A 576,716-nucleotide genomic window follows, 5' to 3' on the forward strand; every position below is an offset into this window, starting at 1 on the left:
TCTACATATAATACCTTTAAAAACGTGTTAATGCTTGTTGAAAAACCTTACCATGTCCTTTTCCAAAAGGGCTTTGACTGGGGCAAAGTCATGACTCAGTTCAAAAATACTACTTTGTTATATTGTGGTGACCAAAACGCTAGTGTTTACAACAGTGTTCTAAATGGCGTGTTTCGACCTCATGCTTTATAATACCGGATTATTTGTGTTTTATAGGGTGTCAGCCTGATGGAGCACTTTATTCCAACCTGTCTGATCCTAACCGGATCCTGTGTTTGTATATTGATGTTGTTGCAGTGAATGCTGGATCTCCGCTTTTAGTTTTTTTTTTTAAGTACTTTCTGCTTGATGACCTCATCCTAATTAAGGTGGTATCCTTATAAATTATTGTATGTAAACAAATAAATAGATTTGAACGTAAAGGCAGATGCGCGAGTGTTGGTTTGTTTCTGCAGTTTTTATACAGCTGTCTGGTGTTCTGCTTGCATCTTTGTCTATGTTCTTTTATACGGGCAACGTGTTTATGGGGCCGTTTTTTTTTTTGCTGTAGCAACGCTAAATTAAAAGTTTGTCTCAAGGCACACCTTGTAAGATCCCCACTTTCTTCATAACAAAGCAATCCCTTCTAACCTGTTTCCTTACTGCAGGAACTGCAAATTGATCCCATTACAAGGGAAACGTCCAGTTTGAAATGCAGTAGCCTACTATATAAGGAACAACATATGACAAACTCTTAATGATGGTTGATGTTTTTTATTATAATTATTTATATCACCACACTTCCCCATTCTGACAGAAACCTAATTCAAATATGCCCCAAAATCTGAGAGTAAACGTCGTTTTAAAATATTCTGGTAAACGGATAGGTGGGCATATTATAGTAACATTTCTCCTTTTTAATGTCGCTGTATCTTATTTCCCAAAAAATCTATTCTTGAAGGTCACCATGCTGCAATTCAATTCCAACTCCGGTCTATCGCAATAAAAACCTATAGAGATTCACCTAAAAAAAAGATGTCGTTTCAAAGCGATGCATTTTAAACAATAAATCAATAAAGTGTAACGCTAAACTGGGTTTCTCATTACACGTCCTGAACTTCATTACCTCACTCGTACCGCAGCGACAAACATTTTGGTTGTCTTTCAAGTTGCAACACAGTGCGTGTACATAATTACTTCGGCAAAAACACATTCCAGTGTTTGTTATTCGATAAGTCTATTTTCTGTGCTCAACACTAGAAGCAACATATCTGGTGACCGTGTTTGCTGCAAAAAGTCATTTTAATTTGCTACCCTGGGAGTTGTTTCTTTGTTTTGTTTTCAGAAGCTTTGTATTTCCGGGTGAAATCAGAGTCGAATAATATCCTGCACAGCGAGGGAGTGGGAATCCGGGATTCTGCCGGCTGCGCTGCTTGTATCTTCATTCTGGCAGCCGAGACGTGCAGGTCACATAGGACGACTGGAAAAACAGAAAGACAGACAAACAACAATTCACACCTGCTTGGAATGATGGGTTATATTGCATCGACGCCTCTTTAATGCTAGCCGGACTGAAAATTGTGTTCGTGGCGTTTGAAAAGTTTTTGGCAAGCTGGTCGCTGGACATCATTGTGAATTAGATTTCGTCGTATTTCCTGATTCGACCTGAATAGTTTATATTTAGCCAGGAGCAACAGTGGGAAATAGACACGTTGGAGGTAGGTAAGATCGTCTGTTTTAACTAAACCTTGTGTGAGGTTCGCTGAGAGACACACTGTATCTTTATTAAAGTTGGTTATGCTGTAATATTTATTATTATTATTATTATTATTATTATTATTATTATTATTATTATTATTATTATTTTATTGAATGGTTACATTCATGTGATTAAGACATTCCAGTGTTGAGGGTATCGGGGTGGAGGTAAGTTGACTTTCCACACGACCTAAACCATGTGCACCAAATACATAAGTAACGATTCAGAATATATCCAAAACGTGTTTATTAAGCGATGTAAGAGGTTAGATGTAACAATGTAACTTTAACAAAGTGTTTGTGTTTGTGTATGTATGTGTATATATATATATATATATATATATATATATATATATATATATATATATAATCACTCACTCTCTCTCACACACACACACACACACACACACACACACACACACACACACACACACATACATACATACATACATACATATACAACACATTCTGGATGAATACTTTGTGAAAGCAGCTAGGGTCCTGATAAGTTTTTCAATTCTTTTTTTTTCTCTCTCTTTTCTTCGTTTGAGTTAAACAGTGTTTTTGTTCATTGTTGAGTATTGTATCGGTGTTTGTTTTGAATTGCAAAAATAATTAATTCTTAACAGCCCTCAGGCTTTGAAATGAAAATGGACTGTTTCTTTTCTGTGGTAAATGGGGTTTTCAGGCTTGTTTGCTGACTGATGTTATTATTGTTGTTGTTGTTATTGATTGTTTTATTATTATTTATGTATCTGAAGTGCTTGTTCATGTTTTGCAGTAGAACTCGTGGGCTGTTGGCACAGTTTGACGTGGATTCATTCACAGCTCCTCTATATACAGTCTGTGCAGAATCACTTTTTCCTGCAAGGTTGCTTGAGGTCAGTTGAGAATGTAGGGCACATGTATTGATATTTCCCTTGTGCCTGGTTTAACAAGAACTGACAGATCTGTCTATTTTGAAAACTATTTCACAAAGCATTTACTGACACACACTGTCCACAAGCTCCTCTCCATAATTCTAACATGTTCTAAATAAATACCCCTTAAAAAATAAATCCACATGCAGCAGTTTATACTGGCTCTGGGGTGTTTCTGTGTCTGGGATTAATGTGGAATTCAGCAGTGACAGTAAGAAAAGCCATCGCACAGGACGGGCCACAGGCAAGGAAGTTTAGTTATCAAAATACAAGGTGGGGGGGATGGGGGATGGGATGGGACTTATCTGCGGTTTCATAGCTTTCATCCTCAAGCTTTTTATTTTTCAATATAGATTAATCGCTTGTGAATCTCCTTTTAAACAAATTAACCTGTTACATCCCAGTTTTGCTTAAATTGAACAACCAGCTTTTATTGTTTCTAGGAACTCAATCATTCTTCTAGAATATTGATTGTTTGGCAGAATGCTATTAGTTGCGTATTTTAAATCAGAGGTGGCAGGATATTGAAGCAGTTACTCAAACAAAAGGTACTCCCATTCGCACACCATCACGCAGGTGAGAGGTCGTCCTCCACCAGCGTAGGGCTGCCGTGCACGCGTGAGACACCATCAGCCGACGGTGTCTGTCATGTTTGGTGTTGAGGTGGAACGCATTGAGCCACGCTTGTAACGGGCGCATGTGAAGCAGACCCAGCTGAATGGCCGATATGGCTGCAGCCATCAGACCCAGTAGTTTCTGGCACAATAGGAGGGTGACCTGCGATCCCTGTTGGAACAGGGAGAGGCAACCCTGGATAGCTGCAACTCTGTCGTCCAAGAGGTATGCGTGCATTGTACCAGAGTCCAGCCGGAGTCCCAAGTACTCTGTCACGTTCTGTCACGACTGCCATGTTGGCCACTGCTCCGTCTCGTGACTGGGGACAGATCAACCAGTCGTCAAGGTAGTTTATTACTCTAATCCCCTGCAGCCGCAGGGGGGCTAGGATAGCATCCACACATTTTGAAAACATACAAGGAGCTAGGGAGAGGCCGAATGGTAGCACAGCGAACTCGTAAACGCTTCCCTGAAAAGAGAAGCAGAGATACTTCCTGTGCTCTGGACGAATGGGAACATGAAAGTATGTGTCCCGTAAGTCCACGGTGGTGAGCCAGTCGCCCGGCCTGTTGGACTGGAGAATGTGATGGTGAGTCAGCATCTGGAACCTCCTTTCTTTTAAGAACCCATTGAGGAGCCTCAGGTCTAGGATAGGGCAAAAGCCGCCATCTTTTTTGGGTACCAGAAAATACCTTGAGTAGTACCCCTCTCCGTGGGAGGTGGGGTCTACGAGACGAGTGGCTCGCTTGCACAGCAAGGTGGCCACTTCCTTCTGAAGTACCGAGGCCTGGAGAGGGTCTGTCACGAAAGTATTTGTGATACCTCGAAAGGGAGGCGGTCCCAAGCGGAACTGAAGCGCAAAACTGAGCTAGACAACGGGGGGAGCACTGGCTTCCGAGGCTACCTCGAAGCCAGGTTCTTCCTCAGCAGGAGGTTTGAAATCCCCTCCTACCTGCATGTCAGAGGCCGCTATAGAAAGCGCGTCCTCTTTCACTAGCTGGGATGCCTCATCCCATCCATCTTGATCTCCCCTGGGGAGGGTGTGGTATGGCAGTTGGGGCTGCAATGGAGCTGGGACTGCGGCCGGGGCCTCAGGTGCTTGTTTGGCCAAGAGCTCCAGGACCTGGGCCATCTGGGCTTTGAGGTCCATAATGTCCCTCGCCTGCCTGGAACGCTTCACCCTTCTCGTCTGCGGAGATGGGGAGCCACTACGGGAGGCCTGGCATTGGGGATGTCCAGCAGGGGGTCCTGGGACAGGTCATGGAGGAGGGGCTCTGGGGCTCCAAGAGCCGCCGACGGTCCTGCCACCGAGGATGCGGAGCTCGCCTTCCTGGCCCTCTCCAACCTATTTTCCTTCAACCGGGGCTGAAAAGCCGCACAGATGCTGCAGGCCACGTCCTTCTCGAGGGACAAGGTGGCATGTTGGACGCCCAAGCACCATGCACAGAGGGTATGTTTATCCTCCTGCAGGATATTTGCATTGCAGGCCGTGCAGGAGTGGAACCCCCGACTTGCCTGACATGGGTCTGGTGTTCTGCATCGGCTGTGCATTGAACACCGCTTGCACTGTGCTCAAGTACCGTGTGCAAGTCGTTGATTCTGGGAAAACGGCGAGCCAGCTTTCAGCACGAATGCAAGGGAAATACAATCAACTTGATTCGACTCGAGAAGCTCTTTTCTATCAACACGCTCACCTCAACACAGAGGTCTTACCGTACCGTCTTGAGAAGGAAAAAGTGAAATGGCTTCCTTAGGATGACAGTTTTAATCCCTCGTGGGCGGGATCAAGTGCATCATCCCAGGAAGGGGCCTATTGGCAGCTCTGGCATAGAGAGCTAAGCAATACCTACCCAATGGGCAGGCATATCCCATACATAATGTTCATTGGTGGTCCTTCAAATTGAAAGGGAACTAGGCTTGAAGTTTTAGGTTTTTATTTTTTGTGAACTGATTCAATGTCTTAATTAAACTGTTAATTATTAAACAAAGTCGCTTCTTTTTACCTTGATGTCCTGATTTGACTTGCTGATTCTGTTTCACCACCTTCATTATTCGAACACAAGAGCAAGCAATGACATTAATCACTTCCCCCAGATGCTACTTTAACTTGCATTCCGTTCTCGCACTTGCCTGGGAATTTGGTAGCTTCCAATGTGTCTGTTTCATGTTGTGTTGTTCTTTCCCGCTAATTTAACAGAATGTTCTCATAATTAGGATGTAGCGGCTTAAGACTGAAAGGCAAACCGTGAAAAGGAAAATAAACACCGAAAAATTCAAGCCATACTTAAGAGTATGAAAACAATGTGCGCGGTAATCAAAAAAGATCTTATGCTTATGCTGGTGTTGGTTTCAGGATGCAATGAATCAACACGTACTTGAAAGGCAGCGGCATTGAAATTTGCAAAAGATTTAAAACAATTTGTGTGACCTGAGACGGGCAAGCATTCATTACTTTCGCAAAATAATTTGTTTTGTAAATGCATTATCTAAATCAATGTTATTAAATTACATACTGCCTTTTGTTCATATTACATCTGCTGGCTTTTACAGTGTAGGTAAGACGTACATAATTACAGGAAAGCACGTCGGAGACAAGTAGAAAATGCATAAGTTATGGCCCCTCTTTTAAGAGACCATCTGTGTTGAGGCCGCTGTTAGACTGTCCTTTGAGTGGTCTCTTAATACAGGTTTGACTGTATGTACTGTATATGTGTGTGTGTTTTTTTAGTGATTTGAAGTAACTATTTTTCCACACACCCACACCACCATGTGACTTAATCACCAAAACTATTTAAAGAGATGAGTGTTTAACTCTGCCTCCAGGCGAGGTCAATAATAGCATCAGTTACAATGTGTTGGAAAGGTCAGTATTCAGGGTGAATAGTGTAGTCCAGTGACTCATCATGTGAATGGTCTTGGGTGGAATGCAGTGTGTAATGACATGCCCCTGGCTAGTGAATTGGGGGTAGAATTGGTTATCAGAACCATGTGAAATTAAACTAGTGAGCCATCTTTGGTGTCCAAGTGATAAAGCACACAAAACAATTCCAGTAAACCTTACTAAGTCTACATTGATGCCACTTTGTAGGTCTTATATTTTATATATATATATATATATTTAAATTATAATTTCAGGGATGGAACTAAGGCTACTATTGCATTATCAGGTTTTAATACAAGCTTGATTAGCCACAGTGCATCAGTAAAAAGCTCAGGTGTGTCTGAATAAACTCATAGTAAAACCAGGAATGGATCAGAATGCTATGCAAGGGGTGTGTCATTTCCATCGCTGTATTTATTTATTTTTTCTTTGAGATATAGAGATTAAAACAAAAATGTAAAAAAATTGCACTCCACAAGTGACCTCTCCTCAGGAACTAAAATATGTACAAGAAGGGCTCAGGGAGCGATGAAATCAAATGCATGTTTACTATAATGCTTGTGCCTTTTATACAGGAAACCGTGACCCCCTAATAAATTATTGTAATACACCTGGTAAGATTTACCTGAATTATTTTGTAAGCTCTCTGTCCTTTTAGGTAATATTTTCATGGAAGTTTGGAGAAGACCTTACCAAAGTGACCTTTTCTAAGAGATTATTCTGCCCTCATGGATCAACAATGGGGGCAGCACAGTCTAGATGTGGGTGGCAGAGGCAATGCACTGTACTGTGTTGTTGTTGCATCAGAGAGGAAACCTCCTTCTCTGCTGTAAGATAAGAAATGTGTACAGCTATTTATATTGAGCCCATGCTGGTTCAGCTTGCTGACTTCCCCATTGTCTTACTGTACACAGAATCTATTTAACTTGCTTTCTTTCCAGAAACTCTTTTAAATGCTTCTATTTGTAGACTAAATAATATATTTATTTAACTGTAGCAGTGATGTAAATCTCTTTGGACACCAGAGAAACAGTGAATAATTGCAGGGAAATTGAAATAAGCATAACCACTAACGTTTGAGCCTGTGTGTAAACTGCAGGTTAAAGAGTAGATTATGTCTTTGTGTGAGGGCTGGGCTGGACAGCAGTCTTGAGTCGTGTGGGCTGACTACCCAAGAACCGCGACCAATCCGCTCTGTCCTCAGTCCTAGACAAACAGTAAAGCTCTCCATTTCATTTCCATTTTGAACAAGTATATTTATCACATCATAGCTCTCCATCTGTGGGCTTCAGGATCTTATTTTTAAGTGATAAACAAGCTTTGTATTTTCGAAGTAGCTTTCTGCCTGGACGATTCCAGTATTTACTGAACTGCAGTTCAAATGCATTGCTTAGTCATGCTCCAGTCGAAGCTTCCAGACAGACACCCATTGGTGTTTTCTAAAAGCGCAGAAGCGAAACACTCATGAAGTCAAAGGCTTGACCGTTCAGGTCCTTTCTGCTTTTGCGAACAGTCTGGAGATGCTCTGTACCTGCCCAGTATGTTTGCTTGCCTGCTATTCGGCCTCTTCTCTCGGAAAGCCCCTCCTGGGATGCTTTGTTAGACCACTAGCCAGACGTCGGTTGCAGTCGCACGATGACGCATGCACAGCACGGCCAGAGGCCATTCATGTTCATGGGGCTCTGCCTGTTAACTGAGGAAAGCAGGTCCTTCTTGGAAATTGGATTGTTTATGCAGCACGGATTGAAGAAGCTTTTGATTGCTACAACACAGTGACGTGAGCTGCCAGTTCATTATACTGTAGTTCGCCAGGCTATTGCAGTCTAGTAACTTTGGACCAGGTTTTAGGTATTTTTTTAAAATTTCATGGATGTCCTAGATCAAAGTGGCTGGAGAGTTTGCTTGATTCATTACGTCTGTGATTTGGGCATATTTATTGTTTGTCAGAAAACCCTTGATGCAGGCTTTTCAAATGATGATCGTGTTATGTCATCCCTCACCCCCACATGGATTTAATAATTAGAAGAAGGGTAATCGGGCAGGCACTTTTGACATGTTCAGACCTGTTCTCCCCATGTGTTGCATTAGTTCCACAGCTGTTCCATTAATGCAAGCACACGACTCCTACCTTGAAATTCTTTCTACATCACATGTGGTTTATGTGTCATTAACCACAAGAGGAGCAAACCCCTTCTCAGTCTGTGGTCCACATTAGTTAATGACCCTTTTACAACCATTTCACAAGCACTGTGTCAAATAGATGCCTGGTCATCTCTGGGTGTTTTTGTTTGGCTCTGTCCTGTCATCAAGCACTGAGGTGAAACAAACAGACTCCTGCAGACCTTACCCCCTGCCCGATAGTTTCCTATGACATTGATCAACACCTCCATTCCCTTGGGGTCCCATCCTTGTCATAGTCCTCAGATGTACAGCTGTGCAGTCTTTCTGACAAACCTGTGCAGATGGGATGAGCCTGCACAGCGTTAAAATCCTTGAGCAATACTTTATCTGTGTTCGCTGTATGCTAGTTTGCATAATGAAAAAAAGGTATTTGACTGTCATCATCCTGTTGGTGGGAGATATGGGATTAAAAAAAAAAAAAAAAGTGCCCCAGCGAGAAAGCTTACTCACAACGTGTAAAAGACCTGCATTTGAAAGTGAAGTAAGACTATCTGGTTCTTGAACTCTAACAAGGCTGAAGGTGAGGTGGAAGTGTCTGTTCATTTGTTTTTGAAGGTGGTTTTACTGCAGTCTGGTTTGCTTTGTGGGGCCCGTCTGAAAGGTATGCTGAGTGCTGCGGTTCTTTTCTTATTGATTTGCTGAACTCCATTTTACAATAGAGCTCAGACTGAGCTGCAGGAGAGTGTTCAGTTTACTGTAATGTGTCTAAATTAAATTGCCCTACTGTGTTTCGTTTGGTTTCCCTTGAGCTGCTGTGCATGTTAGTCTTTTGATGTGCTTTAGAAAATGAAGGGCTTCTCAAATCCATTAGCAGAAAGGGCAGTGGTTGTGAAAGAGATAAGCATCTTTTTTTTTTTTTTTTTTTTGGACAAACATCATGCAGCCCCCAGAAAAACAACCTTATGTAAGGGTGGTAATTTTAGGATGTTGTGTTTTAAAGTTGTCTTGCACAGGCCATGTAAAACTGATTACGTCATACGGAGCCTTCTCTTGTGAAAAAACAACCAATCAGTACACCACAGCCGGTACATGAACAAAATATTTTAGCTTTTATGAACGTAATAATGTTGCTACTTATTAACTATCAGATGTTATTGGTTTAAGAAACATACTTCCTCTTTCATTTCTGCTTTTCTGCCTGGGCTCCTAGATATGCAGTAGTTGTAGCGGACCAGAGCTGCAGTAAGTTTACCTGCAAGAGGAAAAAGATCAGAGGAGGAAACCCCCCTCCCTTAGAGAAGGAGTATTGTGCTTTCGTAATAGTTTTAATAGTCGGTTACAAGGTGCTTATTTAGGGCAAAACCTGGCAGTCTACTAAAGTGTCTTTCAGTTTTATCCCAGTGAAGCAGAACAAGGCCAGATCATGAGCATGTAGTGCTGCATCAATAAGTGTGTATCTCCTAGGCTGGAGCAAAACAGGTAAATACTTGCTGCGCTAAACCTGTGGGTGCTTGTTTATCTTTACATTCATCCAAGTGTGTTACACAGTTTAAGTAGGGCTTAAAGTCTTGGTCTTCACTTTGCATTAGTATATTTCAACAGTATGTGCAGGATTTTGCTTTTAGCTGAATGGGTCGTGTAATGAATACTCGTTAAAATTTAGTTAAAAGCTCTTTTTAACTAGATGCGGTTTGTAAAAATTCACACGTGTAAATTCTAGTATGCGAGTCTGGTTATGTAACGCAAATCCTAATGAATGAGAATCCTATTTGGAAGTATGCAAAGGCATTTGTCTCTGTTCTTTTAAGTCTTATGAGGTCCTGCCATGGTGAAATGCAGTAAACCAGGCTCAGATGAATACTGCGTATAAAGTAATGATGCTTATTGCCCTGCCGAGTGCTAAAATGGTAACTTATTCAGTGAGTCGTTTGTTGCTGTGGGTTTCTTCCAAATATTTATTTAAAGGTCAGGATTGTTGGAACAATTACTCCAATAAATAGTCTGCCCTCTGGCATGTCTTCTTTTTATTTTTTGGCAATTTTTTTAAACCTTTTGGTAAGTGATCTACAAAACATCTTGCAGTGCTTTGCAGTATGTCAAGATACTGTTAAAATAAATCCAGTAAAAATCCATGTTGCATAAATGCCTGGTCAATGATTTAAAAAAAAACCCAAAACAAACACAAAGTTAAAATGCCTATTGCTTGCCATTTGTCGTGTGTTTTTCCTTTTACATTCTGCTTTTAGTTTAGGGCAGAGCAAGGGCCTTTCTCGCCTCTCTTGGTCTGTCTCCTGGGTCTCAGCCGGCTGTTAGACCTGCAGACTCTCGCTCGTCTGTTCCAAGTTATTGAATGCCTGCTCAAAAACAATGTGTTTCTGAGGAGCATGTGACCTGATCAAAGCTAAAGATCCTTGCTTAAAAACGGGAATATGGGTGAGTTGGTTATCTAATCAGTAGTTGGTACAGTAGATGATAATGTCTAAAGTGCACAGCACACTTCCTTTGTTTGCAAGTTATATATCATTTTCAGCTTGTGTCACTGTTTGTCATCTGTGTTCCATAACAATGAGCAGTTATGAGCTCAGCATGCTTCATCAATCCCGTGGCTTTGTTTTGCACGGGCATGTAGAGCATCAGCTGAAATGTGGCTAGGAGTGGTGCAGCTAATTTGTTTTCTACAAGGATATTTGGTGGTAAAAGGTTTATCGTGAATGAGACATCATTCATTTTTTAAAATTCTCATTTAGAAATGGATTCCTGATGACACAGGGATGCTATTGTCTTTGCTCCTGCTGGATTCAAAAAGCTAAAATGTCAGCATAGTCTTTGTTTTATTGATTCTGCAATGGGTTTGTGTGGTGTGGGGGGCACAATTTAAACAGCTTAAACAGACACTGTCTTAATAAATCCCTTTACTTCACTGGACCATGATTTCCAGGACACTGAAGCCCTGAGTAGTATGGCAGGACTGTCTAGACCTTTCCCTTTTTAAAGTTTGTCTTGTACTCTGAAGAATTTTTATTGGTTATTGATGCAAAACAGCAAGTGTTTATTGGAGTAGGTACAGCTAAATGCCATGCATTCTTCATAGAGCGTGTTCGTCAGCTGCCTGTGCTTTGGAAAGCCTCTGGGGGTAGGAATGGGAGGGGGAGACTGCTGGAGCATAAAAACGACAGTACTAAATAAAAACACACTGTTTAATGGGCTCCTGCAGAGAAAGCAGCCACACTGCCTGTGTTTATAAAGCAGTAAAGTGATGAGCTGTTACAGTTGTACAGTCTTGTTTAAATCTCTCGTTTAAGTCCCCAAACAGTCTCTCCGTGTTACAGTAGAGCAGGTGTTTTTTTTTGTTGTTTTTTGGGGTTTTTTTTAAACCTGATTAACTTGTACTTTTATTTCTGGCTTAAGTGGAAAAGCATGGGTGGCAACTAATTATTACGTGTGTGCGTGCGTGCGTGCGTGCGTGCGTGCGCGTGTGTGTGTGTGTGTGGTGGTTGTACAACATCCACACACATTATATGATTCATGATTTTTGTCTCGCAACAAAACAAACATACTGCAGCATTATTATAAAATGACAACACAATGTAATCTTACAAAGTGTTTTATTTTATACTCTCATTTAATTTAGGAGATTACCTAAAATGCCAACGGATTCCAGCTAAACTTGTCTCCACTTTATGGTTGGATTATGTGATATGGTAACTTGTACATAAGTGGACTGCATATTCACTGGTCTCTGATACAGCTGGTTGTGGTATCCACTTGTCCCCAGTACAGAAACCGGTATGGCAGCACAATCCTGTGTATCCCTTAAATTGCGAACAGTTCAATAAAGGTGAAATACTCGGTATCCCATTAAAACCAATCTTTAATTTATATCCATTTGTTTTAAAAAGCGTAAAACAACGCGTTTCGACTTCATCAGGTTACAAAATCTGTAAATGCTAGCAACATCATGATTCATTGTGTTATATATTCTTTGTCAATTAGCAATTACATTACATCATCGATTTGCATGATCATTAATTAGCTAACATTTACTTTAACAATTAAAAACTTTTCTAAAGAGTAAATTAGAACAACATACAAGCAGAACATCTGATCAGCAGTCATTCAACAGTACATCTCGGCAGCAGTCAGCAGTCATTTCCCAGGGCGACTTGCAATGGTTGCAAAGTGTCACATTACAGATACGAGCAGTTATAAAGTACAATAACTTGCAGTAAAAGTATTTGCTTATACGAGTAACATCCATTAAGAGCACATAGTAAGTACGATAAATGGATGCCAGTGATTTAAATTACAAAAAACATGAATATGGTTACCTATAAGAGTAAAATCAAATACAAGAGCAGCAGAGTTTTGGATGAGCTGGAGCGGACAGATAGCAGCAGGGAGGCCAGCCAGGAAGGAGTTGCAATAGTCAAGGAGGGACAGTACCAGGGCCTGAACTAGGAGCTGTGTGGAGTAGTCGGTGAGGAGTGAGAGAATTCTGCATATGTTGCTGAGGAAGAAGTGAGAGGAGTGTGTGAGAGTAGGAGAGGGAGGGGTCCAGGGTGACACGAGGTTCTTGGTGAATGAGGAGGGAGAGAGGGTGGTGGATTGCAAAAGACTAATTATAGTTAGTGGATGGGTTTTTTGTTTGCATGTACTGTGCTGTATGGCTGCTAATGTTGTGTAAAAGCCTTGCTGTGGGCTGATATTTGTGTGTCACTAACTATAATTGGTCTTTTGTAATTTTGGTGTATTTATTGCTTTATTTAGACCTGGAAAATGAGTCCTCTTTAGCAGTGTACTGTAGTTACTGTACCGGTAATGCTGTGGCATTTGGTATTGTAGCTGCATACTGCAATGTACCTGTAGCCTGTGCTGAATACTGATGTATAGTATAGTATAGTATAGTACACTATAACAAGCCAAGCTCAAGGACATTAAAATATGCCTTAATGATGTATTGAATGCATAAAGATTAGATTGCCTTCTGAAAGCTTGATGCTGCTTGTAAATACTGTGCATTGATGTTAACCACTTTAAATATAGCACTGCTTTTCAAATAGGCAGGAAAGCTGCATGCACATTCTGTACAACGTGTTCCTTGCACTGCAGTAAACCTTTGTATTTTTGTGCCTCTTTTATATTTATGAATCCAGATGCAGATCTGCTGTCCTTGATGGTATGACTATGGGGGAGAGTTACAGGAAATAAAGCTCAAGGTGAGATCAGGTAGGTTTCTTTCTGTCTGTTCTTATCTAGAGGAGCTCTGCAGCACAGTGGGGTCTCCCTGATGCATTGTGAGGAGAGAGTGGCACAACAGGATATGTTAATAGTATACCTGCTGTCTTTATAGTCTGCGAATGTGTTTATAGTATAGTGTCTGAATTCCACAGGCTTTTCTCCAGGTCTGGCCTGGGGATCTACTTAGTATGCAGGAGTAGTTCATTAGCAACCGTGGCAGCTGTTTTTTTACATGGTACCTGCTATAGTGCATTAACAGAGACACGGGACAATATAACTATAGTACCACAAAGAAAGGGAGTGGGAATGGCTTTGTGAGAGCCTCATCTGCAGTTTTGTTCACAGGGATATTGTATTGCAGATTTATAAGTCTGGCATTGGATTGATCATTTGTTAAGATAGTTATCCATTAAACTCCAGGCACCCCACTGATGTGTGAGTCAATGGGGGCATTAAGGTTATCCCTAGACGTGATAGTTTAAATTCAAAGTAGTTTGTTGTTCCTCATACAGTTGATTTTAGCAATAGAATAAATACCTTCCTGAAAGACACCTGTGGGGGGCTGTGTTCTGCAAGGCACAATAGACCTATAGAAATCTTCAAGTGAACTATTAATCTTATTGACATTGGTTTAAGTAGAGAAACAATTCTGGAAAATCCTGCCGTTATTTAAAAATAAATAATAATAATAATAATAATTAATAAATAAATTAAAAAAAAAACCTTGCTGCATTATTCCCAGTCGTATTTCGACTTCTGTAAAGTTTCTGGGGTTTACCTTAAACTACTCCAGTCTTTGTTTGTTTATTTCCTAAAAATATACCAGCGGAACTGTACTGTACTGCACTGTACTGCAGTGAAACACTTTGAAAAGCCACATTGCCTTCTGGATACACTCTTGGTGGTGTTATTGCTTTTTCTCTCTGGCTGCTTTCTACTGAATTGGAATTGTCAGACATATTACAGCTGGTCCAGATTCCGATGGCACAGATGCTGCTTGCACTCTCTTCGTTGCAGAAAACATTAAACATGTCGCTCACAGATCAGTATTAATGTATAACCAGGTATTAAGTCCCTGGCATGGGATTTAGTATCCACTGCTGTGGGGTGATCATTGAAGCCCTCCATCAGCTTCTCCTAACATGCATATATCACTGAATGGGCAGGTACAGGATTTTTTATTTCTACTACAGCTGGGGAGGAATATGGGCTTTTAAAGTGCTGGCTGGGATGTGTGGTTTCCCCAAATGTTCTGCAGGCTTGTGCAGGAGAGGGAGACTCCTTGGATTCCATTGACACTGCCAGTGTGGCTCCTAAGGAATGCGTACTGTCGAGGATCGCTTGTTTTGTGCTTGGCTGCAGTGAGCCTCTGTCCCGACGTGCAGCTGCCTGCACGGGGATGTCTGGTTTGTGACAAGAACCAGACTTGCAGGCACACGCCGCTCCCACCCTCCCTCTCCCTCCACGCCACTCCCTCCCTCTCTCGCCATCGAAGTTGGTTTTGTACAGTAGTTTTAAAGTGGGTGTGTTATCAGAGTTCTCCTATGTGCTGGCTTATAACAGCTGTCAAGTGAACTGCTGAAGAGTTAATTTGTGGGTGGTTTTAAAATGAACACTTGCTTGACCTTGAATGTATTTGACAGACCAGCACCTGCACCTGTTGCTGTGACTTGCTTGCAATCTGTGTTGCAGAAAAAGTCAGGAAATTGTTAAGACCCTACCTATCACATTGTCACAAAGAATGCATCTTCTGATACAACTGAGACTTGGAACAATGCCTAAAATTCAGATGTACGGCTTGAAAATATTCAGACTACACACTTTGCATGAAGGCATGTTTCTGCACTGCAGACTTGTGACCACAAACCTACTCTGCTGTCCTCTGCAGTGTTGTGGAGTCTTGGCCACAGTGACGAATTGATAACATTCTGATATTTATACACATTACTGGAACACCATGTATGTGGTTTTGTATTGTTCAGTACATAGACTGGATGTATTTATACAGCTGCGCATTCACACAGCTATTGGTGTGCAATCAGAAAACCTTTGCAACTGACCCGCTGCTGCTAAAGGATTCGATCCAGGTTGCTATAACCAGACTGCAGTGCTTGCTTGTTTGGCTCAACATTCAAGTGGTAGAACTGAGCCTAGTGCCAGCATATGTTGCTTGTTTGTTTAATGAATAGCTTGCAAAATTAGCTTACTTTATTTTTATGACTTTTTCACTGGCAGAACGTTAACTAACTTGCTTACCGGTGTGAACTGCATATTTATAGTTGAGGGCTGGAGGATCTATAGAGCAGTAACAGATGGGGTCTCGATCTGTACCTCTTTTCCAAATATCCGTACCTCAAGTAGCACAGTATGCTCCAGTACTGATCTGGAATAGCTCCATATCATCCCGAGGAAGGATCTGTAACTGCAGTACGCAGTAACACATAAAGCCTGTTCCACATTTCCATCCCCTTATAATGGGGTACAAGCTGCCAAGTGGCTTTGTCAAAATTAGAGGCGGGGTCAATTCCTATTTAAAAATCAATTCCCAATCCCAGTTCCCATGTAATCAATTCCAACACATCATTGATCAAAATTGCAACTGGCAGTATTCTGTTAAAATGAGCTTCTCACAGCAGTGGCAACAAGGGCTGTCTTAGAACATGGTATTCAAGGCTTCTGGCCTCAAGGCTTTGCTGTGGATTGATTTTATATTAGGCTATGGAAAACAAGGACTATGTCCCTCTGGTGTTCTTATTGCTTTCACTTCACACGTTTCCTGTCTTGTTAGTACATTGGTGGTGAATCTTGTAGTTCAGCTAAGTGCATAATTTGTTTTGGGCACAGTTTGTTTCTTTTGTAGGTACAATAGGTTTATTGAAACTGTTGTAGTTCCGTATCTCTCACCCCCAGGTGCAGTTTACTGGAAAAGGAGATCTGGGCACTTCGAGGTATTGTGTGTTCCAGGAAAAAAAAATATATATATACATCCCTTTTGCATATGCTTTGCACTTGATAGATTCAACGATGCCCTTTCTTTTTCATTTGCTTGGCATGTAAATTGAGAAGGAAACGCAGGGTATAATGCTCCACTATTTGAATAAAGGACGCTCTCTGGTTTGAAATCATACAAAAGCACATGGTAGTGGTTTGTGCATTATTACCTCTTTTACATTGATAAGGAGCAGCAGCGTAAAAATATATATTTATGAATAGATCAGTCATGGCAGCTATTGTTTCCAAGGGTTTGTGACTTGCTTCCTCTTTTGGCAGCTGGAGCAGTTTGTTAAACTCCTTTTTGACAGCAGACGTTATATCATTTTATTAGGCCAGTCGAGTTCATCTGGCAGAGATGAGTCTTCTAAAATTAGAAAGACGCGTGACAGATCTATCCTGTATGTCTATGGGATTAACATGGTTCCCTTTCTTTATTTGTAAAAGGGACAATCTCGTTTCCATGACTGAACTGTTTTTAAGTTGTATATGCAGCATGTATTCTCTCTTTTTTATAAATAATATATGCATGTATATGTGTGTGTTTGAAAGGAGGTATACTTGCAGTGTACAGAAATGGGAACATTTAAAAATGAATTCTTGAGAAAAAATATTACTGCACTGTGTTTACTTTTATTTCTATAGAGCTGAAGTGCTTTTGTTTGAAATGTCCTGAAATTTAAAAAGAAAAAAGTGTTTGTTTTTAGTCATTTAAACCTTTTTGTGTACAAAAAAATAATTTCATAGTTTTTGTGCCATCAAACTCTGCCACTAGAGAAACTAGAAAGAAATTTTACAAATGATGTGTTCACAGGTACAAAGGTAAAGTATTTTACAATGTACAGTAGTATCTGTGGTTGTGACCGATACTAATAAAGGCCTCTATCCATAAACCCCATAACAGTATATGTTTAAGGAAACTGAAAATTGCCTTGTGTACAGCACAGCTCAATAAAGGCACACTAATAAAAGTGGTGCTTCCTGTAGTCGGTTGGTTTACTTTAATATACTGTTGAATTTGCACCCCATGCTGTTTACACAGTTGCAGAATGTTCAGACAAAGGTATTGGTGTGCTGTGGTTGGTATTGCTACTATTTGACAGCGCTGTAAGCTGGGGTTTGACAGAGGGCTATTGTGGGGAGATCTTTCACCCATCTGGAATAGACAGTGCCATATTGTTTCCTGTGTTTAGCACTCTCTGTCTCCATTTTAGCGCTGAAGCAGTGGTAACTGTTTGCTGGCTATACGTGTCTTTTTGTTTGTCTTTTAGAAAATGATTAAGCTCTTCGGCAATGCACGACAAACCGCAGGGCACATTGTTTTTGAGCTTCGAGTGACGTGAAGTTATCCGAAATAGAATGAATCAAGACCGTGTCGGAGTCAAGTGACTAAAACCATTCTGTTGGATTAGAGGAGAGTGAGGAGAAAACAATTCCTCTTGACCTCTGCTAATAAAAAGGCTGCACTTGACTGGGTCTGTGATGTTTTTAAACCCGTGGCACACAGCTCTGGCCTGTGAGATTCACTGCAGTCTGGGTTTTTGTTTTAACCAGGTACTAAATTGGTTAACTGACCCCTAACGATCATTCACAGACTTATTAACCTTTTGATTAAACCCTCAACCCTGGGATTCTGTGCGCCGTACTTCTTAAAATAGCCCTAGTGAAATAACTTTGAAACACTGTGAACTTGAAAGACTTCCTCCTCTCCTTTGGATGAATAGATTTATATTCTGTAGTTTTAATTATTATTATTATTATTATTATTATTATTATTATTATTATTATTATTATTATTATTATTATTATTTATTTCTTAGCAGATGCCCTTATCAGGGCGACTTACAATTGTTACAACATCATTTTTACATACAATTACCCAATTTTACAGTTGGGTTTTTACTGGAGCAATCTAGGTAAAGTACCTTGCTCAGGGGTACAGCAACAGTGTCCCCCGCCTGGGATTGAACCCACGACCCTCTGGTCAGGAGTCCAGAGCCCTAACCACTACGCCACATTACGTGAAATGGAATACAATCTGGACTTTGACAAGCTGACCCATATTTGTTAATCTTAGGAATTTGTTTGTTTCAGTTTCTGTTCCGTAGAAATACTTTTTCATCGTTAAAACTGTCTGGACAGTATAATACCTTCATGACACATTTTTTACCAAGTAACACAATTAGGAACACCAATCGAATTCTTAGTGAGGCTTTCTAAGAATTGATCAGCTCTGTGAAAAAGAATTTCTTTATTTTTGGCTCCATTTCAGGATATGAGCTTGCCGAAACGATGACACAACACACAACGGTTCTTGCTACACTGTGCTTGGGTAATACTGTACATGCAGGCAGAACTGTTAAGTGTTCTTTATTTCCTATTAAAAGAAAGTGTTTTTAATCTTTGACACCCAGATGGCTTGTTTTGGCCCCCGTTCAGCTGTTCTCGGAGTGTGGTGAGTTAGTGACTCGTCCTCATGTTAGTGATCTGTCTCTGGCACTGATCCTCCCAGTGTGACTCGTGCGTGTTGCTGTCCCGTGTCTGTGACCGGATGCTTTGTCTGAGTGATATCTCGCAGTGGTTCAGGATGGAGCGCCTCATTGGGCCCCCAAACTGATGAGTCACTTATCTTGATTCATTCATGAACTCGCTGTTCTTTCAGGATATGACTAATGGACCTGTATTTCCTCCAGCACCCCCCCCCCATCCCCTTTTTTAGTTTTTCAGATTGTGAAATGTTTTGCGTCCCTCATTTAAAAGATGCATGCTGCCATGGTCAAGCTGGTTATAAACATGAGACTGCTAATATACACCTGGCCAGGTCCAAGGACTGCACCAACATGAAAGCCTTGCCTCCTGAGATGATCATTTACATTCATAATGACGGTGATGTCATCCACGGAATTCACTTTGAGAGGTTATAGAGATACAGTACATAGAAAGGAGTTTAGCTGGAGTACAAAACTTTGACCTTCCTGTCTCTTCTTTTTAAGTGATATATTACAGCTTTTTCACAAATCATTGGGTGGCTGAGAAATATTTGTATCCTTTTTTTTATTTTCTTTAATCTTGAAGATTGCAATTCTTCTTGTACAGTATATTAAAATAGTCCTAGCACAGTATATTTAGTTGTGCAAGGTTTTTTTTCTTGTAATTAAAAATTAACAGAAGCAGTAAAGAGCAGAAGGAAGGTTGCTAGGCGACTGTCCTTATCGGTTTTCCGGTGCTATTAAAAGTTTTATAATGCTGCTGTTCCAGCCCAGTGGCCAGATGGGAACCGTGTAATAGAAAATGTACCTGACTAGCTTATCCATAAGGTCCACCTTTTTAATAAATAAATTATTTATTTATTAACAGCAGCCATAAAGGGTGGTGGGTGTGTTTGTTTTCCTTTTTGTTTTTTTAAATATACAGTAGCTTGGTCTTCAAAAACATGTGTATTGGGCAAATAGCTTGCAGCTGTGAGGTGGCATTCAAATCCAGCATTTAAAATGGGGTAGAGTAATGTGAAAACCATTATTTTTATAAAAATCCATTCATTTTTTCTTGCTTTTCTTTTTCTAGGTGCAGGATGTCACAAGCAAACTGCGTGCAGCTTACTGTATTAATCTTGTTTAAATATATCGTTCCCTCGGGGTAAACTGTGATTGGAGCTTTTTTTTTGTTTGCAGGATATGACACGTTCAAAGTGCAGAGCGTTTTGAGACTGTGAGATGCAGGGGGCTAGAATCCAATGTTATTGGCACAGTACCCCTAATGCAGACCTTTGCCATTCTGGATCAAGTCCTCGCTAACTGGAATTAAATAATTACTGTGTACTTACTGTGCGTGTGTAATAATTATGTTATATATATAATATATATATATATATATATATATATATATATAAAGTGTATATATATATATATGTTATATACGTAGTGGACTGCTGTGCGAACACAACATAACCACACCTGCTGTCCTGTGAATTTGTACCAGTAGTTTTTGAACTGTAGTTGATGTTTCTCAGGAATGTAAACACACTGACATGTGTCAAAGGGTACCGACCTGGAAATCCAGCAGTACTTTGTCCACAAACTGCCGCAGCAAAGACTGCATGAGTCACTGTTCCTCTGCAGTGGTGTTCAGGCTTCAACAGCAATGATCTGGAGCCACTCTCCACGTACAGTACGGAGACAGATGCTGTCACAGGGCTTAAATACTGTGTGAGCGGCCTAGAGTGCTGTCTGCTACTGCTGGAGAACAAAACTGTGCCTTAACCAAAGCCTGATGTTTGCATTCACTGAGCCAAGTATAATTTAGGAATGCTGAATCAGTTCTCTCTCTCTCTCTCTCTCTCTCTCTCTCTGTCGCACAGGCATACTGTCATTTTAAAACAACTCCCTTGATTATACACAGACCCTTGAGAAATGCTTTATTTTGCCACACATCAGACATTTTTTAAAACCTTTTTTTGCCACACTCCTTACCCCAGTTAATAAAATATGAGATTCTGTGCTGCCTGTAAATAACAGCTGAATTATTTTCCCCCAAGTTTGTGGTTTGTCTTGGTCCTCTTTTTTGGTATAGAACGTGTTTTTTTCTATAATATATAGTGTAGCAATAACAAGTTTATGCACACTATAAAATTGCATTCTCAAAAATTTATAATTTGCAAAACAAAAATAAGATTATCTTACGTCTTGTATTGGTCAAATCAGCTGTGTTGCTCTTTTCATTTCAGTAAAAAAGAAACCAAAGTTCGTTAACTTCTTGACTTCCTGGTTTGTGTTCGTCTGTCAGACTTTTCAAAATGGGGAAGAAGTTGTTCTATTTTTGTAGTCTGGATATATTATCCTACAGTAGAAATAACCTCCCTCATGATTGGGAAGGGAAGAAAGGGTTGTCAAGTAGAGTAGAACTCAATGATTATTTGAAGGTGTATTGTAGATATCTCTATTAGGGTTGGGGTCAACTCCTGTTTATCAGTTCCATTCCCTTTTTAAAATACATTGGGACTTGATTTTAAAAATGAATTGGAATTGACCGAACCAGACCCCTTGGTGATAATCTCACTGTAAACGCAGCCATTTGGCAGAGACTGTTCTGTTAGTTCTGCTATTCTTGTTTGTTCTCAATGCCACTGGGCAGAGGTCGTCATGGTTAAACTGAAAGCGTGAGATCACAGCATGTGTGACAGGTGTTTGTACAAGGCTTGTACTCCCTCTTTTGTATGAAAAGCTGTGTGTGTGGTTGGTTATGCAGGATCTGGTTCTAAAAAAATAGTGTGACAGTGTTTCTACGTTATTGGAATCTTAAGAATTCTTTGTACTGAATAATTTTTTTTGTTTTGCTTGGCAATATGATTGCATTTCTGACTATCTTGCTTTTGAACTACAGGCACAGACTCCTTCTGTATGGGTGTAGGCTGCCTTGCACTATGACTTTTTTATATTGCATACAGGTTATAAATGCAAAATAATAAAAAGAGAAATTAATACAAATCCTTATATTTGTTCCACGTGTTCTGCTTTCTGCGGGTGGTACTCTGCTGTTGTGTTTGTTGTGAAAACAGTAATGTTTTGTTTCTTTTTTCTTTTAAAAGGACTTCTTTGGCTTTAACCTTTTCCAGAAAAATAAGTTATCAAGTCATTTGGGTTAGTTCCTGCCTTATTAGTTTGTTTTAGTTGTACTCCAACAGCAACTATAATAATTAAAGTGCTTGTTTTTTTTTTTCCGCTAAACCAGCCCATGGTGCTGTAAATAACAAGCAATCATGTGTTTTTAAAAAAACAGGCCACAATGTGGTGTGTTGTTGTTGTTGTTGTTGTTGTTGTTTTGTTTTTTTTAATTTGTTTTTGTTTTTTTCCCCCAAGATTTAGAATCCGGTGTGGGAGCTTCCCACCTCCGTGCCCTGTGCAGTAAACATGTTTACCTGTGTACATGATCACGTGCTGGAATGTCTCGCAGATATTAAAAGCTAGCAGTCAATTGCTGTGTTCATTCTCATAATGGATCTACAGCACCTGGCCGCAGGGGGTTTTCTTTGGGAAGGTCAGCCGGTCTTTTTGTCTGCTTTTGTTTGTTTTGTTTCTAAACATGAACTGCTTTCTAAATTGGCTAAACAAGGCTTAAATCAGCAAGGCATTCATTGTTTAGAAAATAATGATATTGGACAATTTTTTAGCATGCTCAAGTGTCTTATTTTCTTTAATCATAATAATCAAAGACAGTGAAATCAGTAACTAGCGATTTCAACTTGAAGTATTTATTTTAGTTGATTTTTAATTCATGAACTCGCTTGACTGCGGGAGTTGTAGGCCTTTACAGTACTTGCAATGCTGCTACACATATTACTTATTAGAGGATTAGTGCAGAAGAGTAGGGACTACCAGATGGTCAAGTACAGCTAGGTACATGCATGCTCTTCATCCAGAGCTTGGGTGAGTTAGGTTTGAACTGATTGTTCAGAATGCTTGCAGCGAGTGTTTTGACGTCATTCGCTGCTGTGCAGGCTGTTTATTCCTCACAGTGATGCTCACGTTCCAGTTAAGAAGACCTGGTGTTGCTGGGAGTAGTACAGTGCAGTCTGGTTTATCTGCTGTCTCCTAATATCTGGAACATGGCTTGTCTTGAAGAAAGCTTCATGTGACAACATTTCGAAGTAGACTGTGTACATAGCAAACTGTGGCCTGTGCACAGAATAGAAGCGTAAACACCAGCCTGCTTTCACTACTTTTTGAAAATGCATGAAAACATTGCCACTGTAAATATGACACACCTTGTCTTGTGTTGGTATCCTTGTAGAGTAAGGGCATGACAAGCCTCAGTCAGATCACTTACTGTTTTGGTTTTGTTGGAACTGCATCTCATCTAGCTCACCCTACTGTATTGCTGGTAATCTGGGTGGGGTGTCTTTTGAAAACAGTGTTCTTATCTTCCTGCAAGCTGCAAGTAAATAGGTTCTTGTTTTGGTTGATTTCTCATCAATTGGCAGTTAAACCATGTCTGCAGAGAACTGTTTTAGCTGCTCTCGGGGAATTTAAGATCTGCCTTTATCTGGATGGAGGGTGTTTCTTCAGTGCCCTTTCCTTTCTGTTACAGTGCTTTAAAGGGTTTCCTGTTGCTTAAGGGTTTGCTGCTCTTGTTCCCAGGTCCCTATGATTGTCCTGGAGTCCCTTACCCACAATGCCTCCTGCCATGACGGACATTCTGGACATCTGGGCCGTGGATTCCCATCTCGTAAACGATGCCTGCATCACTGTGGACTTTCTGCTTCCCACCGGCATCTTCATCCAGATGGACGTCCCCCGAGAAGCTACCCTCCAGCACATCAAACTGGTGAGTGGAGGAGCCGGGACTGGGAAATAAATCTACAATGATGTACAGATGTGTTTTTATATAGCACCCTTCACGCCATGGCATCCCAGAGCACTGTACACAGTTTAAAAACAAAACAAGAGAGCTACATCCAATAATAATAAAAGCATGTTAAATATGTTTTCAATTTACACTTAAAAGATTCCAGCGTTTCAGCCGATGTGCTCCACAAACGAGGATCACATCAGCAGAAGGCTGTGGCTCCAATCGATTTTTAGGAGCATGTTTTTGGAACAACAAACAGTTGGGCATTTTATGATCTCAAACAGGAATATAGAGAGTAGTTCTTGGAGATAGGATAGCCCTAATCCATGATAAGAAATAAATATCTGTCCCAGTTTCCAGGCTAGAGCCTCATAAAAAGCAGTTCCTCGGACTGGAACGTGCTGGTTGGGTGCTGCTTGATGCTGGGCACTTCTGTGTGGCTGCGTACAATAAGGTTGTGTGCAGTCCCCATTGGAGAAAAATACCTAGGAGTGTGGCTCATTTTGAATTGAAGTGTTTGATTTAGTGGTGGTCTGTGATGGGAAGGGCTAGCAAGAGTAGATCCAGTAGTCTGTAGGGCAGTGCGCCTCTTCCTACTTGGGATTATCAACCAAGTATTAGGATCAGGGTTGGTGTCAATTCCTGTTTTCCATTTCAATTTCTAATTCCCATTTAATCAATTCCAGCACATCACTGATCAAAATTGCAATTGGCAATGCTGTATTCTGTTGAAATGAGCTTCTCACAGTGGCAAGCGGTTCAACAATTGCCACAATTCCAGTATGTCCCTAAAATATCGGCTCCAATTCCTTCTAAAGAATGTGGAATTGGGAATTGATTTTAAAAAGGGAATGGAATTGACCCCAGCCCGGCTTTATATTGTACAGTGAGGATGATGTTGTTTCTGTGCTTGACTTCCAAGTGATGTGTGGTGTTTGTTTTATCTAGAACTGCTCTCTATATTGTTAACAAAGCTGTGAGAGTATTGTTGCAGTGTATTTTTGCTGCTGTGCTTTAACCTGTGGTAGTGGTGGTTTCCTGTATATAATTTGATGCTAGTGCTGAGCGAGTGGCTATTTTTTAAAAAGTCTTCTCTGGATTAAAATATCCGATCCCTCAGTTCCACCGCTGCAAGGCTAAATTGAATTACAGCAGGAAATAAGCAAAAGGGGGGGGGGTTTATATATATATTTTTATATATAAGTGAACATTTATTCATCTAGTGCCAGTTTATCTAAATTCCAAATAATTCCAGTAGCTTGAGAAGGGCAGACTTGGGAAACCCTTATCTTGAACATTGCCCACTCCACAGTAGGTGTATGATGTGGGAAATTTGCCCATGAGAGAAATGCAGGCCCTGCATCCCAGCCTGGGGGAGGAATGTAATGGAAGTTAGGGGAGAGATTCCTGAACTGTATGAATAATCCAGGACTCTGACATGGACACATTTCAGAACAAGAAAACCCATGCTTGAAACACCTTGCCATGCTTTCTGTGGCTCATAACAGGAAACAGACAAAATGGGGACAAACAACACGTTTCCCAACTAATGACAAGTGCTGCCTTGTTTAAATAACAATCACACCACCTCCTGCCCCTTAAAATAGTCTTTTACTGATTTTTAAAATGTTCAAACACTCTCGTAAATTGCTTCCACAAACACATAGGCCCGTTCATTTTTGTTTGTCACACATCATTCACACCAGTTACTGCCCAGTATAATGTGACAATACTGTTACCAACCTGTCAATATCCAACACTATTATTCTTTACTGGTAGTACATCTGAATTGTGTTAATCCCTACAGTCCTGTGTGCAGAAGTATTCGTGGGTAGCATTTTTATTTATCAAAGGCTGGGGAATATTTCTATACCTTTTTTTTCTGTTCATTTCAAAATACCCCTGAGAATTTTGAAAGAATAACTAGCTGCTTGCAGGGTTGCTCAGTCTCACCAGGCCACATGGTTTAGGGGTTCACTAGAGAGCATTGCTTCTACATTATAATTGTGTAGCTGTTTCAGGGGTGTGCATTTTAAAATGTGTTCATTTCTGTGTGAGAAAATGGCTAAGAACTCAAACTGATTGACAAGGAAAGCTAGAAAGGAACTGTAATAAAAATCTGTTTTTGTGTTCTTTCCCACATTAAACACCTTGGACCATGACAAGTATAATTGGCTTGATATCTGAACATAAAAGCCACCCTCGTATCCAATAACTACTGACTATCCAGACCATTCAGGAGTATTTAGGTTAATCTACTAGCTCCAATGGTTTGATGAAATATTAATCAAAGGAAATTTCTTTAAAAGCGAACCGTAAAAGCAAACCGTTCTAATTGAGTCTTGAAGTTCAGATCGTCTGTTAGCTGTCTGGTCTTGCACAATTTTGTAAAGATCAATGGCCTGTTACCCTATCTCTAGCTAAGGTGAAGAGCATTATGGCATACCCAGGCTGGAAATCGCTTCTTAAAGGGCTGTTGCTTAGTGTCCACATAATAGACAATGGCATAAAGTGGAACAAATCACCTCAAAGCATAATGGTAGGAAAAAAAAGGATATAAATATTCTTTTAAATGCAGATTTGAAAATAAAGAACATGCATGCATTTGTGCACATCAAAGCTTTTTATTAAAAAGGTGCTGACCAATATAAGGCCCTTTGTATACTAAAGAACATCTCCACAAAGTCATAAAACAGTTCTTAGTAATAGTATACCAACCATCCATGCAAACCTTGCTTAATTGTTGGTATTTGTGTAGTCAGGACTGGTCGCACGTACACATGATTTAAATGATTACAAAAAAAAAAAACATTTATTTCAGCACTTCTCAGACTAAAGCCCTTCTTTAGCTGTGTAGAAAAAAAAGTGAACACAGTGCAATAAACGTTTTTCAAGAAATTATATATATACAGTATATGTATACACACACACACAGAGAGTGTGGATGTAGACAGAAAGACAGATGCATCTTTTTACCACAGGTAATTATTGAACCCTTTAGAGCTGTGTCTTGCTTCTAAGGTGCTCTCCAGAATCGGGCAGTGTGCTAAACATTCCCCTTGTTTAACTGCAGTTGCTATGGAAACAGGCTCAGAGCTACCCCCTGTTCACCTTCCTGGGGCAGATGGAGGCCTACATGTTCGAGTGTGTGAACCAGGCCGCCGTGCACGAGGAGCTTGAGGATGAGTCTCGAAGGCTCTGTGATGTCAGACCCTTCCTCCCAGCCCTCAAACTGGTCACCAGGAACTGTGGCAGAGCTGAGAAACTGCTCGACTCCAAAATAGGGGTGCTTATAAGCAAAGGTAAAGGGACGGGGGGAGAGGGGCTGTGCTAAGTAAAATGCTTCTTATTGTGTTCATGTTGTCCCCTGAATGCAGTAGGTAGTTGCTGCTCTAGTATACACTTTAATTAGCAATATGCACACGTGTGCTTTCATCACTAATCCCAAATCTGTATCCATATAGAATTGGAAGAAAGCCCTTTTGCCTGGCTGTAATTTGTGACGGTTGCTCTATACTGATGAATCTTCAGGCGTTGTTTTATATTCCTATTCTGTATGCATCAAAAATGTACAGAATCTCAGGAATCTCAGGAGTCAGCTGCAACACCTACGCAGAGACGTTGCAGAGCTGTTTTCTTGGGACTCGAGAGAAATGTTTTGTTTGCATACCAGAAGTTCAGATTTGTTAAATCTATGTGCAATTTATGCTAATCCAGATGGTCTATCTATTTGTCAATGGAAAGTCACCAGAGCGAAGTTCAAATGTCAGGTCTTCAAGGTGAGTTCTCTACTTTTAAAGGAAGAATACTGGCAGACCTTGTGAATGGACACTTCAAAGGAAGTACTGAGATCTTAAGCCTCAGTTTCATGCATATCAATTCCTAGATGATAAATACATTTCATTGTAATACCAGTACAGGAAAAGAAGCATCCAACTGTCAAAAAGTCTACATTTTTCCTTCTACAAATATTACAAACACAGATTAGCACTAACCGTGGACTGCGTGATAAAACCACTCCCGACTAGATGTTACGTTCGTCTTCTGTTTTGATTTGAAGTTATGTTTCCATGACCACCTACACAGATCTGCAGTGTTTGAAACAGTTAATCTAATAATTATGTAGTGCTTTCATTCTGATTTCCCGCTATGCTAAGCTCTGCCGGTACAATCCTTCTCCCTCTCCTGCCGGTGGTTTAATGCTCTGTCCATCCGAAGGTCTCCACGAGCTGGATGCCCTCCAGGATCCCGAGGTGAAGGAGTTCCGCGCCAAGATGCTTCGGATCAGCGAGGAGAAGATGCAGAAGCTGCAGCTGCTCACGTGGATGGAGTGGCTGCAGTGCAGCTTCTGCCCCCTGCTGGAACCCAGCGTGCCAGACAACATCCTGGACAAGCTGCATGGGGGCCAGATCGTGATCGCCGTTCGGTTCGACAACTCCCAGGTAGTGCGTGTGTGTGCATGCGTCTGCGCCTGTGTGTACGAGTGTGTGTCTGTTTCAAATTGGGTACCCGGGAACCTTTAGGAATGAGCGTTCTACCCTGATGGCAAAAAAAGACATGGCATGATTCGAAATGTGTTATACTTTGTGGGCATTCATCAATACGTATGAAAGAGCTGGACCTCTACAATTAAACCGTGCCACTCATTCTATATGGGGGCTTCTCCTGGTTGGTTTTTAGAAAAGAAACTGGAGCAACAAGAGCAAACCAACCCCACCCAGAAAAGACTCCCCAGAATTTCAGTAAATGTTTGTGTATCTAACTTTTTATTTATTAATTTATTTTGTTGTAGGAAGTTTTTTTTCTAGGTGGGTTTGGTTTGCAATGGAGAGAATGGAGAAAATTCTAAGAATGAAGTACAGAATGAGTTTTATTGCACAGGAACACTTCAGGCTGTGAAAGGGGAGGGGGTAACTGTACAAGTGCATTCATTGCGGATGTAGTTTGAAAAGTGTTGGGGGGGGTTCTGGAATGGATGATGCTACAAAACTAGTAACTTCTGTAAACCTTGACATTTTGAATGCATTATTTCAACCATGAAAAGTTTGCAAAGGTGTTTCAACACCCTTGTCATATGTTGGTCCCCTTGTGTGTTCTGTGCAACTAGAAGACGCACCTTTTTTAGGAATTCCATTTCCAGTTGCGGTGCTTCAGTAGAAAGCAGCTCGCACTGAAAGGACAGAGTCTTCCTTGAGGCAATCACGTACGTGCTGGTTTCAAGAGGAGTGTATCTGGCTGTTTTGCCAGACAGTCTTGGACCCTGTGCAGGCTTGTTCTGAGACATTATTATTATTATTATTATTATTATTATTATTATTATTATTATTATTATTATTATTATTATTGTTATTATTATTTATATTTGCATATGATCGAGTAATCGTGTGTCGTGGCGGTTGAGAAGAATTTCCACACCTTTTAAGATTTCACTTCTCTGCACTTTCTTCTTTACAACGTTAACCCATTAATAACCACGAAACACCATGAAGTATGAGAACATGTTTCCCAACACAGATGGTGCTGTGGGGTATTTCATTGATTTACTGATAAGATACTTGCTCTGCATCTCTCTGTGTGTCATTAGGGGTTAGGGAGGGGATTGTATAGTTCTCATAGATGGAATTGCACAGAATCTCAGAATTCTGCACGAAGTTTACAATGTAATATGGTGCCAGCTATTGTATAAATAACTATGAACCACATATAAATATAAATGCATTTAAACATATATTGCCTATATCCAGGCCACACAGAAGCTTTGACCTTGCATGAAACAATTTTCTCTGAGGAAAAGTCATTTAAAAATTGCTTTTCTGGTTAACCATGATATTGGAACTGTCTTATTCTCCTGGCCAATGTAAATGTCTGATCTTGTAAATAGACCTCATCTCTCAGCTTTGAGGCATCATTACTCCACCTGCTGGCCACATTCCAGACTTTTTCTTTAAAGGGCTACTTTTTTTTAACACAATCCCATTTGCCTGCACCTGCATAATGGAATTTGAGACCTTTATTTTAAGCACTCCTCATAATTTTATTAGCAATTATCTCAGAAATGCTGAATGCCCCAGTTGTTTTGGTATTTTTGTTCAGCTATCCTAGATACTAAATCAGCTGTGGCATGCAGAATGAATTGCAGGATAGTTTGGCCCTGATCATCAGATAAGGCTGTTTGCTTTTCGGTAGGTGTTGCAGCATTATTGACGGTATCCAAATATAATCCTTTTCCTCCTCCAACAACTCTGCTCATGCCGCGCTCAGTACCTGTTCAATCACAAACCTACGGAAGCATGTAACCTGCTTAATTGCAGTAGGGTGCTTTTAGTAGGATACAAATAGCAAATGTGATGTTTAACGGAGTGCAGAAGAATCAATATCTGCTGCTATCAGTTCAGCTTCATTTGTACTCCGTACATTTCACATATGAGTCATGATCTAACGTCCTGTGAAAGTAATGTCAAATAAAACCTGAAACCCAGACTGAACAGAATTGCTAAAGGCTTTATGGGTTTTCTCTAGGCGCATTTCCATTCCCATAGATGATTGAAGGGACCACACACTTCCAGGGCATCATTCAGCGGTGTGTTGGCAGCTCTTGAGGAATATTTTTCCAAGCTTTTTTTTTTTTCCTTCCCATGGCAGATTGCTACCGTGAGGATTGGCTGAGCTGTGTCGGTTTCAAGGCTGCTTGAATTAAAACTGCAAGATGTATTCAACAGAAATATATGAAGGCAGTTACAAAGTCAGTTTGCTGGGTTTAAACAGAACTTATTTTCTTAGTGTCTCTCCTAAGTAGTGAACAGTCCCGCTGCTAGAATTTCAATCCCTAGAGCTGTGTCATTCATCAATTTCAGATTTAGTGTATCGGTGTAGACCTCTGGCACCATTTGAAAACTTTTGGGTTGCCACTAGTCGCTCAATGACTGTCTTAACAATATAATCAGTGTTCCATTTTAATAGACGAGCAGCGACGCTCTGCTTTGCAATATTCAATCCCCTTAGGGCCCCTTTGTTAGAGGTGTGGATGGAAAGCAGGTTGGCAACAGCATCGCTCTGCTGTCTGACATTTTTTTAAAGTGTAACTTCACAAGTGAATACAAGTAAGCATGATTCACCTTGGATAGCCTGCTGGGTATGAAACCTGTGGCTTCCAGCGGAGTCCGGGGTGTTCTTGAGACTTGGGGCCTGATGGCCTGATTTTCCAAACTTAGTAAAAGACTTACTAATGAGTAATTTTGAGTAATTATAGCTTCCAGTGAATTTACTTTGCAAACATTGACTTAAGTTTCTGTATAACTTTATTGAACATATGTACTGTCCTTACTCACTTAGCAAATCCTTTACCAACTTTGGAAATCAGGCCCTTAATATCAAGTAAATGCTGGCTTGAGCACATGTTGTCCAAACACTTTGCAACTCGGTGTTGTACATGTGGTAATGGACAATAGCTGTGAGACCAGGCTCTTGATCTTGTCTCTGCGCTGGTGCTAGACTTGTGCTCATTACTGTTTTACAATCAAATGCACATAGAGAGGAGGTGGTGGTCCACACAGGATGTTGTATGCTGATCAGCCGGCTAGGTTAATTCTCTCCTTTGTAATCTTTAAGTTAAGACACTATACAGACTAATATTGCTTTAGCTTTGACTTCAAGGATAAAGCCAGTTAAAACACCTTATTTAAAAGAGCAGCTAGCTAAAAAAGGAAGCCAATCAGTTTTTTTTGTTTGTTCTTTTGCGTCTGTTTGCCTGCGTGTGTTAAGATTATTTCCCCCCACCCTCCCCATACTAGATCGTGAGCCTCAAAGTCTCCCCGCACACTAGTCCCAGCGCCCTGACGGAGCAGGCTGTCAGAAAGTGGCTGACAACACACGGCAAGGAGGAAGAGGAGGCGAACAGCAACAACTTTGTGCTCCGAGTCAGTGGAAGGCTGGAGTACCTGTTTGGAGATCACCCCCTCATCCAGTTCAAGGTCTCCTCTCTCTCTCTCTCTCTCTTCTTGTGATTGTTTTTTTGTTTTAACCTTTCTAGATCTTCTCCGAGGGAGACATTTTATATCACATTTAAACGACATGTAGAAATATACAACTGCCCATTTTGTTGATGTGTCTGGCGAGTTGTATTCCGTTTGTTTTCAATCAGAGGATCCACCTGCATGTAAAACGTTTGTTTTTAACGGTGATGTGGGAGCCATGTGGAATAGTCTCATGAGGTCAAATTAACTAGAGAGAATGGGGTACAGCACTACCCTGGGGTACCTGAATTTTCTTCTTTCTTCTTTCTTCTTCTTTTTTTTTTTTTTTTTTTTTTTTTGGATTGTCAGATATTTCTGTACTGTAACCTGTTTCCCCCTGTTTTATTGTTACATTTTCAACACCAAATCCTTCCAATGGTCAACCACTCATCATATAGAGTTATGTTTATAGTTATAAATATGGGGGAAACCATAATGTTGTTTGCGGTTATTAGTCTTTGAAACTGATCATTCAAAAGCATGAAGTCCACACACCTGTTGTACAAATGCCTTCTTAAATGTAATGGGTAATGGGAGTGTTAGTGTGTAGGTCAACTTGTCGTCTTTACGTTTGCAGTATATAAGGAACTGTGTGACAAATAACGAGTCCCCCCACCTGACTCTGATCGACTCCTGCACTGTAAAGGAGATGTTCGAAAAAGAGCTCTCCACCATTGGAGCCGTAGTGAACAGGAAATCTTCAAACCCTCCTCTTCCTCTGCCTCCTAAAAGGAGAGCCACGTCAGTAAGTATCAGTGCTTTACATGCTCAGAGGGAAAAGCTTCTCCATTGCATTGCCAAGCCAGCCGGTTCCACTGAACTGTGCCATGGTGCTTCTAAGAAATGTTGTGTTCAAACTTCATGACTTGGTTTCTTATGTTACAGAAGAATTACTGAAAATCTTGAAGTTATAGCTCATACACTGACAGCAAAGGTCTTGACTACCTTGAACTTGCATTGAACTTGTGTGTTTTTAAATTTTTTAAGTACATTTTAACACTTTCCGTATTTTTAATAAAAGCTGTTTTTAGGTGCATACTCTCAAACTGGTGTACTTTAAAGAGACCAGACTCTGCTTTTTAATTATCTAAATGGCATCTGATCTACCCACTAGCACCATTCAGATCATTAGAATGGTGAATCTGGGTGTCGACTGTATTTTGGTCTTCATCTTTAGTATTCTAAAACTATTAGAACACTGTCTTCTGACGTCACGTAAATACTTCGCATACTTTAACATCACTGCCTTGCCTCTCTTGTAGCAAATATCAACCTGTGTTTGGGATGTAATGGTGCCTTTTACGATTGTGCTGGTCAAAGGTAGCAAGGTCAACGCAGAAGAGACGGTTAAAGTAAGTAAGAAAGGGATATTTTAGAGCGCTGGTATTGTTGTCGAGATGTGCTGCACAATTGTTTCGCTGGTTCGCAAGCTTGGACTGTCTTTAAACATGTGCAGTGCATAATGCTTTCTTTGTAAATCCCCTTTACTGTACTGTGAAGTACGCCTTCTTGAGAAACCACGGCATGTTAACAACGAAAAGCATTACAAAACTTCAGTGCATTGCATAATCCTTGACTCTGCAGAAACAAACTGCTCAGTGTCTCTGCCTTCTCTGCATTCACTGAAATAAAATAGTTGCTTATATTCTGCCATAAAGGTGCTGGAAGAACTTTGCAGATTCCCAGGTGTCACAGTGTGAAATGTTCTCTTGCACGGAATAGTTAAAGGATAAACAAGATCAAACTACATTTTTCTTCTCAAATCAATTTTCCAATGTGAAATGTTCACTTTAGCCATTGAAGTTTGGATTGCAATACTTTTAATTAGATCTAGGGTACATTTACAGGACTGGAAATAAGACTCCTCTTCCATAGCAGTTTCACCCATTCCAGGTTTTAATACATGCTTGATTAGCCCCAGTGTTTTAGGTGACAAGCTCAGGTGCGTCTTAATAAACTCGTAGTAAAACCTGGAATGGATCAGTCTGCTATGCCGTGAGTGATATTTGCATCCCTGTTTTAATTAGGCTGTCTTAGATGTTTTAGTGCCTGAACTGATTTTGACACCTCTTCATCCTCCCGCTGCCAGGTTCAGGTCCGGGCAGGCCTTTTCCATGGAACAGAACTTCTCTGTAAACCCGCTGTGAGCGCAGAAACCTTCGGAAAGAATGAGCACGTTTGGGACAAAACACTGGAATTCGAAATTAACGTCTGCGACCTGCCGAGAATGACGCGGCTGTGCTTTGCAGTCTATGCAGTGATGGATAAAGTGAAGAAACAGAAGTCCACCAAAAACATACATGCCAAGTATCAGACCATAAGAAAAGCTGGGAAAGTAGTAAGTTCCCATTTTTATATGAATTTCCAGGAATTGCACAGTATAAATATGTATTCCAAGAGGGCTAAATTACTAGCGAGACAGTTTAAACTTTGTATCATGTGTCTTGCAGGTTAACGGACTGGCTCTTGCTTCTGTAGATTAAATGTATGCGTTCCTGTGCCCTAAAACAAAAAGATTGCTCAGTAACTTTACATGATTCTCGGCATTCCCTCTCTATAAAGCCAGGAAAGTTAAACCCAATAGCTTTCCGAACTGGCTTTGAAAATGTAGTTTATTAAAAGTATACAGCTCAGTTTTTCTGTTGTGAATGTATTCCAGAAAAACGTGTTGTGTTGTGTGTTGTGTTTTTTTTTTGTTTTGTTTTGTTTTTTTATATAAACCATTTTAACTCCCCACTTGAATTTTAGCACGCCTGGCTTTTGATTTACCTTGATCCATTTCATTGTATAGCTACTTTTTTTTATTCTTTTAAAATGTAGTTTTTTAGGCACCTGAAGTAGCATTTATAATAACATGCCTGTGGAGAAGTGGATTACAATCATTTTTGTGCTCTCAGCTGTTCAGCACTCTGTAGATGGCTTTAACACAATCTGGCAGCCTCCGTTCGAGTCCCAAGACTTCATACCTGTGGCACCCTAATTTGAAGTGGCGTGTAATAAAACCCATAAACGTTTCTCTCTGCTCAAGTAGTGGAAAGAATAATGTGTCTTTGAGGCACAATGCTTCAGTTTCTCACTCTTTCTGTATCATAGCGAAGCTAACAGACTCTGTTTGAACTCTGACGGCCGGTATTGATTTCTCATTCATGTTTCCAGCACTACCCGATCGCCTGGGTGAATACAATGGTTTTTGACTACAGGGGGCAGATGAAGACTGGTGAGATTATTCTGCACAGCTGGTCATCGTTTCCTGGTAAGTTCTCCAGCTTGTAGGAGCCGAGTAATCAGTTATGAATGAACCCCAGCAGTAAAATCGTCTGATACACAATATATTAAGATGACAAGTCTGAGACTAATTATATTAAGATGAATTCATCAGTTTGGGATTCTTAACATGATATTCATGAAAGCTCTTATAAATGTTTCCCCATAGTAAAAGCACAGGAAACGTGTAATAAAGCACAGTGAAAGCATGGTAAAGCATAGGTAAGTATTTTAAAGCACAGAGGGCTATGGCAAAGAATATTAATAAACATGGCAATTCAGGATAAACTGGTAAAAGCATGGTAATACATTTGTTGAGGAGATTCTCTATTTCTACTTTGCGTCGTTTGACAAACGATGACCGACAGCTTTAGTACATTGTGTTTATCTGAATATTTGTAATGCTTCATGATTTCAGATGAACTTGAAGAAATGCTGAATCCTATAGGAACAGTGCAAACCAACCCATACACTGAAAATGCTACAGCTTTGCACATTAAGTTTCCAGCATATTCCAGGTCTACAGTCTTCTACCCCCCTTTCGACAAGGTAGGTCCCAGTGTTCGTTTGAAACCATGCTTCATGTTTTATGTTACACAGGCCGTCATGACTGGATTCAGTTCAATTTAATAAAGGGTTCCCTGTAACAGTGGTTAATAATTTACTGACGTTTAGGTTTGAGTCAGCAGGTTAGGTGGACAAATTGAAATATGACATAGTTCCTTGATAATATTTAAGAACTGCAGTTGTTTCCTTAAGTAAGAATCTCTGCTTAAGCCTGGCACTGGTGTGCACTGTAACTGCATTGTTTATTTTACAGATATTGGAAAAGGCAGCTCAGATTGCAAGAAATAGTGATTGTGTGACAATGGCTGTAAGTGTGGTTTTGTTTAATACTTGGTCTGCCTCTTTCATTTTTTTTTTTTTTAACTTTGCCTGTCCTGCATTTTTGCGTGATGACTTTCTGCATTGCCGTATAGAGTTTTGACAGTGTTTAGTTTCTCTATGTAATACTGCTATTTCTAAGCAATTGAGAACCGAAAGGATAATCTATTATGCACTGTAATCAATGATGCACAAAGGCCAATAAAATTCCACCTTCTTTTGTAACCTCATCTCTTTGGATGAAAGCCTAAGCCAGTGCACCACTGCCACCTTGTGTCCAATACTGATATCCTCCTTGGTCTTCTCATAGGGCCGTGGAGGCAAGAAGTTTCATATTGAACTGAAAGAGATAATGGAGCGGGATCCTTTGTCTCAGCTGTGTGAGAATGAGAAGGATTTGATCTGGACGCTACGCTACGACTGCCGTGAGAACTTCCCCCAGTCCCTGCCCAAGCTGCTGCTCTCTGTCAAGTGGAACAAGCATGAGGACATGGCTCAGGTATAAGAACATGCCAATCCTATAGAACTAGAAATTGACAGGGATCGGTTCGATGTCTTAGCATGGTTTCTATAAGGGAGAAGATTCATTTTGTGGGGAAAGTGAATTTCTTGTTTACTTTAGTAAGGCTTTAATAATGGAAGGGACCCTTAAAGTATACAGATGCAATACTATTGTTGGTTTGCTATATATTTAAAATGTTATCAAGGGCCCAATAGTACAGTAGAATGCATCAAAACAAGTGAGTTTTTGTTTTCCCTGGGCTGCTTTAAAAAAAATGCAGTGTTTTTTTTTTTTTTTTTTTAATCAAATCTAAATGAATATAAATTACATATATATATATATATATATATATATATATATATATATATATATATATATATATAGAATTACATACATGCACACACATATAGAAGATCCTCATAATGACGTTCCAGCTAAACAGTAAGTAAAAGGTTTGTATATAAATGTGTCCTTTGCATCCAAGCTTGGGGATTTGAATCCACCCCAGATGTTGACATAAGCTGTTGTAAAAACAGTTCCCGGGTTGCCCTCTGACCTTTGCACTGCCGGTACCAGGTACCCACCCTATTTGTAGAGCTTGCTGAGCCAAACTTCAGCTCGCAAAGAGCAACTTGCATAAATAAACTTGTCCCATACCTCGCGTTCTTTTTTTGAAATTCCCTGGCTTGCTGTCGGACTTTGTCTTTGTCTTGCAGAAAGCATTTGGCATCGTAATATTTGAACACTTGCGTTAATCAAGAGTGCTGGCAGCTTTTCTCCTGAATTAAAGTTTGGAGGGGGGGGGGGGATGGACGGACATGTATAACTGCTGTATTGGGGCAGTCTGATTTATTGTACAGCTCCAGTGGTTTTAATCTGCAGGTGCTTCCCTCCAGTGTGCCCCTGTTTCAGTATTCTCTTTAGGAAGTATTTAAGGTCGTCGACATTGCTAAATGGGTCTGGTTAAAAGAGCGAAAGGCACTAGACATTTTTGAAAGGAAATTAATTAGAGGCAGACAAGCTCTTTCACTGCCAATACCGTCCAGTGGCTGTTTCGATTCAAACCTGAAACAATGCGTTTTAGTTACATGTGTACTTTATCTAGTGTGCTGTGCACCCAGTTAAACAGACATGCAGTCTGCACACACTGCTGATTGGTTTGCATCGCTGTAACAATAGACTGACGATTAATTGACAGTTTTTTTGTTTTGTTTTTTCCTTCTAATAGAAATGTATATGAGATGAAATGTAAGTCTGGACTTCCAGGCTCCTATTCAATTCAATTCAATTTAGACTGGGGGAAGGTTACAATGATTTTAACTTTGTTCCTTTTAAAAGAAGCATAAAGAAATCTATTGTTTAGATTAAATCATTTAGTTGGGAAAGGCCAAGAGTTCAACCATCTTTCTAAGATTCAGCATAATCCCTAGTAACATTTACTGAAAATTGAGCACATATTTTTCTAATCTTTTAGCTTTATTATACTAACACAGCTAATACATGAAATAAATGATGATATAATGAAATTATCCACAAGTGAAATACACGATACCCAACATACCTAGCATTCATAACCTATGTCTGAAACTGAGATGAGGATGTCCTGAAAGTAACGCTTTTAAACACATGCTGTAAAGCTTTCTGAAGAGGAATCAGTTTAGTATTCTGCATACATTTTCTTCTTTTAAAAGTAACTAGTTTTATATATAAAGGTAGGTGAGTGAAAACACCTAAATGTCCAGTTTTGGCAGTATGAGAATAAGTCTAAAATGAAGAAATATTCCATATCTACTTAAAGGTTCTGCAAGAAAACAATCTTTTTTTTAATTTCTTTTTAAATTTTTTTAAATTTTTTTTTATATAAAATTATTTGGAAATAGAAACCTATGCATGCCACTTTTTATTTTGGGGTTTGCAAAATATGAATCTATCACTGATGTTGTCACAGCTTCAAGCTCTGCTACAGATCTGGCCCAGGCTGAGTCCGAGGGATGCGCTGGAATTGCTGGATTTCAACTACCCAGACCAGTACGTGCGGGAGTATGCAGTGCACTGCCTTAGAGACATGAGGCAAGTACATCAGCACTGTGCCTGCGGTTTATTCCCTGTTTATTCCCTGTTTATTCCCTTTCTCTTAAGTATACATCACCTTCAGAACTCTCTGAACAGTCTTGTTATTGGCTGTTGAATCCCGTGCAGGTGTTCAGCTGTTGCTTCTCATTTCAGTGTTCGCAGTAACAATATAACCAGGCCTGCTTACTATGACTTGCTTTCACTGCTGTTGACAGTGTTCCTTTGGATGCACGGCTGCAGGTTTTAGGTGATTCCCTGCAGGCAGAATCTACAGCAGTGTCTACTATTCTGTAACAGATGCTAGAGGAAAGGACCTATAAATACTGCATTGTGTAAAATACTAACAACCACGATAATCATCTGTTTTATTAAGCAACTTTGAGTCATCGTACCCTACTGACAGCTCTCCATTCTTATGCCTTGAGTTCAAACAAATCTTGTCAAGCGCAACTTTGAGCCCTTTCAACAGTGTGCAGTGCGTGCCGATTGTGTGGTTTGACAGGACTTCTGAGATCTCCAGCACAGGAGCAAAACAAAATAAAGCCTTCACTGAATTAAGAAGAGAAAGAATACGGCTCTCTCTGCAATAAGTCTTCTTTCTCCGTTCCCTTGCAGCGACGAGGAGCTGTCCCAATACCTCCTGCAGCTTGTGCAAGTCCTCCGTTACGAGCCTTACTACGACTGCGCCCTTTCCAGGTTCCTGCTGGAGAGAGCACAGGCCAATAGGAGGATAGGGCACTTCCTGTTCTGGCATTTAAGGTAAGTAATTCAGAGCATTGCTCTTGACTGCTGTCTGTCGGACACGCTGCCGCCTTGCTCATGTTTCTAAAACACAACGAAATAACAAATCCCTCTCATAATGAGGCACCAGACTTCCACTGTATGTAAAAATTGCTGGAGAAAGCTCCTTTTATTTTCAGTATCTTGTTTCGACTAGATCGGGTGTGAATTATTTCTGCTCTGTTCAAGAAGCTTTCTAACCCTGCGCCTTTTTCCTGTAACAGCAAACGGATATTTAGAGCAAAGAAAGAAGCTGTCTGTGTGCTCTTTATTTAACCTCTGGCTTTAATCGTTGTTTTTGTTTGGTGTCTTGCAGGTCTGAAATCCATATGCCTGCAGTCTCTGTACAGTTTGCATTGATACTGGAGGCATATTGCCGAGGCAGTATACCTCACATCGAGGTTCTGAAGAGACAGGTAACGGAGAACACTACAGCCCCCTCTCCTGTGGGCTGCCTTCATTTTGATACGTAGATTTAATGCCCCCATTGTGCTGCCACACGCACAGCTGTATTTACCACTTTGTTTGCCTTCCTGTGTCTTCTGAAGGGATAGTTTGTCATTTAGTCTCTGTGGGTTGCACTCACAGAGCAAACTCTTGAATACCTCGCTCTGTGTGTTGTGGGATTGTGTGGCTGTGTTTTTCTCCTGAAGATCACTAGTGCCTGGTTGATACCTGACACTATGTTTTATATACTCTTGCACATGCATTCTAGTGAAGGGGGAGTTATGTTGATAGAAAGAAAAAATGTATGATAGAAAGAAACTAAGTGAGTATAGGGAAGCAAAAGTGCCTTACCAGGAGGTTAGATGTCAACATGGCTTCTGGGAAGGAGGGGAAGAGGGGGAGGGGAGCGTATTCCCAACTGTACAAACACGGAAGAAATTCAAAAGAATAAATACTTCAAAAAGTTCCTGTTTTGTAGAGCACAGTGTTAGCACAGCTCGTGGGACTGTGGAAAAGCCACACAGCGTTGGTTTTGACAGCTGGCTGACCCGGCACTCTCCACTGACTCTCCTTCACAATCAGCCCTGGTCCAGTTTTCCACAGTATCCTGTCAGGCCAGGCTTAAAATACCGCCGCTGCCTTTCAGCTTTTAACCTAACACCTTGGAGATTAGGCAGCCGTTTCCTAGTATAGAAAATAAGGATCTTTTTTCTGAACTGCCCATTATGTTCCTTTTAACAGTAAGCAATTAGTGGCCTGTGATCAGCAGGGATTGGTTTGACGTTGTGTCCTGCAGTGGCGTTTGACAGATTTGTCCTAATTTTAGGCAATATTGGGAAAGCATGTGACTATTCATCAAATTGGTTGAATATTATCCAGTGTTGTGTGTGTGGTGCTGTGTTTGGTTTATTTATTTATTTTGAATATTCATATAATACCCACAGCTAAGAAAAGCTTAGTTTTTTTAATTTAAACAAAAAATGAGCGACGCAGAACTGACCCCTGCCGTATTGTTCAGGTGGAGGCGCTGACGAAGCTGAAAGCCGTAAACGAGCTCATCAAGCTGGGCACCATCAAAAACACGAAGAGCAAAGCAAAGGAAGCCATGATGACCTGCCTGAAACAGAGTGCATACACAGAGACTCTCTCCAATCTCCAGTCGCCTCTCAATCCCAGCGTCATCCTCTCGGGGCTCAAGTGAGTATCTCTGCTTTATCATTTACCTAACCTATGCAGCCCAAGCTGAAGTAGCCACACAGCGCAGTCTCTACAGTGTGTCACAGGGGTTCCAGGCTTTGTTGCTCTGCCTCCTCCCAGGAGCTCGCTTCAGTGACTGAACCACACTTAGACAGGGAGTGGAAAGCACAAGAGATTGAATGAAATGATTGACTTGCCAGATTGCAGAAGCATTATTAGTGCAATTGTGACAGTCTGCAGCATATCGACCAATTACTTATTCGACAGACTGAAAATAACACCATGAAGCAAACTTTCTGATTGGCTGTTCACCCCACCCCCCAATGTTATAGTTTTCATAGATATCTACATTACAGGGATGGAAATAAGACTCCAATTGCATAGCAGTTTCTCTCATTCCCATTACTGTGAGCTTGATTAGCCACAGTGTAACCTAACCCTACGTGGAGTGACTTCCTCTCATTTGGAATGTTTTAAGTTCAGCTAGCTCCGCTCTCTTTGCACACCCTGGTGATTTTAGCCCCAGCAGAAAACGGGATGCCATATGGCTGGCTGTTCCTGCCAGGAGCCAAGAGGCAAGGAGTGAAAAGTGATCTAATAATAATAAAACACAATGGAAAAAGCTGGTTTCAATGTCGTTTGTAATGTTCGTGATGGGAGAAGCTGACAGTATTGGCAGCCCTCAACCAATCAGTATGCTCTTTTCCCAAGCTCTGCATCAATTGACTCCCAGAAGTGGGCAAAATACATTTCAGTTACACTTTAGAATGTTTTTCTGTATGGTTTTTATTTGTATTATTTTTTTTCTCCAAATCATCTGGAAAGGATTGTACAGGAACTGATTTTTTTTTTCTCTCATTTTGTATGAAGTGTGGAGAAATGCAGGTTCATGGACTCGAAAATGAAACCTCTGTGGATAGTGTATGAAAACAAGCTTCTGGGAGGGGAGTCGTTGGGCATAATCATCAAGAACGGGGATGGTGAGTGGACCAGGGTTTGTAATCATCAAGAACGGGGATGGTGAGTGGACCAGGGTTTGTAATCATCAAGAACGGGGATGGTGAGTGGACCAGGGTTTGTAATCATCAAGAACAGGGATGGTGAGTGGACCAGGGTTTGTAATCATCAAGAACGGGGATGGTGAGTGGACCAGGGTTTGTAATCATCAAGAACAGGGATGGTGAGTGGACCAGGGTTTGTACCAATAGGGCTGGGATCGCCTCCTATCAGCCGGACTTGTTTCGTTTTTAGCTTTTTTTTTTTCCCAGACAAAATCCACCCCCAGTTTGGTTCACCCTGTCCCAATCGAGCGTGTGCGTTTGCGTGTGCGTGTGCGTGCTTTTGAAAAAAGCTTTTGGCCCAAATAACGCGTGTTGAACTTTAAGCCTCCTAAGTTCATCTACATGTTGAGTTGAAATGTCTGATGTTTTGGTTGAAGAAGCTAGAGTACTAAGCAAGGGGGGGGGGGGCAGAGGGAGGCTTCCAGTGTCTGGCCTTCCATAAAGTAAAGGGTTAATTATTGTTGGGTAACTCCAGTATTCACTTTAATTCCACCTAAAGCCGTCTGACCCTAGTTCACAGAGACCCTCTCCTTGGTAAAGGCTCTTCATTGCTATTTCTTTTCTCTCTTTCAGACCTTCGACAGGACATGCTGACCCTGCAGATACTCCGGCTGATGGACATGCTGTGGAAGGAGGCTAATCTTGACCTCCGGTTAGAACTCCTTGTTTAAATACAGAGACCTGGCTACTAAGCGTGAATACAGAATGCACTTGCGTTTTGCACTTCGGGCCGTACAGCAATGGCCAAAAGTTTTGCATCACCTAGAATTTTAGGATTGCGACTTCATTTAAAAAACAAATAAACTATCTGAACATAATTTAGATCTTTTATCTAACATCATGTAATCAAATAAATTAAAACATGCCATAATAGTAGTACAGTAATTTAAAAAAAGTCACATTTTTCTGTTTGTTCTTTTAAGTATGTGGAAAACTACAAAACTATATGTAATTCAATATGTTAACGTAACATTATTCAGCACATTTCATATGACTTTATGAAGCAAAATTAGTTAATTCTATGAGGTGATGCAAAACTTCTGGCGATTTTAGCTGTACATACACGCAACGTACCACAACATGGTAACTATTTACCAACCATTTCAGCTCTTGTATAGTAACTACTAGGAAATAGCTTGTACCATGGTCTTGACATGTCACTACGCCAGGTACTGTAACAGTGCTTCTGTTAACGTAATGACACAGTGCTTCAACATCATAATTCAGTAAGCGGTTCTCTAGAGCTAATAACCTTCTGAAAGTAGCTAGATCAATGAGCTATATACATTTGGATAATATGTTGGGATCTGTGTGTGAGCATTAGCATAATTGGGTTCATGTTCCTTTTGGAATGAGCATTTACGTTTTCTTTCCTCGATTTTCATTTAAAAATACATTTTAAAAAAACACTCTGGATTAATGGTCTAGTTTACGTAATCTTATGTCATTCCCAATATGAGAGGGGTTTGGATAGGAGTTCATAGCATTGGCCACATTTGAAGCATATTGGAGTTCAATCTCGCCCTCGGGCACTAGTAACCCTGGCTACAACATATGGTACTATTAAGGATAAGTTTGTCTGGCTTTGATGTGAGAGAGTACATGCCTTAAGAAATTGCCTTTCTGTTTCTGAATGAAGCCTATTACAAAGCCTTTGGGCAAAAGGTCCCAGTGCTACTACATTAACTCTCCCTTACCAGTGTTGAATTTAATCTAGCGAAACAAAAAAGGCTCAATAGGTTATTGTTTGCGTCCATTACTCCACCTGGCACGTGTCCATTTCATTCGCAGCGTATCCATTTGTTTCCAATTTGTATGCCTTAGCTAAGGCAAAGTGCCCAGCACATCTTGCGCAGGAAGTAAATAGGCCACTGAATCTGTCAAAGGAACCAAGGTGGTTAAATCTGAAGCGTCTCTGCAGTTTTTATATTGTACAGCATCACAGAACGAAAACGACTCCAGCTGGACCGCACTCAATCATTCCGAAGAGCAAAAACAAAAACAGGAAGGAAGAAGACATTTGATTTTCAAGAATTGCTTCTAGATCTGTCAGTAGGAGCCCACCACAGAAATGAGGTGGTGGACTGCATTCTCGGTCAAGAGGAGGTTAGGGTCAGAAAGACCAGGATGAGATAGAACGGGCCCTGAGGACGTATCCTCGAGTTCACTTCTGTCAGAATTCCTCTCCTGACAAGGATGTTTTTCCTCAGACTGTGAGTACCTCGGCCTCTGGGGAGCAGAGAGCTTTCATCCTTTCTGGCTATTGAAGGGAAGTAGTTGGAGGGAAGCCCAGGGAAGCAGCAGCAAGCGAGGCAAGCTTGAAATGCCATGGAAGAGTGCCAGCCAGATCCCCCTGACCTTCCCACTCTTGGCGCGGGTTTGTAATATTGTGATAATACAAGCAGTGGTTCCACATGTCTCCAGGACTCGCAATCCTTTCTTAATCAACTGCTTATTGAACTCCATCTGCAGCGCGACGGTTTCAGCTCTCGGGGCACTTTCCGATCTGCTACCCCAGTCCCAAATCTGTCAGGCCCCTGTTTTAGGATAATGTTGCCCGACGGCCCCAGAGAGCTGGAATATGAATATTATTTTCATCACTGTATTTGTGTGTGATCTCTGAGTTTATATATTAAAACTGCTAAACTAATAAACAAAATTGTTTTCAGTCTTTGGTTAGGTCCATATTTAATAATAATAATAAACCGTAATTGTCCAGGAATGTTATAAACTGTTTATAACTAGTACAAAATTTGTACAGACAAATGGAAGGATTTTGTCATGTCCATGATATGAAAAAACATTATTGGTTCACATGTATTCTGTAGACCTGTATTTGTTATATGATGCACACCTCTGAGCTTTTAAATTCACTAGTGTTTTGTTTTTTTCCCCCCAGAATTGTGCCTTATGGTTGCCTAGCAACCGGAGACAAATCTGGCTTGATTGAGGTGGTGTCAGCGTCTGAAACCATCGCCAACATTCAGCTGACAAACAGCAACGTGGCCGCGACCGCGGCTTTCAACAAGGACGCTCTTCTGAACTGGCTCAAAGAGAAGAATTCTGGGTAACGACTGTCCCACAATGTCCTCGTATATAAAGCAGGCCTTTTCAAGTCATTTCTATTCTGCTTTTTGATACAGCTCTCTGTGGATGTTTTAATGCGTGGTGTGGTAGTGTCTCCAGACCTAACGTTGGTAACTGTAATCCTCACTCGTTTTTTGTCTGGTTTGCTTTGCAGAGATGCCTTGGACCGAGCCATCGAAGAGTTTACATTGTCTTGTGCTGGCTACTGTGTAGCGACTTATGTGCTTGGCATCGGTGACAGACACAGTGACAACATCATGGTCAGAAGTACCGGACAGGTAGGGTTTTGTACACAAATATAGCTTTTATTATTGCACACACTGACTTCGAAGTTCCGTTTAAAATATATTCTGTCACTGTTTTTTCTTATGCAGCATGTCTACAACTTGTGATTTTAGATTTTATTAAAAAAAATTCTGCCCAGCACAACAGCACCATCTCATGGCTCCATGTGTTTTTTTTGTTTTTTGTTTTTTTTTGGTCAAGAGTGTACAATGTGTTGTATTTAGAATAACAGTTTCTGCATGTGTCTCTGTACTTTTATTAACATTTTAAATAGAATGTGTCCGAATACAAAACTCAAGATTGTAGTCCTAAAGAGAAGTGTTTCAGAAACACCTCATTTAACAATCAATCGCCAGATTGAGTTATTTTATGCATGTATTTTTATTTTTATAGCTTTTCCACATAGACTTCGGGCATATCCTTGGTAACTTCAAATCCAAGTTCGGAATCAAAAGGGAGCGCGTGCCTTTTATCCTCACCTACGACTTCATCCACGTCATTCAGCAAGGGAAGACTGGGAACACTGAGAAGTTTGGCAGGCAGGTGTCTTTCTGGTTTCATTTCAGTCAGTCAGAGTTTAGCTATTCAGCAGTGTGGTGCTCCGAGTTCAGATCTCATCAGCTGCTGTACTGGGAGTAGCTCTGACTGCTGTACGTGTTTGCTTGGTCTCTGCTAGGTTTCGTCAGTACTGTGAAGAGGCCTACTTGATCCTGCGGAAGAATGGAAACCTGTTCATCACCCTGTTTGCACTGATGCTGACCGCAGGCCTCCCCGAGCTCACCTCGGTCAAAGACATTCAGTACCTTAAGGTTTGTGCTACTCCCCCCCCCCCCCCCCCCAAATTGATTTTCTATCCTACTGCTGTGAGACATATTCACAAAACGTTAGTTATTTAAAAACTGTTTTGTTTTAGTAGCTTTTTAATCTCAAACTTTTATCAAGCCGGGCCTTAAAGGATGTTAATGATTCCGAATCAACAACACGGCTATGTAATACATTCCATACCCTCACCTCTCTCTGTGTGAAGAAGTGCCTCCTTCCTTCTGTCCTAAATCAACTGAGCCGTGGTTTAGTGACGCGGACTCCTGCCCAATGGCAGCTAGGTTGAGACCTTCACACACTCTTCACTTTGTTGGTCCAGTAAAATACTGTATACTATCTATTCTGTTTTAACAGCTGTACCATAGCAGGAGGCGTCCTTTTAAATCCCCTCCTTTTTTTCCCCCTTTTTAGGATTCTCTTGCCCTGGGGAAAACCGACGAGGATGCATTGAAACAGTTCAGGCAGAAGTTTGATGAAGCGCTCCGTGAGAGCTGGACCACTAAAGTGAACTGGATGGCACATAACGTGGCGAAAGACAACAGGTCCTAGCGATCACTGAACCACACTGAGATGACCAGGGGACGTTGCTTTTCAAATAAGGGATCAGCTGTCGTCTGGACCAATATAATGTAACCGTGACAGAGACTGGATGTGAATAACCCCAATCGTTGCACTCTGAGCTTCACTCTGCTTGTTCAAAGCTTGACCAAGATGTTTTTTTTTGTTTGTTTTTTCTACATATCTGTATATAGTGAGTAATCATCCATTGCTGAATTTGCACGCAGAGCGCTACTGGTTTCTTCGTTTTCCTTTATTTTTAATGACCTGATATGTGAGGAACGGATGTGAAGAAATATTTCTATGTGACAAATTATACTGTAATGATGTCTTTAGGTTCTGAGGCTTTATTTTAATTGAAACGTGACATGGAGTTACAATGGACCTTTAAACATTGTAATAAATCTGAAACCAACAAAAAAAAAAGGATGGATCCGTTTGTTCTAATCACAAACTCTTCTTTCAACACTAAGTAACTTTGACGATTGTCTTACTGTTGCTAATCAAATAGTTTCAGTGCACTTGTATGGCAGGAAGTCAGGACATCTTTCATAGGGACATGCCCAGTAACGAACTAACAGACAATGTTATGGTGCTCTCATTGGTTTTGTCACTTTAGTTTCTGAAAAGGTAAGATGGGAGATCCACCAGGTTTATGATGATTTTTTGTATTATGATCTTGGATAAGAACCCTGGTCGGTCTCTTGGGTTCTCAGATTGGTTGTCAGCATGAAGTCTAACTGGGATTGATCTCGGCTCTGAGGGGAAACTCGATCCCAGGACCAAAGTACAACAAACTACGTGCTCCCCTGTTTATTGCTTGCTATAATATATGCAAAAGCAATATTTATGACATGTACCTTTTCTATATCTCTGCATTCGATCTGCAGTAGTGTAAAAGGGGGCACAGAAATTGTTAATGTTCTTGTACTAATTTATTTATCAATACGAGAAGCTGGTTCCAAGAAACTGTGGTGTGATTTTTTTTGTTCTCTTGTTGACGCTGAGCATTTGAAATCTGTATGCCTAGGGGCAGGCTTTTTGGTTTTGTTTCATATGCTTTTGTAAACTATTTTTTACATTATTTTCTTATATTCTGGGGGGGGGGGGGAGAAGTCACTTTATTTATTTGATTTACTTCTTTACAATATTAATTTGATTAATACCAGAAAATGCTATTGATCCACGGTAGAAGGATTTCGGATTTTGGAATCTGGGCCAGCAGCAGGACACAATGAAGGAGTTGTACAGAAAGAACTCTTGAATTGTGTTGATACTGCATTGCTCTGTCTAGCGCATATGAAGCTGATCATGAAGTAGCTGCTTGGCAGTGCCATCGTCGCAAGCTTTGTGAGCCACAGACACATTTCGGCTCAGATATTGCAATATCAAATAGTGTCTTGTTTTCCACAACCATACGGATGTGCATTTCAAAATTCATTGCCCTTATGAAAATATATACAGTATACAGTGTGTGTGTATCTATATATATATATATATATATATATATATATATATATATATATATATATATATATATATATATATATATATTGTTGGTAAAGGGTTTCCATTGCACAGAACATCTCATCTGAGTGAAATATGAGAAGATCCTCTTTTAAATTGAGCAATTGAAAATGTAATGCGCCATTTCCGAATGTTCTGAAGCAGACACGTTTCCTTCAGTGTTAGAAGTACCAACATATTTATGTTTAAAATAGCGCACGTTTATAACCTCATTCTTCAGAGAAAGGGCTCAAATTGGAGAATCCTGAAAGGACAACAAAACCAAAGCAAGCACTGAAGTCTGTTATCTTGTGATTAGATAACATGGTAATTTTAAACCTCACAGAGCAATTTTATAAAAGTAAATCTTTAAAACAGTGTTAAAGAATCCTCATGCATCCATCCAAAACAGGTAATCCTGTCAAATCATGTAACATTTGTAAGTCACCCTGGATAAGGACGTCTGCTAAGACATAAATAATAATAATCAAAGCAGGATATCATTGATGGTCCTACACGTTATAGACCATTTCATGGCAGGTATTTACTCCCATCCTATATGTATATTAAAATCATTGAGGTCGTATGAAAGTGCCTGTTGTCTCCAGAAAACTACCTACCCTATCATAAACAACTGTCACGCAGACGTCACCGCGTAAATGCATACGCACGTAAGTGTAGATCGATGTATATATAGCGTTCAAAGCAACTGTACAGGTTGAGGGTTAGCACAAGCAATGGTGTTGTATGAATGAGAGCAACCCGGTGCTGCGAAATGCGTTTGATTAGGTTTTAAAGTAAATGTTATACAACGATGTCTAATACTACCAAAGCATTGATTGGTGGAAGCGTTTTTATTTATCTTTCTAAAAAACGATTCCCACTGTCCCATCAATTCGGAAAACAGACACAGAAACTTAAAACATATCTAAACATGGTCCTGACATTAATATTAAGTTTTTTGTTTTGTTTTTCATACACTTATACATATGCTTTGTTTAATTAGTTGACATTATGTGTTCTTTACATCAATAATAATATACACTATACATTTGCTCGTCGCGTTTGCTATTACCTGTACCGTAGATCTGAGCGCATTTATTTTTTGTAACAAAATAACATTTGTGGGCGGTGTAACAGGTTGCAATCTGTATTTGTAAACTCTGCCTCCGATACCGTTTACGTGCGCTACAGCTGAAAAGTACCCGGATGTCGAGGACGTCACAGGTTTTACAGTATTCAAAAGCCATCTTTGTTAGCTGCTGTAGAAGAGCGAGAGTTGTTTTACTGTGTTAGAGGCGGCGTCAAACTATCTAACAACAAGAGATGTAAGTACAGATCAGTTTCTTGGCACATGAAAACGGGTTAAAGCATGTGGTATAACGTTATCATAAGTAAATGCTCGGTGCACAACACAAATTAGGCGTGATGAGAATTGTGGTTGCTGTCCTGAAGTGATGGTGCTGAATCAAACAGGTAACGCCGCTAGGTGACTTGAAAAATCTAGTGGGGTGCAACAATTCTTATATAATTGCAGATGTGTTCGTTTAAGTGCTGATAATTGTCTGTTTACTGATTTAATTTAATTGTATTTATTATTATTTTTTGGACATGCGGTTTAAAAAGTTCAGTAAAATTTTAACTTGTTGCGAGGGGTGGGGTACCATAACCGTGAGATGCAGAATCATTGCCCATTTTTAAGTGTATACATTTAATTATCCGGCACACTTTCGCGTACAGTATTTAAAATCGCGATTTGGATAACACCCTTATTTATTTCTTAGGTTTACTTCCATTGCTGTACCCAAAGAAAAGCAATAAGTGCTGTGACGTTGACGCATGCGTGCGCGACCACAAGTATTAATAGCTGGTGGTGTGTGGCTATAAGTACTGCTTTTTTATTTATTCTGCGCAATTTTAGGTTTGTTTTTCTAGTCCTTGCTCAAAGTCGTTTCAGGAGCAAAAATTTGATCCAGCCCCATAGTGACCAAAGTATGCTAAAGAGTCACTTAATGTCGCCATGGATGTTTAGTCTCGAGAATGAACTAAACATTCACCCTACATATCTAATGCATGCTGTGTTGCTGTCGTCTGATACCCCTATGCAGTGCATTTGTCTAAAGCTTCACTGCTTTTGCAAGAATACATATTTTAGTGTAGTTGTGTAACACATGCACTTTAATAACATACAGTTCGTTGATAAGTTTAAAACAATCTTAAGCATATGGAACAGTAGTGATGCACGTGAAGGCTGTATTATTGTGTTGTATAAATCTGTGGAGAGCTGGAAACCATAAAGCATGTGGTTCTGAGAGATCTTTACCTGCATGTGCATGTTCCCTCCTACCCATCTTATTACACACAGCAATGAGATGGAATTGAGATCTGGCAATTGAGTTCTACCATGTATAACTCTTACAGCTCCATCTGTTCCACATGTGTGGCTCGTTGAGAATACAGATTCTTGGTGACCCTTTTGTGTGTTAGTCAGCACCCCCGGTTTAAAACATTTTTTTTATAAAGTCTACACTTACCCCAGTCCAGGAGAGAGTAACCTCCATAAATCACACTTGCATGGTCATTTAGGTTTGTGATTGTCTGAGCCAATGAAAGCACTGTTCTCTCCCAAATTGATGGAACTTTGAATATAGGAGTTCCTGTATGATTTGCTAATGAATGCTATAACATTTTGTTTGGTTTCCGTTAAATTAAACTTGTTTATATACCTTGTGCTGTTTTGCATCCTGTGGATGTGCATGGAGTTTTCTGCTTGTTTTCGGTCACAACCCTGATCCCCTCGCGCTGTTCTCCTACACATGCACACGCATCGCCACTTCACGTGTAAATAACCACACATGGGAACTCCCCCAATGTAGCCTGAGGGTGTTTAATGCATTTACAGACGCTGGATATATGACATGCATTGATTGCAAAACATAATGATTTCAAATATATATCCTTAGATTCACTAAATCTATGCACTTGTTCAATAGACAACAATAACATGTAGTGCTTCACCTAAACGTCAATTGGTGACTCATATTTTTGGTATGAGTCTGTGTAAGCATTGTTACGTCTGTTCACATCAAAAGCATTGAAAAAAATCTGATGTTTCAGAACTATTGGTCTGCCTAAAACAAAAGATGTACTGTACAGTATTAGCATCGAAGGAAATCAAATCTGTTTTCTAACATTTCTGAAGATTTACTTTAATAAATTAAATACACATTCTGTAGGGTCATGAAAATGCCATTTTAAATCTGAAGAGAGTTCAGCTGCATTGTATGCATTTTGCTTAACAGGTATTAAAACATGCTGTGAAATTTACTGAAGAGCATATATTTTCTCATTTTTGATTGCTGTTGTAATTTGTGTGAAACAAGAACATTTGCAGTCTGACCACGAGCAGTAGCCAAAGCTGTCTTATTAAATGACTGATGACTCATCCCTAAATTCATCAGCTGAGTTTATCAATAGTTTCTATAAATAAATCAAGCAGCCACATACTGAGAGACATGTTGACAAGCTCTGACGAGGAATAAAAAGCAGATTCCGCTGTATTCAGTGGGATACAATGTGCAAACATAACCAGATTAGTATCTGTATTAATTCATTAATTCATATATAGAATATATTAGGACTATATCATTTAATTTATATAAATTATACAAATGGAGGCACTTGTAGATAAGTCCTACTTACATTGTATTTATCTATATCTTCAGAACAACCTGTCCAATTTTGTTCTAAATATACTCATTATTTGTAAGACATTCTTAAGGTTTTCGGAACATTACCCTAGGTGCTGTGCTGATAAATCATATCTGGCTTGTCATTGGTTAATATAGGCTATATCTAGAGGACCTTTCATCTGAATTTAACCATAACTTCGAAAGCACCCAATCAAAAATGATAAGGAAGCCGTTTCAGCTTGTGCCTTCATAGTGTACTGCTTGATTTAACTTCTTGAATGTTTTACTCTCTAAATTTGATCCAACATCCAATAATTGAACATACTATGCACAGGACAAGGGTCCTACCACAGGGGAAACCATTCCAGGCCCCTTTCTGTGTATATCTTTGTGTCTGAATGTTTGCTTAAGATTATACAAAGTTTCTTTATAGCACTCATGTGTCTTTTATCAAGTGTTTCAAGTGTTGTGTTACATTTCAGAATGTTTTGTTTGTATGCACTATGGAGGATATCTTCTATATGGAAACTGCAAGTAGTTTTATCAAAGTTTATCAAAGGGGGCATGTCTGTAGGCAAGAATTGTATCTAGCAGTTCCCGTTACAGTACATACAGGACTATGGATTTGAAAGCTACAGCCCCATACCCACCCTACACCCCATTTGACATTCATGCACCATATAATAGAGAAGTTATTAGGAGACAATGAAAAAGCAGATAACCATATTTATGTGACTGTAGAATTGTTTAAATTCGTATTACTATTGCACCTGCTTGTCAAGCCTTGAGTGGGTTGTAATTATCAGTCGTCAGTGTGTGTAACAGTGGGTTTCAACTCCAACTCCAGAGTGCTATTATGGTATTAACAATGTAATGACTGCCATTAAGACATGTCATGTCCATTGTTTTTCACAGTCATGCATGTTGCTTATTTCATAGACAGATTTGAACAAAATGACTTGACATCCTTACAAGCAATTTGCAATCCAATGAAAGCTGCAAATCGGACACTAATTGTAACCTAGCAATCCGTGCAGATCTGCAGAACATTAACCTTGAGAGATGTTGAATTGCTACTGATCGAGAAACCCAGTGGATGTTACTACGTTGATTGCATCGTGAAGATAACCCATTTATGTATTTACAAATCACATGCACCCTTTGACATCATTTTTCCCCTTAATGTGACATCATATATAGAGAATAGTTTAAGGATTTTATAAGACTGCATTTGGGTTTTTCAAAAGTGATTGAAAATTGAGTGCAGATTTATTCAGTGATAAGATTATGCACCTTTGATTTGGAGATGTGTTGATAGTTTCAAACATCTTTAGGAAAATGTATGAAAACAGCAGAGGAGCTGACAGCATTGAGTTATTATATTTCCGTTGTCAAATCTTCTCTCAGCAAAAACCAAGAACAATTATGTTTGTTGGCTAGTAGATTTCTCTACTTATTGTGTTGCACAGTAATTTATTAGGAAAACATGTCAAGTTGCCCTTTAAATCCCTGGATGTACTCAATAACCTGGGAAAGAATGTATGATTTCACCACAACCTTCATTGTACATTTTTTAAGATGAATCAATGTTGAGGTCACTGTCAGCTAGTTTTAAAGAAGAATACAACTGGAATTGCAGCAATGAGACTGTGAAACTCATTAACAGTAGCAGTGTTTTATTGTTCTGATGTTCTGATTTATACAATGGGAACCCTTATCTGTAGCTTATGTCACACTTTCATTCTCTACAATAACCGTTTGTTTTTTGTTTGCTTTGCACTTCCACCAGACTTTTATCATACAATTCTACTCGCCAATAAAAAAAAATATTTATTCATTCATTAAATAGTGAATCAAATATTGAATTAAATGTTAAAGGCACAACATTTTACATTCTTTTCAAAAAAGAATCGGATTACCACTTTGACGTATAAGAGCTTTCTCATTCTGTGACAGGCAGCTGTGGGGGAGGTGAGTGGGCTGTGTACTTTGGTCTGTGTTGCTGTGCAAAGGGAAACAATCTCCCAGTGAGTCACAGGGGCCCCTGCAACCCACGCAGCATGGCTGGAAACAACCAGGCTGGAATGCATTCGTCAGGTTCCAATGATGGTTTTCTTTTCCCGATGACACTGAATGGGGAGAAGGCTAACTGAATTAGTTGCTGTTTTGCTATACCTGTTGAGCACACTGCACTGCTCCCTGTTAGCAAAGTGGCTCTTTATACCCTTGGTTATTAGGTGCCATGGGCATGGCTTTCACTGCCCTCTTAATTAGCCCTTCTATTATTAGTGAAAGACTGTGACGGGGCAGAGGCCATGCATGTTAAAATATGTGTTTCTGTGGCTGGCAGTCATCTTTCCTGAAGAGAAGGGGAACAGCTTGGAGCCAGGATGGCTACCCTTTGCACAGCCACATGGTTTTAAATAAGGTAATTGTTTTGGTGTAGAGTCTTTCTGGGGAGGTTGATTGTCTGATTGAACAGCCTGAGAATGCTAGGTATGCAGTTCCTGGTTGGCTGATCAATCAGTCAGTTAGCCACCTGGAGAAGACACCAGACCATTTGTTTTGGCATTTTGATAATTGTGCAAAAACCACAGAACTGCAGTCTTCCTCTTCTGTGGTTGTAATTTCTGCCGCTGGCCAGCCCTGACAACCCTGACCGCACAGTGAAAGCATAGGTCTCTACTACAAAGACATATCAGGTTATAACAAAGGAGCTCTGTGAGGGGTATTTAATAGCTGATGAAGTCAAAGGCATCTCTGCACAGCGAAGCTATTTCTGCACTTGATTGGCACATTACTTCCATAGCTAACAGCAAGGCATGGAGTGAGTCATCTCCTGCACCCTTTCGGTTGCCAAGGTAGCCAATAAAGGTTTTTTCAAATTTCTGTCATGTTAGATTAAATCTTGATGAGAGGGATCGTTCCATGAAATATAATATCTACATGCGAACTGCAGAAAAACAACATGACAAGAATATGACATATATTCGTGGATATTTAAGTCATGATTTATGAAAAGGTACAGTTTATCATATACTAATGGATATTTGAAAGTCAGGATTTATTAAACGGTGCAGTTTATCAGGCTCAACAAGCTAATCCTCTTGGATGACCTTCTTTATCTCCAGTGTGTTTGAATAGTGTTCTAGTTCAAGTGTTGAATAACTCCTCTCATTATGCAGTCCATCTCGCGTCACTCAGCTCCAAAGAGAGAATGGCTGGGTGAACACCAGTTTTCCTTCAGGAGCCTGTTGTCCGTTCAGCGTTCCTCGTTCATGGAGTTACCACAGTACTGCAACGTTCAATGGGATCACAGTGAGATTCCCAATCAGAGTTTAAAATAATGTATCTCTTGTTTTCAGTTTACCAGTCTGCAGCCATAAACGTTACTGTTCAAAAAACAGAAGTAACTGTCAAATATGAAATTACAATAAGACTATACCACACCTGCCCTAAAGGGTATGGTGACATAGAGCATTGGTAAGCCTGTGCAGAAGCCAGATACAGGGTGTTAAAAGATAAAGATCGTAGGAACACTGCATGCCTCTCTCCATCAATTGTCTGTGTTTAACATCAACAGCTATTAATAACCTAAACTCGTGGGGTTCCCTTCACACGCCCCTCCTATTCCTTCTGCTGTGCTGCAGTCAGGGTATCCTGATATAGCCTAACATACACAGCTTTCGATTGACCAGTTACGACATTCCTTTCAACAGTGTGCAACGCAGTCTATGTCAACTCTAACATGAAGATCCCCCTATAAGCTTGACTGCAGGCTGCAGTGAAATTAACTGGGGACACATCCTCCTAACACAAATTTCCGCGTGCTGTTTACTTGCATTGCTAATTATGCTGACATTTCCCAGCACCGGTTTCATGTGGGCATGCAATTTCTTTTTCAAATCCATCCAATTTAGCTTTGTCGCGGACTGCCATTGAACAGTAAATTGACACCTGTCCCCTCTTCTCTGGCCACTCGGACGGTTGAAAGTGGATGAGCATTAGTCGGATCAGGCCTCTTGTAGATGGCTTGCCCGGATCGAGTCAGTGAGCAGGATTTAATCCTCTCGCTCAGGCACCTGAGCTTCTGATCTGATCGTTAATTCAAAGTACATTTTTTCTTAATCTTAGGAAAAAAAATTGATTCTGAGTGGGTGGAAAGCAAGCTGCCTGAAAATAATTAATACCAGTGTTTCATGTTTCACATGTTCACATCCTTGTTGCTGGCAGTAAGCGCTAGAAACCTCTCCAGAGTTCACAGAGAGTGAGAGACTGAGAGAGAGAGAGAGAGAGAGAGAGAGAGAGAGACAGGGAGGGGCAGTAGAAATGTTCTCTTCTTGAAGTAGGATTGGATTGGATGCATAAAAAGCACTCAGAAGAACAAATGAGAAAGGCCGTTCGGTCCCTCAGTGCTCGTCCAGTTCCTAGCACAGTAGTGTTATTACAGTAACGCCCTTCAATAAATTCCCAGTCTAATGAACAAATGGATTTAAAGAGCACTTGTCTATGATTGCCACTTTTAGACAGCCACTAATTAGTTTTGTTTTTCTAACTCACTCTTTTGCACTCTTTTAGCAACATGATTCAGTTCAGCAACACCAAAATTATGTTTCTTGGAAAACCATGCATTATGACTCAAATTGAACTCGCTTTTGTATACTTACAATTTCCATCAAACCGTCATGTCGTCTGCTTATTGTGATTAGCATCGTCATGTACAATTGCAGAGCCATGTACTATTGATTAATCACAATGCCACCTGGCTGCGGTTAACCTTGTGTTTTCAGGTCAGCTCCAGCCCCCACACAAGGACCCCTCAGTGGGTCAGCCAATCCAGAGACTGGGGGTCCCCCCCCACCACCTAACACCACGAGCAACCGTCGGATCCAGCAGTCCCAAGCACAGGTGGACGAGGTGAGTTCAGAGAGTGGGTTACTGTGCAAACCATGATGTGTCTGTGTGGTAAGATAGGAACTGATGCTATTAATACATTGCAGGTATCCTGTCTGCTTCCCCCCCTGGAACATCCTGGCAATGGAAGCCATTTATTGAAATGGAATTCTATCAATGACTGACATGTAAATAAACTATAACAATAAATAACAAAAACTAGTTTCGATTTCGAATATAAATTCTTATAAATCTCTGTTTTGACATGCAAAAAAATAAAAATCTTACCAAATGAATGCCAGCTTGGGAATTAAAACAGGGACATGTAAGAAATAATAAACATTGGTTTACAAAAGAATCAAAATGAAAAATAGGTTCAATCTTTTTTTGAACCCTCATTTGAACAGTGACACATGCTGTTCATTACCATTCTTGACCCCCTTTCAAAAACACACAGTCATTTCAAAACCTGGCCACTTTTGAAAAGCGTTGGGTTCCTACAGTGTGTACTGAAGCCCGGATTGTTTTATTTGGACCTTTTAAGAGTGAAGGACAAGCCTCCCCTGGTGTAGTGTAGACAGCGGGAGCCAGTGTTGATAAAAAGCACACTTTGTTGATCTAACACAGTCTGAGGCTAGGTGGGAACAATATCAGTCAGTGGGTCATCTCAGGAGAGCTGTCTACTTAGACTGCCAGTGCTGGTCTCCTGCTGGTCTCCTGCTGTAATCCAGTGCTGTCGTGTGCACTTTGTCATGTTAGCCTAAGCAGTGACTGTTATACTTCTGAGCACAGTTAGCAGTACCCTGGGTCTCCTGTTGGCCTCAATGTTAATGAAAATGTTTTACCATATTTCACTTGGACTTAAACGTGGGCTAATTTGCTTTTTAAATGTAATTTTGTGTAAAAAATGTAGTAGGAATCCAGAGGTGCAGTAGAGAATCTGAAGTTATCTCCTATGTAAGACTATGGTATATAAGTTTACCATAGGATTTCTGCACTTTCCCCATGCTTCTCCCCTGGTTATACTGTGCGTTTACCCAAGTTTGCCATGATTTTTTTTTTTTTTAATATACTTTACTTTGACGCTCTGTGGTGTATAATACTTACCTCTGCTTTCACTGTGCTTTATTACACTTTGTCATGCTTTTACAGTGGGAAACTTTTAAAGGATGTTTCAGCCAAGTCCTTTATGCATTTGCTGAAATGCTAGCTGCATAGTTTTACCCAGAGTGTTTGAAGTTTAGGGTGATTTAACAACGTCGTTGGGGTATAGCCATACATGCTGTGGCTATAACCTGCTTTCAAGCTCTTATAACTGTGTCACACGTAGCACCCCATGTGGGTCATTATTTTATGCATCATTGTTCCCTGTGAACTATGCCAGTACCAGACTTCACACAATGTGTCTAACAGATAAGCCATAGAAAGTGTTGATATACCCTGAGGGACTTTACGCCAGCCAATTATCTATGTGTTTTGTCAGGGATGATTTATTACATTTAGTGTTAGGTTAGCTATGAATATAAAAAATACTAGAATAACAAAGTTTGAATACTGCAGTATTTTAAACACCCAGCAGATGGCATCCTACTCCTGTCTTCTTGAAATCTGGGATCTCAGAAAGGATCAATTAGATGACAGTAAAACACATGGGCTATAGGGAGTTGCTATTAAATTGATTCCTATGAAAGATCACATAATTACCATTATACTGCCCATGGGCCACATGTTAAGCACAGGGACCGCCCCCGCCCCTGCTCTCAAGTCTTCTGTCTAGTTTGTAAGTCCCCCACTTTGCCAGAGCAGCAGCCTCCTAAACCAACCAAACTCATCAGAGGCAATTGGGATGAGGCAAGATTCAGTGACTTTGATAAACTTTTATAATAGGATGTCATTTTAAATGTTTGTGAATGAAGGCTGTAGTTTATATGTAGAAAGTAGATTCTATGTCAGAAATCTGATGTTAATCGTGGATTTTCCTCCTCTGATCTTCAGTACCCTGATTCCCTTCACGTGTTCATCGTATAAAGTTTTCATTATGTGTCTGTGCTGTGCAGTTGAGTCATCATTGACTAATCCATTCCGTGTATATGGAGTTTGTGTTTTACAAGCTCCTGACTCAGTGATAGTGGAAGCTCTGTGTGAGATTGTCAGTGGGAATGCTGATCTTTTGTAGGTGGTGGATGTGATGAGAATGAACATGGAGAAGGTCATGGAGAGAGACACAAAGCTCTCCGAGCTGGATGACCGCGCTGATGCTCTCCAAGCTGGGGCCTCCCAGTTCGAAACCAGTGCAGCCAAACTGAAGAGGAAGAACTGGTGGAAAAACTGTAAGGTAAGCCCAGTAAAAGATTTGTTATACTGGATTGTGAAAGGCTGGATAAGCCACTGCTGGATTTTTAAAAACATTTTTACTACCCAGCAGGTTACAGCTTAATCCAAATCAACCTCTAAAAACAACAGTACTCATGAAATTATTCTACACCCCCCAAATAAATTCAAACAGTATGGTTGTACATTGAGTTATCATCATATTGTGCTTTTAATTTGTATTATTTTATAATTCATCCTTTTGTTTTTTGTTTTTTTTAACAGATGATGATCATTCTTGGAGGGGTTTGTGCAATCATTCTAATTATCATCATCAGTAAGTACATTTAATATACTCAATTATCCTTTTTTTTTTTTTTTGCAGTGCCCAAATGATTAAATATAGGACCCAATTCACAAAACGTAAACTCTGGTTCAGGCCCTGGCCCTGCTTTCTGTGCTCGTTAAACCTCAGTCTCCTCTTGAGTGACCTAATTAAGGTATAGTCACGATAGAAAGGATATTAACTGTCTGTATTGAGGGAATTCCACATATTATAGTTACATTTTGTTTATTTACTGGATAGATTAGGGGGGCATTTTTTTACATATAAAACAAAGAAAAAAGACTCTGCTGGCCCAATTTTCCATTCTGATGACTCATTTAACATCATGCTGTTATCGCACTTTCTGTGCTTGCACCAGTTTCATATGGTCATTTCCCTCATAAATTACAGGAAGTTTCAGATTTGCAACACAACTTAACCCAGGACAATATTCCTCATTATATTTAACTTCTTCCCTAATTCTTGATTATTCAAAATAACACTTTCATGATGTGGAGTTTAAAAAAATGAACAAACAAAAAGTATTTCAGATAGAACACTTTTATTATTATTATTATTATTATTATTATTATTATTATTATTATTATTATTATTATCATACCTGAATAGTATACGTTTTATATAATCTGATGTGAATCTGCTCTTCTTTTGTTCATTGCTAGCAGTAAGCATTATAAAACAGTGGCTTATATAAATGAGTAACCCAGTTAGGTAAAACCACATGCTCTGTGTAAGCTGCGGATAGTGTTTTGAGATCTATTGTACAAGGAGCAGGCAGACGATTGGTCGCTATGGAACCAATAAGAGTGCAGCGTTCACTGCCTGTTTTCTGTTACAGCTATTGAGTAGCTTGAATATATTAAAGGCTGTATGACACAGAGCAGGTTCGGGTCTTGTAAACAGAATCAGCAACGTTATATACACTCATCTCACACACATCTACCCGTGTGCTCGTCTCTTATGAAGCAACACCTCCTGAAGACTTACATAAACATTATTAGTCTAGATTGATTCTGCTGATCTAAAGCCCGTGAAGGCCGGTGTGTTATGTAACACTTTTACACAGAAAGTGGGTTAAATAGTCATCTATAGACAGGCATTGAAGATTCTATGTATGTGTGTTTCTCAAAAGAAAACTTTTTTTAACATGTATAATTTAGAAATTTCAATGAGAAATATGTACAGCTGGTTTTATGGTGCCCGATTAGCACTGGTCTAAGACCTAAAATAACATTAGTTAGTCCAAGATTAGTGTCTTTCTCAATATCTATGTTTCTTTTTGTATTTCTAAATGTAATAGTAATGGATGATACGCTTATAATTATGAGACCTAAAAACATCACATACACAAAAAGCCACAGAAATATGTACAATTGCAGAATCGTGTTTTTAATTCAGACAGATTGTTGCCCCTTTATATCTGGATCATGTTCAGAAGTGTGTGAATGCGTTGGACAGTTTTGCACACGAATGATTTACCTGAAGGACTCTGTGCTGTTTTAGAAAGTGGAATACTGTTATACAGCAGCTCTGCTAACTTGTAAATGTTCTGCTTCTCTTTTCAAATAGTTTATTTCTGCACCTAAAGAGGAGAGGGAGTGACAATGCAGAAGACCCTTGTTTTCCTTGGACCGTACCGTTTCTACATACTGACCTCTGCATACAAGTCCCGTGGTTGTTTTTATTTTGCTTGTAAATAATGTCATCTGATGGAATAGCGTGGTCATCATTACTGTTATATAATGAGAATGATCTGTTTCAGCTATACCAGCTAAATACTGCCAAGTGTTCCTTTATCATTGCTTGTCTGTCATGTGACAAGTAGCACCCCTTCAGAATCCTCCAGTCTGTTTGCCAAGCAAAGATATTAATGGCTACAGTGTTTCCAGAAGGTGACAGAAATACTGCTTTGTAATCGGAGTAGATCCGTGTCCCGTAATGTCATTTTAACGTATCTATTCCTGATGTGAGTGGTTGTTTTACATGTAAATTCACTGAATGTCTGGGTTTTTTGTTGTTGATTTGGTATTGGTGGCACATACGGTCTTCTTGTTTACAAAGACAGAGCATTAAAATATTAAGGGGAATGTAAACCTGTGTTTCATACTAACAATATATAGGACCTGTCTAAAGCCTTAAAGCATATTGAAGTGCCAATAGTTTATTGAGATTGGGGCCAGTAAAATCCAGTTAGTTAAAGAAAATGCAAACTACTGTAAGTCAACAGTATATTTACAAAGTACCATATATTGTATATTTGCTCTTTATTTTTGCAAATGGGATCTTCAGTCGAGTTTACCAAACCCAGATTTAAATAGACCCAGATTGCAAGTGCATTAGCTGAAGAACAGCATGCGGTTCATATTGGGAATGAAAGCATGTACTGTTCCATAATGTAGATTTCTGCCTCAAGCAACATTCCGCATTCTATTTTCTTGCAACTGCGGCTCTGTCTTGTAAAATAGTGCCACACTCTAGCAGTGCCTTGTATTAGTCTCACAACAAGGCTTCACAGTGCAGCGATCTGTAGCTTAAGCGCCAAGTGCATTCACTAGTGATACATGTTTTTGTAAATGTGGTGGTGTTGTGCCTTACACTTCTTAGATTGTTTAATAATAAAAACGTGGCTGTCCAGTATGATGAGTACAGTCACGGGAACTACAGTGTTATTCACTGGGACTATGATAGCTTTGTAATCACCTGAGATATCTCTGAACCAAAACAGCATGTCAAAGCACAAATATTTAAACAATGATTCAAATCATAGCCTTCCTTTACAAAACGAACTGAGCAACGCTTCACTGACAGTGACAGCAGTTACACGCAAAGTTCAACAGTATGTAAGTGCATCGGAAATATAGTATCGGGTGCTGTGTACAGGGCGTGTTTAACCCCTCAAGGTCAGAGCTGCCAGTAAACCCACGCACGGTTTGCTCTGCCCTCTTCTGGGGTGAATATCTGTGTATCAAACACCACCCTGTATGATATTCTACATTTATTTTAGGAATCTCAAATAGTTTGAACTAAACAACAAACAGTAGGATGTCTAATCTAGTTTACCATTAAAAAATAAAAATAAAAAAGTGGCATGTGTTTAATTATTTCCACAGTGTAGTTCCCATTGATTGTATTCTGCTGTCAACTCATTTGGCTAAAAGTATTTTGATACGTCTCAAACTTTTTAAATCTTTCAATATCCTTTATTGCAACTTTTCTGTATTACCAGAGTTAATTGCCTATGTCTGTTAAGCACAAGTAGAATAATGAGACATTATATTAAGAGTATACAAAAAACAAGCATTCCAAGTTGTTTTCTACTGAATAAAAATGCCTTTGCCTAATTTGCGTCTTAATGGAGCTTCTTACTTGTGAAGACCAATGGTATTGTGTAAGTGCCCCTGCTGGAGGTCAGTTCAAGGTCATTCCCGATTCTGTAATGTTATGTTTGGGCATTGCATGGAAGTACTTTGTTTATTTACTGGATTTTTTATTTTATTTTTTATGTTGCAATGGTGATCCTGTTTACAGAGTTTAATGTGCATATTAATGTGCAAATAAAAGTTTCATTACAAAACAAAATCTGTGCCTCTGTTTGCATATATCATAACACTGTTCCATATACAAAGTATGAAGAGTTTCAATTTGATGGCTTTTTAACTGTTAATAATAAATTATAGGGAAGATACTTTGGAGGGGAGGGGGCGGGGGGTGCTGGAAGACTCTTAGATACCCTAAAACTTCATAAATGGCACAAAAAAAGAACATCATTAAGAACCATGTTAACCATTTCTTAACATTTCATGAAACTAGACACTACATGGCAGATACTCATTCATCATTTTTACAAACACTTCTCCAACCAATCAGAAAGCATTAATCATAATTGTATTCAGTGTTAATGGAGCTTCCTAAAACAAACGCAGCAACTTGCATTGAGCAGTCTCTATGGTGACCCTGATTTATTTAGGTTTTATAGGATTTATATATAAGCCCCTACAGTGGCCTGTGTTTCTATAAGATCACTGGATATTTCATTGTCTTCTGTATTTGTGCAGTAACATACTGTATCGGGGTCAGGGTCCTCCTGGTATACCCTGGCTCCCTGGAAGGATTAAAGACTGCTGTAGTTTACTTGAGCATCATTGCAGATCAGGTCCTCCCAACAATGTTGCACTTGTACTCTGATGGCTATGGCTACTTTCAAGACAATAATACACCCCTTCACTGTTCCACTGATGTGGTCATCTTCCACGGATTGTTATCCAATCGAGCACGTCTGTGATGAACTTGAATGACACAATCGCCATCCTGATCCTCTGCCTATCTCTCTGCACCAATAGCTTGAGATATTTCACTGGAGAAGAAACTTGACGATCTTGTTTATCTACCTGGTTTAGTTTCTTAAAGTTTTTCCTTTGAGTCCAGAGTGAGTGTTTTGAAGAAATATATATTTGAAAAGCAATTGGAGAAAATGATCAAAGCCCAGTATTCAACAGTTTTTTCCTTAATAACGTCTCCCTCACGGAATTGCAGAGGAGCATTAAAGGACAAAGAAGCCCAGATGCATGTTTAAAGGATAGCAGTTATGGAAGTGAAGTAGGCAGTGCCTTTGTTGTAAAAGTGTGGAGGGAGCATTTATTGAAGGACACATTAAAGCAAGAAGTGGGGTAGCATCAAAGGAGATGATCCACCTCCAGAAAGCATTCAATAATTCAGGATCCTCAGGATAAATCATCATCATCATTAATACCCAATAGTCAGTATTGTGTTGCTGTTAATTTTGGTCTCTTTTACCCTGATAAAGGGTTTATAAGAGGGTTTGTCGCACGCAGTGTTTTGGCAACGGCGTAGGGGAATAAATGAATGGTTCTGTAGATAGACGGAAACAATTTTAGAAACCTATTTTGGTCAAGGAAAACACAAGTGACTGGAGACTTGAATGGAGACAAAATCAATTTTTGTTGAATGACGCATGATAAAAAAAAAAAAACATTCTCCAGTTCAATCGTGATGAAAAGAGAGCTGCACAGATGAGTTTCGGAGTGGTGGACGCAAAATAGAAAGCATGGGGAATTATACCCGACATGTGCTTTATTGAGATTCATTGTGTTAATAAAATGCTAAAACCACATGCAGACTTGTGTTCCTGTTGGTTGTTTTCCTACATTGTCAAGTGGGAACTGGAACAAGACAGTTGCATAGGGCCTTCAGAATGTAGGTTGAGGAGATCCATCAGCAAATCTTATATAGACCCTAGTTCTATGAAATATTGAGGACTGCGATGGGTCTGCACACTGAAAATGTACAAGTGAAGGGTGTCATGGAAAATGGTAATCCATTCAACTGTATCATGCTAGGTAATGCAGTATGTGCCCATTGTTGTGATGTAATGATTCATAGTAATGAATGACTCCCGGTGAACTTCAGAACATATTCAGTTGAGTCACCATATTAAAATGCAATGTTCCTGTTTCTCTGAGCACTCGCATGCATAATCCCTCTTTGATGTACTTTCAATGATATCTCTTTAGTGCAAAACAGATTATTTTGTACAGGTGGATTTTTTTTCCATATATTACAGCATCTCTAAAACGCCTACATTTTCCATCAGCTCCCTGTTGGCAACTGCTGGTGAGATGTTGACCAGCTAAGAGCAGGGAATAGGGGAAGAAAACTAAAACGTTTATTGGCCCCTTACTGAGAACCCAGCTGGTATATAAAATCCCAGACAAGATTAGAGCAAAAAAATAATAATCTAGTTTGATCTGGCATTCACCACTGCACTGTATTCTTTACAACGGAGCAATTGCTTAACTGGTCGTTCCTGCAATTAGTGTGGTTTAGTTCTACTAGTGACATCTTCACTCTAAACTACACGAGCCATTCTTTAATCTACATCATGAGAGAAAGTGTGTCTGCAGCGCAAAAGCAACGACATTTGAAATGGGGCATTGCGTTTTGAATAATTTTGAAATGACCGATATTCAGTGAAATGCAATATAATATGTGTAGGTGTTATAATTATATAATATGCAATTGCTTACAGTGTAATAAATGCATTAAATTAAAAGGCAATGCACGACAGCTTATCAACCCCATCTCCGTACTAGTGCTACCTAAATAGGTTCAAACCCGTTTATGTAACAGTGGAGAATGACAACATAGTCGTTTGATTCGTTAAGAAGGCGCAAAGTACTAGTCCACCCTAACTGACTCTCTGCGACCCCTGCTTTGTGCACCACGCTATGCTAGTCTACCACAGACAGAGCACACATTTTCATAATAGTAGTACTATGGCTAGAACATGGTTTTCCATGTGTGCTTTATGTAAATAGACTGGCTGCAACACAAGCCAATCGGTGCGCAGAGCCGTCATCTCTGGCACAGATCCATGGAAACACAAAGCTCTCGCAGCCAATAGGATTGCCTGCAAGGAATGGGCGTCACGTTCAGTAGTTGAGTATCTGCAGACAGTGTTAGAGCAGAGCTCAGTCTGGTTTATGTGATTTTGTCAGTAGACGTATCAAATGTAAGATAGGAATTCTGAATAAATTGACAAGAGTGCGGCACAGCTTTTCCATTAAAGAAAAAAAAAACTCAAGACGGACAGTCAAGGTTTTTTTTTTACATTCAGGTATTGAAGCTTTTTATGTATTGGTTTTATTAAATCATGTATCAAGCATGATACACAGCGACGTTGTAATTACGAGGCAGCGGCACCGTGGTAAAATCATTTGTTTTGTTAAATTGTAGCGTGCCTAAGTGGTTAAAATTCATACAGTGCATGTAGCGTTAGTTAGTTACTTTTTGTGAATGTGTTTTAAAATGCCTTAAACGATGAAACGCGCAATTTTAGACAGTTTAAAAAAAAGAGGTTACATAACTAAGCCACTGGTGGATCAGCGTGTTTAGATTAGGAAATGGACCCACGCTCCATATGTAACTGCTGTAGTAATGCTTTTAATTTACGCACAATGGCAACATTTATTTGAATTTATTTTTCCAATGTGTGCATAACTGTCGCTTTGCTTTCTGCGTACGATGTATTTGTATTTATACATTGTAACTTCTTGAGTTTAATTAATCGTTTGTAAATCACTGTAAGCTGTTTTATGTATTTATTTATTAATGTATTTATTTATTTATTTATTTATCTGCACGGCACACGTTCTTTAGAACAAACAATTGATATGAAAAATGCGTCCTCAGAGGTAGCTTCACTAGATCAGCCGTTAAACTACTTCACCAAAGCCTGTTGTAAAATCTTTCTTTGTAATGAGAATGTAACAAGGCTGGTGGCGCATGTTCTTTTTGCATTGGTCATACGATTGTTATTTTTTAATTTAAAGTCTTCTGAGGCTTGACACAACACTAGCAGTGTACAGTAAGTGGATGATGGATGAGGGGAGTCCGTGCATGCTGTACCAAGGGCTACGTTGACAGTGCAGGTCCTGGTCTTTGTTTAGTAGGACATGCATATTCTGGTATCGTCAAGTAACTTTGACAGGTATAATTAGACACACAAAGATATGGATGTCAGCGAGGGGGAAGTTATCAGTTTGTGAAATAAATAAGTAATAGATGATAGGACACAAATATCTTTGGCTGCTTGGGGATTCCCTAGACCCCCTAGACTGTCTTTAATTAAGGGTGTGATGTACCCTGAAAAATCACAAGTGCTGGAGAAAAGGACTGTAGAGTAGGTGTCCTGTACCTGGAGCCCTCGTGATGTGGATGCGCTTGAAGAGTGCAAATGCATATTGAGGGTCTGCTACCCTTGCAACAAAACACAGTGTAATGACTGACAACCGCCCTCATTGCACTTGAGATGGAATGACACGGCTGTGTGACATTTGATATACTGTGAAAACATAATTGCACAGTCAGTTCTGTTAATGCAGTCTTCAATAGACAGAATGTTTAGAGAGAGACAGTGGGTGAAGAGTGTTTTGGAGAATGCCAAGCTATTCAAACTGGGAATAATTGGATGTGTGCCTGTCTGACAAATGTTCCTGTGAAAACAGGTCTCTTTAAGGGGATTCACATTCATCTTCATGTTCTTACAGGCTGCTTTTGTGGATGGGGAAGTAGGTCTTAAATATGATTAAGATTTGAAGCTGTTCGTCTAGCAGGCAGTTATTTGTTAAATACATTTTTAAAACAATTACAAATATTTATAACATGTGAAACTGGCTGTAATTGCATGACTCTTTGTAAATGGTTTCATAAATAATGATTAGTCTTGTTAAAGCAAATTGCTAGTAAAATCCCAGTGAGATGAATACGTGCAAAGTGAGGTTTTACGCTATGGCTGCAGGAAATTCACTTGTGGTAATTCTGTTATACAGGGAGCATTCAGGCACTTCACTTTGATAATAATGATTGAATGAGCTTGAATACGTGCATTTCTGTGGCTACAGGAAACCTTTAGATGTACAGCTTAGCCTTTACATTGATAGACGTGACATTTTGTCAAAGTGAAAACAAAAGAAGCTCTTCTGTTTGTACGATGCTGTATTTTAGTGTGTTGTTTTCCATGTAACCCTAAAGAATGAATGTGCAGTGTCATTTCATTCCCACGCATTTCCCTTTGTTTATATCCAGTGTCACTGCAATGTCAGCATGAGAAAAAAATAGATCCTTTTCAATTATTTAGACAGAACCCGTTATGTGGCCTACTAATCTGACAAACATACGTCAATGGTTGCATACACAGTATTCCCAATACTGAAATGAATTGAAATGTTAAGTGGAAGCTGTGTACCATATTAACTCCTTGTTTTTAATACATTAGCAATGCTGTTAAAGCATATTACCACAAAAAAGCCATCTGGAAAAATACATTTTTTTAAAACTGAGTTATTAAAAACAATGACAGGGGGGTAAAGGCTCTTTATTTATTTTATGTCTTAATGTCAATTCAACTGTCTTTCTGCAGCTGAGTCATTTTAATAGTGTTAGTGACGATACTTCTCTGACATGACACAGATTTCATGACCTTAGGTTAGGCTAACCATCTCAGACTTTAGTACCTGGACTCTGGTAATAGAGTGTTCTACCACTGTTCTATCTCACTGTACTTATATTGAACTGCACATGCCTGTGCTGTCGTGCATTTACCCATATTGATGAATGTGACTTCTAATCTGATTCGCATGCTGTCACTAGCGTGCCTGCCACTCTGTAATAGATGCTGAGAGTCCCCATGCGTTTCTGTAAATGCATCACCGAGTCCGCACTTTTATACTCACTCCTCTTATCTTGGTAAGCTGTTCCTTTATGAGGCTTTTATAAAGCATACTATTGCTTTAATATTACTTTAACAGTACTGCATTAATGTATCCGGATGTAGCATAAAGAACCGATTCATGTCCTCGTAAAACCTATTGTAATAGGGTATCTTTTAGCTGGTCACTACCGCAGTACGGCAAAGCCTCTGAGGTAAGCCTATTTGCCGTCTGTAGCAAGTTGCCAGTAACTGCTCGAGAAACTCAGCACGTTTTAGCACATATACTGCACTCTGTCATTTTTAGTAGTTGTTTAATTTCTGATGCCGTTGAATTGTTTCACTGTAGCGCTTTTACTGGTTTGGAATGTTACTTTACTGAACTGCAGTGTTTTGTTGCTACTTTGACCTTTTTCTTGAAGTCTAGGTTTTCACTAAGTTAAAAGTTAAAATTACTCTGTCTAGCCTTTGAACCTGGGATGAGAGGTCCGCTAAAGGGCACAGAGACACTGGGAGTATAGACTGTCCAATGGCACTACTTTGAAGAGAAGTCTTTGCCTTTGTATTGTGACCGCTACCAGCTGTGCATTTTTTTCCTTCTTCACTTCTGCTAATGCCAAACTTGAAGACAGACAATTGGTTTGATTAATTTCCAAACTAGACATACAGATACAGTACATGTTTCAAACCCAGACATTGATCCTTTTTTTTTATTCCACCCTGTCTTCACAGATACAGTAATCCACTTTTTGAAGCGGCTGTTTGATGTACAGTAGACTGTTGTAATACATCTGTTCACTTTCGGGATGAAAGTGTGTTTTTATCTATGTCTCTTTTGACTTTAACAGATACTCAAAATTCCTGCTTCTCAACATGGAGTGAGAGCCAGCTTTCATTGGAAGCGAGGTGATATAAACGGGTTGTGTTTTGCCTGCTTGCATTTCAAACCTCCTAACATCCGATGTCTGAAGGCTATCTCTACTCCACCTTGGAGGGGCAGAGCTCTGAGCGGGACCCTGATTTTGAAGATGCCCCAGCGTGTTCAGCGTCCAGACCCCGGCTGCACAGAATGAGCAGCTTTTCAGAAGCCAGGCATGAGGAGGCAGAGCTTGTGCTTCACTCCGATGGCAGTGACAGCAGCCAGGACAGGAGAGCCCCCTCGCCCAGGCAGGGCTTGCACAGCGACATGGAGATGACGAGCAGCGGCTCCAGCGGCAACGACTCCCACGGGAATGAATCCTCAGGGAGTTCCAGTGGGAACGGAAAGGATTCTGCGCTGTTGGAATCTTCAGAGAGCAATAAAAGGTCATTGTCGTTGTCGTCGGTGTCGTTGTCTCGTGTGTGTTTTTGTTTTTTTGTGACAGTTTCTACCAGTAATTTAATCCAACAAATAAACTGCCTGTTTCTTTTATATAGTTTTCTTATCTTGAGCCATAACTCAAGTGAAGGATTGCTCCCAAAATAATTCCGCCATCCCTATAGATCTCTTAGGCTGAACTAAGCATCTTAATAGATAAGACTTATCATTTTAAACTATTTAAGGCTATATTACTGTATAAGATTAATTAGGTTACACTGAAGCCAGTGCTCTATTGCAGATGACTTAATTTAGCTCATGTAACAGGCAATGTTGTGTCATGCAGAAAACACCAGCTCTTTTGCGTTGTGATTTAGAGTGTGCGGGGACAATCATTATAAACAGTACTTTGTCATGTGTTCTACTTGTAAAATACTGTTCAGTAAAAACAAAGTAAAGCTATCTGTTCTTTCTTTCTTTCTTTCTTTCTTTCTTTTCTTGTCTGCACTTGCAATACAAAGCAAGTGGACCATCTATTAGCAGCAATGAAATTCAGGGCAGCTTTTAAGTGGCTTTGGTGTTTTGTGTGCTGTGAACCAGTGCAACATTACACCCAGTAAGTGCCAGGTTCAAACTAAATGTCTTTACTTCTCTCCATAGCGCGAACTCCCAGAGTCCGTCCCCACCCAGCAGCTCCAATGCATTCAGTCTCCTCAGCGCCAGTTCTGAGCCTGACAACCCATCCACTAGTGGCTGCAGGTCAGTGAAGCAGTCTTAGGGGTGCATCGTGATCAAACCCTTTTGCTGTTTAAGCTATTAGCCCAGTGTCAGGATAAATCTGTTGCTCTGTTTTGTTGTAGAGACTTCATGATAACATGTATTTTGATTCCGTTGTATTTTTGATACTTAAACATTTATTAACCCTTCTAAAGTGTGAAGACATGCTTAAGAAAAAAAAGAAAACATTACAGTGGTGGTATTACTTTAGAGAGATTTCATCCAAACAGAATTGCGTCACATTAAGTTTCTTATCTATTTTATAATGCATATATGCAAAGTTTTGGCAGGGCAACTTCTCGAACTACATAGAGTTCACACAAACTGTGACCAAAGGGGATATAAAACTTTAACAGCAGGTCTATAATTTCAGCCATGTAAATATTTCTGCTTCAACTTTGCAGTAGCGAAGAGTCTGCGAAGGCCAAGACTCAAAAAGAGTTGCTGAAAACTCTTAAGCAGCTGAAAGTACGCCTCCCTTCTGAAAAGAGGGCCAAAGGGAAATCCAGCACGCTGGCTACACTGAATTACGCACTGCGCTGTGTGAAGCAAGTCAAAGGTATGAGGACATGTGGCTTCTCAACTACCCCTGCCCCCCATGCCAGCTTTAAATCTCATCAGATACACTAACACCACGTTGTCCTCAGGTCAATGGCCTCTCTCTCAAATAAGAAACGCTTTGAAGTGGCTGGATGCATAAGTGTGGATATATTCCTGTCACTGAATATACGAATTAGGTACTCGGATCCTCATTATTTTTTAAGTTACAGAAACGTCTTGTATGCAGTGCTTATTTCTTGCACTAGGAAGCATAATACAAACAGACCTTGAAAGGGACACTTGTGAAAAATGTTTTGATTTCTTTAGTTTTACAATAATCGAAATTAACTAATGTTAACCTATCCAAGACAACCGACAAAAAGCCGATGCATTTATTAATTTTCCTTGTTGACGCAGTGTGTGTTTTTTTTTTTGTTATTTCTGTAGCTAATGAGGAGTACTATCAGTTGCTCATGATCAACGAAAGCCAGCCCTCCGGTCTTGATGTTTCCTCTTACACCATTGAAGAGATCAACAACATCACATCTGAGTACACGCTGAAAAACAATGTAAGTGTGCAGCTTATGATACCGCAGGCGCTATTCACAAGTGCATGCTTGAGTGCTGTATTTTTTAAAAGCCTTTTTACACTGCAGCCTCATCTTGTGCTTTTTGCCCACAGGATATATTTGCTGTGGCTGTCTCTCTGATCACAGGGAAGATTGTTTACATCTCCGATCAAGCTGCATGCATCCTGAACTGTAAGAGAGAGGTGTTCAGGAATGCCAAGTTTGTGGAGTTCCTGTCGCCACAAGACGTGAGCGTGTTCTACAGCTTCACAGCACCTTACAGGCTGCCTTCCTGGAGCATGTGTTCTGGGGCCGGTGTGTACAACGTTATCCGTGTCGACAAGGGAGTTTGTGATGTTGTGATGATTCATTTCCCATATGGGAGTGCACATACCTGCACTGAGATAATTCTTGATTCTAAATAACAAACTCACAAATACAGTATATAACAAAATCTCGTCAGAAAACCTCTAATGTAAAATTGTATCCGTAGGCCAGTCCTTCCACAAAATAAAAATGCATTACTATGCACATTACATTCATCTGTGATGTTTGCAATTAAAAAATATCAAACACTACATTCAATTTCAGGACTTTAGAATGGATTAAGGTAGCATTTCCTTAACTTCAATAGAAATGCATGTTAAATTAGAGGTGTGCCGAACAGTGTTTGGTGTATTCATTTTTTTTTTCCAATTGAAGTGCAGTTCCAGAAACCATTTTGTATTCTTGTCTTACAGAGTCTTCTCCTCCAGACTCCATGCAGGAAAAATCTTTTTTCTGTCGCATCAGGTGAGCTTCTATATTTATAAAGCTGTGACTCTAGGTAACTTGCAGCATTAACCAATGTATCCATCTACTGGAGAATCTAGAAATGACTTAGCATTGATTCCTGACCTCAATGTTTCACAGCGGAGGGCGAGAGCGAGCAGGAGAAATGCAGTACTGCCCGTTCCGGATGACTCCTTACCTGATGAAAGTACAGCACTCTGAACATGCTGAGGACCATTTCAGCTGTCTGCTGCTTGCAGAAAGAGTACACTCTGGATATGAAGGTAAAGGGAATGCAAGCGCTGTACACACCTTCTCATTAATGGGATCCTTTCATAGTCTGTATCTATGAATATTGAACATATAAACTAGGGCTGTTCTGATTAACATCAGATTTCTATTCATGTTAAGCTAGAGGGATAAGCATTTTGAATATTTAACATGGCTTAGTATGTTTAAGGGAGGCTTTTGAGATGAAGGTGGATATTGCAGATTGCAGAATGTAACATGCATACTCCCTGTCCATGCTTTTTAAATGTTAGGATGATGTATAATGCCAACTGTTTGAGTAAGTCTATCTCAGTAGTTACTAATTGTGTAATTAGAAGCTGGTTTCCTTTATTTGTGGAGAGGAGGAAAGCAGGCTGACCAGCATGTGGTAGAAACGCACTGCACTCAATGTAAAAACAGACTGTTCAGTGTGATGGGTTTATTATACGGTGTAGAGCCTTCCTCTTCCCAAGATTGGCTTGGCTTTGTTCTCCTGCCTTCGCTATGAATAGGATCCGGAATTGTATTTGCTATTTTGGTTTCCTGTTCATCACCGCCACGCATGCAGTTGGCATGTGCAGATGACACAGTTACGTTAATCACAGAGGAATTGGAAGTTTGCTGCCAGCAAGGAACTACTTGTAATTGGTGTCTATTTCCTCCTTTTTGCCACAAGTTATTTTTTATATTTTTAGACATTTCTAGTTTTAATTCACAATTGATGAAAATATGAGGTGCAACACAACAATAATAATAATAATAATAATAATAATAATAATAATAATAATAATAATAATAATAATAATAATAATAATAATAGATTGTAGATCAAATGTCCTTCCTTTTATTATTTATTATTGTAAAAGAACAAAGTTAAAAACAATGCCACGTTTTGGCCAGACTGCCTTCATCGGGCTGGCATGAATAGATGCAGTCCACACCATTAAACACATTAGCACCTGACCTTAATTAGTTCATTAACGATACAGTCGTTGAAAATTAGCAAATCAGCTGCTCGTCATAAGTGCAAACAATGCTATAAGCAATACAACACAAATATTTATATTTACTATTCATTTATTGTCACACATTTCAATATTACCTGATTTTAAAATTTGATTTACACATAGTATGAATTCATAAATTGAATAAATCACAGTCACAGTGCACAGGTTCACTATGCAGACCTTGCATATTCTTTTTTTTTTTTTTTTTTTAGCACCCAGGATTCCTGCAGATAAGAGGATCTTTACCACCACCCACACCCCGAGCTGCATGTTTGAGGATGTGGATGAAAGGTGGGAGTTTGTTTCTAAAGTGAACCGAGATTGCCTTCACTGAATAAATAAGCGACAGCATTCGTCCTTGTAATAATATTGTTGTGTTTCAAAACACCTAACCTTGGACACATCCTTTTAATAGAACAATAGTCAGTCTATAAGGATAATAAATTAAAAAAAACAACTTTGGAAAGCTTTTAGCTTGAAGGCAGCAATATATTTAATCTATTAAGGCAAGCGCTTTCAGCAAACCGGTCCACTAGTGTGGAAGAGAGGAGATGCAGAGATATTTCTTCATAGCACATTTTAGCTGGCACTTTTCCTTTTTAAGAAAAAAAACCAACACCTCAAATAACAGTTTCAGCTGTAGATATGATGTGACAAAGGAGACACGCTTTAAACTGAATGCCTGTTTAAAGAACATTGTTTTGGACAAAATGGCAGGTATACTGGTATAAAGGGAGCTTTTAGGGCAATCCTTTTCCCATTGCCCGGGACAGGGGGCTGCTAATGTTAGTCCTCATTCTCCTATAGAACCATGGGGGGTAACTGCCTAAGCCCTGTGGTTAGTGGCTTCACTGTGGAGTGAATTGCCTATACTGTAGTAAATTAAACATGTTCACCCTCTTAAATATAACATGTTGCTCATGAATCATTCAATCTGTTTCTTCAGAGTGGTGCCACTGCTGGGTTATCTTCCTCAGGACTTGATAGGGACACCTGTGTTGCTGTATCTGCACCCCAGCGACAGGCATTTGATGCTGGCTGTCCACAAAAAAAGTAAGTTTGTACTGTAGCTTTAATACACAGCTGTTTGGACTTGCATGAAAAGTGTTGTCTTTTCAGAGAGTACCTTGTGGCAACAATGCTTTGTGACATTTGTTGAATGCTTTCTATGCATTGATTTTTGTTACTAGTTTTGCAGTGTGCAGGGCAGCCCTTCGCAGATCATTCTGCAATTCGGTTCTGTGCTCGGAACGGAGAATATGTTACTATGGATACCAGCTGGTCTAGTTTTGTCAACCCTTGGAGCAGGAAGGTGTCGTTTATCATAGGAAGACATACAGTCAGAACGTAAGTGTAACAAATTTAAAGGAGTATTGATTTTTATTGTAAAATGTAATAAAGCAAAGTTATGCTCCGAATCAGGGCCACTGAATTGCTTGCTTTGTATGAGAGAAGAAAAGCAGAATACACACAGTGGCTGCAATTACTAAAACAGATACGCATTTCAAAGCAAGGTGTCGCACAGAGCTTGTGGTTAGTTTGTTTTATGTAAAAAGGAATTATTATTATTATTATTATTATTAACCCATTAAGTGCCATAGTCCTCATTTGATTTGTTTTTGGGTGGCATCTATCTGTTATATTCTCTTAAATGATAATGCGTTAATAGCTTACTCTAATTTTGTTAACTGCAAAAGTTAAGTCTAAATGTAACTTAATTCTGCATATATAGTCCTTCAGATGCTTTTATAACGCCTCAATATAAAATAAGAAACTGAAGCCTAAAAATGATACATTTCTTGGTGTTTTCATACCCACAGTGATGATAAAGCTCAATTTTTTATGTGCTGAGCTTCATAGTCGTTGTGAAATTTCACTGCTCTGATTACAGACACGTCTAACTTGACTGGCCTCAAAATAAGACGCAGCAATCTGTAGCCAAAACAAAGGATTAAAAAAATAATAATTCTGAGAAGAAATATTGATTTAGAGTATATCAAATTAGATAAATTCACTCTTTTTATATTGTATTTTAATCATTAAATACTTTTGTTTTGTTTGAACAGTGGTCCTGTGAATGAGGATGTCTTTGCCGCTCCGCCGTTTACAGAGGGTAAAATAATCGATTCTGATATTCAGGAAATCACAGAGCAGATTTACAGGCTTTTGCTCCAGGTACGTCCTGAAACATGTTGAATTCACAGTTATACACGGCATGCTTTCTTCTAAACACTGTGGCTAACTACATGGTTTGTGATTGAAACTAAAGTCAAAAGCGTGTTCTTGTGTTCTTGCTTACATCAATTGGTCTGCTGAGGATCCACGACTGGGATCATTGTGTGTTTGTGTGTGTATGTCTGATGTGATGTTGTAGTTCAAATGGATCAAACGGCTATGCTGGGGTGGGGATGGGGGGGGGGGGGTCTTGTTTCCATTCCTGTATTTATTTATTTTTTCTAAAATGTGTTTCTTGTAGCCGGTGCACAGCCATGGCTCCAGTGGGTATGGGAGTTTAGTAAGCAACGACTCACGTGAGCATTTAAGAAGCGTGGCTTCATCCAGTGAGAGCTTTGGTCATCTAAATGAAGAGTCACAAAAGGAGAAGCCTGTAAGTCTGCATTCAAAATGTACACATAACATTTTTAAATTAATTTCCATTCAGCTCTTTGTTGTGATGCATTTAATGATCATCTCAAAATAAAAATTGTGTTTTTGTTTTGCATTTTTCTTTTGTAGAGAACATTTCAAGAGATCTGTAAAGGTGTACACATGCTCAAGAACCACGGGCAGCAGGTCTTTATTGAGTCCAGAGCCAAACTGGAGCCGAAGAAACACAGCTCTGCTGGTTATTATTATTATTATTATTATTATTATTATTATTATTATTATTATTATTATTATTATACTTTACTGTTACAGTAGTATTCAAGCATGATTGGTCAGTGCTAGAATTATCCACAACAATCTACCAGCATGGTGGAATTAACTGGACATTCTTAGTTAACCTGCTTCTATTTCTTAAGTGACATTCTGTTTCATTCGTTCATTAAATATATACATTTTTTTTTTTTTTTTAGCTGAACCACAAAAGGACTCAAATGTGAGGACCAAAGACACTCTCCTGATCTCTGGGAATGGTAATGCAACAGGCATTTCTGAGAAAACCACCAACTCTGAAGAGATAAGCAATAAGGAACAGACCGTTTATTCCTACCAGCAAATCAGCTGTCTTGACAGTGTTATCAGGTCAGTAAAAGAACCAATGGTGTTACAGGGCACTTAAGGATTGCTTTGAGGAATGGTGTGTCATTGTTTTGTTCTTTTTAAAGCCCATTTTGATCCATTAAAATCTGGTCGTGAAAGATTCAAGAAACATTTCTAAAGAAAGGTTCTGTGAGGAGTGCAGCCAGCCTGTGGGCTGTTCAGACGTCATTGAATGTCTTCAAAAACATTAGTAAGACGTGTATTCTGTTATAAACTCCCAGACTTTTTTTTGTACACCATGCCTTACTATTACTAAAAATAATAAACTTATACTTAGCAAATATGAGTGGCTGTTGCATCAAAGCTGTTTATAAATACCAGCTGAGTAGGTTTTATAATCTTCAGATCCTTGCAGGCCCGCTTCCTTCAGGCACTTCACCGAGTTTGTTTTGATTGGTGCTGTGCATTATTTAAACAGGAGCACAGTGTTTGTTATAATGTGAAGTGCGTAAGCATAATGGCCTAGATGCATGCTATCTCAATCTCCTAAGTGCTCTGCCTTGTCTATCGACTATACTGGAGGCTATGTGCAGTTTATAATCTGATTTAACTATCTGAAAAACATGAGCGAGGCATTGAACCCCCTGTCAACTCCTGCACATGTAAAGACTTCCCACTAAAGAACCAATGAACCCCTTTGTAGAATCACAGGTAAATTGAAGGAATACTTTCTACTATCTGCATTTTCAGAGCAATTTTTCTTGGCAACAAAATCCCTGTTGCATAGGCGACAAATTACAACCTACCTCATTTCAGAAATTGAGCTTTCAGAAGTATGCATCATACTGACACAGTGGTTGGAAAAAGACAATAGATAAGCATGGTATATAATCATTTAAGCAAAAACAACGATGAACATGTAGTGAATCAGCTCCCTTATAAAAGTTTTCCACTGTAAAAGACTATCAAAGTTTAATGAAACATAGGTGTGCATTGTAAAGCCCAGAGAATTAAGGCAAAGCATACATAAAAAATAAAAAAAAAAGCAATCTATGGTATATGCATAGTATAACCATGAGAGAAACATGGAAGTCCTGCAAAATGAACACATGTTCATCCACTGTTCAAAAGGAAATCCTGTCTGATTTAGTAAGACTTCATGAAAGTGTTGTCCAGGCTTTTAATTGTTTAAGACTTGATATAGGTTTCACTGTGTGGTGTATACCGTACAACAGCAAGACCAAGCAGGCTCACTTTGCTGTGTTGTTTCCAGGTTTCTGGATAGCTGTAATATCCCAGTCACTGTTAAGAGGAAATGTGTGTCCTCCTCCAACACTGCATCTTCCAACTCTGACGAAGACAAGCAGGGTGTCACTGATGACAGCATGCATGTTTCTCAAGGTATGGCATGTGTGTGTGTGTGTGTGTGTGTGTGTGTGTATATATAATTATATATATATATATATATATAATATATATATATGTGTGTGTGTGTGTATTTTATATATATATTAAGGCAGATGGATTTAATACAGCTCTGGAGCAGTATGGTTCTTGTAAGATTTTTTAAATAGATTTGAAACTACATTAATAACATTACATTATTAACCTTTTTACAGCCAGCTGCTTTTTACAATATGTGCGCTTGCCTTTTCAATTCTCTTATGTTTAATGTATGTATTGTATTTTTTTTTTTAATTAAAAATAATTCAGGGTGTTCATTCTGATTGCCATCAATGGGGATCATTTCAAAAGTTCTCAATTTAAAAAAAGAAAATAATACAAAATAAAAAATACTATATTGTTGAACTGACAATAAACAGCTTTGTTACAAGCAGGAGCTGTGTTTTTGAAGTTTGATTTTAACCCTTTCAGTCCTGAATTATTTGTGTCAAGCTGAAAAAGGAACTCCTTTTTTTGAGTATACATGAGAACTGAACAAAAAATACATTTTTTACACATATTTCTACACAACCTCAGACTGGGACCTAGGAGTCATGTGAGGTTCCAACGTGATTTCAGACGGCTTATGTTAGCATACAGCCCTAAGATAAGGCAGGACCTTGGACTGAAAGGGTTAAATAGAAAATCAGCCAAAACTAAGAGCTAGTGTGACCATATTTGAGACAAAGATGGCTACCCTGCCCTTAAGTATTTTTTTTTTTTTTTTTTTACAAAAACGGTTCTTGAAATTGTTTCTTCTCTTCGTTCTGTGATGTGATTTTTCTAGCAGACCCGCCCTTGTTAGACCATCAAGCTGATCTTGCTTCGTTGAAGTCGCCTGAAAACGCTTCTGCAGCAGCGGTAGTTGGCGCTTCACTGACACCACTTGCTTTACCCAGCAAGGCTGAAAGTGTTGTGTCCATTACCAGCCAGTGTAGTTACAGCAGTACTCTTGTTCATGTTGGGGACAAGAAACCACAGCTTGAATCCGGTATACACATAAACCTTTTGTTTTGTGTTTTTTAAAAACGTGTTTTTACTACTTTTTTATTTTATTTATTCGTTTATCTTTTGTAGCAGATTTTAATTTTGAAGATCATATTGAATTGTGGACAAACATTTATTATTATTATTATTATTATTATTATTATTATTATTATTATTATTATTATTATTTATTTTTAATTAAAAGAAAATCATTTCTGATTTTACATTATATCATCGCTGTAACTGAGCTTCAAAGTCTTCAGAAGCTTATCCCACTTTAATCCACACCTAAAAAAGTGTGCAAATTCTAATATGAAGCTGATAGCATCCACTTCAATTTGACTAAATTGGCAGAAAGCACTCTCTCAAAGGACCTAATAAGATTAAGTATTCCATTAATATATACCATAATGTTCAATTCATACCTCAAATAAGCTCCCACTCAACGCCTATTCCCTCTGTTTAATATATATTATAGTCAGTATTGGTGCTGAAATAACAACAATATTAACTTATACTCATTGAATGGCCCTAATGTGTATCACTGAGTAACTGTTCAAATTGCAAAGCAACTGAACGACAAGTAATTCAAACCTGTGCCAAGGTTATAAATACCTTAATACTGTGTTCTTATTGCATGCATATTTCTTTTCTTATTTTGCAACATTTTAAGTGTATGCATCTTATCATGCTTTCTGTATTGCTAATAATTTCTCTCTTTATTTTTGCAAACTAATCACTATAAGTGTCTAATTACAGCAGCTTACCAGTATATCCTGAGGACATTGAAATGTTTTAGGAAATAGAAAAACAGACAAAGAATTGCTATCATTTCCTCAAAACATATTTTTTACAGAAATATGTTCCCTAGATTATTAAAAAAATAATAATAATAAATTAATTGTATCTACAAATGACCCAGATAAGCCTGTCCCTGATAATTTTTTCAAAACTACCTACAGGATTTCAACTAAGAAATCCATACTTCCCCTGAGGGTGGCAGGCAGGAAATTGAAAGTGAGAAAAGTTGGGCTCCCCCCCCCTTTAGCACTGTGCCTTCCAGAAGAGCTGATCAAATGCCCTATCAGGGGACTGATCTGCGCTTAACTGCTCTGATCGGGAAAACAGCACCGAAAGCGAGCAGCCCAAAATAAAAACAACACTAGTGGCCGCTGTCTTTTAGCCCATTTAAATGTGGGAGGCAATGTTATTATCACCTGTCTCTATTACAACTGTCTCTCGAGTAGGACTTACTCTTTACTTGGTTTCTTTGCTGGTTGACTATTTAAACATGTATAAATAAAGGTATAGAAGCATAGATTAGAAAAATGAATTTTGCCATTTCAGAAATAATGGAAGAGGGTCCAAGTGGTATTGAACCGGTGGAGAGCCAGCCCCCTCCCCCTCCAGCCAGTGCGGTGCCAGCGGTGAGCCAGGAGAAGGAAGCTTACAAGAAGCGGGGCCTCACCAAAGAGGTGCTGGCAGCGCACACGCAGCAGGAGGAGAAAGCCTTCCTCAGCAAGTTCAAGGAGCCCCAGGGGATGCGCATGTTTCAATCTCCTTGCAGCTTCTACCTGCAGGAGAAGCACAAGGGGCACAAATGTGCACAAGGTGGGATTATTATTATTATTATTAGTAGTAGTAGTATTTTACATTTTAAATTATCTTCTTTAATTTCGATTGTTTTAATTGTATTATTTTTTTAATTGTTGTTTTTTTACGTTTTAAAAAAAAGGTATTTAGTTTTTATAAGTGTTTATCTGTCTGACAAGTTACTCTGTGTCTTTGCCTTCTGTGACTTAAATATATTGCACATTTTCTTTTTTAGAATGCCATCACATGCATATAATATAAACTGTGTATTTTTTTTTAAAAAGAACATGCATGTAGAACTGTTTCAATTCTTTGCATATTCAGGGCAGAACTCTTTAATGCATTCCCTTTTTATCTGCTGGTTCAAGGTACACAAACACCCAGACAGAGAGGGCAGGATGCCACAAAACCCCCCTTCAAGAAGGCAGGGAGAAACAAGAAAACCAAGTCTAAGCGTGTGAAGCAACGTGACTCATCAGATAGCACCTCTTCACACAATCAGCAGCCACACAGGCCCCCTCTTGTGGGCCTAAACCACACCCCCTGGTCCCTTTCAGAAACCTCTCAGTCCAGCTACCCTGCTATGTCCTTCCCCACAGTTGTGCCAGCTTACCCAATGCCAGTCTTGACTGCACCAGGAGCTATACCTCCTGCCACCAACCCATCTATGTCTGGCTTTGGGGATGGGCAGAGTGCCCAGGACAATTGCAGCCAAATGCAGCCGCCACAGTATTCGGCACCTTTAGTTACTCCAATGGTGGCATTCATGCTCCCAAATTATATGTTCCCGCAGATGAACAGTGCAGTCCAGTCGTCCTTTTACCCCGGACAGCCCTCTTTCCCCCCACATCCAACATTCTCAGCCCAAGCTGCGTTCCCCGTTCCGCCGGCATTCCCAGGACAGCCCCAGTTTGGCGCTCCCAATCCCAATGTTTTCCAGGCGTACCCCCAGTTTCCTGGGCAGCCGTTCCATTACAACATGCCGATGGAGAGTGAGCAGCGCGATGGGCCGTCCCGCTCCTCTACCCCCCAGTCGGTTGGGGCGCAGGACCAAGCCTCTCCACCTTTGTTCCAGTCGAGGTGCAGCTCTCCTTTGCAACTGAATCTCCTGCAGCTGGAAGAGACGCCCAAGAGGGTGGAGCGGCAGGAAGCGGGACCTTCTGCCATGTCCCTAGGGGTTGCTGGGACTGCGGGAGACAGAGACAAAGGAGCCGCCATGAGCAAGGAGCCAGAGAGCGTATGTAGAAATATATTTTACAAATATTTCTTGTCTTTTATATATATATATATATATATATATATATATATATATATATATTATGTTTTCCTTAATTACTAGACAGTTTTTATTTTGTTCTTCTTCGTCTTCTTCCATTGTCTACAGCATTTAGGTGAGAATTAATGACTAATATGCAGGTGTCGGGTGCATGGGGCTGTAGATCTCACATTGTGCTGGGTCCACAGCTTAATTTTAATGTGTCACTAAAATGTTTTGCCTAGTTCCTGCAGGATCTTGGCAGCTGAATGACAAAGCCTTACATTTCGGTCTGTACTGATGCATTAAAGAGCATAATGAAGTGATGATGCAGCTTCCATGTAAAAGTAGCTGATGTTAATGTATCCTTACACCCTTTAGCTGGCACACATTCACCCTGCTGTAGTAAACTCGTATGGAGCACCTGCCAATATCCCTATTCCCTCTGGATCCTTTTATTCCAAGGATCAGGTGTTAAAATCAGAAGAAAACCTTGCATGGGATAAAGTGAGCTGTAGAGGTTGTTGGAACATTGAGGTAGGCTAACATCGAGACAACTTGGGCAGTAGAATGATAGGAGCTGTTTCTTTTGGTTTTGTTTTTTTTTAACTTGAAGACGTATCAATCTGTGTAGGTAACACTGTGTCGGCGTAGCTGTAAAATAAGCACATTAAACGAAAGTATTGATTTATTTCCTGGTCACATGTATCATAGTCTCTTACCAAGCAATGGGTTCACACCATCAGTTTGCTAACTGAAGTGGAACATCTGTCTGTACAACAGCAGACTGCTTTTTCTTAGTCATACTGTAAGACAATACATTTACATTTGTGTTGCCTGTTCATTTAAAGTGTGTCTATATCCTCTTCAGACACCTAGCAGGAAATTAACTTGAAGGGGCTGTCTTCAGAGATCATTTAGCAAACGGCATAAGATATTAAAGTAATTATAGCTAACAAAATAGTTATATGAATTTCTTCTGCCATGATCATCAGTTTATTCATATAGGTCTCAAATGTCCAGTTTTAAAAGAAACTAGGTTAAAGAAATCTCTGTTTCCAAGCCATGGGTAAAAAGTGCCCCTTCCCTGGCTTCTTTCCTGTCAATAACCAATCAGCTGCTTCCCCGTTTCAGCCAGTAACATGCTTTGACCTGGAAGACACTGCTGAGGTGAATTAACCCTGGAAGTGCAAGTGTAAACACATATCCTGAGAATAAGGCATAGAAACCAAGAGGTTTCTTTTAACCTACAGTAGCACCACATACCATGTTTTATAATTCAAATACTTCTGTGCTGACATTGGAGACCTATTTAGCTAAATGAAGTGGAAAATGTGTAAGGTTTATGAAGTTATTTTGTTAGCCACAATTACTTTAGTGGGATTTTTACTGTGTGCCACATTTGTCTAACAATATAAAATCTACAAAGTCCTCTTGCATGTTTTTTTTTTTAATAAAGATATTTGTATCAACAGTCTTGCAAATAAAGTGTATTTCTCCAAAATGTGGCAAACTGATTTCTTTTCTTCGCTAAAGTTGAATGGATGATATGTGCTCCGTACCCCACTCAAAAGACCCTTCCTTCCTGCTGTACAGGGAGAATCCCCAGGTGAAGGCCAGGTCAGTGATGTCCACTCCACCTCCAGCGATCTGCTTGACATTCTGCTGCAGGAAGACTCGCGGTCAGGCACAGGGTCGGCCGCCTCAGGCAGTGGGAGGTCAGCAGACTCAGGGTCCTTGGGCTCGGGCTCCAATGGGTGTGGCACCTCAGGCAGTGGCACAGGTAACGATCGTGGTAACCAAACGACAACAGTCTGCATCTCAAATATGCTACATGTATGCGAATTCCCACACAATACCATAACATTTCCAAACAAAATGTATTCAGCTTTTGCTCCAGAGGGAGGTTTGCTCCTGAATAAAGTACTTAGTTTTCCAAAATATTTGTAAACAGCTCTGATGTAAGTAGAAAAGAAAGTTTGAAACAGAAATATATATTTTATTCCCACAAAGTGCACTGGAGCAACATCTTAGTTCATTTAGCATTTGTATCTAAGGGAGTGATTTCTTAGACCACCATTCTACAAGAACTCAACGCTTGTTTTAATGCCAGTATAACTAAAAATAAATCCCCTCATCCATTTAGGGAGCAGCCAGACCAGCAATACCAGCAAGTACTTTGGAAGCATCGACTCTTCTGAGAACGACCACCAGCTGCAAGGCAAGACCGGCATGGAAATGAAAGAGGGCACTGGCTTTGTTAAATATGTCCTCCAGGATCCAATGTGGCTGCTGATCTCTAATGCAGACGATTCGGTCATGATGACTTATCAAGTGCCGACACGGTGAGTAACACAGAGACGCTCAGGCAGGCTGGCTTTCAGTGTCTAGTCTTGTGTTAATGGGAGTGTACATTTAGCAAATTTATATGCATTTGTAGTAGTCATAGTAGCCAATTGTATTTGAAATGTTTGGGATGAACATATATTCTGTATCTAGTTAGATCTTAAACAGACACCTGTTTGTGATTAAATCATCTTCACAGTAATAGAATCAAGGCCATGGTAACTTCAAACTGTAATGCTGCGTTACCATCATTGGGGTGGGGGAGACGTGTATATTAAGACATAGCTGATTAATTTATGTATTGATTTATTTGACTGCAGAGATTTCGAGACGGTTCTCAAAGAAGACAGAGACAAGCTGAAACAGATGCAGAAAGCCCAGCCCAAGTTCAGGACGGAACAGAAGAGTGAGCTGGTGGAAGTTCACCCTTGGATGAAGAAGGGTGTCCTGCCTGAAGCTCTCGATGTCGCAGTAAGTTTGTTGAGGGGGAGGAGGAGAACATGCTCCAGGGCACTGCTGGTGATTGTGTTAAACAAGAATACAAGAGCTTGTCTGGAACGAAGATATGCTTTTTAGAGCATTTCGTTTGGTGACATGGGCTGTTTTGGTGTAAACACTACAAACTGCAGACACTTCTGTCAATAACAATTGTACATTACATTTAATGTACAGCTATGGCCAAAGGTTTTGCATCACCCTATAGAATATAACTAATTTTGCTTCATAAAGTCGAATGAATGCAGCTGAAATATGTTACGTTAACATATTGCAAAGTGGTTTGTAATTCAGTTCAGAATCTTGGACCCACCCATACCGTACTGGACCCACCCATACCGTAATGAGAGGATTATCCTGTTGTGATTCAAATCCATCCACCCACATTTTCTTAAATAGATATGTCAGGCACGGTCATGCTTGCTTGTTATGTTTTCTTCACTGTGGTCCTGTACTAAACGCATTTCACTCTGTCTCTTCAGGAATGCCTTTGCTCTGTGGAGAGTACTCAAGGTGGTGCATCCACTGCCTTTGACGTGGATATACAGAACATTGAACTCTGTGCAATGGTCGAACCCAGTGAGGAGGGCAGTTTGAGGACACTGAGTGTTACAAACGAAGAGCAAATGCATGCAGAAGCAAGTCCAATGTCCTAACAGCAAGACAGGCAATTAATGAGAAACAGACTCAGAACCAGAAATAGAAAGTGATTGTAGCAAACTAGCAAACAAAATAATGTCATGAATCTTACTTGTTTGGGTCTCCCTTTAGCTGCATAAGTTTCCAATATTGAGTTTAAGACCTGCAAATACAGCTAACATGTATATTTCGTTTTAAACAGAATACCTTGGACTACATTGAAAAGCTCTGTTTTCATGCCCTTTTTTCTCAGGAAGTTACACTTGCACTTCTAGCTCATTTCACCTCAGCAGTGTCTTCTATCCAGGTCAAAGAATACTACTGGCTGAAAGCATGTCAGTCAACAGGGGAAGCAGCTGGTTGGTTAATGACTGGAAATTCTAGAATCGAAGTGCAACACTATGTGAAAGCAAGGCTTTCTGTGATCGAGTGCAGGACCAGATCTATCATGTTTTAAAATAAAATAAAAAAAAATGTTTATATTTATTTAAAAACTGCATCTAGGGACCTATATGAAGAACGGCAGTGGACAACAGTAAGAAATATATATATATTTTTTTTTCTTTTGCTGCAATGTTGTGAGATCAGTACTGGTGTAAGTGCAGTGAAACCTGCATTACAGCTTCACTGAAGGGACTGCTAGAGAGTGCTTAATGCTTATTCAAAGTGTGTCAGTCATTCACTTGTATTGGAAGAGGGGATGGCTGTTTTTGGATTCGCTGAACACTGACTAGTAAGATCAGGTGACCATAAATACAGGTTTTACTGTATGTATTATAAATATTAGTTTAGTTATTTACTCTGCATCCAATTGGTTAGGTATGTATTTGTGTTAACCATAACATTCAGTGCTGGTTAACTGTGAGAGAACACTTGATATTTTATACTGGTTTTGCCACTCCTTTTTTTTTTTAATCTTTCTATCACTGCTTTTGTTTTAGGAGTTCCTCGTTTGCTCTCTGTTACAGCCTTGATCTTATGTCTTCTATTTTATTTTGTAATTTTGGTTTTTAAAGGTAATTTATTGAGTGGTCAGTAAACACAACAACGGCGTAATTGAATCTGGTTGAACTTTGAGACAATCAGTGTTATTCATTCTTGTCTGCGTGAAAGTGAAGTGCAGTATAGTGTGTCTACAGTGACCAGGTATGCAGGATAGTTGCAAGCAATTTTACATTGTGGAGCAAAACAAAAAGTATAGTAAGGATGAATTTAAACTAGGCGCCTCATGTTTAAACTAACCAGCAAACTGTAAAATATGCACCGCGCAGACGTTTCATGTTGTGTTCTCTTAACATCATGTCATTGTTTTGATGCATCTTAAAGGAATACACACTCGCTTGTTGCCTGGACAGACAGAAACAGCCACATATTTAAAGAATATAAAATGGAAATGCTACCTGCGAGGAGTAAGTGTGTGGGGACATGGTGTTGCAATAAGAAAGCATCAGTATTTTAACTGTGTCACATCCTTCTTTTGGGATTGACTCCTAACAGTGGTAAAGGGATTATTCAGATGCAACAAAAGTGTTTCACACTCTTGACAAAATATGTGTGCTGATCTAAATGTACATTTGAGCGTTATGTACCTGTACGTGCTCTAGTTCCAGTGTATTTGTTTGTCTACAACTTGAAGAATGGGGTAACTTGTTAGCAGTAACTAATGAACATTTTAAAAGCTGTGGAATTGAAAGCATATGCATCTTTTAAGTGTTGTTGGACAAAGCCTACATGCAAGTTTGTTAGTTCATAAAACAAGGTTTGGGGGGTCATTTGTACAGTTTCAGAGCAAATAAAGAAGGCTATGAAAAAAGGTCAATGTGTCTCATGTATCCAGGGTTACTGTATCTAATTGAATTGCTCCGAGGGAGGATCCATATTATTTGGGTCACAATTTTTTACCAATGATTTAGCCTTTGTCCTAGGCAATATAGATTAACCTTTTTCATCTGCCTTGTAAACCTTTCATTAAAATACAGACGTCATTACCCTACACTACAGCACCACTGCTACAATATTGGCAAGTAGAGTGCTGTTCAATTCACAGTCATTATTAAAAGTCAATTCGCTCTGCCTCATTTCCCTGCTTTTATCCAATGAATGCAGAGTGTGGTCTTTATAGCAGAATTGCTCACCAGTCATAACCCCATAACAATGAAGGAGTAAAAGCACTCCTTGATACCTGGGAGTACTGGATTAGCACAGTGACATGTACGCAATATTCTACTGGATTAGCACAGTGACATGTACGCAATATTCTACTGGATTAGCACAGTGACATGTACGCAATATTCTACTGGATTAGCACAGTGACATGTACGCAATATTCAACTGGATTAGCACAGTGACATGTACGCAATATTCAACTGGATTAGCACAGTGACATGTACGCAATATTCAACTGGATTAGCACAGTGACATGTACGCAATATTCTACTGGATTAGCACAGTGACATGTACGCAATATTCTACTGGATTAGCACAGTGACATGTACGCAATATTCAACTGGATTAGCACAGTGACATGTACGCAATATTCAACTGGATTAGCACAGTGACATGTACGCAATATTCTACTGGATTAGCACAGTGACATGTACGCAATATTCTACTGGATTAGCACAGTGACATGTACACAATATTCTACTGGATTAGCACAGTGACATGTACACAATATTCTACTGGATTAGCACAGTGACATGTACGCAATATTCTACTGGATTAGCACAGTGACATGTACACAATATTCTACTGGATTAGCACAGTGACATGTACACAATATTCTACTGGATTAGCACAGTGACATGAACGCAATATTCTACTGGATTAGCACAGTGACATGTACGCAATATTCTACTGGATTAGCACAGTGACATGTACGCAATATTCTACTGGATTAGCACAGTGACATGTACACAATATTCTACTGGATTAGCACAGTGACATGTACGCAATATTCTCTTTCTGCCTCTGCCTATTTTTGCAATGTTTTTAACACAATGAAAGTTATTTTAGTAGAAGTAGTAATAGTATTCATTTATTTGGCAGATGCCGTTATCCATATTTGTATGCATAATGCATGTGATTTTGGGCAGTAACAGCCTCTTAATCATTGGTACAATTGACAGAAAACAGATAAATGGTTTCGATATATGGTTTGGCAGCTCAAAGAGATTTTATCTCCGGACACTACATGGTAGTGGTTTAGTGAAATGAGCTGATTCATTGGTTCGGTTTACAAAATAAACTTGCGATAATTGGTGGTAAACAGGAGGTGCTTGCTGTGAAATACACCAGGTAAGCATTTAGTGACGTGTTTTAATGTGATGACTTTACGGTGAATGTATATATTCCTATTGACATTGTGCCACACGGAAGCGCAGCTAGTGTGATTGTAGCTCGCTCTGGTGTTCAAGCGTCAAATGACTGGACGGTCCTGGACGTTCACCCTTCAATAGAAACCCTTCGGTGTCTTTGAAGGCATTTTTATTTTACAACCGTCACAAACAGTTAACCTTGTATAAAGTAAGTGGATTAAGCCCTCCGGCAGTGCACAGTCAATATCCAGCGTAGATGAATTCGTTCATATCAATAAATTCATTTTAATCTGTGGTTAAAAGCTTTGATAGTCTGAGGTTTGTAATGGCGCCGCTTTGTCCGACACTTGGTCTTAATTAATCACTTAGAGCCAGGCGCTAAATTTCAAAATCAGATTTGAAACGGCTCTCCACTGACGTTGCCCTCTGTAGTTATGTCATATACTTATTTACAATTCGTTCTTTCTGAAAGTTTAGAAATTGAAACTGCTTTTAACACACCTTCTTTCTCGGTTTGTGTGGTGTAAATGTTTGTGGCGTGTGAATACACATTTGATACACTTTACCCAAAGTACTATAACACCAACAGAAAATGGTTTTAGAAAAACACATCTATATAACCGTTTAATGACGTGAACACAGCGGGTTGGGGTTTGTACATTACGTACATTCGTTTAAGGCAGTCATGATTGACAGATCGTCACCAAATAAATGGAGACTAATCATTTGTGTCTCGCCTTGAAATTGGTCCAAGGCCATACGGCATACGCAAGAATTGTATTTATGTTACAGATTTTTACTAAAAATTGCATATTTTCCCAAACATCCCACATAAAAAAAAATACTATTGTAATCCACTGTCTAAAAAACATTAAGTTCATGATTCAATCATGACAAAATAAAAGATAATTGTATTTAATTATGCAATTGAAAGATTCAACACTAGAGGGCAGCAATGTCATTTAATATAAAACTGTTAATTCACCAGCAGTGGTTCGAAATGATTTTGTTTTCCAAAAGCCCTTAAACATGGCTTGAGGGAAAAATACTTCGTAAAGTAATGATTTAGTCAGCATGTATTTATGTATTTGTTTTTCACTGGTTCAGATGATTAACAAAATGCTATAGTAATTAAAAGGTTATTTTGTGTACAGCAGGTAATTACAGTCCTGAAACTCTGTGTATGTGTTTCTGAATATATCATGTATACGTGTTTAAGATCGGGGCATGTTTAATGGTTAAGGAAACTACTGTGTCATTCCCACTTCGTTTTTTAATTGATATTCTTGTTCGCTTTATTGATTGGTGGTTCCCTTCATCGTGGGATTGGTGGCATCGTGGTTTCACAAACCCAGCCCCCACGCTGGTAAGATTGCCTGCAATGCTACATTTTGACCGACGCAACAAGTCATCCGTCTTCTCTGTTCGCACAGTCATTCTTCAAAGGCGCCGTGTTTATATCTCACCTTGAAATCTGCATTCCAAAACCGTCAAACTCCAGTTAAACATCAGCTCCGTTTAAAATTAGAAAGCGATTTCCCACTGTGTCGACACCTACCTTCGTATCCCTCAATCAATAATTCAAACTGTAGGTGAGTAGGTGAGGCCAAGACATTTGAAAGTAGGTCGTTTTCCACTATATCGGACAATACATGAAGTAGGCCTAATTCTATATTGCCTGTAAAGTAAACCATACCCCTCAACACCTCAGATTATTTTACGTTGTAGTTCAGTGATATGAAGATATCTGGCCGCTGTGGAGAGGGGGGTGCTTGCCGCTGTGGAGGGGGGGGGGGGGGTGCTTGCCGCTGTGGAGGGGGGGGGGGGGGGGGGGTGCTTGCCGCTGTGGAGGGGGGTGCTGGCCTCTGTGGAGGGGGGAGTGCTGGCCACTGGGGTGCTGGCCGCTGTGGAGGGGGTGCTGGAGGTCTTTGGGGCCACCTTCTTCTCCTATTATATATTATTGATTTGTCAAGTGCCTGCAATCTGGCGTGGCGTGTAAGATCACATCCTTGTTTTCCACATAAGGTGAAACAAGGTAATTAAGCAGCATTGTATCCGTGCACTTCAGATAAAGTAAATGCATTATCATCACCTTAAAAAAAACCTTCCCAAAGTATTTCACATTTCTATCACGCCACTAAAAGTGATTGAATGTGTAAAGAATGTGTATTTGTATTAAATTTCAAATACTGTAAATATCATTTTAAAAAAGACACCCATTTGTTATGTAGATACAGTTAGAAATCTACATGTATTTTGCCCCCCTTTTAAAAGGAACAGCTGAGATATGTATAACACCTCGTATATAATCGAATTATTCACAGTATAAAACCAGGTAGTCAGGGTAGTTCTCTCCAGAAGAAAACAACTTTTTCTTTTTGAATCCCATGATGTCAGATCTTCACTGATATGCAGACCTCTAGTTAACGCGCTGGAGTATTGCTGCAGATCATCTATTCATCTAAATAGAGATGCAAGCAACGGCTTTGATAGAAACGTCACATTTACATGTCGGGACATTAACACATCTTCCAATTTGATTGAAAGGTGCCAAAACTGACACGATTACCACTGACAAGGGCTCGCAACAGACATGGCTAATCCTGCCTTGTTAACTCATTCTCAATTGCAAATAGATAGATAGATAGATAGATAGATAGATAGATAGATAGATAGATAGATAGATAGATAGATAGATAGATAGATAGATAGATAGATATGGACAGAGAGCCTATATATGGTGACATATTTATTATTTAACCTACTGCAAAGGATACACTATGTGAATATATCGAAGCACGAAGTGGAATATTAACACGCTAAAAGGATGTAAACAGTTACTTGTTTTTAAATAACGCTGTTTATCAAATTGTGTTTTGCGATGGGAATTTATGTATAATATCGAGTACAATTCCACACAGACGCTGTCATGTTTAAAATCCGCATCTCTTAATCGTACAAGTTTCGTGCATTTTCTCACTAGCATCCTAGACTGCATATCAAAGAGCTTTAACACTTTGATGGAATGGAAGGGGATGATTGTTGGTCACTGGGAAATGTGGCGTATTTGACACTGACCGCCAAGATCAACTGGTCCATAAAAAAAAAACCCTTCGATTTAGACCTTCAAAGCACGCCGTCCACAACTTACCCAAACAGCTCAAACAACCGAATGGTGCGGTTTATCTGGGTTTTATTGAAGCCCTCTGTAGTTATGTCATATCCTTATTTACAATTCGTTCTTTCCGAAAGTTTAGAAATTGAAACTGCTTTTAACACACCTTCTTTCTCGGTTTGTGTGGTGTAAATGTTTGTGGCGTATGAATACACATTTGATACACTTTACCCAAAGTAATATAACAACAACAGAAAATGGTTTTAGAAAAACACATCTATATAACCGTTTAATGACGTGAACACAGCGGGTTGGGGTTTGTACATTACGTACATTCGTTTAAGGCAGTCATGATTGACAGATCGTCACCAAATAAATGGAGACTAATCATTTGTGTCTCGCAGGTGGAAAAAAAAAATGTTTACAAATTAAAACACATCCACACAAAAACTATACAGTAAAACAAACGCAAGTGGCATGGATGCAGCAGAGCGCTTTACTTTAATACGTTTTATTAGACGTTTTACAATAAAAATTAATAATGTGCTACCAGTCGTTTCTCATGTCCAGAACAATATGCAGTTTTCAAGGCATCCTGCTATCAACACTTACATCTAAACATTGCAATTTATTTGAGTTCACCCTTCCTTCACAGAAGGTAGAAATACATCCCTAATTATGCTAACCAATTCTATCCCTAGTAGGAACGATTCCTTGCATATTATACACAAACACACACATACAAGCTCATCCTTGTGCCAGTCCCTTAACCCTTTTCTGCCCAGGCCTATTTTCTCGATGTCAAATACATTGGCCATCTGGATTCTATTAAAATAAGGGGGAGGGGAAATAATGAGACGCTATGCTTTACAAAAAGAGCTTTGCTATGATGTCCTAAACAAATAATTCACCGACGTGTCCACTCAACTAATACAACAGAGAAAACACACACACACACACACACACACACACACACACACACAACAGTCGCCCGTCAAGATTGACAGTAACAGTGGCATACGATACATTTCTCACGAGTTTTTAACATTACAAGTTTGATGACCACACACCCCTTTGTAAACTGTACACGGTCATTCTTCTGGCCCACTCGTACGCGCGAGACAAAACTACTACTAGGTAGATATCTATTTTGTGCCTTGTTCTTTTTTCGAAGTGGTTCACAGTTTCACCACGGTCTCCACATGGATTTCGAGCAGAGAACACCAGGTGTGCTGTGGCTCCTGGAGTTATCCGGCGAAGTGTGACTGGGTTCCGCATCAGTCTCGTCTAGATCGGAACATGTGTCCTCGCTGGATGTTGTAGAAGGCGCTGGAGAATGGCCAGACAACCCCGCACCCCCGGGGGATACCATGGATGGGCATACCCCTTCCCTGCTAGGCCAAGTGCTGCTGCTGGAAGAGTCCGACATTAAATCCACAAGCATGTCCTGAAAATGGTCTTCGTTCAGGGGCATAGATTCCAAAAGGTGGTTGAGCAGCTCGGCGGCCACTGCAGCGTCTATCCCGGGGCAATTCGACACGAACATGTGCACCTCGTGCATGCACTGTACGTATCCTGCAGCGAACCGCTCGCTTGCTTCACGGTTCATGGTGTCGGTTTCTGCAAAGAGAAAACATACAGTTTGGACTGCGGTTAATTAAAAGTGCATTTGCACAAAAGTGATCGTCGTAATATTTGCAAACTCTGCACATTAAACACGAAGCGCAGCGGCTTACCAAGATCTCTGCTCCGAAGAATATTCTCAACTCGTTTCACAGTCATTTCCAGCACTTCGGCATTCTCCGTTTTTGTCTGAAACTGCAATAGAGGGAAGATTATTAGGTACTGCAATGTGTAGTAGAAATAAGACCTTAAATGCCATGCAACTAATGGAAAAAAAAAACATTTTGCCTAAACGCAGAATTAAATTGTTGTATTAAAACTTACATCGCTATCTGCAAGAAGGCCTCTCAGTTCGTGTAGACTTTCATTGATCCGAGCTCGCCTCATTTTCTCAACCAAAGGCTTTCTCGCCTAAAATGCAGAAGATTACAAAAATATATATATTTGATTAGCTCCCGAGTCCACCCACTATAGTTATAAATTAAACATGTTTACATTAAAAACATAACCATCAAATGCATATACATCCAAAAAAAGGCCAACTACCTTTCTGTCTCTTTTAACCCCATAATATTCCTCATCATCCTGGGCAGATCCATTTTTGCAAGGTCTGGATGAGGGAGCCATTGTTGGTTTAAACCCCCCAAAAAATAAACAAATACGCGAACTACTGTAATCCACAAAATCGGTTCAATCCAACGAAGAGAGCAGCTGGTAGGCTCACACAGTTACAGAAGCACATACACACACACAAACACATATATATATACATACACACACACACACACGCGCGCGCGCAACAGTCCGGCTTCTTATTGTGTAATCTCAAAGAGTTCTACCGTTGGAAGTGAGTTGTTGTCTAAAGTATTTATAAGGTCTAATTTGCATATCAATAGGCGGTTTGGCAGCGAGGACCCGGAGACGCCAGAGCGCACCTCTTGTCAGCCAATCGTGTGGCAGGCTTTTGTCTCAGTTTGGAGGCACTGCGGGCTTTGCCCGTGCGGACTTGTGAATGCCCTGGAAAAAGGAGTTGCCTTAATTTTATGTTTCCTGTCACCGCCCGACGCGATTTTCTACGAAACATGTGCACGATTGAACTAAAATAAGGTATCGATTAAGATTAAAAAAACAACACATTTATTATACTATATATAACACGTCTAATGATAGGCTATGTAAAGCGCTTCAGCAGGGCGTATAATGCCTTTTAGATTTTGACTTTGATATAGTATTTTTGAGAGCAGATTTTAGGGTTTATCCATATAATCTGAAAAAAAATAAACTGTGTAGGTATTTTTATTTTATTTCAAAAGACGATTGTGCATTTCTGATAAGGGTTATTAGAATACCGATACACACGTTTGAACAATGATTGACATTCAAGTGCAGAATGAGCATTTACTGTAATATATACATATTTATATATAATATTCATATTGTGTCAGTTTCACCTGAGGAGAATTCTGCCACAAGTTGCTGCTTGATGTTTTCAGCAGTTGCTGCATTTTTTTTAACAGCCACAAGAGGGCACCAGCTTCAGAGTCCTCTGTTTGACTCTTATGACACTGTTTTAACCATGAAAGGAATCCTTTGGTGTTTAGGGCTGCTCAATTACCCACTTGTGTAGACTGATTTATTTACCCGGCTTCGTTTCTAAAAACCCGACTTTGGATCTGTGAACCTAAGATCTATTTTCCCTGGTCTTGTGAATGTGACACGATGCTGACAGTTGGCAGCTGCAGCCCCTTGGACCAAATTAATCAAATAAGAGAATTAAAGCACGGGCTCGTCCCCAAAAAGAACGACAGGTGTTTGCTGGCGCTTCATTTGTTTCCGTCTTTTTTTATGCTATTGATGCCTTTTGTATGAATGATGCTGTATGCGCAATACAACGACTCAAGTGGTGCCTCTGCTAACCTCTTGTATTGGCTATCTGGTTAACACGCAAAACTATACGTTATTGTTTTATATAAGGAATTCCTTCAGCCATATGCGGGGTTTGCCCGATAAACTCTCACAAAACTACATAAACAGAAATTTAAAAAAATCATTAAACTAGCATAAAATAACTACCAATGACCTAATACTATTACTAGTAGTAGCAGTAATACACGTTTGTGCTCCTATTTATACAGGTTCCTTAAGTTTCACGCTTATTCCAGTAATCCTGCAAAAATATTCAAATGCTGTTCGTGTATATTCTGTGTTTTATGAGATCTTCATGTTTATAGATAAAGGTGTAGTAAATGTGTAGTGATTTGCGTTGTAAAAACAGACCAAAACACACACTCACACTCACACACACGCTCACACACACTCACACACACACACACACACACACACACACACACACACACACACACACACACACACACACACACAGTTTTTACGCACTAATCCTGTAGTTCAACCACTTGGCACAGGGTGTTGTGAAATTGACAGTAGACTTGGTGGCAGCGTTTGCAGGCTTTGAAGTGGAAGCTGTTGGCACCTCGCCATGCCCACGCTATGTTTCAGCTATTCTTTAACATTCTAACCTGCAGATCTTGCAGCTGTCTCGGGGAGCCCTTGTTCAGGACTTGTAGGATTGCCCAACCCGCCCTCTCTCCCTCTCCCTCTCCCTCTTCACCATGTTAGTGTTGTTCACGGATCAGTGTCTTGTGAAATCGTTCTTATAGCAGTGTTCCTGTACGTTAATTTGCACCTTACAGATTGCACGCAACCGCCGATCAAAGTTTTAAAACACCGCTGAGCAGACCCCGGTTACAAATGTGCCATGTTGTTAATGAAATGCACACTAGATGCACTGTGTCAGGTTTAAAGAGAAGTTATTCAATCGATCTGTTTAATAAAAACCAAACCTGACATTTTTTACTCTAAATAAACTTGTTAAGGATGCTGATTAAAAATAAATAAACCAAAATCCCCTTTTTAATGACGGTTTAGGTCATTTGAATAAACCACACAGTCTTTGAAAAGTAAGAACTTGCAGTGGTACAGAAAGATTAGATCAAATGATCCAATTCCCGTGGTTTCGTGTGTCAAAGCATCAAAGCACCCAGAGTAGTATTTTTAGTACCTAGCTAGAACAAGTCTTCTTTTTACAAGCAGGGTTTTGTCAGAAACATCAAACGCGGTTTTGTGCTTGTCTGTATTGTTCAGTACAGGAAAGGCAGCTGGCAAGAAGAACACCTAAGAGTGAGAAATTCCTCATTCAGACTTTACGGGACCCTAAAAGATAATGCGGTGTGAGTTTACAGCCAGGGGGATTTCCTGATCCAGATATTTCAAGTGGACTGCCCTCGCCATCGCCACACCATAGTGCAGCATGGAATGAACCGCTCTCATGCATGGTGACCTCATATGAGGATGCAATATGTTTCCCCATGTAAAGCAGTGGAACAAATTTGAAAAAAAATAAATCAATGAAAAATAGATTTAGATATTTGTTTTAAAATATTCCATGTACGAAAGCGTTAATTGACCCTTTTTCACAAGTTGTGTATAGGAAATACGGGGCTCTTTCTTGCTCATAAGCTTTCTTCATAGGGCCTACGGAAATATTGAATCAGCTCAGACAGATGGGAAGAAACTGGCAACAAGGGGCAGCTGCTGCAGAGCCCCAGGCCTGACTGAAACAAATGACATTTAGCGCAGCTTGAGGTGTTGAAGTGCCGTTATATACATCCAGATATAATACCATGGCGCAGCCATGCTGTGTTTGTGATTTCTCCCAGTCTTCATCCTTCATGGCCACTTGCAGACTTAGAAACACGTTTATTTATTTTTATTTTCTGAAATTGTTTTGTAAATTCAAGATAGATATGTTCGTGCTAAAAGCAGCATAATAGAGCACAGACAGAGCAGGTAATTTAGCATTCTGATTAACAATTAGGCTTATTATCATCAGGTCAGTTGGGTCCTACACCGGTTCAGCACAGTTGTAATGGAAACAGGTAAGTCTGGGCCATTTGCGTCCTCGGGTAGCAGGTACCATTGTTATGCATGCCTTTGCAGTAAAATTGGCCGGTTCTTTTTGCAACAGACTCCTGGTTAGTCTCCTTTGCTGCAGAAAAAAAGTGTGAAATCAGCCACCTTTTCGTTTTATGTGGAACGTAGTGCAAATACGTTTACCAATTGTCTTAATTTGTTACATATTATGCTGCCACTCTTGTTTATAACTCGATCTCTTACCTGTTTTGTTTTTTTAAATGTAGATTACCTGCAGGCGGCCAGGCCGTTTGGGTTACCTAAAATACTCCCCGCTACCCAGCATTTTGAATGAAGCTACAGAAAGTGACGCGTACACGCATACCACGCGCACGCAGGTTTAGCCTAGAATCTCTGGTGTGAAGAAATCGATTTTTGTCTTCAGAATTTATGACTTAAGAATGAATGATTATCTGCATCTGATACGTGAATGTCATTTGTACCAAACAGAGACTGTGTAGCGAGAGAGAAGACTCGCTGTATTCTGTGTGTGTTGAAGAAAGTATACCTCTAAATTTATGTATAGGTCTACAGGAATACATACTGGTGCTGTATTTGTAATCACCAAAGCACTGGGAAAGTATTTCTCTAACCCATTCACACATAACTATTAAAAGGCATTATAGACAAAGAGAAGATGATATACATTTTATTGGACTAATTAAACAATAATTAAATATATATTAAAACCTTTGCCTATTTGCCTTGTAGTAACCTCCCTTAGACACTATCCATGTTAGTGGCCCTGGGCTTTAAAATGCCTTGAATGTGTACTGAGGGCGTCGCTGCCCTATTTGATGACAGATGTAATTTTGTCGTGACAGCGTGGTGCAGATGTCATTCTGTCGTGACAGCGTGGTGGTGCTTGTAGCACCGCCGTGTTACTGTTTCTAAAGCCGACAGATCAGAGGACACGGCTCGAGAGGTCTTGAAACCAGGTGATCGAACAGAACTTCAAACGCGCAGAGATTTCCATAACGTGTCACTATTGCTCCGATGCGGGTTAATCACCTGGTGTGATGTTTATTTTATGATGTCTTGAATGACAATAAAAATGAACTTTTCACCCTTTCCACTGTCACCAAATGTGTGTTTCTGAATCAGTGGTGTGCCGTGAGTCTAGCTAGACACAGAAGTGACTCAGTAGTCACATGTTTCAAATTCAATCGGAAGGTTGTAGAGTCATGTGACATTCCTGGTTTCTCATCAGGTAATGGGCAACCCCCCCCCCCCCCGCAGTTACAGCTCCTTTTAAAACAGAGAGAGCTGGAGAGAGAGCGCGACCTTCATGAAAAATACACACGAACATACATTCATAAATATAATATTTTATTAATGGGTTAATACGTTTAAATTACAAACAAGAGAGAAAAGAACACATATACAAGTTAATTATACATGAATCACTTTAACACCTAAGAAAAGCGCAGAGAATGTCTCTATTTAATAACTTAGTTATTTCAATAAATAAACAAATAATAGCCTTCTACAATGCAGGCTAAACGTGGTGGTTTCCTTGAGCGTGAAGTAACCAGGGTCTCAATGCGCCTGCTGGAACAGTACAGCCCCACAGGAGTCCCGAGAAGCATATCTATAAGATACATAAAGTAAGACGAGTCTAGAACGTGCAGAACAGAAAGGTTCGCATTCCTCTGTTACCACGGCCTCCACATATCCAGCGAGCCCAAACGAGGGCTGTTACACAGGCGACGCGCCTGCTGCCTCAGGGGTCCCGTCAGATAGTCGGGAGCGGGCTCTGTGTTCTCTGACGCCACGTCTCTCGCAAAGCTGACGTCACAGCCCCCAAACTGTTGGTCTGGAGCTGGAGTCGCCGCCCCGCAGGACACGGGGGAGCCCTGGAGGTGGTGAGGGGGGCAGCAGGGAGTGACTGGGGTAGCAGGTCTGAGGGCTGGCGTGCACGACTCCTGTTTGGATCGTGGCAGAGATTTAAGCAGGTGGTTAAGCAGACGGGCCCCCAATGTCTTGTCCATCCACTCGCACGTTAGAAGCAGGTTGTGGAGTTCGTGCACGCACTGGATATAGCCCGTGCTGTACCTCTGCTGCGCTTCCAGGCCCACAGTTGAATCAGCTGTGAAATCAGAATTGGAAATCGGTGTCAGTGCAGCATTGGAAGCTTGGTGTGTCTTTGTTGTAGCTGGGGCCGCCTAGTGGTGAAAAGAGGTGTTACACTCATGATCCTCGAACTCAGCAAGTAAGGTAGCTAGCAGCATTTTAACGGCCTTGGAACATCCATGGACCCCAGGAACCGTTCTGTTTAACCCATAATATCTATGCAGCGGTTTATTTGTCACGTTTAATTTTTTGACAGCTATATAATTTCATGGCAAGCTATATAAAAACGCATCTCCTTGTTTACTTTATTATTCAGTGTACTCCTTTTCAGCGCCCACTTAAATGTGTTGATTTTTTTTTTCTCAACTTTGAAACAGATAACAGACCTCGCTTACATGTTGGTCCCCGTGTATTAGAGATGAAAATGGGGACTGAATACACCATTCATATAAAGCCGGTATGCGCAAAGTATGACAAACATCTGGTTTTAAAAACATTAAAAACAGTATGTGTTGTATGTTGTAGATAACACACATTTTAAGTAACCGAATAAACAACAAAGTAACTGGGGGGGGGGGGACGCGTTTCTTTATTGAACTTGGCATTGATGAAGTTCCTGCCATTTTTTTTCTTTCGCTGCAATCGGGCGCCCTCTAGTGGTAATAACGAAACCTGCACTAACTTACAAATCATGAATACACGTTCCTTTGAGCCACTAAACTATTGCGCGTCCACGTATTTTATATATTTAAAATCATGATTTAAAAGCTATGTAACACATCACTGCACTTACTCGTCATTTTATTGTTTTGGATATTCTGCAGGTGCTTCACGGTCATTTCAAGGATATCCGCTTTTTCCATCTTTGATTGCTGTTAGAGACAAGGAGAGCATTTTAAAATCAGGGTCACAAACCACAATACGGCTCTTTCGTTAAATGACTTTGTTCTACTTTCACAAAAAGAGAGAGAGAAAGCAAACACGCAACAGAACCGGCTACTTACATCAAGACGAAAGGCGCCAACTACCGCTTGTTTGAGCTGGTCCAAGCAAGTGTTGATCCTTTCACGTCTTTTTCTTTCAATCAGCGGCTTTCTCAGCTACAAACAGAAAATAAACATAAACGCAATTGCTTTGAAATAAATATATTTTAATGGATTATTATTATTATTATTTGTTTGTTTGTTTGTTTGTTTGCTTGCTGTTGTCTCTCGTTAAAATGATTACATTTGATTCCCGGTGTCAAAGAAAAAGTGTTTTCTGGTCGAAAGCCATACCTTTCTCTGTTCTTTAGAACTAGAAACGCTGTCCACGTTGCTGTGTCCCATCGTGGTAGCGGTCATTTCCTTCAGTATGCTTTGCAATTATCAAAGCCGAATGTCTTTTTTTTTTCCAGTTAGATCTTTCTCGTTTGAAATGTGGTGTATCTATGCGGCCTCCGCAGTCCTCAGCGTCGCTATTTATACGCACGAATTAGCATGTGAATAAGAGCCCTCTCTGGCTGAGTTATTTTCCCACACACGGGGTCGATCCCACAGGCTCCCGCCCATTAATCAGGGCTGACAGGTCACTGCTCACTTTCAATAGCCAACTTGCCCGCCCAAAGAGGCGACAGATGTCCACCCTAGAACCCTCTACCATGGTGAAACCCTCTACCCTCACTTTATGAAAAAAAAGGACACATGGTTGTTCGAATCACATTTTTTTTTCTCAAGTTCCCAGGGAGTAACAAGAGTCTGTAATTACTTCGATTACACCTGGGATTTGATTCTAATGAACTGACGACATTGTACCTACAATACACGAAATCTATACACCCGCAGGCACTGAATGAAATCCAGGTTGCCATTGTTGATCACCCTTCCTGTTGATTTTTAAGTCACTTCACCAGTTCTTTAGAGTCGCTTCGTTGTCACGGATAGTTTGTAACGTCTCCCGCTTTAAAGGGGTGCCAGTAAGCGCTTCCAGCCCGTTCTCCTTCCTCCTGTGAAGGTTTGGGGCTCACAAATCAAAATGCTTCTGCCTGGTATGCAGTCACTTCCTGTGTGGTTGGTCATATGGCCAGATTGCTGCTTCATCATTGGAGTGAATCTGCCCTACAGCACAGGAAGTAAGTACCAGGAAGCAGCTGCGTTTACTTCTACAGCGTTATATCCTAGAAGTATGACATGCAAGATTAAAGGGTGACACTTTACAATAAGTGTCTATTTACATAGGAGTTACTTAGTAAATACACGTGTTCTTACATATAATTACCATGTTATTATGTACAGTTACAATGTACTTAATGTGTACAATCGTATCAGAATGGGGATAGGGTTCGGGTAATATCGCGTTGTATATGAGTGCGTCTCTTTGATGTTCAGCCCATCCACGTGAATGACACCCCTTCAGAAACTAGCCATCCTTATCAGGTCCTTCCTAACAGGTGTTGATTCAGTACCGTAGCCACAATTCCGCGAGTGTTATTGCCAGCATTCCGACTATGAAAACATACATTTTACATCCATCCATCCATCCATCCATAATGGATACATACATAATGCACACAGTTAAATATGCTAATGCAGCCTCTGTTTGCCGCTCAAGCATTTGCATAACCATCTGACTTTTGGCAAACTTTTTTTTTTCACTTCATTTTGTAAAAGGGACCACCTTTAACATCTGTTATGAACTATTAGAAAAAAGAAAGAAAGAAAGAAAGAAAGAAAGAAAGAAAGAGAAACAAGTCCGGCGGTAAGTTGAAGAAAGTGCGGCAGATGTCGATGGATTCTCGTGGGCAGATGTCCTTCTCCCCCAATAGTTTCTTTAGGAATTCACGACCATAGCTCTGTTTGACTGAAGACACGCGACTGGCATGCGAATGCTGTAACGTGGGAAACTGCACGACACAATTTGCTTTATTCAGACAAATCTAATAACCGTGAAGTGCAATAACCCCGCGGACAAATGAACAGCGAGCCTAGAAGCACCCCGCGTTTAACCCCCAAGTGGCCCTGGGTAAGGGAAGGGAGGGGCGGTAGCATTTCATCCCAAGGCAGGTGCAGGTGACCCAAATCTATTCTGTGCAAGGAATATAACCCCGATACACAATGATATTTTAATGATACACAGGTATTTCCAGTGACCATGCCATTTCAATTGGTGGCATTAACCATACATGCTGTATTGTAGATATCATTGAGTATGCCAAGCTATAATAACATGTTTTCTATATGATAACCCTTAGATGCCTTGACTTCAGTTGTTACAACCAGAAAATCTAATTATGATGTCTTTCAATATAATTTGTTTCTCCTTATTTGTATTATTCTTATGATATGGTACTTTTATTAAAACAATAATCATACCATGTAAAAGAAATACAAACCAATCAAATCATAACCAAGCCTCCTGTAAACTTCTGTAAACCAGAAATAGTCATTTAACTAAAACCGTTACGAAGAAAACATGAAAATGCGATCCCATGAATATGTGCGGTCTCCGGCGCCGGAGGTACGCGACTCAGGCTGTCTTTATTTAGCTAAGTTCCTTTCTAAATAGTTTTTTTCCACCACATTAGTGTGGATAATAGGGCCACTGCAGTATTAGTAAACAGCATATGGAGGGCAGAGCGCTGCTTTGCAAGTGAATGAGATCCACGGGGCACGTGTCCATTGTTGGGATGTGTTTGGAAATAGTGGCAGAACTTACACATTCCACAGTTTAGCAGTACATGCACTTTATATGTACTGTACAAGTGTAAGCTCCTGTTAGGAAGAACGATGTGGTGTTATTTTGTGGTATGCGTTAAAACACACCGTGTACTGCGCTTGCCCGGGCAGCAAAATAATAAGTTGTTATGTTTGTCGTGTATTTTTGTCGTGTACAACACGGGCCATCGTTTTCAAACCATCGATTAACGGTAAATAAAGCACATGTTTACAGTGGCCATATTGTTAACCGAATAAACACTCATTTCTTTTTTGCTTTCTTTTTAAATGCATTTCTATTAGGTTTTTTTTAGACATAACGCAGAACAATAACACAAAATAAAAAAAAGAAATATCCCAACAATGCAACTAAAAAATACAATATCCAAGTTCATGAAGTTGATACATAGAAAAAACATATATCCAAGTGTACACTTCAAGTATAAATAAGCCCCACTCTGAATAATAATAATAATAATAATAATAATAATAATAATAATAATAATAATAATAATAATAATAATAATCACTCATTTCTAAACATTAGGCTATATTACCGCAGCACTTGCATAAATGACCGATTATTGATCATTAATCATATTACAAAACGTATCCAAGACAGGTTTAAGCACATGTGTTAAAAACCAACCAACAAACAAAAAAAATCCTCTTTAAGAAGTTTGCGAAGCCACACGGAACGGCTGACCACAATTGGGGATTTATGCGCAGAAGGCAGGCATGCGAGTACTGGCAGGCGGTCGGCTGCATCTGCGAGTCTTTTGTAGAGGAAATCTGTCATCGAGCGCTAAATACCTGTAAATCAGGATTTGCAAAAGAGAAAAGGCAACTCTTTTGGAGCCCCTCTGGTGATGCATTTGCTCCTGAGTGAGAGGGGGTGTATTTGAAGCACTGAAGGCTTTGCTGCATGCGGATCTCTGGGGATGTCAGTGAGAGGGAGGACAATGCAAGCATTATAAGACATCTGGCCACGCGACCCGCACGCACTCTCACCTTTGCCCCGAACATTGTATTTATGATTTGTTTTTTGGACAATTGGGCGCGTTCTGATTTTCCTTGCTTTGGAATGGGAGAGGAGAGGTGCTTACAGCCTGGAAAGATAATAACGCGGAATTGCCCTTAAAAGGCTGGTGTGGAGGTCTGACTTAGAATTGTAAATGCTTTCTTTGTTATCTGACTAATTTATGCAAAATGTCCAATTGTTTTACCCAGATAGTCTTTCAATTACTGAACAATGAATAGCAAAGCGTATTTAATTTGGGGGCTTTATAACCGTAGGTATGGAATGCTCATAAATGCGTCTGGATGCTGAAGACTGGTTCATTGGAGATCTAGCACTTAGGCACTAATACTTGAAATGACTGAGTGCTGACTGTGAGTGGATACATGAGTGTATATTACTTAAACTTTCTGCTATTTAAACAGGACTGGAGCACTAAAGAAACCGATTTGAGACACAATACTAGGTTTATCTTGATAACGTGTTACATTACATTTTCAACATTACATTACCCATCCACAAGACAATTACATTAGACAGTCTGCAGTTTTGTTAGAAACCACTTGGCTGTAATCTAGCTGTAATAATTGCATGCATCATTCACATTGGCTTTCATCAGAGATTAAAACAACAAAGGAAAGCTGGAGGTGTTTTTTTTTTTTTAATGAAATCGGGAGGTCATTCCAAGCTAAGGCTGGTCTATGCTTAAAGGAGATTCTTACCCAGCCTAGTTATTCCATCGCTACCCTATGCCTTAAATAGATGATAGTATTATGCATGCCTTCAGACAGTCAAAAAGTCAAGGCTGTCTGGTGTGAAGCTGGGCATTCCAAACCAGAATGGTTAATGCAACCCCCCTTGCTTCAGAACCAACCCTTTTTATTTCAATTAGTTATTAATCAAATGACATTTTCATTTCAAATGTCCAATCATTTGAGCGGCTCTTATTACAATTACTCAAATCAATGTAATATGCACCCTGTCTAAAGATACTTTAACATTCATTGAGAAGGAGCTGTCCAGCTCTGAGTGTCCGATTCGGCTATATTTTCAAATCTTTTCCTCCAGTCTTTAATAGGAGTTCATTAAAGACTGGACTAAACCCATTGTATTTTAACATAGACACGTGTCACACAGGATAAATCAGAAAAGTGTCTGTGTAGTTGCAAGAGATCTAGTGAACAGGTACTGTGTCCAGGGATATGTGATTCACGAGATGGTGCTGGCATCTGGTAACAACAACTCTGCACAGCTGTTTGTGAACTCATGTCACAGCACCTTAGCACAGGGTCTGCTGAATTGAATTGAACACACTATACAGGGAATTGCAATACGAAACCCTTAGAATAAAGTGTAAGAGAAGGTAGCTGCACTGTAACTGCTCATTATAGAGATATTTAGATCTATATCTATTTCCTTATTAAATACCTTATATCTTCTGACTTATTTTTGTAAAAACTGTATAGGAATTTTAGCAGTGCAGAGATGCCAGATGTTAAATGAAATAATTATCGTTTCTAAACACAATCAGAAACCCTTTTATTAATGGCAGCGCGAGGGGCTTGGAAGAAAGAACCGTATGGTACTGTTGAGAAGCCATCTGGCTAATCAGGGAGGCTCACAAGCACTACACATAACTTCCAACTGGTCATATAAAGGGAACCGCAGCCTTACAATGTCTTCATCTGTCAGTTAACTGTTTAAGCACAGTGTGCATTTGTTTTAATATAAAACAGAATGCTTTTAATATATTCAAACAGTCACTTTCATACATCGTTTTACAAATATTTTAAACATATATATATATATTTTTCACCACTTCAGTCTTATATGTTTTGATAGTGCAATTGTTTTTTTCTTTAAAGTTGGGACGAAGGTTTTTAAATTCTGCCCACTTCTTTAGTACCATCTGACCACGCGCCTCTGTGCATTTGAATTAGCGTGGGAATGGCCACACAACAAAGAGCCTTTTCACCATCCATTTCTTTCACTTCTACAGCCTGACCAGATTTAGGTTTCTAATTGGGATGAATATGATCGCCACGCTGGGCTGCTTTTCTTTTGAGCAGACAGCAAGCCTGGGCTAAGTTAAGTGGGTCTGCAGTACTTTCTAAAATAAAGCCTTGTGATATTTTCAGGCAATGTGAATAGTACATCTGCTTTCACTGGAGTACCTTGTTTCCTTACTGTTTGTGAATGGACTTTATTATTATTATTATTATTATTATTATTATTATATTTATTTATTTATTTATTTATTAGCAAACGCCCTTATCCAGGGCTTTATCTTGGTTTTCAGTCGGAGTCCCTTAAATCCTGTTTATTATTTTTAAAAAACCAAAAACCTGACTGTAGAAAAAACAAAAAGTACACTACCCTGGTGTAACTGAATGGAACTACCCAATACAAAGACTGTACCACAGTGTATTTAAATGAGCTCCTTCCCAAAGCAAACCCTAGTGATGTCTGTAAACCAATAGATGTCTTTTCTGCTCACGTGAGGTTTAAAGAACCCAGTTGCTGTTGATTCTTTCCCAGTGTAACGCTGACTGTGCTTGATTTGTCAAATCTGTAAAACAATACTTGAAAAATAAAAGAGCTGACATCCACAAAAGACAGGCAAAGCCCCTTTGTTGTGTGTGTAATGTACTGCAGGCATAGTGTATCCACCCTGCTTAATTACTGTCAGGTACGTTATATATCAATTGATCATCAATTTGTATGTTTAAAAAAATGGAAATCCTTATGTTTTATTATTTATTTTCAAATAAATATGTAAATATGTGTTTAATTAATCAAACTAGGCCGCTAAAAACGTTATTCAAACAATGTTTTTTATGTATTTATTCATTTATTTGTTTTTATAAGTCTGTATTGTATGTAAGTTCAAAATCTTCAAGGCTCCTGTATCAGCAGAATCAAAGTATCACGGGCTAGTTCAAAGAACCCGGCTGTCTTTACAAGCGGTCGAAGGTTCAATGAAAACGCCCTAATGTAGTAGCTGCACTCTCATCACAGCGGCGTGCCATTGGGTTCATTTTGACACCCTTTCGTGTAGCGACATCTAGTGGTGGTTACTATGTATAACACACTTTTGTATGATTTCTTTGCCATACATGTTTAGGTCATGTTTTTCATGGTATGTATTAAATGATTTGCATTTAATACAGGTTGTTATTTTTGGAGCTTATTACCACAATTTATTCTGATTGCTGATTGACTGAATGATTTTCTGTTGATTGGAGATTGGCTGAGTGAAAACCAAACCTACACACACACACCCCAGCAACTGAGAAAATGACGCCTGCTCCCCCCTTGCGTAAGTAAACAAGAACTACAATATACAGTTCAGTACATCGATCGAGAATACTAATTAAAATCATACGAGGCTATGTAAAAGATTGTATGCAGAACAATACTGTAGAGTACAGCTTTGGTGAATTACACTGTCTTTATACATAATCATTCATGTGTGTCATGTAGGCATGCAACTGTAAAACGTCGTTTTAAAATCCAGGGGGTGAGGGTTAGGGTTAGGGTTATGCGCAATGTTGTTGCTGTAGGAGCGTGGGACTCCAAGCGGCAGTAGAGAGCAAACAAACGTGCCTGCTTGATCACTATCAACACAGCGGAAATCGACGCAGCACCCGCATTGACAATTCGGACACATTCTGATCAAGAGAGAGATACAAGAACAACCACCAAGAAAATACTCCTACTGTACGCACGGAGAGGCAACAAAACAGAACCCAACCAGGACGGTTCTAATCAGGTGGGTTTGCGTTAAGTGTTTACCATTCTAGAGTATCCACGAAAAAAATAACAAGGACGGTAGTGTTTTAAGGGTTCGTGTTTTATTTACCTACTGTCTCACAAACAGAAAGAGCGAAGTTTTTTTTTGTTTTTGTTCCTGCAGCAGGTTCACAGTCCTGATAAGGATGTTTTCACCTCAGAAAAAGATGAAATTGTACTGTGTAGATACAGTTTGTATTATTATTATTTTTATTATTTGTATGTCTGGATGAATTACGAAAAAAAAAAAAAAAAAAAAAAAAAACACACGAATGCCATTTCGTAACGCGGAACTAAAGTGCAAAGTGTCCTGAAATTTTGGTTCCGCTGAGAGGAGATTCAAATAACCCGATGCGCTGGGGGGTTTTTCCCCCCAGATGTTTTTAAATTTAGGGCCCGGTTCCGCCAGGCCTACTGTTCATCAGTGTTGGACCAAAGCAGACAGTTTGGCGCTTTCCATCTCAGTGATAACATATACAAATAAAAAGATTGCACTGTATTGGGCGCAGTATATTAAACGATAGCTGCTGTCGTAAATTGTGTTTTTTTTAACCAAGTTATTTTCAGCAATACGACACCCACGCTGACTCTGTACTGAATATAGTCACATTGATGGCTCCGCCTTTTATTTAAGTGCTTGGGTTTTCTGTTTTGTTTTAAAATTAAAATAGCTATTTAAAAAAAAAAAATGGTGCTTGTAATTTTAACAGTACACTACGCTATTCCTGTAATACAGATGTAGTGATATTCAAATACATATACAGTGATAAGGTGGTGTGGTGGAGGAACACGTACAGTAACCAGTTTTAATCTGATTAAAGTGTTTTTTTTGTTTTTTGTTTTTTGTTTTGTTTTTTAACTGCGGCTATGCTGCATTAGTGTCAACTGTAAAGTAGCCATTGTGCACACACGCATCATTTCATTACTAGCAAGCTTCTTTGATGTGCTGAAGATGTGGTGTTACCTTGAAGAGCCGGGTAGGCAAAAGTTGACATGGCTGGCTAATATTATAGGGACAGTATGTGTTTCAAAGTCAAACTCCTTCATTATGGACTGAGTGAACAAAGTAAAACTTTAAGCCAGCAAACGGCTAATGGATGACTAAGGTTGGTGAAGCGTGGCCTAACGAACTCCATGTGCTCCAAGTGTCCCAGAATAGAATAGTGATGTTGACCATGGATATAACAGAAACTGGATACAGGGTGCACAAAAAGCATTCAATGAAATGTTGATCCTTCACCTGAAGAGAACAGCAAGTGACATTTCTAGTAATAAGCCAACGTTACATTACAAAGAGCAGGAGAAACAAGGAAAGATGCTGGAAGAGCTCAGCGTGTTTGAGAATTCATTTATAAAGTTAGAGCCGACGCCCTGTAAGGTTGACGGCCACTTTTGTTTTAAATGTACTAGAAAATACCCTTGGATCTTCCAGCGGCCCTGCACATGCATCGATATGTACTAAGGTCTAGCGATTATTTATTTATTTATTTATTTATTTGATTTTAAATAACTTGGGTCATATCTTTGTCTTCGTGTACTGTATTGATGTTCAAATCTGTACTTCAACACAGAGCAATGCGATTTCAGTGGAATAACCCAATATCAGATATGTTTTCGATTGCCTGTTAATGTGGTTACCACTGTATCAATGAAAGCAAATCCTTCTGTTCAACCCATGACTGTGCTAATGTAACAGTTAAGAGATACAGCTTAGTTTTCAGAGCTCAGTACAGTACAGAGTTCAGTGTCCAGATACCTGGTCCCAGTGAAAATGTACATCTAACATAGGTTATATGTTGATTTGGGTTTTGCAGGCTACAAAGGTTCTTATAATAACTGGTAGTGTTTTTAAAGCTGGCATAGGTAGGCGCTTGCAGTAGATTTTGCAGTGTGTCCTTGCATTCTTACAATGTGTCCTTGTTACTTTAAAAAATGCAGCTAACTAGACTGCTTACACCCTCCCAGAGCTGTAGGAATCACAGTGACTCAATGTGTTCCTGCAGCATACTGGCTACAGCTATAAATTTGCCTATGTGCACACTCTAATGTGCTTTGGCATCTTGCAGGTACTCCAGGATGTGTTCATTAATATCTACCTTTATCTCAGAAAATGAAAGAACAGGGATTTAATTAACAGCCCTGCAAAGTATTAATGAAAAATGCTGCATGGCAAAAAGCCTCTAAAAAGAGTAGAATTGTTCTGCGTTCTTTGTGTATGCATGGGAACTCACAAAGGAGGAGAAAGCTGTAGCAGGGATAAAGAGGTGTGTGAACGAGTTCAAAGGTTAGCAACAAGGGTGGTCTATCTTCCTGCTAGTGGCAGTAATGAACTGCTTAAGGAATTGCCAGCAGTAGAGAGACTCAAAAGTGTAAATTGGCTGGGGAGAGGGGGATATGTGAGCAGCGTAATATGGTCATTAAAAGGGATGAATGCGTTTTTCAGTCCAGTTTGAACGGATTGGTTAGTGTGGTCTTTTTTTTTTCTTCATTCAGAAAATAAAATGTTGCTTCTGCTGGACAGATGACTGCAAACAGTTCACTGTGCTGTTTAAAGTTAGATCTGCAAATTAAAACAAAAGTTCAAAGTTTGTGAAAGAAAGGTTAGGAGTTGGAAGCATCATGATGCTTTACTATCTGGCATAACCAAACACAGGCTCTAGTGAGCTCCTGTCTTCTTGAATAAGGCTGCAATATCAGCTGTTTCAGTAGAACGCCTTTTTATTCTAAATGGGGTGTCTAGAGTGAAATATGTTTCCCATGTACTGTACCAGACAGGATGTGTTCTCACACGTATTGAATGTAGAGGCACCGCAAACACCTGTCAAACATTTTGGAATTTGCACAGCAAGTCAGTGCTTGCCTTTTAACCTGTGCCTGCAGCTGTTCTGCACCTTTCCAGAGAGCACTGTGCATTTTGTATTTGTTCGCAGAGATCAGTAGATTTATCTGATAGTACGTTTTTGTTTTATGAAAGACACTTGCTGTACTACTTTTATGAAGAAGCAAACGCATTGCATTTTGACAATGCCCATAAAAGGAGATTTCTGTACAGTAAGAAACTGTGATCGTAAACACAGGGAAAGCAATAGTCTTTAAGTTTGTGTTACTGACAGCAGCAACTTTGTTTGGAGATCTATGTGGGTAAATTAATTTGATGCTGTAGAGCTTGACTGTTCCTCAGTGTGCCATTATCCTGCAGTGGGTGCTTTAGGAATATGGAGCTCTGTGGGCTGGGCGGTCAAAGGCTAAGGCTCTTAACTGTGTTCATTTAGGCCAGCATGGCATGTACAGTACCAATAATCTGCTGCTGTATCCTGACAATGCAGTATCTGGTGAATCTCAAGAGGGGTGGGTTAGAGTACTCAAAATAATTCTAATTACTTGAGCACTCTTTCATTACTCGAGTACTCAAAAAAATTAAATAATATCTCTTCATGAATGTAAGTTCAATATATTGTAGCGACTTCTGTTTCATCTCCTTCCTGTGCATTCACGTCATCTGTATTCTTCTGGGGTGAGATCATACCACTAGTTTCGTAGTGTGGGTGGGTGTGTGTGTGTGTGTGAGCCGCTGTCATCTAGACGCCCTTGCTGTTTTATGAATTGGTGTATAGTTACTATATAAACACTTGTGCAGCTTAACTTAATAGCTGGTATTTATAAGCAGTATAACATTTTCCAAAAGGGAAGGTTGTACAGTACAGTGCATAACCATAAATGTTGATCCTTGTAGCCCTAGTGGCTGTGATTTGTCAAGATAGCGATGCAAAACTGTGCACCCAACAAGAAGAACATTTAAAAAGCATCTATTACCATACTGTGCTTCTGTGACCATGCTATTGAGTCATCTTGGTGGACCTTTATTTTGGAACTTCAGTAGCACAGAGAGGATGATAAATGTGAACAAAGACATACTCTCATCAAAGATGAGCACAAGCTGATTATAGATTATAAGCATTATAAAGCTTTATACAAAGCCAGCGCACAGATATGTACAGAGGGGAACCTGATTTTGGTCCATTTCAGAGACTTTGAATGGAATAAATCAAAGTTGATACCCATTCCAAAATCTGCTGTAGCTGTCCGCATTTCTTAGTTATGTTGTTGATGCCGGTATGTATGGGTTTTTGAAAATGCATTCCAGTTACTGTAAACTGAGGAACCTTTTGTTATGCATTGACTGCTTGTACTGGGTAATTATAACCCGTGGTTTGTCTTTTTTTTCAGGTGGACAGAGTGCTGTTCAATAGAGAGGCCCAACTGAAGCAGCAGCTATGCCATTCCCCTTTGGCAAGTCCCACAAGTCTCCTGCAGACATTGTGAAACACCTGAAGGACAGCATGGCAGTACTAGAAAAACAAGACATCTCAGATAAAAAGGCAGAAAAGGTACCATAACCTTATGGGTTATATATTTGTAGAACAGGCACACACCTTGGGTGACCTTGAGTTTGTGGTTTTAGAACAAATTAAATGAGATAATGTACAGTATAGAAGAATAAAAGAAAATAAATGGATAAATAGATACCATGATGCCTGCAGGTTTAAATAGAAAGGAACAGTAGATGAATGACATCACATTCATCTACGTAGTGAATGACATCACAAAGACATTAGATTTAAAGTGAAACATACCGAAACGTTGGGAAGTTGGCTCTGAGCAAAAACTTTTATAATAATGTACGTAATTGCACTCAATGCCAGATAACCATTCATCTTACTTGTCAAGCTTACAGCATGCTTCATGTCTAAAGAGCTCACAGGTGCTGAATGAATCAGCTATGCCTGTCCCAATGGCTATGTACTGTGCTTAAAAGGTGACATTTCTGAAGTACAGTATACTATGTGATATAACTAGATGTGGCTTTTTTTCCCCCAGTGCACACAGAGGGCCGTATTACTACTTTCATTATTATATTCACCACTTTTATTTATTTATTTATTTATTTATTTTTTTTACGGTTCTTGGCTGTATAATGCAGGATTTCATTCCAGTGAATCCATAGGACTTCAGTGCAATTACCGGAACACTAATGCTTGTGAAGGGTCTTGTGATTTGTAACTTTTTTTTTTTTTTTTTTGCAGCTCTCAAGTAATACAAATCAGTTGTACAATAATATATCTAGAAACATGTTCTTGGTTTAAGTCTGATGTTTCTCTGTTTTATAGCATTGTTTTGATGGCCTGAGCTGTTGGAAAACAGCATGTTTGTGTTTGGTTGCGCATACAGTAGCTTTTTAAACGTTGTTTAACTTCACAGCCTTTCTGCTTGATTAAGATCACTAGAACTGTTGTCCGTTCTTCTAGAAGTTGAAATTGCCTTTGCATGACTTTTTTTTAACTCAGTTAATTCAAACAAAAAGATCCTTGTCAGCAATTATGTGGACAGGAGAATATTTAGTTGTTTTTTTTAAAGATCAGTTCTTTCAAAAACAAAATCCTCTGAAGTGCTTCTGCCCAGGTCAGTGGACAGACTTTAGTATCAATCATGCTGCTGTAAAATGCTATCCTGGATCAAGAGCATTTTATTAAGAGTGACACTTTTTGTGAATATACAGTAGGCATTGTACTGAACAGTGGGAGAATTGGCTTTTAGCTCCCACACACATTCAAGTTCCTGCAATTAAAACTGTTTTGTAGTAATTGCTTTGGTCTGACTGTTTAACTTAAGTGAACATTTAATTAAGTTATTTTGAGACTGCGGTTTCTTGAAATGTGGCTATGACCTTATTCTTTTATCATTACATCCAGCTATATATATTTTTTTAGCAATGTAAGGCATGTAGAGGCTTCTCTCAATGGGCGCATTGCACGACATATTTAAAAGACTTGCATTGTGGAACCTGAAAAGGTTAAGCATTTGTGTATTGTTGTAATGTTCGGTTATAGAGACTGTAAGCTGAGTATGTAGACATTGACCATTGCCTCATGAGAGGCGTTTAAGACTGATGAGTAATTGGCTAGCCTTTTGGGTTATTGTTTTGTTGTGGTTTGTTAATTACTTTTTCTTTCTTTTTCAAACCGGCAGTTATATTGCATGCAACATACAGTACCATGTAGCTTTTGCTGTGGGTGCTGTGGCAGCAGCTGAAAGAATGCCAGCAGTCCTCTTTGTGCCATCGTTGCATTGTTGAAAGGATGGGAACTAACCTCTTTCTTGCCTTACTCTTACCTTGTTTTCCTTGCAGTCCATTGGAGGTTTGCATTGTTCTCAAGCCCCTCGCGCTTTACAAAACGGTGCCCCCGTGCGCCTTGCCACAAGGCGCAATTCCTCTCCGCGCTGTGCGGAGGAATTGCAGCGCGAGGACAAAACGAACGTTGCTATGAGGCTGCCATGGGCCAAGAGACTCTCCTTAACGGGGAGAGAGAAGATGGATAAAACAGCACTTCTATCAGTTAATGTTTATTTGGTTTCTCATCGCCCCCCCCCCCCCCCCCAAACACACAGGATGTGATTTACACTTACCCGGTGGTGGAAAGGACACCTGGGGTGGATTTATTAAACTGAAATGACTTTGCACTGGGCAATCAAACCAATCAATAGGGTTCACATTGGTAATACTTTGATTTGATTAAAAGCAATCTCAAAGGAAGGGTTCTAATGCTGTGAAAAAAGAGATCAGTGCTGTGAATCTCAGAAGAAAATTACACTATCCTAAGGTTTCACAGACTCTGATTAACCCTAATCTTGAGCTGCTTAATGTTATATGTTGGTAAAGTAGTCCAAGATTGGTGTTAGCCAAGTTATATGAATCTACCCTTATATATTCCCTGTCAGGTTGTTTCACAGACCCTGATTAACACTAGTCTATGGCAGTGGTACTCAATCCTGACCCTTGAGATCTAATCCAGTCCAGGTTTTTCCTCCAAGCTGGTTCTAAAATAGTTAATTGAAGCTGCTAAGAGGCAATTAACTAATTTAGGATCTGGTTGAAATAAAGACCAGAACTGGAATGGATCTCAAGGACCAGCATTGAATAGCACTGGTCTAGGGTAACATTAGGTCATCCTAGATTAGTGCTAATCAGGATCTGTGAAATCACCCATAAAACTATTAGTTTTGTAACCTACAGTAAAAAGTCCATTTAATCATTTTGATTTGTTTTGGATTGAAAATCTGTGCTGTATCAAGACATACGTTGTTGAACGACTTTTAAAGTGTACTTTGGAATAGAAGGAGAAATGTTTCAGTCGGGGATGCAAGTTTAAAGGAAACAAAATCTTAAGAGAATTCTGTTTGTTTGACTTGTCTGTATCTTTCGTTAGGCAACAGAAGAAGTCTCAAAGAACTTGGTGGCCATGAAGGAGATCTTGTATGGCACGAACGAGAAGGAGCCTCAGACAGAAGCAGTGGCTCAGCTGGCCCAGGAGCTGTATAACAGCGGTCTCCTTAGCACACTAATAGCAGATTTGCAACTCATTGACTTTGAGGTGAGGTGAAACCCAACAGAGGAGTGGTTGGTCACAGTGTGTTTAAATAGAATAACTTGCCCATGTTGCCAGTTGTGTCCAATGTGTTTTTTAAACGAACACCCAAGTACTTAATTTTCACTAGTCAGGGTGTACTTACAAGCCTTGAAAACAAATTTCTATGACATTTCTGTTTTCCCAGCGTGTTGGGAGCAATAGACTGCACACATGTGCCACTAACCCCTCCAGCTCATTCTGAACATCTGTATAGGACCATGATCTATTGTGTGTTAATTGTCTAGGCTACTAAGTAGACCAAGTTAAAAATAATAATTCTTAAAATAAAATAAAAAACCTTGAAATCATTTAGTTTCAATTTAAAATAATCTTTTATTCGCATTGTACACCAATGTGTACAAGGCAGCAGCATGATTAATTTTGTGTTACCAGTAGGCTAAAGTACAAAAAAGTGTGCTAGGTATTCATCTGATTTTACTACTGTACTGTATAGGTGTACTGTACAGATTTATCTTTTTACATAATGTAATGTGTAGCCTACCCACAACACACAAGTGTTATTTCAGCACAATGATTTATATTTAAAATACATCCAGAACTGTAAATGTATGTGTGTGCAGTTTTATTGTATTGTTTTTAAAGACAAATATATCTGGTTTAGCAAAGGGCTACTGTATAATTATGAAAAACTTTTTGGGGGTGAAGGTGGGGGCCCCACTATAGAATCTGATGGGATTAAACTGCCTTTCATTTATATATATATATATATATATATATATATATATATATATAACAGTATTAAAATAGGTAAAATGAAGACGAAACAGAATGCATTGTACAGATGACGTTTCCATTTAATAAAAACAATGTTATTTTGATTCTTGCACCCTTGCACGTATAGACGTTATCCTTCAGGCACCCTCTGCTGCAGCAAACCACAACTCAACTGCCGCTGTTTTATTTGAAAAAAAAGTGGCACAACTCTCGCAAGAGCTCTCACTAAGATGACGCAAATAATATTTCAATTAGTATATTGCGGCTCTCTTCATTAACATATTTTTTATTTTTTATGACAAAATTTGCACTTTGCGAATTGTCGTAATGAAAATGCAAACTGCGGTATGTTTGCGCTGCGACTGGCCCATCTTAGTACATCTACCCCTTAAACTCTTCTAATAATGTTTTCACTGAATGCTTGCTCTACCACACATCTTTTTTTTTGAGAAGTCAGTGTTTTAGCAGTCTCTAGTTTGTTATTTTTAAAATATCTTTATTTCCTCTTTCTGTTCTACATTTTTAAAAAAGCCATATGTACTTATGGGAAGTCTTCCATCTGTTTATTGAGGTTTCCTCTTTTAAGTCCTGTTCTAAACTCTGCAGATGCCACTTCAGTCTTCTAAAGATGTGAAAATGTTCTAAGGCTACTGTGCAAACTGTATTCAGAAAATATAAAGAATATAGAAAAAATTGCTGGCCGCCTTCCATCTATTTCAGTGTTATATGAAATCCATTGTGGGGCATGTAGTTAAAAAAAAAAAAAAAAAAAGATTTTAAATTAATGGTATATGACCACAGTGTACATATAACCTATCTAGCATAATGTGTGTCCAGTTATGATGAAACTTGCTAAAGACATTATGTAGCACAATTTTATTTAGTGTTTCAGAATCTGGGGATACACAGAGGCAAAGTGTATTTTGCATTTTTACATGTGTGCATACACAGACTGTAGTTCATGGCGATTTATGTGATGGCCTGATATGCCTGTGGATCTTGTTGGAACAGCTTAGCAATATCAAATGTCTAAGAACGCGTGTCACAATAATATTGATAATATGCTTTAAATCTTTATTTTCTTCTTTGCCTCAGGGTAAAAAAGATGTTGCTCAGATTTTCAACAACATTCTCCGAAGACAGATTGGCACAAGGACCCCTACGGTAGAATACATTTGCACCCAGCAGAACATACTTTTCATGTTGTTAAAAGGGTGTGTACAAACGTCTTTGAAACTTCTTCAGGAAGTTGTGTGGATTTTTTTTCTTTTCTTTTCTTTTGGGACGCCTGTGACAAGTATTTTTTTTATAATTGAAATTCGTAAAATAGTGTGCTACTATATTTTACAGGTAAAGGGACGCATTTAAATGGGTAGACCTTTCCAATTTAGTTTTAATAATTATTAAATGTTTTGAAACCCCCATTTGATTAGCATTTTCAAAACTTTGCTTTTGATTTGCTGTTTATTTTCTTGTTTTCCATTTTTTATCGCACTTTTATTCAGTTAAAACCTCAATTTCCTACCACAATGCCACAATGTCGCATCCTGTGTTACAGACCTTTAAAAACTACACTATTTCTTTCAATAAATGTAAAATGAACAGAAACCTTTTATTTTTGTTTTAACAACCAGGTTTTATTTGTGTCACGGAGGGGGACGGCAGAAAAAAATGGCTTTTTAAAATTCCAAGGTATACCTCCAAAAAAAAATCTGTGAATTTAAAAGAAACAGGAAAGTCTTGTCTTCATAATTTATAAAGGCAAGTTGTTTATCTTCAGAATTATAGAAAAGTCACGAAAGAAATCTAGATACTTGACGGGCTTGTCCAGTGTTTTCATCCCCACTGGCTGATACATATCATACTTCTGCATGGAACTCGTTAGTTGTTTACATTATACATGGAGAGCCACTTATCCAATTGTGATGAAACTTGCTAAGGAATTTCTTAAGCACTTTGGTGTCAAAATCTGCCGGAATATGAAGATGACTGGATTTCACAATCTTTGTCCAAAGAGACAGTTTTGATTAACCTTGTTAGGACATTCTTTGGCACAAGTTATCAAGTGTATCATAATTTAGGGGTATATGGAGGTAATCATGTGTAGTAATTGTTGTTTAGTATCATGCCAACCCCCCTTCCTCTTCATGACTGATAAACATATCTAGAACTACCTTGATGGCGCGCGGGTCTAGTAGAGTTCAATAACATGCCTCTTTTTGTATGTTTGATATTTGTCGTCAGACAGTTCACATTGCAAATCTGGGTTTCCATAAATACTTGTATTTAAAGTACAATATAAATAACCTTTTTTAATTTTATTTTCTTTAACTGAGCAATCTCATGATTTTTATATTTATTGATCTTTATTTCCACAGATACGAATCTCCTGAAATTGCTTTGAATTGTGGTATAATGCTGAGGGAATGCATCAGACACGAGCCATTGGCTAAAGTCATACTGTGCTCTGAGCAGTTCTACGATTTCTTCAGATACGTGGAATTGTCAACATTCGATATCGCGTCTGATGCGTTTGCCACGTTTAAAGTAAGTTAGGGTTTTTAAATACACGTTCAGCTTTGTTTGGTGCAGACAATGTGTGTGTGTTATAAGCCTTTTCTACATGGGTACATATTGCAGTGTTTAGTATAACTGAAAACGTGTACTCCCCCTTAAATAACTTGTGCTAAAAAAAAATGACAGACGTAATTATTTAAATACTGATAAGCAATTATAATTTTTTTTTTTTTTTAAGGATTTACTTACAAGACACAAGCCACTGAGTGCAGAATTCTTGGAACAACATTATGACAGAGTAAGTAGTGGAAACCAATGGAGGTTCTGACTGCTTGTGTACTTTTTTACATTATTTATTTATATATATATATATATATATATATATATATATATATATATATATATATATATTGTATGTGACAGATTAGTTTTCCCATTTGTTGAATGTGTATTGTAATCTCTGTATGTGAGATGATGTTAAATGTATGCTTCCTTTCTTTCTTTCTTTCTCATAACAGTTCTTTAGTGAATATGAGAAACTACTCCATTCAGAAAACTACGTGACAAAAAGGCAGTCTCTGAAGGTACTTTAACCCTTTTCTTTTTCTCAAGTCTTCTGTGTTGTTGTGTGGCACTTGCCTAAGGACACACCAGTAGGCAGTGGCAGGGCTGTGATTTGAACTCTAGGATCCAGCCTGCTTTGTTTAAGTCCTTCTATCCAGTAGACCTCTCTGGTGCAAGATTACGTTCAAAGCACATGCCAGGCTGACACATCTCTGTGTGGAGCGGCAGTCTGTCTCTGGGGGTGAGAAAAGAATACATGTTAGCTAGCGCAAGAAAGCCTATTTAGGTTTATAATTGAGGAAAGATTTGACCTGTATAACACTTTTGAATTGATTCAATGAATGAATAAACAAACAGGTTTGGTTGTTAAAGTTCCCATTCTTATTTTTCAGTTGCTTGGAGAGCTCCTTTTAGATCGACACAATTTCACAATTATGACCAAGTACATCAGCAAGCCAGAGAATCTGAAATTAATGATGAACCTTCTAAGAGACAAGAGTCGCAATATCCAGTTTGAGGCCTTCCACGTCTTCAAGGTACCAGTCAGCCTCTTTTGGAGAATAAAGACGGGAGCAATTCAAGTAGTCTGTTCATGTGTGTGCTTGTGTTTTAATATAATTCATGCAATTTTCCCTCTGGACACTTTATCACTCTTCCTTAATGCACTTTACTTGCACTTATCTGCTCCCTATTTTACTGCATTTAATCCTGTAAATGCAGAGAGTACTGTACTGTAATCTGCCACTAGTGTTATTCAATCTGTAGTATTTTGCATTTAATCGTATCCTGATGTAACTATCACTGACACTGTTATCTGCTCCGATATTGATTCTTATTATGTAATACTTATACTTACTAGAACTGAAGTCATTGTATTTTATCTTGCTCTTAATTGTATTAATACTGTAAGTCGCCCTGGATAAGGGCGCCTGCTAAGAAATAAATAATAATTACATAAATACATATTTATATATAATATTCATATTGCGTCAGTTTCACCTGAGGAGAATTCTGCCACAAGTTGCTGCTTGATGTTTTCAGCAGTTGCTGCATTTTTTAACAGCCACAAGAGGGCACCAGCTTCAAAGTCCTCTGTTTGACTCTTATGACACTGTTTTAACCATGATGGCAAAACCATTTATTCATCCAATTGGTTTCCATGTTACTTATCAGCAAAATGGTAATCTTACCAAAATCCATATGGCTTTTTATGTGGATAATTGTTTCACTTTCCCTTCTGATTTTGTTGTTTTTACAGGTGTTTGTAGCCAATCCCAACAAGACCCAGCCCATCTTAGATATTTTGCTGAAGAATCAGACAAAACTTATTGAGTTTCTTAGCAAGTTCCAGAACGACAGGACCGAAGATGAACAATTCAATGATGAAAAGACCTACTTGGTAAAACAAATCAGGGATTTGAAGAGACCAGCCCCACAGGAAGCATAAACCTTCATTAACCGAAACTACAACAGTAAAATCAGCAACTACTGTTAGGTATTGAACATTAAGCACCCTTCAGTTCATGAGGAGTATTCATGCTAATCTGCTGTTCAGTGAACGGTTGTTTTTTTATGTTATTTTTGGGGGGGGTTCAAGATAAAACTGCTGCTTTCTTGCACATTCGAACACAATGTGGACTTATTACTGAAGTATTTTGTCATTCAGACAATGCAAAACAACATTTTTGCCTTTATTGCTTTATGGAATTATTTGCAGGTGATGAGATTTGACAATATATAAATTGAACTGTTTTAATTTTGTTTATTTTTATTTAACACATTTTCAAAAAGTAGCGAGAGTAGTGATTTTTGCATTTCATTACAGAAGTTTGCTGGTTTCCTTTGTACATAACTCCTTAGACAGCTCATTTCTGCTTAAGATATGAATTAATTTGTACAGCAGAGAATGTTATTGTATTAGTATGTAACTATTAACCTAATATTGAGTTTTTTTTGTTTGTTTTTTTCCAAATGACTGCGCATGTATGATATTTTTGCAGATCACAATAATGCTGATTTACCTGCAAAGTATTAAAAGAAAGTGCCATCACTCCGGACAGGTTAATATTAACTAAAACCTCATCGACCTGGATTCTAACCAAGCCCAACTGAAGCCGATTCATTTAGTATACTTTTTTTGTATGATTTTAATTGGCCTTAAAATAAATGTCAAGTTCTCCAGTAATAAACAATGACAGTGGTTGAGCATATTTCTTTATCGTATATCCTAAACATTTGAGACACTTTAAAGATTCCAGTACAATTGTTTGTTTAGTAAGATGCATTCATTTGAGCACTTCAGCAATAATAAGGTATTTAAATGTCTATTCAGATATATTGCACAGTTTGGATCATTTTACTGTGTCAAAATACACAAAGTTCATCATGAAAAGGGGCACGTTTTTACCAGTTTCAAAACCAGATTACATTTTTGCCAGTCTTTTAAAATGAAGGTGCCAAAAAAAAAAAAAAACTCAAAATGAAATGTTACATTCTTCAAGTCCATTGTATTTGCTGCCATAAACCATGTCGGAGAAATGTCAGTTTCCAAAACAAACCTATAGTTTTAACTTCTGAGTGCTGTTTAGAATAGAAATACAAACTATATAAAAAAAATCATGAAAGATAATTTCCTATTTTGTGGAACCCCACTGACTTAATGTAACTGAATATAAATGAACAAAATGTGTTCATTATAAAGCCACATGCTTTCCACCCAGAACTAGTTCCTGAAATGTGAAATAATATGGTGCAAAAAAGAGAATGTCATATAAAAAGATTCAGGTACTGACAAATGTCTGTATATCCTAAGCTAAAATGAAATTATTAAATTGTAAAGCTATAAAAACTATTTCCCATTGCATATATTTAAAATGCCATGTTCAGCAAATTAAAAGGGTAACTGCAGAATATTCACCAAACGGTTGTACTGGAGATGGAAACTGACAACAAAAAAAACTGAATTTGTATTAAAAAGTCTGCTTTGCAGTTGTGTGATACAGCAAAAAAAAAAAAAAAAAAAAAATCTATTAAGAAAATTACAATTACTGGCTTCCCAAACCCACCCCTTCAAAAAATAAAAAATACAAATAAAAAAAGAAATTCTGAATAAATTGAAGATAAAATGTTTTTATTTTTTTAATTTATTTTCTGTTTTATGTTTTCATAATAAGATGAACATAGCTTCATAATCTCCCTTGGGTCTACAGATGCTCTGGGTTAGCCTTGCTGTGTTTGTAGACATTTCCAACAATGTCTTACATAAGGCTCACGTATAATGGTCATGTGACTTTGGTTCCTGGATAATAGACAACCAGACACTTTGAGATAGTGTCTTCACATTTGGATTCCATTTTACCCAATCAAGTTCCATTATAGGTGTTGTCCAATAAAAATGAACATTTCACTGCCTCATTTGGCACACAGTTATAATTTTTTCTTTTGATTAAGCTGGTTTTTGTGATTACATCGGTTTTGCAACCCCGTTTGTTGTAATCTCGGGAATGGATCATAGATGCCACAATTGTGTTGACCTTCCCAGAAGTATCCATGCATGAAAACATGTACTGCATGTCCCTGGTTCTTCCATTTCACTGGACTATCCTGCTTACTCAAATTGAAACGTATATTCTTTGAGGTGATGGGTCTCAGTCTATAGCAGACAGGTGCAATTGTTTCACAAATAACTCACCCATTTCTGTAAATGTTTGGAACTTGAGTTATTTAAGGCTAACAAAGCAGGTTAATGGTTTCAACAAATCCAATTTGACACTTTAGCTTTAGGAATGTATGTGGTTTCTAGCCTGGCAGGATGCTGCCAATCGAAAATACAATTTAAACGTTAATAACCAACCAGCATTTTCTCTGTCTACCCAGAATGTAATTGCAATTGATTAAGTGCAATTTAGAGCAGTCAGACGAGAGTCTGCCTCTTAGCTGGCAGAAGTTCAGATGATAGAAAGCATTATAAAGCCTCCACTCATTTTCCTAAATTGAAATACATTTTGCATTGTACATTTCATATGTAAAAAAAAATGCTGTTAGGGCAACATGGTAAAAATATGTATTTCAATATTCACGTCTTTATATTAAAAAAATAGTTTTGTTCTGGTCAGATTTTGTCCTACATACAGACTATGTTCAGTGAAAGATTATCTTTTCATTGCTGTCATCTGAGGTCGCTTCTGCTATGCCCATCGCATTCCAAATGCCCCGTGGCATAACTGCGCCTCGCTGAAGCCTGAAATGTGCAAGTTCCACGCCAAGCACGCGGTCCTCTCCTCCAAACTGCGCGAGATGACATCTCTTACACAATAGACACCCTTCACACAACGTGTTAGCCAGTCCTGGCTGACGGCTGGCTGCTACTGCGCATATGCACGGCGGATTTGGGCGCTTGCATTTCTGAGCAAGCACAGCCCAGCTTCAGCCCATTAAATAGATCCCATAAGAAAGTTTTCTTTAGTACTTACTATGGTATACCATGGTATCTTTAATGATAAAATCTGTGGTACTTTTTATGATACATTACTGTAGTACCATGGTTTACTGTGGTACACATGGTACCCATTATGGTAAACCCTATGTTAAATGATTAGAGTACCACAGTTTACTGTATTGCCCACCATAGTAAACCCTGTTAATTTACTACAGTACCATGTTTAGTATAGTACACATGGTACCCAGTGTAGTAAACCCTATGATACATTACTACACTACACAACTATGGTTACCCCCTTAGTAAACCCTGTTACATTACTACAGTATCAGATTATCATAGTACACAGTGTTTCCACCTTAGAAAACTTACAACAGTACTTCCCAGCATTGCAAATTCTATGTAAAATTACTAGAACACCATATTTACTATGGTACACATTTTACACATGTCTTAAATTACTATCTTCATTTATTATACAGCACATGGCACACACTATAGTAAATGCCAGCACAGTGTAGTTGAGGTAAAGTAGAAATGAAAAAATAGTACTATAGTGTGTTTAAACCCATACATTTGACCAGGACAACACTGTCATATTCCTTGTCGTATAAGTTTTAAAGTTTTGATAAAGACGAGATAACTGATAATGCCAGGATAATTAGAGTATCACAAGAATTCTTCATACTCCAGCTCATTTATAACAGAGAGAAATAAGTCAGACTCAATCTTTAAATTTCATTGTGCAATATAATATGAGACACATAAAAAGTACACTTTTGGAAATGTAATATTTGAATCTTTAAGACCTTAGAAGTTTTAATAAGACATTTCATACACTGACATTTTGCTGTAGACACAACACTTATTTTATACATCCACATGCTTGCTTAATTGAAAACAGCTATTTAGGCAACAGATGCATACAGGAGGAAACCAAGTCATATCACCAACATACCACATTTACACTGCAATATATAATATACACTATAATAAACATTTACACTATAATACAGACTGAAAAGAGCACAACACCAGAATTATAACTGTTGAAATGATGCATATAATACAAAAAAGATACTCTCTTAAAGGGTAACAAAGGGTGTTTTTGTTTGTGTTCCCATGTGTTGCTACAACTGGTTAAGTAAGGTGTGTGTATTGGTTTATTGTTTTAATTATTGTTACTTTTTTTTTTCACTTTTAAATTGTATTCTGTTTCCAAGATGGCTTCACATGGGAGCTTATATGTACCTGCTCAACTACATTTCCCATCCTCCTCCTACTCACATAGTAACTGAGATGGATTTACCAGTGACCAGGAGGATGATGGGAAATGTAGTTTGGAAAATTGCACGCGAAGCCATCTTTGAGCTATCCTGGAAACAGCCAGGGAATGCTGCAATTTAAAAGTGAAAAAAGTGGTCAAGATGTTAAAAAAAAGAAAATTAAAACAATACGCACACCTTACTTAAACAGTTGTAGCAACACATAAGAACATGTAACACAACAAAAAAAAAGTTTTATAATATCCAAATGTTTTAGAAAATACTGAAAGGTTTTGTGACATAGTGTATATTACTACAATACATACAAATGACACAATAGTTCAAAAATGAATTTCTTATGGTATAAGTATTGGACTAATTTACATTTTCAGACCTTAATATTCAAAGCAGATTTCCCAGTGCTTATTGGAATATCGATATGAAAAATATTTTTCAGGGTTATATTTAAGATTTGAAATAGCATGGAATTCAAATAAGATAAGGAAGGATTATATCTACTTCTGTGTTTCCAAACTATTATTATTATTATTATTATTATTATTATTATTATTATTATTATTATTATTATTATTATTATTAGGCTCTTGAAGGTGAATGCGCTCTGTGTAAGCAAGTCTCGCTTGTTGCACACCTCACTGTGACTTACTGATTTCGTTCTAAAATCTTACTGTCTCTTTAAGAGGAAAAAAAAACTTCTGTCAGATCAGAGCCAGTCAAAGACCGGAACAAGGAAAGGAGGGAAGTGTTAGTGAAGCCTTGACCTGTAGTTACTGTAGCGAAACAAAACCAGGCTACCGGAACATCTAAACATTCATACACAGAAATGGGGAAGATCAGTTTTCAGCCGTCTGGTGTTTTACAGAAATCCGAGAAGGATGAAAAAGATGCGGATAAAACCGAGATACTAATACCACTTCAGCAACAGCACGTAAGATACACTTTCCAATACGTACATTATATATTGGATACAAAATTATTTGTGTTATCCCGGAATAGGTATTAGTGTTATTATGTTTATAACAACCTCGCCAGATCTAAAGCGTCGGTTGAACGTTTTAGTGTTTTATAGCATCGTCCAAAAATATATATATATATATATTTTTTTAATATAAGCGTTGTTCCATATGATGCAATGATGAGTCGCTTTCCAGAAACAGTACAGCAGACAGGAAAACAACGCGGTTTAATAAGGTCGACCGCAGAGAAGCAGTTTAGCTCATGTGATTAAAACATCGGCTGCTGTCGTATCGTGGATTTATATATAAACAAGAACATCATGTTACATATTCCCATCAGCTCGTTGACTAAACAGTATGGTTTGGAGTATAATCGTGACTAAAGGTTATGTAAAAGGGTCTTTGCAGTATGTGAATTATAAAACAAAGGTATTGATGATAACAGTAAACAACAACACTGTTTCACATGTCATTTACATATGCTAGTTGTAACTGGACTGGTTTTTGATAGTATATTTTTGTACAGATTATATTTCTCAAATGTATTTTTGGAGGAAAAAAAACAGTACTCTGTTTCATACTTTTTACATTATATTGTACAGTAAAGTGATGTTCTTTTTGTATTGGCAAATAACACATTAGGAGCTGAGGTGAGGATATAGGTTAAAGTGTGTTAGTGCTGTTGAATGGAAACGGGTACACACTGCAGATAGTAGCCCATTCTTGTTTACATATGGCGTTTTAGAAAGGGCAAGGCTGGGCTGAAGTCGAAACTGGTCATAGGCAACGTAAACAAACAGGAAAGACCGGCTTGTGTAAGATAGGCCAACAAAAAGAATCACTATGGATACAATACAGAACATTTGTGGGGTCCGTTAGCTTTAAACTTCAGTTTCCATTAGAACAAAAAGTGGAGTTCTCCTAGGCGGGTGGTGTTTGTGCTCCCTGCTCTTCTGTAATTCAATGTTTTATTGCAGGAGGAGCTGTCTGTCCCGGTGCGCACCAGGAAGGCTGCTGTCAATGGGCTCTGCTGCATGGCCTTTGGCTTGGTTGTGTTAATGTCAGGTCTGGTGTTGGCATCCATATATGTGTACAGACACTATTACATCAGTCAGGTAAGTGACTTCCCTTAAGAATAGCCTGGGGGCACAAATTACAATTGCACGCCCCCTAGTGGCCATTCCTAAAAACAACCTCACTTCTTAAATTCAGCTTTTAGGAGTAACAAAAATAAAATAATGGATTAAGCATAAAAGCTAAATAGATACTAATACAAAACACACATCCATAAAATATGGAGAAAAATGTAAATACACACCCACTCGATATATCGCGGGTGTCAGGGTCCAATACAAATCCACTGTATATCGAGGGCCGCGATATCGCGAGAGACCCATAGAAAAACAAATAGGCTAATAACAAATACTGTACAACCACGCCCTCGTTTTATCAGGGGCGTCAGGGTCCAGTATAAATCCTCTACACAACCCTCTTTTTCTCATTTTTCGTATAAAAAGCAGCACACCGTTTTAATTCGTACAGCGGAGGGTAATTGCTTTTCATCAACTTCAGTCTCCAATTAATTTCATGAGTCTTCCTCTCCTTTCTCAAATGCACAAACGCACTGTATTGAAATAATCCATTACCAGCAACAACATAGGAGCCTTGCTAGGGAGCTGACGTCACTGGCCTGTGGCTTTTGCTAGTGCATAGCTGCTGCCACAAGTGAACACCTCGCTGGCTAAACTAAAAACCGCTTCAGCAAGTACATATTTAATTTGCTTTGTGTTACTGTGCAATACGTGTGTATATGATAACAGTACGATATGAATTCTTTGTTTTTAATTGTTTTGTATATTGTTGTTTGTGCTGTGCAGTACGAAATAAAACAAACAGTAATTCTAAGTGCCTATATTGCAGCTAAGGAATACACCAACTCCAGGACCGCGGTCTATCTGAATCCGCAGTGTAGTGAGGGGCGAGATAACAAGGGGTGGGTGTAGCAAGAGTACGTTCTCATGATGTTCACTTTCAAAGTGATCTTGTAGAGCTTGTTTTTGAAACAGAAAATGTCTGAATCTTTTATTTTTGTATGTCGAAAGCAGTTACCGGATTGTGTCGCGTCAACGCCCTGGTTTGAGCAATCACCCCACCCCAACTTTTAACAAAGTCTCATTTTCACAAGAAATTTCAGGTTTTAAATAACCACGCGCAAATAATGCCTGTGGGAAAATATTACCACTCACTAGAGGTAGTTGCTCTGTGCATTGAGTGTTTCAGGGTTAGGGTGATCTTCGGTTCAGCTGATGAAGATGTGGCGTTCGGTGGTTTCAAATGATACAGACTCCTCAGTCTGATTCATTACACTTTCCTGTATCGCTACAATCCATATTTTGGATTTTTGTAATTTTTTTAGACACTCTAAGAGCTTGTAACTCAGGCACCATTTTTTTTGTATTGCACATTTGAATGTTTGTTTTGTGAAAAGATTTGACTGTGACTGTGTGCTGTGCTCTACCTTTTTAATCAAGCCTAATTGTAAACTTAATCTCTCTACCTAATGTTAGAGAGAGAAGTTTTAGCAGTTTAATGCATTTGAAATGTTAGCCTGACTTGCTCACCTCAGTTGTGCACGTGTGGAACCTTCAGCCACAATAATAATATATGGCCCTATGTGTGAATATGACCCTGCAATATCTCGACTGTTCTGCTCTGTATCTTCATTCCAAGCAGCTTGCCCAGGAGAACTTGTTCGAATGCAGGGTTCTGTACGAAGACTCTGTTTACGCCCCCTTCAGGGGACGGCAGGAACTGGAGGAGAGTGTGGAGATCAATCTGGAGGACAATTACGAGCAGATTAACGTCCCGGTGCCTCATTTTGGAGGAAGTGATGCGGCAGACATTATCCACGACTTCCAAAGGGTGAGCAGGTGTAATGGTACCACACGTTCGCTTCAGGAGGAACTGCAAACAGCCTTCTGCCACTTCGCTGTGCTGTTATGCACGAGAAACTGTGTATTATTTTAACTCTGATTCACCGCTATGGGCTATCTATGATAGTAACATGATTCACAGCATTGCCAGTGAACAAAATGCCATATTGTTTTAACCTCTGGACATTATAAATAATAAACCTGCTAGTTGGTTTAGGAGAGAAAGACATGATGCTCAGGTACTAGTGTGCTGTCCCCCATTCATTTTGCAGTACACGTATGATTTGTCTTTCAGGGTTTGACAGCGTACTATGACATTGCATTGGACAAGTGCTACGTGATAGAACTGAATACCTCCATAGTGATGCCACCACGGAACCTCCGGGACCTGCTGATTAATGTCAGGGTAGGTTCTGAGTATGAATAGTGCTAGTGAAACATGGCCTGAGCTGTGAGCTATTCTCAGAAGGTAACAAGCACAGGAGACTGCATTACTAAAGAATATAGTGGACCAACACCGAGTCAGTATGTCCTGGTGTAAAAACAGTTTGGGTTACTTTCTCAATCGTCATTTGCGCTATTCTAGTTGTTTTTCAGAAAATGAAAAAAAAAGTACCCAATATACTGAAAATAGTTGGAAATCTGATTTATTATTATTATTATTATTTATTTCTTAGCAGACGCCCTTATCCAGGGCGACTTACAATCGTAAGCAAATACATTTCAAGTGTTACAATACAAGTAATACAATAAGAGCAATGTGAGTAGAAGTTTTAGAATGAGAATTGCATTTTTCTTGTGCCAATGCAGAGTAAATCGCTTTGAGAATCTTGCCTTTGCGTATCTTTGCCCTGACTAATATTTTATCTAGACAAGAATACTCTAGTTGAGTCATTTAAAAGGTGCCTTTTTTTCCCCAACACTAAATAAACCAGCTTGTTGTTAATATTTGTTAGTAATAGCAGTATTTGAGTTGTTATGCGTGATTCATTGTACCCTATCTGATACACTGTGTGGAAGTGCCACCCCAGAACAACAATGAAGGTGGGATGTCTTACAAAAAAAAAAAGATCATTGCAAAGGTGAGCTTGGTACAGCATTGAAACCCTCACCACTGTCTCCACAGAGGGGAACCTACCTCCCTCAGACCTACATCATCCAGGAGGAGATGGTGGTGGTGGGACAGGTCCACAGTGTCCAGCAGCTGGGAGTGTTCATTGACCGACTGTGCGGCGGAAAGGAGACCTACAGGCTGAAGCACAGGAGCAGCAGACGACGTAAGAAACACTCATTGATTAGTTTGTGCTGTATGCTGAAACAGAACTCGGGACAGCTTCATTTATGCATCACTGACCAGCAGTATAGAGGTCTCTGAATCGGTGCCAGACATACACCACAGAGAGCAGTTCCTGCCTCGCTAATAGCCTCAAAGAAAAATGAAGAATTAGTAAGACCTCATCTAGAATATTGTGTTCAGTTCTGGTCACCTCATTACAAAAAGGATATTACTGCTCTAGAAAGAGTGCAAAGAAGAGCGACCAGAATTATTCCTGGTTTAAAAGGCATGTCATATGCAGACAGGTTAAAATAATTGAATCTATTCAGTCTTGAAAAAAGAAGACTACGTGGCGATCTGATTTAAGCATTCAAAATTCTAAAAGGTATTGACAGTGTCGACCCAGGGGACTTTTTTAACCTGAAAAAAAAAAACAAGGACCAGGTGTCACAAGTGGAGATTAGATAAAGGGGCATTAAGAACAGAAAATAGGAGGCATTTTTTTACACAGATAATTGTGGGAGTCAGGAACCAACACCCCAGTAATGTTGTTGAAGCTGACACCCTGGGATCCTTCAAGAAGCTGCTTGATGAGATTCTGGGATCAATAAGCTACTAACAATCAAACGAGCAAGATGGGCTGAACGGCCTCCTCTCGTTTGTAACGTTTCTTATGTTCTTATTTTTTGAATCCTTTAAAAAAAGGAAAATCTTTTGCATGGTCCTTTTGTAGCAGATGGGTTCTCTTACTTACCAAGCAAGGAAATCTCGCTGAAGATGAAAGTGCATGCTCCTTGTTGCCACCGTATAATAAAGTGATCAGGTTGTCAGTCATGGAAACCCAGAAGGCTCCTGACTTCACCCCCAATAAGCCCGGTTCCTGCAGACCTATTTAGTTGGGCCAGTTCTGCACTTTAGTTTTCCATTTCTTTCCACAGGCATTGACAAGCGTGAGGCACGAAACTGCCACAGCATCCGGCACCTTGAGAACACCTTTGTGGTGGAAACTCTCATCTGTGATCAGGCCTAAGGATCTTTGCAATGAGTATCTCCCTGCATGACTCCACCTCTGTAGCCATCTCTTCTTACATGTAAAGCTGAACGTTCACTTTTTAAGTGTCAATCTGGCCCTGTTATGACGCTGTACTGTACAGTTCCAGTTTGTCTTCGGTAGGTAATGAACATGCACGCCTTTCTCTCTACTCTTAAACTTGTACAGTCTGTTACAAGGCTTGTATTTATACAGTGTGCAAAAATAAACTCCAGGAAATGTCACAGGACGTTTTAGGCTGCCCTTTGGTTAACACAGCAAGTAGCAAAGTGTCATTCAGCGACATGAGGTTAATATAATAACAAGCAAAGTAAAAAAAATAAATAAATAGTGTACAGATTACAAATGAGGGAAAAAGCATTGTTTCCTGTTCAATTACCAGATTTCTTTCTGTATTAATGCATCGCTCAGGGATGACAATTAGACCCTCATTGCATAGCAGTTTGATCCATTCCTGGTTTTACTAGGAGTTTAACCAGACACATCTGAGCTTGTTACCTGTACACTGTGGCTAATCAAGCTCGTAGTAAAACTGCTTTGCAATAGGAGTCTTGTCTCCATCCCTGTAGCTGATGACTGAATCCATGTAAAAGAGCAACATTCGGACATTCTGCTGCAGATGGTTACGTTGCCCTGCAAATATGTACCTGTGATTTACAAAAAAAAACATTAATAATAATTACCTGTAAAACAGTTGCAGTAGCAATCCAGCATGCTCACAGCCAAAGTGCAGTTTTTATTTGACTATATATCTTTATAAGGAGAGTCTTTGAATCCCGTTGATGCTGTCACATTACTTCAGCAATGCTGTCAGTTCTCATATAGCCAAGGGGAGAATAGCTGTACACATTCCCCAATGTCTTGAAATGTAAGCTTTGCACCTACTTTTTTAGTCAACTAATCTTTTTTTTGGACTGCATGTGTTTATCTTTCTGAATCCTGCATTCTGTCGGTTTTATGTGACCATGAAAAGCCTTGGTTCTGTGTTGAACTAAAGTAATTGCTTTCATAAGAGAACAAAAAAACATTGTATGTCTATAATATGGTCACCTCTTAGTTTTGTATATTTCGTCTGCTAGTAAGGCGTATCTATGAATAAAGGTGAAACCACTTCACACTGTGATTTGTTGTCTGCCTTTAAACTGCAGCTTGGTACTGAAATGTATTTCACACTTGAGACTGTTGTGTGCATTCATATCATTTAGGAAGAATAATGGGCCTCATGTGGAATAAAACAGGCATTAGAGTGAAAAAACAACAACTTGGGTATTGAGTGAGCGCCCGCTAGTCTGCCACTGCTGTTTTTTCTTCTTAAAATTGTTCTTGTATTTTAAGATTGCAAAATCCTTATCATAAATGAGTAGCCCTTATTAGAGTATCTTACCAGCAGCTGACAGGATAAGATTCTAACTCATCCGGAAAGAAGCTTGCAACCACACTGTGACACACTAAGATAGCATCTTTATAAAGTGCAACTCCCTTACAGCTGCAGGACATTATCTAGCATCGCAAACCATTTTAACAAATACCAGAAGTTGCATCCAATTTGGGAACCGGAGTCTGAAATTGAGAGATTCCGTTACAGTTCATTCAATTATATAAATAATGTATTTTATTTTTTTTAGAAAAGACAACATGAGCTGTAGCCCAGAAAGTCAAACAGTCAAAATAGATTTTCCATATGCAGAAGTTTGACACTGATGGTGCAAAATGCAAACTACTAAATGTTAAAAGGTTAACCAAAATAAACCACTTCGTTCTCAGCTATGGAGGATGTGAAACTTGCAAAAATGCACACGTACAGAACGTGCACAATATGGAATATTACCATATGAGAAGGAGCCTGTACATAAAAGTGGAACACAATTTACAGTACAGATGCATTTCTGAGAAGTTTCTAAAGTGCTTTGCAGCATGCATTCTATATCAATTCTGCTTAGTTAGCTAAAATATAAGAAACAGCTGCTATGAAATAATAAACAAAACAAAACAAAATAATCTTAGAAACAAAACAGTTGCTTTTCTCCTGGGGCCAGTTGTACTAATGAGATCAAAAACCAGGATCGGATGTGAACTCACTGGAGAAGGAGTTGTACTAAACAGATCATGAGCAGGCACCACTGATCCAATTTTTTTTTTATCCGATTCTGGCACTGCGCATGCCGTAACTAGGGAAACTGAGCAATGAGAAGCGAATATTCGTGGCGCAGCATTTAAAGATTCTGAATGTCAGAATATCAAGTACATTTAATTTAAAACGACATTAATCCCATCCATACTTTTTTTTTTAATTATTTTTAAATATTAGAAGCAACTACTACATTTATAATTTAAAAATCCAACGCTTCTATAAACAGATTGAGTACGTTAATATCTGGTGGTTGTTGTTACCGTTCACGGTCGTGTGTATTTTCTGACGGATACGCTCACAATGCTGTATTCTTTGCAGTGGTAAGTTAGCCACAACACACACAAACAGCTAGCTGCAGCATCGGTTCAAGGCAAATTATCAACACATTTTGAGCAAATGGAATCAAGGGCTGATGATAGCTGCCACTAGAAAAATGTGGCGAACAGGGGGAGAGGAGGCTGTCAGAGAAGGTAAGCTTATTAAGAAAGAAAAGGGAATTGACCAAAACATTAAAAAAAATAATAATAATAAAATAAGTGTTCAATCTGATTAAACCAATGATTTAATTGTAATCTAAAATGTTAAAGTATTTCCATTTTCATATAATAATCTGAGGGAAATATTTTTTTGTGAAATCCTGCAACTATTTGAAGTTTATTAAGTTACCGTTATGTCGATCAATTATCTAAATACAGTGTGCTTATTTAATGATTACTTTAGCAATTGTAAAAAGAGTTTCATTTACGTATTATGATGGTGTATGTCACACATCTCTGTTGTTTAATATATATTACAGTTTCATTTGTTTAATTCGCAACCATCAGCTGTAGAGCAGGATCAGATTGGGATCAGCTGAGTTTTAAATGGAGAAATTACATTATTTTGTTTATTCCTTAGTTCAAAACTAAAAACATGTAATTTCTCCATTTATAAAACGTTCAATGAAGCTCTGATCCCACTCTGATCTTGGTCTGAAGCAAGATCGAAATAGGATCAGAAACGAAACTGAGCTCCAGATCAACTCTGATCCTTTTAGTGCAACCCAATGTGTCATAGGATCAAGATCGGAGCCTGGATCCAGGACTGGATCCCTTTAGTACAACCGGCCCCTGGAGTAAAATGCTAATTTACCTCCCATGTAATCATATTAAATACAATTAATATCACTCTTAGAAGCAATCCAAGTGGTTAGCACAAGACTGACCTGGCTATTCCAGTAACAATGTAAAGCAGTTGGTTCTGAGTGGAACTGTGCATTTGCTCACACTGTATATCCAATGGCATCTAATATATCAGTTTGTTTTTTTAGCAAGCTTGCAAGTAGTATGCTTACTGGTCCTGTAATACTGTTTTCATTGATGTCAGCGCTGTGTCCTCATGCTTTTTCTTCCAGAAAGCATCAGCAGTAAAATAGTAAATGATGGGGTCCAGGCAGCTGTTCATGCTGGCTAAGCACATTGTAATTGTTTGAGCATCAAAGAAATTGTACTGGAGGTAGTTCAGCTTATGTAAAGCATACAGTATGAATGCAACATGAAAGGGCACAAAGCACACGGTGTACATGAGCAGATTCATGATGAACATCCAGATGATCTTGTGCTTTTTAAACACTGCAGAGCCGACCCTGCGAGTGTGCAGAGTCTTTATCACCAGCACGGTGGAGAGCGCGATGATCACAAGCGGAAGGATTATTCCAAACCCTGTTATTAGACAGAGTATAACGAATCCAAATTTCCAGTTTGTCTCCGAATAAGACTCAAAACAGCGGGTGACGTTGCAGGCGTCTTTATTTGTCCCGTGGTTCAGCGCGATGGGGATGCCTAATGCCAGAATTAACAGCCAGACCACCCCACAGGCCAGTCTGGCAAACCCTGGGGTTCGAAGAGCACGGGACCTCAAAGGATACACGACAGCAAGGAACCGGTCCAGGCTGATCAAGCCGATGAAGAGGGAGCTGGAATAAATGTTCACTGAAAACAGGGTCCCTGGTATCATGCACAAGGCATCTCCAAATGGCCAGCGAGTCGTTGCGAAGTAGTAGATCCTCAGAGGCAGAGAAATGATAAAGAGAAGGTCAGACACTGCTAGGTTAGCCATATAAATGGCTGGTACAGAATGAAGCCCCAGTCTTCTGAAGAAAATCCACAGAGAAATCCCATTTAATGGCAAACCTAGCATAAGCACAACACTATAAACCAACGTGAAAAGGGGATATCTGAAATAAGATGAGTCAAATGGTGGACAAGTCGTGTTTTCCATTGCTATGACTGTGCTTGGTTATCTTCTGTTTTAACTGTCTCAATACTTGAGGTACAGTGAGGGTTTCATGAGCTCTTGACAGGAAGAGGGTGTGTGTTAAAGGGTTGAGCCATGTTTCTTATCATTAATGAAGATCTAAATTATATGTAGGTGTGGAAGAGACAACAGCATTTTGTTATTAGTGGAATATTTTGACCCTTTCATTTATCTTTGGCGCTGTCATACATTATTACAAATCCATTTTTAGTGGTTTAAAAAAAAAAAAAAAACACTTTTGTGAAGGTTGCAGCCACTTCAAGCTCCAGGTTTTTATAGCAGCTTATAGTAGTCCTGAGAAGAAAAGACTATTCTGTCACTGGTGCTAAAAGGGTTAAAAAAAACATCTCTGAGTTCTAGTGGAGGAGAATATTAGACAGTATTGCTGTGTGCTAATGGCATTGCTGTGCTGGGTGATTTGTGGTTATGTATGAACTATGTAAGCTGTAACTGGAAATGAGTGCTTCAGCTGGTGTTGCCGTTTCGCATGCAGAATCTGCTTTCTAAATGCATGAACTCAACCACAAGAGATGAGGCGTCAAGAAATACTTACCCAGCTTACAAGAAATAACCCACTCTAGGGTGTGTAGTAAGACCATTCTTACCGCACCTCCTGGGTGGTTGAAGGCCCTCTGCTGTATCCTTCCACTCAGAAAAAGTAGTCCCTGAGCATTGGTTGTGAACTCGTACATGACTGGGTCTGTGCAGCTGTTCGTTGTAGCTAAGCACAAGGTAAGTGGTAATGCATCATAGAATCTGTATGCTAAATTATTAGGAAGCAGTGAGCATGTTTGCTCACACTCCTCTGGTAATGATAGTGATTAGCTGGAGGTTTGTGCAATGTGTGTGTGTGTGAGTGATTGTTATTTGAGCAAGATGGAAACCCTTAAACAATATGAAAACCAATCCGACAGGGGCACCGTATTTTATTTGGAAATCTTGTTGAGAGTCCTGCTACAAATGTGACTGTAGGCAGCTAGCATGCCACTGTCCATTCAGCTGTCCAGACTTAAACAATATATAATTTAAGAAAAAAAAAATACACATTGTATGTTTATATACAGTAATTTAAACAGTAATGTAAAGCATATCAATTTCAAAAAAATATGTTCAAACTGTATTTACACAATATCGTTTTAAGCTGAACTCCCATCAAATCACTTTAATGGTTTTGGTTTGCAGTTCTCGTAAATCGCACAATGACCCCAGTGTAGCCTGCCTCACTTGAGTGCTTCAGTTAGATCCTCTTCGGAGCTCCCTACCTACCATACACTACTGCACAATACAGATCTGGCCATCCCATAGCACTCTAGGTCTGAATAGGCTATGACTATCTTTTGTTCTCCTTTTTTAAACTTTAGAGTGACTAATTATGTTGCCCCCGATTTTCTCATCAATTTAGAATGTGAAATTATTTTTCTCCTCACCGCAGTAATTCTCCACACAGCTCAGGAGAACTGAAGGTTCAGTGGGCGTCCTCCAATCCCACGACCAAGCCAGCTTCCTCTTTTACAGCCAGGAACTCGAGAGCGGAAGTCAGCGAGCTACCGGCCTCAGGAAGACAAAGGCCAGCCCTGCAGGTGTCCAGCTGAGCTCTCTAGGCAACTGGCTGGTAGGATTGGCTGTAGTTCGATGAGGAGAAACCGTCCTTTCCGGTTTTGCTTCCCTCCAGAATCCCTAGCGAAGACCGGCGACTTCGCACAGCCAGGATGCAAAATTGTGCTCTCCTGACTGAATGACTCATCCATGCACCCCGTGCTGCCATGCTTTTACCAGGTGAGCCACTCGGGGACCCCAGGATATGATTACCTGGACAGGTTGGAGCTTTCAGTTGCCTGTGTCACCTCTGAAGTGGATTTCCAGTTCTCTTTAAGAATCAAGTAATAACAAATTCCATCCAACATGCAGTTTACATTGGCCACGCACAGGCTGACCTGAACAAAGCTGCGCAGAGGTTCTCTGTAATCGGCAGGAATTATATCACGCTTCACTAGAAAGTATAAAAGCATTGCAATGTGACAGGGTATAAAACAGGTCAGAAATGTAACAAGGTTTGCAAGGACGATTTTAACTGATTTATTGTTGCTTTGCTTTTGCACTTCCAAACTGTCTCCTCCTCTTCTCTTTATGACTCTTACTATTTCAATGGAACAGAAGGTCATAATTAAGGCACTAGCAACAAAAAGGGTCTCCATTGTGGCAATCACGTGTATCTTTTCCCAGGTGCTATTTGAAAAGCTATGGAAACAGTGAGTGACATTCACTTGATCGCCATGTAATTTATAAGCTTCCACACTTGATCCAAAAATGATAGTCCACATTGCAGCACAGACAAGCGTAGCTTTCAGTGGGGACCTGAGAGATTTCGCCAAAAAGGGGTGCCTTAAAGCAATGTACCTATCTACAGAAATGCACATTATGATCAAAATGCTCCCGTACATGTTCACAAAATACAGGCTCTCCAAAAAGGAGCAGAAGGGGCTTCCAAGGAGCCATTGTTCACTGGTATTGTAGGCACTAATTTTAAACGGCAGAGAGAAAAGCAAAAGACAGTCACTGAAAATCAGGCTTCCCATATATGTTGTCGATTCTGTCCATTTCCTTATCTTGAAAAGAAGTATCCACAGAGCTGACAGATTGAATAGCAGGCCTATGCTGAATGTTGGGATGTAGATGATGAGCTGGAACAACTGAACCGCGTCACTCACGTTCTCACTCATTCTGAGGATCTGTAAAGAGATGTCATACAAATGAGAAAAGCACACATTCAGCTGCACAGTGTGTTACTTCTTGTTCTGTATTTCCCTGGTAAATTTTCCCTCAAAGACTTTTGGTAAGGAAAATGACGCCTGTTTGGTCCGGAGTTACTTCTGTTAACATTATAAAGAACATTGATCTTTGAGTATCATTTCTTTGTTAATAACTTACTGTAACCCATAAAACCTCCTCTTCAGGAAAAAGAAATACACTGGGTTCTACAGTACCATGAAGCAAGTGCCAATGCCAAGGCATGTTATCACAGAGGAATAAAACAGTAAAATAGTTTTACTACGGGTTTAGTATTCCTAATTCCTCTGTGTAATGTTGCACTTTGCTTCAAAATAGGGCATTCAAAGTAATTCATTTCTCAACTTACTTTTATTGATCTTTCAGTTCTTTCCTTTTAAAGTAACCATCAGTGAAATCAGCATTAATGATAAGCAAGAGGCAATAATACAAGAGACTTTTCCGTTACATATAGATCTGCTGGGTATTGGCTGGGGTGGTTTGACACAGGCTCAATAATATGTGGGTTATATGAGGTTCTGTTCATTCACAGTAGACTCATTGTTAGTAGTCTTGAAAGCTTGGTTTCCTTTAATTTAATTGTATATGATATTCTACTTAAAACTAAAAAATATTAGGTTTTTTTTCTATCTCCTGAAATGTCTTATAGTTTTTAACTGTTTTGTTAAAATCTGCAATACATATCTGTCTGTCTGTCTGTCTGTCTGTCTGTCTGTCTGTCTGTCTATCTATCTATCTATCTATCTATAGTTTTCCTTTCCCCTTAGCCCTACAGTCCCAATATTTTGAACAAAAAAAACAGCGTACCAGTGACTTAGACCGCATTAAGTGGACTAAAAAGTGGTCTAGCAAATTCTGCAGCTCAGTACTAAGTTAGTCCTGATTGCAGCGTACCAAACAGCGAATCCTGAAAACTGGTTTGGCTGACCTGAACAAGTGGAACAAGCTAGACCGATAATGAGGACTAACCCATAACAATCCATTACAAATGCGGCTGGAAATTCACAATTTAAAAGTGTAAAGACAAACTCGGAGATTAGGTGTAGGTCTACATTGTCATTGCTAGAATTTGATAAAAAAATAATAATAATAATAATAATAATAATAATAATAATAATAATAATAATAATAATAATAATAATAATAATAATAATAAAATTGAAGATATTGAACCGGCAAAAAAAAATATATGAAAAGGTATGAAGAAAGGAAATAATGAATATATTAATGATAAAATGGTAAAAGCGTTTTTTTTTTTACATTAGGCGTGATTCGGGCAAACACATTTAAGTAAAAGTACACCTATATTCATAATATAATTGTAGCCTGCTACGTGTGTTTTTCTGCACGTTCCGTACACGGATCATACTTTCATTTCCTTTCATAGCCTATTTCTGTGACAAAGGGTTCAGACTGAGGTTCAAAAGGCTTCACTTTTCACTTTACTAGTTTTTAGACGTAGTTTCAGAGAATAATGGCGCTGTCTTTGTTTTAAAATGTGCTGTACAAACGTAGTACTAAATCAGTCTTGTACTTCATAGCACTAAATTAGTCCACCTGAACAGGGTCATCTCACGTCCGATTCGGCACGCTGCAATCGCTGTTCAGTTCGATTTAGCGGCTGACCCACCTGTGGTGATTATCGTCAGGTACGATGCAATCGGGATTAACAAGTGTACGAACTTTAATCTAAACAGGTGGACTAAACCTGCTTAATCCGCTAGTTAGACGCATCAATAACTTTGGTACGATGCAATCGACCCATCTAGCCTAAATAAAGTCTTTATTTTAAACTAGGCTACTTACAACATTATACACAGTAGTGTTTTATAGATTTAACACATCGAGTTAAATCCATTTTATTTTATATGTGTTCCCAGACCCGAATACATTGCAGCACTGCAGGGTAATTTGCAATAATAATAATAATAAGTACAAAATATACTGTATTTTTTTTTTTTCGAAGAGCCTACTAAATAACATAATAAATTCACGCATGTTAAATACTACATCATGTCGTGCAGACATTGCTGAAGGAAACACGGCAACTTCCGTCAATACGGACTGTTAGGCATATATATATATATTAGATAGTTGAACTTAGTATATTGTCTGCCTTGTGTAAACTTGGAAACCACTCTGTAACACACACAGGCTACTCCACCAGATACAGGTGAAAACCTTACCTGAGTGCGGGATCCGTGTGAGAATCTCAACACCTGTTCAACCAGACAAACTAGACTACACGAGTTATATATTAGACAAAACAAATATGATCTTCATACAATACAATATCTACTTACTTTATTGTCGGCTAGCTGGTGAATACGAAACAGCCTTCTTTGTGAGATTTGCTGTATGTCACGAAACCCATAAATTACAACCTCTCTCCGGCTTTTCATAGGCGTCCGCGTTACCACAAGTCAGTTTCCCCGCTTGATGTATTCCACACACTGAACGGAAACTTCTCAGCGTCAGTTACACGAATAGTTCGACCACTGTTCATGCAGCACGTGCAAGCAACAGCTACCCACTTCAACCTCTTCCACAGGCACACCTGTTTCTATAAAGTTCTTAGGTAGAAAATTGAATCATAATACTGTTGGATGATTGACATTACCTCACAATTTTTGTATACAAGACAAGTGGTATTCAACCATTTGCTTTTTTAACCATACATAATTATTATCATTATTAATAACTTAATAATTTCATTCAGCTAACAAGAGTATTTAAATCTGCAGCTCTCTTTCTATACTGAAAAATCCACAGGTTTCTATAGGAGCACTAAAGGCATGTGCAGTTTTCACTAGACGTTAAATAGTTCCATAGTTCTAGGCTATTAATAAATTCCATCTATAAATTATTTATAGGTTTATGGTTTGACATGAAAATTATACATACTGTATGCAGGAGGGTTCTATTTTCTCAGTCCTTTTCGCTACACGTTTTACCACCTGGCCAAATTACTTACTTTGTATACAGCTGCAGGGGAAACCAAGGGTTGTGTAGCAAACTTATTTAGCAGATACAGCGTCCGCAACAGTGGAATCGGTGCAGTGTTATTTTCAGGTACGCGGATAAAAGGTGACACGCACTGCGCATGCCTAAACAACTCTAGACAACTTCAGCTTCGAAAGCACGGAAGCGCTCGTTCAAATCTGGTGCGTTATGCTGTTTTCGGTCTTTTTCGTCTTTTTACATTTAATTAGTCATACTTTTCCACCATTAAGAAGATAGTATGCGAATATTTGTCATATGCATTGGGTCAGGTACATTTTTTTTACTTGCGGCGGACTTCTCATTTTGTCTTGTTCGTCGTGAATTTTATTTATTTATTCTTTTTAGATAAATTGTCTGTTTCCAGTTTAAGTTTGCAAAAAAAAAGTATAATTAAAGGTTTGCAAAAAAAAAAGAATTAATGGTAAATGTTCCTCTGTTTGACAGTAGAAAAACACATCACATCGCAATTGATTACATCTGTACCAAAATCTCTCAGCGTACCACTTTCTAACACTACACGGGTCACGTTCTGGTACGCGTACGGCATTGTGATGATGTACCACTTTATAACAATACACCGGCTCTTTCATTTCTGTTCTCACACAAAATAAGAAGTGGTTAATTCTGCCTCCTGCCGCAAAAAAATGAGCTTTCAGTATCACTTCTTTATTAGTAATTATGTATTTGAAACGTCCCGTGAGAAGAAGCCATACAATACATTTTAGAAATGTTTTGCTCATCCGCTCAGAAGTGCATGCGACGTGTTGTGGTTGACTTTTGGGCAGCAAAATATTTCTTGCTATGACACAGATTCACTTCTAACATGGCTTGCAACCCAAAGCTGTTCCTATGACGTGTAGGATGCCTATACCTCGTGAAAATCAATAGATCAGGGTCAGTGCCTTCATATAGTTGGTTTATGCCTTCAATAGATGTTTATAAATGAAAATCAAGCATGTGCTTTTGAAATAAAATACCATTAGAAGCAGAGTTAGCAATTCAAGACACTGAAGTCCTTTCGGGAGGCAGTGTTTGCAGCCACAGCTGTCTCTCTAGATGTCTGCTTTCCCTTGGCTTCCCCATAGCTGATACTCTTGGAGATGTTAATGTCTTGGAGCAGCCTGCCTACATTACTGTCCTTGCTGCTGTGGCCCCTGCTCTCAGTGTACAGCTGTCTCTCACGTGCCTCTTTGCAATGCTTTCTAGAGCTGCAGGGATCACATGGCACATCACCTGATCAACATGTGTTGCATCTCTAATTCACAACGATTCCAAATCCAATCATCAGAGAGGTCCTAATAAAGTGTCCAGGCCAGGCAGTGTATGTTAACTGACCCTCCAGTCTGTGTCTTGAAACATCAACATTGTCAATCCGTATACTGGACTGTAAACATATCATCATCCGATTGTCAATTATAAGGAAAACTAACTGTATGATTACAGTGGTCTCATTTATATATATATATATATATATATATATATATATATATATATATATATATATACACACACACACAACTGCAGTGTACAAAATTGAAGGCATATGAAAGAAAATGTATTAAAATATTTTTTAAATCTTTTAAACTTTTTGTGTACATTTTTTAAAAACCTCTTTCATATATATATATATATATATAACTGTGGAAGTACTAAGAGGCTTCTGATGCCATTGTAACTATACTCACTGGTTTCTATTTAAATCTATTAGTGTATTTGTGACGTCATTTACCACATAGTTAATGTAATGTAATGTCATGTAACAATCTACTATTCCTTTCTATTTAAACCTTTGGGTGTCATAGTATTGAATCTATCATTTTCCTTTATTTTTCTATATTGTACATTATTATTATTATTATTATTATTATTATTATTATTTGTAGGGTGTGTGAACTATGCATCAGCTGCAGAGTCACTTACAATTACGTCTTACCCGAAACACGGAGCACAAGGAGGTTAAGTGACTTGCTCAGGGTCAGTGGCTGAGGTGGGATTTGAATCGGGGACTTCCTGGTTACAAGCCCTTTTCTTTAACCACTGGACCACACAGCCTCCTACACATTATGTAATTGTACTTCTTCTAAAACTACACATTTTGGGTCATTCATGTTAAAGTGTGCGAGAAAGAGAGGGGGGGGTGTTATTTACTGTAGGAAATATGTACTACTTTGTAACTGCCACTTCTTAAAAAAGAATGCTTTAAAAAGGAATATAGAAATGGGTTCTGCATACTGTGGATTGTGTAAAATAGTGGTCATACTTAATAATCTGTTGGTTCCTCAGTGTAATCTTGTGATCGCATTGAAAAAATTAACTGTTACATACCGTATGCAAATGTGGGCTTGAGGAGAGCAGAAGTGTTTGAATTGCAGCACCCCTGCAGCACCAGTGTTGGGTGTTGCTCTTCCCAGAAATGCAACTCCGTTTTTCAGTTATTACGTAAGCTGTCTATTTCGAATAAATATGAATATGAACTTGTCTGGTTCCAGCTTTGCAAAATTATTATTATTATTATTTATTTTTTTAATTATTATTATTTAATTAAAAAAATGAACTCGAGCACTTTTTTTTAAGCTGTTAAAATCAGCCAGGCGGCTAACCTTTCCCCGAGCTAAGAATCATTTTTGTTTGTTTGTTTGTTTGTTTGTTTTGTAATTTAGCCGGCCACTAGAGGGCAGCAGTAGTCAGCAATTTTCTGACAGGTCAGGGTCCTTTGTCTTATTTGTTTCGAATTGCTCACCACCACACATATGCAGCAGCATTCTCTATTTGCTATAACTTGTCCACCACAGGGCGGCAGTAGTGAGTAAATTATACTCTAGTCATGTTGGGTGCAGCAGCTCGCAGTTCAAATGTAGAGGAAGTAGTGAATGGAAGTGTTGAGCTACATGTGTAAGTATGGGGATCTCTACTTGTAGATACCCTGTGATTTGCACTGGAATAAACTTCAGTTTTCAGTAACTTAAGCGGAACGTTTATCTATACTTGACTCAGCGTCAGGCTTTGAAAACTCTAAGGACCGTATTAAGGAATTGTGTTGTTTCTTCAAAGCTGATTTTGATGTGTGATTTCAAATTTACTGTTCACAAAAGTACTGTTTTAGGGAAAGGTCGCTGTGTATTCTCAGTTTAAAAAAACAAAGAGAAATCATGTTTACAAGCACACCTTGCTAAAACGATCTTTACAACGGTCACTAGTGTTTGAGAAAGACCTTCAGTTTCTGAAAAGTTTAATCTTAAAAGCTGTCACATGTTACAAGATGGTTTTGTTGTCTGCTCCCAGCACTGAAGAGAATGACACGTCTCATTTCTCAAACCCCAGCAACCACCGACGCTTCAAATTGGTTGACAGCAGAAAAAAAGAAAAGTACTGTTTTATTACCCAGCATGATTTTTGACCTGAGATGGGAAGTGTGAATAAAAATATCAAAATAAATCAGGATCATGGTGAAATATAGTTACAACTGGACACACCATTGAGAGGCATGCATTTATTCTTGTCAGTGACAGAGATAACATGCAAATGCAAGTGGTTTTTTTTTTTCTTTTGCAGGATTTCCATATAGGAAACAGTTGCATGATCATTTTCCAACCACAGTCACAGACCAGACAAACACCAAGCTATCTTGATCAGATGGTTGCAATTGCAATACTTTCCAAAAAACAAACAAATAAAAAAAGTCAACCGTATCATACTTCAGTAGTTAAGGAAGTACTCCTTAAACGCCAGGTCCTCCGGAAGGAATCGGTTGAGAGAGTCTCTTTTGCAACAAAGTAATAACAAAACGAATCTAGACAGCAGGTGACATTGGACAGACACATTGACACCTGGACAAACAGACTTATATTTTGTTTTGCTCTGCAGTCAGTAATGACGTCTCTTCTAACCAGATATTGAAGGAAAATCCCCACGTGGCTCGGCGCGAAAGAAACCAGAAACACGAGCAGGTTGGCGTAAATGATCCGAACACACGCTCTGCGTCTCACACTGTCCCTGTGGGAGTTCTTTTTCTGGAGGGTCTTGATAATCTCCACGGAACAAACCACCAGGACCACCATGGGGATGATGAACCCGAACAGCTCCACCGCAATGATCACGGGGGTGTTCCACGTGGTCTTTGAGAAATTGTGAAAGCATCTGATGTTGGTGTAGCTGTCGCTGTGGAATTCATACACGGGTATGCTTCCAAACCACACTAAAACCCAGATTATAGCGCACGCCCCAAATGCCTTTTTTGGAGACCTTAAGGTTCTTGCATGGATAGGGTGCTTGATGGCAATGTACCGATCCACGCAAATGCACACGATGGTGAAAATGCTGCCGTACATGGAGATGAAGTAGAGGGTTTCCAGAAACGTGCAAACGGTCTTCTGCATAGTCCCTGTATAGATTCTGAAAGGCAGTATTAAAAGCAGTAGCAGGTCCATTAGCGCCAGGTTGGTCATGTAAATAGTGGATTCCATCCATTTCTTTAAAACCCTGCAGAAAACAATTAGAGCCAGTACGTTCAGGATGATTCCCACAATGAAGACGGGGATGTAGACCGCTAAGTGGAGCGAGTGTACAAATGCGTTGATGCCCTCAAAGGAACAGTTCTCCATGGCTGAGCTGAAACACAAAGCACACAATCAAGGTATAGCAGTAACAATGCCGAACACTACCGAGGCTCAGGGACATTCTATATAGAATCACACTGCTGGAACAGAACCGCCTTCAGTTACTCCTAAAGGTTAGTATTGCGCTGGAGGAGCCGGGACTGCCTGATCATATGACTTGACCTGGCCACTTTTATCAGGTGTGCTGCGGCGCAAACGTGACGCGGAACAGAACCTGGGAAGTATGAGAGCGGCGCTGAAACGCAGAAACACGACAAGTACAGCGGGACGATGTTATGTTAAACAAAACACAAACGCTGACACGCTGTTTTAATACAATACCAACAAATGTATGTGAAGGAAAATACATTGGAGAGAAATCGACAGGAGGGAACGGCCTAGGTTTATATGGATTACAGTGGGGCAATCTCCAGGGAAAAAATAAAAATAAGCCGCACCTTTTTCTCACTCTTATTTTGGTAGTAGTTTCGGGTTGTGTGTGTCTCCATGTAGTTTTCTTTTAGACTGAGTTCCAAATGCAAATAAACTCATTCATATTAAAATACCAGAGACAGTGTCTTGAGTTCCAGTTTGGCTTTGCACGACTTATCATACAGCTTTCTTATAGGGTTTCCATTAAGTTTTCAGGATGTCTTAGAACACAGCCTGCCCCATTTGATCCCCAATCAAACAAAACAAATAAAAAACAGACAAGCTGTAGCGTTGCACAACTAATAAAAAACAACATTACATAAGGAAGCGCTGTGCACTATCCTTGTATATATGACGCATGTACCATAACAGAATCACTTTGAATATGGCTAATTACTGTAGATTTGTGAGGCAACTTTACACAAATGAAACTAAGAATATAAACTTGCAAGAAAAAGCAACGGCCATCTTGAAGAGCTTTCGTGGTAAATGAATTCATTATTTTCTGATCTAACTTTTCTGTACATATTTCCAATATTTGTTTTGCGGGTTTATATATATATATATACAGTACTGTGCAAAAGTTTTAGGCAGGTGTGAAAAAATGCTGTAAAGTAAGAATGCTTTCAAAAATAGACATGTTAATAGTTTATCAATTAACAAAATGCAAAGTGAGTGAACAGAAGAAAAATCTACATCAAATCAATATTTGGTGTGACCACCCTTTGCCTTCAAAACAGCATCAATTCTTCTAGGTACACTTGCACACAGTTTTTGAAGGAACTCGGCAGGTAGGTTGGCACAAACATCTTGGAGAACTAACCACAGTTCTTCTGTGGATTTAGGCAGCCTCAGTTGCTTCTCTCTCTTCATGTAATCCCAGACAGACTCGATGATGTTGAGATCAGGGCTCTGTGGGGACCATACCATCACTTCCAGGACTCCTTGTTCTTCTTTACGCTGAAGATAGTTCTTAATGACTTTCGCTGTATGTTTGGGGTCGTTGTCATGCTGCAGAATAAATTCGGGGCCAATCAGATGCCTCCCTGATGGTATTGCATGATGGATACGTATCTGCCTGTACTTCTCAGCATTGAGGAGACCATTAATTCTGACCAAATCCCCAACTCCATTTGCAGAAATGCAGCCCCAAACTTGCAAGGAACCTCCACCATGCTTCACTGTTGCCTGCAGACACTCATTCATGTACCGCTCTCCAGCCCTTCGGCGAACAAACTGCCTTCTGCTACAGCCAAATATTTCAAATTTTGACTAATCAGTCCAGAGCACCTGCTGCCATTTTTCTGCACCCCAGTTCCTGTTTTCGTGCATAGTTGAGTCGCTTGGCCTTGTTTTCACGTCGGAGGTATGGCTTTTTGGCCGCAAGTCTTCCATGAAGGCCACTTCTGACCAGACTTCTCCGGACAGTAGATAGGTGTAACAGGGTCCCACTGTTTTCTGCCAATTCTGAGCTGATGGCACTGCTGGACATCTTCAGATTGCGAAGGGAAGTAAGCATGATGTGTCTTTCATCTGCTGCAGTAAGTTTCCTTGGCCGACCACTGCGTCTACGGTCCTCAACGTTGCCCGTTTCTTTGTGCTTCTTCAAAAGAGCTGGACAGCACATCTGGAAACCTCTGTCTGCCTTGAAATTTCTGCCTGATGCAGTATAACTACCTTGTGTCTTGTTGCTGTGCTCAGTCTTGCCATGGTGTATGACTTTTGACAGTAAACTGTCTTCAGCAACCTCACCTTGTTAGCTGGGTTTGGCTGTTCCTCACCCAGTTTTATTCCTCCTACACAGCTGTTTCTGTTTCAGTTAATGATTGTGTTTCAACCTACATATTGAATTGATGATCATTAGCACCTGTTTGGAATAATTGTTTAATCACACACCTGACTATATGCCTACAAAATCCCTGACTTTGTGCAAGTGTACCTAGAAGAATTGATGCTGTTTTGAAGGCAAAGGGTGGTCACACCAAATATGGATTTGATTTAGATTTTTCTTCTGTTCACTCACTTTGCATTTAGTTAATTGATAAATATAATCTATTAACATGTCTATTTTTGAAAGCATTCTTACTTTACAGCATTTTTTCACACCTGCCTAAAACTTTTGCACAGTACTGTATATATATATATATATATATATATATATATATATATATATATATATATATATATATAACCATGTTTTCGAGAGGGGAATAATGGTATGTTTTGGTCACAAATTACACAGTTGACAGAAATGAGAAATACGTATCACAAACTGCTTTGCCTTGAACCTTGCCGGACGTTGCCAGTAGTTTCTAAATTAGCAATAGGAAAAATAGCACTGTGTGGGATTTCTATGTAAAAAAAACAAAAAAACAAAAACAAAAGATCAACACAGTCTGAAATAAACTTCCTTGCTTCTGAGATATCTTTCAACTTTAATAGTGTTACATATAATGACTTTGATAACGTTTTGCAAATGAACAAATATTCAGATTTTGTCTGAATCCTAAGCAGATATCTGAACATGAAAATATCATATTCGTACCAGCAGTATAGTTTCATAGATAGAAACAGTGTTGTATAAAGTACAGTATCTAGTATACCTTATGATACGTATTACTATAATACACATTATATATTTCATGTAATGGTCTATCTGTTATAAGCTACATAAAAGGTAATGGCTGTAGATGCCGATGACATGACTCTAGTTGATAATTTTGGATGGCTCAACAGAAATATTATGCACATTAAAGTACTTATGTATTTGCATTCAGTTATTTTAGATACTTATTTATTTTGTTTATTCAAATGTTTGAACTGAATAATTCAGGCAGGATTTTTGAAATGTCAAAGACAGGAAGTAATGGAGCTGCTCCGGAACCTCAACTCCGGCTCCATGCTCCGGAGCGCTCCCGTTATCCAGCTCCAGCCCAGCTCCGCTCCGGCTCCGGCCACCCTGTACAGACTACCCTGTTGCAGAGCACTTGTGAGTGAGCTTTCATGGATCTGAAATGTGTTCAGTAAGCACTTCCTTAAAACAAAACAAAAGCAAACTGCTTCAGTCTCCTAGACTTGCCTGAGAAAAGACAGGATTTTTTTTTTTTAGCGCTCGGAGTAAGAACTTGTAACCTGCAAATGATTATTATTGAGGTCCCATTCTCCATGCTGCCGTTGAACAAAAGTCTTGCGTGTTAATACATTTCCCTAATAGCAAACAAATCCATACCAGAGCTAGTGGGTTTGTTAAATATTAATTTCCCCATCTCCAGTGCAGTGCACTGTTGTATTGACACGGTAACTGCAGTGGAAACACAAGAGAGTGTAGGTAATGCACCTCTTATTTTGAAGCGTATTCAGTGTTTATTATGCAGATTTACACAGAGCACACGTATTCAGAGTCTTGGGTTTCAGCTATAATAATGTGTATGTAATATAATACTGTTCACATTAATAAATACAGCGAGGGACAAAAGTTTGTCATAACCCTGTAGAATTAACTAATTTTGCTTCATAAAGTCGAATGAAACCTGCTGAATAACGTTACGTTAACATATTGAATTACATACCGCTTTGTAGTTTTCTATCGAATAGCTGACAAAAATTGAAAAATGTGACATTTTGAAAACTGACATGAAATACTCTACTGCTGTTGCATGGCTTCCAGTAGTTTTTTGCGATTTCATTTTGTAGTTTATTTGATTATATGATGTTAAATAAAATATCTAAAATATTATTTTTTAATTATGTTAATCCTCAATCCTAATGTTCTAGGTGGTGCAAAACTTTTGGCCATAGCTGTAGACCCCACAAGATACAGCAGAGACTGCATGACACAACAAGAAGATGTTTTTTTTTTTCTTAGCACAGCCTGTTTTATTTGAAAGTAATTTAAACTTACATTTAGGTGTAGCTGCGTTTCCCGAAATACTACAGCACAGAATACATGCTGACTGCAGAGAACAGGCTAACCACTACTTCTTCTTTAGGGAGTTTGAGAGGTACGGTAAAGCTGTTGCTTAAAAGCCGTGGGATTTCAGAAACACGTAGTATTTTGAACTATGTTTTTGGTTTTAGTAATAAAATGACACACGCAACACTTTCTTGTTTCTGTTGAGTGGGTAGCAAACACTTGCCTCGGTTACCCTGAGCATTTTAAACTATCTGTTTACTGTGCAGTAAGAATTATAATTAATTTGGAAATTAGAACTGTCAGTGCATTTTTTCTCTGGACTAATTTAATTATCCTCTCCAGTTCTGTTGCAGTATATTAATCTGATGCAAGTATACTTATTATTATTATTATTATTATTATTATTATTATTATTATTATTACAGTCTCTTTTTATATTAAATATTCTGTCTTGTTCAGATATAACGCTTTGTGCTATTATTAATATTCATTAGGGCTAAGAAAAAAAGGATTACACTACATACAAAGAACCCCCTTTAAATTGACTTCAGAAAAATACATGCAGTGTTGAACTGTGCATAACTAATCCAGTCAGAAAAAAACAGATCTGGATTTTCTGTTGCTACATAGTTGCAGAATTAAGATTATTTTTACCTGAGTTTCCCCACAGAGGCAGATAATGACGAATGCTGCTAAAGGTATGTTCTGGAGTTCTTATCTGATGGAAGCAACTTGTCCAGTAACCGTTTCCTCAGAAGAAAAAAAAAACATTTAAATTGGAGTTTAGAAGGGTATGTGTAACACAAGCTTTCCATCAGCGCCGCTAATATGTGTGTCGAAGCTGCTTCAGGTTTTATATCTGGTTGTGATTGATTGATCTGTCACAGGTTGTCACAAAGTCTCTGAGTCCTATAACCACTTCCTTAAAAGATAAAAAAAAAAAAAAAGATGAAATCTCCTGAAATAATAACTTTTAACTCCGAGTTAACAGGTCTAATGAAATATCTGTAAAGATTAGAATTCTGTCTTGGGACATTTTTCAGACAAAAAAGAAAAACTTTGAAATTTGAGGATGTTTTTTCTAAACTGATTTGAAACCTCTTAATGATCAGTTCTCTTGTTTGATCTGGTCGTCTGGCCGGTTGTTTAAGGCGTTTCTTTCATTATAAACAAACAAACCAAAAAGCAGGTGCTCTGTTATTTCGGGTTCCAGTGGTTTATTTTAGCACTCCTCGCACATACAGTAAATGAAAGAACACACTTCAAATCTGAGAAATAGTGACTACTCTCGGGTAATCAAACATTTTGGCAGCTGTCACCTCTGTTGATAAACAGCATTTGAAAAAGACCAACGTCGAATCTATCCGACTAAAAAGTTTCTTTTATATAGAGTTTAATACGGGTTTGATGTAATTGCAATTATCTTTACCCCATTGTTGTTTTCTGTTGCAAAGATAAAGCAGTGATCGCTGGGAAAAGTTTCTCCGAGCCTTAAACATCTTAAAATGAAAAGTAACATTTTTGTTTTGAATTCACACATTTTATGTCACACTCCCCTAAACATGTCTGCGTGACAGACTATTCTCTTGTGGTTAAAGCACTTATTCTTAGTGGGTGTACACATGAAAGGCTACGATAATGAATATATTTACTAGAAAAAGCCATTGGCATTCTCAGCGCTTTAAAAAAAAGAAAAATCTTAAAAATAACTTTTGAAAATGCACTTCTGATTCCAGAATGCAGGTAACAAACTGACGCGTATGTTGCATTTATACTGTAGCCGGGGTGGTTGGTTTACAATGTAACATTTTCAACATGTCAAAATCGTGAAATAACAATAGTAACTATTGTTCATTAAGACAAAGAATGGACTTTATCATGAGTACAGCTATGGCCACAGGTTTTGCATCACCCTATAGAATTAACACATTTTGCTTCATAAAGGGCAGCAGTGTGGAGTAGTGGTTAGGGCTCTGGACTCCTGACCAGAGGGTCGTGAGTTCAATCCCCGGTGAGGGACACTGCTGTTGTACCCTTGAGCAAGGTACTTTACCTAGATTGCTCCAGTAAAAACCCAACTGTTTAAATGGGTAATTGTATGTAAAAATAATGTGATATCTCTATAATGTGAAATAATGTATAATGTGATATCTTGTAACAATTGTAAGTCGCCCTGGATAAGGGCGTCTGCTAAGAAATAAATAATAATAATAATAATAATAAAGTCGAATGAAACCAGGTGAATAATGTTACGTTAACATATTGAATTACATACCGCTTTGTAGTTTTCCATATACTTAACGAATAACTGACACAAATGTGACATTTTGAAATCTAACATGAAATACTATACTACTATTATAGCTTCCGGTAGACTTTTGAGACATAATTTTGTATTTTTTTTTTAATTATGTAGACCCCAGTAAAGCACACAAGAAAAACAAATAGCAGAGACTGCATGACACAACAAGTATTATTATTATTATTCATTTCTTAGCAGACGCCCTTATCCAGGGCGACTTACAATTGTTACAAGATATCACATTATACATTATTTCACATACAATTACCCATTTATACAGTTGGGTTTTATACTGGAGCAATCTAGGTAAAGTACCTTGCTCAAGGGTACAACAGCAGTGTCCCCCACTGGAGATTGAACCCACAACTCTCCAGTCAAGAGTCCAGAGCCCTAACCACTACTCCACACTGCTGCCCAGTAGCTGTTTTTTTTTCTAAGCACAACCTGTAATTTAAACTTACATTTAGGTGTAGCTGTTTCCCTAAATTGTAGAGAACAGAATACATGTTGACTGCAGAGAACAGGCTAACCACTATAGTTCCACTTTAGTGGGCCCAGGGCTTTGTTTCATTTAATAAACCAGAGAGAGAGGGGAGGGGGGGGGGGGGGGGGGGGGGGGAGGGACAGAACTGCTTAGTGTTTTTACATCAGTTTTTTGTTTTATGTTCATACATGTTTATTTTTTAAAATTATGTCTCAATCCTAAAATTGTTAGTCATGCAAAACGTGTTATGCACAGCTGTACATTAATTACACATATTCAGTGTATCTTTATTCAAGTTTGGTTTTATACAGATTACTAGTAGACTTGTCATAGCTTGCACACGCTTTTTGCACTAGTCTATAGATGTCTTTTGCCACTCTTCCCAACAGATATATTTTGCCATGCTTCTCAACAGATCAGTTCGAACTGGCTTCATTCGACCATCTCTTTTCTCGATCCTGCAATACCTGGTTGAATTCTGGACTGGACACAGTATGGGCTGTGGCTTAGCACCAGGAACCATGCATCGCAAACAAATATCCAGGGAACTTCAGTTACGTTACTGAAAATGTCAATGGATCCAATAAGTCTAGGATCCAAATGCTGCTACTGTTTAAGTTAATAATACAGGGCTCTCTTATGAAAATCAAACACTTGACAGTGCGTGTGTGTCTCTTAGGTCAATACATTGGAACAAATGTACATATACAGTATGCTGACACTAATGGTCAGATTTATCAAGATCTTTACCCCATCGTGAAAGGCAAGTTAAACTGTTCGTGTTAAACCACAGTAGTACCGAATGACGACAGCAAACTTTTGAGTCCTTAAATGAATATTCTGAGTAGGTTGTTATTTACCGAAGACTTTTTTCACCATGGTGTAATTCTCACTGTTATTTGGTAAATGAACACACCGGCAATGATACAAAATAGGAAGAAAGAGCTTGACCAGGGTTGCTTCTCGCATGTTATGTAAAATTGTCGTTTCTATGTCCCTCTGTTCAATTTGCACCCTGGATAAGCCATTGTACCGCAAGCCTGGTTCAGTGAAAGAAGAGACGCATGAACCTGCGCCCGCAGGCACTTGTACGTGTCCGAAAGAGTCAGGCCTACAAAGAAATGAGTCAACATGGTCCGGAGCTTAACCACAGCTTGGAAAAGCTCATCACGTAGCCTGCCACAAATATAACATCGTGCCAATACAAGAGTACCCCTGAGCACTGTTATGACTCAAGGCATAGTAAGCGTACAGCTTTGAATTTGCCAGCAGTGCTTATGAAGTGCTCCGGTAACTGAACAAGAAATGCATCGACCGAAACACAACAGAGCTGACATGTATTGGTATTCTCTATTCATGTGAACTGTAGGGTGCCATGCGTTAAAAAAATAAATTTTAAAAAAGCGTTAATATTTTAACATGCCTTTTTTCAGATTTAACTTAAATCTTGTATTTAGTCCCCAGATTTATAAATGCTGTGAATATATATATATATATATATATATATATATATATATATATATATATATATATATATATATTTAATGTCTATATTCAGATATAATTTATAAATCTAGTTACACGATTTAACATTTAGCTAAATATTTAACTGGCCAGCTAAATCTGGAGTTTGTATGCAAATGAGCTCCGTCCGCTTTGTGCTTTCAGGCAATTTGATTGGCTCTCAATGCGTACTCCCTCTTTGTTTGTTTGTTTGTTCCCCTCTGTTTTTAATGAGTTCTGTAAATGTTACTACTTGAAACAGGCATGCAAAACAATGCTGACAGTTTTTGGCGGTTTCTGGTTTAGTCTTTGTGGTATATTAGGCTTCAAGACTAACAGTGAACAGGCTCAATTGATTCTTAAACTGTGTTCAGATTATATCCAAGCTCAGAGCAGATCAAGTACAAATACAGAAATGTACTATAACTTTTTTTTTTTCAACAAATGGGGTCACTGGAAATGACTGAAAATACGAAGATAATGATCGCTCAGTGTAAAACACAACGTGGAACTGCGAATGATTAAGCTTGGAGGTGTGTAACAGGCATGGATCAGTTATGGGTTAATTACCCGCATTGCACTGTTCTTTCACTCAGCGCGGGTAGGTATCAATGGGGGTTCAGCAGCAATGCGGGAGATCTCGGATCAGCTCAGACTGGTGGTCACGCCGTGCTCATGAAAATGTGATCGTAGTGTGAACAGTCAGTCTTGGTTTGTTTCTTAAGCCTAGTCTGAAAAGCTTTGCATCCAAATCTAAGCCTCTCTGTGGATCATGCAGCACACGTAGAGTTGCCCAAAGAATGTAAACAAATCGCATCACTTATGTAATGAAAATCTAATGCGTGACAAAGATTAAAGGCAAGTGATTAATTTTGAAAAACCTTAAAACGGCCGATTTAACTGTATAGTCATTCCATTTACAATAAGTGAGGTAATATAATGTCACCTGTGTCGCGAGTTCTAATCAGATTGAAAGTGAAACATAAAAAGAAAAAAAAAACATATCCCACTCAATTTTCGCATTTTATACATTTAAAAGTCACATAAAAGTATATATTTTACTATTTTAGGTAACTTTATGAGGTGCGCTTTTTCCTTTCCGAAAAAAAGACAACACTAGGTAAGAGACTGCGTTTTATTTATCACAGTAAAGTCTTATAATGACGGTTTCTGTTCCCCTTTGGGTTTAAACCACCAGATGAATACATTACCAGATGAGTGAATGCTGAATTTCTGACTCTGGGAATAAACGTCTCAAAAGATATCGCTGAAATACTGGCCCATTAGCTCATAACAGCAGAATGATTTATTTAATGAAAATAAAAAGAATGTTGATACTCGCGAAACTGCACTCTAATAAATACCATGGTCATGTAAAATTAGCTAAGTGACATTTTCACATGCAATTCTCTGTCTATAGCTAAATGCACATTTAGTTTCTCCATTGGTTTGACAAAAATAATAATGTAGACTTAAGATAATAAAGTAACAAAATGAAGCTGAGCTGCTGGTTTTCTCCTTGCTATTGCACTGAGGCGGCGTGTGATTTTGTTACTGAACAGGTCTCTGCCCGCCGCACACAGCCCGACTCAAGCCGTCCCGACTCATCTCATCTCAACTGGCCGTACAGAGTTTGGATGAATCGTAGCAGTGTGCGTGCACTTAAAACAAAGATTTTGCAGATTTCAGACGGGATGTCTTCAGATTTGAAGATTGAACATGTTGAATCTTTTTCAGACGCAGTTTCGTTCAGATGTGATCAGTCTGTTTGCGTGCTGTGGTTGCCGACCAAGACTGAGACCGAGTCGTGATAAGGGTGTCAACCAATGGTGAAGCAGGTTTAAGTGACGTAGCTTGTCATGTGACTTGTTATACAAGATGGCGGAATATTGTCAGCTTTAGTTCCACAGGTAAAAATACATTAGTCTTGAAATGCTCCGAGTGTCCCGAATTAAAAAAAATACCAGATATGTGCACATTTGAATCGTTTTTTAGGCGTTTACTAATCAGTAATTCAGTCAGTAATTCAGTCTTAGCAGTGTGCGACACCCAGTCGTAAAAAACTGAACTGTAACGTCAAACCAAAACTGAGCAAAACTGATCGCAAAATCTGTGCACACTCAGATGAGATGAGTCGGGACGGCTAAGTTGAGTCGGGCTGTGCGCAGCGGGTTACTGAAGCTCTGTGACATTTACTAGGACAGCAAGTCGTTTTCATGTGCACAGTTCTCCCAGGTTGGTCTCGCACCCTGTTTATCATCACTTACCTTTTCTTATCACATTTGTGTACACTAGTGTTCTTACCCACATAGCGTCAATGATGCATGGCAATACACTGAAAAACGACTTGTAAAAGCTGCAGAACCTCTAACCAAGTGGTAAGAAGACTGGGTAGAACCACGTGCAGGAAATATGACGTTGATAGAGCCGTTAGCCTCGGTTCTTATTGTTAGCCTTTGAAACTGCAGCAAATTCCTTCTGAACCGAAGGGCACCAAAAGAAACCAAATGTTGATCACACTTTGTGTCTCTAATTACTGTGCATTTACATAGTAGTTACTTAATAAATGCATGTAGTAGTTATTCATAATTACAATGTCATTAAGCATAGTAACAATGTACTTAATGTGTAGATATGTTTGCACAATATATTTAAGTACACACATTGTATCAGAAAAAGGTTAGGGTTAGGAATAGTGTTAGGGATAGGGAGGGGTTAGGGTTATATTTATTTTTGGTTAACACAAAATATACAAAATACTCTTAATTATAAATTAAGAAAACCAAATACGACCCCCGTTTCCTGCATCCCAGCCGCATTCTCTCATCGGCATGTCTCTAAATAGCGACTCTTTGATTTTGTGGCTCAATTGTCGTTTGCTATACACAGCACACTTGTGCCGTTATTGCATTGAAAAATAAAGTGTTCTCCATGCTAACATGTAGTTTACATATTTGTAAAAACTCTCATGAGAGCATTACCCTTGTACTGTACAGAAAAGTAGAAGGACTAGAATACTGCTACAACTATTTGTAATCAGAGGAAATAATGGTTTCAGTAATCCACACTGCAGCTGCCATTTACCACACAACTTCATCTTTTCATGTGTGTGTGTGTGTGTGTGTGCTGCATGGAAAAAATCGTAGTTACCACAATGTCCTGTGCAAAAGCAAATTTTGTGTACACATTACACACAGACACACACAGACAGACACACACTCACACAGATACACACACAGACACACACACACATAGACACACACAGACAGACACACACTCACACAGATACACACACACACATAGACACACACAGACAGCCACACACAGATACACACACACACACACACACACACAGATACAGACACACACACACAGGCAGACACAGATACAGACACACAGACACACACACAGACACTGATACTGTATATAGATTAAATGCACTCAAACCGAATCTCAGTTCATTTTGAAATTCCCACGTTAGAAGCGAGAGATTGGCAGTGTTAGTCAATACTCAGTGTTTATACTATAAACCCATAATGCCATTACACTAGCCCTAGTATTCTTGTTATAAGGCAGAACACAAAAATAACTATGGCTTCTGACTACAGCACTATAAAGGGGAGTACTGTACTTGTAATACATGCCTTTTTACTATTAATTGGAAGCACAAACACCAACTGCAATTCTAAGGCTGCTTCCAAGCCCACATATGTAATGTAGGAGGTGTTTATTGCAGATTGTATGTATATCTTTGCTTTAAAAACAAATGTCATAAATGCTATTCTGAGTGAAAAAGCTATACTGCTGGCTTCAGCATTTTACAAAAAACAAAACAAAACAAAAAACAAAACACTGCTAAAATGCAGCTGTTTTATATTCATGATCATTTTAGTTTTTCTGTCCACTAATTTTAAAAATGAATAATATTTATTTTTTTATACATATTGCAACTTTGACTTCCAGAGCAGTGCTGGTTTTGTTCCCATGAAAACCCCAAGTGTTGCTTCAAAGTGTGTGATTCATACCGAAAACAAATGCAGCCTACAGCTTCGGGCTGAAGATAAAGATTGCGTGTCTGAAATGTATTTTTCCAAATGACATTAGCAAAGTAAAATTAGAACCATCTCAGAAGATTAGAAAAGCCACACCACTTTTGCATATTCAAGGGCATCTGGATATGCCTGCTGTAGATTTGGCTGCAGAATATAGACCAGATGAAAGGTAATTAGGTTCACTTGCACAGCTGATTTCGAAGCAGGCATACAAGCTTCAGTCTAATTCTAAAACTCAAAATGTATTATTTTCCAACAAAGAAAGAGTAAACCGCAGATCTGTAACGAGAACGATCAAAGAAAATTGAAAGAAAAGCAAGTCAGCTGAGCTATTGGAAGAGCCTAGACAGCAGACAGTGGTTAGTTAACCTCTAGAAGTGTGCTAATAATAAAATAACCGTCTTCGAAAAATAATTTCTTTTTGTGACGGGGTGCCCGCCCCGTGTGCTTACTTACTTATTTATGTATATTATTACTATGTGTGCGGACGGACGAACGCCATCTGCCAATATTAATTATTATTATAGAGACCGGCGAAAAGCCGGTCTCATAAAGGGTAGCTGCAGTGGATGGGGTTAAATCCCCATCCTGATAAAGCCTGTGGGAATTATTATTATTTATTTCTTAGCAGACGCCTTTATCCAGGGCGACTTACAATTGTTACAAGATATCACATTATTTTACATACAATTACCCATTTATACAGTTGGGTTTTTACTGGAGCAATCTAGGTAAAGTACCTTGCTCAAGGGTACAACAGCAGTGTCCCCCACTGGGGATTGAACCCACAACCCTCCGGTCAAGAGTCCAGAGCCCTAACCACTACTCCACACTGCTGCCCAATGTGGAATGGAATGTGGCTGGAGCCTTAATAAGGTAATTGTTTAATGGGTAATTAAGGCTCCAGCCACAGTATAAAAAAGACCCATTCCAGGCTCAGACAAGATGAGAGTTAAGGAAGGTTAAGAGGAGAGTTAAGAGGAGAGTTAAGAGGAGAGTTAAGAAAAGAGAAGGAGAGTTAAGAGGAAAGTTAAGAGGAGAGTTAAGGAAGGTTACGAGGAGAGTTAAGGGGAGAGTTAAGGAAGGTTAAGAGGAGAGTTAAGGGGAGAGTTAAGATGAGAGTTAAGAAAGGCAGCATGACAGACAGCAGCGTTGTGTAATAATATTCAGCTATGCAGTGATTATGTGAAAAGGGACTTTAAGGACTACAGTGGATTGTAATGAGCAAGTATGTGTTGAAATCTGTACTACTGGGAGCCTTGACTGGGGTTTTACATTGATTCATTTCATTAAGAACCATGCAAAGTGTGGAATTATGAATGGCTATTTCTTGCATACTTGTTCCACAGTGCTTGTTTGAAGTACTAATTTAAAAATACTACTATTACTACCACTACTAATACTACTATTACTACCAATAATAATAATATAACACGAAAAACTACATACAGTATTGTATGTAGTTTTTGTATGTAAAAACTGTTAAAAATATTTAAGAAAAGCGAAAAAATTGTTTTGGCAACAATACAAGATTTTTTTTTTTTTGTCCATTTAAATTATTCAAACGAGAAAAAAAAAAGTTGTGCTACTCCCTAATAAGTTTACCTTTCTTAAATATTCACAGTCATTGTCATGAATCGCAGTCACCCCCAGTCTTCACTCCCAGAGGCCCATGTACAGCACATGAGCACACAACCAGGGTGACGTCATTGTCATGAATCACAGTCACCCCCAATCTTCACTCCCACAGACCCACGTACAGCACATGAGCACACAACCAGGGTGACGTCATTGTCATGAATCACAGTCACCCCCAATCTTCACTCCCACAGACCCACGTACAGCACATGAGCACACAACCAGGGTGACGTCATTGTCATGAATCACAGTCACCCCCAATCTTCACTCCCAGAGACCCACGTACAGCACATGAGCACACAACCAGGGTGACGTCATTGTCATGAATCACAGTCACCCCCAATCTTCACTCCCACAGACCCACGTACAGCACATGAGCACACAACCAGGGTGACGTCATTGTCATGAATCACAGTCACCCCCAATCTTCACTCCCAGAGACCCACGTACAGCACACGAGCACACAACCAGGGTGACGTCATTGTCATGAATCACAGTCACCCCCAATCTTCACTCCCAGAGACCCACGTACAGCACACGAGCACACAACCAGGGTGACGTCATTGTCATGAATCACAGTCACCCCCAATCTTCACTCCCAGAGACCCACGTACAGCACATGAGCACACAACCAGGGTGACGTCATTGTCATGAATCACAGTCACCCCCAATCTTCACTCCCAGAGACCCACGTACAGCACATGAGCACACAATTAGGGTGACGTCATTGTCATGAATCACAGTCACCCCCAATCTTCACTCCCACAGACCCACATACAGCACATGAGCACACAACCAGGGTGACGTCAATGACTGTGTCTGTCTGATACAGCATTATACCAGCTTGTCCAACTATTGAAACTACATTCTGTTACCAAATTATTATTATTATTTGTCATAAAGAGATATTATTAGGGTGTACTCAGCTCTTTTACACTATTACAGTTTTCTTTTCCTCAGTCCTCAGACCTGGCCAGTGCTAGCTATAGCTGACTACACCGCATACATCCTGTTTTGTACAGACTAGACAAGATAAGAAAAGGTGACATACAATTACTGTTAAATATGGTAGACATCAGCTTTTAAAAAACTACCTGTACTGTTAAATCCTTTTATTCACAGGACTGAATACATCAATGCATTATGTAATAGCTAAACATATGTGACATGCTTGTGTGTGTGTGTACAATACAATGAACAAACACATGTTTAAAGGTATATGTATTAAGAAAATGAATCTTAACCACAGTAGTAATTAGTGACCTCTTTGTGTTTAGTGATGTCATCAGTAATGCAAGCAGAAAATGTTATTATTCGGAAGAACTGTGTTCCAAAACGGACCCTTTCTGAGCATGAAGGAAAGCAGCATGAAATGAAGCGGCTCGCAGCCTCTCTGCATGCTCTGTGGTTTAACCACATCCTTCTTTCACTGCTAGCTCATTGTGTGCTCAGTTCTACTTTGGTGTTTATTGTTGCTTTTTTAATTTTTTTTGCTGAAGTGTCAGGTTTATCTTGTTCATCGGAATCATGGTATAATGTTAATGCTCAAGTATTACACCACCAGTTGTAAAGGTTATTCTGTCTATATGGCAGTCTCTGGTGGAACTTGTAATGCTGATGGAAACTGTTTCCTCTCAAAGGTACAAGTAGAGATAGATAGATAGATAGATAGATAGATAGATAGATAGATAGATAGATAGATAGATAGATCGATCGATCTACATATAGAGCTAGGTTGATCTCTCGTTGCCTCAGTTATGACTGTCTCTCACTACACTGGAAGGCGAGGCCATTGGCCAAACTATTTTATCACAAACTACCTTATCATTCACTGCTACCATGTGCCTCAATCCTTGATTATATACCACAGTACATGTATTGTATAGTAGCTTTTTAATACGTTATAATTGTATTGTAATATGAATATTTATATATTTATATAATAATTAGCTGCAAAGTTTTGGCTTCAGCCTTCTTCAGATAGCATGGTCGAAATAGCAGGCTATGGTGTATTACACATGCACAGACACACACATGCATGCACGCACACACATATATACTGTGTGTATATAATATATATAAAATAGGCTCACTGTTGTAATGCAAATAGCACACAATGCTGGCGTGCTGTGCACTAGCACAGTGTATGATATAGGTGTTGCCTAGCTGTGGGGGCTGATTCAGATGGTAATCAACAACATCTACAGCTTCATTTCTCTCTGGTATAGGGGCCACAGCTTTACCTCATCAGTAATATGAGGGTTTCTTTTTTATCAGTCTGTTGTTGTTTATTAATTTTGTTCATGAATTACTAAACTTTATGGTAATCCATAAAGATCTACATGTCTTGTATTTCTCTCCCTACTTTGTTTCTTGATTTCTCTACTGTTCCAGTATTGTCTTCTTATTTTTTAGTAGAGATAGCTGTGAAAGACCACTGATGTTGAAAGACTCTGGATTGGCTGTCTTGTAGTCCCTATACCTGTCATGTTAAAACAGCCTGCAAAGGAATAATCACAACATAACAACTCCAAGGGGAATCCAACTAAACCCAATGAATGGCTCTGCTGTAGTCATCTGTGCTCGAGGTAGTGTTTCTTGCCATGTGAATGTGAATACATGTTAGTATTAATATGAGCTGTCATGCTAATCATACTGTACTGCTCTGCTGTTGAGTGCTGATGAATTTCCCCATGAAGTAAGCTGAAACTTGCTCCTCTGAGCAGTTTGCACGCTATCACAACACCACAGCACGTCATAAACATAAGATTAGAAATGTAATAACATATATATAATATAATATAGAGAGAGACTGTAAAGCTTTATGCAAAGTTCCAGGAAGGAACTCTAAATACACTTGCAAATATGATCATTTGATTGACAGGAACAACTTTTGGTGCAACCATCACCAGAGTTTCAGCAAGACAATGGACTTTACAGTCCGTGCCGTGCTTTGAGTTTCCCCTCCACCACATCCCTCCCCAAACCGCCACCTTATTTTCAGCTTTGACAGGGGTTTGTAGAAAGGCAAGTCAGAGTGTTAAATCCCAGCAAGTCAATGTGCTGGAGCAGTTTAGAGAAAGCTGAACTGTTTTGATTGGCAATCATTATACCCTCCTCCCTCTTGGCATTGCCAGCTGCGGGCATGCATGCATACTGCAGTCATAGCTTTGGGGTTGACCTGGCACCTCCATGCAGTAGGTGTAAATCAGACAGGAGTGATAAAGATACATTCTCAGTTTGGGTTTCCCCCAGCTGAAGGCTGGCAGTCTGTGCTGCTCCACTGTGCTACGCAGGACACATTTCCTGACACAGGAAGTCTACCCAGTGAAATACTGATGAATAAAAGAGATCCGGCTTCCTGGTTTCAGTTTAGCCAGATGTTGCTGTTCTGGGGGCCAAAGTGAAACTTTCCCGAGGCCTACATAACCATATACCAGACCCTCGCTTTCCAAAGGTACATTTAAGGCTAGGAGCCACGTGATGTTCAGAAACCCAGATATGTCTGAGTCACTGCATTTCCCCGAGTCTGCCTGTCTCATGTGATTCTAAAGGGTGGTAATGCTTGCAGTCTGCCTGCCTGCCTGCCTGCCTGCCCATCTGTCTGTCTGTCTGTCTGTCTGTCTTCTCTCTCTCTCTCTGTCTCTCTCTCTCTCTCTCTGTCTCTCTCTGTCTCTGTGCCCCTCTCTCTCTGTCTCTGTAGGTTCCTGCAGTTCCTCACCAGGCACGCGCTGAAAACCACAGCTCTGCCCAACACAGTTTCATATTACCACAGGTGGCATAGCCAGGCAACATCATCTGTAGGGGTGACAAAAACAAACAAGCTAAAAAGAAGTGCACATCTTACATATATATATATATATATTGCTTGGTAAAAATGATGTACTATGCAATGTCTTAACTATGAAATTCATTTTCTCTACTCTTCCTGCTCATTTAACTCAAACCTAAGCACTGGCTGTTCCTAATCTACAGAGCCCTGCAGATTTCAGTTTAAATGCTCTCTGCCCGACCTCGTCTGTCTCCCGACCACTAGGGGTCACTTGTGGTGTAGTGAAGCAAACAAATCGAAGCTGATTTTCCATTCATTGCACGTGGGAACACAAAGGCAGAAGCAGGTCAGGGATTAGAACTTGCAAGCTCCAGATTGTTGTGTCCTTACCAGGTGAAATGCTGAGTAAACTCTTACAACAATAGTACTTGCACACAGACAGATGAAACGCTGAGTGAACTCTTATATCAATAGTACTTGCATACAGACAGAGTCAGCTGTAGCCAGTTCCAGTCTCCCAGAAGGTGACGCAATGCGGTGTCTGCTGCAATTTCCTTTACAAAAACTGCAAGACCAAAGAACCAGGAGAGTGCCTATGATCTTCTCAGAATCGATTTCCCCAAGTCTCCTGTTTCAGCATACCTGTTTTCTACTTTTTTTCAGGTGTACATTCATTACGATTTAAACAGTTGTCAGTGAGCGCTTTGTGTTGCCATAATGACTCACTCAAGAGGCTTTCCTGAATGGCCGGTGTCTGCAAATGAGTCACACAGTGCTTCTGTATTCCTCTGAGGCGGTAGCTGTGTCCTGAGTCTGTGCTCTGTCTGCAGGCACTATCTCACACTCGCTGACCGTTGCAACATTCTGACTGAATCTTTATCTCAGTGGGAGGTGTGAACTCAGCTCAGATTGCTGTTCAGTTTCTCTTAATGCACTCATAGCTGCTGCTGCTCAGCCCACAACTAAAAATACAAATGTGAAAGGCAAGACAAGTTTATTCTTTCGGAAGCATGGACAGGTTCAAAGATAATCAAATAAGTACATGTTGTATCCTGTGGTGCTGCAGTTATTTACTGTGCCTAGTATAACTTTTTCAAAGCTATTGAAGCTGCTGCTTCAGAATGGTTAAAGAAGAATAAAATCACGGTTCTGGAATGGCCTAGTCAAAGTCCCGATCTAAATCCGATTGAGAGTCTTTGGTATGAGTTGAAGAAGGCTGTGCACAAGAGCACAAGTCCTCGGAATTTGAATGAACTGGAACAATTTTGCATTGAAGAATGGTCAAAAATCACTAAAGAATCATGCCAAAAGCTCATTGACAAATATCTTAATCGTTTAAAAGAGGTTATTTTTGCTAAAGGTGCATTTTTGGAGTTTTGCAAAAAAATTGCTAAAATAAATAATTGTGACATCTAATTCTTAACTCTTTCCTCATCCACAAAAGCAAAACTTTTACTACAAAAATGTTTTCCTAAAATTTGTGGGGGTTTTTTTGAGAAACTTCATAAAATTATAAATTTCCATTTTGACTACAACTGTGTATATATATATATATATATATATATATAATTTTTAGGTAGGCACAGCAGAATCACCAGTTATTGGTGTGGCCGTCTAGAGTGGTTAAATATGTGGAAAAAAAATCCATGTGACAACAGGAATTGCAGTGGACTGAAAACACCCATGTCACTTCCTACTTGATAAGGCCATATTCATTATAATAATTCATCTTCAATTGAAGTGTTCTAAATACCTATATGTACTCACTTTCTGTCAAGCCCCTTCGTTCTCTTTCAATTAGGGGTGTGCTAATCCTTGGGTTTGTACTTGTAATTGCCTTTATGAAGTGTTTATCGGCAGGTATTACACAAATCCATTCTTTCCTGTGTTGGTTTTTCATTTTCCGTTTATGGGCTGGTTATGGCATTGACATTTCAGTGCAACGGATGAGAGGAACATTCGCTTCCAATCGGATTTTTAAACACTCAGTGCAGAAGTTGCAATTTCCTATTTTTTATTCTGTGTGAAGAAGTCGTTAAGGAGTTCCAGCCAGTGTTTCAAAGACTTCAAAACATGTAGAAAAATCAGCTTCCTATCATCTCACCAGCAGGGGTCAGAATCATACAACTCTCCATTTGATTTTCTTTGCCTGTGTTTGACACCCACGTTTAAATGGTGTGTGATCATGAAATAATTGGGAACATACAATAGCTGAGAAAACCCAGCCCTTCTAAACCCCACAGTGAACAGGATACTAAGCTGGCTGGGGTTTGGAGAGATGCCGGGTGATTGATAAAACAATGAAGGATGGAGCACATGTGATATGCCATGAGAGATACCCCTTAAAAAGGACCCATATTGTGTGTTTTAGTATATTGGTATTTATTTATATAGTACATGTTCCCTTTATCGCACTGCATATGCAGTCATATGTGGATCCCACTAAAACAATGAAGACAGCCACTTCCCCAAAAGGAAAGCTGACTAGACTCCATATTAACCCTTTACAGAACTTTACACTTTCCCATGCACATTAGATCTAAATGCACACGAATCCTCTGTCTATCCAGCGCTAACACTTCCCTACACTTCTGAAACATTACGCAGCTTGTTTTATTATTGTTATTTTTTTAAGCAAACTGCCGAGCCTGCGATCATTCTCCATTTGTGTTTGTATGTACAACTAATGATACCTAGAATTACACATTATTTGTAAAATAGTGCCACCTAATGGAATAAAACAAGCATAACCTTGAACTTGTGTTTGCAAACATGACCATTTCTAGATCTCCTAGGACATCTAGAAAAAAGTATTACACAGCACCAACATGCAGTAAAAACCGCTGTATTGTAGGGAAGGCAATTAAAACAGCAACAACAATCATTAGAAAATTATTCTTATTTCTTAGCACAATATTTATTTCTTTATTATTAGGACACTCTCAATATGTTCTGCTTAACTATCAGACAGATTTTATTGACTCTTGATTTCACCCAATATGCTTTTTATTACAGGTTTCACTGGAGCAAACAATCTGCCTATACCCTTGTAAAAGGTTATCACAGCGTTTTGCACAGTATCATTGTTTTCCCATGCTTTTCCCATGGTTATGCTATGCATTTACCATAGCTTACCCTGGTTTGCCATGTTTATCAATGTGCTTTACTATACCTTATTATTCTTTACGTTTTACATTTACATGCTTGCACTGTGCTTTATTACATTTTGCTATGCTTTTACTTTTACGAAACTTTTTTTAACGTTGGTCAGTTATGAGAATTCAAAGATTACTCACCTCAAGCTCAAAGCTCATGCACTCAATGAATAGGCAAGAGTTTAACATCTGCTTCTGAACATGACCGATACATTTGCAGTAATAGTAAACGAATACCTCACACAATACAATGAAGAACCCAGCTATCTACCGCAACCCCCTACAGCATAGTTTGTTTTTAAATGCATAAAAAGTAATTATATTAATGTTAACAGTTTTCTTCATAACATTCACTTTAATGTATAAGAAGAAATAACTTGTCAATTTGTTTCACATGTATAATTTATTACAACAACAAAGCTGAACAATGTCATGCAGATTTACTTTAGTTAAACATACTTAACAAATAAACAAACATTTTCCATTGTTTGATTACATTTAATTAAATTGTAATTATATTTGCTGTCTGGTGTACATTTGACAAAGTTTTACTTATTTACTTCATGAAACATGTGTTCAGGCCAACTTAAAACACACAGTGGAATCTGAACTGACTGGTTACTGATTAGACTGCAGGCTATATTCACAAAGCATTCACCACCGTGTTGACTAATACAAAAGCCAGAAGATAAGGGTAAAAAGCTTCAAAGAAACACCTCCTGTATGCATCACCCTATCACATAGGGGATCACCCTATTTATATGCCTGTGGCTAAACATTTAATCACTTATTCCCACGTCTTTTTGCAGGGAGGATTTTAACTTCCTCCCTGTCACCCATTATTCCACACAGACACACACATCCCCGTGATCACATATCAACATACCTTTTTTTTTAATCTGCACGTGAAGTGATTGTGCAATCCCTGTGCCTTAATACAAATAATTTAAATGGAAATCCTTTTGCCTAATATAAACCTGACTGTAATCCCAACCCTAACCCTAACCCTAACTCTAAACCTAATCCTAGGGGCTCCTGAGTGGCACATCCAGTAAACGCACTCATGTAGAGTGCAGGATGCACCCTATACTCTGGACATCACCGGTTAGAGTCCAGGCTTTAGAGGACAGCGTGTGTTCATCTTCGCCCCTCCCGAGTCAGCGCAGGGGTGGTAGCGGTGAGCTGAGCCAAACAAAATAATTGAACACTACTAAATTGGGGAGAGAATAACAAAAAACTAATTGACGACTACTAAAAAAAAAAAGAAAAAAAACTAATCCTAACCCAATCCTACTTATAACCCTAACCCTTTTTTGATACAATTGTGTACTTACGTATATATCTTGAACAAGTTAAGTAGTGTAACTATGCATAATAACATGGTAATTATGTGTAAGCACACATGTATTTACTAAATAACTACTATGTAAATACACAGGAAGCAGGGACACTTCATGGAAAGTGGACCAGTAGATTTTAAAAGTTCAGTTCTCTCTTTAGTCAAAGCTTGTATTCTTGTCATAGCCTCCCACCAATTCTACAAATATTTCCTGTTTATACCAGCAATGTGTTGTCACGCAGGTATAACAGGAAGCAGCGAAGATCATCCATCATTATAGCTGTCAGACAAGAACTCATCAATACCCATTTGAGCAAAACAGCTTGAGCTATTCGGTGAATGTTCTAATGTTCAAAATGTGTTGGTTGGCATACTGGTAACCAATACAGCAATACAACCAATACAGTATATATATATAAATATATACATATTTATAGAATATGCAAGTATACATGTTATTTTTGATGGCGATATCTGAAATATATTATTTTAGAGGTTGGGGTGGACATAAATATATTATTTGAGAATAAAAAAAAAAAAATAAGTGTGGAACAGAACATAATTAGGCAGATTTAAAATCTGAACTCCGTGTTTATTTTGTGGTAATTTACATAATTACAAAGCAACATCAGTGTCTCTTGCACTGAAGAATCGGAAATCTTAACTCTAGCAGGCATTTTAAAACTAAAGTATAACACCTCAGGGTTTCTTTTGTCTCTACATTATTGACACACACACACACACACACACACACACACACACCATGGGGTTCGGCTAAAGAGCAAAGATCTGTAGTCTTATGCTGGTGTCAGTATTATATATTAACTCATCAGCTGCTAGCAGGAGCTCCATTACATAGTCCACTCAGACCTTCAAAACAGTGAAGATCCCCACTGGCACTTGCTCACGCTCACAGATATAAAGAAAGCCATGTCTTGTCTAACACCTTGCTGTCATTGGTTGATAGAGTAACTGGCCATGTGTATCTTTTCTTGCAAGATTAGGACCAGAACCAGTCAATGTAATTCATGGTAATGTAATTAATATCAGATTTCTTTCATGACTAGGCTATAACTTGGGCCATGGCATATCCCCATGTATATACATGTGCGTGTGGTTTGGGATCACTACACATGTACTGTCCTACAAATAGAACATTTTACTCACATTCAGGTTGCAGGTGGTGTCTTACAGTATGTGAGATGATCTCTGAGGTATACACTTCCTGCGAGCGCTGATTAATCAGTGGAGATTATGAATACCTGTGTATGCTCCAGTACTGTGTATGCAAGTGTGAGGTAAGTAATATTATACTTGACACATTTGTTCCACTGCAAAAAATACATCTTTTTAATAGGACTAGGGACGGACCCTATTAAACCCAGGAGGTAGAGGGCGTGGGGCATTTGGTATTGTACATGAGCAGGAATCTGCTTGCGTGAGAGAATCAGAGACCAGGCATGCTGTAAATCAAGAAAGAAATACCTAGCCATCCTAAAATAACAAAAATAACCGAAAGCAAACCTCTGTACGTGTGGGCCTATTTTGCGTATAGGTTAATCAGCCCAGCAGCTCCCAGACCTGATCATGCAAAACATGCGACTAGGTTGTGATCTGTAGCAGCTGATAATAATGTTTAACCCTTAAGAAAGTGTGTGGCTGGTCTCTTGAAAATCATGCCCTTGTGTAAAAAGGGGCTATGGTGGGGTGCCCTCGCCCCTGTGCGCATTTTGTGTTGTATGTGGTGTGTTTCATGTTGTCTGTTATATGTGGATATAGTGGTGCACGGAGTGTGGGTTATGTAGCACAATGTATAGTTGTATTTAGGCACAGGGATTGCACAATCACTGGATATTAGTATGGAAGCACAGGGAGCAAAATTAGTTCAATTGAATTGTTGATTAGCAATCGAGTCTCGGTACCGCTGCATAAAAGAGGCAGTGTTTCACTCACTCAGGGTTGAACGGGAGAGAGAGAGATTAGAGAAATAAATTATTCAATCATAACAATCGCTACGTGTGTTGGGAGAGGAAACAGCATGGTACTTGCTGTGTATCTGTTTCTTTGTTTCGTCCACTGTTTGTTTGTCTGTTTGTTTGGCCAACGTGCTGTTTGTTTTGTTCAGTGTTTTGTGAAACCTTTTTATTTTACAATAAACCAGTGCATTAGCGCAATTTCATCTATCTGTGTCCTGTGTTCTTCCGGGTCTGACCTCACCGCTCAAGCCATCTTGTTCACAGAGGCCTACAAGTCTAGAAAAAGCTGGAATTTCTAGTATGATGAATTTGCGATGAAATAAAGTAAATCCCAGCTGCTTTCTACAAGTTTGTACATAATTCTACATTCCTGCAGACTCAGTAATAACTTTCTTTTTCATATGTGTTGTGTGATTTTTTATTTTTTTTTCTTGTTGACTGCACTGTAGCAGTAAATACGTTGTAATCTCTCAAAGAGACAACACTGTAAATGCATCAAAGAAAATGTAGTCTGGTACATTTGAAGTGACAGCCTGGTTGCCTGAAATACTGTCACAATGTGACAAAAAAGAGAAGCTACCTGTGTATGCCATTCTACCAAGTCTACAGTGCTGTCTTCTGTTCAGATCTCCATGGACATGCTTCTGTGTTACGTGTTATAATTATTATTATTAGTATTATTTATTTCTTAGCAGACGCCCTTATCCAGGGCGACTTACAATCATAAGAAAATACATTTCAAGTGTTACAATACAAGTAATACAATAAGAGCAAGAAATACAATAACTTTTGTTCAAGTGTGACAAACCACAATTCAATAATACAGCAGATAATAGTGATAATTTCATCAGGATATGATTAAATAGTGATAGTTACATCAGGATATGATTAAATACAAAATACTACAGGTTAAACACTTGGCAGATTACAGTATTCTGAAGTACAGGATTAAATGCAGTAAAATAGGGGGCAGATAAGAGCAAAATAAAGCACATTTAAATGAAGGGTGATAGTGTCCCAGGATACAAACAGAGGAGTTCTACAGGTGCTGTTTGAAGAGGTGAGTCTTAAGGAGGCGCCGGAATGTGGTCAGGGACTGGGCAGTCCTGACATCTGTAGGAAGGTCATTCCACCACTGCGGAGCAAGGGTGGAGAAGGAGCGGGCTCTGGAGGCAGGGGAGCGTAGCGGAGGTAGAGCCAGTCTTCTAGTGCAGGCGGAGCGGAGAGGTCGAGTGGGGGTGTAGGGAGAGATGAGGGTCTGGAGGTAGCTGGGTGCAGTCTGGTCAAGGCATCTGTAGGCTAGTACAAGAGTCTTGAACTGGATGCGAGCGGTGATCGGGAGCCAGTGGAGCAAGCGGAGTAGTGGAGTAGCGTGGGCGAAGCGAGGCAGAGAGAACACCAGGCGGGCAGCAGAGTTCTGGATGAGCTGGAGCGGACGGGTGGCGGATGCAGGGAGGCCAGCCAGGAGGGAGTTGCAGTAGTCTAGACGGGAGAGTACCAGGGCCTGGACCAGGAGCTGGGTAGCATAGTTGGTGAGGAAGGGTCGGATTCTTCGGATGTTGCTCAGGAAGAATCAGCAAGTGCGTGCCAGAGTGGAGATTGCTCACTGGATTAGCAATCCTGAAAGGTGGTATATCTCGGTCAGTTTTCACTGTGTAATATTCTACATACATGCATACACTATACATACTGTAATGTATCCTCTCTCTTCCAGGCTTGTTTGTACCCTTACACAGCAGACCCAGACACGGAACATGGAGTTCTAAATTATACTTTGTATTTTGTTCTAACTAGCACACTGGACGGCTAAGCCTTTTACCAGGCAAAACCACTTGTCTCACACACAGTATACTCGTTTAACCAAACACTATGGTTCACACAATACCTTTCTCTCTTTCCCAGCTCCCTGGTAGTCTCATCCCTAATGGAGCTTCAAGTACACTTTTTATACTTTGTGGCTGTTCCCAATTATTATTATTTATTTATTAGCAGACGCCCTTAGTACTTTATTTACAGACAGGGCTTTGTCCTGCCCAGGGTTGGCTGATTTTAATCTATACTATCTATATTTGTATATAGATAGTATAGATTATTGCATTATTGCATAAGAGTACATTGAAAACAAAAAATCTGAAATATTACTTGTATGTAAAGACATTTTACTTCCTTGTTAAAGAAAGAAAAGCAAATATGAACATTCCTCTGCTCAAACTTACCAGAAATGTTGACACGAAACCTTAGAGATTCACGCCCCCTACATCAAAAGTTAAGAGGTAACACTGCGGTCTAAATTAAGAAGCTCTGTAACCTTGCAGGGGTATGTTGTTCTGTGAAGCACAGATGTACCTACCGTTTCAAAAAATGAAAATGATTTATTTGATTTTGTTTTTAATGATATTTGCTGCTGAGCGGACACCAGGTAAGAACCCTTTTTTTTCTCTGTGGAATGAAAGACATTTCAAATGCAGATGTAACGTTTTGCCAGTGTGGACAAGCTCAGTTACACAGTGTACCAGCAGAGACAATCCTGCAGTCGTGAACAGTGTAGTGTTGGTGCGTTTTCTGCTATTTTGGAGGTTTGTTCTGTAAAGTGAAGATGTTCAAGCTAACAGTTAATGGCAGTGATCAGTCTGAGAGTAGAGTCTAATGTTGCAATCTAGCCCCACAGTGCAGTACATGGTAAAACAAATACAAAGAAAGATGTCAAACCTGTTTTACGAGAATTAGAAATTGACACTAGACTTGTTCCCCATTGTTTAATATTTTTAAATTAAGGATACGGTTTTGTCACAGTGATTTTTAGTACATTTCACTGGCAAGTTGCAGAAAAGAACCAAGAATTCAAAGAAATGTCACGGAAAGGCCACCAAATATTGTAGATTTAGCAACATACACAAGAGCTTTCAAATAGTACACAAAAAACAGTAATATAAAGACTTGACTGCTGTGTGTGTGTTGGGGGGGGTGTCTATATATATATATATATATATTTATATATATATATATATATATATATATATATATATATATATATATATATATATATATATAGGCCTATACATATAATAATTGTTTTCATTACCGTGTTCAAAATGAAACGGTATGTATTTTTTCTTCAATAATAAGCAAGTCAAGCATGAACGCGCCGGAAAGGTGTTAAACCAGATTCCGTACGTGCCACTACTGATGTTACACGAATCGGAGTCAAGTCACACACATGCCTGTTTCCCGCACAATTCTACAATTCAGTCAGTCATCCTTGTGATGCAATGAAGAGAATAATAGGAACTTCTATTACAAACTACAGTAGCCTACTAAATAAAGTCTAATAGGGCTAACAATGTTTTTTTTTAGTAAAAATTCTGATGAAGAAGTAGCCAAATTGTGTTTTTTAAAGCAGCCAAAAACCGCGCTTACATTTAAGATTTAATATATATTACAAAAGCATATAAATAAGTGCTACACATTTATTTATTTATTTTTTAAAACTGTAATGTTATAAACTATGTATTTATTTACCTGATTTGCTTGTTTTTTTATCTCACAATTTACAGTAGGCCTACTAGAACCGCTGTTTCTTTCTTTTTTTTATCTGATGAGATCAATGCGGTAGGTCCAGGAAAGAACACCAAAGACAGTATTCGCAAGCTGCTTTCAAAGCAAGACAAATTTGGCTTGAAAACCGCCAATCTGGCAGCACTGACTGGGGGAGTAGCCAATAAAAGTTGCATGCGAGACCCATGCATTACCTATTAAATGTTACCTCAAGCTCAATTAACAAATAAAACGGGAATTTGTATCATTTTTGTTTAATAAACCTATATTTTGTTGTCGTGCCGGTACTTTTGGGCGTAACGTGAGGCAGGCCCACCGAGAGGGCCGGGAGGACGGGTTCCTAGCAACGCCCCTGATAAGAACGAGACGTTTAAATTGGTTGTTTCTGGTTGTTGAAAGGGCAAATCACACAGACAGGACCGTGTCCAAGAAACGGGGCATCACAAAGATCAGAAAAAAAGACCAGAAACAGATAAACCTCTCGTTTTATCTACAGTTTGCAGGGAATAAAAAAAGATGTTCAATGGCAATCTAAAGTATTTTGTTTAGCAATGTTTCGTTTTAGAGAAAGTGAGTATTTGTTTTCAACAGACTAATTGGGTACACTAGCTACATTGTATGAAAAGAAAATCAAGAAATTTCAATAATATTTTTTGAAGATGCAAGCCCACTTTTTTTTCAAAAACTAAATTAACAAGCATTGTATGTATGTGAAGATCACAACTTAGAGTTTACAGTACCATACGATATGTGTTCATTTACATGTTCGCTCAGCTACAAAATACAAATCTCATTCGCTGACCTACATAGCTACATGTAAATGCTGTGTGCATACACTACCAAACAATTGACATACTGCATTTTAAAGGAAATAAAGGCAGTGCCTAACCAAATGTGTTTTTACACCCATTTCCCATATTTCACTGACTTTTGTTCAAATTCACGATTTTCACGGTTTCCGTGACCTCCGTGGCCTCCATGACAAAATCGTATCCTTAATTATAAGACAATACCTAAATCCTACTTTGAAACAGTTTCCGTTTACTGCATATCACATGTCGATGCAATAAAGGTTTATTACAAAATAACCAGCATATATTAAAAAAAAATACATTTTAGTCTTTCTCCTTCCACAGCAACAACAGATTTGCCAACAACTACAACTACAGCCACAACTACAAGACTTGAACCAACTACAACACTTGCACCAGCTACAAAAACACCTGCACCAACTACATCAACACCTGCACTAACTACAACACCTGAAACAACTACAATACCTGCATCAACTACAACAACACCCGAACCAACTACAACAACACATGCACCAACTACAACACCTGCACCAACTACAACACCTGAAACAACTACAATACCTGCATCAACTACAACAACACCTGAACCAACTACAACAACACATGCACCAACTACAACACCTGCACCAACTACAACACCTGAAACAACTACAATACCTGCACCAACTACAACACTTGCACCAGCTACAAAAACACCTGCACCAACTACATCAACACCTGCACTAACTACAACACCTGAAACAACTACAATACCTGCATCAACTACAACAACACCTGAACCAACTACAACAACACATGCACCAACTACAACACCTGCACCAACTACAACACCTGAAACAACTACAATACCTGCATCAACTACAACAACACCTGAACCAACTACAACAACACATGCACCAACTACAACACCTGCACCAACTACAACACCTGAAACAACTACAATACCTGCACCAACTACAACAACACCTGAACCAACTACAACAACACATGCACCAACTACAACACCTGCACCAACTACAACACCTGCACCAACTACAATACCTGCATCAACTACAACAACACCTGAACCAACTACATCAACACCTGCACCAACTAGAACACCTGCACCAACTGTAACACCACCTGAACCAACTACAACAACACATGCACCAACTACAACACCTGCACCAACTACAACACCTGCACCAACTACAACACCTGAAACAACTACAATACCTGCATCAACTACAACAACACCTGAACCAACTACATCAACACCTGCACCAACTAGAACACCTGAACCAACTGTAACACCACCTGAACCAACTACAACAGCAACAGCAACAACAGGTAACAGATGTATGTTAATACATTAAAATGGCACAAGTTAGAAAGAAGTACATGTCAGTAACCAACGTGGAGGTCATTTACTGCCATGGTTTCCATTGTTCATTAACTTCCCATCAAGTACCAGAACAAAGAGTTACTGACCTGAATAAAGTGCATAATCAATCTCTCAGCAGCAACTTAAGTTACTTAAAAAAAATTAAGAAAGAAAGCTTGCTGGATACCTGATAAAGTAATTCATCGCATATCCGCCCTAACCGTTTATCCGCCATGATCAAGCTCTTCAGCAACGTTAGTCACCTGCCTTTTTACATATCCGCCTTACTCTGGTCCCACCGCAGTCGGATATGCTATGGATTACTGTATCTTTATAAAAACAGTTGCAATATAGTCCAGCTGTAAGGGCTATGAATTCAGGTTATCATGAAATGAACTACTTTGTTATAAGGATGAGACAGACCACGTTTCAATTTGTACCATTTATTAGTTCCAAATACCCACAATGCATTATACATTGAATGTTATTGTTTAGCTACAATATATGTGCCACTAGTATTAACAGAGACAGACAATTGATCGGATTCCCTCAATCCCAGGAGAGAGCCCTCAGAATGATTCTCTGATGGTCCACCATGATCCTGGAGGTATTAGAGACTTCTCTCTCTGTGTCACCTCCACGCCAGGTTTTTATACCATATGGCTTATGATCCATGTGACTACAGCCTAGTTTGTTATCTTACTAATTATCAATATAATTGAGCTCTTTAGCTGTTACTCCATCAACCAATCTCTTTTGCAAGGTTACCTTGATTAGTTGTTTACCTTACATTTCTGTACATGCTTTATCTCTGCAATCATTTTAAACCTACGTTCACCTTTATTGTTTGACATTATGCATTTTACTCTCATATGGCATTTCCAATACATTTTCATCCTACACAGCAGTAAATAGAACTAGAGTTGAGAGCGATAGTGAGGCTCGGTCCTCCAAAGCTGGGAAAAAGCTCCCGCAAGGAACCTGCAACAAAGCGCATGAGCTGTGAAAGAATAGTGTGGCCGGGGGTCCCCTCCTGACTCGCTCGTTGAGAACCCCCCTAGAGCGAGGGTATCGTAGCGACATCAGGTCGTGGGGAGTGTATCCGCACCCCCCCCCCCCCCCCCCCCCAAAGGATGAACCCCCGGCTCCCTGCAGAGACCCTCACCGTGAGACAAACAACAGAGTCGCGCCAGTGTATAAAACAAAAGAAACAGCTGGAAAAGATGGGAAAGGAAGGGACATACGTGATAAACTAGAGAGGTTAAAATAGTGCTGGTGTGGTATGTTTATGTGATTACCTGCTGCTCAGTGGAGAGGAAAAAAACCCTTCCTAGAAGGGGGAAACCTCTGGTGACCCCATCAGGTAGCCCCCACTCCGGTTATGCTAGCTAGTTTTTGATGGCTTTTGCTATGTCATTAGGGGATGAACGGATGTATGAATCGACTACTGCAGGGGACCGCGCCCCATGCTGCTTGACCGGATGGAGATCGATGTTGGTTCTGGCTGCGGAAGGAGGTGCTCACCCCGAATTGCTTGGGGAGGAAGTCGGTTCTGGAGACGAGAGTGGTGAGACAATCCTATGTGTTAGTTAGTACGGGATCGATCAGCGGTTTGCTCCCATCATGTGTGCTTAGAATGGAAAAGGTGAACTCGCATTCAGAGATTTAGGTTTCACTCCAGTCATTCTCCCAATAGTGGAACTTCTTAAAGGGTACAGAAGGACCTTTTTATTTTATCGTGTTCCAATGTGTTGCTACAACTGTTTACGTAAGGTGTGTGTATTGTTTTAATATATATATTTATTTTTTACATTTTGACCACTTTTTTAAACTTTTAAATTGCATTCCCTGCCTCAAGAAGGCTTCACATGTACCCACATGGGCCTCTCAGAACTACTTGATTTTTAATGGTTAGGTTTAGGGTTAGGTATTGGGTTGGTTTATGCTGAAAATTAAATGTTTTAAATTTTGCGCAGAGAACGGGTCGCAGCATATGCAAGAAAGTGAAACGCTCGACAGAAGGAGTGTGAGATTGGGGTTGAAATAGGAGGTTAATGATGATAGACATTAATTAATTAATCAGCCCAGCTACCACCCCCCGAATAACGCACTAAGGCTAACATTTAAAAAATGTAATTGAAAACTCTTATCTTCACTAATTTGGCAACATTTTATAATGTATTGTTTTACAAAATAAATAACACCATTCCTTCTTGTATAGTTATACATAGTTTACCTATATTTGTAATCAGGATCTCGTGAATAAAATACCTTTATCTCTGTTATTGTTCTACAGGGCCTGATGTAGTTGCCAATTTGATTACCAGTACCATCACCACAACATCCATAGCCCTTAGTTGGAGTGCACCAAATGGCAATGCCATTGGCTACAGGGTTGAAGCAATAGGCAATCCATCCAAAAATCTCACAGTGAAAACTTTATTCACTGACATAACTGGACTGGTACCTGGTAGCAATTACACACTGCGGGTTATCACTCTGGCTGCAGATAATGTTACAGAAGGAGATGCAGTGACAATCTCAAGATTCACAAGTAAGTTTGAAAAACATCCCATTCCTTAATGCATCTTCATTTTAAAAATAATTTTAAAAACTGTTATACACAGTAATATAATGTATTTTATTCCCCAAATATATCATCATTTCTAATTACAGTAGAGAGTCAATTATCCGATCTTTGATTAACCGTACCGTCTAATCAACCGAACGCACCTGTGATCACGTGATGAATTACGTGTCGTGTATTACGTGTGGTGTATTACGCACACACCTTCAACTGCTAAAACGGCTACGAGATTTAGCTGCCAAAAATAGGACCAGCAGACTGAGGCAAATGAAAGTTACAGAATTATTCACACCACCAAAACCTTAGATGGAGCATTGTGTGCTTTGAATTGTTGCAGTTAAGCAAATTAAAACAGTCTCCTCATTATTGGTTTTTCTTCAATTTTGTCAGTAAGGGCTGGACACATTATTATAATGCCTTAACAGCAAGTATCAAAGTATAGAAACATTTTACTGATTTTAAGATTTTCTATTGAGATTTTACTTGTCTTTATAATGGATATCTTTGATTAAATTCCTCTCATCTCTGTTATTGTTCTACAGGGCCTGATGTAGTTGCCAATTTGATTACCAGTACCATCACCACAACATCCATAGCCCTTAGTTGGAGTGCGCCAAATGGCAATGCCATTGCCTACAGGGTTGAAGTTATAGGCAATCCATCCAAAAATCTCACAGTGAAAACTTTATTCACTGAAATAACTGGACTGGTACCTGGTAGCAATTACACACTGCGGGTTATCACTCTGGCTGCAGATAATGTTACAGAAGGAGATGCAGTGACAATCTCAAGATTCACAAGTATGTTTGGAAAATACATGTTATTATTAAAACCAGATAAAAATGAATACAGAAAACTGTTTTTTGTGACTAATATAGCCTTCCTGTATACTGTATTTTCAGTGAAATGTTTCAGTGTTAATGGTGAACAAGAGAATACTTATAAAAGAACAATGTTCACTTTGAAAGGTCATTCAATTTACTGTTGCTGTGTTTCAATGGCTTTGAAAGCTGGGTTTGGGTTGTGAAATGAGCACATGAAAAGCTGCAGGTCTTTTTTATAAAGGAGGCATAAAGTACTTTGGGTAACTTTTGTCATAAGACTTGTCAGAAGGCTACTACAGTGTATTTTTACTTTATTGTTCATAAGAAGGCAGGAGGCAGTGTGGTCCAGCGGTTAAAGTCTAGGGCTTGTAACCAGAAGGTCACTGGTTCAAATCCCACCTCTGCCACTGACTGACTCACTGTGTGTGACCCTGAGCAAGTCACTTAACCTCCTTGTGCTCCATCCTGCAGATGAGATGTTAAATCAATGTCCTATTGTAAGAGACTCTGCATATAATGCACAGTTCACAGCCTGCCTCTGTAAAGCTCTTTGTGATGGTGGTCCACTATGAAAGGCAATATAAAGATATTATTATATAGTATATTGTCCCAACAAATTCTGTATTCAAATAGTAGAATGATTATTGTCGAGTAAAAATGTCATAGTTTATTAGTATCTTTTTTTGCAAATATGTTTAGAATCACGCTTATTGATTTATAATGCACAGGTTTTGTGTTTGATTTCCCAACCCAACGTGTGTAGTTCATCTAAACCTCTTCATGTGTGGTATTGTCTTACAGAGCCTGATAGTGTTACCAACTTGACTGCTAAAACCATCACCAGAACATCCATAACCCTCAGCTGGAGTGCACCCCCAGGATATGCACATGAATACAGGGTTGAAGCAATAGGAACTCCAAGCAAAACTGTTACAGTGGACACTTTATTCGCTAATATCACTGGGCTGCTCCCTCTTAGCAATTACACCCTGCAGGTCATCGCTGTGGCTGCAGATAGGCTAACAGGAGGAGACGCAGTAGCAATAGTGACATTTACAAGTGAGTTTGGTGATAGAAACTTCTACTAAAGAGACATCCATTGCAACATTTGGCTATTTTACAGTAAGTGAGTAAAAGTCTTTCCGCTGGGCTTTAAGAGGTTTGTTTTATGATTTCTGCAGGTGGGCTGGATGTTACTCTGAGAATGCAATTATCTGTTTCTGCATCAGCCAAAAAAGAGGAAAAGGAACTGGAAAGCATGATTTTACCAGAGGTACTGTAGGCGGTTATTCTTTACCTAATTAATCTTTACCTGTTACAACAGACTTCATCATTTAAACAAAGAAAAAAACACACAATTAAAAAACACACACGCTGCTTAATGGTATTTCATTATTTCTCACTGAAAGCAGGGGCTGAGATTTAAGTAGAAATATGGATGTAGATTTGTGTATATCAGTCAGTGCCATTTAAATCAAATAGCCTGGATAAAGGTATGTGAATCACGACAAATACATGGAAGTTCTGATTTTACAAATGATGGTCATTTCAATGTAATAGAATGTCTACAGCATCCTTGATTTTTGAATGGTTTGCACATATGAAATGAACAACAAAGTATAGTCATAAACAGACCTGTTTCAAAGATGTTGTTTTCTTTTATTGCAGATAAAAAAGTATATTCAGCAGTATCTTGTAGGCAACAGGTTTTAATTTAACTTGGAAAGAACAAAGAAGAAAAAATCCTTGAGCCACAACAAACATTACGGCACTGGACAGTCTTCTCAGGAAAACCATTACTTCACTATCAGAAACCAGTGCCAAGAAAATACACATGGACAATTCATTTTTTTGATCTCCTACTCTATGTTTTCAAACTGTTCATTTTCATTTCTATGTTTAATATAATAATATAATTTCTCACTGGTAAACGGACTGGCCCTGATCCTTTCTCATTGGTAAACGGACTGGCCCTGATCCTTTCTCATTGGTAAACGGACTGGCCCTGATCCTTTCTCATTGGTAAATGGACTAGCCCTGATCCTTTCTCATTGGTAAACGGACTGGCCCTGATCCTTTCTCATTGGTAAACGGACTGGCCCTGATCCTTTCACATGTGTTTGGAATTGTACTCATGTTTATGTTTGTTAGGGACAGAGGGTGGATGACAATGAAATAAGAAGGGGGTCTTGTCTCCCACCCTGTTTTTATATCTGTATGTTTTAGTGGTTTATTCTGTTTTTATTTAATTCCACTGTTCTTATATAGTCTTTCATATTTGTTAATCTGTTTATTTGTGGGACAGGATTGTGAATACTGAAGATCTCTCTCTATCACTGACACTAGTTTATTATTATTATTATTATTATTATTGTTACTGTTTTTAATGTGGTTTCTAATTAAACATTATATCTGTGGCCTCATTGTGTGTCTGTCTCAGTACCTGCTCGTTAGGTTGTTTCATCCATACCTGCCATTGAACCGCGAATTGTGTTAGCTTTCTTGCTCCTCCTTGTGGAGAAACAAGAAAACTACAATATTTTCATTTTAGTGTATAGCAGTGGTGCGCAAAGTGAGGGGCGCGCGAGTCAGGAAGGGAAGTGTGACTATGACTAGAGGCAGTTCTTTTTTTTGTTTTTTGTAAGTGACATCTAATTATTCCAGGTTCTTACCTTTCAAATGAGCCGTTGACGGTCACTCTAGGACTTGTAGAACCAGAGAAATTAGGTTTGAAGTGGCGAGTGTCAGTGAACTGCAGTGAACAGAGCCGAAATGGCGGCTTCCATGTATTTATTAGTGGGGCTTGCGAAGCAAGAGTCCCCACTTTAAATCTTCAACATACCCCCTCCTCCTCTTCTTCTTCTTCTTCTTCTTACACCGTTTAAGCTAGAAACGCCGTTCAAACTTTAAAGCGTGTAGACCGGTCTGGAATAGTGTGCTTGTATACAACTTTTTGATATATTTTATACTTTTTAAAATATCAAGCTTTTTGTCCTTTTTTTGTCCATCTTCATTCACTTTAATGGGACTTTTTTCAACATTCTAAAGCTCCCCATTATTTAAAAACTCCCAGACTTCCAACATGCTATTTACTGTAAACGATGTAACTTTTGACACAAATCAGCTACTTTGACCACTTTCCCAACAAGACAAAAGGTTTGAGCGTATGGAATCTTCCTCTACTTCTCAGCTATTGAAATATGAAATCAAAACTGAAATAACTTTTACCAATCAAGAGGTACAGCTGTTTCAGTAACCGCATCAACTACGTTTTCTGTGAACTTTTAGAAATAACTGCCGTTTTGACCACTTCCCCAACAATGAAATCTTCCTCTCCTTCTCAGCTATTCAAATATGAAATAAAAACAGGAATAGCGTCTACCAATCAAGAGGTCCAGCTGTTTTAGTAACCGCATCAACTTCTTTCAGTAGGCTACTTCCCACTGTTGAATTAACTGTCATAGAACTTTGAGACATTTCAAATTCTAGCACATTCTAAGCATGAGACAATTAGTAAACAATGTGACTTTTGACACAAATCAGCCCCTTTGACCACTTTCCCAGATAAAGCGAGCCCCACAACTTGTAAAGTTACCATCTAGTATTTTAACTGTGTTTTTCCCGGATGTAATGTAACTCGTGTATTTTTTCCCAGATTTAACCAAAACAAAAAAAGTTATGATTTAGCTAAATACATAAATGTTAAAAAACACATTCTTAAAAGTTTTGAAATGTGTCCATTTTCTTTGGCATTATAGTATGCAGAGGAGACGGGTAAGCGGAGACATTGGTTCTCTGAGTGTAACAGTATGGGGTGCCATGTGTAAAAAATGGTGGCAATGTAACTGTCAATGTTGTTTCAAGGTTGATTATTATTTATTTATTTATTTATTTATTAGCAGACGCCCTTATCCAGGGCGACTTACCAGTCGTAAACAAAAATACATTTCGAGAATGATATTCAATGAGAGCTTTAGTTCCTTCACTGTGCAAGTCCATTGAAGTAATTTAAATTGTAATGACCTAGTATAATTAACCTACTTAGGATAACTTATTCCCTTCTGTTTTGCCCTGGTTAATTTTATAATATTGCTGCGTTGTGAGAAGGAAACCTAATTTAACCCAGTAGGTTTCATTCAACAACACAGCATCCAGCAGCATGAACGGTGAGGTCAGTAACACACGTTCCCTGTGTAGTATCTATACATAATGACATGTACTGGCATTTTGCGGTACAACAACACCACAAATACCCGCTCCCTCTCTTTATCTGCCATCCATAACTCCCCTTTCCCACACTTCATTATAATTGGGGAGTTGCACGCCAGCGAAACAGTAGCTTTCCACAGTGCGACTTTATCATATATCCCGCTGCTGTGGCCCAAATAAAACAAACTTTAGTCGCCACTTAGTCCTCAATTAGAAAAAGCGTTTACATCCATTCACTTCACCAACACCGCTGCACCGCTGAACATGCATCATCGAGGAATACGACGTCATTAAAAGGCGCACACGGAAGCTATCAAACTGCACAGAAGGAAACAGTACGAGCATAGAAACATGGCAGGCAGAACTACAAAGCAGGGCCGATCAAATCCCAACACTGCTAACCCGGGCAAGAGGGGTCCTGTGGGGCAGGATGAAGAGGAGCAGCCGCTGCAGGCCGTTCTGATTGCCGACAGCTTCAACAGGAGGTTTTTCCCGATCTCCAAGGACCAGCCCAGGGTCAGTAAACATATGGTTGCTATCGTGCGTGGATTTGCCACAGACTGTACTGTATGAAGCGGTTGCGCTGTCATCAGCCCTTTTTTTAATTGTTGCTTTAGCACATTTCACACTGTACACGCTACCCTCTCTGTTGCAAAAACCGGACCCCTGCGGTTACTGGTTTAGGTTGTTTCATCATTTCAATGACTGCCCGAGTTGCAGACACTGAAGTCCTGTTAGTGGTGGCGTATCGTATGTCCTACAGTGTTTGTGCACACTGTACCGTCATCTGAAAAGGATCGTTTGTGTTTTTAATACTAACAGCCACCCGCTATGTATTGTCATTTGATAAAGTTACATTTTCACCTCAGTCTTCAACCGTGTTATATATACCAGTAGTTCTATTTTTTATGCGGATCACTGCACACTGGTCACCAGCGTGTTTTACCCAAGTTGTGCATCTACATAAGCGTGCTATTAATTAACGCTTGCTGGTGGTAATATCGCACGTCACAATAATGTCATTTGAAGGGGGGCAACATTACCTAAAAAAAAGTGAAAATGGGATGGAAATGAGATTCAAGTAGCTTGAGCCATCCCAGGATTTTACTATCCGCTTAATTTAGCCCCCCCCCCCCTTCTAATTTCTGTCTGTGAAATGTGAGACTGCAGGGCTGGGAATAAGACCCCTATAGCATAGCAGTTTCACCCATTCCAGGTTTTACTACACGCTTGATTAGCCCCAGTGTGTAGGTAACAAGCTCTGGTGTATTTTATTAAACTCCTAGTAAAACCAAGAAGGGCACAAACGGCTATGCAGTGGGAGTTCCATCCCTGGACAGTATGAACAGTTGAATAGTTAAACCAATGTCTTATTTCACACCCCCAGGCTCTGCTCCCGCTGGCAAACGTGGCTATGATCGACTACACCCTGGAGTTCCTCACAGCTGCCGGCGTCCAGGAAACCTTTGTCTTCCTCTGCTGGATGTCCAGTAAAATCAAAGAGCACCTCCAGTACGCACCTCTGCTTTACCTCTCATCCCTGAGGCTCTCTCAGCAAGTTGTCTCTTATTGAAAAGCCATTTTTAAGCTTCATATATTAAAAATAATAAATCGGGAGATTATTAATAAATCCATAGTCTTTGTGTTTCTTTATTCAACCAGGAGATTCACCCATTGAGACGAGGCCTCATTTTAAAGGGGGTCATTTACAGGAGACTGTAAATGAAGACGTGATGTTGAGATGTCACTGGAGGGAGGGGGAGGATGTGATTGATTTTGTGTATCTCCTTCACAAACAAACCTCAGATTGATCCCTGATGTGTTTCTTGTTTTTGTACAGGAAATCGAAGTGGTGCCAGCCCACCTCCTCTAACACTGTGCACATCATCACCTCAGAACTGTACCGCTCCCTGGGGGATGTGCTGAGGGACGTCGACACCAAAACACTCGTCCGCTCGGACTTCCTCCTCGTCTGCGGGGACGTCGTGTCCAACATCGACATCACGCCGGCCCTGCAGGAGCACAGGTGAGTGTGCACCACCCCGCCCCGTCCCGCAGGTGTCATACTGAGATACGGGATGGGGTAGAAATGAGACTCCCATTGCATAGCAGGACTGTGAGTGTAATCAGACACACAGTTCATCAAGCATACTTATATCAAGAAGTCTCCCATTGCATAACATCTTAGTCAGCTCTAGGTTTTATTAAGAGCTTTTTTTTTCTTTTTAGACACAACTGACTTTTTTTTCCTATACTGTGCATATTGGCCAATTGAGCTCACAGCAGCTGGGAATGGCTGTGTCTGTCCTTGTTGCACACACTTCTACCCCGTGCAGCTCTGTCCAACCTGCAGGGTTATATTTATTATTATTATTATTATTATTGTTATTGTTATTGTTATTATTGTTCTTATTATTATTGTTGTTATTATTCTCGCCAAGGAACCGTCGCAAGAAGGAAAAAAACATTTCCGTGATGACCATGATTTTCAAAGAGTCCTCTCCAGGCCACAGGTCTCGTTGTCAGGAGGATGACATCATCGTTGCCGTGGACAGCAAGACCAATCGGGTTCTCCACTACCAGAAAACGCTTGGGCTGAAAAAACTTCAGTTCCCAATGGTAGGCATGCTTTTAGGGCTTGGGTGCTGCCCAGTCTTTAATGGGGTGCATTTAGGGCTTTTAAATGCCTGACCGCACAGGAGCCCGAGGCAGTACATTAGCTTCACTCTCTTGTTCTCTGCAAATCAGTCATGACACACTTTTTTTTTCCTCCCCTTTTTTGTAGAACATTTTCCACAATGGAAGTAACGAGATTGAAATTCGCTACGACCTGCTCGACTGCCACATTAGCATCTGTTCACCGCAGGTAAATCTGCCTCTTCAAGAGGCTGAACTCTCCATTATAGGACCAGAGATGCTTGAAACAGAAGCTCACTGCATAAATGCAAAACAAACCCTCTTAAGCTACAAAAAAGGGACTATCGATTCCAAAAACAGGGCTAAATGATTATTATTTACTTATTTATTTATTTTCAGGTTGCAGAGTTATTCACAGACAATTTCGACTACCAGACGAGAAATGACTTTGTCCGGGGGCTCCTTGTTAATGAAGAGGTACTCCTTTTAACTTGGTTTCAAATTGTCATGACAATAACCTGTGCTAGGCCTTTTATTCCAGATCGACTCTTGTTTAAGTGTGCAGGTACATTAGCATAATTTGTTTGAAATCTCTTGGGCTTCAGATTCTAGGGAACCAGATCCACCTCCACGTGACGGGAGAGCAGTACGGCGCCAGGGTGTCTAACCTGCTCATGTACGATGCCGTCTCCTCGGACGTCGTGCGCCGCTGGGTGTACCCTCTCACCCCGGAGATGAACTTCACAGACGAGGAAGGGCAGACCTGCACCCACTCCCGGCGCAACGTGTACCGCGGGGCCGACGTCAGCCTGGGCCACGGCAGCCAGATGGTGGAGAACGTGCTGATTGGCTGGGGAACCATCATCGGTTCCAATTGCCAAATCTCCAACAGCGTCATCGGCAACAACTGCACCATCGGTATACAGAAACACTCAAACATAAACATTCAATTCTAAAAACGCCCTTGGCTGTATAATACAGGACATTGAGTCGAGTCAGTGTTGGGAGGGCATGCACAAGGCATCGAGTCGAGTCAGTGTTGGGAGGGCATGCACAAGGTATCGAGTCGAGTCAGTGTTGGGAGGGCATGCACAAGGTATCGAGTCGAGTCAGTGTTGGGAGGGCATGCACAAGGTATCGAGTCGAGTCAGTGTTGGGAGGGCATGCACAAGGTATCGAGTCGAGTCAGTGTTGGGAGGGCATGCACAAGGTATCGAGTCGAGTCAGTGTTGGGAGGGCATGCACAAGCTTCTTTGGGTTACCAATGGCTCTCTAGCCAGCACAGTTAACCATGTTCGATCCCACGATTTAGAGCCCAGTGTTTAAACAAACCCTGCTGTTATGCATTTGCCTTTGCATTTAACTTCATTTCCCTGCTTCCAGGTTATAACAAGAACATTGTTGTCTTGATATTGAATTATCTTGCCATCTGTTTCCAACTTCAATTACATTTTTTTTTTTTTTTCTTTCTAAATCATGTTATCTAACCACGCTGGTATAACTGATCATTTCAACATCAGTGCATAAAAATCAGTTCATGAGGATAAGTTTTATTTTTTTATGATTCATCAGTTGATTGAACTTTTCCGTCAGCCACTGTTCTTTTAATGGTGAATATATGCTCAGTTCCTGACTTCTTTTACAGGGGACAATGTAATTCTGGACAGGGCTTACATCTGGAATAATGTGAGCATCGCCAACGACTCTAACATCATGCAGTGCGTGCTTTGTGACCATGTGGAGGTGAAGCAGGGGGTCACCCTGAACCAGCACTGTGTCCTTGCGTTTAATGTGAGTCCCTGCATACTCTCATATACTTGTGACTCCAGCCCTTACAAACGTTTCCTGGTATATTAGTGTTTTCCTCATGCTTTTCCCATGGTCATACTATGCATTGACCACAGTTCACCGTGCCATGTTTATTAATATGCTTTTCCATACCTCGCTATTCTTTATAATGCGTACCTATGCTTTATTACACTTTGCTCTGATTTTATTATGGTACACTTGTATTTGAGAGAGCCCAGTGGTTATGGGAACAGTTCTGGATATGTGTGTTGGTTTCCCCCCTGACAGGTGGTGGTTGGGCCAAATCTGACTCTCCCAGAAGGGACTGTAGTTTCGATGCACCATCCTGATGAAGAGGAGGAGGAGGACGACGAAGATGAGTTCCTTAGCGATGACGCTGGGGTCAACAATGACCCCTTAAAAACAAAGACTAAAGGTACGGGCCTCTTTTTTTTTTTTTTTTTTTTTTTTTTTTTTTTTTAAAAAGCTGGAAGGCCGGTGATGGGCCGAATGAAGCCTGGACATTGAGGTCTTGTGTTTGTTCCCAGGTTACAGTTCTGCTGAGCTGGGGTCGGAGGGCAAAGGTTACATCTGGAGAACAGCCAATGTGTCGGAGGCAGAAGAAGACGAGTTATCCCAGGGTTTATGGGGTACGTTCCGGCATCTCTAGTTAAACTCTCAGTAAAACCTGGAACTGCTCAAATGGTTCTTTAGTCTTAATAACATCTCTACAGAGTAGATATATTTCAATGCTAATGCCTTGACCACTGTTGCAATATGTACTGCAGCTTTCTGTCCTGTAATTCCTCTTTGATCTGGAGCAGATAACGTTTTCTCCTGTGGCTGCGTCTTGTCCTGACAGGTCTGACAGTGAACCTCGATCCAGAGAGTGAGAGTGAAAGTGAAGTGAGCGAGGACTCTCAGGAGCAGGACAGCAGGGCCGCATCTCCCGAGCTTGATGATGTCAACGGTGAGAGGGCAAAAGTGATCCCAGAGGCTCCTTAACCATTACTGAGGCTAGCATTTCAAAAAGTACTAATTTCGAAAGTTACAAATAAAGATGTTTTAGATTTTAACATAAATGTAAATTTATAGCCTATATAATTGTCCTCACGTCCACGGAAACCAGCAGCTGGAAAAACATTTTCGATTGGTCCTTAAGAAGATAGCATAGTGATTTACATAGAAAACTAATTTAATAGCACATCCGGTGGCATCTCTTTTTGGTGTGTGTGTATTTGCATGATTGTTGGAGTCAGATCGGATAATAAAGTATTGGATCTCGCACTGAATCAGTCTGCTGAACAACACAACCACCACTACTTAAATGCAGAAGAACATCTGTATTGAAAACGGGGGAAAAAATGAAATGTGTTTGTGTGTGTCTGCAGTGTTCCAGGTGGAGGTGATGGGGACGCTGCAGAGAGGCATGGAGGAGAGCATTGGCTGTGACAATCTAGTACTGGAGATAAACTCCCTGAAGTAAGCCATGCCCCTGTCCCAGGACTTGTACATTCCTATAACCTGAAAAGAACTGTCCATTTAATACCTACAGTTCAGCTGTCTTGTCCTTGGATGTGTACAGGCTTATGAAACAGCAGCTTATATGCAAGAGAATTTAACTGGCAAGCTTCACACAGACAAAATAACATATTGTAATCAAACAATCCTCGAACCATATTTATAGTATGCCTGAAAATATATGTATTTGTTTTGATTTTAGGTACGCCTACAACATCACTTTGAAGGAGGTGATGCAGATCCTCACTAAAGTGGTTTTGGAGTTTCCGATACAGCAGCAAGGACAGGAGCTGACATCCTCTCAGTACACCCCCCTCTTCATTCCTGTATGTATCCACGGGACTGGAGAGGAGTGGGAGATCCCCACCCCTACAGTTCAAACTTGAGATTGAACACAAAACAGAACACTTCAACTCCTTGATTTGTATAGAAACATTCTAATTGAATTGATTCTAACCTGTAATCTTAAGCTGACATATTAAAAATGTACACAATATGCTCTTGACAGAATTCTGTTAAGCTAACTGTACATGTCACTGACACCTTGTATTAATGCTGTGACCCGATCCTGTGTACGTGTTTTAATTCGACTGGTTCTTTTTATCCCTTCAGCTGCTGAAGAGATGGACCGCTGTGTTTAAAAACTATGTTAAGAGAGCACAGGACCACATGGACTGCCTGGCTGCCATTGAAGAGTTTTTCCTGGAGCGAGTTGCACTGTGGGCAGCTATGGTCAAAGTGAGCCCTGCTTTCTATTCCTTTCTACTCATGGGTCTTGGTTCAAACAGTTGTATTACTTGGTTTTTTATAAATACCACGCAGATGCAGAGGTCCCAGAAGAATTATTTGCAGTTAAAATTCGAACGATTCATCTCTGCAGTTGCTTTTAGCCTCAGGGCCGACTCATTGTTCTGTCCCTGCTGAGTTTTATGTTTTATGATTGATTATGTGTTTGATTATGTGTTTATATTTTGTACTCTATATTTATTGTGTTTTGATGATGTTTGCTGTGGTGGTGTACTGAGCCTCTTGTCAATGAGAATTCCAAATGGACTTATCTGGATAAATAAAGGTTTTGATTGATTGATTTATTGCTTTCTTTTTTTTTTCTTTTGCAAGGTTTTGATGGCTTTCTACCAGCAGGAAATTTTAGCAGAAGAGGCTATCCTCCGATGGTTTTCCCAGGGGGTGACATCAGATAAGAGCAAACTGCTGCGCAAGAACCAGGGGGTAAGTCAGCGCTGGGTGGGAACGAGGGTCTTGATCCTGTCGCAGCCAGGTACAGAACCAGGGGGTGAGTCAGCACTGGGTGGGAGCGAGGGTCCTGATCCTGTCGTGGTTAGGTACAGAACCAGGGGGTAAGTCAGCGCTGGGTGGGAGCGAGGGTCCTGATCCTGTCGCAGCCAGGTACAGAACCAGGGGGTGAGTCAGCACTGGGTGGGAGCGAGGTTCCTGATCCTGTCGTGGTCAGGTACAGAACCAGGGGGTAAGTCAGCGCTGGGTGGGAGCGAGGGTCCTGATCCTGTCGCAGTCAGGTACAGAACCAGGGGGTAAGTCAGTGCTGGGTGGGAGAGCGGGTCCTGATCCTGTCGCAGCCAGGTACAGAACCAGGGGGTAAGCCAACGCTGGGTGGGAGAGCGGGTCCTGATCCTGTCGCAGTCGGGTACAGTGAAGGGCATGTCGGACCATGTCTACAAAATAGAAAGCAATTGGAACTGAAATGCACAGACTGAGTCTTCATTAACTCATTTTCTGTAAAACCTACAGGTACTGGTAATAACTGGGTGATTAACCAACAATTCCTTGCATGGGAACTGCTGTGTAATCACATGGTAATGGTATTTAATGTTTTACCCAATGTAAATACATGGTAACAGCATGGTACATGAATGACACACTTATTTAACTAGTGCTTAGTAGGTAAGATAAGAAACCATGGTAGTTATCCAGTTATTACGTGGTTATGCTTGTCCCATAATCTGAAGTGCTACTGATTTTAGATCTTTACTCAAGTATCTATTCCATTGCCTACACATGAATAACTGCCCCTAGCTTACACGTTTGTGTGTGTGTGTGTGTGTTTGTTTATTTTTTTTTTATATATCCACTTACCAGGTCCAGAAATTTATCCAGTGGTTGGAAGAGGCAGAGGATGAATCTTCCGAAGAAGACGGGAAGTAAAAGCTTTTCTGAAGAGGGTGCAGATGTTTCCCGGCACTTAAAGGGACATCCTCCCAATCTGTAGATGTGTCTGACTAGCTCTTAAGAAGCTGTGAGCACTTCTCAGAAGGGAGGAGATCCGACTCACTTAAAGGAATATTTGGTTTGTGGTGCTGAGCAGCGTCATTCTTTGAGTACTGCACAGTCACGTTTGCGCTCGGTTTGTAGTGTTTTTAAATAAGGAAATTAAAAACAATGTTTGAAGAAATAAACTGCTGCAAATTCTGCAGTGAACCAGATTTGTTTGTGCAGAGTAATATGGAAACAAAACATACATGCTAGTATAATACTAAAGGAGATGGCAGTGTTAATGAAAACTTGGTACAGTGCATACTGGGACAATACATACACATCTTGCAGTACAAAGCATGAGGGAATTCTATACTAGCATGCACTATACTAGCATGTCAGTCTGTCTGTCTGCATGCCTTATTACAGTGTTGTGTGATCAGCAATGGCAGTCCACTGTTAACTGTTCTTTAAAAAATTAAATGAATAAAATGCTGCCAAATTCTGTGACATGATCTGCCATTCCAACATCAATTTTAACATTGGGGTAAAAAAAAAAAATAGTAATAATAATAATATTTTGTTCAGAAATTATTGATCACATTATTTATTTTGCAATTGATTTTCAGTAAAAATGATATATACCCATGAACCATGACAGTCTGCAGAACTACCAATTGCAATGAACCTAAGCACTCTCCCAGCCAGCACCCAACTTAGTACAGAACCAAGGTCGTAATTCTTAAGTCCATTGCAATTTACCCTGTATAGTTGATGGATCTGATTTTCCACTGTGTGCAAACTGCCCACATCATACATTCAATATGGAGCAGTCATTTGCCTGCAGTTTACACAGATTGGAAAATACAGGCCGGTGGGTTCAGGCTTGGCTGTTGCCTCTCTGTCTCCAATACTCCCTGTAAAGAATGTAGGCCAGGAGAGAGCTGTCAGAACCTTCCACATGCTGAGGGACTTCTGGTGCTGCTGCAGGAAGCTCTTGTGGTCAGAGAGGAGCAGTAGATACTCCTGTCCGTCCCTGGGGGGCTGCAGCTTCAGGACCAGCTCCCCGAATCCGGTCAGGGTGGTCCCAACCCTCAGCATCTCCTCCGTCTTCTGCAGCCCGACCGGCTTCTCCCCACTCAGCCCCTGTGCTATGTAGTCCCCGAAGCCCTCCTGGGCCTTGCGCAGGCGCCGGTACATGGGTTGGAGGTCTCCAGCGGGGAGACCACCTGAACAGAGACCCTGTCTCCTCCATCACCTCCACGGGGGACAAGGCTGAAGGGGATGGTGTTGGTGCTTTCCTTGCTGTTTTACGTTCTGTCGTTCCTGAAGGTGGTGAGGCGACAAAAACAAAGAATGCCGTTCATTGCAGGATTTTCACTTTTGTTCCTTTATAATCTGTTTCATAATGTGTAGTTTCATTTATTAAGCTTTTGTTAGTATTTGAAAATGTAGCACTGTCAAGTGTTTACAGTTATGAATGGAATGTGTACACATTATATAATGTGATATTTCAGATATCTATTTTTAAGCAGGGGACTGTTTAAAACTGGTCTGTTTTGGCTGCTACACACAGGTTTGGAACCCTGCCACCCCCCAACACACACACACACACTAACCATGTGTTTGTGATGCTATTCCAGACCACCTTGTGCTGAGCAATGACCTTTTGAATGGCCAGGGGCTCCCCGTCTGGCTGAACTATTCCTGGAAGGGAAGGTAAAGGAATGAAAAGCTACCCTTCTTACCCAGGGCAACCGAGCAGCACATGCAGTTTCACCGCAGGGGGTGCTTGGAGGGAGTGTAAATATCCCTTGGCAAGACCAGACCAGCATGCAGTAGCAGGTTTTCAATATGGGGATGCACCACACTGACAGATTAAAAGAAGCACAATCCATTTGTTATTTTTTACATTACTGAAGGATATGCACATATATAGATAATATATTGCACCCTTTTATCTGTAGGTTACATGGTCCAATTGCATATACAACATTAAAGGGGCACTCAGAACAGAAAATAGGAGGCACTTTTTTACACAGAGAATTGTGAGGGTCTGGAACCAACTCCCCAGTAATGTTTTTGAAGCTGACACCCTGGGATCCTTCAAGAAGCTGCTTGATGAGATTCTGGGATCAATAAGCTACTTACAACCAAACGAGCAAGATGGGCTGAATGGCCTCCTCTCGTTTGTAAACTTTCTTATGTTCTTATGAACTACAACAGGTGAAGCAATTAGCCACCAGGGAGCAGCAGCGTGTGTCGTCTTCAGGCTCATCCACAGAGGCCACGGGTACACACATGTTTAAAAAGAATACACAGTGCTGTGATTAATCTTGGAGACTGTGTGCGTGGTGCTCCTGCACCTTCATCGCCTATCTAAAGATGTATTTGTGGAACCCCTGAACGCTGCACCTCTTTAAACGGTCCCTCTTCCAGTGCTACGCCGTGTCCAGGGACAAGGGACATCCGTCCAATGTAAAGTTATTTTGTGACAAGCAGTTCAGAACTCTGCCCTTGAACCACCTCCACTCCAAATGATTAACTACTGACTAATATTCAAAGATAGGGGTCGCATATTATACAACGGAGAGATCTAACAATCACAGTAGTTTACTATTTAAATCCAGTATTTCACTGGGGGAAAAAATCGTGGACAGAAGCGGCTGGTTTTCATTCACACAACAGTACTGAAAGCGGACCTGGAGCGGCCGCGTTCAGGATGTGTTCGGTTGTCATGAATGCATTTTGCATTGCTGTAATAAACCCCAATAACACGTGTAAGCAGCGTGCATGCCTATAATTTGCAGCGATGGTTTCCAGATCTGTCGCTTTTCTAATGAAATATTGTCAAACAAAAAAAAATGCGTTGTTGTCATGTAAATAACTTAGAAACATGATGTGGACAACCCGGCTTGTGTGGTAACAATCCAGCACCGGAAGATGAAAGTTTAAATAAATGTTATCACTTGCATTTTTCTACGTGACAACCCCTAAACGTCATGGTGTGTTTGCCAGCCTGTAAAATAAGCGGATCCGCCTCTCTGGCCATTCAGAATCACAGCCAAACCAATTGCCTCGAAACCTTCCTAACCCACCCCCTGAACTGAATTGTCAGTGACTCGTGTCTTTTTTTTTGGTATGTGTTTTGAAAAGGTATGCCATCTCCAGCGACGTGTAAGGTGTTCAGCGACCAAGGGAACAAGGATTTCGTGAATCTCCCTGACTGAGGAGGCGCAGGGTTAGACAGAGCGTAGCGGTGGTTCTACACTAATAAGGCTAAGCAATAAAGCCGCATTTGCTTCATGGGGATGGGGGAGAAAGAGATCGAGAGTCACTGCTCGGACTCGGAGATCGTGGGTGAATCTCAGCAAGACCCGACAGAGGAGGAATTCCAGCAGGTTTTAAAAGACATCGGCGGCAGGGAAAGGATTTTCTTAGTTAGCGATGTTTTGGAGAAAGGCGACGGGAGCGAACCCGGTTCGCTGGAAGAGTTCGTGAATGAGATGTTTCCATCTGGATCAAAAACTACAACAGGTACTAGTGATGATGAAACTTGCGTTGAGATAAAAAACGGTACAATTACAGCAGGAGGGGGAGGTGACGGGAGTGTCGTCGGCAACGTAAATGCAAGCAACTGTGCGGGTATTCCTGGCGAAGAAATACAACCAGGTGAAAAAGACGAAGCGGATCCATGTTCTAGGGACGACCCCAGCAGTAGCGCTGCCAAGCCGGCGACCGGGCTGGTTAAGTGCTCCCAGCAGAAAGGAGGGGTCGAAACACGCAGGGCGTATGGCAAAGCGTGCAAAGGCACACAGCGAGCCATAGACTGCCCGTTAATCGTTTTTGTTTTCAGGTACGAGTTTCTGCTTCACCCCCGAAACAGGGTTTGCCTGAAGGAGATTCTCAAGGACGTGAGGGGTCGCAGTCGGGCTGCGGGTGTGCAGCCTGCTCTGCTCGGGCTGGTGCACTCGAGAAGCGAAAGCGGGGACAGCTGGCAGTCCGTCCGGCTGCTGGAGCAGCTGCTGCAGAGAGTTTTCAAGGGGCACCCCGGCGAGGCGATGTGGGCTGGTCACTTCATACCGAAGAAGCCGGGGTGCACACTCGAAATTAAGAGAAATGCCTGCAAATCCATCCGAGCCTCGCTTTGCACAGAAACAGGTACACTTGATTAAAAAAAATAGTCGCCCAAAAATGTAGAATTTATTTTGTTTTATATTTAATTAAATGTATTATTCACGCTAGTCTGTGCCAGAATTAAAGCTGTGTGCAGTTGAAGTTAGTTATAATGAAAATGTACAGTAGTAGCCCAATAATCATTTGCTATGCAACAGGTTTTAGACTGCATAAGGAGTTCTGGAAATTCTAAACTGTGTAAATGACAGGACGAAAAAACAGGCAATGTCGACACTTGCACAGTACTGTACAGTGTAGTTGTGTAAAGAATATAACAGTATATGAGAAAAAAATAAGTTATAACAAAATCAGTAATTGGACTGGGAAAAAAAGCGCACATTATAAATGGACATGCCGTTAATGATGCAATTAGTGTACTGCAGGCTGTTTGTGATTGGTAGTCATGGTAACTGAAATTTTCCTGGCAATTAAAAATAATAATCCAACAATTGTTAGTTTATTGGCAGCACCGTCAGCTCAGCATGTTCTGTTGAGAAGTGGCCTCTCAGATTCTCCGTAATTGCCACAAACCTGACAACAGCTTGCATTGTCAGAGCTTGCATTGTTGTTCGCCCCATTTTATATGCGGCTCAGCAAATATCAGTGACGAATATGTAAGTATGTCACAAGACACTTAGTGTGATCTCTGCATCCCTGGGTCTATGTTCCAGTACCACAGTGTGTTCAGCAGGGGGGCCCTGCAAACTGTCCTATCCCGTGAACCGATTTCAGAGTACTGACAAGCTGCTACAGTTGTTGTACCTACCCTTCAAGTTAAGGGTGCTCGTTTACTGGGGAACACGATTGTCTAAATCTAAATGTAAATCCGATAATGTTCGCATGGGACTTGATTCATTAAGCTGAGGGAACACAAAGCCAGTCTGTGGCTTGGAACCTTCAGCTGCATGCCACACCAGGGGAGACAGGGTTGGATTCAGCAAAGGCCTCATGCTAGGTCTCCTGTAACCAGGATTCAAGCCATTGTTCCTGAAAAAGTGGCTTCATGTTCCCTCAGCTTTAGAGTTGCCTAAACTGCTGTTTATTCAAACAGAGTGTGTGTGTGTGTGTGTGTGTGTGTCACAGGGGACAGTAGAGATAGAGGAGGCACAATGTCCCGGGTTCGGAAGTGCTTCCCCTGGCAGACACGAGAGAACAGGAGGAGACAACCCAACTGCAGCTCCGGCACCAGCTGGCAAGGTACGTCTCTCAGCCCCTGTGATAGACATGCCTGCTGTATGTGTGCTGATCTCCCTGCCCCTTTCACTTTCTCCACTCCTTGTTGAATTAACGTTTAACACTAACAGCTTAGTATAAATCTGTTTTGTTGTAGTTGTTTTGTTTTTTTTCTGTGTAAGCTTGTGGTTTTCAACCTTTATTCTGTGCAATACAATGCATGCCTTTACACTTCACAAAGGCTTAACTACACTTTCCTACTGTGGTTCTGTTAGACTGGAACCATGACTGGTACCTCATCAGAGATACTGGGTTATTGTTTTTAGCTTTCCAGACCCATGTTTAGTAAGTTATAAGCTTACTGTAAGCAACAATATGGTGCTGTTAGTCAAACATACATGGACTGTAGTTGCTAAGCACGGCAAGTAATTTAATGTTAATCCTAACCTCTAACCCTAATCCTTGTGCTTGTGATTGTGTCGCACCAAATATCTTCAGTGGATTAATTCTCATTGCAAAGCTGAAAACGTCAATGCGGTTGAACAGAAATGTATTCACATGTCTCTTCTGTCTCGTGTCCCTTTGTCCAGGTGTCCAGCAGAGCAGGGAAGAAGCCGTCCCCTTGCACAGCAGCGGCCCTGTCGCTGAGCCCCTGAACCCTGCCGGCATCACGAGCGAGCAAGAGAGCCAGGCCTGACAGAGCTCACCACACCCCTCCCACTCTCACGCCTGCTTCCCAATCATCCAGCCTCCTGGCAGTCTTAATACCGCTGGAGCCAAGCCCTTCTGTGACAATCACATAGATCTAAGTAACCCTTATAAAAGTGACCCGTTGCAAAGTGTAGTAACGGATAATGAATGCAATATAAAGCATTGGGAAGCATTGGGAAGCCCAGAGAGGTATAGTTAAGCATATTAAAAACCAAGGCATAGTAAACTTAAATAAATGCATAGTATACTGTAAGCATAGGAAAAGTGCAAATTTACTGTGCAGATTTAGCAGGGTAAACTTTTACAAGGGAACTCAAACAGGCATATATGTCTTTATAAAGAGAGCACCCATTTAGGGGAGGGATAGTGTGGTTTGGTGTGGCCGTGATTGCCTTACGTTACGTGAATTACTGTGCACTACCAGACTGGGCAATTTACTGTAAAGCTATGCTGTTAAAAAGCAACAGCAGTGTTAGATCTAATAGTGACATAGAGGAGGTCTATAAAAGTATTTGCACTACCTTTCATTTCTTCTTGTTTTAATTATGAGCTACGGTATATTAGTTCAGACAGATCATGATTACATATGAGGTAGGTCTGTCAATAGGAATGTGTTGTGATTCTGTCGTAGCGGCTCTACACTGAGTCTAGCATTCTTCTGTCCTAGATGTTTAGGTAACAGTAAAGGTTGTGTTATTGCTGCTGTGATGCAATATTTGACGTTACTATGTTTAACTGGCCAAAAGAATATCTTGTCCATAATTGTAAAACACTCGGATCACTTCAAAAAGATGTCTGCCCCGTAGTGGGCTGTTTTATCCTTTTTTATGAGATGACTGGTTTACATGTAAAAAAAGAATAGATAAGAACTGTGAAACAGTTCGGAACTCTGAAACTGTGAGATCGATCGGAACTCTGAAACTGTGAGATCGATCGGAACTCTGAAACTGTGAGATCGATCGGAACTCTGAAACTGTGAGATCGATCGGAACTCTGAAACTGTGAGATCGATCGGAACTCTGAAACTGTGAGATCGATCGGAACTCTGAAACTGTGAGATCGATCGGAACTCTGAAACTGTGAAACAGTTCGGAACTCTGAAACTGTGAGATCGATCGGAACTCTGAAACTGTGAGATCGATCGGAACTCTGAAACTGTGAGATCGATCGGAACTCTGAAACTGTGAGATCGATCGGAACTCTGAAACTGTGAGATCGATCGGAACTCTGAAACTGTGAGATCGATCGGAACTCTGAAACTGTGAGATCGATCGGAACTCTGAAACTGTGAGATCGATCGGAACTCTGAAACTGTGAGATCGATCGGAACTCTGAAACTGTGAGATCGATCGGAACTCTGAAACTGTGAGATCGATCGGAACTCTGTTGATCAGGAATCTCAGCCTCACTGTTGTGTGATCTTTGGCACCACTGTACCAAATGCTCCTGTAGTTGATTCACATGAACATCCACCTGCTTTTGACTGATCTGTTCACTTAGGTTTCCTGACACAAAGGAAGGGTTACAACATTTTCTACCTAAAAATAAAAATACTCAAAAACAACTTGGATTCCCGTAGCAAAGCATACAGGGTTGTATTCTTCTAGTTTAGATTCATGAGACACACGCACACAGTAGCTGCTTGTCCTGATTTGAACCTCTTCAGATCTGGTTCTGTTTCCAGTGCAGTACGGAGGTATTGGACACAGTTTGAAAGGGATTCCATGTGCACAAGTCCTTGCTGCTACATGAGTGGAGGTTAAGGGGTGAAAGAAAGTTATTGCTGTTCGGGCTTTATTTATGTTGCCTTTGAAGGATGAACCTTTTAATGTGATCTTTGTAACTCAGCATGCTATCTTGTGTAAACGTCCTAAACAAACAAGCAATGCCTGATTGCAGAGAACGGCAGCTTGACATGTCCCGGTTAGGGATGCAGTATGTTGGTTAGAAGAGTGTGTACCGTAGACCATGAAGCTTGGCAGTGGGTTTAAAGTTCTCAGCTACAATAGACCAGGACATTGTGGAGATTACCTGGAGATTCAGCACACTGTTTACTGTTTATCAGTCATCCCTAAACCAATCAAGAAACAGACCTCTGATCAGGAGAGGGCGCCCTTGTAAATGTGGCAGCACACAGCTGCTGAATTCCTGATTAATGAGTAAATCAATAAAATCAATCAATTGGACAAATGGTTTTTTTTTGCCAACATGCAGTGTACTGGCCAAGGCACTTTTTTTTTTTTTTTAGGAATTACTTATTTTAAAATAAAACATACGGAGCTTTTATTCCTCATAGTTGGGGGCTTTAACGATATTTAATATTTAGGTAAATATTTAAATGGAAAGCTAAATCTGGTTGTGTCCGCTTTGTGCTTTCATGCATTTTGATTGGCTCTTGTAATGCTAATCGGGGAAAATTTCAGCATTACAATCAAATCGCGTGAATATTTAGATTTAGAAATTATATCTGAATGTACACATTAAAATATATATATTTATGTATTTTCACAACATTTATAAATCTGGGAGGAAAATACAAGATTTAAGTTAAGTTAAGAAAAAATACAAGGCGGGCCTGCAGAGTGAAAAGAAGCGTCCGGTTGACATGTGTTCGTCTTCACCACTCCCGAGTAGGGGTGGTAGCGCTGAGCTGAGCCTAAAAAATACAATTGGATATTCAAAAATTGGGGAAAAAACAGGGTAAAATCAGTTGGCGACTACTAAATTATAAAAATAAATAAATAAAATTATCATAAATGTGTAAAATGTTAAAATGTGTTTGTGGATTACCGTTTTTTGTCTATTCCCTAAACAGTGAATAAAATGTATTTGGGGGACCAAAACAAATGTAAAAAAAAATACAAATCTATAGTGCAATTGTCGGTAAGAGATCAGAGAAAAAAGGCTACCTGTGCTGGAATGCTAAAGGCTGTGGGTTTAAAACGTAGCATCGTTTTAATGACAAATTCCGCCCTAATTCGGTTTTTTGTTTGTTTTAATTGGATCTGATTTTGTTGATAATGTGTTTATATATATATATATATATATATATATATATATATATATATATATATATATATATATATATATATATATATATATATATAACACATGTTCTGTTTTAAAGTGTAGTTTTTTATTATTATTTAATAAAATGCTGATTTAATAAAGTCACGTGTGTTTTTTGCCTAATTTCCTCATACGCAGCCAAACTTAAAAGACAATTTGAAGGAAAAAAACAATGAATCAGCTGCCAAAATCTTAAACACCACCATTGATTTTGTAGTAAGGAAAACAATGTAAGGTAACCGTGTTCGTTAATTATTTTCTTTTGGTTGAATTCCCAGGCTACAGTTGGCATATCCACAGATGGCACATATCTCTGGCACAGCATTCCAGAAAGGGTTTACACCGCCATCTAGTGGTCATGGAGAGTTGCAGCACACGGGCTGCCACACTCGGGGGTCACATTCTCGAAGCTTTTCTTTTCTTTAACTCAACACATTTATGATTTGGTGTGTTGTAGATAGTTTCTTTAAATGACTCATTAGAAAAGTTTTGGGAGTAGTGCATAGGACTTATAAAGAAACCCAGAACACGTTTCATAATTGTATCAATGGTTTATCACACTTGATGTCTGAAAATTCATTTAGTGCACAGTTGCACTTTAGTGCACAGTTGCACTCCTGCCTTCAGAGGGCGCAATAATCTCGCAGTACCTAAGAACACGAAAGCACTTTTTAGCCGCTTCATAAATTGCATGTCAAAAACAGATTTATTTTTTATTTTTAAAAAAATATATGATTTCAGGCGAAATATCTATCTGCTTATATTTTTAATAATAATAATACAATGTAAATAGTAACATCGAGTAAAATAGTACATGGCATGTCGTTTTGCAATATTGTGGTCAGGCGGTTCCTTCAGGCAGTCTAAGTACGAGAGCAGAAGGCCCCCCTGTTTCACAGTGAGCTTCATTGTGAATCAACTTTGAAAGAATAGTCTCCCGGACATTCACTGGGAGGCGAGGTATTGTCGCGTCAAACCGCCTTTTCAAATACCTATACCTGCACTTGGAAGAGTCGCTGGTCGGGAGAGGAGTACGGAACCCTAGCAAACATGATAACCTCAGCAGGTAAGGCGAAAGCGCGGAGAGACGAGGGAGTTTAAGATTGAGTGAAGACCGGCTAGTTTAGCTGAGTCAGAACCGTCAGCGGCAGAGAAATGTAGAAAAAGCAATTGTTATTAACCAGCTGGAATCACACACCAGAACTAAATACGTGCCGTCATAAATGTTAGGGTTAGTGATCCGAGACACATTGTGTTTTGAACTTTGTTATTCGCTTCAATATCTCTGCCTGTCCCAATATCATACTGCGGGGCTGTAAGTACTGTGTGATGGCAAATCAATCATCATGATCGTTTCTTAACAATAACAGTGGCGTACGGATTGTGTTCACAAACGTGGAGTTCAGGTTTAATGCTGGAATGGAAGAATAAGTTGTATTCCTCGCATCTGGGGTTCTGGTCTGCAGTTTGTACTACATTTCAAGTAGGACAAATGTGTTCAGGTCTGACAACATACCTTGTTGTTTTGAAGCAGATTGCCGAGTCACACAGATCGGGAAGCATAATATTCCCCACTGTTTAAAATTGGTTTAAGAACTTTTCCCGCAAAAGAAACAGAACAGATCGTTTCTAGATAATAAAGTGCTACTTTTCATTGCTATTTTTTTCCCAAAATATAGCTCGGTTTTGGCAACCTGTCCTGTAGTGTAAAGCGGGGCTGCGTGTTACACTCTTCCAACCATTTGTAAATAGCAATATATTTTATTTATTTACTTGTCATACGTTATTTTAAACCACTGAAGCCTAGTTCTTGTTTGCTGAGCCTGCCCCTGAATGAAAAGGCAGTAGCTGTTGTATTCTTCTCCTACTGTAAGCTACAGTAAGATTGGCCTTTTCTTTTTACAGCTGGAATTATCTCTCTCTTGGACGAGGAAGAACCTCAGCTCAAGGTAAGTCTATCCCTAGTGGCACTTGATGGGGTTTATTTTAAGCGTTTTTGGAACTGGACAGGTGTCCTTCATATTAGTAAATACTCGATTTGACTATTTATGCTTAGGATGGGATATGCTCTTTCCATAGTGTAGGTGTTATATATATATATATATATATATATATATATATATATATATATATATATATAAATAAACAGGGCATTAATTTGATGTGACTGTCATGAGTTACCACGTGAGGATCTTTTGCAAACACATGAGATTTTCATGTACTGTAGCAAAATATGGGCTTTATTCTTAACTTGTTTCTTTCTTTAACTTTAGGAGTTTGCCCTGCACAAGCTGGATGCTGTGGTCAATGATTTCTGGGCTGAGATTTCAGAGTCTGTTGATAAAATGTAAGAATTCTATTTCGTTCCATGTAAAATTAAGATATTGAGTTGTGCTTTGCAATTGTAAAGAATACCACAACAAACCCAGTTGTTTTTAAATCAAGAAAACTAACGAGCGAGCGAATGAATGAATGAATGAATGAATGAATGAATGAATACAATCTCCAAACTTCAGTTGGACTTTCCAGGAGAAATGCTTTCTAAGTTTGGTTGGATACATGCAGGTGCCAGAACCATGTCTTTCGTTTTGGGGTCACAACGCAAACAGCAACAGTGGTACCCTTTAATAACCTTTCCACCATGACTGTATTGAAAAGGTGTTTGATGTGTGTGTTTGCCCCGTCTCTTCCAGCGAGGTTCTGTATGAAGACGAGACCTTCCGGAGCCGGGAGTTTGCTGCTCTGGTGGCCTCCAAAGTGTTTTATCATCTTGGTGCATTCGAGGAATCCCTGAACTACGCACTGGGTGCCGGGGATCTGTTCAACGTCTCAGACGACTCGGAATATGTGGAGACGATAATCTGTGAGTGAAACACTTTGGATGGGCCAAGTAACTTTAGGTCATTAAATATTATAAAAAAAGAAGGAATAATCCAAATGGGATGTTCAAGGTCAACATTTGCAGATATACAATGCAGCAGGCCACTGTAATCTTGCTGTGACAATCGTTGACACTGTTGTGAATCTGTAATCCTGAAAACTGAAGTGTATGCCTGTTTCCCTGACTGCCCTGCAGCGAAGTGCATCGATCACTACACAAAGCAGCGGGTTGAGAACATAGAGGTTCCAGAGAACGAGAGGAAGAGCATTGACCCCCGTCTGGAGGGCATTGTCAACAAGATGTTCCTGCGCTGCCTGGGAGACCATAAGTACAAGCAGGCCATCGGCATCGCTCTTGAGACACGCAGGCTCGACATCTTTGAGAGGACCATCCTCGAGTGTGTAAGTGCCACTATCCTACCTTGGAAATGCACTTTACTGTGAGCAGTAAGAACATTACAGCCAAGGCCAAAGTCCTGGAATGAATTAAATACTGTATGTTGTTTAGACCTGATCACTACTAGAAGATCCCTCTCTTATGTCTGTATTGCTCTCTCAGCAGTCCAGTTTTATAAAGTGACATCTTTTTGAATAGCGTGTAAACATGTGTTCATTTTTATTACATTTTTTTTTAACTGTTGTTTTTTCCAGACCGATGTTGGAGGCATGCTGGCCTACAGCCTGAAGGTTTGCATGTCTTTGATGCAGAACAAACAGTTTCGCAACAAGGTGCTCAGAGTGCTGGTCAAGCTCTACATGAACCTGGAGAAGTCAGACTTCATCAACGTTTGCCAGGTACTGCACCTGCCATAAGGAACACTGAACATTGCATATAATATGCAGCATGCTGACTTCTCAGTGCTTGTATAGCTACTAATACAGTTGGTCAATTGTATAGTACAGGGATTGAAATAAGGCTCCCATTGCATTGCAGTTTGATCCTTTCCTGGTTTTACTGTGAGTTTAATAAGACACATCCAAGCTTTTTACCTATAACCCTGGGCTAATCAGGCATGTATTAAAACATGGAGTGTTGGGAAACTGCTATGCATTATGAGTGTTATTTCCATCCCTGCAGTGTAACAAATTAGGTTTAGATTGGAGACTGAAATTATGGTAATTGAAGTGATGGAGAATTACAACAACAACAACAACAACAACATTTCATTCATATTACGTGCATTGTAGATTCTTACCATGCAGTTATGGCTCGGGTAAGTTGTGGAAAGGTATTCCTTTGAACCCTATGGAGTGCTGACTATCCTCCTCTTGCCTCCCCTGGGCAGTGCCTGATATTCCTGGACGACCCTCAGGCGGTGAGTGATATCCTGGAGAAGCTTGTGAAGGAGGATAACCTGCTGATGGCCTATCAGATCTGCTTCGACTTGTACGAGAGTGCCAGCCAGCAGTTCCTGTCCTCTGTCATCCAGAACCTGCGCACTGTCGGCACGCCCATCCCCGCTGTGCCCGGCTCCACCAACACTGGCACTGTGCCCACTGCAGACAAGGACAGGTGTGTGCATCAGCGTGTGGCTGCCCAGGGTTTGTGTATGTCAAGGTCAAAAGAGGAGCAGAACCATCAGTTCTATTTGAATGTTGCACTATTACACAAAATAGGTTCGTACTGCTTTTTTTAAAGGAAATCTGTAAAACAGATGTAGGTCATCTTTCTGTAGAGCACACTCTATAGCCCCTTTCACACTGACACTCCTACCCGGGGTCAGAATCCCGCGTAGCGTGAAACCGACCCACCTCAGAATATGAGTCAACACTCTTTGAGCGTGGCAGAATGCATGACGGCGGACGAAATAACAAACTGCCACGTCTGCGTGAAGGTTTCACTTCCACAAGGAACGTTTTTGTTTATTCTGTTTAGCTGTATTTGTGTTGCTTGAGACACAGCATGAACCAGATTGCAGCAGGGATGAAGAAACGTTTGCTCTAATCAACATTTGGGGCGACGGTTCAATCCAGAGAAGCTTGGATGGAAGTGTCAGTAACAAGCTGCTTCTGGGGCATTGATACACGCATTGTTTACTTGCGTCTGTCGCCCAGGTCAACCCTGCTTTATCAAAAGCAGAGTGAAATCGCATACCTGACCCGCATGACACCGGGTAGGTTCTGACCTGGGTAGTGCATGCCAGTGTGAAAGGGGCTTATGATGAAGATGTGTAATGTAATGACTGCATACAATATCTGAGTCTAGTTTTCTCATTCCCCCTATTCTATCCTTTTCTTGCATTAAGAATGGGCAACAGGAGCTGTAGATACTCCTACTAGTCTGAGGTATGTGACACTTACAGTAATAGGCCTGTGCAATCCTGAAATGTTTATTTTGAGATCTTTTTTTTTTTCTCCCAGTGATGCCATGGAAACAGATAAGACTGGCAGTTCACCGGCAGGAAAGCCAGCAGAATCGGTGGGTAAATCTAAGCAGCAATGTTATCCATCTAGCACAGCTGTTTAGAACATTCATGAGAGAGCCACATACATATGATTACATAGGTGCTTCTGCTGCTTACAGTGACCATTGGAGACATGAGTACAGATCTGTGTAATAGCATTTAATAATGACCCGCGCATGCTGTAGTGTGAACCAGGAATGGGGACAGTAAACACAAATGTTATAAATGTGTGTAATTTTCACTTGAGTCACTTACTGTTTGTAAGGTCCACACAGACAGTGATTTAAGAGCATTGGTTCATCTAAACAAAAACAACTCTCCTTGTCTTTCCATTGTAGAAGGAAGAACCCAAAGACCAGAACTCAAAGATGATTAAAATATTAAGTGGTGAAATGGCCATTGAACTACAACTCCAATTCCTGATCAGAAACAACCACACAGACTTGATGATTCTAAAAAACACAAAGGTAAGATACCAATTGTTTTTTTGTTTGTAGCCAGAATGTTTAAATGTAAATAACCTGCAGCCAGAAGCTTGCGATGTTCATGAGTACATGCAAAGTTGCAGCTAGCTTTTTATAACCATTGACCATAAAGCTGGTCTGTGTCAGACATTCCTACAACTTTTCTCCCACTTTAAGTTTTTACAACATATTCACTGTTAAGCAGATTGGGTCTTAACCACTTAAAAATTCTGTTTTTTTCAAAAGGATGCAGTACGGAATTCTGTCTGCCACACCGCAACTGTTATAGCCAACTCCTTCATGCATACTGGAACAACAAGCGACCAGTTTCTCAGGTATCGCACTGCACACCTTTCTCCTGCAAACTTTCCTATGCATGCTTCTCTACACACAAAAGGGGCCCATGCTGATACCCTAGAATTTCTGTATTTATCTTCCTTAAGATATGTAAGTAGGGCTTTTGATTTTATCCCGTAGTTTTAAGATGAAGCCAGGCTAGCTCGCACAGCAATTGCAGAAGTATAAAGAACCTGCAAAGAACTGCCATTCATTCATAATTAGCTTGTTTGTTGAACGTACCCTGATTTTAATGGTAGATAGACAGCTCTAGACAAAGTACTATTGATTTAAAAAAAAAAAATAAGGCCAGCTGATTTCTATCTTTCAATCTTATAATGGTGTGTTTTCTAAACCTAACAGAGAGAACTTGGAGTGGCTGGCCAGAGCCACAAACTGGGCGAAATTCACTGCTACTGCCAGCCTGGGAGTTATTCACAAGGTAAGTCTATATGAGCAACGGCATGTACTTTTGTTAATAACAGTTTAATACATGGCCAGAGGCTTTTTATTTTTATTTTTTTGCATTGCTTTTACCAATGTGCTTGTGATTGTATTGCTGTCTGCTTAGTATTTAATTTAATCTAAATACCCACCTATTGTACTCTATGTTCCTATTTTCACTTACTGGTAGTTAAATGGTTCTTTAATTCTAGAACACTCAATAGCACTACTTTAGAAACACTAAAAGAATCCTAAATTTGAAATGACAAACTTTTCAACTAGAAGTCTATTCCAGTGTCTTCTATGAGTCAGTTTGTATTGAATCCTTGCTGTGTCTGATGCATTACTGTATCTATCGTGTGCAATAACCCCAACAATTAAACTCCATACTACAGTAATATATCTTGTGTGGGCTTCAACAGCTTCAGGATATTAAATATGCAGTAGTTACTTTTATCCTGTATCGTGTTTTCACGTTCGGTGATTTGCAAGACCATGTATGATTTTGTATCATTTGCATTCAGGGCCATGAGAAGGAGGCACTACAGTTAATGGCCACGTACCTGCCCAAGGACACATCACCTGGCTCAGCCTATCAGGAGGGAGGAGGCCTGTACGCTCTGGGGTTGATCCACGCCAACCACGGTGGTGACATCATTGACTACCTGCTCAGCCAGCTGAAGAACGCCAGCAACGATGTGGGTATCTGTCCACTGCGGGACAGGGGAAACCTTAAACTACTATTACAAAAAATTGGGGCAAAGTAAAGACAAACTTGAAAATAAGGTTAAACCATCTGTAATGCAAAGATAAGTGAGTATAGAATAATGAAAAATGAAACCGACAACATTTAGTATGTGTGGTGTTTTTATTATTTTATTTACTTATTTAAATACATGTAAGTGAAAAGTACGATGAGTTTAGTGAGTTGGTCCCATTGGTTTGTGTCCCCTCCTGCATCGCTTCGTGTTCAGTGTGCATCTCTCTTCTCCCCCACAGATTGTGCGTCACGGAGGTTGCCTGGGTCTGGGGCTGGCTTCCCTGGGAACTGCCCGACAGGACGTGTACGACCTGCTCAAGTCCAACCTCTACCAAGATGATGCTGTCACAGGTAGACATGGCATTTTTAACATGACATTTTCAAGGACTGTATGAAGCAGCATAGGAGAAACCAGAAAAAAAACATATACTTTTATTAACGTACATACAGTATTAATGCATCTTCACGTTTTCTTTAATTTACTGTGGAGATATTGGGCTAACTGAAGACTCATGTTTAAAAGTAGTTTTAAAAGAGTTTGAGACTGACCCCTTTTCTGTTGCTGTGCACCAGGGGAGGCAGCAGGACTAGCTCTGGGGCTGGTGATGCTGGGCTCCAAATCTGCCCAGGCCATCGAAGACATGGTGGGGTACGCCCAGGAGACGCAGCACGAGAAGATCCTCCGCGGGCTGGCAGTCGGCATCGCCCTCGTTATGTATGGCAGGATGGAGGAGGCAGACACACTCATCGACAGCTTGTGCAGGGATAAGGTGAGAGATCAGCTCAACAGCACATAAATCTGACAAAATAGTTCCACCGCCTGTGCAGGGATAAGGTGAGACTTCATTGAGATTAACTCAACTCGATCTGACAAAATAGTTCCAGTCTTCCTCACTATGAATTGCCATTACTTTGTCGATCTCATATATCCATATGTGGAAGATCCACTCATTATGGTAAAAGTGATTTGGTTTGTCAGTTTTTTTGTTTCATAGGAGTGCTGCACATACCAACAATTCTTCTTCCCATAAAGGATTGCAGAGACCTTGAAAGCTTATTAGTCTTTGAAACAGCAGGGATTAGGTACGGAGACAGAGAGCCAGAGTGTGTAGGAGTTGCATTGGCTTCTGGGGAGTACATTTTTAAACAGTCATATTCTTCTTCTTTACCTTTCGAAGAACAGTAAACACATTCAGGTTGCAGTCCTCTGAAAACTCCCATTCTGTTAAAGTGCGCCGCCCTAATGATTTGGTGTTTTGTGTTTACAGGACCCCATCCTCAGACGTTCTGGAATGTACACGGTCGGCATGGCATACTGTGGCTCAGGGAACAACAAAGCCACCCGACGCCTTCTCCATGTAGCTGTGAGTGATCTCTTTCTGCAATAGCATTCTTTCAGCAGACCAGACGACCCATCAACATGATTATTTTGAGCTCCTTTTTAAGGCTGAGGCGATTTATCGATGCATTCTATCGTTTGACAACTGTCGATAGTCAAGCCTGTGCATCGTTTTTGTGTAAAGGGTTTAAGCAAAGGGTTTAAGCAAAGGAAAGTTTTTATTAAATTTGGTATCTGCAATTTATTTTTTGCATCAAGCGCAGAGCTTCTCTGCTCCCCTCAGGTCTGACTTACTGAATCTGCATGCGATTGAGCTCACCTTCTCCCCTCTGCCCCACCACCTGTGAGTGTTTACTGATGGGATTGGATCTGTGCAGGAGTCTTCAAAGTAACAGATTAAGTTAAGAGCGTTGTTAGAATTAAATACTGTATCGACCGAGCTACAAATACAATGCCTTCCGATGTTTGGCAGTTATTTTCTAAAGTAAGAGGGTGAGGAAGTAAAGTAAAGAAAGTAATGTTTGGGATACTCCTGTAACACAGCTAATGTGTGTGACCATTTCATGAGATGGCACCCTACAAAACTTCAAACAACATCAGCATTTATTCATCTACCCTGGAGTAAAAATGAAGAAAAACCACCAAGATCGTTCCAAATGTTGTATCTTTGGTCAGAAGTATTAAGCATCCCGGCAACGTCAGTCCCTAGTGAGCAGGTATTCAGTAATGCTGGGCAGATTGTAAGCAAGTGTCAGTCATCACTTAAATTAAAACAAAATGTGCCTACTGTCATGTTCGTTAACACAATTAAAATCTTTTTTAAAAAGATTTTTTTTTCTTTTGATTGGTTGTTACTCTGACTTGTTATGGATTTAAACAACTGTTTTTTTGGGGGGGTTTTTTGGGTGGGGGGGGGGGGGGGGGGTTGCGTTGACCCCCAAATGGTACAAACGAATAAGGCAAAAAAAAAAGAAAAATGTAACATATTTTGTAATTACTATTTGCATAAACAGATGTAATCAGTTTAATATGCATAATAGTTTTTAAAGCATTACTAGCAATGTTAGACAGTAATCCACAGCTACACATGTATTACTGAGATTTTTTTTCCTTTACCCTTTCATAACGGCGATAAATCGATGCATCTGCTTTTTTGGAGAATTATATATTGACATTAAAAAATTAGGCATCGCCCCAGCCTTACTCTTTTTTATAGTCACATTTTTAAAGATTACCCTTTTTTATAACATTTTTTTAAACGTGTATTTTATTTGACTAATTAGATTGAAATTCATTAGACTGTTCTGTACTGTCCCGAAAAAAAAGTTTTATCAGAGCCACATTTGATCCGCATTGATTAATTATTGTTAAACATCAATGTTGTTTTTTTTGCATGTGTGTTTTTGGTATATGCATGTGTGTAACTGTGCTTTTTTAATCAATGTGTTAGGTGAGCGATGTCAGCGATGATGTCAGAAGGGCAGCTGTGGAGTCAATGGGGTTTATTATGTTCAGGTAAGGTCAAGTTCTCCTTCATACTTTTATGTTCCTGTTTTGTCCATTGGGTGTCTCTCTTGAGTAAATACTCCCATGATTGTTCACAAAGCCAAACAGTGCCAGGTTTGATGAATTGATCCATATGTGTATACACAAAGGGAAAATTCCTTTCATAGTTGCAGGAATATTTTCCAAACAGGTTTTGACATACTGTTTCTTTGCACATATTTTGCCAAGTGTTTACATATTCACATTTCTTTTAACACCCAAATTAATCTGTTGATTTGATCACTTCCTCTGAGTGCTAAGTCCTGGCTGATTTATGGCAATTTATCTTCTTGTACAAATTGCCAGCCACAGTATATCCACCTTAAACCGGTAGTATTGCATAAGTATTTTGTTTGGCAACTAAGCTAAATGATCTGATCTATATATAGAGATATTTAAATGTATATTGTAGCATGACATATGTAGTCAATATAGTAATTAAAGATTATTTGGATTTAAAAGGGAAAGCTTACACAACTTCAAACCAAATGCTACTTGTTATATTTGAAAAGTTTGACAAGAAAGAGTTAGATCCCCAGTGCTTTTTTTGGTAAATAATTGTTAAAATATAATGTATTTTATTAAAAACAAAATGCGATTTTGTACAGCTGTGCTAATTTAACATCTTCCAAAAGCCTATGTTTTGCTTCAAGCTGAGAGGCTTCTACATGACAGCAGATCTGTCACAGGCAGGAATGGCATTTTCCTGTCACAGGCGGGAATGGCATTTTACTGGATTAAAACATTGGATTTATTACCATCAAAGTATTTGGCCATTGCTGATTTTTTCCATATGGATCTCCTGTACACTGTTATGTGCAGTTTGGAGAGTAACCCTGGGGCCATTTATGTACTTAAGATAAACAATTACACTAGTACAAGAAAAGGGCTCCTGTCTATATATATATATATATATATATATATATATATATATATATATATATATATATAAAGCATCTTTTAAAGCAGTAGATCAGTGCATCTCTGCTTTGTGAAAAACTGAGAGATTTGCATCGCAACTGAAAAGAAGCAAGCCACAGATGCTTAAATGCAGTGGTAGTCCTGACAGTAAAATACTGTACTGTAATGTCCTTTTAATTCAAAGGCCATTACACGTAACACTGCACGGCAGTTAAACTAGGCGAGCGCTTCTCAAGTATACTGTAGTCAAATGGATTCTGCAGCCTTGAGTAAACATAATCGTGATCATATAACAAGCTGCTTACCCACGAGGACTTGTTTTGATTGTTTTTATGTGTTGTCCTCAGTGATTGAGCACCACTGACATTTGTATTCTGTATTGAAACTGCTGATGCGTGGAGGTGCTTTTGCTAATTGTAATGTGACGTGGCCAAGGGCAGTGTAAATGATCAGGCTGGAGTCTTGATTAACAGTTTAAAACTGGTGTTGGTTTTATTTTTCTTATAGTGCGATGGGGAGACAACCACTAATAAAATAAACCTAGCTGTCAGTTGGAGCACTAACTAAACAATACCTTGTGTGGTCCCTGTCTGATGTCTAGACTGATAAGCCGTTTACCCAAATCAAAACAGTTCATACCCCCCCCCCCCCCCCCACCCCCCCCCCCCCGGAGCTACACATGTACTGTGATTGCTTTGCTTATTTGCACAGTGTAGAACTGGAACAAACAGATCTCTTACTCACTCTTTGGTTTTGCTTCCTCAGTACACACACGTCCACTTCCTTACTCCTCTATACCTCATCACAAAGCTATCAGCTAAGCCCATTTTATCGAGGCATCATTAACTTTAGCAAGCAGTTAACCAATTGACCATTTTCCTTAATTCTAAGGAAACAACTATGGATTTTCTCAAGGCTTGCATACATGCGGGAACTCGTGACATCTAGTGATCAACCCATTACACTGCAGGGAACAAAGCTCTTATTCTCAAAGTAACATACAGATTCTGCAGCACTTCACAGTAACCATATCCGTCCGCTTTTAAGAATCAAATCATCCAGGACAGATGTGATTCTTATAAAGAGTGTGCTTTATTTGGATCGGAATAATTACACCGTGTAACAATTTTTTTTTTTTTTTTTTTGTTCCTGGGTAGTAAGTGTTATTTCCTAATTGCTTATGCCTCAAAAGTATAGAAAATGTCTATTATTCCCCACAAACTTTGCTTTTGTGACCAGGACAGTGATATTTTGAAATGTACCTATTTTCCAGTAATATAAATAGTAGTATAAATACAGGGGCCTTAAGCCCTCCAGTTCAGTTTAGTTCTGAGATGGCATCAAGGTCATAGGAGACTTCAAAATGGTGGCATTCCTGATGGATCTCCAAAGCAGTTTTACCAAGTTTCCCTGCTATCTTTGCATTTGGGACAGCAGGGACACCAAGGCGCACTACCACAGGCGGGACTGGCCACAGCGGACAGAGTTCTCTGTGGGGAGGAACAACGTCAAGTGAGAGCCACTGGTGGACCCCCGGAAGGTGCTGATGCCACCACTGCACATCAAATTGGGCCTTATGAAACAATTTGTCAGAGCTCTAGATAAGGAGTCGGCAGCCTTCAAGTACCTTCAAGACTTCTTCCCTAAGCTGTCTGAGGCAAAGGTCAAAGCCGGTGTCTTCGTCGGACCACAGATAAAGAAGATCCTGGAGTGCAATGAATTCCCCAAGACGCTCACTAGTAAGGAGAAAGCGGCTTGGAACAGCTTTGTCGCAGTGGTTTGGGGCTTCCTGGGCAATCACAAGGCCGAAAACTATGTGGAGCTGGTTGAGACTCTGGTGAAGAACTACGGCACAATGGGCTGTACGATGTCCCTCAAAGTCCATATCCTTGATGCTCATCTTGATAAATTCAAGGAGAACATGGGAGCGTACTCGGAGGAGCAAGGCGAGCGTTTCCACCAGGATATACTGGACTTTGAACGCCACTACCAAGGACAGTATAACGAGAACATGATGGGAGACTACATTTGGGGGCTGATTCGTGAAAGTGATTTACAGTATAAGCGTAAATCTCGAAAAACTACTCACTTCTAAATCTTTTGTAGTCATTTTTGTATTACTTTAGTATAAATACATGTTAATTTGGATTCATATGTTGTTTTTTTCTAACTTTATGTGAACGAAAAGACACAAATTCGCTTTCTCATTGGAAATAGGTAAATTTCAAAATATCACTGTCCTGGTCACAAAAGTAAAGTTTGTGGGGAATAATAGCCATTTTCTATACTTTTGAGGCATAAGCAATTAGGAAATAACACTTACTACCCAGGAACAAAAATTGTGTTACATAGTGTTATTGTTCTAAAAGAGATTTGTCAAGTTTGTGTCAATATCTATCTGTCTCTCTATCTATCTCTCTATCCCTCTATCTCTATCTATCTAAATAAATTCCAGGTACTTTTTTCCTATTTATTCATACAATTTAAGCAGTTTATTGACCCGTACCTTTAATTGTTTATATGCATTGGAATGAAAGATAATGGGATATAAGCTAATTATTGGTCTGGATGAAAATTATATTTGACACTTAAAGTATCTTTGGAAACATTATTGTTCAGAACTTGCTTGTAAGTCTAATAGTTTTGATCCCTGTCTTAATGCATTTTATCTTTTAGAACTGAACTATTTTGACACGGGAGTTGTACGTTTCTAATAGATTTCAACAGTAACTGCAGGCTCTGTCTTGCCTTTGTGTGTGCCCTTGTAAATGAGGTATTGAAGTGTAGTCTCTGGGTTTTTGCTAGTAAAGTGAAGAATTGTATAAACTACTCTACATAGAACTAGGATGGCCATTTTTAGCTTGACATCTTCTTGTAAACCTCTGTTTGACGTGACATGCTTGTTAAGTTATATGGGTGGAGTCCTACCTTTTTGCTCCGAATAACTTGTGCTTGGTAGGAGAGTAAGACTATGTGTGAAGGCTGTACAGTAACTGTGTTTTTAATGCATGTCTGTTTGGTGATATGCTTCTTGTTTCTGGCTGTTGGTCACATGTAAATGTTCGGTTACAGATTGAACACTATAGATTTGGTGCATGAGAGTTAATAATTGTCTTTCTGAGGTCTACTCGATTAATTACCAGTTCAGCAGCTGGAGTTGACTGAGGCGTACTTACCAGCCGTTACAAATACAATTTCAGTTGATCTTTGCTGAAGCTGATCACCCAGTAGTCTGTACTATACAGAGGTTGAGTGTGCAGTATTTCATATTGGTGTAGGTGTTTGAGATTGAGCGGTCTGCTGCAGTCGTGAGAGAGCTGGAAGGAATGCAAGGACTGTTGGAATTGTGCTGTCCCTGGAGTGCTTGGCCAATTGTTGCCTTTTTTGGCATCCTGCTCAGTTCTGTATTCACCATTTGGGGAGCTTGTCCCATGTGTGTGTCGAGGGCGGGGGGTGACTGTCTTACTGTACATTTACAATCTAGTGTAATTGTGTGTTTGTATAGTTTTGCTTTTGCAGCATGAATGATTGAAAGGTGAAAGGGAACAACTTCTGTATACTGTAGATCTGCTAAAGCGTCCTGGAATTGCTTGCTTTATTACCTTATTAAAAGTCACCCCAATGGGCCATATGGGTTCCATAAGGGAAACGATTACAATCTCACTTTCATGCAGGGTGGCTCAGTTCATTAAAATGATTGGCACAATATATTATCAACACATGCTTTTACAGTTTGAATGCATGCACATAACAATTTCGTTCAAATACATATGGCATCCGGAGGCATGAGAAATAATATTTATATTGAAGAAAGTCTTTATTGCACTTACATGCTGGTCACTTCAGGCAACTTCACTTTGAAAATAATGTCTTGTGGGCGTAGACTGTAACAGAAGGTGGAATCCAGCACTGTATTGTATGTCTGGTCCTGTTGCCGTGGAGGGACCACACAAGGAAATACAAATCATTCTCCTGAAGAGACACATGGAAGTGAAGGTCCACTGAGCTCGCAAGCATTATCTACAGAGCCAACCTCAGTTCACTGTGAGCACGAGAAGGTTGTGCAATGCAGAAACAGTGCGCTTCTGATTAGCTTTCGAGTCCTCATACTTTCCTCCTTTATCTGTTTATAAAGACCAGTACTATATCTAAATGTACCCGTCACATGTACAGCAATATTAAACAGTGCAGCGGACTAAGCAGAGGAACTGAGGGCCTTTTTATTTTTTCATCCAAAAAAGGCTCTGCGATATTTAGTTGTAAGATAAACCTGTTGTAAATCATCCCTGTGTTTAGAGTAAATCCTTAGCTCCAAGAATTTCGAAACTTTCCCGGGTTTAAACTCTGGGCGTCTACCCCTCAGCATTTGCTTAACTCTTATTTGCTTATAACTTATTTGCTTATAACTTGCTGCTTTGATGACCCACAAACCTAAACACTTGGTCAATTGCAGCTTAAATGAGGTTTAAACCTCAAAATGAGTCTTAATTTAGACCACAAAGTTTCATAAAAGCATATTCAATGTTACATCTACTGACTGTAGATGAATTCGCAAGGAAAGGTTACTTAGCAGCATTAGTCTAGAGTGGGTTTAAAACGGGTCTAAAATAAACCACTAAATGGGTGCTGCTAAACCAATTAATTGGTTTAAGTGTTTGGTACGTTTAATTTAGACCAAATTTAATGGTTTAACGGGTTAAACCAAACCCCAATTTAGTACCAAGATAATGGTCTAAATAAGTAGCACGCTGCAATTGACCTTGGAGTTTTCCAGGGAGAGCAGACATCTATTAATGTCATCTATGTAGATGGCACTAACTGGCAAATCTGTCACATTAATTGAAGCATCCCCTTTAAAACTTACTGTATTATTCATTGTGGTGCCTGGCATTCAGCAGATTTATACACATTTAATTAATGCCCAATGTTGCAGAGAAATTACAATAAACTCCTGCATTGCAACAGTTGCTTCCAGAACTTCTTTTGAGAGTGGGGACACAGACTGTGATTGTAGTCAAGAATGTCGTTACTTCATCTTGTAGGAAGTGTCTTGTCAAATGTTTGTACAAAGGAGTGCTGAAGGAATCATTGACTCAAAAATGTTGATGTGCTTTCCTACATCATTCCACAGGCAGTTATGGCATGTGTAAACCAGAGGCTAATCTTGACAACGTGCCTAATTGATTATTCTTTTTCTGCTATAGATATTAAACAGCTATCATCATAAACCCCTGCTAACTTGGCTCAAGAGTAGACCTCATGAACACTGTTTATGTCTTCTGGCATGGGAGGGAGAAAAGAAACAGACTCTATCATGTTTTAAAACAAGCACAGCTTTATGTGTGATTGTGAATCCGTACATTCTATACACAGAATGAGCGTCGTCATACAGGCTTCGTTGTTCATGAAGACTCCATTGTCCTTGCTAAAACAAAAATAAACCAAGTTAAAGAATTTCAGTATACCAAAATCCCATGGGACAGAGAGACAGATATTTTGTTAGTTATCTTTATTTTGGCAGCCTCCTTTGAAAGAATACAAAAATGAAAAAACACTAGCGAGGGATGTCTGTTTTGAACTCCTCCTGTTTCTCAAGTAGAGTTTTCAGGCATTAGTGAAAATATATCCCTTATGATCCTGGATCCTTTTATTTCCATTAATTCAGAATCCAGACTACAAGAAAAAGGAAAGAAGTGTTTCCCCTCTGTGCTGACGGAGATTATAGGTCCATGGCAACGCAGGAATTGAATAGATCAGGATTACTTCTCCACCTGATTGGTAGTGATGTTAAGTGCTGTATCTCCTGTGAAAAAAAAAAAGCACAAGCATATTTTGTTTCTCTACCAAGAATTAAACAGGCTGTTGGCTTCTAAAACAAAAAAAAAGTCCAATATCAGTCTCCCTGTCCTTTCTGGGATAAGAATCTGTCATTTTCAATAATTTTCCTATATTTTTGGTAAGGTAGTACTGTCTGTAGGAAATGTAACAGGAGCTTTTATTAAGGCAATTGTCCCGATTTTTAGTTTTTTTTTGTTTTTTTTTTAAATAGTCGGAGAGCCTAAAATCTGCTCCTTACAGTGGAATATTAGTAGGTCCTGCCTTTCTTTTTTAGCTCATGGGTGACCATCTAGAGCTCATTTGGCTGGCGCAGTGCCATAACCAGCAGAAATCCTGGCTGTACCAATGTCTTTTTGCCTGGGAGTTGCCTCTTCTTCAGGAAAGCCTAACACAAATGTATAGCAGTGGCACTAACAATCGGCTACACGTAGCTGACCTGCTCCTCTTGCTTGCCTCCCTCGTTCTCGGTGAGGAATAAGGTGTCCAGCAGGATAGTGGTGGAAGACTGGATGCATGTTGGTGCAGGCCTTAGGCGCAATGGACTTTGGTAGGGCACTGGACTAATACCATTCCTCATACCATGCTTCATAAAGAGCTTGGAGTTCTCTGCCATGGATGAGCGAAAGGAGATCCTAGTTAATGTCTTGCGATGCACCTTGGGTGGCGTAGACCCACCATAGTCGCAAGTGATGTATCGGCTGAAAGCCTTCCGAAATGTCTTATTGAAGAGTGTGTAGACAAGAGGGTTGATGCCAGAGGCAACATACCCTACCCAGACAAAGATGTCCATTAGCCTGCCTAAAATCTCCTGACTGCAGGTCTCGCAAAACACAGAGGCTACGTTGGTGATAAAGAATGGGCACCACATGACTACAAAGAGGAAGAAGACAATACCCAAGACTTTGGAAGCCCGCTGCTCATTGCTGATGTTCTGCATGGACTTCTTGCCCATGGCTGACATCCTCCTGATAGGTATCTCTTCCCTGGTGATGTGGTTGTTATTGACGCGGACATTGGGTTGGACATTCTCTTTCCTGGAGCTGTCAAGCATGGCCACCTGCTCTGGTGAGGACCCTGATGGTGGCAGCTCCCTTTGGAAGATGGTGGACACAGTTGACCAAGTGAAGCGCTGGTGCGTCTTGAATCTGAGCAGGTAGGCCTTTTTCCGCAGAACCTGGATGGTCAGCAGGTAGATGACCATCATGATGGCCAGCGGGACAAAGAAAGCTGCTGTAGAGCCGAAGATAATGAACCCCCAGAACCGATCGCTGTTCAGCAGACATGTCTTATTTTTGAAGGTGTTGGATTCGTCTTGAAGGCCTTTGATTGGAATGGGAATGGCAATTCCTGGAAGAGAAGAGAGGACAGTTTCACTTGCTTAGTATGTGACTTGCCTGTGTCTTGGTTCTGCATTGCTGAAAGTGCTGTATTGGTATTGTGAGAATGGGTTGCACTATTCTTCCTTCTTAATTAGTGATTTGTTAGTTAATTAATTGGCAAAGAAGGATATGACTTTTTCTTACTTTTAATTAGAAAATGTAATTAGCATAATTGCCTACTTAGTTTAAGGTACTTTCTTAATTCGATTTTTGTATTAAGATTTAGAATTCATTTTTTATATTAACTTCTCAATGCACTATTTCTACTTGTGTAGAGAGTGGGTGTTTTTAAATTCATCCAGTAACCAACCTTCGTGTGATTTAGAGGCATGTAAAAAGTCTGCAGTTCATTTGCAGGCACCAAAGTGGCGTGCCAGGGGACTGGTAAATGAGAGGGGGAAATTAAAATGTTTGTGTTATACTGCAAAACGGACTCTTAAATACACAATAAAGAAACTTGTTTTGTTACTAAAATAGAAAGAACATCATGAGTGCCTGATCATTTTGTTTCAGCTATCGGCTTCATAAAATGTTGGGTTCCTTTATTTTACTTTATTTATTTATTTATTTACTTACTTACTTGAGTTTCAGCATCTCATTTGCATCGTCCGAGAAAGCCATTTTAAAGTTAATTGTCTTGCGTATTCTAGTCAGTGATATCTGTCTTAACACATCTTAAATAAAGTGAATTGCTGAGGTCAGACGGGACTGTAGATGGTTATATTGGTAGAAACTCTTCCCTGGTAGTGAGTTCAGGGCTGAGGTGCAACAAACATAGTGATGTTATCCTGTGAGTCCTGTGAAGCTCCGCCAAGAAGCTGTAGCCAACTTCTAATATTAATGTTCGGGCAGCCCAGTCCAATATAATAGTCTGTTCCATTTATAAAACCTATACTGTTTTTTTTTCTTTTAATACATGTATTTATATCCCTAGATGCTAGTAATATGTTTAACAGAATTTCTTCTGACCTCAGTAATTCTTACAATAAAAAGGGTTCAGTGGTCAGTCAGAAATGAAGTATGCTTTCCCAAATGATTCATGAAGTAGGTACAGGTAAAGAGTTTAAGTTTTGAATATATAGCTTTTTTTTTGTTGTTATTTTGCCTTTGTTTAAGAATGAGTCATTTTTCTGCCGATCTTGCATTACGTAGTTAAGACTTGGTAGCTGCAGGGTTACAGGTTTGGTGGTGAAACAAACATGCATCTTGATTAGATAATTTAGATTTATTTTATACTACTGGAGTCCTGTTTTAATCAGTGTAACGTGGTCTGTTGTCCAGCATGTGCGATGCGTGTCTCTGTCTTGTGAAACAGATGTGGAGGCACAGTGATTTATTTGATCCCTGTCTAAACGTTGTGATGTTTAGGTAATGGGAATGTCGCTCAATGAACCATGGGCCAGTGGTTTAGATGGAATGCTTTCTTTACACACAATACGTATCCTTTTGTTGGAGGATTCATAAAAGGATATACAATTATATAGAGAACTGAAAGCAATTTCTTGACTAACATAAACATGATCCTTTAGTACTGGCCACGTACACCAACTGTGTAGAGAACCCAGAATTAAAAGTTACTTAATCCCAGATGTACTGTGCTGTCAAGTAAGTTTGCCTTCTGCAAGATTCCAGTATTCCCGAGTTCTGTGTTCAATTTACTGACTTGCATATCCCAGTTCTGTGCCCCTCTCTAAATGGTTCCCAAGCGTGTTAAGCAACATGATATCACAACTGCTGTACTTCCTGTATTAACGAATGAGGCCAATGAGGACTGAGCCCCAACCCGGACCCCTGGGTTAAGTTTGAGGATTGTGTGTGTGTGTGTGTGTACGGACAACATATTTGCATTATTCATTTCCCTATAGCATATTATACTGTACATGCACATAATACGTTTTAACTGGCTGCTATATATTGCTCAAATTTTCCCGAAAGAGGCCCTGTGTTTTTTTTTAATTGCACTGTTGAGCTAGCTGTAACTTTTTTCATTGCTCTGTAAATACAGAGTTGCATTTAACTTTAACGGTCCTATAACTGCATTCTTCTTTCTATGGCCTTATGGTAAATATTCCCTATTTCAATGTGTGGAAGCAAATTACCATTTGCCATTATTTAAAACCGGTATACCTAGCACCTAGTTTCTCTTGTCTCATGCAGTAATTAAAATAAATAAATAAATAAATAAATGTAATAAATGATGGTTACCAAATTAGGTCAAAAATGCATTTGTTTTAAACGGAGACCTGTTAAGGAACTTTCTTGAAAAGCTCCAAGTCAAGAATGGTACAATAGGACCAGTTGCCAAAATCTTCCAGTGAGCAGCTGTGAACATGCTTTCAGATAACAGCTTAATGTGTATGAATGGTTTATAGAATATCTGACCAACCAAACTAACAAGACAGTAGGTGTGGTGTACTATATAGGACTGGGTTAGGTCTAGGTCTGTGGGATGACTGCCAAGATGCAAGTGTTAAATAAATATTCTGTGGATAGCTGTCCAGAAGAAAGCTAAGTTTGTACTTTCGTAGAAAATGATTGCAAGGGTGGGGAGTTCACTGTATGCTCTGCTTTGACATGTGGAAAGATGCATGATCATTAATGCACTGATTCCAGCCAAGTACAATCAAAAATGAATACAGTGCTGAAATGTTATGTTTTAAAACCAACATTATTTCATATTGAAAGCCCAGAGCCAGTTTGCCACTCAATGCAAACAATATTTTAGAATGTGACATGTTGCAAAACTTCGGCAGATCCTATGAAGGCACGGAAGTATTGTATTCCTTCATATTTTATTTTGTAAATTCAACAAGGTTATTTGTTATTGTAGAAAAAAAAACAACAACAATTGTGCAAAAGCTTTAAATGTCATCCCATAAAGCTGGCGCTTAACCACTACTAGCCCAGACAGGCCACTAGCTAGTTATCTTTCCTATTGAGTGTGGCTATAATGATGCAAAAGCACTGCCCTGCCTCCATAGCTGAGTGGGATTGATCATAAAGCACTGCCCTGCCTGCATAGCTGACTGGGATTGATCATAAAGCACTGCCCTGCCTGCATAGCTGACTGGGATTGATAATAAAAATGACAGCTTGCTGCTGATTACACAAGAGCAGGGGATTTGACCCCCTTCACTTTGCCCCAATTCCTTTCCTAGCTCTGATTAAGAACCTTTCCCTAAATCAACTCAAATGAGATCTCTGTCTAAATATTGCAAATCCACCAATCCACCCTGCTTGCATTCAGACATTATTTGTCTTTTTCTGAGAAAACAAACCCTAACGGGTCAAATGCAGGTCTGCAAAGGTCATGTAGATCATGAAATTGCCAGGCATTTTTACAAGGTGCTTTTTTAAAAAAATAATAATTTCAGACTATATCGGCAGTTTCCTGTTGTGTTTTCAGAGCAGGGTATTTACCTTTTTAGCCTGGCTGTGGGAAATGTAGAACGTCCTTGGAAAACAGAAAGTAAAACCTAGCAGAAGACGTCTCTGTTCTGTTTCAGAGTGATCGACTTCACTAATTTGGTCGAAGTGACCTGCTACTCTTTTTTTCCATTTTTAATGAACACATGCTAGCGTGTTCAAATAGACAAAATAGGAAAAGGATTGCCTGCAAGTTCAATGCCTCAAAGCAATTAGTTAAGCAAGTGTTCCTCATGTTCGTGCCAACACCGCAATGATCTCGTATACAAATTAGCAGACTTGTTTTACACACTCCAGATCATACTCTTGTAAAAGCTTGACACTGCTTTGCTTTTGAGTAAAAGTTGGAAGTTAACAGAATACAGCTTTTAAACAGTTTTGTATGTATGGTGGTAGTGGCTTTCATTGGATTATTGCATTACGAAAATGGAGTTGAGTGGCTACATCTCTTTACAGTGTTTAAGCAATATTATTTTGCCTTGGTACAGATGCATGCATATGCTAAATGGATCAGACCTCTTACCTATAGAAATCAGCCACACCACGGCTATCTTGCCCATGGCTTTAGCTCTTGATTTGAACTGGCTGTGCTGAATGGGCTTCTTGATGGCGATGTAGCGATCCAGGGAGATTGCACAGAGATGCATGATTGAGGCTGTGGAGAAGAGAACGTCCAGGAATATCCAGATAGGGCAGAGTGAGGTGGGCAGAGGCCACTCGGAGTCTGAAAACCAGAGCACAAGATCGAGAGGAAGCTGTCACTTGACCAGTTCTTAGGAATATGCCAGGCACTGCAATCAAGTGTCTGATGTTTTCAGCTTACTTGTTTATCAAGTAAATACAATGTGAGTTTAGATAAACCTGTGATCTTCCCAGAAACATATGAAGTAAAATTGTTATAATATGAAGTCTCTTGCAGTTGAGGGTTGTTGCACTTGTACACTTTGTGGGTAGATTAGTCTCACTAGCCAGGGATTTAGGCAGCTGCATTGTTAAGATGCTTTTTAGGTGGTGTATTTGCATACTTTTTGTCACTGTTCAGTGTTTTCCCTGGAGCCTCGTTGGCTGCTGGCTCAGTAGTTGGCACACTTGACCTCCTAATGTAATGATCCGAGCGCTTTTTTTTTTTTTACTGGGTTCTTTCTTGCAAGTGCCATTTATTAAGTAATCAGGCAAGAGTGTACACTGGAAATTTTGTTAAGTTTGATGGTAAAACATTTTCTTTATCGACGAAAACCAAAACCAAACTTAATTCTGTGCAAGAAAACCGAAATGGTTTGATACTAAGTTACTAACTGATGTTTGCTAATGGAGCTCTACAGTCACCTTGTGGAAGGGCACACTGCTTTAGTGGGAGGCAGATTAATAAATGGGTCTATATAGTTAGAAACATTGATAAAGAAAAGCCACTGAAAGAAAGCAATTTACTTCACCCAGTAGACCTCGATCCGTACACAATGCATTGCCCTGCAGTGCACAAATAGTGAACCGAAGCAAAACCTGAAACGCTTTTAAAAAATCATCAAAACTGAAACATGTTTGAGCCTATATCTATATCCGATTTAAATCTGTTTTAATTGGTGTATTTGCTGTTTTTTGCTTAACGTGCAGTGGTGAGCTGATCTAGGAAAGGTGCCATTGGTAGCTTGGGTCACATGTAATAGTTTTCATCTGAACCCCTGTGTTTATGTAATATGTTTGAAGACATTACCCGAGAAGTAATTTTGTTTTTGTATTTAGCTGTGTCTGGTGAAACTTTGTTTTTCCGAATGCAAACCCCAACAGAAACAGCTGCATGACAGGCTTCAACAGGACAACGAATTGGACATGTAAATGTATGATTTGAAATATAAATACATTTTTTTAATGAGACGATTTTTTAAGAGATAAGCTTCTCGGAATTCGACGGCAGTGATCTGAGCCAGCTATTTTCATCAACGCTACGTTTGTGGTTGGCAGCTGAGTTTGTCTTATCTGATCACAAATACATTCTCAGTCCCTATCTGATCTTTTAGAATTCTGTACATTTGAGGCTTCATTTTATATTACACAAGATAACTGCCTTAATGCATTGTAGTCTCCTTTTCAGCTTAAGAATAGGAAGCCTCTGTGTTTCATTTTATTTCTGTTGTACAGCATAAAAGTTCCCTATTATTATTATTATTATTATTATTATTATCATTATTATTATTATTATTATCAGTCGTAAACAAATACATTTTACAAAGGAGAATAAAACAAGTTAAAGATTTGTCAGAATCCATCTTATTTTTATTCTGCTTTTAGAACAATTAATTTATTTAAATTAATAATGTGGATCGTAATTACAGACAAAGATATAATAGTATTGTGGATGCGAACATTACCTGCCATTTTCTATCTTTTAAATTAGGAACACTGTGCTTTTTTTTTTTTTTTTTAATGATGTGAATAGTGTTTAGCAACCAATACAAATAAAATGACTGAAATATGGAATTGTAGATGGCTTCCGACACACCAATATTTGAAGAAACTAAGACAGGAACCCATGTGAATGCAATTATCCCTGCTGTGTTTATTTATACTGTAAAGTTTTTTTTGTTTGTTTGTTTTTTGAGATGGTAGCATTTTGTTTACAGGAAGCCCTTCATGTACATTAAAAGCAGTTTGCAATTACGAAAAAGCCACTTGATAAATCATTAAAAGTGCGCTGCATTTTACTTGTTTTAATCCTGTATACATTTTTTTTTTTTTTCCCAAACATCCTTGCCAGATTTTATAATATAGCCTCAGTTGAAAATGTTTGTGTGACTCTGGCATCTGGAGGATCCTGACAGTCTTCTTTTAAAAAAAATAAAAAAATAAAAAAATTGTGTGTGCAGTGACCGAGAAACTTGTCTTTCTCCGGAGGGCAGACACAAAGGGTTTGAAACTAACCTGAACGCATACTCTCTCTTCATTTATTCTGCTTGGGTTGGAAAAATGAATACAAATCACTGTTCCAGAAACAAGTAGCTCCATTATATGAAACCTCTTTTTATTTTTTTGGTAGGTCATAAAAAGCTGAGCGAGACCTCCAGATGTGAAAGCAGGTTACCAGAATAAATTAGTGAATAGCTGCATCAGTATTGTAAATGCTGGTTGCAAAAGGGCTACAGTTCCCATTTCATTACTAAAGTGCTAAATCTACCACCAATTCTATCTATCTATCTCTATCTATCTGTATCTCCAAGGGTCTGCAGTGTCTCTGTTTGATATATAAGGGTTACAAGGGCAGTTCAGCAGCAGTGTTTTCACAGACCAGTCACTAACGCTGTAACCCTGTTACATAAATAATGTTATTGTCAGAATAAGTTGGCAATGGTTGCAGACTTTCATATAGGCTTTCTAGTAGCCCAGCAAAGTTAATTGAAGTCGGGTATGTTCTAAATTGCTTAATGAGCTTGGTTTCACTACGTGTGTGTGTGTGTGTCTGTGTGTGTGTGTGTGTGTGTGTGTGTGTGTGTGTGTGTGTTCCTAATTGTTTCAGACACCTGTTTAATTTGATGAGAGCAGGGTTAGGGTTAGGGTGAAATAAAATCCCTTTGTTTGGTAAGGCTGAGAAGGTTCTCTGGGTTTTTGAGACTAGCTTCTCTAAATCGCCAACAAAAAGTAAAGGTTAAATATTTTAACTTTCTAAAGTAAATTAAGTTCATTTAAAGAGTCTTTTGACCATGTTTATTGTTATTTTTCCTCTCTCTCTCTCTCTCTCTCTCTCTCTCTCTCTCTCTCTCTCTCTCTCTCTCTCTCTCTCTCTCTCTCTCTCTCTCTCTCTCTCTCTCTCTCTCTCTCTCTCTCTCTCTCTCTATATATATCTATATATATATATATATATATATATATATATATATATATATATATATATATATATATAATATATACATTATTTTTTTACTGTATCACAAGACTATTTTTGGACTTTTTTTGTTTTTGGAGTGTTTTTTACTTTATATATATATATAATGTGTGTGTGTGTGTGTGTATATATATATATACAGTGCCTTGCGAAAGTATTCGGCCCCCTTGAACTTTGCGACCTTTTGCCACATTTCAGGCTTCAAACATAAAGATATGAAACTGTAATTTTTTGTGAAGAATCAACAACAAGTGGGACACAATCATGAAGTGGAACGAAATTTATTGGATATTTCAAACTTTTTTAACAAATAAAAAACTGAAAAATTGGGCGTGCAAAATTATTCAGCCCCCTTAAGTTAATACTTTGTAGCGCCACCTTTTGCTGCGATTACAGCTGTAAGTCGCTTGGGGTATGTCTCTATCAGTTTTGCACATCGAGAGACTGAAATTTTTGCCCATTCCTCCTTGCAAAACAGCTCGAGCTCAGTGAGGTTGGATGGAGAGCATTTGTGAACAGCAGTTTTCAGTTCTTTCCACAGATTCTCGATTGGATTCAGGTCTGGACTTTGACTTGGCCATTCTAACACCTGGATATGTTTATTTGTGAACCATTCCATTGTAGATTTTGCTTTATGTTTTGGATCATTGTCTTGTTGGAAGACAAATCTCCGTCCCAGTCTCAGGTCTTTTGCAGACTCCATCAGGTTTTCTTCCAGAATGGTCCTGTATTTGGCTCCATCCATCTTCCCATCAATTTTAACCATCTTCCCTGTCCCTGCTGAAGAAAAGCAGGCCCAAACCATGATGCTGCCACCACCATGTTTGACAGTGGGGATGGTGTGTTCAGGGTGATGAGCTGTGTTGCTTTTACGCCAAACATAACGTTTTGCATTGTTGCCAAAAAGTTCGATTTTGGTTTCATCTGACCAGAGCACCTTCTTCCACATGTTTGGTGTGTCTCCCAGGTGGCTTGTGGCAAACTGTAAACGACACTTTTTATGGATATCTTTAAGAAATGGCTTTCTTCTTGCCACTCTTCCATAAAGGCCAGATTTGTGCAGTATACGACTGATTGTTGTCCTATGGACAGAGTCTCCCACCTCAGCTGTAGATCTCTGCAGTTCATCCAGAGTGATCATGGGCCTCTTGGCTGCATCTCTGATCAGTCTTCTCCTTGTATGAGCTGAAAGTTTAGAGGGACGGCCAGGTCTTGGTAGATTTGCAGTGGTCTGATACTCCTTCCATTTCAATATTATCGCTTGCACAGTGCTCCTTGGGATGTTTAAAGCTTGGGAAATCTTTTTGTATCCAAATCCGGCTTTAAACTTCTCCACAACAGTATCTCGGACCTGCCTGGTGTGTTCCTTGTTCTTCATGATGCTCTCTGCGCTTTAAACGGACCTCTGAGACTATCACAGTGCAGGTGCATTTATACGGAGACTTGATTACACACAGGTGGATTCTATTTATCATCATTAGTCATTTAGGTCAACATTGGATCATTCAGAGATCCTCACTGAACTTCTGGAGAGAGTTTGCTGCACTGAAAGTAAAGGGGCTGAATAATTTTGCACGCCCAATTTTTCAGTTTTTTATTTGTTAAAAAAGTTTGAAATATCCAATAAATTTCGTTCCACTTCATGATTGTGTCCCACTTGTTGTTGATTCTTCACAAAAAATTACAGTTTCATATCTTTATGTTTGAAGCCTGAAATGTGGCAAAAGGTCGCAAAGTTCAAGGGGGCCGAATACTTTCGCAAGGCACTGTATATATATATATATATATATATATATATATATATATATAATATAAATATATGATTCATTTATTTATTTATTTTTCTTTCTCTTTGAAAACCGACGTTCTGCTGGCAACTCCTTCCAGGGAGTGGTGAGACCGGTCTATGACTGTTCATCTCATTTTAGTTCTAAATTTTCCAGGGAGTGGTAAGACCAGTCTATGACGGTTCTACATTTTTTTTTTCTTCCAAGAAAATTGTTTGTGGTTTTTTTTTCTTTTTTACACAGTGCAGAGACTGAACTGAACTTAAGTTATTAACTGTTCTGCTCAAAATAAATTATAAGTGGTTGGGGAAACAACAGTGACGATTACTTTTGGGTATATACGTGTTTCTCTGGTTATTGTTGGTTGGTTTGCTGCAGTGTCAGTATTCGTCTGTGTTTGAGGGTTCTATGTCGTTTGTATGTCTGTTACAATACACTTGAATTTGATGAATTTAAACTTTCCCTCCTAAAGTAGGGTTTTTTTTTTGGTCTGACAGTTTTCTAATTTGGGGAGGTTGTTACAACATTTCTTGCAAGGCCTTCCCAAATAAAACGCTCCCTTGCTGGGGTACTTCAGCTGAAACGTTTATAGACGGGGATGCCTTGCAGTTTTCTAGGTTAACAGAAACTAGCATGTGATCATCCAGCCAGCAGCACTGCTAATGCTGACACTCTCTGCATTAGCAGGACCACGTCCCTTGGGTGTAGGGTGGTGTTGGGTGGCTTGCCCATCTTGGAGCCAGAAGTACACAGGCTTGCATTCGGAGGGGCAGACCCTGGCTTCCTAGAATGTACTTTAGGAGCATTGTGAGCATGTTTTTTTTTTTTGTTTAGCCAGAGTTCCTTCTGCTTTGCAGATGTTCAAGATCAAAACCTGTCAAAGGTTTTTCTTGCTCAAAGAAAAAGGTTCTACACAAGGCTTACCTTGTGCATTAAATAGGGTTTTAATTATGAGAATTTGGAATTGCATTGACTTTTTATTCAAAATATCTGGAAATAAGGATTTAGGCAACATTCAATTTTTTTATTGAAAAACTATAAAGTTTTATAAAAAAAAAAAAAAAAAAAAAGTAATTATTTATGCATGGGACTGAAAAAGCCAATATTGATCCACTTACATTGCAACTAATTCAGATATTGATGTAAACTACTGAAAATAATTTTATTAAACGTAATGATCTCCCTATTTTATTGTGGTGTTAATACAGTCGGGTGTTTCTTTTATCGACATGGCTGACTCCCCTCGGCTACCAGACGTTTAGTCTACACTTCCTTTCGCTGTAACTAGCGGTTCATCTTTTGTCTGCTCGCTCGTATTGATCATCTGGGCTGCGCACCAAATAAAACAAAACTGTCTTTGTCTTTCCGCCATGTAGGCTGTGTTTGGTTATCTTGTACCGTCTGCTTACCCAGTTCTCTGTTCAATTTCTTATAATAAATAAACTGAGAACTCACTTTGAATAATTTATTTATTTATTTATTTATTTATATATATATATATATATATATATATATATATATATATATATATATATATATATATATATATATATATATATATATATTATATATATATATATAAAAATAATAAATAAATATAAATAAATAAATTATAATTTTAATGATCTTGCAGCTGAAGATCCATGCACGAGACACAGACACACACACACATTTGTGCACCTGTTGCATACTTACTGAAGAGCACAGTGGTGAGAGCAATGGGCATGACCAAGAGCCCAACCAGCAAGTCTGCCACCGCCAGCGACATCAGGAAGTAATTGGTGGCGTTCTGCAGCTTCCTCTCCAGCGAGACAGCCAGGATCACCAGTATGTTGCCTCCGAGGGTGGGGATGATGAACACAATGATGAGCAGGGCAGCCCAGCACAGTTCCTCTCCTCCTCCTCCTTGGGCAGCCCCCGGCGCCCCCACCAGTGCACTCGGCCTTGGTGGCTGGAAGGACGATGCATAGGAGGAATTGGCAGCTAGGACGAAAGGCCACTGCATCTGGCTGTCCTGCAGAGAGATGCTCCCACCATGCTCTGACATGTCTTTGTTGTTCACGTGTTTCCCTGTCTTCGCTGGTCCCGGTGTATCCTGGGGCTTAGCCAGCATGGTCACAGGGCCCGCGGTCCAAGGGGGTCTGCAGTTTGCTGGGTTTCAATCTATAAGGCAGGCGGGTGGGCAAGCCAGAACCAAAACTAAAGATTTAAGAATAAAAATCTACTGAGGTTTTAATGACTTGTTTTGTACGACATCATTAAGCTGTAATCTCCTAGTCGTCACTGTGCTGTATTTCCAAATAGAAAGAGACCAGAAATGTTATTTCTTTAGTAATGTGCAATCTGTTGTGTGAAAATAATAGGTTTGCTTTTGTTTCAAGTGCCACTGTATAGCGTATCTGGGAAATGTCTCTTGTTTGTTTGAGGCCAGGCTTCTTTCCTAAATACAAAGGTACAGGAAAAACAACACACTTTAAGGAAGTACTTTTTTAGAATTTGTAGTTGTTTTTTTTTATATATATATTTTGTTGTCTTTTTTAATTTGATGCCTTGTATGTGTAGTGTGGTTACTTTTTATCTCCAAGTCAAACAGTGTAACTGTGTGAACAGTTCAACATTTTCATTATTGACATTTAGGTCTGGTGTATCAACCACCAACAACCAGCAAAGTAATTGGAAGTGTCGTGAAATAACTGAGTTAGTGAATTCTCAGAAATATTATTATTTAATAAACAAACTTGCAATTGGGCCCCATGACTGAGTTCCTGGTTTAATATCATTCGACCAGTCTGTCTTTTGAACAGCTGCTAACTAACCTGGCTCTCTGGTTCAGGTTTGTGCTCTCTGTAGGTTTACGGCATTAGATTATCTGTCTAAAATCCCAACACAACTAATAATCTTGTGCTACAGTGTGCTGGCTGTGGGCTCAGAATATTCAATTCTTAGGATTTCATTTGCTTGCCCTATTTACCGGTAAAGGTGTTTTGTATTTTGTACTGCACTTGTCTTGTTCCTTTGCACCAGGCAGAAAAGTCAGAGCTATGAATCCCTAATTCTGGGAAGCGGTCTGAAAAGTGGTGTTCTTTGCAGTAATTTCACTGTTTTCAACCGCCTAAGGACAGTGTCAATTTTGTCAAATATGTAACATTGCTTCAGAGACAAATCTGTCAATTTAGGATCCTGTTTTAAAATATATTTTATTTATTAAGCACTTAAACTAAATAAAAAGCCATGTCCCTGCTTTTAAAAGAGCTATTAAATGAGGTCAGTATTTAAAGAATAACCCTTGTCGCATCGGCATACAGATTAACAGTCTGAAAAGGGACTTGCATAGCAAATGACATTACCTGTTACTTTGATGGTTTGAAATAATAAAAAATGATCATGTAGTACAAATACTGTATTGAACATTTTATTATTTTTGTGACTGAAGTATAAATTGCAGGAAAGCAGCAGACCTGATTTTGTATTTATTTAATCCGAGCATCTTTCTGAATGTTGTCTTTACTACACTCGCTCATACTTCTTTTAAATTCCTCCTAGATATTATTTTCTTTTAACATGTTTACCTGTAAGCGATACTCCAGTTCAGAGCCGCATCATTTCTTCCCCTCGGTGCTGAAATCAATCCAGTGAGTATGGGCAAACCAAGCAATCCACTTCTCTGTTCGATTTAGAATATCGCAATGTCTTTTTATGGTTAAGCAGTTTTAAGTAGACTTTCTACTTAAACTTTTTCAAGAATCTTGACAAGTTAGGAGTTTTATTTACTTTTTGTTTTGTTTTACATCCCGGCTCTTCCTATGTCTGTTCTTCACATTTCTTTAAAATGACCCGGTGTCTTGTATATATGCTTATTTCTGTGTCCCCTTTCCGTCTTCCTTTTTTTTTTTTTTCTCTATTTTCAGTGGGTCATTCAGTGGTTGCACTAAGCTTAGCTGCGTGGCTCAGGTTTTAAACTTGCAGCAGACAGACTGAGCTTCTCTGTACTCTTGCTCGTTGCGCTCTCTCTCTCCTCCCCAACGGGCTGCGAGAAAACAGAATGTCTTGCAGCTGGAATGAAGCCAGCTGTTCTGGGAGGTGATTTCCTTCAACACAGCAGACCTGCTGTTTATACACGTCCTTCTCTGCTTCATACTCTCCTTGAACAAGTGGGGTGGGGGTGGACGTTCAGTGGAAATTAACTGCTTCCCAAATACAGCATGTTGACTTGGGCAGTCTGAGCTATTGATCATTACAACACAATTCAATACAGGTATCCAAGACTGCAATGCTAAACCACACTCACACGTTATATATTATTATAGTGTATATATGTATATGTGTGTGTGTGTGTGTATAGTTTAGGTCATTTTGTGGTTGACAACTCTACTTTGAAGAAGATAAGTGAATTTAATCCCCTGCCATTAGAAAGGCATTGGATTTAGACTACCGACTGCACTTAATATCTCTTTGTTCTCATGTGAGTGGGTATATATAGTCTCTTAGGCCTGCTTTGGTAAGGTGGTCCAGTGTGGTATATACTGTTAATTCTTTATGAAGAGACAGCCAGTACTGTAGACTATGATGTATATTTTGCTGTTTGTTTGTGATATAGACAGCTCTTGGGTAGAGACTATTCTGGCTCATGATTTGGTGTGTTTTAGTTGGATAATCTGTTTGGTCTATGCTGATATAAAGTTTTTCTATGATGCCAAGCTTTGATCTTCTATTGTTTCTAAGAATCAACCGATTTTTATATTTATTTAAGCAATATAAACAACTGAAATTGCTCCATATCAGGGCTCGTTCATGGAACATTTCCAGGCTCTGATAAGCTCTAATTATCCTTCTGTTCATTGGCGCCTCATTCAAATAAATCACCAAATGTGAGGTGACACAACAGAGTTTTTTGTAAACCTCAAGCAATCTTGCTCCTTCCTTAATGGGAACTGTTAAGAGTTATGTATCCTGTGAAGATTTATCCAAGGTCCTTGTCTCTGTCTTCCGCACACTTAACCCTTCTAGGGCTGGGCTTCCACTTCGTCCTGCCCCTCTTAATGTTATCTAGTCCATTTATCAACAGCTACGACTGACTGCATGCTGGCTCGGCTCAGCAGAATGTTTTCAGTGAAACCACCGAGTGCTGAACTGCAGCTGGCTTAAAGGCTTTGAAGTCTCATTACCAGTGTGGAGATCAGTCAGGTCCTATAGATTGTGTTCTGGTTGTGGTTTATTTCAAAGCAATATAGGGCGAACATTTTTTCTAAGAATGAGTATTGTTTAGTTTTTTTAAATATGTATATTTAAAAAAAATAAATAAATAAAAAAATAATGTACACACCTGAATCGTAGTCTGTTCTTTAGAATAGCATTCTTTAGAACCTAATGTGACCATAGAACAAAATATATGTAATATATATATAATATCCCAGTTCACTGCATCTGGAATCTAATGGCATATTGTTTGTCGCACATCCCTTGGTGCACAAAAACTTGTAATGCTTGGTGTATTCTTAAAGATCCCTTAAGAGTGTACAGTGTATTTTTGCCAGTCAGTTGCCAGAATAGTTCCAACCCCTGACACAGACCTTCCAGTGATGGCTGTTTTGTGATTCATTTAAAACTGCAGACAGGCAGCTGGGGGTGGGCATTGAGAAGAGGGTTACTGCTGGATTGAATAAGCTTTCTTTTTTAATAATAAACTAGGGGATCGAGACCCTTTCTGGAGATCGTGTATTGCTTTGGAGCATAATCATTTGTAATGGTACATAATGGTGACTGGACTCTGTTGAATACAAATGAAGGATTTAGCCTTCATGTAATTAAAGTGAACTGATCTTTTGTTATTATTTGTTATTATTTGTTTCTTAGCAGACGCCCTTATCCAGGGCGACTTACAATTATTACAAGATATCACATTATTTTTACATACAGTTACCCATTTATACAGTTGGGTTTTTACTGGAGCAATCTAGGTAAAGTACCTTGCTCAAGGGTACAGCAGCAGTGTCCCCTACCAGGGATTGAACCCACGACCCGCCGGTCAAGAGTCCAGAGCCCTAACCACTACTCCACACTGCTGCTGCCTCCACTACTACATCACAACTGTCCTGTAAAGGTGTTTCTAATACAACCCCAGAATACACTCCAGCCTTCCCCTTCAAGAGCAATGAGGACTCGATTCCTAATCTTGTACACTTAAAACGGCAGCAGGACCTATAACACTGCATCAGTCTTGGTTTGTTTCCCCATCCTTCTGCTTCTCTTGTCCTGCTTCAATCAAAGCTCTAACAGTTAAATGCCACCTTAAATAATTGGTATCTGAGGATCACTGGTTTATTGTGTGAGACCCATGGAAACAGTTCTATAAAGAGCTGGCAAGCAGGGTGAGAAAGGCTCTAGTCTCCTGTAAACCTGCTTTTTATTGGTGTGCCATTCATTTGAACTGATTTTAAAATGTTCTGTGAAAATAAGATAGTCAGCATATTTTAATGAGCAGGACGACCCATAAATGCTATGACTAAGCAGCTGGAGGCTTTTGGGAGATTTGGATATACACTTGCCAGTTTTGGTTTGCCTGTTCCACCGGAATGCATTTAATGGGCTGAGGTAATTAAGCAATTTACTGAGTGACGGGACAGACCGCGTTGCACCTTCGTCTAATGGGACTGTTTGATTGTCTGTTTCCCGTAAAGGAGATCCCTTGAGAAGGCTGAGTGATGCCAATCCATAGGCTTTGCTTTTATTTAAATGTCCTCATTTTATTACTGCTGCACATTACTTTGAGCAGAAGTAGCCAGTTAACTGGCTACGTAAATTTTTAAAATCTTGAAATAAAAAAAATATTAGATTTCCCCCCCAGTTCAATTGATTTAGGTGGTAAGTGGATTAAGTTCGACTTACACAATAAAAAGCCCAGCATGCTTTGTATTACAGGAGATGAGAATGTTAACAATGCGTTTTGAAAGTTAAACTTACATTTGCTGGAAATGTAGCAAAACTGTTTTACCTTCCACCATCGATAAAATGCAAAATGTTTTCTAAAGGGATTTACCAGCACACAGGCTTTGGATAACCCTGTTGGACATGTGTAATTAAAATCGCATGCAACTATTCATTTCTCTCAGGAGTATTAAAAAGAAGTAAGCCTTTCTAATACGTATAATGCTTAGTAACATTCCCAGTCCTGATAGCCTGGGTTGAATTGGAATCCTAGGTTTCAAATCGTCTCGTTGCTGTCTAAGCTGGGTATCGAGGTAGATAAGCTGCTGAGCTCTGGAGAGCTAGGGTAAGAGTGGCAATCAGGACTGTGCAGTGATGTTGTGTACACCTGCATAAAGTACCAGCCCAGCCATGCCAAAATGATGAAAGGAGGCTGTGTGGTCTGGTGGATAAAGAAAAGGCATTGTAACCCGGAAGTCCTTTTAAAATTGCTTTAAGGGCTTTAAAAGTGACTTTCCTTTTACTAAGGAACTTGAAAGGTTTTGTTATATAGGCTATTAATTTATGTATATAATTTGATGTATACAAAACCGTGAGCCAGAGTACAGTATAAAGTAGCTTTTAAATAAACAGAGGTCAACCAGAAAGAAATGTAATGGAGAAGGCTTGTAGTGAAGTGGATTGCAGTGCTTACAGTATGTTGTTATAGCTGCTGTTAAACCAGGGCTTTTATTTTGAACAGTTTCATTCAGCAGCAGTGCATAGGGTAGTATATATTTATATTGACGGTTGCATTTGTAATCCAACTACAAAAATGCAGTGCCTGCAAGTCTGTATTCCAGTGTGTTCAAAATAGAATACGATTAAAGAGCCCGCCTACAATGCACAATGACTGGATCCTTTCTGTTTTAACATGCCAACAGAGGTTTGAAAGAAGCCATATAACACAAATCCATAACCCACTGTTTGTCATTGCCATGACAGATAGCATCTCATCTGTGTCGCTTCTGCAAGGAATGTGCTTCAGGGCTCCTTGTTTTATCAAATAAAAACAAGGAATATGTTTGGTTATAAATGCTGTCCCAGCTTAAAATAAATAAATAGCTCCAAGTACAAGACTGGTCTACTGTGTCACGGCGGAATGGGGACACAGCATATTTATTGCCTTCAAGGCAGAATACTTTATACAAAAATGAATACGTAATGAAGCAGGAATTTAAGATGGTAGGGTTCTGTGCCAGTTTAATGCATCTTTAATGGGTTATAATTAGAAGCCATTCCAACCCTAAAATGTTTTTTTTTCTTTTTTTTTTGCGCTCATTTCACTTTAATTTCTGTATAGAGATAGGTCAAGATCTGTTTCCCCACTCCTGCACCGAAGAGGCATGTTAAATAAACACCTACGTTAAATAGTTTCAACTAAGACTATTACTTGAACAGCTGGTTCAGTCGGAGTGTTTTAGAAGAAAAACTAAAACAGATGGTTTGAGACATAAGGAGTATATTTTGTTGTATTATTTTGGCTTATTGACACTGGAAAAAAATCTACTAAAGGAAATGCAAGTAATTCAAGATGAACGACGTACAGGGGTAATGGTGGCCAATGAACTAAGGCAGTGGACTACAGTCAGCACTCGCATATCCTACCTTGACTTGACTTCAGTGACGGTTAAACGCGTGTGATGCATATCTGATCATTTCATTTTGGCCTGTTCCAACCCTTGTATCAAATAAATGTCTGAAAGGACTGTGTTTTAAAATACGTAGGCTTCCATTTAGATGTTCTGTATTGTTTTTGTTGGACCAGTACTATATTTAACAGTAGTATTTTAATTCAGAACAATATGATTTTGAAAATATCACTTGCCAAAACTAGAGATGACACGTACATACAGTACATACTTTTAAATCCGGTACGTATTGCAGCGGTATGTAAAATTTCCCATTAACGACCTAACAGCAAAATGAAATCTAAATGTTATCCATGCACAGAACTGTGTAAAACGTAACAGGCAATGCAATTTAGCAAAAACAAAAGATTTTAAAAGGTTTCCAGAATTAACAGTATCCAAAGTTGCAGAATATAGTGCTCGATAAGGCCCTAATGTCACAGTTCACTTGCAAATAAAAATGCACAAAAGCAACAAAAGATTGTAGATAAAAAAAATAAATCACAGTATCTAAAACTGTTTAATGATTGTTGTAAAAACCTTTTGTAAGTCTATTTTCTAGGTATTTTTAGGGGGTCCTTAAAAGGGGGGAGCAACTTATACACCGGTGTGACCGATGGGCTTTTTCCTGAAATTGTCTCAAAAAGGGGTCGATTTGTACACCGTTTTTTACGGTAACTGTTACATTACCCTAGCTTGTCTCGTTCCCTTTGTTTTGGCTGCATTTTCGTCCGGTGAAACTGGAGGAAGCGCTGTGTAACTGCACAATATAAGATTTTTTTTTTAAACGCGGGCTGTGACGGATAAATTGTAACATTGAAGAGCTGGCCTTTGTATCAGGAAACTGACAAAGGAGTTGGAAATCGCGTGTGACGGGTAAGTGCATTCATTTGTTATATATATATATATATATATATATATATATATATATATATATATTATAATATAATATATATATTGTAGCACAGTGGGGATGGGGTTGAACTCATCCCCACAGTGAAATGTGTGGTTTTGTTTAAACGTAATTGATTGATTGTATTGCTGTATTGTTTAATGGAGTTTGTTAATTGTTGTATTGCTTAAGTATCCCCTGCACCTGGTGCTTATTATTAAATTGGAGCCAGGTGCAGGGTATAAAAAAAAAAAGTGTCAGTCTGCTCGGCGACGGAGGCAGGAAGTGGTACTCTGCGTCCTGGCAGTCGTGAGAAAACCAAAGAAAAGGTGCTGTAGTAAACCTGTGTGGTTTTTGTTTACTGTTTTAGTGGGGAAACAGCCTAGCCGTCCCACTTGTAGTCAGGGTGTTCTTGTGTGTTAGTTAGTGCTCGTACAGAGCTAGGTGTTTATTTTGTATTTCGTTTTGATTTCGTTCTGCATTAAAAAAAAATTAGCGCATAAGCGCTTTCAAACCCTCCATCTCTGTGTCTGGTCAGTATTTTAAAGGGGCAAAACGAACCCGAGCCGCAATATACATAAATAGGGATTGGTTTTATTCTTACTACAAGGGCGGTAAAACGCGACTGACGTGTATCTGGGTAACGGATATCCGAGTGCATACTGTAGTAAGGCTAGCCCCGGGGGGAATGGATGAGGACAATTAGAAAGAATGGGCTGATTCACAGCAGAGGGCAGGAATGCGGGTTGTTCAAGTGATTTTTAAATGGTAAAAACACAAAGGGGCATGGAGAGTGGCAAGAGCTGTTTTTCATCCTTGCATCATTGTGACCTCTTAATTGGGTCAGTGGAGTACAATCCTGAGTTACTTTTGTGTGACATGTTTTGTTTGTTTGTTTGTTTGTTTGACAGCACCCTTCATAACCCGAAGTCAGTGTCACCACTGTCCCACACACACAGTCAGGGTCACCACTGTCCCACACACACAGTCAGGGTCACCACTGTCCCACACACACAGTCAGTGTCACCACTGTCCCACACACACAGTCAGGGTCACCACTGTCCCACACACACAGTCAGGGTCACCACTGTCCCACACACACAGTCAGGGTCACCACTGTCCCACACACACAGTCAGGGTCACCACTGTCCCACACACACAGTCAGGGTCACCACTGTCCCACACACACACAGTCAGGGTCACCACTGTCCCACACACACACAGTCAGGGTCACCACTGTCCCACACACACACAGTCAGGGTCACCACTGTCCCACACACACACAGTCAGGGTCACCACTGTCCCACACACACACAGTCAGTGTCACCACTGTCCCACACACACAGTCAGTGTCACCACTGTCCCACACACACAGTTCAGATTTATAGTAAATAAAGGAACGCACCGCAGCATACAAACCATGCTAATTCTATTTGCAGCCTCCTTTGTCCAAGCTCAGTTCTAAACTTGTAGACTGGAGAGTCGTCATTGCTGGATTCTGACGTCTTTGAAAACATAGCTAATATTTTACCTGTCAGTCAACACCTATTCCCTTCTGTTTGATTTAATGTGTTTTGGAGCTTTGCGCTTTTTTTTGTTCTCTAATCAGAATGTGTCCAAGTTTAAGAAATGTTGGGCATTTTTTCTTTGCAGTATGACATGGTCTGATGAATTAGATTTCTTGAAAAATGTGTAAGGTATTTTAACCAGGAGTATCAGTTTAGCTTGCAAGAGGTTTAAAAAAAGGAATGCATTTTATCTGTAATCTCATACAAGGTCTCCATTTCAACAGCAGTATGCATTTTGTAGATTACAGATGGAATTTGTCATTCGTTTTCTATTGTAGTGTTTACCCAATGTAATTTTAACACTGAATGCTGGGGAACTCAGTAAGGTCTTTTGAAATCATCTTAGACGCACAAGCTCGACTTTGAAAAGTTTTTTCAAGAAAAAAAAAAAAATAATAGTAACAATTGTTATATTTTAAGCACATATAAATATATTTCATTTTAGTAAAATTTACTATGCAGCAAACATGTGTTATTGTACAGCACATGTTCCTAAAATCAAGCAGCAGTTGTTTTCCAGTGTTTACTCCTTTTGCTAACGCTGAATGGTACAGTCTTGCATAAAATGTGTAGACTGGTAACTGGACATGGAAGCAAAATATTTAGGAAATCCTATGTCTTCATAGTCTCCCAAATCCTGATTCATTTCCACTTCCTCATGGATTCCAAAGAATGTGAAAAGTTATATTGGGCGTGTTGTAAGTTACCGGGAAAAAATGTGTCTGAAGTTTTGCTAGGGGGTGGGGGGTTGTCAAGTGTTGTTTAGCAGTGTCCTAGTATTCTCCTGGTGTGGACACTGTATATTCACTACTGTCAAATGCTATCTACTGAAGCTAAACTTTGTCAAGTGTGAGGGTCTGAGCTTGTGCTCAAGAATACACATGTATTGCATTCTAACCACAAAACTACACGAACCACACTATGATCATTGTAGCTATTGGAAGCTTTGTTTAGGCCACCAGGTTGGAAGGTTATTTGTGATAATGTGAAACCAATTGTTTGTGCTGATTTAGTAAGAGGTTTTGTTTTCCTGCAGGACCCCTGAGCAGTGTCCCAGCGTGGTGTCCTTGCTGTCGGAGAGCTATAACCCCCATGTGCGCTGTGGGGCAGCCATGGCCCTTGGCATCTGCTGTGCAGGAACAGGAAACAAGGTGAGCTCTTGCCTTCTTTCTCTTGAACATGTGCAGTTAATTAACGTGGATGTACAGTGTCCTGGAAAAAGTGTTGAACACATGATCAGTTTGGTTGGGTTTTTACAAAATATTATTATTATTTATTTATTTATTTATTTATTTATTTATTTATTTATTTATTTATTTCTTAGCAGACGCCCTTATCCAGGGTGACTTACAATTGTTACAAGATATCACATTATTTTTACATACAATTACATAATTTTTTACACATTATTTTTACATACAATTACCCATTTATACACTTGGGTTTTTACTGGCACAGTCTAGGTAAAGTACCTTGCTCAAGGGTACAGCAGCAGTGTCCCCCACCTGGGATTGAACCCACGACCCTCTGGTCAAGAGTCCAGAGCCCTAACCACTACTCCACACTGCTGCCCCCTCACATCATAGTGGAATGGGTTTCAACTGAGTTGCTTTTTTGGCGTAACATCGATATCCCGTGACAATGCACAGCAACCAAAACTAAAAAAAAAAATAAAATCACTACAGTGTGAGGTGTCGAAAGGGGCAACAGAGATCACTGAACTAATTAACAAGTGCACTGTAGGGAGGCGGAGCACTGAAAGCATGCCAAGTAATCTATTAACAATAACATACCTGAAAATGTTTTCCTATGTTGGAAATGAAGCAAGGTTGTGCTAGCATAGCACTTGGATAGGAGTGTGTTTAAAAGCAGAGTGATGAGATTTATTAGAAGCAGTTTTATGAGAAATGGAATAAGGGTGCATTGTACAGTGGTGGTGCTGCACCTTCCAAGACCGTATGCCAAACAAGCAGAAATTTAAACCCCGGGTCTCCCAGCTCCAGGCCCTCTGCTTTAAGCTTTCTGCACATGGGGGTCCCATTACGAGAAGGTGTACTGCTTTTTAATCTCTATGTAATATCCATGTTGCCAAACAATTTGAGCAGCTATAAGAAGCTGTGTTCCAGGACATGTGCATTAGCCAGATATGTTTTAACCTACACTACCGTTCAAAAGTTTGGGGTCACTTAGAAATTTCCTTGTTTTCCATGAAAACATACATGAAATGAGTTTGAATAGGAAATATAGCAAAATGAATAGGAAATATAGTCATTGACAAGGTTAGAAATAATGATTTTTAATTGAAATAATAATTGTGTCCTTCAAACTTTGCTTTCGTCAAAGAATCCTCCATTTGCAGCAATTACAGCCTTGCAGACCTTTGGCATTCTAGTTGTCAATTTGTTGAGGTAATCTGAAAAGATTTCACCCCATGCTTCCTGAAGCACCTCCCACAAGTTGGATTGGCTTGATGGGCACTTCTTACGTACCATACGGACAAGCTGCTCCCACAACAGCTCAATAGGGTTGAGATCCGGTGACTGTGCTGGCCACTCCATTATAGACAGAATACCAGCTGACTGCTTCTTCCCTAAATAGTTCTTGCATAGTTTGGAGCTGTGCTTTGGGTCATTGTCCTGTTGTAAGAGGAAATTGGCTCCAATCAAGCGCCGTCCACAGGGTATGGCATGGCGTTGCAAAATGGAGTGATAGCCTTCCTTCTTCAAGATCCCTTTTACCCTGTACAAATCTCCCACTTTACCACCACCAAAGCACCCCCAGACCATCACATTGCCTCCACCATGCTTAACAGATGGCGTCAAGCACTCCTCCAGCATCTTTTCATTTGGTCTGCGTCTCACGAATTTTCTTCTTTGTGATCCGAACACCTCAAACTTAGATTCGTCTGTCCATAACACTTTTTTCCAATCTTCCTCTATCCAGTGTCTGTGTTCTTTTGTCCATCTTAATCTTTTCTTTTTATTGGCCAGTCTGAGATATGGCTTTTTCTTTGCAACTCTGCCTAGAAGGCCAGCATCCCGGAGTCGCCTCTTCACTGTTGACGTTGAGACTGGTGTTTTGCGGGTACTATTTAATGAAGCTGCCAGTTGAGGACCTGTGAGGCGTCTGTTTCTCAAACTAGACACTCTAATGTATTTGTCCTCTTGCTCAGTTGTGCACCGGGGCCTCCCACTCCTCTTTCTATTCTGGTTTCAGCCAGTTTGCGCTGTTCTGTGAAGGGAGTAGTACACAGCGTTGTACGAGATCTCCAGTTTCTTGGCAATTTCTCGCATGGAATAGCCTTCATTTCTCAGAACAAGAATAGACTGACGAGTTTCAGAAGAATGTGCTTTGTTTCTGGCCATTTTGAGCCTGTAATCGAACCAACAATTGCTGATGCTCCAGATACTCAACTAGTGTAAAGAAGGCCAGTTTTATTGCTTCTTTAATCAGCACAACAGTTTTCAGCTGTGCTAACATAATTGCAAAAGGGTTTTCTAATGATCAATTAGCCTTTTAAAATTATAAACTTGGATTAGCAAACACAACGTGTCATTGCAACACAGGACTGATGGTTGCTGATAATGGGCCTCTGTACGCCTATGTAGATATTCCATTACAAATCAGCCGTTTCCAGCTACAATAGTCATTTACAACATTAACAATGTCTACACTGTATTTCTGATCAATTTGATGTTATTTTAATGGACAAAAAATTTGCTTTTCTTTCAAAAACAAGGAAATTTCTAAGTGACCCCAAACTTCTGAACGGTAGTGTACATGTATATTTTTATAAGTTTGAATTTTCTAAAGTATGCTTTATTTATTTATTTTTTTCCTTCTGTTATGTTTTACTTTCCTTTTTTAAACCCTGTGCCTGTGTCACAGTCTTGGCTAATGTTCTCTGTCCTGTGAGAAGTACCCTAAACTCTCACGAAAGGTGAAACAGTGTCCTTTATTCTCATGGGGTGTAGATTTAGCCTGGGTAAGAACTAAGTGACCCAGTTTTAAATCTAATGGAGATGTGCCTCTAAATGACTGAGCTAATACAATTGGAGTCTCCTGACTCCATTCATGCCTGTTGTGATGTTCTTTGCAGGTGGGATGGGGGGAGGTATGGAAGAACCCATGCCGTCTTCTGTTTATTTTCCCTGCTGTGTTAGTTTGTTTTCAGTCAGTGCGCTGCTATTCCTTTTCAGCACTCGTCTGATGGTGTCAATTACAGTCGTTAACTCAGCCCATAGTGCAAAGGAAAGCTGCACATTTTCAGTTTATGTTCGAGAAGTTTGTTTTTTTTTTCTTCTTTTTTTCTTTCTTCACCAGGGAACAGCTCGGAGACGTGTGGTTGAAATGCATGCCCTTTATTGTACTATGCCGTAGATGTTAAGGTTTCTAATGAATCAATTCTCTCCGTTCGAAATGTTTTGTGTTTAAGTACATTTAGAGTGTTTAATGGTAGGCAGTTGTTTGACCAGATAGGGAAATCAAGGTGCATCGTACGCTGAAGTTATTTAACATCTGGTTCGGGAGGGGAAAAGAGCTAAAAGTCAACTGCAATTGTAATGGAGTGGAAACACTTTCTGAATCAAATCCTCATTTTCTCAGGGGTTTGCTCTACTTGCTAAATCAAATCCTTATTTTCTCAGGGTTTTGCTCTACTTGCTGAATAAAATCCTTATTTTCTCAGGGGTTTGATCTACTTGCTAAATCAAATCCTTATTTTCTCAGGGTTTTGCTCTACTTGCTGAATAAAATCCTCATTTTCTCAGGGGTTTGCTCTACTTGCTAAATCAAATCCTTATTTTCTCAGGGTTTTGCTCTACTTGCTGAATAAAATCCTCATTTTCTCAGGGGTTTGCTCTACTTGCTAAATCAAATCCTCATTTTCTCAGGGGTTTGCTCTACTTGCTAAATCAAATCCTTATTTTCTCAGGGTTTTGCTCTACTTGCTGAATAAAATCCTTATTTTCTCAGGGGTTTGATCTACTTGCTAAATCAAATCCTTATTTTCTCAGGGTTTTGCTCTACTTGCTGAATAAAATCCTCATTTTCTCAGGGGTTTGCTCTACTTGCTAAATCAAATCCTTATTTTCTCAGGGTTTTGCTCTACTTGCTGAATAAAATCCTCATTTTCTCAGGGGTTTGCTCTACTTGCTAAATCAAATCCTCATTTTCTCAGGGGTTTGCTCTACTTGCTTACTTATTGACCAACTTCTTAACATAACTACAAGCAATAACAATACTATGTTGAAAAGCATGTTTATACGTTTTAGGGCGAAGATTATTAATATTCACAATTGCTTAGATCATTTACAATTATTATAATTTTTGCTTTGCTTTCAGACATCGATATTAGTGATTAAGCAATGTATTGAAAAGCTGAATGCCTTAATAGGAATTCTCCGGTCTCCGCACACATTCTTTACTTATCAGAAGCAGCATTATAAAACACTGAGGCGTGACAATGTGTTTATAGGATAGTTGCCTCCTAAAAGGGGCATTTCCTCCATGGATTTTCCAGGAATTTTCATTTCATTTCTAGATAAAGGCCTCCATGTACTTCCTCAATCTGTTACCAAATACAGTATGCTCCCTAAATCACCCGCCCAGATGTCAGTCTTTGTGAAGGGCTTTAGACTTAGGTTAACTAAATGTCTGTGTTTGTCTACACTTTTTTCTAAGTATCGCATGTATCCTCATCTTATTTTGTTTGAAAAGCATAATATTTTGATTAGACTCCAAGGTCCCTTGAATAATGGGATTCACAGTGACAAAAGGTTGGTCACCTGGTTGCTCCTGGCTACCTGAAAAGTGCTTTTGAAAGTCATGAATGTATAAAGGGGTCCAACCTAACCTAAATCTTTCATTTTCAGGAAGCTGATGCAGCCCTTTGAATCCCTCCTCACCTGGTCTTGTATTTATATTATATTAGTTTCTTTTTTGTTTTAGGAAGCAATCAACCTCCTGGAGCCCATGACCAATGACCCTGTCAACTATGTCCGCCAGGGAGCTCTCATTGCATCCTCCCTCATCATGATCCAGCAAACAGAGGTCACCTGCCCGAAGGTAAGAGAGAGCGGCTCAGAGAGCACCTGTCCACAGGTGTAATGTGGCTCTGCAGCCAACAAACGGGTACCCACCTGACATGATACATGGTTGAAAGTGCTAGTGGCTCAGTGGGGGATTTTTGGTACTTGACCTTTTCAGCTAAATGTGCCCGTTTGATATTGCTTAGTTTAGATGTTTTATTTGTTCATCAAAATTTTTGGATGATATTATTCTACAGTAATAGAGGTTCTGTACGCTAACCTAAATCCAGCAACAGCTGGCCACTTCTGGACACAAGACCCCTCCATTTAACTAAAATATTAAAGGAGAGGGGTGTGCCCCAGTGCATACATCAAAGGCATTATAATGACCTTTACTTTTCTTTGAATTAAAAGAGCTGTTAAAGTTCTCATGTTTTAGTAAAATAGTGTGAAGGTGGTCTAATAAAAGTTTTGCATTGTAAAAGCACAGGCTTTCCTTGTCCATAAAAGCTGTTTACAAGCCTGTTAACAACAATACACTTCAGAACCTGCCTGTGTTTATAGAGTGATTGAAAGGTAGAGAGCCATCTATTATTGTTTAGTACCTCGCACCTAATTGGAAGGCTTTACCCACTCCACGTTTAGAGTCCACTCCATGTCTGCAGGGTGTCCTGTGTTTCAGTTCTGTTTACATAATGGCTGTGTTTGTATAAAGTAATCATCAGCTGGAAAGTGTGTTGCTCTGATCTGTTTAAACTATCGGCTCTTCAGTGCCCTGGGTCAACCATGCACTGCAGGGATGGCAACAAGAGTCCTATTGCACAGCAGTTTCATCCATTCCAGGTTTTAATATTTGCTTGATAAGCCCCAGTGTATTGGTAACAAGCTCAGGTATGTTGTATTAAACTCCTAGTAAAGCCAGGACTGGATCAAACTGCTATGCAATGGGGAGTCTTACTTCCATCCCTGCACTGACAGTGTGAAGAGTCCATGTAGAGGAAGCCTGGGCTTGCCATTCATTGATGGCACGCTTGAGGTTTGAATTCCAGTGTATGAGGATACTTTGTATGTACTGGCATCACCAGGCTAGGTCAAGCTTGGACAAAAATGTTTGTATAGATTAATAGTTGGTCTCACACTGGAACAGGGCGTGCACATGTAATCTTGATAAGTTTATACCTGTAACGTCATATGAGCAATGAAACTTTTTTTTGTTCACTTTGCTAATGTGTTTCAAAGTGCCATCAGTACAGACCCTCATTTTAAACTAAGTGAGGTCAGATCCCTTTAAATGAAGCCAGAGATTTGCAAGTGAAGGCCATCAGTGTAAATCCCCATGTCAGGTACCAGCTTACAGTGCAAGGTGTTAACAGAGTGGAGTTGTGTATGTTTCTCACTCATTCTCCCCCCCCTCCCCATGATCTGTGTTTCCATAGGTGAACCAGTTCCGACAGCTCTACTCCAAGGTCATCAATGACAAACATGATGATGTCATGGCTAAATTTGGGGCCATCCTTGCACAGGGCATCTTGGACGCTGGTGAGTTGTGACATGATGACTCCTGCAGTGGATTACATTTAGATTTTCAAGAGCTGCTGTGTGATTTGTATGTTGCTCTGTCGAAGGGAGCCACCTGTACATGCATTCACTTAGACAGATACCTTCCAGTGTCCAGATAGGCTTCTGAAGATTTCTACAAAATAAGAAGCGTGCATGAACTAGGTTGCAGCAGCCATGACTTCTGTGGTTCAGCTCAGCAGGGGCAATGGAGTTGCCTCAACCCTTTTAATGTAGAATCTCCTGAAGCATTGCCTGGTGTAATGAACAGATAAAGTAGAAGATGAAGGTCCACAAGGGTGCATAGTTTTCTTAGCGATCAATACTTTTTAGAGGCTCTCTGAACGAATCTAAGAGAACTTAAACACTACATCAGCTGTAGCGTTTAATTATGCCCAGTGCTCAGCTTTTACACACATATGCTGTTAAAACTCAACATTTAAAGTTTTATAATGCCCAGTACACAGGAAGTTTAGTTATACTACCTAGGTCTCATGATGCAGTGCCCCGCACCTAAAATTGTGGGTTCTATCTTCCATTCCTCACGGCTTTGCAAGTCTTTGTACAGCAGGGGAGTAATGACCTGTCACTAGGTGTAAGATTGGGTATTACTGTTTACTTTTTCCAGTTCGTGCCTCCTGCCCTTCGAGTGTTTCTCTGCCTTTTTATATATTTATATTTCTCTCTCTTTTTCTCTCTCTCTCTCTCTCTCTCTCTCTCTCTCTCTCTCTCTCTCTCTCTCTCTCTCTCTCTCTCTCTCTCTCTCTCTCTCTTCTCTATCTCTGCGCTCTGCTCTCTGCTCTCTACTCTCACACCCCAGTCATTTTCTCTCACATGCAGGGGATGTCGTGTCTTTTCTCCCCACATTTAATAGTAATTGTATTTATATCACACAGTACTTTGTGATACTTTTAATTGTAATCTGAGCCTCCCATCAAATGTTGGAGTCAGCCGGTTCTGTTGCTGGTGATTTACTGTAGAACAATAAAATCCATTCTAGAAACTAATGGGGTTTATATTCCATAAACCACCTAAGAGGTAATCCCTGTAAACCTGCCTCCTGTCTGTTCATCAGTATTCTTCCATTGTTCAGACTCCTGTGCACCCGGCTGATAGATGTTGGATTTTTATTAATATGATAATTATTCTCTGTAATAATTATTCCATTGTGATATGTGTGTTATTCAAATTGATATGCAACGCATTGTACAACAAAAAATAAGGTAAACAGGAATTCAACATTCATCAAATTTATATTCTGCCATGACATATCAGATTGCAGTTCTAACATTATGAGAATTAATATTACATAACAATATATCGGTATGCAGAAAAATCGACCATCATTCGGTGCAAGGTGCATGTCCTTTTTACCTTTTTTTAAATATTAATCAGTCTAATTAATCAGTGTGTGTGTGTGTGTGTGTGTGTGTGTGTTTTGGTTGTAAGGAAACGCAATGAATTAACATACTTTGTTTTCAGACACAACTCTTAAGAACATATGTTTATCCAGGGGCTTAATAGCTATGAGAATTTGTGTTTGTGTCAAACATTTGAAAAACACACACTCAAAAGGTTGATTGAAAGTCTGCGCCTCTTTTCCATGCCAATCAATAAGCAAACAGTCTGTCCTGTTTTTTTTAAGCTTTTGTTTGTCTGTTGAGCTGGCTGCTCTCCCTGCTATTCTATTTGTCTCCTGTCACCTGGTCCTTTCCTCCTTGTAATGTCCCATCTCCGGCCCTGGCTCCTGGGTGTGGAATTAAAACTACTGTCTCTCCAGGGAAGGGTTCGGATTGTTTTGATGGGGCATTTCCACCATGTGAGCTTAAATTGCATCCCAAAACTGAAAAGCCTTTGTGCCCTGAGCCCTTGCTTCCTCCTCCTCCAGGGGGCCGCAATGTGACGATCTCTCTGCAGTCACGGACGGGTCACACACACATGCCCTCGGTCGTGGGCATCCTGGTCTTCACCCAGTTCTGGTACTGGTTCCCTCTCTCCCACTTCCTGTCTCTCTCCTTCACTCCCACCGCCATCATCGGCCTCAACAAGGACCTGAAGGTAACCCCCTGCCGGGCTACAATGCATTGCTCCATCGTGCTACAATTACAGTTTTACATGCACGACCTGCATCTCAATAAAGTAGAAGGTATAAATGTACAGTAAGTACTAGGGGATTGTACCGCCCACATACATTTTCGCTCCATTCCTGTCCCCCAGACGTGATTATTTTAATATCATAGTTGTTAAGTAAAAGCTTGTGTGCACCAGAATGCGAGGGGTAATTATGCCTTGGTAGCATCAGTAGAAGAAAAAAAATAACGAACACAACACCATTCGCAACAAGCCTAAAGCAAGTTTAACATACTACAGGGGTGTTACTAAAATATTTATTCCGATTACAGTACTTTGGAATGTAATCTATATAAACTAGACACAAGTTTTGTTTTATTCAGTGACAGCTGCAGCATCATGCATTGCACCTTGTTAATACTGTACCACCTAACCTTCACTATCTGTGAAACGCACAATGCGGAAATCCCTGCCTAAAACAACATCATCATCATGATAATAATAATAATAATAATAATAATAATAATAATACCGATAAATTGATTTATTTACCACAACATGCACACCCGCTATAGGTAAAGCTGATCGTTACTCCAAAATTGCGTTTAACATCACTGTTTTTTTTATTTATTTTTTATTCAGCATTATTGAATATTGTTACATATTCATTATGTAACAGTTCATTTTGAAACTCCAAAGAAGCGCAAACTATATACAGTCAGTTTTCTTCAATGTGGCTGTTTACAGGCTGTTTGCCAGGTTTACAAGCCTGTCCTGCTCTGGATTCAAAGCGGTAAGCTTTTTTGTTTGTTTACACCGAATACACAGAAGTGAGTACAGTGAGTGCAGTTTCGTGGGTAAACTTAAATAATGTTATTAACTATGCACGTTACAAAAATGTCCAGTATTAATATCCAGTATTTATCGATGTATATAATGAGGAATGGAATCAATCGAAAAATCAATGTTTCAGTTTAATCGTAGCAGCCCTAGTAAGTGCAGTGCATGCTATTGTAAAGATGCACATGCATAAGAACACTTGAACCAAGATTGAAGCCGGTGATATGTGATCTAGAAACATGTTATGATTAGAAATGCCACTGAATTAAAAGAAAAATAACTGAAGTATTTTACCAAGGTTTTTAAAGTTATTAATGCAATTTGTTTCCAAAAAGTAGTAAATTAAAGCATCTATTTTTGGAAATTAGTTAAGTGGTAATAAAACACCAGTGGTTTATCAAAGCATTTACTGGCGTATAACTTGCATATGCATCCAAATCATAAATGCCTTCTTGCCTTCGAACTGTTTCAATTTCATCGATATCTCTGCAAAAAAAAAAAAAAAAAGTAATTCTAATTGAAGCCTCTTTCCTGCCGGTCTCCATTCAGATATGCAGTAATCAGAGCAGGGGCATGCTGTCTTTCTCTTGCTGAAAGGTGACATTGTGAAGCGACTGCGCTTGTGGTAATAAATTTAAAAATCTGGATGTCTTTAACAGTGGCTTCCAGTTTATTCTGTGAATTATTAATATTGCCCTTTTAGAAAGAAGGTAATGCAGGGTAGCCTTGAACATTTTTATTTATTACCCCAAATAATATGTATTTTTTTTTTTAACAAAAGATTCACATTCTTTTTTCACCCCTCTTGCAGATGCCCAAGGTGCAGTACAGATCAAACTGTAAGCCATCCACTTTCGCTTACCCACCTGCGCTGGAAGTGCCAAAAGAGAAGGAGAAGGAGAAGGTGAGGGCTTCTTTAGCTGCTCATTTGACATCATGCTTTTGCTGCAGCAATACTAAAGAGAACTAAAAGCTTCATAGTTTTTTCAGTCCTGGTGCACTGATAGTCAATGCATACAAGTCTCCACAGTGCTACAAAGCAACTGAGTTTGCTTTAGTAAATCTTGTGTATATAAATTGTACAAATGTTCACCGCTACCGGAAACTACGGGAAAGTAAACAAGTTGTTTCCTGGTTAAATAAATGAAAACCTAAATTCTAATGCCAGGCACTCGACTGGGTTGTCGGTACTTGAAGTCTGGATGCCAGTGTTGAAATGTTTCGACTCTGCCACCCCCTGACCCTGTGCTTGTCGGCTAGGTCTCCACGGCTGTTCTCTCTATCACTGCCAAAGCCAAGAAGAAGGAAAAGGAGAAGAAAGAGAAAGAGGAGGAGAAAATGGAGGTGGTGAGTAACGAGCCATTGTACCTACCTGTGAACATGGTCTTTCTAACAGTACATGTGTGCTCACAGATTATCACCCTGATATAAGTAGAATAGCGGACATCTTTTTAAATCTGAATAATTTTTCAAAAGCTCAGTTTTTTTTTTTTATCATGGTTTTATTTGGCATTTTAACTTGGTAGTAGAGAAGCTCCAAAGGGAAATAAAATATATTTCCTCTGGGTGTCTGCCTCTCTATGTAAATTCTCCCACAACAGTTATCCCTGCGCTGGAGCTGTCCAAGAATTAACATGGTCACTAAGATTGTATTTCTGTTTGGTGCTATTTACAGGAGGAGACAGAGAAGGAAAAAGAAAAGGAGAAAGAAAAGGAAAAGGAAAAAGAGGAGAAGGAGAAGAAAAAAGAGCCGGAGCCGACATCCCAGCTTCTGGAGAACCCTGCCAGAGTCATGCCTGCCCAACTTAAAGTGCTGACCATGCCAGACACCTGCCGCTACCAGCCCTTCAAACCAGTACGTTCTGTTATTTACTGCATGCTGCGTTACCAGTCACTGTAAACCAGAGTGTGTTCGGCTACTCGCTCTTGATTTGTACTATGTTCATTTTATGCTATGCTGTAAAATGCACATATGATTTGTTTTTATTTGTTTCCCCAAAAGTATTGACAGGGTAACTTCTCATACCCCATAAAGTTCACATAGGCAGTTTCATCAGTGAAAAAAATGCAATCAGAAAATTGTCTGAAGGGGATACACACACACACTCCAACTATGAGCAGCGCAAACCAGTGCCTACTTCTTCTATAGACTTTCAGACATTTCAAACCAATGCAGGTGTCTGATGCGTCGACAGCATTGCTAGAAACTTGGTTATTTAACTAGTTTGCTCAGTAGATTTGCTTAGCTGTGAACCTAGCTTTTCATAGTACCACAAGCTGGATGCGTTTTATGTGAAGGCGTGGTACATCCAGATATATCGGCTGCTGGCCTTTGAGATGGGCTTGTGCTTCGTTCAGTGATTCATTAAGAGACTATCGGGGTGTAATTAACATGGTTCTATGATGGCAGATTATTAATTGTTGCAAAGGAGGGGTAGGAAAGCATTTTGTTGCTCTAATTACTTTACTTTAATGGGATCTAAATTCTTCATCCCTGGAAAGGAAATGAGGGTCAGGACCCCTTTGCTAATGTTTTTTTAATGCATAAATTGCAGCTCCCTGAGGACATGGTTCAGGACATCATGTCAGGGAGGATTCTTATTGTATTATTTATTAACAAAATGTATTCACATCACCAAAACAAGCTCACTTGTGCGTGTCATTCTGACAATTGGTGCTCTTTGATAAGCACACAAGGTTAATTACCCCTAAAGCTAATCTCCTGGAAGTTACACTCCTTTGGAGTTTTTGACAGCCACATTTGATATTGAATTGTTTGATGTATGGTTCTTGTATATTTTGAGAAGTGACATGGAGAACCCAGGGAGGGAAATAAGACTCCTAATTCATAGCTTGTTTCACCCATTCCAGCTTTTACTACGAGTTTGATTATCCACAGTGTATAGGTAAGAAGCTCAGGTGTGTCTTACTAAACTCACAGTAAAACCAGGAATGGATTAAACTGCTATGCAATGGCAGTCTTATTGCCATTCCTGGTACTGGATTTTCTCTGGATCAATTGTCCACTGTTACTGATACATTTTTATATATTTTGGGCAGCAGTGTGGAGTAGTGGTTAGGGCTTTGGACTCTTGACCAGAGGGTCGTGGGTTCAATCCCAGGTGGGGGACACTGCTGCTGTACCCTTGAGCAAGGTACTTTACCTAGATTGCTCCAGTAAAAACCCAACTGTATAAATGGGTAATTGTATGTAAAAATAATGTCATATCTTGTAACAATTGTAAGTCGCCCTGGATAAGGGCGTCTGCTAAGAAATAAATAATAAGTCACCCTCTCCCCGTCGTCCTCCCCTACCCCCCCTTTGGCAGTGCCCCTAACCGGTCTCCTTGCTTCCCAACACAGCTGCACATCGGGGGGATTATCATCATGAAGGACACCAGTGAGGAGGATGAGGAGCTGGTAGAGTCGGTGGACGCCCACGGCCCCAAGATCGAGGAGGAAGAGGTAGAGCCCGAGGTCCCAGATCCCTTCGAGTACGTTGATGAATAAAAACCACACTTCTCAGATTCTCAGGTACGCAACCCTTCATGCTCCAGCTGAGCTTTATTTACCAGGAAGAAACCTTTTTTAGAATAATATAGATATATATATATATACACATAGTCGTGCACGTATTTTGATATCTATTAATATCAGTCTTGCAAAACACAGAAATATAATAACACAATTGCAATATCAAACAAATATGGACGTTAACAGATATGTACATATGAAAAGCAATAACTTACTTTAACTTAGTGGTGTGTTGCTTCAGTATCCATGGAGAAAAACAGGGTCTTGTTATAGTTTGCTATTCCATCATCAGCCACCTCAAAACCGAAAAAAATTTTATACTTAACTACGCTCAGACTTCGGAAGAAATTGAATCTTCAGCTGCTCTGTGTCTAAATGCTGTCTCATGACACCTCAAGGTATTAAGTATGGTGTCCTGCTTAATTTTACATTATTTTGAGATGTGTTTTGACACGGACAAAATGCAGTGAACCGCTGACGCATACGCATATCTCAAAGTAATGCAGCATGCAAATAGTGTTTGGTACCTAAACCCCATCAATGGAATAAAATGGTTAAATAATACTTTAGGGTGTGGTGTTTGCTGAGACTGACAGTGATTGGTATGCACAGGGTTTGTTGTAACTTAATATAAAATAAACTTGATATACTGCATTTCTATTTTCAGCAGTATTAGCAACAAAAAGTATGTCTCTGCGAGCGTACATTAATTTTTTTTTTAAATCCCATGATAAGGAAATTATCAATGTCATAGCAAAATGTCTAAATTGGTGACCATTATATTTTAGTCCTCTGGTCTTTTGGACACTGCCCACCGCGTACTTACCAGTTTATGCGAATACAATGTTACGTTTCAGTCCCATTAAGTAATGGAAAGCTACATTCCGTTATAATAACCGTTTGTTTTTATAGTTAGGTAGTGCTGATAAAGGTTATACCATGCTGCCAAAAAACAGTCAAGTTCCATTTAATGTGTTCCTTTTTGTGGGTTACAACGTTAATTCATTTTAAAAGGATCTCCTTTTTTCCTCTCCTGGCTGAGGCTGCCTGTAATGTCAATCATAGAAAATGTTGGTTATGCTTTATTGTCTCGCTTTGCCCCTAGATGGCATTGAGATTGATAGTTCTGGCCATTAGGAGATCTTAACAGTCCGATCTCTAGACTCTCCCAGCTCCCACAGATTTATGTGCATGGAATGTAAACAAACGAAGACCACCGTTGCACATGATTCTAAACACTTTTAAGATGTACCTTGAAAAGAGGATCTTGGTTGTTTTTGGCAGATAATCCCAACTTTAAAAGGTCTGCTTTTGTTTTTTTTAAATCATAAGCGTCAAGAAAAATAAGTGAGAGAACGAATAAATCCATCCTGGTATTTCCATAATGTATGTATGCAAACTCTAGTCCGTTAAAACCCCTTTATTTTTTAAGCTAGTTTATTTGAATGTGTAATTACCAGCCTGTTGTCTTTCTCCCAACAGAGTAATAAAGTGCTGCGTGACTACTTTCAAATATAGTAAACCATATATGTATACAAGCAGAGATTTTAATGGTGTGTCACTGTGTGCAAAAGGATCCAGTGCTGTTTTTGTTGATGTAGTTCTAAATTACACTTGGGACCTCAGAGTAACAACCGTCTTTTTGTTAGCAGATCTCAACCCTTGCAAGCTGGTTTACTTGGACTGTACCTATTGAGCTTTTTCTTCAGCACCAGATCTATACATTTTTTTTAAAGCTTTTTCTTGCGTAGTTTGAGCATTTTTGTTTATTTTTGAGCACAAAACAGTTGTACACAGCTTTTTACTGTTTTCCCATCTGGAATAGGTTTAAACATTGCACGTGTGTAGTCCAGTATAATTGAATTGCATTTGAAATACTCTTTGCAGTCCTATGTAACACACTGCATTATGTGCACCCCCCCTCCCCTTTCCTGCAGGTCATGCAATGAGATCTTCGCTCTGCGAGGCAGCCCTGCAGAGAGACACAGACGCAGCCTGCAACGACACCACTCTAGTATTTTACACTGTCCTTCCTTTGTCTGGCCAGAGAGTTTCTCATCAAATGTTTTACACTTCAGTTTATTCTGTAACAGTTATCATTGCCACTCGGTTCAATAAAATATATATATATATATGTATGTATACTTTATTGGAGAAAATAACATTTGAATTTAATGTTATGAATATATTTTGTCTCCTGAAACTTCATAATAATATGCATTAATGCAACATGTAGTGTTTACAAAAAAGGAAGAAAATAGGTGTAAATAAAACTAGGTGATCACCAGGTGATCAATAAGTGTATTAGTTACAAGACATATGACAAACATTTGCTGTTCCTACAAGTGCAGTGAAACTTTCTACACCTCTTATATATTGGTGCTTTGTGTATTCCAGATCGCTCTAAACATGCAGAATGGTTTGCTCAAGGAAGGAACTTCAAAATGTCGTTTGAATTGTTTTGTTTTATGTTTCCTGCACTATTTTATGGTGGTTATCATTGCAGACACCACAGCAGTAGAAATGTAAAATACCAGTTAATGAAATTTGAAGCTACCTTATCTGTAAAGGTTTTTATTTTTCCTGGAGGTGGATGGGGGGGTATTTAAATTCAGATCTTTTTTTGATATATATATATAAAGAATTGAGGGTTTTTAAGCTTTTGTTTTCACACCCTCTGCATAAAGAATTTTGCTGTTCTCTTGATTGATCTTCCGGTCTGTGTCACAGAAAAATAAGTTAAAGCATCTTTAATTGCAAAATGACTGCTGCTTTTAATGAGAACACAAAAAAGGAAACCTATGTAAAACTTTTTTTTTTGTTTGTTTTTTGTTTTTGTTTATGCCATACCTCCAGCGGCTCTGGGGGTGTGTTATACAAGTACAGCCTCAAACCGTAATAAATACTTTTCTCTAAAACTTATTGAGAGCTTCAGTGAACTGGTTTTATTGGCCGCACTTTATATTTAACAACCAAGGAGGTGTTAATGCAGTATTATAGGTCGTAACCTTTTACATGAAAGTTGATTGAAAGTGTCTAATCCATTTCTTTTTAAATGCTACAGCGTGTGGGAAAGCGGCTAGGCTTGTTAAAGATAAGACTGCAGTTCCACAGTTCATTTTAGTAAGACACATGTCTCAAAGTTGCTGGCTGTTTGTCAAGCACCCCTCTCCTCTTCTAGTGTATTGAAGGGAACAAAATCCTGCTGCAAAACAACTTCTCAACATTGTTTATAGACTTCTCAACAGCGGGGGCCAGGAATGACTGGGGAATGTATACCAGCTCTTAAAACAGACTGTGTTTCAGCAAGGAGCTTTCAAGTGAGGCATCTTTGTAGAGCACAACACAGGAGAAATATCCTAACGGGGTGATGCACTGGGAAGTCGTAGCAGCAATACCTTGCATTCTGCAAATATCTACGTTCTGCACACTTCAAACAGCTCTCTCAGCTGTATTAATTACCAAGCACGGGCTTCCAGAGTACTGTGTTGCTGAGTGGTCACAGGTGTTGAGAAGCTGAAGTATGCATAGTTGATGCCAGGCCTGTGTTGGTGTCAGTACAATTGGGACTCCCAATGCATACTATCATCACCTCATGCCTCATCCAATATCCATTTTGCATAGAGGAGTGTTGTGTGATAATTCAGTACACATTTTGTAACACCTAATATACACACCTCAATGCCATTAAAGAAAAGGAGAGGAGGCTCTATGTTCGTCCTAGGTAACCCATTCCATACCCTCAGCCACTCTGTAGGTGAAGAAGTGTCTCCTTCCCCTGTAATTATGTAGAAGCTGTGTATTCATGTAGCAATTGGACCACACTTTGTAGCAGAAGGTGCTTTCTGCTGTTCCTCAATTCACTCCTCATAACAAACTGATGCGTTTAAAATATTACAAATTACTGTGTCTGGATTTATGTTTTAATTTATGTGATTGGAGAAATGACTCCAATGGTTGTCCTCATCGGCGTCATGTGATAATGGAATCGGAGACAGTGTAACAATGCATGTCAGTTGGTGTTAATTAAGAAGGCTGTCCATTGTCTCCCAGCTGACCCCACGCCCCTGGTGTCTGGGCAGACCCACGGACTCGGGCAGGGCAGTGTAGGGGTCTGGCACCAAACTGACCTGAACTCTGCTCTCCCCAGGGCCATCCACCGCCCTTCTTCCTCTAGCATATCATCATTTGTTGTTATTTCAGAGTTTGCCAAGAGTCTAATTGCTAGTGAAAGCAGAAGGACTGGAGCACTCCCATGTTTCTGCAGAGAAGGTCCAGCACATCCGAGCTTGGCGCGGAATTGTGCGAGTCAAGTCCAGAGAAGACTGGAAGAACCTACTTTATAGAATTTACTCCTGGCACCTACAGTGACCAGGAGGTTATGTCCACCTCTTGTGGATGCCCAACAATGCGTCTCCTGCAACTATCTCGCAAAACACAAACAAGAATGCTTAAGATGACATCACAAGAGGCTGTCCTTTCATGTGTAAAAGTATATACAGGACTGGGACCATACAGGAACATTCATTTTGTTTCTTTTTTAAGTTGATTGTTTTTTTTTTTTTTAATAGTTTTCCTTGCAATGCAAACTAGGTCAGAGTCCTAGCGAAGTGCTTGCAGTGAATGTGAGGGTACAGAGCTGGTACTGGCTTTGATTCTCCTCCTTGTCCTGATCTCATTGTCCTTGTCTCTGTCTTTCCTTATGCAGACTGATGTGCTCTTGTCCTCTGTTTCACCATCTGTGCTTCCTTTTTTATTTATTAACTGTGACTCCTGTTTGTACTTTGCTATTTGTGGTATTTTTAGTATTAAAAAAAAATGTAAGCTGTCCTTCAGTATTAAGTACATAGCTGACAACATAGACAATACATGCATGGTTTCAACAAATGTCCTGGCAGCTGCAGGAATATAAGCAGACATCGTGTCCTTGGTAACGAGGTATGGGGGGGGGGCGCTTGGGTGCCTGCAACCACAGCAATAAAAAACATGCTGTCTAGATCATAACCGCCAATAACAACTACAGGTGCTTGGATGGATTGATTGATAAAATCAAGGTGTGTGTGTGTGGAGGTTCTAAGATTGAAATCAAGTTGAAGAAGGGGCTGAGCAGGATTAAACCTGTACAGAACACTCGTAGTGACATCATTAGCATAATCAGACATGAACAGCAAAATGTTACAGGAAGATCGGACAGGTGCGTTTTGTCAGCTGTTCCCTCTGTTCAGGTGTGTTTTGTCAGCTGTTCCCTCTGTTCAGGTGCGTTTTGTCAGCTGTTCCTTCTGTTCAGGTGCGTTTTGTCAGCTGTTCCCTCTGTTCAGGTGCGTTTTGTCAGCTGTTCCTTCTGTTCAGGTGCATTTTGTCAGCTGTTCCTTCTGTTCAGGTGCGTTTTGTCAGCTGTTCCCTCTGTACAGGTGCGTTTTGTCAGCTGTTCCCTCTGTTCAGGTGCGTTTTGTCAGCTGTTCCTTCTGTTCAGCCTCTGGATGCTACCTGTCTGCAAGAGCATCCGGAATCTAAATTGGCTTGAGAATGGTATTGAGCTGTGTTGCTTACTCTTCTGTGACAGGTTCGAGTTTAAGACCTACGTGTTTATAGTTTTTTTTGTAATACTGGGAGTAGCAAAAATCCATTGTGAGAAAGCTTTCTTCAAGCATCAAACTGAACTCCTGAAAACTGGCATTAATAAGAAATGATTACTAGGATTACGTCACTAGTTGCACAGTGCAAGGATACTTTCTGTAACCCTTCAATTAACTGTTCGCACAACATAAAGATGCCAAAGGAATCTGTGTAACATACTGGTTAACAAAAACACTCAGAGGACTTATTCAAATGCATTGCATTTCTTCAAAGCGGGAGGGTCACAGTGAGTCTCATAATGTAGACATTCAAATGCATTGCATTTCTCAAAGTGGGCCAGTCACAGTGAATCTCATTATTATTATTATTATTATTATTATTATTATTGTTGTTATTGTTATTGTTATTGTTATTATTATTTATTTCTTAGCAGACGCCCTTAGGCATGGGTGACTTACAGTTGTAAACAAAAATACATTTCAAGAATCACAGTACAAGTAATAATGCAATTAAGAGCAAGATAAAAAATATCGATCTGTTATTTCTAAGCAAAGATTACATGGAATCAGATTTTTTTAATGTTAAATTTAATTGAAGTACAATCTGTAATAATTTTAAAATGCTTTTAATTATTTGACAGCACAACAGTAATGTTTGTGCATTAACTATCTAATAGATGGAACGATTACAAACAAGAGATATACAAATCCCCCCCCACCCCCTCTTGTACCCCCCCTTCGTCTGTCCTGCATTGCATTTGTTTATCAGTAAAATGAGCATCAATAATTGCCTGTCTTCTTGCAGGCGTGCTGCATATGAATATTATCAATCTGTGTTTTATCATTTACTTTTTTTGCATACTGTTCCCAAGGCCCTTGACTGACATCAACTACATCAATGAACCTGTCAAAAAAACAAAATACTAAGCGCTGACATCATCTTTTTCAATAGTGTGTGTTTCCATCAATGTGGATATGGGCTCATTTCCCCTGCATTAAATTCTAAACATACCCTCTGCAAATCTATCCTATCTGTATCCAAATTGCTGTGATGTCCAAGATGGTCTGGATGCTAAAGCAAATATGTACATTTTACAAATAGTACTGGTAGTGGAGTACTTCTCCTTAATCAAATGCTACCAGTGATACCGTGACTCATTAAACCGCATGTCACTTGAAGACTGTTAAACCATGCTTTGAAAATGAACTAATAAACCTTCATGAGCTGCACACATTTTATTCATCAAATCTGGCTTAAACAGGGCCTCTTTTGTGATCCCTTTCATAATGATAATGCAAGTGAAATAGCGTTTTGGAGGAGAGCCACTGCCTTTTTTCCCGTGCTTAGCACTGCTTTTAATCAACTCTGAAGAAGCAGGGAAGGTAGTGTTCTGTTGGTTTCCATAGTTACTGATTCCTTCTCGTGATAATCTTGCTCCTGCTCCTGAGCTCCTCCTTGCACTGAACCTGCAGGGTCACGGTCAGCAGGCAAGAGGAAAAGACTCCGACAAAGCGACATGACAAGAAAAACACGTCCATCCCACGCTTTTGGAACGTCTGTTCTTAAAAGAAAGCAAGCTGGAACAAGAAGATTAATGGCAGTGCCACACGACCAAACAGCATGCTTTTGAAATTGCCGGAAAAAAAGAAAAGCAAACAAAGTAGACGTTTTTGAGGTCTGATTCAAGCCAGGCTTGAAGCCCGGGCAGTTTCTGCAGGTCTGCTTTTTCTCAAATGTGGCTCCTGTAGCCATAAAGGAGATCTTGAGCCGGTCTCGTGGCAAATTTCACCCCCTACGAAATGTGCCCCCCTCCCCCCCCAAAAGCATGTATTCCATTCCTGATTGCAGCAACATTTGCTCTGAAACCACACACACACACACTAATGACCAATTAATCACTATGTTTACACGCCCCTAAGGATTCTGTTTGTTTTTTTTATTATTTATTTAGCAAGCCCATCATGCACAAGTTCTAGCAGTGATAGCAAAGAGAGGATGGTTTTGTATGGAAATGGATAGGTGGAAAGGAACTTACACAGTAGGGGTCTGATTTAGATGTTCATGTTAAATAGGTGGGGAGGATACAAAACCTCAGAAAACACCATCAGAGTTACTCCAGATTTAAAGGGTGGCCGTAGATCTGCCATGGTTTACATAATTAAAATGGACCCTTTACCAGTCTGTCGTCAGTTCCACTTGTAAATTGATTTGACACCAATTGGCCTAAAGTGGCATGGTCTGCTACCAGTGCATTATCAGCATCATTCACTGCTTGATGTGTGCCTGCGCTCAGTAGATAACCCGAGACAGAACGAGCAATAGGCTGCTAAAGCAGATTGAACTGCAATCAGAGTGGAGCTGGAATTGGGGACCTTTGAGGAGATGTGAAACTGTGTGCATGCAGCTGTATATGTGTGTGTGTGTGTTTATCTGTGTATCTGCGTGTATGCATCTGTGTGTATCTGCTTATCTGTGTGCAAGTGTGTGTTTATAACTGCATGCATGCATCTGTGTGTGTGTATCTGTGTATCTGCTTATCTGCATGCAAGCGTGTGTGTGTGTGTGTGTGTGTGTTCCTCTGTATATCTGCTTATCTGCATGCAAGCGTGTATCTGCATGCATGCATCTGTGCGTGTGTGTGTGTGTTTGTAATCATGCTGGAGAAGCTCAGGAGCAGGAAGAAGTCTGTCCTAATCATCTTGGGGGCTGGTCAGGGTGCTGTCTGCTGATCCACACGGTTCCTTTCAGTGGCGCCAGGGTGCCACACAATTGCATTTCAGATGAGCAGGCCTATTTTTTATCTTACAGTTATCAGGCCAGTCCTTTCCTGTGGTGTACAATTGACGTGTTTTCATGATTGTGTTAAAACCAAGAGTATAAAGGGTAGGGTGCTGCCAGAGGCAGAGTGAAAGAGTGTTTTTATCAATTATTTTATTTAGCTTCTTTTCAATTATTATTCAAACAATAACAACATAATTGCAAGTGTTCTCTGTGCTGGCCGTCCGCGGACGTAAAAGAGGTCTTTCCACTGCTGGCTACAACTGCCCTGGCAGGCCGCGGCTGTTTGTTCTGAGTCTAGTAAGGGGCCCTTGTTAGTGATTAGCCGGCAGACTGCTGCAGAACAAAGCACAGGGGCACTGAATGGATGTGGATTTTTGGCATGCGTTAAATGTGTTTTTCTACAGTTTTACTATACCTGTATTGAGTCTTGTGTCGGAGGGTTAACTGAGTTTGAAATGTGTTGAAAATACAAACTCACACTTCGTTGGTGATTTTTAAATGGGACGAGTTTGGGGGTGCTGGACACTATCAACAGCATAGCATCCTCTTACATTACCCAGCACAACACAAGTTCCGTTGAGAACAGACCTGTCACCCAATATTACCGGTGGTAATCTCATTAGTTAACTATGGGATTTAAATTGCTTCCCCAACCCAAGAGACATATGGAGGGAGGTTTACTTTGAGTATGATTGCAAAGACACACACTGTGTCGCATCAGCTAGTCTAGTAATGCTTTCTGGTATGTTTGACCTGTCTCGTCTTTCACAGCAGGAGTATACTTACCAGAATACATTGGAGTGTGAGTTGGGCTTGAACTGTCCATGTCTAGTGTACATGGAGTCACATGGTAACCCAAACCTTTGGCAAACTCCGTTAATCTGACTTGCAACAGGGAGATGCGGCTTTTACACATACCTGGCATACGCTTTGCATAACAAATGAGTGAATTCATTCGATGTTGCGAAGGCTCACCCATCACAGATAGCGTCTGCTTTCGGGTGGCAGCTGTTTCTAATATTTCAGGTGCCATTCCACGTTGGCTTAATCGTAGAATTCTGAACACCAATTGTAATAATAATAATAATAACAATAACAATAACAATAATAATAATAATAATAATAATAATAATAATAATAATAATAATAATAATAATAATAATAATAATAATTTGAATTGAATAGTAATTACTGACTTGGCTCCGTGTGATCCTGCGGGAGTTCAGCCTCACACAGCTGTCGTGGTTACTTACTGGTATGATTGAAGTTCCTAACCCGAACCGCGTTCACTGACTCCTGATTGGAACAACTTCACCATTCCGCGTGCACCGGGACACAGAAAGAAGGCGAGTTTATTTTTGTAACCCAAAACTCTAAATAAGTGTTAAATGAAAACACCGCTTCACACGGAACTCATTGTGCGCTTGTCCATTTATGAATTTATTTACGAGATATTTTGCTACGGTGCCAATTAAAACGGAAAGCGAGATCTGTATACGGTGCATTTTTTTCACGAAAGCAAATTTAATTAAATGTAATTTAACTAACTTTATAATGCATTCTAAGTCCACCATTAAACACATTTTGGTGGCGTTACAATTGGAATATATTTGAAATTTGAATTTTTCATGCAGCAGATTTGATATAAAGTTGATACATTCTACCGAGGTCAAAGCTGTGTTTCAAGCTCTGGCTGGCAGTATTTATGCGACTGCTTGGTATTTACTATTCGACTTCCAAGTGTATGTTACACTGAAAACCACATTATTTACATGAGCATCAGCATTTGATGCAAAAAAAAACAAAAAAAAAACGAGGACAAGACCTGACTGACGATAGCCTGGTAACTAGTTTACGGCCATGCCCACATCAATACAGAACTGAGTAAATTCAGTGCTGTACTGTAATTCTGTACGAAAAACAATGGTATTGTTTAATCAATGTATTCCACAGAAGAGCACAGTGACCTCTAGTGGATGACTTAGGCGTTACTATATATATATATATATATAGTAACGCCTAAGTATATATATATATGTATATGTATGTGTGTGTGTATATATATATATATATATATATATATATATATATATATTATTTAGCACCAGTGAAATTATAGTGCCCTAGTTGCCATCACGATCAACCATCTGACCAATTTACTATTTAAAATTAAAATGCCATCATTTCATATTTATATTTTAAAAGTATTTACTGAGATAAGTGTAACGTTGCCCAGATACTAATCTGCTTCCTGTTACTGTTTGTTGTTCTTAATCCGAGTTCACCGACAGAGGGCTGCTTTACAGTAGGAGCCCAGGTAAGGCAACTCAATAAGAGCCCATTATTACATGTGCTGTCTAACAGCATGCGTGTTCTCATCTCTCCAGCTGAACTGTATTGGACAACATGTTGAAAACCACTCTACTTTCAGTCAGGGTCTAAAGGGTTAAAACCAGTGTCTTCATTGCTGGGCTGTTCTCCCATAAGGCGCTGTGCTTGTTGTCTTAGTTGGGGCTCTAATTATTATTGTATGGTTTTACTCTACTGTAGTCTTTCCCCTGCTGTTCCTGCATTTGTGGGGTCTTTGGAGTTGTGTGCTCGTTCGCTGGATTCAGTTTGTGCTGTTGTGGTGAAGCAGTGCCCTCTGGCAAGGCTTTATGTATTTGTTTTTCCTGGATGGAGTGTTTCCCAGCTTATGGAAAGTTCCCAGCCTCTGTTGGGTCTAGTCCTGGAGCTGACCCAGCATGTGGTTTGGGCTCTCTGCAGGGGTGTAGATCTGTAGATGTTGTTAATGGACCTGGGAGTTAATAGTTTGATGGTTGTGGATGTTATTTCTGTCAGGGGGGAGATTCGGAGGCTTTCTGAAGCGAGTGTGCTGTTCTAGAAAATACAGGGACGCTCTGTTTTATTCTTCAGGCACCGCAGTGTAATAACATACGGCTAACGCACGCTGTGTGCAACTCGTGCCATAAAACTAGTGACTTTCTTTGAATGCTTTTGAGTTAAAGACATTAATGCAGGGATGGGAATAAGAGTCCCATTGCATAACAGTTTGATGCATTCAAGCTGTAGCTCTGAGCGGCGCGGTCTCGCGGAGCTGTAGCTCTGAGTGTCGCGGTCTTGCTGAGCTGTAGCTCTGAGCGGCGCGGTCTCGAGGAGCTGTAGCTCTGAGCGGCGCGGTCTCGCGGAGCTGTAGCTCTGAGTGTCGCGGTCTTGCTGAGCTGTAGCTCTGAGCGGCGCGGTCTCGAGGAGCTGTAGCTCTGAGCGGCGCGGTCTCGCGGAGCTGTAGCTCTGAGCGGCACGGTCTCGCGGAGCTGTAGCTCTTAGCGGCGCGGTCTCGCTGAGCTGTAGCTCTGAGTGGCGCGGTCTCGCTGAGCTGTAGCTCTTAGCGGCGCGGTCTCGCTGAGCTGTAGCTCTGAGTGGCGCGGTCTCGCTGAGCTGTAGCTCTAAGCGGCGCGGTCTCGCGGAGCTGTAGCTCTGAGCGGCGCGGTCTCGCGGAGCTGTAGCTCTAAGCGGCGCGGTCTCGCGGAGCTGTAGCTCTGAGTGGCGCGGTCTCGCTGAGCTGTAGCTCTTAGCGGCGCGGTCTTGCTGAGCTGTAGCTCTGAGTGGCGCGGTCTCGCTGAGCTGTAGCTCTTAGCGGCGCGGTCTTGCTGAGCTGTAGCTCTAAGCGGCGCGGTCTCGCTGAGCTGTAGCTCTGAGCGGCGCGGTCTCGCTGAGCTGTAGCTCTGAGCGGCGCGGTCTCGCGGAGCTGTAGCTCTGAGCGGCGCGGTCTCGCTGAGCTGTAGCTCTGAGCGGCGCGGTCTCGCGGAGCTGTAGCTCTGAGTGGCGCGGTCTCGCTGAGCTGTAGCTCTGAGTGGCGCGGTCTCGCTGAGCTGTAGCTCTGAGCGGCGCGGTCTCGCGGAGCTGTAGCTCTGAGTGGCGCGGTCTCGCTGAGCTGTAGCTCTTAGCGGCGCGGTCTCGCTGAGCTGTAGCTCTAAGCGGCGCGGTCTCGCTGAGCTGTAGCTCTGAGCGGCGCGGTCTCGCTGAGCTGTAGCTCTGAGCGGCGCGGTCTCGAGGAGCTGTAGCTCTGAGCGGCGCGGTCTCGCTGAGCTGTAGCTCTGAGCGGCGCGGTCTCGCGGAGCTGTAGCTCTTAGCGGCGCGGTCTCGCTGAGCTGTAGCTCTGAGCGGCGCGGTCTCGCGGAGCTGTAGCTCTGAGCGGCGCGGTCTCGCGGAGCTGTAGCTCTGAGCGGCGCGGTCTCGCGGAGCTGTAGCTCTGAGCGGCGCGGTCTCGCGGAGCTGTAGCTCTGAGCGGCGCGGTCTCGCGGAGCTGTAGCTCTGAGTGTCGCGGTCTTGCGGAGCTGTAGCTCTGAGCGGCGCGGTCTCGCGGAGCTGTAGCTCTGAGCGGCGCGGTCTCGCGGAGCTGTAGCTCTGAGTGTCGCGGTCTTGCTGAGCTGTAGCTCTGAGTGTCGCGGTCTCGCTGAGCTGTAGCTCTGAGTGGCGCGGTCTCGCTGAGCTGTAGCTCTTAGCGGCGCGGTCTCGCGGAGCTGTAGCTCTGAGCGGCGCGGTCTCGCGGAGCTGTAGCTCTAAGCGGCGCGGTCTCGCTGAGCTGTAGCTCTGAGCGGCGCGGTCTCGCTGAGCTGTAGCTCTGAGCGGCGCGGTCTCGCGTAGCTGTAGCTCTGAGTGGCGCGGTCTCGCTGAGCTGTAGCTCTTAGCGGCGCGGTCTTGCTGAGCTGTAGCTCTAAGCGGCGCGGTCTCGCGGAGCTGTAGCTCTGAGTGTCGCGGTCTCGCTGAGCTGTAGCTCTGAGTGGCGCGGTCTCGCTGAGCTGTAGCTCTTAGCGGCGCGGTCTCGCGGAGCTGTAGCTCTGAGCGGCGCGGTCTCGCGGAGCTGTAGCTCTAAGCGGCGCGGTCTCGCTGAGCTGTAGCTCTGAGCGGCGCGGGCTCGCGGAGCTGTAGCTCTGAGCGGCGCGGTCTCGCGGAGCTGTAGCTCTGAGTGGCGTGGTCTCGCTGAGCTGTAGCTCTTAGCGGCGCGGTCTTGCTGAGCTGTAGCTCTGAGTGTCGCGGTCTCGCTGAGCTGTAGCTCTGAGTGGCGCGGTCTCGCTGAGCTGTAGCTCTTAGCGGCGCGGTCTCGCGGAGCTGTAGCTCTGAGCGGCGCGGTCTCGCGGAGCTGTAGCTCTAAGCGGCGCGGTCTCGCTGAGCTGTAGCTCTGAGCGGCGCGGGCTCGCGGAGCTGTAGCTCTGAGCGGCGCGGTCTCGCGGAGCTGTAGCTCTGAGCGGTGCGGGCTCGCGGAGCTGTAGCTCTGAGCGGCGCGGTCTCGCTCTCTCCCGGTGGGGACTCCAGGTTGGAGCCCAGCTGCTCAGCAGACGCTGGAATTGCAGACCACCTGTACGCCTCATTTCCAGGGAGGTATTTCACACTGGGAATGTCCTGTGCTGGCTGGGCAGTGAAGGGTGGACCCCTGAGCCTGTGGGATTTGGTTTATTGTTATTTTTTAATGTACCTTTTCTATGAGAGGCCAGCCTCAGCCTGCTTCTCGGAATCGTTCATGGTGAAATGAAGGGGAGGAGATTTCCCAGATGCTTTACTGCCAGCAAGCAGCGCAGCTGAACATTAAGAGCAGGAGAGGCACAGACTGTGGACACTGAGAGACGAGCACAGTAACAGAACATATGACGTTACATTAAAATGAGCTCTACTGTTTAATTATTCTTTTTTAACTATGTATTTAAATATATTGTATATGGTGCTGTGAAGCAGCAAGTTGATTTTCACCCACTAAAGCACCGTTCGTGGATTGGATATCAGCTTGCATCGAACAGCACTGTACAATATTTTAGAAGGCTCTGCAAGTCTAATCAGTTTTGTTGGTTTATTTTATGAAAATAAAGTTCATTTCTATAAAAAAAAAGGGGAAGGAATCATTGACAGTGCTGTCAGTCAGGTCACTTTACAAGGAAAATGAAAATCTAGACATGGTTTGGCTGTCCAGTTTATTAATTGGAATCAGGGTTAGGGTTTAAATTGTTTAAAGGCATCCATCTGTGAAAAGAAGGAATCGTGGTCTAGTAGCAGACACTGTAGCCTTCTCTTGTCTTCAGGATTTTACATTTTCAAAAGATTTCTCAGGAAACCGAGTCAAAACATCCTGGAAATAATGCCGTGCTTCTGATTTACTCTCAAGATTTTATCAATTAATTAGTGCTGCTAGTTTTTATATGCCATTATATCAAGTGCAGGGATGTCTGCAGGGATGCATGTTTGCACTAATTGCACCACATAAATACATTGTGACGTAAAAAATTAGAGAGATTTTTTTTAAACAGTTTTAGCCGTGCTCAGCAGTGGAGCTGGGTCAGGTTATGCTACCGTGAGTCCATGGCAGTGCGAGATCGCAGGTGGTGCTCAGCAGTGGAGCTGGGTCAGGCTGTGCTACGGTGAGTCAATGGCAGTACGAGATCGCTGGTGGAGGTGCTCAGCAGTGGAGCTGGGTCAGGCTATGCTACGGTGAGTCAATGGCAGTGCGAGATCGCTGGTGGAGGTGCTCAGCAGTGGAGCTGGGTCAGGCTATGCTACGGTGAGTCAATGGCAGTACGAGATCGCTGGTGGAGGTGCTCAGCAGTGGAGCTGGGTCAGGCTATGCTACGGTGAGTCAATGGCAGTGCAAGATCACTGGTGGAGGTGCTCAGCAGTGGAGCTGGGTAAGGCTGTGCTACGGTGAGTCAATGGCAGTGCGAGATCGCTGGTGGATGGCCCAGTGGTTTTCAACAGGACTCAGCTAGACTTTGTGTATTTTTCCACATTTTCTTCCAGAGACAGGAAAGTTATGAAATGGTGGTTCTTTCCCTCGCTGTGGGGAGCTGACCGCAGACTTCCACCGGGGCCATTAAACCCAAGCCGGTAAATCACACGGCCTGCCTGAGTCCCGCTGCACTGTGCCAAGGCTCTGCCTGGAAGCTGCTTGCTTTTTTAGCCTCCCACACAAACCGGCCCACCTCGCTGCCCATGAGCACAGTCCAAGATGAGACAGTCACGTTCTGTTACAGTGCTTTCAACAGGCTGTCGCTGTGGAAACTTCCAAAAGCAAGTCTGTCTCCATGCTGTTTAGCGGAACGCTATGCATTGAACAGAGTCAGCTCTTTCTGTAATACTTCAAATGCCCCCTGCCTTTCACGTTCACTGAACGTAGGTGTGTGTAAATGTGACTTCCAGTATCTGCAGACAGGCAGGGTACCTCCTTAAACTGACCCAGACCAGGGTATACTCAATAACTGTTAAAAAGGGTCCTGGGCAAGTTTCCTCAGTTAGACAAGCGTACTGTATAACACAGGGTTGTCCAATCCTGGTTCTGGAGGGCCGGTGACACTCCTGGTTTTTGTCCCAACTGTGCTCTAAATTACTTAATTAGAACAATAATTGGTAATAATATCCCCTTAGGGAATAAACATCAGTTTAGTATTACATAAAGGGGGAATTAACGGCTGGTTTCAACCTTCCTAAATTGAAAAAAAAATTAACGTTGACTGTTCTTGCAGCACAGTGAAAAATAAGGGACCTGTCTGTTACTTGATAGATAATTTCTAATTCTGTGTCTTATGAATTAATTCATGTAGCTCTGGGAATCTCTGCTGTAGTAACTTTTATTAACTTTAAACATGTAGGTAAACATGCAAGTACACTTCTTTGTTGCGTGACCTTTCCATTGGTCTAATATATATATATATATATATATATATATATATATATACACACACACACTCTATAGGGCAACGTGGTGCCACACTGGGGATATTGCTTTCATTCTCAAAAGCACTACTGTCTGGTTCTTTAAAGTTACCAGTTCTAAAGTGCATTATTTTAAATGATGTGAAAAATCTTTCTCCCACATGAGATTGTGCGACAGTGGGAATATGATTAACAAGGTCCTGAGCTCTGCTCTGTTAAGATTATTTCTTGTAAATCACTTTGCTCTGCTTACTTTTCAATTAACGGGTTGGCTAGCCTTTCAAGTCTCCGAATTAGAATTAAAAAAAAAACTGTACAGGAATAATGTGTAATGCAGCAACACATCAAATTTATTGCAAGAGGCTACGCATAATTTAACGCCTATAGACTGTGCTTGACGTCACTGCTGTACCAGATGACTAAATGGCAGGATTACTGCTCGGAATAATGTGACCTAATGTTTAAACAAAACGCTGATAAATTACCCCTTAAATAGATTTTTGATGTGTCATTCTCGTAGCAAGAAAACGATGCACAGAGCCATAGCGGGTTTATTTCTGTATTGCAGAAAGCTACAGCAGAGGCTAGATAACTACAGCATCTATGGCAATGCCATCTGATTGATACATGTTATCTACAGGTAGACTATTCCAGGGCAGTAGAGAGTTTACATGAAAACAGAACACTGTTAACACTGTTCAGAGTCTCCTACAAAAGTCACACAAACTCCAGTCAAATGTATTTTATTTATTGATTTCAGTACCACTAACATTTTTTTGAACAATGTCTTCATAGGCATATTGTAACGAATATTTACAATATTTACATACTTATAAAAAGACCACAGATTTATATTTATATAAAAATATGCCTAAAAGCAGAATAAAAAGTGTTAATACACAGAGCCCATGTATCATTCTATAAGAAACTGAGTATAAGAAATTCCTTTTTTATAAGAAACGGTATGCAGAGCTTCATTTGATTTCAGCCTCAATAAATGCGCAATTATACAGAAGCATGGGTGGAAATAAGGCTCCTACCGCATAGCAGTTTCACCCATTCCAGGTTTTACTATGACCTTGATTAGCCACAGTGAATAGAGAACAAACTCTGGTGTATCTTGTAGCAAAACCAGCAATGGGTGTCTTATTTCAATCCCTGCAGAAGTACAAGGTACTATATTCTACCACCCAAGACAAAAGCCTTTGGTCGGTGGATAGTATGTGAAGATGACCAGAATGGGGAATCCGAACTAGCTTGTAAACAAGGAGTTGTGGAAATTAGCTCTCTTTGCGTGCCACTGAACATGATTGCGAGACACTGCAGCTTTATTGAATAAAATGTTTTTAAAATTTTAAATCAGGTCTTGTATGGATTAATTTTGGGTAACAACTATACAAAATTAAAATAACTTGAAACTTACGAATAGCTAACACATGTTTCGTACATTTAAAATATCAAGGTACCGTTGATCCCTTCTTGCAATCTGCTGCTTACAGCATGTGTAGACTTTTTCAAGTAAGGCAGTTTGCTACCATGCTCCACATAATCAACTAGCATTGCTGATAGTACAGATACACAGTAAAAAAAACTGGTTTTAAAAGCACAGAATTGTAATATCTTCAAATCGGAACGAAGCAGCCTTGCAGGTGTTATAAAATAGATTTTAAAAGCTTGTATCATTTGTGATGGTCCCATGCAGAACCACAACAGAAGATTGTTGGTGATCAAGGATAATGGAAAAGCAAATCAATTCTCTTGCCCCGTGAACATGATGTAAAACATCTGTAAATACTCTCCAGCAGCTTTACAAACCACATGAAACAGTAAAGCCGTCCTTCGGACGAGACGTAAAACTGAGGTCCTATTCTAAGTGACTATAGTAATAATAATGTGGCAATCTCTTTGGTGTTTTACTCGTTCTGTTCTCTTGGGTTGCATATATTTCTTGTGTACTGTCCATTGCGTGACAAGGGGGTGTGTAGTAAGCGATAGGCAAAACTGACACCAGAACCAAGGTTTGAAACGGGACAACAAAATTAATTCAATGAAAAGAAAAGCTCATCCAGGGAGCCTGTAGCCTTTACAGGCACCTCATGAGAAACTTTGTAATATATATATATATAAAACTAATGTTCAGCGGTTTACAAATTGTATGAAACAGCTTTCAATGCAACTCAGAAATTACCTTGATCCCTCAAACAAACCCAACAGACAACAGTGTCAAACGTCTGGTAAAATCCAATTTACCTACTAACAGGACAAAAAATAAATACAAAGAAACGAATTGTACACGATAACTCGCCCACCTGATGCCCCCTGGTGGAGGGAATGACTCTTGCAAAATGAACACCCTTTAAGTGCAGTACTTGGTTGTACTGTGTTTTTGTGCAGCAAGTATATGCACTATGCAGGCACACCATTTGATTTTATATACATGCGAGTGCTATTTTGTTTTCTAAACTTTCCACCAGAAATCAAATAAAGCTTCAATAAACAACATAAGAGGTTCATGTTGCACTTTAGTTGTTTCATTTGCAGTAGTCATTTGTTTTATCAGTAAACTTAGAACTGGGACGAATGCTTTGTGAAGGTGCTCGTTTCACTTTTTTTTTTTTTTTAAACCCATTGGAATGTCTGCTAATGTCCTCTGACTTCTGAGGTTACTGTAGTTTGGGCGGCTTACAGGACAGGAAGAGATTTAATGCCATGGAGGACGTAATAAAGGAATATTTGAATCCACTTTGACTGTACATTGAACTATTAAACCTTTACAGCTATTTTAAACCTGGTAGATGCAATGAATAAACAGTGTCATCTTTATTTTCAAGGCTTGGAGAGCTATGGCCAAAAGTTTTGCATCACCTAGAAATTTAGGATTGAGACAGAAATATATATATATATATTATAAACTAAAAAAAAAACTATAGGAACAGAATTCACATATTTTATTTATCATGTAATCAAAGAAACCACAAAATGATATCACAAATGTCTACCGGAAGCCATAATAGTAGTACAGTATTTCATGTTAGAATTTTTCAATTTGTCAGTTTTTCGTTAAGTATATGGAAAACTACAAAGCAGTATGCATATATTAACATAACATTATTCAGCAGGTTTCATTCAACTTTATAAAGCAAAATGAGTTCATTCTATAGGGTGATGCAAAACCTATGGCCATAGCTGCACTTTTGCAAAAGGGTACAGCCCCTCTGGCGTACAGTGAACTATTCTACAGGCAAGTTCAGAGTCAAGCTAATAATCTGGCCATCCACCAAAACATTCTTATTATCTTGAGCTTTTAATGCATTCAGCTGTTGTCGCCTGTTAAAATGAGTGGAAACATGCTGCTGGTGTGTGTTTCTTAAAGGAGCTGTGGATTTTGTAAACTGATACAACATCAAGAAAAGATGTCATCTGTTTTCCACAAAGATGACTGGCAGTACGGTCTTGAACTTCTGCATTCTGAAGAGTGTTCTGGCGACACTTCAGCGTGACCTTATATCTGCATTAGACCTACAGCATGGATGCCAAGGGCATTTTTATGATGGGGAGTGGAACAGGCTGGTATGTTTTTGTGTTTCCTCTCTCTTTTTCAATCCCGCAATTCACAAATTCAAAACAAAACTCTGTCATTAGGTGTGATGTCCATTACCCTTAGGTCTCTCTGCTGCTTTAAAGTAAATGATGCTAACAAGACCATTCCAGTAAATCTTACCTACTATATAGCTATAATGCAATTTTTTAAAGCTGTTGGAGAAGAGTATTTATGAAACACTCCTTACAGAGACTTCTGTACATCCTAAAGTTGCATTAAGGAATTAGGTCACCATTGAAAAACATGTCGGCCATAGGAAAAGCAATGATTTGTACTCAAATGCATACCAATGTGGCTAGCTTGAGTTCTTTTATATTAAATATATATATATATATATATATATATATATATAATTTGCTCAGTTAGTCTAGAAAAAAAATGCTCAGAATTGTTTTTCCTACAAGGACTCAATCTCCCAGAAGCAAATCACGGGAGTCAGGTGCGTTCCTTCAATGGAAAGCACCGCATGGAAAAGGTTATAAATGTTTTGAAAAAAACCTTTGCAAATCAAATACATGGTTTAACATAATGTGTGCCTCTTTCATAAAGGAAAATGTGATGTCTACAAAGTGATGGTAATGCATACTAGATCAGAATTGCTGGAATCGTTTTGTTAGCTGTGTATACTTTAAGGCAGGTGACTGTTTAGTTGACTACCCAGCCACTGAAATCCCCATTTCCAGCGTACAAGATTCACGTGCTGTTGTGGTTTTTTCTCCCTGCTGCACGACCCTCCCAGGTTTCACAGCCTGTGGGAGTCATACTGCTGGAACCGGTTCAGTTTCTCTGGATCATTTGAAGCCATGTGAGAGAAGTCTCGGAAAATATCTTGATAAGTTTCATCTCCTGCAAAAAAAAAAAAAGTAAGTTTAGAACTAAATGAACACATTTAATTTCTTACTATGCAATTTGAATAAATACGAAAAAAAAAAAAAAAAAAAAAACACACTTGAAATTTAGATTTATCTTGAAAAGAACAAATGCAATAGAAGAAAAAAATAGCCATACCTGAGAAAGCTTCAAAGCAGCTCAACAGAAAAGATGGCAGTTAAGCAACAGAAGTTTAGAGCAGTTTTATAATAGAGTTCAGTGGTTCTGGAGGTAAGGTAGCCAGACCAGTTCAAAGTATGTGCTGTAGGGTGAAAGTTAGCCGGTACACAGACCATGATGGGTTAAACCCAAGACTCAACCTGAACGGAGAGCACTTCCTTGTTAAACCAGCATGCAATTTGGAAATAATGAGGCTGTCCTAAACCACATGATACAATTATGTATTTTTATTCTCATCAAAAATGGGATTTTTTAAATTTTATTTTTATCTTTAACAACCATGTTGTATTTAAAGTGCAGGACTTATGTACAAAATTACAGTTACACTGGCCTCGGCAACCAGTCAGAGAACAGAAAAGGCACAAACTTGAGAGAATAGAAAAGAAACCATGAGAAGTGACAGAGAACAAACAGAGAGGGACACATGGGAGGAGAAGCACTGGATCCTGTATTAGCACCAGTATCTGATCCACATCGCACACAAAGATGCAGTACAGGTGTTTTAAAACATTTGGGCAGATCATCTGCTCTGGACATACAGTAAAGGAGTACGTCCTTCTCATTTTAATTCCCTTTCCCTTTTAAAAGTAGTAGTAAAATCTACTGGAGAGGCAGGTCTGGAAGAAATCAGTTAGATTTCAATTAAAACACAAAACGTTTCTAAACTATTAAAAGTACTGTAGTATTACGTTTTAAACTACACAGCTCAGAACGCACTTGAAGCCCACTCTGTAACTCAGTCTCAGGATTTCAGATTTCCCTGGCCCGTTTGTGCTGGCACACTGCTTACTGTTGTGAATAATTCTGCTGCTGTGAACAGATTCCTGGTACATGTAAAATCTACCTAGCCTTTTCTTTTGGCTAAAGATGGTTCTGGATTTCACTAATTTATACATTTGAGATCATACCAGATTTTATATATTAAAAAAAAAAAAAAACGAACACTAGATTGACAGCGTGTATATAAAAAGCTCAGTAGAAGTGGATTATATTTACCTGCAGTTAGAGATGAGTTCATATGGCAGGATTAGTTAATGGTTACCAAACATGAGGTATTCCAGACCACTGATCTAATCTACACCTATTATTGTTATCCACAGAACACCCCCACTCCCCTTCCCATGACAGCTGACCACACTTGTAGAAGGATAAACTATAAACCAGTTGTCAACACAGTCAGGGCATTGTTACATTTCACAGTTCTGTGAGAAGAGATCTGTTTCAAAGTTCTGCGATATCCACTTAACTGGACATTCACTGGACCTCAAACCCTACTGAACAGCAGTGAGTGCCGTGAAGAATACTGTATACAGAGAAGTACTTAATAACATCCTAACAAACTCAAGAAGCTCCAGTTGGAATCGGGCAGATTCTCCCTTTAACTTATGCATAGTTGATGGGCAGCTGCTCTTCTATGAGGAATGAGGTGACCATACAGTATAATGAAGTATAGGCAATACAGCACCTATTTCTATATTGCACAGTGCACACTGATAGAATATCGTGCGGCAGGCAGGAATACTGTAATGTCTAAGCATTACGTGTGAGAAATCCCATTGGGGGAGGGAGCACCACAAGTGTATTTTCCATATTTAATGAAATTCTGCTTGTGCTATTTGCTTTCAGACTTCAAAAATACAAAACAAAATTATTTCGGAATGTTTAAAACACTAGAAAACAACAATTAAGAGTATTTAATTTAATTCGCTGATCAGTTTGCATTGCTTTAGAGTGGCAGGAACACTTCCCTGCAGTGAAGCTTGTAATGAGAGAGGTGCCCCTCGGTTCACTGTGCAGATGTATACCGACGCGTCGGCTCTTGGGCTAGCAGCTCCTATTCAATACAAGCACCCAGCTTTGTACAAAGTGTGCTTTGAAATCAAACCCATTTACAATACTATACAGGAGCCTTTTCTTCTAGAATACACGGCTTACAGCTAGGAAGAAAAGACTTGCATATTACTTAATATCTGGGATATAAATCCTTTTATTATTTTTATAAGCCAGCGCTGCATTTTGAACACATGTATACATATCGTATTATGCCTGCTATATTGATTTTTGACATTTATTTATTTAGTTTCTTTCTTAATTATTAATGTTGGCAAACAAATGAGTAATATGTCCCATTTTCTATGCATAATTGTATCTTATCAAAGTCTGTAATTTTAACCACCTTGCCATAAAAGTTGCATGTTTTATACTTCTGATTCTATAAGTGATGTAAACTAATCATTTTTTCATGTTGCTGCACATTAACTGTTAATGGAATAAATAAGGCATAATACTTGAATGTATCATTACTAATGACAGGTCATTTAGCCTCTGTACTGCCAGATAGTTTTCCACTGACTGCAGAGTCTGAACACAATTGTTGAATACTCATTTACTGTTGAATACTTTGGATACTTATACACACAAATTCATGTATGTATGTATACATGTGTAAAATGTATGTGTATAAACACTCAATCTGGCTGTAATCTTATCTAACTACAGTACCTCTATAAAATACCAATCCCTAAATAAATACTAAGGCTATGACTCCTCCAGCTGCAGGCTTATGAACTCCTGTATACATTTCTTGTACTGCATTTCAGTGTGGCTGTTAGTGGTATATTGACCTGGCTGTCCGTAGAGCCCCTCTGATTCCCGCATCTCATCATTCATCTTCGCCAGGCGTAACCTGCCAGAGAAAGAACAGGAGAGCATCACAGACCGGCCGGGTTACTGTAGAGTAACACCTGAGTTTGTAATGTTATTTGTATGACTTTTCCATTAGGGTTTCCTGTTTGTCACACTCCCTGTTTTATCAGCCACTACGAGAGATTCATACACTCAATTTTATTTAATCTGTGATCAGACTAAAATCTGAAGAAAAAAAAAGGGACAGGAAATTCAAAGTGCAGAATTTACATATTTACTGAACGGCTATCAGGTGACCCCATTCACCACCATGTACTACTTCTATTAGATTGTGGTGAAAAGCACATCATTAAAACCCAGTAAAGGGTTAGGGTTAGGTTTCACTGGTGTAATTGGTGGTCTAAAGCACACACCAGCTAATAGATTTGTTTCATCTGTGAAGCTGACAGATGGATTGAAAGGGAATGTATCCAGAAAGCTTGACTTACAATGTTACAATGTCTGCATTGGCAGCATCCACAGCTATTGAAAGAGGGGTTTTATCGTCACTATCAACCGCATTCTGACTGGCCCCTCTTTTCAAGAACAGACACACCTGCCTGTTGGGAAACAAAAACACACAACAAAATGTTCCAAGTTACATTTCCACAAGTACAAAATGAACACGCATTTAATTAAATGAATATAGCTGAACAAAAGAGATATGTGGGGACACTCGAGAGAAGTACATAATCGACTAAAATGCAGTGACAAGAATGGATATTTGAATGCTGAACAGATGCAAGGTTGAAACTTAAAACATGGACAGTAGGTTCCCTAGTTGAAGTTTTTACAGGAGTAAATCGTTGCTTAGACTGATTGAAAGTGTGAGTACCCAGTGTGTCCAAGGATGGTGGCGTGATGCAGAGGTCCTCTCCCGCGCCCGTCATGATTATTCACATTAGCACCGTTCTGCAGCAAAAACTCGCAAGCAACCAGCGAACCCTAAAAACAAGACAGGAGACCAAATCGACCTGCTGTTAGCCTCAACAAAGCTCTCACAAGCACATGAGATTCCCCCTCCCACATACTGTACACACACAGGCAAGCATGTGCCTCTGAACACAGCCTACAGGCACTTTATATTGACTCTAAAAAGGAACACATTGGACTTGCCCATCTTTAAATAGAGCAACCAATTTGGACACATCATAAATATATTTTTCACTGAACTTCATTTCTTTCCATTGCTTGATATCTATTTAATTGTTTTTTTTAAACAGGGCACAATGCATGAACGGGGCTAATTATTTTACATCACAATGTGAACAATGAAACAGATCCTAAGAGCTGTGTGAATCCTAAGCTCAACATTCGTACAATGAAACACATGCAGATCCTAAGAGCTGTGTGACGTGGGCACTCACCCCCTGGACGGCCTGTATTAAGGGGGTTTGCTTGTCGGCCTCTGTGTTCACCCAGTTCACCTCGGCTCCTTGTGCCAATGCCTCGGCCATGTCAGGGAGGTTGCGTGCGAACGCAGCCCAGTACAGCTGGAGACCCGGAGAGCATTCCTTAAACTCCACCAGCCCTGCAGAGTTCTTCCCAGCCTCTGGAACAGCAGGCTCTGGAATGTCTTAAAGGCAAACAAATAAAAAAAAAATGAGGACATTTGAATACATGGTATTTAAAAGTATATAGGCGTTTTATGTTACTTAAAACATGCTGTCTGGAATCGAACCCCGGAGATGCACCATCTTGTGTACAATGGGCACCTGGGGGCAGCAGTCACACTATTCAATAAAGTGCTTCTGAATTTTGTTGTTTTGTTGCTGAATTTAAAGTATGTTGTGCTCGGTTCTTGTACTTTCATTCCAAGTCTTTGCACAAATCTCTAATCTAACTCCATCGTTGATCGGCTTACTTACCAGGTTCACTCAAGCTGTTTGCAGACCGGCTGGAGGCCAGCATCTCCTTGCTCCCATCAGCACTGTTCTGGATCCCGCTGTCCGCACTCTTTTCTGTAGCAGAAAAGAACAAAAAAGGAATGTTGCTCATTTGAGGATTTACATAATTGTTGAGTGTCAACGTACTATTATGAATATAAGCATGACGGTCCAGACAAACAGACATGGGATTCTCAGAATAAACCTGAGTGAGTGGGTGAGTACTGCCTTAAATGTAATCTGAATGTAGCCTCAGGGGAGGAGATGAGATGCGACAGGAGTTTACTGAATGGGACATCTAGATGAAAGCTCACAGTCAAACACAGATAAACCTTCTTGGCAGCTTGGCAGTCTGATAGTGAAATAAATAGGAAGCACTGTGTGCATCTAAAAACCACCTGCTATTTAAACATATCGCAAGAGAGGGACCACAGAACTCAATGTTAAGAAATGATGAAGAAAGCACACCGCTAGTGCTACTAAAATAATGTTTTAATTACTGAAAATGTCTCCAAACGCTTTGCTAAACTTGCTTTTAGCGATAACTAATATAAATCATAATGGTGCTAGTCTAGACAGCCCAGAAATGTAATCAAGAACGCTGATGCATTATAAGAATAAATCAATAAAAAGATCGACAGACTAAGGAATGCCATTAACGCAATGGGCTGGGAAGGAGGGAAAACAAAGGCATTTTGGCAGACGGAGAGAGCGCAATGAGACTTGGAGTGGAGGTAGAGCACAGGCACGGAGCGCTTTGCAAATGCTGTACTTACTACTACGCAGCTTGGAAGAGGTGTCAAAGTAGGAGAAGAGAGAGTCTAGCTCATCGGGACAGAAGAGAGACTCCCGACGGGCCTCGTCACTACAAGCCGCAGTCACTGGGGGAGCGTTAGTTAAGACGCGGAAAGCAGGCCAGAAAGGAGGGAAGGAGGGAGACATCGTTTCCAAAAAAAGAACAGGGTTAAAGTATAGGGTGTTAGTTTGGATCTCAGAACACTTGTCTTGTCTTTGTTGCTGGAATTAGTGTCTTAGTAATAACTGTTAACAGCACGCATTTTAAAAACACACACAAAAAAAAAGCATCCTACCAAGGGACAGGACTTGCTGTTATTTGTTTCATAGTATGTGTTATTTTTTTCTATTACTGTATATTTGACAGATTTTCAGGAAAAATCAGTCAGGGCAAAGTTTACCTGAAGTTCAATTCCAGAACTTTAATATGGGCCACTCCAGAATAGGACATTGGAGCATTCCCAAAACCCATAACAGACACAGAGCTTTCACCACTTTGCTGGTGGAGTGCAAGAACATCGTAACTTGTAATGTTCCAAAATTACATAACATTGTTTGTGAGTATTTCTCATGAATATTAAAGGCTGTGACCTCATGTTTCGTCACTTTTGTTCTCAGTGTAACCGGACACACCCGACGTCCTCGTTGCTGCAGAGTGGCCCACATTCAAAGCGGCATGTCCTTGCTGTTACCTGAGATGTGGGACGCAGGTCTCATTTTGGGAGTGGGTGGAGGGGGGCGAGGTGGCAGGTACTCCGAGCTGCAGCTACTCAGCCGTTTCTCCTGCCTGCTCAGAGATACAACCTTCGTTCTCTGCTCTGCTGCTGTTGGTTTCCGGACAAACCTTTTCTCCACATACTTTGCTCTGATGTAAGCTTCAATATCCTGCCTTGAAAATAATAAAACACTGCTGTAAACCATGAAATGTTAACACATGTTGTTAGACCCTACAGCGTAACTCTGTTTAGAACAGCGCAAGTCTCAGCTGTGAAGAGCACACTTTCAAAACATACAAACGGCTCTCTGTGTAGTTAATGGATGAGGTCCTTACCTGGGATCTCCGGGCTGTGGCTTCTTGGCACCCAGCTTTTCCAAATTAGCCTCATATATCCTGTTTATAACACTGTTCCCCAACTCGCACATGACCTGTTACGCCAAGAAAAAAACGAAATAAACATGAAGGCGTGGATCAGCCATTAAGCACCCCTATAATGAAATGGCATACTTTCCCACCAACTGCAGTGCTCACCAGACAGACAGACAGTCTCACCTTGAGCAGTTCAGGCTCCCAAGAGTCTAAGGTAAGAGACCGGACTTTGGACAAGTGGACCCCGAGACTCCTAGGAAATAACAACATAAATAATGTTTTTATTTATTCATTTTAAATAAGCCATGCAACTACCAAATGAATACAAAAGAAAAGTAGCTACATGGATACTTTCATTCATGCAGAGGAGTCTGTTTCTCTCTCTCAATGATGTTAAACATGGCATACTGGGTTCCATACAGCCTGATCCATCCTAGTTACAGCAATTTCATTAAGCCTAGTACTGTGCTACCATGGGTACTAGAAACAGGTGTCTCCATTGGATACTACTGTTGTTGTATTACTATTAAAAATGTCAAAATGTAATATTACACAAACAAACATATACAAATCCATAACAGCCTATTAAATACGGAACAGCTTTAAGTTTAGAAACTTAATAAATGCAATGACAAATGTTCGACCAGATCTTTTTCAATGTCTTCAAGACCATGCAACAACGAATGCTGCGCTCCCTGTTACCTGTGTATTCCACAGCAAGCTGGTTTGAATGCTGCGCTCCCTGTTACCTGTGTATTCCACAGCAAGCTGGTTTGAATGCTGTGCTCCCTGTTACCTGTGTATTCCACAGCAAGCTGGTTTGAATGCTGCGCTCCCTGTTACCTGTGTATTCCTGAGCACTCAATGCACAGTGTGATCCCCAGGTTGATGCTGGCCCAGCGAGGTTCAGCCAACCCACAGTCACAGCAGCTGGCATTGCCGGCGATGCACTCGACCCGCTGCAGCGCGCTCTCCCCTTTCAGAGACTTCTCCTTCAACTCGCTGCCAGAATCAAGGCTGCCTGTAGACGTGGAACACTTCCTGTCCAGCTTCTGCAAATTAATCAGAAACAATCAATTCACTATTAACTTGGTGATAGGGACGTGCCATGAATATACTGTATCAACAAATTATGCTCCCATTTAAAAAAAACAAACAAAAAAAAACGTATTCCACCTGGTGGACATGTGGTTTATATTTTTGGGATAGAACACACTGCAATTTAATAGTAAGGTTTTAAAGGCGCATTGTAATTTCAGTTTCATCTTAAGGATTTTAACGGCACATCCTTGCTGAACCACAAGCCGATACAGGATTCTTGTGTCTTTTTTGTATTTCTGTAAGTTCTACATTAAATGCACGCCATGGACTGACCTCAGAGCTTTCACCCTGCTCCCTGAATGCTGTAGCGATGCTGTTTTGTACAGCCTTAATCCACGCCTGCCGCAGCTTTTCAGAGTCTGCCTGCATCATGCAGCTCCTGGGAGAAAACAAAATGATCATATACACGCTTTAGTTTTTTTCAATGAAGGCCTGTTGACTTTTCTTTTTATTGTAATACCTCATTTTTCAATGCATTGTTAAACTACTGTTCAGTGGGAGAGTGTATTCCTTTTCATTTCCCCACCACCCGGCTGTGTTTGCCGGTAGCTACTCACTTTGTAGGAGAGACAACCTCGAAACAGAAGCGGCGCTCAATGTCCTCACAGTGTTTCACTGTGCACAGCCTCAGGTCCTCCACCACCACAGTGGGGTTATCCTGTAGAGGGAGAGAGAGGCGTTACAAACATACCTTCCCTCTGCACTCCAGTGCCTCCTGTCTTTGAACTGCAGGCATATTATATGCTATGTCTTGGTATTCAGGTCTCTGTGGAGATCACTCCATGCCTGCTCTCTGTGGAGATCACTCCATGCCTGCTCTCTTAACATCTGATCCTTGTCTCCAGTATAAAATAAGGTCCTGCACTGCTCAACTACTTTGTGGCTGAACCTCACCACTGCAAGCCCTACTTAATACGTGCATAACAAAGCTCTCAATTCTTTTTATATTAAACAATTACACATCATAATCTAGATTTCACAAAAAACAGAAAAGGTCTAGAACCAGTTGTAATAACTAACTTTTGCCAAACATTAACAACGAAAAACAGATGACAATATGCATTCCCAGACTTTGCATTTTGCAGAATGTTAAGAGTTTAAACAAATGTAATTATTGTATTATTAATCAATTCTAGTAAACATGGCTGGTCTCTTGAACTCCTAAATAAGGCAATTCAAGTGCATCATCATATCTGTGTATTGCTGTGAGTGTGAGCACAGTGGATGTGATGGGAAATGTTGATACAGATATTCAGTATCAGGAAAGTACACTAACACATACAGTAATGGTCCTACCTTAAACTTCTTCTGGTATACTAGCTGGTTGTTTTGAATAGAGAACCAGCGCCTGGGTTTGGAAGAAAAAAAAAAAAATTAGCCGGTTATACCCAAAATATTCATTTATTTAGTCTGTTAGTTGACCTAGCGTCAAAGCTCACACAAAACAAACAAATTAACAAACAGTAAAGTTAACCGTCCATCGGTATACATATCGGCTTATTTCAGAACACTTATTTCCAGGTTTGCACTCTATCAGTTTGAACGCTGCAAGAACAGGAAGGTTGGAGCTAGAATATGGGACACCTGCTCCCCTACCTTCACAATAGCATTAACAGTGCTTAAGAATTCAGGTAACATCGGTGTGTGCTGGTCAACTACTAGCCTATTTCTTAACTGAATGTCCCTCAACAAACTGAATGTAGCCTGATCAATTGCATAACATGATGGTTGGGCATGTGCGCCTCTATTGTGAGGAGGAATACACCGTTCAGATTACTACTAAGTAAATCTGGACTCCAAGTGAAAGATGCAAAAGAAAGCAACACTTTGGTCACATTATTATAATTGTTTTATTACAGCAGGGCCTTAGACATTGGACAACAAGCAGAGATATAATATAATATAATATAATATAATACAATTAAAATCTCTGTATTCCAGTAGCTTTCATCTGCACACACCACTGGCCCACAATACTACTCATGTAAAATGCACTGCTACATGTACAGACAGTGTATGCAGACTGTAAACTAGTAGGAGATGGTATGATGAGTTGCAGAAGCCTGGCATATAGTTTGCTACTTCCATAATGTAATGCAGTAGTTGGGACTCTGTGTGGAGATGTGGTGCTCTTTAATCTACTACAATACATTAGGATGACTAGTTGAGATACATTTCCCTTTCCAGTGGAAAGAAATTCAAATCAACATTTCAATAATAAACCATTTCGAACACCATCCTTCTAAATTTAGAAGTCAAGCAGCAGCAGAACACACAAAAAAAAAAGTTTTAAAAAAATCTAAACAAACAAAATAGTAGAAGTCTTAGCTTCTTCCTGTGGAAAGCCAAACCAAGCCAAGCCAAGCTCTAAGGGAAGGCCAATTTACAATTACTTGCAACTGTTTTTATATCTGTTGTGTTTATCAGAAACAGCTGTGTTTAGCAATAATAATTTGAAAAGAAGTCTAATCTAACCAATGGCACCAGCAACATAAATATTGAGATTCAGACTGTTTTATTTTATGTGCCACTGGTTCTGTAAACTGGAAAAAAACTGTGATCTTTTGTTTTTCTGTTTGGAAATGTTCACTGATTATCCTTGCTGTTTAGCAGTTCATGTAACTGCTGAACAGTGGCAGGTAATGTAAAGCTATGCAGTTAGGCTCTCAAGGGTGCTGCATGGGTGGATCATGCGACACAGGAGTTCATGTAACTGCTGAACAGTGGCAGGTAATGTAAAGCTATGCAGTTAGGCTCTCAAGGGTGCTGCATGGGTGGATCATGTGACACAGGGCAAGTAAGCTGATTGGCAGGTACCTGAGGTGGGATTTCTTTTTCCTGTCATGTGACAAATAGCAGGTGGGACCAAAACATGGACACAGGTGAAGAAAATAAAAGAAAATGAAATGTAAAATGTGCACAAAAATAAATGTTGAAGCATGAAAGACACAGCAAGGAATGAATGCATCCAGCAAATGAAGCATTCAATAAAATGATGATATTAGCCCCTTATCGAAACACCCTAGGAGCAGAGCTGGGGAAGGAATCAATTCAACAAGAAAACTTTCCCTAACTCACAATTCCCGCTCCACAATAAAGAAACAGAACAAACCTTCAGCTATATATATATATTAGGTAAGATATAAAACAGGGAGCTTCTGTTTCCAACGAACAGCTCCACTGCGCCACAAGCAGGTTCAATTTCATACTAAAATAGAATCCCCGTGTCACGACAAGAGACAGGATTGATTTATGCAGGAATACTTAGTCAGCTATTCCTTCCTTCCAAACTGGTCAGCTTAGCACTTACAGTTCCATTATTGTGTGAAGCAGAACCTCACGAGGCTTGTGTTGTTTAATCATTCTGAATGTTTCCGAAAATGACTGGTCTAAATCCACTACGCTTACGAAAACAGATGTGTTGTTTTACTTTGCGTATAGAGATACTCTCTGTGCTGTGCGCCTCCTGTTTGTCTGAATATTTTAGAAGAAAAGCTGTTAATATTAAATGAAGTCAGACAGCTGCGTACATAGTGCCCGAAAACTACAGCGCATTCAAATATTGAACATGTCTGACTCGAATGCATTCTCATCTTCCTCAGTGCTGTAGAGCTCAGGGTCAGTGCCCAACAAGCACGTACCTGTTCCATGTTTTGAAGGCATTGCTGGCCCTTTTGAAAAGATACCCCTCCATGGCGATTCCATTGTCGGCGTCCACATTGTACTCCAGCTTGGTGTCGTCATTCGAGAAGTCCTGAAAGAGAAACCAGGGTCAGACACGGCAACAAGACTGCATTGTAGATTCTGAATCTAACAAATTAAAGTGTAAACCGCAATCCACCGTGAATGTGGACTTCTCTTGTTATTTGCGTGGTACAGATTCCCTCTATACTCTCTCCTCCAAATCTGTTCCTTTCCATGTTCAGACCACCCCTACCTAGCCTTATGGCTTTGGCTCAGCAGTGAGTGTGTGGGCAGGGTGTCAATGCCAAGCACAGCCGAAACTGGAAGGGAATAGCGTGAACAGCCATTGCGATGGAGGAGATTGGCTCTGTGCTTAGACAGTTCTGCAATATTAACCTTTAATAGAATGTAAATAAGGATTGAAACAACTACATAACAGCAAAGTGCCATATTGAGTATTTTTAAGGGATGGTCTGCACAGAGTCAGAAAGAAAGACCAGTAAAAGGGAATGGACTGAGCAATTCCATGTATGTGTCGACTGTCAGGTTTTACTTCATTATTTCTTGTTTATTACCATTGTTCACATTTGCAGGCTGCATAATCCTGCTTCTATTTAAAACCTGGCAGTCAGTGTTCCTGTGTGGAATGTTGCTGCAGGCGTCAGGACTGCATGGAAACCAATGGTCATGTGATCCCTTGCGCACACAGTGACAATGTTTTTTCTGACTCACTGAATGCATTGATTAAATTGGATCCAGTATGACTTACTGGTGCACTGCAGTGAATTTACAGCAGCTCTGTTCAATTTTTATTAAAGGGTTTATTATGTATTTGATTGACTGATAATAGTTTTTTTTTTTTTTTTTTTTAACCATAGTGTAACAGAATAAATCGATTTGAGGTTTTGGCTTACTATTTATCCAGAATAGTTTACCTGGAATACTGAGGCTATTCAAATTAATAACATCCCTAATTAGGAATAGGGCAAATCAACCTTCAAAAAAGCAATGGCTACACTTTGCTATAATGCAGCCATTCAAGGTTTTGTGGCTGTGGAAAGGTTTTGTGGCTGGGGTTGTCTCATCTCATTATAAGATCAAGGTCAAATTCAGCATAGAAATGTACAAGGAGAAAAAAACTGAAAACTAAAATGTTCATACAGTAGGTGTACACACCCACTGGAAGGACTTTTTTTTGTATCATTTTATTACCCCAAATTGGCTAGTTTCACAGACCCTGATTAGCACCCTCTTGGACTACCTACTGTTGTTTTGGGCGAGAAAATCCAAAACCAGTGCAACTGAAGTTATGTGAATCCTGGAGAAACTCTACCAAAGGTCAGCTGATTTTAAGCCCCAGCCAGGCTAGACAGATTTAGTAGAGGAATGGAATGAGGTATAAGTGGAAACAAAACAAACACAGCACATAGTACCGACGCAAACAAGAAGAGATTTCAAGCAGACTTTGTTCTTTTGCACTCTTTCCCTTTCACCTTACCAGCAGACTGTGCCAGGGAATGGATTCTACTGAAGAGTAAATCAGCATATAACTTCTGACAGCTCTGCCAAGCAGCTGGTAAAGACAGCTTCTGATAAAGCTGGGAACAGCAGATGCAGGGGTCTTTATTGCTGGGTGAGGTTCTACACATGCATTTGTTCCACAGTCTCTCTTTAGAATGTGGTAAGAACACACAGTACATGTGCTGATGATCCTGTCTCCAGTGTTTTCCACAATGACCCAGTTTGCAGTTGCTGTTTATTTTTGGGAGTAGAATGCATTCAGCTAAAACTCTGGCAGGCAGACATGTTGTTGGACTGCTTGCTGCAGGATGAATGTAGCGAGAGGTGATGCACTGTCTGTTGGTAAAGCAAACCCTTGCTTATCTACAGCACATTTATTTAGCAGACGCCTTTATCCAAGGCAACTTACAGAGACTAGGGTGTGTGAACTATGCATCAGCTGCAGTCTCTTACAACTACGTCTCACCCGAAAGACGGAGCACAAGGCAGTTAAGTGACTTGCTCAGGGTCACACAATGAGTCAGTGGCTGAGGTGGGATTTGAACCTGGGACCTCCTGGTTATAAGCCCTTTTCTTTAACCACTGGACCGCACAGCCTCCTATTTACCAGCCCTGCCCAGGATTCCCGTTTTGTAGCCGAATTATTACTGGGGTCAGGATGCACAGTTTAAATGGCCCTGCTAAACTAAATGTTTTTTGTTAAAAAAAACCAAACAAACAAACTCAACTGACAGCCACGTCTCATCCACACCACGCATGTGACACTCCAGATTCAAATCTGGATCTGCAGATACAAGACCCACTCCAGGGATTGCCCTCCATATAGAAATTATATATATATATATATATATATATATATATATATATATATATATATATCTGTGAAAAACATGATTGACAAAGGTATACTACTGTAATATAGCTATGCTCCTAACCTGCCCCATACATCTTGCTTGGCCCCCCAATTCCTTAGCATTTATCATCTTGATATGTATGTACCGAGTAAATCAAAAACAATTTCCAGATGTTTGGCAAACCCTGGAATCGAAGGCATTTCTATTAGTTGATCTTTCCTGCATCTTTATTACTGAAACCGACTACAGAAAAAAATATATATATCTTGCACACTAACTTCAAACACCTAACTGTAAATGAAAATGAGTACAAGAATTGATTTGATATACTGTAAAAGCTTAAAGTATTATTTGTAAATATGAGCATACCAAGGGAAAATATAGAAAAGGTTTAGAAATTGAAAGATAAATACATAAAAAAAAGCTACCTACACCTGTTGACCTCCAAGCACAAAAGCATCTGGCATCTGGCACTGTATCAGACGCAGTCACCTAAAAGTTTACATTAGAACAAGGAAAACTTGTTTGGCCGAGAATACTGGTGAGAAAACCCTGTCCTACAATTACAACTGACAGACAACCACTAACAATAAAACCCACACATTATCAATCCTAACAGTAACCCAGTACTAAACACTAAGTGAACCACTACTACAAGTCACACACAAATCCCACCCTTAGCAAAAAGCATGCTACTGTATTATGACAGCACACAAGCAGTAGACTGAAGTCTGCAGCACACATACAGTAGCCATACCCTTCTCTATGGTGTATGAATGCACAGTACAAGGGGTTAAACACTTACCAGATACCAGACATAATGAAATCTACTGAAGATCTTCATGGTGTCAAGCGCTTGTATTATCAGAATTGACCATGAGGTTCAGATGCTCTTCAGTTCGGACAACATTATCTCAGCCTCTTCCACCCCCCCTCACCAATGCCATGATTTCAAACCCTAATCCCCAGTTTTACAACCTGTCTGAGTTTTCAGACCAGCTTCGATCCCTCACTGCTTTACAACCTGCCTTTGAGTTTCCAGACCAGCTTCGATCCCTCAATGCTGATGTGTATTAAAGGGCTGGCCTGACATCTCCATGTTAATGTTGCTCTGCACTGGGGAAGCATTGCTGTAGCTCCTCCTCCTCCCATCAGAGCTGGGCTGAGGTCATTCCAGTGCTGAATGCATGGTCATACCTTCAAGCACGGTGCAGGCAGACAGTATCCTGTTTATAGACACTGCCCTTATAGCACAAGTGGCAGAGATAAAGTCATTCCTTACGAAGCAGCATTTCAGAATTTACCATTACACGGTCCAGCCTGCATTTACTTTCTATGTTCTTGTAGCACTTTCTATAGAGTAACTACCCCAAGGGTGTATTAACCTGACCACAGGGAATATTTTTACGTTTGTACTACGAACACCGTTAAACAGATGGATTGATTTGTGTCTGAACATTTGGAATAGAAAACAAGAAATAGAATAGAACAATGGATTTTTGTTTTTTAACAGATACATTAACATGCATGTTTTTTTCTTACTAGAATATTACTATTATACCATCTTTCCTTTTTTATTATCCAACAGTTTTCATTGTATCTCTGTTAAAATCATTTGTGCCCATTGCTACAAGATGCTGCTGTTAGTCGTGCTAAGCTGAAGAGCGACTGTATCAGTCTTACATGCCATTGAAGGAAACCCTGAGAAAAGAAAAGCTTACCTGCAGAGCAGCCTGACAGCAGCAGAGAATAGAAAGATGACCAGTTTAGAGAACAATAGTAAAAAAGAAGGAGAGCAGCCTGCAATAAGGAGGAGGAGAAGAGACAGAACCCCTGGACAGGAGCATTCAAGGGCAAACGGATGTTCACACAGCAATCATTGAGAAGAGGTTTCAAAAGCCCCTCAGTGTTTGCACGCAGGGTTTTTTCCAGGCTGATATTTGCATTCATAGTTACAACCAAGTGCTGAAATAACCTTTACCACAAGCATCAGCTTGTCAAGATCACTACAGCAGTGCTAGCAAACATCTACCTTAATGTCTAGTCTCAACAACATGGAGACACTATTAAAAAAAGTGATTTTTCATTTTAGTTCATTAGATTATTTTAACAAGAGACACCCGAGCTGCTGTCATTTTGCAAAGAACTACATGGCTGTAATTGGATCGTGCCTGTTTTGCAAACCATCCTATGTAACTATCCTTCCTTGCTGCTTTATTAATGAATGACAATGACTAAGAGACCGGTGCCTATCACTCACCAGAGTCACACTGCCTGTGACAATGGCATGAGGCAGCCATTCAAGGAAATATATACGCTGGATAAGAGAGTTCATTAATCTGATAGCTGCTTTTAAAGTGGTTCTCCCCCAGTATTTCATTACGGAGCAGTGCATCTAGAATGCTTCAGCAAGCTTCTGTAAACCTTCATTCTGCTCCCTCTAGTGGAAGAGTGAAGATAGACCTGTATTCATTCAAGCGCTGTATAAACCACAGCAGTAAAGGACACGTTATGTCAATGCTCTCCCTCTAAATGTCGGGACATGGACAGGATCTCCCTTACCTTTTGCTGGATGGTGGAGTGCTTCTGTTCCATATCCCGCTTCTCCTTTGCTGCATCTACCACCAGCTGGTCCAGCTAAAACAAGAAAGCATGAATGGGAGAGGGGGGTTCATTTAGACAGGCTAATTTACTGGTCTAATTATTACAAGCAGTTCTGGCAAGGAGAGGGTTACTTCCCTACATGACTTAGAGGAGACAAAGCCAGGCAGGATAGTAACCACAGCTATACACTCTAAAGAGAATGAGTGGCTAGCTCCCCAGGACAGCCACAACCAGCAAAAAGCAAAAACCTGTGGAACACTAGGGCAAGTTTTGTGTGTATTGGTTTATTTTTACTTTATTGTTTTAGTTCTTAATGAAAGTACAGCAATTGGAGTGCTGATGTCCTTTGTTCTTGAATGAAAACGGTATACGTAAGCAGTAAGGCATGACAGGGTGTGTGATATACTCGAATATCACCACACCCCCGAGTATGCTGCAATCACGAGGCCTTAAATCGTCCTTTGTTATCCGGGGTAGTGACAGGAGAGGTATCCAGACCAGATTAGCGCTCCTGCTTCAGTGGCGAGAAAGACGTTATTTGAATTATGGAATACCCGGTTACTTATCAAACTGAATTTGCAGTTTACGGCTGGACAACGTGGAGAACTACTGGGCCCATGTTAATAAACAATTTAAAACAATGCAGGGCACAGCAGAAGATGTGGAGAGAAAGGTACGGCAGGAATTGTGGATGAATTTCTAAACATTCTGCATCAGATCACACAGCCGCGCAGGAGGTGGGACCGGGGGCAGCAGGCAGGGCAGAAGATGCAACCGACCAGAGGAGGAGTACGGACGTAGACGGGGCAGTGGCAACAAAACATCCATCTAACCACCAAAGTCTCTTAAGTGCGACCCAAACCTTTCTTAAAAAGCTGAAAGTTTTCAGAATGGGATCGGGAAACGCTGACAGTTCAGGGAGAAGGAGCAGAGCGATCAGAATGGCGAGTTTTGAATTGATTTGAATACTTACTTTTGCTTTTTTCACTACTTTAATTAATGATATCTACTAGTGATTCACACCTTTTTGAAAATAAGTGTAAACTCATGGCGATATGTTGTAATAGCAACACCCCCCATGTGACCTGTTTTGACCAATCGACAGCGTATTTTAAATACCTATTTTATAAAATGCTATCAAGAACACACTCATTAGTTTAACTGTTTCTTCCTGCAGTTTTCGTACACTCAAAACATGTGCCTCGCAAAAGATTTGGGGATAGGAAGGCTGTTTTAATGCTGTCCCTAGCTGGTGGCATGCAGTGTTTTGTAACAGTTCAGCAATTTTAGAAAAGCGTTTATATTTGAATTGTCAGCTATACCTGGGAATGCCTGAATTCAGATATGTTACATGAAATGATTATCCTATGAAATGTTTTTCTTGGAATTTTAAAACCAGTACCTGTGATTTCATTTTCATTTCTTTGAAGTGTGTGATAAAAGGGGAACCCCTGAACACTGGAATAATAAAAACACAGTGTGAACACTTCACACGAACCGCCAGGAAGGGGGTTACCGTTTTTAGTATCATAATGAAAAAAAAAAAGATTTTCATGAGTTTACTCTCGAGATAAACATAAAACACATAGCAACAGGGCTTGAAATCAACATTTTCTAGTCATTCATTTTAATTACAGTTCCAGCCTTTTGTCAAACTGAAAAACCATCATTAACCAAATATCACCCTTCAGGTTTAGGATCTGATATAAAGCATCTCCAAATCCAAACAGCCAATACCACTTTCAAAGATGCAATACTATACAGTATATTCATAACGGCCCACATTCTCCATACTTGCCTCCTCTATTCCGACACAGATCTTTATACTTACTTTTTCAAAAAAATCAATACATTTCCAAATCTATTTTCCAAACATCCACAACCTCTTAGTGTGAACGATCTACATTCTCACCCCCCAGCCCCCTCCCTGTCTGTCAATGACATCCTGTATGGAGACCCCAAGCCCCAGTAACTTCTGACCTGCAGGCAGCTCCGCCATGCTTCCAGACACAGATGCTCCAGTTCCTTTAGCCTCATGTCACAGGACCGCCTGCTCTTGAGATACCAGGAGCCTTAACTTTGATGTGAAAGGAGCCGTCTTGCCTCCTCAATGATCTGCTTACTGTACTAGTTACTATCGTACCTTCTGCTTTGTGCTCACTGCCAACACAAAAATCCCATTACGGGAATTCCCTGTCACTCACTCTCAGACTACCTTCAAAGCTCACTGGTGAATGACAGAGAGGAGGCTACTTCCTGTTTCTATTTTAAGGCCAAAATACAAATACCCCCCCAGAAACACTGAAGTGTAAAACAGATGTACTGGTAGTATAAATTAAATTAACATTTAGTACAAATGCATTTTATTTGTATTTAAAAAAAAAAAAAAAAGTCTGTGGGTTTGATTCCAGGACGAGGTTGATGCAACCAGACTCCCACTGAATAGCAGCATGATCCATTCCTTGTTTTATTTTGTGTTTAGACTGTGGAAAGGCAACAAGCTTGGTGTTGAATTAAGATTGTAAAATACAGAATGGCTGAAAATTCTGAAGGTGTCTTAGCCACCCCTTGTGTAATATATCACATTAATTACAGCAACAGATCTTTCTGCACCAGATGTCTATGCAATTTCACCAGCAGAATATAAACATTCAAAAGTATATAACAAGTGGGAGAGACACAGAGAAGGGTTGACTAGAGCTAGTGCATGTGTCACAATGGTAGTGGTTGCATATAGAGTAAACGACTAGCAGGCTCAAACTGCTTTCTAGCTACTATGAGATTCCAATGGAGAGTCAATACACCTACACATGCTCGTTACACAGGGATTATGAAAGAGATAAACCAGTGAGGCCCCAGGACTCACCTGCCCTCCCAGCTGTTTCATAAGTGGCTGCAGGTCTCTGAACAAGTCATAGCCCTGATGGAAAAAGGTGAGGTGGGCGTACATGAAGGAGAGCATCTGCATGGAGAAAAGAGAAAAAGATCAAAAGGATAAAAATAAAATCACTACCATTTAACAGCAAGCCAGATTCCTTAATGGCAGCTTTTTAGAGACTACTTTGCATACTGTATTTCCTGACAGTAACAAAATAATTGATGGTGTTAGTTAAATAAATTAAAATATACATTCTCACCGATTTTAAAATTTCAGATCTTCTTTTGGACTGTAGGACGTTAATCTGTAGGAAAATAAAACATATTTAGGGTTACTAAATGCAGCAAGGGGCAGTTAACAGTTTGTATATTTGTTTTAAAATCGGATGACTGGATGTTGTCATGCCAGCCTCCTCTCTACACATCTTACAGAGCCAGAACACTCATACAGTAGACCTGCACACAAGACTTGATGGATTTCAATGGGCAGCAGCTTTAACTGCTTAAATCCAACAGGTAACTGCTCTGAACCAAGCACTTCCTTTCCTTAAAGCAATTAAAAAAAAACACACACGCCACTTTACATCTGGAACGTTTGAATTTAAAAAATAAAATTACCACAATAAATAAGTTTTATTTTTCTAAACCAAAATAAATGGGTGCCTCACAGTCTGTAATATTACATTTTAGTCAATAGATGGAGCAACCACTGAATGAACACACAGCAGCAGGGCAGTAGACTAAACTGGACAGTGCACCGAAGGAAGTGCACAAAACAAACAGAGCCATCAATCAGTATTTTTGACCTATTTATCCAATGCCTCCTTTACAGTTAATCTGACTGTATAAATCACACACAGTAAGGAAGATCTCTCTGTCAGACAATTCAATATCTATGCTCTTTCCATGCTTTAAATCTGCTGACAAAACAGTGACCCGTCTGTCCTCAAAAGGAGGAAGCAGAACATATTCTTGCCCTCCACTCTTACTACATTTCCAGCTGGGCTGGGTTTGGTTTGTTTGCCTCATAAACAGTACTAGTGCAGCCAATGAAGTGAAGCAGGGAGATGCAGTTTGAGATAAACAAATGCAGAAAATTGGTTTCAGCCACGTTTAGTCGACTTCTATTTCTTTTAACATTGCAGGGTAAAAAACTAAATAAAATAAAATAAAGTGGTCCTGCTGGCAGCATCACAGCTCAAAAGAAGGACACCCTCGTTTTCAATGTACCGTGAAACTTTCTATAAGCCACGACGTTATGGTGCCGTGTTGTTTTTCACACATTCCTCTAATAAACGATGTGGGCAGTTAATTGCTTGACCCTAGAAAGAGTGACAAAAACGTCTCAAAGAGCCTTAACCTTTTCGTAGAGGAGTGTTTTAATAGAGGCATGGATATATACATCTATCTGTTTCACTGGTGTCCTATTAAACTCACACAAGAAGGTGCGATTCTTTGTTTCACAAGCTTTAAATGCAATTAGTAAGAGAGTGACATGCCAGTTATGTCATGAGGCTGGAACACTAAGGAGAAGTATTAAAGTGCTACACATGAAGGGCTTGTGATTTGTTAGGCAAGCACCGGGACGCTTGTCTTTAGGAATTCAATGTGATATTTGTATTCTCCAGTCCTGTCTATACGAAATTCACCAAGAGGAGTCTCAAACCATTATGCCTCTATCTGCCACCCCCACCCAAACAGCTAATGCTATTTCACCCTCCGTTAACAAGGTTATGCAATGTCCAAATTCAATTATAATATGCTTTTACAAAACTCCAATTACGCCTGGGTTTTTAGATAACACACCAGATACAACTTAAAGCTAATGGCAGAATGAATTTTTACTTTATTATGGGTATGACTGGCATTTTATATAATGTAATTAAGTTATTTTAGAGAACTGCAATTACTGAAAATAATAAAAAAATGCAGAAATTGCCTGAATGCAGTTACGCTATTGGCTGATGTAAATACAAAAACAGTAACATTAAACGGTGCTAAAACATCTACCAATAATAAATACAAGGCTTGAACACTCAATGGGGCTCAAGGTCAAAGGTCAAGGTGGGATTCCTGAGGGCCCACCTACTGCAGGTCAATTCAATAAGTAGCAATATCTAACATTGTTCTTGTCCAAGCTGACCTCTGCCTTCAATCTTTCTAGATGAAGCATGCTATTAGATTTTTTTTTATTTATTCTATCAATAAATATATTCAATTTATTACAGTGCTCCCCTTTCTCACTTGGGCTCAAAAGATCACAGGTATTATCATTACCATATAGCATTAAAAAACGCACAGTATCATTTAAGTGCACGTTAACATTTGGACAGTCAGTGCATGCTACAATATAATAACTCAAAGTACGCAGGAGTGCTACTATAGACACTTATAGTAATTTTGAAGCAGCACCCTCACTGGACAATACTCCTCTTGAGCACGCTCTCCGGTCTCGCGCCCACCTGCAGCACGTAGTCCAGAGCGATGTGTCTGAAACACTTCCTGGTTGCGGTCAGGATGTTCGTGGCCTCCTCCACCTCGTGCTGCTTGTTGCGAGCCACCTGTGCGTTCTTCACCAGCGCCGTCTCCTTCTCCTCGCTGACCTTGTCAAACTGCTTCTTCGCATCCTTGAACTTGCGCAAATCTCTGTCAAACACAACACTCGGGATTCAGCGCAGTCGTATTTGCATCTGTTAATCTATTACATACAGGCTGCTTCACATAAGGCTACTGTATGAATTATAAATAAAAGCCATAAAGGTAAGCAGAGCACCTGATGTGGGGGGGAGCCCCGAGGTACAGTAATGAAGCTCTTTTTGGGTCATTTGAAGTTATTACCCAAGGAAGAGAGGCACTGGAAAACTGAAACACTTACTCTTTCACAAACGTCATAAGCTGTGACTTGATGGATCTCTGAGCTTGGTCAAACAGGATCTGAAAAGGGAATTTCAAAATTATACATAATACACGACTGGACTACAAACCTTCATTATGTATCAGAATATTATTTAAAGAATAACAGCAATAATTCAAAAAAAGACAGTTAATGCTTTATAAAAGTTATGATAACTAAAGATGCGTTTAAGGGTCATGCAATATGAACATGGCACAGACTCATCGAGGTCTTTCTCTGATTTGTGCAGCTTGTGACAGAAGAACCTGTTAACATAACATAACTAGTAAAACAACCTTTGAAACCTTATTGATATTTCCTCTGACGCGCTTGCTGGGAGGCCCTTGATAACGCCGGCCTGTATCAGTCTGCACTGCGTCTGTTCACATCCCTTTAACCAACAATAACTTGACATTGAAAGGAATTGATCGGCAGTGAAAGGAAACACCCAGGATTTCCACATTAGGTTTTGAACAGCACTAATTAATCAATCAATCATGAAGGAGGTCACTGATGCCATGACTACAAATGGACTGCTTGATTAAATAGATGTTCAGTTAAAGGAATACAGATGAAGGTCAGACACACTTTAGACCAACATTGCAGAATAGCAAACTGTCTTTCTTACAGTCCCACACAACACTGTTATACAGGACACTGCCCAGGAGTCAAATTAAACTCCAACTCCGGATCTGCATGCATGGTTACAAACAAACCTAGGTTCAAAGAACAGGCCGTTCAAAACGCAGTGCCCTGTAAAACAGCAATTTCAATAACATTTACATGGCAAGATAGGATGTTTACACATATTAGTACTAACTAATAAATATCTAGAGCACACTGACAAATCATCTTCCCTTGTTGCACATGCGTGCTCTTAATTCATGAGCACCAGCAGACACAATGAAAAACGAAAGTCCGCTCCCATGTTACTTTAAAATGGTTCAGATTTACAAAAGAAAAAAGAAAAGGGAGAAAGAGAATTCTACACACAGATTCCAAGCCTGTCCTCCCGACCGTGACTAATGAGCACAAGTTCTTCAGGCTTTTACCGTGTGTCAGCTGACTGAACCACATCCAATTTCAGTGGTATATCCGGTACACAGTGAGTCACAAGCTGCTTCTTTTACTGAAACCCAAGTTTCCATGACTTCAAAACAAAAAGTCAGCAAATCATAAGGAATTACATTCTATGGCTGCAACTAAAACGCACGCACACATTTACTGCGCAGCAAAGTGAAGTACTTTGCTTTAACAGTTTGTGACACGGTAAACAGTTCCCTTTTTTCTGTGCTGTAGATGATCTGCCAAGGAAAGAGGGAGCAGTCACATTCACGCCTAACAAGTGTTCCTACTCCAAATGTGTCATTATACAAGCACGACTTGGACCCTGTAGAACCACTCTGATTCATTTGTCAATCACTTCACTTTGGCTTTTAGAAAAGCAATATCACACATACCAGGTTTTTCAAATATGGTTCAATATCTATCTGCACGCCTTGGCTGCTTAACAGCACTTAGCTTCTCCTTGTGCCTAACACACCCAGGTTTATGGCTCTTCATACAGAGCACATTTGAAAACCTAGAGTGTTTCTGCTTTTCTAGTTTATATTGTATTGTTTTATCAGTTGTAGATCCCTGTAAATAAATACACTGTATCTACAGTACATACAACTAATTTGAGTTGCAGAGTCAAAGCAGTACCTAGCAATGCTATTTTAAAGCTTCTCTTATCCCAGGTCGCATGCTGTCCTGAAGACTTATTGTGAATGTGAATGCACTTCACAGATCCACCACAAGCTGGCACTTCTCTCACACAAGCGGGCCGACTGGCAATAGGAAACAAGCTAGCTTAATGACAAGGCGGCTGACACTATTTAGGGTTAGGGTTCCTTTAAGAGGAATTGCAGTGCATCTTGTGAACTCAAAAACAAATCAACTGCACCAACCAACTCATGATGACTCTCTCGCTAATTTTATTGAGCTGTTACGCTTGGGGAATTTCAAGCAGATCGTGACTCACTGGGCATATGGTGGCAGCTTTAAGAAAAACTAGATGAATAATACATGTTAATGTGGATGTTGGACTCTTGGAAGGGAAGTCAATCTTTTCCATCGCTCGCTATAAAATAGATCTTAAACTGTTGTGTTATACCAAATCACTGGGAGTATAGGTTTAATTCTCAATGGCTGTCACTGACGGCCCTTCCAGTGGACCAATGAGAGGACTGCTAGTTTGTTGTTTGATTGATTTGTGATCACTTACTGTATGATAATTGATCATCTCCTGCAGGCTTTCTGCAAATTTTGTCAAGCTGGTCTGTGCAGAACATAAGACGAGCAAAAAAAAAAAAGTTAAATACTAACAAAAAAATAAATAAAAGCAAAAGCTTGTACTTAAAACGTAAAGCTGACATTATATAAGATTATAAAAATACTGAATATGAAATGCTTCGTTGGCAAATAGCAAACGCTTACCTCAATGACCTCGTCTTTGGCAGACTGCTGTGCAAGTTCTCGGACTCCATTCACAAACTGTTTGTTGGCTGTATTGTACGCCTTGCCAGCATCGATCATTCCAATACAAAGCTTTACCAGCTACAACAAAAAACGAATTATAAATAACTTAAGAAAAATGAAATCATACACTGGGAGGGGTCTTGTTTGCACACAGCTTCACCACTTGTGTGTTTTACAACAAGTAACATCCCTACTACTCCCTTGCTTCAAACAGAGTACTCATGAACTTTAACTTGGAACTTTTTTTAATTAACAGCATCACACCAGCTCCAAGGTTAATTAAGCAGACAATAGAAGCCAGTGTCCTACACATCTCTCTTCATTGATGCAACCAGCTCCCACGGAGGTGCAGCTTTCAACAGAACATCTTCTTTCTGTGCTGGCTAGAAGAGAGGGGCCCCTAGGGATCGGATCACAGCGGGGGTCAAGCTGAGCTCAGATCCCCCTGAGGAATACAGTCTATCAGCATCAGAGAGCTAACCTGGCAGGGGAATAATCCCATCAAACACAACATCAGCGGCATGGACAGTCACTTGTTAACTGCACTCCCTGCCTTCACAGTGTTCCCACTTCCACCTCCGCTCATTAAAAACACTCACAGCGTGAGCGAACAAGCTCTCCACCAGTTACATAAAGATAAGCACTGTACTGCAGAGGGGGGGAGGGGACATGGCAAGAGTATTAATTCCTCGTTGTGCAATAAAGAGAAAAAGAAATGTAGAAATCTTTCAGTATGAGTCACCACTATAATAATGTGTTGTTACTTTTTAAAGGAAGCTTGGCTTGCCATCACAAAGCTGGCACTCTGGTGCTTGAGGTGTTTTCCACTCTGAACGCCTGTCAGGACTTCCTTCCTGTGTGGAACAGGGAAGCTAGGCAGCAGGAACACAAACACGGCTACTGTGAGTCATGATAACAGCAGGTAGAGCAGGAGGTGGGTGTGTGAGTGTCAGGGCTTAATCCTTTGCTCTAAATACCTGGAACTTTGTGTCTTACTCCTTTTCTATTCAAAATCAAGCCCATTTAAATAATAAATAAAATAACCATTAAGTTACTTTGTTCAGTCTTTACGAGCACTCTATTGATTAATCTTTTTACCATTTATTGAGCCAAGCCATATACAGTGTACTGCCACCATTTCAGGCTCAGAGTCCTCTCATTGATTATAGCAAAGATAGCACTTGTACTGAACCAGACACAGTATCTCCTGCCCACAGTCCTGTGCAGTACTGTTTATCAGGACCTTGGCACTTGGGACTCACCTTATCAAGCTTGGATTCCAGTTCGGATACATCTCCCTCTACCTCCTCGATTGCTGCCCTGTTGAGTAAAACAGAGAGCATGAACACACGTTTCAAATCACATTCCAGGAGCGTCCAGAACAAACAGCTGCAGATGCTCTTCCTTGACCAGAACAGTCCCCGTCCCCCAGTTTCAGGATATTGCTTGGCAGGTCTTGGAAAGGGTGTCGTAGCCCTAGCGCCCCAGAGGCAACTACAGATTATTCCAACAATCACATTTTTTTTGTGCCCCTCATATTATTCCTCTCAGTTATGGCTACAGTAATCCGGTTGTGTCCTTAGGCAGTATTTCACAGCCTATTAAAAAGTGTAAAAGGAACAATTTACAGTTAGCCACCCAGAAATACCATTAAAAGGCTGTCAGCAATTTATTTGTATGTGTTCTGACAGTGACGATGCATGAATGGTATTTGATTTTACCTTGAAGATTTGGTCAATTTGGCTTCCAGTGTGAGTTTTTTTTCAGTGTATTCGCTTTTCTTTTGACTGATTTTATTCTGACAAAATGGAAGATGTGTTATTGTACATTGTATTGCCTTTGTGACAACCTTCATGGAGTGCAGAAATTGCACGTGTGATTCTTGGTAGTAGGTTCTAAGAAAGCAGTACTAATGGAACCACAGAGGCATTGAAAGAACTAATGGAAACTGGTGTTTGTGATTACAGAAATCTAAAAAATAATATCACCTGCATCTTTATTTAACGCACGCGTTTACATAGTGTTTGTATTTGACTGGAGAACGATGCAGAAAGTCTTTTGCATTCTTTTCTTTGTTTCGGGCATACGCCTGCAGCAGTGACTGGGGCTGAGTAGGGCACTGACATGCTCACAGGGATTTGGGAGTAGAAGCAGAACAGAATCATTGTGTACCACTGCATCCCCAGTCTATGAAGACATGCACATCAGGAGCTGTGCAGCACTCAGTCATGCTTGTTTTAACAGCTACTAGATAAGGTACTGCACAGTGACCTCCACACCACATTTAAGAAATATTTTTAAAAATCCACCAAATATGGAGTGTCTCAACATACACAGGTTGCAATTATTAAACTAATTGGACTCAATTTCACACAATGCATCCCTCTGATTACAACCCCAGCTCCATCTAAAATAATCTGCCTTGTTGCTCAGCTGACAATGACACATGAACACTCCCTTTCAAGGCTATTCGTAGCAGTCTTTGAAACCAAAGTTACACACAGTAATTCCAACCACACAGTAAAGAAGCAAGAAGAAACACGCACCAAGGTCAAGATGCCAGCAGCAGAAATGAAAATGTCACTGCCCAAAAGTTGATGACGGCCCTACAAGAACAAAAGGACTGAGGCAATGACATCACGTTGGGGTTGTGTGTAAGGAAAGAGAGGGGGGGGTCTAGACAATCCTCTATAAGAAAAAATGGTTTTATTGATCATAAAATGAGTGACACCTAAGCTACCTGGAAGCCTTTTCTAAACTTCAAAGTTTTTTTTTTTTTTTTTTTTTCTTAATGGAATAACAGTGATAAATATTCCTAATAAAAACAAACGACCTGAATGCTGATTCAATAGGCCACCTGTACGTTGTTTTGTGTATCTCTAGTTCTGCTTTCGGATAGTAATGTTCCTCAGGCAAAAGCAAATTGTAGTGAAACGTACAGCACAGTACTCGCACAAAACAGGATCAGAGAAAAGCAAACTGAAACTACATGTCAGATTTGGTTTTATTCAGAAGCCATCGTGAAGTAATCCCTCTGGTTTTTAATAGCATGAACTGCTTGTTCCCTTTCTAGCTGAGTGACAGTAGCTCAGCTGCCTATGGCAATCATTTGTTTACCGAGGAGCAAATAAACCAGCAGCACACCAACAGACGTATTGGAATTGGGTACTGCTGCTGTTTGGTTTGGGGACAGATGTTCATTAATTAACAGATATACAGAATGGGCTAAAGCCTGCTACAGTATGTGAGCATATGTTCTACAATAGTGAAGGATCTGCAGAATGCTGTAAATCCAATAGCATCATACAATTGCATGGTTGGGAACGTACAGGACAGCTGCAAAAACTAAAAGGCACCCACCGGCTCACACAAAAATCAGTTTTGCCAGCCTTTCGTTTATTCAGTGCGGACACCGCATACACAGTACTGAAAAACATCATTCTTCAACAAGGCATTCTGTTCTTGAAAAAAATCAGCCACTGTACTGTATGAGGCCTTTATTAAAGCAAAACACACAAAATGCTTTTTTAGTGCCAAGCGAAATACCCGGACTGCATGCTGTAGATTATGAATTTATGTGAAACAGCTGCCAGAAGGAAATGAGTTATCATACAGAAGTTGGCCACCCTTCCTGCAGGCACACAGTGCACAGAGAGAGAGCTCTGAAAGTGTTCCTCTGCAGTACCTCTCCTCCCAAGAGCCCTCATTACCATTAACCTACATGCCCCTTCAGACAGATGCTTCATTTTTTTCCACCACTTCTTCGGAAAGTGCTTGTTTATAGATTTGCTGTATTAAGATGCTCTGGATTGGTGATTGTTATCCAAGGCTGCAGAAAAGAGGTATTTGACATCTCCTCCTGCTGAGCTGCTGTAACTGATTCAAATTATCTCCAAACATCAAATTTCAGTTGTTTTTTTTTCCATACACAGTGGACGGTTATTCACAATAAACGCACATCATGAGAAACAGTGAAATTATTTTGAAAAGCTGGAATTGAGTTTGGAGGTAATTGAATCAGTTTAGTTCTCGGTCTCGAGTTTAGTTATTAAGTTGTCTGATCATGCAAATCAGATTAGCCCAGCCCCTGGCAATTCTCTCCTTTATTTTGTACTTGAAATGCCAGATGTTTTTTTTGATTTGTTCGTTTTTTGTAAAATCGCCGAACTAGAATGGAAAACCCTAAACTTTCTCATCTGGTTTTACAGACCCTGATCAGCACTAATCTTTGAAGGACGAAGTCTAATATTGATCCAAAAGGTAGATTTCATGAACCGGATTTCATGAGTTCCATATAATCAGAAATAAACAAAAATATTTTGCTGAATCAATAAATATGTAAGCAACTCCTGTGAATTAAAGGATTACCAGTACTGGAGTGCTACAGTTATTGTGGAGCATTACAAAGCATGCAGGACAGGGGCAGACTTCAGCTACTGTATGCACCATACTGTACTTGAGGTTTTAAAATGGTGGGCCCTACTATGTCTGCATGCATGTTGCATTGATCACATTGACAAAGCAGAGGCTGTTTTCCCTCCAGCTGGAGCTGAAGCAGCTCTACCAATGTTAGCCTGCACATCTGGAGTCTCCTACACTACATAAGGGCAGAGCTTGACAGCATGAGCTGGGTTCTTACACATGACTCAGGCTACTATAGGTCAGCAGCACTACACGGAGCTAATAGTGCAGCTCAGAGGAATTGTAATAAAACTGCAGTCAGAGGCTAGGGCAGAACTTGTACAATCAGGGTCTGAAGTCCTGTAGCTAGTATACTGTATCAGGTACAGAAGTCTTACACTATCCGCGCTTCTTTCAAAGACTGGTGGCAACTGGAAACATGTTGGTTTTATAAGCAGGGATCTTTCTAGGCATTAGGAACTAGGCTGAGCTCAGCAGAGATATTTGTACATAGGCCACTGCAATAGTCAAACAATAGAAATGTCTTTAGGTCACTGGCAGTGTTGCACTTAATGGTAAGCCAAGCTCCTTCCAGAGGTGAATTGTTGCATATAATAGTGACATTTATTGTTGACATCTAAAATGTCAACAGTATGAAGGCCCAGATTACAGCTGGTCCATGTTAATGCTGTAGATGAATGACCCACGGGCGTGACTTAAATCCTTAAATCATTACTGAAGGACAAGCATCTCAGCAGAATTACTGTTGAACACATTGCCCTCCAGTGACATCTAAATAGCTTCAGTAAAAATGCTGCCTGGCTACAGGGTTTAACCTGTAGAGCAGGAGCCAGCTTTCCTTTAGGTTCTCATTACCTACTGCAGTTTATATTAACCAGAGTAACGTGTGTCCGCTTCCGCTCTGAGGTTACACAGTATAAAAGCTACAGTGCTCGTCATGAAATCACAAGGAGGGACAGCTAAGGATTGTTCAAGAGCTCCCTCCTGGGGCTCCTGGTGAGGGCATACGAACCAAGAGATAAAAACTTCACGATTCACATCCATCTCGAAACCAGAGGCACAATAAACAAGCATGTCAGTAACAACTCCAGCCAATTAATAATAATAATAATAATAATAATAATAATAATAATAATAATAATAATAATAATAATAATAATAATAATATATTGTTTTTATATAGTGCCTTTCATAGTGGACCACCATCACAAAGCGCTTTACAGAGGTAGGCTGTGAACTGTGCATTATATGCAGAGTCACTTATAATAGGACATTGATTTAACATCTCATCCACAGGATGGAGCACAAGGAGGTGAAGTGACTTGCTCAGGGTCACACACAGTGAGTCAGTCAGTGGTAGAGGTGGGATTTGAACCGATGACCTTCTGGTTACAAGCCCTGGACTTTAACCACTGGCCCACACTGCCTCCTAATTCTAAATCTAATTAAATTAGATTTAGAAGTGGATGACCACACACATATATATATTGTCTCCTTGGAAATCTGGCTTAGTAAATCTTTTAGTCTGTCACTAAGCTTTAGCTTTATCAATGCATGGCATTCTGTTCACTTAGTTTTAGACTGGACCCACTCAAAACTAAATCAACCTATTAATACCAATTTGTAACCACTAGATTGTGGTTGAAGAGAATTAACAAAAAACATGTATAGACATTTTATGCTTGACAAAAACATTTACAACAGTGTACAATTCTATAGAGCTATCAGCAGATGTTTCCTGCTTTTGGATCTTAGCCTGTGTGGCTCCCAGGACACACAGGTTACAGCTTGATGAAATTAGTACAAAAATCTCCCCTGCACAGAAGCCTGCAGTTCTGATAATGCACTCACAATACTATGAGGAATCTGACATTCTCTAAAGCCGTTTTAACCTCTTAAGTGCAGCTACTGTAGTGAGGGACCAAAGGAAAAGGCAGCCTTTCCTTATCTAACTACAGTACGAGATAGTTCAGTTTGAGAGGAGCTACAGCTGGGTGCTCTCAGAATTCTGTGCACCACTGCTGGAGAGGATTGATTGATTGATTCTCACTCTCTTCCAAGTTCTGTGATGTCAGTATATCGGATTATAAGCCTTGAGACACTGAAGGCAGTACAGCTGATCAGCACCTTCCTTCTTTCAATCAACACTTTGAATGCACAGCAAAAACCTCATTGATCTTGTCTGTGTGTGTTTTCATCAAAGAGATATTATTCATTTGTATTATTAATAATCAGTACCAAAGCTTTACCCTGCATACTGCTGAAATAGCTTCAACTATGCCGTGCAGATGAATTTCATTCCAGTCCTTGCAATAATGCACAGAATAATTTCATTTTCAACTAAATGTAGCCATGAACCGGCGCCTGGGAATGAAAGCGTCCAAAAGGGATTATTGGAAACTCGAGTAAATGTGAAAAGCAGTAACTTTGGCACTGATCTGACAAAAAAAAAAAAAAGTAATTGCTACTCTGTGCTTTAGGCACTATATTTCAGACAAAAAAACTGGTCTAGTGTTTCTTTTGCTGTTAGTGTGTTTTTGTAATGACATTTACACACTATAGTCCTTTGCTTGCAATGCAGGCTTATATTCCTGCAGGGTTGTCACTGCATGTTTCTGTATCCGTTATACGAGGGAGGGGTCTGATCAGATCAATCTCGTAATATTGGAATGAACTGTAGTTGCTTCAAGGTTCATTTTGGATCTATTTACACATGCAGTAAATGCATAGCTCTTGAATTAACTGCATAAAATGGGAGGTTGTTGTGCAATTTCCACAGTATAAGCACAAAAGCTTATACTGTGGAAAGACATTAGACAGTGTGCTGCTGCTTCATGAATACAGCCCTGCTATGACTGCTAGAACTATGAACACCCTTTCCAGGCCAAAACAAACATTTTCTTCCTGCCACAGTTTTGCTGCAGAATTGTGAGATTTGAAAGTGCTGAAGCAGGGAAAGTGTACCAGATGTGAATCATTAAGTGGTAGAGCAGCTGTATAGCAGTTGTATTGCTTTTCATACATAATGTATCATTCAGGTCTACTAAGCAATCAGCATAAAGGAAACGCATTACAAACGCTGTGAAGGATTTCATTTAAAGACAAGGCTCCCACCGGACTGAGAAAGGTATTCAATCGGCACCAGTTTACTTTGCTAATCAGCAGCTTGACATATAAAAACAATACAAAATTAAAGAGAGATACTTAGAGGAGCGTAATCTTCAGGCTGCACTCCAGGGGCAAGCTACTCAACAATTAAACCTAATTGCACCCTTGTTGGAAACAATAACACTGATAAAAAACACAGTCTGTGTGTTCATTAAGCACGGAAGTGCTGGTACCGTACGTGCATTTCAACTATGTATACAAGTAGTGTATAACTACACTTTAAAAATACAAGCCATCACTGTACATTGTATGAAGTGCACTTAAAAAATGAGCAGTGCACAAAGAGCAGTCTCAGCTACCATGACCGAAACATTCAAACATTTGTGACTGAGTTGGAAAGAAAGGTCATTCATGTCACAAAAACACAGAAAAGGGAAGTTACAGCTCCTCATGGGATGTGACAAAGTTAACAAAGCACTCTGTTTACAGCCAGCCCACGTACAGCAGTAACCACAATGGTAGTACTACAGAGCTGCTCTGTTAGAGCAGTGCAGGAAGTTGCGATTTTGAACCAGGGTTGCAGATATTCACCAGAAGCATCACCCCGCAGGGAACGGGCACCTCGTGTAAAACAGCGGACATCCCTGTACACCCAACAAGTCCACCCTCAAGAGCCTTGAAACCCGTTCAGGCTTTTACGACTCACTTTCAGTGCGGGCTCACAGGTTGTTCTTTCTGTGTGGCACCTGTCCAAATGTTAGGGTGTGAAAGACCACAGTGCCACCCTGCTGCCTCAGGGGCATTCTCTTAGTCAAGTTATATGCTTTACAACAGCTTGCTTGACAGGGGTAGGTGTCATACAACATTATGGTCAGAGGCTAGGAGTCAAACCCAACACACCCATGACAGCTGCCGGTACAGCAGTGTATAAACACTGACATGCAAGTTTAAAGCAAATTACTGTATGATACAGAGCCTCGACCCCCCGTCACAGCTGCAAATACAAAATTAGAGCCATCAATATTGTATAATTGATGTCACTCATGCAATCTACAAAATGAAGACATATAAAAATGAAAGCGTGACAGAGGACAGACAGTATTACTGTACCCCCAATAACTTGTGCTCCAAAATGTCTTTAGTTTCATATGGATACTCCCCTCAGTGAGGTGTGTGACACCTCAGCTATACTGTATGCACGCAGCCAAGTATAACAAGTCAGTATTGCAGTAGAGAAGTTTGAATCAGGAAATACCTGCAGCGTCCACAGGACTGCCATTCCACTGTCGTCATGGAGATTCCCTCAGGAAGCCAGGTCAATCCTCTGTACCATTTCAGAAGCTTGCATTTTATTAGTTTACAGGCAATTCCCCGTTTTCAGGGAATTGTAATAGGAGTGACGTTATATTTCCTCAACCAGACTCAAACTTCCTGTAACAGACAACTGATGACTAAAGCCCTGCAAACATACACTTTCATTTAACAAGCAATTCCGACACAGTAAGTTACAGTATGTTAAGAAAATACATGTATAAAATGACCGCTTCCATTTTCAACTGCTGTGCACAACAATAATCAGGAAACCATGTCTTTCAAACCTTCTGCTGTGTGTGTTTTGTTTGTAAAAAATGCCTCCACACTCATACTGCTTTGGCATATATTGTGGACTTAAATCAGCTGGAATTCAATGAGCCATCGTATCAATTAAACACTCTTGGCTTGTTGATTGAACCTATGGTAAGTAACACCACAAGGTCAGCCTCTCTTTACAAGAAGCAGACACAAGATCAGCATTGTCTCGATCACCAGAAGCTGCATCACAAGTTCTCAGACAGTTCCTGGGCCAGAGATATCACCTGAGTGCTGTATCCAGACACATTTGCTAGAACCAAAGTCATTTTATTTAATCTTGCTTTTAATTGTATTTTTACTTGTACTGTGATTCTTGAAATGTATTTTTGTTTACGACTGTAAGTTGCCCTGGATAAAGGCGTCTGCTAAGAAATATAATAATAATAATAATAATTTAGTTAATATATTCAACACATTGCATACACTGCATTTGTATAGTGTACACATATACAGTAAACTCCAGCATCGGGGCCAGCTTGAGTGGATATCCATAACAGCTCTCCATGATTATAAGAGCCCTTCATCAGCAAATGCCAACAGTGAAGCCTGCAACCCTTCTGTATACATCACTACCTGATCTGAATGAGAAGTGTTAATGTTTACTACAGTACACACATGGAACCTTCAGGCAATTCAGATACAGACGCTAGAGGCATGTGAAAACAAGTACTAAACTTCTCAATGATACATTTTCCTTGATACATACACACCCAAGGACTGTAACAAATCTGGGGGAGAAATGAATTCCACAATGCTTTTAAAATGGAACTTGATATTCTGACCCCTTTCAGCAGGCGTCCTTGAGCAATAGCTCATCTACTGTAGAGCCCTGGCAGACGGAACAGCCAAAGGAACACTCCCACACCAACAAGTGAATTCATGACTTCCCAATCTATCCAGCCACAGTGCCATTCATAGAACTGTCAATGGTGGGTGTGTATTTAACATCCGAGCAACATCATAGTGAGTCATCACGCCTGCACCATCCACCCTACAATAACACAACAACAAAATTCATATAAAAAGCATGTTCTATTTTAAAAAGGCATATAACACTTAACTGTACACTACAGATTGTTTAAAATATTTGACGGATCCTAATGTACTGTAATCTGTATGCAACTGTAATAGTCCTTAAAGAGTTTTAGCACCAACTAAAGTAGTTATTTCTTAGATCATTTGTGGCTGCCAACCAAAGTTGATATTAATAAGGGCGTTGCAAAAATAAAACCTGTTTGGTAGACTAGACTCCAACCAAAAACTCACAAGCCACTCAATTGTTTTTATTCAGCTTTTGTTGCTAAAAAGTGTACCAGAACAAATGTCCCCTGTGCTGCGTATTGACAGACCTATGATGTGATTATTCAACTGGACTGTAGTTTTATTACAGTAGAAGGGATTCTATTAGACAGCTGAAATTTAGGCCAGCAGGTCCCTGGGTACTGCAGAAAGATGAAGTGCAATCATCCATATGATCCATAGTTCTGTCCCATTGGTGTTGTTATCACTCTGCTTGTGTACCATTTGTTAATCTCCATTGCAGAGGCAGACCTTAAAACAATACAGAGCTCTACAGGCATTACCAGTAATGGTTTTGCACCAGTGTTACTGGAATTAAAAACCAAATAAATAGGTATAAATTGTATATATATATATTTTTTTTTTACATTTTATATATATATATATATATATATATATATATCTATCTATATATATATATAATACATGGATGAAAAAAGGCATAATACCACAGTAGTGACGTCAAAAAGTGATAATTCCTCTAGAGGAAAATATACTTGAACTTTGACACAATCGACTCCCCGAGACCATCACTGTTAATTCAAATACAAAATGTCTCGTCTTCAATCACTCAACAACACCCACAGTACAGAAATGTTCATTAATGATCAACAAAATGAGAATACGTTAAAAAAAATGATGTAAATAGTATCTCAGAGAAACGAGAGGAACAGGAAATTAAAAACAAGGTAAAGGCAATCATCCAAATAAAGCTGAAGCACTAATGGATAACGACACAGAACGTCTGTACAGCACTGAAACACTACATTTAAAAAAACCTAACTGTACTGCTGAACCTCGTCTTCTTTAATATTAGCATCACAAGGGTATCCATGTATTATAAAAAATAACAGACGGGCCTCTTCAGTGAGTTACAGGAAAACAATTCCATCTGGGGTTTCTGTGACAGTTTATAAATTACTCAACCTTTGGTCTCGTAATTTATGACGTCACAGAAATCCTGGATGAAATTATTTTCCTGTAACTCACTGAAGCCCAATAAAAAGGAGCACAAAATAAAAAATATATTTTTCCAGTAACAAATTACAATACCTCCACCTCTAACAACCCACATGTACTGCTTTGCACAGCTTGGATCCAACATATTTGTTAGCTCAACACCAAATAAAGCACAAGATACAATCAAATTCACTGGGGAGGCTATGGTGTCTGCATGTGCTTGGTAAACTATTAAACAGGACTGTAACTCGACATTAGCAGTGTGATTTCAAAGGTCACTTGGGGGGGGCACAGTTAATTGCTGCCAAGCTTCAGTGCTTTAGTCTTGAAATCACTCCAGGACCAGTGCCTGGAACTCTGCCAACCAAAGCACAGGCTTAACAGTAAAAAACGGATTTGCAATAACATGATGTCCTGACTACCGGCCTATGTGTATAGTACAAAAATTAAATAACTCCTTCCTTTCCTTTCTGTGACACTGGATAATAAAACCGGGTTCAGTTTCAGCTTTTGCAAACCAGTAGGAAGACGTTATTGCCTTTATAGTGAGCAGGGTATCAAATAGCTGCTCCCATCACCATTTACTGCTGGAAAAACAAACTGCTTTTGATGAACAGCAAGAGAACGATCAATTGCCATCCTGAAACACACTGGCCGAGCATTGAAAGAATATTATAGGAACACTAGATTCTCAGCCTCATCACAATTCACCCCAGAGGACAGACCATTTAGTCTGAACACATAGCTAAACTACAATAAAACAATTCAAGAAGGCAAAGATCTGAAAGCACCTCAGATATTATTTCAGATGTATTTGTGTTTACAGCATCGAGCACTAGTACAGTACAAATCAGTGCTTCCTTGTAAACATTTTAATAGATGCAGAGATCCTAAATTTGAAATGAGGACACAGCAAACATTAATCAAGTCTCTCTCACTCTCTCACACACACTTCAGAATACAGCTAGGAATTTAAGTACAGCTACACAAATGAAAATATGTCAAGAATTGTGTTGTCCTTGTATTCTACTCTTTCTGTAAAGTTTTTCCATGCAACTCAGCCAAATTAAATACAGGGGTAGCAGGGATTGATGGTGTTGCAGACCTCAGCTCAACTTTATTAAGAACATTTTACTCACTCCCTTCTGGTAGTCGTATTAAACAGATTCCACTAGATATTATTTTGGAGGAAAACGCAGTGCGATATGGAATGGTACATACTGTATTATGCATGGTAAAAAAAAAAACTAAAACATAGCAATCTTCTGATATAGCAAGCTTCTGTAATTAAAAACATCAATAGTGACGTACGGTTTTACATCTTATACATCAACATCACTGGATGTTTGCAGATGCAAACTATAATGGTTGGCATCTTTCTCATGATCAAAGTGAAAACAGATTTTATTAAAAGATTCGTTTGCATACACCTCTGCTTGGGATAACTTCTCGCCTGGCCTCGGAAACAGTGAGAGCTTGCCAAACTTCAAAAGGAGCTTTGAAGAGCGTGGTTTTATTTTGCTCAAACATGAAACACACGTCTTCTTCCAGGACATTCCTGCCTATGAGGGGACGACAACTCCGTGAACCAAGCTGTACAGATGACTTTTATACACTAAAATAAATTAATATAAAACAGTGCAGTAGCCCGCAAAAAAAAAAAAATATCAGGGATTTTACAGCCTTAGAAATATTGATCTGAAACCACATTTCGTTATTACCACTAATGTTTTATATAAAGTCTTTTCATATCAGAAGTGGTTTTGCACCCACAAAAGGAACTGTGACTCAAACGCAGAACAAGCTATGAATGGCTTTGGTTTGCCACAGTACTGTAGATCCAGGTTTCCCTAAAAATATGGTCAGGGTCAAGGTTCAACAACCCGTTCTGGTACTGAAGGTCAATATAGGACCAGTTCCACCTCCTAAGTTGTGTCCTGGTGCTAGAGTCAAGATAAGGAAAAGTCTACCGCACCGCACTGCACAGCATGATAGTTTAGGATTAATACAGTAGTCTGGATAATGATTACTCTGTGGCTTTGCACAAATAGCAGCCTACAACTATATTGTGACTAGCCCTAAAAATACCCTTGGTGATAAAACAAAAATATGCACCTACTGTATACCACCCCCAACACTTCATTAATTTTTTACACTGAGGACATACTTCTAAAAGCATATTACTGTTCCTCCCTCTGCTGTTGTATCAGATTGGAGTATTACGTCACCCTCTCGTGGGACTCTGCCTCCTGTAACCAGGTCGCTCATCTCAGTTCCTGGCTTTCTTTACTGATGTTATTAACACTCCCAGGGACTGCGGTCCATGGCATGTCACCGCACAGTATACAGGGTGATTTGAAAGTAGGTTTACTACATCAACACACCATATCATTGATGTGGTAAACGTACTTTCTACTCGCCCTGTCCTTGTCAATATTTGTATGTGTACAGTAATCGCCAGATTTTAACTATTAGAGTTTACAAGTCCCCAATACAGTAGTTTTACCTCCCCGTTTTGTATGTCTTGGATGCCCACGATCTCTCCCTGCCCTTACTTAGGATCGGGAATGGTATATTCACACAACACAGTGTCATTTGGAATCTAATGGATTTTCATCGTAGAGGAGTATTCAACACAGAACCTTCTTTCTCAGTTTCCTGTCTGGTACTTTCGCACATCTGTACAGGGTGGCTCACCAGAATGTAAATGAGCTCTTTAAAACATAAGAGAGGAGCTAGCAACACACTGTAGTGAAAGTTGTTTGCATTAAATCAAAACAATGAAACGATACAGACGGATAGCAGAAATTAGACACAAACAACAACAGAAGTTCAGAGCTCCAAGTGCCTTTCACCTGGACATTAAACAACTCATAAACATTAACAAGTGCTGTTCAAAAAGAAAAATCAATCATTATTGGGTTCATGGCGACCAAGTTTCCAACACTGCTAATTTCAAGTCCTACAACTAACCCCCTGTGTGTGTAAAAATACTAACAACAAAATCTATATAAAGCAAACTATTGATTTAAGTTCAGAAGCTACTGTGCATATGAGTACTCATCACACACTCCACGCATCTAGTTTAGGAAAAAAAGAGTCACAGACACACCTGTGTAAAGATCTGTGACAGTTTGACCTGGGAAGATGGCCTGATGAAGCCAGCGTGCAGCATTGGGGCACCCTTTTTCTCCCTATTATCTCCTAACTAGAACACGGTCCCATACTCTCCCATTGTAGTGACATGCTCAAGAACTATGAAAACGATACTACTGGACAGCTTGTAAAAGCCATGTTATGGTTCTGCTATTTCAGTAACTGTAGAGCACACGCGGCAGGCACAGACTGAATTCTGTATCGTACACAGTATTATAGGCGTAAACAAGTAAACGCACAAGCGTGGGGGTAGAATCGTGAGATTTGAAGAGACTGCTTCAGTGGCCGGGGGTCATCTTTTGATAAAAGTACCATAATAAAGGATCTGGACTATGCAAATAGAACTTCGTGATCCGACAGCAAGAATCACAAGGCAAACAAACAACAGACTGAAGCACTTCGGGAACTGTGATATTATTACACCGCCTATATAGAAAATATGCGGGCTCACTAAACCCGTGTACAGGACCGCCCCACCGATGAAGTGCCAGCACTATCACCACTCAGTTATACAAACACAGATTGTATTGGTGGAAGAAAAACAAACCGATTTGGCATTAACTTCACTGATAATAATAATAATAATAATAATAATAATAATAATAACAATAATAACAAAAATGTATAGAAAATGTAATACCATTTTCCACTCCATAACATCCCCAAGTTAACTGCTATGTTTAACGTCCATTTATTATTGTATTGACTCATTGTATTATTATTAATATGATTAATAATAGTGTACAGTACTTCACAGCACAATGCATCCATGGCATGTTAAAACAGAGCTAGGCTCATTTTAATGACAGATAGGTGAAGCCTAATATCATGTTTGATTCATAAACAAAATGTGTAAAAAAATAAAAAGTCACCACCTTCGTAACTTGTACGAGATTATTAAAAAAATGTAGAGAGAGACTCGAGACTCTACTGTACCTGAATCTGGGAGAATCTTTGAGACATTCCTCAAAAGCCACTGTAACCTTCATGTTGTGTTAGCTAAAGATTAAAAACAAACTAAAACAAACACAAAACTAAGACAAAAGCAGCTGCCTTCTGTGTGTCTTTCGCAAAGAAACGTATATACAACGTTGGCTTTATTTTCCTTTAAAAAAAATACAATTAAATACAAATTTAAAAAAATGTAAATCTAATTTAAAAAATATATATATATATATATATAAACTAATAAAAAAACGAAGGTAATAAATGAGGTAAAATCCAAAGCAGGGTGAATCCAGTCATCGCAATGTTGTTGGGGATCGTAGATTTTCCACAGGCTGCTTATTTCTGCTTTGAAAACACCAACCGACCACTTCCAGCTTCCCAGCGTACAGCCATGGCGACGCGCTGACTGGGGCAAAGCCAACGAGAGCGTCGTCACCGGATACCAGAGGCAGGCCTTTCACCCCGCTTTCCGGGCCAGAGACTGACTGGAGGAACAGCCAACTGGAATGCCGTGTTTGTGATCAAAGGAGGCGGGTGTTATTCACACTGAATGGAAAAAATACCGTTTTAGCATCATTAAAATGGGATGTTTATGCATAAAACACCCACCATTCCCTTTATGTCCCGAAAAAATCTGTATAGGGATGTAGATGCTGTTTTATAACATGGAAAAGTGTCCAATTGTTGCATGTGCAATAAAAGATTGGTAAACTCAAGATTGCACAGTACTTCCTCTATATCTTATCACCATCTAGTTGTTGTTACACATTTTTAGATGTAATTTTGCTTTCAATGTTGCAAGGTACAAATGATTAAAAAAAACTATCAAACTGTCTATCTATCCATCCATCCATCCATCCATCCATCCATCTCCATGGTGTGTACCTGCTATGCACTACTATTTGGCTATGTCACAAATGTGGTGTTGTGAACAAACCCAGGAGACCATTTTTAATTTTAACTCTTGTCTGAAAACTTCCCTCCCAAACTGCTTAGATTCACAAATCAGTGATATGCTCCACCTGGTGGCCAGATTGCCCAAGGGCATAATGAGAACCTACACAGCAGGCCCTGGAGGGCCTTATTATGCTTAGCAAATGGTCAAGAGTTACAGGAAAAAGAGAAACCAGTTTGTTTGTTTAAAAATGAAAACTCATTAAATGCAGAGGACTTGGAGGTAAACACTCAGCAGACCTCTGTGTTTATTACAGTCCACAATGTTTACCTCTTGTTGCAAGACATCAAAACTAAAATTGTGTTTGCTATGTACTTCCACTTTGCTAGGTCTCACATGAGCTGTTTTCAAATACTTTAACAAATACTTTTACTATTAACAAAACAAATACAAAAACAGTCAGACATTCAAATTAAAACCACAGGAGAGCTATTCATTTTCACAAGTAAGCACATTACAGATGCAGTTTAAATAGTTGATAAATCCAGCGAGTCAGTCTGAAATCAACCAGTACTTTAAAAACAAAAAAATCAACTGTGGATCATTCTGGCAGCAAATAAAACACACACATAAATGTGAGAACCTCAGTTTTAATATTTCATACAAATAAAAGCAAAGTACGTTCAGCATAACATGAATCCATCTGATGTTGTTATCCAAGATTGAATAACTCTTAAGACTGGTGTATACCTTGTAGGTTTTAGACATTGGTATATTGAGCAATTTCAGATTCTTTTCAATGCCGGGCACGCCTGTTCACAAGATTGTAAGGGAATTGAAGAAAAACAAAAAAATGCTGCAGCATCAGCAGCACAACAGTGGACAAACCACTGCAAAAAAAACCCCCCAAAAACACAGTAATAGTAATAATGAAAAAGGCGTGCCTGAGGGTATGAAAACACCAAAGCAGCAACTAATAAAATAAGATGGCCCTACTATAGGCAGAGAATTCTTGTTCTAAAATTAAAAAAACAAACAAAAAAAAAAAGGTATCCAAGTGCATCATTTTATTAGCAGTCATAATAGCCATCATAATATAATTAAATTTCCACAAAGGCATAATTCCACATTAAAACAGCAAGTTAATCCCCCATTGCACTGTACACAGCTAAAGCAGCATACAATAATTCAGTGCCAATTTAACATACATAAGGTGTGACAATAGTTCTGAACATCTTTATGTTAGCAAACATGTCTACAGTGTTTTTGGTACACCCTCCTACTGTAATGTAAAATCATCTTTTAAAAAAGAAAAAAACACACATGGGTAGTAACAGTTAAGTTCAACCAGAACTGCTTCATTTTCAGTCCAGAACAATGCTTGCATTAGGTTCAGAACATCTTGGAGGACACAACAAAAATTAAAAATAAATGGTGCCTCTCTCAGAGGTGTTAGCGGATAGGCAGCCAAGACAAAGAGTGCTTTGACTGCTGTACTCATGTCGATGGAGTGGAGTTCACGTGGCAGGGCCCTTAGGCACTGGGATACACAGCATCAGGCAAGCATCCTTGGCCTGTGTCTGTTAACAGTCTTTTTTTCTTTCTTGCTAATAATACATTCTAAAGTTGGCAGCTGAAGAAACACGATGGTTTGTTCAATGTGCTCCATTACAGTGTTCATAAATACAGGTGTGAATGGCATAGCTGTGGAGCAGCAGTGTGTTCTTTGACCCAGCTCTGAAGCAACTATTACTTGCATCCCTAACGCGATGCTGCAGTTGTTACAGAGCTGGCTCGAAGACTCCCCCCCCCCCCCCCCCCCTTCTAGGAATCCTGCGATTCTAGTTCCTGGCTTTCAATAATTACTGCAAAAGACAAGAAAAAAAATAGAACACAACATGTTACATTAACCAATTGGAGAGATTGTGAATAAATGTGTGCCAGTGGTGCGGTTTTTTGAAGTGAATTATTGTCCCACAAGGATGAAGTTGAGCCCACCATACTAATTTCACACGGAAAAGAACCTGTCACAGTGCTACAGCACTAGCCATCACGACATTCCCTTCAGCAGCTCGGTTACTGTAAATCAAGCTGTCAAAGTTCACCTTGTGGAAGGTCTATGTGTATGTCCTCTGTCTCTGTCTCATCCTTCATCTCCTCGTCCCGATAATCCTCCTCCTCCTCCTCCTCCTCCTCCTCATCCTCCTGCAGCTCGGTAGCTATCAGCTGTTTCGCCAGCTTAATGTTCATGCCTTCATTATAGTGTATTTTCCTCTTCATTTCAAACTCATTCTTTTTCGCTACACACAGGAAAAGAAAGTCAGAAATTGCTTGAGGCTTTACAAAACAGTATGTAGGCTGCACTCATTGATTTTATATATAAAAAGGAAACAATCTTGTTTTCTCCTTTTTACAGCAAAATGCCTCAAACCAGGAAATAACTGTCTGTCCAATTCTGTAATTATTTCTCTTTACACAGCAAATCCACTGTAACTGGGTTTTAAAGTAATCATTCTTCTCATGTCATGTTTTATTTGTTTTGATAGCATACCCTTATTGTACCTTTTTCAATGTCATTATGATCAACTCAAAGATTTCCTACAAGGTAAAATTAATCAAACAGAAAATGGGTGTGCACTGCACTCTGCTGGATGAATTGGAGATGTGCATCATGCTTACCTGCAGTAGGGGCATGCTACACTTTGCATATGGTCACTCAAAATGCTTTTGTCTTGGTAAAGGTCAGGAAGGATTTAATCATTGCATAGCCAGAACTGAACAGCAACAGCCAACACCAAAACTGACCTGGAGCCACATACAGTTAAAATACTACTTTCACAGGGGCTCCCGAGTGGTGCATGCAGTAAAGGCGCTCCACGTGGAGTGCAGGACGCGCCCTATAGTCTGGACATTGCCGGTTCGAGTCAAGGCTATTCCATTGCCGACCGAGGATGGGAGCTCCCAAACATCTGAGTACCAAGTAAATACAAAAAAACTTGCATGTCCATTTAAAGTTGAACTAAAATATATGATTAAAACCTTTCAGTGTTAAAAAGGTCTGACCTTCAATACTGTCTGATACTTGCATTAGAGCATGAGATTGGCCCTGTCCTGCCCAGATCTGATTACTGATAGTCAGCCCACCTTAGAACCTTAGAAGCATGATAATAATGCTGCTTTTTTTTTTTTTTTTTTTTTTTTAAAGGAGTTATTTCACCATCACCAAATGACTGTACATTATATACAGAGACGAGCAACTCTAAATCAAATAATTCTTACATCAGTGTTTTGCTGATCCATCTGTTTAAATCTCCCTGCCTCCAGGCATGTTTACAGTTCACTAATGCAATAAACACACTGTCTAATTTCAATGCTCTTCATTTTCTGTAACCCTTTTTAACAGCATTGTTTGGTTGTTTCAGTCATTGCCCGTTGTATGTAGCTAAAAGACCTTTATTTAATTAGGTGTCGTTTTAATCAGTTAGATTAAAAAGGTTGCGTCAGACACGACTACCGGGTAATCCATTATAAATCCTCCATTCACAAAGAAATTCATTAAAACAATACACTGGTGCTGTACACAAATGGAATTTAATTCAAAACAGAATGGAAAAGCTGGCAAGGCTAAACATGGTTTTAACTTTTTTTTTTTCAGCAGTAGGTTATCCAAGGATACTGTACTTTAATGATTCTTTGTTATTCAATAAAATGAATCCTTTCTGAAGTGAAAATAATTTTAGCTAGTTTTCCTTTTTTTTTTTTTTTACTTGTCTATTTATATTTATTTTCAATTAATTGTACAGAATGTCTTTTGAAAGAATTTATATATATATATATATATTATATATATATATATATATATATATATATATATATATATATATATATATATATATATATATATATATAATGTATGAACATTTATCAGTAAACTTACATAACTAATTAAAATAATAGCAAGAAAGAAAACTTAATACAAGTACTTTACACTTATTTTTGTTTTGGATTAAAAAATTGAGGAGTAGAAATGAATCCTAAAATAAGAACCAGGGAATATAAACTTATATTATTAGGACCTTTACAGCCGTAAAACGCAGACAACTCAACGGCCTGCAAATTAAATACTACAGGAATGTGTAACAAAATCTCAGTTGAGAGCACAAGGATTTCCCACCTTCTTCTTCCGGAGACAGCTCCTCGTCCTCTTCCTCGCTGCTCTCTTCCTCCTCCCTCATGAAAATTTTGGGATCTTTGCCTTCTGCTGCCGCCAGCCTGCAAAATTCAGGATTAGTGAGAGAAACTCAAACGTCACAGCAGGTCAGACGACTCCAGACATCCTCCTCTCTGCTGCCTCTGCCATGCCGAGCAGAGCAGGAAATGTAATAACACGGTTTCCAACCTTATTCAGTATGTTTGCATGGTTTCAAGCAATACGATTTCTTGGCAAGCAGAGCAAGTGTTCGGAATACAGGATTCACATGGAAAACGGGATTTCAAAATCTCATTGTTCAGTTTTGCGCATGCTAAGTTTTACATGACGGTGAAATCCGATTAGAAAAAGGGATTCGAAACAGGTTATGCAATTGCGGATTACTAGGCTCAACTTGATTCCTAAATCTCAATTTACAAGACTGTTCTAATGGTTTAGTAATCAGATTATAACAGGATTTTATGTGCCAGGTAAACTCTAATCCAAGTAAATATATGTTCCTCTTAGTCAAATTCCACCAGCTAGGTTAAGATTACCCTTGCACAGATCTAACAAAGAATATATTTTCTTGATTAAACAAACAAACAAACAAAAAGATATCCAGATGTCAACAAAATTTGTTTTAATGTTTAAAAAATGTGTAGGATGTGATCTTCACACATTTGCATCATGCATGCAAGTTCCCAACAAAATAAAGTGAGAACACAACACAAATAATACATAGTTTTGACCTATATTTGTAGCAGGAATGTATTTGTTTAAACTGTCAAAAGAAACAGAAAAAAAAAATGTTGAAGCCTTCACTGCATGTTTCAATTTAGCCACCAGCTACTGGTAAAAATACATTAAAAAATAAATAAATAAATAATAATAAAAAAAAATAGTAACAAAGGAAGTCAAATAATGGAAGACTGGCAGCTATTTCCCATCTCAGTGCTTCTTCATGGAATGACAAAGCAACCCCAGAACTGAAGACAATAGCTCAGGCCCGCTGGGTAAGGTTTCAGGCCAGCCGCTGACAAACCCATCAGAGCCAGTCAGCTGTGCCTGCAGCATCGCTCCAGTTTCAGGTTTTGCTAATAATCTGAGCACAGCAGTGCAGTTTGTCATCTGCATTGCTTTCCGTGCAGCAAGCAATAGAAATCAGTTCAAGGCTTTCTTTAGAATGTGTTGAAATTTGTGATCTAATTTCCTAACCGACTATTTTTTCCCCACAAACAGAGACGACAATATATTTGTACTGTATATTAAGAGATTAATTTATATAATCCAATTCAAAATGCATATCTACCTGACCCCATTTATGTTACTTGTGGTTGAAAAGGCAGTAGTAACCTGAAAAAAATAAGTCTTTACAAAGCAAAGGCTTCATGGTTTAAAAAAGTTTTACAAATACATACGGTACTGTTTTAGTTTCCAGCATCATAAATTGAAGAATTGAAGCACTATTTATGATCCATAAATGTTTCCCACCCAGTAATACAACCTACCCCAACCATTACTGTAGCCAACACCATGTTTATAAATGTAATGAAAATGCAAGAGTGTCCGCAATGTTTCAGAACACCATGTCCTTGGATCGGCAGGAAACATCCTGGTGCCAGCAATGTGCAAAACACAGATGATAATTTACAGTTAAAAATACTTACTAGCGTATGACAAGAGACATCTGTGAATATCAGCATTTCCACTGTCAGGGGTTTTCTGCATGCTTTTTGCAGGGACCAGATTTATTTATTTTTTGCTTCAGGATTTCAAATAAATAATACTACTAATAATAATTTTAAAAAAAAAGAGAAGCAGCAGCTAAACAAAGACCTTCTCAAAGGTCTAAGTTAGAGCACTCCCAGAACCTTATGAAATGTTACTGCCTTGGTAGCACCCCTTGAAAAAACAGTTTTGCAGTATGTTGTCGAATGCAACTTTGCAGAAATAAAGCAAAATAATCAGTAGGGAAGTTACTAAAGTACATTTTTACCATTCGAGAAATATAGCCAAACTTGGACCAATTATTTCCATATCTGATAGCGAGAGACTAATGCATGCCTTTGTTTCATCTAGAACGGATTATTGTAATGCACATTTTTTCTGGTGTCCCAAAACATTGGTATCCCGCTTGCAGTTTGAATACCACCGCTAGAATTCTGACTAAAACCAAGAAAAGTGAACATATTACCTCTGTTATGGCCTCTTTACATTGGCTCCCTGTGTAGCATAGAATTGATTTTAAGATTTCGCTGTTAACTTACATGGCCCTGAATGGATTAGCACCTAGTTTATTTGCAGGAGTTACTGACCCGGTATCTTCCAAACCGCACTCTGAGATCACAGGATGCGGGGCTGCTGGTTATTCCCAGGGTCAGCAAAAGCAACATGGGAGGTAGGGCTTTTTCTTGTAGAGCTCCGAAATTATGGAATGCTCTGCCTTCGTTTGTCAGGGAAGCTGGGGTCATTACAGTTTTCAAGTCAAGACTAAAAACGCACTTTTATAAAATGGCTTTCTTATCTTAGTGGGTTTTAATGTAACTTTAAAATTGTTGCTTTTGTATTATGTGTATACTGTTATTTAAATGGTCTGACTGTGGCAGTTTTATGTGTGACATGCTATACAAAAGTATTGTGGTTTGTTTTTTTCTTCTGCTATGTACTGTACGGTGTATTGCGATACTTTTGTATAAAAAGCGCTATATAAATTAAATAAATTAAATAAATAATTGCTTCGAATCTCAAACAAGTTTCAGAAAAGAACCTTCTCTTAGACCATACTTACTGCTGTGCCAAATCCTTAGCAGCAATTGCTTCATTTGATTCAGAATCACTCACAGCCCCTTCGTCATCATCCCCTATCATTCTGTAAAGGACAGATAGAGAGGAGTAGAGCTGTGTGTTACTTATAGGGACACAAGAAAGGATTATTTATAAAAAAAAACCAAAAAAAAAAAAACAACTTTGATCCTCATGGTGACAGTCTGGCTGAGTGGTGTCATCAGAACCAGGAAATGAACACACAGCACTACAAGTGAAATAATGAATGCAAGCGCTGCTGCGCGGTTTATTAATTACAGGACAATAAAAGGTTTTAACAAACACAAAAACACTTTGTAAAACACTAACACACAGGGACGAACACTAAACAAACAAGTACCGTGCTGGTCCTCCAGCACCACGTAGCAATTGATTATTTACTTTATCTCCTCACTCTCTCCCGTTCTTTCACCCTGAACACACCCATTTATATCCCGTGCAGCCATCTCTATTCACCAACATTAACACACCACACGCAACATACAACACAGAAATGCACACAGGGGCGGGGCACATTGCCACACTCATATGAAACTACTCACCTACTGGGTAGTTGGTCATCTCACATAATGGTAAATTCAATAAATCTAGTTTTCCCCCATTACACAACATTTCCCTACCAGAACATACTGTATGAGCCAGGTGCTGCAGAAAATTTTATACACTTCATCTGCTCTGTATTTTGCAACAGTGCACTGCAATTGCTATTGCAGCTGGGCAACCCTTTATGGAAGGCTTTGTTTAACTTAAGGGTCAAAGTCGAAAGCTCCAATGTAAGATAAAAACATTTATTACATTACTGGTGAAGTTGGATTTACATGCATGAAATGCGTGTTCTAGCTGTAATGAGGGACAAACAAAATTGCAGTAATTATCGGTTTAATTACGGCAATTATCTGTGTCTTGTTACCTGTTGTAAGGTGTGTTGGGCTCGTCGATTTTCATCAAGCCATAATCCTTATCTGCGGGGTGGTAGGTAGCCAAGATGTTCATTTCGTCCCATTTTTGTGACTTCTTTCTGAAACAAAATTCATAAATCGACTACTTTTACATACGCAAATATACTGTAACTCTGAATTCAAGAAAATGAATGCAGGAGATCCCAGTTTCCATCTCCCCAGAATTCTACTCTTGCAAAAAAAAAAGAAAATAATGGACAACTCAATGCTCGGTTTACATTTAATTCAAGTTCCACTGACTAAACATATTTATTGGTGCTGTGAATGTGACACGGTACCAGGTAATTCTCTGTGACAGCGCACATTATCAAAGGATTGCAATTTAGTCTGACCCCATTAGAATAATATAATTTTAACAAAGAAGATGATATGCAGTCAACGCAGTGAGGGGTGGATCCTGTTACAGATTAGTATCGGAATATGGCTTTAAATGACATGAATTGGATCAGTCTCAGCCACAACAGATTAGCCGTCAAAGATTTCAGCCCGTAGAGCTGGCAATCATTTGTGAAATGAGGACCTTGAATATATAGTAATGTCATCCACTGTGACTATGAAAGCAGCTCCAAGCTCACTGGTAAAACTAAATAGCACACACTTTATTAGACATGGGTTTACCCTGAATAGCCCAATGTAAAATTACAACAGTAAACACAGCTACTTTTCTAGACGAGCATCAATTACATAATGAATATCTTTTTGTTTTTAAATATACATTATACAATTTCAGAACCAAGTGGTTTTGTTTTTCTTTTGAGAACAGTGACGCGGCACTGCAGGTCAAGAACAATATATCCAGTTGAGTTACTAACTGCCATCTGCCCCTGAACTGTGCTCCTTTCTGTTTTTCCACACAATAAATCTGCTTCAATCCAGAGCAGCCCAGCCTGAAACTCCCTCTTACTCACCTCCCCGAGGTGACAGGCAAGGAAATACACAGCCACTGGCATAAACCCTTTTTTAAAAGAATATTATTATTAACAGTACTTACAAATGTGTTTACCAACAAAATGTTGAGTCCTCAGGAAACAAGGTAATGAAATTATATAAATCTGTTTTGGGTTGTTTTTTTTGGACCACCTGATCAGAAAACGCCCTGTGACCTTTATTTCTCTGTTGTGGGGAAGATAATTGGATATAATGGATCATCATATTCCTCTAAATTTGACCTCACTTGAATATAAAAGTACCTGATTCCCAGACACTGCAGTATGTGTAAGATTGTAAAACTGCAGTAATAAAAAATGGATGGCAGTACTGTAACTGTGCAGAGAAATGTCCACGCAGATGTCCCGATAGACAGACATAGTTAGATTGAATCATGCCAAAAGGAGCATGCTTTTCTATTGTGTACATACACAAACACTGAACAGCACAGACTTTCCCTTTGGAACATTCAGTTAGCAACTGCTTTGGTCAAACCTTCTGGATTTATTTGCCAAACCACTATCAGGCATTTTAATCTCATTAGTGTTCTCAAAATGAGAACTATAATTTCTCCCCACCTCACCACACCCTGCCCGACACGAGAAAAGCAACTGTCAAACTTTAAGGTTGTGCAATAGAGTGCTCATTTTGAAAAACAACAGTTTTTACTTCAAAATGACATTCACCAGGTTGGTTCACATCCGTTTCAAATCGTACAGTTCTAACTGGGTGGTTCACATTCACTGCTCATTTGCAACCCATGTAAACTGCTGCAGTGGCCTACTTTCTTTCAATAGGTTCCTAAATCCTTTTTGCCAGACTGCAGTTTGTTCTAAACTTTGCTTGCTGTCTGCCTTCTTATGTACCTGTACTTGTACCTGAGCCAACAGCCCAGTCCTGCTGACTTTGCACTGGCTTCCAGTTGCACTGCCCTACCTTGCAGTCCGATGTTTAACTTCTGTGCACCTCAATGACCTTCTTGTATCTGTTTATTTACACCCCGGGCAGATCTGTCAGATTGGTGCTGCTAGCTCCCTTGATCTGTCAGATTGGTGCTGCTAGCTCCCTTGATCTGTCAGATTGGTGCTGCTAGCTCCCTTGATCTGTCAGATTGGTGCTGCTAGCTCCCTTGCTATTCCATCTGTCAGGCTGAAATCAGGAGGATGAGGAGCAGGGCTTTTCTGTCACTTTGCACCCAAGGGGTTTTGGGTCTTGCATCCTTGGGTTGATACTCAAAATAATCTCATTTGATATATTTGACAAATTCCGATGCATTTGAGAAAGATCTGTTCGCCAAGGGAAGCCCATAGTGTAGTCTGTGAAGCACATAACGTTGCTCTACAGAAGGCACAGTTTCTGTGCGATACTTATGTAACTCCTCATCCCTGTGGACTGGATATTGGATAACATTTTTAGAATGTAGAGACTATTTTTATACAGAGGAGGCTTACTTTTGGGATTTGGGAGTACTAGTCACTGCTAGCATTTCCTTTTTTTTTTTTTAAATTTAGTCGTTGCCAATTAGTTTTTATTATTTTGTCCTCAATTTGAAATGCCCAATTATTTTTTAGGCTCAGCTCACCGCTACCACCCCCGCGCTGACTCGGGAGGGGCGAAGATGAACACACGCTGTCCTCCGAAGCATGTGCAGTCAGCCGCCCGCTTCTTTACACACTGCGAACTCACCGTGCAGCCGCCTCAGAGCTACAGCGTCGCAGGACAACGCAGCTCTGGGCAGCTTATAGGCAAGCCCGCAGGCGCCCGGCCAGACTACAGGGGTCGCTGCTGCACGGTGAGCCGAGGACACCCTGGCCGACCTAACCCTCCCTCCCCCCGGGCGACGCACGGCCAATTGAGCGCCACCCCCTGGGAGCTCCCGTCCACGGTCGGCTGTGGAATAGCCTGGACTCGAACCGGCAACGTCCAGGCTATAGAGCGCATCCTGCACTCTAGCGAGTGCTTTTACTGGATGCGCCACTCGGGAGCCCCAGCATTTCCTTTTATTTATTTATTTTTTTACTTTTGAATGCAAGCTTTAACCACATGTAGATCTGAAGTGAAAAAGACTCGATAACTGTGAAATTAAAACCTGACTGCGGTTTTTCTGAAGAAGGCAGGAGTATGAATGCTTACAGTATGGTTTGAACACAACCTGCCAGGACAGTCAAAGGGAAACTTGTCTATTCACTTCACCAGGCAGCCTTCAGTGCATGAATACACAAACACACAGAACACCGATAAATAATCAATACCAGACTGTTATGGCAAGCCCATGGTTTTACATGGTGTTGGATCTAACCTACAAAGAAGTTTGATCATCCAGAATTTTTTGGGTTGTCAGTAGTTTGATAGTGAATTTTTTCAATGCAAGTACATTTTCAGGGAATGATCCATTGGTCAAATGGAACAAGCAAATGGTTATGGTATGGCATTGCTGATTGGCTGAAGGTCTGTACCATGTGTGTGAATTCTGCAGAAATCAATGACAGCCTGACAACCTCTTTACATGCTGTAAATCCAGTCCTTACAGTGTACAAAAGTACTCCACAAAAAGCACAGGTTTAAATGACAACTTTCCATTACTAGTAGATGTAAAACAACCACTGGCTGTACCGTGTACAGAGCAATCACTGAAATATGATCACAGGTGCGGTCCACAAGTGCACTGCACTGGACAGCAGATTGAAAAAAAACAAACCAGTATTTATTCACTAGTTGAAACAAAACCCAAGAGCCAATTGGGTCCTACAGACAACCACATCACCCAGCTTCAAACACATCTGTATCTTGACATTCATCACATCAGCATGACATGCTTGTGCTGCCCCACTCCATCTCCCCTAGCAATGCGTGGATTTCTTGCAATACAAACTATTCGCTGTCAACTCAATATGCAGGAGAGTCATACAGACTCACAGTCATACAATATTTACACCACTGTGATGTAAATAGAGATACCTGAACCTGTCAACCACACTGTTTATGATGGTACTGTTATAACCTAGACTTACTATTACTTTTTAAAATGTACTATTACTATTGCCACTCAGCACAGCGTTAATTTTGCAGGTGCTCATGATGCAGTAAAAAAAAAAAAAAAAAATTACACTGCTCACATCGCTATTATTAGTAACAACAATAATACAAGCCATCGTTCACAGCGCTGCTGCTATACAACACAGTGCTGGTGCGTAGTTGTACAACAGTCTGTATATACATTACAGTACTCTTCCAACAAACGTTCAAATAGTTACAGGTATTTATTTTTAAGAAACACATTCAGGAAGGCGCTCTACATGTTGTTTCAAATAGCTTGTTTAAACTGAATCAAGTAACACCACAACGGTCACTTGCTGTACTTTTATTTTTATTTTTAAGTTATATATCTCGTCTCGAATACGGCGCTGCACTTACTGCTGATCCTCTTCGCCGGGCTCTGGAGCCTCTCTCTCCCGCTTCTCTACCGCCGGCTTTACCTCAGCCTCGGCCTCGGCGCAAATCCGGTGGCTCTTGTTTTTCAGAATACCCTTAATGGGCTGGGGAGATGCCATTCCACGGTCTTCTTGCGCTCTGCTAGCTCGCCCTCTCTGCGCTGTATTATTAGTCCTGTCTTGCGCGGGTTTGATACAGTCAGTACCTAAATTATGAATTCCCAAGTAGCAGCCGTGTGTTTCACCACGTCCCTATTTCCGACGCGCACTCCCACAAAGTGTCTGGCGCTGTACTCACATCCTGCTCTAATGAGCATCCTCCCCCCACCCCCGCCCTTTGGAGACTCGCGAGATTCAGTGAGGCCGTTTCTATAGCAATCAAAAAACGCCAGAGCCGAACGGCTAGCCATATTAGTAGTGGCAAACCGAATCTATTATATCATGTGCTCACAAAGTATGCTTTAAAATGACTTAACAAGAAGTCTTGTCGGGAACTAAACCTTCACTTGCACTTTGGTGATACATGCAAAGGAACACAGTGATTGTTTTAAACTCAATAACAAGGTATGGGAAAACCTACAGACTTTTAAATCATGTAGGGGCTGTACTATAAGATATGTCCTTGACCGCCATATATCTGTGTGATCGTTATTTGTATTGAGTATAAATAAAGCCATGTGTAGGGTCTACCAGCAGCTGTTTCCTTTATGCCAGTAAACTTGTTCCAAAGGTCACAGGTTGGAATGAACGCTGTATTCAGTCTCCCTGCTCTGTTTATTTGTTTATTTAGCAGACGCCTTTATCCAAGGCGACTTATAGAAACTAGGATGTGTGAATTATGCGTCAGCTGCAGAGTCACTTACAACTACGTCTCACCTGAAAGACGGAGCACAAGGAGGTTAAGTGACTTGCTCAGGGTCACACAATGAGTCAGTGGCTGAGGTGGGATTTGAACCGGGGACCGCGTGATTATAAGCCCTTTTCTTTAACCACTGGACCACACAGCCTCCTGTATGTAGCAGACCAGCTGTAGAAGTAAACGTTGCAATTTGAAACTGTCAGGTTAAAGTACTGGAAAATGTCTGCTTTTGTTATTCGTATATTACGTAAATGTTTTTAATTTTTCTTTTAATTGATATTATTTGAATCATGTGCGTGCGTCGGGCTTTCTACAATTGGGATGTTTTTTTTTTATTTTTTTTTTTACATAGTCGCAGCTCTTACGGTACACATTCTTCTCTTTTGTGTTACAGCCTAAGGAATTAAAATAAAACAGAGTAGAATCCACATACATATCACTGTACCTTATTGGTTGGTACAGACAGTAGAGTGGCCTACAGTTTTCCATATCTATCTGTACTGTAACTGCAGTCTGAACTTAAATATATGTAATGTACGTCCTTGCTGCTGGAGCCTCATACAAAGGATATTATAATCTTTGAAATCCAAAACTAATACAAAAAAGGCCAGCCCCACCCCCCACCTCATACTGCATCAGCTCCCAGTTAAAACTCTCAAGGCTGATTAAGAGAAGTGAGCTGAGGAAGCATATTAGTGTTGTGCCAAGGTGATCCATTGTGCAATGCTACTATCCTTCCCCACTTAAATATATTAGGAAAATGTAGATAATAGATGTTAATGTCTTGCTGGTGGCTGAACTCATTGCACTGGAAGTTTGGTAGTAACGCCATCACTCTCAAGCACACACGAATCTTCTTCATACTCTTGTCATCCATGCATTACCATAGGAACAGGAGGCTGCAGCAGGACAGGTTTACAAACACACAGACACATGCACGTTTGCTGTGGCCAGCATTCCATTTATACAGCACTGGAATGCAAATAGAACCAAAGCATCCCATTTATACAGCACTGGAATGCAAATAGAACCAAAGCATCCCATTTATACAGCACTGGAATGCAAATAGAACCAAAGCATCCCATTTATACAGCACCGGAATGCAAATAGAACAAAAGCATTCCATTTATACAGCACTGGAATGCAAATAGAACCAAAGCATTCCATTTATACAGCACTGGAATGCAAATAGAACCAAAACATCCCATTTATACAGCACTGGAATGCAAATAGAACCAAAGCATTACATTTATACAGTACTGGAATGCAAACAGAACAGAAGGCACAGCAGCGTAGAACACATTTTTATGTAGCTGGCATAACTATAATTGTATTAAGTTTATTATAGCAACGTGTGCAAATTCATAGGAAATAAATAACTGGGCTGGGATGCATGCATTCAAACCAATTGAACAGTGTAACTCAGTGCTGGCCAACTTATGGCCCATTACCTCCACAACAGTGCTCTTTTAAGGCATACAAATCTATGCATGTCAAGACTGCTGAAGTGGTCTTTAGTGGAATCTGGTAAAAAGCACATTTGTTCAGTTTTAGTAAACTTACTTAAGGTTACATTGTTTTTTAAACTTGTGTTATACAGTACTCTGGTGTAATTTACTTGGAAAGCTTTTTAAAAAGAACCAGCAAATGTTTAGCTGTTTATTCTTTCCTGTTTTAAAACAGCAGCAGATTGTGTTTCTTTCAACTCTTTTCAACAGGTCAACCTTCTGCATCACTTTATTGCTTTAAAAAATGTATGAATCAAAGTGCTTTCTCAACTCCAGAGAACACATTAATCTCAGTTCCCAGCACTTAAGTCACATCTTTAAAAAATATATATATTTCTTCATTTTAATTTGTCTAAACGTCCGACACACAACGTGTTTGTGCTTGCATGTCTGCCATTTGTAATAAAACTATTTAAAATGAAGAAATAGTCATCTTTTTCTTTTTAAAGATGTGAAGCGAGTGCTGGTTGCTGCCTTGTGCTTCAGATGGTGAGCGTGGCTGACAGCAGCACCAGAGGCAGGGTGAAGAAGCTGGCTAGGGTCGTGGCAGAGTCTCCAGGCGGGGTCTCCAGGGGGCAGTCGGTGTAGGGCTCTATGCAGCCTGCGTACGCCATCACGTGGGCAATGTAGTTCTGCTCCTGAACCCCGTGGAACAGGTGAGCCATGGGGCCCTTGGCAAGGATAGCCACATCTTCACCACCGTGGGTCTCTGAGTCCAGGGGCACTGCAGCTTGCTGCAGGTAGTCTTTATCATCTGAAGAAAAGAATGACACACAGAGCAGATCAACAACAAGGCATATTCTGTATAGCACACCAGGCTTCATCTGCAATTGTATAGTTGGTTTCACAGAGCCTGATCACCACTAATCTTGGACTACCTAATGTAACCTTAGGTAAGGGAGTCCAGAATTAGTGTTAATCAAGGTCTATGAAACCAGCCATTAAGCGTTTTTATTCATTTTGTAATATAAAGGTGGATTTTTCACCTTTTCATAAACAAGATAATTAAAGATTGAAGTAACACTCTGAGAATATGTCCGGCTGGGATCTAGTTATGTATTACGTAAAGGTGGCCAGTCGGGGATTCTACTTCAGTATTGCTTGCAAACAGTAAGAATGTCTATTTCTCAGATTGGACACTAGGTGGTGCTAGACACTGCTGCAGAGCGCAGAACAAAATGAGCCAGTGAATTTCTGAGCAGTTGTTGCTGTGGATCACAGAAGTTTGTAGAAACTTCTCACATGATCTAAGGAGAAGAATGTTTTACTTTCTTACCTGCAGTGGTAGCATTCACAACTGGACGGCTTCCATTTTCAATAGCAAACCCCGGCCCGTTTCCATACAGTATGGAGGTGTAAGGTTTTTTGTCATCTGCAATTTTAGGTGCCAGTCCTGAAAGAAAGAAACCAGTGACGACTCTGCTTATCTTAATGTCACTCAGCATCAGCTATTACATATGAGTCAGGTCAGTATAGACCCCTAGGTTAATGTCTAATGCTCCTGGAATCTGGCCAATAAAATCAAATGAAAAGATGCATAGTTAACAAAAGTTTTCCTTAAATCATGGCAAAATGAATGTCATTCTTGTTGTGCTTGGAGACCAGATGAATACTGATTGGAGCACTTGCTTTGCTGACTATTGCACCAGTACAAGTTGCAATATTGTGCACGACTATAGTCAGGTTTTATTTCAGATTAACTAAAATATCTGTTTTATGATATTTCTCTCATACCAATAATTGCACTGAATGCACGTTATAGTTCTAATTACCGCATCAACAATCTGTTACTAGTGTCTGCTTACCGAAGATGGAGCTGCCGCGCTTGGTGTAGCCTCCGAAAGAGAAGACGTGGGAGTGGTCAGCGGTGACCACACTGAGGGTGTCCTTTTCATCGGTCAGCTCTGAGACCCTCTCTATGGTGCGGTCAAACATCACCGCCTCCATCAATGCCTTCTTGGCCTTGCCATCGTGGTGGCCGTGGTCGATTCTCCCCCTTGAAATTCAAAAGAACAAATGGGCATGCTGTTAATGTCAGTAGTTATTCAAATAGAATTATGTTTGCTCATTGAATTCATAGTGAAGTAAATATCAGTTGGCCTATGTGATACATTTCACCTTCATATGCTCATATGAACCCCCAGCTTGCAAACTGACACTTATATTTACTGTAGCAACACAACCAGAGTTGGCTTGCTTACTGTTCGTCACCATGGTACCACGATGCTCCGGTATAGCTAACTGCTCTGATTCTACTCGTTCTCTGCTGCTATTCCAAATCTAGGGTTTTTTTATCGTCTGTATTCATGTAAACAATGGCACTGGCTAAGAGAGTGTATGTAACAATGTAAGAATACTCATCTTCCACGAAGAGGAAGAATCCCTTGGGGTTCCTGCTGAGGATCGCGATGGCCTTTTCTGTCATCTCAATGATAGAGGGTTCCAAAGTCTTATTTCTGTTCAGCTCGTACTGCATGTCTCCTGGCTCAAACAGCCCTTACCAGAGAAGAGTGAGAACACTGTTGTGTTAATGTATGTCTGTATGTATGGATGGATGGATGGATGGATGTAGCCTATGTATGAATGTTGAGCATTTTTAAGAACCAATAAAACATTATCGAAGTTATTTTTTTTAAATGCTTACCCATCAAGTAGTCTGTCTTTTTGACATCAACAGAATCCAATGCATCCTTATTCCAGACATATTTTGCTCCCTAAACAATAATACAAATCATATATATATATATATATATATATATATTGTAGCGATCTTGGTTAACACAGACAGGCGCATCACAGAGGGCGAGGCAATCCACCACACACAGCATAGCACCAATACCGCGTACAAAGGGGCTGGCTCTTTTGTAGAGCAGTATCTGCGCTATGCTTTAGTGCGAGAGGTCCCGGGTTCGCTCCCGCCCTCCACCTGTGTGTGGATTGCCTCATCCTGTGTGATGCGCCTGCCTGCGTTAACTGAGATCCCTACTATATATATTATTTATAGTTCAAGCAAAAATACTAAAATACTAAATAACCAAGTACTGATTTTTGTTTGTAGTTCAAGTTGTTATTTTACGTCTTGTGTCTGCATATTAACTGTGGTTTCTTTCTTAGTCCTATTTCTGCATCCCCTACTAAATAATACTGGAGTTCTGCAGTGTATGCAGCAGTATAGTACTATGCCATGGCGCACAACTTTTCATTCATGTACAAGCAATGGCTCCTGTACCTTTCTTTTGCTGAGCCACTCGTCAATGAGGTTCCTCTTGTCCAATCGGACGCCCGCTTGGGCCGGGTACGTTGGGTACTCAGGGTCCTTGGTGCCATTGGGGGTCATGTACTTCCTGCCTCCTCCAAGGATCACCTGCAACAGGATTGGCAATATCACCAAGGGAGCGAAGCCCGGCCACGCCTACTTCTGTACGATAAGCCACGCCCCCATTGGAACCTGCGGGCTGCAGCTACACTTATAATTCAGCCGAGTGTAGAGCACAATGTCAGTGGTGGTAGCTACATTAAACTGAAAAAATATATATACTGGTAACACTGTATGTGCATTGCTAACACTGTAATTGCACATGTGTAATTACATCGTTATGACAAATACTGTCAGCGAACACCCACACGGCTGTGTGGAAGCACTCTGCAATGAATGCTTTATCCAGGTGTGACCCCACAAGCCACTTCTGCAGTACAGCGGGTCTCCTTACATTTATGTCTGTGTTGCTGATGAGCTGGGCTGAGATATCAGTGCACCCTTCTTTGAGAGCTTCGGGAGTCATGGCAGCATCGCTGTACCAGTCCCTGTTGGCGATGTGAGCATAGGTAGCAGAGGGGGAGGCGTGCTGTACCCTGGTAGTGGTGACAAAACCCACGGATTTACCTGCAGGACACAAGAGCATAAGAACTGTAGGAAAGGACATTCAGCGTATCCTTTGTTCCTTTAAGCACGCAATTCCCCCCCAGAGGAATGCTGGTACACAAAAAAAGCACTGCAGACTCCCTGTGTACCGAGAGAGAGCAGTCTGCACACAGAGGGCATTATTTTAAAAGCATTTCCGCCATTCTTAAATGAACTGCATTTTTTTTTTTTTTTAAGAGGAAAAATAAATAATGTCAAATGTTACAAAATGAGATGCAAAACCCATCTAGATGGCTGAAGAGAATTTGAAATACATAACTTACAGTAGTAGTTTGGTTTTAGTTTTGTAAAATGAACAGGGGCTTTACCTCTTTCATAAAACAGGAGTTAATTAAAAGACAAGTAAAAATACAGGGCCACCTTGTAAATTAGACGGCTGGAGTCTTTGTGGCAGCTGGAAACCGAAAGCACTTTGCTGAACTTTTCTAGTTAAGTTTCTCAAGACAATCTTGTGTTGCTTTCCAAATACATAAAAGAAAACAGGAAAATATATTTTTTGCCACATACTTCATTTTTTATAAAGAATGCATAAAACCGCTAAATTGCCCTGAGGATGTTTTGCAAATGACTGGTGTTACACCCGCACTGTTTGCTGGTGAGCTGCACACTGCTGCGTGCTAACCCAGTACACACCAGCCTGCTTGGCTCTGTGCAGAATTGACACGACCTCATTCCCTTTGGTGGTATTGCAGTGATACCGCCTGGCCGCTGCACTCAGACCCACGGTCCCGTAATTCCCCTTCACGCCACACAGGTAGGCTGTGGCTGTCCCTGCACTGTCAGGAACCTGGTAATCCACATTGTAGGTCTGCAAGAAGAGAAACACATCGTGTGCCAAATATATGACAAACATGTTTTTTTTTTTTTTGTGGTAAGTGGGGGAAAAGCTTGTTTACATTCTTAAAAAGGTGGAAATATAATTATTCACAAGATGAACATGACGTCAGAAACGAAACATGATGAATACAAATATATACTTTATATATATATATATATATATATATATATATATATATATATATATATATATATATATATATATATATATATATAAATCGTTTTTTGTTATTGATGAAACTCACTTAGAAGAGGGTTTAGGATCAGTTTGGTTGACTTTACTAAGTGAAAGCAATAAATGTCAGCTGTCATTTAGCTGTAGTTTCCCCTGCTTCCCCCCAGATGAATGTTGTTGGTGTGTACTGTACCTCATTTGTATGACAGTTTCTTCCCCTGGCCCACTTTTACAATACCGTGCTTTATCTTTGCTGTCACAGAACAGCGGTTTGCTAAGCTCTTCCGCTACCTCTGTATACTACTGTCATACACATCCAGAGGAGAGGTGGAGACTGCTGAAGTGAGTGAAAAGGGGTTTGGAATGGAGGCGTGACACCACCTTCCTGTTTGAAAAGCAATCATTAGTAAGACACTGGTCGTTCTCTGTGTGTATAATTCATAATCTCTTCCCAGCGCGTTTTCCATCTCGGTTAGAAATGTAGCGGTGGGTCCCGTGGTTTCCTCACCTTGGAAAGCGCCAGGTACGGGAAGGTATCCATGGCGAGGACAGTCTCCGCCCCCAGCTGATTGTTCAGCTGCCCCTTGAAGATTCGGGCTGCTGTCAGCGTGGGTATCCCCATTCCTGGAGAGAGGAAACATCACGGAGCAGAGGAGTGAAATAACACAGCTTACCTGCAGTGACACACACGCCGTATTCTTTAACCAGGTATATACAATGTATCATCACTCCAGAGATCGCTCTAACCCCTGCTGTATTAACAGAGGCACTTGAGAATGAGAACACATGGCACCACGCTAACCCTCCTGTCTGATACACCACTATAAACAAGATCCAACAACACCACTAGCTTTGATACATTCTAGGGATGCGTAGCATTTTTAATTAGATACCTTTGTAACTCTTTCAATCTAAATATGGAAAGCGTTACAAAAGGTATCTAATTCTATTGTCTTCTACACAATGTTAAAAATACGGGCTAATTACCACATGCGCGATAGCAATTGGGAGGTTTGAATGAGGCGTCGGTTCTTTTATTGCAGGAGGGTACAGCTTACTTTAGCAGGGGTTGCCCTGTTTTGTTTGCCCTCAAGATTTAGATAATATCCGCTGGAAGATCACATACACCTGAGTGTGCTCTGCCCCTCCCTCTGTCCCTCTCTCTCCCCTCCCCTGTTAAATGAAGCTCCTGGAGAGCTGTGGTTCCCTAGCATGTACTCACCATCGCCCAGGAAGAGGATGAGGTTCTTGGCTCGATAATGTTTCTGTTTCAGGGCCATGGCCACGTCCAGAGACTGTTTAGCTTTAGCATTCCAGAAAGCGGGTTTTTCTTCCTCCGCTTCAGAAAGCAAACAGAAATCGAAGTGAGACACACAAAACCAGCTGATCATTAATAACACGGCTCAGAGCGTAAATTGTTCTGTTCACTCAGATCACAGATGAAATCCGCTCTGCAGCGCTGCTCCGGGGGAACGGACCTGAAGTGAGCATGCTGTTAGTGACTGCTCAGAATGGCTCGCTTAATTCACACACCCACAGAAAAATAAAACTCAGAGTTAGAACTTTCTATTGATTGGACCTTTCAGTTAGGTAACAAGATTTAACATGTAGCAAAATATTTAACTAAATCTTAGATCTCTTAACTAGATTTAACATTTAGCTAAATATTTAACTGGCCAGCTAAATCTCTAAAAAAATCTATAACGTTTCAGCCAATCAAATTGCGTGAAAGCACAAAGCAGGAAGAGCTCATTTGCATACAAAATCCAGATTTAGCAGGCCAGTTAAATATTTAACTAAATGTTAAAACTTATTAAGAGATTTAAGATTTATTTAAATATTTAGCTAAATGTTAAATATATTTTTAGAGATTTAAGATTTATTTAAATATTTACCTAAAAGTTAAATCTTTTTAGAGATTTAAGATTTAGTTAAATATTTAAGTTCACAAAATCCAGATTTATTTGCGAACAGCTAAATCTTGACTCTCAAAATAAATATTTAATAACAAAATATATATTTATTTTTTAAAATATTTAGCATTTAAATGTTGCTACATATTTTAAGATTTATAAATTACATCTGAATGTACACATTAAAAAAAAAATATATTTTCACATTTATAAATCTGGGGAAAAAATACAAGATTTAAATTAAATATGGAAAAATGTAAAAATTAAATATTAATTTTTTATTTTATTTTTTTACACATGGCACCCCATATATCTATAGCCTCTGTGCTCTTCAGAATGGCTTCGAAACAACTAAGGATTATCAGACACTTTTTTTTTTTCTTTTTTTAATAATAAGTTAGAGATCAAATAATATTTGTCCGTATGTATTTTTTAATAGCCCAACTGTTTGTCCTATGTTGGTAATTTTGTTATTGTATGATTTATAATATATATATATATATATATATATATATATATATATATATATATATATATATATATAGGAAAATGTCCTTAAGATGTGATCTGACCTGAGAATCGGCTAGTTGCTGATTGAAGCAGATACAGTAGCTTTTTAAATGAGCGTGAGGTCTCTCTAGGGAAGGGAGGGAACTCACAAAAAAACACAACCCCCTAAATCAAAGCCACAGCTTTAGAAACCTGAGAAGGGAGAATGGCAAATAAATTAATGAATACATTTTTTTTTAAAAAATCATGGTTTACTTACCAGGGATTACTCCACGGGAGAGAGTAATAGAAAGACAAAGCAGTAATCCAATATACACTGAGCAGTGCCAGGGGTCCATGGTCTGTGTCAATGTGACTGATCCTGAGACACGCTGCCCTTGTGCTGCTTAAATAACACGTTATGATTCATACCTTTGGACCCAGAAGATTAAAGGACAGAATCTTAGAATTTGCATAAGACTAGCTATAAAACACTTAACTGTAGATCAGGGACACACAGCCTGTGGGCCACATGCCACCTGTTTATCATCTGGCTGCGGCCCAGGGGATTTATTCCATTTCACTTATGACTATATCGGAAATATTTTTTGTAACTTTGTTGACTTGCTTTTCCTCATTTTTCACATAAAAAGCAGCACACTGTTTTAATTTGCACAGCGGAGGATAATTACTTCTCATCAACTTAAGTCTACAACTAATTTCATGAGTCTCCCCCTCCCCCCCCCCGCCCCCCCGAGTTGGGTTCCTTCGGGCACTCAGTGTAGGGCTCGATGCAGTCCGCGTACACCATCACATGGGCGATGTAGTTCTGCTCCTTCACGCCACGGAACAGGTGAGCCATGGGGCCTCTGGCGAATACAGCCACGTCTTCACCACCGTGAGAGTCAGAGCTCACAGGGACCACCGCCTGCTGCCTGTACTCCACATCCACTGCGGAGAGGGTGAGGGAGGGAGAAAGAAAGAAAGGAAAAAAAGAAAGGGTAAATAACATTTGATAGCATTGCAATTAAAAGGAAACGCAACGTTTGCAAAAGGTTTTGGTGGGACACTCAAACCTGTGGTTTGTTACCATGGAGAATGACTAACAACCCTTTCTGATTTGTAAACGACACTGTATCTGAAAATTAGATTAAGAGACTAGGGGCAGGCAGGACTGTTTTCTGCCAAGAAATCATAAAGTGTATTATAAAATCTCAGAAAAATGCTAATTCTGCATGATTAGCACAGGTTTAATGGTTGAAAGGCACTGTGCCTTGAAGAAGCAAACATGACTCTGAATTTGTTTAGGTGGTATCAAAGGTTAAGGTAAGGCATTCATTTAGAGTCATAACAAGTTAATCAGAAGGTGCTACAGAAATGGACATTAAACTGTGACAGGTGACGTGTTCCACTGTTAGACTTACTGTATTCTGTCATGTTTCGTTCTCAAGGGCATGTCCAGGTCTGTTGGCATACCGGATGCTGGTAAAGGGCACGTTGTCCTCGGCTTGCTTGGGTGCTAGACCTGCAGTAAATACAGAAACTCCAGGCACACACAGGAAGCCTAATCATCTGCGCATGTAGGTAAGCAGTCTCCTGACTCACTGGGTGCAAAGAGGAGGGGATTCCTGTCTCAAACTCTTCAGATTCTTAATGAGAATGATCTATAATGTAGTGTTACCGAGCACTGTCACAATAAGCGTCGGAGGACAACGCAGCTCTGGGCAGCTTACAGGCAAGCCCGCAGGCACCTGGCCAGACTGCAGGGGTTGCTGGTGCGCGGTGAGCCGAGGACACCCTGGCCGACCTAAACCACTGGACGGATGGACAGATAAGGCTAATGGATCAGCACCTGGGGGATGAACATAGAGGCATGTTGTCAGTTATGGTCTTCCAAGTATGGTAAAGACAGATTGGAGAGTGGATTAAAAAAATTGTTTTGAGTAGATTTTTCAGAATATTAAATACAAAATGTAGCACTTTCAATTTTTTTTGCATACATGACTGATTAATGTATTATGCACATGAATTCCCTGTCTCGTGATAGAAGCTGCATCTCCCTGTTAAGGGCAGATTCAGTCACAGTGGGCACTGCACACACAAAACCTGCAGGGTCTGTAGAACAGCAATAACCGAGGATGTGGACGCCTTTGTCACATTGAATAAGGAAGCCGTTGTGGCCTACACCCTAGCGACAGTGTTGTAGCAGACATTCTTACCTCTTCCAGCCACCGTATATACAGTACAGCACTGCTGTCGGTACTTGTCACAGAATTATAAATAACTTCAAGATTCATGTCGCAACAAGATCCTAATGACATGAGCAGTGGAAATCCTCTTGCAGAGACACAGTCCCACACAGGGAGAATCATTGAGCTGATCTGAACCTTGCAGGACTGACTAGAGCTCTGGAGATGAAGCTGTGAATGCAGGGAAAGGGCTATTGAAACAACACTCCGAGTAGATGTGCAGTACAAACAAGTACAGTACTAAGAAAGATGAACGAGACAAACAAGACTAATGCACATTAAACAGGAGCAATGTATTACACTGAAGGTCTATGGCTCTTCAATGTAGCCATTAAAAAAATAAATAAATAAAAAAAGATATTTGGTGGATTTCTCTTGTTTATATTTTTGCCGATCTTTGTTAAGTACCAACTACATTTCTCTTTGAAAAACATCAGAACACAAGCTGGTCATTGGATAGATTACATTTCGACTTAACATTTGCGATTAACAAAATGAGAGTAAGTTATCATAACAATTTAGTTAGAAAAAATTAAAAAAACAGGCAAATTACAAAGTAGCCTGTCCTCATATTAGGACAATGGCACTTAATGAGTTAAAACCGTCAACAGCCAATAGGCAGAATGAGCCAATGAGAAGGCTCTGTGTCATTTTGTAACCAATTATTAAGAAGGGCTTTCAACAGAGAGGACATAATGTATTTGTAATCTTGTGTTGCACAGTGCTAAGTGGAATACTCATGGCAGTGAAATGTAATTGATAAGGGGGGGGGGGGGGGGGGGTGTCACACAATCCAAGAAGAACCTGTGTACTGTAGTTGAGCCTCCTTGTGATTGCGTAGGTCTGCAAACAGAGTCCCGGTGTTTAATTCCAACATGTCTGAAGTTACTTCACACTGATACCATGTTAGTGCATTTCACTTTAGCACATGCATGCTTTAGAATAAATATACACTACACTGATTATACCACATCCAAAGTGGAAGAAAAACCCCCTGATAATTAACATTATTATTTCACATGGCGTAATCATAGACGTACTAAATAAGAAATGAAGGTCAGGTTTAGAGTAGAAAAGTGTTACAGCTCACATTGAAAACAAATGACAATGATAACAATGCTAATAATAATAATAATAATAATAATAATAATACCTGGAGTTACTGCAGCTGATCCCAGCAAGCACCAGCAGTAAGATTGTCATTCTGGTCCTCTATTGGTCTGTACACAACACTGAGCAGCTTCAGCTCTGCAGGTTTTATTTTAGGTTATCCCAGGCAAGCAGCTTTTTACCTGCGGACTCAAGAGTTACAAAGTGCACAGCGGCAATAAATATAAAGACAAAGAAGATGCAAATAACTGCATAACCCTGTGGAAGGGTGGTGGGTAATTCACTGACACACGGGAGACACAGATGATTTTGACAGCACCGCACAGGTGCCCAGTTTTATTTAGTGGGGCAGTTCCACGTTTTGGCCCGCAGAGGGCGCTGTTGTCTGGTCTGCCTATCACCAATGTCTTGATAGACAGAGACACAGAGGTACCAGGGGTGGTACCGTTCTAAGGTATAGGCGCACTCGCAGGTGCTCAAACCAAAAATAAGCAAAAGGAGAAAAGAACAAGGAAAATAAAACACAGTAATCAAAAACTACAAATAAAAGGTGTTGCACTCGGCAGCTTCACCCCGACCGTCGCTACCCGCACGGTCCGGGTCTCCGTCCTACCCTCGCCGCTCCCTCAGACTGCTAAAACAAATACTGATGGGGTCTGCCCACGGTTTCCCCGCTAACCCTGTTCTCTTCCTTTTCTCTATTTATTTCTATCGGGGTTTTCCTCCCTGACCGTGTTCAGGATCGGGACCAGTGCGTCCGCACGTCTTTTTCCTCTCAAAGGGGCAGACCTGAGGGAACAGCAGAATGATATTTTATAGGGCTAGCAATTCCCCCAAAGACCCGCCTCTCAGCCATTCAGAGAGAAGGAAAGCCCGCACACCCACTCTCCCACCTCTCCGTGTCACTGCCATGACTGACAGGCGGATATTGACGGGCTGCTGCACTCTTCCTGCAGCACTTCGAACACATCAGAAGAGTCAGTACAGGTCTCCCCGTTACAAACCCTTATACCTAAAAATGACCAGCTTCGTCGAATGTGCCATCATGACTGCAATCATGAGAGACAGAAAACGTGCCAGGGCCAAACAGTCTCTACATATAATTAGAGGGCCTCTGCAATACAGGGATTTATTTTAGCATGAGAAACTGAAACTTCTTTACTTTCATACACTGTAGGAATAAGCTTAATTTTTGCACATTTCTAATTTTCAGTTTTGTAACCGGTTTCACTTGCATAATTCTCTTTGGACAGGTGTCAGTGTGCTGAGAGATGTGCTTATCTGAAGAAAGGGTGTTTGTTCTATGCAAACTCGCAGATAAGCCATATGCCAGGCACAGAGATAAGAACAGGAATGGCTGATCAACCCTAATGAAGTGCTATAAGGAGGGCGGTTTGCTGGTTCAGGGAGTTCCTGAAATCAAGGAACAGAGATCAGCAGGAGTTGGCAGCAGGGATCCTTGGACACTCTGTAATATAACCTTCGTCCTGTACTAGACTACTAACTAGAGACTGATCTGTTTATATGATTGTTGCAATCTTGTGTACCCTATCTACTATGTTTATTTTAACTGCTGGCAATAAAGTGGCGATTGTGTAATTGCTTGGTCCTTCACTTTTTAACTGTGTATCATACTTCAAACGGTTTTGTATATGCTACATATCAATTTGCAACAGGAAGCGAAATCTGTTGAACTGGACTAACTGTTATTACAGACAATAGAACAAATGACCAAATAAATACAACAATGCCTGCCTACATTTTTATAACTTTAACTAAACTGGCCCCTAAAGAGTCACCATGGGTAATATAAGACTTTGAAAGAGGGCTCTCCTTATACCCTTGGTTTCCCAGACTGCATTAATTAGTGCGGTTTCAAACGGTCTCGGAGGGCAAAGTATTGCACTTATAGCACAGGGTACCGAGGAAATCACTGCAGCATGAAATAACAAAAGCATCGCAAGAATTCAGAGCAGCATTTCCAAGTTGTTTATTGGATGATATTGAGCAGCTGATAAACAGTAACTTGCCTGGTAACAGAAATGTACATTACATTTACAATCACATCAGCTTACAATATCACATAATGCCTTATCACAAGCACCACTGCAGTTTTTTTCACTTTTTTGGTTTAATGTCTATTAATGTTCTAATAACAACATACAATAAATATCTCATGTTTTGAGTACATATACACACAGTTTTCACCAGAAAGCAAGTTGGACATTATCTGATTACAAGTAGTGCTAGCCAAGCCAAATCCATGTTCTTCCCTTTTGAAAGTCCCAGCAATATCATCACGGATCCCACTTTTTGTCATTTGAAAATCTTCAGGTTTTTTTTTTTTTGCCTGAGTTATGCAGATAATGCATCCGGCATCCTGGTTTCCAATTGCTTCATTTGTTGTTCAGATTCTCTCCAATGACCTTGCTGCAGTCACAGACCATGTGACCAACAGCACAGGTACCAGAATGCAGCAGGTTTTCTAGTGATTTATTTGAAATATCTGCATATCCTGAATAACAGAACACAAAAGAATTCAAAAGATTTTCGCGCACAATAAAGGGACAGTAATAATGTTAATAGACCTCAGATTTAAGTATATACATTTTAAACCATTGGATAGCACTCATTTAACACAATTATTAGAAGTGACCTTGACAACACAGTGGTCAAGAGCCATGCCTTTAGGACCCTCTTTGTACACAACGTTGAGAAGCACTGAAAAAGATCAGTAGGCTGAGAGTCAGGGTATAATAAGCAGCTAACTGTAAACAAAGGCAACTGAGCTTTTGCGTGTCCTGCACTCAGCCTCATGGCGTGGCAGTGGTTACAGTGGTTACAGTGGGATCCGGATTTCAAGTTTTGGTCGTGCAATGCAGGTTGCAAAAGCAGAAAAGCTGGAAAACCCTAATAGCTTCACACGCAGAGGTAACCAGAAGCTTAAACTTGGCATAGCTATGTTGTGGCTTGCAAGATCTACTGTTGTCCAAAAACTGCCCATTCTTTCCAATCGTTACAGCTGATGTTTAGCATTCTTAAAATCGGCATTTCATACAGTCAGACAAGCTGTGCTGAATAAGGAGTAACACATGCATGTATATTTATTTTAATGCATTTTTCTTGGTGAAAACATTGCTTTGCCACTTGTCACAATGTTTTCATTAAATAATTAAATGCAACCGTCTCAGAAAAAAGTTTCTTATTTAAATGTTTAAATTATTAAAAAAAAAAAGTAACCTGACATGAAATGTCAAAATGCCATTTTAATGAGCTCATTCCTCTAGCACAACATTTAAAATCTCAAAAGACATTTAAAAAGACTTAAGGTTTTTCTGCACTTAGCAATTACAATTAAATCAAATTGCTGAAGGGAATATCACACCCAGAATTATTAAAAAAAAAAAAAAAAAAAAAAAAAAGCATTTGCGTCCTATATTAAAGGCTTTTGACTTTGGAGTGCCCTTGGACTTCCATTTCCACTGCAGCTCTCTTAACAGACGTGCTATTCAAATACAGCAGCTGTTCTTGAACCCCAAAGAGACATTAGTTAGGTGGCTTAGTGGTTATTATCTTAATTTGGTTCAGATGTAATTTCACTCACAGGAGTGCAACAAAAAAACACAACACAATACCCAATTGTTCTTTAAAGTCGTATCTCAATAGTGCATACACCTGGAATTCAAGAACATACATAAAACACGAAACAAAGGGTGAGAGCTTATACCCACCCCCCCCAGACTGGTGACAGACGAAACACATTCTTACTACATCAGGCAAAGCTGGAGACGTACAAACGATTACACTGTTCCAGTGCCAAAGGGAAAACACAAACTGTTCATGGTGCAAAACTAAGGACCGTTGTCTAGAAGATTAAAAACGTATTAAATAAAAACAAAGCAGCACCCCAAATTTAATTGCATCATTTAAAAATGTAACTACAAATCATACAATAGGGATTAACACAATGTTAGCCTAGCCAGCACAGAACTCGTATCATTTCAGAGCTGGTACTGTGTGTCCTGCAGTGTAAGGGTTTGGGAGTTGTCTTCAGTGAATAAAAGGTTACATTGACCTGTAAACACTTGTTTTTGTTTCACTTCTCCTCACTGTGGATGATGCTGTTAAAAATGTCACTTAAGAACATATATATTTAAAAAAAAAAAAAAAGGTACTGTGCAGGTGCGTTGCACCAAAACAAACTTAACACTTTAAAAACAATTATTTAAAACAAAATGAGTGCATCATCCCATTTTTGACCTTTTTCTATTTCTATAATTGTTTTTTCTTTTTCACGCAGCTTTTGGACACTCCATTCAGGGGAGGCCGTGGTATTTTCCTTCTCTGGATTTCATGACATCATCTCACACGGTCGTTTCAGAATGGCGCTGTATTTCATGGGGCCTTCAGCCTTCAACACCACATCCACCAGCGTGAAAATCGAGAGCTCCTAGACAAACAGGAAACGGGAAATACAGAATGAGTAGAAACAGGGACAGCTCCAGAAGAGTACTATTCCAAACCATAACTTTGAATGCTCCGGGCTGTCCCACTATTGAGCTCCACCTTGCTGGTGTGTGTAAACATGAAGCAAGATTAATGATTACAAAAATACTGGACTCAGTCTTCTTTTTTTTGGTTTTGTGTTTTTCGCGTTTAATAAACAGCTTGGTACGTTACGGTTGTCATTTGGTTTATCACTCTTGTGTAACTTGAAAGCAGATTGCAACAGTGTCATTGACAAAACAGAGGTTCAACTTGCAATAGCATTGGCTGTAATGTTTTAAGAAGTAACTAATTGCAAAAATCGTACATTGGTCTCTTGCACCTTTTCTCTCGCTCTTATCTCCAACACTGAATACAAAAGCACCAAAGTTCGTCATTCCCGGTCGTGTACTATCGGACCTCACAACCCCCACCTCCACGATTTCAAGGAACCATTTCCACTCTGCAGTGTAATGATTTTATTATATTACATTACTATTAAATCCTTTGTTTCTGCTTATTAAAGCAGAAACAAAGGATTTATCATCCCTCCGAGGTCACAGCTGCACTCTGAGTTATGAAAAGCCAGTTACTCCCTACATGGGTGTATTTCAGCAGTGTAGAGTAGTGGTTAGGGCTCTGGACTTGATCGGAGGGTCGTGGGTTCAATCCCTGGTGGTGAACACTGCTGCTGTACCCTTGAGCAAGGTACTTTACCTATATTGCTCCAGTAAAAACCCAACTGTATAAATTGGTAATTGTATGTAAAAATAATGTGTAAAAAAATAATGTAATTGTATTTAAAAATAATGTGATAGCTTGTAACAATTGTAAGTTGCCCCGGATAAGGGCGTCTGCCAAGAAATAAATAATTTCGAGCCACGTCCTTTAAATAGTTGATCCTCAACAACCGTGTGCTTTATGCAAAAGAATACATATATACTGTACAGCTTCACTTATCTCATCTCCAACTACCATTAATGGAAAATTATTATTTTGGGATTCATGTAATCTTCATGCATACTTTATGTCAAAATAAATTGTAAAAAAAAAAAACAAATACTGACTGGACTGGGTTCAAACGTTTGAACCAACAGTAACAAGATTTTGTTTATTCTTCCCTGAACCCAGGTTTTTTAGAGGTCAAAGGCATGAGAGAACAGCTAATTAGCTGATAAAATCTAAATAAAATAAAAAGATCAGACAGGCTACTGATGCCCCACCGAGCACAGCCCCTTTTCTTCCTCCTCATATGCGTTCTAGTTGAAAGGCACATCCTGTTCTACAGCATCGGAGTGCAATACCAGGGCTGCCCTGCTCTCAGCACCCACCTGCTGTACTGGTGCCTCCGTCTCAGACTCCGCTGCCCAGATCAACGTCATCTCCGGTTTCTTTCCCACTTTACGGAAATGGAAATCCCGGAGTGGGAGAGCCTGAAAAAAAATACAAAAAAGGAGAGGATATCTTATTTTCCAAGTTTCTATTTTTCTGATCCTTTCTCTCCTCTTGGGGTCGAATGAAATCCAGGTGATTTACTGTTACCGTAGCATGCCTTAACACAACAATCTATTCCAGTAGCCAAGCACAATTTTCTTAACAGACAACCATTAAAAATGAAATCGGTTCCACCAAAAGTGCTGCAAGAACCTGCTATGAAGCACACATTGATGATTAACATGATCCAGGGACCTTACATTTACACTACGTTGGGTGGTGCCTATAAATCTGCTCATATGAGGATTTAGCCTGAGCGTCGTTCCTGGCGTATACCCACATTGCAGTAAATGCGCTTCTGCACGCCGTATCTCAGCACCAGCACGTCGAAGGACTGGTCCAGGACTCCCATCACCATGGCTTCAGACTCCAGGGGGCCAGACTCCTATGAACATCGAAGACCGAAGTTTTACATCATACAGTTACTGCCTTTAAGGAGAAACTACTTAACCAGCATTGTCACAACACAGTAATTCTGTACACTGAAGCTAAACGCTGTTGCTTTTATTTAAATAAAAATAAAGAAAACATAAATAAGTGCAAATGACCAGGGGATTGTTATTACCTAGGCAGCAGAAAAGACTGCAAGACGGTGCTGGAAGTTTTAACAGTGCAGTACTGAGAATGCAATCAGAGTGGATACCTTGACGAGGACAGCGAAGAAGAGGTCCGCGCTCAGCTCCTGCACTCGCTTGGAGGCCATCTTCTTGTCGTTGCAATGGGACGCCTGCTTCTGCACGTCACTCTGACACAAGCTCACCCGGGGCCCACAGCCTGCCACAAGGGATGAAATGTTAATGCCTTTATGAATGAACCACACGTCAGTTAAATCGCATTTAATAGTAATAAAAATTGATTACATACTGTAACTGAAGAAACAAAACAGAATAAACCACCTCAACTGGTAAAATAGAGATTAAAGTTTCAATGTATAATAATTTCAAAAGAAAAAAAATAAAAATAAAACTATTCAGACTGTTCATATCACTTGCGTTTTTAAAGAGCGCAGACGTTTTGGTGACACTGAATGAAATAGAAGCCAAACCTCCCTCTCCATTAAAAATGAAGGAGTTACAGTTGAGTGCTGTCCTCTACAGGTGGTTTATGAGTAGTGCATATTTCTGTAGTCACACTCTGTATCCACACAGCTAACCAGTGAGAATAGTCACACTAGCAGGTAAGAGGTTGACTTCATAGAGATTTTTTAAATTGTTATAAAAAATAAAAAGGTCACAAATATAAAGCTCTAGTACATGTCAACAACGTACTGACAGTCTCAAAGGTGAAGTTTTATTTTTATTCTGTGGTGATGACTGCGCGAGGATGTAAACCTGGGGGTTGATCACATGATCCGAGGGCACCTACCCAGCGAGGCAGCCAGCAGTCTGTGCACAATGATGTCAGCGTAGCGCCTGATCGGGGAGGTGAAGTGGGTGTAGAAGGGAACGTTCAGAGCGTAGTGTCGGAACAGGGCCTCTGCCTTCAGGACCCCAGTACAGAAATACACAGCCATCTGGAATTAAACAGCTTTCCTCATTAACCCAAACACCAGCTAAACTCCGAAGCGATGGCTTCCACTGGCACTAGGGGCGGATGTGGAATGCAAAGCCTGAATCAAAAAGCTTTTCTGCTGTTCCTGTCCCCTTCATCAGGGTGGTTACAAAGTCTCATAGGCAAGAGTAGAAGTTGTGACAATGAGGATGACATCATGTGGCAGCTGCACTGTACCTAGCACATTCTTCAACAATGTCTATACTCTTGCAGAGAGATTACGATTGTGCTGAGAATTTAGGTATTAAAGTACAGCATGCTGTACCACAGCTAACATGACAACAGTGCCGACTGAGCCATAATAAGCGATTCCAGTTTCAAACAGGGTACCTTTGATGGAATGGTTTGTAAAGGAATCAATATTGGAATGCATTGTGTTTCACAAGGTAGCCATGTGAATAAGTGAGCCAGCCAGTTTACTGCAGTTGGAAAGAGTTAAGGAAGCCGCCCCATAGCTTCTTGTTTTGCTGTTAACCAGCTCATTGGTTTTATTTGCCTGCGAGTCCGCCAGCAAATTGTGAACGAACGGGCCATTACATGGAGTAAATGAGACAATTAATCATCACAGTGCAATTAATATGGGACCGACACTGAAATCAGCAATCTGAAGGCTTAAAAAACTTGTCCTGTATTGCTCCCCAATACAAAATCTACACCACAACTAAAACTAAAACAGTAACAGAGAGAGAAAAACAGAGAAAACAGACAAGCGGCTCCCAACCTGCATTGGGCGAGAGCACATGTGAGTCAGGACCTCCTTTCTGGCACTGCTGTATTCATCCACGCCCAACTCGTCATTCAAGCTTCTCTGTTAGGAGAGCAAAAGAAAGAGTCATTCATATTAAAACACTGTCATTAGAGCATTTAAAAACATTATATCTATCTATCTATCTATCTATCTATCTATCTATCTATCTATCTATCTATCTATCTATCTACCTACCTACCTATCTATCTATCTATCTATCTATCTATCTATCTCTTGGTCAAGGGTTCAGAGAATACAAATCTGAGGCGACGCAAACATCAAAACACACAGCAATTCACACACACACACACACAGTAATATATATATATATAAAAATGTATTTTTAATGCAAGTAATCCATTTTAACCAATACATTTTTTGCTGGACTGTTTTGTTAGGTGCTATGGAATCCTGAAGCATCTCTGGCATATACACAGAGTACAGTTTTAACTGGCTCATTAAAACTTACATTATTAAACTTTGTGTATTCAATTAAAAACAGATCTTACCCTTTGACCCTTTGAAATAGGAACTTAATTCATATCTTACCGACACCCAGTACCAAGTTGGGATCCAAAGGCAGAACACTAATCTCCCACAAAACTTGCGTTGGGCACATCACCTGCACTGTATTTGTGAACTCTTATTTGACTCGGCACTGGTCCTGAACTCAGTCCTCACTCTCACACCTGCAGCTGGGAAGACAGCACTATCTCTCCACTGTATCAGCTAGTCTGGCTTCTGTACCCACAGTTACACCCCCCCCCCCCCCCGCAGTACATTACAGGGCCTGGTTCTGATACCTACATTGAGAGCTCCTGCAGAGCTGAAGTCCAGCTTCAGGCCCATCTGGTCACAGAACTCCAGCAGGTCGTCCACCATCTTGGTCTGGGGTGGCGGGTGGCACCGCAGCAGTGCCTGGTCCGGGAAAGACCGGTAGATCTGATGGGCAGTGGCCATGTTCGCAAGAAGCATGAACTCCTCCACCAACCTGTTAGAAACAAAGCAAACAGAACAGGGAGCTTTTAACTTCAGCTCCAGGGGAGATTGAACACACTACAAAAAAAAATAATAATAATAATAATATTGGTATAATCCAACATTGCCAGTGATACCCATCTTATAGAGCATCACAAAATGGCCCGCTCACAAATAAATAGGAGGGTTAATTAATGTCTATGCAACTGTGACCATTCATAATATTATGAAAGCTGGAGGTGAAAGCACATCATCTTGTTTCATGCAATACACCACACACTTCCTGCTACAACCTACAAGAACAGCAGAGGGCAGCATTGGTCTGTCAATAGCTTCTGATGGTAGCGCATTGCAACCAGTTATAATGCATACAAAAAGCAAAGTCCAATCATCATTGATGATGTACTAAATACAAATAAATGTCACCCCAAATTTACTCTGCTTATTAAATTGCAAATTCTTTTCTCATATTTACTAAAAAATAAAAAAAATAGCCCATGTTTTAAGATCTCTCCGCAGGAGTCTGTCTTTCAATTTTCACTGCCTCACTAATGACCAGAGCAACACAGACGGCTAAACTCCACGAGCGGTGCTTCCCGGTACCTAATGAAGTCTGTGTAGTGGTGATAGGGATTATTTCTCCTCGAAGGCATTACATACGCTCTTTAGTTTTTATGGGACTGGTAAGTCATTAAGACCTGTCATTTTCTTATCAGCCAGGTAGGTGCAAGTGGCCTGGCGTCATTCTCGGAGCTCTTAATGTTCTCAGATTATTAGAGAATTGGTCCCCTGGCATGTGGCAGTAGGTTAGAAAGAAAAAAATCAGAATTGCAAACGAGTCAAAGTCCTGTAATAAACTACTGAAATACAGCTGACTAATGTGTCCCCATACGCTGGGTTTGATAAACGTGTTGTGCACCATGATTTACTGCAGACCAATAAAAAAATAAAATAAAATAAAAAGGCAAACAGTTAAAAATAGCAGCAACCCAAAATATACTCCAGTATTCAATCATGGAGTGAACAGGACACTCACTTGACAGCGCTCCAGGAAAAAGCAGGAAAGGTGATTTTCTGCAGAAGCACGAGGGTCCACCCCCCCCACTTCTCGGTGTACTCCAATCACTACAATCAAAGTGTGGTATTTCTATATAGCTGGTCTTTTGATTCCAGGTCTGACCGACAGCCAAGCTCCTATTTTTTCTCCTGCAGCAGGACAGCAGCAGCAGTTTTGTGATGCAGAGTAATATGTAATAAAGAACAGGAGGGATATAAAGCAGGTATGAGGAGCACATTAAAGTGTGCAGTAGCCAGAGATTACTTGCACTTCTTCACCTGCAGTGTAATTAGCTGGGCATAGGGAAAAAAAAAAAAAACAGAAACAACTGCATCTAATAAATTACACTTCTGAGAATCAGATACATTTCTTTTCTGCTCCCCTGACAAACAAACCGAGTGCTTCGCTGAATGACAAGAAGAGGTAATTTTGTGCAATTGCCTTTTTGTAACCTGGTTACAGAGGTCCTTCTGCATGGTTTGAGCAGCATCTCCTTTGCTTAAACTGTGTTTGTAATTAAGGGGTGACACAAACACATTCCAGGTGTTCAGGTTTAAAAATTATGCTAGTATATTCAGGCTGAACATCAAAAGCAATCCCAATATAGACTGTCGGGTCCATTTTCTTATTTAAATGGGTAATAAATATTAAAAAAACTCACTTAACTGAAATGCAAAACGCAAAACAAGGCATTCTGCCAACCGTGGTTTAAGAAACATCAAAGCTGGTAAAAACGCTTGGCATTTAGGCAGGATACCTGTCCCGCTGTTTGAGTCTTTTCAAGCTGTCAGTGCTTCCGCTGCTCAGTGCCAGGGGGTGTCTCTCGAACCCCTACGACGGCGTGGAAATCACTAAATGAAAAGGCACCCACCTTCAAGGTGGTCTGCTTGTGCATTATGTAAATGGGATTTGAAAGTCAATTCTCGGGAGAGGAGTCGAGGACCACATCATTTAGACATTTACATATCTTAAAAGGCTGGAGTTGATGTATTCTTTGACCTGATGCAAGATGAAACCCTGTTCACTCCTTAGTATTTATATTTATTGAGAAAAAGAATCTCACAGTCTGCTGCAGGGTCAGCGAAACTTAAAAGGAACGATTTTATTACATATTTAAAAATGTGTATTGTTACCACGGGCTACAGCTTGAAGTACAGCAATTCTTACAAGAAAGCAATGAAATGCTTCTGAACGCTCAGCAATTACATTCTGCAAATGATATCAAATAAAAACTACTTGAAATTACCACCAATTAAGCACAGCTGGAAGTTACTGCACCAGAGACTCCACAGTGAATGAACATTTAATTATATTACATTACAGCCTCTGGAGAAGTAGGTCACTCCAGATAAAACTTATTTTTTATTAATTAAATTAAATAGAACAAAAAGTGCAAAAACTAAAACAAAGACTTTTTTATATATTTATATCAATTGTTATAATTTGGAGATCACAAATGCTTCAGTGTTAATATATTTCAGGTCCGAGCACCATAAAACAGTGCATGACTTAAAAAGCCAAAAAGGACAACATCCACTTGAAAACAAACAGGGGGAGCGAGGTCGTCATTCCTTATTCACAACACGTACGCTAAACTAACTGTGGCACTGGCACAAAGAGAGACTCGTCGACGCTGAAAACTTTTTGCACTTGTATGCAGAAAGTGACCTTTTGTCTCAAAATGAGACTTCAAAGTGCCATTGAGGTTAAATGAAGTGTAAAATCCATTAGGGAGAACAGCCCCTTGACAACAACAAACACCAGCATGGCCCCGCCCCCTTCCAGAGAACTTCCACCTTGAGCCCGCCCCCACGAGACCCCGCCCCCGACAGTAGCCAGCACAGGAAACCACAGTGGACTCTTCAGAGAGGCCTCGGACACCTGCACTGCAATGCAATAGGCATCCTGTCACCTTTTAATATGGGCTGTTCATTTGAGTAATTTCACAGTGTCCGGGGAGCCTGTAGTAAACTAAACAGATGTGTAAAAGTAAAGGAGACCCTCATTATAAACTGTGTGTAATGTAAAAGGCAATGCTCGAAGGCACATTCAGCGGCAGGATGTTTCTCGGCTGCTGCCATGGTTTTGTTCACACATGATGGATCTGTGTTAAAGATTGGTCACAGCCTGTAAGCAGAGCCTGAGGTCCGTAGGCAGACCCTCCCAATTAGATGGCACACGGGGAGAAGAGAAGAAAAAAAAACGGCGGCTTTCATTCCCTGGGAAAGTTTGGAGAGGCCAACAACAAAGCCATCCCAACCGATCTGCATTTGTCACTCCACTGGGCGAACACTGCTCCACATTTAAACTTCCCTTTGAGTCATTCTGTGAGAAAAACAATATTTTTAGCTTCTTAGCCACACACACACACAAAACAAATGGCACATTGGTGCAAAACTGGGATGTATAGCAATAGCAATTTATTTTGTAGCTATCGGCTGGGTGCTTCAATGGGTATGCTTCAGGACGACAGATACGACACAATACAATTCAATCTGTCATTTTTGCAAACTGTTTTGTAAAAACAAAATGTTGATCTGAATAGAAACAAAATCGCAAACTTTCTTTCAGAAGTGGCTGTTTGAACCCCTTGATGCTGTTGACAACGTGGCACAAGTGAAGCAGATGAAACCCCAGCAGGATTAACATGGGACTGGCACTGAGCTATCCCTTTAAAACCCCATTCGATCAGATTAATCTGAAACCATTCAATAATACCAAAGCTCCTGGTGTGCTTTTTCTGTAAACATTTGTCCTGATCACTTAAAATTAAATTTCAGGTTTGGAGGGGAGAAATTTGCTTCTAAAAAAACAACGGTTTGACAATGGTTTGAGACACCTTGGGTAAGCAGCACCACCACCCCCATGCCCAGTCAGGCTAGTGGTTTACATTTGCAAATTCATTTTTACCAAAATGGAACTACATCCGCCGTGCTTTATACTGTGTCAGTGCTGGAACTGTAGTTAATAAAATTACAAATAAATAACACTGCATAACAGCCCTTGTAAAAATACCAGGGGTAAAAGGCCTGCTTTGATTGTGTTTGCTTTTTGTCCTGCTTACTAACACAGCAGCACAAACGGTTGACCTTTACCCTGCGGGGTGACCATTGTCAGGACAGTTTAATACTCCAGCCCTGCCATGGCAATCAGAAGTCACTTCAATGCCACGCAGCCTTGTTGCGCAGGCCGGCATTCCCGCTCTACTTGAGGTTTGCCCTTTAAGTTTCTAAGTTTTTCTTTTTTCTTTTTTGTCTTTTTTATAACTGATAAAATGTGATTTTTTTTTCTTTTCTTTTTACAAAAAACACTGTGACGCAAACAAGTATTTAGAGATAACTAAAAATAACGCTTTGGGTGTTATAATCCTGCAGGGGGCTGGTGAAGAGACAGCTTAAACTCAAGACAAAGCCATCTGGTTTGGCAAACACTTAAAAAAAAACAAAAACAAAAAAACAAGGAGAGTAAAATTAATTTAATGCATTGATCAGGCTGGGTTTTTATTTTTTTGGAACTCCCTAACTCCTTGATAAGAGCAAATGGATCTGATCTGATGATGTGCTTTCCCCAGTTATGTTCCAGTGATTTACTGTAAGCCTGAAAATAGAAGATTTACACAGTGAAGATGCATGATGTTTATGGACACAATTACCATCCAGGTGGTTAAGAAACATTCCTGTCAAAGAGATGAACACAAAATAGCACTACAAAAAGTGTGTGTACAAAAAGGGGTGTGTTATAAAAAAGCTGTGACTATTACTACAAGTAGATAATTACACACACATTGAAGGTTGAATACATATGGCTGGAATGTTCTAAACACTTTTAAATAACCTTATTCTTTTTAATTGAAATGTATAAATGTACATAAGACCCATAAATGTTCACCAAAAGGCTTCCTTCCTTTGTATGAGGAGGGGACGGTTTATGTAAACCACAGCACCGACTCAAACACACACCCAAGCACGTGTATTACAGATGAGCAGGAAGGTCAAGGTGAAGAACAAGCTTCTGAACTTTAATGACATTTCACAACCAATTCAAAACACACTCCCCCACACACACGCACGCACGAGACCATCATGTGTGATCCACCCCAAGCAGGATATCACTAATGCTGAAGTGTTAACCGCATGGCTCAGCCCAACATTACATCTGGTGTGGTCCCTTTTGTTTTAGGTTTCTACTTGGGTTGGGCTTGACAATGGTTTGAATTGTAAACACAAGGAATTAATGGGATCCCTAAACTTGGCGTTCCACGTCTTTGACCCCTCCAGCCTGCCCCCCTGGACATCCTACGAGGCTCCTATATTACTCACAGAAACTGTATAGGCTTAACTGAGAAAACTGAATACGAGCAAACCCTGCAATAGAGTTATGATTGTGAGCACGCAGTAAAAAGGATATTATGCAATTTCATGAGTGTCTTGATTAATTATATATATATATATATATATATATATATATAAAATTAAAAAAGTCCCATGTCAAACACAGGAAATGTTGTAGCAAGTTAAGCAAAACAGACCCGGTCAAGCCAACCCTCCCTTCCCAATATCTACTAGATCAAACTGCAACCAGGAAAAGGGCCAAGAAAAAAGGGCCAATGTTCTTCTGACTCCTAAACTAAACAAGGCGATTGTACAAAGCACAACAATGTGTTCTTCTAGGCTAGGGTCATAGCGCAGAACAAACCTGGCCTGTACAAGACATCAAGTTTAAAACAGCAAGTTCTAGGATGAAAAGCAACCTACACTTATTATTCAATAATAAGCTTAATACAGTTCTGCATTTACTTAAATATTTGCTTACTGTTTAGTACACATTAAAAACAAATCTAGTCTAACCGTTTAAAAGTATGAATAAAACTTGGAGGCAGGAGGCGATTGTTACCACAATTAGAAGATGTGATGATCAAAGGGAATAGACAATACTGCTCCAGGCACATGAATCTCAAAATTAAAACAAGTTATGAAACACTTCATTTTGGAGGCCATGATAAACAGCTTCCTGATTCCTAACTCATGATGATGGAGGCAATAGTGAGAGTAATTGTGTTTTTTTTTGTTTGTTTGTTTTTTTAAATAGCAGAAAACCTGCAAAGGCATCCCAAGTGCCAGCCTTAACACTGGTGCTGACAACCTTGTTTAAAACATTTAACTAGAATCATCACTACCGAGGATGTCAATAGTAATGAGAATTAATGTAAGCTCTACTTTACCCCATGCAGAACGTGCATGACAGAGAAGCATTTAAACATCCAGAAACAGAATGGAGCACTAATGAGAGATTTCTTTAAAACTAGCCCCTTTCAGATGACCCTGGAATTTTATTCACTTCATAATAAGCTGTGGTGCTGAAGGACAGCGGCGCTGAACACCACATGGAAGCTGCTGCTGCCAAGGTAAAAAAAAAAATTTAAAAAAAAATTAAATTCCATGCTTGGAAAACTGGGGCTTGCAAAGCAGTCCCTCAGTCACGTGGCACACCTGGTAGTTCCTTAAGAACCCGAGTACAGACATGGCAGAAATTCTAACCGGCTATTTCATTGGACACCCCTCAGTCTCCGTTCTACGCCATCCGCAATCCTAGCAATAGGCTAGACCCCCAATCCACCGATTCATGACGCCAACACAACCTTCAGTCTGAATGTATTGCTCCCCACGTCACAAGTGCGGACTGTTACCTTACTGATACTACAGTACTGTAGGGAACAGTAGCGTGACAGACAGACACAGGTGTGCTTGGTTTACTAAACTAAGGGGGGGGGGGGGCTTCCATATTCTCTGCTAAATAATCTACATAACTTATTGGATATTGTCAGAAACTAAATTACTCTCATATTCACCAAAGCTTTTAAACATCAGACTTTTTTAAACACTTGTTTTTTTTATAAATACAGCAATCCATCGCATATCTGACTGCAGCGGGACCAGAGTAAGGACGGATATGTAAAAATTATACACAGCTGCAACAATTACTTTATTTCACACAATTATTGTTTTGAGATTCAGCTTTTAAATTAGGGAGCTCCCCTAAATCCCTTGTTTAGAAAGATACAGGGTATTAATGCTTGTGACAGAGTAGCCGTCTGCCGTGTGAATGCGTGCATTCACTGCTGAGTGACAGGCAGGAGATCGAGACGGAGGTTGAAGTTGATACGCCCCGCAGGCAAACAGGATTTATTTACATATCAACACACTGAACAGCTCACATGACACTACCAGCAATGGCAGCGCACAGAGCACATACGACACAGTGTACGAAAACTTTGGTAGGATAAACGGTTAGAGTGGATATGTGATGGATTACTTATATATATATATATATATATATATATATATATATATATATATATATATATATATATATATATATATATATATATATATATATATGATACTCTATACATCTTGCCAAATTAACCTTCAGCGCTGCATTTCCCTTCCATGTTAATGTCCCCAGCAGCCTAAACTGACAATAAAACCATCAACAGAACAGCCTTCTGTAGAAACATGAGAGGACAGGCAAAGAGCAGACTTGCTTTTCAACCACAAATCCAGCAGGTTCTTCAGAAAGAACACCTCATTGTACAACACCATTAGGTCATCAGTGTTACGTTCCAAAAGCTGCACAGCAGGAGTACAAGCTACAAAGGGAAGCGATTATGCTTTCTTAAGAACCCTTCCAGGCGTATACCCGGAGCGGTGTTGTATTTCTGAGCCCTGGTTTTGGCTGCAGGTTAAAGTGAAAACACCTTACCCCTCCCAGGAACCCATACTGTTCACTAAAACAATTGCAGATTTCCAACACCTAAGGCTTTCCACAGAAGCCCTGCTAAAGTGATAAGAACACATGAACATTTGTTTATTCCTCCCCCCCCCCGAAGGAAATCGAGGTTTTCAAAAAGCCTTTTTTTTTTTATTTATTCAATAATTTTTTACTATCCCTTTGAATGCTTTTTTTCAACAAAGATTAGTAAACGCTTTGATGTTTCATGCTGAATACAAACATGATTGGAATAATTAACACACATTTTGTTTGAGTAAGAAAAAAAAAAAAAACACCACACACAACACACACACAAGCAGATAAATCCGCTAGAAGAATGCACCGGCAAAATGGTTATTTGTTCAAATCAGGTTTTATTTTTTTGTCCCCCCCCCCTCCGCCTTTTCCCGAAAGCAATGAAGCGAGTGTGACAAGGCCAACATTGACCACTCACGAGTCAGGACTGGCCAAATCCCAGCTCATTTACAGAGAAACGAAGGCCTGCACCTCACACCCGTCACACACACACACAGCTCAACGAGAGATTGTCTTTATTCTCCTGAGTAGTGAACAGAACCAAGCTGTCCAACACACTCCACACCCAAAACAACCCAGCAGCAACTTTTATTACGAGAGGCAATGTTAAGCCACTGTACTTAACATTAGGCTCTGTATCAAGACATGTACAAAAATAACTGTATAAACTTTTTATTCTTTTACAAGGAAACTTTTATACCTATGGTCTCCTGTGTGGCCTTAATTTCAATAAAAGGACTCATTTTCCACACCAAACACTGGGAATAATTTCCATAGCAACTGCTTTGAAACTACTTTTGATGGAGAGTCCTTTCCCCTCATCATGCTTGGAGACCCTGAGCAGGACTATCCTCGTTACATCTAGGCTGCTGCTTTCTGTGCATGTGTAACACATCGCCTGCAACCTATTAGAGTCTGCATCAGTCAAAACGCTCAGAAGTTACATTCTCCTTCTCAGTGTTCCCTACAGAGGTTCAGCCCCCATGCAGTCTGTCCTGTGTCTTCCACACATGGGCTCTTTCTTTGTTACACTGGCAGGGCCAAGCTTGTTTTCATTGGCTGACTGCAGTCAAGTGCATCCTCCATCCTAGCAGACCAGCCTCCGTGCATTTGGAGTTTGCAGGAGTGTGGTGCAACCTAAGAAACCACCAGAGCATCGAACGACACCCGGACCAAAGAGTGATCAGAGCCTCACTGATTCCTCGAATAAGATTCCTCACGTGCAAAAGCACAGTGACAATACCGGGTATGTCTTCAAACTGGGTTCAGATTATTCTGGCTAAGATCTATACTTACAGTATGAAAGACATTTCTGCCACTGCTTATTCACTTTATTTGGTATTATTATACATCATAATAGCTTTCACCCATCACATTTGGTATTACTAAATCTCTGGCAGGCTGTTCTGGCTGTGTCTGCTTTGGAAACCCTCGCCATGCTTTAAAAGCGATCCCTTGAAAAAAGGATTTCAGCTGATCCAAAGCCCCCCCCCCCCCCCCCATTAACCCAGGTCCTCACAACAGAGCAGCCCCACAGCACTGACGAAGGCTGCACATTCCACCAGCAGATGTTACACTGTTCTATAAACGGGACCCAAGGCACACTGCACCTCTATTAGAGGCTGTCAAACTGTATGATGACATAGCCTGACAGAACAGACTGCACTCAAGGACAAGTATGAAATAGGAAAGAAATAAATAAATAAAGATTAGCATATAAGCTCAAGTAAGCATTTAAGAAAATTAAGGCTTCAGGGAAGGTGATTCTGTACTTCTGGAAGATATACTGAATAATGCTGATCTACCCCAGATTAGGGAGAGGACCACCAACGGCAAGCTGTCTTCATCAACATGCAACTGGAGAAAAGCAGTAGAAACATTTATATGGTTTGTTTTTTTCTCAAATTTCAAAATGTGTCTTTGGTGGTAATTGACAAGTTACAAAGCAGGACTGCTTAATAAATACATTTTAAATTAAAAAAAAAAAAAAACTAATAATCATCTTGTCTAACACATTCAGAGGTGTGACCGACGTACTTTGCTAATCTGGGAAATGAACTGACAGATGTGACAAGAGAAAAAAAAAAAAAGCTATTTTTGGGGTGCTGAAATTCAAACCACCCCATTTATTTATTTATTTATTTATTTATTTATTTATTTATTTTCCATTCCTGGTATTTATAACGCATTCCTGCGAGAGTCGTCGCACCGAGGGTGCGAGGAGGTGCGGAAAAAAAAAAAAAAAAAAAAGAGGAAAAAAGAAAAATCATGCCAGTTAAAAGCAGACTGGCAGGAACGCAAATCATTTCTCAGCGTTGACCTTCCAGGACAGTTAGATTAAGGAGTGTAGCATTCTCCTCTTGCCTTGTGGCAGAGGTTTTAATCTCTCTCTTAATTTCTTGCCGAAGTGATCCAGTCCCAGAAGTTTAAGCACAATGGTCCTGCACAGGTAATATCATCAAATGAACCAGGCAAAACAATAACAATTATTTCATAAGCTTGCACTTGCTTTTGGCAAAACCCACTAGATATGGATGGCTTCCAATGTACGGAAATGCAATAAGAGTTTCCCTGCTGGAGGATAAGACTGCCAGGTGCCCCAGAATGACTGGCTGGGCAATCCATTGCTAAGTCACCGTATCTTTAAACAAGTTACCATCCACAAATAAATACTGACTGTATACAAAAAAAAAACAGAAACAAAAAGAAATTGCTTTAACATTTCATTATTCTCTTTTTTTTTTTTAAATGAGATTTCTAGTGCTAAAGTAAAGAGGCTTGCTAATCTCGTATATGCACATGCTGAAAAAAAAAATATTAAAAAGACAGACAAGCAAGTCACATGATAGATTCTTATATTTAAACAATACAGACTCTCAGGATTTGTTCAGTACTTAAAGGTTTATACAAATCTGGGCTATGAAACACAACAAAAAATAAAATGTTTAAATCATCCATATGGCAGACATGCAAAGTTTACAACTTTCCAGAGAAAAATGTTTGTGTAAGTTTCTATAAGGGTACACTGAAATGATGCAATAATGAATCAAATGTACCTTGCATTATGATGGCAATGAATAAGATAGCTTTCTGCTTTTATTGAATGAACAGCAGCATTCTGGTAACACAGTATTACAGTGAACAGGTGCTCACTACCTGGCTGGAGCGAAATCCTGCACTGGAAATTCGAATACATGGACTGGAGTTGGGATGCAATGCGTTCAATACATTAGTGGAACGGTTTAAAAAAAAAAAAAAAAAAAAAAAAAAAAAACACACACATCATTTTGGCTCCATCAGTTGGAAATCCAGAGTTTCTGCCTCACACTGATGGAAATACACCAGGTCATACACTGGTTACTGACACTGGTTGCTGGATGCCTGCTTTAGATTCAGCCACCAGCGCAGCTGACAGTGTGGTGCTGAAAGAATAGCAACAGTTGCTTTCCAGATCAGTATCTCATCCAACATGCGCTTTCAGCACACTGTGCATCAGGTTCTGCATTGCAAGACCTCGCGGAAAGGGTAACGGATTAAAAAGGTCCATTTCAGGGACAATGAAAAAATACTTCTAGAAATTGGAGCAAACAATTTAGCTTGGTTCCAGGGCAGTGGGTTTACTGTACGTTGTTTCCTTAAAAAAAAAGACCTTTCCCTTTTGTACTTCAAAACGCTTAGCGTGGTAAGAGAGTTTAGTCAATAAAAAACACAAGCAAAAACAAAGATGATATCAGGGGGGCCCCCAGTGATAATGCTATCAATGCTAATCGGAGGGAAGGAGTCTTGACTGTCAATCCTTTAAATGGAGGCATATCCAGCACTGTAAAGGCATTCGATCACATTCAAAAAGTGAGCTCTGTAAACCGATATGAAACCTCTAGCTCTTGTGCTTTGAGTCTTTAGTACTTCATTAGGCAGGAAGCAGAGGGTTTGAAAACTCATGAAAACTCACTTACATGTTAAATGAAGCAAAATCGGTCTGTGTTCATGTAGCAGAATGGGAGATTCATTATTCCCGCACTTACTTGTTGCTGTCTCTGTACTTGTAGATATAGCACCCTTGGGGCATCCCACTCTCCCGATCCAAAGTGAAGGATAATTTCAACTGGAAGAGGGGGGTGAAGAAGAAAGAAAGAAAGAAAGAAAGAAAGAAAGAAAGAAAGAAAGAAAGAAAGAAAAAGGGGTGAGGGTTAATACTGAACACACACACAATCACGATTCCCTGGGACACAACTGGTAAAAACACATCATGAAAATATTGATGAAAGGACATTTTTAAATAATGCTTGTGGAGCACTGCAATATTCAACCAGTAGACCTTTATTTTATGTATGTATTTTTATTTTATTTTTTTTAAATATAGTCATCACCGATGATTTAACCTCAGTTTTTCACCCAAATTTGGAATCGGCAATTGTATTTTTATTAATCCCAGTTCACCGCTGCAACCCCCCGGCGACTCGGGAAACGGCGGCTGACACACGCATCCTCCAAAAAGTGTCCCTGCCTATCTGTCTTTTTTTCACACTGCAGATCCACAGCGAAGCCATCAGAGCTACAATGCTGGAGGACAACACAGATTTGAATGGCTCCACAGCAGACCCGCAGGCACCCTATGAACCACAGGAGGTCGCTGGGTGCGCGGTGAACCATGGATTGCCCTGCTGACCTAAGCCCTCCCTACCCGGGCAGTGCTCGGCCAATTGTGCGCCGCCCCCTGGGAACTCCCGGTCGGCAATGACATAGCCTGGATTCGAACCTGCGATCTCCAGGCTATAGGGTGCATCCTGCACTCCACAGGGAGCGTCTTTACTAGATGCGCCACTCGGGAGCCCCCAACCAGTAGACCTTTGAACACTGGATGGGGAATTGGAACTCATTCCCTACCCAGTCTTATAGACCAGCAGGGGTATTCTATAAAAGGAGTGGAACTTTCCATGCATTGGAGACAAAAGCATGACCCCTCTACCCCCGCCCCCCCCACTGAGCAACTGAAATCAGACACTTTTCTCTCTACTGTCTTCTGCTCCCTTTAAGAAAACAAAACAAAACAAACCAAACATCACTTGCACCCAAAATGGGTTTGGTAAAACCAGTTGTGTTAAACTGGCCAACACAGAACACCAGGTCTATATAAATTGTCTAAAAGCTGTGAATATTAAATGCTTAAAATCTAAATCAAAATCTCTTTACATATATTTCAGTACTTCTATGTGACAGGGTGAGAAAAGACTGAAAATTGCTCAATTATTCTGAGGCTTTCAGGCTGTTAATGAGTTCAGTATTATATACCTCCGAACTTTCACACCACATTGATCAAACACGGGACCGGGAATCACAAAAAAGTGCAGAGCAGAACAAGCTGCGTAATTGGAGGTCCATTATCTCACTGCCGCTATTCTCTCTGCACAGCACTGTGAAACCCAAAGCATTATACTGTCTGTATAGCTGGATATTATTGAAACACAAAGTTAGTATTAAAAGGGTTTAGCAAGGTCAATGTTAATGCTTAAGGAAAATCCTCTTTTTTGCAAGTACAGTTACAGCTTTCAAATAAAAAGTTGCAATAGAAAGATGAGACGTGAATGGATAAGGAAGTGGTGCAGTGACACAAGCAGCGTGTCATTGCCAGCACAATAATGCTCTGCTCTGAAGTGGTGGGGATGCACAACATTTCTCCACAGCAGGATTTATATGGGTGGGAGTGAGCATCCTGCTACTTTACAACAGCATGACGACAGAGCAAGCGTGTTGCAACGTGATGATCAAAAGAACCAAAAGCTAATGCAGATATCTGCCAGGTCATGTTGATCCTTGCAACCAAGAGCGTTTATGAGTCACATTATTATCTAGCTTGGGTTATGGAAGGCTAAGGAACCAACACCAATGAGCACAGAGAAGCATTTAATGATGTGGCAAAGTTGGGTAAAACCAAAACTGTGAGATGAGTTTGAGGAAGTACAGCATCCTTGTTTGAATCACAGTAACCTCACTAAAAACCACAAAGGCATGACAAATCAATCTGCTGCTGGAAAGCAGGGGTTGTCAATATAGTGCTTAGGTTCACATACTGTATTAGCATTGCATTACTGTTCATATACGAAAGCCCTTGGCTGTCAAACGCGGTGCCTGTCTGAAAGCAAACCCACACATAAGCTAATGCAATAGGAGTGTTAAGCACTGGGATTTAATAAGCTGTTGCATGACTACATCACTCAGCCCTGGAACAAAACAAATGCCAGCGCTATAAACCAAAGCTGGAGAGGGTTGACCCCTGATATGATTAGCCAGAGAAATTCGCAACACGATCCAGAAAGTCACCGCTCTATTATTTAAGGCCCGGAGTCCCCTTTATAGTCTTTATAAAGTTACTGGGAAGCTATGAGGTGCCAGAACCATAGAAAATGGGACAAAACGGGCCATTCAGTGCTGCTCTTAAATGAGTGAAGGTGGTATTGTTAGTGCCTTTCTCGTGGCACCAGCAGGGGTAGTCTCCAGAATGGCTCAATTTGACAGCTAGGTCATATTACGCGCCACTTCAAGTGACTAGAATCAGGATAATTTTTTTTTTTTAAGCAATGTGGTAAACAGTGCTCTGGAGCAGACTACTTTTCTTTGAAGTTATAGAAAGCCACCTCATCGATCATCGATTTAAAAGGGGTTTTTTGCTTTTTTTTCCTAGACACTGTTGCTTAAAAATGCCAATCATGTATTTTTGTTGATACAGAAAAGGAGCCCCCCCCACACTCCCACCCCCCTTTGTGAAAGAACAGGCACAGTTTGAGTACAGGACTGTTGGAAAGTTCTTGGCTTTAAAAATTTGCCCCCCAGGTTTATTTTAAAGTACTGTATGTCTTCTTTTGAACGAATGCATTAAAAACATTTCATTTCACATTTAAAAAGGTCTGTGTTTATTTTTTTTAAATGGCAAATATTAAAGTGAATCACTTTCACTTACTGTTGAAGAAACAGAGATGTACCAAAACATGTACAGTAACAAACTATTAATATGAAAAGCCTTGGAAAGCTGGCAGTGCCTCTTTATTGCCACGAGCAGAGTGGGCTTGCACGGGCTTGTTGGAGTTTCATATTTTTTGATAAGGATTTCATTTTACCATTGGAGAAAGGACAGCAGTTCAGGGTACAGCATTCTGAAACTACAGGTGATGTAAGCAAGCCTTATGGTTTGAACAACAAGAACACAGCAGGAGACAAAGTCCCTTTTAATATCATTCAAGCAAAATGCAAACAATTCTCATTTTAGAGATTACAATCAATGTAAAAATGCCACATGTAAATTACTATTATTACAGCTCTGAAGAGTGTAAGGTGGGAGGTGGGGAAAGGTACTATTTTCTAAGAATTGAGATACATTTCAACTAGAAGTATTTTCCAATGTCTAACTATTGGAATGGTTTGACATTCACTACATAGTCAATCTGAAACTCATTCCAATATTTTAAGACACTGAAACTTTGTTGAAATGTTTGTCAAATCTTAGTTTCGTTTAGTCATGGTTCTCCGCAGGTATTTTCAGCAGTCCGTCTTGCAGATGCTACTGTGCCGTTAACGATGAGGAATAGATTACTTGCGCGCTGGGTGAAAAATAAATCTTAGAACCACATGACAGCTGTGTCACGTCTTGACACTACATTTAACCAATCAGAGAGCTGAAGGGGTGGGGTTTCCGTTTTGAGCACTTCGAATGGCTGGAACGTTAATGACTGCTTTAAAAAAAAAACAAAAAAAAAACCACGCGATTATTTTCGAAGCATATAGTGAAATAATGTGGAAATTACCAAACCGACATGGATGATAAAAAATAAAACTTAGAAAATGAAAAAGGCCAACCCGATATAGTCAGCGAAGAGCAACCTATATAAAGCGAATTGGAAGAACCGCAAGAGGGGCAGTGCCTACAGACAAGTAACATCGTGACAGTGGGTATGATGTTATGTGGGAAAACAAATGGCTTTTTTACGGCACTGAATTGGGTGGTATGATGTGCAAGCTCTGCCAGAAACACAAAAAATATCGCAAAGGATCAGAGGGTAAACGGAGCAGTGTAGCCTGGGTACGAATTAGGGTGTATTATTATTCCTTATAAAACTGAATGTTTGGATGCCGCACGCTGATTGGCTGTTGAGGTTTTTTTTTTTTTTTTTACAGTACAGTTAAACAGGCATGGCGGCACTTATTTTTTTGCTGAAGCACAGTTCAATTAATAAATGATCAATACACGACATTAAACTCGCAATAAATACACACTGTTGTGAGAGGTCTTTTAAAGTATTTAAAAATCTGTGACATTTGTCACATCTGATCTTTTTGGAGGCATGAAGTAGACAAGTGGCAGAATGGTGTTTTTATTGATTGGATGAAACAAAAGAAACGGTAAGCAACTTCAAAACAGTTTGTCTTGAAAATGTTACGAGAATTCTATGCTTCAGTGCGTATTGGGCAGGTCAAGAGTACTCAATTTCTGCCTGCGTGCTGGTCTCTCCGTAAACAGTGCTGTATAAAACCTCAAATGGATAGCCTGTTGGTGACCAAGCATTTAAACATGCCAATAATGTATTTTTGTATTGGCTTCTCCAGAGGTAGTAATGCGTGGATAGTGAACTTTGTCTTTGCCTCATTTTCTGTATCTCTTCATTATCAATAAAAATACATGATTGGCATTTTTAAATGCTTGGTCACTGACAAGGCTAACATTGCCGGTTATGTCAACACAGAGGCTAATAAAGCAGAAATTGAGGGGGGGGGGGGGGGGGGGGTTCTTTAATTGTATCCGTTTTATAAGCAGGATAACACACGGCAGGGCTTGTGCGTTGTGCTGCATTAACATACAGTTTTGTTAGTTGAAGTCAGTCACTCAGCTTCGCTTTGTGCCTCCAACCCAACTACAGCAGTATGTTAATGCAACACAACGCACACCCTGTCGTGTGTTATCCCTTACTTGTTCAATTTCTTCTTATTATTCAATCTTACATGTTTAAGGCAAGGCAATTTTATTTTTCTGTTGAAAGTGCTCCCAGCTATAATGCTCTGCCACCCAGCTGTACAGCATTCCCGTGGAGAACCCTGTTACTATTTCTAAATTCAGCATCAGCAATATTGAGTGTTTAACACTGAACAACAAGAACCTGCCAATTATTTTACTTTGAAACAAAATCATACTGAGCTTGATAGTTTTGTATTGATATCTGAAATTGAAAAAAATTCCATGTTTACAGAACTGTTGAAAGTCTGATTGAAACCCCCCTCCCCTCTGCATTGCTTCCCATGTGTCAGTGATTCAGCTGCTCTACACGACTTCCATCAGGAACTGCGGGCGATCTGACTATCAGATGTGCCTCAAAACACAGGAGGGGAGGGAAGGCAAGGATGAAAACTTAAGGAAGATAGATACTCTGTCTGTATCTATACACTTTACAAAACGTTCTGTCTGGGTGTCAGGTTCGTATCTGCCAGTTCCTTACATAAAAAAAAAAGTACTGTATATAAAAAATATTTCAAAAGTCGTCGATTAATGCACCGGTCCTTTCAACTTGTGCAATCAGATAAGTCCAAATGTATTTTTATCTGCTAGGTCAGTTACATGCAAAATGAATTCAGGAGGAGTCTGCGCCCTCTGTAGAGATATTTGGAGATGTAATTTAGAACTAAACTTTGAACCAGCACAGACTTGGCACTGCTGACTTTCCACTTGTTTTCCAGGAGAGGCCCTGGATTACTAATTACTTTATAATTGGATGATATTAATATGGGGGAGCTCTCAGAGCTTGTGTGTTGGCGGGGAGGGGAGCCTGTGATTAGAGACGCTTATTTTGCTCCATCTTGTTTTCTATTTTTAAAGGCTGTGCTCAGGATGCAAGTGGACCAAACTCAAATTGGGAGTTTTGAAGCACGGCCGACGGTTGCTTCCAAGCTGTACATGATTACAACATGTAATTATTACAACCATAGATTCTTGTAAGAAATGTCCAAGCCAAGTTTTTCAGGTTTATAAGACACGACCTTCACAAACAATCTAAAGCCTGTGTAAAAGTGGACGACTATGATTCTATCAAAATACTCTCAAGAACATGTACTAATGAAAGTCCACGTGAAGTCTGGAGTTTATGTAAGAATGTAATTGTGACGTCAGTACCATACTCTGTATGATGCCCGGCAGGGATAGAGATGTCGGATGGAAGGAAAGGGTTTGTGTTAAATCAAAAACGCACCATTTTTTGAAATCACTCTTTTTAAAATGTCAATACCGGACAAAATCTTCAGATTAATTGGTTTAACTGGGTTTAAAAAATAAATGTTTCAGATGTAACAATCTGAATGCCACATGGATTTACATTTCAAAAGAATATCTGTTGCTTTAGCAACGGCACTCCAAGCAATACAGGAGATTAGCATGGTGAAACACATGAAATGAAAATGCATTAGTCATTTTCCCCCCACAATGTATCTCCTGTACATTGTGACTCATCAAAAAGGAGAAGCTGCTTCTTCATCTGTTCTTTCAAATCCACTGGTCGTGCCACTTGTAGGTAGAGCTGCACGAACCAATCGTTTGATCAAGCGCTCCACAGGTGAGGGTCATGGGTGTTGATTGAGCTAATTGGACCATTCCAAGTGAAACAAGTGAAGGAACAGCTGCTTGGGTTTGTGTGGATCGCTGTTTTCCCCTCTGTGCTGTAGAGTGTCAACACACAAAATCAAACTGACCCCTGAGCCTCTGTGCTGCCGAGTGTCAACACACCAAATCATTAGCAGGTGGGAAAACTGGGGAACACAAGTAATGAGTTCTCATTATGCCCACTGAAAATCAATACGAATGGGTATGAACACACCAGGAACTGAATCTAGGCCTAACAAAAGCATCTACAAGAAGAGCATCTTAAAATAACAGCAAAGTTTAGTAAAGAGAAAAAAAAACACGCAACAGGATAACAGAAAAAACTTAAGGCCATTGGACAAGTTTCTATTTATTTGTTGGTTGTTGGATGAGACTTGATAAACCGAGACCAGAACGACGCTCAATTCTCCTATATTGAATATTTCCTTCTACTATTTATTTTTATTATGTTCAGAAATACTGCTCCTTAGTCCATGAATCCTTGTTCTGAATAATCTGCACTGCTTTAGCAAACCGAGTGGTATCTGATCTGGTTGTTTGAAAAAGCAATGAAACCTTAAGAGGGAAATCAGTGCGTAATTGTGCCGGTAAACACTAGCATATGGTGCATTTAAATTAACAACAACAATCAAAGCCGAAACTTGCTTAAGAAACACACAGTTGGCAGCAGAACTAATTTCTGTGCTCTTTATCGTACAAGCGTCTTGATAAGAACCATACGATAGCCACCTACTTCAATAGAGAGGTAGGTGAAATACTACAATAAGGACAGTGTTATTCTCCAACCACAGTGAAAAGGACTGATCTTCTCTACAGCATGAACTCCCAAGACCTCCGAGTATCAGGCGGTCCGATCCACAGCTGTGCTACCGATTGCTATTGATGTTGAAAGTGCTGTGTGCATATCGCTCCTTTATCGATAAGGGGCCCATATTGTAACAATGCATTTCCGAGTTTAAGAAAAGGGCTTAGCCATTCTTAAGGAGGTTTAAGAACACCCATTTTGGTGCCCTTGCTCAACAATAAACTATTTGGAAAACAGGTAGAGTACAATGGGAGAGCCACAAGGATGATAAATACCAAATCCAACACAGGGAGCTTTTACTTTTTGACACCGACAAAGACAATGCCTAAACGGTTGTCAAGTTCACCGGGTTTCTTATTAGCTTCACGCAAGGCTTGAATATGGACTCTGTCCAACAATGATTTCATTGCAAAAAAAACCACACACACAACAAAAAGGTCAGATTTAAAAGAAAGCAAACACTCGAAATGTCTGATAAAGGCAATATCTTGATTTAACACTTTCAGATGAACCTCAGCTTTAAATACCCAAACTATGTGCACAGTCCAACATCCCTTTGTACCTACATTACACCACCAGCAGTGATCTCATCGTGTCTACATTGAACATCCGAGTTTGAAACACAATTCACCTGTGCAAATACTACCCACCCCCCGAACAAAACACTCTTTCCTCCTTCAAGTTTCCTTAAAGTAAAGTAATCTGTGGAAAGCATATGAAGAAATCATAAAAGAGCAACATAAAATGAGGCTCAAAAAGATACAGAGTTTAGCAGTATGAATTACAAGTTTTAAAACAAAAAAACACAGGATTCATGACTTGAGATAAATTAAGCAATGAAGGCTCTGGCACCTGGCAGATGACATCTGATGATGATAAATTGGTCTATCAATTCCAGACTTTCCAGATTGGTATTCCTCACACTACCTGTGAACTCATCAGCATACAGAGACCGCATCATATCAAAATATATTGGCACCTATTTAACCCTTGTTAAGTGCCAATGGAAAACCCAGTTTATTCACAGGACGACTCCTATTATTCACTGCTTTCTAGGGTGCTGGTAACCAGTAACACTGCAGACCTTTATAGGGGCTTAGGAATAAAACACAACATTGCTACCATCATGCACTGTTACTGGAACCCCCCCCCCCCCACACACCAGGTCCATATTGGGTTTGTTTTAAAACCACAGTACACACCTGACCCAACGCTGGAAACTAAAACAAGCATGTGTTGTTAATTCTTGAGAAAACTCCAGTACAAAACAAGGGATCCATAATTCAGTCAAAAAAAAAATTAAAAAATACAGCAACAATCTCATTTTATTTCGAAAATTGATGTAAAAATATACAGTATATTAAAAAAATACCTACATTAGTTGCATATTAATGTACAAATTAATTTTCATATAAAAAAATTATTAAACCTGTTTCTCCCACAAACTTATTTTAATTAATTATCTGCATGGCAGGGATTCCCACTCTTGCTATAGAAAAGGAGATTACCAATTACATTGTGAACAGAGGCTTTGTGTGTGAGCACATAGGTCCTAACAATGCCCTTGATGTACTTAATTTGTGGTACAATGTCACAGCCTCTCCAAGCCCCGTTATCACTCCAAACATGCAGGTGCTTTCCTGATGCGGGTCACAGATTTCTTGCTTTTTGACGTCAGCAATTTTAGTAGCGAGTTATCACCTGCATCAGCAGGACAGGGAAAGAGATTAAAGCTGGCTGAACACTTCCACTCTGGAATTGCTCCATCATCTCGCACCATCAGAAAGCAAGCAAACCCACAAGTAAAGCAGCAGAATAAACAAATCGGGCCAACGTGAAAGAAAAAAAAAAAAAGCCAGCGTCATCACAAAAGGATATTAAAATGTGCTCTTTTTGTAATTCAATGCACACAAACAAAACCATTCCCAAATACAAACAAAGATGGGGGAAAAAAAAAAGAGGATTTGTATCCAGGACATTGAAAAGGTCTTGTTTCACTCTTTGGGAACTCTTAATGGGCTGGATTCTTTTATCTCCGGTGTTTCATGATCTCTATTAAGATCCATGGCCCTTTGAAAGGTTAATTGCTCCTGCTAATTCCAGCTAATGATAGCCTTGTTTGAATGTATGTCATTCACAAGCTGAACAGAAAGCCCAAGCACTAACTTAGCAGCAGAGGCAGAGGTGAACTTTGTAAAGGCGATGGTGAACTGGAAACTATTCAGTTTGGGGCACTGTAGAGTACATTGAGGACTTGGTTGTCTCCTGTTTCAAATTTGTTATGTATTGTTTTTTTTTTGTTTGTTTGTTTTTACCCATTTAAAAATACAAAAGCTTACTTGAGCTTTACATTTGAGTTACACATACTGGGGCCTGAATGTAATGTAAAACCAGCAAAGTATGGGTTGAGTAACACATGCAAATGTTTTATCCCGGATTAAAAATCATTTGAACCGAAACTACACAGTGCGCACCTTGTCTTCGTTTAACAGCAAAGCAAGTACCAGTTGCATGGTTTCAGAGATTAAAAAGAACAAGGAGTGGGGAAAAAAAAATTAAAAAAATAAACCCGATTGTCAACAATAAATAAAATTCCAATATACTGAAGAAAAAAAACCACACACCACCACACAAAATGTATCTGGCCCCTCGGGGATCTTCCTAAAAAAACGCAGATAAGGTGAAACAAAAGGCTAGACTCCTACGAAGCAACAACTGGCTGGAGGCAGCTATTATACAGTAGGAGCCTTTAACAATTCAATTAAAACACATTTTACAGTACAGATTCATGCTATCAAGAGCACCATGCATGACTGCACTTAAACAGAGGACATCCATTCAACCCGAAATCCCAAAGAACAAGGTGGAGGGGGTGAGGATCGCTCACGGCAATGTTCACTTAATTGACTAAAAAATTAAAAGCGGCTGATTTTCCCTCTGGCTCTAACCAAGTCACATCTGAGAATCAGCAGGAAATTATTTTTATTTTATTTAATTATTTATTGTATTTACCCAAATCGTGTCTTTGAAGGGGACCCAACATTTTTTATTAGTATAAAAATGAACTCCATATTTTGTATTTTTTTTAAATAAAGCGCCCTGTGTACTTGTTAATGATGGGAGCTGTATCAATGAAATTGGTACGCTATGGTACAAAAATGCAATACACAGGCTACTTGCATGAAGTAGTAAATACAAAAAATAAATACAAAATAAAAAAAAATAACTGGCAAGTACATTGACGAAGATCAATCTAGGGAGCTGACGGGAATTGGAAGGCAATACTGATAAACTCTGGAAGTTGGTATTTTAAAAACATAACTCCCAGAAGTTTTAAAAAGGAACTATTGTTTGTTCTCACTTTTAATGTTCCTTCTAGTACATTTCCCAGCTTCAATGCATTTCTTATTGATGTTGTTGGTTACACAATATACTGAGAGACTCTGCTGTGTTTTAGCTTGAGGGAAACACTTAAACACAGGGACTCCCGGGGGCGTATTAGAATTACAGCGGAAACAAAAGCAGCAAATCCCATTTACCCTCACCCTGAACATCCCCAACGCAAACACAATGTCACTCTTTAAAAGACGCAAGAGAGATTTTCCTTCTGGAACTGTGCTTTGCTCCAATAGTTTCTACTTTCAATGCATTTAGCTCTCATATTTAATACTCATATTTTATAATATATACAGGGTGATTAGAAAGTAAGTTCACCACATGAATGATATGGTGAGTCGATGTGGTAAACTTTCTTTGTAAAATCACCCTATATATACCTTGTATTCAATTAATTACGTTTCTCTAGTCCCTCTAGGATTAACTACGAGTTTAAAAACACACACTTGAGATTGTTACCTGCACACTGGGCTACCACAAGCACAAACCTGGTACAGGGGAAACTGCCTCAAACTCATGCCTGTGCAGTGATGCACATGTGTTACAGTTACAGACGGTGCGGAGATCAGTGAAGGGTCTGTGGGCCTCACCTGGTCCAGCCGCAGGGCTCCTCCCTCGAAGCGCTGCTTACGGAGCTGCTTGGCGATGCTGTGCAGGTTCAGCACGGCTTGGTGGATCTCATCCACGGGGTGCTCCGGGGAGAACGGGGGCAGCTCCTCCACAGAGAAGAGCTTCTCCGGGGCTTCGATCATGCTCTGAGCGTGGTCGTAACTCAGCTTCACACACGAGCGGATGACTGTGCGCCCAAACCATTCGTCTAGAATCTGAGGGGGGGATAAAGAAATAAAGTAGGTAAGTATGAATAAATGAATGGAGCTGCTCTAATCTAAACTGAGTGAAATCACAGAGATGAGCAATTGAAAGTGGGATTTATAGAATTATTGTTTTCGCTACAACCAGTTTATTAGAATTCAATCCCAGGTTTTATTTTGCAGAATGCCATACACCCTACCTAGGCATGGTTACCTGAAACTCCCTTAGCTTTTAGACATGTGTGCATACAGCATATGTGCCTGTGTGCACATCTGGCGTGTTAAAAACACCTACGGTTTCACAGTTGTTGGCAGCAGCAATTGACTTACGCCATCAGTTAATTTATTCCACATTAATGGAACCTGATGGGTGAACTCTTGCACCACAGAGTTTATCAGGTTTTGAAATCTGAACTGTACTGGAGAGTAGAATAGAAACATATATACACACACACACACACACACACATTTCCAAGTAGCTTGCAAACCAAGTTACACAGATAGTTGCTTTCCCTGTAAAGGGTGGTACAGTTGAGTGGCAAGGGGATATGAGCCGAGCCAGGATCAGTCGTGAATGAAAGTCACGTCAGCTTTGTAACCAACATCCACGAGTTTCAGATTAACAGGCTCCAAATAGTGGGCGATATGAAAACAAAAAATAAATCTGATTACACAGCACAGGTTTGGAAGCAAAACTGACTTGAAACAAAAACACATAAAAGTCCACAGGGGCTTCTGGTGGTTTCAGCTTCATCTACAGTACATCACAATTAACCTTTGCAGGCAGTGTATCCCATTTTTAAATGCAATTATTTGGGTTACGCCAGGGGTCGCTTAAACAAGGTAATTGTCTCTGTGTTGTAGAGTAGGATTTAAGAGAGTGAAAAAATCCATTAAGCTAAATGAGAGTCGGTACCGGATAATTCAGAAACAAAAACAAAATGTTTAAAAAAAAAAAATAATAATAATTAAATACCAAACCTATTATGGAGCTATTTACAGCAGTTTAAAAGTAAAAAGCAGATCAATGTTCTGTGTCACCTGTTCGTGTGGCGGTGCCAAAACAAAACTAGTTCTATGGGTTGACGAGACTAAAAAGTTGTTTATCTAAACTAATTGGGACTCAGTCTAAGCGGCAGTAGCTTCTGGTAAGTGGCTGAACTGCATGAGTTCCGAGGGTAGTGTTGGGGGAATTCTGGGTGTTGAGGGACATTCCAGTGCAGCTTTAATGAAACCACTTTAGGGAACGCAATTCAGATGTAATAGGATCAATTCAATAATTAAAAAGGACAAGGCTGGAACAAAGACCTGGAGTGGAATGTCCCACCTTGGCCACCTCTGTAGAAGGGTGCTGGGGAAGCAGAGGAAAGGGGATTGTTTGTGAGCAAGGGGATCATGGGAGTCCAAGACGCTGCCAAGCGGCAGGAAGTGCATTTGCGACCCAGAACACGTAGGCCCACGTGAAGCTAGCTTCTGAGGCAGAAAAACGTCAAGATGATGGATTGGCCTGCCAGACCACTGGACAGAAACCCTGCTGGATGTGGCAGGGAGCAGGAATCCAAAAGGTCAAGGTGGGGCAAACAGCCATCACACGTGTGAAGAGGTCTCTACAGGCACAGCGTATTGCTGAGGAGTGCAGGAACAGAAAATACAGGGCCTTCTGAGCTACAGCTGCAAGCGAACCAGCCAAGGAGGAACACCCTTGCATAGTTTTTCCAGTACTTCAACTTTTGTCACATACAACTTTAATAAAAGGCTATTAAAAAAAAACATGGTTAAATCTACATGCCCCATTGCAATATTTGATTTGGCGTCACTACGGTGAACAACGCACTTTCTGTGGACCAGCCTATAAATGCTCGAAATGTATTGTTATGTGGTGTTTTTTGGTAAATAAGCTGCACACAAAGCTAGACACAGAATAATACAAATAACAAAATGTAAGAGGCCTGTGTGGACTTTAAAACACACACTATATTGGCATACCATATGCATGAAAAAAAATAGTTAAAGCAAGGTAAAGTATTAAAAAAAATGTTTTAAAAAAAAGTACATGTCGCCAAAGCAACAACGATGAGTGACAAACAAAGTCTGTCATCTCTTTTTTTTTTTTTTGACAGCAGTAATCACCTAACTATACAAAACTAGCATTTAAAATGCACTACACTGAACAATTGTACATTATTTAATTACCCGTGGGATAATGATTGAGAATGCAGCATTCACATCAAATGCAAATTCAACACACAACAGTTTGCTTTAAAACCAAAGTCTGATACCAAAGTTCATAAAAAAGCAGCCCTTATTCACTAGAAATGCCACAAAATGTATTGTCATTACATATCCAAGATACTCCTCTCTATTCACTCAGTAAATGGTTATTCCGCCCCTGGAACATCTGTGCAATCTGAACTGTGCTTCAGTTGAATCAAAATGAACTATGAGCAAACTGAGTTCTGAAGAAGGGCTTGCCACTGGAACCGTAACATGAGAGAACATCCCAACAAGCCACCGGATACGGGGTGCAGTGGGAATGGTGGATTACTGCAACAGATACCAACACTCTGGAACCACTGCAGAGAGCGATTGTAGGAGGGAGGACATCCCTAGACAGACAGTATATGCACTAGACCGCGGGTGTCCAATCACTGACTGGAACGGACCATTTTGGCCACGCCTGTATTACACACTGAGCAGATGCAAGCCTAAATTGTTGGACCAGTCACGGTCACAGATGGCACTCCACTTCCAAAAACAAACAAACAAAAAAAAGAAACCCTGAGCTATTCAAGTCTGCCCTTGCATTAACATACTTTTTCCCCTCATTTGAATATCAGGATTTATTTTATTTTTTTTAAACCATTAATAACGCATTGTCAATCACAGCTCAGACTGAACATGCACTGGCAGGAAGCAGTTTGTTATTTTTATAATGTGGTTCTTAATTACGTGGGCACATCATGTGGGGTTAATTAGCTATTGTATGTGCTCAGGTAGCGCTTCAAGTAGAGCTGGGAAAAACGGGTTGTTTTTTTAATATAAATTTCTGTTATATGAACAATAATGAGTCATGGCCATTGCCACCAAATACATTTCAAGCAAGCGTTTGTTGGAATATTTCTAAAAATCGGCACTAAACCACACGCTCCCTGTATGCGTCCTGTACGCATTCGTGTCTGCAAAGCGCACAGCTTCAATATTACCTTCCCCTGCGGAGTGAGTTTCCAGATCACAGAGAACGTCAGCCGGTCAGTCATGGGGTTCAGACTGCATAGCTCTTCACACAGGAGCCTGGGCAGCATGGGGATCACCTAGCAGGGGGGACAAGGAACCACAGACTGCTTAGACAGAATAGAAAAGAACTGTTAGATGAGGGGGTTAGTGACTGAGCGATCAGCACTGCAGCTGCAGATTCTCACTGTGCAAGAGCCAGTCATCTGCAGAGGTGGTCCAAAGGGGTCTGCATTGTGAGTATTAGTGCAGAATAAAAAGGGCAGCTTGTACACCCCGTCCCTCTCGGAACGATGGACACACACAATTGGCTGGTTATATACACATACATACATATACAGCAGATATATTTGCAGGGATTAAAAAAATGCAGATTAACGTCATACAACCTACTACTGGCAAGTTCCAAGACGAGGGAAAGGTAACAATAAAATGAGTTTCTCTGGCCAAGTCAGAGCTGCAGTGTTTTGGCAGGTATGTGCTGCTCATGGAGGTCAGGCAAGAGCCAGGAATCTCACATTCTGCCACTTTCAAGATGCAGCTTGCACAGAACTACCGGTGCCTGATAGTGTTATTATTTTATGATGTTGCTCTTGGTTAAAAGCATTCTGATTGAATGCATTAAAAGCTTGTTGAATAACAGAATTAATAATAAAACACACACACACACACACATCATAAATAATGACAACTGTATTTCATTCCCCATGATGGGTTGTCAAGTGATTCAACAATGCATTTCTTTCTTTCTTACTCTGCAGCACCTAAACTGCTTGTATTCACACCACCATGCTTCCCGTCACTTCAGTTCAGTGTATTGCTTTAAAAACTCCAGCTGGGAGCAAAGATGACAACGAGAGAGGGGCAGGGAATGCAGCCTTCAGCCCTCTATTACAGTCAACCATAAAGTCAGCACTCACATGTCCGACTCTATAAAATGAGGACTTCAGTGACCGTTAAACGTGCAATGCATATCCGATTACTTCATTTTGCTCCGTTCCAGCCCTTGTCTGTTTTCCAGGGCACACAAAAAAGATACAATGTCAAAAAGGCATAGCTGAAAGGACTGTTTTTAAAGTAAGTAGGCTTCCATTTAAATGTACTGCAGTTGGTTTTGTTGGTACAGTACTACATTTTCAACAGAAGTAGTATTTTAATTCAGAAGGATAGGATTCTGAAAATATCACCTTCCAAAAGAGACGACACGTGGACTGTAATACAGTACATACTTTAAATCCGGTACGTATCGTAGCAGTATGTAAAATTCCCCTTAATGGCCCAACAGCAAAATCAAAATGTTACCCATGCACATAACTGTATAAAATGTAAAAGACAATGCAATTTAGGGGGGGAAAAAAAAAAAAGGTTTCCAGAATTAACAGTACCCAAACTCAGTAGTCCGAATTTCTCGATAAGGCCCTAATCACAGTTCATTTGTGATGGGTAAGTGCATTAATTTGTTACATTATATATATATATATATATATATATATATATATATATATATATATATATATACACACACACACACACACACACACACACACATATATATATATATATATACACATATAAAATGGGAATTGATAATACAAGGACAGTAAAGTGCGACCGATGTACAAGAACCCAGGCAGGTCCACTTTGACCTAGTTAATCCAACATTTTTCATTTGTCAAAATTGAAATATGACAGATTTCAAATAATGTTGTAAATACATCACTGCAAACAATGTTTGTTTAAGATAAATAAGGATGCATTCTTTAATAAAAGTATCAGTAACTAAGGTAAGGAGTTCATGAGACCGGTAGGGCAGTTAAGAGATGAACTGAACCATCTTACAACATAGGAGTTGTGTGTGTTCTGCACTTTGCCTGCCTATGCAGAAGTGTCAGGGGAGCAGAAGAAAAAAAAGACAAGGTTTGTCAGTTGCTGTCACAAACACTTAGCAGCCGTGTTAACAAAAGCATCTCCTTTTCACTCCCCCTCAGCAACCAACGTCAAATCCCAACCACTTAACCGCATTTCTTGATAAATCACGTGAGGGATGACAGGCTCTGTAATGTACTGCCTAGCTTTATCAATTAAAAGGCAACCAGCCATCGCATGTCACCGGCACCTCCACCTGTCTAATCTTTGATTTTAATGGCATCTTATCAATTTATGAGCTGGACTCCTTCTATACTTAGCTACTACGCACAAAGCAGCCAACGCAGATTTGAGACAGTATGATTAGAATTCATTTGCACGCTTTGGGGTTGTTTGGGGGGAGTTTGTGCATGCAAGTGTTTGTGTTGCACGCTTGGCCAACTAAAATGTGCCTTTTAACTTAAACAGTTAGTAACAACACTCATGTATTGTATGAAGTTGGCATTCTTGGGAATAATGCTTCGGGTTCTACAAGAATGGTTATGAATACGCAGGAGATTGATCCATGACTTGAGCGAGTTGTTATAATATATGATAAAGCAGCAGCCGAAGAAAAGTACATCCACCAGCCTCCATGTAATGTATTATACAGGCTACCCAAGTCTGTGCAGCAGCCTCTGCGTATTCACCAATTCCAATCCAAGGACAGTATCGGTCTCCCACGTCAGCACATGTGGACACACATCAATCACCATGCCCGAGTTCACAGATCAGTCTCCGCCTATTCGAATCATAACCGCAAGTCCCTGAAACAGCCCCCTGAATATTCATCTCTTAAACCCCCATCCCTGTCTCTTTAGAAGCATACGGCATTGAAGACTCGCCACCTTTTCCTATCATTGGCTAGAGCTCCTGTGCATTGATACTGTACAGTTAACCAACATCCCTGCTTCAGCAATAAAACAACAAGCTCACGGATCAATACAAGTTCAACACTTTTATTCCTCATCTCCCTGAACCCAAACCTGAAAATCCAGACATACCCCCCCCCCCCCCCCCCTCCATTACAATCCAGAATTAGTGGAAGGTTTATATAAAACATTATTATTACTACAAAAACTCTTAAACAAAAATATATTCTATTTGTAATCATAGACATGGTACTTGTATTGTACACTGATACTTCGCTGGGGCAGAGAAAATTGCATTCTGTCTTCTGGATTCATAGAAGCTGGGAGCTGGGTGCCCCAAAATAGGTGTCATGCGACACTTGCCTATAAAAAGAAAAGAAAAGAAAAAAGAAACTCTATGAATATTAAAAAGTTCAATAAGAAAAAGGCACCTTTTGCACCAGGTAGACGCTGGTGGCTCTTCTGCTGGCAATGGAATCCAGGGCATCTCCTTCTTCCACAAAATAGCTGACATCTGCAATATGAACTCCAACTTCAAAGTTTCCTGAGTGAAAAAGGAAAGGGGAAGGTTTTAAAAATGTAATGCATTTAATACCATTTAAAGAAATATATACAGTACACATACAAACAATACTTGAGTAAGCTGTATGTTGATAATTCCCTTGTAATAAACATCCTCCTATTCACTAGAATTGTCAAACCTATAATATTAATTGGTGTTTTATAAATGGATCCTTAAGAGCTGCCGTTATTTTTAGTGCCACCTTCAAAGTTCTGCCACAAAATGCAGATGTATTTTGTTCATTACCGTTCTGTCATGACTGACAATACGCTGCAGGCCTGCCCAAGTGAATTTTCAATTTACGCAAATTAAACCTGAACCCCTGTCCCTTTAGTTTTAAACTCTCCCTCATTATTATGCATTTAGCTCTTTTGGAATTGCTGTGGCTAATTTAAGCTAAACAAAACAGAACACATTTTCACTACCGAAAGAAAAAAAAAAAAAATGTAAAAAGGCATGCAACTACTCAGGAATTTCACATTACACACACACACACAACCCTCAGTCATAATGTTTAATCACAGCTGCGTGACTATTTTCTGATGTCTCATTAAAGGCTGTAAGAAAAGCTTTTTTGAAAATGTCAGGCTGCACCACTTGGGGAAAACGTGATCCATTCTACAGACCCCAGGAGCACTGTGCTTCTCTACTTTCCTCTGGACCACCTAAACAGCTACTCAGTAAAAGCAGCATGCAGAAAGTAAACCCTTCAGATTAAATACTCAGTGTGGAGGAGTGGTCTTTTTTCTAGCCCTGTCTAGGTTCAGTCTGCCTCAGTCAAATTGAGATCTGGGCACTGGCAGTCCCACTCCTGAATATCACTGCTTGCACTGCAACATTTCCTTCAATTCTTCTGCGACCTGGATAACAGTGCCACCACATCCATCGAACAAGAGGGATCGAGGACAGGTTTGAAAAGCACAAGGGGTTCTGTCACACCCCTTCCTTGGTCTTCCTAATTGACCTGACAGCCCTATAATATCAACGTGATCCTAAGTCTCATAGCATGATGACCCACCCCCCACTCCCACCCAGACCAGTTCTTTGGCAGAACAGTGTTTGCGAAGACTTGTGGGACTTGGTGGGCTACTGATAAAAATCGATGCTGTTTTCAGGGTGCATTCCTTTACATAATAATGCTGCATGGAATGTTCGGTCTGAGCAGTGGAAGGATGCTGGGAGTTTCTGCGCTATTAAAAGAATGATCTGAACAGGGGAGCAGAAGCAGCACAGATCAGGTATGCGGTATGCACAGCTCTGCTGCGTGAGCGTCCGGTGAAGCCAGTTGACAGGTATGAAGGAGGTCTTGTCTGGCACAGCATCAGGTAGACTGCAGGGCTTATTTAACTATTCACTCGGCACTTTCTACCCAACGGCCTCTCCTTTGCACGGTCAGTGTCACTCAATTAGAGACAAAAAGGAAGAGAGAGGCGTTAACTAAATAGGAGTGGGGCAAGGAAAGAAAAACTTCACGTGACATTGGCCTCCTTGAAATACTCTGCAAGAATTACAAGCCTGAAATGTGTTTCAAACATCACTGGACATAACTGTCAGAAGCGACACGGTAGCCTCTTCATGTTGACACTAATTTTAACCGGCTCTTGAAGCACGCTATGTTGTGCTTACTGCATGGCTGCAGCACTCAATGACTCAATGCTAAAATCATTAGCGTTGCTCCGATACAGAAATCACCGTTAGCAAACTTGAGCTCATTCCAGGTGTTACGACCACACTTGAAAATTGCAAGCTTCTAAATGAAAAGAAAGGCTGCAAGACCTCACACACCATTCTTGCAATCTAGCAGGATAAAACAAGAACTGTTTTGTGGTGCAGTTGTGAATAATTAGTTACCTATAGTTAATAAAAAATAAAAAAACAACAACAATATATAGGAAGTGTATTGTGTTTTTTGGGGGGTTGTTTTTTTCAACTAATGAAATAAGATTTGGTTAATTGATAAATCTTGGTGCTCAAAACTGATATTCTGGTATAAACTGATGCAACTAATATCAAAACCAAAAATAAAAACTCTGAAACAGTGGTAGTCCAAATCCTCATTAATTCAGTTTCCAGTTTAATGTATTAAAAAAAAAAAGGTTTTGTAAAACTTTGCTATTGGTATCCTAGACTAAATTTCTCATTTTATTTGTATTATTTTAATTGATGCAGCATGTTAGACAGCACATGAAATCCTCAGCAATTATGCAAGGTAATGTTCACCATCTGCCTCAAACCCTAGAGTGACGGTGTAGAACTTTCCAGTGCCACCCTAATGATGGAAAAACCATTCCTGGACAGGAAGAGAGGAGACACACACGCACGCACGCACACACCAACATTGTATAGGATCTGGAGAGAAACAGAGAGGCACAACCCAACATTGTATATGAGAAAGAAAGAGAGAGAGAGGAGACACACACACACACACACTGTATAGGATCTGGAGAGAGACAGAGAGAGGGATATCCCAACATTTTATGAGAGAGAGAGAGAGAGAGAGAGAGAGAGAGAGAGAGAGAGAGAGAGAGAGAGAGAGAGAGAGAGAGAGACAGACGCACATCCCAACATTGTATAAGAAACAAAGAAAGAAAGAAAGAGGAGAGAAAGGTGCTGGCACTAGGTGATCGTTTTTTTGGCGACTGACAAAAAAAATGTAAGTATGCATACATGATTTATGTCATTCTTAATCCCAGCCCTGACAAGCTGACACATGTACAAAGAAGAATTGTATTGAAGTTCTTGAATGCTACAGAAAAAAAAAAAAAAGTAACAAAAAGGTTATTAATAATTGTGTGCAGTTTCTAATGTGTATTAAAACCTATTTTTTTCCCCTTCTTTTTTGGGGGTGTGGGATTAATGGTGCTGGGAGGTTCAGCAGATCAGCGATGGGACTTGAAGCCTTCCTATTGTAAACCACAAGTCGGTTAGTCATCGAAAACGTATCCCTTAATTTTAGCAGCAATTCTACCGGTTCAGGGGATGACTTGTTTGGGTAACTGAACATCTGCCAACATGACGGCTAACGACATTGTGGAGAGTGCCAAGTTTCCCTGTTTTATAGCTAAGCAGAGACGTGAATTCTCTAACAGAACACACCAGCATGACACAGGATGTGTTAACAGATTATGCCTGTGGTACCTAGGAGAAAAAATAAATAAGAGATATTTCTCGAACAAACGAACTAGCTTTGCGATGAAATGTTTAAGGGTGGGATTATGGAATCCCTTGGCTTTTGAGTCCACTCCTATAAAGGGGAAAATGCTATTTTTCCGACAGATAGCTTCTTTGATAGTCCACAAATGTACATATCAAAAGGCCAGAAATATGGAGGATACCAGTAAGACTAGATAAGACACGTTTCAAAGAAATAAAGAGCCATTCTTAATTACAGTTTTAAAAGTGATTTTCGGTACTACACCCCTAAATGCCAATCAAGTAAAACATGTAACAGGACAATAAGGAAGCAGCTTACCATCTGGGAGAGGTATGCAGGACAAGGCATCATCCAGATCTCTAGCAGTGGCTGGGTCAATAGTGAATATGCATGCCTTCCTACACCAGAGAAAGAAAACAAATGATTTATTACTATTATATCCCCTGATCCCTCTGGATAAATAGATATAAAAACACACACACAAACACACACTAACATACTACTATAATGTTCTGCTAAAAATCCAGCATCAACAAAATCCTACGGGAATGTCAATGGAAAAGCAGACTCACTTCTGGAAAGTGTTCCCTTTTCACAAAAAAGATTAACGGTTTCCTTAACTCTATATTAAAACTGGAACCAAAAATACCTGCCATTTTAAAAAGGTATTATGGTTTTGATTTCACATGAACCTCCTGGAAAAAAAAAATATATATAACCATGAACCTCCATCAACTTTAAGAGCTTTGGTAAAATTTAACAGCATATTGCAGATTTTCTTGCATGTGCCAATTTTTATATATATATATATATATATATATATATATATATATATATATATATATATATATATATATACATATATACACACACACACAGTACTGTGCAAAAGTTTTAGGCAGGTGTGAAAAATGCTGTAAAGTAAGAATGCTTTCAAAAATAGACATGTTAATAGTTTATACTTATCAATTAACAAAATGCAAAGTGAGTGAACAGAAGAAAAATCTACATCAAATCAATATTTGGTGTGACCACCCTTTGCCTTCAAAACAGCATCAATTCTTCTAGGTACACTTGCACACAGTTTTTGAAGGAACTCGGCAGGTAGGCCTAAACATCTTTGAGAACTAACCACAGTTCTTCTGTGAATTTAGGCAGCCTCAGTTGCTTCTCTCTCTTCACGTAATCCCAGACAGACTTGATGATGTTGAGATCAGGGCTCTGTGGGGGCCATACCATCACTTCCAGGACTCCTCCTTGTTCTTTAAGCTGAAGATAGTTCTTAAATGACTTTCGCTGTATGTTTGGGGTCCTTGTCATGCTGCAGAATAAATTTGGGGCCAATCAGATGCCTCCCTGATGGTATTGCATGATGGATAAGTATCTGCCTGTACTTCTCAGCACTGAGGAGACCATTAATTCTGACCAAATCCCCAACTCCATTTGCAGAAATGCAGCCCCAAACTTGCAAGGAACCTCCACCATGCTTCACTGTTGCCTGCAGACACTCATTCGTGTACCGCTCTCCAGCCCTTCGGCGAACAAACTGCCTTCTGCTACAGCCAAATATTTCAAATTTTGACTCATCAGTCCAGAGCACCTGCTGCCATTTTTCTGCACCCCAGTTCCTTTGTTTTCGTGCATAGTTGAGTCGCTTGGCCTTGTTTCCACGTCGGAGGTATGACTTTTTGGCCGCAAGTCTTCCATGAGGCCATTTCTGACCAGACTTCCCCGGACAGTAGATGGGTGTACCAGGGTCCCACTGTTTTCTGCCAATTCTGAGCTGATGGCACTGCTGGACATCTTCCGATTGCGAAGGGAAGTAAGCATGATGTGTCTTTCATCTGCTGCAGTAAGTTTCCTTGGCCGACCACTGCATCTACGGTCCTCAACTTTGCCCGTTTCTTTGTGCTTCTTCAAAAGAGCTTGGACAGCACATCTGGAAACCCCTGTCTGCCTGATGCAGTATAACTACCTTGTGTGTTGTTGCTGTGCTCAGTCTTGCCATGGTGTATGACTTTTGACAGTAAACTGTCTTCAGCAACCTCAACATGTTAGCCGAGTTTGGCTGTTCCTCACCCAGTTTTATTCCTCCTACACAGCTGTTTCTGTTTCAGTTAATGATTGTGTTTCAACCTACATATTGAATTGATGATCATTAGCACCTGTCTGGTATAATTGTTTAATCATACACCTGACTATATGCCTACAAAATCCCTGACTTTGTGCAAGTGTACCTAGAAGAATTGATGCTGTTTTGAAGGCAAAGGGTGGTCACACCAAATATGGATTTGATTTAGATTTTTCTTATGAAAGACACAACACACCCCTGAAACAAATTCAGTAAATACAATTACATTTAAAGGCTTTTCTATGAAGATAAACTTACTGGGGAGGAATGCATACTAGTTTCAACACAAACTGGTTTACAGCACTGATGATACAAATAAAATTAAAAAATCTTTCTTTCTTTCTTTTTTAAAAAAAATAAATTACATATATTATACACGCACAGTTATAGTCAAAAGTTTACATACCCCAATGGAAATGTATAACTTCTAGAAATTTCTCAAAACAAAGATTTTTTAGGAAAAATATTTTGTAGCTCTAGAAAAGTCTAGAAAATGCTGGATTGTAGGTGAACATTCTTAGAGAGTATAAAAGGGTTAGGCACAGGATGATTGCTGTCATTACCAATAAGTCAATATGGGGAAAAGTAAAGAGCTATCTGAAGACCTTAGGCAGAAAATGATTTGTTGTCATAAAGCTGGAGAAGGATACAAGAAGATTTCCAAGCATATGAGTATCCCAATTTCAACAATTGTTTCTATTATCAAGAAGCACAAGACTCATGGTACTGTCACAACACTCCCTCAGTCTGGAAGAAAGAAGGTTCTTTCACCAAGAACAAGTAGATGAATTGTGAGGAAGGTTAATAACAAATCAGAGATATTCAAAGTGAATTGGCTGCAAGTGGGACTGGGGTTTCCATTTCAACCATAGGTTGAGTATTGCATGGTGAAGGTCTCAATGGTCGCAGGCCAAGGAAAAAGTCACTCTTCGGGAAAAAAAAAAAGAAAGCTATTTGGTCACGCCGATAGTCATTACGTTTGGACAAAGAAAAGAACATCATACCTACTGTCAAGCATGGAGGTGGTAATATCCTTCTATGGGGCTGTTTTTCCCTCTAATGACACAGGAAATTTAGTTCCCATACATGGTATAATGGACTCCATAGCATACCAAAAGATATTGGCTAATCATCTGAAACCCTCCAGAATGGTTAACGAAGAATAAAATCAAAGTTCTGGAATGGCTTAGTCAAAGTTCCGATCTAAATCCGATTAAGAATCTTTGGTATGAGTTGAAGGCGGCTGTGCACAAGAAGTCCTCGAAATTTGAATGAACTGGAACAATGTTGCGCTGAAGAATTTTCTTCTTTTTTATTTTTTTCAACAAATCACTAAAGAATCATGCCAAAAGCTCACTGACAAACATCTTAATCGTTTAAAAGAGGTTATTATTGCTAAAGGTGCCTCAACTAGCTATTCATTTCATTTTCCTTGTCAGGGTATGAATACTTTGGAATTAGCATTTTTTGCAAAACAATTGTTGAAATAAATAATTGTATTTCTTGTAACTTTTTTCCTCATCCACAAAAGCAAAACTTTTGCTTTGTTTGAGAAATGTCTAGAAATTATAAATTTCCATTGGGTATGTAAACTTTTGAGTACAACTGTATGTATGTATGTATGTATGTATGTAGGTATGTAGGCATGTATGTATGTATGTATGTATGTATGTATGTATGTATTTTTTTATAAGGGTCACACCTACTAAAAACAGAGGTTTGTAATCAGTCAGTCACCGAGGTACCAAATAACCCTTTTTAATTGAACAAATCTTATTAAAGCCTTAAAACACATTTTTTTTTATCATCTATAAAAACTTAAGAAATCTATGAAGGACACAAACTTCCCGCTGCCTGACAAGAGACAATGGATCATTAAACTGTATAAGAGGGTCACGGCCATTGAAACATTTCTCTACAAGGCAAGGACAAGGCAAATAAAACCACACCCTGGAAATAGACACATTGTATTGCCTTCTTATCAAGACGGTGTTGCCTAAACAGAGTTTAACAAGTCTTGGTCAATTGGTTTCGAGGCCATGCTTTTCAGAAGCGCCTCTGAAAAGCCAGAGCTCTCAAGGAGTCAGGTGCTCGAGCAGGGATGTCTGCAGCACAGAGTGGCTGCTGGCTAACTGACCGTTACCTATAAAACTATGTTTTTGTAACTTTAAAAACAGGTGTTTTTCTCCTTTAACTCAACAAGTACATTTCGCTTATTAATTTTACTCCCCCCAGCCACCCCCCCATTCAGCTCTGCCATTTAAAAAAATATAAAAAAAATCTATCTATATCTGACCACCTCTTAACACCAATAAAAAATAAATAAAACTCTTGTTTAAAATATTAACCTAATGCAGCTCCCAATGCAAGCTTCTTTTAAAAGGATTTAAAAGGTATTAAGCTGCTACTGTTAAAATACACACACACACACACAAAAGATCCTAATTAAGGGCTTGTGCAAATATGCTGTAGGTATTTGCTGCATCCGGAGAGAGGGAGGGAGAATGGTATTCTTTTGAGTAAGGAATGACAGTCACTGGGTTACTTTTATAGCCTCGTTGCTAATATGTGGAATGGGCGTTCTGTCTTTCTGGTCTCTAAGCACCACTATCCAAAATCCCTTTGTATAAATACATATCATTAAAGTCAGGCACTACAAGGTGGAGAGGGGAAGGCTGGCTACCTTGGCAACACCAGCTATGCCTGGAAGTGTGACAGCAAGATAACACCTTGCTCCCACCCTTTTTAAATATATTTTCTCATAATCTATTTTCATTGTTTCAATGTTACAGAAACCCACAGACAGACAAAGGAACGCCTTTGTTAAATCAAAACAGAAGCAGTGCCTCCTTTCTAAAAATTAGCAGGTTTATCTTTCACTGCCACGTTGTTAATATAAAGACACTTATCAAGTGCATGAAGTTTATTGTAAAAAGGAAAGAAAAAAAGAATAAAAACTACAAAATAACAATGATTTTAATAACTAATGCAATAAATCACTTTTGCCTTACAAATTACATTCTAGGAGATGTTGTCACAATTTATATATATATATATATATATATATATATATATATATATATATATATATATATATATATATATATATATATACACACACACACAGTACATATATATACATACCAGTTGTCCAACTGAACGGAGACACTAGATGACACATTCTGCATTCCAGCCGAGATTTAGCAAGGATAATATTTATCAGAACCCTCTCATTAGAGGGTTAAGTAGCTTTAAATGCAATTACATTTATTTTTTTTTAAACAGACATCAACTAGCTTGTTTGCAGAATCCCATCTGCTGAGCACTGAATAGATGTCCTCCTTTCATTCAAATCATGATACAATGTGACCTTTCAACTTTGCTGACCACACCTACTGGGAGACAGTAAGATAAACATTTATATGGATTCTTTATTTTAGCTCCATTACAAAAATAGGGGTTTCTGCAATGGTCACACAACCAGAACTGCTGCAATGTTTAATGCCAGGAGCTCCAGATATTATAGTTTCTTCTTAATTAGCGTTGCTCATAGAATTACATTGCTCACAGTTCCAATGAAATGAGGAAAGAAAAACCGCAGGAATCCGGTGAGTGCTGGCACTTTGTATTAGAAAGCACAAACCTTTGCACTGCAACCAATAAAGCTGCCATCACTAGTAGTACTCTGGACAAATCAGTCAGTTATAGCTTATACAAAATAAAAAATAAAAAAAACTTATGTTGCACGTCGTGCACGTCTGTTTTGCTGGGTACAGTAGGTATCATATGCGCAACTTCCTGGTATTTAACTGCACTTACTCGATCAGCAGTGTGGTTCCTCTCCTCTGCTGGCCTCCGAGTGACCCGGCTGGATCACCCAACGGTGGCGAGTGAAGCAGCCGCACCCTCTACAATAGGGCACAGGATATGCTCCGTTGCTGTTTTTCCAACGTTACTGGTTTTTGTTTGAAATCTTTAGTTGCTTTTACCAAGCTAGTCTCAGATCCCTTTTTTTTTCCTCCCAAGGATACATCTCAAATTTCCTACACATTTTATTGCTACTCTTTATAACCCAAATACTTGTCTTCTACTATTAAAAACAGGTTTCAGTCCAGCTCTACTGACTGGAAAAAATGACCAAATACAGATGAAACTGCTACCAAATCTCAGATGTGTTATTACAGACCTGTTTACTCAGTACTGGTCTCAACTAGTGCAATACACATCAGACCACCTTTATTAAATCACAATTGGGCTGTTACACTCATGAAGGCTGAAAATGTAAACCCCATTTGGCTTCATCACATGCAGATAATGATCTGTATATTTACCAGTTTTGCAATACAGTATATTTATAATTACGATTCCAGGCTGCTATTAATTCACACTGGTTCAAAACAACCAAAATCCTGGCACATGTAACCCAAAGGTTTCTTTTCCGATCTTTAAGAGGGGTGAGGTAAGGTATATAGGAAATAAGTCAAGCAGGTAAACGTTTCATCCGATTCCTTTGTCGGTGTCATGCGGACACACGTTTATTTTTTCAGGACACAGCATTCCCATACTGGTGGGTGACGGGCACTTCCACAAAAATGGTCTTTGATGGCTAATACCACTTTATTTCTTTTTTTTTGTTGTTATGCCATTTGTTATTTCAGAACTGGTGGTGTGAACAGTATTTCATCGTTATGGCAACCCATAAACTGAAAAAGGGGCCAATTACACAGCACACAGATTTCAAACTCTTACATAAAACACAGGCTACTGCTGACTGGCTAGCATCAAGGCCATGGTGCTACACACTTAAGAAACCACCAGCTTTTCAAGGACATTACAAATGAATAAATAAAAATAAATAAATAAATGCACAGGTTTCCAGAGCTGCACCCTGTGAACATTTTCTTTTGAAACTGTGGCTCCGTTTCTGTCTGCTCCATGCTATAGCCACCAGTATGACAGAGTGTGGCATTCCGACGTGTGTGTGCATGCAGTGACACAAGGGTAGTTCCATGGTTTACAAACCATGGCCTTTATTTATTTACATCAGGATGGGGAGATCCCATTGTGCTGAATTCAGTCAATGAGAAAATATTTTAAAATGTACCAGCAATGAGAAGAGGAAAAAAAGAAAAGAACTGGGAGGAAAAGCGCCGGATTTGGAAAAAAGAAACTTTAAATGAAGATTAATCTCTTTGACAGCAATTCATTCAACTCCCAGCAGCTGTTCTATTAAAAAAAAAGAAAGAGTTTGAAGCCTCAAATAACTTTATTTAATGGGCTGAGAAAAACAAAAATGAAAGGTTACCTATGTAACCACGGTAGCTCTGAAAGAACTTAAAAAGCATTAAAAAAAAAAAAAAAAGAAAATCGACTAGATTTGCCTGCCAAAACACAAAATTAAACAGGCTGTTTTTATCAAAGCTCCACCTCTAGGGCTCTGCCTGCCTCCCTGGTAATAATAACATTAGTGACAGCCGCCGAGCGTGTCCAGGTAGCCTGTCCGCATCCAAAATCCAGCTTCAGTACCAAAGTTAAGGCCCTTTGTTTACGGGGTTTTTTTTTCTTTAAAATTTCCAGAGAATTTAAATAGTGCTTATTATAAAAAATGTAAAAACAGGTGACAAATCTGTGCAAAGCATGTACTCCACATTTTTCTGGGTAAATATCGGGGTTGATTTTGTCAGATGGGAGGGAGGACAGCAAAAAAAAAAAAAAAAAAAAAAGAGAGAAAAGTATTGAAAGTAAAAGCAGTTTAAAACTGTTGTAACAGAGTGTAATATGGTAGAACTGCAAGTGAACTCAAAACACTACTGAGTGTATGAAACCATCACCTCGAATCCAACAACTTTTCTTGAATAAACAGTTTACTGTTGGAGACTATAAACATTTTTTATTAAATAATTGGGCCAAATTATTTTACACAATCTATATCCACTACAATGATACATTTAAATACATTTACCAGCCTTAAGAAGCCCTGCCAGACGCTTTATTAAAAGGGGCTTCAGTGTAAAGTCCTGCGTAGCGTAGGCTTGCTGCAGTTTTTTAAAGTGTCTTTTCCGAGACTCGTTCTCCTTCAGTCTTGCATGTAGCCGAATTTAGAAAATACTCTCTCCACATCAGCCGAGCCAGGCGGGACACTGAGGCTGCGATAAGCGGCACGGCTCAGAGTTGGAAAGTCGGTGCGGTGGAATTTTTCAGAATTTAAACAGATTGATGCTGCCATTGCCATCTACACATGGAATTCACTTTACAGTTTATACCGTTTTTCTTTTTCTACCCATTTTAGCATGAAAAGTAGTTCAATAACATCAACTGTAATTGCTTGAAAGCTGTTAACTATCTGCGCTATCTGTAAAGCGTGAAATGTGTATGTGATATTAATTAACAGTACGCACGTGCATGGGTTTGTGTATCTTCCACTACATTGCCTTACAGCTTCATATAAACCCAATTCATTATTAACAAGCACATATCTAATGTAATGAGTTTATACGAAGACAGTGCATTCAACACCACTCCACTTTTTTCTATTACAGCGTACTTCAGGAAAAATTTGACAATTACATTTGGGAAAAAAACAAAATACCTGACTTGCACATAATGAAATATTTACAAATAATAAATGTTCAACAGGGAAAGTGAACAAAATCACAAAACATCCTTATCCGGGTTACTGATTAAGCGTGCTGTTAAAAATAGTACTGGAACAATAACATGAGAAATCGATACCAAGGTTTTACGGCAGACAATGTGCGGAAGTGACATTTTGACACAACCTTTTATTTACATTTTTTTATGGAATATTGGTACATCTGTTCCCCCAACAAGGCCAGGAATACTGAGTGTGGCAGCGGCCCCCAGGGCTCTGAATGACCAAAAGGGTCGCGCGTCACATTCCCATGTTTTGAAACACAATGCTCTTTGGAGAACAGGGGTGCAACAACGAGTTTCTGTGCCCATTATCTCTCCCAGAGAGGCTACTGGAGTAAGCAGCTGGCTTCCATTTTATTTTATTAATCAAGGTCAGGTCGAGCTAGCCTGCAGATGGGTCAGGAGTCGATTTACATTTATTTACTTACTTTATTTATTGCAATTATATAGCGTTATTTTATACAAAAAGTATTGCAAAGCACTGTGGGCTTTTCCTTATTCAATCAGGACTTTCCTTTTGCAGATGCAGCTCTCATGATGAGATTCACACAGATGTACAAAGAGTGTGAAATCACTTGGAGCTGATGCTGAAGCACCACAGCACATGTTATGTTTTGCCATGTTTTCCTTTAAATGCAAATATAAATTGCAGAAGTAATAAAGAACGTTGCTCCCTCCTATATACTATATACAGGAGTGTATATAACACCACAGAGAGGAAGGGAATTAACCTTTGCCCACCTTAAATCTTTTCTCCTTTTGAATTCTTCTGCAGGGATCGTCCAGGGAAGAGACTGTGGAAGACAACCTAGAACCTCTTTGGAAAACTCGGAGAAATCCACGTCATACTCCGTCAGAATGCCTTCCGTCTCGGGTTCAATCTCTCCTGCCTGCCCAAGGCTTTTAGCAAGCCGCCTATTACAGATAGACAAGAACAGAAAACATGTATTGCACCATAATTATGTACAGATACCAGTTTCAGAAGGAACTGTACTTGTTGGCTTACTGCATGCATCTTTGTATTGTAGATTCTAAGGGTGTATGATCCTCATACTGGTCTTTTAAATGTAATAAAAAATAAATCAGCAGGTATTAAATAAATCCATTCATTAATGTGTTGATTTAAAAAAAAAAATATATATATATATATATATATATATATATATGTCTGTCCCACACCTTTACAATTGAGTACCAATCAATGGCAATTAACTTCTGTATTGAGTGTTCTAAAAGCCAATTGGAAGCAAATGTTCCTCTCATCTGGGGCGTACTGTGGACGTAAACTGACAATGAAAATGTTTTTTTTTTTGTTTGTTTGTTTTTCATTAAATCAAACATTAACTTTTTTTTTTAATACCTGCAGATAAATACTTTAAGGCAATTATGAGTATCAGCACACTCCTAGTAAATGTGTTTATTAATACCACTTTATAAAGCACACATTGTAAAAAAAGGCAATATTTAAAAAAGTACTTTATGAAAAAATGCACTTATTTATTTAAACTAATGTTACTCAATACAATAACACAAGCTATAAAACCATTTGATGGTTGTACAGGTATAAAGGAGTAATACTGAAAGAAACATTAAAAAATAAAACTAATGTTTCGACAACAAGTCTCTCAGTGTTGCCAATCCCATGTCATGGATTGAAAACATCATCAAATTGAATATTTGAATATTATATTATATATATATATATATATATATATATATATATATATATATATATATATATATATATATATATTATATAAATTAACACAGCCAAAGGCTATCTTCCTATGCAGGTAGCATAGGCTCAACCAATTTGCCCAACTAGTTTCCCTCACAATAATCTGTTGATGTTTTCCAGCTCAACATGCAAATGTAATTCTTCATTTGTCAGTAAAGTGACATCCTTTTGAAGAAATTAAGCACAGGCTTGTATTTGGTTCCGCTTAGAAGCATCCTTGTTCCTAGCCAACAGCAAACTGGCATAAGAGCAACACATTTAAAAAGGGGGAAGGGGTCCAGATACAGCTTCGACATGGTGTGTACAGTCTTCTTAGAGACGCATAGATCTGGATTCAGCTTTCCACCTGGTAACAGCTCTCCTGCAGAACTCCACTTAAAGCCAGAAAGCTTGGACGAAGTTTACTCAGTGGCCGAAATGTGATTTGTCCTCCAAGTGCTTCAATGTATAAAAGCTATAAAGCTTGTTTTATATACTGTTTTAACATTTTAAAAAGGAATAGAATGGCAAGTCTTGCAATCTTGAAAACCAAACAAACATTCTTGATTTCTTGTTCTGTTTCTTTTTAGCAAAAAGAAAATAAGAAAGGTAAATATGAATTACAGTAAATAAGGCAGGTAACCATATGTCACTTTCAGTGAGAACTGTACACCTGTCTTCCCTAATAAATCATTACCAAGGAACATTACTATAGCTTTGGATTTCAGAGTTTAATTTTAACTTGTAATGCCACTTTAAAAACAGAATACAAAATATTTTAAAAAAATTGCATTTTATTAAAATATGCTTCTTAAGTCCCTTTTTCAAATTCAAATACATCAAGACAGTGTGCAATTTACCTTAATTGCCTAGCAATTATCACTTTAAACTGCGGTTATCAACAGTTACAACAAATTTCCACTCCCCAGCAAAGACGACTAAAATAATTGTTATCTCAAAGGGTTTTGCCAAACACATAATACTGGCAATTAGGAACAATGTCTCTACAATTAAGTTGCTGTTCTTAATTGTAAACATTCCTTCAGGTGGCTTATTATCACAAAAAAGTAGCAGTGAGCAATAGAGATTAGAGATATTCCACAAAGTGACTATGTAAATAGAGGAGATTTAGGGAGGCATTTGAAGTACAGACTCACAGGTCTCTTACAATGATGACAGATCTGTAGCAGTTGCATTTCTTTCAGTGTGTATGTCTCTATTCATTGAGGTCACAAGATCACAGGGATTGAGTGACTCTGCCTCCAGAAGAATGCATTACTGGACTTTCTTCTTAGTATTTATCATCTTCACTCTTTATATTAAAAGGGCAGACTCCCACATGCAGAGCAAATGGAGAGAATTAAACAAAAAATACGTAACAGGAAGGGAGTAAATTTAAATAACTGCAGCATCAAACATCAGGAGCAGAGTCCCCAGACAACCTAGTGTCCAGCATTGTTGGATACAACCCAGAATCCAGCATGACCAGGTTTGTACAATCAAAACGGGGGAGCGTCCTGGCATGTGCACACTCATGAGAAATGAGACGCTCACGTGGTTTGGTAGAGGTGTGACCTCAAGAACAAACACAATACAACTAGAAAGAAACGACTACCTGTGTGTGTTGTTGGCCATATAAAATCGCTCCCTAATTAGTCCACTGCAGTCTGTCTGCAGTTTTACAGCTTTGTGTAAGGGACGGTATCGTATCTTTCAACTTCACGGGATACAGCAGACATCACATCTGCTTGTCAGAAGGACGCATTTCTCTCCAGCTCGTTGGCATTGCACGAGGAATGTTGCATCAGAAACAATGCAATCTCTTTTCTAGCCAGACACTTCTCACATCTGCTCTTCTTAAAGCCCACCCCCTTACCCGTTTTTTTTAAAAGTCAAATTATAAATATTGCACAACACATACACACAGCCTAAAACGTCGATATAGGCAGTTACACTTCGGCCAGCACCCACCCTTCTGCAAAATTGCTGTCGTCGCGCCACTCCGTGATGCGGCAGACGAACAGGGTGTTGGCATAGTCGGCGGCGCGGGCGCTGAAGTTCTCAGGGCAGTCTTGCAGCGGCACGTTCACCCGCGGCACTCTGTGGTCCACTGGAGAGAACATGGCAAACTCCTTGTCAGGGAGCAACTTTAGGAACCCAGTCACAGCTCGAGAGTGTTTCTTCTCCGCAATACACACCACCTGGAGCAAGCGAGAAGATATTACAAGGACTACACGACATAATACATTCAAAAATGCATTTAAAAAAACACATGTTGTGCAAGCCCTAAGCAATGTTCAGCAAACATGTGGCTGTGTACGCAACACGCATGCAGGACAAGGTTACTCATTTAGAAGCTGTATTTTGGGTGGGTGGGGGGCGGGGGGGTCTGCACACGTACCGATAAAGTATTTGATTACACTGCGTAGGGTGTTTATAAAAAAAAAAAAAAAAAAAAAAGTTTCAGCTGTAAAGCTCCCTTGATTCAGCTGCTGATGTCAGTGCAGGTAAATTTCAACGCCTAGCATGCAAGCATGCACTTCTGCTGCTGTTAGAGCCAAGTGGTTGGTTTATTATTTCAGTGATAATGGAACAGGACTGGTACTGCTGGACGCAGTACACAGTACACTGTGCTCCTGCACCGAGCCAGATAAAAAAAAATAAAAAAAAAAACACTGCATCACCAACCACGATACATTACAAGCTTTCGTCAACTTCAGGCAAGCCATATTCCTAGATGAAACAAATGAAAAACATGCTGTTGCAGCTCTATGCAATTTTACAAATATCAACTTCACTTTTTGTTTGCCACATTAGGTTATTATAAAAAAAATACATACAAATGCAAGCCTGACCACGTCGTTAAAGGACAGAGCTCTGCACATTTCTTAGTTCAAGAGGTTTTAAAACAGCACCCTGCAGTTTGCTTTATCAAAACAACAAAAGTATGTGCTGTTCACAAAAAAACAAAACAAAAAACTAAACCAGCCACACAAACACTTCTGCTCAATCACCCCACAGTAAAACACACACACACACACACACACACAATAGGACAGCAGGGTGTCTAGACTGCTGAGCTCTTATGCCACAAGTTCAAGAGTCAGCAGGGAGGTTATGAAGGAAAGTCAAGCTACTGGAAAATGAGGCTTGCTCAGGGTGATCATGGGAGGAGGGGGGCAGTGGAGTGGTGCACTTTATCTTAACCCACACCAGCAAAGCTAGCATCTGTATTGACTCCTTCCAAGCAATGGGGTTTGTTAGGTTTGGTTTTATAATTCATTGAACATTAAATGCATCGGATCATCTCCGGAAAATAACCGATTTTCTGTATAGTTAATTGTAGGGGGTTGAATCCTGGCAGATGCATGGGCCAAAATGATAGGAAACATCACTCTAGGATCCCTACCGGATTGGATCCTAGAGACCTAGGATTAATTCAGCTACACCACCCCCTCACGCCACAAAAAAACTAAAACAAAAAAAAAAACACAACAACTGTAGAGCTACAGTACAGTACAGTTGAGTAATTACCCACTAACCCCGTAAGAGTTTTCACTTTTTATTCCTTTCGGTTCTGCAGTAATTGCAGCTAACGGCATCAGCAGCAAAACTAAAACCTGCAGAATCCGCGTGGGAGAAGATAAAAATGCACAAAAGGCAGCTAATCCGACCAAGTTATCAATGCTCAACCAGAAGCGAACAATACACAGCCAAGTGCCAGATTGGGGCAGGTTTTTAAGCTAATCATTACAAGCGAGCAATTTTGTTAATAAATCACTTATAATCTCTAGGAACAAAAGATGCTTAGTCACACAGCACAAGGAGGTCTGCTAAATGAATGCAGGGGTGGGCCTGAGGACCTGGTGGAAGGTTATAGGTTGTTGATTGAATGCTGTAAACACTTTAAAATTACCCTGACCTCCTGATTCTGTACATTGTAAAGTTATATTAAAAGAATGTTTGTGTGGAAGTAATTAATATGTTTTTTTTTCTTGCTTACTTTTGCAGTCCTTTGAAGAAACTTATCTGCAAGATTTCTGGGATCGATTGCGCCAGGCTTTGAAGTTGGGGTTGCACCATTTTCGGGACAAGCTGAACCTTAAAAAAAAAAAAAAAGCGCTGCAATTATTTTTAAAGGCTTACGGCTGCTACACAGTACCATTCGACCACTACTGTACCTTTATCAAACACTTCAACCCCGGTGCTGTTTTATCAAACACTTCTTGCAGGTGCTGTTTTAAAACTTCTGATCACATTTGCCCCAGAATTACCCTTTAATGACCCGAGGTGGCAGAGGGACTTCTTTTACAGGCCCAATAGGCATAACACACCTGGGTTCCAGTAGAGTCTGAACATATTTTATTGCCAGGGAAGCTCAAGGCTGTCAGGAGGACTCATTTCAAGGCCACACTGGGGATTATAGTCCAACATGTGCGGTTTACCCTCCATACACATTGAAACACAGACGTCGAGCCTGTTCAGAATGTATTTATTTACTTACTTTGTTTATGGCTCGCAAACCTTGAGTTTCAAGATTATCTTTTTATTGACACAGATTATTACATAAGACAAAGACCAAACAGTCCTGCTATGCAACAACCGTGGAAAGATGTACCGGACTTTGTTAGGAGTGTTCATTTAGGGATAGAGACAAATCAGCTGCTGTAGGCTAGTTGCATGCACCGTGCCGGGATGACACTGTAAAACGCACACTTACAGGTCAGGGTCGGGGTTTTCAATCCCAATCCCAGTTCCCTTGTAATCAATTCCAACAGGTCATCGATCAACATTGCAATTGGAGGAATTCAGTTAATACGAGTTTCTCACAACAGTGGCAACAAATTACTTCAATTGAAGTCACTGTTTGTCAATTAAATTGGCTTAAAATGAAAACAGGTGAGCAGTCCCAACAATTATATCTCTAAAATACCAATTCCTTCAAAAAGGTAATACAGTAAATAATTACATTTAAGAGTGAATTCGACCAAGAAAAAGTTAAACCTATAGTAAAAATATTTGCTTATAAAAAAAGACAGTAGATTCCATTAACAGCATGTAGTAAGTACAATAAACGGAGAAGAACGATTTAAAAAAAAAAAAAGCAATTACAAAAAGCGTGAACACCTTTAAGAGTAAAATCAAGCACAAGATACAGAAAACAGTTAGAATTAAGAGCAGTAGTAGACTATGGAGCAGTTCAGTGCAGGTACAAGATGATGCTGTACTGGTACAAATCAGGTGCCATCTCGTCCAGTATAGTCTATACTACAGATATAAAGCAGTACGATTGTGGCTCCCATTTTCCTCTTTATGCAGTTACACTAGCATGTGTATTCTCATTACTGTTACTACAGTACCAAGTCATCTGTAGTTTTGTGTTCCACTCAATAACTGCCCATTTTAACCACATAAACCAAAAGCTAAAGAAGCAAACTGGTACAGAAAAACAATCTTTTGGAGGCCTTTCAAAACAAAGCCCCAAGGCCAGAGATGCTGCAGTTCACACTACAGTAAGGATCCATTAATGGGGATAAATAAAACCACCCCATCAAAATCTGCTAGTTATTAACAGATGCTAATTAAAATACAACAAATGTTTATTATAAATTATCTGTTGCCAGTTAACACAATTATTTATAAAATCTTATGTTTACAAACACACACTTATAAAGGTTTGTATTTATTTATATAAACTGATCATCAGCTAGCCTCTATTTGATTGATGCTCTTTGTAAAATCACTGATGTGTGTGTCTGAATAGTAATGTGTTAAAAATCTGATATTTAAAATCAAACATGTTCTTGGAAAGTCATGAGAGCAGATGTTAAATGGTAAAACATGAGAAAATATGCTTTATTACAATAATAATAATAATGATAATAATTCTCTCATAAACAAACAGCCATGGTCCTTAAGCTACTTCTATTTTGGAAACTTGGTTATGAAAGAAAAAAATTATACATATGAATACCACAGATATTACCGCAAGCTCTGAACAAGACTGAACAGCTCATCCTCCAAGCACAATTTCAAGGTAACCAAAAATAATTATTTACAAAGTGTTGCATTAACAAAAAATTGTTGGAGGCTCAAAACACCATTATAGACAAAGTTGAAGATGAATCATCTTTCTTACAGAAAGCACCAATCACACATGTATAAGGAGCACCAACAGCTTAGTACAAGGTACCATTACTGAACATGTATGAATCTTTCATGGTACACGCAATCGCAGAACAATGTGTAAACAAAGTCTGCATGCTTTTGTGAGGAGTTGTGTGCAAAACGTCACTACCAGGAAAAAGGTTCAGGTAGGGCAGAGTCTGGAAATCTGTGCTACTCTGTCATTCGTCGATAGACAGCTGACTTGCAATCTGGAATAGAACACAGCTTTACCTGTGAAGGTAAATGTGACGTTGATCTGGCATAACTTCTACTGTACTGAGATTTGGAAATTCTTTATTGATTAATGGGTGGGGATTGAGAAACAGACGATAAGCCATAAATATAAAAAACATTCGACCAACAAAATTGATGAAGTGACTACGTGGTTCACACTGTGTAGACATTATAATACCCAGCTATAATACAGTAAAGTCTTTCCAATATTTCTTTAGAGGCTTTCAATAACACCTGCCCCAATGAATAGGCCTACTTAGTGAGTCGAGCACTCCAGTCGAGTTTGGATAACCATGTACAGTTTGCTGGAGAAGCAGAAAACTCACGCCGAATTGAAGCACTTCTGTTAAGGGTATCCTGTCATGAAAATGACAGAGATACAACAAACTTTAATAGAAAGGCTGGGAAACTCCCAGGTCACACAGGGCAGTGAGCAGATAGCTGACTATGCCATTCCCCCATATTTCATTTCCAAGCTCTTGGGTATCAGAGCAGAAATGTTGGATTGGCTCTAAATTCCCAATAAATGGATAAAGTTTAGATCACTAAACGGAGCACAAAAAACCCCAACTAAGATTGGTTCCTTCCAATGACCTGCTGTCTCTGTATTCCATTTTGATAATGATACTGTACCAAAGCCCCTCCATGAGAGGTTGTTTCCAACTGCCTGGGTTGGGAGACCTGGTTGGAAATAAAAATCCCTTCTACAGCCTACACTGGCACCTTGAACGACTTCCTCCGAAATGGACCAAGACCTACCAAAACTCAATTTAACATGAACACATAAAACTCAATTCAATGAAAACATTGTGCCAATGATAGAAGCTGTAACTTGAAGTTGAAAGGTTGCCAGCCAGCTAAAGCTAAACCAAGCCTCTTTGAGCAAAGCTATAATTAATAACCAACGACAAATAATAATAAAAAGATGAATGTATAAATAATGTATTCAATTCTTAGCTGGAAGAGAAGAGAAGATGAAAATGCCTAATATAAAAGTTATTTCTGTCGCTGGACACTATGGCACATACATAACAATGAATAACAAAAATTTAAAAAAAAAAACTCCATGCCTTACAAAACACTAGTACACACTTCAAATAGCAGGAGTAACCCATTGGAAGCCAATACTTTATTTAAATATTAACCTGAGCAGTACTTCTAAACTGATTGGCCTCAGTTTCTATACAGCTGTTCTGTTGGTTGCCATTTCCAACTGGCAAATCACCACATATTAGTTTATAATGTGCTCCAGCGCAGGTCTCCGTTTCTTTACTCAAGGGCTACGGTTACACTCATTAATTCCTGGTTTATTTTTTCTGTGGATTTGGGTAATCCAGGGACCTGACCCTAGCTCATACTGTTTTTTTTTTGTTTTGTTTTGTTTTTTTAGTGCTCAGTTTTAGTTAATATGCAGTAGTATGTATACATTAAAAGCAGCTTTTAAAAATGCAGGTCTTCCGTCAATCCTTCATTGTGCGGAGTTAAAACCGGCATCAGAAAGAATACAACTGTCAGGGCTCCCGAGTGGCGCATCCAGTAAAGGCGCTCCTCGCAGGATGTGCCCTATAGCCTGGAGATCGCAGGTTCGAATCCAGGCTATGTCACAGCTGACCGTGACCGAGAGTTCCTAGGGGGCGGCGCACAATTGGCTGAGCGCTGCCCGGGTAGGGAGGGCTTAGGTCGGCAAGGGAATCCACGGCTCACCGCGCATCAGCGACCCCTGTGGCCGATAGGGCGCCTGTGGCTCTGCAGCAGAGCCGCCAGATCTGTGTTGTCCTCCGGCACTATAGGTCTGGTGGCGTTGCTGTGGATCTGCAGTGCGAAAAATGACGCCTTGGAAGGAGCACGTTTCGGAGGACGCGTGTTCCAGCCTCCGTTTCCCGAGTCGGCGGGGGGGGTTGCGAGCGGTGAGCCGGGGATACAGATAATAATTGGGCTTGCTAAATTGGGGTGAAAACCGGGGTAAAAATAATTGGCGACGACTAAATTAAAAAAAAAAAAAAAAAAAAAAAGAATACAACTGTCTCCCCCGTTCGGTAAATACATCAGAGAGCGCAATGAAACTGTAACAATCCTTTGCACCTCCTTCAATATAGACACCTCCCCACCCACCTTGTGAAAGTGACTAAAATAACAAACAAAACATAAACATGTAAATTGTGTTTTTTCCCCATGAGCGGAGAGAGGGGTAACAACTGCACCTATCATTGCTACAATATTATTTCTCTTTTGAAATCCCCCCAATAAAAAGGCACTTATCGTCCTTTCTTGGTTACGACAACAGATCCTGATGTCAGAAGACGACGCTGGTGGTCTAGCAGTCATTCTGAAACCAGAATACTGCGACATTTACCAAATTAGATTTTTGCAAATACCCTTGACCTTGTTACTGTAAATGTTTCTTTTCTTCTAGGAAAACTACTCAAGCTGCCAGTGTCACACGTTTAAAACAGACAGAAAAGAATTTCCACAAGTTAAGGCTAAATGCTTCCTTTCAGAAACACAAATTGGGTCGACAAACACATCCTCTAATACCATGCGTTCTCCGTGCTGTCCAGAAAGTCCTTTCGGGGAATCGAAAGACTGAACCACAGAAACTGGCCTTTGCAACTGGTTGTTGTCCTGTGTTTTAGAACAGTAGTTTTGTGTTCTTTATGCACACAAAAAGCACTTGAAGTCTAAATTTGTTGTTGTTGTTCCTCTGGTTCAATAATTAAAAATGCACTAAATTTTACCTGTGATCTCCCTTTTGTCTCAAATCATACACTTTAAGCTTTTTTGCATGGCACGATCCATGGTACTTGGGCTAAAAGATCTTTTATGGTAGCCGTGGACTTTCAAACGACACATTGCAACTTTCTAACCCCCAAGATGGGTTTACATGCAACCACCCTCTCCTGGACCACTCTCACAATCACACTTAGAACAATTCAATTGCATCTGTCAGTTCCTTTTTACATCCAGCCCAATTCCGGACCTCACCTGAGCAACCCAATAAACCCGGACCACCCGCTCCCCCTCAGCAATGAAGTCACCTAAATCAAAGCCGCCAGTGAGGAAACAGGAGTTTACATGATCAGTCCTGCTTTTGCTTTCCAACTGTCAGCTGCTACTAATTGTAAAGGCAAGGAGAGCAATGTTTAAAACCTATTAAAATTAAGAAACAGGCATTTTAAATTACTTGCACTCTCAAATTACGAGAGAGCAATTGTTCGATACAGGTTAGGTTTTTTTCTGTCCTTTATTAAAAAAAAAAAAAATGTAATAAAAAAAAAAAAACCATGGATTGCGACAAAGTGCACAGGGTGTTTAAGAATGAAAAAGAGAAGTCACTGGCATGCGTGCCAGTGAGTATACATTTCATTGCAATAAAGAAGGACAGTATAGGATAAGTGAAACTCGAATTGCGTTCCAACTTTAAATATATAAATTTCATTATTGAGTGTACACAGTTGAGTAATGGAGCATTTTAGAATTTGTGATTACCAAAGGGCAAAAGAATTTGAAAACAGATGCTAATTGAAAACTGGCACGTAAAATGTTTAAAGAAACTATCATTTTTCTTGGACTACTAAGGATTTCATAATCTGTCAAAAAAGTTAAATTCTCTGGGAAACTTTTGTTCGAATGCACCTGTTTCTAAAAGATGCTTGTATTAGATCCATCTGAAAGATGCCATGTGTGAATAATAATAATAATAATAATAATAATAATAATAATAATAATAATAATAATAAATAAAAAAGTGGGTTTTTGGGTTAACTAGTACAAACGGATTATTTTTTAAGTATCGTACTCAGAATGCCTCAAGTCAGACTTGGACCAGGAGAAGAGTGCACTTAACACAATCACTTCTTTCATCTGCTACTTTCATTCAATTGTTTCATGTTCCAAATCAGAGCTGACATTTTGGGATCAGTTTCAATATTATGCTGTGCCTGTCACTAGCAATTAATGAATCATGTACACCAAAGCTATGTGGAGATCTTTTGGTATGCAAGCACCAACACATCCACTCCCAGCTTGCAAGTAAGTAAAGAGGAGAGGAAAAAAAAAAAGAAAGAAAAACACAGACCAATGTTTTTACTAGAGCTGATCTCCTGCTTAAGGTAAATGGTCAATTTGTACTAAAACAATAGCAGAATATCAGATCCGATTTCTTTCCCACTCTAAACTACACATTGAGTTTTTTTTGGTTTTGTGCAGTGTTTAAATTCTTTTTTTATATATATATTTACAGCAATGAATAGCTAACAATTATTCCCCAAATATAAATTACTAATTACTATGAAAGTACAGGTGCCATAGCTATGTCCAACATATCCCTTTTGCCAGAGACAATGATGTAAATAATAATAATAAAGGGAGGGATATAAGACTCCTTTTGCAGAGCAGTTTCACCCATTCCAGGTTTTACCACGAGCTTGATTAAACACAGTGAGTTACAAGCTTATTAAAACACAGTAAAACCAGGAATGGATCAAACTGCTATGCAATGGGAGTGTTATTTCCATCCCTGTAATATTATTATTATTATTATTATTATTATTATTATTATTATTATTATTATTATTATTATTATTAATAAATTATTATTTTTATTATAGTATATTTGCTATTAATAACCAAGCTAATACATATAGATCCTTATTTTTGTCCAAATACAAATATCATCATCAAGAAATATCACTCAAAACAGGTAAAAAGGAGACCCCTCCATTCCTGGCACAAACTAGCTAGGCTGACGGAAATGATCTAAAACACAGCAGTTGTGTTTATTCATTTATGATTTAATCACTTTGTCTAAACCAGAGCCAGGTGGTTTCACATCTCTTGGCAGAGGGAGTGGAGCTTGGATGTGTTTCACAATAAGGGTGAAATCTGGACTTTCCTTCATATTGAAGTCCCTGGAGACACTTCATTCTCTCCTGGGAGTAGCAGGCACAGAGTGTTCCCCCCCCCGCCCAAAAAAAAGTTCTAACTCACGAAGGGAAACAAGAACAGTTATCACGGCTGACACATACTGTGTAAGAGGCCGGAAAGACTTTGAGATCACCAGGCGATGTCACTGTGTATCACCAGCGAAAATCCGGGATTAACAAAAAGATACCAAGTAATATCAATTGTACTTTATCTGCTAACCAACACACCCATTTTAGAGTCATGTCACAGCTGGTAATCTAAACCTCATTAATATTCCTAGAGGGATTTTTTCTTAAATGTACATTATTGCAACAGACAAAGTAAGGGTGAGTAATTGTTAGTCCTAGACAAATACTTGGTTTTGAAACAGTATAAACTGTCTGACCTGTTCATGGTTACTTTATACTTCTACTTGATACATTTTTTTTTTCTTCTGCATCTCATTATTATTTTGAGAATGTCTGACCGTTCTGTACAACCTGACATGTTTAACCACTAAAAATCCTCAAAAAGTAGGTGAAGAATTTCCAGGCCAAATTTCAACAAAGTGGGACAAGTTGCTAAAAACATCACTGTGTGAGATGTGTACAGGTAACTCCACTATGAAGTGGTGTGATTATGACCCATCAGGCTTACCTGCTGTATTGAGGTTTAACTTCTTCACGCTGCTATGAAGCAGACTGGATCCCGGCCCATCCTTGTCACTGTCAAACTGTGCGTCAATGATGAGATCTGGACTGCCTCCTTCTACTGTAATGATGCCTGGAGCTGCACTGCCCGCCCGCTCACTGGGGCCACCTGGGGCATCAGAGTCACCCTCCTTATCAGGCTTAATAACCTGTACAAGAACAAGCAGCATTAAACAGAAGAAACTTACACTGAAACAAACACGTCTCACCCCCAAACTCAGAGCAACTAGCAGAACAAGGCTCTAAAATAAAAAAAAATACCACTATGTACAGCAGATAGATGCCAATAGGCAAATTAAACTTATACTTGCATTAATACATTAGCAGTTACCAGGATTAAACCACTGTGCTTCTGCACAAGTCCTGCGATTTCATATAAGAAAAACATTTCTACAAATATCCGATATTTTTGGTTAAAACTAAAAAGCTCTTATCCTCATTGCCGTTTAAGTACCTATTCCCCTGTGCGGTCTGCCGCTATGTTTTAACACACTTTTAAAAAGCCGAGAACTGCACACCTGGGACAAAGCGCGCACTGTTCAGGAAATGGTCTGCAGCCAAAAAAAGCAATTGAAATTTCCACAGTTAACTGGAGTTACTGGCAACAAGCCCTTGTTTTTTTTCTTCCCTCTTCATTACAAAGCCATAATTGGAACTTGTCACATTAAGAACAATTTATGGAAGTTCTCCTGGTATATATACAGTACACACACCAGTGGGAACTTCCTTGTGGGGGTGTACTCCATCCTAGTGTCCAGATTTATTTATTTATATAATGGGAGAGGAACTTCTGAAGCCCAGCAGTGACATTTCAACAAAGCCTTTGAAATAGGATTTTTCTCATACTGTACACTGTCTGTGCAATTCTGAGAAAAACAAAACAAAATACAAAAAAAACGTGCACAAGAAACCCAAATACTAGGACACGCTGCATACCGGCGTGTCGACATCATGAAAACGCCATGCTGGCACATGAAAAAGGATGACGAGATCATGGAAATAAAGGGATACAAGGTATTTTTGGTTATGCAGTACTCCTCGTTGCCTTTGCATTAAGGAACTAGTCTGAAATGTGCAGTACTGTAAAAAACACGACTATTTTACATGAAAAATACCAGAAACCAACCGTCCACAAACAAGTAGGTGATATTATGTAGGACGTAAGTGAAGCAGTGTGTGGATGCAGATACTGGTTCGCAGTTCTCTTCTACAGTGCCTGCCTGCCCACACACACACAGTGGCATTAGTTTTAAAGTACTGTTTTGTAACTCCAAAAGTAATTAATTCAGTATCTGAACTAAAATCTGAGGGTGGGATAAGGTTATTTGGGAGTGTGAAGTCTAGACCTAGTGCGCTCTTAAATTAAAAAAAAAGGTTAAAATGGTGTGAATTGCATAATAATGCTATACATCCATAATAAATAAACTATTCTATAGCAATAATGGATCAAAATAAAAAGAAAAAGCATAGGATAAAATCTTGTACATACAATCCTACTTCCTCTTGCCTTAAATGGACAGTACAAAGACTAAGCACTTGGTGAACATGAAAAATGATATACTTGTAGTCTTCACCTGTAAATCCTTCACTACTATTTCCTCAATAAAGTTGAACACTGGGCTTAAGTAGAGCCTTTTGTTGCTGTGCTCGTGTTTTGTAACATTGGGTGCATCTACCAACAAACTAAAGGCACTCATTGACCAGCCTTTTAAATGCAAAGGCCGTTTCAATGAAGACTGTTGTGCAGAATTTAAAGTGCATGTGGAACATAACTGCCCAGCTGTTCCTATTACTTGAGCCACACCGTACAAGTTATTAAAAGAAAACGTGGTCACGTCAAGTCGTGAGAAAAAAAAAAAAAGACAAACACCCACACATGTCAAACACACAACTACGTTCTCTAAAATATTAAGTTAAACCAGGATAAAAAAAAAAAAAAGCACCCATGCAAAGTTCTTGGAAGATTAAAATAAAACAACATACACTTCATAGGAACATATTTACGTTGTGTTATGTATCGCTGCGCTTTAATGAAAGCTGGCAGATTTGACACGCTTAAGAGTCTTTAGTGAGTTTTTTTTTTTTTTTTTTTTAAATAAAACTGGAAGAATTCAGTCTCCACCTTGGCATATCACAAACAATTTTGTTCTGCTCAGTGCCCTTTGAAAAAAATTATGAAAGCCGCTTGTAAAGTTATGGAATAAATATCTTAAGTTAGTTATGGAACTACAGAACCAGTTATTGTGTGGCAAGTTGATGCTAAATGAGAGAGTCAGGCTGAAAAGATCAAGTTTATTAGGGAAAGGTGCCGCGGACAAAATACCGGCTGCATAAATATTACAGAATTTTGAGAATCAAGCTTTCCAGCGTGATTTCTTTTTTCTTTTGTAACTTGTGCACAGAAAGGGGGTGGGGTTGGAAATGTTGCTTATAAATGAAAACATTTAACAAAGACAAAGTGGTTTAAACACGTCATTCGCTATGTGGAAAATAAACTGATCACATTGGCAGAGTCCAGTCAAATCAGATTTGCGTCTCCGCTATGGAGGGTCAATGTATTTATTTAAGGAGCCAGATTTAGAACTGCTGTTATTATAAAAAAAAAAAAAAAAAAAAAAAAAAAAAAAGACCACCCCTTAAACCCTTCTCACACTGCCGCTTTGAAAGAACTCCAGTCCGAATAGAAAAAGCATCTGCCTTGCTGGTTAGGAAACCATTTACACGATGCAAGTTACAGCTATGTGATGTACTACAAGCACTGCTGGTTCACAAACAAATAAAAACAGATATTCTTGTAGATTTTGTTGAGTCTAATGTAAACGGTGTTACACCTACTGACATACCCAACTTTGTTTAAAAAAAAAAAAAAAAAAAACAGATTTCATAGAAGGATTTTTCTGGTCTGCGATGAGGTTTCCAGAGAATTTTTAGGACTTTCCATTTGGGAGCCCAACTGTAATGATCTATTACCTAGTGGAAATGTGTGCGAGTTAAAAACCCTTGAATTGAAAGCTATCAAAAATAAAAGTTAGTTAATTTATTTAACCAGGAGATTTACCCGTTGAGACTGAGGCCTCATTTTACAAGGAGGTCCAGGAAAAAAATTCTGTAGTTACTATCTATATCTACCCATCCATCTATTAATACATGAATTCTTGATAAACCTTGATTAAGCCAATAATGCTACACAAAAGGCAAATGTTAATACCTTCCTTTTATTTTTTTAAAGGTTATACGTTATAATTTAATACCAGTATGATATATAATACACATATAAAAAGCAGATAGCATTTCAGATAATACTGTACCACACAACACGTTGGCTTGAATTGTAAAAGAGGTTTTTAAAACACATGTCATACTCATAAGGAACGCGCCAACCAATTTACAGAGAGACATAAAACAGATTCTGAACAAATAATGAAAACCTGGTCCTGGAAAATTATAGTGTAGCATGGCAGGTGCTACAAAGCCTTGTACATTTGCAATGTTTGTTTTGATTGGATTAAATTAATTTCAAATCCAGATACGCCAAATGCTTCGGGCCTCCAGGGAAAAACTGATGCAAATGTTGGTGGCCACATGAACTCAAGGTGGGACTGCAGCCAAAACTCACGGCTCAAATGAACCTTTTCAGAACACTGACCGTGGCTGCGTCTCAAGATTACCAGCATTATATACTTTGTCAAACAGCCAGGAGGAAGAGTGATACGAGCGAGATATTTATAGTGAGGACATTTCATTAAGATGATCTATCTAGTTCTTCTACCAACCTGTCCGCGCAGACACTTACTTGTGCTTTAACCACCAGATTCAAAATACGACGAAGAATTACTTCCACAGCTATATAAAGTGTCACACAGTATGTTTAGCAATGCTAATAGAAATGTATGAAATTCTATGACAAATGTTTAGACTAAATGCTTCTCAACGTCCAAGAAAAAAAAAAAAACTTCCAGCTGACACATTTGTCAGAATTTGGTAAGCTTCTTTTAGTATCACTGAAGAATTCCTTCGTTGCTACAGAGGATTCTCTTTGTAAAGCTAACACACATTTTTGCTGCTGAAGCTGAGAAAGCAGTAGATTTATTTTTAGTCGTTGCCAATTAGTTTTTATTATTTTCTCCCCAATTTGAAATGCCCAATTATTTTTAGGCTCATCTCACCGCTACCACCCCTGCGCTGATTCGGGAGGGGCGAAGATGAACACACGCTGTCCTCCGAAGCGTGTGCCGTCAGCCACCCGCTTCTTTACACTCTGCGGACTCACCATGCAGCCACCCAAGAGCTACAGTGTCTGAGGACAACGCAGCTCTGGGCAGCTTGCAGGCAAGCCCGCAGGCGCCCGGCCAGACTACAGGGGTCGCTGGTGCGCGGTGAGCCGAGGACACCCTGGCCGACCTAACCCTCCCTCCCTCCGGGCAACGCACGGCCAATTGAGCGCCGCTCCCGTCCACGGTCTGTTGTGGAATAGCCTGGATTCGAACTCGCGACATCCAGGCTATAGAGCGTATCCTGCACCTAGAGAGTGCTTTTTACTGGATGCGCCACCTGGAGAGCCCCTAGCAGTAGATTTTTATACATAAAATGTAAACACTCACGCATAAAATCAAGTCGGAAAGTAAAAGCTAGCTAGCTAGATTATATAAAATACAAAATAAACATTTTGACTACATCCCTGCATTTGAGGTACATTCTAAACCATCAATAATATACAATGATAGATATATAGATATATAGATATATAGATATATAATGTTCCAAAACTCGAGTCAGAGAAAAAAGGAAATACTTGTAAGGAACAGGAACACTCCCATAAAGACAGGGATACTTTTCCATTTCTCGGGAGCTCAAGACAGTAGATGTCATTAATCAAACCTATGTTAGACCCCAGCCAGTGTTATTAATTACAAGGCAGCAATTTAAACACGAGTCACTCAATGATCTGATAAACCACAATGGAAGGAAGGAAGGAAGGAAGGAAAGGAGGGGCATTCCTTCAGTCCTCCACTTCTCCCCATGTCTTGGTTTTTCTAGCAGTGACAGTGACCAGTTTGTAACCCCTGTGGACTGCTGATGGGGAAGGGGTCTTGATTTCTCCACAAAGGGCTCCAGCTCAGGGTGTGCTGTAAACAATTCGTTTTAAAGGAACAATGTCACACACAGCTTAGAAAGAACCTCTGGGAAAGCTGTGCTACAATGACATACCTTGTGAAGTATTTGGTTGCAAACCATCCCCAATATGCCTAATCATGCTTAATATGAAGATTGATCATACTTACAAAAAACAAAATAAAGGAAAACCCACACGTTTCAAAATTATTTTACCTTGTTTCAGCTGAGGCTGGCACTACTTCTGTAGTGTTGACCCAGTCATTAATTATATTAATTGTAATTATAATAACTTTAGTACACAGATTACATGACTTCAGTGAAATCAGATTAGTGATCAAAGGGCAGTGGGTACCTCTCTGCGTTCCAGACCGGGGAAAAGCTCCTGTTGATTTTTCCAGAAAGCATCTGATTCCAGTTAGCTCAGTTATAAACAGTTTCATGTTTGTTAAAGAGGGTTAGATTACAGCACACCATTATGACACACCTTTACGAGCATTACAATTTTTTTTTTTTTTTTTAGGTTACAGATGACTGGCTCCAGCCAAGTATGTGAAGATGCAAAATAAATAAATAAATAAAAATAAAAAATACAATCTTATTTGTTACCTCAACTTCTATTGCTGTGTAATTGACAGCTCATTTCCGAATGATCTTAAAACGCCACAGGTTCTCGGAATGCCGTTTCGGATGCAGTCGTGCTCTTAGTGGTGTGGTAACTTTAAAAAGAAACTCCCTCAATACTCCGGGTGGAGGTGTACAGTAGCAATAGATTTTATTTGCAAAAAACAACTTGTCACTGAACTGAAGTCAACCACAGCAAAATAGCAAACAGTAGCCTTTAACTTGAAGGAACAGAAGTCGTAGAAACAGATCCATTTGCTATGCCAAACACTGGCATTCTACAAACCGCTTCTATTGCCTTTTTAATTAAAAATGCTTTTTTTATGTTCTGGGTTAATATTGGCTTTGCAAAAAAACACACACACACACACAATATTGATGAATCTCTCTGGAGCAGATAGGGCAGAACACCCCTACCCCTACTCTCCTTGTGCATTACACATGTGACTCTTCCTGTGAACTAGTCTTAATATTCCACTTGCACAGTCTGTGCGTAAACTCAAAACTTCCCTTTGATCAGAGGAAGCTCTGTTCACGGTGACGCTGTACTTACAGGAACATGCCTTTCCTTTACTTGACAGTTGAAGTCACACCCACCTGCTCGCTCTATTGTATACTTATCGAAACTGGGCAAGTACCCCTGGGAATATGATCTTTTGCCCAGCATACAAGACAAAGAATAAATCACTTATTTAAAATATAAATATATATTCAAAATGGGAAAACATCTGCTGTTGAAGATATTAAAAAACGCAATAAAACAAATCTTTATATTAAAGACCTTTTTTGAAGTCACTTTTGATGGATTTACAAGCTATTTATTAAATAGAACTGAGGCTTTATAAAAAGTGACTTAAATGTAGTGCTAATGAGGGCCTGTTAAACCACTGATATAACATGGTTGGTGGTACTCAGTTGGGGAATTACTCCTGTTGCATAACAGTTTGATCCATTCCTGGTTTTACCTTGAGTTTAATAAGACACAGCTGACCTTTTCACATACAGTGTGGCTCCTTAAGCTTGTATTAAGTGAGTGAAACTGCTACGCAACATGAGTCTTATTTCCATCCCTGCACTCACATTGTATGCTTCACATGCTGTAGATCTCTATTCGGGTGATGTTGGGTCTGATTACAAACATTGGGTAAAGAGGAAATCAAGAACGGCCATCAAACTGACAGAATCGAGGAAGGACACGTTGACATACAGGACGTAGGATGCCGTCTGTAGAAAACACTCCCAATTATTCGAGGCGCAGTGTGAATGCAGGTGTGCTAGGATTCTGAAATGCATACAGGTGCATTTTATGATCCAGGTCAGATTTAATCCTGAGAATACAAGGGACGTTATAAACAGGAAACGGTTAAGCCAGGGCTAACAGCACCACTTCCCATTTTGATTAATTTCGTCATAACCACTCCATCCTTTCATTCTTGTGATGGATAGAGAGAGAGATAGACAGATGTGTTGTGTTCTCTCTTCAGGCCACATTATACTCATTAGTCATCGCTGGTAACTTATCCCACATGTATATGTGAACTCAAAGGGCCAGTCTGTATAGAAATCACTATATGTAAATATTTATATATACAACAGCCTCATTTAACCACTGTTCTGCAATGGACAGGCTGCACAGTGGCTCATGTGGAGAACGCTGAATGTAAATTGCCATTAATGATGGTACTTTGTACTGGATTACCAGCTTGCATATTTGTTGACCATATAATGCAGCTGCATGTTGGCCAGGGAGGGAGCAGGTACATGATGAAGTCAGGGAGCCGCCGCTGAGAAAGAACAGAAGCGGTTTATATGAAACCCAGAAAGAGCGTGGAGGACCACCTGGAAATGAGTTCAGTTAAAGTAATACGGTTTAAAAAGAAAACAGGCTACCAGTAGGGGAAAAAAAGAAAAAGAAAGACACAGAGAGCAAAGGAAATGGAGGAGGAGTGTTGCATTCAAGACTTTCAATTTACGTCCATTTGTTATTTATTAACATCCTCTACTTTGTTCTTTTTATCCTACGTCCCAGGTATACCCATGGATAAGTCTACGATTCTGTATCCTGAAAGGAACCGTCACGTGGACATGCTCGGGAGCAGAAATCCACTTGCAACCACCCCAGTTTACCAGCAATCAAGTAAAACAGTTGCTTGGATCTCCTCCTGCCAGTACACTAGAGTCCATTAAGAGAGCTAGAGACTCACTCTTAAATCTTACAATACGTCTGCATTTGCAGATATCTAATTATTTTAGTATTCCATCGCAAGCAGGTATAAAACACACCAAGTGTCTTTCCGCACAGCAGAAAACACACAGGACACAATAAACTCCAGTAGCAAAGGGAGAAACACGTGCACTACACTGCAAGCACCTGGGAAAAGACTCAAAACGCGGTCAACAGAGCCAACCTGAACTTAGCAACGTAAACAGAAATGAATCAGAACAAAAATCGTAACCAAAAAAACTAAACTAAACTAACTCTGCAACGCTCTAAAAGAAACCATCCTTTATGGTCGTGAAAAAGCCTACACCCAAATTCAGTCATACCTGTCAAGTGCTATAAAACTCAGGTGGTAACAAGTGGTTTGTTTTGATGTGCTCTTTTGTGACTCACTACCTCTCTGAATACACATCACCCAAGACTGGCTATTCTGAACCAACAGACGCTGGCTTGATCACCTTTTCTTCTTTAGGAAATCATAACAGCTTGTATTGCTATACAATAGAAGAGACAAGCCTGTTTATTACGACTGTTTAACGGGGAGCGTAAAAGTCTTAGCTGATCGCCCGTTTAACATGGGAGATACCTATACACTGGGATTTTTCAGTGGCCACTGGAGACTGGTGGTGCTTCTACCTAGGTAGTCTTTAGATCAGTGGTGCACAACTCGGTCCTGGAGGGTCGGTGTCTCTGCAGGTTTTTATTCCAACTGCACCCTAAAGTACTTTATTGGACCTTATTAGAAGCTTAATTGTTCCTATTAACTAATTTAGGGTATGGTTAGAACAAAAACCAGGAGGGACACCAGCCCCCCCATGACTTGAGTTGTGCACCACTGCTTTAGATTATGATACTTAAATAGAAAAGTATTAAATAGCTTAAAACACACACACACACACCAAATACAGCAACTGAAATATGAGCTGTCAATATTAATAGGCCACATCATAAGGATTTTACTAACTTTTTGTCGGACAAGCAGAGACTGTTCCTGTTTTTAAATCTGGTACACTGCCTGAAGCTTATGAATTGATTTTAAAACAGCCGACATAACAAAAGTTTTTTTATTAAATTTTAAACTATCTGTTTTTAAAAATCATATTAGCTCAGCACTTTCAGGTCTTGAAAGTCACAATATAAAGGGCAATGTTGTATTGTATAGAGCACTTTAAGGAAGTAGGTCCCATAGCATATGAAAAGGAGACAGACTAAACTACAGCAGCTCCGAGTCCTTTTGTTCTTCAGACGGTTGGCTCTCTAGAACCATAAGGAAGTGTCACGTGTACAATTCCAAACTTAACTAAACTTTATAGAAAAGCATCTTTCTTTCTTTGTTAAGCCATCTCCCATTTCAATGCCCTTAGTAACATTTCAAATTGAATGCCAATCACTCACAATTCTCAATGTACTCTTCTGTGTTTAGTGAAGCCAGCATGCCAAACAGATCGCACAGGTTGAAGACAATAAACTAGTTTTTTTTTTTTTTTTTTTGTAATGCTTCCAGCTCTTGTTCTTTCATATCTATAGATAGGTGTCTACTTAAATCATGGTAAATTTATGTATTTTTCGCGGGTAGGTTATGGAATAAAATTTGGATTTTGCAGACATTTTGCAAAAACTGTTTAAACATTAAATAAACCCAAGTAGACAATATTTCAGAGCATTATAAAAGCCGAAAAACAGTGGTACTTGCTTCCTTACTAAAACAGTGCTGTCATTTGTTAAAGGCAAGCATGCAACATCCCCCTGCAGTTGCTGCCGACATTCTCTGTCTGGTGTGGACTTGCCCATACATTGAGACTCCATGTTCTGCATCCACTGAATTGGCTGGAAGTACAAGGCAAAGCTTTGCCAAGTTATACAGATGAGGAAATTGATTAGAAACAGTCCCAAAACTCGGTTACCCAAGGGCATCTGGCACACTTTAATAAAGGCAATATATGCAGCACGTTCGTTGTCATGTTATTTGTCCCATTCAATAATTTATTTTATTAGTACCGAGTCAAAATAAAGAAAACTTGCCTATTCGGGTCTAAAATTCTAACTGTGTTTAAAAAGTAAGCAGCAGGTTGTTTGAAGCGAGGTGGCTGTGCTAGATCGTACCTATAGTGCTGATTTAACTTGGCTACAACCGACAAGAATACTTTTTGTCTGCGCTGCCTTTCCAGTTTGTTTTCTGACAGCTGTTTATTTTATGTTCTGTTCAGCAGCCTCTGTAGTAGCCTTTCGTTTAATGTGCGATTGCAGTTTCTTTGGGAAATATCTTGACAGGATCATCAGCCGAAACATACTTAGCTTTTTTGCTTTGTCGTCCATTTCTGGTATTTTACCTCAAATGCTGAAAACTAGATTTTAGCAAGCTAAATCAAAATAATGCAGCACTGACTTTGTCCCACCCCCTTCTGTAGAGTACAGGTCACAGAAAAGCCAGTACAGACACACGGATAGGCTGATTAAAACATTGTTGTCATTTGAACAGTGAACAAGAACGTTAACCGCTTTGGGAGTATGTATTTTTTTGTAAATCGAAGGACTTTTTTTTTTTTTTTTGGCTAAGTGCAATGCACACAGGACGGCGAAGGAATAAAAAAAAGCCTATCTACAGAAGGAAGATGTGTAGTTTGCGTCGCTTGCGTTGTGCAGTAGTTCATTTAAAACAAGGTTTCTTTTTTTTCTCTCTGTACTTGGCCGGTATGCATTGGCTCTTAAGAGGTGAATTTTGCGGGGACCCCTCATTTCCACAATGTAGGTAGACCCCCTATATTATACAGCTGTAACAAAAAAAGAAAATAAACTTAGCATTTATAAAAGTGTTTTTTTTTTTTTTTTTTTTTTTTACATACAGAATTGTCCCATCTCGGCATACCGATTTATACAAACAAAGTAAAATAAACACACAACAGTTTAAAATGTAAAAAAAGTGTCAAAATGATTTAAAGCAATTAAAAATACTTACTGGAATCCTATAAAAGAATATGGATGCCCGAAGCTTGGGGGGTGGGGGGGTAGATAAATAAAAACACATCACTCCAAATGAAAGAGTTGCTAAATATCATAATATTAGCCAAGAAAGGGTTTGGCAAGGAGGCAGGAATACGGAGGAGGCTGGGTTTGACACAGCGGCTCAGCAGATACCATGTCCTGGGGGAAAAGCAATCAGATCAGTTGCTGAATGAAGGTCCCCCCAGGGAGGAAAGGCAGGATAGAACACGGAGAAGACTCAAGTCCATGGAGGAGGGGCAGGTATACAGTAAAGAAGGACCAGGTTCGATAAGCTGCTGCCAGGGCACAATATGGTCAGCCAGTTTGAGGGTTATGCAAGGCACTGCTAAGGCATAATGCACGCCAGGGTGCGGCAAGCATGCTTCTGCAATATACTGAAGAAATCGAGGGGCCATCGGTTTTGAACTGGTGCAGACAGCAATGTCAAATTAAAAAAAACATCTTCTGAAGGTGAATTTTATATTTTCACAAAACGGCAACAGTCAAATTAAATTCCTCCCAAAAATGTCCACCCCCTCCCCCTCCTTCCCCCCCTCCCACCACTCCCCACCCCACACTACCACCACTCATGTTCTTATGACAGGTTCACCATGGCGGGGGAATAAAATCAAATAAAAAGTAAACTCCACATACTTTCCACTGCTCTCTGGGGAGGAGTTTGACCACGACCACGTCGCCGTTGAGAGCTCTGTTGCGAGGCACGATCCCGTCAATGAAGATATCCCGGAGCCCATCCTGAGGAGCACAACAGGGGTATAACAAGAGCCAGGTGAGGTTTTACAAGGCTTTACAGAACACTGCAGACACAAAACAAACAGGGGGCATTACTACAGCATTACCATGCCAGCAGATGCTTTGGATTGCAATGCATTTGCCATCCCACAGAGTCGCTGGGATAACTAGGTTCAATAGCTACAGCAATCTGCACATACACAGATGGACTTCAATAACGCATTGACAACCATACTGCGTATTCACATACCGTGGAGGTATGCAGACTGTTTTCTGAAATAAGGTGGGTGGAAATTTCTACCTTTGAAATCTAGAGATGCCGGTAATCATCGATAGAGTGCAAAGCTATGCCCATTACAGCACATCAGTGCAACTGCAATGTCACACAAGGGGCTACGCTATACAGCTACACATTAACCCTGAAGAAATGGTTGTGGAATGTCAATAAGCAATGTTTAGTAATTACCACAACCTGACAACCTCCTGTTATTAACCATCTGTGTAGGTGGGGGTCCACTTCCTGAACTCTAAGAGTTCCAAACCAGATTACCAGGAAGACTTGTGTTTGGTTCTGTAGCGTTTTCAACCCTGACAGTTGCACTTGAAAAGCAGGGGGGGGGGGGGGAGGACGAACACAGCTGCCTGGGTCACGCAGTATTGAGACAAAGTGGTACTAAAGCATTACTACAATAAAGCAAAGCTTTCATTCAAAACAAAAACTTAGTACAGCAACACCAAATGTTGTCTTGTTTTTTTCTTCTGCCAGCTGTAACTGAAATCAATACTATAGGACCCTATGACAAGGTCTTTAAAGAGGCTCACGGTGGTTTTGGCTTTTTTTTTTTTTTATTTTGCATGAAGCGAAGCGTGTCATGCGCCAACGCTCTAGGTCACACTGTTTAAGTTCAATACCAGCTTTGCAGGCACTCAGCCAGGGCAGTAAAGAGCAACACCCCTCTGTATCTAATGGTTGATACAGGCATGGCAGAGGAGGGACAGGGAGTCCCAGAGGAAACGTTTTTAATTGTTACTCATCCGGATCACTCAGTTTTCCCTTCCATACATAACATACATTTTGTTGGCAAAACAAATAAAAGTTGCATCTATGAAAGACTATTTGTTTTTTGCTGTTTGTTACCATACTGATCATAAAGCTACAGTGCAACACATGTTACTCGTAACTCATGGAATATCTTTTTCAAAGATCTATATCAACAACAACAATAATAATAATTGATTTATCATGGACACATGAAGCCATTTAATATTAATTCCATAACCCAGATTTCACATTCATGGAATTTAACCATTGAGCATGAGAAATGTATTAAGTTGATCTACCTGAAACTGTTGTCACAAAAGAAAGAAAAGCATGCAAATACAAAATGTGCCATGTGGCCACTATATGGCAGCCATGCGAGATAAGAGATTGTAGTGTTTATACATCTCTGTGGTTGCAGAATTGTTTCAAGTGTTTTATTGTAAAAAGACAAATTCTACCCCTAACTTATAATTGGAGAACAGGAATGGTAATCGCAGTCAGAAGATCGAAATTAATTCTAACACAGCCACAGGCTTGCTGTATAACAATGGACAAAAGACACCGTTACTCCAGGTTCCACCCAGTTCAGTAAATAGCCGTTTTTATTTTCTTAGTAACTTTTGCGCAAAAAATATTACTGCAGTTTACTAAAACAGCACACATGCTGGCATATTTAAACCGTTCATTCACAATTACAGGGAGACAGTGAAAAGTGGCAGACAGGTTGCAGGCATTGTAAAGAAAAAGAAATAAGGTATCCGAGCAAAGCCCAGCGTTTATAAAAAGAACAGTGGCAACAAAGACTAATTTTATATATATTTAAAAGCACTTTCTAGGCAGTCTATCAGGGGGAGGCCAGGAATAGAGCCACCAGCTTCTCATTAAACATATCTGCTATACAAGGACATCTTTTTAGACCCAATTGCATTTAATAGAAAGCCTGATCTGGTGGTAAAAGCTGCACAGAGCCAGAAAATCCCTGGTTTAAACCACAGGGTCACGGTAGGGAGGAGGGGGTGTGCAAGTCACTTAACCTCCCGGTGCACCAATCCTTCCAGCTGTGAAATTGGGTAGAAGCAGGACCCTTAACGGAGATGCTGCAGGTCACTTCAAGTTCAGTTTTCAAAAGTTTTGTACAGCTTCTGCATTGACCATGTTGGGTGTCCTGAATTGGGGTTAGAGCCTCAATTTGCCATTTGATCATCGCAGATATGACAGATTTGGGTTACTGTACCAGATGAAAAATGTGTTCCCATGGCATTCATAGCTAGAATTCCTCACCACCCAAAAGGGACGCCTGGTACTTCAATCTACAGAGGTGTAGCCTCTTCCAGGGAGGCACTGCCTGCAATGCAATTGCAGGGATGCCTGGCTTTCAGGATAAAGACCGCCACCTTTGGTGCTTGGAATAAGCAGACACAAGGAGAACGCGGTATAACACAATACTTAATATCCTTTCACAAAGTCGACTTAATGACCTCTGCTTAACATGACTCATGCATGCCATTCTGCACCTAAAGAAGTAGACAGGTGCAGGGCACAGTGTGGGTTGAAAGGAGAAGCAAACAGCGATGCAACGGTCAGTTAAAGTGAAGTGGCACACTGGCAGGTTAGGGGACTGCATGTTAACCGTGAACTCCGTTACATTTTTTGGCTTCTCAACCACAATATTTATTTACTTTTATTTCAAGCACACATGAGATTAGCAGTAAAACATCTGTGGCAACATGACTTTAAATGAATGCAAATGTTTGGCAGTCCAAGCCAGAACCCGTGTAGGTTAACCCAAACCATTCCCCCAGACTCACGTCAAAAACCCTTTCTATAGTTGAGGCAGACGTTATAAACACTGATCTGTTTTCAAGAATTGAACAAGAAAGCAGGGCTTGGATTAAACGTTAACTGGCCAATCTGTTCCTTGTCAAACTTTTTCATTTTGGCTACTAACGGTTCTGGCATGAGAGCTTGTTGTTTCAGGCTCCTATCCAAACTAACCTGTGTTGCAGTGTTACGCATTGCAGTAATATATTTTTCTTTCAATTAAATGGAAACATATATAGCCCAGAGGCATTTCTCTCACTGCGCTACAAGCCTGGGCTTTCTAGAACACAGGTGACAGTTACAGATATGAGGTATTCCCAACAGAGACCCCAGTACAATTCAGGGAAAAAATATATATATAAATGGGGCAGCATATGTTAGTCACAAGCTTAACAGAAAATCTTTATCAAAAGGAACGGCTCACAAAAAAAATTGGATGCGAAACCCCCAGAAGCAAATGGTTGCCAATGGCTACCAAGTCACCTAAATTGACTCCTGTCTTTCTCGTCAATTCCCTATGAAGTCCACAAGCTTAGTGACCTCTCTGAACTAGGCTTCCAACCAAGTAGAGAACCGATTAAAAAAATAATAATAATCTGACTCTTGACGCACAAGCCTCGGAGATATGGCAGTCTCCACTACCCATTGCCTCCGTTTTCAAACGCCAGCCTGTCCTTGCTAAATCTGGGTGGCAGCACAATAGTTAAGAATTAGGCACCCAGAACATGCTTCATATTCTTCAGTTTGATTAATAAAGCATGCCGGTAAATTTGGGATTTGAGACAGACAGCTTTTATTGCAAGTCGAGCAGAAAGTCTTGCGTCCCTTAAAAGTGCAACAGAAGACAAAGGCTCCCCACTCCTTTTACTCTGAAAGGTGCACCTGGTTTCTGGAAAATTGTGTTACACCCACCAGATAAGGATTTGCTCTTTCACCTTCCTGAGCGAGGCCACAGTAGGCATATTTCACTGAAGGGCTGCCAATGTTTACCAGCGAATTCATTTATAACACGAGTAAGTCAAGAACCTTTTCATTCAAGTGGTGGTTTATCAGGATATGTAGTTTCAAAAAGGGACACACTACCTTTCATTAAATCAATCAACCCCAGGATGCGTCACAACTGGAGAAGGGAATACAAGTTCATTCATGGAGTCTCACGGGGTTTATTCAATTTAACTCAAGATTGAGAAAAGCTTGCAGGCATTACTTACAGGAGAAGGAAGGAAGGCCTCGTGGTACTTCTTGGGGTTAATTCTCAATGGACCCTATGAAGAAGAAAATTGACATATTTGCAAACATTTCATCACTGTTAAAAAAAAAAAAAAAAGTATGAAATCGAATCTTTAAACCCCAAACACAAAAAAGCATTAAACAAACCCGTTAAACTGATCAATGCATCGACTGAAACAGTTCATTATCTTGGTATTACAAAGCTTCATATAAAATGCAAAAAGTCTTATGATTTCCACACGACGCGTGATTGATCAATACTTCACATGCTTTAAATAAAATAAAAATACACAAACCAGTAGAGGTTTACAATGCTTTTTCCCCCCTAAAATGATCATTCCAAACAATTATACATTTACACATTCTTATACTTCTCTCAGTACGGACCTTGTGAATCCCACAAAGACTTCTCCCTACCTGAAGAAGCTCCGATCTCTTCAGTCCTGCGGACACATCCTGAGGTGCCATGTAAGGTTCAAACACTTGCCTCTTCCTTCCTCTGCCTGGATTGTTCCTGTGTCTACCATTGTCATTGGGAGTCGCATTAGAACCGAAGCCTCTACCTGAAAACACACACAAACAAAATCAAGACAAGGTCAGCACTGTTTTACACTGTTCTGAGACAGCTGGATAAATCATCAATATCATACTCACCCAATCCAGGTTTTAATTTGAGATTGAATACTAAAACTAGGAATGGATCAAACTGCTTTGCAACGGGAGTCTTATTTCCATCCCTGAGACTACTGAAAGTTTGATGGACTTCTGTGTGTTAATACAGACCAATTACCACAACATTTCTGGGTCGGATTATAATAACGATCCAAGTCATCAATTAAACTGCAAAGTGCTAGATGTACTCGGCCAATAGGTATATAATGTAATAAGCTGAAGGGAATTGAGGTTAAAGCTTCTATTCGGACAGATTTTAAGTGATTAGGCTGGGAGTGCTATTAGGTACAGTGCCTTAATGCACAATTAGCACAATGGGGGGTGTGCTTTTTAAGAATCTATTTTTCATGTTGTCAAAACTAGTATTATGCAAGACCTTTGCTTAAATTAAATGTCATTCAATCTGAACATGCACACCTTCATTTGTCAGGATAGACAATATGCTATTCATTATAACGATCTTGCATCAAAAGGTCTGCACAGTGTGTTGATACCCCTGCAGGGCTGAGTGTCACCATCATGCCCATATTTCAAGCTCAGCAAAGCACTGAGGCTGAGTGCTGGCCAATCAGGAAGAGACACCCTTAAATTAACACAGCAGACAAAAATAATATACACTCTACAGTCCACTCTCCTCTTGTCCCAATTATATCAAGTCTTAAACAAAGCACTAGGTGTGTACTTTCTTTTTTGTGATGGAGGGGGGAGGGGGGGAAGGCAAAATCCACAAAACTATCTCCCCCCCACTCCCCACTCCCCGCTCCTAGAACCACTAGATCTGTTTTTTGCCTTACCTGGGGACTGGCCTGCAGTCATTCTATCAGAGAGAGACTGCTTCTCAGAGCTACGTGGAACCTGCCCTGCAGGCACCAAATCCCCATCCGAATATTCAGACCTGTCCCGCCTCACGTCACAACGCCCTTTCTTCTGCGTTTTCTTCAGTTTTTTCTTCTTGTCCTGCTCCTGCACACTCTCAGGGCCTCCGTCATTGCTGTGCTTTGGGAAAACGGCACCTTGTCTTAGAGAGTGGGCCATCCCTTTGTTCACAGAGGTTTCCAGCAGCCTGGGTATTTCCACAGAAGGTCCCCTGAATAAAGAAGCATCGTGCTGCGGAGTCTCTGAGCCCGTCTGTTTTCCCTCGCCCCCAGATTCCACGTCCCCGTCCTGGCTGGTGTTGGTATCCTTCCTTTTGCTGTGCCTCTGCCTGACAGCCATGCCCTGCTGTACTCTCAGGTTCTCCCCAGCTTCCCCACGTTCATTCAGTTTCTCCATATACAGGGAAAGGGTGCTCTCGGCTTTCGCCCCCTTATTTGGGGAGGAGGAGTACCCATTCCTACCCCCAGTCTCCCTCATCTCGTTTTCCCCTTTCCGTGAAGGAGCTTCCGAGGTGTCTGGGATGGTGTCGGAAACAGCGAGCCCATGGCTTTCCTCTATCTGTTGCTGCTGCTGGGCAAACTGGTTGAGGTAGGAACGGAACTTGCTGCTGTGGTGCTGGCTTAGCAGCCTGGAGTAGGCGTCTTTCTGGGGTGCTGCCATGTGGTTCTGCCCACGTCTGAACTCCCGAGACGGATTAGACCCCTTGGCCTGTCTGCGATGATCCATGCTGTACTGGTTTGAGCCTGCAGAGATTCACAGATGTTACTCACGGTCTAAAGCAAAATGAACAATAATGCACATTTTAAATGCCTATAAAAAGGTTCAGTGCATCACTCCTCTGCACTTCTTAGTGGTAGGCTTAAAAAAAAAAATGGAGAAAGAAAATGAATTTTAAAAGCACAGATTTCCCTCTTATTAGCACTAGTGGACTAATAATACCCCTATCTGTTTGTGACAGAGCAGAGGCTCTGTGTCTGTGTGTGGGGAGGATGTGTTGGTGTGTGAGTGTGTCTCTGCGTGTTTGGTGGCTGTCGGCCATCTTGGTAAAGGAAGCTGGAATGAAAGAAAACACAGGGATAGCCGAAGCTTGGGTGTTATATTGTTTGTTTTGAAGAGTTTGTATGGTTTGTATTTAAACCTTCTGTTTGTTCCTGTTTTGATTTGCTTGTTGTTATTAAAAGGCACTTTAAACTACAGCTCTGTGTCCTGGTTTGCTATTTCTGCTGCTGACCAGCCTTGACCGTCCACTACTACCCCCACTACTTTAGAAATGTTTTTTAAACACAGTACTGTAGGACATGGTTGGACGTTTCTATTTGTTCAATTTATTAAATTAAGGACAAGGCTTAAACAAACAAACAAATAAACAAATAAATAAATAAATAACCGACCACAAAGTGTGACTTGCACACACTTACCTCCCCAGCAGCCCGGCATAACTCAAAAATACAATTGATAACAGTACTGCTAATAAGACTGAAGAATATTTTCAGCATTAACGCTGTATGACTCACATGTCATTTCTTAGACATGTCGTGTTGGCGTTTTTAAAATTTAAGACAGGATAACTTCCAGGTGACATTTCAGAACATCAAGAACAACGTGTTTAGGCTGTGATAAGATTAACTGCTTCCAAAACCTCATGCACACGTACAATTAACGAAGGACATGCTTATGAATACAGGCACATTCTCATTTTCCTCATTTCCATATAAATACAATTTTTACATTAACTAAGGCATCCTTCTGAACTGCAAACTGGAAATGACAGACAGCTAGCAAGATAGATTACCGAGACACAATGAACACGCCACCGCGGTTAGTAAAGACAACAACAGCAGCGCACAAATGTGCCATGGCGTAGGATACTACTGTAAAAGCCTCTGCCGAGTTTATAAAACGCAGCTTTTCAATAACAGAAAAGTCAAAGGGTTGGCCTACCAACTTCACCGTGCTTTGCATCCATTTTATTGAGGATCAATCGAACGAGGTGAAACATTAACATGTTGAAGAGATGCACTGTGGTTGACATTTGTTGCGTTAATTACTGTAAATAGTAAACGTCATTAATGATGACATTTTGTCTTGCGTGTAACGATTCAGCAGACAGGCTGATACCGTGAAAAATACCGTGAAAAAACATTCAGTAAATGCCACACTTTAATAATAATAGCAGCAATATTGGATGAATACAAAAATGCAAGAATAGGCCAAAGAAACAAAAAAGTTTGGGAACAAACACTCTAACGTCACCAAAACAAGCTTAGCACCGTTAGAGTAATTTTTAATGTTTAAGTATAAACGAGGTTTATCGTCAACTTTGACCAATGGTATACTAACACAATCCTTCTAGCTAACTACTCGCGGGTTAATTATTATTATTATTTATTTCTTAGCAGACGCCCTTATCCAGGGAGACTTACAATTGTTACAAGATATCAAGAAAATGCAGTAAAAAAAAAATAAAAAAAAAATGCAAGGGCATTCAAATTCAGTAAATTAAAACAGAAACATGTAATTTACCTATCGGGTTCTTTTATTCTCGCACTGTTGCCGATAACTAACGGGGTTGCAACATGCAGTAAAACTAGGTTCAAACACATAGTGTCCACGCATGATTGATGATGCAGAGGCAAAATGAATAATCCAATTAAAAAACTGACAAAGAAACTACTTAAAAACCACGAGCTGGGGAATACACCAGGATTGAAGTGTATACTAATAAAACTAAGACAGTCAAATACCATACCTTTTAAAACTAATCAGTTTTTGCCTGTTCCAGCAGTCTCTCTTTCATAAGTTTGTAGAGCAGGTTTTTTGTTCCGGGTAAGACTTCTTGAACTCGTATTAACAACAATGTCGCAATGGTTTCTGGGAAACGTATTCCCTTGGCTGTGGTGTATTGCATTACAGTTGAAGTTACATTCGGCAATTAAACAAGTATTGACTTAATTTGGTTTTATTTGTATTACTTTAAAACTAAAAGTTAAGTAGTTATGTACAATAGTGTGCCGCAATTACAGAAAAAAAAGATATGCCGGTAATGAGTTTGTTCAGCTCTTGACAACCTCTCCCACTCAAAAGCTATCTAAAAAAAATTAAATGTAGGATGATTTTTTTGTCAATACTTCTTGTACTAAAACATATGTAACTGTTTTTTAAGCGTATTACGACAGGATGTTAAGAGAAAATGTAGGAAAACAAAAGATGTGGATGTTCATTTAAGAACACGCTCAAACTTTGTCAGACTCAGAGAGATTTGTAAACTTCATAGGCTCGTTACTGGACAGACCACAGACAGAATTTCGTTTTTGTGTATTGTTAGGGTTGCCAACTGGGACATTTTTAAGACAGGTCAGGTTTTTCAGCTCACCTCTCTAACCGGACGTTCATTGATTTTAAAGTGAGTATGAACTGTCGCTAAAGGAATGCAATTGTTTTGTTTACTAGTAGTTAACAAAAGCGCACGCCTGTCCGGGGCGGGAATTGCTATCTGCGAGGGTCGTTTGCATCAATCAGACCTCCACAGCTCGCTGATTTGTCTGTTTGGGGCGGTGTGTGAGTGAAGCAGGAAGAAATATTAAATAAATAGAAACGTAACCATGAGGTTAAACGAGAAATAGCGCGGGTAAGTCCAAAATTCTAGAAAGACGGAATCGCACTAGTTTGATAGATATATTGTTTACCATATAAAATTTCAAGCAACACGATAATAATACGTTGTTATGATGCTCTCGATACAATGGCCTTCCAACCCTGGTCATGGAGAGCCCCTATCCAGCAGGTTTTATAGGTGTCTCGACATCATCAGTGGCTAAAGATCTGGAAGACCTGTTAATCCTGACTAATTAAGCCAATAACTGGTTCAATTAAGTAACTGGGAGATTGGTTGAAACAAAAACCAGCAGCCACAGCAGCTCTCCGTCACCCCTGGTCTAAATCAATACCTGTACTAAATATTAGAAAAACGTACTAAATAACAGGTTTATTGACGTGGGTGGCCTTCCGTATCACACAGCCCTTTGGCTACAGTCTTTGCTCACAATATAAAAGGCCACATTGTTACACTGTAGTTACCTATCTGTATTGAGATGTTTCCCCAAAATACAGATCTTCTCCTGTGGTCTCCTTTCCAATGCCCTGGTACTGACTCTTGTTCTGGACTGGCGTGTTATATCTCTGCTAATTCTTTCATGATTTCATATTCTGCATTAAGTACAGCATTGAGTACAGAGACATTGAGTGGGAGGTACAAACCAGATCCTCTGGTTCTTTTTCCCCTGCTAATAATTCAGTCTGTTTGAAATGTAATTGTTCGTTACTTTGTTTATTTATTTATTTGTCATACTTGATTCATCTGCTGTTCTGTCAGTCAACGTACTGTACAGAATGTGAATAACCCAACCAGGGCTGTACTTAAAAAAAAAAAAAAAATGCAAGTGTTGTAAGTAATAGAAAAATTGTTTAGCCCATATAGTGCAAACATAATTCTTAATATGAAGCAACTATACACTACTATACACCAACTAACAGTAGCCTTCTCCAACAGTAACACACCGACATTAACTCTCTACCCAACACCTTTAACACTGTATTTATACCCTGTGACTGCAGTCTAATTAATCCTCATTTATTCAATTCACTCCAGCCACATTCCCACGTGTGTCTGCAGGGAGGAATTGAACCCTCCCTGCCAACCCAATATTCCCACACACACCCACACTGTGCACCGGCATGGCTTTCACCTGCCGCACACACCCGTGCACCGGCAGGGCTTTCACCTGCCACACACACCCGTGCACCGGCAGGGCTTTCACCTGCCACACACATCCGTGCACCGGCAGGGCTTTCACCTGCCACACACACCCGTGCACCGGCAGGGCTTTCACCTGCCACACACACCCGTGCACCGGCAGGGCTTTCACCTGCCACACACACCCGTGCACCGGCAGGGCTTTCACCTGCCACACACATCCGTGCACCGGCAGGGCTTTCACCTGCCACACACACCCGTGCGCCGACAGGGCTTTCACCTGCCACACACACCCGTGCGCCGGCAGGGCTTTCACCTGCCACACACACCCGTGCACCGACAGGGCTTTCACCTGCCACACACATCCGTGCACCGGCAGGGCTTTCACCTGCCACACACATCCGTGCACCGGCAGGGCTTTCACCTGCCACACACACCCGTGCACCGGCAGGGCTTTCACCTGCCACACACACCCGTGCGCCGGCAGGGCTTTCACCTGCCGCACACACCCGTGCGCCGGCAGGGCTTTCACCTGCCACACAGGTATAGGACTGTCTTGTGAGCACATATTTTTAATTAGTGCTAGTACCATATAGTTGCACTTGTGTATTTTGAACTGTATCTGTTGTTGCTTGGACCGACGAAAGTAACATTTCTGTTAAGCCTTTCCATCTGCCACTGGGATTGGGTTGAAAGCAATGACACTAGTGTCTGACAGGACAGGTTTGCAGTGGAGAAAGTTATCTCATGGTGTGGTGAAGGACGCTATTGGCTAAAACTCGCCTATAACTCGGACATGCAGAGAAAAAAACCATGTCAGCAAAACAGAGGGCTTAGAATTCATTATACTGCCAGGGAAATATTGGAGGTATGTGAATTGATTCCTAAACATATTATATTTTTAAAATAGGTTTTCTTTTATCGTTGTGTAATGTCCACTTGCAGATTGGATTGTAGACTGCAGATGGAACCAGCGTAGGGTTGCCACCGCTGAGCTACAAAAATACAGCGACCGAACAGAAGGGGGTTGTTAAAAGTGTAAACTCTCTTTAGACATCCTCTGTTCATCCAATAGCAAACATGTATAGTATTATTTAGTATTACTACGATAGTATTGACAGTCAATTAATATTGTGCATCTGTTGCAGTGATATTGTATCCTGATTAATCTAACTTGTGCTCAATGTATGGTGTTGGCATTTTGTGTCCTGGGAAGGCATATTGAATTCCCAGGACACCTACCTCAAAACCGGGATGATCCGGGGAAAACAGGGACACATAGCAACCCTGAGCCAGCAGTATGGAGACAGCCCCTGTGGGATATCTGGAAGAGTCTGGATTGAGTTTTAGGGACTGGTTTGAAAATGCAGACCGCAAACATTCATTGGTCCAATACACCAGGGGAACATGTCTTATTTTCCATCATTCCAAAGCTACAGCAGGAGAAAGTTATTTTTTTATGAATTGATAAATAGGAAAATTAACCCTTCGGTTTTCTATTATGGATATGCATTCCAAGCCATGGTTGTATAAGGGATAAAAATAAGCTAAATAAATCATCATCTGTGGTTATGGAATTGCAGTTTACAAAAAATGTTAGGTATTACATCATTTCATTAAAGTAGCGCTCATTCAGACATTACAGCTAACTTTTTTATGGGATCGTTGACCTGTGGAGACTTTACAGAACATTACATTACATGTTATGGAACATTCTCACTAATTTTAGACTGTCCTCTCGTTAATTTTCTTAATGGCTGGTGCCACTGCTTTGTCGAATTTGTTTTTTGTTACAGGTGCATTCTTACTCCATTCTTCCCTATTCTCAATAGTCCAGCCCTACAGTTTTGACTAAAACCAAAAAACACAATTCTTTCTAAACAGAAAACATCTGTGAAATCAGCCCAGACTTGAAATCTCCTAGCTGGGAGAGCCCTTGAAGTCTCCTAGCTGGGAGAGCCCTTGAAGTCTCCTAGCTGGGATAGTCCTTGAAGTCTCCTAGCTGGGAGAGCCCTTGAAATCTCCTAGCTGGGAGAGCCCTTGAAATCTCCTAGCTGGGAGAGCCCTTGAAGTCTCCTAGCTGGGATAGTCCTTGAAGTCTCCTAGCTGGGAGAGCCCTTGAAATCTCCTAGCTGGGAGAGCCCTTGAAGTATCCTAGCTGGGATAGTCCTTGAAGTCTCCTAGCTGGAATAGCCCTTGAAGTCTCCTAGCTGGGAGAGCCCTTGAAGTCTCCTAGCTGGGAGAGCCCTTGAAGTCTCCTAGCTGGGATAGCCCTTGAAGTCTCCTAGCTGGGATAGCCCTTGAAGTCTCCTAGCTGGGAGAGCCCTTGAAGTCTCCTAGCTGGGATAGCCCTTGAAGTCTCCTAGCTGGGATAGCCCTTGAAGTCTCCTAGCTGGGATAGCCCTTGAAGTCTCCTAGCTGGGATAGCCCTTGAAGTCTCCTAGCTGGGATAGTCCTTGAAGTCTCCTAGCTGGGAGAGCCCTTGAAGTCTCCTAGCTGGGATAGCCCTTGAAGTCTCCTAGCTGGGATAGCCCTTGAAGTCTCCTAGCTGGGAGAGCCCTTGAAGTCTCCTAGCTGGGAGAGCCCTTGAAGTCTCCTAGCTGGGAGAGCCATTGAAGTCTCCTACCTGGGAGAGCCCTTGAAGTCTCCTAGCTGGGAGAGCCCTTGAAGTCTCCTAGCTGGGAGAGCCCTTGAAGTCTCCTAGCTGGGATAGCCCTTGAAGTCTCCTAGCTGGGATAGCCCTTGAAGTCTCCTAGCTGGGAGAGCCCTTGAAGTCTCCTAGCTGGGATAGTCCTTGAAGTCTCCTAGCTGGGATAGTCCTTGAAGTATCCTAGCTGGAATAGCCCTTGAAGTCTCCTAGCTGGGATAGCCCTTGAAGTCTCCTAGCTGGGAGAGCCCTTGAAGTCTCCTAGCTGGGATAGCCCTTGAAGTCTCCTAGCTGGGAGAGCCCTTGAAGTCTCCTAGCTGGGATAGCCCTTGAAGTCTCCTAGCTGGGAGAGCCCTTGAAGTCTCCTAGCTGGGAGAGCCCTTGAAATCTCCTAGCTGGGAGAGCCCTTGAAGTCTCCTAGCTGGGATAGCCCTTGAAGTCTCCTAGCTGGGATAGTCCTTGAAGTCTCCTAGCTGGGATAGCCCTTGAAGTCTCCTAGCTGGGATAGCCCTTGAAGTCTCCTAGCTGGGATAGCCCTTGAAGTCTCCTAGCTGGGATAGCCCTTGAAGTCTCCTAGCTGGGATAGCCCTTGAAGTCTCCTAGCTGGGATAGCCCTTGAAGTCTCCTAGCTGGGATAGCCCTTGAAGTCTCCTAGCTGGGATAGCCCTTGAAGTCTCCTAGCTGGGATAGTCCTTGAAGTATCCTAGCTGGGATAGCCCTTGAAGTCTCCTAGCTGGGATAGTCCTTGAAGTATCCTAGCTGGAATAGCCCTTGAAGTCTCCTAGCTGGGAGAGCCCTTGAAGTCTCCTAGCTGGGAGAGCCCTTGTGCTGAGAGCTGCCGTTTCTTCATGCCTACAGAGGCAGTTCACAGGAGTCCCTGATACAATTCACTCCTTCTGGCTTCAGCTTCTTTGCAAAATTATATTTTTGTAAGAAAACTTTTAACAGAATCAAAGACATACAAGTTTCAGTCAACACCAATCCAAGTTGTATCTGCTGTACTGTGGTAAGACAAAGTGTACACTAGCAATTTAAGAACGGTAAAGAATATGGGAAGAGTATGTTTGCATCAGGCTCAGGTGATTAATACCATAGAAAAGTCCTGTGTCCTTTAATAATGTAAAACCTTATAGCAGAGTTTGACAACTCTGGTCCTGAAGTGTGGCTCCACTCCAGGTTTAACAGATACTGTATGAATAAAGGCTTTATGACCTGGTCAGGGGTTTAGTTGGTTACACTTAATAATTAAGCACAGGACTTAAACTGATGAATTCAGGAACAACATGAGTGTTAGTGGTCACTAAAAAACACCAAGTTCATGCATTTTTCACATTGAGAGAGCACACTGAAGTGAGCATCAGCACTCGAGTGTTCTTTCTGAATAAGGCCTGAAGGCTCGGTTTTTGAGAATGTTTGCAGCTCAGAAGAAGAAGAGAGAAAAAAAAAGTTGTTATTCCACACTTGCGGCATTACAAAAATGTATCTTGGCGACTATATTAAAATACACAGCATGAGGTCATCGGTCCGCAGGCACTCAAAGGGACACGAGGCAGGCTCACATCTGGGCCGCCGGCCTCACTGACAGATCTGTCATGAGAACTGCTCAGTGAGTCCCGTTCTCACAGCCGCACTTCCACATGATCACTTTTTTCCAATAGAAAACTTCAACCTCCATCATTCACAGGAAAAGTTATACGCAGCTCAGTCTGCCTGCGTGGGAAACACAAATATCCCTTCTGCAGCTTGAGAGAGTGTGCATGCAAGGGACCCTGGGACTTGTAGTTGTCTGTTTGGGTTAGGATACCCATATACAAGCTTTTGGTGAAAGGATTCGGGTGTGTCTGGTGTTCTTGTATATCCATTGTGATGCAAGATATTGTTTCCTCTTTGCACTTGCTGTATTTGTGAACGTTTGGGGGTTATTTGCCCTTTTAATGTGTTGCCTGTCTCCCCTCTAGCCAGAGTCTTCTTATTCATATAATGTTTCATGAATTCCTTTAGTGATAAGCCTTGTGAAATTGAAGACTATCTCAAGGCAACTTTACATTCAAACCCAACAAATTCTGCTGTTTCTGCTTCAGCTCAGAAGATGAGATGGAGCAAAGCAAAGCCAAAATGTACCCTTAACTTTTCTTGGTTTACAGTATTGTATATATTCTGAATTTCGTCAAAATGATGGTGGGGCCATGTCCATTATAAGGTATAGCAATAAACTCTGGCTTAGCTCTTTAATGTGGGAAATGTTGAAAATAGCTGAAAAAAAGTAGTTTTTGACACGTAATAAATATATTTGTCATTGGAAATGTTTTCTTTTTTTCCCCCCAATAGCTTGGGGAGCAAATGGCATCCTGTATTTAATGTACTATGCCCTGTATTTTACTATATTTAATGTGTTATGCATTGTTCCTCACTATCGTGGAAAGTACTTTGTGATGGTGGTCCATTATGAAAGGCGGTATATAAAATAAATATTGATTGTTTGATTGATTGATCCTCATGTGAGGCTATGGTGCATTTGCATCTTCTATATGTCCCCTTATAAAAAGTAGAGGAGAGGTTTCGTATCCGTCCACATATGAGTTAATCCATGCAGGAGTTAATGCATCCTGGTCATGGTGTTAACGTGACATTCTGGTCTGGTGAAATCAAAGACCGGCAGTCAGATGGCAGTCTACAGCCACCAGTGAAATGAGCAGGATTCAGGAACAGCAGGATTCAGAAGAGGTACAGTAGTCCAGCTGGTGAGCCCTGTGACCAAACTCTTACAGGCAGAGCAAGATACAAAAGCATTTTCCTTGCTGCTGTGTTTGTGTGGAAGAACATGTCCCTTTGTCACTCTTAAGAAACCCAGACACGTAATCGGCTAAAACGGGAAACCCAGTAATTGCTCGTCTGTTGTTTTCAAATCTGAATTTTCCACTCTGTAATTGTCATGTGCAGATCAAACAGAAGCAATGCATAATTTTGTGTTTAATGTATTGTTTAATGTGCTTTATTTTGTTTGAAAATGAGAAACGAAAACTTTCATCTTTACCAATTTGGAGGTTATTTGATACTGAAGAATTTTTCATCAATCGCCAGTTAAATTCGCATTGGAATCAAAGATGAAAACAGTGACAGTAACAAAACTGACCTGAAAAGCTAATGGGCTTGGAGAATGAGGAAAGGTAGCCAAGATCTCAACACCATTAGCAACCAAAGGCACAGGTGTAATGATGCTTAAAATAATTTCTCGGGCACTTTTAAGCTTCTTTTTGCAGCATAAAGTATTAATGTAACCGGATGAATATTTGGAATGCCCTGTCCAAGCTTTCTGTAATACTTCAAAGTGAAGTACATGGTTGGTTTGCACTGCCTGAGTCTTCTTTGGTTCTTAAAGAAACTGATGCCTGATTCTGCATACACTGCACTGCATTCATTTTTTGTTCGTTGGCAGTATAATCAGAAATCCACACAGTAGCTAATTGCGCTGAAGCATTGACCTGCAACCTCACTGGATCACTGGTTTGGCTTCTTGCACCAGTAGCCTGATGGGAATCGGAAATGTCAAGACACCGGGCTTAATTGTTTGTGTGATTTGCGCTCATCCCTTGACACTCATTATTTTACTGGAAGTCTTCTTCATTAGCTGACTCATCCGGGGTACGTATTAGCAAGCCGTGCCCTAATGTTTGGGTAGACCTCTGACTTCAATTATTCCCATTTTAAAGCTGCACGCCAACAAAATTCTACAATAGCAAACAGCGCCACCAGGTGGACAAAAATTGCAAAAGAGGCAAATACCCAAAATCTAATTATTGTACTAGCGAAATGAATAGTACTTAGCATTAAAACTGGACCTTGACATCTCATTTACATCTAGCTGCATGCATTGGTTTACTGCAACTTTAATTATGATTGGCAATTATATAAATTGTTATTTTGTATGCTTGTTTAGTTTAATATGTGTGTGTGTGTATTTGTCAAGACCTAAGACACGCCCATTGTTTGTAGTTAGATTGGCTGAGTGGTTATATAGCTTATTAAAATTGAGTGAATCCAGGTCATTGTGAGCAACAAATAGCAGAGGTATTTATTCTGCTCCAACCAGAGCATGCAGTTGTTTTTATTTTGCAGATACTTAACTGCTATAGCAGCACAAGTCTAGGTGTGCGCCCTATCTTTTTGAACCACAATTTGTTAGAAGCGTATTGATACATTTTCCTTATGCGTTGTTCCAAAAATCAACTGAAAAATAAGGTTTTAGTTTTGCATATTTTATAATAAACCATGTTTTGCATCACATAAAATGTAATAAACAAGCAACATCGAAAAATAATAATAATAAATTATTCGAACTTCAACTGTACCTATTCATATAAAGCGGTTTTATTATTGTAGCCAGTGATAAAAGGTTACTTTTGTGTTTATATATAGAATAACACGTTTCGGTTAACCGATAACGTGTTATTCTATTTCAAAGAATATTGTAATTCAAACAGACGCTCGGACCACATTTTGAACAGCCTGCCCTGCACGAGCCGCATATCCACGAAAGTGTCTGTTAGGAGCCGAGCCCTCAATCTAATTATCTTGAGAGCTTTCAGCGGGTCGCTGGTTGCATGAAGGGTCTTACCCGTTACTCTGTTAGCTGTTGAACTGACAGGAGGTCTGCCAAGCAGGTGCTACGCGCAGCCAGTTGTTGCCAATGAAACCAGGCAGTTCCAAAACAGAATTGAAAAAAATAAGTAGTTTTTGAAAACATTACGAGAACTTCCATATTAATCTGTGCATTCATTAATTCATGTAGTCATTCATTTAATTGTTAACTAAAACGAAATGTGTTAAGACACAATGCACAATGATTTTCTTGAGTAGATACGTTTAGGAGGTCGCAACCAATTTGAACGAAATTATAAACACACGGATCATTGTTAGATTTAAGTCTGCATTTCAAAATTAAATAAACCGTAATTGGTCCAAATAGACTATAACACTATGCAATATAATTGAGAATTATGTGCGATATGTAGAAGAAATTATTACTAATAATTATTATTTAAGTTATAGTATTAATATTGTTATTTGTTTTGAATGAAACATGTGTACACTAAAAGGCTGCTAAGATTGCCCATTTCATCACTTGCAAAGCCATGTTGCTCCCTTTGCAATTCTTCAATTGGATGTACGTTTTCATTCGACTTTACTACAGATACCCGTCCTCGCGCAACCAGAAGGATGCCTGTAGCTGTGGAAGCCTTGTGGGTGTTCGCGCCCCCTCCCCTCGCCTCGCCTCCCTAAGGATTACGTCTGAGTTCTATCTTGCATGTTTTATTGTGCGTGAAAAGCAGAATCGATAGGTGGTGATTCAGACGATTGACAATCCATGCTCCCCGTTAACACGTTTAATGATGTAATGGTTTTAAACACATGATATTCAATGGATGTATCATAACATTTATGATGTTAGCCATTTGTTGTTGGGTCTTGTAAAGCGCCCTGGGATGCTTCGCATGAAGAACGCTATATAAGAGCAAATTGTATTGTATTGAATTATATTTATAATACCGTCGTATTATAATAGACTATAGTTTCCCAAATAAATGTAGGCTATAAATTATGATAACGATAATGTGTTCCCCAATGTACTCACTGCAGTGTGGAAAGGGCTTTGCTAATGTGTTTAAGTCACTAATAAAATACAAAAATTAGCCTTTATCGAATGTGTTTCTCATGTGGTCCATTTATCCATCAAAACGGGGAACAAACAAATCCGATTAAAAAAAAAAAAGGTAATATCGCTGAAGTCTGTTTATTTTTTTGATAATGGATATCATTATATGGTTATGGCCCTTTGTTTTCCTATAGCTTATTATTTGATATTAAACAGAACCCTTATTCTGGAGAATTGTACAGCGTTTGTATTGATCAACGCGCAGAGGCGCGTTTCCAGAGGAGATTGTGATCATTTTCGACAACAGTATCTTGGATGGCAACATTCATTAACATTCATTAATCTTTATCTATCTATCTATCTATCTATCTATCTATCTATCTATCTATCTATCTATCTATCTATCTATCTATCTTTCTTTAATTGTTAAAGAAAACTCTTAAATTCCAGCTCATAATCTAGAATTTAAATAAATGATGAGGCTTGGACCGTTTATTGCCAGCAAAAAACCATCAAATTGATGGTGTCATTTTAATGAATACATTCCAGTATGTCATTGTATCATATGTAATATGTAGCTTGTCGTGTAACTGGCTATACCAATGCACAAGTGAAACTTTTACACACAAGCACACACAAACCAAAATGAAATGATCTTATTGAAACAATGTTGAGCCAAGATTTCCAGAGAGGATACAGAGATGACATAATAGAAGAACGCGAAGATGTAATTCCATGTTTAATTGGCCACAAAGTAAACAATGCAAAAGTGTAGCTGATAGATCAAAGCGAGACTGACATCACCAGCGGTTATAAAAGGAGCGAATGGGGAGGCAGAGAGGCAGGCTTGTGAGAACCAAGGCGCAGAGCAAGGCGAGAGAACGCACAGCTACAAAGTCTTCCAATCGGGCTTGACACGAAGGAGACACAACTTCGGAAACCAAGCGGAGCACAATGAACTTCACGCATTTGGTCGCTTGTGGACTATTGGTGACCCTGCTTTCTGTGAGCATGGAGGCAAAACCTTTGACGCAGTCACAACAGAAGGTAAATTAAATGTGTGTGTGTGTGTGTGTGTGCAGGTTTAAATCCAGGATGATATACAGACTAGAATTCAAGCAGACTGGATCAGTTAATAAGGTATAGGTGCGGGGGTGCTAGGTGTAAAGGGGTGTGCTTTCTGTAAAGTTTTCATTCATTAAGAAAAATCAATGCAAAGGTTCATTCATTTCGATTAGTCGCAAAGGTAACCCGGTGATGTGGGACAGGTTCGATTACTGCTTAGTGTATATACGTTTTAGCCTGCAAACGAAATGTGTCCTCCTTGTGCTGGAAGGCAAGGTGTCAAATCATAGATAGCTTTCATTTATAGGTATAGATGGATGGATCTTAAATCGATGTTCTTTTAATGAATGAAAGACGAGTTTTGTAAAAATAGGTCTGATAACACAAATGTAGAGCCCTGACTTGGTTTCTTGTTTGTATTACATTACTGGATTTGTGTGTAAAAGCAATTCAAATAACCATTATTCTACCATTAAACGTTTTATTTTATTTTTGTATGGAAGTTTGTAAGCATTTTAATCACCACAATGTACAATTTCGGCAAAGCGTGGGTGCTGTAACTAAACAACATGTGAGTGATTGATTTGCGGATTTGTGATTCGGAAGTTATTGGTCAAAACAGGTGATTTTTGCCCGATTGTTCTAGCAAGGTTGGCAAGCAAGTCAGACAGAGGCAGCGGTAACGGGACTCCCTTCACATTCTCGTGCAAACCCGCACATCTCTTTCCTTCAAGCCAATCCGGCGGTACCCGCACTGCACTCTCCCAAATACAGACTCCCTGCTGCTTTAGTGCGGGGAGGCTGGGCGACGCTTCTACCATAGTACGATAGCTTTTAACGGTACCCCCAATCACTTTACTTTCCAAATGCGTTTTGCCATGCGGGTATGTTTAGACGAGCGGTATAAACTTCCATTTTAATAACATAATCCAGCTGGAACTTCTGGCGCGGCGTTCTCTCCTTTTTTTAGCCGGTGACCGGAGCAATGTAGCAGCAATGTTCTGTAGCGCGCTAGTACCAGTGTTGCGCTGTAGTAGCAGTGACACCAGCTGGCACGGGCAATGTTAGAGTCATTGACGGGCAAGCCACAGGGAACCTCCTCGGAGATTTGATTTACTGCACTTCTCTATTCTTTTACCACTACATAACGCAATAAATGTCTACACCGTGCACGGGTATTTCTGACATTATCCTCGAGTACATTAAAACAATAGGCTAGCCTAGAAAAAAAATGTGCTACTAAATAACATAACTATATCGTAAGCGTATATATATATATATATATATATATATATATATATATATATATATATATATATATATATAACAATAGGCTAGCCTAGAAAAAAGCAAAAAGCAAATGTGTCTATATATATATATATATATATATATTCCGTTTCTTAGTGCATACAATATTTGTTATTTGGTAGCTTTTTTTTCTTTTTTTCTTTTTTTCTAGGCTAGCCTATTGTTTTAATCTACAATTTAATCTAGGGAAAATATTCTCAGTTTTTTCAGTTAAATCCCAGCATGTTTTTATACTGATTATTTAGGCTGTACAGTTTATTATCAGCATGCTTCTACACGTAGAGCCTGCTATACAGCTTCGCACACACTGTCTTTAATTAGGCACTTAAACAATTATTACAAATCAAACCAAGTGCCCCATACCGCTGTATTAAAATGGTTATTAGAGTGAAAGCATTAACACATTCTTTTAATTGCCACTTTACCAATTATTAACTGTCTGTGTTACCTTTCTTAGAACTGCTGTTCAAATACCTATTTGCCAGTACAGTAGAAGGCTCGTTCGTTTATTCTGGATATACTTTAGACTCCTTGGACAGGTGCACAACTGAAACCAAGCATTCCACACCACAGCAGGTTAATATTATAAATAACAACAAATACATACAAGAAAACTAAAAGAATGTTCCACTGATTCAGGACAACACATAGACCTGATTGAGGACAACACATAGACCTGATTGAGGACAACACATAGACCTGATTGAGGACAACACATAGACCTGATTGAGGACAACACATAGACCTGATTGAGGACAACACATAGACCTGATTGAGGACAACACATAGACCTGATTGAGGACAACACATAGACCTGATTGAGGACAACACATAGACCTGATTGAGGACAGCACATAGACCTGATTGAGGACAGCACATAGTCCTGATTGAGGACAGCACATAGACCTGATTAAGGACAACACATAGACCTGATTGAGGACAACACATAGACCTGATTGAGGACAGCACATAGACCTGATTAAGGACAACACATAGACCTGATTGAGGACAACACATAGACCTGATTGAGGACAACACATAGACCTGATTGAGGACAGCACATAGACCTGATTGAGGACAACACATAGACCTGATTGAGGATAACACATAGTCCTTATTCAGGACAACACATAGACCTGATTGAGGAGAGGACAACACATAGACCTGATTGAGGACAACACATAGACCTGATTGAGGACAACACATAGACCTGATTGAGGACAGCACATAGACCTGATTAAGGACAACACATAGACCTGATTGAGGACAACACATAGACCTGATTGAGGATAACACATAGTCCTTATTCAGGACAACACATAGACCTGATTGAGGAGAGGACAACACATAGACCTGATTGAGGACAACACATAGACCTGATTGAGGACAACACATAGTCCTGATTCAGGACAACACATAGACCTGATTGAGGACAACACAGCCATGTACATGTATCAGAAAATGTGATGACCACCATGAACACAGCGTGTTCTCCAATGAAATGCATGCAGAATTATATATACTGCAGGGTTACAACAGAGACACAGATATCATTACAAACCCAATTACCAACAAGCACACCTTACCATTGAAAGCACAAGAAGAAAGAAATGTAAGGCATTGGGTTGGTGCAGAGAAGAGTGTTGGTGTGTGTGTGCGTGTGTGCGTGCATGTGTTCGTGCGTGCGTGTGTGCGTGCATGTCTGAGCTGGAGGTACAGTATAGGGTTAGGGTGATGTACGATTTCATGTACATGCATATAGAGACAGGCACCCTATACAAAAATATAAATCTTAAATGACTGATTGAAGATAGTCATTGCTATTGTTTCCAATTCATTAATGTGTTGAGTGAGTGAGTGAGTGAGTGAGTGAGTGAGTGTTGCTCATTCCTCTTTCCCTTTGTTTTTCAGTCCCTGACAAGTTTACTAGGCGAGGAGCTCTCTGAATATCTGGCGTCCGGGGAGCGGGACTTGAGGCTTGAAAGTTCGAGAGTGCGGCTCCTCAGGGACCTGCGCCTGGACGCCAAGGCTAAAGCGACCTGGGCTCGCATCCTGAACGATCACCCCAACCCCAGGAAATACAAAGGCATCCACAAGAAAGGCCTGTCCAAAGGCTGCTTCGGACTCAAGCTAGACAGAATAGGATCCATGAGCGGGCTGGGCTGTTAGAGCCACGGCACAGAGTTGGGGGGGCGGTGAGTAGAATTAAAATACCCTGGTATCAAGATAATATCACACACTATAATTAGGCTTGATTTGACCAATGTCATGCGTCGACTGACTAAGTGCACTATAAGCAGAGTGAGAGTTTATTCCTAGGCACGTAGGCAAAAAAGTGACCTTTGGGAGTTTTTTTTTTTTTTAAAATTATTTGTTAGAGTCAGATGTTGCTGACTTACTGAACTGACTGATCTTAAATCTCAGGGCCTTTTTTCAAATTAGTCAAGAAAGCTAGTAAATATGCTTACACTCTATACAAAGTGTCAGATTGTGATGTAGCCTTCCTTAAATCATTGAAATATGACCTTCCCTACTGTTTGACATATCTTTACACAAATGGCCCTTTATTAATGATGTAAAGAGTGACAGTTTTTAGGTAAATGTAATATATTACACTGAGATCGCCACAGCGAGCCCCAGATTAATTGTGAAGTATTTATCCTTGGTCTCCCAGGTGTACAAACCCGCTCAAGTGAGCATATATTTTATTTTTGTAATCAATAACATCAGTCATGAGTGGCTGTTAATAAAACAAACCAATAAAAACAGAGCCACGTGAGTAGTGCTCGATGATGTCAAACCCATTCATCGATACTCTGGAGCACCCAAAACACGCTTCCCTGCAAAGGAGCTCATCCCAAGCAGCTCATGTTTAGAAAGCTTTGCTGCTGAAAAACGCCATTTCTGCATGTTTAGGGTAACAACGTAACGTAACAGAGCAAAGCAAAGCAGGGCATTACATTGCAACTGAAACGCCAAAGCAGAGCGCAATTCTGTTCTTCAAGCTGAGTGACTGCAATAACTCACAATCCACTTACAAAGTGTACAATATATTAAGATGCACAGCATTAATCAAAGACAGTCATTACCAGAAACAGCAGATAAGCAGATCACAACGCAGCGCTGCGCCACAAACAGTCTGGAACCCTCTGTCATTGCAGATTTATTAATCATTGTATTGGATGCATGAGGCAAAGTGATTCAAGTTGACAATAGGGGTCTATGCTTTTATACATATAGCAGTCAATTCCACTAGACTGATGGGCATGTGTTTGCCTTGAAGGCTGTCTCCCTTTTTAAAGTAATGTCATTAGCTTTTGGCTTTTTGCTTTTGCCACTATATCCCTTTCTTAAAGAGCACTGTGTAATCAGAGGGGAGACAAAGATGGGCACAAGCCTATGGAGGCTCAGTGGTTCTCTCTAATAGAGTGTTCTCAGGGGTGCCCTCTAATCTCATAGCTGACAGTTATTTAAGTTATGAGAATGGAGTGTGCTGGATAGCTGCTCTATGACACAGAAAGAGTGAATAAAACAGTCATGAAAAGAAGTAATATGGAAAGACTTGTTGATTGATGACCAGAGTGTGATAAATACTTACACAGGACACTTTGTACTTCAATTCCACCTCCATTTCTGTATTCTGAATGGGGAATCCTGTCAACACGTCAGTGTATATCTGTGTGTGTGCGCGCATCAGGACAGTATGTGTACAGTGTACAGTGCTGCACAGAGCTCAGATGAAGAACATCCTAGACTTCAATCAATTCAGATTCACTTTAAACTTATTTTTTATTATTATTTATGTATTTTTTTTAAACTGGATAGACGGAAACGTGTGTTTTTTTAGGGGATGGATATATATATATAATGAATTACTTTTAATAAAAACCTTGCGTGGGGTTTATTGTGCATTTGACACTTGAATATATGATTTATTTCTCTTTTTTTTTCTTTAGGGCGCTCATTGGACGATGAGTTTTGGACAACTTCGTTTTAGTTGCTCAGAACAGTCGAACAAGACCATCCTTATTCAAGAAACTGATAGGTTCGAATTCCGGTACGAAGAAGCGTCTTCACCAGCGTTACTGAAGATCCTGAAAACCATCACAATAAACACATACGCAGCTAAACAAAACAGCGGACCGTGTTGTAGAAACGAATAAGACAAAGCTGTATATTATTGTCGTTGCTGTACATTCATGTATTTCATTCCTGCATAAATGTATTTATGTTTAAAACTATTTATATGTTTATAAAGAGATATTTATGAATATGAGTTTTATTTATGTAACTTTTTTTTTAATTGATGTAAACTGCAGGTGAAATAAGTTTGTAACTTTTTGTCTTAAATAGCTGTAAATGTTAAAAAAAAAACAACATTCCACATGCACTTCCCAGTGTCTTCCAGTTTGTTTTGCGGAATGCACCTTACTCCCTCCCACTTAAACACGACACTGAACCCCCATCACAAAGTGTAATTCAGCACAGTGCAAGCATGGTAAAGCACAGGGAAGCACTGTAAAGCACAGAGAGGTATGGTATGGTATATTAAAAATAACCATGGCAAATGCATGGGAAAAACTGCACAATGACTGTGCTAACTGACTGTGGTAAGCGTTATAGTTATTGCTAATCCTTTATCGAAAGGTTTTTTAAAAAAAAAAAAAAACTTTAATCGTAAAACAGGCTTTTAAGAAAACCGTCTAAATATTTCAGCCTATCTGATTGAGATCAGTCGATTGAATGGGACGTTATCAAGCAAAAATCATCCCATAGGAATGGGCCAGTAGGTACCTACTAACCCCTAAATCTACCCCCTACCCCTAAACCTAATGTCTACAACTAACCTAAGCTTTTCCCCTAAACCCAATCCCAACCCCTAAACCTAACTGTGTTACTATTAAAGTCATTTTTACAATTATTTCAACACCTCTTTTTAGCACCCTCTAGTGGCTACTAGATCCGATGTCCATTAAAGCGCTTCATCCGGACCTACTCCACCTGTTGGGACGCTAGTAAGTACCTACCGGCCCATTCCTATGGGATGATTTTAGCTTGATAATGTCCCATTGAATCGACTGATCTCAATCAGACCGGGTGACTATTTCTATATAGGAAACTAACTGGGGATTTTCCCCAAGGGTGATTTATAGGAACTTAACAGAGTGAGGCTTATACATTATAGAGTGGTGGTATTGAGATCTGCCTTGGGCTGGATTCAATCGAAAGAGTTTCCATGGTGTTCAATCAAGCCTCCAAACATTAAAGGGAATCCACATGGCATAAAACAATAGTCTGTCCCTATTTACTCCTTGCTCGTGGAAAATCAAACCGACTTTTCAAACCTGCATTCAGCGGTTTAATACAGTAAGCCTAGTGCTGGCTGGAGCAGCGTGTGCTCAAATGAACGCAGCAACTTGTTTTAATAGGAGCAAAGACTCTTTTCAAAGTGTTACCTCCACAATGAAAGGCGAGGGATCTATGTGAATGATACAAACCTTGAAGTACAGTAAACACTTCCTTTAACTAGCTCTTATGAGTTACTGTACGCTGAAAAGGTCTCAATACTTTCCCCAAGAAGAAGAAGAAGAAGAAGAAGAAGAAGAAGAAGAAGAAGAAGAAGAAGAAGAAGAAGAAGACTCCAAGTATTATAGGTGCTGTGGACCAATTTGACATAACGTACACAATAAGGGCGATAGGTTAGAACTGGTCAAGCAAAAATATGAATGCAGGGCCTGTTGTGCATGACTTAAAACAGCAGGGGGCACTGGTCTCTCCTGTAAAGCGAACATTTCTCCTCCATTCCATTCTAAGGTTTACAAGAGGCACACAATGGTGAGCGTATTAAAGCATAGTGAAATCATGGTAAAGCTGTTACAAAACGTCACACAGTTCAAAGTTGAATCTGGAAAAAAAACTAATAAACCTAGTACTGTACAGTATAGTATGGAAACAATTTTAAAAACAAAAACATCGGTGCTAATCTGGATACAATGAGACAGAAACAAGCCAATGTGGCGCTTTTATCTGACACGTGACCGCACTAAACCTGCACTGTAACTTTCACGTTTACTACGGGTATACCATGTGCAGTATCTACCATTGCTTTCAAAATGCTTTAGCATGCACGGCTAGCATGTAGTGCTATGCTACCAATGCTTTCACTACATGTTGCTAAGCTGGTGTCGTGGTTACCACAGTGCACCTTTATAAGGGTTTGTAGCTCAGTGCTCCCTAAGTAATGCACCGACACTCCACACAACTGCAAAGTTATTTGCTCTACAATTCCTTGTGATATATCGCCACCTAGTGGTACTGCAGAATTTGTATGCATGCGTGTTTAGTTTGTTCTTACAAATAGACACCGCACTGTACTTTAGCTGTGATCTGTATAGTAGTTGTGAGCGCTGGTAACACAATTACATTTTTAAATGTGGCTGCCCAAGTCCTCACCACTTTTGTGTATCGTTACATTACACATCAAAAAACGGTTCCGCTGTTTCAAAGAGTGCTATAGGTGGGAATTTGTTTTAAACAGGCACAGTGCTAAAATAAAACAGGGTGTGATGAGGGTGCAATGGCTCGGACTGCCATGGCGATGAAGCCCTGTGTGCTGCTAGATTACTGTGATTTTAGCGGATGAAAGGGATCTCTCAGTATCGGATCGCAGGTGAGGACCAGAACAGTGCTACGGAGATATCGAATGTATAAGCTTACGATATTGTATTTATGTGACGAAGTATAAGAACATTTAGGCCATGCATTGCTAGTGTCACTCCAGCCTTTGTCCTGGCGTACTTGCTTTTATAATTATATTCTATTAAAAGTATCTTCTCTTGTTTCTCCCTGTCTCCACCTGTCCATCGATTGGAATTCTGAAATGACGTAAACACTGTAATCTGTGTCATTAACATGCATGTTTCTCATTTAAATACTGAATATTATTCCGCCACCTTTATGTAAATTGCACCCATTCCACCTGTCAAAAAACAACAGAAAAAGCGTTTCATTTTATGATGGAAACAACGTTCGTCCGGGGATAAGTCTGGTTAAAACAGACAGAGACAGCGAGTTTTGTTACCTGTTAAATTAAAAATAGGCGATTACACGCGACATACCATTTTTTATAAAGCAATATACAACGCAATTCATAAACGTGTAAACGCTATATTCTTGAGGCACTTTGCCTTTAAGACCGCCTCTTTAGAATTTAGACATGTAAGGTTGCAGAATGATTTATTGTTTGTGCGTTTTTAATTTTGCTTATGTGCTGCAGTCAGTGCTTTCACTCACACCCTAGGCTCGGCTGTAATTTCCAACTAGCCTGTCTGTGCAGGGTGCTTGTGTCTGCAAAAAAAAAAAAAAAAAAAAAAAACACAGTCCCTCGGTCGCACTCCAGCTGTGACAGACACATTAACGAATATTCATTTCAATGTAGTCGCAGAGGCGGTAAGCTGTCAGAACAAGTAATGACAGCGCCACCAGCACTGCAAAACGGAAGAAAATATATATGTATTACATCACCCCATTGCTTCTGTATATAATACAGCAGTGTGCACATGTATTACAGCACCCCATTGCTTCTGTATATAATACAGCAGTGTGCACATGTATTACATCACCCCATTGCTTCTGTATATAATACAGCAGTGTGCACATGTATTACATCACCCCATTGCTTCTGTATATAATACAGCAGTGTGCACATGTATTAGAACACCCCATTGCTTCTGTATATAATACAGCAGTGTGCACATGTATTACAGCACCCCATTGCTTCTGTATATAATACAGCAGTGTGCACATGTATTACAGCACCCCATTGCTTCTGTATATAATACAGCAGTGTGCACATGTATTACAGCACCCCATTGCTTCTGTATATAATACAGCAGCATGCACATGTATTACAGCACCCCATTGCTTCTGTATATAATACAGCAGTGTGCACATATATTACATCACCCCATTGCTTCTGTATATAATACAGCAGTGTGCACATGTATTACAGCACCCCATTGCTTCTGTATATAATACAGCAGTGTGCACATGTATTACAGCACCCCATTGCTTCTGTATATAATACAGCAGTGTGCACATGTATTACATCACCCCATTGCTTCTGTATATAATACAGCAGTGTGCACATGTATTAGAACACCCCATTGCTTCTGTATATAATACAGCAGTGTGCACATGTATTACAGCACCCCATTGCTTCTGTATATAATACAGCAGTGTGCACATGTATTACAGCACCCCATTGCTTCTGTATATAATACAGCAGTGTGCACATGTATTACAGCACCCCATTGCTTCTGTATATAATACAGCAGCATGCACATGTATTACAGCACCCCATTGCTTCTGTATATAATACAGCAGTGTGCACATATATTACATCACCCCATTGCTTCTGTATATAATACAGCAGTGTGCACATGTATTACAGCACCCCATTGCTTCTGTATATAATACAGCAGTGTGCACATGTATTACAGCACCCCATTGCTTCTGTATATAATACAGCAGTGTGCACATGTATTACATCACCCCATTGCTTCTGTATATAATACAGCAGTGTGCACATGTATTAGAACACCCCATTGCTTCTGTATATAATACAGCAGTGTGCACATGTATTACAGCACCCCATTGCTTCTGTATAAAAAACAGTGGGGGACCCGTCAGTTTAGTTGTAGTACAGTGCAGCAACAATAAACTGCAGTCTGATTCCACTACAGCATTTCATGCGTGAATTTGAAGTTATATAAAATTACAGTTATCTGTGTTTGTGGGTGTATAACATTGTTTTCCCCCTATTTAATAAAATATTATTTGACTCCCAGAGGAATTGGATTAATTTAAATACCCAACTATTGCTACAGTACTAGACGCAGAAAACATGCATTAGTATCTAAAGATCCAGTGCCCTCTTGTGGTCAAAGTCTGTAACTGTATTACAGGCACAATTAGACCCATGTCTAATGTTCGCTTCTAGTACTGTTCCTGCAATAATAATAATAATAATAATAATAATAATAATAATAATAATAATAATAATAATAAAACAAAAAATATCAATTCATAAGCTTTTGAAAATGATGGACGTTTTAGTGTATTTCATAAAACATTTGTATATAAATATAAAACAATCCAATGTGTTTGCTGCCGTTATGGTATTTCAAAAAGAAACGTTCAATACAACTACAGCATATGATTCAAATGAAGCTAATGCCGTCGAATGTGCGGTTTACAAACACCGTCCGTCCAAATTTACCCACAGTCCGAGCCCTGTTAACACAATGACATTTCAATACCCCAGTTTTACGGTACGGTAGTACAATAGTAATCGAAAGTAAAAGAAAACAGAAATCATGATAAACCTGTCCAGAAATAGTTCTGATTAAAAAAAGAAAGCTAAAAAGCACCGTTAATACTATGATATCCATGTTAGTCTGTTTTATCCTCATTTCATTTAAATTCTATATTCATCCTATAAAGCATGTTGATATTGCGCCACCTTCTGGCCGGAAATAAGACGCTCAGCTCCTGGTATTAGCAGGCGGTCTCCCATCCAAGCACTAACCAGACCTGACCCTACTTAGCGTCCCAGATCAGACGAGACCTTGCGCTCTCATCGTGGTGTGGCAGTAGCCGGAATTCGGGGCACTTTCCAAAGCCATTACATTAATAAGTCTTCGTTTAAATTGGGGTAATTTGAGGGTCTCGTTTTTAATGTTTTTACTAATTGCATTCTTTATTATCGGAATTATTTATTTACAAACACATTTTGGTATTAATCACATGCAACCCCCCAGTTCTGTAAGTCGCTTTGGATAAAAGCGTCTGCTAAATAATAATAATATCATCGTTTCGCATTAATTGCTTGAATTAGTACCTTTATTTCTGACTCTAATATTAGGTTATAGTATGGTTTGCTGAGATTGAATCCAGCGTCATATTCGACTCTTAATTCGACGGAGCTCAGCTGTATCCCATGTATTTACCAGCTGTAGACAACACGTGTTGGAAAACAGTACCTGCTTGTCCTAAATGAATATGAAAATAAATAAATGTCTATATATGTATGTGTATATTTCGACACGTACTTATGTATTTGTGCTGGTGGAATAAAATGCGTACAGCGCCCAGTACAGCCACGAGGTCTGACGCTACTTCGCTTCCGAGATGGGGGGTTGGGGTGGTAGGTGGGGGGTTCTCATTTGGCCGTAGGCGTGTGATTAATGGACACACTAATTATATCTCAAGACACCCCCCCCCCCCCACAAGCTATCAGTACCGTATTGACAAAAATAAATAAAAATAAAAACTACTGTTCTTGTAATTTTATTAATATCAGGTCAGTGCCATTTTTTCTAAATATATATTATACTGTATTATTTTTTAAATTAAAATTCTCAAAGCCAGGTGGGACGACTTCTAGTAAAACATGTACAGGTAACAGCTACGACAAATTAGATTAAAATGAATCTACAAAAACAAGTCCCAACTAATATATATATATATATATATATATATATATATATATATAGAATATGCAGTTGATAAGCATAGCTACACCAACTATTATATACAAGTGAATATTATAAAATATAAATAAATACATGTAACGTAATACCAGGGCCAAAATGAACACAGTATTCTTTTTTTGATGAACAGTAGTAGTCTATATAAATAATGACACATTACTGTCGCTTTATCGTTATACACAATACGTATGATATAAACTGTTTAATTCTTTGTGCACGTAAACTTCTATCTTGTATCGTATTAGAAACAAACATGGACGCGTCTATTTGTCAACACGTGTTGGGCTCAACTAGCAAAGCACGTTGTGACTGCAAAGTTGCGTTCTTATTGGTCGGGGTGCAGGCATTGAGAAAGTACTGTTGAAACGCGGTTGGCTGGACAGCTCTTACACTGTAAAGTTAGCGGGAGGGGGAGCTCTGTGATTGGTGCACTGGCGTTCGGTGGGAGGGTTGCCCTTGCGCGTCCACGGGGTGGCTGTGCTCACGCCCGCGAAGGAACGGGCCGCGCTGATTGGCCTCGGGGCGTCACGTGTGAGGCGCGGGGGCGCGCTTGCTATGAAGTGGCTAAACCGCGAGACACCGCGCGTCTCTGTCTTTCTCCTTCCAGCGCAGCTCGAGACAGCAAGCAGGGCCACGTGCAGAGCAGCGCCGACAAAAAAATTACAATTAAGTCGTATTTTATACCGTTATTTTACAATCTAAACACCGACTGACCCGATTACAACATCTGCAAACATGGTGAAACTGGCAAAGGTAAGTCACGATTGTGTTACATATTGCCGTTTTTTAGGTGGGCTGCAGGATTGAAAAGTTTCCATTTATTTATTTATTTATGTATGTATTTATTTATGAAAACGATTCTCAGGATCGATATACCATTTGCTTTATTGTATTTAGAGGTGGTGGGAATGTTCAAATTAAGGATTTTTTTTTTGTAATCCGGTGCAGTTTAGTTAACGACGCAGTAATGGCTTTTTTTTTTTTTTTTTTCAGTCGACACAGATGTAAAGACAGCCATGTTTTCCCTTCTGATTGTTTTCGGTGTGGTGTACGCTGCTTTTTACAAAATGGCCATGCGCGCACACTCGGGCATTGTTCCTTATTTGCTTGTTTAAATTACTAAAGTGATCATTTTGTTGGGCTTCTTTTAGTTTTACATCCTAATTACATTCGAAACAAGTATCACGGCTGGAAGATAAACTTTATAGTTTTTATTTATTTTTTATATAAACCGTGTGTACCGGCACATGTTGAGTGTGTATAATATATATATATATATATATATATATATATATATATATATATATATATATATATATATATATATATAAAATCTATCCTTTCATCCCACACTTTATTTATATAAAGTATATTTCTTTTCACGGAAGTTATAAATATATTACTACATAGGTCGGGGAGGGTTCTGACGACGATTAGGCCTCGTTGAGCACCACGTGTGTTCCCATGTGTACCCCACGTGCGGTATATCTTGTATCTCATTTTAGTGGCACTGTATATACTGACTCGGGGAACAATGTTTTAAGGTAGTATATATCATTAAAAGGAATATTTTTATGTATTTCTTTTTTATATATATATATAAACAAGGCCGTAACAGTGGCCGCGTCCATGCATATAGGACCTGAAACTTTAGGGGCGTGGAGTTCTCTTCGGGCTCAGGGCGGAGTTTACTGTATGCTATACTTGTCTTACAAAAAAAAAATATATATTTTATTAGGCAGCGAAGAAACAAACTAAACCCCAAAAGGCAGCACCACCCCCTCCAAAAGATGTCGATTCCGAAGAGGAGGACTCCAGCGAAGAAGACAGTGAGATGGAAGAGGTAAGATGGGGAATCCAGCTACCCACGTGGGACATCTGTGCCTAAGGGGTTTACCAATAGAGGGTGCCTGCTGATATGCTAGAAGCAGTTTATTTGCAGTAGTATGTGGATACATTAAGTTATTCAGTCAAAGCTTTTGTTTATTTTTTTTGTCCCCACCACATGCAAATCACACATGGTGTAAATATTTTAAAGAACACAGATGAATATGAAGGCACGGTCATAGCTTGTCTGTTTTGTGTACACCAATGATTTATTTAATTTACAGATTCCTCTCCCAAAGGCAGTTAAGAAGGCTGCAACACCAGCCAAAGTAACCAAAGCTGCCAAGAATGGGAAGGTGGCAAAAAAGGAAGAAAGTGAGGAGGAGGAAGATTCAGGTAGGCTTGGCACAGCAAAGCTCAGTGTTTAACCGTAATGCCTAGGTTAGAAACTCCAGCCCTGCACACACTCCTGGATTTCAGAAGTACCATTGTTTATGTATTTAAATCCGACTAGCTCTACTCGGAACTGATTTCTCGTATTACAACATGAAAATGTCTGCTTTGCTTCTGCAGGTTGATGCCGATATAGGGAAGCAACAAGTTTATTTGAGACATGATTGCACAAACCCCTGCCTCCTGATCACAAATGTACTCAAGGGTAGTTGTGAAAGGCATGACTAGGCCTAGTGTGTGTTAACTCTGCAGAAGGCTCTCTAGAAACAAGCATTGCTGTTTTTCTCTGTGTGCTTAATTCTATGGTTTGTTGCAGATGAAGAGTCTGAGGAAGAAGTGCCACCACCCAAGAAAGGCAAGGTTACTCCTGCAAAGAAAGCTACTCCTGCAAAAAAGGCAGTACCAGTGAAAAAGGCAGAGTCCGAAGAGGATGGTAAGTTGTAAACTTCACACCTGTAGGCAAGACTTCAACTGGAGGAGCCCTTAATCAGTTGCATGAAGCTGGGTGCAATTTTGTATACAATTTGGGTACTGTAGTCCTTCCTTTTAAGATGGTGTTAAAAAAAAACTTGAATTATGAGGTTCCAACATGATTTCTGACGCCAAGTTAACATGCAGGACCTCAAAACTGAAATGGTTACAGCTGTCTTAACTTAAGCATAGTTTAGATGTTTTGCAGGTTGTGTGGTTGTAGCTAGTCTACCTGCTTGCATAATCAATGACTACAGGAGGGTTTTAATGTCTGATTTGTTTGCAGAAGAGGAGTCTGAGGAGGAAGCTCCACCCCCCCCCAAGAAGACCCCAGCTAAGGCTGCTATGAAAGTGACCCCAGCCAAGCTGGCTAAAAAGGAGGAATCTTCAGAGGAGGAGGAGGATGATGAAGGTAAGGGTTTTGCTAAACTAGATATTGCTTCTTTGCAGAACTGCAAATTAAAAGCATGCTTTAGTTGCGGGAGGTGGGGGACCACAGCAAACACAACTGCATACATGATGAGCACTAAGGGACTTAATACTGAAGAATGTGATGTCACTTATTTATAACTCTGATGTGCAGTTTGTGGTGTGTGATAAATATATATTTTTTATATAGAATATATAAAAATTATACACCATGTTTTTTAAATGAATGGTTGTAGACCAAAGAATACTGCTGACCGAGGTTCACTGAGCATATTAAGTAAAACTGAAGTTTTAATCTCTTCGGTGAGTGTACCTTATACCTTTCGCTACAGCATTACATTTATGTACTTAATGATTTTATTTGTTTGTTTATTACCCTTTTAGAGTCTGAAGAGGAGGCTATGGACACCGCCCCAGCACCTGGCGCCAAGGGAAAGAAGGCTGGTATGGTGAAGGTCCAGGAGGAATCGGAGGAGGAGGAGGATGATGATGACGAAGAGGAGGAGGAGGAGAGCGAGGATGACGATGAAAGTAAGTCATCTGGCGAATGCATCTTGCAAAGATTTTCTGGCGGTAATTTTTAGCAAGAGGCCCATCGGGGGTGGGGGGGGGGGGGGGGGTGTCTGTATTTCCCATGGTCCATACTCACCATTTTGTGTTCCACCCTCAGCACCTGCACAGACACCAGGAAAGAGAAAGAAGGCTGAGCCGTCGAAGGCAGAAACCCCTCCAACAAAGAGAGCCAAGTCTGGTGAAGGTACGCTCTTGCATGGTTTTGTAATGGGTGCAACAAACCTGCACATGTGATGAGCATTAAGGAACTACAGTACAACCTGTTAACAACCCCTTGAATAGAGGTTCTTTACTAAGCACCTCAAAGGTGTGTTAAACTTTGCATATGCACATAACTCCCTGCACGCTATTCTCATGGGAGTGACAAATTTGGACTCGCTTGTGCGCCACGTGGAAATCGTGGGATAAGCAGCTGGGTGGTTTAAACATGTACGCCTGCTAGCTAAACCCTCAATCTGAAGGATACAGCACAGTAATGGGGTGTTCTTGCTGAGAGAAGCTTACACTGTAGGGGTGAGGTTTGTTCTTGTATGTGCAGAATTGACGTGGTGATGAGCTTTTGTTTGTCTTGTTCAGGTTTCTCTCTCTTTGTTGGTAATTTGAACGCCAACAAGGACTTCGATGAACTCAAAGAAGCCCTAGGCACATTTTTTGCCAAAAATGATCTTGAGGTCCAGGACATCAGGATTGGGATGGCCAAGTAAGTCCGTCCTATTGTCAGTGAATGCAAAAAAACATTCTCCCCTATACACTTATTCACACTGCAGGACTTAATTTTGTTTGTTTTGTTAGGAAATTTGGGTATGTTGACTTTGCAACGGAAGATGATTTGGAAAAAGCCCTGGAGCTGAATGGGAAGAAGGTCCTTGGCCAGGAAGTCAGACTGGACAAGGCGAAGAGCAAGGAGAACTCTCAGGACAACAAGAAAGGTAGGCTGGATCCATTGCATGCTTGATCTGTTAATTATATTTTTCTAAATTCCACCATAACAAATTAGATGTGCTAGATCAAGTTTGGCTTGTACCACTTATAGTGGCTGCTTCCAATTCCATAAATGGCTGTTTACGTTTCGATATGTAAGTCTCAAATACAGTTTTAGAAAGAGGCACGTTCTAGCAGATCTCAGCTTGCGTTGGCCATGTTCTCTCCAAAGCATGTCTCCAATAGAAGCATGCTTGCATTTTGTTTTTCCAAAACCTGTGCAGTTTAATTTGAGCTACAAACCCTGTACTGTAGTTCTGTGTTTTAATGACTGTCTTTTTATCCTCTTGCAGAGAGAGATGCCCGTACCCTGTTTGTGAAGAACCTCCCCTACTCCTTAACACAGGAGGCTCTGAAGGCAGTTTTTGACAGTGCTGTAGATGTCCGCATACCCCAGGGCAGGGATGGCTCCAGCAGAGGGTAAGGGTTTAGAGAGCGCACTTCTACTGTAGTGTTGCTTTGGATATGTCCACTTTGAACCAGCCTGCTAATGACGCATTTCACAGCATGCATGTTGGACTACCTGTTAACCTTGGATAAGGGACTCGGACTAGTGCCAATCGGTGTATTTTAGGTTCTTTGTCTTGACTAGTTTTTTGTTTTACCTAGATGTTTGTTTTCTGCTAGCACAGGGATTTTTATAAATGTATTTCAAGGCCAAACTGATTCATTTTATTTAACAGAATTGCGTACGTTGAATTCAAGACCGAAGCTGCAGCGGAGAAGGTCATGGAAGAGAAGCAGGGTGTGGAGATTGAAGGCAGATCTGTGATCCTGGATTTCACTGGAGACAAAAGCCAGCAGAACCACCAGAAAGCAGGCAGACCCGCTGGGGCCGGTAAGGATGAATCAGTAACTCGTGCACAAGTAAATACTTAAGAAATGAAAACTGCTGCATTTACTGAAATCTGGTCTAGTTCGTGGGTAGGCAACCATGTCTTCTCCAGTCTGATCCACAGCAAGACTTTGTTCCAGTCAGGATCCATTTAAGTAATTGAGCTAAGCCAAGTTCGGCACAAAGTCCTGCAATGGAATGGACTGGAAAAGCTAGCCTATCTAGTTGAGGTTTCTGACTTGCAGTGGATGGCTAGATATGATAATGTGATGCTCAGAAACTGAAATGATCTCTAGATAGCAGAGTACTGATGTAGCCCATGCAGAATGTTTTGTTTGTAGCACACTGGGGTTGTATTAAACCCACAATAACACCTTTTTCTGTATTTCCCCCCTCCTGCAGAATGCAAGACTCTTGTTGTGAATAACCTGGCGTACACTGCCACAGAAGAGGTCCTCCAGAGCACATTTGAGAAAGCTGTCTCTCTCAGAATACCACAGAACAATGGCAGACCCAAAGGGTATGTTTGGCTGGGATAAATATCCTCTCTCTCTCTGTGAGAGAGAAGGGTTGTTTGGCTGTTATCAATGAAGAGCCTTGTAACAATGCTATATATATATATATATATATATATATATATATATATATATATATATATATATAAACAAAAAAAACTACTTGCCACCATGAGACTGTAAATCACAGCAGTTTATATGAAATGCTATTCTGTTTTTATTGCAGTTATCACTAACTGCATTAAGTAGTTGATAGAACAAAGCCAACCATGTTTGCTGTAGTTGTAGCTTTTGTGACTAGAAATGATTTAATACTCTCAAATCATGAGGATATTTATTCAAGATAGTAAAGTACTGATCTAGCTTAAGGACTGTTCTTTGACACTGCGGTGTCCTTTTTTACACCTGTTTAAAATGTGCAATCTAGATTTAACACTTCTAAATTATGTCTGTACCTTCTCTACTCACTCCCTGTATAGGTTTGCTTTTGTCGAATTTGAAAATGTCGAAGATGCTAAAGAAGCCCTTGAAAACTTCAACAACACAGAGGTTGAAGGCAGAACGATCAGACTAGAGTTCAGCCAGTCCAGTGGGCAGAAATTTGAAGGCGGTAGAGGAGCGGGTGGTAAGTACAGTTTGTATTGTTGGTGCTGAAATTCAAAGTGCTTTTTTAGGTGCCATCCCGTAGGTGGGATAAACTCTAAACCAAAAAAAATAAACTATGTAAAACTAGACACACGTTTAGACTAACTGTAGTGCTTCTAAATTTACGACTCTGACAAATACGTTCATCTCGAGGAAGGTGTAATTCTGTTAGTGACCATTCTCTGCTTCTATCTTCAGGTCCCTCAAAAACCCTTTTTGTCGGAGGTCTTTCAGAGGACACCACAGACCAGTCGTTAAGAGATGCCTTTGATGGTGCCATTGCAGCCAGAATAGTCACAGATAAGGAGACCGGATCATCTAAAGGGTAAGCAAGTGTGACATGCATTCTTAAGCATCCCAAGAATTTGTCATTCCTGTATTTTTGCGTGCATAGGTAAACTGCTATGAAGTGTGGGGGGTCTTTTTTTCTAAGCTTGTTCACTTTTACTATTGATTTTTCTAAGCTACCTTTTGAGCCTGTCTTGAGCTTGTCTGCCTTGAGTGTGGATTAGATAAATATGCACTCTTAGCACATAGCATTTTTTTCAACTTGGACATGCTTTTGTTCTCTGTAGCATGGCATTCAATGAATCCAGGTTACTTTAAAAGGATGGTTGTAAATGGGATTGTTGAACTGTTCCTTTGTATAATTTGACTGCAAACTTTTTTTTAACACCACCCTTCTATTCCTTTTCTTCAGGTTTGGCTTTGTTGACTTCGACTCTGAGCAGGTGTGCAAGGCTGCCAAGGAGGCAATGGAGGACTCTGAGATTGACGGCAGCAAAGTGACGCTGGACTATGCCAGGCCAAAGGGAGAGGGTCAGCGCGGAGGCTTTGGGGGTCGTGGAGGGTTCGGTGGTCGAGGAGGCGGCAGAGGAGGACGAGGGGGATTCGGCAGAGGAGGCGGAGGATTCCGGGGAGGCAGAGGGGGCAGCCGTGGAGGCTTCGGGGGTAAGAACAGCGCAACTTATTGTGGGGGTATAATCCAGACCTGGGTAACCTCAGGCTTTTACTAGTTGACAGTTGGTACTGCTGGATATTGGCTTTTTTTGTTTTGGAATAAATCAGTATTTCAAACCTAATATACCATTCACATGGCCACTAAGGTTTGGTTTTGTGGACCTTTTTAATACACTTTTTTTTTTTTTAAACTAGGAAGAGGACTTATCTAAACCAGTTTGTGAATGTATCGGATTGTAGTTGTAGTCTATTACATTTTATTAAGCTATTCCACAGCCTCTAAGATTGTGTTGAAATGTAATTGGGTAGTCATGTTGTGAATATGCTTGCTGTTGACGTGCTCTTGGTCAGTTCACCTGACATGCTCTCGTTTTCATTGCAGGTAGAGGAGGTGGCTCTGGATTTGGAAAACCACAGGGAAAGAAGATCAAGTTTGATAATTAAATCCTATAGATTTACATCTCTTGTTTTCAAACGGACTTGATTTGTTTCCTCCATGTGCCGTGACGGAGCCTTTGGACATTCCAGAATGCGTAAATATATATCTAAACGTAACGACAACCCAGTAGATGAAGAGAGCTGTTTGTGTGAGCTGTGATATGTTCGGACTGCCCGTTTCCATCTCCTCCTTCTCCCCATGAACTTTTTCAAAGGAGTAAAATGGAATGTGAAGACAACCCACTCTGTTAACGCCCTGTTGGCTTGGTACATGTTGTACATGCAACGATTTGTATAACTTCATTTTACCTTTTTGTAAAAAGTGCCGTCTTTCCTTTTTTTTTTTTTTTAGTTCACTGTAAATGCAGAGTGTTTTGATAATGTGCTTGGCAGATTGTAATGGACAGATGATTAAATGGACCCGACTGCGTTTTGGGTGTTTAGAAATGTTGTGGTGGTCATTGACTCTGAAAGTGTACTCTTAATTTATTTATCTGGGTTATTCTTGTCCTGTCATGGTGCAGCTCTTTCTGTTTACAGACCTGTACTGCTGCTTTTGAAGGTGTGCCTTCAATCCTGTTTCGCCATGTATAGATCGTAGGACATGGATGTGGTGCAAAAACTTGACGGCCCTTAAACAGTTTTCTAAATTGTATGGTTGGTAATAGGAAGAAAGAGATGGATATCTAAAGAAAATTAATTTGGGTTTTTAGGACACTGGTCAATCGGTTTGATCTTGATGACCAGCAATGCGAGTCCAATGTGGAAAACTTGACTACTGCTAATTAAATGTGAAGTTTTACTAAAGGTTAGACATTTTCCTTTAAACTACTTGATTGTTTGTTTTTTGGTGGTGGGGGGATTAATTATTTCTTAGCTGCTGCCCTTCTCCAGGGCCACTTACAATTGTTACAAGATATCTCATTATTTTTACATACAATTACCCAGTTATACAGTTGGGTTTTTACTGGCGCAATCTAGGTAAAGTACCTTGCTCAAGGGTACAGCAGCAGTGTCCCCAACGGGGATTGAACCCATGACCCTCCGGTCCAGAGCCCTAACCACGACTCCACACTGCTTCCACACACTTGCATAAACTGATTTAACATCAGAAATATCTGTGGGTTTTGTCAGTAAGCAGATGGCATTGCAAATTTAGTATTTAAACTGCAGTATTCACTTACAATAAATTGCTTTTGCAAAATCGTATTCCACTAGGTGGCAGACTTGTTCAATGAGTCAGCACTGAAATATTCTTTTGGCTGTGGGCCTGACTTCAGTTTAGTTAGTATCTGTTAAGTGTCTGTTTTTCCTATAATCGCACTGGTATGCTGACATTCAATTGTCTTGACACCAGGTTGGGTGTGGTGGGGGTACAATTTAACTATGTATGCATCTGTCAAACGCAGTACAATGATCTTCAATCTGACAAGAAAACTAGTCCTGCACTAGGTGGTTCCAGATAGGGGTGTGATCATTTATGGTGGGTACTCGCAAGATTCTGCTGAAAGCGTGTTTCCACCCCTGTGTCTTTCTTTCAAAGACATGATGATAGGAGGAAAGAAAGCTCCAATTTTCCATTCATAGGATTTGTCTACTGCTGGGGACATGGGATGAGTACAGGGTGAGTTTGCTAGCGTGATACACTGGCTGACATTTCCTATTAACATGTCTACATTAAACCCTTTTTTTTTTTTTCAGCAAATGAAATTCATTGGTTAATATTTCTACTTGTTTCATGCATGCCTGAATTATATAAAACATTTGATTTAAAAGTAGTGTATGTGAAAGAGGTGGTAGTGTAAATGCTGCAATCCACCCCCCCCCCAGCCTGAGATGAACATGTTTTTAAAGCTCACTTATTTATACTTAGGGATAAAGCATTGCACACTGTCTTAAAGCACAGTTAACCTTGCTGTGTCTGTCTTAAGCTGTTATCCATGGTTCGGTGCCTTTAGCTGGTAGTCTTTTTTTTCCACTTCGGCAGAGAAATGTCCAAGTGACTTCATGGATGCCCTTGTCTGAACCAGGCAGCTGACAATCTCTTTATTCACTGAGCTGTCATCGTTTGTACCAGCAAGCTCTTTGCAAAAGAAAAGTTGGCTTCCTGCTTCTTTCAGTGAGGAAACAGCCACTGAACTGATTCTTTTTGCTCCTGGGAGCGAGCTACAAAGGCCGGTTGTGTTAGCTGATGCCAGATAGCAGAGCTGCTGAAAGCAGGAGGAGCAGAACTGGAAGATGGGGATGAAGGGGACCGTTGAGGAATCGCACCTTCCACAACCTGGTGCTGCTCAGGAAGCGCTTTTGAGTTTTATGTCAAGTTATAAAATGTGTGTCAAATAAACCATTCATGTAAACGCATCAGCTGCTCGTCCATTCAGTCACTTAGCTGATTTCAGGTGTACAGGATCTGTCTGTTAGGGGTGGATATGCAGCAGATCATCCTCTCATCAGTCAGTCTTGGATATGGAAGCACCTGTCAACTGAGTTTTTCATACCAGAAGTCCACTGTATTACCACTCTATCTTGTCTTTATATTTAACCAATCAAGACTTTGTTACTAAATGACCTGAAAAAAGATGTACCCCATCAATGAGGAAAAAAGTATTTAGAATGATAGTACAAGTGCTACAAGTTTAGAGAATAAACCAGAACTTCAATTTTGCTGAGGTCGAAAGAATGCCAAATATTGAAATAAATGAAATCCTGAAAACTCATAAATTAGCATTTTGTTTTCATTTACCTTCAGTAGGTGCAATGAGATTCATTGCGCCTTAAAATAATTTGCCATGTGCCAATTAACTGACCACTCTGAGGCACATCGGGATGTGTGTGTTTCTGTAAGGTGGAGCCCATCTTCAACTCAAAGATCATTTCTTTGGATGAGTGAGCTCATGGCTACACAGCTATTAAATGTCTTTGGACGGAACCATTTCCTCCTTCCAAAGACCTTGGCATTTGCTTGAAACGCACAAAGCTGCCTGTAGCTCCTTCATGACCGGATATATGGACTGGACAAAGAATTAGAAACACTTGCCCCTAGACTGCCGCCTCTGGGGCCCCCGTCTCGATACTAGTGAATTTAAGCACTGTCAGACCCTTAACAGTGTGAACAAATGATGTGATTATTTATTGCACTTTTGAAGTGCTGTTGCTAAAACTGGTGGGCAGAGTAAGGAATATTTTCTAAAAGCCTTTAAGAGTCAAGGCCCTTGTGCCTGAGACGTTTGCATACTGGTCACTACAGTCTTCCAATACTTCTTTAGCAATAGACCTTTTAACCTGACTCACCTTGAGCAGCAGCGTTATTAGAAGACTGTGTGTCCTTATTGTAAAGTAAAATAAATGCAGCTCGCACTGTTTTCTAACTGCCAGACTACACAATCTGCATTATTGGAATGAATGGTTTAATGTAGGGGAAAAAAAGGACAAGGAAGATAAAGGACAGCCAGGGAAGCGCTGAACAGTACAGAGTCGGGAGGTGTGCTTTACATGTGCTTGGATAAACATGATAACGGTGCTTCTGCAAATGCATTTTTTAACGTGTCTGCTTGTTTCAGGAGTGACCCAAGGAATTAGGCTGGAGTATTTTGGACAGTTAAAGCAGGCTTATATAAGTCCAGCCGTGGAGGGCCATGCTGCACCAGCTGTAAGGGGTTAGAATAAAGACATGCATTAAGTTTCATTGGTGCAATTCAACAATTACCAACATGGTAGGAACACGATTATTAGAGCTGGAAAATATGTTGGCTAAAGGAATTGGCCTTTTCTAACATTGGTGCTGTCAATCAAATGCATTGTTACACTTATAAAAGTTTACTGTGGTGTATGGTCAGCAAGGTAAGTAATAGGCATGAGAATGGTAAAGTACAGAAACTTAGTGAAAACTACAACAAAGCAGGGCAAATGCATAGCATAAGCATGGCAAAATGCAAAATCACTGTATATTTACTTTGGTAAACTTCAAGTCGGAGTAAGAGATCCTGCCCTCCCTTGTCCCTTCTGCTGTCAGCCCTGGGGTTTGAGTAAGGAAATTCAGGGGGGTCGCATTCCATTTTGTTGCCTGGGTGCAACTGTAGTAGTCATGTGACAAGAAGTGGAAAAGATCAAAAGAACGTCCATGAGCCTGTAGCCATGTCCCTGCTGCGCCGAACATTTGCAGACTGTCCTGGAGGCAAAGTGTGAAGTCTCGCAAGTGTCTCTCTGTACTGCGAAGTTCAAACAGTGATCCAATTTCAAACAACAAACAGGAGCTGTAATTAGAAAACCTGAAGCTGTGGTTCCAGCATCCCACATGCAGGTGCAAACAGTGTGGACACCCTTTCCAAACAACAGCTGCTTGAAGGGTCTGGCAAGAAGGCACCGTGGTAACACTTTAAAATAACTAAATAAATAAAATATGTTTTTTGTTTTTGATACTTATATCTAATCCAAAATCAGTAAGAACCCTTTTGGATACTATGAGACTGCTGTACATGTTTTTACACACCTAATCAGAAGGATGAGATTTCACTGCCTTGCATTAGTTTGGACTGGCTTAAATAACCACATTTCTGGAAAACTGCTGTTAATATTTATCAACTCAGAGCTGACAAGCTGCCCTTCATAGACAACATGGATTTGTTGCAATGCAAAAGAACAGCGTAGCTTCAAGCTGATATTTGAAGCTTCTCTCTGGGTAATCACAGCTAGCTTGTTCTCACAGACACGTCTGTGTTATTCATGCCAATGGCACCAGTGATAAAGCCAGGTTGCCCTACAGTCAGGATATGAGAACAATGCAGCAGGAGAGCTGTATCAAGCAATCCGCAAATGATTAACTTTCTTCGAAGGGCACATTGTCAACTGTCATCTTTGTTGAAACTCATCCCTTGATAGTTTTAGTTGATGGTGTGTTTCTCAACACAACATGGTTTAGTGCACTGTAAGGTGTACTGTAAATCATAGTTAAATTGTAGTTAAGTAAAAGCATTGTAAAACATAACCACATGTATGGACATGTAGGTTGTGAATTTAATGTTATTTTATTATGGGGCTGTAATGATCCACATTCGGTACCCCTTACAGCTGTTCTAGTGTATTATCTTAGATACGTACAGCAGTGTGTATGTGTGTGCGTTCAGAGGATGAAATGACCTGAACCAAACCATTACAGATAAACAGCGGCTCTGAAGAGTGGGATACGAGTGTTGTATGGGAAGACTGTGCCAGATTCACTGGCTGTGAGTCACATTAAAAAATGATTGATAACTGTTTGGGGAAAAACAAAATCTGCAATAAATAAATAAGTTGAGCATATACTGTATACTATCTGTGACCTAAAACTTTGATCTACTAAAAAAAATAGTGATAAAATAAACACCCAAGGAGAACAGTTATTAAAGGTTTCTTTTTAAAAGGTATTTATTTCCAAACAACATTATATTACTGCTGAAATATTTGCATTTGTACAGGTTTATAACAAAGCCCTTGTGCCTTAACAGCATTCCATTACAATTCATTAGATTTTCATTCTTTCACATTCACATAGACAGCAAAGAATTTGACTTTAAACTTCCTTGTATATCAGTGGGAATGTGAAGAAGAAAAACCTGGCAATAACTTACATCCCGGTACCAGCCTTTCTTTATATATAGATAGATATTACCCTTTTTCTCTTTTTCTTTGTGCAATTATTATTATTATTATTATTATTATTATTATTATTCTTTTATAAATGTCACTTGAGGACGCTTCTCATAAAAGCTATTTTACTTCTAGCGTGTTGGTTCTGATAAGCGGGGACACGTTTCATTGCTGAGACAATAGGAATGACGCCTTGTGAGGTAGAGTAGCTTTACTTCAAACTGCTCCCTTTGAGAAGAAGATCTGCACATGCTTAGGGAGCACCCCATCTTAAATCGATAACAAATAATATTGCATAGCATTACTAACGATGCTACCTAAAGTTACAAGCTTTCCTAGAGACATTCTCTATTTATTTATTTTTGGTTGGATACAAAGTCTTTTCCCCTTTTAGCTCATGACCTTCCCTTGGGTAGCTCTTGTAAACTATGCATTCTGTACTGCATAACTGTCGGTACAGATAAGTACGGGATTTACATTCGGCTATTTGGTCTCTTCATGCCTACCCAGATTCTGTCACCTAAATAAAATAATGAATTTGATAAAAATAAAAAAAAACACGAAAGCTGGCCCACACAGGGATGTAACCCGTACAGTACAGTGTTCTCCGTAGACAGAGTACTTTTCTTTGAGTCAACTCAAATATAAATAGTTTTTTACAGTGCAGTTTCTGGGGTAGTTGTCAGTCCCCTAGGCTCCTGGTACTGGTAAAGCATCTAGACGGCTATAAAACCTCTATTTTCCGTGAGCAAACGAGGTTTCTCTTGACCAGACTCCACATGTGCATGAGTTCCGGAGGGAGCAGCTTGTGGATCACTATTAAGCTTTTGAAAAAGCAAGGTTCTCTGTTCATTTTGCTGTTCTTGTTCTTCACAATCCCAAAGGTCTTGAAGCCATCGTGCTTGACGGGAGTCACATGGAGAACTTCCAGGCACATTCCAAGGAAGACGTCATCAATGGGATAGAGGTCCAAGGTTTCCGAAGCTCCGTATAATTTTCTAGCCACATGCCCGTCCATCAGGAACCCCCCTCCCCCAGCATAGGGTGGGTAGTGTGTTTTATTATACAGGGCATCGGGGATGTAATATTTATTCTCCTTCTTTCTAATGGGTTTTGCCCTGTAGAGCACATCCCCAACGAACAGATTTGTAACCTTGCTACCATCCAGAAACTCCATGATGTTCTCCGTGTTGACATAAACGTCGTCATCACCTTTGAATATGTACTGCACGTTTTCACAGTAGGTGGAAAACCACTTCAAGAAGTGGACCTCTTTCAGAGTGAGGTTGAAGAAGCTATCCATGAAGTCCCACTGCAGGATGTCACCGTAGATGTAGTCTTCATATTCCAGGAGCTTCTGGTGATTGGCTTGCTCGCCCTCCTTGGAGGCGGCCCCTAGGAGGAACAAGGTCTTGACCTTATTGCCGTTGACCTCCCTCTCCTTGCCCCAGGTCTTCCTGATGATCTCCCTGCGGTCATGCTGCGTTATGATGGACTTGATGACGATCAAGAGGTAGACGTCTCCACTGCACTTCTCGGGGTGGTTGATGACCATGGGGAAATACCTGCAGTGTCTGTAGAGCAGGAACTGCTGAAAGTTAGACTCCAGGCCACCGAACCACTCCATGTGGGTGAAGTTCAAGTTGGCAGTGCAGTTGGTGGTGGTCACGTCCCAGGTCCGGCTCTGGGGTCTGTCGTCGGTCACTGTGGCTTCCTCGGTGGTAGCCTTGTGTTTCTTTTGATTCCAGAAGTTGTGTCCCGCGGGGAGGGCGTTTCGCTTCTGGGTTTTGAGCTCTCCCTGTGAAAGCTGCACTGGAAGACGGTCTCCGCTGGTGGTGGTGCCCCTTTGCGCAATGGTCAGAGTCACCACAATGATGAAAGACATCACGCACACACTTTTGCAAATCTTCCATCGTTCTCTGGTGCTCAACCTAAAAGTAAAAGAAAAAAGTAAATGAAAATATAAATTAATCGCCTCAATAAATTCGCCAAATACCTACTACAGTGTAACCAACATGTCCTTCAGAAATGATTTCCAGCTCCCTGCATTCCATTCAGGTTTTCTTTTCTTTTCTTAGACAACATAATTAAACAGCCTGTAGTGTGTACAATGAGAATATCCGCTAAAGGTCACTTTTGGTAACCTTATATCACTTCTATTATGTTTGACCTATTTATATGTAATAGAGAGGTGTTTTCCAAGCAAACCATGACACTCTTCCATAGCACAAGGACTTTCAAAAGCCTGCCAAAGACTGATCATTAATGTTACAAGCCTGGGACAATAACCACTGGACCACACTTCCTCAGCGGTCATGGGAGACACAGTGGTTGGAAGAGAGCTGTGAGATACTGTGCAGTGTGTCAGAGAGCTGTGAGATACTGTGCAGTGTTTCAGAGAGCTGTGAGATACTGTGCAGTGTTTCAGAGAGCTGTGAGATACTGTGCAGTGTGTCAGAGAGCTGTGAGATACTGTGCAGTGTTTCAGAGAGCTGTGAGATACTGTGCAGTGTGTCAGAGACCTCTGAGATACTGTGCAGTTTCAGAGAGCTGTGAGATACTGTGCAGTGTTTCAGAGAGCTGTGAGATACTGTGCAGTGTTTCAGAGAGCTGTGAGATACTGTGCAGTGTGTCAGAGAGCTGTGAGATACTGTGCAGTGTGTCAAAGAGCTGTGAGATACTGTGCAGTGTGTATGATAGTGCATCAGATAACCAGAATGTATCAGCTAGAGACCAATGACTGGGATTACATTGACTTTAATGAGTCGATTCCAAGAGTTATCGAAGTGTAAATGTTTCTGCTCTAGATTGAATATGGTTTAAGAGTGATGTTGTTTTTAGGGATGTGGAATGACTGCTGTCTGTTTCTGGCCATCTTGTCATCTTGCCAGGAAACCATTGAATGGGTTAATTCCTGGTTAAAGATGAATAAATAAAACAAACACTGTTTTTGTAACGATTCTGCTGGGATACAAAGAGCTACCTCTCACACGCGCGTTGGAGAAGGGTTCGCTTCATGGAAATGCCTCTACTTGTATGCTGTTGTCACATAGTTGTGGGTTAGAATTAAGAATTTTGGGAATACCGATTTAATGTTGTTTTCATATGTAAAGCTGCATAAATCTTAGGCAGCATTTTTTTTTCTTATATCAGCAAAAATATCTTCTCACGAGGCTCGGTGGGGACTGCCTAAGCAAATATAGTGCATATTATATAAACCTTTTTTAAGTACAGTATAATTTTTTTATAAATTAATTTTTTTGAATTAATGAATTGTTATCATGCAGTTCACTGTTTGCATCATAAATCATTTGGAAAATATGAGATGCGTAAATGAGCTACTAACAACCTGGCAAACAACAGCAACTGACGTTTTAGAAGACTTTACTGTCGAGGCACTGAAAAGCGCGTCGCATTTTTTAAAGTAAATACTTCTGCGGATCGTTTATAGTTTACTAAAGGCTTACTCCTGCTGAATGGTACAGCGATTCACATGCTACACAAGTTCTTAAACTGTTTTAATGAGCTTCCAAAAACCGTCCATGAATAAGAGAAAGTTAGTAAAAAGTAAGTTGCTAACGTTAAATTAGTTTTTGGAGAAATGTCAAATCACAGCTGAAAATTGAATTTTTAACCTCAATACAGCCTCTACCGTATTCCCTTACTTGAAAAATATAAGTTACAGTTTCAACACAGTTTCAACACCTTGGAATTTCTATTGTGCAGCACTTTATTATATGGTGCTGCGTTTGGAAATGGCAATAAGGAAAATGACGATAAATACGCACGCCAGTGTGCTTACTGAAATTATTAACAGATCATACGCGCTAACAGAACATCACTGGCAATCGTGTATCTATCTATCTATCTATATATATATATATATATATATATATATATATATATATATATATATATATATATATATATATATATATATATATGGACTATTTCAAATGTACACAGCAGTGGAGTAAATAATGCATTTACAAGAAGTATAGGAGTTGCAAATAGACAGAACAGACAGTTTGCATGATGTATGATGTATAGTGTTAAACCGTATCTATCATAAAGGAGAAGTCAAGTTTAAAATGTAACTTGAATGGCGCTGCCACAGCTGGGATAGCAATGTTCAATAAAGCTCTATCTTGTAGGCAGCCACGGTATAGTTTCTCTCCATCGTTTATTTTAAATGATCAATGCAGTGTCCCGATCAAACAGTTCTGTTTGTACATGTTTCTGTCACCAGAGAGATAGAATACACATTGCTCAGCGTAACGACGGATTGAATTATTGCATCTGTTAGCCAGAATAACGCCCTCATTATGAATGCATGGATTCTTCAACAAAGCTATATATTACTGATTCTGTACCGCAGTAACACATGATAAAAAAACAAAAACAATTATAGCATCACCATTTAAAAAGGATACTGCTATCAAATAAAATAACTCGTTGAAAACACACATGGGCACATAGGTATCCAGGTTAAACACGCACAGAAATATATACTTACATTTTTTTTTAACGATACTGTATTGGAAATATAATACAGTTAAATATAATAGCGTTAAGAAAAGGAAACGGCGATCTCGCGGACGGACTCTAACCCCTGACTGTGCTTCGGACCCGACCCCGCTGCGTGCTGCTCGAGCTCCTGCAATCGAATGCGATGTCAAAGTGTGTATCTCCACCGGCCTCTGATCACCGCACCTCTTCACACACACTGACTGGCAGAGTGTGAGGGGACGGGACCTTTAAACATGCTGTCCTGTTACGTAAGGAAGCTCGTTCTGGCAAGTGGACCCCCTCCCCTCTCCTCCTAAGTTTCAATGGACTTTGGCTCTGTTAATTAATGCAGATATCATATTACATTTTGTTGCATATATATATATATATATATATATATATATATATATATATATATATGTGTGTGTGTGTTTGTGTGTGTGTGTGTGTGTGTGTGTGTTAAAATAAAACAACCCCATATTAACACAAGTCGGTATGGAGTTTGAATAGGGACACAACATTATATATATATATATATATATATATATATATATATATATATATATATATATATATATATATATATATATATATATATATATATATATATATATCAATAGCATAGAATAAAGAATCATCAATTAAATATGTCATCGCAATTTGATAAGTGGTTCTCTAGTGATATGCAAATATATAAGTGCGCCTTACAGGTGAACAGACACCTCCACGTATTCGCAGAATCTGATTCTCTCAAAGGTATTGCATCTAGTTTCACTTACACTTATGCTGGTGCATAATTATTTAAAAGCATTAGTCAATTCATTGATAGCACAAGATGCACAAGCGTCTGCGGAGCCCCCAGTAGGTCACGGCCCAGTTTGGGAGTTTCTTTACAACACTTGCTGCAGTTTGAATCATGCTCACACGCAGAGGGCTCTGTCTGTCGGGTTAGAGCCGCGGTGCCCGACCACGCCATTCCATTGATAGAATGATGTCATTAGTTACTTCATGGTCTGGGTGGAGGTTGAATTGGTCCAATGAAACAATTCAGAACAGGGTTGGGTGAAGGGCCAGCTTTGGACCACCCTGGGTTCGAGCCATTGGATCCAGTCCAACGTTAATTAGTGGATTCCAAATTGGGTGTTTCACATTTGGAACTCTGAAATATGAGATTCATATAATGAAGCATCAAACTACATAAGCCCCATTGGTTTGAGCTCTTTGGGTTCAAAGGGAACCCATTCTACAGAGACCTCCGTTTTTCAGTATGTTTTATATACAACCTTCAAGCTTACACTAGACATTTTGAAATGTTGTCAATTATGGGGTGGCGCTCTAACACTCACAAAATGTGCCCACTCCCTGTACAAATAGAGGAAACCACTGCCTCCATCTAGTAACCGGTGTGCTAAGCCTGATCAGGAATGCTTGACCTCGTGTACAGTACACAGACACCTGCGTGCGTGGCACAGGTCCCTATTGCGCAATCTTCATTATTGCGCAATCCTCATTCTTCCGCCGTGATCGAGCAACACATCAGGCGAGATCGCCAACTCCGACAGGGGGAGCAGTGTTCCTCGTGGTTTCAATGCTAGAGATGTCTTTATCAAGGTGGTTGGCTTTTTTGGTTGTGAGTGTTTGTGGCTCTGTTTCATTGTGATTGATGTCCCGTCATTATGGGCACATCGCAGAATGTAGCACATAGCTGTACAGGACGTGCCCATATGACGTTTGGCTTGCAATTTTGGAGGTACTACCACAGGACCGAATTCTGATATACATGCCTCATGCCTCAATGATGAAGGCAATGGCGAAACGTTTGTCTACGAAACTTCGGGTCATATTTTCAAAGCGCTTCCTCCATTATTTAATTAACTCCTTTTTGAAAGGAGAACAAAAACATGTTTATGCTACAAAATAAGAAACAAAACACTTTGAGAGCGCTGAAGAGAACTTGAAATATATAAATGAATTGTTCTGTTGTAGTTTTGTAAGATGAGTTAGGTGTTTACCAAACACTGGAGCAAAGGCTTTGCAAATAATGTGTTATAGTTAAAATCGCAATATTGCGGATTGCAATATACGTACAATAGGTTCATATGTGCTGTTCACCCTGTCTCTTATTTTTATTAAAGGAGCTTGTCCTGCACACTTTGAACGACAGGACTACTGCTCTCAGCTGATGCTTCATGTTCCCCCTGCCCATCCAAAGTGCTCTAAAGAACACACTCTTAGCGCACATGAGACAGGGTCAGCCGTACTTCTCAACTTAAATACTACACGCCTGTTTAATAGCTAGGTCTATCTGTACTCCGGGTCAGGTCCACTGCTGTATTGTCCAGGTATAAATCCAGTTTCACTTAACTACCAGGAACAGATGGCATTTTTTCTCTCCCTATTTCCTGTGGAATTCCAGCTACCCCTTCCTGGCAATGTGTATCCTGCAGTTTGTAGAGACGTGCTCCCGATTACCCAGCGGAGCGGTTCCTGTGCATGCAGCTCCTCCGCTGGACCGGTGAACACAGCGGCTTTTCATGGCGCAGCCCCTTGGAACACAGCGCAGTCTTATGCTGCTCAGTCCTCGGGGAAAGCGTACGACTTGAGCGCTACACTACCTCCTTCAGTGAGAAGCTAGTGAAAACAGGCGGCGAGCCAGGAGAAACGTATGTTCATAATAGAGTTATTCTTCACATAACGGTATTTCAAAAAACTATTTAGTGACTGACTCTGCTGTCGGTGGTTGAAATCTGCCTGGCTTCACAACCCCGCACATTATATATATATAAGTGGGGAATAGGGAAGCCAAAAGCAGCAGTAGCTGTTTGAAGCTTTGCGAGGTATCATTTCATGTCATTGGCTGTGCTGGGTATGACATGTAAATAAACTGCATGCACGCCAGAGGTGGACGGGCCACGCTTGGTTTGCTGAGGCTGTGGTTACTGTTGTCTGTTGTTACCAAGCTAATTCAGCCTGACATTGTTCTGTAATCTGTATGCACTAGCAGGGCTACTTTTATTGCATGCAGCAAATAATCACAATGCATGGAATTATTTTAGTAGAAAAAAGGACAAATCCTTTATAAGAGTTTTCTTGCGTTCTAATGAAACCGTGCTAAATCAGAGATGACTATGGTACAATGCGCGATCACTTTTTTCTTTGTTTCCAAGTATTAGCTGTATTTTGGTTATGTTTAACCACCACTTTGCTGCAAGTTTAACCCCCTGATCCAGAAGTCCCTTGAATATAATAATAATAATAATAATAATAATAATAATAATAATAATAGTAATAATAATAATAATAATAATAATAATAATAATAATATAGCACAAAATGTATGCATGAGGCCTTTGCAGACTGATGCTGGTTTGGAGAGAGAGAGAGAGAGAGAGAGAGAGAGAGAGAGAGAGAGAGAGAGAGAGAGAGAGAGAGAGAGAGAGAGAGAGAGAGAGAGAGAGAGAGAGAGACAGACAGACAGACCGCTCCTTGGGTTTAAGAAAACAGGAAGGGACGCTGACAGCCTTTGCATTACTAATCTGTCTGGGAACAGTTGCACACTGAGTTGCATGCAGATTAACCCTCGCTGTGTCACGTTGCGCCCACTTACTCGGCCTCTAAACACAATTGTATGTTATGATCTGAACACGGCCCCTGTGGGAATTACGTTTAGATTTACACTGCAGAGGTGATTTGTTAAATTAAATTAAATAAATACAAAAACTAAACAAATTCAACCTGTAAAATTCAATCACTAAAAAACTGCCATTGCTATCTACAAAGTTTACTGTAATATACCTTTGTGTGCTATTTCTTAGAAAAAGCTATTTAAAATCCTTTTATCCGGTGTTAATTGTTTGTATTTTTTGTGGTTGATACAATAAAACTATTGAAGAATCAAGTGGGATATGTGAAAAATTAAAATCAAGTGGGATATGTGAAAAATGTTTAAGTAACTGATAACTGAGTCGTTTAACCTGAAGTGAACGAAAACATGCTCGTCTGCTCTTCATTATAAAGTCTAAGGTGTCAAAACTGCTCCTGCCTAACTGGTGTAGTGTTAGAAAGTGGTACATCGTCAGAATGTGGTACCTGACCCGTGTAATATCATAAAGTGGTACGCTGTCACATTGCCAGTCGTATGCTGTCCGACTTTGGTACAGGTGCAATCAATTGCGATCTGATGGGTGTTTTCCTATTATCAAACAGAGGTAGGCCTATATTTACCATTAATTATATATATATTTTCAAACTTAAACTGGAAACAGACAATCAATTTATCTAAAAAGAAAAAACAATTCACGATGAACAAGACAAAATGAGAAGTCCAGCGCAAAGCTGCAGAAGCAAAAAAAAAAAAAAAAAAAAGTACAAGAGTCAATGTATTGCATATGATAAATATTCGCACACTATTTTCTTAATGGTGGGAAAATATGATAAATTACATTAACAACAATGTGAAAGACTGGAAAATATCATACATTAAATTTAAAATGATGTAAAAGACCATACTATTTTCTTACTGGTGGACAAATATGACAAATAACATTAACAACGACGTTAAAATAGTGGAAAATATGATCAATTCAATTTAAAAAAATGTAAAAGACGAAAACAGCATAACGTACCAGATTTGAACGGACGCTTCCCTGCTTTCTTAGCGGAAATTGTTTAGGCATGCCATGCCCGAGCAAGCGAACCACTTTTTACAGCCTATCTGAAAATAACACCACACAGGTTCTTTAAAAATCACAGACGTGCCACTGCAAATATTGAAACTACTGCGCGCGCAAAAAAAAAACCAGGGGGCACCAACAACAGAAGAAGAATGCTTCTAGGATGGCCGTTCAACTTGTGCAAGGGGAAGTGTTAATTCTGTAGCCTATATATCGAGGGGACAGAAGAAATGTTGACTTTACCTGCTCCTTAACATTCAGGTGTTTTATTGTAGAACTAAAAATAAACTTATCAGGGCCTTAAGAAGCCGCTATTCTAGTACCAAACTGTAGAACTGTTTTCAAATGTCGATGCATTCCTCGGCTATCTTGTGTGAAATAGCTCACTCACAATGATTTCATGATAAATGGGGCTATTGTGTCCAATACCCTTTTAACTATAAGTTCATGATAAATGGGACCCTGGCGTGTGTATACATGACAACACTGACTGGACTGTACCAGCTGACCAGGAAAGCCAAAAGGAAGAAACATGCACACACCCCCCTCCCCACCCCCCAGTGCGTGCCCCTGGACAGACATGACTAATCCTTTATCTGTACCTAGTCTGGATCTCGACATGCATTTCCGACAATGAAATTACTACTAATATACAGTGTACCGGTACTTTGTTTCTGTTTACTGTAATACCCTGTACTTCCTGATGTCCCTTCATATCGGAACAATGTGCCGTGCAGAGTTAGGATTCGCAGCTGGTCAGACGGTAGGGATTTGGTGCCACGGACAGCTGTGTTTGTCGTCCCCACTCTCTTTTTAAGCACATCCCGTTCAGCAGACTCATAGCACAAGCTGTTTCCTTGCATTGTGCTGCAGCTTCGCTGACATTGGTGCATTCACACAACATCATGTTTATAAAAATATGTTTGCTGTGCGAGTGTCAATGCATCTATGATTTTACCTGCTGAATTGTGCAAATTGTGTTATAGGTTTCTAAAGATTGTCGTTAAAAACCACGGAGACTCTGGGTAGAAAGTATGAAAGAAAGTCATATACTGTCCCCCTCTCTTTCTTTCTCCAGCATTGTAATTTATTGACGCAATTGCCATGACAGCCCTTCAGACACGCTAGTAAAACAGCTCCACACAGACGTGTGACTAACCAATGCACGGTACAATAGTGTTATTGTCCAGTTTAAAAATGATGATGGCTGCTTATGCCCACCAGACTTTGGATTTAAGAAAGTACGGTTGGCTTAAGGTTGGTGTGATCAATAACGGGATCTCCCTGTCGTGAGTGCTGGTGCAGAAATGTGTCTGCCTCTCCATTTCACTGAGTAAAATATTTCCTGAGTGTCAATCCATTTCCCTGGAACTGATGGAACGCATTAGCAGCTTGTAGTGTTTTCTAGCAAAGCCAGTAATATACCTTCCGCTCTTCCGAGGCACTTCTACAGCCACACACTGGGTACGGTTTATGTCTCTGCACTATAGTTTAATGCCCAGGTGTTTTCATCACTCTGCACAGCTGAGAGGTTATTTAAAGAACACAGGAAGGAACCCAACGTGTGCAACAGGATGTGATTAAATTCCCCGATGAGAAAAACAACCTGTCATATGCAGAAGGTTTTGCTAAGAACCTTGGGTTAGATGATGCATCCAGGAAAACATGTCAAAACTGTTCTTTAGCAGAGCTGGCCCGTTATAAAATATGTTTGGTGGAAGCCTGTGGCTGAGGGTTGCACAAACTAGAAGACATTTTGTACATTAAAAGAATAATTTGTAGAATGTGCAAAATGAAAGATCACCCAGTAAAGTTAACAAACCAGAAAACAATCCTCGGACATGCAATTCAGGGCCTTGTTAGTCTTCTGAAATTGCTTATTTGTTTTTACAATTGGGAATGAAAAACTTAAAAAATTGGGCTCCTAACCTTTAAGAAAATCAATTTTCTACCACGGTATAACTTTATTGTGCCCAGTAACTTTGCAAGTTGCTGAAGACACACAACAAATCCAGCAACTGAAAGCCTGCCAACACAGTAACCTTGACATCTCCTTGGTAGCCACTTCTGAAAACAGTATGTTTTGGCTGATACTGCCACTTAGCATCAACTCTTTGGGCTATTCATATTTTCTTTTTGTGATAGATGAATTAAAGTTGGGTGTGTGTGTCAATCTTTTTCAGCCTGTTAATGAAGTCACCTACTGTATAGAACAGTCTTTAATTAAAAACACCTCTTGTGTATTGATCTCTATATGAATACTACAGAGGTCTGGGAACATCCAAGTACTTGGTCAGTTTAACTTGTATCTTGATTACATACTACTCAGAACTGTTTTTTTTTGTTTTTTGTTTAAATGTTAAGCCATCAAAGGTTTTATACCCCTTTAAAATCCCCAAACAATGTACATTGGGGCTACTTTTGTATCTGAACTGGTATTAGTAATAAAACTGACACACACAACATCGAACATTCAAAGAATTTTAGAATATTTAAATAAACTCTTATTACGGTTCATGTACAAAAATAACTAGACAATTTATGGCCATCAACATATAGCACAACACACAAAACTGAATAGAGTATTCTTCATAGAAAATATGAAGAGCACACAGGTTATAATTACATGCAGCACAGCAAAGGACAAAAAGGTTTCAAACATGATTCATTCACGCTTCTTTAAAAATGACATTTCAAAATGTGACAAACCAGCATTTTTAGAAACATTATAGTTTAATTTACTTTTTAAATATTGCAGTTTCACAAAATGTATAGATTATATGAGATTATATGCAATCTGTCCAAAACAACACCCATCTATTATTATGCAATTCTTACAGTGCTCTGAATGATCACATGGTTATGAAACAAACTGCATATTTGAAGATATAAAATGAACGCCATTGGCACCCAGGGTCTCAAGGGAACAATCCTTGTGCTTAAGCTGCGTTTACCACTATTCCCCAGAAACTCCGAGAGGTAACCGGGGCCATCTGGATGGAACTCAATGACTACTTCCCACATTAAAGGCGTGGTGAGCCCAGATGTGCCGGTCAGGAGAGCCACTGCAATCTTGTGATGCTGGCTACACTGCACCAGTAAGTAACATGGCCGAGTCACAAATACTCAGGGGGTAGCAGGAGAGTAGAACAGGAGCACTGCAGATAAACAGGAAACAACAATACCTCCCAATTCATTGTTATTTATGCAAATGCAGGTCAGAAACAAGTTGAGAAAGCTATGCCAGGTAATATACTTTAAGGGAATTTGAACCCTGTGCAACAACCAAATGACTATCTGGTTGCACTGGCAATCTATGGAGTACACAATACTACCACGAACTTAGATTTCTCTGCTCTGCCTCACGTTTGTGTGTGTGTGCAGTCGGACTGGTGTCCCAAATATAGATTATTAACTTAGAAATGTGCTTTAGTCTTTCTCTAAGGCTGTGAATTAAATGACAGAAAATAATTAAACAGAAAACAAGCTACTAATCCTGTGTTTTTTATTACTGGGAAATACCAACAAAATAAAATTAAGTTTTTTCTTCCTGCCAAGAGGACGTCCTCAGAAGCTCTTAATTGTATTTCTCGAGAATGGACCTTTTTTTTAATACACGGTTTCCCTTTACGATGTGGATTATATTCGTCCCCCTCTGTTTTTTCTTTTTGTAAGGGCGCGCTTCCATCTTGACAGGAGGTAGTATCTGAAATACAATCTGCTCCAAAGAATGACAAGATGATTCACCAGCATGAAAGCGTACACCTGCAGCGTTAACAGCAACAGAATAAAACGTGTCTGTTGCACTTATTGCAGAGTCTTCCATATTCCAGAATTACAGAGCAGTTCTGTGAGCAGCTGGAGCTACAATCCTGCGGATTGTTCCGCGCCTCAATGCTGCTAAAGTCTCTGCTGCTGTGATCTGGATGGTGTTACATGAAGCTGGATCAATCTCTGGAGTCTCGGGGTCAGCTGACTCCCGTGCCGAAAGGTCTGTTTTCACTTCCTGTATGACTGGCTGCCTGTGAAATAAAGAAAACTAGAAAATAAATGACTAAACGGCTCGTCAGGAACAAGGTAGCAGAAAGCCAAGAGTTTGAACCCTTACCAGCCTTTTTGTGATATAACAATGGGGTAATAATGCATTTGCATAATATAGCTACATGTTATGCAGTGTAATATACAAGGACGTCTAGATCAGAGGTACTCAACTCTGGCCCTTGAGATCTAATCCAGTCCAGGTTTTTACTCCAAGCAAGTTCTAATGAAGCTGCTAAGAGGCAATGAACTTATTTAGGACCTGCTTGGAATAAAGACCAGGACTGGAATGGATCTGGAGGGCCAGAGTTGAGTACAAGTGGTCTAGATAATAGTAGCAACAGGGTTACATATGAATAAAAAAAGTTTAGTCCCAATCTGAATGGATACGTGAAAGTCCCTTGTACTTCACAGTATTTGTAGGCATCCAGACAGCTACATAAATACATCCTTTAAGTAACCTTTTTGTGAATATTTCTGGGACTCAACTAATAAGCCATTTTCTATAACGAATATTTGTTTAAAAGTGACATTTAAAATAAAGTCTGACATATTGCGCCATGAAAAGTGTTTGCATGTCTGTAACATAATAATCTGCAAATTAAAGGAATCCTGTCTGGCATGGAAATAATTGCTAGGTATAGTAACAAGTGCTATAAACAAAAATAATGCCCCCCCCCCCCCCCCAGAGAACTTCACACAACACTAACGCAGTCCAAACTGTGCTGCAATATTATTCCATTCACATGGTCTCAAAATACAAAATTGTGTGCCCTTGTATAATCTGTATAACCTAGCATAGCTGACCTCAGAACTTATTTTTCCTCTCAGAGGAGCGGTATTGTTGAAAAAAAGAAAGAAAATGGACTGCCGCTTAATCACTGAAAACCATCTTACAAAAAGCCCTTTTGTTTTGTATTTGTTACACATCGACTCTTCCTTTTCAGCATGTGCCAGGAAAAAAAAGCTTTTTGGGAGAGGAAATAGCATTCAGCATTTGATTTGCAAAAAGCCACAGGCTCACAAGAACCCTTCCAAGGGATAGGAAGCAATGGCAGAACTGACGTCAGCAGTCCAGGGCACCATCCCGCTCGGATCTATCAAATCTGGCAGCCGAGCACTCTTTGTTATGACACCTGCATGCTTTGAAACGTTTCTATAAGCACAAAACAAAACAGCCCGCAGGCACCATAAATCTTCAAAACTGGGGTCATGTAAATGTATGCACTGTTTTTACAGGTACCATATGGATAACTGGGCTCATGTAAATGTATGCACTGTTTTTACAGGTACTATATGGATCTCAAGCCCCCCACTTGAGGAATTTCAGAAAACATTGGGTGCAGGGAACTTCCAGTCTTGCTTTGCCCTATAAAGCTTACATAACCCAGGGCCATTTCACCAGACTGACTGTTTTCTGACTCTGTGTCAGTGTGGCAGATTGAAACAAAGGGAGATGTTACTGTAAAAATACTGCTGTGATCTCAACAACTCTTGAACTGAAGCTTCCCATTTCTTTGGGCAGCACTAGCGACAAGAGAAATACACTGACTGTAGCAGCAGTCTTGGGCTAGGCCATGCTTTTAATCTTGCGGCTGGCAGGTAAATTGGGTGGTCAAGAGAAAAAATAATTAATCTAACACTAAGAATACCTCATAGATAATCCATTACAATTGGCACTATGGGGTACAAAAAAGTGTCACTGCATATTAATGAGGGTGGGAATAACACTGCTTCAGACATCGTGGTTGGATGATTTACACATTATATAGGTCAATAGAAAATTCTATGTTAAAATGCAATATATGCCTATATTATGAAGAATCAAAATATTATAAAGTGGTTCCTAATATGATATAGCAGAGAGTGTGCTTTAATATTTCAGAAAAATAGATGGAAATTTTCTAAAGTAAGCCATGGACTGTTCCCTGTTCCTGGCTTCTATCTCCAGCCCCAATTATGCTTTCGCACATCCACCATCTGCATCCTAGTATCATGGGTCAGAGTTACAGTGTGTGACTGGTATCTACTGCAGATCTCAATCATTCTGCGCCATTAAACTGAGTTGGAAGTACAAAGCATACCTTCACTACTGCCAAAATACAGCAGAATTACATTAATGCTGCATTACATAACATTATTGAACCCATTAAAGTAAATTACAGTATATTTTTTTATGTAGCAAAACGAAGACACAAACAGCACTCTGTTCAAAACATTTGCAGGTTGTAATGGCTGCAGATAGCAAGGGGATGGGACCAACCTTCTCATTCCTAGGTCTCAATACTAGCAGCATTTCGACTGGCTAAATTTCAACAGGCCAACACTGTACAGATCACTTCTTTAAAAAGGAGCAATGGGACGGAGTGGCAAGCTGGTACTACCTGGCAATTGTATTCTAACTAAGTACGCTCCGACTACAACCCTGAGAAGTGATCATTTTAAGACAGGTAAAAAAATCAAACAAGCAAAAAAAAATTGACACAGAAGTCACCTGAATTTTACAAGTGCTTGACAGTGATGAGGAGTGTTTTAAAACACATGGAACACTCTGTTTAAGCCTAACACATGGAACACTTTGTTTAATCCTAACACACGGAACACTTTGTTTGCTTCCTTTGCAATACCCCGATAAAAGTGCTTACTCTGTCTGCTCCTCTCAGAAGATCCTGCAGAGCTGGGCCGACTGGTCTGCTGTGGTCCAGACTGGGAGAACTGGGGCGCGATGGTCGGGGTCCGGTGCTTTCGGGGGCTTGGGCTTAAAACCTCAGGGGTCTGAGGGATCTTGGGGTGACTGGAGAATCCAGGGTTGTAGTCACTGTAACTAAAAAACACAATACATAATGCAGTTTAATATACATATATCCAATGTAATGTGGCTCTGCTGAATCTGCAGAACACTGCTCCCCCCACACCCACACCCAGAATATATATAAGCATATGGCAAAGCTTAACATGACTGCAAAACAGATGTCAGCACCACAAGAGATTTCTCTCCAGGCTGACTTTTGATCACAATAACATGAACCCCAATGAAACTCTGGCAGTGTTTTTAGCTTCACCATCGTTTTGGCAATCTGTTACAATTCCTGGTTAATGATTCAGAACTTAGGGCTACTCCTAGACCTGGGTGGTTCAAATTATACGTAATCCATCCCTGGCTTCAACTTTAATGGTTTTTGGCAGCAGCTGGACAGCAGATACTGGTGGCAAAAAAAAAACAACAATTTAGCTGTATCCACTTTGGCTGTTTGACAGCAGAATCTGTCTTATGTTAAATTACTTCTTTCCAAAATTACATCTTAATTTTCACTGGATAGCTATAAAAAATGGCTAATAGAGAACTAATAGAGAAAAAGGAAGGAGACTATAGATTTAAGCTTTTTTTGTTTTTTACAAAGATATGAGTATTATTGCGAGTCTAGTGGCATCACACTTAATGAAACTGGCTGTAAAGTCCATCAATATTAACAGAAGACCACTACGGGGGCACAAACGGCTTAAAGGATTTGCAGGCATTTAATGGAGCTCCTCTCTGGAATGCTGTTTTACTGATATTTAATCAACCTGCTCTGTACAATCCTGCTGAGTCAGAACAGACAGACGCTTCTCCCAGTTACTCGGACAAAAATGTGAGTACATGCGAAACTTGCACTCGATCCTCGTGGAGGGTTACACTATAATACAGGTTCAAATGTTGTGTGTAGTGTCTCAATTACAGTCTGGGTGGGAGGTGTGTTTTTTTGTTTTTATCAAACTGATCTTATCTATGCTCAGGATGACATCTGCACACAAACTTAACAGTGATTGATGAATTTCCCATAAGTGATTTATAATACGAAATATAGGAACGCTGGTCTGTGAAAAAAAAAAAAAAAAGTCTAGCTGCCAAAATGGATTAGGATTGATGACACGGTCCCTTTATCCCATAAACCTTTACAACCTAGAGTTTAATAAATGTACTACTAGGTGGCTCTATTATTATCTGAATTAGTGACTTGCTTTTGTTTGCCTACCTGATGGGATGTCCATTGTGCTCTACAGGTGCCTGTTTTGATACTGACTGGAGAGAAAAAGCCTCAAATTGCTGGTTAATCCCTGAACCCGGGGAGAAAAGTCTAGAGGCTTCTGTGTCCACGGCTACATGGGTAAAAAAATAAAAAGGTGTGAATGACAAGAGGCACAACTCTGCTTCGATACCTTTGCTAGGATTCGGAAGATACTGCTGTATTATTGTCATCAGAGAACTAACCGTATCCTAGACGCTGCACTTTATGTATTCCATTTTTTATTGTATTTACACAGATTGCATCAAGCTTCAGATCAATAATATGAAGCCATCAATTATCTAGAGCTATCAGTGTTGAAAGTATATGGCTTGCATGATAGACAAAGAAGTGTCAAATTAAGTATCTGCAGTAAATTATACAAAACAGTTATATATAAAATGCATCTTTTTACAATTATGGGCACTTGTAGAAGTGTACCACTGATTTGAATCCAATAAAAATATATATAAAAAAAATAAGCACACCTATTCAACTAGAGAAAGAGACTTGACAGATTTATATACAGACAGAACAAAACACAATACAAAAAAAAAAAATTCTGCATTCATTTTAAAAGTTAAATATTCCCTTTAAAGCCGCAAGGCCACATCAAAAGAAAATAAATCTCTTTGAAATAAATCTGAAAAGCAGTAAATCACAGCAAAAACATCTCTTTGGCATGGGTCTCACTTCAACACGCGGAAATGAAAACACTCTACCAGGGACACATGTGGTGCCGTTATTTAAAACATACTGTGTCTGGATAGTGGTACGCTTCCTCTTACGGAAACACCAATTCCTGTATTTTTGAGGGCAGGTTAAGGTATGCGACAGCAATCGCAACTCAACCATACGCTAATGATTATTCTCGGGGTGAATAACGTCACCGCTCATCACTGTCCTCGATTGCTTTCCCTAAGCGGTGCAGCACCCTCCACTCCCTCCCGCACCCCCAGCCACACTCACACATGGCAGGGCTGCAGTAGTCAGAGGTGTTGGGTCGACTTCCACTTTGCGTCGGTGGGCGAGCGCTGTGCCTCGACCGGGTGTCTTTACTTCTGTTTATGTTACTTGAGTAATGGAAATCACTGCTGGACCTGGATTCTCTAAAGAGATTGAGAGGAGAAACAAATTGAACAAACCATTGGGCATCATAAAAATATTACCTTCTTTAAAAACACAAAGTGAACCAACAATGCATTAACCTGAGGAGCCACTAAGCTTGCTCCAGCAACTAGAACGTTAAACCTCTTTTACTCAGGATTTTATTTCTCTAAATTTTATAAATGGAAAGAATGCTTTCCTCTATCACTTCCTCAATAGTTAGTCTTGTGCTGGATTTTATTTCAATGAGCTTTTACTGTTGAAAGAACCCGTCTTGCTACTACAGACATGAGACTTACTTATCTCTTTACCCACAGGGGAATACATGCAAACACAAAAAACCTAATCCTGATACACAAAACATTTCTCATTATTATGGAGCCCAGATTTCACAGACAGATAAGTACAGCGTTGTCTTGCTTTACAATTGTGTCATAACATTCCTTCTGGCTGCTGTAGTATTGACTTATCTACCCAAGCGGATAACAACACTTTTCAAAAGGAAGCCATGTGTCCTATCTGTTGGGGAAAAAAATCCAGCAGAACCTGGGTATGAATCCCAGTTTGGACATCGACTCGTTGTTGTACTTTAGAGGGAGTCGGTCGACTTCACTCTGCCTATTTGTCCCACCCCAGCAGGACCCCCTATCCTGGTTAAATAAATACATTTGAATTTTAAAAGTGATACAAAAACAGATCTGTCCCACACTAATCAAACTACTGCATACAGGTCATATGTTGATAATACCAAACCTACATTTAAAAATGAATGAATACTAAATTATTCAATTCTAGAGCGTAAACTCCCTCGTGAAAGAACAGTTTTCTGTAGCCGTGGAACTGGGTAATACCCGCTAGCCCTAAGACCCGTGGCAACTGTAGGCAGACAGGTGGACTCACTGTGTAAAGGTGGTCCTGTGGGAGCTGGGTGTGACTGGCCGCTGCAGTGGCTCGTCAATGATGTGGCTCAGGGCTGGTGCCATCATCCTCTTTGCCTTCACCATGTTAGTCATTATCTAGCAAGGGACAGTTAACAAACAAGCTTGCTACAAAACAAGCTGTGAACACCCATCTGAGCCTATCATGAGAAAAGAAGCTTGTGTCTGCTTGTTGAAAGCAGCCTCCTTATTTATATATGGGGGGGGGGGGGGGGGGGGAGCAGTTTCATTCAGATGCATTGATCCATTCAACAGATGAGATCCATCTGCCACCTAACAATCCTGCACCCTTGTTGTAGACACATTTGTACAATAGAACATACCAGTGCCCTGATACAGAGCAATAGCTGATCTTCAGAATAAAGTACTTTGGTCAGCTGTCTGGCTTCTTGGTGATAAACCTTAATAATGCTCCATTACTTGAATGTTAATTTGAGCCAGTTTCTAGTTTATCAAAGACTAATCTGTGGCTTGGCTGACCCACACAGACAGCACTTACTCCCAGGTACTCTGTGGTCAGCAATGTCTCTCCAGACAGTTCCCTGGGCTGGGGCTGAAGAACCTCCTCTTTGTCCAAATCTGCTTCCATCGCATCCTGATCTTCCTGTGAAAAACAGCACGTTATAGTTAATCAGAGTTGGGCCTGGTTAAGATGCAAGTCCTCCAAAGCCCACAATGTGGTTATAGGAAATGGTTCTGGTAGATCCATAGGAAGACAGAACAAAAACAATGATCAAGCTACATTCATACATCAACAAAGCTACCCTTCTACCCAGGATCTACTGAGTCAAGTCTAACAGCCATGCCAACACAGAGCATCAGAAACAGGGGGACCAATCTCAAACATACCTGCTGGAAGCAATGCCAGAAGATCCCTATTAACCTGTCCAGGACTTCAAGTTGACTTGGTTGGATTTTTGATTATGATTTTAATTTTAATGGAGAGTTCAAATTAATCATAAACGTGATGCTCAGCTGTAACAGCGTCACATTTGTCAGGCTTCAAGGGCCATTATCTATGCATGTTCAGTTTGGAAAGTGACGTGACTGCTTCTGCCCAAACGCTGTTTCGAATGGGTACGCTCAAAACTTCTCAAACACTTTGCAGATCCACAGAGTAAGGGCTTCTAGTCTCCTCAGTTGAATCTCATTTTAGGGCTAGCGCTCTACAGTAGCTTGGTTTACTGTGATAAAGTAGGTCAAATTGAAAATTGGCTGGCATAGATGCTAATAGTTGTTATTTTGAAATATTAGATGGTAATTGTGATATAGCAAATGTAATATTCTGTAGACCATGATGGAATGCTACATTGTTTGATAATCATTATTTATGACTGCCTGAAGCCTTAACAATGAAACTGTATGTCTTTCCCCTGAATAATATCAGATACCTGATCCTGTTTTTACTCTTTGTACCTATTTTGCCAGGGTTATTGATTGATAGTGTTTTAGTGGTTAGAGGTTAGATTATGTTTTTTTTACTGGATGACATTAAGAACAGTACTGACCTATTTCCTCTTGGAAACAAAGAGCCCATTATTACATACGTAGACTGCATATAGAATTATAACACACAAAATGCCTGACTGCTGGTAACAAAGCTGTGGAATTGTTCTGCCATCCATTCATACTGTGTGGCTCAATCCATTCACCTCTTGGATATACTTGAGGGTTTGTGCTAGGGATTGTCCATATAAAGTTTCATCACCATCTAGATTAGCTGTTACTAAGATAAAATCAACATTGCTGGAGGATATACATTCCTCTGGGAGAGATAATAAAAACTGTTAACAACAAAGTGCCATCAGAAATTTTTTGGTTGCTGAAAATACATAAAAATTGTACACAATTCTTATTTTTACAAATTTGAATATAGATTTTCTCCCCAATTTAAAACGACCAATCCTAGAGTCACCCCTGGTGCTACTTTTCGCCTACCTACCCGAGGACTGAAGCTGGGAAGGCCAGTCGCTTCGCTGGCCGATGGGGGGTTGCCACAGTGCAGTGAGGCTCAACAACCCCACACGATTCCCCCACCCTAACCCATATGGGCGCAAGGGCCAATGCAGCCCTCTCTGTGGAACCCCGGCCAAGATCGACAACCCAGCATGACCTGGATTCAAACCGTCAAGCTCCTGATCGCGTGACTCAACCTGCTCTCCATGGGGTAGTGCCGTTACTAGCCACTGGGCACCCATAACACCATACAATTTAATTACATATTTTGTAGCTTCTCTTTGCAAAATGTCTGGCAAAAAAACCACAAAAAAACCCCACAACAACAACATCTTACTTTGCACAACAGAGTCTTTCACAACAGCTACACCTACTTCATCATCTTCATCTTCATCTTCATTGTCCGAGTCAACTCCATCTTCTGAAACTTCCTCTGGAAAAAGAAAGCAGAAAATAACTCCAATACAGGCACAAAGGCAAAGTCAAGAGAGTTGTGTTTTTAACATAGATTTCAAACAATCTGGAATTTGCGAACTTTATTTGTGATTAATACGACTGCACGTGAACCAGAACTGGGATGTTTAGCAACCTGAATTGAGCTGCTTGATGATAAACTCAATCTGCCTATTCATCTCAGCGTTCCCTTCCTTGCTGAAGCATCTCAGGAGCTCTTCCATTCCCTGCAACAAAGATAAATGAACTCAGTAAAACGGCCGGGTTCCAGATAAGAGATTGTGTGGCAGTGCTGGTGTGTTTCTCACCATGGCTCTTGCCTCCTCCCGGACTGAAGGAATAGCGAGAATGCTGTAGAGCGCTCCATTCACATAGGGGCGAATCTAATCACATTAACAAAAATTAAACAATGTCAAGGCAACCGACATGGACGTTTTTTCCATTTGCAAGTGGCTTTCATAGCGGACACTTGAAAGCATGGGAGTTCAATACCAATGACTGAAAGCAGGCCAGGTTTTTGCTTAATAACACAGAGTACTTTACACACAACCTACATGTGTTTGTTTTGTTTTTAAATCATAGCTATTCTTGCAACCACAGCTCTTCTTAGAAAACATGATGTTTTAACCACCCATTGAGGTGAATACAAACTCGTCTAACCCATTCCAATTCAGTGTGTCTCTTGCAAAAAAACATTATCCATGTTCCAGTTACCTCATGGTTATCGTGCCCCAGAAGATCAGACAAAACCTTCAGCACGTGTGCAGCATGTTCTGCACACTTCTTCTTTCCTGTATTTATTTTAAATTAACAAAATATTAAATGGTCAAGCAATAAATAAACACTTTAAAAAGCAAAAGTAGTTAGGGTTACTATAATCACAGTGTAATCAAGTTATGGTAGCAGTCTTGCTTTAACAAGCAAGATTCCAAATTTAGGAACTGTTGCTAGTCAATACTGTATGATTAATATAGTAATGAAGTTTAGGTGTAGCCATCCAAAATAAAGATGTCCTACTGTATGAATGGCTGCACCTCAACTTTCCTCTACATGTAAAACCACAGTATATTCTCACCATAACCCAGTGCCCTGCATTCCCCCCATGTGGCTGAATGCTCTCATTGTGTGCAGTATGACACAGTACCTGCTGTCCTGAGGCACAGGTTCATCAGCAGAGCCACAGCGTACTCCAAGGTGTAATCGGAAAGGCAGTCTGCATCCTCCAGCAGATTCACCAGCCACAGTATAATCTCTCCCCTGATCATAACAGACTGCAGACTGCGCCTGTAAACAATGTTATTTAAATACGTTCTCAAGGTCAGCAAAGCCGGGTTTGAAATGTGTTAAACTCCACATTTGTAAACATGTCAATTCAGTTCCCTCCTCCTGCTCTTTCATCATGCTATGATGCTGTTCAATTGCTAGGTTTCAGAATCCTAGAACCACTTATTTCTTATGTTACTTTCCCCTGAAGAAGCTCACAAGGAGAGAGCTTGGGAAGACTCTCTTCCTTATCTTCTATTTCGATGCTGCTTATATACATTGAAAAATATATACATTTATATACAGCATTTCTATCCTAGTGGTGTCAGTGCATGCAAGCAGAGGAGAAGCAGGAGTCTCTTCTTCCAACAGTGCTCAGAGTTCAGTTCTAGCAGCTGGTCTAATTACCGTAGGCTTAGCTTCTGCAGCGCACCCAGCACATTCTCCCTTGAGAGCGAATCCTTCTCCTCTGCCTTAACCGTGTTCTCCAGCATGGTCAATAACATGGGGCTCTGGGACAGATACATGCGTCCTGGGACAGCAACACACAAAAAACAGACTTAAAAGCTACAGAAACACTTCAACCATTTCAAAACCCAAAGCTCATTAATAAGCAGCTTGTTCAGTCTTTCGGTTAGTAATATCCGTGTTTTTAACACTACCTTGCTCTTATTGTATTACTTGTATTGTAACACTTGAAATGTATTTGCTTACGATTGTAAGTCGCCCTGGATAAGGGCGTCTGCTAAGAAATAAATAATAATAATGTGGGAATTGGGAAATGGGGTTACCGTCTGCGAGTGAGGCAAAAGCGTTGATCAGCCGTGCCATGTACTGTCGGACAACCTCGCTCCTGGAATTTAGCAGCTGAAGTACATTTCTCTGTGAAGCAAAGGAAGGCAACAGAACAGTGAAAAGGTTCAAATTGGATTATTTCTAAACAGCCAAATCAAATGTATACAAAACTTGAAATAGAATGGTAAGACGACAAATGCAGAACAGAAGCTAAAACAGAAACTAAAGTAGTTAGCATGCCATCAGAACACACACACAGATATCGCTGCTATTTTCACTCAGACACAAGCTCTCTTGAGAAAGGAAGAAACATTGTGAAGCTTGTTAGTCAGCTCCAAAACTACTGTATACTTGTATTTTTTTCCTATGACTCAGAATCCTGTTTCCTATGAATGGTTTTTTTTTTTTGTATCTATAGTACACATTTGCTTTGTTATATAATATTTTAAAACCATAAAAGCAGCGCAGATACAATCACACATAACCGAACTTTACAAAAGTTAAATCTGTTGTCTTATAATACATCATACACCTTGTGAAAAATGAATGGCAAATATGCTTGTAAATAGAAGCACCGTTACCTACTGATAAACCGGAGCTTTACAATTTCAAAATGCCATTTAAAATAAATACATACATAATCAAATCAATCTTATCTTCATACTAAATACCATTCAGGTTAATTGATTTAGCTAGAATATTATTTAGAATAGTTCAGATCTGTCAATCCATTTGCACGTTCATCACAGGATGGGGTGGGGTCTTTATTAATCAGATTGAGTTTATTCTTTAAAACAATGAAAACCACTTTCTGTTTCTGTTTTACATTGGTGTTCAAGGTGTACACTAGAACACTTCCAGGTTTCCTTAGTAAGCAGATAATTTCCCTTTGATCAAAACAACAAACTTCACTAGACTGCCACATCCCTTGTTTACTCTCTTTACTCTTTCTTTGTTTAAATCCAATGTTGTATGTCAATTCTGTTTAACTGAGCTGTGCAATTTGCCTTGCTGCTCCTGACTTTGGGGGTATCATCTATCTCGCCTTGAAATCAGCCTGGCTGTCTTGTAACTATGTAACCTGTTCCAGGTTTGCTAACCTGGTGGTTGCTGTGGCAGTCAAGTAGATCGTTGCCGATGTAAGCCTGCAGGACAGTCTCCCTCTGCTCTCCATGGAGTGATCTGGTTAATCTCTAAAGAATTAAAAATGTTAAATGGTTTCGATATGCAACGTCAGTGCTACTCCACTGAGAACAATCTCTGAAGGGTGTGGTAACAGTTTGTAACAAGCATTATAAAAAGGACAGACTTCTTTATGCAGAGTATTCATGTAAAATAAATAAAAACAGGTACAGGCTCTCTGCTGGATCTCTATGGGACTAATGTCAGCAAGGGACCTCTACTGCCCTAGGAAGCATTCAAAAGGAAACCCAGGACTACATCACTGCAATGTGTTTCTGAACCAAGGGCAGACAAAAATGTATTTAAATACATCAACTTGTTGAATTCAGATCTGGTGAAACCATTTTTGGTTCAAATGTTTCTGAAAAATTATTTCTCACAGGGTCAAAGCAGACTCATAGAAGTTCTTGGCTGTTTTTCTGTGCAAAATAACTTGAATCACTGTCTAAATATTCAGTCATTACTCCACCTCTTATTATTTCTGGCACGTCCCCAGAAAGAGGCAAACTCACCCAGCGAAGCGCCTGCAACAGCAGGGCCTTCAGATGATCGGTGCCGTAAATCAGGTCTTTCTTCAGCTTCTTGTAGGCCAAGGAGGGCAGCAACGGCACATCTGTGGACTTCCTAACAGAAATAAACACAAATGTGTTAATAGGACTGCATTAAGACTTGTTCAGGGCACCCGATTTCATAGCCTTGCCGCACCTTCCCAATGCCGGACTTCTGCAGGAAAGAGATCCACACATTGATTTGAAAAAAAAGGTTTTCGAATCAATATCCCTTTTCATGGATTAGAGTTTAATTAAACTTTTAGTACATTTCTTACTCATTTGAAAAATCTCAGAATTTACTTTACAATAGCAAACCTCTCTTCCAGGGTGATCTGGCTGTCGGATTCAGAGGACATATTTAAAAAAAATAAAACAACAAGTCTACTTACGGAGGGGCAATGGATGCTCTCAGCATGGACGATGCCTGGATAAACAACACAGAGATTGCATGAGATTAGTAACTATTAGTAACTTGGAGAGGCTTCCATTCAGAAGAGCTACTAAACTAAGCATAAACTGATAACAGACTAAATGAAATACAAAAGTTCTAAAAGTGTTATAACTATAAACAGAAGATCAATCATATGTTCTTTATTCTTTTGTTGGTTTGACCGTGAAACTATTCTGCAACAGTAGAAAAGGAACAGTTATGGTGCCAATGCACTCCTGCGATGAATTGCTCAATAAAACACTTTTGCAAGATGCGATTTACTTTTAAGGGACTCAAATATTTAATATATTGTTGCTGTTGTATCATAAATCAACAGTAAAACAATACAAATTTAATCTTTCAACAATATGTTTCCTTATACGGCCAAAAACTTACCACGACTACCCCCCTGGAAACAATGAAAACATTTAGGGAAGGGTTAAAGGGACAGCAAACTTGCCCCCTGGGTACATGCTGAACTGCCTTTCATGACCATGCAGTAAGTACACAGTATTGCACAGGACATGTGTAACCCTTGCTGAGCATTTCCCATGAAGCACAAAGTTAAACTACAGTATCCCCATTCCTCACCCGGAGACATAGACACAGAATTAAAAGTATATATTGCATGCTGTATACAGATTTCAAAGGTGACTGTAGGGGGGCACCAATTCCATCTCCAGGTTTACAATGGATCCAAGAGACAAAATTGTGTAGCAGTCTGGGCTACCCCTGGTTTTACAAGGTTTACATTTTCCTCGCTGTGGCTTAGTCTCCCAGTAAAACTTGCAAAGGGCTCAGACTGCTGTGTGATGTGTCTTTCAGGGTGAAATTGAAGACTCCCAATGGAAAGCCATTCCAGCTTTTGAGCTCACTTACAAGTAAGGCTCTCATGAAAACCTGGAATGGCTCAAACATTGCAAAAGTTCAACAAAGCTTATATACAAATGATGTTGTTGAAAGAAAGGAGATACTGCAATTCGGAGCATTGCATGCAGGCCCATATAAGCACATTAGTGCCCTAACCTTGTATTAGTCTTCTTTAGTCTTAAGCCATGCTTGCAGGTGCCCTTTAGATTGTCTTGCAAAAAGAATGAAACTGAAACTGACTACATTTGCGTCAGGGTGCACATTGGGGCTGATGATCCACTGAACATGCTGTGCCTTGAAGATCCTACTTTGACAGGAAACCTCATAAAGGGGGCCACTTTTCCACAGGTATTTCAGTTCACAATGTTCCCTCTATAGTAAAGAATGGCCCCATTTATCAAGGCAGTTTGCTCAAGGGTCCAATTTGCACCATTTTGTGTGAAAGGAAAACGCGACGGCAGTGTTGCCGGTAGGATATTAAATGAACCTCCTGAGTTTCTCAATACTGTTGTAACAAGCCAGTTTGATTTGCTTTAGAAATCGCACACTGGAGGAAAAACAGCTTTGATAAATAAGGATCTTAGATTGTGAACAATTTTTATTCAGGCTCCCAGGCAGGTTTAAGCATTGCCCAAGAGTTGGGTACTGGATAAAATGTGAGGGGTTTGGACAGAGACGCGGGATGGCAAAGTGCAAGCAAGACAGGGTAAGGGGAAATTTAGAAACTGTAGGTAACTTACATATCCACCATCATTGTCATAAGGGCTCATAGAGTAATATCCCTTTAAGGATAGACATTCACAAAAAAGAATAGTGATATAAGATTTTAGATAAATACAAATGTTTTTAAAAAAAATCTTATAGAAGTAAGAAAGCCAAAATAAAACCACGCCTGCTATTCCACAATTCCTATGCTGTGAATACAAGTTTGTCTGGGGTAACTAAAAAAACCCTGCAATTCGCCTGGAGGAAAGAGGCAGTGAAATAGATTTGTTTCCACCCAAACAAACAGATTAGAAATTTCACAAGGGCAGAGAAAAAGTAAACTGTCTTCCAGATCGTGCCTCTGATCTGGGCTTTATTGTTAATCTTAAAAAGATATAATGTGATAAATGCATCAGAGTTTTCCCCTTGAATTCCACTCCAACTTCTTTCTTACATGAAACCAGATTAGGAAAATGCTCCTGTTGTGATGTAACTGTTACATCGCAAGTACTAAAAACGCTGTACACCTACCGTCCCAGGCCTCGTGAAGTCAATGCTTTGGGCCGTGCTTTGTCTCATCTGATTGCTAAACAGACGCGCATAGACATTCTGGAGATATTCAGGTGTGATCTGGCAAGGAGAACAAGGCAGAGGGTTAACATCCACAAACAACACAGACCTTCTGAACTAGGCTTACAATAAGGTCCCGGCTAGTACAGTAACTTCCAGAAAAAGACCATCCTGGATCCTGGGTTGCTTTTTGACCTTGAAGCAACACAGAATGCAATCTACAGATCTACAGGCACCTGGGGATCACATGACGATACAACTCTCATACAGGTGTCTATTACATGAGTCTGAAATATCAGAGTTTCCCAGACATTTTTATCATGAATGCTGTAGCTGCAACAGAACAAGAGAATAACCACCCACTGTATACTTTCATAGCAGCAGGTTGACCTTCCTTCACTAGCCTGAAAGCGTACTATAGCAGCTATAAAGACAAAAACAGACTGGTGTTTTCCAATGACTCAGTTAAAGATCTGTAGAAGCCCCACACAGGTGAGTGCAGGAGGTACAAATCGTTTTGAAGTGCAGCAGACACTCAGCTTACCATTCTGCCGTTCACGGTAGCCTCCAGCGAGTCCACCAGCTCTGCGGTGACCCCGATGAGGTTGTGGTAGTCGGCCTGCATCTTGTTGTACTTTTTCATGTAGGTCGCAGCTTTCCTCTCCGCCTCCAGCAACTGCTGTTGCAAACTGTTCAGCGCCTCTGTGGCAGACAACGACACAACAGAGTCAATGTTCAACTGGAGGATTAAGAAGGATACGCATACAACAAAAACATCAGGACACCACTCTGAATGACGTCTACTAGGAGGCAGAGCGAGAGAAACCCAACTTCAGAGGACACCCAAAAACCACAAGGTGGATTTAGAGTGACATGGCAGAAAAACATATTTACAACACAGTAACAAAGACTGTCAGATGAAGGCATAAGACAATGGGCAACAATGGTCAGATCCTGTCGCTAAATGTCAGTGGCTGCAATATTTGTTGATACCTAGTCTAGGGGAATGGCGTCCTTCAATTTGGATTTGAATATTTTTTCCACCCTGTACACCAGGATGAATGTGACCCAGATAACCTGGCGAGTATAATCAAAACTAAATTAAATCTTGAAGCATGGTCCTAATAATAAACCTCTTAATGACTTCTAAGAGGGGTTCTGGGTTTCATTTAAAAGGCTAGGTGATGCAAGTGCTCATTAAGAAAAGATACAGGAATCCCAAATTAAGGTCCATCAAATAATCCTATAAATTACTAAATCATTTATACATTAAGGAGGAGACTGGAATGTCTTTACTTTACTTCTACTTAATAAAAAAAAAAAAATGCAACAATTCCCCACAATGTGCAAGGGCAGTATGAAAGAGCCTTTGCCCATCGATCTAAAAACTTCTGGTATCCAAAGCAACTGATTGTGGTGTCTTGACGTCATTTGTTTTACAGCTGTTTGCTAATCCTGTTGTAAAGACACACTCTAGTAAAGCAACCTTATTACCTTTATTGCCTTGCCCGTTCTCCTTCTGTGGTTTTGAAGTTAAAGGAAAGCTCAAAGCACTCATTAAGTCAATATTTCACAATGCACAACCCCACTGTACATCTGAGTGCTGACCTTCTTAACTGGTCCAGCCCATTCCTTTCAGCATTTTAGTGACAGTATGTCGTGTTTTATGAATGTCAAGAGATATAGGTACATCAAATAAATCATATATGACTCAAGTGTGCCTTTTCCAGACAGATGTTTAGCCTTCTCTAAAGCAGAGACACATTCACCAAGTCAAGACTGCACCTACTAGCGCACCTACCTATGGAGACTTCTGATCCACCACCATGCAATTTTAATAATCTGTTCTAAAGCACCTGGTTGATTCTAACAGACATATTGAGCGTTTAGTCCAATGATCTTTTTAAAGATGTTTTAGAATTGAAAGAGCACATGAACAGTATTATGAACATCCAGGAATGCAGCCCTATTAAACTAACGTTGCTGCTACATGATCAGGGAAGCCTCAGTCTTCTTACAGTAGAAGACATTTCATTACCATAATTGGCTTTTATAACACTACTTACAGGATTACATCACATAAAATATTAACAGTGTTTAACCAGGCCAGGAAAATAGGGAAAACAAATGTGTACAAATGTGCCTAGATACGTAAATGTATTTTTACCACAGTAGTTAACTCAGTGTTAGTGCTGTCCCAGAGAAGGATACATATAGAGTGAGAAGCTTTGGAGTACTGCAGGCTTTCAGTGTCACAGAAAGGAATGATTCCAGTCTCCTCTTCAACTCAGGAGTCCAAGATTCCTATAGAAAACAACAGGGTTTGCTGATATTGCGGCTTTACCTATTCACACTGTGAAATAACTTAGAATGGCCACTTACAACAAGTTGCATCAATGGTTGCTACAACAATTTGCCTGAAAGTTGCCTTGTGTTTCATGTGCTTCCATACTATGCCCAGATGATCAATCATGATCAAACGCAAACATGCTGTCAAGAACGAATGGTACAGGCAGAGCTATATTTACAGCCAGCAGTGTCCTTTCTTGTGCTTGCGGTTCTCAGCTGTTGGGAAGTGTTAAAGACGTACCTGGAAGAGTTCCTTGAAGGAGGGGTGCACTGTGGGGTTGGGTACGAAGGGCAGGGCGTAGAACGGCAGGAACTCTGTGGTCTGGCTCAGTGCTGCTCCTCTAGTCTCCAGGTAATGCTTAAAGTGAGTGATCCTTTCATCCAAATCCTCCCTGTCCTGCACAGGGAACAAATGCATTGGTACTTTTTAATTTGCAACACTCTGCACTGATGCACTATTTCACCTACATGCAATGTTATTTTTTATGCTTTTATGATTGAGAATAAAAGTAATGCAAGTCAAACTGGAGTCTGCACCACAGTTTCTATCGAGAAAGTGAAGTCAACTCAAAAGACGAAAAATATGCTCACTCTGCAGAAGTTTTTTGAACAGAAAGCTCAGTGTTAAAAATATAAAAGAAAGGGTTTTGAACTAGATTTTCAAAGAGGATATGTAATATGCAGCTTCATCGTGCGTCCACTGCATCAATATTGGAGCAGACTTTTAGCTGTATTTTCTGTATAAAGCAACTGAGACACCTGGTGGCTACACAGGTTGTTTTTCCATTGTCACTCAAGAGCCACACTATCCATCTTTAATTGAACTTTAAGATAGAAGGGGGATCTGTAAGTGTCAGAATTCCCCCTGCACACCCACAGTGCTAAATTACATCTAGAAAGGCTAATGGAATGGATCATATACAGGATAAGGCTCCCGTCATTTTTCATGCATCTACAGTGCTACCACTAGGGGGAGATCACACTCACTTTAAAACAATGCAATGTTGCAAATTACATATGACGCTACCTATGTTGATATGGAAAACGTTAGAAGCACAGCGATCTGGACAAGGTAAGCAGGTAACAGTAATTGTGATTGTGCAAGCAATACAGTGTATGGTATATGTGAAATATGTCTTACAAGCTTCCCCAGGGAATTTTTCAGAGGGTAGATGGCAAAGTGTACGTGCAGATAGAACTCCAGCTTCTGTGCGAGAAGGTCACAGTCTCGAACCTGAGCTGGGACATGCTCTGCCCACAGGTCCAGAAACACCTTCATATCTCCATCTTCAAACGAGGTAATCATGTCCTTCTGCTCAGCACCAAAGAAACATATACTAGTGAAGTCTCTGATATAATCTACTTAAAGAACCAACCGCAGGACACACAAGTGTGCAATTCAAAGAAGCTAATCTGATCACCAAGAAGAAGATCCGAAAAGAGTTATTCAGATTGAAATGTTCTATATCAGTAACTGTGATGCGTCATATGATGGGGGGCTCCTTACCTGAATAATTAAGGTTTTAGAATCCCGTAAGACATTTCTTGCACTTTTTGGAACAGGCTTTCCTTTACTCTTGCATTCTTTCTCAAAAACTTTCACAGTTTCTTCCAAATCACCAAACGCTAAATACTTGAAATACAGAGGGGAGAAAAGAAAGTGTCATGTGTTTTCAAATTATTGATAAGATAAAATGTTGCCATAAGCTCTTTACACCAGAAAACAATTTGATCAGTTTTTGTTAGTAAGCTTACAATAAAATACACAAGGTTAATTAACTTACATTAGGTTTGTTAAATTAACAGTTTAAATGGTGCAAAGACGGATACACTTCCTATGTATCAGAGTATGACAAGTTGTAATGGTGATATTACACACTACAACAGCAGGAACACCTCATTATTTATAAGATGATCAATATTTAACTTATTGTAAACCACCTTATGTGACACTGTGATATATGATTCATTTAGTCAGTGTGACAGAAGGAACACCAGCTTTCAAATCACCTACCTCCTTAACCAGACCAAGGAGGTCCGATTCATATGCCAAGACATCCCCCATTGTCAAATGTGTCTGTGCGCTTTCATATCCAAAGATTCTGGAATTGAGCCTACAAATCTTACTCAAAAAAGCATTAGATTTAAAGCAAATCAAAACACACACACTGATGATAGCTGCCTGCATGTGTCGGTCAATGATACAAAACATTTGTTATGCATACACAAGGGCAAATTACATTTTGTTTGGCCATAATTTCGCTAATTGTACATACAAAAACATGTGCATTTAAAATGTTTATAAATGATATATATATATATATATATATATATATATATATATATATATATACACACACACACACACACACACACTGTATATGTTTTTTTTTCCAGAGAAAGGATATACATTGAATGGTTCCTGACGCAAACGTACTGTAGTTATTTAAACAATTCATCTTAAATATGCTGTAAAACAAACACGAATATATGTATTTTAACCAATTAACGTCAATGGATCATGCAAAGGGGGATTTAATTCTAGTAAATCACTTGCAAAACTATATAACAAATCTGTCAAGTAGTCGTAGCTAAACTGCTAATCAAGGCGGTTTGGTATCATTGAAGAAAACGCATTCAATAAAGAAACATTGCTGTATTACTTGAAGGTTTAGAAGCAACACAGTCCACTAAAATGAGACATTATTTTCGTTTTTCTCTGAACGCAACCAACCAACGAGAAGGCCCCCTTTAACTGATAAATGCAACTATGCACGTTTCGCCTTGACATAAAATGTCCAATCTTACCGCGTAGAAGGAAATCAAATCCTCTCCTGTTTTATCAACATGACGTTATTAAATGTCCTTACTTCTCAGAATAACAATATTACATTTCATAGATATTTTAAATCCCGCCGCAAAAACGTCGGTTGTTTATTCCGCGTCCTAACAGCAAACATACCAGGAAGACGCTTCCAGGTGACGCCAGGCAACCGAGACCAACCAGCTGCCGGATAACAGACGCTCTTAGCAACGGTGCAGCAACAGCGCTACCAGCGGTGAGTGGTGGTAACTACAATGTAGTAAGTTTCTGATCAATGTTGCAACTAATTAATGAACCTACTTGTCTGTACCGTGTCAACCTAATGGTAATTTAAAAAGACAACTTGAGTTGATACATTAAAAAAAAAAAAAACACGTAAACAATGTTTTATTTATGATTTGTTAAGAACATAACAAAGTTTACAAACGGGAGGAGGCCATTCGGCCCATCTTGCTCGTTTGGTTGTTAGTAGCTTATTGATCCCAGAATCTCATCAAGCAGCTTCTTGAAGGATCCCAGGGTGTCAGCTTCAACAACATTACTAGGGAGTTGGTTCCAGACCCTCACAATTCTCTGTGTAAAAAAAGTGCCTCCTATTTTCTGTTCTGTTGTTAAAACAACCAACTGGGACTTACAAAAAAGAAAAATAAATGTTTGAAAGACTACAACAAACACGATAAACATTAGGGCACTTTATATACAAAACTATCGTATATGTCCTTCCTATCTAAAGCGTTGTATAATCACTATGGAGCAGATGTTTCTTTAGGCCCCGTATGTAGTGACGCAACGGCAACCCCGCCCACGTGTTCCCCAGCATGGCTCCTTCCTGGAGCGGGAAGACAGCAAGCGAGAGCTCGGGGGGGAAGCGGTGCATAGGAGATTCTACGCAGTCTCCCATCCGTCTCGCAAACAGGACCTCTGGGCTTCTTGTAGGGATACCATGGGCATCCCGAGGCTGCTCTCAAACGCAATGGCCAGGGTCAGCACAGTCCGCTATTACCAGCTAGTGCTGGTTATAGCAGCCGCACTGGCTGTTGTTGCTTTTTACAGTTTAGGATCGGACCGGCAGAACTTTTCCAGCACTACCAAGCGTATCAAAGAGACTCATGCCAGCCACAACGCAAACATGAACGACGGCGATCTCTCCTCCGATACCAACGCCGAGCAACGCGTTTCAAAAGGTGCGAGTGTGGGAGAAGCTGGCAGAACGAACACGGATAGTATTAACGCTGGGACTGCAGAGGAGCAGCGTCCTCGATATTTACACGCGCTGATGATGTTCACCAAAGTGGACACGAGCCAGGCGTTGCAGCAGAAGTTCCAGGTTGCCATGAGATCGATGCTGAAGCACGCCAGGTTTGAGGACGGGGAAGTCTTGACCCTGCATTTTGTGAGCGACGAACCTAGCAGAGAGATCGGGGAAAAGATTCTGGAAGACTTGCTGCAGGGCGCCACCTTCCGTTGTGAGGTAGGGGTGGCATTTCGTGTGCATTGTAGTTAAGTTAAATCGTAAATGAGCTGTTTGGCAATTGCACTTTCAATTTTAATTTGGCAATTGAACTTTTTAATTTCGAACTTTTTAATGTTTGCTCGCTGATTCAGAATGTATGATCCAGTATGAGGCACTAGGGGGCAGTGTTGCACTTTACAACGCTTGTTAGTTATCATCAGGCTAACCACACGCTCCCGTACCCTCACGACTGAAAGCACGCTGCTTTGTTTTGGTTGCCAGTTTTCAAACAGCACCTACATCAGGGCCACACCTACACTATGAAGCATGCAAGCCTTGTCAGAATCTGGGAAATGTTCCATGGCGTGTCGGTGGGAGTACATTATTGAATTGATTATTTCAAGGTGTGGTTCTTAATGTTTTAAAATGCCACCCCAGTACTGAGCTTGTGCACTGGGTTGTCAATAGTTACGGGTTAAACGTGGGGTTTTCATGATCTGTAATGTACTTTTTTTTTTTCAAAATTCAAATGAATATTCTATCATTTTGAATTAACTGAATAATAATAATAATAATAATAAAAAAAAACAAAAAAAACATAGTACCATATTACTGTACAGCTCCACTGGGAATAATGGGAAAGGTGGAGGTGAAAATTAAAATGAATGTGAGTGAGGGTGACCTACACGACAGGAAGTGGCTGTTTAAATGATGCGCTATGTTCCTTAAAAACACAAGTACAGCACAGAACGTTCTTTAGGACAACACTGTGAGCAGTGCTCCTGTGGCTAATCTAGTATAACAAATACCTCCATGCTTATGGTATAAGACTTTAAAATGTGCCTGAAGCGTCGGCACATTTGAAAGCCTTACTACACCTTGTTCGTAATTCAAAGTAGTCCAGTCCTTGAACATAGTTTAGAATGTGTGCCAGCGTGCTAAGCAGGCTAATCCAGTGTACTTGTCCTCATATGACTTGAACCAGCTGCCAGCAGTGTTATGCTGCATATACAGCACAGTACAGGGTGTATGGCAGGAGCAGCGAGACTGTGCACATGCTTTATTCCTCCTTTGAGAACTGCTTTATAAAAATGGCTTCGGTCAGTTGGGAAAAGTGATCGCTGGTCAGATATTTCAGACACGTTAAACTGTGGGTTTAAACCAGCGCTGCACCCATCAGAGACTGTTCACTGTAAAGATAAAAAACAGTTTTCTTTTGTTATTTTTGCTATAAACAGGATTAGGAAGTTTTCCAATAGTTTCACAAACACACATAGACACATATATTATAAGATTAAAGTCTAATATTCCATACAAGGCTCTGTCTTGTGAAACATTAGTAAGTTGCGCAGTCTGCCAACTGAACATCTTACTGTGATCTCTCTACGAAAGTCTGGCTGAGCCAATGGGATTGAAACGGACTTGTACCACGGATATGCAGCTTTTTTATATAACAAAATTCAGCATGCACAAATTGTGTGTTACAGGTGGCAGGCAATCATGAGATTGCATCGTAGGAGGGAGAGGGTGTCCTGTGTGCACAGGAAAGCAATGCAGATTTAATATATAGTTCAGGGTCTGGTTAGAACTCATTGACTGGAATGATCCATTGGTTCCACTTCTTAGCAGTGGAGATGCTGGCAGGCTTGCATTGGGGACATTCTTGGCTGGCGTTGTTACTAGTGTCTTTCATTGCCAGGCTGTGGTGCCAGGGAAGCATGCCCGCTCTGAATTAGGACACTCTCCATTGCCAGGCAGACAAGCAGCCCAGCCAGCATCCCTGCACTAATCCCAGTGTTTGTGCTACGGCTGGATCAGGCAGTGAGTAAACGTTACTCCTCCTGCTAATTTCAAAACTGTTCGTCCAGCGCAATTACTGCGCTCAATAAAGTGAGGATCATTGCTCTGTTTGTCAGTTCATCCCGAAAGGTAATTGAACTCCCTGCAGTTATTGATTTCACTTATTTACTGCTTTACCTTTTAAATTGCACTCAGGCTTATAGAAAATATGAATCCACTCAAAAATGCACTCCAGGAAAAACTGCTTCTGCCCTATACTGTTAGGTTGCTATATCATTTATATGATGTTTTCAATAATAAATAAATAAAAAACAACTTGCTGTAGAGGTATTTTAGATGTTGGCTATATTTACTCACATTACTTACATAGATTTGCATCTGCTTTGATTTTCTATTTGAACCTACATGTCCCGTCTCTTTTGCTCAGTTAAGTGCTGCTGATGAAGTAAATGTTCACAGTTTGGGATAGGATGTTCCAGTTGCAGAGTTCTCTCTATGTACTATAGATGCACAGTGCGTCTTAGTTCTCTGACACTGGGAAACATCTGCCTGGAAGGGATGAACACTCCTCACTAATGATCTAGGGCAGCAGTGTGGAGTAGTGGTTAGGACTCTGGACTCTTGACCGGAGGGTTGTGGGTTCAGTTCCACTGCTGCTGTAAGGTACTTTACCTAGATTGCTTCAGTAAAAACCCAACTGTATAAACAGGTAATTGTAAGTAAAAAAATATGTAATTGTATGTAAAAATAATGTGATATCTTGTAACAATTGTAAGTCGCCCTGGGTAAGGGCATCTGCTAAGAAATAATAATAATAATAATAATAATAATAATAATAATAATAATAATAATAATAATAATAATACACTGATCACTTCGGATACATGACATGCATCAGATCTGCACGTCAATCCAGCACTGCTCACTGCATTCGTACAGGTTAATACATGCATCAGATCTGCACGTCAATCCAGCACTGCTCACTGCATTCGTACAGGTTAATACATGCATCAAATCTGCACGTCAATCCAGCACTGCTCACTGCATTCGTACAGGTTAATACATGCATCAGATCTGCACGTCAATCCAGCACTGCTCACTGCATTCGTACAGGTTAATACATGCATCAGATCTGCACGTCAATCCAGCACTGCTCACTGCATTCGTACAGGTTTATATAACACAGGATCCATTCACTTGGAATAGAAAGTGATAGCTTTTTGTAGTTGCCTTAAGCAGCTGTTTTTGTTCACTGGTGTGCTTTTTCTAACATAGTTACTCCCAAAAACAAAACGAAAGCAGTAACTTGGTTTTGATAAAAAGTATAATTTTGGGTCACCAGTTATGGCTTTGTGTCGCACTTTATTGATCTCATAACATAATCATGGTTTTTTTCACAACAGTTTTTCACGAAATGTAATTCTTCAGATAAATAATTTAAGAAACAAATGAAAAACAACACGTTTCCATGATTCCCCCCCCCCCCCCATAGTTTAAAGCATGCCTCTGTCTCACTGTCATGGAAACTGCTGAAAAATATAATGGCAGAATAACAGGAAATTTGGAACGGCAACAGAGAGTTAGAGGTGTTTGTGATTGTTGATCCCCAGGATGAACACTAGGTGTTAATACATAAATTACGGTTTATGTTTTTTTCAGGGGGGAAAATTATGTAAAACTCAATTTCCCATGTTCCAACGGAAGATAAGAGATAAGATGAATTTTCAAGAATGTGTGCTGATGAATAAGTGTAAGAGTGGAAATACTGTACTTGACAATACTTCAAAGTTGAATTAGCTGGAAAACAAAAGTGTAATTTGTCCCATTTTACAGTAAAAAAAACTAAACAAAAAAGCAGTAGCCCATCAAAGTAGAGGAGAGGCTCTGTCTATTCGAATCCACGCGAATATATTCATTTTGGCAGATGTTCCCACCAGTAGGACTTTTACTGGCACTAAGGCAGCTGATTCCACTGCTGAAATTAGCTGCACAAAACTAATTCTTTTTATAAGCACCCATTTCACTTTGTACTGGGAATACAAAGGGAATAGGAAACCCTTACTGCCAGTAGAATTTGTACTGGGAATAGGAAACCCTTACTGCCAGTAGAATTTCTATTGGTTCTAATGAATTCATTTTTGCCACTGGCTGCATTTCAAGCAGTGCGTGCTGAAATAATTGAATATTTGGCCAACAGCTTGAGCGTTTGAATCTGAAATCTTCTACAGTCCTTAAGTGACCCTTAAGTTTTCCTTTCATAATAATTGCATGGCAGGCACACACCAGCTGGTTGAAAAACCCCACCAAACACAAATAAAGAGCCAATAGAAAAGGACAAGACAGTTGAAAAATGATTCAGATCCATTCACTGCACATGCTGAATGGAGAAGAAGGGATTACAAGCTGAACTGTGCCTCTTCATTTGGATCTGATACAGTGAAACACATCATCATATTAACAGACCTCTGTGGTGAAATACATGGCTTCATCACTTTTACTCAATAGCTGCCTGCATGAAAAAATAAATTGTGTGCAGCAATAGGACCTGACAAGTTAATGTAGGGGCCAAGATACAAATAAATAAGCATTTATTCTACACCAGTAACTCAAGTAAACCCTTTACTGCCCTGGGCATGTCCCCATACCTATTGAAAGCCTAGTTTCTCAATGTCAAATAGATTAGACACTGGGCAGCAAAGGGTTAAAACACAGATACAGCCAGGCCTGTTTTAAAGGTAGTCTGTCTGTCTGTTGAATCCCTGATATGTTTTGCATGTTAATATTGCTGTCCTGAGTGGTCATTATAAGAAGGTTAAAAATAATGAAGACAATCGAACACTAGATCTGCAAATACTCCAACTCAGTTTTGTCTAGCAGTGTTGCCTAAATATACAGGTCACATACCAGGAAGCAACTTCTCTTTCATAATTACAGCCATCGCCAGAAAGCAATGGACGAGAGTTTAACCCTCAAGCCCAGGCTCAGAAGTCTCTTTTTTAAATGCAGGGTGTCCTCCTGGAAACTGGAGGATAAAAAGAAAAGCTTGGCTTGATAGAGGGCAGAGTGCCTTTGTTCAGAAGGGGGCCGCTAATGTGTGTGAGGTCATTGCGTCAGTACAGCTGGACAGAACGGTGCAACGCGGTATCTGAAATCCGGGCTGCAGACACGGGGCAAACAGTGTGTTCTTTGAAAGAAAACACAGGACATAGTCTTTCAGAGGTTTAATGGAAGGGGTGTACAGAACATTCTATGATGTGGGAGTGTTGAAAGGCGGTGGTCTTTGAAAAACAGTTTTCAGTAGAACTTTATCAAGCAGTAACTATACTTCTGGAGATCTACTTCATTCCAGCATATTATAATGTTACTGTGACTAGCACACTGGTATCTAGCTCTCTTCCTGTCTAGCTGTATATTTAAAAACACTGGAATGGTGTTGCAATAGTTTGATAACTTCAATGAACTCCTACCTGTTTGGCTGCAGTTAACAACATGACTGTGGTGTGATATTTAAAAGAATTAAAAACAGTGGAATCTAGCAAGGCAAGGAGATATTATAAAATATATCAGCAAGCGGGTACGAGTTTCAAGAACGCACACAGACACATCCTACACGTTCGAAAGCCAAAAACAGCAACTGCTGCACACAACCTGATGGCTTCCAGTAAGGGTTTGGGGGAATGAGTCACACAGATTAGGGCTTTGCCATCTGTATTGAGATGCTTCAGCGAGGTGCTCCTGCTGCTAAACCCCGCAATACAGCAAGTGGATACCTACAGAAGAGTCACTGCTGCTTCAAAACACGCCTCACACCACCCAGGCTGGTACTGTCCAAGCATGAGAGACTATACTGCCATCCTGCTTAGTGATGTAGGAGGCAGGGGGAGCTGCTGGGAAATACCTTTCTGTGTTACACAGTGTTTAGCATTTTCTCGCCCACACAGCTGCAGAATATTGGCTCAGAACGAAATAATTATCGAAATGGTTTTCTCACCTGTCAAAAACAAGGTAAGGTCAGTGTGGTCTGCTGTGAATTCACCCTTTTGATGCCTGTATTAAAGTCTTTCACTTGTACCTATAGATATATATATCTTTTGACAATAGCAGAGGAGCGTGCCAGCCTGGATCTTCACTGTGTGTGTTTGGTGAAGGTCCTTCGCAAATACTACCACAGGGATGGAAATAAGACTCCCATTGCATAGCAGTTTGAGCCATTCCTGGTTTTACTGTGAAATTAATAGAACCCACCTGAGCTTGGTACCTATACACTTGGGTTAATCAAGCTTGTAGTGAATCCTAGAATGGGTGAAACAGTATATGCAACAGGAGTCTTATTTCCACCCCCGTACCAGCGCTCTGTTGACCTCTCTTGACAGACTGACATAAAAAAAGTGTCATATATTCAAAGTGTAATTTACTTGATAATGTAAGTAGTTTATTTTTTCAGAACAAAAGCGAAACGTGAGTTTTTTTGCCCCTCAGAAGAAGGAGCGTGAGCAGTGACACAAGCAGTTCACAGCGTCCCTTCCAGGATGTGCATGTGCGAGGGGAGTGTTCTCACGTCGTGCTGTGCTCTGTGTCTCATCTCAGGTGAGCTTCCACAATGTCAAGGTGCTGACGGAGAAGCTGTTCCCCATCGTGGAGGCCATGCAGAAGCACTTCAGCGCCGGCTCAGGAACCTACTACAGCGACGCCATCTTCTTCCTGTCTGTCGCCATGCACCGCATCATGCCAGCAGGTGAGCTGGGCACACGTCACCTTCTCATCACTGCTATATGAAGTAAATCATCCATAGCTAACAAAACACATAGTAGAGCTAGGGGTGTAGACCGTTGATCTAACCCTTTCAGGTCTCACCTTATCTTAGTGCCGCCTGTTAACAGATGCCTCTGGGAATCACACTGGAACCTCATGGGACTCCTAGGTCCCATTCTGAAGACTTGGTCTAAATGTCTGTCATTTCATTTTTTTGTCAGTGTTTTCTTATTGTATGGTATAGTAGTGTACAGTACGGTATAATATACTGCTGCATAGAGAAGCCAGCGCTACAGAGTTGAAAGGTCACAAGCTGGACAGTTTCTAGAATGAGAATGCAAGCACAGTGGCTGATAACTAGGATTCATCTAGCAATATTAAAAGTCAGGTAATATTGACAGCAAAAAGTGCAACAAAAAAAATATATATATTAGAGCAGCATTCTCGGTACAGTATAACAGTATCTTGCAAAAGTATAAGAAAATGTAAAAATCATTATATTGATTATATGGGCAGCAGTGTGGAGTAGTGGTTAGGGCTCTGGACTCTTGCCCAGAGGGTTGTGGGTTCAATCCCCAGTGGGGGACACTGCTGTTGTACCCTTGAGCAAGGTACTTTACCTAGATTGCTCCAGTAAAAACCCAACTGTATAAATGGGTAATTGTATGTTAAAATAATGTGATATCTGTATAATGTGAAATAATGTATAATGTGATATCTTGTAACAATTGTAAGTCGCCCTGGATAAGGGCGTCTGCTAAGAAATAAATAATAATAATAATAATAATAATAATAATAATAATAATAATAATAATAATAATAATAATAATTTAGAGCCGTCTACCCTCTCAATGCACTTGCAAGTCAGCAACAGAGCTGTAAATAACGTTTGCGGGGTGCAGGCAGAGTGGAGTTCGGATTTGGTCGCTGGAACCCCTGCCGTGTGGCCCTGCAGATCAAAGCCAGGCAGGGAGGCCCCTCTGACTGCTCCTCTCAAACACACTGAGGCCCTGGGGAGCTGCTGAAAGGTTACACAACAGGAGGAGAATCGACTGTGAATCAAATCAAAAAGGAAAGTTAAACCTATCCATGGAGGAGAGGGGAGGGGATGGTGCTCATGAAAGACACACTTCTATTAAATTTAGCAAGAATTGACCAAGCTAGTGATGCACAGAGCCAGTGCATAAACAAGCTTCACATGACTCTTTGGGATCTTTTTAGCGCAGATTTCAACTCCCAACTTCCCTGAAGGAATTAAAAGGCTCTGGTACAGTAATTGATCCCTCCAGAACAATTTAAAACCCTTGCAGACTTGTCAGGATGAAACTGTGCCCTGACTAATACAGAAATGACAGTGGATCATTGTGATGCATGAGGCTAATACGCGATGTGGACTGAAAAGTGATTGTTGCCTTAAAAAAAAAAAAAAAAAAAAAAAAAAAATTCACAAATCAGTGTTGTGTTCATTTAATTTGATTTACCTGTGATGTACTTTATAATAGCAGCTGTTAACAATTCCAGCTTGGTGCCTGGTTTCTGTCTGAATAAAGCTGGCTTACTCAATCCCTGGCATTCTCCAGATCTTAATGCAGGTGCCGCAGATTCATCTGTGGTCCTGGTCGTATTTGAAAGTATTATTAAAGGGATGTGGGGCGCAGCGGGCAGATTCACAAGCCTGTGATGCCTTTCACCCCTGCAGGTCCGGGTTCAAATCGCTCTCATTGGATGAGTGACTGGGAAACTCTCAAGCTGAGTCAAGTTTGCAGTTTTAGAGAGGGTTCATTCTCATTTTCCAAAGCACTGTTTAGAATGCAAGGATGTTTATCAACACTCTACAAAGAACAGTCCTTAAAACAGGCATTGTTAGGGTGGTACAGATTCTGATCAATACTCTGAACAAGCCACCAGAATTACATCCAGATTGAGATTTTGCTATGAAATGGTTCTGTTGTCAGAAGAAGCGGGGCTTTTCCTATTTGATCTTTTGCAATTCAAATGTGCTGTGGATATTTGAGTATAATCATAATCGCAGGGGCAGACACGTGTTAATCATTATGAGTATTTTCTTAGTTTTATTCCATCTAAATGATTTCAATAATCTCTGAAAAGTTTCCTTTGCACTTCAAAATAAGGCTCAATGGGTCAAATCCAGACTTGACAAGACCCAGTAAGTTTTTTCTCTCTAATCACAAGATCATGGCAGTCTCTCCACTGAAACCCTCTCAGTTAGGTTTCCCTTTGAGAAAGACTCCTAATTGATCCCAGTGACTGCACTGACAGTTGAGCTTGAGGTTCTCGTTAGCATGCTGACACAGCACTGCTAATACGTGCAGCTTTCGTCACTTTCAACATCCAGGAGAGAGTATTATGAAAGTCTGTGACTGTCCTCGGTGGCCCTCCAGCTGCAGACACTGTTCAGCCCCCTCGTCTTCAGTGAGCATCAAATGTTTTACCAGAATTCCCAGTATTACCAGTCCGCGTTTGCCTCTGCCATACGGCACAGTTCATCTCCGACCCCCTGAGCATAGATTCAGTGAGATATGAATCCTCTCTTCACTTCTCTTTGTTTACTTGCTTTCCTAAAGGCTAAACCCTGCTGACTGCTGCATGTCATTGAGCATGCTGTGGTGCTCTGCACCTGAATAACAGTTCAGAACGCTAGCTGTGTGGGTCCTATAGGGATTAGATGGCACATGCACAATTTTTCACAACTCTTCCCATAGCACACGTCGGCTCCCCAGTCATGTCTTATGAGTGATGGTCATTTGGGGTTTGGTTTGAACTCACAAGCACTGTGTTGTATTAAAATCCAGTTAGTGCTGAAAAAATGTGGATAAAAGAGAATAATCTGCAAAAGGTGGGGGGCTACACCAGAAATATATAGATAAAATGTGTCTTTCTAAGGAGGCTGGGATGCTGTGATCACTCATGTGGAAGCAGTCTGCTCCTGTAGAGGGCAGAGAGCTAGCTGAGCTCTGAATGACTCCCTGGAGAGGCTGTGTATGTTATCAGTACATGACAGGGAGCAGTCTTCAGGGAGACACCAGGGATTTCAGTATGTCACAGGTTGAAACAGGGGGTTCCATTCTAGTGTGTTGCTGTGGGCTTTCAGAGAGATTTTACTTTCTTTCTGCTGAATAAGTTTAGAACAGAAGGTAGGAAGCGCTTTCTTACATAGAGTTATACATGCATGGAATAGCCTACCAGGTGAAGTAGTAGAATCTAAAACATTGGGAACATTTAAAAAAGACTAGATGCTTTTAAATGAGATCCCTCCAGTTGGATCTGTTTTACATTGATACGCTGAATCAGATTAATCTCGAACTTATGAAAAACGTATTGAGCTATTAACTTTGAAGTGGACCGCTTCTTCGACAGTCAGGTATACTGGACAGAGCGCAAGAAAGGGTTCAAACATACATCTGTGTGCAAGGTGCTCTGAACCTCCTTGTCTGCACTATCACTGAAGGGCAGTGCGCCCTGTGTCTGCTTTGCTCTCAGTCCTCATCCCTTCTCTCCCCTTCTCAGAAATCAAGCGGATCGTGCAGTTAGACCTGGACCTGAAGTACAGGACCAACATCAGGGAGCTCTTTGAGCAGTTTAACCAGTTCCCTGCCGGAGCCATCATCGGGATTGCCAGGGAGATGCAGCCGGTTTACAGGTATGTCACCGTGGTGACGGGAGTGTTGCTATGGCAGCAGCAACGCCCGGCCCAAACAGGACACACAGAAGGATCTGTCACGGAGTCATGAGTGGAACATACTGTGTATTCATTGCGTTTACATTCACACATTTTCAATGTCTTTAGTGGGTTACAGGAACCCAGGAATTGTGTTTTATGACAACAGAAGACAAACCTTTCCAAGATCTATTATTACAAACATTTCTTTTGATATGTTGAGATGGTGTAGTTAAATTAAAAAGGCAACACATTCAGGTCACACAATGCAGAATGCTTTGTATCGTATTACTTTCTAAAGAGCATGACTGAGCATCACATACTGTAATGTCTTTTTTAATTGCAAGGTTAAGAACATCCTGCTTGTTTTATATAGCCACTGTGTATTAGTGGGGGAGGGTCATATACAGGTCAAGTGCATTGTGTGTTCATACTATTTCTTATATTGCAACACCCTGACGTTTTTAAATAGCAATTGGGATGTGCATGTCTGGTACAGTCAGTGCTGTACTGGGATTGCAGTTATGACAACAGAGGACTGTCTACTGAACCACATGGGAAATGCTGGAATGATTGTTACAAACACCACACAGTGCAAAAGTGACCTGCTGTGGTTTTTGTTGCTCGCTCCAATTAAACCGTGACTTGGAATAATAACACAGGAAACTGCGCTGTGTGCGATTTCGTATCCTGGAGGTCATGCAACAACAGGATATCTCTGGCGGTATTGTTCTGCTTGACTCATTCCTGGAGGACAATGCATGTTTGAAATGTGTTTTGTTTCGGGTCTTTGACGTCGCTTTTAGCAGAGGCCGCTGCAGCCACCGCCTGAAAAATTCCAGCAGCGCGTTTTAAACAAACAAACAAACAAGCGAGTTCAGAGCTGCGAACGGCTGGCACGGGGGCTCCATTATCACCGAGAGAGCGAGGAAAGGGCTTCTCCAAATTCCTCGGGCAATGGAACAGGAACACAAGCACAAAACTAAACAGAGTGTATATATTAAAATGACTTCTTTAATGTGATCTCTTCTGAGTCTTTAGGGATGCCTCATTTCTTTAAAGAAATGCAAAGCTTTGGGCTGGGTATCAGAGAGAGTGTAATCTTAGTCTTCTCTTCAGTACCGCGTGGGTGTGTGAGAGGGATACTGAAGCGTTAGATAAGGTCCTTTCATACACCTACCTTTTTCTTTTTAAACTGTGAGCTTTTTAAAACTCCAGCTTTCAAGAGCATTTTTGACATCTGAACTGTACTTCTTAGCTGAATCCACTAGGTGGGGCTGCAGGTCCAGCCACTGGGTTCACCCCCACCCCTCCCCCTTCATCTACATGCCCAGACAGCTTTTCCTTGCCTGTATAATCGCATATCAATCATAAGTTATTATACAGTAGTGTTTCATTAAAAAAAAATCTCTAAAAATAGCACACATGTTGTTAGAACTTGCTGCTTCTATATTTTTTTTTATTTTGATATAAATCTGTTGTTATGGGGCTGTCTGGCACAGCCCGCTGATTCAGTAGCCTATCATGCCTGTCACTTCTGATTGAAGGTCTGGGTTCAAGTGAAATTAGTTTGGTGTGCTTGGCCTATCCTCCAGATTATTTAACAGAGTGATCAGGCCAGGATTAACGTGCTTCTTGCAGATCTAGATAATGTAGAGCAAAATAAAATACAAACTGTTAAAGTACTGGCTATGGTTGGGGGCCCTTTATAATGGTTAACCATAGTAAACACTTGGAAAAGTATAGTAAAGCACAGTGAAAAACATGCTAAAGTATGGGTAAGCACTGTGAAGCATAGAACGTGTGGTACAGCATATTAGGCATGGCAAACCAAGATAAAGTGGTAAATGGCTAGCGTAAGCATTTGAAAACTTTAACCTTTACCAGGGTCAGTGTTTATAAGGGGTGTGCTGGGTTAAAGAACATTGTGTTTGGACATTAATCCTTAACTAATGCTGGGTTTGCATGGTTCAAACCCTGCCAGGCTTCTTGTGAACAGGTAATGGGTTACCCTCCCGGTACAGTACCACTCTCAACGGCTCCTTCTAACCCCTGTCCATCTTTTCATACAGTGGGATACAGCTTCCGAGGAATCAATACCGTATAAAAATTCATCCTGCTCCTGTGCCCTCCTGATATGTGGAGTGGAAATTGAATTTGGAACAGATAGAGTATTTCATACAAATTCTCAGAAGTGGGTGCCTAAACTGTTGACTGATTTTGGTAATACAGCCGTTCCCTTGTCTTATTCGTCATGTTTTGATCTGCGTGCCGACACTCTTCTTAATTTAATGTACCAGCACTAATTCCTCTTACGGTATTCAAGAATGTTTTGTCTTGTCAGATCTCCAGAATTTCAGATTAGTAAGCCTCTTAAAAAAGAAGTATAGCCTGCTTGATAGAAATACATGAAAGTGTCTTGCCTGTAGTGTCTAATGTACAGCTGTGGCCAAACATTTTGCACTGCCTAGAATTTTAGGATTGAGACATTTCTGTCTGGTTAGGAGCTGAATTTACTGTTTTAGACAGATAATAAAATGTACATTGATCAGTTTCCATTTGTACCAGTTAGTTGGTAGCAACGTGTGTAAATGACACGTGCCAGAGGTCCATCGGTTCATAGAGGGCATCGCATCTTACAGGATCAGGTAGTGCTTCATAATCTGAGGTGCCCTGTCATAGTGACGTTTGTCCATGTGCATGCTGTCTGTGTAGAGCCAGGAGATGTACTTCTTCATGATACAGATAGCTCTCACTTTGCAGTTTGAGAGATACATTAATAAAAGCTGCCTTGAGAAGCTGCTTGTTTAAAGTGCTCGGATTGATGCTCTGCAGCTTTTCAACCATGAAATTCTGCTCAAGGGAGAAATTTTAATGCGGGCCCTGGTTTGAAGACAAACAAACCCATTAGGATTGTGAGGAGGAGAAGACAGAGGCTGGTGGAATCACATGGCCTGTCTGAAGGGAATGTCTTTGCTTTGGTTGCAACACGAACCCCCTTCCCTTGCTGTTCTGAGCAGCAGTGCTCTGGCTATGTGGCAGAGGAGCAGAACCAATGTAATCTCTCTGGGAAAATGCAAGATATGTGCTCACGAGCCAAAAAGATAGAATAATCATTTAATGATGAAAAATGTAATGAGGTAAGGACAGCATGTATCCATACAAACGATAAAACACTTACTCTTCAATCGAGAACCATTTGGTGCTTTGCTTTTGGTCTTGTTTCATGATACAAGCGATAGAGACCGCTGTTATGATACGATGTAGCATGTAAATAAAGTATCATGATTCATCTATGCACAATTCATCGTTACACCCCTATTCATCGGCACTTGCTTTCTTGAATTGTGGTTTGAGCTTCGACGCAGTGTAGGTTGTGCCTCATCTGTCTTTCACTCTCTTTGTGTCATACTCGTCGTTTTTACTGACAGCTCGGTCTCCTGCACACTTCATCAGTGGCTGCACTGCTTCTGCTGATCCCAGCATTGGGGATGCCTGAAATGACACTAAAAACAATAAAAAAACAATAAAACAGTTTTATTTGTAGAAATCTCTGTGGAGGGATGTGCCTTCTAATTGAGGAAACGGCTGCAGGAGATGAAACGAGATCACTAGTTAGCAGAGATGATGGACGTTTTCACTCAGTGTTTAGCCTTAGGAGCAATGGGAGTGACGTTGAGCTGATAGAGTTGACCTACATCACAGGAAGTGATACGGAACCAGGGAAGCAATTGAAACTTAAAAAAAACCCCATCTGCATTAAAAAAAAAATAATAATAATAATCTGCTTAATGTCCCCTGTTAAAAAGCCATGGCTATCTGTACAGTAAATGTCTAATTGAAAAGTTTGTCATAAAATGTCAGTATTTCTACATTTTTAACCTTTTGCTGCCCAATATATTTGACATTGAGAACATAGGCATTAAATAGGTATGGGTCTCCAATTAACAAATGCAGGCCTTGTTCTTGCTGATCGACAAGCTATTTTTTATTTTTTTTTTTTCGTTGCCAATTAGTTTTTATTATTTTCTGCCCAATTATTTTTAGGCTCAGCTCACCCCTACCACCCCTGCGCTGACTCGGGAGGGGCGAAGATGAACACACGCTGTCCTCCGAAGCGTGTGCCGTCAGCCGCCCGCTTCTTTACACTCTGCAGACTCACCGTGCAGCCGCCTCAGAGATACTGCGTCGGAGGACAACGCAGCTGGGCAGCTTACAGGCAAGCCCGCAGGCGCCCGGCCAGACTACAAGGGTCGCTGGTGCGCGGTGAGCTGAGGACACCCTGGCCGACCTAACCCTCCCTCCCCCCGGGCGACGCTCGGCCAATTGAGCGCCGCCCAATGGAGCTCCCGTCCACGGTCGGCTGTGGAATAGCCTGGACTCGAACCGGCGACGTCCAGACTATAGAGCGCATCCTGCACTCTAGCGAGTGCTTTTACTGGATGCGCCACTCGGGAGCCCCTACGACATGCTATTTTAATAGTTTTTTAACCTTTCCCTACTATAAGGTTTGCATTGATTTTTGTCTTTCTCCAGTCTTGTCGTTTATTCTGCTGTGGGTCTGTCTGGTGCGATCAGTTGCCACACTATAGTTCAGAACGATCTCAAACCCCTTCAGGTCTCAGACGCCCTTGTTTGTTGCTGGCTACTGACTGTACAAATGAAGTGGTTTCTTTGCCTGGCACTTTAGAAGGATAAACTGATCTAGCAAGTAATGAAACACCTGGTTAAGACAGCAAAGGGGGTCCCAGGAAATTTTGGACCCTTCTATTTTGTAAAACAGCATAGATATTTAATGCACAGAAAAATGATTGTTTTACTGTTGCGGCAAGAGACAGGTCTTGTGGTAATTCCAGTACAGACGCTATGCCTAAGACATCTGCTTGCACTGCAGTGCAGTCTCTCGTTTTTTTTTTTTTTTTAATATATATATTTTTATTGCACAGCTGTTTATTTATTTGGTTTATTTATCTCGTTCTACTTTGTGCTTCTTCTGTCCCTCAGCTTTTAGTTGGGGGTTCCCAATTCAAAACTGCTTTAGTTGGTTCACAGTCTGTACAGCCTAGGCTGCTGGGAGAGGAAGGAGTAAGCTCTCTGTGAAGCTGGGTTACCCGAGACTGCAGGCCAAATAACAAAACTGTTTTGAAACCAGGCTTGTTGCCATACATCCTGCCCACTCCATCCGGCTTCATCTCTGGGTCCCCTCGTTGTTCAGCTATCTGTGTGTGTGTGTGTGTCTGTACTGTGTAGACCGTACACCTCTATGAGAAGTAGCACGTACAAAGAGGATATTATAAATCCCGGAAGGTGGTTCAGCCGTTCCATTCTACTCAATTCTAAGCACCTATTAAATGTTGATACATTGTAACGAGTTTTGATCTGGGTATTGACTGGAACACTTCCAGCAAGGAAAATAAATGATGGAAAATAAACTGTACCTTTTATTGAGGAGGCATTGTTATGCTTTACAATAGAATTTTCAGAAAGATTTTGTAACATCTGTATAGTTAACCAGAGCTGCAGGGTTCAGGGAAAACAACCAGCTTACATTTCAAACACCAAAGTCAACAGTCATGCTCTTCATTAGCTCTTGGTACAGCCTTTATTATGATTTTTAAAAAGCTGTAGGCTGACGTTCATATGCCTAGTATAAAGACGTTTGTTACAGTTGAAGTCCATCTCAAAATTGGTTAATCCTAGAACAATCCAGCACGTTCAACAAGGTAATGTTAGGAATAACAGGACAATACTGGCTCTGACCTTCTCAACTGTTATTGAATCTAAAATATGAAATACAGACCTTGGCATTTGAAAAGCTGTATTTAATATGGGGTTATATGAAGGACGTTTTCATTATAATTTGGGATGTGAAAAATGCTGGAGTACCCAGAACAGATTAGTGTTTTTAAAAGCCTCCTGCTGTACATGTAGCACTTGTACATCCATTTATGTAATTTGCTTTGGCAGGCTTTAGTTTTTAGGTAACACTAGAAATGATTGTGCTACTGTACCAGTGCTGGATAGTCTGCATTAGCAATGTTCCAAACAATCCATTTCTTCTTGCATAATGCATTGCTTTGTTACCGTTTAATATTTTTCAGTTCAAAATGTACTTCTGCATTTTTCCTCGAAAGAACACAGGTTTATTGTACAGCAGATCATTCTGTGTGTTTGTTTTATTCTCCCCGTAGCTGTATATCTTTGTCACTGTGTGCACTCTTGTACCATGTTAAGTTTCCTGTCTATGAAGCTAGTTTATTATGTACATATGTTTTTTTTTTTTTTTTTTTTTCAAAGTTATGGCAGGGCAACTTCTCGAACTCCATAGAGTTCACACAAACTGTTTTAAACATTTCAAGAAATGTAATTCTACATTTGTGACTGACAGGGATACAACATGCAGCGTACTAAAGATTGGACAGTCATCAAAACTGACTTTTGTATACAAAAAGAAAGCAAAGCATGGGATTTATTCAGTAGTATTATTTTGTTAGTGTTTGTGAAGGCTTCCTGCAGTACTACCAGAGGATGTAACCGCAATATAGTGCACTGTAATGAGAGCAGTTTCAATATTTTATAACCACAGGGTGAGTCTGATCTGCCCTTCACTCTTTTAAAAAGCAATTACAGCAGTTTCAGGGATAGAAATAAGACTCCTCTTGCAGAGCAGTTTCATCCATTTCATGTTTTAATATGAGCTTGATTAGCCACACTGTATAGCTCAGGTGTGTCTTTTTAAAATCATGGTAAAACCAGGAGTGGAGCAAACTGCTATGCAATGGGAGTCTTATTTCCATGCCTAAGTTTGCACATGGAGCTGCCAGGCGCTTTAGCTTAATGTGGCTCTAACCAGGTAATGTAGTGTCAGAGGTGAAATATATGGTAACTGTTAAGCAGGCTTCTAAAAATGGTTATTAATTAAAGAAGCCACAGAACTCAGACATGAATGGCTGTTCGCTTGTTTTCTGCATTTGATTCAATTTTGTGTGTCTCTGCCTCATTAGTGTACACATCTAGCTGTGTTTTTTGTTATTACTGTCTAGTCTAGTAAGACTGTTTTTCATCAGACTATAGAAGCCCCATTCTGTCTGCCTGCCCCGTCCTCTCTGTCACCCTAGATCACTGACCCACTTACAACTTTTAAAAGTGCTCTGGCCTCTAATGGGCTTCTGTGTTATAGACTGGACATGCATCAGCCTTTTAGCTGTCTGCCTGGTATCCTGAATCACAACAGCTCACTGTCTGCTAGACCAATGTGCTGGATCCATTTGTCTATTGCCCCAGGACCCTCCTTATACCTCAAGACTGGGGTCATATTATTCGATTTTAAGAATTGATCCCCCTGGGTTGAAGTATTGTTTCCTGGGTCACCCATTCATATACCGCCTCATACAGAGAACCAAACTTCTACAAGCCAGGACTTTACATGAGACCTTCTCAAGACCTCCACGAAGGCCATGGAACACAAGATGACATCGAGGAAACTTCTTTTTCTGATACTTGCTTATTTTGAGTGACATTTTCAAGCAATTTTGCAAACCTTGAGCAAAGCAATCTGAACATTTGTGATTTCTGCAACTTGGTAGAAAATACAACTAGTTACTTCAGCAGCTGCTAGAGAGAAAGTTGTCTAGTACAGTGTCAAAGCTGCATTGCCCCAATCGAAAGGAATTCCTAAATCGAACAAACAAAAAATGACGTGGTAACTTCGTAAAACAGAATAACCACAGGCAGGGCCGTGTTTGAACAGCGCAACGCAAGCGCAGCAGAGGAGCGAATTCAAAACTCCCGGATGCGAGTGTCCTGGAACTCTGCTGCAGTCCTGCATCCCTAATCCAGCAACAGCAGCGTCATCCTGAACTCCCGCTGCTTCTCTCCCAGACTGAACCGCACTGGAGCAGGGATGGACAGCAGAGGTCCTTTAAACCCCCTGTGATTAAACCGCGAGGGCAGTTGAACGAGGCTGCTGCTGCTGCTGCTGTGCTAAATAGGCTCATCTGATTGTTCTGGTTGGCATGTGACCATGGCAGCGAGCCAGCGCTCTTGGGAAATCCCTGCCAGTATTATTATTTGATAAGACTGTAAATACTGTACGAAACACGGCTTGGAAATAACCCATAAAAACACTGTACCATACTGAATACTGTAGGTTGACTATCCATTACTGGGTTTACTGTGCTTTATACTGCTGTGAATCTACTAAATTAGTTGCCTACTAAAACTTCTATGTTGTTACCAAATTAGTATGTGTGCATTATTACCATTGACTCCAAATAGGACCCATGTTAATCAACTAACTGCACAATGTTGACCATTTAAAAAAACAATTCAGAAGTTTCCTGGTTTCTAACTGTATGGTTTGTTGTATGATGTTATATCTGTATCAGTAAGATTTCTTCATTTGTATGCATGCAGACATTCAGGTATTATTCAGTATTCTCTATGTACACTGCATAGAATAGGCGAGCAGGGTTCAGAATAGCTGTGATACCACTGGCTGTATAGGTTGTTACTGGAAACTCTGCTTGTTCTTGTAAACTCCTCTCCATGTGTGAGAGCTTTGCTCAGCTCTGTGATATTGTGAACACCCATACAGCACACCCTTTTTAAAACCATGCTGCTGTATATTGTGCTACCGTATTACAACGTTTGAGCCTCTGAATACTGCACAGAATCTTACTTGCATGTAAGTCAGCCAGTCCTATGCTGTTATTTCCCAAAGCGCTGTTAGGCGAGGAGGAAATCGGCTGCATGGCTGATACATGTGAGTGTGACTATAACCATTGTGATATTATCAGCTTGTTCCTATACTTCTTAAGCAGATGATTTTCACTGTATTTGAGTGCCTGTAGATACCCCTATTGAAATGCACTTCCCAGGGTTGCTAATGTTTCTAGTTTCCCTACATCAGTGTTTCCTTTCAGTAAAGAGTTGTGCACATTTTGTTGTACTATTTATTTTTTTGTTCCTGTACGTTGTTTGTTTTTGTTGGTTTTTTTTTAGTTTGAGCCTTAGTGCTGTTGGATGTTACGGAAATCTCCTTGAGATCAGACTAGTCTCTTTATGACTTGTTTTCCTGTTATTGCAATACTGCCTAGAACGAAATGTAACCGAAAACTTCGCTTTGAGTCATGTTTCTATTGAATTCGCCCTTCAAGAGTAAAGCTGTCATCCTTTCAAGCTCTGGAAAATGTCAGCTTCTAGCACTTTTACAGCCAACTACGATAACAGCAAAGTGTTTGGTCGCCGCCCTGGCTAAGACTATATACTGCAGAGTCGATCATGTGACACATCACATGGGTTAGTTCATTTTCATAACATTGCCACATTGTATCCCTGCTGTTCTATGGTTCCTAAAAAGTGAGATGTTTTGAAACAAGAAAACCTCATTTTGCTTCGACAGTCAACCCCTTCATGACCACCTCAAAGAGAGAGCGAAAATAGTGATAAGAAGGGGAGTATATCATGAGGTCACCAGCATGGCAAAACAAGCATTGAAACACAGACGCAGCATTGATACAACTAATACTGCATGCCTGTTGCGCACTGATTTCATCGGTGTTCTTAATGATCTGGTGTGAATGTGTGGGTGGCAGTGCATAGGTGTAGGGGTGATGCAGGTGCTCCAGACAATGACAAACACAAAGTTCATGGTTCAAGTTCTTTTTATTTTACTTTTGTGGTCGACTTGACCGTTTGAATAATAATGCTGGCTCTACCCAACTATGGGTATTGCCAGCATATAAACCAAGGGGTTGCAGTCCCAAAATAATAATACAAAAACACAGACACACAACACAGATACAGACACGTCTCCGGACAGTGCGTGCTCTAGGTGCAGGTGGGGTGCTTGAAGCAGTGGTGCTTGCTTGTGTACAGGTGCAGTGAAGTCCAGGTTTACTACTGACTTGAAGCGGCAGCTCCTGGATTCGTATTAGCCGTCTGGCAAAGACAGACAAAACACTTCACTCACGATTTCGCAATCCTCGTTTCCTCCCGTTAACGACAACAAAGGAACCGATTACGCCGTCGCGCCCCCCCTAGAGTACCCTCAGCCCCGCCCCCTCCGATAGCTAGTTCAATCACGTCTCCTCCAATTCATGACTGAAACTCCGCTCACCGTACTAGGGCGATGACTCCTGGTACCGTGACACTGCTGGCTTCCGACTGGCCCTGGAATGAACTGCCCAACCCTTCAGTACGAGGTACGCAGTTCCTGTTGTACAGCGCCCTCACAGGTTGAGAGGGAGATTGTTCATTCGGATTCATTCGCTCTCTGTCACATATGGTTTTCTATCAGGACAGTTTACTTGCATGTAAGTCAACTGGGCCTATGCTGTCATTTCCCAAAGCGATGTTAGGCGAGGAGGAAATCGGCTGCATGGCTGATACATGTGTGACTATAACCATGGTGATATTATCAGGAGCTTGTTGTTATTCACTCCTATTCTGTCTGGGGCATTTCAATGTGGTGACATTAGCTGGAATTATAGTAAGTCAGTTTGACTATGGAAGTTTTGCACAGTATTTTTGCAGTTTTCACATGATCATACTCTGCATTTACCATAGTTTACCCTGGTTTGCCATGTTTATTAATATGCTTTACTATGGTTTCACAATGCTTTATTACACTTTGCTATGTTTTTACTATGGTAAACTTTCATAAGGGTAGGTTTAATTCTGACTGGGAGAAAATGGAGTGCAGTGCTGCATGCCAGGAAATATTTTGTGTAGTCCAGTATTCGCACCCCTACACTTCACTGTAAAAGACAGTGTTTTCCTAACTGATAAGGTAACACGATCCCCTGGTGGAGCAACGACCCCTGAAGTAACGAGCTGTGAGTAGCGCTCGGGAGATCCCCTGGTGTTTAATAATGATACCCAGCACTGGCATGTCCAGGAAGAACAGCAGATGAGAAACAGATGGATCTGTCTGAAAACATCAGGATTATTATGCAATACTGGTCCTGGGAGCTCTCAGCGAAATACCAAGAGATCACTGAACAAACATCCCACCCTGTCTGTCTTCATCAGCAGCAAATGCACTACCACTGCACTGGTTGTTTTTTGATCATCTTATTCAAGCAAACAAAGATTTTTTAATGTTTTTATTTTAGCAATGTGTCTGATGGAACCTTGCAGGGCAGTGCGACAATCTTCAAATTCAGATAGGATATGGTTGTTATTACTGTGTTCCCTTATAAAAGTTTTTATTACAGTAAATTTGCACAGTAGTTTGTAGTTTTCCCGTGCTTTTCCCCACAGTTATATTATGCATTTACCATGGTTTACCATGTTGTAACCTGTGCTTTACCACACTTTCACTGTGCTTTATTACACTTTTCTGCTGTAGGCTTTCACTATGGTAAACTTTCATAAGAGTTCCACTTGAGAGAATGTGCAAGCGGCCCTTTAAGATGTGCTTGTGAAACATGCCTTATCGGCTCCCAAGCCAGTCTGTTTGTCTTGGCTGGCTCAAGGCACAGTGGGTATGGGAATGCTGAGTGAGCCCAGGACATCTGGAAGTGCAGCAGACACTGTCAACAGGATCGCTGCTGTCCTGAGTGACGTGCTAGCAGTGACCCAGGACCGGGACTCTGTATGAGACGTGCTAGCAATGACCCAGGACCGAGACTCTGTATGAGACGTGCTAGCAATGACCCAGGACCGAGACTCTGTGTGAGAAGCGCTAGCAATAACCCAGGACCGAGACTCTGTGTGAGACGCGCTAGCAATGACCCAGGACCGAGACTCTGTGTGAGACGTGCTAGCAATGACCCAGGACCGAGACTCTGTGTGAGACGTGCTAGCAATGATAAAATAATTAATTTGAATTGAATTTTCCTGTTGCAGGTTTGGGTTACAAAATCTTCACAACAGTTGTTGTTGTTGTTATTATTGTTATTTAAGTTTGTCTCTTTTTAAATGGCGAGATTGGATGTGATTTATAGAGCTTTTTATTAAAAAAAAAATAAAATAAATAATAAAAAATATATATATATATATATAATATAATATTTTTAAGCCTGTCTCAAAGGCAATACACTTAATTATATCCTTATGTGCTGATTAATCAGCCATCGGTACAATGATGTTGATATAATCATGTTCTCGGAGTTCTGTCTACCTACACCACTCCATACCTACAGTGCACAGCCCAGCACAGCCCAGCACAGCACAAGAACATGACTCCCATTGTATAGCAGTGTGAGCTGAACCACCTTCCACAGTCAGCTCCAATGGGAGTCTTCTCACCTTCCCTGCAGCACAGCTGGGGTCATTTGGAGGCACTGGCTTTTGGTTCAGAGGTACAGTAAAAAGAAACACTGAGCCACAGTTTCCCTGTGGTACAGTATAGATGGATATAGCTGTGAACACTGCATGTGCCAGTAACCACATAAAAGCAGCAGGCAGCCCTCTTCAAGAGATTAGGTGGTTTGCAGCCCTTTGAGGACAAGGTTTGATTTAATAAAAACTGAATTTGCTTGGCAAAAAACTGAGCAGTTTTATTCTCCTGTTTCTCGCATACAGTCAGATAATTCAGCTAATTTTCAAACCAATTTTATGTGTTCTTTTCCAGAAAGTGGCAGATGAAAGAAAAGGCTAATGAGAGAGGGAAAACAACATGTTATGTGCATCAATGTTACAGTAGCTGAAAATAATTCCGTGGACATTTCAAAGTTTTGTGAGCATGCATATGCCACAGATTTTTTTTTTTCTTTATTTGTGCATGCATTTCTCCAGGCTTGAGAGGGACAATAGATTTTTTTTTTTTACAACACAGTATCTTTGTAGTAACTAATCACCGTTAATTGTTGCAAAGTACATTTCCAGTTTTCTTTTCTCTCAGCCTCCAGGATTCGGACACTCTGCCACCCAGATGTTTCCTTTCCGAGGCACATTAACAAAGACACAGCTGAAGTGTGCTGAGCAACCCAGCCAATAGTAGCAGCCCTAATTCTTAAATAAAGACATAAATATTTTTAAAGAAATCTTTATATATATATATATATATATATATATATATATATATATATATATATATATACTGTGTATTCTGTTGTAAGATCCAAACTGACTGCCCGCCCGCCTCCATTTAGATACGATTTTGTACATTTTGTTAAATCCATAATAACAATCATGAGCCTGCAGTAAAGAAGCTTGGAAGCAAACCAAGATTGTGGCTCTGTGTACAACAGGCCTCCTCAATAACATTCCCAACCAGAAAACACAGCCTGTCCCCACCTGCCCTGCTGGGAGATATGTGGAAGCCAAAACAAGTACCTTTCAGATTTCTGTGATATAAACTTGAATTTCTTCTTAGGCTTCTTTTTCTGGTGGATATCGAAAGGAAAGTATTTAGTGCTTAATTCTGACCACTTAACCTTTGTGGAATTTTATATTGAAGATAAGGCTCACTAATTGGTGTCATAAAAGAGATAAAAGGAGCCCCTGTAGGCCTTGCTGTCACACAGCTGTGCAAAGTGTGTGTGTGGGTTGGTTTATTTATTCATTTAAATGGCCTTGTTTTTCCTGGATATACAAACTTACAATAATAATGCACGTGAGATTTAGACACTATTTTTTTTTTTTAACCTTATCCTTATCCAAGCAAAAAAGAAAGTTGGCTTCTTTAAAGCATATTTTTAAAGAAATGTAATATTTCAGGCCCTTCGGCTTCTGCCAGACAGGTGGTTTCAGGAAGCCTGTACAGTACATGCAGCAGGATTTAAATCAAACTGACAAGAAGTGTAAACTCAAAACGGTGGTGGTTATATACCATCACGATACTGGCAGAGAATTATCCACAGGGTACGTGGGCTGCAGAGCACCTGGCTTCTGTCAGATACTGGCCTGTCATTGTAAGAAACTGTTTGGCATTTTACAGCATGGCTGGGTTGTCGTTTGTGTTGACGTTACTGCTGGGGTTAAGGTTGGAGTTATTATTATTATTATTATTATTATTATTATTATTATTATTATTATTATTTATTTCTTAGCAGACGCCCTTATCCAGGGCGACTTACAATCGTAAGCAAATACATTAAGTGTTACAATACAAGTAATACAATAAGAGCAAGAAATACAATAACTTTTGTTCAAGCAAAGTACAAGTGTGACAAACCACAATTCAATAATACAGCAGATAATAGTGATAGTTACATCAGGAAATACAAAATACTACAGGTTAAACACTTGGCAGATTACAGTATTCTGAAGTACAGGATTAAATGCAGTAAAATAGGGGGCAGATAAGAGCAAAATAAAGCACATTTAAATGAAGGGTGATAGTGTCCAGGATACAAACAGAGGAGTTCTACAGGTGCTGTTTGAAGAGGTGAGTCTTAAGGAGGCACCGGAATGTGGTCAGGGACTGGGCAGTCCTGACATCTGTAGGAAGGTCATTCCACCACTGCGGAGCAAGGGTGGAGAAGGAGCGGGCTCTGGAGGCAGGGGAGCGTAGCGGAGGTAGAGCCAGTCTTCTAGTGCAGGCTGAGCGGAGAGGTCGAGTGGGGGTGTAGGGAGAGATGAGGGTCTGGAGGTAGCTGGGTGCAGTCTGGTCAAGGCATCTGTAGGCTAGTACAAGAGTTTTGAACTGGATGCGAGCGGTGATCGGGAGCCAGTGGAGTAGCGTGGGCGAAGCGAGGCAGAGAGAACACCAGGCGGGCAGCAGAGTTCTGGATGAGCTGGAGCGGACGGGTGGCGGACGCAGGGAGGCCAGCCAGGATGTAGTTGCAGTAGTCTAGGCGGGAGAGTACCAGGGCCTGGACCAGGAGCTGGGTAGCGTAGCTGGTGAGGAAGGGTCGGATTCTTCGGATGTTGCTCAGGAAGAATCGGCAAGTGCGTGCCAGAGTGGAGATGTGCTGGGAATAAGAGAGGCAGGGGTCCAGGGTGACTCCGAGGTTCTTAGCGGAGGAAGAGGGAGAGAGTGTGGTAGATTCCAGAGGAACAGAGATAGAGAGATCAGAGGAGGAGGAGGGAAAGAAAAGGAGGTCAGATTTAGAGAGGTTGAGTTTGAGGTGATGCGAGTGCATCCAGGAGGAAATAGCAGACAGACAGGTAGAGATACGGGAGGAGATGGTGGAGTCAGAGGTGGGGAAGGAGAGGAAAATCTGAGCATCATCAGCATAGAAATGGTATGAGAAACCATAGGATGCGATGAGGGGGCCCAGGGAGCGGGTGTAGAGAGAGAATAGGAGAGGACCCAAGACTGACCCTTGGGGGACTCCAGTTAAGAGAGGGTGAGGTGTGGAGGTTGCTCCACGCCAGGTTACCTGGTAAGTGCGGTTGGAGAGGTAGGAGGAGAACCAGGCCAGAGCAGTGCCAGAGATCCCCAGGTCAGCGAGAGATGATAGTAGAATAGAGTGATCAACTTAACTTCACTGCAGTCACTGTGTCTTGCAGACAGCCTCACTCAGCTGCATGCTTAACTTCACTGCAGTCACTGTGTCTTGCAGACAGCCTCACTCAGCTGCATGCTTAACTTCACTGCAGTCACTGTGTCTTGCAGACAGCCTCACTCAGCTGCATGCTTAACTTCACTGCAGTCACTGTGTCTTGCAGACAGCCTCACTCAGCTGCATGCTTAACTTCACTGCAGTCACTGTGTCTTGCAGACAGCCTCACTCAGCTGCATGCTTAACTTCACTGCAGTCACTGTGTCTTGCAGACAGCCTCACTAAACAGCCCTCCAATCAACTGATTCAATCACAGCAACACAGATGTCTGCCCTGGGCGTGGAAAATAACTAAAAATAAATGTCTACGTGTTGCAAAGAGAGGAAAAAATATGACAAGCCTGAGAATAAAACTGGCTTTGGAGATCATTCGGTGCTGGCTTTTAAAGCACAGGCTTTGTAAAATGCTGATTGGTATTGCATGTTGTTGCTTCTCTTCAATCACATCAGGACAACACACTTATCCCAGCCAGTGTTTTCAACACCCCCCTCCCCAATAAGCAAACTTCTGTAAATACAGTCTTTTGCAGTGTTTTCAGGTAGAGGTTTCACAGTAGCTTTCTGTGCATTGTGTCTCAGGATCTACCTAACACCATGTGGACATTAATCCATTTGACAAAACCACCAACACATAATCTGGCATCACTGACTCTCTGAAACACAGCTTGGATTATTAGCAAGTGAACACTGGAAAGAAATGACTATCATCTGCAGGAAGTTTTCTATTGATGGTTGTTCTGCTACTGTACCTTGGCATAGGTTCACTGTGTTATAATACGATAAAAGCACAGAAAAGCAAAGTCCAGTATTGTAAAATCATAGGGACAGCCTGGTAATGCAATGCAAGTGAAACCACAGATAGGTATGCATCGTGAAGGCATGGGAAAAAAACTTGCTAAACTGCAAAATTGCTTTTACAAGGGAAAACACTACAATATGTATCCTCTTTAAGGCAACTTTGAGCAACAGTATTTAAATATACTGTATAACTCTTATGACTGGTTTAACTGGTTGGTCGGCATTCTAAGTTCTCCTCTTAGTCACACATTCCAAGATACTGAGTTCAAAGAGATATCTAGGGTTGAGCTGAATAACAGTGGCAAACCCCTGCAAGGCAGGACAGTACCTCTCACTGCACAGATGCCCCGTACTCATTTCCAAAGTTGCCACCTCCAGATTAGGCTGTATAATATATAAAGTCATTTGATTTACATGAAAACTGTGTTTAAAGATAGACTGGTTTATCCACAGTGGCAAAACAAAGTTTCAACTTTCATATTATCAATGTCCAATTGCAGTAAATGTACATGCAAATTACGAACTGTGAAGAGAAAAACGTTAGTTTCAAGTCAAAGTCTTAAGCAAAGGAATGACAAAAAGCTGAATGAATCTGCAAGTTTCAACATAATTCGTTGCTGCAGTATGTTGTTTTGGCATGTCGTTCTTCCTGTTTACCATCAGCAGGGAGCCTGTGAGACCTCTCTCTCGTCTCTCCGGTGCAGTAAACACAGGCAATGGAGGGACTCAAATTCCAGTTTCTGTTTCAGTTTCAGCGTCACTAGTCAATTGAAACCTGCTCTCAGATTGAATGGTACATTTTATTAATATTACTATTATTTGTATTATGTACACATGTTATTTAAATAATACAAATTATAATAGTAAAAACAACATTTTAGTTGGCCCTTAATATTGATCAAGTAAAACACAATGCAGGTTCTGTTTCGTTTTTCTCCCCAGTTATCGTACACGTTTCAGACTAAACACCCACGGCACACTGAAGCTCAGCACGAGGAAACATGTTTCTACATTAATATATATATATACACAGCAAGACTACACTTACCAGAATGCATTAGTATCAAATAAACAAAGTGTAGGATTTTTAGACTTGACCCTTTATTGATCATGTGATCTACAAATCACTTCAAAATCAAGTACATTTAATACTGATCAATTATACTGATCTTCTAAATAAAAAATAAATAAAATCAGTCTAACTAGTTACAGATAATATACTTAAAATATATACTGTTCATAAAAGATTAAACTTATTCTGAACAAACTGAATCAATAAAACGGAACCAAGCATTAATAAAATGGCTTCAACCATTAAAGCCTACGGACTCCACCGTGCAGATTATATGCACTGGTATGTATGCAATGCATTAGTTATAAGTGGTTATAATATTAGCAGCGTGCAGAATATGAAACAGAAAAATCCTAAAAAAACAGAACATTAGTGGGGCACACTGGGCAAAAAAAAGACAATTACAAGAGGTAAGAAGACTCAACAGTGTCAAAGGCAGCAGAGAGGTCGAGGAGAATTAGGACAGAGGAGAGAGAGGCAGCTGGAAGACGTCTCCATACCCATGGTCCTTCCACCAGGTGCAGAGCTGCCGTTAGGGTTAGGTTTAGCACAATTCTAAGTTTGTACTGTATAGAGTGCAGTTTCATTTCCTGAAATGCTAAACAAACGCACAAGCGCTCGAAAACCATGATGTAAACGACTGCCGAGTTCAAAGAGCATTTCTCATATTGAAGGGCCACTCCTTCCTGACTGATATGATACAATCGATATACAGTTGTTATTAGTATACAGAAACCTGCATAAGTTTCAGCACGTCTTGTTCTGAATTATATCTTCTTTATTCAAGTTAAGAGTGTTTATCGCTGAGCTGGCACCAGTGTGTGTGGCAGCTTGCTGTGCAGCATTCCTGCTCTGAAGCTTCCTGTTGTTTGCAAGCCTTCCTGGATACACCTGCATACTGCACTTGTGTTCTCTTTCCTTGGCTAGGAAGCAAAAGTAAACTACCTCGGTCTTTGTAACTTTGCATCTGTGTTTTCTTCAATTTCTTAATCCTTTCCTGTCATTGCAGACTCTGTCAATCAGTTAGGATAAAAGAAAGTAAAACCAGAAAACTCCATAGTCTGCAGTGCATGGGAATGTATGTATATATAAGTAGAGAACAGTATCATTCCCTGATACGCTGAACAAGCGCACTGGCCTGCCGGATGAAATCTTTTTCTTCTTCTGCTTTCCAGACACACCTTCTGGGCGTACCGTAGGGAGAACCCCGATTCCAAAGTGGGTGACCCTCCCCCGGGCGGCAGCCCCGGGTTCAACAGCGGGGTCATGCTCCTCGACCTGGAGGCCATGCGGCGCTCAGAGCCATACAATCAGCTGCTGGAGCCCCGGAGTGTGGGCCGGCTGGCGGACAAGTACCGCTTCCAAGGGCACCTCGGCGACCAGGACTTCTTCACCATGATTGGCATGGAGCACCCCTCCCTTTTCCACGTGCTGGACTGCGCGTGGAACCGGCAGCTCTGCACCTGGTGGAAGGACCATGGGTATGGGGACGTCTTTCAGCTGTACTACCACTGCCAGGGTCCCGTCAAGATCTACCACGGGAACTGCAACACACCCATCCCCGACGACTGAGGGCTGGAGCACCACCGCCAAGGAGCGGTGATCTGGGGCAGAACAGCGGGCTGCTACAAAACTCAGTGAGGGTTTAGCTGAAAATAGGATAGCAGTCGCTGTAACTGTGCGTGCTGTGCTTGCTACGCTTACTTCCAGGGTCTTCTTGAGGAACGACTCTGCAGTACCCCACCTCGGCCCCAGAATCCCCCCCCCCCCCCCCCCCCCCCCCCAACACGTTGGATAAAGGGTTTGACTGTCAGATCATCTAAAGCTGCACCAAATAAGAATTAGCAGTGATTACTTCTTCGGTGTGTTGGCAGACTATACACATTGTTGAAGAGCAAGGACAGACAACAGATTGAGTCTTCTAACCTCTTGTAATTGTATTTTTTTTGCCCAGTGTGCCCCACTAATGTTCTGTTTTTTTAGGATTTTTCTGTTTCATATTCTGCACGCTGCTAATATTATAACCACTTATAACTAATGCATTGCATACATACCAGTGCATATAATCTGCACGGTGGAGTCCGTAGGCTTTAATGGTTGAAGCCATTTTATTAATGCTTGGTTCCGTTTTATTGATTCAGTTTGTTCAGAATAAGTTTAATCTTTTATGAACAGTATATATTTTAAGTATATTATCTGTAACTAGTTAGACTGATTTTATTTATTTTTTATTTAGAAGATCAGTATAATTGATCAGTATTAAATGTACTTGATTTTGAAGTGATTTGTAGATCACATGATCAATAAAGGGTCAAGTCTAAAAATCCTACATTTTGTTTATTTGATACTAATGCATTCTGGTAAGTGTAGTCTTGCTGTGTATATATATATATATATATATATTAATGTAGAAACATGTTTCCTCGTGCTGAGCTTCAGTGTGCCGTGGGTGTTTAGTCTGAAACGTGTACAATAACTGGGGAGAAAAACGAAACAGAACCTGCATTGTGTTTTACTTGATCAATATTAAGGGCCAACTAAAATGTTGTTTTTACTATTATAATTTGTATTATTTAAATAACGTGTACATAATAAAAATAATAGTAATATTAATAAAATGATACCATTCAATCTGAGAGCAGGTTTCAATTGACTAGTGACGCTGAAACTGAAACAGAAACTGGAATTTGAGTCCCTCCATTGCCTGTGTTTACTGCACCGGAGAGACGAGAGAGAGGTCTCACAGGCTCCCTGCTGATGGTAAACAGGAAGAACGACATGCCAAAACAACATACTGCAGCAACGAATTATGTTGAAACTTGCAGATTCATTCAGCTTTTTGTCATTCTTTTGCTTAAGACTTTGACTTGAAACTAACGTTTTCCTCTTCACAGTTCGTAATTTGCATGTACATTTACTGCAATTGGACATTGATAATATGAAAGTTGAAACTTTGTTTTGCCACTGTGGATAAACCAGTCTATCTTTAAACACAGTTTTCATGTAAATCAAATGACTTTATATATTATACAGCCTAATCTGGAGGTGGCAACTTTGGAAATGAGTACGGGGCATCTGTGCAGTGAGAGGTGCTGTCCTGCCTTGCAGGGGTTTGCCACTGTTATTCAGCTCAACCCTAGATATCTCTTTGAACTCAGTATCTTGGAATGTGTGACTAAGAGGAGAACTTAGAATGCCGACCAACCAGTTAAACCAGTCATAAGAGTTATACAGTATATTTAAATACTGTAGCTTAAAGTTGCCTTAAAGAGGATACATATTGTAGTGTTTTCCCTTGTAAAAGCAATTTTGCAGTTTAGCAAGTTTTTTTCCCATGCCTTCACGATGCATACCTATCTGTGGTTTCACTTGCATTGCATTACCAGGCTGTCCCTATGATTTTACAATACTGGACTTTGCTTTTCTGTGCTTTTATCGTATTATAACACAGTGAACCTATGCCAAGGTACAGTAGCAGAACAACCATCAATAGAAAACTTCCTGCAGATGATAGTCATTTCTTTCCAGTGTTCACTTGCTAATAATCCAAGCTGTGTTTCAGAGAGTCAGTGATGCCAGATTATGTGTTGGTGGTTTTGTCAAATGGATTAATGTCCACATGGTGTTAGGTAGATCCTGAGACACAATGCACAGAAAGCTACTGTGAAACCTCTACCTGAAAACACTGCAAAAGACTGTATTTACAGAAGTTTGCTTATTGGGGAGGGGGGTGTTGAAAACACTGGCTGGGATAAGTGTGTTGTCCTGATGTGATTGAAGAGAAGCAACAACATGCAATACCAATCAGCATTTTACAAAGCCTGTGCTTTAAAAGCCAGCACCGAATGATCTCCAAAGCCAGTTTTATTCTCAGGCTTGTCATATTTTTTCCTCTCTTTGCAACACGTAGACATTTATTTTTAGTTATTTTCCACGCCCAGGGCAGACATCTGTGTTGCTGTGATTGAATCAGTTGATTGGAGGGCTGTTTAGTGAGGCTGTCTGCAAGACACAGTGACTGCAGTGAAGTTAGCCAAGGTACAGTAGCAGAACAACCATCAATAGAAAACTTCCTGCAGATGATAGTCATTTCTTTCCAGTCTTCACTTGCTAATAATCCAAGCTGTGTTTCAGAGAGTCAGTGATGCCAGATTATGTGTTGGTGGTTTTGTCAAATGGATTAATGTCCACATGGTGTTAGGTAGATCCTGAGACACAATGCACAGAAATCTACTGTGAAACCTCTACCTGAAAACACTGCAAAAGACTGTATTTACAGAAGTTTGCTTATTGGGGAGGGGGGTGTTGAAAACACTGGCTGGGATAAGTGTGTTGTCCTGATGTGAAGCAACAACATGCAATACCAATCAGCATTTTGCATAGCCTGTGCATTAAAAGCCAGCACCGAATGATCTCCAAAGCCAGTTTTATTCTCAGGCTTGTCATATTTTTTCCTCTCTTGTGCAACACGTAGACATTTATTTTTAGTTATTTTCCACTCCCAGGGCAGACATCTGTGTTGCTGTGATTGAATCAGTTGATTGGAGGGCTGTTTAGTGAGGCTGTCTGCAAGACACAGTGACTGCAGTGAAGTTAAGCATGCAGCTGAGTGAGGCTGTCTGCAAGACACAGTGACTGCAGTGAAGTTAAGCATGCAGTTGAGTGAGGCTGTCTGCAAGACACAGTGACTGCAGTGAAGTTAAGCATGCAGCTGCCTTCCTTGCTTGGGACTGTGCTTTGGGGCACAGCCTGCTTTGATAAACACCAGGGAAAAGTATTGGACCTAAACTAATAAAGTCTAATCATATTATCGTAAAGGCTGTAAAAATAGGGTTCATAGTTGACTGTTGTGCCACAGCAGATTTTAATGCTATTGTAACAGTGAACTGGGTTATTCTATTGTGACCCTTCATTTTCCCTCAGGGAAATGGAACGAACTGACATATACTATTTGCAGAAAAAGGTTGAACAATATCTTAAGACTAACTTCCTTTAACTTTTAAATGAATCTGTAATTATATGTTATTTTTTTTCTGTGGCACTTCTCAGAGCTCACCTTCCACAGGATTCTGCGTTCTGATTACCTGCTGGCCAGGTGATTTGAGAACACCGCAATCGAGTGCCTTCTCAGAGCTCATCTTCCCTCCGCAGGATTCTGCGTTCTGATTACCTGCTGGCCAGGTGATTTGAGAACACCGCAATCGAGTGCCTTCTCAGGGCTCACCTTCCCTCCGCAGGATTCTGCGTTCTGATTACCTGCTGGCCAGGTGATTTGAGAACACCGCAATCGAGTGCCTTCTCAGGGCTCACCTTCCCTCCGCAGGATTCTGCGTTCTGATTACCTGCTGGCCAGGTGATTTGAGAACACCGCAATCGAGGGCCTTCTCAGGGCTCACCTTCCCTCCGCAGGATTCTGCGTTCTGATTACCTGCTGGCCAGGTGATTTGAGAACACCGCAATCGAGTGCCTTCTCAGGGCTCACCTTCCCTCTGCAGGATTCTGCGTTCTGATTACCTGCTGGCCAGGTGATTTGAGAACACCGCAATCGAGTGCCTTCTCAGGGCTCACCTTCCCTCCGCAGGATTCTGCGTTCTGATTACCTGCTGGCCAGGTGATTTGAAAACACCACAATCGAGTGCCTTCTCAGAGCTCACCTTCCCACTACAGGGTTCTGCATTCTGATTACCTGCTGGCCAGGTGATTTGAGAACACCTGAATTGAGTGCTCTCAGGGCTGAAAGATCAAATAAACTGGAGACGCGCTGCACCAGCCTTAGCAGTGTGAGCTTGACAGTGATAACGATGCAACACTGCACACCTGTTCATGTGTAATTGTGGATCTGGGCATTGCTAAGATGCAGGGAACTGGGCAATCTGGAAATCTTTAATGATGCATGAACAAGTGCACATTGCTCCTTTTTAATTTGATCAGGTTGTTTTGGAAGGGCTGAAATCACGTGTAACAAGCTGGAGGATGCTGGTTAACAGTCTACAAGCTGGCAGTTCCCAAACCAGTCTCTCAACTGCTGTAGGACCTACTGTATTACCTCATCCCACCAACAGGGGTCTCTGTCCAAAGGTATAATTAGGAGAACGTGTAGGTGCCAAGGCCTGCTTTACTGGAGCGTTTTCAGCAGGTTGGAGAAACAAACTCTTGTAGCAATTCTTTTTGCAGTGCACTTAATCTGGAGGACACTGCTAACCCAAAACTGCCTGAATTAAATCTGGATAGTCTGGCTCAGTCCTGCACCAGCTTGTCTAAGGCCATATACCCAGAGACACTCGCTTGAGTGCCCCCCCCGCCAGTGTCTTTCCTGTAGGGGGGCTATCCGCATGCAAGAGAGTTTTACCTAATGGCCAGCATTAGATGCTGCATCAAGCACTATTAAGATAACAGAGCCCTTGAATCAAAGCCTGTAATTTTATATCTTAATTATAATGAGGTCCCTCAAATAAGAGGGTAATTGCTCTTGTATTACAACGTGTGACAGTTCTGATCAGCAGCCTGGGGCAGCAGCTTCTAATGGCCCATTGTTTTAGTGCAGCTATGATGATCTATTATTTCCAGCATGAGGGTGAGCGCTGGTGTCTCGCAGCAGCTTTTAGGAGAGAAATGGGGTCAGCATGTTGGAAAGACAAGCTGAAACCCTATATACCTCTTCTCTCTATATACTGTATATACAATGATACTGTTTTATGGATTTCTCATTTGACAGTGCAGTGTTCTCAATCTGAGTTTCTTTTAAGACATGTCATCCTTGGCTCTAACTCTTTTTTTCAGGAATTTGGAACAATTGCATATTTTTTTTTATTTAGAAGATCAGTATAATTGATCAGTGTGAAATCCCAAGGCAGTCCCAGAAAGGACTTTCATATCGTATAGGCAAGGATAATTACAGTGTAGTTAGAGACACTTCAAAGAGCTATGTGCCCTAGTTGATGACAAGACCAAGGACCAAACAAAGCAGCAGCAATTCGTGGGTGTGAGAATACTGTACAAACTATAGGCGTTCTGTAACACATAAAGGGGTCTATTGGATAAGTAGATGAGCTGACGATGAAGCAGGCTTACTGTATAACGTAGGAGTCGGCCTGCTTTGTTTACCCTGTTCTTTAAATAGAGAACCGAGGTGAGGATGCTGTGTCTGTGCAAATGAGCTGTTTATATGTGGGCAGGTTAAATTGAAATAGGCATGTTATATATATATAAGTCATTACCACACACCATGCACAGCTGCCAATGCATTACAGAGCTGGCTGAGTAATTGAAAGAATCTAAAACAAATATTGAGTGTAATTGGCTTCAGAAGTGAACTGTTCTGTCTCTGCTTCCCTGCTAGGAATCAGCTGCTAGTTTCTGTCCTGGTCGACCCGGGCACCTCAGTACAAAACTTGGTTACGTTTTTTTTTCTACAATTTAAATTGTGTTAGGATTTGATTCATATTATCAGAGCTGCACCAACCAATCATTCAATTATTCAGATCCAGCTCTCCACAGTGAGGGTCATTGCTGTTGATCGGGCTGATTTACCATTCCAAGTGAAGAAACAGCTGCTTGGGTTTGTGTGGATTGCTGCTCTCCACAGAGTCCAAGAAAAGCAACAATTCACACGAATCAAGCAGCTGTTTCTTCACTTATTTCACTTGGAAATGTAACTGAGGTTTATCAACGCCAATGACCCTCACCTGATTGTCAGCACCTGATTTCTGTGGAGAGCTCAATTCGGATGATCGGTTTCTGCAGCACTACTTGTTTTTATGTTTTACTGGCTGCACACTTTGTACTCTAGGCAGATTTTTCTAAACTGTTAGCACTGATGCCAAACGTAGCAAATGGTGCCCACTGGCTTAATTACTTGCTTCTGTTCCAAACAAAGCGATTTACTCCTGAAAGCATGCCAGTGTTTGTAATGTGAAGCCAGCACATGCTTCTGTTGCTAAGAGGGGACAGATTGTGATGTCTCCATTGACAATTGCAGGGTGTTTTCAAACACTGCTTATAGGAATCTCACTGGGCAAGAATGATTGCATGATTTATACACTCTGCAACCATTAAAATGTCAAGAATAACGACTTGGGTGCATCTGGTTAACCAGTTACTCTGTAGGCACAAGAACAATTTCACGTTTAAATAAAACTTTAGTTTATTTGCAAAACACCAAAAATATACATTCCTGGCTGCAGTCTGTGAATGTTGTCCAAGTAAGAGAGAAAAAGAAAACTTGTCTCTACCCTCAACCTTACCAATACGCTTGTAAGTGTGGGTTTGCATAGATCTATTCAAGATGAGACAGAATTGAAAGAATTATTACTGATCCTTTAGAAGACCCTTAGAAATGGAGGGGCTAGTAAGATAGCCAATGCTTTGTGGATTCATTCTCTACTGAGTCACATGCATTGTATAAATCAAAGATCATTTATATGCTTTTGAATGTATTCCCAATGTTATAGGGGCTACTGCAAAATGGGGGCATGCAAACTAGAACTGTATTAGGACCTGTGTTGTGCACTGAACACCTGCACAGGATGTGCAACTTTGTAATGCAAGTGACTGGACGGTATATGCGTTGAAGAGCTATGAACAGTCTTTCATTATTGGCAATTACACAGAGGACATGGCTGGCTTGTGGGTTAGTAATTGTTATTTTCTCAATAACTCCCCTGCAAGCTGCATGCATGCCTTTCAGTCTCACCTTGTCATTGTTACAAACTGATCTCCCGATATTGTTTCAGTGCAGTGACTGTACCAGTTACTGCTACGATAGTCAAGAATCATACGCCTGCTACTGATTCATACAATCTTATAAAACATGATGACAGGAGTCAGGTTTCCACTGTCTTTATCTGCTCAGGAAGCCTTTTTCCTCTGATTAGTCAATGTGACAATCTGAAAAGGAACCCTTTTATTTAATAGCTCATGCTCCAGGCAGCACACCATGCTTCTTACATGTGGCAGGGTCTAAACTACAGCAATTTTTGCTCAGTAAAAGCATAGATCCTTTTTATTTATTTTTTCTTCTCCCCATTGAGCTCAAGGTAATAATTACATTAAAAAGCTGTGCATGGTTTCTTCTTAACTCAGAGTAAAGTGGCATTCTGCACTGGAAACGATCCCAGTACTGCTGAGTGTTGAAAGCAATAAACTGACAATATGTGTCTGCAGAAGCAGCACACACCCAGTGTGTAATACCCCAAACACAAAATCCATGACCTTGAACTTATTTTTATTATTTTTTATTATATTTGAAAATGCTCTCTTTGAACTTTTGTTTGTCAGCATTTTCTGCAATGTTATTATGTACTGTGCTGCTGAGAGAGATGTATTTAATGAGTGCTGGTAGAGCATGATGTTCAGCTCTTCTTGTGCCTTGAGGATATTAAGGTTGTCATTATCTGTGATTCATAAGATATGCTAATGATAAGCCTGTAGCTGGTATAGGATAGCAGCCAGCTACTCTTAATACCCACTGACACACCATAGCTTTACACATAGAGGCAAAGGGCAGGGAGAGGGGTGTTTAACAAGGGCTTGTCTTAGAGATGCAGTATTCCCTTTCTTCAGCTCAGATCAGGCCCTTATAAATCTGTTAAGAGTGCTGCCTAACGGGAAAATGTAAAACTGCTATTTCTGACTTGAAAACCGAAGTTAATTATCTTGACTATTATAGCGACTTCAGGCAAGAACAGGTAGCCTGCATCTGAAATAGCTATAGATATTTGCAGTTTGAGGACTTTACATATACAAGGCACGAGACAGCACTCCTGCACTGACAGCAGGTAGCCCTGCGCCAGGTTTGAGGATATACGCCACAGTGGAAGCCTGTTCCACAGCACTGTACTGTAGAGAGAGTGGTGGTGTAAGCAAGACTTTCTGTTCTACACATATTTGGGGCTTTGAAGGGATTAGCAGAATCTAGAAACAGAAATGAAACAGGGGTAGGGCAATGATCCCCACATCCAATCCTCCAACCCCAGTCAGGCTTCAACCTGGCTTAAATGCCTCTGATCATGGTGGAAACTGGAATGACGGTGCTGAGACAAAGGAAGTAAGAAAGGGGGTGGCTGCTGTCAGGGTTGCAGGTGCAGTGCTGTCTGCCAGCGCATTAAGATTCAATGCACAGCAGCAGGGATAGAGTCTTCTCCTCTGCAGAAAGTGGGTCAGCCTGCCTCTCCACACTAATGCAATCAGATTCTGCTTTATTGAGTTCTGTGCAGTTTCACGGCTATGAAATAAAAGCCAAACAGTGAGACCCATTCTAATAATAATAATCCGTTATAGTATTTGATAGTACCATTGTATTGTGTCAGAAAATACAATTCTAAAACATGCAAGTTGCTCCAGCTTTACATCAAAAGGAAGCTCCTAAAAGATACATTTTTGTGTTGAATTTTTATAATTCTAATAGAAAAAACCATGTGAAGCAAATTGTATTGTCAAAATCTGTTTCCTTAACTTAACCTGTTTATTTTAATGCTGTGCTGATAGAAATCCATCGTTAGTAGGATAACTATATTGAATACAAATGTTGAACATTAATTAGCAAGAAACTTTTCTCATCGCCTTACCATCTGTTTTACCAGGAGAATTAGATCTGTGTCTTCTGAAAGCTCCCTCTCACACACCCACAGAGATGCACTCATCTGTGGGGATTATGGTGAAATACAGATTAATCAATTCTTTATTTATTTAATTTATGATACACTGAGGGTTGGCAATAACCTTAATACCAGGGAATCTCTCCACTCATGGGCAATCTTACTTGAATCTGTCCACAGGCATTGCTGTTTATTTCTGCCTTATCAAGGGGCTGCCAGCAAATAAAAGAGGGAGTGTTGGAGGTTTGGGATTGTGGTGTAATGTCCAGGGCTGTGGGATGCACTGCTGCTACCAATTCTGATGCCCATCGGTGAGATGAGGTTAGCTCTATTAACACACCTGCAGTCAATCCTGTCTTATTTGCGTAATGGTTAAGACGCTCGATTGCAGAGTGAATGTTTCCTGGTTCATGCCCAGCCTCTATCCTGTTTCATTGGTGCCGTGACCTGATAGATCCTTTGACATTTCTGGGAAGCTGTAGTACTCCCAAGATTTCTCAAAGAACCCATTCGGTTCTGTATTGCACAACTGCAGTGCTTCATCATGAGAGGTTTTTAATGTGGACAGACCCCAGGGTTATATAACTGTGCCAGTTCCAAGCCGCTCTACCTTTGCTTTAATTATCTGAAGCTTATTTATTTTTCCTACCCTACAGAAGTAGGATTTTTTTTAAACCTTATCGTCATTTTTGGACTGTGCTGTGCACCCTGTGTGTTAATGCGCACGACTGCGTAATCTGTCGTGTAACGTGCAACTGCCCTATCAAAAAGAGCATAGCAACCTATATAGAATGCTATTACTGCGTACTTTCTATATAACATTTAACCCATATATAACATAGGGGGCATGCTCTTTGTGGAGCGGCAGTCTCTGCATGCTACTGTCTGGTTCTAGGGGTGCAGTTTGTACTGTTTATCAATTCTTTGCAAAGGCTGATATATTATCTACCGTGCCAAGCCCCACAGCAGGGCAGTGTGTAGCCTGCAGCTGCTTTGCAATGAAACCAGGACTCTCAGCACTTGGAGCACCTGAGTCCGCAGCAGGCGCTCATGGAAAGCTGTACTAATGCATTCAGTGCACAGGGAATATTTGTCTCTATTATTAGAAAGGGGGTCATGACTCAACAGATTGCATTTGCACCAGGAGCCAAGACTGCCGACCCATTCGTTTGTCTGATTATTAGTAAATGTCCCAAGCTACACAGAACTCATATGTGTGGTTTGCAGGCCCATGGTGTGTAAAGGTCTTGACTGAAGTCCGTAATGATAATAACAACAATATAGAAGCTTGCCGGCACAGGGCCGATGCAGCTCTGTGCTGTGGAGCATTAACCCATCCAGCTACTCTGAGCCTCACAGCTTGGGGGCTTCTAAGTAAAGTCCCTGAATTCATGTTGCACCGGCTTGCTTCCTAACGCAGTAGACCTCCTCTTAACAGATCCACATTAAATATATAGCCATGTGGAGAGCTCATTCATGCACAATATCTGTTGTTTGAGGACAGCGAATATCCATTTGTCTTCGACTATCCAACTACCGGCTGAAGCAGGAAGTCATTTCCTAATGCACCAAAAAGAAATAACATATTACTTAACTCTGAGACACTACAGGTTCCCCAACAGAGCAATACAAAATGCATGAAATCAAATGCATACATTACTGAAATATGAGCCACACAGCAATTCCCTCTACGCAGGATCCTCTGCACTTACATGAATTCCCTTTGTATCGGGCATTATTAAAGTACATATTGAAATACAAAGAACAACAACTTCACATTGTTTTTGCGGCCCCTTTGGGTGCAAGTAATATAGTCAAGTAAACAAAAACAGTGCAGCTAGTTATTCAAATGTCCTCTTTGCAATGCGTGCTTGTAGTTGTGTGTGACTAGCGTCGCCCTGCCCTGATTAATCCATCTTTCAGTTCATTATGTGTACTGTTCATCCTAAATGCTTTATTTGAATGCATGAAAACAAAGTGTGCTGGGGTTAAACAGTGCAACTCCTGTGCTGAGCCAGTGCTGTGCAGGGAGAGAGTGCCTTTGTTTATTCTGTATGGCATGACACGCAACGCTCAATGCTGCTAGCTGCTATAAAAACATAAGAGGCTTCTTGTCCGAGCTGTTAACCTTTCTGGTTTTACTTTACTGGGATTACACGTCTGGGAGCTTTTTATGAGCGTCCAAACAAAGACAAAAAGGTTTTAGTGGCTCCAGAGTGGCGTGTCCGGTAAAGGCTCTCCGCATGGAGTGCAGGATGCGCCCTATAGCCTGGAGGTCTCCGGTTACAGTCCAGGTTATTCCACTGCCGACCGAGGATGGGAGCTCCCAAGGGGGCAGGGCACAATTGGCCGAGCGCCGCCAGGGGAATGCTCCATGCTCCATGCACTCTGAAGAACCTCCAAGCATCTATAAAGAAATGGAATGCTCCATGCACTCTGAAGAACCTCCAAGCATCTATAAAGAAATGGAATGCTCCATGCACTCTGAAGAACCTCCAAGCATCTTTCCTTTTTCATGTAGAGGAAATATAATTGCATGCTCTAGCAATCAACAGTTCCCCAGGATCTACTGGGTGAAGGGTTTCTGGACAATCTTTGCAAATAATCCACACCCAGTCTGTAGCGCTGCCTCATTTGTGGATAGAAAAAAGCAGTATTGAAGCCCTTTCAGATTTTACTTGAATGAAGAATCGTTTTTCTCAGAACCACCAGCGTGCGACACCATGACAAGAGGTCACTTTTTTTCAGTTTGGAAAAGCAAGAGGAAGTATGAGCTGAGTCGTGGGTAGCGGCTGCCTAACTATACTGATATAGCAGATGTACTGTAGTAATGCAAACTGGACACATCAAAGGCATGCTGTCATTTGGTCCAATTAGCTTCAGTTATGGCTTTTTAAGTGCAGCTTTTTCTACACTGTGAAATGTTTTAAAGGACACATCTTGGAACCATAGGCAATGAAGTCATAATCTTCAAACCTCACATTCCCAACAGTTGCACTTTTATATAAAATTGCAGTGCTCTGAATTACAGACATGCAACCATCCCTGTGCAACCAGAGCTGAAGCCCTGAAAAACTTGAACTGTGCACTCCTTAGACATGGGTCAGCATACAATACAAACTCTGTTATATTCAATGTGCACAGCCACCATTAACCACTAACATTTGAGTGGAACGAGAGGCACCTTTTATTAATCCAACACAGAATATCCAATCCCCTTGACAAACCGGTAGGGTTAGGCTATTTGCAACATAACATACATTCCATTCTTCTATTGATGTTTATCTGGCCAGCATTAGGGTTGGTCTCTGTTCTCTCTGGTCTATCCTCGACTCCTGTCCTGTAATTTCATTCACACTTTTCCTCAGTCAAAGGGGAGTTCAATTCAAGGTCTAGTTCAATTCATGTTTTAAGGTATCATTAAAATATTTTGCATATTTTTTTAAGAGGAGATGATTATCTATTTAGGGATATACCAAGATAATTAGTAAGTAGGGGTTTGATTGAGGAAAATGGGCACTACTATCCCCGCCCCCTAGTCTTGCTGTAAATCGTTTGTAGAACACACGGCCGCTGATACGCACCTGTGAGAAGCACACCTGACGAGCGCTTCACATGATACGATTCCAGCTGGACGGAGGTACGCAGAGGAATTAAATCTCCTGCTGAGAGGGCACAAAGCATACAGGATGTGGCTGGCCTACATTTTGCTCAGTGGGGCACTGTGCTAACCTTAATAGAAACACACTGATGATGGTCTTTAAAGTTCTTTCAGCAGCTGCTCCCCTGCTAAGCTCGCAAATGTAAAGCTGAACACCAGCAAAGATGATTTCAAATCCTTTTTCGTTTCCATCTTACTTTTTGACACTTATTTTTGTATCTAGGTTGGCAAGTTAGGAAGAGAGTAACATGTCGAGACTTCTGGTCAAAGGTTGAAAAGTTAGTGTTACATATTGTTCTTTCAACCCATACTGGTCTGTACCACACTGCGTAATGCTTTTGGATTTCCCTGGCCACTCTTTTAACTGCTAAACATTAATTAGACTATTGAGCTATTTGGGTGTTCTAGGGGTACAGGCAACTTTTGTTTAGAACTGAAAAGAGGACTGTTTTAAAACAGGAAATTGTAACAGTGTCTTGGTAAACATGAAGAACTCATGGATGCAGTTGTGTCAATGTGCTTCTGGATATGTGGCAGGGCTGTAGCCAGCCATGGAAAATCATTGAGGCACATATAAGTCACAGTGTCTGTTGGAGGCAAGCCCCCAAACCCCTACCCAAAAGGACGTAATAATATTCACAACCTGGGTCCTCTAAACTATTGTTAGAATTGTTTGCTGAACTGCAGTTTACAAGCAGATTCCACTAGCGGTGTAGAATTGGAATATTAATAAGTTGGGTTCGCTAAACTGCAGGCTACCAAGGGAATTTATTATTCCTTATTATTAGGCTGATATGAACTTCTTTCTAATCAACATTATTACTTTGCCTCACCTTGTAAAAAAAGTGGCTGATAATCCTTGGTTGTTTCGAAGCCATTCGAACACGTTTTACTAGCAGCTACGGTAGTGTGAACTGAGCCGTACGGTGTTGCTGTAGTCTGCAATGACAGTAAAAGATTTTGAAGAGCACAGAGACTGTAGATATCGGCAGGGCTTTTAATGTATGAACACAACGGGGGATGAAATGCATTTTATTTTGCGTCAAAACAATGTGTAAAAGAGCCTAATTATATCATTATTAGTCTGATTTTAATCAAGGGCCGTGCCTCGGGTGCCTCATAGCTGACTATGGCCTTGTATGGTGAATTGAATATACAATATATAATAGCAATACAATTGTTGTAAATAGTCACATTGCATAAGGAAGGCATCAAACCCAGATATAAAATGACAGCTTCCGTTTTATGATTAAGAATCCCAGCCAGAATCAAAAGAACTTAAACAGAAGCACAACAACGAAAACAACAGGCACACCACTAGGGGTACTGAAAGACAGGTCTGTCATCTTCCCAAAACAACATGGTGTACGGTACAATAATACAAAGATCACAGACAGTAATGAAAATGATTAGCTGTTCTTGTGGTCTTCACGGTGTTAGATGACGTAATGTGCTAGCCCCATGCCTGGGAGTTTTATATGACAGCCCTCTATCAGCATGAGGAGCCTGGTGAGTGAGATATTGCCATTTATCTGCCTCCGATATCGCATGTGGTGCAGGCGTGCTGCAGAATATCAGGTGATTAAGCGACAGGGGCGAGGTATTCGTAACCTCTGCCATTCTTTACAAGGGCACATTGCAGGGGCCTCTGCTGTTGCACACAATGGTGCAGTAATTCACAGGTTCATTGGCCTGTTTGCATTAATTGGCACATGTGTTTATGATACCCAAACCTCCACCCCCTTCCACTAGTCTTTTTTCCTATTTGTTTTCTTCCTTTATACACCCCAGAGACATCATGTGGAGCAGCTGCAAGCCTCGTCACAGCCATTGTTTGTCACTGTTCAGGACCATGCTGACCCCTGTGAGTGAGATGAGATAATGGTACACACTGTAAATGCTGTTAAATACTTGTTTGGTGGTTATGTACAGCGGTTAAGATACAAGCTTTCGGAACGTGTAGTAAAGGGGTGTTCTAGAACGGTCCTGTGTAAATATATATATATATATATATATATATATATATATATATATATATATATATATATATATATATATATATACAATTATATATCTCTTTTATCACTTAAATATAAATACAGCAAACATTTGCCTTACTGATGCGCTGCCTGTTATGCTGCATTTAGGAACCTGGCAGCCGGTTTTTACTGTGAAACAAATACAGCCCTACCAATGACTCACAGGCCTGGCATTGGTTGAGCCATTAACAGGGAGCAATTTCAAGTGCAATTAACTGTAAACAAACTGCAACACAAAATGCATGTCTTTGAAGATCTCTCTAGTGATATCACTGGAAAATCAGCCAACAAATCATAGATGCTGGTAAAAGCCAGGAGCATGGAAACCCCATAGCTGCTGTTAGGAAATGGAAAGTCTTTTTCCAAATTCTTCATGGCCTGCAGGGGGCTCTTGTTTGTGTTGGCTGATCGGCAGTGCCATCCTGAACCGCAGCTTTCAATACACCCAGGTCATCTATTCTAGGGGGTGGGGACCTCTATATTGGTACTGAGTTGCGAGGCTGAGCGGTTGCAAACTTCTAAAATTGCCGCCTGTCAGACGAAAAGGTTCCGGATCTGGAATCTGATGCGATCCAGCACACGTTAACCCTGCAAACTCTGGGATAACAGTGTGCATGCGATCTAATGCTAACAACACTAAATAAACCCACTGGACCTCTGTATCACTACAGCTGCTTGTATGTGTATTCTTAGAACTCTGATTGAGCACTTCAAAAGTTATAGTTGATGTCATTCTGTACTTTTTAAATAAATAAAACTGTCAAAATACTCTGTACTGATGTATTCCTATTTTAATCACAGGTACCATGTTGAAGAAGGAAATGCAGCTAAAATAAAGCCACGTATGATCGCAATTTTATTAATCCCAAATCTGTGGCATATGGCCACTGCTTTGAAAATAGCAATATTTTTTTTTCAGAATTCTAAAAATGGTTCTAAAATGGATACAGTTTCCAGAAGGCCGACTGTATATCAAAATAGACTGATGGAAATAGCACCGGCCGTATTTATCCATTTGTTAGCAATTTGCTTTCTTTCTTTTTATAAGCCTTCACATCTGGTGAGAGGCTTGAAACTGCTGGTGCTGCTGTTCACTGAGGAGGGAGTCAGCCCTCACTGTACACAGCCAGTATTAGAATACTGGTTAGGGCTGCGTCACATGCAATGCCACTAAGGCCTGGCTTAAATCATCATGATTCTCTGAACACTGTAGACATATAGGCTATATCCATTAAACCACTAGACTTAACATAGCCATAGCCACACCCAAAGAAAGAAAGAAAGAAAAGAGCTGTAAGGGAGTTACTTGTACAAATTTCAATTTGTAATGAATGCATTCTGATACTGCAGGGCGTTCTGTGAATTCCACATGATTCATTTTACTTTATAAAGCAGCATTCCTTATCTTAAATTAAAAAAGAAGAATGCTCTACTTTAAACACACCTTGAATCACTGGTAAAATACCAATGAGGGCCTGGGGTGTGTGAGAAACATCGTACTGCATTAATGCAGTAGAATTCCCTTAAGCATATACGTGTGAGCACAATGTGATATAGGTGGACTGCATAAAAACACACATCCCATTTACATACATACATACATACATACATACATACATACACACACACATTTACATTGTAGTGTATATCTTTCAATTCTATAGTTCAGTTACAAGTGCACTAGTAAATAAAGGGATAATTTCCTTCAGTTATGCACTGATAATACAGTTCAGTGCTGTAAATGAGTTTGCAGGAGTAGCAGCTAGTAAAAACACCACGCTAACTTTGTTTCGGTTTCCAGTCGCTTACAGTATTTTGTTTATATACATGAAGCACAATGTATGCAAAATAAACCACAAAGAACTGTCTAGGATTATAGCTGTGCATAATAAAAGCCAGGATGTACCCTTACCCTAAAGGTGTAACTGAATGTGTTGAAATTAAAATGTAATCCTTTGGAGAGTGGCAATTGGAAACCATGTATTTATGAAACACGGCTTCTGTTAAAAGATCACATGCATGATTAAAATACAGAACTCACAATAGCAGGCAAGTAACAAGAGTATATTACAATTAACTTCAATGAAATAATCCACAATCAGGTTTCAAAACAGGTAGGTTACAATTACCAGCAGTGTGATAATTAGAAATTGAATTCAGTGCAAATACAATTAGCATCAATGAAGCAGTTAAAGATTGAATTTCATACAGAGAATTGTACTGTTAAACAGGCAGCTCATAGAATCAGGACAATTGTGGTAAAACAAGTAATTAGTACACTAAACAATTAAACATAATACTACAACCAAGTAACTAGCACACTCCAAACCAAATGAATATCACACAAAATAATAATAATCCACCAAAACAAAAATAACCCACAATACAGCCAATCACTCTCCAATAACATTATTACCAGTGTTGCTCTCATTCAATGAGGATACAGATTAACATGGGGTACTATAGTAAGCACTGGATTACTCAAGTTCACTCTAACCCAATATTACACCAATCAATCCCCTTTAATTAACCTAAGCTAAGAAAGTGAACATTTTCCTTTCTAATGGGCAGTGTGCATGGCTCCGGGAATACAGACGCACACAACTCATTTTAAAACGTTTATAAGCTTAACTCCTATAAGGACTGTCAAATACCACACCAGCCCAAACTTTTCACACAGCAGGTACAGGTTAATTACAACCACAGACTGCTTAACAACCATATACACTGCTTTAACTGCACAAAACAGTTTAGACCAAAAGAAAGCTAAAAGCGATTATACTACCTCCATTCATGGGGCATACTCGCAAACAAACATGTGGAGCCGACATTAACGCAGCCTTGCATCTCCCATGTCTCAGTTTACACGGCCCTTTAAACGATAACGAGGTGAAATGATTTGTCCAATTGAATGCAGTTAATCAATTAGACCTGCCACATTCTCTCAATAATAAAACTCACTTAACAGGTAGCACCCGCTACAGTGATACAAGCAGATACGTTTACACCTCTGAATTAAACAGCATCAGACCTGCTTGTCTTTAGCTTGAACCACTAGAGAGATAATGGAACGAATTATGCATTAAAAGTGTAGTCTGCAGAAAAGCAGGGAGGCTGTATTTGGGTTTGCACTGTTTAGATCAATAGAATTAGTCTCCCAGTGCCTTTAATTCATTCAGTCCACTCGATTGCTGTCAAGAGGACCACCGTGATTGTATTGTGATGAGAGGGCAGCGTGCATGTGTGTGCATGCCTTTGATCTACAGAATCGGGAAGCCTGTTTGTCCGTGGTTCTTGTGGTATGGTGGGTCATTAATCTCCTGTGTTGCCCCACATTATAATTGTTCTGATATTTGCACAGCGAATTCTAGAATGTCAACACAGTACGGTGTATGTTACATGGCCCTGACCCACGACTAGAACTCTGACCTCTCTTTGTTTTACTTCTCTGCTAAGTGCAGAACTGCCTATGTGCCTGCTGATTGAGTCAGCTCTGTTTACCCTGGTATCCATGCAACATGCTGGTTTGGGTCTGATTGAGTGTTTAGCATCTAAATGCTGCTAATGCCAGCAATTCTCCTGGCCTTGCATAACTGTCGTCCCAGTGGGATTTCTAATACACAATATTATGTCAATTCCCCAATGCCCGAGTAATATTTTATGTAAGAAAGTAGGTAGACTCTTAATATTTTTTGCCCCCAAAGATCAAATAAACCTAATTGTATTATATTGTTATTTTAAAATGTATGTTTAACTGACGCTTAGCCACAGTCTGAATTTCCTCCTAACTGGTAATAAATGGTATGCCATGTTGAGTAGCTCATGTATACTTTTGGGAACGCTCAATACCCCAGCATATGCATACAAACATGCATACAAAGATTTATACGCTGCACTTTAATAGTACTGGATACCGCAACCACTCAAATCTATGTCCTTTGAAATATCTAGTGTACTTCAGTGCGAAAAAACACTTAATTGTCTGCTGCCTGCACGGCAAATTAAAGTCTGTTTGTTATTCAAGAACCTCCCACCTCTGATCACAGAGGCTGAGAGCAGCTTTGGGGATGCAGGTTTGAATTTGAAATGATTTTCATTTGCAATACATTATTCAGCAGTGGAATTCTTCAGTGTTCACATCATCACTAAAAGGTCAGTTCGGCAATGGAGCATATTCTAATGTAAAGATTGACAGTAGTAAGTGTGATTGATGGAGAGACACCAGATTGAATGTGGGTAGTTCATAAAGATCAGGCTGCTTGGTCTTCACTTAACCTGCATCGTTATTGAAAGTGGTCCCCCTTCTTATCAATAGTCAGGCGGCTTTGTGCAAGCAAGGGTGAAGCCCTCCACACTGTAGAACCCCTTGCAGGACATTTTCCCAAATTCCTGATTGTGGCTTGATAAATCCATGGCATATGAGCTTGGGAATGGCTGTGCTGAAAAAGGATCAACCCCCAGGCACTTCCTTTACAAATGGATGGAGATAGATGAAGCATTCCCATTTATAAATGGATCATGCTTGGTTAATGACATTGTTGTGTGGAATGGCATGGCATAGTCGGTGGATGGCTTTAAATTTCTTTGGTCGTGGAGATGAGGGGTGCTTTGATAGACTGCCACTTTGAATCAAGAGGTCCCGTAGAAGATCACACAGACATTCCGGAGTAGGATTTTGCTGCATAACTGGTAGTATATATAGTACATCACAAGAGAAAACAAAATCCACATATTCCTAACTGTGGACCTCTCTAACAGCGTCTGACACTCCTCAGCTTGGTGTTGGTTTGCCTGCTTGTCTCGGGTCAATATCCAAGACCTGTGTTCATCACATTGGCACACTTCTGTCTGAGAGAGCTTGGTCGCCACATCCACCGGTGGAGAATGAAAGTCAGCTGCATTCTTATTCACAAATTACAATGAAGTGCTGGTGACTTGCTGTTTGTTCTGTGAAAAAGCAGCCAGTGGAACCAGTACTGCCTGTCTTTTAATTTTAATGCCATCAGCAAAACAATTTCTGCTATTTCTGTCTATAAATACAAAAGAATTTGGATGCTTGATGCCAGCGGCAGAAATATGCAGAAAAACATGGATTTTACCCAGGAATGACTCACCCTACATTCTCCTTTCATTTCTTCTGGAAATGAGAACGCGATATACATGACCAGACTGACGTGAAGTTCAATTAGAGAAGCAGGTTGAACAAATGGTTCAAAATTAGAAAAAACTTTAAAAAATGTAATTTTTGCTCTTCTTATTGAAACACATCAAAGCATTTCAAGTAGTACTGACTCAGCAATAACCTTTTAAAGAGATAAAAGACCCATTTTTAGCAACTGCGCTTCCATGACGTGCGTCAACACCGCTTCTATTACATTACATATATACTGTATAAACAGATGTTCAATAAGCCTGACGTTATTTTCACTTGGATCCCATATGAAGCTTGGATATGTGGTCATGTTTTTTGTAATAGCACTGTCAACACACATACAGTTCCACTATTTAGGATGTTTATTGCTTTTGACTGAGGTGGGGAAAATACAAATCTGAGCCTTTACGATTGCCATCAATCCCCTGTTGTACTGCTGTACTGAATGCTGCAATGAAACAGAAATATAGCCGTGCTTGAATCCTTCCTGCAGTGCAATTCTATACATTTACGTTCTCCTGACTCCATACAGAAGAGAAATCAGGATCTGCTACAATTCCTGTAATGATGCAAACAGGGGGCATGTTTCCTGTTTGTGCCTGCGTTTGTGAAATCTCCAGTGTCTGATCTCCAGCGTCTGTTAATAGACACTATAAGTGAGCTTCGATAGGCTGTTATTAGGAGGCAATGTTCTCAGCGAGGCCTACGAAATGAAAGGTCTGTCTCTCTGTCATTATCATCCCTACCTGCTTGGGCTGCCCTCAGAAGTGCACCATCAAAAAACATGAGACAGTGAGGCCATTGTGCACTGCTGTGGATAAAATGTGCTTAAAAAGTATGATTGCCTTTGAACTGAAACCAGAGAGAATAAAGGGTGGATTATACAGGGATGCAATTTTAATTTACAGAAAAAGACAAACAATAAATCATTCTGGGAGAGGGACTGAACTCCAGACTCCAGTCCCTTACATTATGAGGGACAGGCAGCAGGGAGTGTGGGGATCACACTGGCTTCAGTTCAGAGCAGTTTAAATGTATTTTTTAGTTTTGATCATTTAATTGCAGACTGCCTTCAAACAGGGATTTCGTTTTCCTTCAGTACAGAAGAATGGCAACCTGTTCTTTATTTATAGACACTGTGTATTGCATGCTGCACACGTCTTGTATGCTGTACAATACTGGACCATCTCTTACATACTACTCAATTAAAAACACCACAGTACAATGTTAACTGTAGTGCCTGTTGTAAAAGTCTCTACCACGATGATACCCCAAGCGGAAGGCTCATTTTATAACCAGGATTTAATTTGCTGTACTGACACATAATCACAATGTTATTATGCATAGTTACAATGTACTTAATGTAAAAAATGGCATGAATAGCCCTAATCTGAACCCATTTGAAATGTGTTCCATAGTGATTTTGCAAAAAAAACAAAACAAAAAAAAACGCTCAGTTACTAGCCATTAACCCAGAACTGCAGACTGCTCTTGACAATCATTGAGAATATTACTGGACACTCCATTATCAAAAGACTGCAAAAACAGAACCTAGCTCTGACCCTAAAATCTGCTATCTGATTCTTATTGTGATATTCATACTTTACCTGCTCGAAACTATAGTGCTGTTCATGCTCTCAGCCAGTGATATGTTAACAGTTGGGATCAACGGCATTTGGGCGTGTTATGTGTTTTTTTTCTTCTGTTTTACAGAAATTTTAAGCGAAAAATAAAGCAGCTTTTTAATTGAACTGAAATGTCACCATGCTCGTTTCGAGAAACTTTTGACCTTTACAAGATTAAAAACAGCAGATGGCTTCCAGAGATATTTTTACCAAGTAACCATATTTTATAACTCCCATGCATAAAATATAACGTTTTATACAGTGGTGGTATCAATGCTCAAAGTGCAAAGACAAACAAAGTCTTTAATCAACCAGTCATATTGGTTTAAATATGAATGACTGCATTGTACCAGCACATGTCTATACTGTAGCTAGTGCTGATGAGATTTTTCATTGTGTTATTCATAGACGTATCTACATACATATTAATACATGTACATGTGGTTTTGCTCATGAAAGACTGTATCAGGGTTTGTAGTCTTATTCTAGTACAGTATAATGCCCTGATATGGATTTTTGCAGAGAGAGCTCTCTTATAGTGAGCAGTGCAGTTATCAGCAATGCAACATCCTCCCGGTGACCCAGCCCAAGACCCCCCTGCTTGCATTTCAGCTCCAGCATTCCAAATTCTATAATTCCAAAGCACTCCAGGAACATCCTATCTTGGTGCATACTAATCCCACTGTCTTTTAAGAAGATTACAAGGAGAGTAATAGGAAAACTGCAATCTGAAAGGCAAGCTGCCGCATTTCATACAGTTAAGTGCTCTACTAATCTGAGTGCACGTGCCACACTTGTCAGGGCATTATCTCGCCAAGACCTTCCTGGCGCTTGAGTTTCACAGGAAAACTGTAACCCTTTTGTAAAGTGGCTGTGATTGAAGTGAAGGCTTGGCTGTCATCTCCTGACCCTCCTCCCCTGCTGGATTCCATTAGTCCGTAGAGTCTGTTCTGTGGATCTGACTGCTGCTCCGTACTCGTGTTTAATGGAGGGTGGCTTTGTGATCCTCAAGGTCATGGTTGACTACATAAAGGAGACAAAGCTAAGGCCACAATGTGACCTGATCTAAGACAGTATAATGGAAGGCTGTCCTTCAGCATTTGGCCAGCAATCATCATTTCTTATAGTTCTGGAGAATGTAGAGGAGTTGCTTTTATTGTTTAACCACATAACCCTAACCAGCTTCGGATGTATACATACGTATAACCAACAATAACAGTGCTGCTGGCAGCTATTGGAAAAATCTGACTGCCCAGTGACAGAATCCTAGCAATGCCTTTGTTTTTACAGCTGAGGGCAATCCTATTAAATGTGCATTCACAATTGTATACAGTATGCATAGATGCATTTTTATTTATGAAGAAATATGATATGATTCAAGCACTTTTACAGTATCACAAAAAATATATAAAGGTGCAGTAATATATAAAAATATAATATTGATCTTATATGCCTTAGAAAAATGACCTCTGACAGTCATAGTTAGAAAGCCTTCGGTGTCACAATCAATGTTGCATACAGTACATCTGCAATCAGCATTGATGCTCATTTTATAAACGTTATGTACAGTACATCTACTGCCAAAAGTAATTCTTTTTATTGAGCGAATGTTTGTTTTTTTATTTGTGCCCTGGAGCAATTGAGCTGACGAGTAGAGTAAAAAAAAAACTCTGTCAGCCAAACTCAAGCCAAGTACAATAGGAGGTTTGCTTTACTGATCAGTGAACAACAGCTGAACTAAATACTACGGTGGCTCATTGAGGACACAGAAAAAAATACAAATAAAAAATTGTTATGTCTGTGATAATTGATCTCGGGATCTCGACATGATGGTTTAAAATGTCAAGTTCCTGAGATAATATAATGTATAATGTGTTATCTTGTAACAATTGTAAGTCGTCCCTGGATAAGGGCGTCTGCTAAGAAATAAATAATAATAATAATTTATCTTGTGATGTAGTCATAATAACCATTTTTACATTTTTTTCATGTCCTCAATGAGCCACTGTAAAATACTGCTATACTTTCAATATATAGTACTCATTTATTTTGAATATTTACATATAATAATACATTACATTCTCACGAATGACAAGTGGAATGCAGTCTGTGAAAGAGGACGCTTGTAAAGTTTAGGATGGTGGTATTAGATCCACTGCTGTTTAAATCACTATCCCCCTCAAGGCCCTGTCTCCATTTTAATTGATTTTGGTACATTTATTACAGTTCCATTTTTGGGGATCTAGAGGCCTTGTGGTTCCAGCACCCTGGAAAATGATAGTGTGGAAGGACAGCATGAAGACTCAGGAGGATATGCAAAAATGTCAACAGGTCAGATAATACCTTGGGGGTGCAGCATGTGTTCTTTTGCCTAAACTAATTATCTTTGGACATTTTCTTAAATGAGCAAAATTAACGCAGAGCCATGTTGATGACTGATTGCACTATTTGAGGTGGTGTGAGACCCTTCTTGTCAGCAGTGCAATTATACACAAAGACAGGACGTCTTGTACAGAACATAATGAAACAGTAATAGTGATGTCATGGGCAGCCTGTGGTTGACAAGCTAATTATTCATACTCAGTGCTCAGGTGCTGTATTTCCACAGTGCGTTTGAGAGAAACCATTACAGAACCTCGAGAGACCGTGGCGCTATCTAATCAACGTCAAAACGAGGAACTTATTTTTCAAAAACTTTTTTTCAGTCCTAATTTGAGCCATATGCACCGAAACTGAACAGTGATCATGCAGGCACGCGTCTCCTTTATGAAGAAAGAAAGTCTTGATTTTATACAAAGCATATAATCTGACCGCCTGTTGGTCATTTTACTCTTTTCACACTAGCTCTGGCTCTGATTGAAATAATAGAGATTAAAGATGTGCTTGGAGATGTACCTTTTTAATGCCATAGCCGTAATGTACTTTTCACAGTTCAATAGATTCCATCAAAGATAATGTGTCTCTGTGTTCCTTATACTCCCCTGTTAATGGCAGTCCTCAGACGATTTACACAGTGTCAGGCTGTGCTCAGCCCCTGTGTCGCTGACACATGTCAATAGCAGTCCTAATCTACCTGCACACTCGGATCCCGTTATCTCTCGTATTTTCAGGTTATTAATTTAACGGTTAGAGTGTCAAATGAACACTGGGGCACCATTTCTTGAATTCCATTTAACCTTTGAAGTTTAACTCCTCAAGAAAGCCTCATGTAGAAATAGGTGTGGATTCAATTCCATCCCTAAATACAGCACCCCTTTATGACCATGCATATGTATGTATGTATGTATGTATAATAAGGTGACAATTTAAGAATCCACCTGAGAAATAGTCAAAGATGGCCATCCAGTCAGCTGATTGTATGATCTCCAAATCCTCTTTCTTTATACAACACCCCACACCGCGGTTCGAATTTCGCCACGTTCAAGAGCTTTTGAGACCTGTTTAGCAGGGCAGCGATTGTAGCAAAATGTTCTATGCATGGTGTCTCTCAGGCTTTAATTACTCTCCATCACTCGGTTTTCTTAGAAATTCACTAATGCCAATCATTATCACTGGATCAATGTTAATATAAACCACCGTGTTGTACGAGCTGGAATAGGCTGTTATTCAGGGTCAGCAATTAAAGGGTGATAATGTAATATAGAACAGATGATAATGGTGAAACAATTAGCATTTACTTTGAAAGGGATTGCATAGCAGGACTCTAGATCTTTTTCTTTTCATCCATCTGCTTTCATTATCTCCACTAAAGCTCTGATGAATGAGAGTGATGGGATGCACTGTGGCACTTGGACTGGTGCCTGACATTGTAACTCGTACCTCGTAGTGCCAATTAGAAGGTGGCCCATGCTTTATGACACATACTCAGCAGAACTGATTGTGTTTGAAAAGCTTTTTAAAGTACTGTAATATCAAAGATAGCTCAGATTCCTTGAGTGTTTCTGCTCCCCGCTTCCCTCGTGGATTTCTCTCTCTCCGTTCACGCCATGCCTGGATTGTCAGTCTTCTACTCCCAGTGCATGCAGTGACTGAAGGGGATGCATTGAACACAATCTGCCCTGGCTAGATTCATCATTTAACAAATTTGGTAATTCATTACAATGTATCCATTGCCCTGCAGTCGATTTAAAATGTTAAGGAAAACTGTCAAAGTTTCCTCGCTAACATTTAGACCTGTGACGGGAAGTAGAGTACTATAGGACTAGGGAAATGCCAAGGGACAGTTGTAATACTTCTGTGATGAACAGTGTGGTGTGATGCACTGACATTATGGGGTTTTACCCTGATGCTCAGGTGAGTTTAAAAGCTCAGTAAGCACTCCTCATCACTGAGTATGTATGGGCACTCACCAGTTCAAGCCCAGCCTCTACCCTTTACACACCAACATACTGTACAGTGTGTTGCAAAACAGTACCCTGACAGTTTTGAAAAGCATTAAAAAGCAAAGTTCAATTCCTTTCCATGCACACTTGGAATTCTCTGCTTTGAGGACTGTATTTTACGACCCCAGTACCCAACTTTTCCGCTGTCAGGGTAGCATATCGGCCAACATTTTCAGGCTGTGCTATGGGCTTAATTAGTTACACCTCAGCTTGGGAATATTACAACCAATTGAGTCTGGAGTGCTTTAGTGAAGGCTTAGCAATGCATTGGTAGTCTTTGTTACCCTGATACTATACAGTAATTGCATCAATGGCTAGTCTAAGCCAATGCGTTCAATGCACAAAGCTTCTTTGTTATTTGTTATTTACCTTGTTGTACTCAGTTTTCCAATATGCTTTATAATAGAGGTTCCCTCTCAGTCCTGCATGGTAACTGATCATCCTCACACAGCATTGCCATCATTAGAGAAATGTTCAATAGGCTGCTGACGGCAATCATTATGAAAACTTCATGAAATCAATCCCCGCTCCAGGCAGGGTCTCAGTTAGTCTCTCATCTCTGGGTGACTTGTTTAGATACTCATGGCCTTCGCTCTGATTGTGTGGTAGTGATTAGGAAGCGGCTCCTGAGGTTACATTAAAATCATTAGCACCAGTCAGCAGTAGAAATAACTAGCAGTCTACCTTGAGAAAGAAAGAAAGAACGAAAGAACAAAAGAAAGAAAGAAAGAAAGAAAGAAAGAAAGAAAGAAAGAAAGAATTGCAAACACTTCAAATGAATAAAACGAAAGAAAAATGAAAAGGCCAGAAAATGCAAGTTCTAAATGGAATAACTCTAAAATGTATTGATGGAACTTCTTGACTGCCTTGCACATCAATAATACAAGGCTTTCATATAATGATTAAAAGCAAGGAGTCCTACACATTCTAACGGATTAGCTGTCATTCCCATGGTGTTCCACTTTGATTCATTTTTAATCAGTGGCTTGACTGGAGAATCCTAAATGCCAGGACTAACAGCCTACCTCATCTCATTCAAAGCATGCAGCCTTACAGCTCTGCCAGCCCCACCTACTCGTTCTATCACTACAGCATGAAGAGTAGGTTCTTGAGAGCCACGTTGTCACATGGTTTGAATGGCAGAAGGAAGGCTGTTCAGACATGCTCCAAGCAAACTCAAAGCCAATAACAATTAAAAGAGGAAGTAGAAGATAAGGGCCACAAAATTCCTTGTTGCAAAATGTTCTACTTTTCCATACGTGGAACAAAAAGCAAACAAAGACATTTAAAGTGACTTACTCTTTAAACAATACTGTGCTAGTGGAGATTTGAAGGTGGAGAATGACTCCGTGCCATGCATATTAGGAGCAATAGCATTGACAGAGGAGCAGTAAACATGAACAGGGGATACTGGAAGGGGTCAGAGATACTGAGTATGCTGCCTAAAGATTTAACCAGGATTACTCTGCAATTAGTCGCATGCATCTACATTTCATTGCCTTGCCTTCTAAAAGCATACCCATGCATGCAAACTCAATCTGCATCTTTCCCATGCTTGTTCCCTTGTTTCCCATTTTACCATGTTTTTAGTTTTGTTTACCACAGTTTGCACTGTTTTTTTTCAGTATATTTTATACAAGTGTGTATGCTTTTCTATGGGAAACCTGAATAAATGTTTCCTTATTAATTAAGTTATGCTGGTCACTGGGATCTAAGAGAAACTTTCTAACTGTCAGCTTTTGAAAATAACAGTAGCGCTAAAAAGTACAAATCCAGAGCCCTGTTGGGAAGGCAGAGCAGCGAGATGGGCACCACACACAGAATATGTGATCAGACAGCAGCATTGTCAGAGAAGGGCAGCAGAGGCTCAGAGAGGCAGATATGATGGCACTCATTTCATAGGTGACTGGAGAGGAACACAGCTTCCCAATCCTGACTGGAATGTGCAAATGGAAATAAATATTGCTTTCACTGTGATCAGCCGGAGCCATTGCTCATACACATCTCTATAACCATCACCGGACTGCTGGAGCAGAACTTTAGCACTGATGTATCCTCACATGCCTTTTCTACTGTATAAAAAACAAAATGAAAAGAAAGCAAAAAGCACAGGCTTATAAATTTCATGATAACTTAAAAAAGGATTAATGGGGGGGGGGCTTTTGGTGCCTTTTTGGAGCTACGTGTTTTCTGAGAATTGGCCTGTGTATATATATATATATATTTTTTTTTTACTTGAGTATTTCCAATTAAGGATGAGAAACGGATAACATGGGTAACACATAATTACGATGTTATTATGCAAAGTTACAATGTACTTAATGTGGAATACCCTAACCCTAACCCCCCTAACCCTAACTCTTTTCTGATACATTTATATACTTTTCAAACAATGTTATTACCAGGCCTTGGTGGAGTAACAGTTCTCAAAGGGTGTATCAGCAGTTTGAATTCTTATCGCTTTGACCCTTCTGCCATGTCATCTGTTTTATTATTTTTTTTTTGGTCTCGTGCATGTTTTCCATTAGCAGTTAGCAGTCTTTTGTCACATGCAGATCATCAGATTATTAATCACAGGGGCATTTAACCTCTTGAAACACATGGGCAGTACAGTTACCTCCTCTTGGTATGTATAGCGTACAATGCAACCCTTTTATTCATGTTACATTCCTTCAGTTCAATTAATCCCTTATCATGCATCAGCCCTGCTATTAAAATGTGATTGAAAAACTAACTGATCATGAATAGTAAGAACCACACCACTGAAAGCACATGGTTTGCTTTAATTATCCATGTATTTATTTAAACCCATTTTTCTCTGATGTATTTTAATCTAGCTGTATTCTGAAGTGTATGCATAACGGATCCAACATTTTATTATATTTTTTTCATTTTTTGTTTTCAGGAAAATAACTGTGTTGCTTTTCTTTCTTCTTCTTCTTTTATCCAAGGTGACTTACAGTGACTAGGGATTTGAACCGGGGACCTTCTGGTTACAAGCCCGTTTCTTTAACCACTGTACCACTGGTTTCTTAAGCCTCCTCTTAAGAAAGCAGTTACTGAAAGAAATTCTTGACTTTTTTGTTCTCTGTGCAACAACGTGACACTGCTAAGAAAGGGGGTTGCGTTTAGAAATGAAAACAAAGCCGTAATTCATTAAAGCAGGGCCCTGAAAATAAGAGGTAACAGCCGTGACGGGGAAGAGATAAAAAGCTGGCAGGGTCATATCTGATGCATTACACGCACACACAGAGCCGCTCTTTCAGCGTGTCACGCAGTGTGTCAGAAGACGCTAATGTTATCATGCTGATGATATGTGATTATGCTTCCCAAATTCTGCTGGTGAATCGGAGTTCCTACACTGTAGCTCCAGCCGTGGGTTTGCGTCAAAGTGTAACTTTGGGTAATTGGGGGACCAGGCTCTGCTTTATGGCTGGTCTTCTTTATTGAACCACCAGGGACTGTTGTTGTAGAAGATAAAAAGCTAAGTTATTGAGTGTTCGACCGGTGTTCAGGTGAACTGACACGCTTTCAAGTAACCATGCCATTTAAAGCTATCATCTGTCTGTACATTTTAGACTCTGAAGCTCCAATTCTCCCAGTGCACAGCATTGCCACCCCTCCATGTGCCCCCATCCTCCCCCAGGTGCCTGGATTTCAAAAACAGGATGTGCTGGCAAATGTTTTAAAGGAGCCCTTGCAGAGTCAGCACCAAGCCATTGCTTTACAGAAAACAACTGGAAGGAGTCAATTAGATATTCCAGGATGAAGAGGCCAAAGTGCTTGTGCAGGGATGACAGAACAGTGCAGATATTTTAACACGACACGTGGCAGGCCATGTGAGACAACACATAAGCACTTAGACTGTGGTGATTGGGCAAATCAACTTAGAAAGATGTTTTCCTCATCTTCATTGCCTTCCACAAATGGAATGAAAGGCACTTCTACACATCCTCTCTATGAGAGTTTTATTTCCCTAGAACTAGTCAACACAGCACTCAGAGGTTACTGAGTCCACAGCAGAGTCCTGGAAATATACTGACTGTCAGATCAGAAAACTGTAAGTAAGATCAATAGAAATATACTGGGAAATAATCCCAAACCCTGATTTCAAGACCAAAATGCAGTAATATTGCATCAGGACTTAACTAGCTTTAATTTACTGTGCTGGCATTGCGCTGCTCTATTACCCACATGGATTACAACAACCAGATAAGGTTAAAGACAGGGATCTTCTAGTGTCCTGGGAAGGCATATTGAAATCCCTGGACTCTAGCGTGCCCCTTGCCTGACCCTCCGCTTTCATTGTCCAGCAGGTGTGTAGTCTGTTAAATAGAAAGCACTCGATATGACTTCATGTCAGGTATTCATCTTCTTTGCCCCCTCTTCATTTGCAGGGCTCCTGACCAGCCACAAGGTGCCTTTCGGAAATGCAACGACGAGATGACTTTGGAAATTCATGCAGAGAAGCAATTCCACAGACCCAACTACATTTTTACAGCTAGCTTGACTTTGTTTCTCCTTGGTTGCTTGGCTACATGAGTTATGCATGCACACATAAGCATCTCACTGCAGTAGACAAAAGATAAATACATACATTAAGTAGCAAGAAGCAGCCTTTTGGCATGAAAGGTGAGTTTTCATTCTGAACAAACCAACCCTGACTCCTTCAAAAGCTGCATACACATTTAATCACACTCCAGATAGGAGTCAGCCCTGGCCTTGGTGATTTGTTCCATTTTTCTATTCTTGACTGTTGTCATTATTGATGGCATTGCTGGAGTCAAAGCAAAGAATGAATTAATATGAGCTACAAAAAACAAACAAAAAAACCCTCCATTTGACTTTGATGAAAATATATTCAATTGTGAAAACTTCAAAGGGAACAAGACACATCAGAACGATGCTTCTTTATCATCTCTAATTCAAAGCATCTTCATGTGAAACATCTCTAGTTAGATTTTCCTGGCTTTTCTCTGTGTTTTTTGAAGTTATATTTTGACTTTATCAGAAAGCCTCCCTTGCAATACAATTCCTATTCTTAATGGACTTGTTTTTACTTTGCTGTAAATGATTCATGTCTCATGCATATTTGATAGTTTTGCCATCGCTGTCGGTCCTCTATGAGTAATTAGCGAGGTTCCTGGCCAGGCAAGTATTTCTCTCAAGGTCTGCTTTTGTTGCTGGTGATCTAGGACATCCACCCTGCAATGCAATGATGCGCTGACTGTATTTTTAAAGAACAGTCCTACTTGCACACTTTCATGACTGCTACCATGGTATTTCTACAGTTTTCTGTGCAGTTTATACTGTGCATTTACCATAGTTTACCCTGGTTTGCATGTTTATTGATATGCTTTACCATACCCTGCTATTGTTTATGGTGCGTATCTATGCTTTACCATGCCTTCACGATAGTTTATTACATTTTGCAAAGCTTTTACTGGAGAAACTTGTATACCCCCCCCCCCAGTATTGCTTTACAGAAAGCGGTCTTGCAAGAGTATTAATAATGAAAGGCAACTGCTCTGAAATTGCCAGGACTTGAGATTGTTTTTGTCCTTTGCTAAAATGTAATTTTCCTTTGTTTCTTTTAAGTGAAGCTTGTGATCAGGGACACTTCAAGCTTTTTCTAATCAAGACGCAGCTGAAGTTCATGTATTTCATTTGAAATGTCTATTTTATGCTTTGCCAAGTCTCGAAATTTGAGTAACTTCTCAGCCACTTTTTTCAAATCCCAATTTTTGTACCAGCAAATTCTGTGCTGTCGGTAAAGAAGTCACACAGAGAGTAAAGAGAGGGGAGGGACAATTGTAGTACTGCGCTGTAGGGGCCAGTAGTTTTCACCTGCACTTGTATCCATTTTGACCGTTTTTTTTTTTCTTCTGAATATACTGCGCTGAATGTAATAATGGTTTACTTTCCAAGGTTAATTCCCACTGATGGGATCTCTTAGACAAAAGATTGAAAGCACTAAGAGGTAGAAAAGCCATATTTTTTTATTTTCTTTTTTAAGCATCTCCTAACTGTCCCCGCAGATCAGCAGAAGCCCGTTACAGCACCTTTACTCGTCAACACTATATGCACATGATTGTGAGACACCATCTTACACAACCGTGACTATTTTCACAAAATGCAATTTACGAATGGCCAACGAGAAAAAAAAAATAAAAGTAAACACCAGGCTACATTGTAGCGCAACAGAAAATATTCGTATGATGTACTGTTTCCTGCAGAATTAGAAAAATAAAATCGCAGGTTGATTTAACAAAGGAGTACAGTTGATTAAAAAAGGGAAATCCTGTATTGGGCTCAAAGGGACTGTTGGGAATCCTGTTCCCCTGGGACATCCATGGAAATGTGATACTTCAACAGGACATGTAATGAATTAGCATCTCAGTCTATTGAACTGAATGGAAAGGCAAGAGCTCATGCAGAATTCTTAATCTACCAAAGGGTTGGGCTAAGAGGCTGCAACAACTGAAGCCATCCTTAATCCCCAGAATATATATTTGAATATTCAAATGCGTTAAAGCTCCTTGCTTTGACAATGTGTCTGCTACCTCGACACATGAAACTTCTGCTCCACACCGACTGTTTAATCTGCTTATTTGGAAGACTTTAATAACTATAGATGGGCTTGCACTGATGGCTGTCAATTCACAGTAAAACAGGCCGTCTGTTGAACTTGACACTGGTGTGTCATTTAAGTTCAGACAGGCTCAGCTGAGCTGTTTCACTGTAAATCACTGAGAAGTCGAAGGATGTTCTCTACACCTCATTTCTCCTGGTCTGAATTAAAACATATATTATATGATGTATTATATGTATTAAACTTTTTTGAACTACTTAATTAAATTATTGGTGAACCTGTGACGGAGGCAGCCACCGTGACTCTGTGAGATCCAGAGATTACCGGCATCCTAATTGTATTTGTTAAAATGAAACTGAAGTTCTTGCTGTTTGCTTTAATAACCCCTTCTCATCCATGCTAGTTTAATTTCAGTTGCACAGTCCTGTACAGTGTTCCAAAGCATGACGCTGTGATTGTTCCAATGGCTGACAGACGCATGCTGCTAAATTAGTGCAAATGCTCATTAAGAGCGCGGATGCACATGTTATCTGGAATGCTGCTGCTGCTGGCTAATGCATTGCAATGGGATAAAACCGATACGTCTGATCGGGAGGCTTTTAAAGGATTGTGACAAAGGAAAGCCCATAGCAAGTCAGGCTGTTCAGGGGTCCAGTAGAGCCATGCTGTGTCTCATATTTCAAGAGGTTTCTGCTAATTATGAAGTGCAGTGAAGGCAGAATATTTTGTTGAAACTTCATGCATTATTCCTATCATAATGCATGAACAACACATTTAGAGGTCATTCATTGTATATTGGCTTCATCTTTGTTCGACTAAAAATTACAATACAGTAAAACACATGCTGCACGAATATAGAGCTGAAAAGACCAAAACCCAATGGGGTTTACAAAAAAACAAGAAAAATAATCAACACATAATTACATCTAAAAACACAATTCATATTTATTTTTAAAGCAACATCAATATTCCTTAATGAAACTCCTTACTTCATCTCATAAATAATTAACAAGACAAAAAAGCTAATTAAGAAATGGCTTTTCAAAATGAAATGCCTTCACACGTGATTTGAGCACAGTTACAGAAGAGAAGGTACAAAGCAGCACACAAAATGAATCCTCAGTGGTCTCCACACCAGCGACTGGTAAGCACTCACTGTCCTTTGTTTTGAATTAAAGCTGCAGTCGTGTTCAGTTTCGCTGTTCCTTTGGCATTGTCAGTGTGTTAAATATCTTTCTTCTGTGCAGTTAGTTTACATTCCGTAAAGGTTCCACCAACAATTTACATGAACTAAATGACTGTGTATTTACATAGTAGTTACTTAGCAAATACATGTGCACTTACACAGAATTACAATGCTATTATACATAGTTACAACGTACTTAATGTGTAAATAGTTTTGCACGACATATGTAAGTACACAATTGTATCTGAAAAGGGTTAGGATTAGGTTTAGAGTTAGAGTTAGGGTAACTACTATGTCAATACAGTGTTACCCCTTCATGAATGTACCCTATGTTATTGTTACTATAAAGTCGAGCACCAGGGATTCAGTGATTCAGTAGCACAGCCTTTCTTGTCAGCTTGTTAGGCCAGGCCTGCTTTGGCTTTTGCTGGCTCACCTACAGCACATTTCACTGGTGCTGTCCTTCGACCATGAGGAATGTACATCATCTCCGCTCAATAAGCCCTCTTGACACTGAATTTACAGCTCAGCTGCATCACTTTATAGATTTTTCTTCTCTCTCCTGCCTTCTGTTAAGAGATGCTTTTGGGTTTGTATCAGCAGAGACTGCGGTGGAACAGGGGAAAAATGAAGATAACTGTAGGACTTAAAAGCTTTTCAGCCACAAGTCTGGCTCTGCTAGAAACAAAGGAAAGTGTCATAAGCTCAGTTGATGGGAGACAGAACAAAATGCAATAGTCCTTTCAGATAACAGAGGGCACTGCATTAGGGAACAGCTTCACACATCCAGTTTTCATGTGAAAAAAGAGAAAATAAGGCTCTTGAGACTGAGTTATGGAACAATATGTTTTTTTTTTTGTTTAGTTTTTAAAAGTTAGCCCTACAGAAATGCACAGTAAATACAGTAAAGAAACGTTGTAAAGTGCGTCTTATTTCCCCAGTGGAAGCTCTTTACACAGTTAACAGGATGTGTTGTTTTAAGGCCCTGCTCATGAAGAGGAGTGCACTATGCACTGTGGTGCAAAGCGTCAGGACTGGCTATTTGATTCTATCTGTAGAGTGTTTAGAGCAAGATGTTTGGTCACACATATAGAACAGCAACAGAACTGGGGAGTGTAAAGAGCAGGGAGCTAAACACGAAGGAGCAACATAATACCTGACACTTAAGAAATGAAAGTGAAGGGGCTCCCGAGTGGCGCATCCAGTAAAAGCACTCGCGTAGAGTGCAGGATGCACCCTATAGTCTGGACATCGCCGGTTCGAGTCCAGGCTATTCCTTTGCCAACTGAGGATGGGAGCTCCCAGGGGGTTGCGCACAATTGGCCGAGCGCTGCCAGGGGGGGAGGGAGGGTTAGGTCGGCCAGGGTCTCCTTGGCTCACCGCGCACCAGTGACCCCTGTGGTCTGGCTGGGCTCCTGTGGGCCTGCCTGTAAGCTGCCCGAGAGCTGCGTTGTCCTCCGACGCTGTAGCTCTGGGCTAGCTGCACGGTGAGTCTGCAGTGTATAAAAAAGCGGACGGCTGACGGCACACGTTTCGGAGGATGCGTGTGTCCATCTTTGTCTCTCCCGAGTCAGCACGGGGTGCCAGCGGTGAGCCGGGTTGAAATAAAAAAAAATAATAATTGGGTTTTCCAAATTGGGAAGTAAATGAGAAAAAATAATTGCAGATTCCAAATTTTAAAAAAAATTAAAAAGAAATGAAAGTGCCGGAAGAGTGCCGGAAAGTCTCCATGTCTTGTGTTATAATTTACAGCAGGCATGCTTTCCTCCAGGGGTTAGCACAGTGATGGTTGGACTATACAGGGTGGATCCGGTGAGGACACAGGTGTAAATGACGACTGGCATTAAAATAAGAGGAATTCATGAGAGCCAACACCTCTAACAGTGTGTGTGCGGGTGCGAGCGTAAGTGTGTGTGAGTCTCTCTTTGGTGTAAAATGCCAAGATTGGTCCTTTTTTAATATATTTGAACAGTGGCGGTTCGATGTACTGTCAAGACAAGCTATACTTAGGGAGAGAGGGGTTAGTGAGGCAGCCTGTTTAACTGGGACAGTTTGGGACAGTTTTTTTTCTTCTTTTAAATTGCATCATAATGTAATCTGGTACTTGTAGTATTTAATTTGTTTCTAAAACAAGAGAGACTGGTAGCAGGTACATGAATGCGCTGGGAAAACAGACTGTCAGGTGAACCCAGAGTCACAGTCAGCCTAAAGGGAGTTCACTGAAGCATACACACATTCCAGAAATGCAAAGTTCCTACTCCAAATATAACACACAGGCAAGGACTAGGGCTTATAGGAAGAAGATATAAAGAGGACAGATAGGACAGATAAAAAGACTCTTTCTTTCTCTCTCTGCAGTTGCAAAGCATTTCTAGTGATTTTAAACTACATAATAATTGTATTCAACTTCCACAACACACTTAGTGGTATTTCCTTGCTAGCATTCAATACACAATCAGTGCTGGCTGTTCATATTAGTTTGTGTCCACACAGTACAAGTCTGTCACTCTGCCCCACATAGCTACTGATTTTACTGTGTGCGTGGAAACCGGCATGCAGTTTATTTCTTTGCATGTTGTGTCTGTCTGATAGAGGCAGAGTAGGAAAAGGATGACCTATTTTAAATGAAGACCGCCTCAGGGGCACTGCTGAGATTGAAATGGTCAAATGCAGGAAATTCTCATTAACCTCGTTTACACTTTACTGTTTGTTCGGTTTCTGCGTAGCGAGGCTCTCCAGTGTGAGAAAAATAACACTGGGAGGCCATTTGTATATCACCAGTATATTACACTGAAGAAACACTGGCTGTTGGCATAACAATGGCTTTCGAACAGTAGAAGGATCTGGATATGCCTGATGACATTGTAGCTGCCCATCTCTAATGGGACATCCAGGAATGGCAGTGGTGTATGCTGGTCAGAGCTGGTGATCTGTTGGATTTCAACTGGCCATGCAGCTCCTGAGGAGAGTTGGGGTTGGATAAGGAGCTGGTGAAGCGTGTCCAAGAAAATCCCTTTAGCATGACGTTCTAGAGCCAAGGCTTCTGAAGTCAACGCTGAATCCATACATGTCAACCCCTAGGTGTTCACACCAGTGAGACCACTGCTGAAAACCTTGGGATTGATGAAAAACCTTAACCTGCACAAACGTGAAAATCCATTGCACGGCCGTGAGACTCTCAAACTTGTGAAAAACCGTGAGTTTTACGGGTAAACCTTAAGACTTGACATCCATGTGAATCTATGTGCTGTACACCTATTCTAGTATGTGGGACCGCATCGTCCCTGCTATAGAAGCTCGGTGGAGACATTTAGGGTACTTTCAAATACTGACTGAAAAGTTACATGAACTCCAATTGAGATCAGTACCTGTGTTTTACAATATTGGGATCGCTGTGCAGTATGTGTTTCAAATCCATTGTTTGGCATTGCTGGTAATGCTGTAGTCTGCTGATGGTGCTAACAAGGTTTTTTCAGGTCATACACTGAGATTCTAAAGGAAACCTGATGGGACTAGTTTAAATTTGTCCAAATCCAGCATCACAGGATCCTGCTTACACAAGTGCATTAAAAAATTCGGTAACACTTTTTATTAAGGTGCTGCTTATTAATGTTTTATAGACTTTCATAAACATATAACAGATGCTTAATAACTGTGTTATAAAGTGTTAATACAGCATTATAGATGATTTATAAACATGCACTAGCCATAGTCAGAAATGCGTTTTTATAAAGGGGACCATTTTTAGCCACCTATTGTACTTTGGGATGTTTAGATGTCATTCTATCTATGGCTATTGCTTTGTTGTAAACCATCTATACTGCTTTATTAACACTGTATAACAAAGTTATTATGCATCTATTATATATTTATAAAACACTTATGCAACATTAATAAGCAGCACCTTAATATAAAGTGTTACCAAAAATGGTAATTGGTGCATGGGGAGACTCTGTATTTGTTACTGAGTGCGTGCATCCTTGAAAATATGCTGACAAATGACTGATATGTCTTTATAATGTTCCTTTTCATTCACAGTACTCTTGCACCTCCCCTTCCCCACTGTCTTTAATTGAATCCTGTTCTCCCCTCTGAGGCTGAGGCTTTGGAGATGAACGTTAAATGAACAGAGCAGTCAATAAACACAGAGCCAGATCAGGCGAGATCAACAGTCATTAGAGGCTTGCATTTGAAATGCACTATCTCCAAAGCATCTGTTTGGAACAGGCAGAATCGATAGGGGTTAATGTACCAGCAGTGACAGTACAGCAGGGACACAGTACAAAAGAAATGTATAAAGCAGGGCTGTTTGGATGTGTGTCACTCTCCTGCCTCCCTGATCCTCAATCTGTGCAGAACCCGCAGCTCAGGATTTTTACTTCAAGAAAGTAGAGGGGCGTGGAAACATTTTACATGAAGTGTCTCTAATTACTGTGTATTTACATGCTAGTTACTGAGGAAATACATGTGTACTTACACATAATTACATGCCATTATGCATAGTTACAAAGTGCTTAATGTGTAATTTCTTTTTGCATGATATAAACCTAGCCCTTTCCCTAAACCTATCCCTAACCCTATTAAACAGTCCACACAAAACAATACATATACTTCAAATAGGCCTACTACTATTCAGGCTGGACATTTGCCTTCACTGAACTGTTCAAAATACTCATCCAAACTCCTCCCACCAAACAAATGATTTTCTCTCCCTTATATACATGTGGCCATTCTCCGATTAGCACTCAATTACCTAATTGGGGAATGGCCATGCCTTTGATTGTTGGCAGGTATATATTTTACCACATCCCTGCCAAACTTACATATCCACACCTCCTTACACTCTGCCACTCTGTTCAGGTATTTTTTGAATTATAAAAAAAGAACAGTTTTTCACATGTTTTTTTCTTTGTTTGATAGCTTTCTTTTGCTTTCCCTCCTGGAGCTGTATGAATAAACTACATGTTCTCAATACCAGGCTGCTGTTACAGTTTATCGCAGCTGCTTTTCAAACCAGCACAGTGCTTCTTTTAGTTCAGCTATCCTGACCTGTTTTTCCCACAGGAAGGAGGGTGCACTTCACGCAGTCCCACTTATTTTTCATCAATTTATCTGGGACTCCATTTTTCTGTAGCAGTCTGTTGGGGTTATTATGCAAGGTTATACGTTGTGTCAGATTGAATGCCACGGATCACATTTAATCCCAATTTCATAAATCATAATCATGAGTCATTCCTGATTATCACAGGCACATCCAGATAATCAAAGCACTGCACGATATCACAATCAAATATAAGAACAATGATGGGCACATCTTCTAATCAGCGTGTCGTTACTGTATATGTAAGGCAACGAACGTTAAGTTGGAAGAAAGGTACATAGTGTGGGAAGCATCTCAAATCAACAGTGACACGTCCTTCTGCTACAATGCTACGACCTATCTATCTATCTATCTATCTATCTATCTATCTATCTATCTATCTATCTATCTATCTATCTATCGCTCTTCATTTATCTGAACTCCAGTGGCTGTATGTACCAGATTAACCACCAAAGAACAGGGAAGAGAGTGTCTGGTGTAAAAATCACAAATCTTATAATATATTATAACATTCTTAAAAATGTTTGTATTGTAATAGAGAGTTGCTATCTTCAATCAGAATCTTTAACTGTTACTAACGTAATTAATAAGATTGGCAATTAATAAGAGCATCATATATATATATCTATATATATATACATATATACACACACACACATTTCTAAGTATTTCTTCTTTTCCTGGTTCTTTTAAAATCAAGTTTTCAACAAAAGTTCAGTCGCATTTTAAAGAATCAGTACTTTTTCTGAAGAATGTAAATATTGTTGCCATGGAATTTCTGTAAATAAACCCCTCCCTTTCATTTCATTGTGGGTCAGAGAGAATCAAGGCTCTTAAAGATGGCCTTCGAAAAAAACAATTCTTCTATTTTTTCTTTTTTTACACAAAATATTTCTTTCCATTATTTGCTGGCCCCAGATAATTTCCACACATTTTTAACAGGTTTAACACAATAGTCCCGAGATTACAACAGTACAGAGACCCACACTTACACAAAACATCATGCCAAGTGCACCCTTAGTAAGAGTTTGTCTGCTGGATGATTCTAAATTACGTCAGCTCCAAATGGTTCAAAATGCTGCAGCCAGTCCTTACTCCCTCGCTCACGCCGTTCACAACACATTACTCCAGCTCTTAAATCACTGCCCTGGCTTCCTGTTCAATTCAGGATTGATTTGAGAATTCTGTTTACTACTTTATAAGCCTCTTCATGGTTCTGGACCTTTATATCTACAGGAGCTGTCGGCACCTTATGCTCCTGACTGCACTGTGAGAGCAGTGAATGCTGAACTTTTGGTGCTTCCTAGAAGTCATCTAAAATAAGGAGGGGCGAGGGCCATCAGTTGCTATGCTCCTTGCCTTCAATAGGAACTTCGTCCCAAGTCAGAACAGGAATGCTGGTAAAGTCGACTCTTTTAAATCACATTTAAAAGCATCATTATTTGAGTATGTTTATTTTTGGATTGATTGGCCAATGGCCTTTTTGAGGTTTTTGCTGTAAAGCACCCCTGGGATGCTCCACATGGCAAGCTGCATTGCATTGTATTATATACCTAGTACTTCGTTGATGCCCCTAGAATGATTAAACTTATGAAGATTAAGTATGCTTATGAGGGGACATAATACTTTGCTTGGTTTGAACTCATTACTAGAACTCAATTATTGTACCTTATCCTGTGGCCAAGTTTTAGTTCACCTTTGCTTTTGGCAGATGCTGAAAATGTCACTTTTATAAAAAAAAAAAAAAAAAAAAAGACATTTTTAACATCTATTGAACAGCTTTTCATTATCCCCTGATCAATGATGTTGCAGGTATGCAGTGTTATTGAAAATCTTCATATTTGAAAGATTCCAGTTGAAAGCACGTCGGGTGGGAACTTTAACTAAGGTCGATGACTCTAATTGTACTGAAATCTTTTATGTGATAAATATATAACTCACTTGCAGTATTATTGTTATTTCTTATTTTTTCTCAGACCTATCAAATATTAAAAGGATTACAGAGGCTGTTTAATGATATTGCTAATATGGTTTTGCCAGAGCCATTTGCCCACATACAAAGAATTGTAATTCAACAGAGAAAAGTGGGAGAGATTAACAGTCAATGAAAGGGCCTAACTCCTGTAGGCTCATGAAGCATCGTTCTCTTTTATTGCATGTAGATATATAACAGATGATTATAAATCTTGAAGTGTGGTTTTCTCTGTCAAGGTAACCAAAAGCTAGCTCTTCCATTTAATCCTGACGCACAGGTGCAGGTAGTTTCATGAATCAAGAATGATACTAATTGCATTTAAGTGTAAAGACCTTCATATATTTGACCAATAAAAATTCTGATTACAATTATAAGAAAAAGATATATCAATGTCCAGCAGATGTGCAAGCTGATCTCTGGTAATTCCCTCTGTGTCAGGTCTGATTGCTTAAGTAAAGACCCAACAAATCATCTGAGCGGTGCTGCTTCCTAAAGCAGACCTGAAGTAGCTTGTAGCCCGGAATAGAATATCAGGTCCTTGAAGTCTGTGCTCAGGATCAATATTCACGCTAAACTGGATTCAAATACCACAGCAAAAACACGTTATAAAATAAGTGATAGCAACCATGGCTTGGCTTATTTCATATGTCTGCTGTCTGCTGAACATTTATAAACCACAGGCTGTTCATGGATTATTAATAGATAAACACAATTAAATTAATCTCTCTCTCTCTCTCTCTCTCTCTCTCTCTCTCTCTCTCTCTCTCTCTCTCTCTCTATATATATATATATATATATATATATTCTATTGGGTGCTTTTTTGATGCTCTGTCCTTGAATGAGTTGAAAATCAGCTTGCATCTTGCAGCATGCTTTCCGGTATTTTATATAGAGTAGTTAAATAACAATAGTTAATCAGCATAGCTAGTTCTAATGTGACAAAAACTATCTGATACAAAGAAATTTCAGATGGAAACCACTGCTCCGAATTAGCCACATTTTTCAGGGAATTATTTAGAACTGAAACACGTAATGAATGCAAATGGACAGACGGCAAAGTAGAACTGGAGGGCCAAGCTCAGGAATGATGTGGTAAGCAGATACCAGGGGATTGTATTGTAGTATGTAAGAAATGAACACTCTTGAGGTACACTGTATCTACAAGTCTGAGAGATAAACAATGACTCCTTCACTGAAGAGAGGTATTTAAACCACTTACATAGAAATACTGTAAAAGAGCAGAATTATAGCCGTTATTATTCTTAACACAGTCATTGAGAAACCTTTATCAAAACAAGAAAAAAAAAGGTTGTTTTAACCTTAAGTCCCATTGTGTATGGAAAATAAACACACACACACACACACACACACACACACACACACACAGAGCTCTGGGAATTCTGACTCAGGTGGAGATCAAGGCTGATGCATCAAAGCTGCTTCACAAGCAAAGCCACATGAATCCACAGAGTAATGTGCACAGGTTTCAACCCCCAGTGAACATCAGTCTACATTACAAATTTCAATCACGAAAAGAACATTTGTTAACGTCTTTGTGAACCCACCCTGTATTTGCACACATGGCTGTGTATTTACAGTGCAAGTATCTCCTAACCACACTGCGCAATTAAAGGGTAATTAGTGTAATTAGAAACACTTAATGGGACTTGCTACTGAATTACATCAACACATAAATAAATAGCCTTATGCTGATGAAAGGAAAAACTTATACTAATTGAGTATTTCATTTGGGGCCATGCAAACTACAGCTTTATTATACAAAGAAATGCTGGCTAAAAGCTACAACAATTGCTTTTCCACATCCCCTTATTAAGTTGTGTTGCAAATGCCCCTTCGTTTAAGTTATATATGCCAGTTTAAAGGGAATGCAACATGAAAATGAATGAAAGACTAATAGAAAACAGTAGTAATCAGGGCTGCACAGGAATGCATACTTTTCAGCAGGCATTCAATCAATCCGTTCATTAAGGTGTTGATTTCAAAACAAGAAAAGCTGTCCTTCCCTCACCTTTACAACGGAGTACCAATCAATGACAATTAACTTCAGCATGGAGGGTTTTAAAAGCTGATTGGAAGTGAATTTTCCTCTCGTCCAGGGCGCTGACATGTTTACTGCCGTACCGATACCATGAACTGACTTTCCATTCCTAAAGGCAATTACAGTTCGAGTGTGCACTCAGATAGTGCTGCTATAGTGTAGCACTGTATTTCATCCTCACTAAATGAAAGAAGTCATACCTTAGCATTACAGCACGGTGCAAAACAGGACCCATTGCAACCGACAAAATCAAACACTAGCAGTTTACAGCTGGTTTTACAGATCTCGATTAGCCCAAACCGGTAACACTTGACCTTCTGTCTCTAATTACTGGTCATTTACATTGTAGTTACTTAGTAAATACACGTATACTTAAACATAATTACAATGTTATTATGCATAGCTACAATGTATTTAATGTGTAAATCTAGTCAGCACTGGCTGTTTCATTATTGATCCAGGAGTTCAATAAATATGCTGAGACTTGTAATAAATTATGAATGTAGCTCAAATGAATTCATCACGCGTGTTCAATACCGGTCCATGTGGGTGTGCTCATGAAATATTAACCTGGCATTTAATAGTCTTCCTTTATTCATTCCTTGACATTTTTCCAAGAGACTAAACTTCTGACAAAGCATCTTTTACTTTGCTTTGCTAACAAAGCTTATTTACACAGGGTACACCACATGTTCACAATAGTTACCAACATTGCTTTATATTTCAGGGGACAGTGTGTATGAATACAATCAGATCATGAGCAGGGTTTTTGGCTGTGATGTTATTGTGGTTCAGTGTGATATTTTCTGTTGTGCTGTGCAGGATACCACTATTAAACACTAGCCTTGCTAATTAACTGATAGAAAGGTAGTAAAAAGGCAAACATCTAGGAGGTAAACCCTGATGCGGGAGAGTGCTGATGCTGTTATAAACTGGAAAGGATTGGAAGGGATTTTTTGCTTTGGAAGGGATTTTTATACGGGACTGAATCATCTGCAGAGCGGTTCAAGATTCCATTCCTGTACTTTAGAAGGCATCTAACATTGGATAATGTCCCCTCTGCTCTGACCTGATTGGCTGATACGAGTCATGATGTTTGCCATACTGACATGTGCTGGACGGTATGGCTTGATGTTTTAAACCCAGCAGTGTCCTGTATATTTTACCAAGGATAGCCGTCACCAGCTAAAGAGATGAATGCTCCACACAGGTAAAACAAACAGGTTAGCCTAAGATTTGCAGAAAGGGACCTGTTAAATGTGTTGTCTCGGCTTACGGCTCTGTGATTCTCTTAGGGTGGCTAAAAATAACAACCCTTTAAATAGTTAATTTTTTTGTTTTATTTCAGGGATGTTCTTTCAAAGCCATTGAGAATAATTTAATTAGAACCAGCTGAAAAGCAGTCGGCAGTTGTGGGGAAGAGAGTTGTTGTCTTATAGACTTTTGTCAAGCTGTTGGCATTGGATGATACGTTTCCATAGGGGTGGGAGTTGGCTAACCATCAACTGCAAGAACGTTTCCTGACATTACTGTCCTGAGCTTCCCTTAATCTGCTATATATACATGCGTAAGGAGGCCGGTGTTGTTTCACTGTATCCATGCCTCTATTGGGGTACATATTGCACATGAACGAAACTGGGAATCTTGAAATTTACTGGCCGTAGAGCTTTATAAACAGGTGCATAGAACCTTGGTGGTCTGGAAATGATATATCAGAGTAACTACATTAAAGAAAGCTGATAAGAAGCTGCACATATTTTTGTATACATGTTGTCCATTCATCCAATTCTCAAGGTTCTCTGAGCTTTCACACTTTGAACAGCACCTGTTGTGTAGGGAACATTACTTCAACTATTTAAGGAACTGAATACCAGGTGAGCAATCTGATAGTGACATTGGGGTGACGTTGGGAGTTAAGGATAGGAGAAGGTTTATGTGTATATGCTTCTGCAAGTGGGAATGTTCCTGGAATCAACACCATGTGACTTATAAAAACTTATACGAAGGTGAGACATATACACTGTTTTTTTTTACTGTAGTAGTGTTTATATCCCATCACCTTGTCTTTTCCACAGGGGTCAGCAATATCTGTAATAAAAGTACACCAGGTCAAAATACTGTAACTTTTCTTATCTGAAAACTGTTTCATCCATTCTATTTAAATTGACTAAGAGTTCAATGTGCAGTGATACATTCTGCCCACCAAAGCAGAAAAAAAGGGAATGGAAAAATAAATGGTTTTCTCCGAACAGTGTCATTTGTCATTTTGATACTGATGTTTGCCATAGCTGGACAGCTGGAGGGAGCTTGCGCAGTGGTTAACACAGAACATTGTTAAAGCTCTTGAAGATTAGACAGCCCGTGTATCCTAGGTGTGCGTGAAAAATATGCTCTTTCACTTTCGAGTTCTACAATCAGAGAAACTGTGCATTTTTTATATTATTTTTTGCTACATCAACAGTTTTATTTTCTATTCACAAAAAAAGCAAATCTGGACCAAACTGTAATGCATCATTGCCACAAGAGAGATAAGAGACAGGGCTTGAGAAGAAAGGACAAGACAGACAAATGCCCAAACCATTAGCCCTGGCCTTTACACACTATCTCAGTGCTGTAGTGTAACACTGGGTTATTCCAAACCTGACTGCAACTATAACGCAGACTTAAATTGGAGCCCCGAAACAAGCATATCAACAGGGACATCAGACACATACAAAAGAAAGCTATGGGCACCTTGTTCAATCTGACATGGATTGGACCGATGGCGAAATTAACAGTAACTGTGAGAAAGGGTGACAAAAAGAGTTGAGCAATTTGGAAATAGACTGGTAGACTAGCTTGGTGTGACTGTCTTTGAATTGGATACTGGATTGAGATTGTTGTGACAAGTCTTAATTTAGTGTAGGAGGAGTGCTGTGGATTATATCACTGAAGAATATGAGTCTCGTCTCTAACCACCCACCCCTGTAGACTGCAGGTCTGAGCTAATACTTCAGAAGGAATCCCTGACCATCTGCATGTATGTACAACAACGCCACTTGCTGGATACACAGCGCATTGCAAGTGAAATAGTTTTAAAAAGTGCATCCTGTGCATCTACACAAATCTGCACAGCTGTGACACAATCAGGCCTTTCACCCACTTATGTCACAAGTCAGTCACCAGCCCTTTCACCCACTTATGCCAAACCTAAAGTAATTGAATTAACCCCTGTGGTGCCGACTGGCCTCTATAGGAGTTGTTGAGTAATATTGTACTGTACACAATGTTCTAAACACCACCTACAGTGCTGTAATTACTAATTGTATACCTTATAGTTCATAACAATAAATGCAAAGAGCACTCATAGGTAACATTTTGAAACACTGAATTACTGTTTCAAGCAGGTTTTGTTACCAATAATAAATGAAGTTGCTAACACACTGGCAGAGTTGAGTCTGTAATAGATTAACATTAGACAAAACAGATGTGTGCATTTTGTAAGCATAACATCACATCTTCCTTGTCTTGATTGAGTCCCCATAGCAACCAGAGCCTCCCCCCCTCTGTCTCCAGCCATGCTGAGGAAACAGCTTATTCCACACTCAAAAGCTGGAGTCCGACCAATTTTCTAAAAGACTTTGCTATATTTAAATCAGTTATAAAAAGACTATGAGACTCTGAGTGAGGCGTCTACATTGAGCGAGTCTGCAATACAATAGTTATGATATCAGAAGAAAATAAAGCTTATTCATATATATAATAGAGGGGCTTTAGTGAGTTACAGGAAAATCATTTCATCCAGGGTTTCTGGCTCAGGATGCAAATATAGCCTTCATCCATGTATTTTATATATATATATATATATATATATATATATATATATATATATATATATATATATATATATATATATATATATATATTTGATAGATAGCTAGATAGATGTATAGATAGATCAGCAGTACTATATGTTCCAGTACTTTATCAGTAGATCAGTGTTTTAGTGTTTTAGTTCCAAGGTTTTAGTTTGGCTTTGCTTTTCGTTTGGGCAGGCAGGGTGCATGTCTTAGAGACATAGCTATTGGTTATCTAATATCTGCTTTAGAGAAGAGTGCTAGTCGAAGGGGTCAGGGTAGGGTTATGTTTTAAACGAGGGTGGATCGATGCACTTTGGTCATTAAACTCTCTATTCATCCCATGTGCCTTTTTCTCCTGAGTTGTTGTATTGACCCTCTTGTTAACAGCATTAAATACAATAATAAACACGCAGTGAGGAGGCCTGTGGCAGAGCAGGGTTCCAGGTATCAGAGCAGCAGAAATCACCTGCTGTTGGAATAAGCAGTGAAGCCTCTGGGCAATAGCTTTGACTGCCTGTCAGCCAGCGTTCTTTATTATCATCAAGCTTGCCTCCTCTCCAGCTGGTGGGCCATACCAGCCATGTTTCTACATCTACAAGTGCCTGGCCTGCCTGGAAATACAATAATCAAGAATTAGCAGCAGCAACAACAGCAGCAGCTGCTAAATTCTGGCAAATTTCAGCTTCAGCTAATCTTGCCAAGCCATATTAAAACAAACAAGGAACAAACAATAAGGGTAATTCAGTTTTAATTCAGTCAAGCTGGGATCCCTGTGCCTGGGTGATACACTACCAAGAGCACGCTGTACTGTCAAACCATGTGATGTATGACAGATAAACCACTGGGTCCTCACTCCACCAGGGCTTGTACAGATCCGGTCAATACAGAAATGCTTTAAAATGCATTCACATCTGTGCTATACCCAGTTCTGTATATGAGGGGCTTTTTGAGATACCTTTTTTTTCTTATTTAATATAAATAGCTTATAAAAAACAGTCAGTATCTAAACAAATTGCAATCCAGTCAACACTTGCTGTATGTACCATAAAGTCATTTACAAATTAAGTATGTTATAACTTTGCATAATAGCATTGCAATGACTAAGTAACTGCTCCGTAAATGCACAGTAATTAGAGACACTTAATGTACAGTGTTACTGTAAATGCATAAGTATAAAAACTAGAATAATAGTCTGACTTATTATTCCGAGTGTATAAATGAACCATCATACCCGAATGGGCTCCCATTGCGACCTGGAGCAAAGAGCTTTTACAAACACGGGTCAATGCATTCATCTTTTATGTACAGGCTTCTAAAACTTTCCAGGGAAGGGAAGAGAAGAGAAAAATCTGAACAGGCTTTCGATCTGAGCTGAGCAGAGCCTGTAACATCTACAGCAGGATGTCATGCTGCCCATACACTCCCTCGTCTCAGTGGAAATGCCTTTTCAGGGGACTAAGTGGTTAACACCTCCTTCAGATATGTATTTGCAACAACTGTTCATAGTTGTTGGGACGATTCACACAGATTCATGGTACAAGAAAGCTACTGGCCACGTTATCTCTTGACCTTGTGTCACTCGTGTCACAATCCAGCTATAAACAGCTCGTACAGACTCTGATTTGTTGGTCTGAATCACAGGTGAATAAAGGTGCTTCTGGAAATGTCAGCATCATTGTGGTTTTCAGCTCCACTCTTTGACTCTAACTGTGAGCGCAATTAATAGGAGCAGATGGATTAATTAAAAAGGCTGGAGGCGACACGCTACGTGGCCCCATGCTGCACTGGAGGAGGAAGGAGCATTAACGATGTCTGAGAGCAGGAGCAGCTTCCACAGCAAGAGAGGCAGTGTAGGATGTGTGTGTGTGTGTGTGTGTGTGTATGTGTGTGTGTGCGTGTGTGTCTGTGCATGTGTGTGTTTGTGTGTGCATGTTCAACATAACAGATATGTGAAGGTATTTCTGGATCTCCTCCTGTCTGCTGCTGATAAGTTAATGATACTTACATCAGCATAAGATACGTACTAACCTCTCGACTGCATGCTCTCTTCAGTTGAATGGCAACAGCTGTGATTCTTTAGAGTGTATTTTTGTCACTAAATGGTGTCAGTGGTTAGCTAGATCTGCCCCTAAATGAAAATCAGAAAGAATCGATTTATCTTTGTGATCTGTGTACAAATAAAAACACAGAGCTAAATTAGTCTTTTGTTAACAGCTTCTGCTCGTTCCAGCCATGGAACCAGCATTCAGCAGGCACATGAGACATGGAGGGAAGCTGTGAGTAATTTCAGGAAGATGAAGGTAGATTAAACTATAGAATCTGATAAATGAAACACAGAGCCTCCGTTAACAAAAGCCCTGGCAAACCACAGCTTTGTAAGAGCTGAGATTTGCATTGCCATATCCCTGCAGGTAAAACCTACAATGCAGAAATGTCATCTCTCAGCTGGCATTTAAGATCGTCCCGACAGATGAGATTATCACCCAGAGCGATCAAGACAGTGTCCAGCATTTCCTTGGCAAAGACAGCAAACCATCCGGCCTGTAACATTTTGATTGCGCTGTCCAGATCTTGATAACAAGTCATTTCAATAATTAAAAAAAAAGAAGGAAAAAAAAGACCAGTTAAAAAAAGATGCATGATGCAAGGTGTCGTCTTTAGAAAATGGTTTGATTTTTATTTTCTGAAAAATGTTCCCCATTTTACAGTTTCTTTAAAATATTCTTCACTGCCGAAAAAAAAAAAAAAAATACAAAATTTCATGGCAGAGATTTACCAAATTAAATTTGAGATTT

The 576,716-nt window shown here is 40.1% G+C and overlaps 25 protein-coding genes, 1 long non-coding RNA gene, 1 other non-coding gene and 1 pseudogene across 54 annotated transcripts; 13 read left to right on the forward strand and 15 right to left on the reverse strand.

Annotated features, from left to right (window-relative positions):
- The first annotated feature begins 921 nt into the window (after nucleotides 1-921).
- Nucleotides 922-47,246, forward strand: LOC117423331 (phosphatidylinositol 4,5-bisphosphate 3-kinase catalytic subunit beta isoform). 8 transcript variants are annotated; one of them, XM_034038916.3, is made up of 25 exons: nucleotides 922-1,697; nucleotides 2,519-2,618; nucleotides 13,428-13,490; nucleotides 23,637-23,823; nucleotides 26,921-27,149; nucleotides 28,066-28,289; nucleotides 31,638-31,817; nucleotides 32,437-32,604; nucleotides 33,122-33,211; nucleotides 33,949-34,197; nucleotides 35,016-35,112; nucleotides 35,542-35,672; nucleotides 35,944-35,997; nucleotides 36,319-36,507; nucleotides 38,459-38,580; nucleotides 39,199-39,342; nucleotides 39,680-39,779; nucleotides 40,829-41,007; nucleotides 41,878-41,987; nucleotides 42,642-42,720; nucleotides 44,968-45,135; nucleotides 45,310-45,433; nucleotides 45,834-45,979; nucleotides 46,117-46,249; nucleotides 46,674-47,246. In XM_034038916.3, the coding sequence occupies exons 4-25, from the start codon at nucleotides 23,671-23,673 to the stop codon at nucleotides 46,809-46,811; spliced, it is 3,207 nt and encodes a 1,068-aa protein (XP_033894807.1). In that variant the 5' UTR covers nucleotides 922-1,697; nucleotides 2,519-2,618; nucleotides 13,428-13,490; nucleotides 23,637-23,670; the 3' UTR covers nucleotides 46,812-47,246. The 8 variants fall into 8 exon arrangements, with proteins under 8 accessions (XP_033894807.1, XP_033894810.1, XP_033894806.1 ...); XM_034038912.3 differs by having other exon boundaries at nucleotides 923-1,697; nucleotides 13,428-13,500; XM_034038919.3 differs by lacking the exon at nucleotides 2,519-2,618 and having other exon boundaries at nucleotides 922-1,701.
- A 1,163-nt stretch (nucleotides 47,247-48,409) lies between these two features.
- LOC117423725 (vesicle-associated membrane protein 2-like) lies at nucleotides 48,410-63,146 on the forward strand. The gene is made up of 5 exons (XM_034039846.3): nucleotides 48,410-49,654; nucleotides 56,809-56,935; nucleotides 59,088-59,246; nucleotides 59,507-59,558; nucleotides 61,137-63,146. Coding segments are annotated over exons 1-5 (357 nt in total). The 5' UTR covers nucleotides 48,410-49,652; the 3' UTR covers nucleotides 61,154-63,146.
- Nucleotides 63,147-65,942: 2,796 nt separating this feature from the next.
- On the forward strand, nucleotides 65,943-88,100 carry LOC117422898 (period circadian protein homolog 2-like). 3 transcript variants are annotated; one of them, XM_034038128.3, is made up of 24 exons: nucleotides 65,943-66,201; nucleotides 69,642-70,098; nucleotides 70,751-70,849; nucleotides 71,272-71,426; nucleotides 71,855-71,976; nucleotides 72,090-72,291; nucleotides 72,717-72,768; nucleotides 72,889-73,031; nucleotides 74,237-74,315; nucleotides 74,971-75,077; nucleotides 75,215-75,371; nucleotides 76,091-76,199; nucleotides 76,501-76,632; nucleotides 76,761-76,869; nucleotides 77,102-77,270; nucleotides 78,502-78,629; nucleotides 79,459-79,662; nucleotides 81,006-81,269; nucleotides 81,620-82,488; nucleotides 82,888-83,043; nucleotides 84,103-84,289; nucleotides 84,653-84,851; nucleotides 85,173-85,323; nucleotides 85,830-88,099. In XM_034038128.3, the coding sequence occupies exons 2-24, from the start codon at nucleotides 69,755-69,757 to the stop codon at nucleotides 86,001-86,003; spliced, it is 4,311 nt and encodes a 1,436-aa protein (XP_033894019.3). In that variant the 5' UTR covers nucleotides 65,943-66,201; nucleotides 69,642-69,754; the 3' UTR covers nucleotides 86,004-88,099. The 3 variants fall into 3 exon arrangements, with proteins under 3 accessions (XP_033894019.3, XP_058846371.1, XP_058846372.1); XM_058990388.1 differs by lacking the exon at nucleotides 82,888-83,043 and having other exon boundaries at nucleotides 85,830-88,100; XM_058990389.1 differs by lacking the exon at nucleotides 79,459-79,662 and having other exon boundaries at nucleotides 65,944-66,201; nucleotides 85,830-88,093.
- Nucleotides 88,101-92,871: 4,771 nt separating this feature from the next.
- On the reverse strand, nucleotides 92,872-95,009 carry LOC117423732 (transcription cofactor HES-6-like). The gene is made up of 4 exons (XM_034039855.3): nucleotides 94,588-95,009; nucleotides 94,366-94,452; nucleotides 94,155-94,236; nucleotides 92,872-94,038 (listed from the first exon to the last, which is right to left on the reverse strand). Exons 1-4 carry the CDS (start codon nucleotides 94,666-94,668, stop codon nucleotides 93,605-93,607), a joined length of 684 nt encoding a protein of 227 aa, XP_033895746.1. The 5' UTR covers nucleotides 94,669-95,009; the 3' UTR covers nucleotides 92,872-93,604.
- A 4,334-nt stretch (nucleotides 95,010-99,343) lies between these two features.
- Nucleotides 99,344-101,610, reverse strand: LOC117422816 (transcription factor HES-2). Its single transcript, XM_034038015.3, has 4 exons — nucleotides 101,382-101,610; nucleotides 101,109-101,204; nucleotides 100,898-100,976; nucleotides 99,344-100,120 (listed from the first exon to the last, which is right to left on the reverse strand). The coding sequence occupies exons 1-4, from the start codon at nucleotides 101,445-101,447 to the stop codon at nucleotides 99,687-99,689; spliced, it is 675 nt and encodes a 224-aa protein (XP_033893906.1). The 5' UTR covers nucleotides 101,448-101,610; the 3' UTR covers nucleotides 99,344-99,686.
- A 6,731-nt stretch (nucleotides 101,611-108,341) lies between these two features.
- LOC117971439 (calcium-binding protein 39-like) lies at nucleotides 108,342-122,080 on the forward strand. 2 transcript variants are annotated; one of them, XM_058990391.1, is made up of 10 exons: nucleotides 108,342-108,586; nucleotides 112,834-112,994; nucleotides 114,794-115,000; nucleotides 115,872-116,036; nucleotides 117,903-118,021; nucleotides 119,186-119,354; nucleotides 119,563-119,622; nucleotides 119,843-119,908; nucleotides 120,281-120,424; nucleotides 121,147-122,080. In XM_058990391.1, the coding sequence occupies exons 2-10, from the start codon at nucleotides 112,881-112,883 to the stop codon at nucleotides 121,333-121,335; spliced, it is 1,233 nt and encodes a 410-aa protein (XP_058846374.1). In that variant the 5' UTR covers nucleotides 108,342-108,586; nucleotides 112,834-112,880; the 3' UTR covers nucleotides 121,336-122,080. The 2 variants fall into 2 exon arrangements, with proteins under 2 accessions (XP_058846374.1, XP_058846375.1); XM_058990392.1 differs by lacking the exon at nucleotides 114,794-115,000 and having other exon boundaries at nucleotides 108,343-108,586.
- A 4,241-nt stretch (nucleotides 122,081-126,321) lies between these two features.
- LOC117423321 (integral membrane protein 2C-like) lies at nucleotides 126,322-132,943 on the forward strand. Its single transcript, XM_034917733.2, has 6 exons — nucleotides 126,322-126,540; nucleotides 127,546-127,683; nucleotides 129,302-129,490; nucleotides 129,797-129,907; nucleotides 130,628-130,778; nucleotides 131,716-132,943. Exons 1-6 carry the CDS (start codon nucleotides 126,436-126,438, stop codon nucleotides 131,805-131,807), a joined length of 786 nt encoding a protein of 261 aa, XP_034773624.2. The 5' UTR covers nucleotides 126,322-126,435; the 3' UTR covers nucleotides 131,808-132,943.
- A 1,604-nt stretch (nucleotides 132,944-134,547) lies between these two features.
- On the reverse strand, nucleotides 134,548-136,734 carry LOC117423140 (lysophosphatidic acid receptor 4-like). The gene has a single exon (XM_034038600.3). It carries the CDS (start codon nucleotides 136,216-136,218, stop codon nucleotides 135,289-135,291), a length of 930 nt encoding a protein of 309 aa, XP_033894491.1. The 5' UTR covers nucleotides 136,219-136,734; the 3' UTR covers nucleotides 134,548-135,288.
- Nucleotides 136,735-137,165: 431 nt separating this feature from the next.
- gpr55a (G protein-coupled receptor 55a) lies at nucleotides 137,166-141,495 on the reverse strand. The gene is made up of 2 exons (XM_034038599.3): nucleotides 141,345-141,495; nucleotides 137,166-138,983 (listed from the first exon to the last, which is right to left on the reverse strand). The coding sequence occupies exons 1-2, from the start codon at nucleotides 141,441-141,443 to the stop codon at nucleotides 138,060-138,062; spliced, it is 1,023 nt and encodes a 340-aa protein (XP_033894490.3). The 5' UTR covers nucleotides 141,444-141,495; the 3' UTR covers nucleotides 137,166-138,059.
- A 3,829-nt stretch (nucleotides 141,496-145,324) lies between these two features.
- Nucleotides 145,325-151,884, reverse strand: LOC117422836 (G-protein coupled receptor 55-like). The gene is made up of 2 exons (XM_034928554.2): nucleotides 151,639-151,884; nucleotides 145,325-146,652 (listed from the first exon to the last, which is right to left on the reverse strand). The coding sequence occupies exon 2, from the start codon at nucleotides 146,643-146,645 to the stop codon at nucleotides 145,734-145,736; it is 912 nt and encodes a 303-aa protein (XP_034784445.1). The 5' UTR covers nucleotides 146,646-146,652; nucleotides 151,639-151,884; the 3' UTR covers nucleotides 145,325-145,733.
- Nucleotides 151,885-173,484: 21,600 nt separating this feature from the next.
- LOC117422861 (mucin-2-like) lies at nucleotides 173,485-182,766 on the forward strand. The gene is made up of 8 exons (XM_034038064.3): nucleotides 173,485-173,624; nucleotides 175,897-176,904; nucleotides 178,359-178,505; nucleotides 179,235-179,492; nucleotides 180,068-180,325; nucleotides 181,151-181,408; nucleotides 181,531-181,622; nucleotides 182,018-182,766. The coding sequence occupies exons 1-8, from the start codon at nucleotides 173,525-173,527 to the stop codon at nucleotides 182,060-182,062; spliced, it is 2,166 nt and encodes a 721-aa protein (XP_033893955.3). The 5' UTR covers nucleotides 173,485-173,524; the 3' UTR covers nucleotides 182,063-182,766.
- A 2,034-nt stretch (nucleotides 182,767-184,800) lies between these two features.
- On the forward strand, nucleotides 184,801-192,963 carry eif2b5 (eukaryotic translation initiation factor 2B, subunit 5 epsilon). The gene is made up of 16 exons (XM_058990394.1): nucleotides 184,801-185,074; nucleotides 185,946-186,070; nucleotides 186,399-186,584; nucleotides 187,000-187,177; nucleotides 187,344-187,424; nucleotides 187,595-187,672; nucleotides 187,801-188,113; nucleotides 188,841-188,986; nucleotides 189,272-189,419; nucleotides 189,532-189,633; nucleotides 189,846-189,953; nucleotides 190,375-190,465; nucleotides 190,707-190,830; nucleotides 191,117-191,242; nucleotides 191,624-191,734; nucleotides 192,620-192,963. Exons 1-16 carry the CDS (start codon nucleotides 184,910-184,912, stop codon nucleotides 192,683-192,685), a joined length of 2,148 nt encoding a protein of 715 aa, XP_058846377.1. The 5' UTR covers nucleotides 184,801-184,909; the 3' UTR covers nucleotides 192,686-192,963.
- Nucleotides 192,964-193,432: 469 nt separating this feature from the next.
- On the reverse strand, nucleotides 193,433-194,043 carry LOC117423207 (mitochondrial ubiquitin ligase activator of NFKB 1-like; annotated as a pseudogene).
- Nucleotides 194,044-195,793: 1,750 nt separating this feature from the next.
- On the forward strand, nucleotides 195,794-201,850 carry LOC117423056 (uncharacterized protein C2orf72-like). The gene is made up of 3 exons (XM_034038441.3): nucleotides 195,794-196,894; nucleotides 197,993-198,106; nucleotides 198,673-201,850. The coding sequence occupies exons 1-3, from the start codon at nucleotides 196,039-196,041 to the stop codon at nucleotides 198,777-198,779; spliced, it is 1,077 nt and encodes a 358-aa protein (XP_033894332.3). The 5' UTR covers nucleotides 195,794-196,038; the 3' UTR covers nucleotides 198,780-201,850.
- Nucleotides 201,851-202,000: 150 nt separating this feature from the next.
- Nucleotides 202,001-257,266, forward strand: LOC117423054 (26S proteasome non-ATPase regulatory subunit 1). 2 transcript variants are annotated; one of them, XM_034038434.3, is made up of 25 exons: nucleotides 202,014-202,928; nucleotides 203,768-203,811; nucleotides 204,136-204,209; nucleotides 204,556-204,725; nucleotides 204,939-205,144; nucleotides 205,394-205,537; nucleotides 206,029-206,255; nucleotides 207,104-207,161; nucleotides 207,486-207,614; nucleotides 207,858-207,946; nucleotides 208,311-208,389; nucleotides 208,916-209,089; nucleotides 209,391-209,502; nucleotides 209,725-209,921; nucleotides 210,420-210,515; nucleotides 211,941-212,005; nucleotides 241,351-241,465; nucleotides 246,264-246,380; nucleotides 247,780-247,882; nucleotides 249,789-249,958; nucleotides 251,622-251,714; nucleotides 252,071-252,157; nucleotides 252,486-252,665; nucleotides 254,174-254,344; nucleotides 256,282-257,266. In XM_034038434.3, the coding sequence occupies exons 1-24, from the start codon at nucleotides 202,913-202,915 to the stop codon at nucleotides 254,318-254,320; spliced, it is 2,892 nt and encodes a 963-aa protein (XP_033894325.3). In that variant the 5' UTR covers nucleotides 202,014-202,912; the 3' UTR covers nucleotides 254,321-254,344; nucleotides 256,282-257,266. The 2 variants fall into 2 exon arrangements, with proteins under 2 accessions (XP_058846378.1, XP_033894325.3); XM_058990395.1 differs by lacking the exons at nucleotides 251,622-251,714; nucleotides 252,071-252,157; nucleotides 252,486-252,665; nucleotides 254,174-254,344; nucleotides 256,282-257,266 and adding an exon at nucleotides 250,613-250,762 and having other exon boundaries at nucleotides 202,001-202,928.
- Nucleotides 218,973-233,321, reverse strand: LOC117423055 (5-hydroxytryptamine receptor 2B-like). Of its 3 annotated transcripts, none has more exons than XM_034038438.3 (4): nucleotides 232,830-233,321; nucleotides 230,956-231,423; nucleotides 224,123-224,323; nucleotides 218,973-220,141 (listed from the first exon to the last, which is right to left on the reverse strand). In XM_034038438.3, the coding sequence occupies exons 2-4, from the start codon at nucleotides 231,371-231,373 to the stop codon at nucleotides 219,216-219,218; spliced, it is 1,545 nt and encodes a 514-aa protein (XP_033894329.2). In that variant the 5' UTR covers nucleotides 231,374-231,423; nucleotides 232,830-233,321; the 3' UTR covers nucleotides 218,973-219,215. The 3 variants fall into 3 exon arrangements, with proteins under 3 accessions (XP_033894329.2, XP_033894328.2, XP_033894330.1); XM_034038437.3 differs by having other exon boundaries at nucleotides 230,956-231,459; XM_034038439.3 differs by having other exon boundaries at nucleotides 230,956-231,700.
- A 9,099-nt stretch (nucleotides 257,267-266,365) lies between the features above and the next one.
- Nucleotides 266,366-269,562, reverse strand: LOC131698004 (uncharacterized). Its single transcript, XM_058990500.1, has 3 exons — nucleotides 269,541-269,562; nucleotides 267,687-268,030; nucleotides 266,366-267,574 (listed from the first exon to the last, which is right to left on the reverse strand). The coding sequence occupies exons 1-3, from the start codon at nucleotides 269,560-269,562 to the stop codon at nucleotides 266,366-266,368; spliced, it is 1,575 nt and encodes a 524-aa protein (XP_058846483.1).
- Nucleotides 269,563-271,127: 1,565 nt separating this feature from the next.
- Nucleotides 271,128-315,588, reverse strand: LOC117423412 (arf-GAP with coiled-coil, ANK repeat and PH domain-containing protein 2-like). 4 transcript variants are annotated; one of them, XM_058990396.1, is made up of 25 exons: nucleotides 315,072-315,588; nucleotides 300,821-300,878; nucleotides 299,517-299,636; nucleotides 299,305-299,358; nucleotides 297,021-297,079; nucleotides 296,608-296,791; nucleotides 294,406-294,450; nucleotides 294,135-294,230; nucleotides 291,227-291,301; nucleotides 289,097-289,156; nucleotides 286,247-286,359; nucleotides 283,902-283,953; nucleotides 283,163-283,263; nucleotides 282,879-282,984; nucleotides 282,348-282,556; nucleotides 281,688-281,757; nucleotides 281,469-281,563; nucleotides 281,110-281,306; nucleotides 280,399-280,503; nucleotides 279,605-279,697; nucleotides 279,104-279,312; nucleotides 278,572-278,681; nucleotides 278,186-278,296; nucleotides 277,676-277,737; nucleotides 271,128-274,847 (listed from the first exon to the last, which is right to left on the reverse strand). In XM_058990396.1, the coding sequence occupies exons 1-25, from the start codon at nucleotides 315,122-315,124 to the stop codon at nucleotides 274,744-274,746; spliced, it is 2,541 nt and encodes an 846-aa protein (XP_058846379.1). In that variant the 5' UTR covers nucleotides 315,125-315,588; the 3' UTR covers nucleotides 271,128-274,743. The 4 variants fall into 4 exon arrangements, with proteins under 4 accessions (XP_058846379.1, XP_034784588.2, XP_058846380.1 ...); XM_034928697.2 differs by lacking the exon at nucleotides 289,097-289,156 and having other exon boundaries at nucleotides 315,072-315,584; XM_058990397.1 differs by lacking the exon at nucleotides 280,399-280,503 and having other exon boundaries at nucleotides 315,072-315,584.
- Nucleotides 315,589-317,030: 1,442 nt separating this feature from the next.
- LOC117422965 (protein phosphatase inhibitor 2-like) lies at nucleotides 317,031-328,628 on the reverse strand. Its single transcript, XM_034038228.3, has 5 exons — nucleotides 328,294-328,628; nucleotides 323,904-324,011; nucleotides 322,959-323,039; nucleotides 320,153-320,250; nucleotides 317,031-318,278 (listed from the first exon to the last, which is right to left on the reverse strand). Exons 1-5 carry the CDS (start codon nucleotides 328,428-328,430, stop codon nucleotides 318,073-318,075), a joined length of 630 nt encoding a protein of 209 aa, XP_033894119.2. The 5' UTR covers nucleotides 328,431-328,628; the 3' UTR covers nucleotides 317,031-318,072.
- A 1,843-nt stretch (nucleotides 328,629-330,471) lies between these two features.
- On the reverse strand, nucleotides 330,472-338,715 carry LOC117423594 (intestinal-type alkaline phosphatase-like). Its single transcript, XM_058990398.1, has 11 exons — nucleotides 338,294-338,715; nucleotides 336,834-336,950; nucleotides 336,120-336,235; nucleotides 335,233-335,407; nucleotides 334,388-334,560; nucleotides 333,907-334,041; nucleotides 333,322-333,391; nucleotides 333,039-333,173; nucleotides 332,483-332,674; nucleotides 331,954-332,070; nucleotides 330,472-331,431 (listed from the first exon to the last, which is right to left on the reverse strand). The coding sequence occupies exons 1-11, from the start codon at nucleotides 338,370-338,372 to the stop codon at nucleotides 331,160-331,162; spliced, it is 1,581 nt and encodes a 526-aa protein (XP_058846381.1). The 5' UTR covers nucleotides 338,373-338,715; the 3' UTR covers nucleotides 330,472-331,159.
- Nucleotides 338,716-338,779: 64 nt separating this feature from the next.
- On the reverse strand, nucleotides 338,780-340,646 carry LOC131697905 (uncharacterized). Its single transcript, XR_009307531.1, has 3 exons — nucleotides 340,233-340,646; nucleotides 339,438-339,865; nucleotides 338,780-338,964 (listed from the first exon to the last, which is right to left on the reverse strand). It is a non-coding gene; the product is annotated as an uncharacterized LOC131697905 (long non-coding RNA).
- A 2,700-nt stretch (nucleotides 340,647-343,346) lies between these two features.
- LOC117423618 (DIS3-like exonuclease 2) lies at nucleotides 343,347-427,485 on the reverse strand. 3 transcript variants are annotated; one of them, XM_034039677.3, is made up of 21 exons: nucleotides 426,464-427,485; nucleotides 423,633-424,457; nucleotides 422,584-422,729; nucleotides 422,148-422,201; nucleotides 417,975-418,076; nucleotides 406,329-406,530; nucleotides 398,371-398,468; nucleotides 396,339-396,568; nucleotides 393,392-393,565; nucleotides 384,184-384,263; nucleotides 380,581-380,693; nucleotides 377,345-377,452; nucleotides 373,920-374,153; nucleotides 362,518-362,597; nucleotides 350,458-350,641; nucleotides 349,624-349,710; nucleotides 348,717-348,864; nucleotides 347,995-348,125; nucleotides 347,632-347,736; nucleotides 347,189-347,290; nucleotides 343,347-345,822 (listed from the first exon to the last, which is right to left on the reverse strand). In XM_034039677.3, the coding sequence occupies exons 2-21, from the start codon at nucleotides 424,438-424,440 to the stop codon at nucleotides 345,724-345,726; spliced, it is 3,285 nt and encodes a 1,094-aa protein (XP_033895568.2). In that variant the 5' UTR covers nucleotides 424,441-424,457; nucleotides 426,464-427,485; the 3' UTR covers nucleotides 343,347-345,723. The 3 variants fall into 3 exon arrangements, with proteins under 3 accessions (XP_033895568.2, XP_058846382.1, XP_058846383.1); XM_058990399.1 differs by having other exon boundaries at nucleotides 427,401-427,481; XM_058990400.1 differs by lacking the exon at nucleotides 426,464-427,485 and adding an exon at nucleotides 426,238-426,423.
- A 10,115-nt stretch (nucleotides 427,486-437,600) lies between these two features.
- On the forward strand, nucleotides 437,601-443,539 carry LOC117423216 (C-type natriuretic peptide 2-like). The gene is made up of 3 exons (XM_034038717.3): nucleotides 437,601-437,814; nucleotides 441,052-441,335; nucleotides 443,097-443,539. Exons 1-2 carry the CDS (start codon nucleotides 437,722-437,724, stop codon nucleotides 441,307-441,309), a joined length of 351 nt encoding a protein of 116 aa, XP_033894608.2. The 5' UTR covers nucleotides 437,601-437,721; the 3' UTR covers nucleotides 441,310-441,335; nucleotides 443,097-443,539.
- A 6,734-nt stretch (nucleotides 443,540-450,273) lies between these two features.
- LOC117422874 (nucleolin-like) lies at nucleotides 450,274-458,267 on the forward strand. Its single transcript, XM_034038080.3, has 16 exons — nucleotides 450,274-450,446; nucleotides 451,432-451,536; nucleotides 451,805-451,916; nucleotides 452,290-452,406; nucleotides 452,731-452,856; nucleotides 453,258-453,404; nucleotides 453,544-453,630; nucleotides 454,023-454,146; nucleotides 454,239-454,375; nucleotides 454,721-454,847; nucleotides 455,111-455,265; nucleotides 455,665-455,782; nucleotides 456,257-456,402; nucleotides 456,621-456,747; nucleotides 457,123-457,373; nucleotides 457,765-458,267. The coding sequence occupies exons 1-16, from the start codon at nucleotides 450,429-450,431 to the stop codon at nucleotides 457,824-457,826; spliced, it is 1,959 nt and encodes a 652-aa protein (XP_033893971.2). The 5' UTR covers nucleotides 450,274-450,428; the 3' UTR covers nucleotides 457,827-458,267.
- On the forward strand, nucleotides 452,954-453,025 carry LOC117423793 (small nucleolar RNA SNORD82). Its single transcript, XR_004547826.1, has one exon. It is a non-coding gene; the product is annotated as a small nucleolar RNA SNORD82 (small nucleolar RNA).
- Nucleotides 458,268-463,206: 4,939 nt separating the features above from the next.
- On the reverse strand, nucleotides 463,207-468,172 carry LOC117423705 (UDP-GlcNAc:betaGal beta-1,3-N-acetylglucosaminyltransferase 7-like). Its single transcript, XM_034039800.3, has 2 exons — nucleotides 467,962-468,172; nucleotides 463,207-465,376 (listed from the first exon to the last, which is right to left on the reverse strand). Coding segments are annotated over exons 1-2 (1,209 nt in total). The 5' UTR covers nucleotides 467,964-468,172; the 3' UTR covers nucleotides 463,207-464,169.
- A 6,923-nt stretch (nucleotides 468,173-475,095) lies between these two features.
- Nucleotides 475,096-496,948, reverse strand: LOC117423704 (lisH domain-containing protein ARMC9-like). 10 transcript variants are annotated; one of them, XM_058990401.1, is made up of 26 exons: nucleotides 496,843-496,948; nucleotides 495,895-496,002; nucleotides 495,388-495,513; nucleotides 495,022-495,192; nucleotides 494,122-494,277; nucleotides 493,743-493,835; nucleotides 493,026-493,050; nucleotides 492,076-492,233; nucleotides 491,493-491,591; nucleotides 490,997-491,038; nucleotides 489,346-489,380; nucleotides 488,918-489,029; nucleotides 488,324-488,416; nucleotides 487,220-487,310; nucleotides 486,837-486,960; nucleotides 486,310-486,449; nucleotides 485,880-485,956; nucleotides 485,474-485,548; nucleotides 485,302-485,392; nucleotides 485,087-485,145; nucleotides 483,256-483,360; nucleotides 482,719-482,834; nucleotides 481,681-481,820; nucleotides 480,682-480,805; nucleotides 479,311-479,489; nucleotides 475,096-476,649 (listed from the first exon to the last, which is right to left on the reverse strand). In XM_058990401.1, exons 2-26 carry the CDS (start codon nucleotides 495,943-495,945, stop codon nucleotides 476,627-476,629), a joined length of 2,505 nt encoding a protein of 834 aa, XP_058846384.1. In that variant the 5' UTR covers nucleotides 495,946-496,002; nucleotides 496,843-496,948; the 3' UTR covers nucleotides 475,096-476,626. The 10 variants fall into 10 exon arrangements, with proteins under 10 accessions (XP_058846384.1, XP_033895690.2, XP_033895689.2 ...); XM_034039799.3 differs by having other exon boundaries at nucleotides 495,895-495,982; nucleotides 496,689-496,947; XM_034039798.3 differs by having other exon boundaries at nucleotides 495,895-495,994; nucleotides 496,689-496,947.
- A 534-nt stretch (nucleotides 496,949-497,482) lies between these two features.
- Nucleotides 497,483-528,351, forward strand: LOC117423164 (xyloside xylosyltransferase 1-like). Its single transcript, XM_034038644.3, has 4 exons — nucleotides 497,483-498,175; nucleotides 504,545-504,692; nucleotides 508,238-508,370; nucleotides 526,891-528,351. Exons 1-4 carry the CDS (start codon nucleotides 497,648-497,650, stop codon nucleotides 527,285-527,287), a joined length of 1,206 nt encoding a protein of 401 aa, XP_033894535.1. The 5' UTR covers nucleotides 497,483-497,647; the 3' UTR covers nucleotides 527,288-528,351.
- The last annotated feature ends 48,365 nt before the right edge of the window (nucleotides 528,352-576,716 follow it).

Source organism: Acipenser ruthenus, chromosome 17, assembly GCF_902713425.1.
Source record: "Acipenser ruthenus chromosome 17, fAciRut3.2 maternal haplotype, whole genome shotgun sequence".
Classification (NCBI taxonomy): domain Eukaryota; kingdom Metazoa; phylum Chordata; class Actinopteri; order Acipenseriformes; family Acipenseridae; genus Acipenser; species Acipenser ruthenus.

Excerpts from the sequence above, each read along its gene's own strand:
- LOC117423331 (XM_034038919.3), top strand. The coding sequence starts at position 23,671 with ATGCCTCCTGCCATGACGGACATTCTGGACATCTGGGCCGTGGATTCC. Across the intron at positions 27,150-28,065 it reads AGGGGTGCTTATAAGCAAAG|GTCTCCACGAGCTGGATGCC; the intron begins GTAAAGGGACGG and ends GTCCATCCGAAG. Across the intron at positions 33,212-33,948 it reads ACGCAGAAGAGACGGTTAAA|GTTCAGGTCCGGGCAGGCCT; the intron begins GTAAGTAAGAAA and ends TCCCGCTGCCAG.
- LOC117423725 (XM_034039846.3), top strand. Across the intron at positions 56,936-59,087 it reads CCCAAGCACAGGTGGACGAG|GTGGTGGATGTGATGAGAAT; the intron begins GTGAGTTCAGAG and ends GATCTTTTGTAG. Across the intron at positions 59,247-59,506 it reads ACTGGTGGAAAAACTGTAAG|ATGATGATCATTCTTGGAGG; the intron begins GTAAGCCCAGTA and ends TTTTTTTAACAG.
- LOC117422898 (XM_034038128.3), top strand. The coding sequence starts at position 69,755 with ATGTCTGAAGGCTATCTCTACTCCACCTTGGAGGGGCAGAGCTCTGAG. Across the intron at positions 75,078-75,214 it reads GCTGGCTGTCCACAAAAAAA|TTTTGCAGTGTGCAGGGCAG; the intron begins GTAAGTTTGTAC and ends TTTTGTTACTAG. Across the intron at positions 81,270-81,619 it reads GGGGCACAAATGTGCACAAG|GTACACAAACACCCAGACAG; the intron begins GTGGGATTATTA and ends TGCTGGTTCAAG.
- LOC117423732 (XM_034039855.3), bottom strand. The coding sequence starts at position 94,668 with ATGGCTCCCTCATCCAGACCTTGCAAAAATGGATCTGCCCAGGATGAT. Across the intron at positions 94,237-94,365 it reads GCCTTCTTGCAGATAGCGAT|TTTCAGACAAAAACGGAGAA; the intron begins GTAAGTTTTAAT and ends CCTCTATTGCAG. Across the intron at positions 94,039-94,154 it reads TCTTCGGAGCAGAGATCTTG|AAACCGACACCATGAACCGT; the intron begins GTAAGCCGCTGC and ends TTCTCTTTGCAG.
- LOC117422816 (XM_034038015.3), bottom strand. The coding sequence starts at position 101,447 with ATGACCGCTACCACGATGGGACACAGCAACGTGGACAGCGTTTCTAGT. Across the intron at positions 100,977-101,108 it reads TTGGCGCCTTTCGTCTTGAT|CAATCAAAGATGGAAAAAGC; the intron begins GTAAGTAGCCGG and ends TGTCTCTAACAG. Across the intron at positions 100,121-100,897 it reads CCAAAACAATAAAATGACGA|CTGATTCAACTGTGGGCCTG; the intron begins GTAAGTGCAGTG and ends CTGATTTCACAG.
- LOC117971439 (XM_058990391.1), top strand. The coding sequence starts at position 112,881 with ATGCCATTCCCCTTTGGCAAGTCCCACAAGTCTCCTGCAGACATTGTG. Across the intron at positions 116,037-117,902 it reads TGCAACTCATTGACTTTGAG|GGTAAAAAAGATGTTGCTCA; the intron begins GTGAGGTGAAAC and ends TCTTTGCCTCAG. Across the intron at positions 119,909-120,280 it reads CAAAAAGGCAGTCTCTGAAG|TTGCTTGGAGAGCTCCTTTT; the intron begins GTACTTTAACCC and ends CTTATTTTTCAG.
- LOC117423321 (XM_034917733.2), top strand. The coding sequence starts at position 126,436 with ATGGGGAAGATCAGTTTTCAGCCGTCTGGTGTTTTACAGAAATCCGAG. Across the intron at positions 127,684-129,301 it reads GACACTATTACATCAGTCAG|CTTGCCCAGGAGAACTTGTT; the intron begins GTAAGTGACTTC and ends CATTCCAAGCAG. Across the intron at positions 130,779-131,715 it reads GCACAGGAGCAGCAGACGAC|GCATTGACAAGCGTGAGGCA; the intron begins GTAAGAAACACT and ends TTCTTTCCACAG.
- LOC117423140 (XM_034038600.3), bottom strand. The coding sequence starts at position 136,218 with ATGGAAAACACGACTTGTCCACCATTTGACTCATCTTATTTCAGATAT.
- gpr55a (XM_034038599.3), bottom strand. The coding sequence starts at position 141,443 with ATGAAAAGCCGGAGAGAGGTTGTAATTTATGGGTTTCGTGACATACAG. Across the intron at positions 138,984-141,344 it reads ACCAGCTAGCCGACAATAAA|ATCCTCAGAATGAGTGAGAA; the intron begins GTAAGTAGATAT and ends ATCTCTTTACAG.
- LOC117422836 (XM_034928554.2), bottom strand. The coding sequence starts at position 146,645 with ATGGAGAACTGTTCCTTTGAGGGCATCAACGCATTTGTACACTCGCTC.
- LOC117422861 (XM_034038064.3), top strand. The coding sequence starts at position 173,525 with ATGTTGTTCTGTGAAGCACAGATGTACCTACCGTTTCAAAAAATGAAA. Across the intron at positions 173,625-175,896 it reads TGCTGCTGAGCGGACACCAG|CAACAACAGATTTGCCAACA; the intron begins GTAAGAACCCTT and ends CTCCTTCCACAG. Across the intron at positions 179,493-180,067 it reads GACAATCTCAAGATTCACAA|GGCCTGATGTAGTTGCCAAT; the intron begins GTAAGTTTGAAA and ends ATTGTTCTACAG.
- eif2b5 (XM_058990394.1), top strand. The coding sequence starts at position 184,910 with ATGGCAGGCAGAACTACAAAGCAGGGCCGATCAAATCCCAACACTGCT. Across the intron at positions 186,071-186,398 it reads AAAATCAAAGAGCACCTCCA|GAAATCGAAGTGGTGCCAGC; the intron begins GTACGCACCTCT and ends GTTTTTGTACAG. Across the intron at positions 187,673-187,800 it reads GGCTCCTTGTTAATGAAGAG|ATTCTAGGGAACCAGATCCA; the intron begins GTACTCCTTTTA and ends CTTGGGCTTCAG.
- LOC117423056 (XM_034038441.3), top strand. The coding sequence starts at position 196,039 with ATGGGGATGGGGGAGAAAGAGATCGAGAGTCACTGCTCGGACTCGGAG. Across the intron at positions 196,895-197,992 it reads CTCGCTTTGCACAGAAACAG|GGGACAGTAGAGATAGAGGA; the intron begins GTACACTTGATT and ends TGTGTGTCACAG. Across the intron at positions 198,107-198,672 it reads CTCCGGCACCAGCTGGCAAG|GTGTCCAGCAGAGCAGGGAA; the intron begins GTACGTCTCTCA and ends CCCTTTGTCCAG.
- LOC117423054 (XM_034038434.3), top strand. Across the intron at positions 247,883-249,788 it reads ACAGGGCATCTTGGACGCTG|GGGGCCGCAATGTGACGATC; the intron begins GTGAGTTGTGAC and ends CTCCTCCTCCAG. Across the intron at positions 251,715-252,070 it reads AAGAGAAGGAGAAGGAGAAG|GTCTCCACGGCTGTTCTCTC; the intron begins GTGAGGGCTTCT and ends CTTGTCGGCTAG.
- LOC117423055 (XM_034038438.3), bottom strand. The coding sequence starts at position 231,373 with ATGCTGGCTAAGCCCCAGGATACACCGGGACCAGCGAAGACAGGGAAA. Across the intron at positions 224,324-230,955 it reads TCTCACCACTGTGCTCTTCA|ACTCCGAGTGGCCTCTGCCC; the intron begins GTAAGTATGCAA and ends TCTGGTTTTCAG. Across the intron at positions 220,142-224,122 it reads GGTGTGGCTGATTTCTATAG|GAATTGCCATTCCCATTCCA; the intron begins GTAAGAGGTCTG and ends CTTCTCTTCCAG.
- LOC131698004 (XM_058990500.1), bottom strand. The coding sequence starts at position 269,562 with ATGGCCCCGGTGGAAGTCTGCG. Across the intron at positions 268,031-269,540 it reads GGCCCCGGTGGAAGTCTGCG|CTGGGCTCCAACCTGGAGTC; the intron begins GTCAGCTCCCCA and ends TCTGCTGAGCAG. Across the intron at positions 267,575-267,686 it reads CCGCTAAGAGCTACAGCTCA|AGCTACAGCTCCGCGAGACC; the intron begins GCGAGACCACGC and ends CGCGCCGCTTAG.
- LOC117423412 (XM_058990396.1), bottom strand. The coding sequence starts at position 315,124 with ATGAAGGTTACAGTGGCTTTTGAGGAATGTCTCAAAGATTCTCCCAGA. Across the intron at positions 294,451-296,607 it reads CTCTGGACTACGTGCTGCAG|ATTAACGTCCTACAGTCCAA; the intron begins GTGGGCGCGAGA and ends ATTTTCCTACAG. Across the intron at positions 279,313-279,604 it reads AAACAGCTTGAGTGAACCTG|ACATTCCAGAGCCTGCTGTT; the intron begins GTAAGTAAGCCG and ends TTTGCCTTTAAG.
- LOC117422965 (XM_034038228.3), bottom strand. The coding sequence starts at position 328,430 with ATGGCATCTCCCCAGCCCATTAAGGGTATTCTGAAAAACAAGAGCCAC. Across the intron at positions 320,251-322,958 it reads GCTAAGGATTTGGCACAGCA|GCTGGCGGCAGCAGAAGGCA; the intron begins GTAAGTATGGTC and ends TGAATTTTGCAG. Across the intron at positions 318,279-320,152 it reads GCTGTCTCCGGAAGAAGAAG|CGAAAAAGAATGAGTTTGAA; the intron begins GTGGGAAATCCT and ends TCCTGTGTGTAG.
- LOC117423594 (XM_058990398.1), bottom strand. The coding sequence starts at position 338,372 with ATGGACCCCTGGCACTGCTCAGTGTATATTGGATTACTGCTTTGTCTT. Across the intron at positions 334,561-335,232 it reads GCACAGAGCCAAGCAGGCTG|GTAAATCCGTGGGTTTTGTC; the intron begins GTGTGTACTGGG and ends TGTGTCCTGCAG. Across the intron at positions 334,042-334,387 it reads TCAGCAACACAGACATAAAT|GTGATCCTTGGAGGAGGCAG; the intron begins GTAAGGAGACCC and ends ATCCTGTTGCAG.
- LOC117423618 (XM_034039677.3), bottom strand. The coding sequence starts at position 424,440 with ATGGATCATCGCAGACAGGCCAAGGGGTCTAATCCGTCTCGGGAGTTC. Across the intron at positions 374,154-377,344 it reads AACTCACTCCGCAGGGGAAG|ATTCTAGACGAATGGTTTGG; the intron begins GTAATATTGAAG and ends TCCCCCCCTCAG. Across the intron at positions 348,865-349,623 it reads TGTGCTCTCGCCCAATGCAG|ATGGCTGTGTATTTCTGTAC; the intron begins GTTGGGAGCCGC and ends GTTTAATTCCAG.
- LOC117423216 (XM_034038717.3), top strand. The coding sequence starts at position 437,722 with ATGAACTTCACGCATTTGGTCGCTTGTGGACTATTGGTGACCCTGCTT. Across the intron at positions 437,815-441,051 it reads TGACGCAGTCACAACAGAAG|TCCCTGACAAGTTTACTAGG; the intron begins GTAAATTAAATG and ends TTTGTTTTTCAG.
- LOC117422874 (XM_034038080.3), top strand. Across the intron at positions 453,631-454,022 it reads GAGAGCCAAGTCTGGTGAAG|GTTTCTCTCTCTTTGTTGGT; the intron begins GTACGCTCTTGC and ends TGTCTTGTTCAG. Across the intron at positions 456,403-456,620 it reads AGGCGGTAGAGGAGCGGGTG|GTCCCTCAAAAACCCTTTTT; the intron begins GTAAGTACAGTT and ends TTCTATCTTCAG.
- LOC117423704 (XM_058990401.1), bottom strand. The coding sequence starts at position 495,945 with ATGGGGGATGTCTTGGCATATGAATCGGACCTCCTTGGTCTGGTTAAG. Across the intron at positions 482,835-483,255 it reads TGACCACAGAGTACCTGGGA|ATAATGACTAACATGGTGAA; the intron begins GTAAGTGCTGTC and ends GTCCCTTGCTAG. Across the intron at positions 476,650-479,310 it reads TTCTGAGAGGAGCAGACAGA|GCAGCCAGTCATACAGGAAG; the intron begins GTAAGCACTTTT and ends TTTATTTCACAG.
- LOC117423164 (XM_034038644.3), top strand. The coding sequence starts at position 497,648 with ATGGGCATCCCGAGGCTGCTCTCAAACGCAATGGCCAGGGTCAGCACA. Across the intron at positions 498,176-504,544 it reads GCGCCACCTTCCGTTGTGAG|GTGAGCTTCCACAATGTCAA; the intron begins GTAGGGGTGGCA and ends GTCTCATCTCAG. Across the intron at positions 504,693-508,237 it reads GCACCGCATCATGCCAGCAG|AAATCAAGCGGATCGTGCAG; the intron begins GTGAGCTGGGCA and ends TCCCCTTCTCAG.